Source organism: Lynx canadensis, chromosome B3 (genome assembly GCF_007474595.2).
Source record: "Lynx canadensis isolate LIC74 chromosome B3, mLynCan4.pri.v2, whole genome shotgun sequence".
Taxonomy (NCBI): Eukaryota; Metazoa; Chordata; class Mammalia; order Carnivora; family Felidae; genus Lynx; species Lynx canadensis.
This window is the reverse complement of record NC_044308.2, coordinates 99889576-100399413: the sequence shown is the minus strand read 5'-3', so window position 1 is coordinate 100399413 and position 509838 is coordinate 99889576. Positions and strand designations below refer to the sequence as shown.

The 509838-nt window shown below is 37.2% G+C and overlaps 7 protein-coding genes, 2 non-coding genes and 2 pseudogenes across 19 annotated transcripts; 6 read left to right on the top strand and 5 right to left on the bottom strand.

The window, feature by feature from the left end:
• Nucleotides 1-49367: 49367 nt before the first annotated feature.
• Nucleotides 49368-50113, bottom strand: LOC115517073 (annotated as a pseudogene).
• A 5862-nt stretch (nucleotides 50114-55975) lies between these two features.
• LOC115517072 (SIN3-HDAC complex-associated factor-like) lies at nucleotides 55976-57489 on the top strand. Its single transcript, XM_032593528.1, is given in 4 exon segments — nucleotides 55976-56008; nucleotides 56470-56832; nucleotides 56834-56881; nucleotides 56884-57489. Coding segments are annotated over 4 exon segments (858 nt in total). The 3' UTR covers nucleotides 57298-57489.
• A 7605-nt stretch (nucleotides 57490-65094) lies between these two features.
• LOC115517521 lies at nucleotides 65095-65173 on the top strand. The gene has a single exon (XR_003969962.1). It is a non-coding gene; the product is annotated as a small nucleolar RNA U2-19 (small nucleolar RNA).
• Nucleotides 65174-65340: 167 nt separating this feature from the next.
• Nucleotides 65341-65410, top strand: LOC115517520. Its single transcript, XR_003969961.1, has one exon. It is a non-coding gene; the product is annotated as a small nucleolar RNA U2-30 (small nucleolar RNA).
• Nucleotides 65411-78153: 12743 nt separating this feature from the next.
• LOC115516464 lies at nucleotides 78154-78709 on the bottom strand (annotated as a pseudogene).
• Nucleotides 78710-85541: 6832 nt separating this feature from the next.
• On the top strand, nucleotides 85542-100049 carry GNPNAT1 (glucosamine-phosphate N-acetyltransferase 1). Of its 4 annotated transcripts, none has more exons than XM_030319117.1 (6): nucleotides 85542-85632; nucleotides 91329-91496; nucleotides 92850-92912; nucleotides 95593-95720; nucleotides 97087-97148; nucleotides 98826-100049. In XM_030319117.1, exons 2-6 carry the CDS (start codon nucleotides 91343-91345, stop codon nucleotides 98971-98973), a joined length of 555 nt encoding a protein of 184 aa, XP_030174977.1. In that variant the 5' UTR covers nucleotides 85542-85632; nucleotides 91329-91342; the 3' UTR covers nucleotides 98974-100049. The 4 variants fall into 4 exon arrangements, with proteins under 4 accessions (XP_030174977.1, XP_030174976.1, XP_030174975.1 ...); XM_030319116.1 differs by having other exon boundaries at nucleotides 85564-85687; XM_030319115.1 differs by lacking the exon at nucleotides 85542-85632 and adding an exon at nucleotides 85694-85861.
• Nucleotides 100050-102375: 2326 nt separating this feature from the next.
• On the bottom strand, nucleotides 102376-140539 carry STYX (serine/threonine/tyrosine interacting protein). 3 transcript variants are annotated; one of them, XM_030319112.1, is made up of 11 exons: nucleotides 140157-140538; nucleotides 127436-127468; nucleotides 125681-125734; nucleotides 120994-121091; nucleotides 117543-117603; nucleotides 117097-117133; nucleotides 116626-116665; nucleotides 116483-116533; nucleotides 114234-114306; nucleotides 108225-108318; nucleotides 102376-106075 (listed from the first exon to the last, which is right to left on the bottom strand). In XM_030319112.1, exons 1-11 carry the CDS (start codon nucleotides 140211-140213, stop codon nucleotides 106002-106004), a joined length of 672 nt encoding a protein of 223 aa, XP_030174972.1. In that variant the 5' UTR covers nucleotides 140214-140538; the 3' UTR covers nucleotides 102376-106001. The 3 variants fall into 3 exon arrangements, with proteins under 3 accessions (XP_030174972.1, XP_030174974.1, XP_030174973.1); XM_030319114.1 differs by lacking the exon at nucleotides 125681-125734 and having other exon boundaries at nucleotides 140157-140539; XM_030319113.1 differs by lacking the exon at nucleotides 116483-116533.
• Nucleotides 140540-142134: 1595 nt separating this feature from the next.
• On the bottom strand, nucleotides 142135-164590 carry PSMC6 (proteasome 26S subunit, ATPase 6). Of its 2 annotated transcripts, XM_030319110.2 has the most exons (14): nucleotides 164459-164590; nucleotides 163150-163229; nucleotides 163023-163062; nucleotides 162720-162772; nucleotides 160506-160573; nucleotides 160158-160272; nucleotides 156686-156773; nucleotides 154557-154618; nucleotides 154346-154469; nucleotides 153705-153766; nucleotides 151252-151372; nucleotides 151041-151121; nucleotides 145883-145954; nucleotides 142135-142931 (listed from the first exon to the last, which is right to left on the bottom strand). In XM_030319110.2, the coding sequence occupies exons 1-14, from the start codon at nucleotides 164583-164585 to the stop codon at nucleotides 142813-142815; spliced, it is 1212 nt and encodes a 403-aa protein (XP_030174970.2). In that variant the 5' UTR covers nucleotides 164586-164590; the 3' UTR covers nucleotides 142135-142812. The 2 variants fall into 2 exon arrangements, with proteins under 2 accessions (XP_030174970.2, XP_030174971.1); XM_030319111.1 differs by lacking the exon at nucleotides 163150-163229 and having other exon boundaries at nucleotides 164459-164582.
• Nucleotides 164591-175582: 10992 nt separating this feature from the next.
• Nucleotides 175583-221986, top strand: ERO1A (endoplasmic reticulum oxidoreductase 1 alpha). Its single transcript, XM_030319109.1, has 16 exons — nucleotides 175583-175731; nucleotides 185924-186043; nucleotides 186792-186875; nucleotides 190369-190407; nucleotides 198247-198323; nucleotides 198426-198499; nucleotides 202904-203024; nucleotides 205206-205252; nucleotides 207502-207513; nucleotides 209702-209728; nucleotides 209851-209943; nucleotides 210785-211031; nucleotides 211737-211806; nucleotides 217376-217462; nucleotides 217548-217681; nucleotides 218936-221986. The coding sequence occupies exons 1-16, from the start codon at nucleotides 175618-175620 to the stop codon at nucleotides 218994-218996; spliced, it is 1407 nt and encodes a 468-aa protein (XP_030174969.1). The 5' UTR covers nucleotides 175583-175617; the 3' UTR covers nucleotides 218997-221986.
• Nucleotides 221987-225188: 3202 nt separating this feature from the next.
• GPR137C (G protein-coupled receptor 137C) lies at nucleotides 225189-289691 on the bottom strand. The gene is made up of 7 exons (XM_030319107.1): nucleotides 289278-289691; nucleotides 250749-250792; nucleotides 248562-248790; nucleotides 228752-228901; nucleotides 227434-227559; nucleotides 227144-227262; nucleotides 225189-225886 (listed from the first exon to the last, which is right to left on the bottom strand). The coding sequence occupies exons 1-7, from the start codon at nucleotides 289689-289691 to the stop codon at nucleotides 225709-225711; spliced, it is 1260 nt and encodes a 419-aa protein (XP_030174967.1). The 3' UTR covers nucleotides 225189-225708.
• A 596-nt stretch (nucleotides 289692-290287) lies between these two features.
• On the top strand, nucleotides 290288-428324 carry TXNDC16 (thioredoxin domain containing 16). Of its 5 annotated transcripts, none has more exons than XM_032593710.1 (21): nucleotides 290288-290565; nucleotides 299385-299506; nucleotides 300612-300917; nucleotides 302147-302229; nucleotides 307547-307620; nucleotides 308453-308527; nucleotides 338080-338201; nucleotides 345674-345764; nucleotides 349853-350003; nucleotides 364807-364973; nucleotides 365367-365427; nucleotides 369941-370064; nucleotides 373613-373756; nucleotides 374223-374282; nucleotides 380580-380748; nucleotides 381095-381231; nucleotides 388162-388246; nucleotides 389884-390022; nucleotides 394061-394221; nucleotides 406921-407111; nucleotides 427948-428324. In XM_032593710.1, exons 3-21 carry the CDS (start codon nucleotides 300755-300757, stop codon nucleotides 428214-428216), a joined length of 2466 nt encoding a protein of 821 aa, XP_032449601.1. In that variant the 5' UTR covers nucleotides 290288-290565; nucleotides 299385-299506; nucleotides 300612-300754; the 3' UTR covers nucleotides 428217-428324. The 5 variants fall into 5 exon arrangements, with proteins under 5 accessions (XP_032449601.1, XP_030174965.1, XP_030174966.1 ...); XM_030319105.2 differs by having other exon boundaries at nucleotides 290297-290565; nucleotides 299385-299562; XM_030319104.1 differs by lacking the exon at nucleotides 427948-428324 and adding an exon at nucleotides 421214-421934 and having other exon boundaries at nucleotides 290324-290565.
• Nucleotides 428325-509838: the final 81514 nt, after the last annotated feature.

The following is a 509838-nucleotide window of genomic DNA, read 5'->3' as shown; positions in this document are numbered from 1 at the left end:
GTATTACTGCTCAGGGAAGTGGTCCAAGTCCAATGTTAATTAAATTTATGATAAAAACAGCACAACCAACCAAACAAGTTTAACATACCTGTATTAATATGGTTTGTAGATACTGAATGATAAAGAAAACACTTTTTATGAGCACAAATTCTCATGTCAAATCTAAATTTTGTGAATTTTATTTTTATGACCAGAATAAAATTCAGGTAAACACATTTACTCTCAGGTTTACTGAGCAGACCATTTAAACCTTATTTCTGTCTGCCTTGCCTAATTATAAATTCAGTTAGCTCTTCGAAGGAACATTCGGAAAACACATTTCTTCTAATCCAGAAGAGCAAAGGGCCAATAGCCAAAACACTCCTAACAACCAACAGGCGAAGAGGGGACAAACCTCACCGGATGGCAAGAAGTCACATCACACTGGACTCACAGTGTAGTGTTGGCTCCGGGGTGAGTGAAATAACCAGAGTCCAAACAGAGACTCTAGGAACAAACTTGCACACGTATGGAAACTGGCTTTCTGAGAGCCAGTCTTGCAGATCAGCATGAAATAGGAGGATTTCCCCATGAATGGTGCTGCTGATTATCTCTATGAAACAAAGGAATTTGGAGCACTACCTCGTACGTGTACAGAGTGTCCAAATCCATTCCAAATGAATTGCAGACTTAAACGTCAAAGAAAAACTGTAAAACTTTTAAAAGATGACAGTAGAGAGCATACTTATGTGACACTGAGAAAAGAGTTTGTGTATGAACAAGGCACCAAGAAGTACAAGCTAACTGTATCAAAATGAGAACTATAAAGATATAAAATGTAAAAAGGCAAATCAAATTGGGAGAAGGTATTTGTAACACATAATGGACAGAGGGTTACCATCTAGAACAGAAATACACACGGCTGCTCAGTGATGAAGCCAAAAGAAAAAGGGACAAAACACTGGAATGGGTACTTCTTGAAAGAGGAAAACTGAATGGCAAGTCTACAAAAACTGTTCAATTTCACTAGTATTCTAGAAAATGGGAGAAAAATACAAATTTTAAATACATGTAAAATGTAGTTTCACGCGTACCAGATTAGCAAAATTTTCAAAGTCTGACAATGGTTGGTATTGGTTGGGATGTGGAACCACTAGAATACTTATTGTTGATTTGAGTATAAATCTGAACCAAACACTTCAGAAATATTTTGACATCATCTGATAAAATTAAAGGTATATCCTATGACCTTGCGATCCCATCCTAGGTATGTACATACCCTGGAGAGAAAGTCTTGCGTGTATATATCAGGAGACACGCACAGGAATTAGTGCATAGCAGAACTACTTATGATAACAAAACCCTGGAAACAATCAAATGTCCATCAGAGTAGAATAAATTCTAAGACAGCTGTAAAATGGAATCAAAATAGCAGTGAACAAGTTCCAATACACGAACAACGTGGATGAATCTCAACCCAGTGCTGAACCAAAAGTTTTGCTGCAGAACACACAGTATGATTAAAGTTGAAAAAATGTGCAAGATTACTGAAACACACACACACACACACAAAAGGAAGTGGCAAATATTTTCTTCTTGTATTGGAGAGTAAAAGCTGCATTTTTAAAAGATAGATTGTTGGTGGGTTCTAAAGTTCAGCGTGACACGAAAAATCACTGTGACCTAATGGGAATACGGGGGTCTTGCTCTTAACCACTGAAAAGCTGCCACTGCTTTTGGTGTACTTTCCTAGGTCTGGACTAGATCAACACATGAGTCTGGCCCCTGCTGCCAAGTGAATCGCTAATTGGCTATTTGGCTGCCCTAGTTTAAGAATGGAGCTAATGAGCCCAGGGTCAGGGTTTCAGTCCCCTTGTGGTCCAGCTGGCTTTGCTCTGTTTCATGCTCACAGGCCACACCATTATTCTGTAAATGTGCAGGGTTAGTCACAAGAGGGCCTGGGTAAGAAGAGAAGAACAGATCTATCAGCTCAACTAGATAATCAACTTTAAGCTCAAGGCTCTGGTCAGTATACGCATGACAGTGTCATTACTCATAAGCAGTTGTGAAGATGTCAACCCAAATCGTATTAAACCATCTGGGTCATAGCAGAGGAGCCAAGGAACTTACGGATACCTTCTCTCACTGCCTGGATTAGTATAGAAGACGTCCCTGTACTTGAGAAAGCGCTTCTATAGAGGCTGACTCTATGAGAGAGGAATTCTGAATGAGATGTTGATTCTCCAGAAATTAGGCTTTCATGATTTGAGAGTGCCTTATAAATGTATGAACATGAAGTCAACGGGATGGGAAATGTAGATAAGAACCATTGTTACAGAGCAGAACAATCTCGAAAATGCCTGGAGTCTATTTTGATTTGTTTGTTTTGAAAATGCCCCTGGTTCATACAGAAAGTACCAGATAAGGAATGATTACAGGTAGGTAAAACGGTCAGAAGGCTTTTCTGAAAAAATCAGGAAAGCTATTTCAGGGCAGCTTCAGTGAGAAAGGGAAAGGCATGCAGTATCATGGACTAAGTGAGACCTACATATATGTTTTCCTACAAGGGGACATTTTGAAAAGCCACCATTTGTTCTGGGGTGGACAGGACCAGTTGATCTGTAGCAAAGATGGGGAAAAGGAAGCTAGCTCTTTAAAAATAGCCTCAACAGGAAAGAAACCCACTTAACAAGAGCACAGAATAGACAGCAAACAGCCTGTTTTGAGGTCATCTCAGGTTTGACTTTTATTCCTAAATCTCCAACTCAAGAAATAATTTTCTATAATCAGCCTATGTCTTCACATAAATTTTGCAAAAGCTTCAGTTTCAGGTATTCTCAAAAGAGGCCCTGCTGTCTTGTCCTAAATGTGTTATCTTTCTTTTTTGATTGGGCGTTAGTCTCATTTTAGTGCTCCAAGCATTTGGCATCTGGTGGGAATTTAGAAACTTCCTTTTGCTTTCTCATAAATTTTGTTGAAAGCAACCACATAACGAAGAGCAAATACTTTCTACTTCCTCTTAGCGGGAAGCTGGAACTGAGTTCCTTGTGATGCCCTGTCCAGACCTTGCTGTACCATAGATGGAGGTCTACAGTGTCAACTTGACTCGACACATGCCCAGAATTCCTCCTATGAAGATCTTTAAAGAGGGAACTGGACAGATGTTTTCTTTAATTGTCACTGGTCAAGACAAATGTGTGGAATGAAGATCTTCTAGTTTTGTTTGCTTTTTTTTTTTTTAAAGCAAACAACATGAATTAACATTGTTTCCTCTAGTCCCAAGAACTGCTTGAGATCAAACCATGTTGATCTCTAAACAAAAAATGACTTCTAAACCTACGAGATTTGATTATAAACCTTGCCCTTGATTTATATTCTAAGAAATTATGCTAAGAGCTGTGCTCCATAAAAGCCCAGGGCATAGTCTTTTGCAATCTGTTAGGCAACTATTTTTAAAAGGGGGTGGGAGGGAGAGATGTGTATAATAACTGTTTGGCACATAATTCATTGAGTTATGTCTCTAAGTAAGAGGTCAAAAATCCTGGGAGGCCAGTCAGTTCATTTTGTTCTGAGATCTGCACATTCAGATGTGCTCCTCAGTGAGGCAGGTAAAGCTGATCCATGGTTGGCTATTCTTTTGAGAAAAATGAAGACACGTTTCTGGAGAGGTGAAAAACAAAGTGCGTTGCCAAAGCTGAAGATGGAGAAGTAGAAGGCAAGGAGCTATTATCTGTTTAATAAATCTAGTATCTTGAGCACTCAGAAGAAGAATAGTATATTAAGGGCCCAGAGATGAAAAGACTCTTATAATCATGCAAGATGGCACATTTACATGAGAAGTCTGGTATGTGCCACATGGCCATTTGTGACTAACTGCCAAGGGAGCAATGGAGGTGATAAGTGCTCATGGGTCACAGAACGCTGGGGGCCAGAGCAGCCCCAGAAAACTGCCTGATAGGGACCACAGCAAATGGGGCTTGAAGGATGTGGAAAGAAGTGCAGGGGGAGGGCAAGAAGGCAGGAGGGTTGGAAGGGCAGTGAGAAAATGCCAATCCTAACGTGAGGAAGCAGTAAGTGCTCAATAAATATTTGTGAAAATACTTAATCGCTAAACTTTTTTAAAATTTTTAATCCCTGAATATTTTGTCCCTCAAAAAGTGATTTTTTTTTTTTTTTTTTAGAAAAAGCAACTGATTAAAATACTTAAACAGACAGATCCTGTGAAGTAATTTAGTATGTGTTTGAATTATTCAAGTGAAGCTAAATTAAGCCAACCGTTTCAAAAGTACAGACAGGGAAGCCAGAATGTGACGGAGACAAGTAAGCTACTGAAAATCATCTAGAGGAAAGACAGAAGTGTGAAGGGTCAGCTATAACTTTAATTAGCATCAATTCTTATATTATTGAAAAGCAGTGGAGGAACAAAGATGAGAAAGCAACAAAAAAAGTTTTACAAAAGTATAAGATAAAGGAGTTTAACATATTGAAGCTTCCAAGAACAAGATGTCATGGAACACCCATGGGAAGGCCAATTTCCATTTTAAAAGATGCTCCTTACATTTGGGGATGAGGAACGGGGAGGGCCAGAAACAGACATGAGCACGTGAGCACGTCCTCAGGGGAGGTCTGAAGGGAAGGAGAGAAGTCACCCCCATCCGGCAAGACTGCTGAAGCGTGGGAATCTCGGCAACACGGTGAGGGGTGTGCGGAGAACTTCGACCCTGAGCAGATGTGCCTAAATCTGCTTTTCTGAAACAAAATATATTGCGGTGCTCAGAGAAACTTCCGTAAGGGATTTGGAAACATTCTCACCACAACTAAGGCTTTAAAGCCAGCTCCTTCTGGCAAATTCCATTTAGGTCCTCTAAAGAAAAATGACACCAACAAGCAAACACTATAACCAACACTATTTAAAGCAAGAAAGAGAGACCAGTGGAGCCCTTCCCATCAGACAAGGCCCATACTCATGACCTCCAGGGGAGGTCCCTGGGTCCCCACAAGCTACTTATTATTTTCCAAGTATCTCCCAGCCCTAGAACTACAAGGGCAGTGCTCAGTCGTACCTCCCAGGGCCTATGAAATATTCCTCTAATGAATGAGGGAGAGAATTCCAGCTACACAGAAAAGGATTAGCCTTTAGCAATGTGAAAACATGGAGGTGAAAGTTGCTAAGGGAAGAAACTCAGAGGGAATCTTACGTACCTCAGGCCTGAGATTGAATATGGTTATATGCTTGCTTTTTGTATTAGCCAGCTGGGGATTATTTATTTTGCTATTTTTAGGTCCAAAAATCTTAGACTTCTCTCCCTACCACTAGCTGTTTTGAAGTAGAAAACGGAGCCAATTTAAATACTAGCCCAAGCAAAACATCCCAGAGACAGGTGTCCTCAAAAGAAACAAATAATACAAATTCAAAAAACAAACAAACAAGAAAACAAGATTTCAGGATCATCTGTGTTATTGTTCTTTGAGTTTTATGTTAGGGATTTGTAGAGGGTCTCATGGAGATAAAGTTTTTTAAACCTGAAGCAGAAGAGTTCACTGCAAGGGCAAGAACCCTTTTGTAATTTCTTCTCAGACACACCTTCCCCAGCGTGACTTCATTGTGTTGATTCCCCAAATAGCAGGCACAGTCCCATTCAAATTAAATAGAAAACAAATTAAATAAGAATAAATTTTGTTAGCGTGATCTCTGCCACATTTTCCCTCCTCTAGTAATAGTAACCAACATTTATTGTGCAAGAACTTGGCAAAATAGTTTACACATATTTCATCTCCTTGAAGCCTCACAAAGGGACTTGGGCTATGGAGAAATCAAGGAATTTTCTCAAAGCCACAGAGCTAATAAATGGTTCCAAACGCTTGTGATCTTAAGCCACTGTTGTTCTGTTCCATTAATATGGATAATCGAATATTACCCAAGTACAACAGCAAGAACAATCCATGATCCATCCATCCAATTAACTTTTTATATTAAAAAAAAAGTTTTTTTTTTAACGTTTATTTATTTTTGAGAGAGAGAGAGACAGAGAGAGAGTGCAGGAGGGCAGAGAGAGAAGGAGACACAGAATCCAAAGTAGGCTCCAGGCTCTGATCTGTCAGCACAGAGCCGGACACGGGCTCAAACCCACGAACTGAGAGATCATAACCTGAGCTGAAGTCAGAATGCTTAACCGACTGAGCCACCCAGGCACCCCAACTTTTTATATTTTATAAACATGTTTTAAAACTTTCATTATTAAAAATTTCAAACATCAATAAAAGTAAATGAAATAGAACTCCCATGCACCCATCACACAATTTTAACAATTACCAATATCCTCCTGTTCCTGCACCATTTTTATCTCTACCAACTCCTCACTCAATTATTATCATTCTACAGCTTTTTGAGGTAAAATATACATATGCTGAAATGCACAAATAGCTGTACCATTTGACAAACGGATACCTGTATGTAAACCACACTACCCTTATGATTCAGAACATTTCCATCCCCCCAGAAAGTGCCCCCATGTCCCTTCTCATCAAATCCCACCCTCAGAGGAAACCACTGCTTTTGCTTTTTGGTTTTTTTCTACCTTATTTTTTTTGCCTCTTCTAGAATTTCCATAAGTGGAATCACACTGAATGTCCTCTTATATCTGGTTTCTTTTGCTCAGCATATTTTTGAGATCTATCCAATGTTGTTGAATATATCACTAGTTCATCCCTAGTATGAATACAACACAATCTGTCTATCCATTCTCTATTGATCCACTTTGGGGGTGTTTCCATTCTGGAATTATTATAAATACAGCTACTGGGAACATCCTTGTACAAGCCTTCTTGTGAACATGTAGTTCATTTCTCTGAGGAGTGGAATTTCTAAGTCAAAAGGCAGGTAAAATTGCTAATCTGAGAAACACAAGAAATGAACATAGGGGAAGGGAAGAAAAAATAAGATAAAACACAGAGGGAAGCAAACCAGAAGAGGCTCTTCAATACAGAGGACAAACTGAGGGTTGCTGGAGGGGAGGTGGGTGAGGGGATGGGTTAAATGGGTGATGGGCATGAAATAGACCACAGTAATGAAAAGTTTAAAAATGTAATATGATGACCTCTCAGTCACCTACCTCTAGCTTAAAGAATTTATAACACATTATTCCAGATTCATTTGTACTGCACTTTGGACCGCAAGAGAAGACAATACAGCACAGCAGATTTACTTACTTACATTCTGCTTAGGTTTGTTAAGCCTGTGGATGAGAAGTAAATACACTAGAAGCCTTTATTTCATTCCTTTAAAAGAAAAAAAAAAGAAGGGCATTTTTTAAGATGAGCACTGGGGGTCATATGCAAGAGATGAATCACTGGGTTCTACTCCTGAAGCCAAGACTATACTATATGCTAACTAACTTGAATTTAAATTAAAAAAAAAAAAAAAAGGATAGGTAAAACTGCTAAACTTTTTCCCAAAGTGGATGTACTACTTTATATTTCCACTGGTAATATATAAGAGTTGCTTACAGCTTCACCAGCATTTGCTGTTGTCAGTCTTTTCGATTTTAGCTATTTTAATGGGTGTATGGCATGAGCTCATTGTGGTTTTAATTTGCATTTCTCTGATGACTAATGCTGTTGAACATCTTTTCATGTGCTTACTGACCATTCATATATTCTCCTTTGTGAAACGTTGGTTTGAGGCTTTTTTCCATCTTTTAAAAAGTGGATTGTTTTTATTACTGAGTTACACAGTTATATATATATTCAGGATATAAGGATATAAGTCCTTTATTAGATTAGATAACATTTTGCCACTCCTTCCAGGCTATATATTGCTTATTTATTTTTAATAGTGTTTTTGATAAAAATATTTAATTTTGAAGAAGTATAATTTATAAATTTTTCTTTTATGGTTATTGCTTTCTGAGTCCTATCTAAAAATAGTTGCCTACCCCTAGTTTTTGAATGTATTCTCTTACGTTTTCTTTCTAGAGCATTATAATTTTAGATTTAGGTCTAGGATCTATCTTAAATGAAGTTTTGTATATGATGTGAGGTATTGGTCAAAGTTCATTTTCTTAATGTGGTTATCCAGTTATTCCGGCACCATTTGTTGAAAACACTATTGTTTCCTCATTGAATTACCTTGCTTGCCCCTTTGACAAAAATCAGTTGCCCAGTAAGTGACCGTCTATTTCTGTCCTCATACCACACTTTTCTCTCCTCTGACAGCACCACACTGCTTTGACTATTGTAGCATTATACTGTAAATCTTGACTCAGATAACTTAAGTTCTCTAGATTTATTCTTCTCAAAAACTGTTTTGCAAGTCTAGATCCTTTGCATTTCCGTAGAGAGTTTAGAATCACATCCTGTCAATTTCTACCTTAAAATCCCTGCTGGAATTAAGATTGAGATTGTATTCAATCTCTACGCTACTTTGGGGAGAACTGACATTTTGACAATATTGAGCCCTCCAATCCATGATTATGGTATCTCTTTCTGTTTATTAGAATTTTTTTTTTTGGCAAGACTGGGCCTCTTTCACAGAAACAAAATTATTATTTTTTTAAATAAACAGCTTAGTTGAGACATAATTAATACACAAAAAAACTGCACATATTTAATGTGCAGAATTTGATGAGTTGGGACATATGATATACCCATGCTGCCACATTGGAATCTTACAAGAAAAATGTTATCAAAAATATCACCAGGTTAAAGATGCTTTCTATTCCATTCTACTCTACTCAAAAACTTATTAGTTACTGTATTATTTCAGTCAAAGATTACCTCAAATAACAGTAATAATTCCAAACAGGGAAAACCATATTCCTCAAAACACAAAGGAACTATATGAGCTAATCAAGCAAGATGACCATTACTGTGTTAAAGTACGTTTTTCTTTGTTGTATACATTTTTTTCAGGGAAGGTCATATAGGCTATCTAAGAGTAGGGGATATTAGTCACTAGATTTGTGGTCCTGAAGTTGTACAACATAAGTTAAAAACAAAAACAAACAAAGAAACAAACAATAAAGAAAGTAGATGCCAGCTAAAAGATAATGGAAAGTGGAAACCCCAGCTTCCTCATAACAGCACAAGACAGCCTGTCATTAGCTTCTGAAACACAGTCAAGTGTGATTTGTTAGAGGAAAAGCGTTGGCTAGAGTGATATGTGGTATCTTATACTCTGTTGTCATAAGTCCACTCCCGTATAACAGTACAAAGACCAAGAAGTGACAGAGAAGTAGTTCCATAATAGAAGAGGGGAAAACCTTAGTAGCAAACTAAGAAAGAGTGTGTTTGGCCTTCGTGGTACTTTTTCTGAGACTTACATCCAGCAGTGGTGAAGTCTTCTGCGGCCACATTAATGAGACTAAGGTGTTAATGACATACAAACTTTAAAAAAAAAAAAAAAAATGACATACAAACTTTGAATGTGATCTGGGTACACCTTTTCCTTGGTGAATAAAAGGTATTTTAGAGATAACTGAACCAAGTTTTAAAACTGTAGTAGAGATGATTTTGGCTAGAAACAGAAGCTTAAAGGACAGAATGCCACTCTTTAAAAATTTTAAAAACATTCTAATTCTTGAAATGTAGGAATGTAACTATTAAAATATCCAGGGGCACCTGAGTGGTTCCGTCGTTAAGCATCTGACTTTGGCTCAGGTCACGATCTCACTGTCCATGAGTTCGAGTCCCATGTCAGGTGAGCTTGAGCCATGCTTTGGGTGAGACCTGCTTCTCTTTCTCTCTCCCCCCCTCCTCTCTCCCCCTCTCCCCCTCTCCCTCTCTTCCCCTCCTGGGATTCTCTCTCTGCACCTCTCTCACTTGCACCTTCCCTCTCTCAAAAAATAAAATAAAATAAAATAAAATAAAATAAAATAAAATATCCAGTACTCACCAGCTTCAGTATATCTACTATTTAAATATGCATAATCAACTCAAATTAGAATCATTACAAAATCATAACAAATCCTAAACAGAGAAATGTGTGTGAGTGTGTGTGTGTTGGAGGTAGAGGCGAGGGTCACAGAAAGAAAATCCTCTGTTAGTTATTTGCAGGCTAATAACTAAAAGAAAAAACTAATAACTAAAAGAAATGCTGCCAGGCCTGGAGAAACATGAGCTATTGCTTTAAAATAAACATAAAAGAGACGGGTCTAGGTCATGCACATGCACATCAATGGATTACTCATGCTCACTTCCAGAACCTCTCCCTGACATAGCTGTGAAGTAGGCAAAATTTATCTTTAGATTCTCCCACTTCCCCTTCTGGGCTACGGTTTTCTCTTGGCTCAATGCCTCATGCTGCCCAGGGTAGCACGAAACCCAGGCCTGCCCTCCTTGGAATGTGGCCTTTTCCTTAAAGTAGTGTTTTTCCTTCTCCCCAAACCTCCAATAAAGTTTAAGTTAAAATTCCCTTCTTCTCAGTTAATCAACTGTGAGGAATGTAATGTTGTAAATGAATTCACACTGGTGTGTAAATGACTAATGTTTTTTATTCCTCCCACATGTACTGGCATTCTAAAGGTTTGTTAGACTAAAGGAATATATTCCTTAGGAGGAAAGCCCAATCTGTAGGATACCCAATGAAGAAAATTTGGAGACGTCTGCGTTTCCTCAAACCATACAAGTACATCAGACTGGCAGAATCCTTCATAGGGCCAGGCCTTGTCATACATAATAAAGGTAAAGTCACTACCTCCCACTGACTTTCTAACAAAAGGCTGGTGAAAAACTGTGGTGGATACATAGATTTTGAAAACCTATTGAAAAGTGAAATGCACATCTAAAAGTGACACAATTCTAGCAGTTTCCTCTCCTCAACATGAGATAAAACTGAATGATCAATCACAAGGGCGCCAAGACCATTCAATGGGGAAAAGACAGCCTTCAACACATGGTGCTGGGAAAAATGAATATCCACATGCAAAAAAAATGAAATTGCACTCATACCTTACACTATATACAAAAACTAACTCAAATGGATCAAACACCCGGGGCGCCTGAGAGGCTCAGTCAGTAAAGCGTCCAACTTCTGTTTAGGTCATGATCTCACAGTTCGTGAGTTTGAGCCCCACATCAGGCTCTCTGCTGTCAGCACAGAGCCCTCTTCGGATCCTCTGTCTGCTCTGCCCCCAACCGGCTCTGCCCCTCCCTTCTCCTCTCTCAAAAATAAATAAACATTCTAAAAAATGGATGAAAAACCTAAACATGAGACCTAAAACTATAAAACTCTTAGCAGAAAATACAAGGGAAAATCTTCATGACATTGAATTTGGCAATGAATTCTTTGATATGACACCAAAACACAGACAACAAAAAATAGATAAATTGAACTTCGTCAAAATTTAAAACCTTTATATATCAAAAGATACTATCAACAGAGTGAAAAGGAAACCTACAGAATGAGAAAATATTCACAAATCATATGTCTGATAAGGAATTAATATCCAGAATATACAAAAAATTCCTACAGTCACCACCAACAAAAAACGCAAACAATTTAAAAATAGGCAAAGGGCTTGAGCAGACATTTCTCCAAAACAGATCTATAAATGGCATATATAATCACATGAAAAGATGCTCAACATCATTGATCATCAGGGAAACACAAATCAAAACCACCAGGACATACCACTTTACACCCATCAGGAGGGCTACTAGAAAAAAAAAAACAAAAGAGAGAAAGAAAGAAAAGAACAAATATTGATGAGGATATAGAGAAACTGGAACTCTTGTGTATTGCTAGTGGGAATGTAAAATGGTGCAGACACTGTGGAAAACAGTACGATGGTTCCTCAAGAAATTAAAAAAATTACCAAACGATCCAGCAATTCCACTTCTAGTATATACCCCCCCAAAATTAAAAGGACTGAAACAGTTATTTTTACATCTATGTTTGCAGCAGCATTATTCACAATAGCCAAAAGCTGGAAGCAATTCAAGTGTCCTTTGACAGATGAATGTATAAACAAAATATGGTGTGTATGTGTATGATAAAGGTGTATATATATGTGTGTGTGTGTATATATATATATATATATAAAGGTAAAGTGTATATGTGTATATGTGTACATATATATATATATATATACACACACACACACACATATACATACAATGGAATATTACTCAGCCCTAAAAAGGAAGGAAATTTTGACACATGCTACAACATGAATGAATCTTGAAGACATTATGCTAAGTGAAATAAGCCAGTCACAACCGAGAGTAGTCAAATTCATAGACACAGAAAGTAGAATGAGAGTTTCCAGGGACTAAGGGGAAGGGGGAATTAGGAGTTTAGTGTTAAATACTTTAGGGTGATGGAAAAGTTCTGGAAATGGATAGTGGTGAATGTGAATGTACTTTCATGCCACTGAACTGCGTACTCAAAATGAAAAAAAATTTTTTAAGTTAAAATAAATTTTATGCCATGTATATCTTACCACACACACAGAAATTGAACAAGCCTTTGAGGTGATTACAAACAAGATCAAGTTTATAATCTAAAAATGTTTGTCCAATTCAAAAAAATACATTAGCCTAGTAAAAGGTGATCTGATTCTTCTCTTTTGACTCTGGGACATGCAACAATAAAGACTTCCAAGTCTCCCTGGACCTAGTTGGCTTTTTTTTTTTTTTAATGTTTGTTTATTTTTGAGAGAGAGAGAGAGAGAGACACAGAGTGTGAGCAGGGAAGGGGCAGAGAGAGAGGGAGACAGAATCCGAAGCAGGCTTCAGGCTCCGAGCTGGAGGCACATAGCCTGACGTGAGGCTCAAACCCATGGACCTCGAGATCATGACTTGAGCCAAAGTGAGAAGCTTAATCGACTGAGCCACCCAGGCACCCCTGGCTTTTTGTTTGTTTTTTTTTTTTTAATTTTTTTTTTCAACGTTTATTTATTTTTGGGACAGAGAGAGACAGAGCATGAATGGGGGAAGGGCAGAGAGAGAGGGAGACACAGAATCGGAAACAGGCTCCAGGCTCTGAGCCATCAGCCCAGAGCCCGACGCGGGGCTCGAACTCACGGACCGCGAGATCGTGACCTGGCTGAAGTCGGAGGCTTAACCGACTGCGCCACCCAGGCGCCCCTGTTTGTTTGTTTAAGTATAATTAACATACAGTGTTATATTAGTTTCAGGTGTACAATATAATCATTCAACATTTCTACACATTAGGGTGCCTTGCTGGCTCCACCGATAAAGCATGTGGTTCTCAATTATGGGGTCATAAGTTTGAGTCCCACGTTGGGTGGAGAATTTACTTTAAAAAATAAATAAATAAAATCTAAAAACAAAACAAACAAAAACCCACTTCTACACATTACTCAGTCCTCATCTTGATCCCCTTTATTTCACCCATCCCTCTACCCACCTCCCCTCCGGTAACCACCAGTTTCTTCTCTGCATTTAAGAGTCGGTTTTGGGGGCGCCTGGGTGGCGCAGTCGGTTAAAGCGTCCGACTTCAGCCAGGTCACGATCTCGCGGTCCGTGAGTTCGAGCCCCGCGTCGGGCTCTGGGCTGATGGCTCAGAGCCTGGAGCCTGTTTCCGTTTCTGTGTCTCCCTCTCTCTCTGCCCCTCCCCTGTTCATGCTCTGTCTCTCTCTGTCCCAAAAATAAATAAAAAAAAAACGTTGAAAAAAAAAATTAAAAAAAAAAAAAAAGAGTCGGTTTTGTTGTTTTTGTTTTTGTTTTTAATGATTGTTTATTTTTGAGGGACAGACAGAGGGAGAGAGGATGAGTGGGGGAAAGGCAGAGAGAGACGGAGACACAGAATCCGAAGCAGGCTCCAGGCTCTGAGCTGTCAGCACAGAGCCCAATGGGGGACTCAAACCCATGAGTCATGAGATCATGACTTGAGCCGAAGTCGGATACTTAACCAACTGAGTCACCCAGGTGCCCCAAGAGTCTGTTTTTTTGTCTTTGTTTTGTTTCTTACATTCCACATATGAGTGAAATCATATGGTATTTGTCTTGCTCTAGCATTATAACCTCTAGGTATATGCACATTATTAGCAAGATCTCATTATTTTTTATGGCAAGATCTCATTATTTTTTATGTTTGAGTAATTTTCTCTCTCTCTCCTTCTCTATATATGTATATATATACATACACATATAAATACATCTTCTTTACCCATTCATCTATTGATGGACAAAGGTTGTTTCCGTATATTGGCTATTGTAAATAAAACAACAATTAACATATGGGTGCATATATCTTTTCTAATTAGTGTTTTTGTTTTCTTTGGGCAAATACTCTGGAATGGGATTACTGGATGATATGGCAATTCTATTTTTAATTTATTGAGAACCTCCATACTGTTTTCCACAGTGGCTGCACCAATTTACATTCCCACCAAAGGTGCATGAGGGTTCCATTTTCTCCACATCCTCATCAACACTTGTTATTTCTTTTTTATTCTAGCCATTCTGACAGGTGTAAGGTGATATTTCATTGTGGTTTTTGCATTTCCCTGATGATTAGTGATATTGAATATCTTTTCATGTGTCTGTTAGCCATCCTTACAACTTTTTCTGAAAAATATCTATTCAGGGCCACTGCCTACTTTTAATTCAGACTATTCAGTTTTTTGGTGTTGAGTTGTACAACTTCTTTATATATTTTAAACATTAACTTCTTTTGCATATACGATTTGCAAATATTTTCTCCCGTTCAGTACACTGCCTTTTTGTTGATGGTTTCCTTTGCTGTGCAAAAGCTTTTTATTTTGGTGCAGTCCCAATAGTTTAATTTTGCTTTTGCTTCCCTTGCTTGAGGAGCTGTTTCCAGAAAAAGGTGTCTATGGCCAATGACAAATAAATTATTGCCTATGTTTTCTTCCAGGAATTTTATGGTTTCAGGTTTCACATTTAGGTCTTCAATCCACTTTGAGTTTATTTCTGTGTATAGTGTAAGAGTGGTCCAACTACTGGACAGCTACATGCAAAAGAATGAAACTAAATTACTTTCTTACAGCATATACAAAAATAATCTCTGGATCTAGTTTAACAGCAAATTGTTTGGCTGGACTAGATGGGGTGGGCCATAGTGAGCAGAAGGTCTGTAAGGTCTGGCTGGCCCAGCTGTTGACCCTGCTCCCCACTGCGGCATTTGTGGCCACCCTTCAAAAGAGAAGAACTGGGCCCTCTCATAGCAACCCTGTGTGAATTAGCTCCCAACTACAAGTCTGAGAGGGCTTTTCTCCACTCCCAGATTAACTTTACCAGAGCCCTTCCTTGAACGCTTTCTGTAGTGGACAACCAAATTTAGTATGCATGACAAAGACTCTCTTTGACCAAACTTTAGTCAGGCTCCTCTAAGACCTTTTCTCGACAAAACCTCAGCCTCCAGTCTCCACCCTTATCCTTGCTGGGATGGTGTTCCTTATCCCCCCACTTTTTATGTGTCTGTCCTTGTCCTACCTTTGGCAAGAATCCTGTTAAGGTGGTTTGGCAAGTTCCCCCATCCTCAATGTCTCCTCTTGGTAATTTTCCATCCACTGACCTCTTCTCTCTGCTCCTTGGCTATTAATCTCCAGCTGTCTTTATTGTATTTGGAGCACTCTCTCTCTCTAACCCCTATAGCAATGCTTTTACCACAAGAGTCCTGAATGAAGTCTTCTTTACTATTTGAACAAAAATAAATCTTAAAATAATTTTTAAAGTATTTAAGTTAAATTTTAAAATTTAGAATAATTTTTCAGAATAATTTTTTAACACAGGAGACTTAAAAGTTTTAAAAAATTAGCATTTCATAATAATCCCACAGGAATCACAGTTACTGGCAAAGTCACCAATAATTTATCCAATCATCTAACTGCATTCTGGTAAATAAAAGCCAATAGTGGTGAGTCCTAGGTTCATAATCTTCTAAAAGCTAGAAAATTTAATGATCATATTTGAACTCTCTTGGGAGAATGGAAAATAAATTATTCATGGTGATTTAAAAAGCAATACCTAAGGCTTGAAATACTGTTGCAGGCAATCCAAACCCTACACCCACTTATTAGCTCCACCAGTCTACCCCATCCCAGATCCAACACACTTTTACCCACTCACCCACCCTATACCCCCAGCCTGGGCAAAGCACAAACACCTGCTGCTCTTGTTCTGAAATGGGCATCGATTACCAGCTTTTCCCTCCCACTCTGTAGGATCCCTAGACACATGCCCTGGTTCTCCAGGGCTGTGGCACTAGGCCATGGCACTCTGAGAAAGTGGAGGAGGCTGCTGAAGCTGTAGGTGACATGGGATGCTGGTGCAATGCGATCCTGTCTGTACTTAGACAAGAAAATGCCTGAGACATTCGAGTGTGTGTCTACATGACTCATTGGAGGAGTTGTCTCTTTGGGAGGAAGTAGGGAGCAGCCTCCCCAAATTCCATGTAGATACATTAAGGGGTGGAAAGCCACTTGGAAGAAACAGGGAGCCAAAGGCCAGAACTTATCCCTGGCACATGACTGCTTCTGCATTCAGCTGGTACAGACTCATTTAGAAGGAGACAGTTTATTCTCTTTACCCAGTGAGAAAGAAGTCTGTCTTTGTCCTTTATCAAGGTGTCGCAGGGAAGCCTGAGTGGCTGTCACTAACTGAAAATAATCGCCTTTCGTTTGCACCACATCTAAACTCCTGTATGGTAAATAACGGAAAATAGTTTAGAGATGTGTCTGGAAATGTTTGTTTCATCAGAGATGTTTTACACTTAGTATTAGATCTTCCTTTGAACCAAGGCCATTTGGGTTTCCCAAGTAAGGGGTGTTGGATAAGTGAGCCACCTGTCTTAATAAACTTTATTTTTAAACTTCCTGACCCTGGTTATAGGCCCCACAATTAGGTGGTTTCTAAATGAGAATGGTATTAAGTTTTTTAAAATGGCAATCATTTGATTCATCAAGTTTTCTAAGTAAAACAACAAAAAAGTTTTTATATTCACAGAAGTAACATCTACTACTTTGGGGATTCCTGACTGGTAAATCAGCTAATTTTAATCACCTGAACATTTACAACCCTCCCTACACCCCAACAAATTCTAATTTAATTTTCTTCCTGTTTTAAAAAAAGTAAGTTATGTTCATTGCTCACAGATTATGCCTTTAAATAAATTAAAAAAAAAATCTAATAATTCAGAAGTCTCCTTAACTGTGTTCTTTCTGCTCTGTTGTCCAAAGACATTTCTCTAAAGTATGACATGAGCCATCTCTATATATATCTGCAGTAAAAACAATGCCAAGACAGTGAGTCAGCCAAAGTGAAGATGTTACATGATATACTATATGACTTCCATTTTTGGACCAAAAGGTACCATGACAGTGATTTTAACTAGACCATATGACATTGCATAAAAATGCATTTCAAAATGAAGAATTCTTTTCTTAGTTATCTGTATTACATCATGCGATCTTTTGTTCCCAATGAACTATTTTAATGTTATCTGTCTTTATATATCTTATGGGTTTTTCCCCATCGAATAGTATTTTCAACTAATAGTAATTTAATCAAATGTTCCCCTCTGTGAAAGAAAGAAAGAAAGAAAGAAAGAAAGAAAGAAAGAAAGAAAGAAAGAAAGAAAGAAAGAAAAGCCAGAGGTTACTATGGGCTAAATCTAGCTTAATTATATTAGTTTTTTAGGAAATATATTAAATAATACTGAAGAGAACATACTTTAGAAAAGCCTGTTCCCAGTGACTTGAATGTCTTCTCATTAATTTTTTAAAAAACTCAAGCTCTTAGTTTTCTTTTATGTTATGAATTAATTAACTGAAAAGTATATCTGGTTTTAATTCCCAAGCCCAGCTCAATTCAGAAAAGCTCTTTAGTCATAGAACTTCAGACACAGGGTCTGTCTTATGCACTGACTGTGCCCAGGGCAAACAGGAAAACTTAGATTAGCAAAGTGTATGAGAGAAGAGAGGACCATCAAGCTGATTAGTCAGGCATTATTATGGTATGTGTTTTCTAGTCAGAATTTTGTGTGATCCTAATGAAGTCCTAGAAAGAAAATTACATTGTATATTGATTTATCTCTGACTCTGAGTTCTGTTAAAACCAGCATTAGCTGAACAACTTTGCATCAAATTCATAGAAATTTGATGGCACCTATGTCATACAAGACAAAGAAAGGCTAAGGAAATGTTCCAGAATAGAGAAACACGGTAACTTGATCCTTTACTAAAGAAAAAATGCTTGGGGCACCTGGATGGCTCAGTTGGTTTAACGTCTGGTTCTTGGTTTCAGCTGAGGTCATGATCTTGCATTTTGTGGGTTCTAGCTCCGTATCAGGCTCTGTGCTGGTGGTGCTGAGCCTGCTTGGGATTCTCTTTCTCCCCCTCCCCTGTTTGCTCTAGCTCTCTCGAAATAAATAAATAAACTTTAAAAAAATGCTTTAAAAGACAATATTAGACCAAAGAATACAATTGAAATACAGATCATGGAATACTTATAAGTACTTATAATACTTATATCAATATTAAATTTACTTGTGTTGATAACTGTATTATATTAGTAAGAGAATATCCCTATTCTTAGGAAATACACTGAAGCATTTAGAAGTGAAGAGTTATGGTATACACAGGTATATACTCTCAAATGATTCAGAAAAAGAAATTGTGTGTGTGTGTTTGTAGGGAGAGAGACAATGCATGCACAACGATAAAATTAAATGGATAAAGTAGATGAAGCCAAGTAGAGTGTATCTGGGTTTTCCCAGTATTATTCTTACTCTTGTAACATTTCTGTAAGTTTGAAATTATTTCCAAATAAAATTATTTTTAAAAATCAATGAGGCATGGGGTGCCTGGATGGCAAGAGCATCTGACTCTTGGTTTTGGCTAAGGGCATGATCTCAGGGTCATGGGATTGAGCCCTGCATCGGGCTCTGTGCTGAGCGTGAAGCCTGCTTTAGATTCTCCCGCTCCCCCTGTCTTTCTCCCCACTCTCATGTTCTCTCTCTTTAAAAAAAAATTCAGGGATGCCTGAGTGGCTCAGTCGGTTGAGCATCCAACTTCGGCTCAGGTCATGATCTCCCAGCTCGTGAGTTTGAGCCCCGCATCGGGCTCTGTGCTGACGGCTCAGAGCCTGGAGCCTGTTTCGGATTCTGTGTCTCCCTCTCTCTCTGACCCTCCCCTGTTCATGCTCTGTCTCTCTCTGTCTCAAAAACAAATAAACGTTAAAAAAAAATTTTTTTTTCTTTAATTCAACGAGGCATGAGTTTAATACAGTTTGGAGACAGGAACAATGGCTGGCTGGTTAAGTTCTTTAAGGCTCCTGAAGGCATTATCACTATCAGGCAAACTGATAGCTAGATATTTTCTTCAAAGGATTACTATAAAAATAATACAGCCCACTGAAATCTCTTACAATCATATCTATCCTTTAATGTAGATTTTTCATGCTTGTATTAGTCACAGTTCTCCAGAAAAACAGAACCAGTAGGAGAGAATGAGATTTTACAGAATTGACTCATGTGATACTGGGGGCTGACAAATCCAAAATCTGAGGGCAGGCAGGCAGGTGACAGGCTAGAGATTCAGGGGAGAGTTGATACTGCAGTCTGGAATCTGATCCACAGAGCGGCAGGGTGGAAATTCAGGCAGGGTTTCTATGTTCCAGTCTTGAGAACTTCAGTCTTTGCTCTTCTAGCCTTCAACTAACTGGATGAGGCCCACTCACATAATCTGCTTTACTCAATGTCTACTGATTTAAGTGTTAATCACATCTATAAAATACCTTCACAGAAACATCTGGACTGGTATTTGACCAAACAACTGGGTGTCACAGCCTAGCCCAATTGACACATAAATTAACTGTCACAGTACTCAAAACAGGAAGTTCAGTGATCATCATTGTTTAATCCACTATGGGAAAATGGAGATAAAGCCAAGAATGTTGTCTTCAAGAAAAGTAAATTGTAGAAACCAACCTGTCCTAAGTACCCATGAAATAACTATAGAATAATTTTAAATGACAGAATGAAGCCTCACCACCCAGCTACAGAGCATAAGATTCAAGGCAGGTGAGAAGGACCTGGGCAGGGGTTGGGCTCAGAGACAAAGTAGGGCAGGATTTAAGGGTAAGAAGGTTTACACTGGGGGATTAGATGGGAGTTTCTTCCAGATGAACTCAATTAACTCTCTTCTTTTCCCAGCCTTTTTACTTTTGGAGAGTTTTAAAACAAAGAAACAAAACAAGCCTTCAGTAAGTTTAAGTAATGCTTAAGTAAGCATTATGTTATAGGGCTTAATAACCCTACTAAATGAGCATCCTCGGTTAAAATACCCAGCAGATTTACAGCAAACTTTCATACTATAAAGAGCTACAGCATTGAAAGCTTGGTTTAAAGTTTTCTAACTGTCTTAATTAGTTAAATATGTAGGAAACTTTTGCTTACCTTTAATATGAAAGCCACGGAACTCAATTTTTCTAATTCAGTATTTTTTAGTCTGTAAAAGTTTTGGGCTTTTGAAACTATATTATGGACCAATTATTTCAAGACTGTGTGGTTTTCTTAATTGAAAATCCAAGCATAATTTTTAAAAAGAAGCTAATCACTATATCTAATTACTAAAAAAGTTTAAGCACTGACATTATTTCATTTAAATACAACTTTTAAAAATAATGACTCCCAGATGGACAGGAAGTTACCATTAGAACAGCTGGCAGTGAAAGAAGCTTATGTTATTAAAGAAGCCCTCTTTAGAATCTCAGTTTAATCTTTTTTACTTTTTATTTATTATTTTTTAATACATTTTTAAATGTTTATTATATTTTGAGAGAGAGAGAGAGAGCACGCAGGGGAGGGGCAGAGAGAGGGAGACAGAGGATCCAAAGCAGGCTCTGCACTGACAACGAGAGCCTGATGTCAGGCTCAAACTCATGAAGAATTTTGAGATCATGACTTAAGCTGAAGTGGGACGCTTAACCAACTGAGCCATCCAGGTGCCCCTAATCTTTTTTTTTTTAAACGTATATTTTGAGGAAAGGAGGGGGAGAGAGAGAGGAAGAGGAGAGAGGGAGAGAGAGAATCCCAGGCAGGATCCGCACAGTCAGCACAGAGCCCAATGTGAAGCTCGAACTCACAAACCGTGAGATCATAACCTGAGCTAAAATCAAGAGATGCTTAACTGACTGAGCCACCCAGGCGCCCCTCAGCTTAGTCTATGTTAACTTTCCCCAAACTACATCTGCAAACTCAATCTTAAAAATATCAGGAAAAAGAAAAAAGATTCTGTGTCTCCCTCTCTCTCTGCCCCTCCCCCGTTCATGCTCTGTCTCTCTCTGTCCCAAAAATAAATAAACGTTGAAAAAAAAAAAAAAATATCAGGAAAAATTTTGGAATCCCAGGCCTGGGACTCCTTTTTATATTGTTGTTAACGCTAATGAGACAGAAATAAAGAGAAATAAAATTTTGTGTCTCTATGGGAAACATCAAACCCTCATTAAAATCTGCAGCTATTTAATGAGTCAATGGGACTCTTCAAGAGGTCTTCTTACATTACTTGTGCATGTGCAAATAGAGTCAAGCCTTGCCCTACCCACTGCCTTGCATGTATTATTAATAAGCATTTAGTGTCTTCCAAAACTCATTTATTACATGCTTTCTGGATGCTAAACTTCACATAAATGTTGAGCCTAAATGAGTTAAGTAGATGAGCTATAAGACCAGGCGCACACAGGAAGTTCACAGGGAGCTTTCCGAGATGCCTCAGAGCGCAGTGCAGAAGCTTCTACACAGGCGCTCTTCCACGTGGCAGGCCTAGAAGTCACCGTGGCCTGGTTTTCATGGACTCAGAAAGTGGCATGTGTCAGAAAATAAGGCTGTATTTGACACTCTAACTGTACTCCCTTTCCCCTCTTCTGATGCCATTTTTGCTCTGGTTCTCCCTTCTCTGGCTTCTCTCTCCTTGGAGAGGGCTCTCTTCCCCTCATTGCACACACTCTCCCAGGGTTCAGTCATCCATGCTGTCACTTCCACGTCCTCTAAAAGGCTGGCTGGTGACCTCCAAATCTCCAGTTCAGCTCAGACCACTCCTCTACAGTGCCAGTCCAGCACAGATACCACTTGAGTGTCTCTTAAATGTTTCAAAGACATCTCAAATGCACCATGTCCAGGGCAGAACTCATTATGATCCTCTCCCACTGTCCCCCCAGCTGCCAATATCCTCTACTAACCCATCCACTGCGGCACCATGATGGACTCAGTTCTGAAAATCCTCCCACTGCCCCTCCTGCCCTCTCACAGGCCAGCACAGATACCTAGTCAGTCACCTAAGGGTCCCTCAAGTCTACCCCATAAATACTTGTTGAACCTGTCTAATCCTTTCTCTCTCATGCCTTTGTCTAAGACCTCACCATTCTCTGTCTGGATTACTTTGATTACCTGACAATGTTCTTCTAAGTCCAGTTGTGGCCCTAGCAATCAGGCCTCTACACCAAAAGGTCTTTCTAAAATGCAGTTGCTTTTAGTGGTTCCCTATTACTGCCAAGATAAAGTCCTGAAAAGAAAAGAAAAGAAAAGAAAAGAAAAGAAAAGAAAAGAAAAGAAAAGAAAAGAAAAGAAAAGAAAAGAAAAGAAAAACACAGAAAGCGTGTGTATGTGTACATGTGTGTATATATAGGTGCGTGTGTATGTAAATGTAATGTAAGCACTGGATCTCTAAAGACAGGCCCCCATCTACTTCTCAAGGCAAAGAGTACAGGTTAGGTGCACAGACTCTGAAGTTTGAATGTCTAGGTGCAAATTTGAATTTTGTAATTTATGAGTTATGTGAACTTGGGAAAGTTGTTCAACATGTTGATGCCTCCTTACCTATATTACTTATCCAGTGCTGCCTAACAAATCACCTCATAACTTAGTAGTTTAAAACAACACACACTTGTGCCAGAGTTGTATGGAGATCAGGAATTAGGGAGGGGGCTTAGCTAGGTAGTTTGGGCTCAGGATTTCTCATAAGGTTGCAGTCAAGGCTTGGGGCCGCAGTCATTTGAAGGCTTGGCTGGGGATAGAGGATCTTTCTGAATGGCTCCCACACATGGCAGATGGCAGGAGGCTGCAGTTCCATAATGGCCACTGGCAGGAGGGCTCATTTTCTTGCCATGTGGGCCTCTCCATAGGGTTGCTTATGTGTCCTCAACATATGGCAGCTGGCTTCCTCCAGAGTGAATGATAGAGAGCAAGGAGGTCATAATGCCTTTTATGACTTAGTGTCAGAAGTCACACATCGTCAGGGGTGTCTGGGTGGGTCAGTCAGTTAAGCGACTGACTTTGATTTCAGCTCAGTCATTATTTCATGGTTCGTGAGTTCGAGCCTTGCATCAGGCTCTGTGCTGAAAGTGCTCTCTGCCCCTCCCCTGCTTGTGTTCTCTCTCTCTCAAAACAAATAAATAAACTTTAAAAAAAAAAAAGTCACAAATCGTCACCTCTGCCATATTTTATTAAGTAGAAGGAAGCCATTAACTAGCCCACAATCAAGGGAAGAGGAATTGGGGTCTACATCTTCAAAGGAAGTGTATCAAAGAATTTGTGGGCATATTGTAATGCTACCACAATGTCGTCCTCTGTAAAATGGAGATAATAATAGTAACTATTTCATGGAATTATACGAGGATTAAATAAGCTAATACATGCTAAGTGTTCAGCATGGTGCACTGCACATGGCAAAAACTCAGTAAGTATTAGCTATTGCTATCATTCCCAAGTTTATTTCTCCTCATCCCTCCCTCATCAACTCCCTCACAGATCCGGTCTCCTGGCCTTTCTGAATACTTGCTATCCCCTAAATAAGTGAAGCCAATACCTCTGCTCTGCCTTTCTCGAAGACCCTCCTATCCCATATCTTTCTTCAACCCTTAGTGGGTCCTTCTCAGAGCAGCTTCCTAGAACCTCTCAGGCTGGCTAGGTGCTCTGCAGCTCAGCCAGACACTTCCTACATACACCTTTCTCTCTCACTCAACCTTGATGGCAAGTGTATCTTTCCCTGGTAATCATCCCCTCCTCAGGCAGGTCTTCCTTGACATTCCCAGGCAGAGCCACCAGCTCCCTCCCATGAGACCTCTTCAAACTTCAAACATATTTGTTTGTGCATCTTTACATTGCAATTGTCTTTGTCTCCCACTAACACTGAGAGCTTTCATTCATCTTTGTAGTTTTGGGCATAAGCATAACGCCCAGTAAACAGTGAGTGCCCAACAGATAATTTGTTGAACACATGGATAAGTATCTAAAACTTGAGAGAATACTTTTCATGTGCAGAGGAAGAGGAATCACAAAAATATCAACAAAATAGGTCAAGTATACTGTAAATCTCACTAGGCAAGCTGTGGCCAAACATGATCATGCTATACTACCTATCTGGGATGCTCAGAATTCTGTTTTCTCAGAGTCTTACTTTTGTCTTCAGCACTAATTAATATAAACTAAGTTTAAGATGATAGATTTATGTTATAAGCTAATAACATGACTATGTTTATGAACTATGAATAGCTCAAAGAACTGAGAGAACATAAAGCCTGTTCATTTTTTACAGTTTACAATGCAAGGCATAGAAATATCCGCTATACTTAATATATTTTCATTATCTCTTATTTAAAAGTGTAATTATTTCACTATTATTGCCTTTAAATGTAGTTGTTTAAGAAGGCACCCAGAAAGAAATATGTTTCCCTGTAAACACACTGATGGCCAAAAACTATAGTATGATTCAGATCAAAAAAAATACTTTAAAAATAGGCACAAAGTAAATCTTGACCTGAAATCTACTTTTCAACAGCAACTCAAACACAAATAGGCAAACTGAGAGACATCACAAATTGTCTTACCATTAAAGTGTGGTACATTTGCTAACCTAGGAGTGAATAAAGAAAATGTGAAATGTGAAGATGCTAATGTATCATTCAAGGTGTTAGGATGTGGATGCCCTGGACTCCTGCCAGAGGAAATGTACAGAAGCATCTTTCTTACAGTTTCACTGGGAGCCGCACCAAAGTTTTAGTTTGAACTTGACTTACTATACACTATGAGTGCTCCTTGTTCTCCTAAAGTTAGATTTCTTCCCATTTTTGAAAAGTGTGCTTTTAAAGCATCTGTGGTGGTTTTTAAGGGCCAAAGTTAAGCTCAATAACGTTGGATTAACTGGCAGTGGAAGAGGTATTTTTGGATGAAGCACCTTGTCTGGTGTCCCCTCAAATCATGCCTTGTGGTAGGTAGCCAACTATGTATTCCCGCCCATGTTAAGGCAGGCCCTGGATGGGGAGGATTAGAGTACACACTAGTTTCTGCCAACATTTCCCTGGGCAAAACAAAGGAATATCTGCACATATGGCTGTTGTACTCTTCCAGATGTCTTCATGGCTGTGGCTGACACGAGGCATTATTTTAGGAGCTCAGTAGCAGCTTCTATGCCCCTTGATCAAACACTTAAGCACTGTCTTTATCTGAGTAACTAAGAAAATGGAAGCCAACAGTACCTCTAAATTATGGGATCTGGGATCAAATTTGAGAGACAAGGGTCCAGGAGTTTCCTTACTGTAGATGCTGTTATGAAGGGATGCTGTGAGCAGCAAAACATTTCAAAATCAGAAGGTATCTTAAGTGGATGGGAGCTACATGCCCCAGACTTTCTAATGTAAGCACAATTTCAAATATTCTCCTCCTTTGTCAGTTCATCAGGCCACCACTGTAATTTTATAGGCAAAGAAGCTGAGGATAAATAATTTGCCAAAGATGACACATGTAATTAATGCCAGATGGAAATGTTAAAGCATTCATTCCTCACTGTCCTGCAAACCAATCCCCAGGACAAAAGTCAAGGTCTCTTGCAGTTTAATTCTAGACTCTTTTCACTACATAACACTGAATATGTTTTTTATGAGTTGCATCATTACAAGACAATTTTAATTACAAAGAGAAGTTTCAGATGAGCCAACATTTTTTTTTTCCTAGAACAAGAATGAATGGTTTTAAGTTGGGGATTGGGAGCTAGCAGGTGGCTTCTTCAATTAAACTGAGCAGCTTTCAGTAACCAATTTAAGAATGAACTAAGGAGCAGCTAGCAAGACTGCTCCTTATTATGAATGTATTAACACTGTTAGAAAAGTTTCTTAGTTAGAAGACTTAATATGAATTATAATGCACAAAAATAGATTTTAAAATTGAGTCAACAAAAACCATAGGCTAAAACAAAGAAGAGAGAAATAAAATCTTGAAGAAGAAAAGTGGACAACATATATTAAGGGAGGTGTGTTTAGACATGATGATCATTTAAAATGACCTTTAGGGGGCGCCTGGGTGGCGCAGTCGGTTAAGCGTCCGACTTCAGCCAGGTCACGATCTCGTGGTCTGTGAGTTCGAGCCCCGCGTCGGGCTCTGGGCTGATGGCTCGGAGCCTGGAGCCTGTTTCCGATTCTGTGTCTCCCTCTCTCTCTGTCCCTCCCCCGTTCATGCTCTGTCTCTCTCTGTCCCAAAAATAAATAAAAAACATTGAAAAAAAATTTTAAAAAATAAATAAATAAAAAAATAAAATGACCTTTAGGGGGCACCTGGGTGGCTTAGTCAGTTAAGTGTCCAACTTCGGCTTAGGTCATGATCTCGGGGTTCCTGAGTTCAAGCCCCACATCGGGCTCTGTGCTGACAGCTCAGAGCCTGGAACATGCTTCAGATTCTTTGTCTCCCTCTCTGTCTGTTCCTCCCCTGCTCATGCTCTGTCTCTCTCTCAAAAATAACTAAACATAAAAAAATAATAATAAAATGAACTTTAGAATTTGGGGTTTAGAAACTTTCTCAATTTATTTTATTTCATTTTTTTTTTTTTTTTTAGAGAGAGAGAGAGAGAGAGCATGCATGAGCAGAGAAAGGGGCAGAGGGACAGAGAGAGAGAGAGAGAGAGAGAGAGAATCTTAAGTAGTCTCCATGTTCAGTCCAGACCCTGGGATCACAACCTGAGCAGAAACAAAGAGTCAGACGCTCAACTGACTTTTCTCAGTCTTATTCAAAGAGTTAAAAGGGAGAGTGAGTCAGCTATAATTATTCTGCCTCTGGGAAATAACACTGTAGGGTTTCCTCATTCTGACTACAAGTACAAGGGAGCAAACCAGGAAGACAGAGAATCTCCCGGCCTCAGATGATCTACAGAGTGACAAGTTTCAAAATCATTTAAAATGCTACTTAACTGGGAGGCCTGGCTGGCTCAGTCAGTAGAGTATGCAACTCTTGATCTTGGGGTTGTGAGTTCAAGCCCCATGCTGGGCCTAGAGCTTACTTTCAATGAATGAATGAATGCTACTTATTTCTTAAAAAAAAAAAAAATCTGTCTATAAATGTACTTAGTATACTTTTGTAAAAAGTATAATTAACTTGAAAAGTAGGGACAAAATAGAAAAGTACTAATTTTTCTCACATCTGGAAAAACCTCTGTTAGTGTTTTTCATTCTTTTTCTCCAAGTATGGTTAATGTTTTTATATAACTGAGGAAACACCAGATTTGTAGATTTTAACCTCCTATTTAATTCAGTAAAATATTATGTATATATTCTTATGTCAGTTAAAATTACTTGCAAGCAGTCTGTAAATGGCTGCCTAAAATCATAACCACACCCTAATTTAGCAAATGATTTTCTTATTTATATATACCATTAATAATGCTGTGATCAATATCTTTGTATATAACTCACTGTCCACATTTCTTATTATCCCTCCAGGCAAGAGCCCAGAGGCTGAACTACTAAACATCAGAGTTTGAACAATTTAAGGTTCCTCATAACATATGTCAAATTAACTTTCAGAAAAGTGGTACCAATTTACACTCCCACTGACAAGGGGGCGAGGTGTCTATTTTACCATTGCCTAAATTTCTCTGAGGATAATCATAGAATTTTTGCTGATCTAGAAGAAATAAGGAGTGCCACACTGCTGTTTTAGTTTTGTTTTGATTGTTAGGGAGTTGTGGGTTTTTTGTTTTGTTTGTGTTTTTTGTTGTTTGTTTGTTTGTTTGTTTTGAGAGAGAGAAAGACAGGGAGAGCAGGGAGGGGCAAAAAGAGAGGGAGAGGGAATCCCAAGCAGGTTCCATGCCCAGCATGGAGCCTGAGGCTGGTCTTGACCCCAGGACCCATAACCCTGAGATCATGACCTGACCCAAAATGAAGAGTCAGAGACTTAAAGGACTGAGCCACCCAGGCACCCCAGTGAGTTTTATTATTATTATTATTATTATTATTATTATTATTATTAAGAATTTGTGTTTCCTTTTAAATGAATTACCTCTTTAAACATGCTCTTTCACCACTGGGAGTTCCTCTTTGGTAAAATAATTTAGATGTATGCATAATGATAGCCTATCATCTTTTTTTATAATCTATTTTCATTTAAGTTAGGCAAATTTTCTTTTAGAACTTTCTAAAGAAGACTTCGTGAATCAGTAAAATAAACTCTTAAACGTGTCACAGCAGTAGAATACTGTTTGAATTAATTATGGAATGACTAATTTTTTCTCTAATAAATCATACATTAAAAATTTTACAAAAGAGGCTATAGTCTTGCATCTGCCTCTAACCAGAATTTTTACTTTATCTTCTTTAAATTTTTTTGTAACGTTTTATTTATTTTTGAGACAGGGAGAGACAGAGCATGAACAGGGGAGGGTCAGAGAGAGGGAGACACAGAATCCGAAACAGGCTCCAGGCTCTGAGCTGTCAGCACAGAGCCCGACGCGGGGCTCGAACCCACGGACCGTGAGATCATGACCTGAGCCAAAGCCGGCTGCTCAACCGACTGAGCCACCCAGGCGCCCCCAGAATTTTTACTTTAAACAGGACAAAATTTCAATGAGTCTCTGTTTGTTTATCTGTAAAATAAGATGCATAATCTTTAGCAAGCTTTCCAACTTCGAAACTAGGCAGGCTTGTGCTTACATAATGCAATACATAGCACCACCTACAGGTAAAAAGAAACAGTTTTCTACATTTTCCCTTAGTTAAAAATGAATCTTCAGTCTTCAGCAAAATATCAGGTTGATGAATTTTGTATTAGCAGAAGCTGCCTGAGCAAATATATCATAATTTTAATAGTCTTGGTCAGACAGGATAAACATTTTTAATGAATCTGTCATAGACTCTGCAGAAGTTTTTAGTGCCTGTTATAAACTGAGCTCATTTTTTCCTACCATCACTTTTTTAGGGGATCAATCATTTTTTCGGGCATTGCTTGAGAAAGTCAATGACACTCTCTTAAGTCTGACTTGAAGGACTTACTATTGTGTTATATTGCAGTAAACAATATATATTTGGCATGGTAGATACATTCTTTACTTACTATTTGGAGCTTTGTGGACTTGATGAAAACCACAGTCAAAAAACAATTTCTGTATGATTACATGCATAATGTTACTCCCTGCCTTCAACTTCAGGGAAAAGAATGCCTGAGTTGTTAATGAGGGTAGCATCAGAAAATCCCAGTGGTGGTGCCCTGCATTTGCTTGGGGCTTGAAGAAAAATTTAATCTATGGGAAGGTCTTAAGTCAATGGATGTCTAGTTGCTGTTAACATCTAGATTACTGTGACAGCTTTGTTTCTAAGCTGATATTAGCTACAGCTTCCTCTTTATAAGTCCCTTTGGAACTGTACTATTTTCAATTGTAACTTCTAAATTGTTCTGAGTGTGTTCTTCACCTTCATCATGTTTAACCCCCCAATAAAACTGTAAACTCACCAAGTGAAACTGTATCTTCTGATAATCGTGGCTCCACACTCCCCTGACCCCCTGGTTTGCTATAATGTAATAGTTTGTGTGGACTAAGTGAAAGTACCTTGCTAGTGACTGTGAAGACACAATTCCTCTGGCAAAGGTGAATGTACAAGGTAAAACAGAGTTCAGGCAAATAAAAGTTAAATTACTGTGACAAAGTTCAGGAACAATGTTGCCTCAGATCTGCATTTACCCTTGATTGAGGTAACTTAGATTTAAAAGAAAAACAACATGGGAATGCAAGCTGGTGCAGCCACTCTGGAAAACAGTACGGAGGTTCCTCAAAGAACTACCCTACGACCCAGAAATTGCACTACTAGGCAGTTATCCATGGGATACAGGTATGCTGTTTCGAAGGGACACATGCACCCCCATGTTTATAGCAGCACTATCAACAATAGCCAAAGTATGGAAAGAGCCCAAATGTCCATCAATGGATGAATGGATAAAGAAGATGTGGTATATATATACAACAGAATATTACTCGGCAATCAAAAAGAATGAAATCTTGCCATTTGCAACTACGTGGATGGAACTGGAGGGTATTATACGAAGTGAAATTAGTCAGAGAAAGACAAAAATCATATGACTTCACTCATATGAGGACTTTAAGATACAGAACAGATGAACATAAGGGAAGGGAAACAAAAATAATATAAAAACAGGGAGGGGAACAAAACAGAAGAGACTCATAAATATGGAGAACAAACAGAGGGTTACTGGAGGGGTTGTGGGAGGGGGGATGGGCTAAATGGGTAAGGGGCACTAAGGAAGCTAATCCTGAAATATCGTTGCACTATATGCTAACTAATTTGGATGTAAATTTTAAAAAATAAAAAATAAAATTAAAAAAAAAGAAAAAAAATAAACAAAGGAAAACAACAAAATCCTTCCTGAAACAGTCTTAAATTTGTATGGTCTCTAATTTCTAACTCATATTTTGGGGGATAGATTCCCTTTGGGGGAATTACTTAATTGTAAATTATTCTTAACAGGGGAGAAAAAGGAACTAAACGTTTTTCCCAACTTTTATGCTGGAAGTTTTCAAACCTCCAGAAAAGCTGAAAGAACAGTATGATGGACATCCATAACCCACCACCAACATGAAACCATTGTTAATGTTCTTCTTTATATGACTATATTTATTTCTGAAACACTGAAACTAAGCTGCAGATATCATGATGCTTCACCCCAAATACTTCCTCAAGCATCATTTATGGTCAAGGATGTTCTCTTTCATAATCCCATTGTTGTTGCCACACTGAAGAAAATGAACAATAATGCTTTCATAAACATATCCATTTGGACTCTAAATGTTCATAATTGACCCAAGAATGTCATCCTTTTGAGCTGTTTGTTTGCTATTTGAGAGCTAATCAAGATTCATACATTTCATATAGTTCATGTTGTCTTTCAAGCACTCATGTTTTGGGCACTTACTATGTCCCAGGTTACACAGACCTTCCTATTTAATTTTTATAAGAAAATATGAGAGAAGTGTTTGTTGTTATGCAAAATGGTGATAAAGTGCTTACTTCTGAACACTCTGATGTATTTGTTATTCACCATCATATTTTCAGAATCTAACACAGAGCCTTGAACATACTAGATACTAACATATAGATAGCTGTGGAATAAATGAAACATGGTGTGCTTGTCCATTCCAATGGAAAAACTACAATAGAAACATGATGGTAAATTACATAATCTGCTGTGATAAAACACTGAGGCAGAGGTAACTCTCATTCACACTCACTGGCCTTTCTGGGCACTTTGGTGGAAACAACTGAACAGTCCACCATCAGCTGTCTGAAGCAACCAGGATAACAATTATAATTCATGCCAACTTGAATCTACTCAATATATACATTTTTTTGTTCTATTAAAAATGGTTTTTTTAATCCCCACCCTCCGATGATGTTTACTTATTTATTTGTTTATTATTTATTCTTAAATGTTTATTTATGTTTGGAGAAGGAGAGGCAGAGAATCCGAAGCAGGTCTGTGCTGCAAGCAGAGAGCCTGATGCAGGGCTCGAACTCACCAACCGTGAGTGACACCATGACCTGAGCTGAAATCATCACCTGAGCCGAGATCATGACCTGAGCCGAGATCATGACCTGAGCCGAAGTCAGACGTTTAACCAAGTGAGCCACCCAGGAAAAGTTTCTCCTTTGTTTTACCAGGCTACAAGTTTTAGCAAATTTGACCACAAGTGATTTAAAGGAAGCCAAAAGCAAATGCCATGTTTAGAATCCAGGACATTTCTGTTTTTGTTTTTTTTTTTTTCTTTTCCCTTCTCTTCTTTCTCTTTTCTTTTCTTTTCAAGATTTTATTTTTAAGTAATCTCTATACCCAACATGGGCTCAAACTTACAACCCTGAGATCAAGACTTGCATGCTCTACTGACTGAGCCAGCCAGGTCCCCCTAATCTAGGCCATTTCTTTTTTTCTTTTTTAGGTCACAGAATTTTGAGACCCAGATCCACATAAAGATATAGAAATAAAGAGGAATAATATTTTAATCTTTGTGAGTTACGACAGGCCAATCTTTACAGGATATACACAGAACCCTGCAAAGGAGCTAACAGAGGGCACTGAACGCAGCCTCATTTTGGTAAACATTCTGATAAGTATCATCTGGCAAGAACGTACATCATTTATGTCTTGACTGGGTTACAATGTGCTCTGATTTTTTTTTCCTGTGTCTTTTAGAATCTCAGAGACACATTTGTCAAAGAACTGTTTTAGAAAAGATGACTAATCATGATTTTTACTATGAATACTGTAATATCCATGACATGTAATGAAGAATCTGAAATAACTCATAGTTTCCATGATAAATATTAATTACACCAATCTTGTGCAGAAATATATAGTTCTGCCTTCCAGTTGTTAAAATAAGCCAGCTTTCTAAGTCACCCACCAGCATTTAAGGTGAACAATGGAGTCATTCAGCTTGGTGTGATATCTTTTTGGTTTTCTATGAAGGGAAATAATTTAAACCTGAATTCAAAGAAATTTCCACCAGTCCCCTCCCTGAGTTAGCATGTATCCAAAAGAGCAATTTTCAGTTACTTCTCTGTGTGACTAGTTTTCATAAAAGGCTAGTAGTATTAATAAGACTATTTGCAAAATTTCCTTTTTTTTTCAGCCATCCCTCTTTACAGACTGAGAAAGTAAAGACATGCATTCTCGGTGGGTAGGGTATTTTCAGGAAGGATGCAGGGGGGCAGGTACCTTCAGAGTATGTTCAGGTTTTGGTGGCAGCCTTTTCCACTCCTGCAGGTGTTGTAGCCTGCCATAAATTTGGCCTCATTACACAGATAGCTGCCATAAATTTGGCCTCAATTCACAGAAATCCATACTTTTTTATCCAGTGAATGATGTACACACTAAAACATGGACCTCTATTGAAGACTGCATCACCAGCAATCAAACATTTTTCAAATTACCATGTCTTCAGAAGTATTTAAAATGCAGAGAACAAAGACCAATAAAGGACCAAACTTCATTAATAATCATGAAGAAGGCCCTTAGTATTTTTTAAGTAAAGCATTGTACTCAACAAACAATAACTAATTTCCTTTTAATAAACTAGAATATAAATGTCATGAGAACAGAGACTGTTTGGATTGTTACAACATTCACAATGCCAGCATATAGTAGGCATTCAATAAATATACTAAGTGGGTATGTCAAATGTTTCAACTCTTGAGACAGCTGTTAGACTCTGTGGAGGTCAATGGACCACAGTTGATGATTCAGCCTAAGCAGTGCCACGAAGTGGATGCTTTCTGATCCATATAGCTATAGCCTGTGGCATCTTCAGCAATCAAGAAGAAACAACACATGTGAACTGAACCCAACAGGACCTGAATTAAGAATTATTTTCAAGCCATAGGGGTGCTCCTACGTGGCTCAGTTGGTTAAGCATCCGAGTCTTGATTTCGGTGCAGGTCATGATCCCAGGGTTGTGGGATTGAGCCCTGGGTTTGGGCTCCATGCTGAGCATGGAGCCTGCTTGAGATTCTGTCTCTCTCTCCCTTTGCCCCTTTCCCCAACTTACACTTTCTCTAAATAGAAAAATAAAAATTTAATTTAAAAAGAATTTCTTTTAAGCCGTAATAACTAATACTGTTTCCGGTATAAGAATAGAAAAATTGGGGGTGCCTGGGTGGCTCAGTTGGTTGGGCATCTGACTTCAACTCAGGTCATGATCTCGTGGTCTGTGAGTTTGAGCCCCACATCGAGCCCTGTGCTGACAGCTCAGAGCCTGGAGCCTACATAAGATTCTGTGTCTCCCTCTCTCTCTCTCTGACCCTCCCCCACTCATACTCTGTCTCTCTCCCTCTCTCTCAAAAATAAACATTAAAAAAAAAGGAATAGAAAAATGGGGCACCTGGGTGGCTCAATCAGAGCCTGCTTAGGATTCTGCCCCTCCTTCTGTCTCTGCCCCTTCCCTGCTCATGGGTGTATGCTCGCGCACTCTCTCTCTCCCAAAATAAATAAATAAACTTAAAAAAAAAGACTAAAAACATACCATAACTCCTAAGTAAAGGGGAAAATATAGAATGATTATTCAAAAAACCTTAATGAATCCAAAAGAATTCAATAAAACAGAGAAAAAGAAATTAGACAAATATAAATCGCAAAGTAGAATAATAGATTTAAACCTAAATATATGAGAAATGACATTAAATGACAATGGGGATTAAATGCTTCATAAAAGGTAAGATTGCCAGACTAGATAAAATTAAAACCCAATTATATTCTCTTTGAAAGAAAGACATCAAAAAAAAAAAAAAATAAGGCAGAGAGAAGTTTAAAATAAAAGAAGGGTAAAATTCATATATCATGCAGATTTTAACCAAAAGATGGCTAGTATGGCATATTAATATGAGACATAATACACTTTAAGGCAAAAAGCACTGCTTGAGAGATTAAGAGGTTAAAAATTTTCATGAACTCCAGTCTTAGATGGCTTATTAGCAGCTAGAAAAAGAACAAACAAAACCCAAACCCAGCAACCCAGCAAAAGGAGGAAACAATAAAGATTAGAGCAGAAATAAAAGATATAGAAACTAAAAAACAGAACAGATCAATGAAACCCAGGAGCTGATTCTTTGAAAAGAACACCAAATTGATAAAGACGAGAAATAACAACCAACACCACAGAAATACAAACAATTGAGAAGAGAATATTATGAAAAAGTACATGCCAACAAATGGGCAACACAGAAGAAATGGGTAAATTCCTAGAAACATATAACCTCCCAAAACAGAATCAGGAAGAAATAGAAAATTTGAACAGACCAATTACCACCAATGAAAACTGAATCGGTAATCAAAAAACTCCCAGAAAACGGTGCCTGGATGGCTCAATCAGTTAAGCGTCCAACTTCGGCTCAGGTCATGATCTCGTGGTTCGTGAAGTGGAGCCCTACATCAGGTGAGCTCGAGCCCTGCTTCTGGCTCCACATTCTCACTCTCTCTCTCTCTCTCTCTCTCTCTCTCTCTCTCTCTCTCCTCTGCCCCTTGTAGAATTCTCTCTCTTACCCCCTCTCTCTGTCCCTCACTCACTTGCGCTCACTCTTTCTCAAAAATTAATGATAATAATAAAAAACTCCCAAAAAAAAAAAAATTTCAGGACCAGACGGCTATACAGGTGAATTCTACCAAACATTTAAAAAAGGGTAAATAGCTATTCTTCTCAAACTTTTCCAAAAAACAGAAGAGGAAGAAAACCTTCCAAATTAATTCCATGAGGCCAGCATTACCGATTCCAAAATCAGATAAAGACACCACACACAAAAAACAGAAGTGTAGGCCCATATCTCTGATGAACATAAGTGCAAAAATATTCAATAAAATATTGGCAAATGGAAACCAACAGTACATTTAAAAAAATCACTCACCATGACCAAGTGAGATTAATTCCTGGAATGCAAGGGTGGTTCATTACTCACAAATCAATATGATACATCATATCAGTAAGAGAAAGAATAAGAACCATATGATCATTTCAATAGATGCAGAAAAATCATTTGACAAGTACCACACCCATTCATGATAAAACCCTCAACAAAGTAGGTTTAGAAGGAACATATCTCAACATAATAAAGGCCATATATGAAAAACCCATAGCTAACATCACACTCAAGGGTGAAAAACTGAGAGCTTTTCCTCCAAGGTCAGGAACAAGATAAGGATGTCCACTCTCAGTACTTCTATTCAACATAGTACTAGAAGTCCTAGACACAGCAGTCAGACAATAGAAAGGAGCAAAAGGCATCCAAATTGGTAAGGAAGAAGTAAAACTTCCACTATTCCAGATGACATAATGCTATAGATAGAAAACCCTAAAGACTCCACTTAAAAACTGCTAGAAGTGATAAATGAATTCAGTAAAGTGACAGGATACAAAATCAATGTTCAGAAATCTGTTGCATTTCTATACACTAATAATGATGCAGCAGAAATAGAAATTAAGAAAACAATGCCATTTATAATTACAGCAAAAATAACAAAATCCCTAAGAATAAACCTAACCTAACAGGTAAAAGACCTGTACTCTAAAAATTATAAAACACTAATGAAAGAAATTGAAAATGACACAAAGAAATGGAAAGACATTCCATGCTTATGAATTAGAAGAACAAATATCATTAAAATGTCCATACTATCCAGAGGTACCTGGATGGCTCTGTCAGTGGAGTACGTGACTCTTGATCTCAGGGTTGTGAGTTCAAGTCCCAAGTTAGGTGGAGATTACTTAAAAAAAATCTTTAAAAAAATGTCCATACTGCCCAAAGCAATCTACACACTTAACACAATCCCGATCAAAATATCAAAAGCATTTTTCACAGAACTAGAACAAACAATCCTAAAATTTGTGTGGAACTGCAAAAAACCCCAAATAGCCAAGCAATCTTGAAAAACAAAAACAAAACTGGAAGTATCACATTCCAGACTTCAAGTTATATTACAAAGCTGTAATAATCAAAACAGGATGTCACTGGCACTAAATTAGACATGTAGAGCAAGAGAACAGTATAGAAAGCCCAGAAATAAACCCACAATTATATGGTCAATTAATCTTCAACAATGGAGGCAAGAATATGCAATGGGAAAAAGTATCTTCAATATGGGAAAACTGTATAGCTACATTCAAAAGAATGACACTAGATCACTTTCTTATGCCAAACACAAAAATAAATTCAAAATGGATTAAGACCTATAGGTGAGACCTGAAACCATAAACATCCTAGCAGAGAATGCAGCAGTAATTCTCTGATGTTAGTTGTAGCAACATCTTTCTAGATATGTCTCCTGAGACAAGTGAAACAAAAGCAAAAATAAACTATTGGGACTACATCAAAATAAAAAGCTCTGTACAGTGAAAGAAACAAAACTAAAAGGCAACCTTCTGAATGGGAGAAAATATCTGCAAATGACATCCAATAAAGGGTGAATAATCAAAATATATAAAGAATTGATACAATTCAACACCAAAACAAAAAACAAAAAAATCCAATTTAAAAATGGGTGGAAGGGGCACCCGGGTGGCTCCGTTGGTTAAACGTCCAGTTTAGGTTCAGAACATGATCTCACAGTTCGTGAGTTGGAGCTCCGTGTTGGGCTCTGGGCTGACAGCTCAGAGCCTGGAGTCTGCTTCAGATTCTGTATCTCCCTCTCTCTCTGCCCCTCCCCTGTTTGCACTCTGTCTCTCAAAAATAAACATTAAAAAAAATTTTTAGTAAAAAATAAAAATGGGGAGAAGACATGAACAGACATTTCTCCAAAGAAGATACACAAATGGTCGACAGACACATGAAAAGATACTCAATAGCACTCATCATTAGGGAAAATGCAAATCAAAACTATAATAAGATATGGCCTCACACCTTGGTCCGACTGGCTAAATTCAAAAACATAGGAAACAACAAGTGTTGGTGAGGATGTGGAGAAAAAGGAACCCTTCTGCACTGTTGATGGGAATACAAAGTGGTGCAGCCACTGTGGAAAACAGTATGGAGATTCCTTAAAGAATTACAGATAGGGACACCCAGGTGGTTCAGTCGGTTAAGCGTCCGACTTCGGCTCACGTCGTGATCTCACGGTTTCTGAGTTCGAGCCCTGCATCGGGCTCTGTGCTGACAGCTCGGGGCCTGGATCCTGCTTCAGATTCTGTGTCTCCTTCTCTCTCTGCCCCTCCCCAACTTGTGCTCTGCCTCTCTATGTCTCTCAAAAAATAAATAAATGTAAAAAGAAAATTAAAAAAAAAAAAAAAAAGAATTACAGATAGAACTACCCCATGGCCCAGTAATCACACTACTTAGGTATTTACCCCAAGCACACAAAAACACTAATTCAAAGGTTTACAAGCACCTCTATGTTTACTGCAGCATTATTTACATTAGCCAAATTATAGTAGCAACCTAAGTGTCCACTGGTAGATAAACAGATAAAAAAGATGTTATATATATACATATATATATGTGTATACACACACACACACACACACACACACACACACACCCCACACACAAATGGAATATTAGTCATGAAAAAAGAATGAAATCTTGTCATTTACAACAACATGGATGGATCTAAAGGGTATAATGCTAAGTGAAATAAGCCAATCAGAGGAAGACAAATACCATATGATTTCACTCATATGTGTAATTTAAGAAACAAAACAATGGAATAAAGGGAAAAAAAGAGACAAACCAAAAAACAGACTCTTAACTATAGGAGACAGAGTATACTTATTTTTTATTAAGTTTTTAATTTTAATTCCAGTATAGTTAATATACAGTGTCCTATTAGTTTCAGATGTATAATATATAGTGATTGAACAATTCTATACATTACTCAGTGCTCATCATGGAAAGTGTACTTTTTAATCCCCATCACTTATTCCACCCATCCCTGTCCCCCCCCACCACCCCATTCCCCTCTGGTAACCATCAGTTTGTTCTCTATAGTTAAGAGTCTGTTTCCATAGCTAGATAGCTAGATAGCTACCTATAGGTAGATAAATATAGATATATGTATCTATATAGATAGATATCCATCTCACATCTTCTTTATCCATTCATCTATTAATGGACACTTGGGCTGGTCCCATAATTTGGTTATTGTAAATCATGCTGCAAAAAACATAGGGGTGCATGCATCCCTTCAAATTAGTGTTTTTGTATTCTTTGGGTAAACACCCAGTAGTTTGATTACTGGATCGTAGGGTAGTACTATTTTTAACCTTTTGAGGAAGCTCCCTACTGTTTTCCACAGTGGCTGCACCACTGTGTATTCCCATCAAGAGTGAAGGATGGTTCCCCTTTCTCCACATCCTCAGCAACACTTATTGTTCCTTGTGTTTTTGAAAAGGACACTTATCTTGATGAGCACTGAGTAATATATGGAATTGTTGAATCACTATATTGTACACCTGAAATGAATATAACACTGTATGTTAACTACACTGGAATTAAAATTTAAAAAAAAAATTTTTTTTTAATTTTTTTTTTTCAACGTTTATTTATTTTTGGGACAGAGAGAGACAGAGCATGAACGGGGGAGGGGCAGAGAGAGAGGGAGACACAGAATCGGAAACAGGCTCCAGGCTCTGAGCCATCAGCCCAGAGCCCGACGCGGGGCTCGAACTCATGACGCGGGGCTCGAACTCACGGACCAGGAGATGGTGACCTGGCTGAAGTCGGACGCTTAACCGACTGCGCCACCCAGGCGCCCCTAAAAAAAAATTTTAAGTTTATTCATTTCAAGAGAGACAGAGAGAGTGAGCAGAGGAGGGGCAGAGAGAGAGGGAGAGAGAGAATCCCAAGCAGGCTCTGCACTGTCAGCGTGGAGCCTGATGTGGGGCTCAAACCCACAAAACGCCAAGATCATGAACTGAGCCGATACCAAGAGTTGGAAGCTTACCCGCCTGAGCCACCCACGTGCCCCTGGAATTAAAAACTTTTTTAAATCTCAGCTATCTACAAATAGAAAGGAACATCTATTCAGTAGTTAATTAGACCTCTTAAAAAGTGAAGTAGGGCAAGGATACACACACACACACACACACACACACACACACGCACATATGGATTGAAATTAAACAAACTGTGGGCACCTCGCTGGCTCAGTCAGAAGAGCATGAGGCTCTTGATTTTGGGGTCGTATATTTGAGTCCCACTTTAAGTGTAGAGACTACTTAAATAAGAAATAAACTTAAAAAACAATGAAACAAAACTATCATTATTCCATATTTGAAAATGATATCTAAGTAATTCAAAATAATTAATACTTTAATTACTGGATAGAAAAATCAACATACAAAGTTGCTGCTTAGTAAAATCAATCTACAATATTTTTTTCCTTCATACTAGCAACTAGCAGGTAGAAAATAAAAATTTTAAAAGGATACCCTTTGCAATGGAATAAAAGTATGAAGACTTGGGAACAATGCTAACTCTAAATGTTAGATGGTATGCAGAGAATTTATGGAGAGAATTTTAATAGTTTATTTAAAATTGCAAAGAAGACCTAAATATACAGGGATTGGAAGACTCAACACTGTCAAGATGTTGAGCTCCATTACTGACCCTGAAGAAGGAGCTGGTATGGAACTTGCTCTCCAATGGTAAACAATTAGAAACCTGGACAAAATATATGAGACAACTGGTTTTGGACAACTACCGGAGGCTGTAAGCTGCACATTCTCAGAGCACAGAGAGGACTCTGAGATGTTCAAATTGTACCCAGCCAGAACAGAGACCTCACTGAGTGACAGGGCAATCAGAGGGGTAAAGGTGGAATATTAAAACTAAACTAGCCTGTAAGCAAAGGCTATTCTAGGCATACTCTAACAAAGCTGAAAATAATCCTTGAAAATATCAAGTTGATCCACAACTACCCTAATAACCTGTGTGCAAAAATAAATTTCAAAACTGAAAAAAAGACAGCAAAATGCAAATACTTAACAACATAACATTTGGAACATCTGATATCAAATAAAAAATCACTAGACATAGAAAAAAGAAAAAAGTTTAAACCACAAAAGGACGTGAAAATGATATGTGATATAAAACACGTGTATTCAAAATATACTAAATATTACATATAATATTCACATATACATAATATACACACATATAACATACATGTTTTATATGCACATACACATTTTTTGTTCCAGCCCTTTTCACTTTACACTTAACTTCAGTGCCAATGTCACTAGATTTCCTGATAATACAAAAGTGATCTCTCCGTCTACATAAAATTTTTTCTCCATGTTTTACAATTAAAAACAACAAAAATGCCAGTGAGTATGAAAAGGTACATTTTACAAATTTTATTTATTCATGTGTATCAAAACCTTTAAGAGAGAAAGAAAGAAAGGAAAGAAAGGAAAGAAAGGAAGAAAGAAAGGAAGGAAGGAAGGAAGGAAGGAAGGAAGGAAGGAAGGAAGGAAGGAAGGAAGGAAGGAAAAAGGGCAAAAGGGGCACCTGGGTGGCTCAGGTGAGCATCCAACTTTGGCTCAGGTCATGATGTCACCTTCATGAGTTTGAGCCCTGCATCAGGTTCTCTGCTATCAGCGCAATGCCCACTTCAGATCCTCTGTCTCCCTCTCTCTCTTCACCTCCCCCACTCAAGTGCTCTCCCTCTCTCAAAAATAAACAAACATAAAAAAAATTTTTTTAAAAAGCAAAACTTTTTTCTCCCTATATTTTCTTTGGCTTTAGCTACTCCTAGTACATTATCCTGTATCCCAAGGTTTTGCATGCAGTGTAGGCTGTAACAGTCTCTCATCAGATCATGAGAACCATTGTTAAATATTTAGGAATTCTGCAATATGATTGCTAAACTTTTGGGACCTTGAAGCCAGCCATTTTATTGGGAGGGTTGACCCTACAGAAATTGACCAACAGTACAAATCAGGGGTTTATTTCATCATGCTGCTGTTCCTGTACAATGCTGGTGTGCTAGTACACAATTCTGTTTTTTCTAGTTTAAAAAAAAGCACCCCTAAGAGAGTCAGCAAACTATGACCTACAGGTCAAATCTGGCCTGCCACATGTTTTTGTAAGTAAAGTTTTATTGGAATCCAGCATGTTTATATATTGTCAATGGCTGTTTTTGTGCTCTAACAGCAGAGTTGAGTAGTCATGACAGAGATCACAAAGCCTAAAATATTTACTATCTGGCTCTTTCATGACAAAGAAATAGCAAACAAAAACTATATTGAGCAGAGGTAATAGACATGCCAAACAATAATAAATTATGCTTGAATAGAATTCATCAGAAACATGCATCTTAGAAAAGTGCTTTTTACATACTCTTATATACACAAAGCCTAAAATGTTACAACCATTTATTTTTTTTATACTCTAAGATGTCTAACAACAGTATACATTTCATAGACTAACTCCATTTATATTAAAAGGGTAAAACACAGGAGCACCTGGGTGGTTCAGTCGGTTAAGCATCTGACTATGGCTCAGGTCATGACCTCATAGTTCATGAGTTCGAGCCCTGCACTGGGCACTCTGCTGTCAGTGCTGAACCCACTTCGGATCCTCTGCCTTCTTTTCTCTCAGCCCTTCACCCACTCATGTTCTCTCTCACTCTCTCTCTCAAAAATAAACATTTAAATAAAAGGGTAAAAAATAGTATTTATATTTATGCATAAATATTTTAGAGAAAATACACAAGAAACTGGTAAAATTAGTTGCCCCTGAAAAGAGGAACTGGGCAGAGTTTAAAGGAGAGTTTTCATTGAATATGCTTTTGTATTTCTTGCATTTTAAACCATGTATTTGTATGACCTATTTAAAAAATAAATAACATTTTTTAAGAGTATTGGCTAAGATGAGATTTAGGAATTTCAATCCTTTCTTCTATGAGGCATCCTGATATAATAGAAAGAACATTGTTTATGGGAGTTAAAAAAAAGAAAAAAAAAAGACATGTTTCCAAAACCTGGTCTGCTACTTGCTAGTTTTGTGATGTTGGCCACGCTCCTTAAGTTAGCTGAATCTCAGCTTGGACATTAATAAAATCAGTATAACAAAAGCTACTTTGTGAGGATTAGATATTATATAAAACTGCCTTGTACTTACTAAATGGTAGCTATTATTCTGTGGATTTCAATTATCCCTGCTATCCATTACCACCAATTATGTGTTGGATATTGATTAAAGGGAACCTAAGGTATGAATGAGGTCTAAGAGAGTCTTAATTTACAGATATCAACTAACCCTGTGAGGGAAAACCAGGATTTTAAAAATTGTATTCAGGTGCTTCTTAGGTTTTCAAGTGCAAAAGTTCAAGGGTTTTTTAAGGCTTCTTGAGGACTTGCCCAAGAGATCAAGCAATCAATAGCATTTAATAATGGCCTAAGTCCACAATGCAATTTCATATTGGTTCTCCCTCCTCTGCTTCATTTCTCTTTTCCTATCCCTGTTTCTTGGAACTGCTTGCCTTAATAATAGCACATAAGTCTTTTGCCTCAGGTTATGTATACTTTTTGAGGAAACTCAAGCTAAGACAAGGGCCTGCCTAATTCTACTGAAGAGAGCCTGGGACTGTGTAGCAGATACTGTTGGTGCCCTATCCATATGTCTTCAGGCCTTAATATTAGCAGCGCTTGCTTTCTTGACTGCCAGTATTTGCATCTGTGCTCTGTTAGAGGGCTTTCTTTACCACCCTCAGTATTTTCTCCCACTATATGAGATGTCTTTTAATTTCTTTTTGCCTATTTATTTTGAGAGAGAGAGAAAGTGCACACGCTCCCTCAAAAGCAAAGGAGGGACAGAAAGAGAGAGAGAGAGAGAGAGAGAGAGAGAGAGAGAGAGAGAGAGAGAGAGAATGAACCTCAAGCAGGCTCTGTGCTGTCTGTACAGAGCCCAAGGCAGGGATTAGTCTCACAAACCGTGAGATCACGACCCAAGCCAAAAATCAAGAGTCACGGCTTAACTGACTAAGCCACCCAGGCACTCTCCCCCTCCCCTGCTTTTTTTTAAGATTTAATTATTTTAAAGTTATTTCTATACCCAATATGAAGTTCAGACTCACAACCTGAGATCAAGGGTCACAAACTCCCCCAACTGAGCCAACCAGGCACTCCTGTCCTTTACTTTCTTGATGGTATAGCTTCTTCCACAAAAGTTTTTCATTTTGATGAAATCCAATTTTTCAAATTTTCTTTTCTGTCACTTGTCTTTTGGGGTTGTATCTCAGAGATCACTGCCTAACCCAAGTTCACTAAGATTTACCCCTATGTTTTCTTCTAGTAGTTTTAAATGTGTGTGTGTTGCGGGGGGCGGGGGGGGGGTGTTCCTTGCTTTTGTTTTGTTTTTAGAGCAAGCGAAATCAGGGGAGGGAGAGAGAATCTAAACCAGGCTCCATGCCCAGCACAATCCCAATGTGGGGTTCGATATCACTACCATAAGATCATGACCTGAGCCAAAATAAAGAGTCGGATGTTTAACCAACTAAGCCACTCAGTTATCCCTCTTGCAGTTCTATAGTGGGTTTTTTTTTTTTGGGGGGGGGGGGGGTTTGTTTTGTTTTTTAACATTTAGGTATATGATCCATTTTTAGTTAATTTTTGTGTAAGGTTCCGGTAGGAATCCAATTTCATTCTTTCATGTGTGGATATTCAGTTGTCCCAGGACCAGTTTTTGAAAAGATAATTTTTTCTCCATTGAATTATTTTGGCACCCTTGTGAAAAATCAATTGACCATAAATGGAAGAGTTTATATCTGGATTCTCCATTTTATTCCAGTGATCTATGTCTTTCCTCATGCCATCACCACAGTATCTTCATCACTGTAGTTTTGTACTAGGTTTGAAATTGGGAAGTGTGAATCCTCCAAATTTGGACTTCTTTTTCAAGACTGTTTTGGCTATCATCTTTGTTTTTTGATTTATACTTTGTGAATCTCCTTTAAGAAATCTTTTTGGACTGGGGCGCCTAGATAGCTCAGTCAGTTAAATGTCTGCTTCAGCTCAGGTTATGATCTCACAGTTGGTGACTTCAAGCCTGGCGTCGGGCTCAGTGCTGACAGTTCAGAGCCTGGAGCTTGCTTCAGGTTCTGAGTCTCCCTCTCTCTCTGCCCCTCCCCGCCCCCAAACTCACTCACTCTCTCACTCTCTCTCTCAAAAATAAACATTAAAAAAAAAAAAGAAATAAATCCATTTGGACTCCAAAGCCATAAAATATTTTTCTATATGGTTTTCAAGAAACTTTATCAAAAGGCGGTCATAAGAGGAAAGTATATAGCAATCCAGGCCTTCCTAAAGAAGGAAGAAAGGTCTCAGATACACAACCTAACTTTACACCTTAAAGAGCTGGAAGAAGAACAGCAAATAAACCCCAAACCAGCAGAAGACAGGAAATAATAAGGACCAGAGCAGAAATCAATGCTATCAAAACCAAACAACAACAACAACAACAACAACAACAACAAACAGTAGAACAGATCAATGAAACCAGATGCTGGTTCTTTGAAAGAATTAACAAAACTGATAAAACCTAGCCAGTTTGATCAAAAAGAAAAAGGAAAGGACCCAAATAAATAAAATCAACAATGAAAGAGGAGAGATCACAACCAACACAACAGAAATACAAACAATAATAAGATATTATGAGCAGTTATATGCCAATAAAATGGGCAATCTGGAAGAAATGGACAAATTCCTAGAAACATATAAACTACCAAAATTGAAATGGGAAGTAACAGAAAATTTGAACAGACCCATAACCAGTAGAGAAATCGAATTAGTAACCAAAAATCTCCCAAAAAACAAGAATCCAGGACCAGATGGCTTTCTAGAGGAATCCTATCAAACATTTTTTTTAATATTTTTTTAACTTGTTTTATTTTTTATTTTTTAAAATTTACATCCAAATTAGCATAGAGTGTAACAATGATTTCAGCAGTAGATTCCTCAGTGCCTCTTACCCATTTAGCCCATCCCCCCTCCCACAACCCCTCCAGTAACCCTCCGTTTGTTCTCCATATTTATGAGTCTCTTCTGTTTTGTCTCCCTCCCTGTTTTTATATTTTTGTTTCCCTTCCCTTATGTTCATCTGTTTTCTCTCTTAAAGTCCTCATATGAGTGAAGTCATATGATTTTTGTCTTTCTCTGATTGACTAATTTCACTTCGTATAATACCCTCCAGTTCCATCCACGGAGTTGCAAATGGCAAGATTTCATTCTTTTTGACTGCCGAGTAATACTCCATTGTATATGTATACCACATCTTCTTTATCCATTCATCCATCGATGGACATTTGGGCTCTTTCCATACTTTGGCTATTATTGATAGTGCTGCTATAAATATGGGAGTGCATGTGTCCCTTCGAAGCAGCACAGCTGTATCCCGTGGATAACTGCCTAGTAGTACAATTGCTGGGTTGTAGGGCAGTTCTAGTTTTAGTTTTTTGAGGAACCTCCATACTGTTTTCTAGAGTGGCTGCACCAGCTCGCATTCCCACCTATCAAACATTTAAAGAAGAGTTAGCACCTACTCTCCTGAAGCTGTTCCAAAAAATAGAAATGGAAGGAAAACTTCCAAACTCTTTCTATGAAGCCAGTGATTCTAAAACCAGACAAAGACCACTGAAAAGGAGAACTATAGACCAATTTCCCTGATGAACATGGATGCAAAAATCCGCAGCAAGATACTAGCCAACCAGGTCTAACAATACATTAAAAAAATTATTCACCCTGATCAAGTGAGATTTATACCTGGGATGCAGGGCTGGTTCAATATCCACAAAATAATCAATGTGATACATCACACCAATAAAAGAAAGGAAAAGAACCGCATGATCCTCTCAATAGATGCAGAGAAAGCATTGACAAAATATAGCACCCTTTCTTGATAAAAACCCTCAAGAAAGTAGGGATAAAGGGATCATACCACAAGATCATAAGAGCCATATATGAAAGATCCACCACTAATATCATTCTCAATGGAGAAAAACTGAGAGCTTTCCCCCTAAGGTCAGGAACAAGACAGGCATGTCCACCCTCGCCACTGTTATTCAACATAGTATTGGAAGACTTAGCCTCAACAATCAGAAAACACAAAGAAATAAAAGGCATCCAAATCAGCCAGGAGGAGGTCAAAGTTTCACTCTTCACAGATGACATGATATTCTATATGCAAAACCCAAAAGACTCCACCAAAAAACTGCTAGAACTGATCCATGAATTCAGCCAAGTCACAGGATATGAATAAAATCAATGCACAGAAATCAGTTGCATTCCTATACACCAACAATAAAGAAAGAGAAAGAGAAATCAAGGAATGAATCCCATTTACAATTGCACCAAAAACCATAAAATACCTAGGAATAAATCTAACCAACAAGGCGAAAAATCTATACACTGGAAACTATAGAAAGCTTATGAAGGAAACTGAAGAAGTAACAAAAAATGGGAAAACATTCCATGCTCCTAGATAGGAAGAACAAATATTGTTAAAATGTCAATACTACCCAAAGTAACCTACATATTCAGTGAAATATCTATCAAAATAACACCAGCATTCTTCACAGAACTCAAACAAACAATCCTAAAATTTGTATGGAACCAGAAAAGACCCCGAATAGCCAAAGCAATCTTGAAAAAGAAAACCAAAGCTGGAGGTATCACAATCCCGGACTTCAAGCTGTACTGCAAAGCTGTAATCATCATGACAGTATGGTACTGGCACAAAAACAGACGCTCAGATCAATGGAACAGAATAGAGAACCCAGAAATGGACCCACAAACGTATGGCCAACTAATCTTTGACAAAGCAGGAAAGAATATCCAGTGGAATAAAGACCGTCTCTTCAGCAAATGGCGCTGGGAAAACTGGAGAGCGACATGCAGAAAAATGAACTTGGCCCACTTTCTTATGCCATACACAAAAATGAACTCAAAATGGATGAAAGACCCAATGTAAGACAGGAAGTCATCAAAATCCTCGAGGAGAAAGCAGGCAAAACCTCTTTGAACTTGTCCGCAGCAACTTCTTACTCAACACGTCTCCAGAGGCAAGGAAACAAAAGCAAAAATGAACTACTGGGACCTCATCAAAATAAAAAGCTTCTGCACAGCGAAGGAAACAATCAGCAAAACTAAAAGGCAACCAACAGAATGGGAGAAGATATTTGCAAATGACATATCAGATGAAGGGTTAGTATCCAGAATCTATAAAGAACTTATCAAACTCAACACCCAAAAAACAATCCAGTGAAGAAATGGGCAAAAGACATGAATAGACACCTCTCCCAGGAAGACATCCAGATGGCCAACCGACACATAAAAAATGCTCAACATCACTCATCATCAGGGAAATACAAATCAAGACCACAATGAGATACCACCTCACCCCTGTCAGAATGGCTGACATTAACAACTCAGGCAACAACAGATGTTGGCAAGGATGCTGAGAAAGAGGATCTCTTTTGCACTGCTGGTGGGAATGCAAGCTGGTGCAGCCACTCTGGAAAACAGTATGGATGTTCCTCAAAAAATTAAAAATAGAACTACCCTATGACCCAGCAATTGCACTACTAGGCATTTATCCACGGGATCCTGGGGCATATGTACCCTAATGTTTATAGCAGCACTATCAACAACAGCCAAAGTATGAAAAGAGCCCAAACGTCCACCGATGGATGAATGGATAAAGAAGATGTGGTATATATACACAATGGAGTATTACTCGGCAATCAAAAACAATGAAATCTTGCCATTTGCAACTACATGGATGGAACTGAAGGGTATTATGCTAAGCGAAATTAGAGAAAGACATACCATATGACTTCTCTCATATGAGGACTTCAAGATACCAAACAGATGAACATTAAGGGAGGGAAGCAAAAATAATATAAAAACAGGGACAGGGACAAAACATAAGAGATTCTTAAATATAGAGAACAAACAGAGGGTTACTGGAGGGGTTGTGGGAGGGGAATGGGCTAAATGGGTAAGGGGAATTAAGGAATCTACTCCTGAAATGCACCATATGCTAACTAACTTGGATGTAAATTAAAAAATAAATACATTATTAATAAAAAAAGAAGTTTTATCATTTGCCCCTCTCATTCCAATCATCGATCTATTTGGAATTTATTCTAGTGCATGATAAGAGGTAGGGGTTTAATGTCATGCTTTTAAACTGTATTAACACTTTTTTTAAGTCCATTTTTTCTTTCACTGATCCACAAAAAAAATCTGTCACAAATCAAGTTTCCATATAGGTGTGGTTCTGTTTGGGTACCTTGTTCTATTCTATTGGTCACTTTTTCTATCCTTAAACCAGTAACACTATCTTAAAATTACTATACGTTTTTTTTTATTTTTTATTTATTTTTTTTTTTTTGGTGTTTATTCATCTTAGAGAAGAGAGACAGAGCACAGGTCAGGGAGCGGCAGAGAGAGAGGGAGACACAGAATATTAAGCAGGCTCCAGCCTCTGAGCTGTCAGCACAGAGCCGGATGTGGGGCTCAAACCCACGAGCCTTGAGATCATGACCTGAGCCGAACAAAGTTGGATGCTTAGTCAACTGACCCACCCAGGCGTCCCTTTTTTTTTTTAAACATTTTTTATTTGTCACCATTAAATATCTAAATTTTAAACAGGTTTTATAGAACTTTAGTACCAGTCTCATCCCCAGTAACTTTTCCAGAACCACTACCTTCACCATGAAGCTCCATGTGCTTTCCCAAATCAAACACAGGCTTCTTCAGCATTTTTACATTTTTAACAAAGTCAGCATAGAGTGGATAAAGAGATTGACAAGACTTTTCTATGTCTTTTCCAAAGCTGTCTGGAATCAATTTATTGACCACTTCTTTCAAGTCATTTATCTGCACCTCCCACGTCATGATCTCCATCATCTTTTTCTGAATTTTGGTGGACCTGTTGGTGCTGAGCATAAGAGGTCTTCTAAATCTGATTGTTACATTTTTTAGTAAAACCAATACAGAATAGATGAAGCAAATAAACATCAGTAGTCTTGACATCAACATGGGCTTCAATCAGGGTCTGCCATTTTTGACCAAGGAGCACATTTTGTCACAGATAAGATCCATGCCATGGAACTTAGGCAGTTTTTGCCCTGAACATCCTCAAAAATTATCTTGAATTTCTGAATACAACTTTCTGCAGATCAACAAGGCTCACTTCAAAAACACAAACCTTGAGGCCATCAGATGTGATTTTGGTTCCTTGAGTTCTGGTGGACTAGTGTTTTTCCAATATTTCTTATACTGAACATAGCTGGTGCTTTCACATCATACCAATCCTTCTTAGAAAATGGATCAACCACTTTCTTCTTGGCTTCCTTTCTGCCACCTTTTGTAAGGTGCTTGTTCTTGCCAACGGCCATGACAAGGTTCAAGGAGCCAAAAGGCTCAGTTACTATAGCTTTTTAATAAGGTAACCTCTGTGGCAAATCTCCCCATCTTATTCTTCTTCATATTTATGGCTCTTACATATAAATTATAGATATAGTTTAACAAGGTACACACACACACACACACACGTTTCATTTGGATTTTGATTGATATTGCATTGAATTTATAGATCATTTTGGGAAGACATTATTTTAAGAAAACAACATTGAGTTTTATAATCAATAAACATAATTCATTTACTTATATTGAGCCAGTGTTGCAGAGTTCCAGGGGTATCTTTCTCACCACAAGATCCACTTAGATCTTTTCTCCTTTATGCTACTTGTTCCTAAGCTTAATGAGAATGCTTTCAATATATCAAATTAAGGGGGCGCCTGGGTGGCTCAGTCGGTTAAGCGGCCGACTTCGGCTCAGGTCATGATTTCACAGTCCTTGAGTTCGAGCCCCGTGTCGGGCTCTGTGCTGACAGCTCAGAGCCTGGAGCCTGTTTCAGATTCTGTGTCTCCCTCTCTCTGACCCTCCCCCGTTCATGCTCTGTCTCTCTCTGTCTCAAAAATAAATAAACGTTAAAAAAAATTAAAAAAAAAAAAAGAATAACGTTAGCTCTTGTATTTGGAAGGTAACCTTTATCTGGTTAGAATGGTCTCTTTTATTCCTTTATTAAGAAGTTTTTTCAAAAAATCATAACTGCATTGAATTTTATCAAGCATGTTTTGTTTTTAATAGTAAACTAATCCTGGATTTGTGAGATATAACCATCCTGGTAATGATGTATTATTTCCTTTACATACTGTCATATTCCATTTTCTTTTTTTTTCTTTGTTTTTAAAGTTTGTATTTATTTATTGGAGAGAGACCTACACCACACATCAGAAAGTGCCCTCATTCAGAAAGGGAAGGCAAACATTAAGGTCACCTTACATGTTTCCCTTATTTTAAGGATCATTTCCCTGTGCTATCATCTGTCTGAAAACAGTTGCTTCACATATTTTGCTACTTTTAAAGTTATTGGTGACACAAGGTGAAGTCCAATACCAGTTACTCCATCATGTCTAGAAGCAGCAATCTCCATCATTTTTTAATATGCAATATTTTTTTTAATTTTTTTTAACGTTTATTTATTTTTGAGACAGAGAGAGACACAGCATGAATGGGGGAGGGATAGAGAGAGAGGGAGACACAGAGTCGGAAGCAAGCTCCAGGCTCTGAGCCATCAGCCCAGAGCCCGACGCGGGGCTCGAACCCGCGGACCACAAGATCGTGACCTGAGCCGAAGTCGGACGCTTAACCGACTGAGCCACCCAGGCGCCCCTAATATGCAATATTTTTATCTTTCAGTTTAAAGATCTTCAAATTTCCATTATTTTATCATTGATTCATTAATACATTTTAGTATCTAAACATAAGAACTTTAATATTTAAAAAAAATTTTTTAATGTTTATTTATTTTTGACAGAGAGAGAGACAGAGCATGAGCATGGGAGGGGCAGAGAGAGAGGGAAACACAGAATCTGAAGCAGGCTCCAGGCCCTGAGCTGTCAGCACAGAGCCTGACGCGGGGCTCAAACTCACGGACCGTAAGATCATGACCTGAGCCGAAGTCGGATGCTCAACCGACTGAGCCACCCTGGTGCCCCAGAACTTTAATATTTTTTTAATGTTTATTTTTGAGAGAGAGAGAGAGAGTGCGGGGGATGGGTAGAGAGAGGGGAGAATAGAGGATCCAAAGTGGGCTCCACGCTGACAGCAGAGAGCCAGATGCAGGGCTTGAATTCACCAACTGCGAGATCATGACCTGAGCCAAAGTTGGACACTTAACTGACTGAGCTACCCAGGCGCCCCAAAATATACGAACTTTTATAATTATTTTTTCAGTACAGATTTTTCATTTTATCCCACTGTGATCAAAGAATGCAATATGTATGACACCAGTCCTTTGAAATTTGTTCAGACTTCCTTTATAGCCCAATATATGGTTACAAATATTATCAAAAGTATTCCACTTGAAAGAACATGTATTCTGCAGTTTTTCTGTGGAGCATTCTGTATATGTCCATTGAATCAAGCATATTAATTTGTTTCGTTCAAGTTTTCAACAATCTTGTTAACTTTGCTTTTTTGTGTGCTTGATGTAACACTGAGAAATAGCTGTTGAAATCTCTCATTATAATTGTGGAATTTGTCTCTAACTCCCTGTTGTTCCTGGTGATTTGATCCTTTTATCATCTCTAGTGATCCTCTTTAATTGCTTTTTGCTTTAAAATCTCACATTTTCTGATATTAATAGATTTATACTAGCTTTATTTCACTCAGTATTTACCTAATATATATTTTCTACTACTTTATTTTCAATTTTTCTATATTCTTATTTTTTAGCTGTATCTTTTGTGAAGACTGAAGAACATCTGTAGACATTCATCAAAACATCTGTTTCATTACTATGAAACAGGTGTTCCTCAGCAATATTTGGCAATAATGGCTTGTGATTAAAAATGCTTCTTCCTTCATGATAGTTTTGTTGTTGTTGTTGTTAAGTTTTGGAAATGGTACAACACAGGGAAGATTAGTAGCTGGAGGGAAGGAAGTTATTGAGTTATTATAACCCAATGGAGAAAAAAAAATATGTAAGAAATAAAGAAAATTCAAGCTGCGGGAATGATCTTCAGACGACATCAGATCCTACGTGAGAGATGTTAGGATAAAAGAAAAGAAGAAGTTATGGTTTTATAATCTATAAGAAAGAGGAGAAAAAGAAAAAGAAAAAAAAGAAAGAAAGAGGAGGCTTTAAATCATGTAATTTAAAGCTGGAACCAGTATAACACCCAAGACCTGGCCTAAAAGGATCTGAAATGCCCAAGAAAAGGACTGAAAAGGACCACTGAAAGGATATAAATATCATCCATAATTTAAAAAGACTTAAGGATCAAGTTATGAGTATGATTTTGATGAGAACCTGTATTTGCATATCTATGTATAATCTCTATCCTGAGATTTTTGTATTCTAAAGGGCTTATTGTGTATGCTATGTACTGGTCAACTATGATTCATGATTCTCCTTCCCAAACCTTCTCTTCCTCCAGTATTCCTTATTTAAATAATGACATCCACCCATTTCCTTAAGCCAGAAATCTGGAAGTCATCCTTGATTCATCTTTCCCTCACAATCAAATCCTATTGATTTTGTCTTTTAAATATCTTTTGAATCAGTCCACTTTTTCCTCTTCCTCTTTGCCAACTCCCTAATTCATTTCCTCCAATTGTCTTCTGTTTACCCACATGTATTATTTGTGGGCCATCCTCTCCTCCATTCTTCACATAGTGCCTAGAATGATCTTTTAAAAATGCAAGTGATTATGTTACTTCCCTGTTTAAACATATAAAACAGAAAACAAAAATCCTCAATGGCTTCCCATTACTCTCAGAATAAAGACCAAACAATAAAGACTCCAAGATCTGGATTTTGTCTCTCTACATTGTAGCATGTTGGCTTTCCTTTCAGTACCTCAAAATCTATCAGTGCTATTCCTTCTACCTAAATCACTTTCCCCTATACTCTTTACTTAGCCAACTCCTCCTCAGTTTTCTTGTTTTAGCTTTGATGTCTCTAAAACCCAATCTGATCTAAAATAGGTTACCTAATCCCCTGCTGAAAACTGCCATAGCACCCCGTACTACTTTTGCATAAACTCAGTGCATTTGTAACTACTTATAGTGATGGTCTCCCTTCCTCTATTATCAGTTCCATGAGAATTGGAACTGTTTTATCCTTCTTTGTATCTCCAGTCCCTAGCTGACACACGGTAAGATCTTAATATTTGGTAAATGACGAACTCACTAAAAGAATGAATGAATAAATGATGATTGAGCACAGAATGCGTGCTAGGTAGGACAGAACAGTGTAAAGTACCTCTAGTAATTAGGTAGAAATATAAGGAAATTCTCCCTTCAGAGGAGGATTAGCAATTAACATGGGCACATTGTTTCAAGGGCACCATGAATGGTTGTATTATTATTCTTTATTTTTCCCTTTGCTCAAGTTTCTGCTGAGAAGAACGAGGCTCATGAAATGGTATACTCAAAACATACCAATAAAATGGTGAAGGAGGGTAATCTGTGTCTCTATTTTTTCAGATGAGGGAATTGAGGTTCAGACATCAAAATTATTGGTTTATGGTCTAAAAGTAGTTTGGTAACCTGTGAATTATGATGACGCCATGGTTTCTGTGTTTGACAATGAGAAATGGCCACTTTTCGGAAACTGTTTTAATGATTAGATAAGGCCTATGATTAGACAGTCTGATACCGAAAAAAATAATCATTCTGAATCTTAAAAATATTTCTAATTTAATGTCAGCATAAGGTAGTAATCCTTCCTTCCTAAGGTAATGATATTCTCAAAACAGAGATTCTGCCTCATATAAAATAGATAACTAGAGTGAACTAAATTATGAAAACAAAACTTTTTATGCATATTTCCAAGTTATCTCTGTCATGGAAGTACAATTTGTAATCTCTTTTCTCTGGCCACAGCTTTTCCAACATAGCTTCCCAACAGTGTCATGCATTTTCTTCTAAACATTATGTTCTAACTGTGTGACTAACACTGACAAATTTGTCTGTAACAAACGTCTTCCTCGACCAGCCTGTCACCACTTCCCCTAAATACAGGGTGGTTCTAAATGAGTGATCCTTCAGATACACTCCTCATTGGTATCTGGGTGTTACCTCACAATCTGGCCAAATAACTTTTATAAAGTTCAGTAAACTCTTTGGGCTGAACAAGGCTGATTTCATTTTTTGCTTCAACCATAATCATCTAATTGTTCAGACTCTCGGTCATCTTAAGGAAAAAGTGACAGAAGTTACTCAAAATGTTTGTGCAATGTAGCCTAGTTGTATGGCAACAGAAAGTAAATCACTGAAAAAACAAATTTTTTAATGAAAGAATCATGCTAAGTATGTGACTAAGAAATGTCTCTATTCAAACTGTATTTCACATCCAGCCAATTACTTGAAAAAATACTTATTTTATTTTTTAATGTCTATTTATTTTTGAGAGAGAGAGACAGAGCATGAGCAGGGAAGGGGCAGAGAGAGAGAGACACACACACACAGAATCTGAAGCAGGCTCCAGGCTCTGAGCTGTCAGCACAGAGCCTGATGCGGGCTCAAACCCATCAACTGCGAGATCATGACCTGAGCTAAAGTTGGAAGCTTAACCAGCTGAGCCACCCAGGTGCCCCAATACTCAAAGTATTTTTAAAACGGTTCTCTAATACTCCAAACTTTTAAATTGCTTGTGGATATATTTTGTGTGGCTTATTTATTAACTTTTCTCATTCTCGACACAGCAAAATGCTTTGAGAGTTATTAACAATTGAGATATTTTTAAAAAGTCATCACTAAGTTTTACTTCTCAATCTGTAACTTTTACAGGGAATTTACTATACGTCTAATCACTTTAAAGGGAATGATAGGAGGGATAAAAAGTAAGATACAGTTAAAAGTTTAACAAGTAATTGGAAACATAAGACTAACACACAACACAATTATGCAGTGAGAAACAGCAATAATCAAGTGCTGGATTGTATGGCAGTTAGTGAGGCTACATAGAAACAAGTTAAAGCTTTGTTTCTAAGGAGGTAAACTGGTAAACCTTTATTTTTTTTTAAGAAATTGACAATATTTATTATATTTTTTATCTGATTTTTCTTTTCCAAAATGTGGCTATAAAATCTGATTATCAGCTTTATAACGAGCTTTACTTTTCATTTTTAATTATTTTCATAATTTTAAACATATACAAAATTTTAAACATATACAAAAATAGGAAAATGCATCTTCATGTTCACATCACCAAGCCACATGTATAGTTTTATTTTCTTAGGATGTTCTCTCCATAAAGATATTCACAAGATATTTCTCACACCTTTCAGAATTTAACTCAAATCACCTCACAAAGACCTTCAGTGACCACTCTAATTAAAACTGTACCACCCAAACTCCCTCTGCCTCTTCCCTTTCTTTTTTCTTGCCGTAACATTTATCACCTTCTAACATATTATACTTAAAAAATATTTTATTTCTTATCTGTTTGCAACCCAATAAATTTCATGAAGATAGGGTTTATTAAATGTCTTCTTCATTCCCATTACCCAGAACAAGGCCTACTACAAAGAAGTGCTCAATAAATAGTCAACAAATTAATACATATTGACATGGGGAGATGTTCATGATATATATTAAAAAAAAAAAAAAAAAAAAAAAAAAAAGAACTGGGGAATCTACACCTTCCCAGCCAGTGGTAGCAACTGCAGAACTGCAGTAGACCATCTGTCTAGACAAGACAGTTGAGGAGAAGGGAGCAATTGGAAGGGGGGCGGGGGGGCTAGCTTGGCCTGCACTCCAGACCTCAGGAACGTTATTGTGCATTGAACAGCTGATTTTGGAAGACTATTGCCCAGAAGAAAAGTTGTTTGGTTTTCACAAGCCAAAGATGTACCAAAGTATACACGGCTGCTGTATTTGCAGAGCTAAGTCCTCCAGTTCTCGATTCACTGACAGTAAACGCTATGAAAAGGACTTCCAGAGCTGTTTTGGGTTGCATGAGACTTGTTCAGGAGACATCTGTAATGCCTGTGTCCTGCTTGTGAAAAGACGGAAGAAATTGCCAGCAGGATTAAAAAAAAAAAAACAAAAAAAACTGGAATCATGTGGTAGATGCAAGGGCAGGACCCAGTTGTTGAAGACAACATTGAAACCAAAGAAAGTGAAAACTCTATCTGGAAACAGGATAAAAAGCAACCAGATCAGTAAACTACAGAAGGAATTTAAATGTCACAATTCTGATGCTCACAGTACCACCTCAAGTGCCTTTCCAGCTCAGTCTCCTTGTTACAGTAACAAGTCAGATGGTGGCTCAGATACAGAGATGGCTTCTGGCTCTAACAGAACGCTAGTTTTTTTTTCCTTTTTAGGTCTCACATACTGGAAAAGACAGAAAATACGTTGCCGGATTATCTATAAAGGCCGTTTTGGAGAAGTTCTCATTGACACACATCTATTCAAGCCTTGCTGCAGCAATAAGAAAGCAGCTGCTGAGAAGCCGGAGGAGCAGGGGCCAGAGCCTCTGCCCATCTCCACTCAGGAGTGGTGACTGAGGTTTAGGTAGAAGGGGAACAAAAAAACGATTTAAATTTTGGAAAGAAAACAAAGCAACAAAACCCTCCTATTTTTAACTTGGATACCTGCTATTCTGCCAAAAGACACTTTCTAGAATAGTTTTGAATGGGTTGTTATTTCTCCTCCAGTTCCACAAACTCTGAAGCCAGTGTCTAGCTTACTAAAAGAAAAAAAGTATACATAATATTTAAGATGTTGAGTATTTCATAGGAAAGCTGAATGATGCTGTAAAGTGATCTTTAAGTCTTTTTTTTTTTTTTAAATCCCCTTTTAATGAATGAAACTAGGGGAATTTCAGAGGACAGAGACGGGATTTGTTGTATGATAAACATATGTAGTTTTAGTCTTTCTATATTGAGAAGCAGTGGTTGGGGCATTTTTAAGATGACTGGCTGTGCTTGTTTTCCTTCATGATAATAAATTTGTCATAACTCAGTAACACGGACTTGTCCCAAGAGGTAGTTGTTAATAATTTAAGGTCTTGCCAAGGTTCTGATGATTCAAACCTGTACTACTGAATATTAAGCAGGACAAAGCTCTCTGGTGCAAATACCTTGAAGGAGTAATTTCTAAACATACAGAGAGGTAACTTGAGTGTATATGTTGCATCCTCTGTCACCTCCCTCCGTATTGATTTTTGATAAAGATTTTAATCTATATTGAAACTTTTTTTTTTTATTTTTATTTTCAACGTTTATTTATTTTTGGGACAGAGAGAGACAGAGCATGAACGGGGGAGGGGCAGAGAGAGAGGGAGACACAGAATCGGAAACAGGCTCCAGGCTCTGAGCCATCAGCCCAGAGCCCAAGGCGGGGCTCGAACTCACGGACCGCGAGATCGTGACCTGGCTGAAGTCGGACGCTTTAACCGACTGCGCCACCCAGGCGCCCCTATATTGAAACTTCTAAAGCAGAATCAAAGCTCCTCTGGGGAAATGGCAAGTTTTAGGATGAGGAATCCTAAATAAAGAGTACCAAAGCATTACCGCACGGTAGAGATCACATTCTATTAAAAATGTTAAAGGGGCGCCTGGGTGGCGCAGTCGGTTAAGCGTCCGACTTCAGCCAGGTCACGATCTCGGGGTCCGTGAGTTCGAGCCCCGCGTCAGGTTCTGGGCTGATGGCTCAGAGCCTGGAGCCTGTTTCCGATTCTGTGTCTCCCCCTCTCTCTGCCCCTCCCCCATTCATGCTCTGTCTCTCTCTGTCCCAAAAATAAATAAACGTTGAAAAAAAATGTTAAATTATCTAAAAAAAAAATGTGCAAATCTTCAGGATGGCACACACAAAAAACAAAGGTTAATGCTTCTTGGGGCACATTTCTTAGAGGGCTTGCCTAGTGTGTAAATAATTGCCTTTGTGTTACACGACTGGTGACTTCATTGAAAATCTGCACAATTCAGTTTTAGCTCTGGATTACTTCAGTTGACCTCTGTGAAGGTTTTGTCTGTGTAGAGTGGTTGTTTGATTTTAACCTGTTAGGGTTTGGGTTTTTTGTTTTGTTTTTTTTTTCCACTCTATATTAAAGTAAAATTCTAAAAGAAAAGAGGTGTGTGTTAATGCTGAGTGGGCTGGTTTAGGTTTGATTTCTTTCAGTCAGGCTTTGTGAACATTGAGATGTCAGATGATGCATCCTGAAGATGGAGCTCTTCGATTCAAAAATCTTCATTTGAAGGCTTTTTACTTGAACCCAAACCAAAGTACTCTCAGTGCCTCTTTTCTAAACGTTCAGGAATAACCTATCACCGGTTCAGACTTTTCATAATCAGGGAGGATCATTTGCCTACCCTATAACAACATGACTCAGTGCTTATTTTTTTTTACACTTAATATATTTTTTATTTTTTTTAATTTTATTTTTTATTTTTTAAAATTTATATCCAAAGTAGTTAGCATATAGTGCAACAATGATTTCAGGGGTAGATTCCTTAGTGCCCTTTACCCATTTAGCCCACCCCCCCTCCCACAACCCCTCCAGAAACCCTCAGTTTGTTCTCTATATTTATGAGTCTCTTCTGTTTTGTCCCCCTCCCTGTTTTTGTATTTGTTTCCCTTCCCATATGTTCATCTGTTTTGTCTCTTAAAGTCCTCAGATGAGTGAAGTCATATGATTTTTGTCTTTCTCTGACTAATTTCACTTAGCATAATACCCTCTAGTTCCATCCACGTAGTTGCAAATGGCAAGATTTCATTCTCTTTGATTGCCAAGTAATACTCCTTAATATATATATATATATATATATATATGTTATATATATATATATATATATATATATATATATATATATATATATATATATATATAAAACGAAACAGCACACTTGTATCCCGTGGATAACTGCCTAGTAGGGCAATTGCTGGGTCATAGGGTAGTTCTATTTTTAATTTTTTGAGAAACCTCCATACTGTTTTCCAGATTGGCTGCACCAGCTTGCATTCCCACCAGAACTGAAAAAGAGATCCTCTTTCTCAGCATCCTTGCCAACATCTGTTGTTGCCTGAGTTGTTAATGTTAGCCGTTCTGACAGGGGTGAGGTGGTATCTCATTGTGGTCTTGATTTGTATTTCCCTGATGATGAGTGATGTTGAGCATTTTTTCACGTGCCGGTTGGCCATCTGGATATCTTCCTTGGAGAAGTGTCTGTTAATGTCTTTTGCCCATTTCTTCACTGGATTATTTGTTTTTTGGGTGTTGAGTTTGATAAGTTCTTTATAGATTCTGGATACTAACCCTTCATCTGATATGTCATTTGCAAATATCTTCTCCCATTCTGTCGGTTCCCTTTTAGTTTTGCTGATTATTTCCTTCGCTTTTAATAAAAAGCAGAAGCTTTTTATTTTGATGAGGTCCCAGTAGTTCATTTTTGCTTTTGTTTCCCTTGTCTCCAGATACGTATTGAGTAAGAAGTTGCTGTGGCCAAGATCAAAGAAGTTTTTGCCTGCTTTCTCCTTGAGGATTTTGATGGCTTCCTGTCTTACATTTAGGTCTTTCATCCATTTTGAGTTTACTTTTGTGTATGGTGTAAGAAAGTGGCCCAGGTTCATTCTTCTGCATGTCGCTGTCCAGTTTTCCCAGCACCACTTGAAGAGATGGTCTTTATTCCATTGGGTATTCTTTCCTGTTTTGTCAAAGATTAGTTGGCCATACGTTTGTGGGTCCATTTCTGGGTTCTCTATTCTGTTCCATTGATCTGAGTGTCCGTTCTTGTGCCAGCAGTGCTTATTTTTAAAACTGGATTTTAAAAATTAGTATAAATAACAGTAAGGAGTGAGCCACTTTTTATGGACACCCTATAGTTTTATAGTTCTTAATCCAAACTTAAAATTTTATATTTCTTCCTTATGGCAAAAACTACAAGCCACCATATGCACAGATTACACCGTGAGTTGGGTTGGCTCTCCCACAGCCTCTGAGGTAAATTACAAGAGTCCCAGCCATTATCATCTTCCTCCTCTTGTTTCAAAAAAAATTTTTTGTACATTTTGGCTACAGTATTGGTGTTAGAATATACCATAATATGGATCATCTCTACCTCTGTATTTATTTATCTATTACTAGACCTCAACCAAGGCCTTCTTTTTCCCCTTCCACCTCTTTGCCTGTAGGATGTACTGTATGTAGTCATGCACTTTGTATTAATATATTAGAAATCTACCAATCTGTTTTGTACTTTTTATACTGTTGGATAACTATAATCAAAACTTTTACTAGGGTATTGAATAAATTTATTACTATGAAATAAAAAAAAAAAACCCTGCAACACAGTTTGGATAATATTATGCCATACTGGGGAGTAGGGGGAGGAATGGCCTTGCCACAGGTTGTAGCACTCACCAAAATATTCTGCACTCCCCTTTCACATGTCACACCTGACTTGCAGCAGCGCAGAGCCATGGTTACTAGTTATGACTAATAAATTGTAAATGGAAGTAGAGTATGTCAATTATGGGCTGAGGCAGTAAAAAATCCATGTGTGATTTTATAGTCTCTTTATGGTGAATTAAAGCACAATGTATTACAGAGTGTGGCCACAACATGGTCGAACCTCCATTAGCTGGGGCCCCTGACTGACTACATGGAGAAAACAACCTGCTAATCTGTGTAAGAAATGCAGCATTAGCAAGAAATTTTTGTTGTGTTAAGCCACTGAGATTTGGATGGATTGTTTGTTATTGCAATATAATCTAGCTTATCTTGACCAATACACATACACAAACTAGCATTTATCAAGCACTTACTATATGCTAGTAATTATGCTGAACACTTTTCATCTTATCTATTAAACCCTCACAAAACCTTGTAGGACAGTACTATTATGCTGAAATGAGGAAACTGAGGCAGTGTGAGGACAAATAACTTGTCCAAGGTGGCCAGCTAAATGGAAAAGCTGGAAATGGAACCCAGGCAGTCTGGATGAAGATCTACCAAACTATTAACATAATATTATTAACAGGAATATTAACATAATCCTTGAGGGCAGGATTATGGGGAATGGTCACTCTTTGTTCTGTGTTTCTGTAATGTTACAGATTTTAAAACAACCATTCATTACCTTTGCAGTAAGCAATAAACAAATAAATGGGTACACAAACTATATGTTAGATACTTAAAGACTGAATTCAGAGATGGAAGTCAAGTGACACTGGAGAATGGTATAATCAAGGAATGCCTAAAAATGACTCTCTGCCACCCATAGCCATACCTAGTTTTATAGGTGAATTCCAGCAAGTAAGGTGAATCATAATATATTTCACAATAAAATTGGCTTAGTTTCTGCACAGGGGCAGGAGGAGATACCCATATATATTTTAACTTTCAGCAAGGAAGGAGTTAATAAAATAGGCTGTGCCAACAGCAGGATGAATGTTGTGGTTCTAGGAATGTCTTCCAGTATTTAAGAGCACTCTTCAAAAGAAAAGTAATTATAATAAAACAATTCTTTATACCTAAAAGTGGCCTCATTAAATGCACATTTTAAATGTTCCACTCAATCATATTTAAACAAAATATATATGGCATAATATATTATAATAAAGTGTACATGTGCTTATTCTGGCTGCCCTGGATCTGATTTTGAAAATTCAACAATGTCTGACTCTGGACAGGAGGAAACTGAAAGACCAAAATACAGTTTCCCCAGACTCTGGGCAGCTGGCTGTTCTTGGCTGCCTAGCCTCACTTGGCCTCTATTGTTTTTTGAGCCTGGTTGGTTCTCCAGCCTTCCTATTGATTCTATAAACTAACAATCCTTCCACAGTTGGTTTCTATTGCTTGGAAGCAGGAAGCTGACTACCAAGCAGTAGATACAGGCAACTGTATAATGTGAAGACACAGCACCTACAAAAAAATGAGCCACTTTTGAAGGTCTGAACAAGACATATGTTGTTATCTATAACATGTTAATAAATACACTTCACAGTTCAATTAGATTTGAGATGTTTTACATACAACCACATTTCTCCTAGGTTTGATCCTTTGCTTCCCTTCCAGGAATTGCTGTCATATCCGAGTGTCCCTAACTCCACACATAAATAGCCCTGTGCTTTATCACCAGTCATGTTTCTTTTATAACATCACACTTTCAAAAAAGTGTCATTATGTAACATGATCTACTCAACAGTAAAAATGCTATAAAGTTTTGGTTTAACATTATAAAAAATAAATTACTGAACTATCTTATTAGGTTAAGTTTAAAAGTCTATAAAATATAACACAGCCTCACCTATAACAAAATGAAAACCACCTGAGTTTCATTTGTCTTATGGAAATAATAATGCCTGTCTTATCTCCCAGTATTAACATAAGGATCAAATAATTCATGAACATTAATATGTTTAAGGTATGTGCCATATTTCATTAAATCTTAAGATACATCTACTGTAAGACCTATCATTAGTTTATATACCACAAAAAAAGAAACAATAAGGCCAATTAAAAACTATAACACATACTTTCTTAACACTTAGAAATTCTATTTCAAAACCTAGCAAAAGAGACATTTATGTAAGTAGACATAGATTGTTATATATAATTCTTGTGCAAATATTACAAGAAAAATATGAATGAAATAAATGGGTTAAGGTATTCTTAACAGTTTTCATTGAACCCAACACTCCCAAATCATTTCTCAACTCAATCACTGATAGCATGTTTTCCCACATAATATCATGATCTTTGCCAGCAGAAACATTGATGATATAGCATTTCTTATAAGAATCCACAAACTGTTTTTCTGGTTCAAGACAATGACAAAAGAGAACCTTAAAGTCACCTCCTTTCACAGACACGCTGAATCTTCAGCTACATACAGAACAATCCCCTCTGAAAGAAATCTAGAAACTAGCTGAGTGACTCTTACACATCAGGCAAGTGAGAAAAAAACTCCCACTGAAATGGGTAGGAAAGCCTCAGACACAATCTTACCCCTGGAGCAGCAACACACAACTAGGAGGGAGCTCACAACTCCCAGCTTCTCTCTGAGGAGAGAAGGGCTTGGACACCAGAGCTGGCACCACAACTTTTAAGACTTCTACCTGAGAAATGGACTCACAAAACATCTAGCTCTGAAAGCCAACAGGGACTTACATCCACGAGATCCACAGTCTATAGTGAACTAATAGTTCTTACAGGATTTGTGTGGACTCACCATGGCTTGGCCCTCAGAGCCCAGCGCAGAGGGAGCAGACTGAATCATGCCCGGTTTCCCCACGAAAGAAGCTATTGCTTACCTTTAAAGCTTTGGCTTGAGGGGCAGGTTTCTAATTTAAAACACTTCTGGAGGCCAACTGCAATATTCTCCAGAAACCACAGAGACTGGTAGGGACATCTTCCTGTTCTCCCTCTGCCTCACTCCAGGTAGGTCATCAGTATATCCCAAAAAGGAGCTCGTCCACATGTCTGGTGCCCCAGTTTTTGCAGCTGCTCCCAGAGGAAGCCCTCTAATGGGGCTTATGTTTGCAGGTACCACAAGACTGTAAGAGAGAAACCATTCTTAAGGAGGTATCCATCCCTCACTGCACACTGCAGAGGCAGCAGATTGACACGCAACCTTTTTGTGAAAGAGGCCTATTAGTTTATCTCTCAATAGCTGTGACCTGTGGGGCAGGCTTCTATCATAACACACATCTAGAGGCCCATTGCCATCGTCTCCAGAAACCAGGAACGCCAGCAGGCACCATCTTTGTGCTCTCCCTTTGTCCCACTCCACGTTACCAACGTCTTTGAGAAAGCAGCTTATGCATAACGGGTGCCACCCTGGCTTTTGTGGCTGCCCCCCAGAGGACACATCTCTTGATAACCTGGCACTGGTAGCCAGTGGGACTCGTGTTCATGGATTCAGTGGGTTGGTAGCAAACAAAGAAACAATTCTTAACTGTCTATCCCCCTCAGGGCTTGATGTGCAGAGGGAGCAGACAGAAACACACATCTCCCAGTCTGCCCCTGAAGGAGGTATATTTACATACTTAATTTAATTAATTTTTTTTTTTTTTGAGAGTGAGAGAGCATGAGCAGGGGAGGGGCAAAGAGAGAGGGAGAGAGAGAATCTTTTTTTTTTTAATGTTTATTTATTTATTTTCAGAGATGGGGGGAAGAGCAGAGAGAGGGAGAACAAGAATCTTGAGCAGGCCCTGCACTGTCAGTGTGGAGCCCAATGCAGGGTCGACCCACAAACCATGAGATCATGACCTGAGCCGAAATCAACAGTCTGACGCTTAAATGAATGAGCCACCCAGGTGCTCCAAGAGGTATATTTACATACTTTAAAAAGAAGTGGCTCAATGATGAAAATACCCAAATCTGAGTATCAGAGGCCTTCCAATCTACCTGATGCATGATCTTTGTAGTTCTGAGAAGCAAAAGTAATTTAAAACAATAAGGGCTTATGTCTAGAGTTAGGAATGCATGCGTGTGTGGATGTGTGTTCATAAAAGTGACAGTAAAATAGTGAGAACTTGTTGATGGATGAGTAAGATATCTGTGGGGGTCATTATGTATCTGTATGAAAGACTAATCAGCTCTAATCAATGATGAAAAGGTTTTAATACAGACCTTTATAACTACAAGGGTTTCTACACTTTCTCTGAGCTCAAAATGAAAAAATTTTGAAAGAAAGTTAAAAAGATGCTCCCTGAGTGTCTGCTTCTAATCTGTCTGCATTTAGTGCTGACTGAGATCTTCCCCTTTGGGACAATGAGAAATATTGGCACACCCTCAACTACTGGAAGCCACTAAGAACATAGAAGGCCATTTGGACAACCACAAAATTTTGAGAGAAAACCACAAAGAAGTCAGGATTGAATAATAAGGTTCATTGCCTAAATGAGACCACCTCTTCAAGACCGAGAAACGTGGTTGTTTTATCTAATGCACAGAAAATCAACAGAAAGAGTCAAGAAAAATGAATAGAGGAATATGTTCCAAACAAAACAACAAACTAAAACCTCAGAAAAATTCCTTAATGAAAGAGAGATAAGTGATTTACCTGACAAGAAGTTCAAAACAATGGTCATAAAGACCACTTGCTGAGGTCAGGAAAACAATGCATGAACAAAGTGAGAATTTCAACAGGAGATGAAAAATATAAGAAAGTACCAAACAGAAATCACATAGCTGAAGAATTTAATAATTGAACTGAAAAATTCAATAGAAGGTTTTTTTTTACATTTATTTATTTTTGAGAGACACAGAGAGACAGAGCACAAGTGGGGGAGGGACAGAGATAGAAGGAGACACAGAATCTGAGATGTCAGGCTCTGAAATGTCAGTACAGAGCCCGATGCGGGGCTCGAACTCACAAACTGTGAGATCGTGACCTGAGCAAAAGTCCAATGCTTGACCGACTAAGCCACCCAGGTGCCCCTCAATAGAAAGTTTTAATAGCAGATGAAGTGAAAGAAAGAAAAAATCAGCACACTCTAAGATAGGGCAGTAGAATTCATCCAAAAAGAGGAGCAAAAAGAAAAATAAAATAGGTTAAGGGACTAATAGGACAACATTAAGAGGCCCAACATTATAGGGGTCCCAGAAGGAGAAGAGAAAGGGGCAGAAAAAAGTCTTTAAAGAAGTAATGGCTGAAAACTTCCCTAACCTGAGAAAGGAAACAGACATCCAGATCCAGGAAGTTCGAAAGAAGATGAATTCAAAGAGACCCACACCAAGACACAGTATAATTAAATTATCAAAAGTTAAAGACAAGGACAAAATATTAAAAACAGCAAGAGAAAGACAACTTGTTATGTATAAGGAAACACCCATAAGACTATCAACAAATGTTTTCAACAAATTCTTGCAAGTCAGAAAGGAGTGGCATGATATATTCGCTGAGCTGAAAGAAAAAATCTGCCAACCAAAAATACTCTACCTGGCAAAAAAAAAATCCTTCAAAATTGAAGGAAAGAAAAAGAGTTTTCCAGACAAGCAAAAGCTGGAGGAGTTCAGCACCATTACACCGAATCCACAAGAAATGTTAAAGGAATTTCTTTAAGCTGAAATGAAAGGGGGCTAATTAGTAACAGGAAAACATATGAGAGTATAAATTTCATTGGTAAAGGTAAATATATGGTTAAGTTCACAATAATTTAATGTAATGGTGGTAGGTTAATCATTTATAAAACTAGTATGAAGGTTAAAAGACAAAAGTAGTGAAAAATAACTATAATTACAATAATTTGTTAATGGATACACAGACAAAAAATATAAATTGTTAAATCAAAAACATAAAAGGGGGGCAGTAAAAATGTAGAGCTTTATAATTAAGTTGGACTTAAGAGTTGTTGTCAACTTGAGGCTCTTGGGTAGCTCACTCAATTAGGCATCCAACTTCAGGTCAGGTCATGATTTCACTGTTGGTTTGTGGGTTCAAGCCCTGCATTGGGCTCTGTGCTGACAGCTCAGAGCCTGGAGCCTGCTTTGAATTCTGGGTCTCTCTCTCTCTCTCTCTCTCTCTCTCTCTACGTTTCCCTGGCTTGTGTTCTCTTTCTGTCTCTCAAAAATAAATAAATATTTTTTTAAAAAATTTTAAGTTATTATCAACTTAAAATAGACAGTTATAAATATGTTTTATGTAAGCCATGCTGTAACCACAAAGCAAAACCTATACTAGATTCATAAAAGATAAAGAAAAAGGAATCTAAGCATACCAATACAGAAAATCATCCAATCACAAACGAAGAGAACACAAGAAAAAGGAACAAAGGAATCAGAAAACGATGAACACAATGGTAAGTCCATACCTATCAATAATTACTTTAAACGTAAATGGACTAAATTCTCCTATTAAAAGACACAGAGTGGCTGAAGAGATTTTAAATATACAAATATCCCAACTATATGCTGCCTATAAGAGACTCATTTCAACTTTAAGAACACACACAGGGAAGGGAAGGTATGGGAAAAGACAGTGTATGCAAATGGAAATCAAATGACAGCTAAAGTAGCTATACTTGTATGAGGAAAAAATAGACTTTAAGACAAACCTGTAATAAGAGACAAAGAAGTTAATTATATAGGGGCACCTGGGTGGCTCAATTGGTTAAGCATCTGACTTCAGCTCAGGTCATGATCTTGTGGTTCATGAGTTCGAGGCCTGCTTTGGGCTCTGTGCTGACAGCTCAGAGCCTGGAGCCTGCTTTGGATTCTGTGTCTCCCTCTCTCTCTCTGGCCCTCCCCTTCTATCTCTCTCGCAAAAATAAATAGACATTAAAAAAATTTTTTATGATTTTTATGATTAAAAAATTTTCTAATGATAAAGGGGTCAATCCAGTAAGATGACGGAACATTTGTAAATTTACATACACCCAACATAGAAGCACCTAAATATATAAAGCAAATATTAACAGACCTAAAAGGAGAAATAAACAGCAATCCAATAATAGTAGGAGACTGCAATACCTCACTGTCATCATTGGATAGATCATCCAGACAGAAAATCAATAAAGAAACATAGGACTTAAACAACATGTTAGACCAGGTGGTCTTAACAGACATTTATAGGACATTCCATCCAAAAGCAGCAGAATAAACATTTTTCCCAAGCACACATGGGACATTCTCCAGGGTAGATCACAAAATAAATCTTAATAAATTTAAAAGACTGAAATAATATCAAGCATTTTTTCCCAAACACAATGGTATGAAACTAGAAAACAATTACAAGAAGAAAACTGGAAAACTGACAAGTTATGTGGAGATTAAACAACATGCTACCAAACAACCAATAGGTCAAAAAAGAAATAAAAATAGAAATCAAATTTTGAGACAAATGAAAATGAGAATATAACATACCAAAATTTATAGGATGCAGCAAAAGTAGTTTTAAGAGGGAAGTTCACAGTGATAAATACCTATATTAAGAAATAAGAAAGATCTCAAATAAACCACCCAACTTTATACCTTATGAAACTAAAAAAAGAATTAAGCCCTAAGTTAATAGAGGGAAGGAACTAACAAATATCAGAGCAGAAATAAATGAAGCAGAGACTAAAAAAATCAGTAGAAAAGATCAATGAAACCAAGAGCTGGTTTTTGAAAAGATAAACATTTAGCTAGACTCACCAAGGAAAAAACAGAGAGAAAACTCAAAATAAAATCAGATATTAAAGAGATGTCACAATTGACACAATGGAAATACAAATAAGAGAGTATTATGAACAACTTCATACCAACAAACTAGACAATGTAGAAGAAATGAATACATTCCTACAAACATACAACCTACAAAGACTGAATCATGAAAAAAGAGAAAATCTGAACAGACTAATTACTAGTAAGGAGATTGAATCAGTAATCAGAAACCGCCAACAAACAAAAGTCCAGATGGCTTCCCTGGTGAATTCTATCAAATGTTTAAAGAATTAATACAAATCCTTCTCAAACTCTTCCAAAAAATTGAAGAGGGGGAACACTTCCAAACTTATTTTATGAGGCCAGCATTAAATATCAAAACCAGATAAAGGCACTAAAACAAAAGGAAAATACAGACTAATATCCCTGATGAACACAGATGTAAAAATCCTCAACAAAATATTAGCAAACTGAATTCAATAATACATTAAAAGGATGCAGCAAAAGCATTTGACAAAACACAACATCCATTCATGATAAAAACTCTCAACAGAGTACAGAGAGAAAATACCTAAACATACTAAAGACAATATACAATGAGCCCACAGCTAACAGCATACTCAATTGTGAAAAACTGAAAGCTTTTCTTATAAGATCGGGAACAAGACAAGGATCTCTACCCTCACCACTTTTATTTAAAATAGTACTGGGAGTCCTAGCTAGAGCAATGATGCAAGATAAAGTAATAAAAAGCATCCAAATCAGAAAGTATACTGTCTCTACATGCAGATGACATGATACTATATATAGAAAACCCTAAAAACTTCACCAAAAAAAAACCTCATTAGAATAATAAGTTGTAGGATACAAAATCAATATACAAAAATGAGTTGAGTCTCTATACACTAATAACAAACTATCTAAAAGAGAAATTAAGAATACAGTTCCATTTACAATTGTTTCAAAAGAATAAAATGCCTACTCTAAGACATTGATGAAATAAATTGAAGTCACAAATGGAAAGATATTCCATGCTCATGGACTAGAAGAATTAATATTGTTAAAATGTCCATTCTACCCAAAGTAATCTACAGATTCAATGCAATCCTTATCAAAATTCCAATGGCATTTTTTCACAGAAATGGAAAAAACAATTCTAAAATTTGTAACAGAACCACAAAAGATCCCAAATAGCCAAAGCAACTCTGAGAAAGAGGAACAATTCTGCGGGCATCACACTTCCTGATTTCAAACTATATTACAAAGCTATAATAATGAAAACGGTATGGTATTGGCATAAACACAGCCACATAAATCAGTGAAATAGAACAGAGCCCAGAAATAAACCCATGCATATATGGTCAATTTATGACAAAGGAGCCAAGAATATACAATAAGTAAGGAATAACATAGCAGAGGAAAGGGCTCAATAAATGACATGTGAAACATGCCTGACAGTACTAACAGCAGGATGAAAGAGGCAGAAGAACAAAATAGTGACCTAGAAAACAGAGTAATGGAAGCTAATCAAGCTGAACAAAAGAAAGAGAAAAGAATAATGCAAAATGAGAATAGACTTAGGGAACTCAGTGATTCCATCAAATTTAATAACATTCACATTAGAGGAGTACCAGAAGAAGAAGAGAGAGAAAAGGGGGGCAGAAAATTTATTTGAAGAAATAATAGCTGAAAACTGTCCTAACCTGGGAAAGGAAATACATATATAGATCCAGGAGGCACAAAGATATACCAGGAGGCACAGAGGACCCTCAACGAAATTAACAAAAGCAGATCCACACCAAATCATATTATAATTAAAGTGGCAAAATATACTGATAAAGAAAAAATTATTAAAGCAGAAAGACAAAAGGAGATAGTTACATACAAGGGAAACCCCATAGGCTATCAGAGGACTTTTCAGCAGACACCTTCCAAGCCACAAAAGAGTGGCATGTTTTATTCAACATGCTGGGGAAAAAATAATCTGCAAGGCTATCATTCAGAAGAGAGAGAGAGAGAAAGAGAGAGAGAGAGAGAGATTCCCAGACAAACAAAAATTAAAGGAGTTCGTGATGAGTAAAGCAGCCCGGCAAGAACTATTAAAGACACTCTTCGGGGCGCCTGGGTGGCGCAGTCGGTTAAGCGTCCGACTTCAGCCAGGTCACGATCTCGCGGTCTGTGAGTTCGAGCCCCGCGTCAGGCTCTGGGCTGATGGCTCAGAGCCTGGAGCCTGTTTCCGATTCTGTGTCTCCCTCTCTCTCTGCCCCTCCCCTGTTCATGCTCTGTCTCTCTCTGTCCCAAAAATAAATAAACGTTGAAAAAAAAAAAAAATTTAAAGACACTCTTCAAGTAGAGACCAAAAGTGACAGTACAAAGGTAAGAAACACAAACACAGTAAAAATGAATATTTTTATAAAATATCAGTCAAGGTACTCACAAAATAAAAAGATGTAATATATGACACCATATACTTAAAACGTAGGGAGAAGAGGAGTAAGAATGGGTTCAAACTTAAATGACCATCAACTTAATGTAGACTGCTATATACAAAAGAGGTTATATACAAACCTAATGGTAATCATATGTCAAAAGCCACTAAAATATGCAAAGAATAAAGAGAAAGAAATCCAAATGTATCACAAACAAACAGTAAACCAGGAAAAAGAGAAAGACCAGAAAGGATCAGAGAAAATCTTCAGAAACAGCCATAAAACAAGAAATAAAATGGCAATAAATACATATCTATCAATAATTACTTCAAATGTAAATGGACTAAATGCTCCACTCAAAAGACATACAGTGACAGATGGATAAAAAAACAAAACCCATCCATATACTGCCTACAAGAGACTCATTTTAGTCCTAAAGACACCTGCAAATTCAAAGTGCGGGGATGGAGAAACATCTAACATGCAAACAGATGTCAAAAGAAAGCCAGTGTAGCAATACTTATATCAGACAAACTAGACTTTAAAACAAACACAATAACAAGAGACAAAGAAGGACACTATATAATAATAAAGGGGACAATCCTACAGGAAGATATGACAATTGTAAATATTTATGCACCCAACACAGAGGCACCCATATACATAAAACTGTTAATAACAAACATAAAGGAACTAATCTGATAATAACACAATAATGGTAGGGAACATTAACACGCTACTTACATCAATGGACAGATCATCTAAACAGAAAATCAATAAGGAAACAATGGCTTTGAATGACACACTGGAACAGAACATTCCATCCTAAAACTCCAGAATACACATTCTTTTCAAGTGCACATAGAACATTCTCCAGAACAGATCACACAATAGCCCACAAAACAAGCTTCAACGATTTCAAAAAGATTAAAATCATACCATGCATCTTTTCTGACCATAATGAATAGAAGTCAACCACAAGAAAATATCTGGAAGACCACAAATACATGGAGGTTAAATAACATGCTACTAAACAACGAATGCATCAACCAGAAATAAAAGCAGAAATTAAAAAGTACATGGATACTGGGGCCCCTGGGTGGCTCAGTCGGTTGAGCATCCAACTTTGGCTCAGGTCATGATTTCACGGCTCATGAGTTCAAGCCTCACATCAGGCTCTGTGCTGATAGCTCAGAGACTGGAGTCTGCTTTGGATTCTGTGTCCCTCTTTCACTGTGCCCCTCCCTTGCCCATGCTCCTTCTCTCTCTCTCTCTCTCTCTCTCTCTCTCTCTCTCTCTCTCTCTCTCTCTGTCTCTCTCTCTCAAGAATAAATAAAACATTAAAAAAATTTAAAACAAGGTACATGGATACAAAAATGAATACACAATGGGTCATAATCCTTGAGATGCAGCAAAAGCAATTCTAAGAGGGAAGTTTACATGTCAACAAACTAGACATCTAGAAGAAATAAATAAATTCCCCAAAACCTCCCAATATGTAATGAGGAAGAAATAGGAAATTTGAACAGACCAGTTTCCATCAATGAAGTTAAATCAGTAATCAAAAAACTCCCAACAAAAAAAAGTTCAGGACCAGATGGCTTCAAATCCTACCAAATATTTATTTATTTATTTATTATCATATTTATTTTTTCCAACTGTCCCTGCAAGAGGTTTTATGTATTCTATTTTACAGAAGAGGAACCCGAGACTCAGAGAGGCAAGATAACTTTTCCAGGGTTGCTCAGGTTACAGTTAGAATTATAAGTCAGATCTAGATAACTAGGCAAAGCATCAGCTTTTTTTCTTTTATTATTATTTTTTTAAATATGAAATTTACTGTCAAATTCGTTTCCATACAACACCCAGTGCTCATCCCAACAGGTGCCTTCCTCAATACCCATCACCCACCCTCCCCCTCCTCCACCATCAACCCTGTTTGTTCTGTTTTGTTTTTTAATTTTTTTTAACGTTTATTTATTTTTGAGACAGAGAGAGACAGAGCATGAATGGAGGAGGGTCAGAGAGAGGGAGACACAGAATCGGAAACACGCTCCAGGCTCTGAGCTGTCAGCACAGAGCCCGACGCGGGGCTCGAACTCACGGACCGCGAGATCATGACCTGAGCCGAAGTCGGCCGCTTAACCGACTGAGCCACCCAGGCGCCCCTGTTCTCAGTTTTTAAGGGTCTCTTATGTTTTGGCTCCCTTCCTCTCTAACCTTTTCTTTTTTCCTTCCCCTCCCTCATGGTCTTCTGTTAAGTTTCTCAGGGTCCACATAAGAGTAAAAACATACGGTATCTTTCTCTGTATGACTTATTTCACTTAGCATAACACTCCAGCTCCATCCGCGCTGCTACAAAAGGCCACATTTCATTCTTTCTCATTGCCATGTAGTATTCCATTGTGTGTATAAACCACAATTTCTTTATCCATTCATCAGTTGATGGACATTTAGGCTCTTTCCATAATTTGGCTATTGTTGAGAGTGCTGCTATAAACATTGGGGTACAAGTGCCCCTATGCATCAGTACTCCTGTATCCCTTGGGTAAATTCCTAGCAGTGCTACTGCTGGGTCATAGGGTAGGTCTATTTTTAATTTTTTGAGGAACCTCCACACTGTTTTCCAGAGCGGCTGCACCATTTGCTTCCCACCAACAGTGCAAGAGGGTTCCCATTTCTCCACAACCTCACCAGCATCTGATTTGTTCATTTTAGCCACTCTGACTGGTGTGAGGTGATATCTGAGTGTGGTTTTGATTTGTATTTCCCTGATGAGGAGCAACGTTGAGCACTTTTCATGTGCCTGTTGGCCATCTGGATGTCTTCTTTAGAGAAGTGTCTATTCATTTTTCTATTCATATTCAGTTTACTGCCCATTTCTTCACTGGGATTATTTGTTTTTCAGGTGTGGAGTTTGGTGAGTTCTTTATAGATTTTGGATACTAGCCCTTTGTCCGATATGTCATTTGCAAATATCTTTTCTCATTCTGTTGGTTGCCTTTTAGTTTTGTTAATTGTTTCCTTTGCAGTGCAGAAGCTTTTTATCTTCATGAGGTCCCAATAGTTCATTTTTGCTTTTAATTCCCTTGCCTTTGGGGATGTGTCAAGTAAGAAATTGCTACGGCTGAGGTCAGAGAGTTTTCCTGCTTTCTCCTCTAGGGTTTTGATGATTTCCTGTCTCACATTCAGGTCCTTTATCCATTTTGAGTTTATTTTTGTGAATGGTGTAAGAAAGTGGTCTAGTTTCATGCTTCTGCATGTTGCTGTCCAGTTCTCCCAGCACCATTTGTTAAAGAGACTGTCTTTTTTCCATTGGATATTCTTCCTGCTTTGTCACAGATTAGTTGGCCATACTTTTGAGGGTCTAATTCTGGGTTTCTATTCTATTCCATTGGTCTATGTCTCTGTTTTCATGCCAATACCATGCTGTCTTGATGATTACAGCTTTGTAGTAGAGGCTAAAGTCTGGGATTGTGAAGCTTCCCGCTTTGGTCTTCTTCTTCAATATTTCTTTGGCTATTCGGGGCCTTTTGTGGTTCCATACCAATTTTAGGATTGCTTGTTCTAGCTTCAAGAAGGCTGCTGGTGCCATTTTGACTGGGATTGCATTGAATGTGTAGATAGCTTTGGGTAGTATTGACATTTAACAATATTTATTCTTCCAACTCATGAGCACAGAATGTTTTTCCATTTCTTTATATCTTCTTCAATTTCCTTCATAAGCTTTCTATAGTTTTCAGCATACAGATCTTTTACATCTTTGGTTAGGCTTATTCCTAGGTATTTTATGCTTCTTGGTGCAATTGTGAATGGGATCAGTTTCTTTATTTGTCTTTCTGTTGCTTCATTATTAGTGTATAAGAATGCAACTGATTTCTGTACATTGATTTTGTATCCTGAGATTTTGCTGAATTCATGTATCAGTTCCAGCAGACTTTTGGTGGAGTCTATAGGGTTTTCCATGTATGATATGTCATCTGCAAAAAGGGAAAGCTTGACTTCCTCTTTGCCAATTTTGATGACTTTGATTTCCTTTTGTTGTCTGATTGCAGATGCTAGAACTTCCAACACTATATTAAACAACAGCGTTGGGAGTGGACATCCCTGTCGTGTTTCTGATCTCAGGGGGAAAGCTCTCAGTTTCTCCTCATTGAGGATGATGTTAGCTGTGGGCTTTTCATAAATGGATTTTATGATGTTTAAGTATGTTCCTTCTATCCCAACTTTCTCGAGGGTTTTTATTAAGAAAGGATGCTGAATTTTGTCAAATGCTTTTTCTGCATCAATTGACAGGGTCATATGGTTCTTTTCTTTTATTAATGTGTTGTATCACATTGATTTGCAAATGTTGAACCAGCTCTGCAGCCCAGGAATGAATCCCCCTTGATCATGGTGAATAATTCTTTTTATATGCTGTTGAATTCTATTTGCTAGTATCTTATTGAGAATTTTTGCATCCATATTCATCAGGGATATTGGTCTGTATTTCTCTTTTTTTACTGGGTCTGTGTCTGGTTTAGAAATCAAAGTAATACTGGCTTCATAGAATGAGTCTGGAAGTTTTCCTTCCCTTTCTATTTTTTGGAATAGCTTGAGAAGGATAGGTATTATCTCTGCTTTAAACGTCTGGTAGAACTCCCCTGGGAAGCCATCTGGTCTGGACTCTTATTTGTTGGGAGATTTTTGATAACTGATTCAATTTCCTCACTGGTTATGGGTCTGTTCAAGCTTTCTATTTCCTCCTGATTGAGTTTTGGAAGTGTGTGGGTATTTAGGAATTTGTCCATTTCTTCCAGGTTGTCCAGTTTGTTGGCATATAATTTTTCATAGTATTCCCTGATAATTGCTGTATTTCTGAGGGATTGGTTGTAATAATTCCATTTTCATTCATGATTTTATCTATTTGGGTCATCTCCCTTTTCTTTTTGAGAAGCCTGGCTAGAGGTTTATCAATTTTGTTTATTTTTTCAAAATCCCAACTCTTGGTTTCATTGATCTGCTCTACAGTTTTTTTAGATTCTATATTGTTTATTTCTGCTCTGATCTTTATTATTTCTCTTCTTCTGCTGGGTTTGGGGTGTCTTTGCTGTTCTGCTTCGATTTCCTTTAGGTGTGCTGTTAGATTTTGTATTTGGGATTTTTCTTGTTTCTTGAGATAGGCCTGGATTGCAATGTATTTTCCTCTCAGGACTGCCTTTGCTGCACCCCAAAGCATTTGGATTGTCGTATTTTCATTTTCATTTGTTTCCATATATTGTTTAATTTCTTCTCTAATTGCCTGGTGGACCCATTCATTCTTTAGTAGGGTGTTCTTTAACCTCCATGCTTTTGGAGGTTTTCCAGACTTTTTCCTGTGGTTGATTTCAAGCTTCATGGCATTGTGGTCTAAAAGTATGCATGGTATGATCTCAATTCTTGTATACTTATGAAGGGCTGTTTTGTGACCCAGTATGTGATCTATCTTGGAGAATGTTCCATGTGCACTCGAGAAGAAAGTGGGATGCAGAGTTCTAAATACATCTGTCAAGTCCATCTGATACAATGTATTATTCAGGGCCCTTGTTTCTTTATTAATCCTGTGTCTAGATGATCTAGCCATTATTGTAAGTGGGGTATTAAAGTTCCCTGAAGTTACCACATTTTTATCAATAAGATTGCTTATGTTTGTGATTATTTTCTATATTTGGGTGCCTCCGAATTTGGTGGCTAGACATTTATAATTGTTAGCTTTTCCTGATGGATAGATTCTGTAATTATTATATAATGCCCTTCTTCTCTTGTTACAACCTTTAATTTAAAGTCTAGTTTGTCTGATATAGTAAGGCTACTCCAGCTTTCTTTTGACTTCCAGTAGCATGATAGATAGTTCTCCATCCCCTCACTTTCAATCTGAAGGTGTCCTCAGGTCTAAAGTGAGTGTCTTGTAGACCGCAAATAGATGGGTCTTGTTTTTTTTATCCATTCTGATACCCTATGTCTTTTGGTTGGAGCATTTAGCCCATTTACATTTAGTGTTATTATTGAAAGATATGGGTTTAAAGTCATTGTGATGTCTGTAAGTTTCATGCTTGTAGTGATGTCTCTGGTACTCTGTGGTCCTTGCAACATTTCACTCACAGAATCTCCCTTAGGATCTCTTGTAGGGCTGGTTTAGTGGTGATGAATTCCTTCAGTTTTTGTTTGTTTGGGAACACCTTTATATCTCCTTCTCTTCTGAATGACAGACTTGCTGGATAAAGGATTCTCAGCTGCATATTTTTTCTGTTCATCACATTGAAGATTTCCTGCCATTCCTTTCTGGCCTGCCAAGTTTCAGTAGATAGGTCTGTCACTAGTCTTATCGGTCTCCCTTTATATAGAGTTAGAGTATGTTTATCCCTAGCTGCTTTCAGAATTTTCTCTTTATGCTTGTATTTTGCCAGTTTCACTATGATATGTCATGCAGAAGATCAATTCAAGTTACGTGTGAAGGGAGCTCTCTGTGCGTCTTGGATTTCAATGCCGTTTTCCTTCCCCAGATCAGGGAAGTTCTCAGCTATGATTTGTACAAGTACACCTTCAGCCCCTTTCTCTCTCTCTTCCTCTTCTGGAATTCCTATTACATGGATATTGTTGTGTTTGATTGCATCACTTAGTTCTCTAATTCTCCCCTCATACTCCTGGATTTTTTTTATCTCTCTTTTTCTCAGCTTCCTCTTTTTCCATAATTTTATCTTCTAATTCACCTATTCTCTCCTCTGCCTTTTCAATGCGAGCTGTGTTCACCTCCATTTTATTTTGCACCTCATTTATAGCATTTTTTAGCTCCTCCTGTTTCTTTTCTTTCTTTCTTTCTTTCTTTTTTTTTTTTTTTTAGCTTACACAAAGGCAGTTTATTACCAGAAAACAATAATTTGAGGAATCCTGTTCACAGACGGCGACCACAGCGACCCCCCTTCCTGTGGGTGTTATCGGAGGGGATGGGGGTGACATCCTCAATCCACCCAATCTTCATTCCTGAGCGGGCAAGGGCTCTGAGGGCCGACTAGGCCCCAGGTCTGGGGGTCTTGGTTCTATTTTCTCCTGTGGCCCGGAGTTTGATGTGGACAGTGGTGATGCCCAGCTCCTTGCACCTGTGGGCTACATCCTGGGCAGCCAACATGGCAGCGTAGGGAGAGGACTCATCTCAGTCAGCCTTCATCTTTATCCCACCAGTCACACGGCAGATGGTTTCCTTGCCAGAAAGATCGGTGACATGGACAAAAGTGTCACTGAAGGATGCAAAGATGTGGCACACGCCAAACACATTTTCTCCTTCAGCTACCTGAGGTCCAAGGCTCATGACCTGTTCTTCTTTCTTTTCTCTCCTCTTTCGAGGTGCCATTTCTGCACATCTTCCCTAGACTCTGCAACCAGAAAGCCTCCTGTTTCTTAGTCCCTTGATCTCTGTAGCAATAGATTCTTTGCTGTCCTCTATACTTTTTTCAAGTCCAGTGATTAATTTTATGACTATTATTTTAAATTCATGTTTTGTTATGTTGCTTAAATCGTTTTTGATCAATTCGTTAGCTGTCGCTACTTCCTGGAGTTTCTTTTGAGGAGAATTCTATCGTTTTATCATTTCGGATAGTCCCTGGAGTGGCGCAGAACTGCAGGGCACTTCCCCTGGGCTGTCCGGAGTAACTTGGGTTGGTGGGCGGGGCCGCAGTCAGACCCCATGTCTGTTCCCAGCCCACGGCTGGGGCCACAGTCAGACTGGTGTGAACCTTATCTTCCCCTCTCCCAGGGGCAGGACTCACTGTGGAGTGGTGTGGCCCCTGTCTGGGCTACTTGCACACTGCCAGGCTTGTGGTGCTGCTTTGATGGGATCTGGCGTACTAACCGGGGTGGATCCGCAAGGTGCATGGGGGTGGGAGGGGCAGGCTTGGCTCGCTTTGCCATTGGTGGTCCCCTGTGGGAGGGGCCCTGTGGCACCAGGAGGGAGGCAGACCCATCAGAGGGATGGATCCACAGAAGCACAGCATTGGGTGTTTGCATGGTGCAAGCAAGTTCGGTGAGGTGAACTGGTTCCCTTTGGGGTTTCGGCTGGGGGATGGGAGAGGGAGATGGCGCTGGCCAGCGCCTTTGTTCCCCTGCTGAGCTGAGCTCTGTCGACCGGAGCTCAACACCTCTCCCTCCCAGTGTCCTCTTGCCCTCCTGCTCTCTAACTAGAGCTGTTGACTTATAACATTCCAGATGTTAAGTCCCGCTGGCTGTCAGAACTCACTCCTTCCAGCCCCTGTGCTTTTGCAAGCCAGACTCGGGGGCTCTGCCTTGCCTGGCGGGCTGCTCCTCCACTGCCCCAGCTCCCTCCCAACAGTCCAGGTAGCACGCACCACCTCTCCGCCCTTCCTACCCTCTTCCGTGGGCCTCTCGTCTATACTTGGCTCCAGAGAGTCCGTTTTATTAGTCTTCTGGTGGTTTTCTGGGTTGTTTAGGCAGATGTGGGTGGAATCTAAGTGATCAGCAGGACAAGGTGAGGAAGCGTCCTCCTATGCCACCATCTCAAGCTTCCTCTCCTATTTTTTAATTAATTAATTAATTTTGAGAGGAAGGGAGGGGCAGAGAGAGAGGGAGAAAGAGAATCCTAAGCAGGCTCCATGCCCAGTGTGAAGCCCAACACGAGGCTCAATCTCACAACCATGAGATCATGACCTGAGCTGGACACTTAACTGACTGAGCCACCTAGGCACCCCTCTATCAAACACTTAAAGAGGAGTTAATATCTCTTCTTCTCAGACTATTGCAAAAAATAGAAAAGGAAGGAAAATTTCCAAATTTGTTCTATGAGGCCAGTGTTACCCTGATACCAAAACCAGATAAAGACACCCCCCCCCCAAAAAAAAGAACTATAGGCCAATATCTCTGATGAACATAGATGCAAAAATGTTCAACAAAATAACAGCAAACTGAATCCAAGAATACATTTAAAAAAATCTTTCACCATAATCAAGTGAGATTTATTCTTGGGAAAGAGTGGCTCAATATTTGCACATCAATCAATGTGATACATCACATAGGAGAAAGGACAAGAACCATATAATCATTTGAATAGATGCAGAAAAAGCATTTGACAAGTGCCACATCCATTCATGATAAAAACCCTCAACAAAGTAGATTTAGAGGGAACATATCTCAACATAATAAAGGCAATATATGAAAAACCCATAGATAACATTATACCCAAGGGTGAAAAACTGAGAGCTTTTCCCATAAGGTCAGGAAGAAGACAAGGATGTCCACTTTCACCACTTCTATTTAACACATTACTGGAAGTCCTAGCCATAGCAATCAGACAAGACAAAGGAATAAAAAGCATCCAAATTGGAAAGGAAGAAGTGAAACTTCCACTACTTGCAAATGACATGATACTACTATATATAGAAAACCCAAAAGACTCCACCAAAAACCTCCTAGAACTGATAAATTCAGTAAAGTTACACGATGAAAAATCAACATACAGAAATTGGTTGCATTTCTATATACCAATAATGAGCCAGCAGAAAGTGATATTAAGAAAACAACCCATTTAGGGGTGCCTGGCTGGCTCTGGCAGTAAAGCATGTGACTCTTAACCTCAGAGTCATGAATTCAAGCCCCACATTGGGCATGGAGTCTACTTAATTAAAAAAAAAAATTTTTTTAAGAGAAAACAGTCCCATTTACAATTGTACCAAAACTAATGAGATATCTAGGAATAAAACTAACCAAAGAGGTGAAAGACCTGTACTCTGAAAACTACAAAACACTGATGAAAGAAATGGAAGACAACACAAAGAAATGGAAAGACATTTCAAGCTTATGGATTAGAAGAACAAATACGGTTAAAATGTCCATACTACCCAAAGCAATCTACATATTTAATGCAATCCCTAGCAAAATCCTAACAGCATTTTTCACAGAACTAGAATAATCCTAAAATTTGTGTGGAACCACAAAAGACCCAGCCAGCCAAAGCAATCTTGAAAAGGAAAAGTAAAGCTGGAGACATCACAATTCTGGACTTCAAGTTATATTACAAAGATGGAGTAGTCAAAACAGTATGGTACTGAGGCAAAAAGAGACACAAAGATCAGTGGAACAGAATAGAAAATCCAGAAGTAAACCCACAATCATATGGTCAATTAATCTTTGACAAAGCAGGGAAGAATATCCAATAGGAAAAAAGACAGTCTCTTCAACAAGTGGTGTTGGGAAAACTGGACAGCAACATGCCAAAGAAAGAATGTGCACCACTTTCTAATACTATATGCAAAAATCAATTCAAAATGGATTGATGGCCTAAATGTGAGATCTGAAACCATAAAAATCCTAGAATACAGGCAGTAGCCTCTTTGACATCATCTGTAGCAACTTTTTCCTAAACAGATCCCCTGAGGCAAGGGAAACAAAAGCAAAAATAAACTATTGGGACTACATCAAAATAAAAAGGTTCTTCACAGTGAAAGAAACAATCAATAAAACTAAAAGGCAACTTACTGAATGGGAGAAGATATTTACAAATGACATATCCAATAAAGGGCTAGTATTCAAATATATAAAGAACTTATACAACTCAACACCAAAAAACAAATAATCCATGTAAAACATGGGCAGAAGACATGAACAGACAGTTCTCCAAAGAAGACATCCAGATGGCTAATAGACACATGAAAAGATGCTCAACACCACTTACCATCAGGAAAATGCAAATCAAAACTACAAGAGATATCACCTCACATGTCAGAATGGTTAAAATCAACAACAGAAGAAACAACAGGTACAGGTAAGGATGTGGAGAAAAAGGAACTCTCTTGCACCATTGGTGGGAATGTAAACTGGTGCAGCCACTATGTAAAACAGTATGAAAGTTCCTCAAAAAGTTAAAAATAGAACTACTCCATAATACAGCCATTGCAGTCCTGGATATTTACCCAAAGAATACAAAAATACTAATTCAAAAAGATACAGCACCTCATGTTCATTGCAGCATTATTTACAAGAGCCAAGATATGATAGCAGTCCAAGCGTCCATCAATTAATAAATGGATAAAGAAGATGTGATGTATGTATACAACGGAATATTATTCAGCCATAAAAAGAATGAAATTTTGCCATTTACAATATGGATGGAGCTAGAGAGTATAACGTTAAGCAAAATAAGTCAGTCAAAGAAAGAAATACCATTTGATTTCCCTCATGTGTGGAATTTAAGAAACAAAACAAAGGAGCATGGGGGTGGAGGAAGAGAGAGAAAGAAACAAACCAAGAAACAGACTCTTAACTATAAAGCACTGATGGTTATCAGTTCCACTGCAACTATGTAACCACCATTGGTTAAACAGATTATGGGGATTAAGGATCGCACTTGCTGTGATGAGGACCAGGTGGTGAATGGAATTGTGGAATCACTATATTGTACACCTGAAACCAATATAACAATGTATGTTAACTAGAATGAAAATAAAAACTTAAAAAAAAAAAAACTGTTCTAAACAACACAAAACAAAAACAAAAACATGTTCCTCAAAAATATTTAAATAGAAATTACCATATGGCCCAGCAATTTCACTTCTGGATATTTATCCAAAGAAAATTAAACCACCAGCTAGAAAAGATATATACACCCACATGTTCATAGCAGCATTACTAACAATAGCCAAGACATGGGAAAAATTTAAGTGTCCATTGTTAGATGAATGTATAAAGAAGTTTGTTTATATATACATATATAGAAATACAAATACAAATAGTGGAATATTATTCCACAATAAAAAAGGGAATCCTGTCATTTACAACAACTCAGATGGAGCTTTAATACATTACGGTAAGTGAAACAAGTCAGAAAGAGAAAGACAAATACTCTATGATCTCACTTATATGTTCTATCTAACAAAACGAACAAATAAATTCACGGATATAGAGAAAAAATTAGTAGTTGCCAGAGGTAGGGTGTGGGGAGCAAAATGACTGAAAGGGTCAAAAGGCACAAACTTCCAGTTATAAGTTAAATTACACCTGGGGATACAACGTAGGCATAATGACTATAGCCAACAATATTGTATATTTGAAAGTTGCTCGGGGCGCCTGGGTGGCGCAGTCGGTTAAGCGTCCGACTTCAGCCAGGTCACGATCTCGCGGTCCGGGAGTTCGAGCCCCGCGTCAGGCTCTGGGCTGATGGCTCAGAGCCTGGAGCCTGTTTCCCTCTGTGTCTCCCTCTCTCTCTGCCCCTCCCCCGTTCATGCTCTGTCTCTCTCTGTCCCAAAAATAAATAAACGTTGAAAAAAAAAAAAATTTAAAAAAAAAAAAAAAAAAAAAAAGAAAGTTGCTAAGAGGGTAAATGTTAAAAGTTCTCATCACACACAAAGAAACAAACCCAAATTTGTAACTATGTATGGTGAGGAATGTTAATTGAACTTACTGAAGTAATCATTTTGCAATACATACATATATAAAATCCTTGTTATGTTATACATGAGTTATATCTCAATTGAAAAAACAAAATAGGGGCACCTGTGTGGCTTAGTCAGTTGAGCGTCCAATTCTTGATTTTTGTTCAGGTCATGATCCCAGGATCCTGGGATCAAGCCCCGCGTTGGACTCCATGCAGAGCAAGAAACCTGCTTGAGTCTCTCTCTCTCTCTCTCTCTCTCTCTCTCTCTCTCCTCTCTCTCTCTCTCTCTCTCCCGCTGCCCCTGTCCCTCACTTGCTTGCTCACTCGCTCTCTCTCAAATACAATTTAAAAATAAAAAATAAATAAAAATCACTAGAGAACACACCAATGATTCCATTAAACTAGAAGTTGAGATTGTCACCTGGCTACCTCATTGCAAGTAAACCAACAGGCAAAGGAGGAGGCTAGAGTGTGCTGGCTAGAGTGACTATTAAGGAGAAATCGTATTCCTGTGGCACAAAAGGGATAAGGAGGAATATGTGTGAAATGCGGGAGATCTTTTGGGGTACCTCTCAGAACTGTGTTCTGTGATAAATTGTGTAACTGATTGCTATACTTTTTGCTAAAGTGTAAAATTTACAGTATTTTGTTGCTCAGAAGAAATTCATCGAAAACATAGGGCCAAAAGTGTGATAAAGAAACAAGGATCTATGTTTAAGATTTGTGGTGTTTCTTTTTACGTCTTATACATTTTTCCTATGCAAAACGGTAAAAAGAAGGATGGATACAGAAATGTGGATGCCAACAGCCACACAGACGTTTGAAGGTGTGAGAATACATGAACCAGTAAAAGTGTTAACTGAAACTTAAATCTCACAAATAAGCAGAAAATATCATTTCTAGCAAACTATATACAGTGTTCTTCAAACAGTATTAAGAATAAAATACTTTGCAATTCCAGTAAGTTGAAATTTATGGTATAAGGCAAGGAAGGGGTGCAAGTAGCTATATGACTTTGGTAAATTACTTCTCTGAACCTCAGTTCCCTAACCCGTAAAATGAGGACATCTGTTTTGGAAATGGGAACTCAAAAGTCCTTTTTTTCTTTTCTAATCCAGGGTTTCTCCACCTCAGCATCTCCACTAACTCTCCAATGTTGTCGTGGGTCCCTGCTGTGTATTTTACGTTTAACAGCCTAGGTGGTCTCTACCCTCTGGCAGATAACAGTAACATCTCTCCCACAGACAGGCTGAAAAACTCCAGACATCGCCAACTGTCTCCTGGCAGGCGAAACCGCCACAGCTGAGAACCGGTGTCTTAACCCTGTGGTTCATCCAAAAAGGATCTGAAAGGACTGCAGTGGCCCCACTTCACGGAGGTGACTCAGAAAACGGGATGAGGAGCTTCCAGCTGCCAGCCAGTCGCCCAAGTCCTAATTAAATGCACTATTAAGAGAAGGGGCAACAAGGGGCAACGGCAGAGGGCAAGAGGCCGAGCCTCCGGGTTCCGAGAATGCAAAAGGCCCACACTATCACCACTTACGGTGCTTCGTTGACTCCTAAGCAGTTATTTCCCGAGAAGCCGAGAGCTGGAGGCCGCGGGCATGACCGCACGGAGCGAGCCCGGGTGGGGCCCCCGCGCCGCCGGGAGGCGGAGTCCCCGCGGGGGCGGTCCTCGCCGCGCCCCACGTGCGAAAGCCCGCCGCACGCCCCGCCCCGGCCCGCCCCTCGCCCTCGGAGCACCTCCGCCCGCCTGCGCGAGGCCCTGCGTAAGCGGCCCGGGGTGGGGCGGAGGCGTTGGCGGCGTTGCCACGTCCCGGTGGCGGCTCGCGCAGGGGCGGCCGCGACGGCAACCGTGGCGCGGGAGGTGGAGGAGGAGGTGGGGCTGGCGCTGAAGCCGGATCCGGATCCGGTGCTGTGTGCCCGGGTGGGTGAGAGTCCAACGGGCCTGGAGAGGAGCGCCGACCGCGAGGCCTCCACGGGTGAGGGAGGCTGGGGGCCGGGGAGCGAGAGCCGGGCCGCGCCTGGTGTCCAGGGGGCCGTCGTGGGCCTGCCTTCACATTTATCAAACAGGTGTGACCGCTGTCCCCGGGCGAGGAGAGCTAGGCCCGGGTGGGAGGTGTTTGTTCCGGGAGCCGCGCATTTAGCCTCGCCAGGTGGGTGCACATGTGGTGGTGGAGTGCGGTTCGGAGCAAGTTGAGCGCGCCTGGGTCAGAGAGAGGTTAGGGATGAGGGCTAGTGGTCCAGCCATACAGTGGTGGGCACAGGGTCTGGGGTCGAAACTAACTCTTCGCTCACCAGATTTTAACGTGGGGAATCGAGACAGCTGCTCACAGCCCTTGCTGCCATCAATTTTGAAGGGGCACGAATGCCCCGACCCCCCTTTTCCCTGTTCCTTTCCGAGGTGCACCCCGCGGCGGTCGGGAGCCACTTGAGGACCTGATTCTGCCCGGAAGATCACCTCCTGCACTGACTAAACTGGGGCTTCAGCTGCGGAAGGGAAGGACATCCTTTGTGTCTTTTCCCGGGGCTTGTACCCCTAGACACACTGAGCACTATGATTTTCCTTATAGGAGGAACTGATGTTTATGTAAACCGAACTCTTAAAATTTCGTGCAAAACTGAAACGGGAGATTATGGAATTAGTTTTGTTAGGTTATGCACTCATGAATAAATCTTAGAATGGGTCTCAAGAAATCATTTAGATCAGCCTTTTAGGTAGAATTCGCTGATATTTTTTAGAATTAAAGCTACCTGTCTGGTACGATGATGTGAAGATTGAAGTCTATGGAATATGGTGTTTTAGAGCTCAAGACGGGAAAACAAGATAGGATTCTAAGTCCCAGTTCACACATTTGCAGTGTTACCTTGAGGCTCCACATGCTCCAGTTTCCTAATCGGTAGCCTGGGAATAGTACCAGATTATAGGGATCAAATAAACGATCAGAAAATACTTTTTAAAATTCTCTGCTGAAGTATAATTTCATGGCTTCATAAATATGGCAAGGTCTGTTAAAAATCAGCGAATAAAGTGTTCTTTAGATTAAAAAATTAGTCAAATTAGTATCGAAATTGTTACGAAGTGCATGTAGACAAACCCTAAAGTCTCAAAGAGCAAAACTTCCCCCTTCCCCCATTCACCATGTCATGAAGTAATGTAGCGATGACCCAGGAACTCTTGAGATATGTAAAGCAGTTTAGGTTTAGCCTTGGATTATGCTTTTTAAATTTTTGTATCAACTTTAAAAATCTTCATTCCCAGTGTCTACTACTTGTTGCTCTCAATTGCTTGCTTCTAGCAGCATCTCCTCCCTGTTTGTATTTTAGTCTGCTGTACAAGTTGGGAAACTAAATTGTTGAAATTGCCCAAAGAATAGTCAATTGAACGAGAACTTGATGATGCTAGTAAAAACGAATTTGGTGTATCGTTTTTGTGATATCATTTGTGGCAATTTGGGAAACTTTCTTCTTTTGGATTTTCTGAGTTGTGACCGAGTAAGTCTTATACCATTTGTTATTCATTCACTAGGCATTTATTGGGCTGTTAGGCTTATATGGGCCTTGTAAATGCATGCTAACTTCACAGTTAAATTGGAAAGGTTCTGGAGAAATATTTAGGGAGGGTTAAGGTTTAGTTTTTAAAATCAGTCACCCTAGTGTTGATGATGAGATTCAGCTTCAGACATCTGCAATTCTATTTACTGAAATTTCCTAGTTTTGCAATACTTCAGCGCACCTTAAGATCCTAAAATAATTTTTTGTAAACCAAATCTATTTCATTCCTTTCTAAAAATCTTTTGAGGGGCGCCTGGGTGGCGCAGTCGGTTAAGCGTCCGACTTCGGCCAGGTCACGATCTCGCGGTCCGTGGGTTCGAGCCCCGCGTCGGGCTCTGGGCTGATGGCTCAGAGCCTGGAGCCTGTTTCCGATTCTGTGTCTCCCTCTCTCTCTGCCCCTCCCCCGTTCATGCTCTGTCTCTCTCTGTCCCAAAGATGAATGGACGTTGAAAAGAAAAAAAAAAAAAAATCTTTTGAAATTTGATAATCAAATCACATACTATTTTAACTTTCCCAACATATTAATTGGGCACCAGCAGAACTTTACTAAATGGGGATGGAGTGAGATAAAGGAAAGTAACTTTAAGTATGGCTTTATTTTGTAAAATAACTCATCAAGACATTTTGATGTTAATTTCTGATTGCCCAGTTAATGGATTCTTATTTCTCTCCAGAATGCTTTGTTCAGTGTATTTTGTTGACATGTCGAATACTCTTATTTTCCAAATATAGTTTACAGGTGTTGCTTTTGACTAAATTTTTAACTTGTACAATGAAGTAGGGAATTCATCTTCACTAGTGCATCTTCATCACTAAGGGTACAGGATCTGGAGTCATGCAGGAATGGCTGCATAGTCTGTGGTAACCTGTGCAAAATGCAAATAGAGGGTTCTTTGTTTAAAAATTGTTAAGAGTTTCAACTCTGTGGCAGCAGAGAGTAGAACCAAGTGTGAGGCCCAGGGCAACTGCAATGGGGCCCAGTGCCTATGAAGCCGGCTCTGTTGCCTGGTTTTGAATCCTTACTCTGTTCCTTACTGGCCCTGTTATCTTGAGCAAGTTACTGTGCCTATTTCTTGGTCTGTAAAATGGGGATAATAATGAAAGATCTCTCATTGTATTTTTATGAGTTAACAGGTACAAAGCACTTCATAAATTTTAGCCAATACTATTTTTTTATGATCATTCAGGGAATAGGACCATCTGGTTAAATAAAAGCACAGGAAAATATTAGTATTTACTGTTTAAAATTCATTAGTTAAAGGCTTTGTAATCCTAATTCTCCTGTGTACCTCCTCTCCCCCTTCTCTCTTGGAAATTATTAACTGTATTTTGTGTGTTTTCTACACTACATTTTATTGTAAACTCAGGCAACTTCATAGGAAAAAGTAATCTACTTTAAATTGTTCTAATGTTCATCGAAATTCCCTTTTGAGCTTTCTTTAAAGTTCATGATTACAACTGTATGTTAAATAAAATGAACATCAAACTGTTTAAATAGTGTCTTGCCCTGAGGAACTAAATTTTTAACACTTTCGGGCTTCTGTATTTAATGTATACATTTTACTCTATTGATAAATATTTAGCCTGTTTATCTGCCTACCTGAAAAAACGTTGTTACCCATGTTTGCGATGAGAGAATACCCAAAAGCCTCAGGGATCCAATTCCCAGGGACAAACACTAAAATGTATGCATTAAAGTTAACCGATACAAAATCTGTTTCAAGTGGACTGTAAGCTTGTTAAATTTGATATGAATGTGTGGTTTTTTAAAACGTTTGTTTATTTCTGAGAGAGACAGAGCATGACTGGGGGAGGGGCAGAGAGAGAGAGGGAGAGAGAGAGGGAGGGAGGGAGGCTGGCTCAGAATCTGAAGCAGGCTCCAGGTTCTGAATCTGAGCTGTCAGCACAGAGCCCCACGTGGGGCTTGAACCCACAACCATGAGATCGTTACTTGAACTGAAGTCTGACGCTCCAGGCGCCCCAGATTGTGTGTGCGTGTGTGTGTGTGTGTGTTTAATGTTTATTATTTTGAGAGAGAGAGAACATGTGGGGGAAGAGCAGAGAGAGAGAGGAGGGGGAGAGAATCCTTCTGTGCTGACAGCACAGAGCCTGATGTGGGGCTTATGCCACAAACTATGAGATCATGGCCTGAGCTGAGGTCAAGAGTCAGACACTTAACTGAGCCACCCAGGTGCCCCAATATGAATGACTGTTTTAATATTTTAATCATCACAATTTATTTCCTTTCCTTACTAGTCTTAGAACCAGATATAGTTGTTTTGTTTTTTACAGCTTAACATATTTAAGTCCTTTTTGAGGGGGAAAAAAACCCCTTGGTGTTCTACATAATAAACTATGATTTTTTTTTCTATCCAAGAATGTTTCAGTTTAATATAAACATATAACCTGTCATCTTTTTTGTAGCCCCTGTCTGTACCCAGCACAGTGCCTGACTCATGAATTAATTTAAAGATGAAAAAAATAACAAAGATTTATAAACATGAATTTTAATTAGCTGCTAACTGAAGTATATCTTGTTGAGCACTTACAGTATGCCAGGCACTGTTAAGTGCTGTATATAGTAATTCATGTCCTTCTAATAATTTCATCTCCATTTTACAAATGAGTAAACGGATTGTTAGAGTTGAATACATTAGCTATAATCACATTTGACATTTGGACACCAGCTTGACTCCAAAGCTCATGCTCTTTTCCATCTTAAGTTTAAATCCTGACTCCACTAACTTTGTGATCTTGGGCAGGTTACTTCGTTTCCTAGTCTGTTTAAATGGAGATAATAATCATCCCTATCCTGTAGGATTGTTGAAGTAAATGAATTAGTAATGTGTGAGGTTCTTTGAATAATGTCTGACCTATTGTAAATGCTGAACAAATGTTAACTGCTGTTATTATACCACACTACCTTCCCAAAGCCTCTACTGTAAGTGCAGCATTACCTGTATGGTTGTCAGTTACACATGCAGAGGTTTAATCCACCTTTAAGGAAAAGTTCAGACTAATTTCCCTTAAGCATATCATGACTTAGGAAATAGGGAACATAATTGGAGTGAGGTTATTGGGAAAATTGTCATCAAATAGACTTTATTTTTTCCTGTTTGTTTCCTTTTGTTATGTTAATATTATGGATACATATCTTTAAAATCTTTGTTTCAAAGGAAAGCTAGAAGCAAGGATCAAATAGAATAGTTTTTTTAACTGGGTAAAGGAATAGAAATGAAAGTTAGGGGTTGCTTTACAGTCTCCTAATAATTGTTAACGAAGATTCTGTTCTTGCAACTCTGGGTTCCACAGACGTGCCACTGCCCCCATTTTTATGTTTTATATAATTTTTTCATTCTGTCCTTGTATCTGTTGTTTAGGCTGTTTTATTAGACCACACCTAGTAAGAATCTACCAGTTTCTGAATGTTCAAAAAAGAGGATAATACTATAACTGATTATTTTTTTAATAGTATGAAAAACACTGGCTCTTCTCACGCTTCCTAATTGCAGCTGAGAAAATTACATTATAGGTTCTTAGAAAATCTGGTCTGAAAACAAAATCCAACAGATACCCTTAAAATGAATCTTTACTAGCTGAGACCAAATACTACAGTGAATGTGGAGTAAATAAGCCAGTTTATCAATTATCTTCTGTTTATGATTCATATAAAAACCAAGTAGTATGGCCAATAAGTCTTTTTTAGTGGTAAGACCAACAATCTCTTAGCCCAATAATAAAAAAAAGTAAAGCCCATGAAAAGTCAGCTAATCACAGTGCTATGCTAGCACCAGCCGATAGGAAAAATATTTTAGAAGAGTTGCTAGAAAACACGGTTTTAAAGTTTAAAACTTACAAATTTAGTCATTTGTTTACTATCTGATGTTAACCATAAGTCTTCTGTTCATCTGTGATGGTGGCATTTATGCTAGATTCGGGATAGAACATATATTGCATATATGTTAAAAGAATTTTCTAATTGCATTAACTTTTATTAAGAAATAGACTTTCTTACCAGCCATAATTCCGTATTAAATAAATGCCTTACCATTTAAAATTTTATTTTAGACCTTACTACAAAGATGAAACCTGATGAAACTCCTATGTTTGACCCAAGTCTACTCAAAGAAGTGGACTGGAGCCAGAATACAGCAACATTTTCTCCAGCCATTTCCCCAACACATCCTGGAGAAGGTTTGGTTTTGAGGCCCCTTTGTACTGCTGACTTAAATAGAGGTAGGGACTTGGTTTACAAATCTTGGTTAGCATTATACAGTTGGCCCCTGAACAACATGGGGGGTTAGAGGCACTGACCCCTGTGCATTTGAAAATCTGTGTCTAAATTTTGGTTCACCAAACGTTTAACTTACTAGTAGCCTACTGTTGACCAGAAGCCTTGCCAATAACAGAAATAGTTGATTAATACATATTTTATGTTATGTGTTACATACTATATTCTCACAATAAAGTAAGATAGAGAAAAATGTTATTAAGAAAAATGTATTTATGGTACTGTAATGTACTTATTGAAAAAAATCTATGTACAAGTGGACCTGCACAGTTCAAACCTGTGTTGTTCAAGAGTCAACTGTAATTAGCATTCTGTTTTCTCCACAACATATGATGATGCTGAGAATATTAAAAAATAATATTTGATTTTTGGATTTTTTTTGTACTTAATTTCTAAAGTGACTGAGACACTCAATTCCAATATGTATATATAATGGCTAAGACCAGGTATCACTGTGAAATATTTCAAATGTCTTAAGTACAACACTACTTCTCCCTAATTAATCCTTTAAAAAGACTTTTCATAAAGGTAAAATTATCATCTATAATGACAATAAGGAAGAGTCTTCTCTAAGAAGCTGGATGGGAAATGAGGGTGGAGATAATTTACTTGGAAAGGTTGCAGAGGTTTTGTTTACATATATTTCTTTTTTTTTAATATAAATTCTCCAAAATGAGTTCCTTAAATTTTGGTAATAAGAAATAAACTTTTTAGTTTTCTTTTTAGTAGGAAATCTGAAGAAACTAATTTTGGTCAGACTGATTATTGAGTATGTAGAAGTTAAGATTCTCAAAGTTCTCAAATGTTCACATTAATTTAACATTAATGAAATTAATTAGTATTCCTTAAAACTTAGTCTCAACAATATTTATATTTTAATTCAAAAATAATATCCTATTTGACCATGACGATCTTGCACGTTTAAGTAAATAAAGCCAAAGCATGTATTTGGGAAAATTTGGCATTCCTTGCAGCAAATTTAATGCAAATTACATCGAAAAATATACCTGCTTGTTTTATAAATATTGAATTATTAAGGTCTGCATGACTCCAAAATCTTAAAAAATCCTTTTCCAGGCAAAATCCTTGGTAAAACCTATTATTCTTTGTTTCATGTAGTGATTATAGAAAGAGTAATGGGTTTCAGTTTAATATTTTTAAATAATAAAATGATTAATTTCAAAATGATTACAGAAAGTTATGAAAACACAAGTGCCCATAATCCCACCACCTTCACACATTGCTTTTGATCTTTCATTTGGTCCTCTCATGACTTGAAATCTGTTTTTCAAAACTAGGTTTTTTTAAAGTACTAGGTCAGCTGACTGAAACTGGAGTTGTCAACCCTGAACAATTTATGAGTAAGTACTACAGCATCTTTTTCCTGAATGAAAATAAAGGGAAACAAGATTTTTCATTTAGAGCTATGTTCAGTGTCTACTTGTGTTTGTGTTCAAATAGCTGGAAATTATTCATAGGATAATTAGCTATTTTCTTATTTTTTAAAGTTTATTTATTTTGAGAGAGAGAGAGGTGGGGGGAGGGGACAAAGAATCCCAAGCAGGCTCTGTGCTATCATGCTATCACCTGGGGCTTGAACTCATGTACCATGAGATCATGACCTGAGCCGAAATCAAGAGTCAGATGCTTAACCAACTGAGCCAGATGCCCATTTTCTTATTTAAATGTTTAATGTGGTTACCTATTCTAGAATCCAAATGTAGCAATTCTTGTGTTTTACAAAATACCTGACTTTTAGACAATTATCGTAGTATTAAATCTAGGTGACATCTTTAGAGATTGTTTTATATTGTATTTTTTTTTTAATGTTTATTTTTGAGAGAGAGGCCAAGCATGAGCAGGGGAGAGGCAGAGAAAGAGGGAGACATAGAATCCTAAGCAGGCTTTAGGCTCTGAGCTGTCAGCACAGAATGTGACATGGAGCCCAAACTCACAGACCACAAGATCATGACCTGAACCAAAGTTGGCTGCCTAACTGACTGAGCCACCCAGGCGCCCCTTATAGTATTTTTCATGTGGTTAGGTTATTCATGGAAATCTCATCACCAAATAAAAAAGAGTGATTGAGACATTATGTTCTCAATTTATTTAGTTTGTTTATATTGAATTTTAAGGTCAACCAGTGTCATAAGCATTTATAATACATATGAGAGATGGGGGTGCCTGGGTGACTCAGTCAGTTGAGCGTCTGACTTCTGCTCAGGTCATGATCTCATTCTAGCCCTGCGTCGGGCTCTGTGCTGATGGCTCAGAGCCTGGAGCCTGCTTCGGATTCTGTGTCTCCCTCTCTCTTTGCCCCTCCCCTGCTCACAGCCTGTCTCTCTCTTAAAATAAATACACATTAAAAAAAAAATTTATAATGCATATGAGAGAATGGAAATCCAGAGAGGTCAAATGACATAAGATCACAGATAGTTACTGATAAAGAAAGGATTAGAACCTTCTTGATCCCATCCAGTGCTCTAACACTGTCGTTTCCTGTTTTCTACAATTTCTTCATTTCTGTCACCAGGTAATTTTGTACTGTAGCTGATCCTCCCAAGATGAAGATCACTCTTTTCTGATTCTCACTGTTTTCCTTGAATTTATTTCTTCTTCCCACTCCAGAACCCTATCTAGAACAAGACTAGAAATAAACAGTATGTGAGAATATTAGGCTCAGTTTTTATTTCTGAATTCCTCTTTGCCTGTATGTCTGATTAGATGAGAAACCCAAGATAAGTACTAAAAATCAATTTGAGAGAAAAGTATTCCATCTTTGCTCCTATTTGCCATGTGACTTTGGGATGATTAGATATGGAAACATTTTTTAGTTACTTCACAAGGTGCTTTCAAAGCAAACAAAAACAATGATTCGGTTTTTTTAAATTTTTTAAATATTTATTTTTGAGACACACACACACACACACACACACACACACACACACACACACACAGTGAGCGGAGAATGGGCAGAGAGAGAGAGAGGGAGAGAGAATGTCAGGCAGGCTCCACACTGTAAGCATGGAGACGGATGTGGGACTCGAGAAACCAGGAGATGGGACCTGAGCCAAAACCAAGAGTTGTATGCTTAACCAACTGAGCCACCCAGGTGCACCAGATTCTGTTTCTAAAAAAGCAAGTCAGAGTCCTGAAACGCCAGATCACTGTCAAAATATTTTGAAGCCAGAAGACTAAAAATTACAGAATGGAGCCATGTAAACATTTTAATTAAAATTTGCTCATGTAAATTGAGCACCTGTGTGGCTCAGTTGGTGGAGTGTCCGGCTTTGGCTCAGGTCATGATATCACAGTTTAGGGTTCAAACCCCATGTTGGGCTTTGGGATTCCCTGTCTTCCTCTTTGTACCTCTGCTCATGCTCTCTCAAAAATAAATAAAACGTTAAAAATTTTTAAAAACAAATAAGAGATTTGCAGTTTTGTTTTCTTTTTAATATTGAGTGTAAAGGTTAAAGAAACTTATTTAAAGTAATAAAGATATTAGAGTTTTCATTCATTAGTCACAGAAGTGGAAGCATCTGTAATTTATTTGCATTGTGTTATTCACCTAAAATAGCTGTTAATAGTTGTACTTTGCTAGCAGATTTTTTTTTAATGTATGGACTGTATTCTAATTGATAGTAATTGCTGATGTTTCAACCTCTTGGTCATTTTTAATATTTTCTTTGAAAACTTTTTTTTAAGTTTATTTATTTTAAGAGAGAGAGAGAGAGAGAGCAAGCATGGGAGGATCAGAGAGAGGGAGAGAGACAATCCCAAGCAGGCTCTGCACTGCCAGCACAGAGCCCAGCGCAGGGCACGAACCCTGAGATCATGACCTGAGCCAAAATCAAGTCAGATGCTTAACTGACTGAGCCACCCAGGCACCCTATAATAATTAATTTTTTCTTTAGAAAACAAAGTAAATTGCCATGGTGAAATCACTTTAAATATTCAATAATGAGTCAGCTAATCCTAATATTTTTATGGCACCTAATAAAGTTTAAAGTCTGCCACATAACACTTGTCCGATTTCCACAGAATCTTTTGAGCACATGAAGAAATCTGGGGACTATTATGTTACAGTTGTGGAAGATGTGACTTTAGGACAAATTGTGGCTACAGCAACTCTGATAATAGAACATAAATTCATCCATTCCTGTGCTAAGGTATGTGTTCACATTAATGCTTATGAATAAAATGAACAAATGTTTTCTAGCAAAATCAACTTTGAGTTTCCATTAGACAAATCTATTTTCTGACTGCTTTTCAATGTAAAATGAGAGCTGTATTGCCCTGGAAAAAGTTTTGCTTCTTAGACATCACTTAGTAACATTTTCGTCTTGTGTTCTCAGAGTTAGGAAGAAGATGTATTAACTATCTGAATTGTTTGCTAAACATTGTTTTGTAAGGTGTCAGATTTGGTATAGTCATAGGGAAACCAAGTCAGCATCATGAAATTTGGCAGTGATGTTTAGAACCCCTAATGCTATTTAAAAAAAAAACAACAAAATACTTTGTATATACAGTAACACAAATTCCCACATCCATTTCCAAGCACTAAAAGATTCAGAATATTATATAGTTGACCCTTGAACAAGATTGGAGTTAGGGATGCTGACACTCTGCAGTCAAAAATCTGCGTGTAACTTTTGACTCCCAAAACTAATGTTGACTGGTTACCCTACAACATAAGCAGTTGATTATGTTATGTATATTATATATAGTATTTTTATTTATAAAGCAAGCTAGAGAAAAAAATGTTACTTTTTTTTTTTTTAAGTTTATTTGAAAGCGAGAGAGAAAGAACGTGAGCAGAGGAGGGGCAGAAAGAGAGGGAGGGAGAAAATCCCAAGCAGGCTCCTCACTGTCAGCCCAGAGCCTGACACAGAGCTTGATTATGACCTGAGCTGAGATTGAGTCTGATGATTAACTGACTGAGCCACCCAGGCACCCCAGAGAAAAGAAAATGTTATTAAATCATGACAATACATTTACAGTATTGCATTTATTAGAAAAAATCTGCATAAGTGCACCTGTACAGTTCAAACAAACCACATTGTTCAACTGTATTCTGCTCTGTGACATTTCTAACTCCTGATTGCTCCTCATGACTCATGAGAACCTAGCTAATCCAGTGAAAATTAGAAACACTTCAAATGTATTCTGAGGTGCAAATTTTGGTGGGCTTTCTTTACTAGAAATTAGGAAATTATATTTGGATGTTTGAAAGAATTGCTCTTAAGCAAGGAGTAAGATGATGGAACATGACAAGATTACATTTTGGTTCTGTGGATTCTGAAATCTGCTTTAAAACAATGGAGTGGTAAGATTTTGGATATAGACAAAACAAGATTAGGCTACAAATTGGTTCATTATATTATTTCCTCTATAATAAGTAAAAAAGGGTTGCATTTTGGTTTCTGTGAACTTCCAAGTTTACAAAATATTGTTATCATTGAATTCTGTCACTTGTTGATGTAGCTAAAAACAAAACTACATGCTTAGTCCCTTAAACGCTGTAAATATTTTCAGAGAGGAAGAGTAGAAGATGTTGTTGTTAGTGATGAATGCCGAGGAAAGCAGCTTGGCAAACTGTAAGTAGGCAGAAACAAGGTAACCCTCATTAAATTAGATACTTTTTCTGTTTTAGTTAATAGTATCTTACCCAGATATTTGTTAAAAAATGTTTTCCTGTTTGAAGTTCTTTTTAGGTGTCCTTAATTAAGCTCACCCTGTAGTTTAAATTAAATTTAATGGAAGAAACAGTATTTTTATGTTTTATCATGAAGTTAGGAAATTGGGAGTGTACTGTCTTATAGACTAACATTTTTATTGACTTTTAATATTTTCATACTAATAGGAAACAAACTTTTGGCCGAGTCAAGTGATTCACCTATTTCCCAGTCTTATTTAAAAACAAAGGAAATGTCCTCAGCCTCTTAAGTTTTAGAAACATATACTAAAATAGCCTTTCCTGTATAATTCTCTATGCATTTATCTAAATCTTTTGTTTCTTTATTTAGAGAGACAAGAGACAGCGTGAGTGGGGGGGGGGGGGGCAGAGAAGAGAGAATCCCAAGCAGGCTCCACACTTCAGCGCAGATCCTGATGTGGGGCTTGAACTCAGAGATCATGATCTGAGCTGAAATCAAGAGTCAGGCTCTTAACCGACTGAGAGCCACCCAGGCGTCCCTATCTAAATCTTTTAACTTGCTTAATACCATCTCTTCTGAATTTTAAGGAAGTTGCTCAATAAGTTAGGACCTGCTATGTGCCAGATATTATTTGAGATATTTGGGATACATCAGTGAACAAAACAGACCAATTTCTAATATTCTAATCCACTTAAATGTCATACCTTTTATAGTTTCCTAACTTCAGTCAAGATATTCTGTCTTCAAAATGATACAACTTTTCAGTCTGTGCGAACATGAGAAAACCCTTTGGGTAAATTTTTGTAGATCTAGTTTTTTTCCCCTAAGGCCATTAGAGTCACATTCTTATACTGGGGTTTGGATTCTTTAAGGATTTGAAAAATGTATACTTTTTTTGTTTTGTTTCTATTTCATATTATTTAGAGCAATCCAGAAGTAATCTGATATATACTTTCACAAATATTAGCTTTAAAAATGATACAGAACAAAGCTTTTACTCATTTTATGTGGAAATGTTGTCTGTTCCTAAGTAGTTTGAATAGATTTAGGAAAAAGATTCAAAATTTTGGCCATATTTTTTAAAAAAGTTGACAGTCTTTAGTGTTAACATGAATCCTTTTTTTAATTTTAATGTTTGTTTATTTTTGAGAGAGAGAGCAAGCAGGGGAGGGGCAGAAAAAGAGAGAGAGACACACAGAATCCGAAGCAGGTTCCAGGTGCAAGAGCTGTCAGCACAGAGCCCAATGCCGGTCTTGAACTCACGAGCCACGAGATCATGACCTGAGCTGAAGTTGGAGGCCTAACTGACTGAGCCACCCAGGTGCCCCAGTGTTAACATTAATTTTAGGTTGAATTTTAGTATTGTTCTATTAATGTGCTAGAGACAACTTAGATAAGTTATATTTGAAACAGTCAAATGCTTTGGGTGATTTAAAGCTTGTCCAGTTACAATTTGAATATTTAAATGAATATAGTGAGAAAGGTCATGACCTAAACCCATTTCTAATATAAATTTGAAATTTTATTTATATAATATTTATTCATTTATATTAAGTTACTCAAATGCATTTTCATTAACAAATGCTCTATGCTTTCCCCCTGCTTTTTGAATTGCAGGTTGTTATCAACCCTTACTTTGCTAAGCAAGAAACTGAACTGTTATAAGATTACCCTTGAATGTCTACCACAAAATGTTGGTTTCTATAAAAAGTTTGGATATACAGTATCTGAAGAAAACTACATGTGTCGGAGGTTTCTAAAGTAAAAATCTTTTAAGAAAGACATTTGTCAAAGGAGCTAATGCAACAAGGCAATACTCTTCTTAGAGTTAAAATATTTTGTTGCTGCAACCCAGTGACCTCCATAAATACTGGATTGAAAATAACATGGTAATTCAACAAGTATAATGACACTTAGAAGATTACTTTGGCCTGTGGGACATGCTGTGAGTTTAGATTACAAATGAGTCTTATAAAGGGGATGATTTTTAACCAAAGGAATATATTTTTAACTTGAATCTTTTCTTGCATTGTATTTTTCTAAAGTTTGGCTTCATTTCTTTGTAGTTAAGAGTATAGGTAGTATAGTTATGTGTCTGCAATCTGTACTGCTCATTAAAAAAATATACATATACCATAAATAAGGCTATATCACATTCACAAAATTAATACTTTTGTTTCAATCAGAAAAACACCAAAATCACTTAGGAGTGTTATCATTTTTCCATATATTACGTGAAATTGGGTAAGATAACTAAATGTAGTGCAGACCAACATTTGTTGGTCCTAATACTGAATTGGCAAACAACCTGGTTAGCCTTTTCAGTAAGTAGAAATGAAAATTATAAAATGTGACAGGATTCAAAATAAAACAATTTAAGTGTACATCTGAAAGTTTATATAATTCTTATGCAGTTAAGGTACCACCTGTCTTATATGTGAAATATAATTAATCATTTGTTTAAAATACCTAAGAGCAAATATAAGGTACTTTTTAACAGTGAATGAGCAAATCTTGGCATATTGTGTATTTCTAACCTGATTTCTCATCTTTTCATTGATGTCTTCTAAGTAACATTTTTATGAAAGATTACAAAATTGAGTGGAATATTTTAAATAAGTATCATACTGCATTTGTTAAATCCTTGAAATGTTGATGGAAGCTTTTCTATTTACTGTGATTGTCATGGTACTATTATTCTGGTCACTATCTTGTTTTGATTTTATTTATTTTAATTATTTTTTTTAAGTTGGAAAATTGGATATTTTATTAATGGTTCTAATCTTTTGCATTCCATGTTACATTAAACCTGTTCATATGATGAAAAGTCTTTCATTAGAATCCTAATGTCTGTGTTTTTCTTGCATCTTTTGTTGAACTATTAGGTTATGTCCTGGTTCAGAAGATTTCAGTTTTGTGTACTCTTTGTAAAATTAATTGGGAAAGTAAAGACCCACCACTTGTCATCCCTCTCACTCACACGTACCTCAACTGGATTTAGGATTTCTGTCCTTGTAGTAAGCTCAAGTTGGCTTTCTAAAACCATAGAAACCCTTCACCAATAGAGGGTGCACTACTTACCTGCTAATGACCTATGCTTATGAATTGATCTGTTTCTAGTAAAAGCAACAAACCTGCTTTTGCCTTTTCAGCTAGTTTTGCCTTTTCAGGAGTCCTACAACCTTGGCACGATGGTAGCTTTATTAAGTACATTATGGTACTTAAAACCCATGTTAAAAAAAATAAACCTAAAAGAAGGCAAAATTATATGCTTTACCATTCTTGTAAATAATTTGAAATAAAATTGTCTACAAGGTTGGTATTTCAGTAAATCCCTTTAAATAGCATTCTTAAGGTCTTTTAAACCCTCCCTATAAGAGTTATAAAGAGGGGCGCCTGGGTGGCGCAGTCGGTTAGGCGTCCGACTTCAGCCAGGTCACGATCTCGCGGTCCGTGAGTTCGAGCCCCGCGTCGGGCTCTGGGCTGATGGCTCGGAGCCTGGAGCCTGTTTCCGATTCTGTGTCTCCTTCTCTCTCTGCCCCTCCCCTGTTCATGCTCTGTCTCTCTCTGTCCCAAAAATGAATAAATGTTAAAAAAAAAAAAAAAAATTAAAAAAAAAAAAAAAAAAAAGAGTTATAAAGAATATAAAAATTGTCATTGATGAAAATGGTGATTTGTATTTAGCTTTATTTTTAAAGTTTTAACCTCAGTGTGCAAGCGGGGATGAGGGGCAGAGGAAGAGAATCTTAAGCAGCCTCCACACTCAGCCAGTGTGGAGCCCTACATGGGGTTCAAACCCATGACCCTGGGATCATGACCTGAGCCAAAAGAGTTAGATGCTCAACTGACTGAGCCACCCAGGCACCCCTGTATTTAGCTTTATTTTAAAAGCTGGTCAATTTGTAGCAATGTGGATGGAACTGGAGAGTGTTATGCTAAGTGAAATAAGTCAGGCAGAGAAAGACAGGTACCATACGTTTTCACTCATATGTGGATCCTGAGAAACTTAACAGACCAGGGGGGATGGGAGGGGGGGAAAAGTTACAGAGAGGGAAGGAGGCAAACCATAAGAGACTCTTAAATACTGAGAACAAACTGAGGTGGGGGGGGGATAGGAAAATGGGTGATGGGCATTGAAGAGGGCACCTGTTGGGATAAGCACTGGGTGTTGTATGGAAACCAATTTGACAATAAGTTATATAAGAAGAAAATAAATAAATAAATAAATAAATAAATAAATAAATAAATAAATAAATAAATAAATAAAAGCTGGCCATTGGGGTGCCTCGGTGGCTCAGTTGGTTAAGCCTATGACTTTGTCTCAGGTCATGATCTCACGGTTCATGGGTTCAAGCCCCAGGTTGGGCTCTGTGCTGATAGCTCAGAGCCTGGAGCCTGCTTCAGATCTGTGTGTGTCTCCCTCTGCCCCTCCCCCGCTTGCACTCGGTCTCTCAAAAATAAAAAAATAAAAATTTTTTTTAAAAGTTAGCCAGAGTATGTTTAAAATTTTCTAACTCATATTGTGAGTAAATCTGAGAAAATTGCATAAAATGTTTCATAATATATAAACTATATATTCACATTTTAAAGCATTATTTGCTTTGAAAAGATAGGGTGAAGTGACAGTTGTGATTTTTATCATGCCTCATATATTTTGTATTTTTATATTTCCTTGACTCTAAGATGCACATTTTTTATGCTAACATTTTGGAAATCAGGATGCGTTTTCTGATCAATGGCTTGCCACAGTTTATTCAACAATATTTTGCCTTTTAGTGGTATCTAAAAGAACAGTGTAGTGATAGCATCTTAGATTTGATGAAGAGTAAGTAGTATGTAGGCTGATGGGGAATATGGTACTGTGAACACAAGTAGTGTTGTTTTTAACAGGCTAGAAGCTGCTCTGTGGATGATTTATACTCTTTCCTTCAGACATGAATTTACTTCCAACTCCAAGTTTGTTCAACTAATACTTAAGAAATATTCTTGAGCTAAAATTCAGGCCTTGCCTAGATTTGTGTGTGTGTGACCATACAATGTTTTTGGAAGATACTCTTAAATGTTTAACATCCAATGTTTGTTCATCCTTATTAATCTGAGGTAGTAAAAGCAGGTTACTTTTACCTAGAAGACAACAATCTAAAGAAGTTCTGAGGCATAAGCAGTATAAATGAACGTTTCAATCTTTTTGAGGTATAATGGCACAACAGTTTTAATACAACCACCAATCTTCACAAAATAATTTTAATACTTTGTGCCTGGGCTAGCAGCATCTTGCACTGTGACATTCCTATACATACATAAGCATTTTATCCAAGTACAAATGTTAAAAGCAGAGTAACTTAAGCAATTCCCTATACAAAGGTAAATAGACACTGTAGGTTATTTTTCTTCTTGAATCATTTTTGCTGCATAGTAAATTGCAATTACATGTCAGTATAATGTTACTGATCTATAGAATACACTTTGAACTGTGAGGTATGGCAACTCCCTATGAGAGAGCTAACATGTAAACCTGAATATTTTGATTTTTTTTTTTTTTTAGCTGCCATGGATGGGTAAGACAAAAAAATCCAGCATTCAAAGATCCTAGAAACTTATCTTTCTAAAAATAAAATAAAATCTTTTAGTAATCTTAGTTATTTCCTATCATTTCCATATTGGAGCATGTTTGGATGGACAAAGAAAGTAAATACTGAAGTGAAGCTAAGTTTGTTATGGAATTATGGATTAAACCAGTTATAAAAAAAAAAAAAATCCGCCAGGTAACTGCTCATTTACTTTACATCAAGTTGAGATCCTGATATGTGTGTGTGTGTGTGTGTGTGTGTGTATATATATATGCATCCCAACTTTATAATTCAAGATTGCAGTTAAATACTTCTAATTCACTTGAATTACCATGGTAATTAGACAATTAGAAACCTTGTATTTTCTTAAAAAGGACATGCTTAACATTTTCTGACATTACTTCTAAACTCATATGAAGCACAAAATCCCCCTCCCCCCAAAACAAATATTCTGCTGTAAAAGTTAAGTGGTTGAGAGTTGGTATCAGAAGCCAGAAGCTATCATGGTTTAACATTTCCACCATAGAGTAGATACAAATAAAGGTAACTGCTCTTTAAACACATAATAGATAAGAAATTAACATGAACTAATTAAAATTAGAAGGTAAGAATACTGCCATTCCAGTTTGAATATTTTCAATACTTGTTTCATACTTTTAACGTGGACAGTAAAGCAGTTTTCCTGCAATTTCAGTTTAAATCCTTGCCCAGATAACATATTTAATGTCTAAAATTAGGTGCTACATCACTCATACATTATTCAAATAGTCTAGAAAAAAAGTCATGATTGGTTAAATGTATTATAGGTAACTCACAAAACATCTGTAGAAATAAAAGAATTAACAGAAATGGAACCAAACAGAAGAAAGACTAGAAGAGCTACCAGAACTAGTTGAATTTAGGTAAAACAAACTTGGGGTGTTCTTACATGAAAGAAAAATAAACTTCATGTTTTGTCCCCATTAGTACTGTACTCAAGAAGATGATAGTCCCTTTTCCTAGTGTTCAAGAGACAGTCTTTTAATATACAGTGCTGGGCAGGCACTTCAGTGACAACATAAAAATTACAGTGGTTAGAAAAAGTGGAAAATTACCAGCTTTAAATTAATAAATGACCAAATCTGTATTTTTGGCCAGACTAGAGAGGATACGTGTATTTAAGAAACTAATTTCAAAAATCTTAACTCCCTCATTTTAAAACCTAAATGTAGTATTACGAAGATTCTTTTAAGCAGAGTTTCTGCTGAATGAAGAAGCATCACAGATTATTAGGTTGCAAGAGAGGTTTTTGCTGACCTATATAGTGATCTATATACAGGAAAGCTGTGTTATCTGGCATTTTGCCAAGTGGAATTTCTGAACACAATGCAAATCTTGACTCTACTGGACTACCACACCATGACCTAATCACACAACAGAATACAAGACCACAGTGGGATTAATCATAGGCTCTTCTCAGGGTGGTAAAATAGGGGAAGAGAAAGGAATCAGAAGAATACCACCTCGGTCAATAGGAATTAACTCTTAGTTAATAAAACAATTTTAATTCATTTCCACTCTCCTGCTATGCTGGATAAAAAAAAGCTTTTTTACTGTATTATATTACATTGTAGGGAGGAAAGCAAAACAAGTAACTTGGTGTAATGGGTTACCTTGCATAGTACCTGATGGTACCAAGGGAATGTATGGAAATCATTCCCATCAGTAAAGCACCTCAAGAGAGGACTGAAAAATGAGATATAAAGGAGTTTTGTTTGTGCTACCCTAAATCAACTATAAAAAGTTAAAAACACTCCTCTCCTCCCTCATGGCGTACTTAAAATAGCAAAAATGTTTTTCTTAGAACAATCTTTATATGTATAAATAAAAATATGGAGAATTAAGGATCCATAAAGTGACTTTGTTAATGCAAATTATGGGGGAAATTTGGATTAACTCAATGTAAAGAATTAAAACACTAATTTTAAATACAATGAGGTTTCCCACAAACCACTTTCCCCAATAAATGCATCTTCAAGAAAAGCTGCTATCTGAGCCAGAACAACCTCACAGACTCATTAAGACAACATAAAATGAAGGAGTAAATATTTCACATTAATAACTTACTGAGGTTTCTTTAAGCCGCAGACTCTGTTTTAACTAATTTGTGGTTAAAAAGAAAAAGAAATTACAAAAGAACGTTAAAAACTTTTCACCGTTATACATACTAATTTAGAGGTCGTGAAGATTTATTTTTTTATTTTTAATTTTTTAATAATGCAAGGCACTTTTCTCTTTTGGGCTTCATTTAGAAAAAAAATAGTGCTACATTGGTTATTCTATTTCGAACTATTTTGGACAGAGAAAAAATGGGGTAGGCAACTCTAAAAAGAACAAACACAACATTTGGCTGTTAAGGAAAAAAGGAAAGTCACTCAAAAGTCTAAAACTCCTTGTTTTTTAGCATCTGGTATCACAAAGCAAAACATCTTCCTCTGTTCATTATACTTTTTTTCTTTAGAATAAACAAATTACGAAGATAATAGGAATAGAAGCAATACTTGGATCATGTTAAAGTAAGAAGAGTTGGCTAATGTCATGATTCAAAGATTATTAATAAGGGATAAAGAAGTTTAAAAAAATAAAAGGGTAATGAAGCTACTGAATTATACTAAAACAGGTATGTGGCAGATTTCTGCATTTGCTAATGTTTCCATAAGAGGTTCCATCATAAAAGTGAACTGTAAAATTATTTTTAAAATGTAATATATAGAACACAAAATGAATTTTTAGCAAACTTTAGGAAATTCTCGTTATAAATTACCCAGATTTTATAAACAAATCCCCCCTAACTTGCATTTTGTTTAAAGTAATAACTTTATATCATACAAATAAATTTCAAGTATGAAAAGTGCATTATTGCAATAATACCTCTTTGCAAGTCCAAAATTCTTGGTTTATAATAAAACTGTAAAGTGTAAAAAAAAAAAAAAAAAAAAAAAAAAAGAAAGAAAGGAAAAAGAAAAGAAAAAAGGAGTAAAACCATCAGTGCCATCTATTGCAGAAGTCCAACATCTTCTTAAAATGTTGCTCAACAAGTTGCAGAGAAACACGTCTGGAAGCAACATATAATTGAAAAAAAAAAAAAAACTACTTGTATTTTTACCATTTTACATTATTATTGTCTCTAGTATTTTCTCCTTCCCAAATAGAAATTCACATCCTCTGTAATCTTGCTCTCGAGTCAGCCATTTTGTGCAGTTGCCACTTGCATGTTTCCAAAATCATCTTCTTCTTCATGTGTTCTCTTCAAACTGCCTAAAAATTATTGCATGAATATAACATATAATGGGAACTTAAATAAGTCCAATTGCTACAATGTTAGGTCCAGTAAAAATTTCATTTTCATAAATGTAGGGATATTCACTAGAATTCCATAACTGAATTTTTAGTGAATGTTAGTAAATTCTTCTGTTACCCAAACAATTTTATATCTTCATGACAGGATATATTTCCCCTCTTGAGAATTAACTATGTCTTAGATATTACAAATAACAATCATTAATACTTATTTATTTACTTACTTATTTTGGGGGGGGTGGCGGACAGAAGATCCGCACTGAGAGCAGAGAGCCCGATGTGGGGCTCGAACTCACAATCTCTTGTGTGAGATCATGACCTGAGTGGAAGGCAAAAGCTTAACCGACCGAGGCACCTAGGTGCCCCACAATCATTAATTTTTAAAATATCTTGAAAACAGAATTTTTAAAGAGATAATGGTACCTAAATGTTTGGTTGCCAAGTTTGTTTTTTAGGCACCATAAACCTGTGACTTCGAACATAAAATTTAAGAGATTAATTTTGTATTTTTGCAATCTTATTTTTGAGATATGATTATCTTTTTGCTTTCATAAACACTGCTGAAAATATTTTTCCAGTGAAGCTGTGGTTTGATTACCAAGAAGTCTAAAACTAAGAGAAAGGATGGGATGTCACAGAGCAGATTTTATTTTACCTACTCTTTACATCAAAGTCTGCTAGTACAGAAATTTTCCACATAGAATCAAAGTTCCCCCTATATGGCCAATAGTTATAGTCAAGAAATTTGAGTCTCCATGGAGGAAAACTTAGGGGAACAATTAAAATGGTAAAGGGTCTACTGTGTTATCTGCCTAACAATGGCACAAGCTTAAAGTTATGCCCAAAAGGTTGGGCTAAATCATGGTAATAATGTTGTATCAGAGGTTGGATTCTAACATGAAACTAATGTCTCACTATAAGATCAATAAAATAATGATAGAATATCAAGGCAATGGGATAAAGAAAATATGCTAGCCATAAAGCTAAATACAGCTGGTCTAGCTGAGTTTCAGATGAAGTGCTGAACTTGGATCTAAAAGAGGTAAGAAACATCAACAACTAATGCAAGCAGAAAGTGAGGAGATACAAATAAAGCTCTAGAGTATAGGAATTCCAAATAACTAGGGATTGGAAGAAGATTAAGTTAATCATCCTTTCTCTTGAGTAACGTGTGAATTAAGTTTTTAAGGGTAGAGAGACAATGTGATGCACTCTAGGTGGAGAAAAGAAGACACAAATGAAACCATGAGTTCAGTTTTCTGGAATGCATATATAAAGAGGAACTCTGAGAGACACCAAGATCAGAAGTGCCTTTACTTACTATGACACTCTATGTTTTCTTCGGTAGGAATAAAACCAATGAAGGCTTTTGTACAGGAAAAATACATTAGAACTATCTTTTATGAACTATCTTCTATGAAAATAAATCTGGCAAGAATGTACAGAATAAACCAAGTTAGAGTTTGGATAGGAGGCCAATATGAATCTGAAATAGACTGAGATTGAGTAAAAAGGAAAGGATACAAACAAGGGTAACAAAGGTCTTGGAGAAGAAAGATAAAGTTAAAAGATTTTGACAGCACGCTTGGATCATTAACTTTGAAAATAATGGAGAGAATACTCTGAAAAAGGGAAGAAAGGGAGAAGGGACTGAAATATTGATGACAAGAGAAAAACTGGGGTGGCTCACATTAGTCATCCTATTTAACTTGAAACATGCTTTCACTTATTTAACCATCTTTTATTTTTAGTAAGATCATGGAGTGTACTTAAAGCCCCTTCTCCAGATCCCTCTTATTTTAATCTTCGCAGCAGGTACACCACTTAAAGACTTAAACTAAAACAAAGCAGAAATGTGATCTTCTAACTAGCCTATTCTATTAACCAAGTACAGTGGTGTTTACACAGTAGAAGCTCAATATAATACACATGTATTCAGTATAAAATTAAAATTTACAATTATCTTGTTTTAATTCAATAGTCTACCCCAAGTTTTCTAAACAATTTAAATTGTTCAGTATAACCAATAAAGAGCAAAAGATGCTTTCTACCTTTCATACCATCATCTCTCTCCCCAACCTTCTCCAAAATGAAAAAACATCCTTACCTGTGGGTCCAGAATGAACGGATAATGACCTTTCTATCTGGAGTGGTGACATCATCTGTATGGTTAATTTTGCTAGGTAGATGGCTTCATATTCCTAAAAAAGATTTAATTAACTTGAATATACATTTAAATTCTTGGGTACCCAAAACAGTGGTTACCATGTTCATTACTGGTATTCTTATTGATACTGAAAAATCTGGTGCCATAATTGTTGTAAGAGAAATACAGGTTTAAAATTCTGACCTCATAATTTTGCATTTACTGATGAAACTATAAATCAAGTCAAGCTAATTGCTTGCACTAGGGCATCATACGTTGAACTGCTGGTGTATGTTCTCTGCCACTGGGGCATTAGCTATATGATGTCTGACTTCCTCTGTTAAAACACAAGCCTTTGCGGTGTTAATTACATGATGTCTAAGCTCCTCTGTTAAAACACACACACACACACACACACACACACACACACACACACACCCCACAAACCCAAACAAGCAATCTCATAAAATGACTAAGAATAAAATGAAATAAAGTTCAATAAAGATAAAATGTTTTTGTAGAATATTTTATTATTTTTTTAATGTAACTTATTACTCCTTTCTCCCCATTTCACCTTAATACTGTATTTTGGAGAAGTTATTTGTTTAATACTTATTTTTGAGAGAGTGTGTGCACATGCAGGAGGGGAAGAGGCAGAGAGAGAGAGAGAGGCAGAGGATCCCAAGTAGGCTCCACACTGATAGCAGAGAGCCCAACATGGGCTCTAACTCATGAACTGCGAGATTATGATGACTTCAGCTGAAGTCAGATGCTCAACTGACTTAGTCACCCAGGCACCCCTTTAAAAATGAGACTAATATAAGGCATTTAATGGATTCAAATATGTATTTGATTTTCTGATCCCTTAAAATGAATAGTCCTCTACCTCCAAACATGGAAGAATAAAGGCATTTCTATCCCTCTCCTCTGATAATAGAGAACACCTCATTTGATGAAACTAGGAAACAACCATAACCGTAAATATGAGAAGAATGAAAACTAAAGAAATAATTACCAAACAGGTCAGAATAGTGGTTACCTTTATAAAAGGAGAAAGAGTGTCTGTGATTGGGAAGGGGCATCACAGGGCTTTTGAGATCCTAGCATAGGTTCAGTTTCTTGACCTAATGGTGGTTACATGAATGTGTATTTACATTTTATGCATTTTCTATATGTGTATTATATTCCACAGTAAATTAAAAAAAAAAAAAAAAATGGAACCAGACAAGCTAGAACACAAGATGCCTGACTGCAAAAAATCAGGCAGAATGGGTACACTTCAGAGTTCTCCAAAGAAATATGGTGTGCCTAAGATAAAACTAATAAGCCTTTAAATAGTATGCTGATCAGGAAATGTGAGTGGGCTGTGGGATGAGGTAGGGCATATCAGGGAAAATGTGAATGCCCACACATGATATTTTTGCAAGAAACAGGCTATATGATAGTAAGGTGAAGTATGAAGCCAATATCTGATCTTAGTTAAAAATAAAACCTTAACCAGTAATTCTCCAAGTCTGGCTATACCTAAAGATCACCGGAGAGGCTTCAAATACATATATAGGGGCATCTGGGTGCCTCAGTTGGGTAAGCATTCAACTTCAGCTCAGGTCATTATCTCAGGATTCATGAGTTCAAGTCCCGCATCAGGCTCTGTGTTGACACCTCGGAGCCAGGAGCCTGTTTCAGATTCAGTGTCTCCTTCTCTCTCTGCTCCTCCCCTGCTTGTGCTCTGTCTCTCTGTCTGTCTCTCTCTCAAAAATAAAAAAAAAACTTAAATATTAAGTCTCACCCCCAGTGATTCTCACTTAATTGGTTTAGCTTAGCTTCCTCTGGGTGATTCTAACATGCATGAGGTGTTCATCAATCTAAATGAGAAAAACCTGTGACATGGGGTGGGGGGGCTCTGCTTCCTACTCCATTGAGTAGTCATACCACCAGAGAAAAATGTTGGTAAGAAAGTCTTCTAAGACAACTGGGAAAATTTAAGCTGTCTTTCCCAACCACTACCCAGGTTCCTCTCCCACAACTTCACTGTTGGGCAAATAGCTGATCTAAGAAGAATACTTCTAATTCAAAGATGACCTATAATCAAAAAGGAACCATTGTAGGTTTTTTAACATAAAGATGTCACAAGGGGAAAAAAAGCAACATTATAAACCAAAAGTCATATGAAGAACACAGCATGAAAATCACTCCATGGGGGCACCTAGGTGGCTCAATCAGTTAAGTGTCTGGCTTTGGCTCAGGTCATGATCTCACTGTTTGTGGGCTTGAGTCCCATGTCGGGCTCTGTGCTGACAGCTCAGGGCCTGGAGATGGCTTCAGATTCTGTGTCTTCCTCTCTCTCTGCCCCTTCCCCACTCACACTCTGTCTCTCTCAAAAATAAATAAAACATTAAAAAAAAAAACAAAACGAAAATCACTCCATGAAGCAAATGAACATGGTTAATTCTCCATGAACTCAATGAGAATATGACATTTCTGAAATGAATACAAAGAAGAGATAAAAGGACTCAAGGAAGAAATGTAGTAATGAAAGAGATGACATATCAACTCTCAAGGTCAATGGGTTAATAATAAATATAATAAACTCAACAAAGAGAATAGACCATACTATCCATTTCTGGCATAATATCAATTTCCTCTGTTCTCCTGGAATTGCCCAGACAGCAAATATGCTAGACTTTAGAAAACAAACAAAATCCCCCCTAATAACCCTAATTTCCCCTCCAGCTGTCATTTCTGTTTTCCCCTTCAAAGCATAATTCCTGCAATTATCTATTCTTGCTGTTCACATTCCTCTCTTCCCATTTTTCCCTGAATGCTGAGCAATTAGGCTTATCCTTTGACTTCTGTTTGTCAAGGACACCAATAACCTCATGTTCCTAACCTAATGTTAATTCTCAGCCCTTATCTTATTTGACCTATTATCAGCCTTTGTAGGATCATTCCCTACTTCTTCACTTTCTTCACTTGACTTCTCAAACAAGCCACCCTGATTTTTTTCCTATCCCATTGGCCATTCTTTTCGATCTTTTCTGCTAATTCCTCATCTCCCCACCCTCTACATGTTGGAGTGCATCAGGGTTGTTTTGGAACTTCTTCTCTATCTACATTCCCGTAGTGATCTCACCCAGTCTCAGGGCTTTCATTGGCACCTATATAATACTAATTAGATATATGGTTCTTTCCCCTGAAGTCTGGACTTTGATGTGTATAACTGCCTACCACCTAACAGCCCTCTCAACCTTAATGTAACCAAAACCGAACTTGATTTTATTCCCCTTAAATCTTCTCATGCAGTTTCTTTCATATCTTCCATAAAGGCTTAGATTCATCTTAATCTTCTCTCTTCACATCCAATCCATCAGCAAATCCTGTCAGCTATACTGTCAAATCCACAATGTGATCTCTTCTCACCTCTTCCCTTGCTACCACTTTTGTCCAAACTAATATTTCTTTTGAATGTAGGGATTTAGGAGGTAAGGGCAGAAGCAAGTATTCCTAATACCCATTAGAATGCTATTGCAATAATGCAGTCAAAGGAAAATTAAGGGAACAAGCCATGCAGATGTTTGGGGGAAAGCTTTCTAGGTGGGGGGAATAAGGGCAAGTGCCTTGAGATGAGAACATGCATAGTATTTTCAAGGAATTGTGAGAAGGTCAATGTGACTGGAACATACATAGTAAGCAAATGAGATAGTAGGAGATGAGAACTGAAAGGTAAAGGACTGCAAGTGTAAGGCTATAAAAGTCATTGTAAATAAGGCCTGTGGCTTTTAAGTGGAGGGATAACCTGTAATAAGATTCTGGCTATTCTGCTGAGTAAACTGTGTTGAATATAGGATACTGTAAATTTCATAAGAAATACATATATTCTACAAAAAGAAAGATTAAAAAAAAATTTTTTTAAATGTTTATTTTTGAGAGACAGATACTGAGTGGGAGCAGAGGAGGAGCAGAGAGAGAGGGAAACACAGAATCCAAAGCAGGCTCCAGGCTCGAAGCTGTCAGCACAGAGGCCGATGCAGGGCTCAAACTCACAAACAGCGAGATCATGACATGAGCTGAAGTCGGATGCTTAACCGACTGAACCACCCAGGTGCCCCCAAAAAGAAAACTTTGAAACACTAGAGGACATAAAAATTGATTTGAATAAATGGAATATATTCTTAGAGACAAAGACTAAAAATGTAAGGTATCAATTCTTTCTGAACTGTAAACATAGTTATAAAATAAAAAATATAGAGCTCTTTTCAGTAAAGTTCACACACACAATGTTAAAACCTTGCCAGGAAAATTCTAGAAAGAACATTAATGAGGGAATCTTGAGCTATACCATAACTGACTTATATAATATCATAGTATTTAAAATTGTTTGATACAATTGCAGCAGTAAGCAGAGCAATGGAATAGAACACAAAGTCCAGAAATAGGCCCAAATATAGATAAGAGTTCAGTATATAATAAAAATAGCATTTCAACTCAGTTGGCTAAAAATAGGTTCCTTAATGTATAAAGAGCTCTTATAAACCAATGAGAAAAATATCAATAATCTGATAGAAAGATGGGCAAACCACTGGAGTTGCCACTTTTACCACCATGATGACAATGATCAGAAAAATCTGATAAAATACTTTTGGCTATTGGTACTGAATGTGATATTGGGAAAAAGGTACTTCTAGTTTCCTGGTGGCTTACATTATTTAAGCCTTTTAAAAGACTATGTGATAACATCAAATTTCAAATGCCTCTGACCCAACAATTCCTCTCTCTATATATGTATATATCTTACAGGCATATTCACACATGTAAACAAAGATGTACCTACCAGGATACTTTTCCCAATATTGTTCATAATCATGAAAGACTAGAAACAATCTAAAGGTTTATGTATAAGGAATTAATAATATAAAGTTATGATGCATATATACATATATGTATATATACATATAAAAATGCTGGTACAGTTGTATATATATTGTTGAATTTTAACCATAAGTATATATAATACCATAAGTATATATAAGTATATATTACTTTTTTAAATAAAAACATCAATTTAAAAAGACAACGTTTTTACACAACAGGGTTAAAAGGCAAAGAAACTTATTTACTCCTGCATAACTGGATGGAATGAGTAAGAAGACATCCTTTAATCCATAATTTTCCTTTTTGGAAAAAATTAAATAAACTAGTTTAATCAGATACCTCATAGGTTTATCTTACTGTCTTTTTAGTTCATCTTCTAGGCACCAACAAAATTTGAAACATGGAAAAAATAAGGCCTATAAAATAGAAAATAAAATATAAAAGCTTCTATACATAGTATACTTAGAATCAAAACTCTTGTCTCTGTGTACAATCAAAATAGAGGGAAAAAAATGAAATTTCTAACAATTATTTTATCTTACATTTAACAATGTGCCTTTAACCCTTTTTTCACAGTAATAGCAGCTTTTAAGAAAATACTTTTGAGTGGCGCCTGGGTGGCTCAGTTGGTTAAGCATCCGACTTTGGCTCAGGTCATGGTCTCATGGTTTGTGAGTTTGAGCCCAGTATTGGGCTCTGCACTGACACTGTGGACTCTGCTTGGGATTTTCTCTTTCCCTCGCTCTCTCTTAAAATAAATGAATTAAAAAAAAAAAAAAAAGAAAAGAAAAAGAAAAAACTTTTAACTGGAAATGTAAACTTGAATAAAAAATCAAATTAGGGGGTGCCTGGTTGGGTCAGTTAGAGGAGCATGCAACTCTTGATCTCGGGGTCCTGAATTCAAGCCCCATGTTAGGTGTGGAGATTATATTTAAAATAAATTTAAAAAGTTAAAAAATAATAATAAAATTAAATAAATAATTAGATTATGGCAATTTTTAGGTATTTAAAGTAAATTCTACATTTAATCTACATGGACGTAAGAAAATGAATTATCCTATTTTCTGATACCTTAAAGAGGAAGAAGAGAAAAGTTACCTGAAGTTGATGGACAAATCCAGCATTAGGATTAATACAAAATCTTCTTTCTTGAACATAAGCAAATGCATCTCTGAAAACAAAAAAAGAAAACTAAGGTGATGTTATTATTTCATGAATAATCTCACTTTTTTCATAATTTACCTAAAATAAGAACTTATCCCAAAACTTTACCTAAAATAGGAAATCATATACAGCTTTTACTACAGAGAGGTGGAGATGTAGAGGAAAAATCGACAGCATGGTCAGATGAAATATCACAATCCCGCTTATTTACCAGCTTGTGTTCTAAGGGAAGCTGCTCAACTTTCTAAACTTTATTTTTCTCATCTGTAAATTAGGGATTATAATAATTCCTATCTTGATAGGCTACTGTGAAGATGGAAGATATAAGTGTAAAGCACCCTTGTAGAGCATCTATCACACAGTACATGCTCAAAATATTACCATTGTTTAAACAAGGAGAACTATATCTACTCCCTTGTGTTGTTGTAAGGCTTAAATGAGATAAAAGAGCCTAGAATAGTACCTGCCACAGACCCAATGTATGGAAGCTATTTTCACCATTATTATTATTACTGACAAGACACCAAATAATAAAGAAAATATATAAAACATAACGTCTAGCCAGCATTTATCTTTTTCAATTAAATAAATGAAGGATTTGTATTCAAATAATATTAAGAATTGACACTTTAGAGAGACAGAGTGAGAGTGTGAGAGCAGGTGGGGGGAGAGGCAGAGGAAGAGGAAAAGAGAGAATCTTAAGTAGGCTCCACGCCCAGTGCAGAGCCCAATGTGGGCTTCGAACTCACAACCCTGAGATCATGACTGAGCCAAAATCAAGAGTGGAACACTCGACCAACTGAGCCACCCAGGTATCCCTAGGAACTGACACTTTTAAGAAATTTAAACACAAAGGATACCAAACAAATTAAACAAGCATTTGAATGTCTAGTATGTATTAGTCATGTGGATCCAAGGCTGAATACAGCTCAAATGAAGAGACTAACAGAGAACATGATACAATGATGGATAAGTTGATACAGGCATATCACACAAAGTTTCACTGGCCATGTTAAAAATTATTAAGGATCAGAAACCTTTGAGAGCTTTTTGGGGGTACGGTGATTATATGACCAGATTTATCTTTTGAAAAGTTCACTCCTACTGTAGTGCAGAAAAAAACGGACTGGAGAAACAAAAGGATACATAAAACCACTAAGAAGGCTACCATTGGAAGAGTCCAAGAAAGACATGATTGGAGCTTGAAGATTAAATGATGATGAAGAGAAAGATAAAGTGACAGATTCAAGGTATATTTTAGGACATAAAACAGGTTGGTAAAGGGTCAGTTTAGGAGGTAAGGAGTGAATGACAAGGAGGTGTCAATGATTACAAGATTTCTAACATGTACAAGACACACTAAGAACAGGAAACACTACATTGACCAGTTTTTTCTTTTGTTCCGGGGCACTCTCTCTCTTTTATCTAGGTAGTATGCTTGGAAAAGTTGATTCTGGATAAGAAAGACTACACTGAATTATGAACAGAAGATGAAACAGTGCCTAGGTAATTTTTCACCCAACTATTGTTAAAGGAAAACGTAATAAATTAGCCTTTTATAATTTTTTTAACGTTTATTTATTTTTGAGAGAGAGAGAGAGAGAAAGAGAAACAGAGTATGAGTGGGGGAGAGGCAGAGAGAGAGGGACACACAGAATCTAAAGCAGGCTACAGGCTCTGAGCTGTCAGCATAGAGCCTGACTCAGGGCTCAAACTCATGGACTGTGAGATCATGACCTGAGACGAAGTCGGACGCTTAACCAACTGAGCCACCCAGATGCCCCTAGATTAGCCTTTTAAACAAGGGAAGCAATAAACATCTGTGTGTACGAGTTTGTGTGTGTGTGTGTGTGTCTAAGTTTTTAAACTCAGACTGAACAATTCTCTAGTAGTAAATAATTACTTTTCCAAGGGTTATTTCCAACTGTAACTATCATGGCTTCTTAAAATAACATTTAGCACTAGTTCCCTAAAACCACAAAATATTAGCCTAAAGTATATCTACACAAGGTAGACAAGCTACAAAGGTTAAACGACTAAGCATGGAATATAAGAACCTGCCTAATCAAACATGACTAGATGACAAAATGAAGAGAATATCAACTTCAAACTCCCAAACTGTTTCCATTAAGCTTCATTTTAATGAGAATTTAAATTGGCTAGGTTTCAGAGTGCTTTCTTACCTGTACTTCATTCCAAATGTTTCCATAATGTATGCAATAACAAAGGCAGCACTGAAGAGGGGGAAAAAATTTTAGAAAAAAATAGAAAACACAACTCATTAATTAAATGCTAGAAAAAAAAAAGATAATCTCTAACTTCATACCTCCTGGAGATCCCTGCATTTCCATGGACAAGAACTTTTCCTGAAAAACAAGAAATAATTACTGTGACAAAATATATCTATCTATCTATCTATCTAATTCAGCAACTAAAATATATTGAAACCATGTACTATACCATAGTAAGATAAATCCTTTCTTAAACGTTTTATGTTTTATACATACCATTTAGATACTTATTAACTTTCAAGTTTTACAATTTATATTACCTGTAGACTTTGAAATTAAAGACATTTAAAGCTGACCCAGAATTCAAAAATGGTTGTATAGGGTTACTTAAGAAAGCCTATCCAAATGAAACAAGGAGTTGGGAAAAAACAAATTTGGGAATAGTCTATTACATACAATTCCAACTTCCATACCCTTCATTTAAGACAAATGGTAACTAAAAAATTAACTATAATACATAATCTCCTGAAAATAAACACTGGCTACATAAAGAAATTACTATTTACCTCCAGTCTGTAAGCTTCCATCAATAAATTCTTTAGTCTGAAGGCAAAAGACATGTGTTTTAATAAAACATCTGGAGTAATATAAGCATAAAATACACAGAATAAAAAATTATTGAAAAAAAATTCCAGCTAATTTATATGAATACAAATCACCTTAATTCAAGAATTTCCAAAATACTACAAATGTGACTATTACAATTTTTTAAAATTATACAGGAGCTAAAATTTAATTTGAATTTAATAAATTCAAGGTGTGATTTCTCAGATATTTAGCGATCATAAAATGGTTTTAATAATAAATTTTCTTTAAATATAATCCCACAATTTTCAGTCATAACAAAGTAAAAGTAGCATGGGAAAGAATTAGTTTCATTATTATTAAGTTTTAGAACCATAATTAAGAGGTCAAATCACAAATTCTAAATATTAAAATATTTTATACCTACCATGGGAAAATAACGTATTATATTTTCAACTGGATTATCTGCAATATCCAAGACTAAATATCTGAAAATAGAATATTTTGTGATAAGCACACATTCAGATAAAATTCTATGTATAAAAAAATTTACAAAATTTCTTGGCAACCAAGAAAATAATGCAAAACAACTTTCAAAGTGTCATATGCCCAAGAACTGGGTCATAGATTTTATATTGCTTAAATACATACATAGTATTTTTAAATGCTTCAGCCTTAAATAACAAGTTAATATTTCTCTGATATTTTATAGTATAAAAAATCTATCTGGTTAAAACTGTAAAATCCCAAGAAGGAAGAAACTTTCCTCTATATCAGAGTGGACCTAGAATATAAAGACAAAAAGTGTCTATTCCTTATTGTTATTCTTCTATTTCTACTAACTTCCCCATGGACTAGAAGATTCTTCTCTGAGTGGCCCTGTGACCACTCCTCACAACCCTATATAGGACGATTCAGAGTAAGCCCAAAGTCTCAAAGAGAGGAAGGTAATCAAAATAGAAGTCTGATGGAGCCAGAATGATGGGAGTCAAATATCCATTGCTTGAACTAACCCTCAGTAGAGCAAAAAAAAAAAAAAAAAAAAAAAAAATCAACCAGGAGACCACCTGTCCTACAATTTTACACTTTGGAAAACACTGAAAATAAGATATTACTCATATGCTAGGCTTATTTTATTTTGTGAAAAACTTCCATTTCTAACCTACCCAAGACTACTTGCTTATTAATACATCTATAGTAATTAAGATACAAAATTAATTTTTAAAGTCAATATTGCCTTAAAAATTACAGTTCTTTAGCAATCATTTAGGTGGTTAACAACTTCAGTAAATTCAGGGTTTATCACAGAGAACCCAAAACTCAGTATCCAAGGATAATCCAATGTAAAAACCAAAAGGATTCTGACAATGGCTGTCTCCTCAAGTGATTTTGTAGACTGAACTGTTACATAAAACACAGCTTCATAGAAAAAAAAGTTAATTCAGCATCAATCTAACATGTTTTATTACACACCATTTTGAGTGTCAAAAACTATTAGCAGAACTATCAATCTATAAGCCAATATTCTAAATCTAAGGAGAAAGAATTCTTCCATTAGGATAAAATAGCTGCACACGGGACATTTTGGTACTAAAAACAAAAACACAAATTAGAAATGTATAGGATGGCATTTTAAAATATCACACTGTAATTTTCTTTAATATATGTAAGTCTATACGTGTGTATGCATAATACACATATGTATGATAGAGTAAGATTTACAAGGAACATGCCAAAATGTTAACTAAAGTGTTTTCTCCGGGTTGTGGAATTGTGGATGATTTTATATTTTTCTTAGTGTCATTCTGTATTTTCCATAGTATCTATAAAGAAGAAGGATTTCTTTCACAATTAGAAAAAAAAAATTCAATCTATTTTATTTTAGAATAGAACATCTCTTTGTTAAAATAAGTTTTTAGGGGCACCTGAGTGGCTCAGTCAGCTAAGCATCTGACTTCGGCTTAGGTCATGATCTTGCTGCTCATGAGTTCAAGCCCGGCTTCGGGCTCTGTGCTGACAGCTTGGAGCCTGGAGCCTGCTTCAGAATCTGTGTCTCCCTCTCTTGCCCCTCCCCAACTCATGCTGTCTCTCTCTCTCTCTCTCTCTCTCTCTCTCTCACACACACACACACACACACACACACACACACACAAATGAACATTAAAATTTTTATAAATTTAAAAAATTTATAAAATTTTAAAAAGTTTTTATTAACTGAAAAATATGTACACATGGTAAAAAATTCTAACAATATAAAAATATTTGCAATAAAAAAGTAGGCCCTTCTACCAGACTCTAAATTTCTCTTCTCTGAAGCAACCACTGTCAAATTTCTGGTGTGTTAGTCTAGAAATTTTCCATGCATATACAAGAACCTATGTCTAATGTATGTATTTTTAAACACATTGAGAGTATATATACACTTGGTTGTACACCTTGCTTTTTTAATAAATCTTAATGATTATTCCGTATCAACACAGAAATATTTCATTCTTTTTCATGGTTATAGGATTCTATTGTACATTCACACTATATATATATATATTTTTTTTTTTTTTAATTTTTTAATGTTTTTTTGAGAGAGCGTACACACAAGTGGGGGAGGGGCAGAGAGTGAGAGGGACCTAGAATATGAAGAAGGCTTCAGGCTCTGAGCTGTCAGCACAGAGCTGGATGTGGGGCTCAAACTCACAGAGTGCAAGATCATGACCTGAGCCAAAGCTGGACGCTCAACTGACTGAGCCACCCAGGCACCCCTACACAATATATTTCAGAATGTCCTGTACTGATGGAAAATCAGGTTGCTTTCATTTTTACAATCAATCAATCAGAGAATTACAACAATATGTTTTTATATAGATACACAGTATCTCTAGAATATTTGAGTTAATAGTAGCTGCCTCCCAAGAGAGAAGCTGGAGCTTGGGTTTAGAGGAGAAAAGAGACATACTTTATTTACACACCTTTTTTGCACCCTTTTTTATATCACTGTAATATATAGATTTATTTTTAAAATAAAGTTAAAATAAAACTAAAAACCATTAGATGCTCAACCATACTCATTAGAAGATAAACGAGAAAGGCAAATTAGAACTACGTGAGACATCATTTTTACTCTAGAAAATTGGGAAAAATTACAACTGTTTTACAATTTGTCTTAGAGATACCAAGGAAATAGTCTCTTCTCATTCACTTCATAGTGGGAATGTAAACTGATACAACTCATTGGGGGGCAATTTGCAACATCAATTAAAATTTTAAATGCTCATATTCTTTGATGCAATAATTCCACTTCTACACTTTATCCAACTGATATATTCACACATGAATTAAATGAAATGCATGGGAATACCTGCTATATTAGCAGACTGGAAACAATCTAAATACCCAACAACAGGAGACAGACTGAATAAATTTTAGTATAGCTATTCAATGGATTACTATGAAACTTTAAAAAATCAGTGCAGCTCTCTAAGTAATAATATGAAGCAATCTCTAAAAGTAAATTAAAAAAAAATCTTTAAGCCAGTGTAAAAAATAAAAGTTTATCTGTAGGACTGTTTGTATATACAACATAATCCTGGAAGGATAATCAAAGAGTAACAGTGAATGCTTCTAGAGGGGAACTGGCTATCTAAGGGATAAGGATAGGGAAACTTTTCAGTATACTGTACATGCTTTTGAATCTTTAAAATTCTGCATTATATGATTTAGTTACTTATTTAAGAATTTAAAGAAGTTTATTTTTTAAATGATATACCTATATGAGCATCCTTATAAAACAGATATGTACAGAAGTCTGCTATAATAAAATTAACTTGAAATAAAAATACATGTTTGCTACCCATAACATTTTAATACATAACCATAATTCTTACCTAAATAATTGTTGAAAGTTTGGTTTAACAAAGTTTGCTTCAATATTTTGTCTTATGCATATTATATGGGTTATTCCATATTTCTGTAGAATAGGTAGCTATAAAAAGAGAGGGACAAGGGAGAGAAATAGTTTAAAATACAAAACATCACCTTGCTGTAACATAGGTGTTTGAAATACACAGGACTGAACATTAAAATTACATAGCCACATCTGAGCTTTAGGCACAGGGTATTAAAGCTAATTTTACAATAATTTACCTGAAGTGATAGGTAAAATATTTCAATGATTTAAGATTAATATATACTACATATGCTCAAAAGGCTAATAAGATTATTTTACATCCATAATTTTAGGGCTTGTTGAGACCTTAAAGATCACTTATTTGGTAAACAATACTATATAGTGGTTAAAGGCTTTGTAGTCATGAGAATCCCAACCTCTATCTTCCAGCTCTACTAATGACCTGAGCTCTGTGGTTCGGTACTAACCTTTCCACTGAGTGGTTAGATGAATTACATAAGATAATATATGTAAGGAATTTGGCACAGTGCCTGGGGCACATGGCAAGCGTTCAGTAAATGGTAATTACATATACTGACTACAAACTTTATTCTTTAGAAGGGACTGCTAAGACATAAACAGTTATTGAACATCACTGACATAGTTAATTGGAATACCAGGGCCCAAATCTCCCTGCCTCTCTCAGTACACTTTTTCTGATACAAGCCAGAATTAACTTATACAGTTCACAGACTAAAGTTTCAGTTTAAAAATTTTTCTCAAGTTAACTGGCAACTCCAAATGATATTATATTCTGTGGTGTCTTTTGGCTATACATTTAAAGCAATTTAGGGGCGCCTGGGTGGCGCAGTCGGTTAAGCGTCCGACTTCAGCCAGGTCACGATCTCGCGGTCCGTGAGTTCGAGCCCCGCGTCGGGCTCTGGGTTGATGGCTCAGAGCCTGGAGCCTGTTTCCGATTCTGTGTCTCCCTCTCTCTCTGCCCCTCCCCCGTTCATGCTCTGTCTCTCTCTGTCCCAAAAATAAATAAACGTTAAAAAAAAAAAAAATTAAAAAAAAAAAATAAAAAAAAAATAAAGCAATTTAATGTGACATTTAAAGCAATTTAGGGGCGCCTGGGTGGCGCAGTCGGTTAAGCGTCCGACTTCAGCCAGGTCACGATCTTGCGGTCCGTGAGTTCGAGCCCCGCGTCAGGCTCTGGGCTGATGGCTCAGAGCCTGGAGCCTGTTTCCGATTCTGTGTCTCTCTCTCTCTCTGCCCCTCCCCCATTCATGCTCTGTCTCTCTCTGTCCCAAAAATAAATAAACGTTGAAAAAAAAAAAAATTTTTAAAGCAATTTAATATATTAAATATATTAACATTTAATATAAGATGTTATATACATATACTATATGTGACGTAATACATATATGTGTTATTTTAATAGAATGTAAATTCCAAGAGAACTATGATTTTGTTCACAGATTCATATTAAGTATGTATAACAGTGCCTTGAAAATATTAACTGTTCAACAACTATGTTTGTTAAATATATTTAACAAATCATGCTGGCATGAGGAATCAGAATTCATAATTTTGAGTTTTCTATGAAACTTTTCAGCTTACGCTCATATATTTAATTCCCACTTTCTGCATTAAATAGTCCAGAACAATAATACTAATAATCCATCAGAGAAGTCAAAGAATAATTTATATTTGTTATGGACTGAATGTTTGTATCTCCCTAAAATCTGTATGTTGAAGTCCTAACTTCCAAGTTGGTATTAGGAGATAGGGCCTTTGGAAGGTAATCAGAGATTTAGATGAGGTCATGTGGGTAAAGCCCACATGATGGAATTAGTGCCCTGAAAAAAGGAACAGCCATCAGGATTTTGTCTCTCTGCCATGTAAAGATACAGCAAGAATGCAGCCATCTGCAAGCTAGGAAGAGGGCCCTTACCAAAACCTAACCATGTTGGCACCCTGATTTCAGATTTCCCAGCCACTTCAACCACAAGAAATAAATGTCTGATGTTTAAGCCATTGGTCTATAGTATTTTATTACAGCAGCCTGAGCTAAGAAAATATGGCTTTCAAAAGTTTAAAATGTTAATTTTTGCAGCAAATGTTCTGATGTCTGGCATATATTAGATAGAGTTTAATTATCTTTGTATTTCCTGAGTGTACCCTGAGTTAAAAGAAGGGAGGTAAACACTTGGTAGGATTAATATTTAATCAATGTTCCATATTCACATTTACTAAACTGTCAAAATGTATTCAATATCCATTCTTTATACTTGATCTGTGATATATAAAGATACTTTATTAATGTGAGAAATCACAGGAAGATATATATAACTATGGATAAAAATCTACTTTAACACAAATCTTGGAGGCACATTAAACTAAGTAAAAAAAAAAAAAAAAAACCTTAACAAAATAGGACCCAAATGTAATAGCATACAGAATACTTTTACTTTCCAATGGATTTTCATTTATATAAAGCAAATTATGACTTACTCACACCTACAAACTACAGAAAAAATTGTATAAAAAGAAACAGTTCACTACTGACAAAGAGCCTAAATTTGTCCCTTTTCAAAAAAAATTTTTTAACATTTATTTATTTTTGAAAGACAGAGACAGAGTATGAGCAGGAGAGGGGCAGAGAGAGAGGGAGACACAGAATTTGAAGCAGGCGCTAGGCTCCGAGCTGTCAGCACAGAACCTGATGCTCAGGGGCTCAAACTCACAAACTGCGAGATCATGACCTGAGCCGAAGTCAGACTTAACTGACTGAGCCACCCAGGAGCCCCAATTTGTCCCTTTTATTAAAACTGTATTTGAATGTAATAAAAGATAAGCTTAACTAAACGAGTATTAGAAAGGGAGTTTATTCCCTAAGATTTATCTCTGTTATTATTTGTTGTTGTTACATATTTTCATGGTATGAAAAGGAAGACAAGCTGTTCTATGGTGATTCAGAATGAGAAATAATCAAATTTCGCCATAGAAACTTTTCCTCAGTCTAATAATTAGACCATGGTGAAGGGGATGGTAAAGAAGTTTTGAGGAAATCTATAAACAAATAATTTAATGTGACAAATACTATAATAGATATATTTATAAAATGCTGTGGGAATACAAAAAGGAATCTAACAATTTTTGTGAATACTATTTTGTGAATACTACATTATTTGGCTTTTGTTTGTCTTAAGTAAATCAGTTAAGTCTATAGTTAACTACTCTATCCTTTCCTTAGTACTTTTTTTTTTTTAAGCAACACTGTGCCTTTCCAACCCAGCTGTAGACCATTAAAACTAGGTTTACTCTTATATATGCCTCAATAGTCAAAAAGCCTGCCAGTTTCAAAGAAATGACTCTAACTCTAAAAAAACTCCCAATCAAAGGGCAACTGGGTGGCTCAGTTGGTTAAGCGTCCAACTTCAGCTCAGGTCATGATCTCATGGTTTGTGGGTTCGACATCCTGCATTGTACTCTGTGCTGACAGCTGGAGCCTGGAGCCTGCTTCTGATTCTGTGTCTCCCTTTCTCTCTGCCCCTACCCTGTTCATCCTTTATCTCTATCAAAAATAAACTAACATTAAAAAACAAAACAAAACAAAAAAAAACCTCCCAGCCACCCAAAATTCATAAATACGTTAAATTAAATCATTAGATTTAAAAATTCTACAGTTTTGCGGGCGCCTGGGTGGCTAAGTCGGTTGAGCATCCTACTTTTGATTTCAGCTCAGGTCATGATCCTAAGGTCATGGGATTGAGCCCTGCATCGGGCTGTGCACTGAGCGTGGAGCCTGCTTGAGATTCTCTCTCTCTCCCCAACTCTCACACTCTCTCTCCAAAACGAAACAAAAAGAAAAAAGAAAAAAAAATTCTACAAATTTTTTTTTACAAAACTTACCATAGGTAGAGTAGGTATCATATACAAGAATAGTGACTTCAAAATAAGGTATCAGGGAAAACATTTGTGATACACTGTTTCACATTATAACTCAAAGCAAATTAGTAGCACTGTCATAATTCCTAAGACTGAATCCCCTAGTAAGTGGCAAATTGCTACATATATTAAAATGAATCTAAAAAAATCAATAAATAAAAATTAAAAAAAAAAAAGAAAGAATCTACCATGTAAATGTGTAACTTAAGAAATCCATTTCAGTTTGACTACATAGGAGACAAGAGACATCTATGTGGTATAATACTTTACAACCTGGAGCATCCAGGTCTCTAAAGTTTGGAAAAACAGAAATAAGATTTTACCAATTAAAACACGTGCATACACATGCACATATACACACATTTACCCTTGATAAGGAAAGATTAACTAAAATGTTAAATACACTTATTTTGGGCTTTAATTCTATCTCACTGCTCAGAGATATGATTAGCAATGATAGATACCTAATCTTTTAAAGGGTAAATAAAGGTCAATTATCAATTGGTAAATCTTTCAAACACATGGATTCATGAAAAAACTGATTTATAAAAGCTCATTTGTGATTTATGATGAAACATTTGAGAATTACTGGTACAGTAAAATTTGGAAACAGGCAGGTACTCCAGAGTGACATGCAACATTTGTGGACCTTCTCTCTTACAACTAAAAAAATTTATTCCAAAAAAGCTGGTTAATAAAGTCTCTTGACGAACTTAATCTAAAATTCATACCTTGCTTTTCATGGCAGAAGAATATGGGCCTAAAAACAATCCAGGTAAAATTTCCTAGAAAAAAAAAATTGAGATATTTACCATCAACAATTTAAATATACACAAACTATGTACCACATAAGTGGACTTGTGGAGTTTTCATAGTTGTTATAATAATTTATTAAAAAGCCTGCTATCTAGGGGCGCCTGGGTGGCTCAGTCGGTTGAGCGTCCGACTTCGGCTCAGGTCATGATCTCACGGTCCGTGAGTTCGAGCCCCGCGTCGGGCTCTGTGCTGACAGCTCAGAGCCTGAAAACTGCTTCAGATTCTGTGTCTCCCTCTCTGTCTCCTCCTCCCCCCTCACACTCTGTCTCTGAAAAATGAATAAACCATAAAAAAAAAAAAATTAAAAAAAAAAAAAAAAGCTTGCTATCTAGGGAATATTCCCTAGCCACACTGAGCAAAGACCGGGAAGAGAAATGCAGATTTGCTTTATATATCAAACGAAACATTTAAAGTTTAAATACAGTTCTGAAAAGTCAGATATTTGAACTTCCACAGTGCTTTTTATAAGCAGTTTGGATAAAATTAGCATATTGTATGACTGGCTTTTAGATTAATTAAAACATCTCTTATTTTACTTATATTCTCTGCTCTAGTCTAGAAATAAAGTAGACATAAAGAAAAATTACCCCTTTGGAATTACACAAAACCTTATTCAGCCAAATCAAAAGTAGCACAAGATACAAGAAGATTAGAACTGTTTCCTTCAGTTAATAAAAGTATTCTTGCAAAGTTTAAAAAAGACCAGTATCAATTGCTTGCCTATTGACAGTTTCAGCAATTTAAATACTTTCCAAATGCTAGATTAAAATTTTTCTATGTGAATTCAATATAGAAAGGTTTTAGTTGACCTATACCATAGCCTAGATAATAATACAGTATAATTCTGTAGTTCTGTTCTATGAAACATCATAATTATTTTTGTATAGGTCTGATTTCTCCTATCAGCTTCTTGCGGGCACAAATTACATTTTACTCACCTTTGCATTTCCCATAGCACCAAGTAAATGCCTCATAGGTACTAAGATATTTTTTAAAAGAGAATTTTCACTAATAGAGAAAGGAAACATATTTTTAAAAGTCAAGGTATTTCTAGGAACAGGAGACACTGCTTGATTCTGGGGCTAGCAGAGTGACTGTAAGTAAGAAATGCAAAAGAAAAACAAACTGCTATGAAGGTTAGCTATCACTTTATTATTCCACATTTGGAGTATTCAAATCAGTCTTCTGGAGGACTTCATTATGGAAGTTGTGTCTGGAAATCAGACACAAAGAGGAACAATTACTCAAGAGTGATTTGCTTTATGGTCAAATCTTATAGACTTGTCTAAACTAGCCAAACACAGAAAGCAAACTGTTTTCAACAGAAATATAAATATTGTATCCAATTTTTCAGATTAGGAAAAACAGTGACTCAGCACATATATATACATATATGTATGTATGTATGTATATAGTAGAATCATGGTAATATATATATATACACATATATATATATATATATATAAAACACCATGATTCTACTATAAGGAAGAAAGGCAACAATTCATTTCCCATTTTTTAATGTTAACCTTTAAATATGTTGATTTTTTAAATACTCAATGAGGAACCTACAGATCATGAGCCAACAGGTCTTAAATCCTTTGTGAAATCAGTTATTTGATGATAATAATAATATGGACTGACCTGAATAAACAAAAAGGTTATCTTACCTGCATCTCTCGTCTCATAGGGTAGGTCCATTCCTTAAAATAGAAAGAAAACCCAAGAATAAAAATAAATAACATTATGAAAAATGTTACCCAATTAAAAGTTTAAGATGTGACATACAAGTGTATGGATTAAAAAAAAAATACATTATACTTAAAGAATATTCTATGAATAGATTCAATTGGCTTCACAAACACCTAAAAATTTAAGTGCAAGAAACAATGATTAAGGTATTCTTTAGGTAACTGGGCTTCCAAAATTATGATTATGTTACTTCATACAACGGATAGAATAGCTCATTAACTAAAAGAACGGATATTCCAGAAATTTCTCCCAAAAACTGATCCACCAAGTCAGAAATGTCAAATAGCTTTTTGTCATTCAGTTAACTCTAATCAACTGACAGTAGATAGCTAAAACACTGTGAGCAAAGACTCTGGAAGAAGAGTACTCTGATCAATGAGCAGTATCTGCAATGGACTCAAAGAGTGTTAAGTAATAGATATTTGCCATCCCTGATCTAAACCTCTAGATGCTTATCAAACAGGCTTTCTCATACATTACTTCATCTTAAGATTCTTTCAGTTCAAGTCCTTTTAAATATACATTTCATGGAAGTAAAGAATTCATCCTGTTTTTTGGAATGCAGATCAATATAAACAAGTTGGAAAATAATGCAAAATGCCAATGGCAAAAGACAGAAAACATTTTAAAAGCTGGGACAAGAAAAAAGCAATTCCAGTGAACTGATATGATAAAGAATCAAATCCTCATTTGTAAATGGACTGCATTCCAAGTTTCTAACCTGACTGCTTAAAACTCAAAATTATAAATAGAAATGAGCTTCCTAAAGTTAAAACTGGAAAAGCTTTAACAAAAAAACAAAAAAACAAACAAACAAAAAAAAAACACAACTTTTATTTTCAGATGAAAGGGATCAAAACGTATAAGCTTCCAGTTATAAAATAAGTTATGGAGTTGAAAAGTACAGCATAGGGAAGATAGTCAATAATTTGGAATAACTTTGTATGGTGACAGAATTTAACTACATGTATCAATGTAAGCACTGCATAATGTACAGAACTGTCCAGGGGTCCCTTGCTGGCTCAGTTGGTAGCGTATGAGACTCTTGATCAGGGGGCTGTAAATTTAAGCCCCACACTGAGTGTAGAGGTTACTTAAAAATATAGAAATGTCCAATCACAATGTAATACACCTGAAACTAATATAATGCTATGTCAAATATACTTCATTTAAACATTCATTTAAACAGATAAAACCTTTTTCATTTTTAAATAATTTTAGGACTACAGAAATGTTAAAAATAGTGCAAGGAATTCCCCTTACCCTTCGCCTAGATCTTCTAAATTAGAAAAGTATTTTTAACACATAAGGTAGAAATATTATATACCTGTAATGGAATTCCATCTTAGCTAGGATGCAATGGGGAATTACCCCTATCAGAGGGCTGGCAAGCTATCAGCAGATGGGAGGAGGGGGAAGAGGGAAAACCAAGGAAAGCAGGAAAGAATGTGGTGTTTTGCAGAACAAGCAGCTATGGCTAGGTGTTCCACCAGAGTTACCTCCTTGCATGAGCCAGTTTGACCCAGTTTGGAGCTTTTGACCTATGTAGAAGTGCCCTGAGTTGCCCTTAAAGTTACCTTTAGCTCATTATAAGACTAAGATCTCCTATGGGCAACGTTCTCCAACCATTTTTTGAACATACAATGTATGCACTAGTATGTTGACATACTTAAGCATGCAAAGTTGAACCCAAGAGCCTAGGTAACAAAATATATGTAAGTTCCTTAATGTATCAAGCGTCCTGGCTCTGTTTCCTAGCACACTGAACAAAAGCTTCATGCATGAACCCCAAGGGGAGACAGTGCTTTGAGAGCCATTTCCCTGTCTCCTCACCTGCGACAAGTAATAAAAACTCTTTGCTTTCAACACTTCCTTGGGTTGTGTTCAATTTAATGTACCCCAAGCAGCAAACTTCTTGAGTCTGGCTACAGAAAAGACAGAATAGTACTCCTGCAATGACAACCAGCAGTTTTTTTTTTTTAATAAAGAAGAGAAACTAAGTATTTTTTGTTTTACATGTTGAAAATGGATCTTGGCAATGTAGCAGAAATAGACTATAAACCTGAGAAGCCATATCCTGAGAGGATCTACTGATCTTTCATGGCCTTATTATCTCCGTTCTTTTAAAATGGGAGTATAAAAGAACACAGAATGAAGTGTTAAAATGCCCAAATATGAACGTAGAGCTCAATGAATTTTTACAAGCAATATATCCATGTAATCACCATCCAGATCAAGATTTCTGTCATCCCAGGAAGTTCCCTCCTTTCTCTTCTCAGTCAAAACCCTCTCTTTCAGAGGTGACCACTGACTTCTATCAATATAGATTAGTTTTAGCTATTCTTGAACCAAATATAAATGGAATCACAACAGTACTATTTTATGTCTGGCTTCTTTCACTCAGCCTAATGCCTGTGAGATTTATCCATGTTGCATGTTAGTAGTTTGGTCCTTTTTATTGCTGTGCAGTATACTATTGTATGAATATTCCACAATTTACTCATTATCCTGTTGGTGGAGATTTAAGTAGCTTCAGGGTTTGGGCAAATAAGAATAAAGGTGCTATGAAAATTATTTTATGTTCCCCTTGATACACACATGCATTTCTTTCTCTTGGATATAAAAGTAACAATGGAGGAGCACCTGGCTGGCTCAGTCAGAAGAGCATGCGACTCTTGATCTTGGGGTTGTGAGTTCAAGCTCCACATTGGGTGTATAGATTACTTTAAAAAATAAAATCTTTAAAAAAAAAAAAAGTAGCAATGGAATTACTAGGTCACAGAGTAGGCCTACTTTTGGCTTTACTAGACACTATCAAAAGTTTTCCAAAACCAATTTACACTCTCACCAGCAACATATGGGAGTTCTATCTGTTCCACATCCTCACCATGGCCTTAATTTAAATGACACTGTACATGTGAGACATAAGACAAAGCCTAGGACCTGATCAAGAGGGAAGTCAGATCAACACCAAAAAGCAACACTCTCAGTGGATAAACACTCTCAGTAAATGAGAAACACTCAAAAGGCAACACTCTCAGTGAATGATAAACTGGGGAGGTTGGCAGGGAGGGTGGGGGATGACTCACCTCATCCCCAGAAAATGAGTACCTTTGCCTTTCTGAGCTTTGGCTCTGAGTAGAATGTGGTAGTAGTGGTGGCCACAACCTGGCCTTTGCTCAACTTTGGCATTAGAATTCAATTATTTTTGTTAGGTCAAGTGAAAATTGAATGTCAAGTGGTCCTGGGTAGATCATGTCCATGGGTTCTTGGAAAAAACAAATGCATTTTCTCTCTGGAGAAGCATACCCTAAACCTAGATCAGAAATAATTCACAGAGATGAATTCCAATGAGCTCACAATTAAGAATCAAATTTTAAGAGGAGGAAAATACTGGTTTAAGCAGCAGACTTCGGCTCAGGTCATAGCTCAGGGTTTATGGATTTGAGCCCCACGTGGGGCTCTGTGCTAACAGCTCAGAGCCTGGAGCCTACTTTGGATTCTGTCTCCTCTCTGCCACTCCCCACTTGTGCTCTGTCCCTCTCTCCCTCAAAAATAAAAATAAAACATTAAATAAATAAATAAATAAAATCAGTGGATAGACTAAACAGTAGACAAAGAGAGAACTTGTGTACTGGAAAATAGAATTGAAAAAATGATCTAAATTCAGTGTTGGAAAATATGATCAGTTAATAGACTTATTAAGATTGAATTAAGAAGTCTAACTTCCATAAAATCTAAGTTCCAGAAGGGAGAGAAAATAAAGGAGAGATAATATTACACAAGATATTAATAAGAATTTTCCAAAACTGGTTAAAGACACCACACCCCAGAAATAAGTAGCTCAACAATTCCCAAGCAAGATAAAGGAAAGAAATACAAAGTTAAATAGAACACACCACACATAAAGAGAAGAAATTCTTTTTCCACACTAAAAGCAAAGAGAGAAATGGAAAAGAACAGAGTCCAAAAGACCTTCATATATGCACTCAATTTTCCTGAAAGATAACAAGGCATTTCAATGTAGAAAAAAAAAATCTTTCAACAAATGGTGTTGGAACAATTAGACAAATATCTAGAAAATAAAATAAATCTTGATCTTGACCCCTCATCACCCCCCACTCTAAACCCTCCTCACATACAAACATCTTGTCTTCACTGTTGTATGTATTCCCAACATTTGATGACAGTGCCTGGCACACAGTAGGCACTCAATACATATTTGTTGAATAAATGGGGGAAAAAAAGGCATATGTGTATAAATATACATAAATGCAAAAATGATAAAACTTCTAGGAGAAAACACTATCTTTGCAACCTTGGGAAAAGCAAAGATGTCTTAAAGAGGGCACAAAAGGTACTAAGCATAAAGGAAAAAAATTTTGATAAATTCGCTTTCATGAAAATTAAAAACTTCTGCTCAATGAAATACACTGCTAACAGAACAAAAAAGCAAGCCACAAACTGAAAGAAAATATTTGTAATTTATATACCCAACAAAAGACGTATATCCAAAATACATAAATATGCATCAACAATAAAGTGACAACCCAATTTTTTAAATGGGAAAAGAACAGACATCCCACCATGGAAGGTATATAAATGGCCAACAGCACATGCAAAGGTGCTCAACATCACTGGTCATTAGGGAAATTCAAATTAAAAACACAAGATACCACTACATAACCACTAATGGCTAAAGTTAAAAACACAACACCAAATGTTAGTGATGATGTGGAGCAACTAGGAGTCTCAACATTGCTAACTGGAGTGTAAAATGAAATGATAAACATACAGCTACCCTATATAATCTAGCAATTCCACTCCTAGGATTTAACAGAGAAATAAAAACGTATGTCCACAAAAAAGACTTACACAAGACTATTTAAAGCACCTTTATTCATCAACTCCAAAAAACCCAAATGTCTACTGTATATTCATACAATGAAATAACATTCAGCAATAAAAAATCTACTACTACCCATAAGTACAACATAGGTGAATTTCACACATATTATGTTAAATTAAAAAAGCCATAAACAAAAGAGTCCACTTTACATGATTCTATTTAAAGTTCAAGAACAGATAAAACTAAACTATGGTTACAGAAATCATATTATTCAATGCCTATTGTGGAGCAGGGTAGGGATTGCCTGGAAATGAACATGAAATAACTTTCTACACTAATAGAACTGGTATATATCTTGATAAGAGTAGGATTACACTGGTGTATATATTTAATAAAAATTACTGAATTGTGGACTTAATATTTGTGCATTACACTCAGTATAAATTTTTACTCCTACTTAAGAAAAGAGAGCATGCAACAAAACCAAGATATTAAATACAAAAGAAAGACAATTAGACTGTCCTTGACTTCTCAACTGCAAGAATAAGACTGAAGAATAATGCATTCAAAGTAGTGAAATAAATAATGGCGAACCTAGAATATATGCTCAGAAAATCATCTTTCAAGAACAAGAGTGAGATATAAGATTGATTCCATTCAAACAAAAACAGAGAGTTTACTACCAGTAGACTCCTATTAAAGGAACTTCCAAAACATATTTTTGAAATGGTATTGTTTTCTCTATCTTTCATTTCTACTTTAGGTACAGAGCCTAAGTAACTGAGTTAAAGCAGTCTGACTCCAGAAAAACTGACACCCAACAGCCTCTCAATGTAAGAAGGAACTACATAGCAAACAGTAATCAAATATTGACTACATAAAATGATTATATTATTAAAATGGGGATTAACAGAAATAAAGTATATAATTTCCAAGCCAAGAGAGGGGGAAATGTAATCAATTTGTACACTGAACACATGAATGTTCATGTGCTTCTTTAACTTACCAATACGTTATAACCTTTTATATTTAAAAGTTTTTAAAGAACTTAGGCCAAAGACTGTCATTTTCATCATGGTACCCCTAACACTGAGCATAGTGCCTGCCACAGAATAAGTACATGACAGGCATTTTGGAGATATATGGCACTAGACTCTATGGATCTTTCTTTTTTCCCCTTTCTTAAAAAAAAGAAAAAAGATTCTTGATTAGTCTGACAGCCTTATCTTCCTGAAGAAACCTGTCAGAGCTGCCAGAAAGAAGAAAAGTGATTAAAGAAATGTGTACTTTTGAGTTTACCTCAAATGAAATCTCTAAAAATTATGCATGAAAAAAGAAAAACAGGAGAACATATTCCAGGGAATATCTGGCAATAAATATGTCAGAAGGCACTCAAAGACACAGGATAAATGTGCTTCCTTCTAGAATATATCAATTTTACCAAGAAATTTTTTTTTTTTTTTGGAGAAAAAGTGTCTTCACTGGCCATTACTTTAAAATATTTTTATACTAAAACAAACATGACCATATGGGACAGAGTGCAAAATTTACCTGAAGTTTTAAGTGAATCAAGAGGCTTCAAAGAAATTTTGAACTTCCAAAAGGTTGTATACAATGGAACATGTATGCTATATTTATATAAGGAAGACATTACAGGAGTAAAAAACAAGTTGTAGAGCAGGAGAGAATGAAAAATTATTCCTATACGCCTAACAAATAAGCACATAGCCTACTTTTGTGACCATCAGACTTGCTGTAATAGGTATGGATCCTTTGAAACCTAAAAGGCTTTCTCTCACAGAAAATGTCATTAACTATTCCTAGTGTTAGCATTAGATTTTGATCTCAAGCGCCTATCGTCTTTGTTTACCTAGTCCTGATTATTACTCTGCAAAACAAATCTTAATCCTGCCTTGTCTACCAATTCTGCCTATGCCTCTAGCATACTAGACCAAGATTTTAAGTCATTCATGCTGTCTTGTTCTACCAGACATCCATCTGTCTGAACATGTTTCTAACAACCATATCTTATATTACAACCAAACCTATATTACACTCAATCTTAATCTCAGCCTGCCCACACTGCTGCTAAAATGCATCTTTTAAATATGGCAGTAGTAATAGGGCAAATTCCCAATGATCTATTATGAATTACTACTATAGTTAATTAGTAGAATTGGTTTCCCAAACACAGATTAGTCAAGCAGTCCAACTATATTTTTCAAACCAAAGCAACCCAGCTAAACCAAAATACCCCTAATTGTGATATATATCATGCTTCTGGTGAAAATTAATTCACAAGTGAAAATCCTTCAATCATCAATATGACCTAGAAGGTACGGCATATTAAAACATCTTTCAGGTTCTCTCCTTCCTTCTCATACAAATGCAGTTACATGAGCTATACAATTGCATTGATGGGATAGAAATTCAACTTTGGAAATAGGAAATGTTATAAAAATGTTCAAAGATCAATAAGTAAGTAAATAAACTCAGCAAAGGATACAGACTGTAACCATTAGATAAAATAAAAACTTAATTCTTATCAGCACATGTATCAGGCTGGCTAAAACCTAGAACATTTAGAAATACCAAACAAGGGCACCTGGGTGGCTCAGTCGGTTAAGCGTCCAACTTTGGCTCAGGTCACGATCTCACGGTTTGTGGGTTCGAGCCCTGCGTTGGGCTCTGTACTAACAACTCAGAGCCTGGAATCTGCTTTGGATTCTGTGTCTCCCTCTCTCTCTGCCCCTCCCCCACTCATGTTCTGTCTCTCTTTCTCTCTAAAATAAACATTTTAAAAAATCTTTAAAAATACCAAAATAGATTGGGGCGCCTGAGTGGCTCAGTCGGTTAAGCGTCGCAACTTCAGCTCAGGTCACGATCTCACAGTCTGTGAGTTTGAGCCCCGCCGTCAGGCTCTGTGCTGACAGCTCAGAGCCTGGAGCCTGCTTCAGATTCTGTGTCTCCTTCTCTCTCTGCCCCTCCCCTGCTCATGCTCGGTCTCTCTCTGTCTCAAAAATAAATAAAAACATTTAAAAAAAAAAATACCAAAATAGATTATAAATGCAGGTGCACTCATAAATAAACAAACAAATAAATAAATATTGAAGGGATATAGAGAGGTAGAAGGGCATTCAAGTAAGATGATTTTAAGTAAACCTAGCTGCCATTAGAATTATCTGGTTCCAGGGGCGCCTGGGTGGCGCAGTCGGTTAAGCGTCCGACTTCAGCCAGGTCACGATCTCGCGGTCCGTGAGTTCGAGCCCCGCGTCAGGCTCTGGGCTGATGGCTCGGAGCCTGGAGCCTGTTTCCGATTCTGTGTCTCCCTCTCTCTGCCCCTCGCCCGTTCATGCTCTGTCTCTCTCTGTCCCAAAAATAAATAAACGTTGAAAAAAAAAAAATTAAAAAAAAAAAAAGAATTATCTGGTTCCATCTCAGATCAGTTAAATCAGAGAAGGTGATGATAGGGCCCAGGAATGGTTATTTTTTAAAAGCCTCTTGAGTAATTCTACTCTATAGTCAGGTTTAAACAGCAACATTCTAAATTTAAAGGATCTTCAGTCAGAAATATTAAGCAATTCCTATTTTTTATTCTGTACTATGGGAGTCAAAAGAGAAAACAGAAAGAGTAACATTTAAGTTGCCAAATTGCAACTGAAATAAATAACACTTTCTATCTGAAAAGAAAACAATTATTGAATTATAAAACCAACAGCCCTAACTATGCAACTAATTTATTTAAAAATTGGTAGTGTGGGATGCCTGGGTGGCTCAGTCGGTTGAGTGTCCGACTTTGGCTCAGGTCACGATCTCATGGTTTGTGGGTTCGAGCCCCACGTCGGGCTCTGTGCTGACAGCTCAGAGCCTGGAGCCTGCTTCCAATTCTGTGTCTCCTTCTCTCTCTGCCCCTCCTCCACTTGTGCTCTATCTCTCAAAAATAAATAAGTGTAAAAAAAAATTTTTTTTTTAATTTAAAAATTGGTAGTGTAAGCTGCTCTCTTCTTCACATCTAAAAAAAAAACAAACTACTGTAATCTTGTCACAAGATTCTACTATCAAAACCAACCAAGATTCTTATATTAATTCAACATTTGTTAAGCTTATGGTATATACCAGACACTGTGATAAGTGCAAGAAACAGTGGGGACTAAGGCAAGAACATTTTGGTGAATAAACTCCCTTAGGAAACTTTCAGTCTATATGGAGAATAGACATTAAGGAAAACCATCAGTATGATATCTGTTACAAGGAAGGTATAAAAATACCAAGTGCTACAGAGAATTGTGTACCTGCAGGATTAAACTATTGGGGGGGGGGGCTGTGAACAGGAGGAGTTGGCAAAATCAGGGAACGTCTTTCTGAAAAAATGTTACCTAAATTGAGATCTAATCGAAGAGCAAATAGTTAATTAGGTGAGGGCAAGTATAGTGTTGGCAGCCAGAGCAGGGGATAATAGCAAATGTAAAGGTCCTGGAGTGGGGGTGGGGCCTAAAACATCCCAAGAACTGAGAGAAGATGAACATGGCTAGGGCAAACAGAGAAGGGAACAAGAGAAGAGTAGCTCATTATAAGGTTAGAAAGGTAGGCAGGGGGCACTTGGATGGCTCAGCAGGTTAAGCTCCCAGCTCAGGTTGTGTTCTCACAGTTCTTGAGATTGAGCCCCACATAGGGCTCTGCACTGATAGCACAGAGCCTGCTTGAATTCTTTTTCTCCCTCGCTCTCTGGAGCCTGCTTGGGATTCTTTCTCTCTCCCTCGCTGCTCTCTGCCCTTCCCTCACTGGTGCTCTCTCTCAAAATAAATAAACTCAAAAAAAAAAAAAAAGAAAAAAAAAGGGCAGATGCCAGATCATACACAACCTTGCAGATGTTAATTAAGGGTTGGGCACCTGGGTGGCTCAGTCAGTTAAGCCTCCGACTTCAGCTCAGGTCATGATCTCACAGTTCCTGAGTTCAAGCCCCACATTGGGCTCTCTACTGTCAGCGTGGAGCCCACTTTGAATCTTCTGCCCCCCCTCTTTCTCTGCCCCTTCCCTTCTGGTGCTCTCTCTAAAATAAATAAACATTAAAAAAAAATTTTTGGGGGGCGCCTGGGTGGCGCAGTCGGTTAAGCGTCCGACTTCAGCCAGGTCACGATCTCGCGGTCCGCGAGTTCGAGCCCCGCGTCAGGCTCTGGGCTGATGGCTCAGAGCCTGGAGCCTGCTTCCGATTCTGTGTTTCCCTCTCTCTCTGCCCCTCCCCTGTTCATGCTCTGTCTCTCTCTGTCCCAAAAATAAATAAACATTGAAAAAAAAAATTTAAAAAAAAAAAAAAATTTTTTTTAAGTTAAGGGTTTGAACTTCATCCTCAAAACAATGGGAAATCACAGCCAAGTTGTAAACAAAGGAGTGACAATCTGTTTCCAAATCAATCTGAACACAGCTAAATTTTTGCTAGAATTGTCCTAAAAGAATGCCCTAACCAGTGTTTCAAGAAACAAGGAAGTAATATTCTTACAGAGATGATAGGATCATCAAGCTGTCATGGCTTGATCACATCAATCATTAAGTGCATGCATAAAAATCTCTCTACTTGAATTCCATGTTTACTAAAGCAACATTTGGTCTGTAATTTAGGTTTCAATGAAATGCTTCCTAGGTGGAAGAACACTCTTATTGGCTGGTCATCATAACTACATAAGACCATTTGATACTTTACATATTTCATGGCAAATTACAAAATTAACACTGCTTTATTAGTTTATCATGAGTAACTATATGCCCTATTTAATGGTTATTTCTAGTTCTGTCTGCCCAGAAAGCACCTTCCATCTCCTGTGGAAATGCCCCTATAATTTTGGTAGGAGGGCTACCAATGACAAACTTCACTCCCCTGGCCACAAGTGGGTATATTCTAGGTCATACACTGGGCTCCTCATTGTATTTTCTCCATTCTGGCTATAGGGACTAATCCAAAGGATGGGCACATGACCTAGGTTAGGCCAATCCTCTAGACTTCAAATACTGAAGCTTAGACATACTGTTGTTCTTCAATGTGTAAGCTCGGTAAGGGTATGACCTTGAACAGCTGACAGTCAAAGTCCGTATCTGCGGAGAAGCCAGAGTAAAGGCAGAAATGCTGAAAGTAGAGACAAGCACTGATAAGGGGCCGAGGCAGTTCTGATGCATCATAATACTGTCTAGGAAGTCCCTGAGACCAGCTGCATCCCCACCTTTCTGGATTTAACTACGTTCCTTTTTGCTTCAGCTAGTCTGAGCTGGTTTTTGTCACTTGCAACCAAAAGGAAACAAACATCCAATGCTATGTAAAAAGGAATGAACTGGCTTTCAGTAAATAACATTTGCATCATTATCTACTGGGCTTTAAGCATTACTTCTGTCCTTACACAGGAAAGAAAGCTATATTCCCAGTAAGACTTTATCATTTTTACAGGGATAAGGCATATTATATACACAATAAAAGATTAAGTTCAAGTCTGCAAACATTTTAAATTAGAATTTTTAAGATTAGAGCAGGGAAAAATTGAGGTGTATTAAAAACAATGAATTAGGAACCAAGAGACCAAGGTTCTCAACTGTGTCTTATGCTACTGTTACCTTGGCATATCACTTATTCTCAGTAAACTACACTCTCTTCACCTGAAAAGAGAGAATGTTCTACATTATTTCTAAGGTTGCTTTCAGGATGAAATCACTGAATCATTTTTAAGGACAAAAAGCATATTCCTCATTCACATTATTCCATATTAAACAAATAAAAAAGTGTAAATTCATTTTTGACTAACCTAAATTCAACTTTTTTTTTCCTATTTAAGAGTCTACTCTTAAAATATGAATTTCTGAAAGACTACTACCACAAGCAAAGGATCCCTCCAAATGTGAACCCCAAATGAAGATACTCAAAAAAAATATTTGGTATAAACTGAATGGTTTCTTAAAAAGTTTTACTTTCCAATTATTTTTAAGATATTTAGACCTAGAAATTTTAATTTCTATCTTGATCCTTCTAGGGCATAACTGAGTATCCTTGTCTTTTTTGCTAATTTAGTCTTCAGAAAATTCTAATTTAGTAGTCTGCAACATCACAAAGTATTTTAAACTAGCAATAGATGGGGAAAAAACTCAATACAAACGTTGGTCAAAGAAGATATAAGGTGGAGTAAAAAGAAGCCCAAATCAGAAATCAGGAGGACAGTTTAAAAACAATTTCATTCTCAGTAACAATTCCCCTCCAAAGGGCAAGTTTCATGATTGAAGTTTTTAGATTGAAATGAGCTAGCTTTGTGACATTTTATTCTGCGGGTCACGGCTTTCCCTCAAAAATACCAAAAAACAAAACAAAACAACTACTTTGGAAAACTTTGAAGACGCACTCCGAAAGCTCAGGCCCCAGATCTATCTCACATGTGGGACCATGTGTCCCACATGCGAATGACACCAAATATATCCCTCAAACTGAAATTTAAAACATTACCCTCGTACTGCCTTGGCAATAAAAAGGGGAACCTTACTCAAAGTCAGTCCTCAACGCCGAGCCTGGGGGAGAAAGGACTAATTTTGCCCTTCCCATTTAATTAAGCAGAATAGACCCAGCAGCCCCTCCGCCGGGGTCTCAGGAGGGTCAAAGGAATTCAGTGAGTGACGCTTCTCCCCAAGGTCCCAGGACGTTCTCAGGAGGCAACAGGGCTCCGGTGGAGCTTGGGGACTTCGACGGTTGGGGCCTGGGGTCGCCCCGCGGCCGAAGAGCCGCACGGGAAGGCCTGTGCGTGGCAGTCACTGGACAAACTCACCTCGGCGTCTTCTTTGCACTGCGGGAGCGAGGGGAACTCCAGCTTCACGTCCTCCATGGTCCGGGCCCCGAGGCTTGTGGGCGGGGTGGGAGAGGGAGTTTTATCCGGCCCGCCCGACCCTCGGGCTGCCAGTGACAGAGATAGGGAGGAGGGCGGGTGGGCCAGAGGGCTGACGGGCGGGCAGCGGGCTTACAACTAACACACGCAGACTAAAGGGTCCCAGCGACTCCGGCGGCGACGGCGGCGACAGCGGGGAAGAGGAGGGTTGGGCGGCTCATACCCCGCCGCCATGCTGCTGCCGTCTCCCTCCCCCTGAGTCTCCGCGCCCCTCAGGCCTCACAGGCTCGGGCACTAGCAAGAGCCCTACAACCGTCTCCCCTCCTTTCCCCCCTCCCCACCCCTCGCTATCCCAGCCAATCCCAGCCCACGCTTGCCTTCGGCCCGCCCCCCGCGGCCGCCAGGTGTCAGCGCGCCGCTGCCCCGCCCCTTCGCCAGAGCGCAGACGCGGGGGGCGGGGCCTCGGAGGAGCAACGGCCGAAGCTCACCGCCCGAAGCTCACCGGGTGTGGAGGAGGTGGGGCTGCGGCAGGAGTGGGCCACGATTGAAGGTCCTGGGAAAGGCAGTGGGACCAACCGCACCAGCTCTAACCTTTCCCAGAGAGGACGCCAATCTGTAGTTTAAGCACCGGCAAACATCCTAGCCACCAGAGACTGGCATCCGAAAGGAAAACTGTATTTTCTCCCCTCAGAATCCTGCGCAATCTGTGGTGAGGTTATAACCGAAAGAGTAATAAATGAAGAGTTCATCTTAAAACTGTGTTATGCTACACAAAAAATGAAACACCCTTGGTTTTTAAGCAAATTGAAATGGTGGACTTTCAAGAATACTTGGGACTATGACAAAATCTCAAGAAACAAAGGCATATAGAAAATCCTAAGGAATAGAAACAACCGATAGCTCACTCAGTAAATTACACATCATACTGAAGGTCTCTCCCTTTAATGCTAAGTTTATGTTGAAATATTAATTATAATTATATATAATATAAATATATTAATAAAATACATGGCTTTCATCTTAAAAAGGAGTTTGAGTCTGTTAATACTATATTGTTAATAGAAGTGAGGTATATACTTTCTCTGGGCCTAGGGAGATACCGTTCTCCATTTAATTTAAACACGAGGAATATCAAACTTAGAAGCAGAAGAATCCATACTTAAACTTTCAAGATTTGTAAACCAAACTGATTCTTATAACCAAAAAATAAACCAAAGTAAAAAGGCGAGAAAGTCATTAAATTGCAAATTACAATGAGTAAGGTTAAAAGAATCACATATTTGACCTACACGCCCTTGACAAACATACTATTATTTTTATATTGTCATATTTATGAAACACACTACCAACATATATAGAAATAGAACCATTCAATAACTTGAGTATTAGATGGCTAGTTTGAGTGCTCCATTTTCTCTATCACTATGTAAACTATTCTCTACCTTTTAAAGTTATAAAAAGACATACAATACTCTGCAAGTAACTTTTTAATTTGAAAAATGATTGTATAATTATCCAAGTCATATATCGCACATTCTTTAGTGTTTATGAAAAGTGAAGTCAAGTTGTTTTTGTTTAAACAGCACCTTTAATAAGATAATCTCAGGTGATGCCAACAATTTCCTATTTTAATCTGTTAAAGCTTTAAGTCCACATGATAGAAGAATTGTGTGTAGGTAACAGAACTTCAGCTTTGAACATTTCTGACATCAACATCCCCTACATCAAACACTCTTAGCTTAGTATCCATAGATACCTACGGAGCCAATGGGTGAGTTTGGGAAATAATAAATCTCCTTAAATTTTAGTGTATGCAAAATTGTGTGTATGTACATCTGACTTTTTCTGGGAAGAGGGTCCACACCTTAATATTCTGAAAAGGGAACTATCATCTCACATAAATCAAGAAAACCAAGTCACATTTGTTAGCAAATATTACTTTTAATCAATCTAAAAAGTGGTTATGGACATGCATGTACTATTTCAATTGCTATCATACAGTCTAATCATAGGTGAAGAGTGAATAAAGACCTTCCATTATCAATATAGATAAACACATCTACGCTTTATATAACAAGACGCTGTTAGGAACACTGAGTGTGTGTACGGTTTTAAAATTCAAAAGCCTGTAATCTAAATAGAATTCATTTTGATTATTAAATAATTTACTAAAAGGACCATCATAAATGTAATCTTTAAAAAGACAAAAATATATGTAGGAGAACTAAAACAGATTTTATTCAACTTTTTAGGATGAGGAAAACAAATGATATAAAATAAGTCATAAGAAATGCTCTCATACTACAATTTCAAACTACTTTCAATGTTTTACAAAATGGTCACACAGCAAATACGAAAAGCTTCAACATACTCATAACTTTTGCTGCAATAAATGCAATATTAACAAACATACAAATTTCTTCTGTACCAATCTTAAAAGTAGAATTACTCAATTACTAATTTTTACAGTGTTATCCATACATATTTTTATTCATATGCTTTTAATGAGATCATTGCCAATACATACATTATTTTCCTTAACTTTATTTTTACATTAAGCCAGGATCTGTCATGCAGTCATCAAAAACCTTCCAGTAAATTACACAGGTTTGTAGTCCAATTTAGACTCTAGCTTCTTAGAATCAGCCACTTTTCTGACTGCTTTCATGAAGTCTTCCTGTACTACAAAATCATGATCAGCACGAATTGCAAACATACCTGTGGAGAACAGAACAACATGACTGCTATATATAACATGTAAATAATTTATTGTAAGAAAACGAAGAGGGAGTGGGCGAAATCGGTGAAGGTAGTCAAAAGGCACAAACTTCTAAGGATAAAATAAATCCTGAGGATGCAATATACAGCATGGTGACTATACTTAATAATACTGTAGTCTATATTTGAAATTGCTGAGAGTAGATCTTAAAAGTTCTCATCAAAGAAAAAAATACCTTGTTTACTATATGTGGTGATAGATATTAACTAGATTTATTGTAGTGATCATTTACAATATATCAAATAATTATGTTGTACATCTGAAACGAATATTATTTGACAATTGTTATCTCAATAAAAAACAATAAAAAAAAATTTTTTTAGGAAAATTAAGTAATTTAATTCTGTGGAGTAAATGTGAAGGAGCCTAGATTTATTTTGGAAGTAAACACTACCTCATTATGAGGCTTGAACTCATGACCCCAAGATCGAGTCACACACTCCATTGACTGAGCCAGCCAGTTGCCCGTAGATTTACTACTTCTGAGCCAATAGTTCTAATTTATTAAAAACAACCATCATTGTTCAATTAATTTGCTTAGCTATATTGAGTATTATTTTCCAAACCAAAAGCGAGACAACAATGAGAAAACTATCTGGATATTTAAAATCTAACTCACACAGTCCCTGTATCTAATGACATTCCGAAAAAGCAAAATAAAGCCCTACTATCAATAAAACATACACATCTTAAGCAATGGTTTCTTAACTCTACGGACAACAATTGCCTGGAAGGAGGGAACACGTGTATAATGTGGGAAAACACAAAACACCTTCAGTAATTTTGATAGCCTTTCCTTCTTAATAACCAAAAGCTTAAAGAATAGGAATTAAACAAAGTCAACACTGGGCTTTATCAAAAATCAGTGACAATAATCACATAATTAAAATTTACCTTTTTTATGTACAAATTGATATTTTATATGAATTTCACACTCAAGTATCACAATTCAACTTTTTCAAGTTAATGATAAGTTACTTGTCAAATACTACTTGACATGGATATGGGTCCAAGATTTTGAGACAGTCCCAATTTCATGATAAGCTAAAGCTGGTTAAGTTATCACTATGTACTAATATTTTCATTGAAGATCTGCTTACATTTTCATTTATGTAAAATGAGTGCAATAGAAGATTTCAAGGGTTATTTTCTATCTTCCAAGATTTCTACCTACCTAGTCTTGGAAATAGCCATTCTATGTTGTACTCAGAAATCAGGTGAATGGAAATTTCTAGTTTTTAATATTGAAGTTTTTTAAAACCTGTTTTGGAGGTGCCTGGGTGGCTCAGTTGGCTAAGTGTCCGACTCTTGATTTTGGCTCAGGTTATGATCTCACGGTTCATGGGATTGACCCCTGCATTGGGCTTGGGCTCTGTGCTGACAGTGCGAAGGCTGTTTGGGATTCTCTCTCTCCCTCCCTTCCCCTCTCTCTGCCCTCCCCAGCTCTCTCTGTGTCTCTCAAAATAAATAAATAAACTTTAAAATGAAATAAAATAAAAATAAAATAAAATATAAATAAAAATAAACAAAACAAAATAAAATAAAATAATAAAATAAAACCTGTTTTGAAGGCTACTTATTTTTCCAAACTTTGTGCATATGACTGTTTCCAAACCATTATTTAGTGAATGGCTGAGCCTGAGTTACATTCCAATCCAAAAAGGCTAATCTCAGGATGTGAATGGAAAAGACAACTATAACTGAATCAAGTTTATTTTACATTGCAGAAAGATTATAACAAAAAAGGCTTAAAGTCTGATAATAAGAAAACCAAAGAATTTTAGTGTCTCCAAATATGAACACCCCAGGCCATTTAAAAAGCTAAGATTGTAATCTATACCAAAGTTATAGCTCTTTCCTGGAAATAGCTAAAATCATTTTTTTTTTGTTTTGTTTTAAGTAAGCTCTACGCCCAACATGGGGCTTGAACTTACCACCCTGAAGTCAACAATCACATGTTCTACCAACTCGGTCAGCCAGGCACCCCAGCCTAAAATGTTTTTACAATATGTGAAGTATACAAATTTCTAGTTGTAAGATAAGTAAGTACTAAGGATGTAATGTACAACATAAGGACTATAGCTAACATTGCTATATGATATATAAGAAAGTTAAGAGAGTAAATCCTAAGAGTTCTTATCACAGGAGAAAATATTTTTCCTTTTTTCTAACTGAATCTATATGAGAAGATAAATGTTAGCTGAACTTATTGTGGAAAGCATTGCATAATACATGTAAACCAAACCATCATGCTGTACAACCTAAACTTATGCAGTGATATATGTCAATTATTTGTTGATAAAACTGAAAAAAAAAAGCAAAAAACAAATACATTTTGATGGTGTGAACCTTTAGGATTATGACATTGCTTTTGTTTAGATTACAATTTCATCAAAGCAATATTCTAATAATTTGGTCCAGTGTAGATTTTGGAAAGACACTGTCATAAATTATTCTAAGTAGTTCAAGCTACATCCAAGTTTACCACTTAATGTGTTTTGTTTATTAGGAGGTCTTTGTGAGCATGATTTACTCTGATCTGTACTGAGTTTCTAAACCTGCAGATTTCTGATCCAGGTACCGAGTCACCATATACCCATTAAGATACTGCTATGGAGAAGCCATATCTGAGCAGCCTCTTTAAACTGTTAAATTTATAAGAAATGCTAAAGGTGATATGAAAACAAGAGGAAATCACATATTGTAATACTTAAAAAAAAAAAACAAAAAACAAAAAACTGTTCACCCGCAACCTAGGAAAGTCAGTAACTATAAAAACTAGGGTAGGTCCTCGCAAAGCCCAGGCTCTTCTTTTGGACAAATCCAAACACATTTTTAGCAAATTAAATAAATCAACATCAATAATAAAAACTGTACTTTAAACACATACCTGCTTCAGTACAAACATTTCTCAGGTCTGCTCCATTAAAGCCATCTGAAAGCTTCACAATTGCTTCATAATCTGTTTAGGAAAAAATGCTGGAAATTAGTTTTAAAAAAATTTAGCCTTTTTCTTGATTTATGCCTATACAGAAAATTTAACTGCAGACCTTGCTTTGAATTTGACCAGCTAGGCATCATCTCTGTTGACATTCCTCCAAAATATTTAGCAAGTCCTCCACAATATTAACTACCAAAACTTATACTTCTATGAAGTAAACCAGCACCAAGCAGAAATAAACATGCTTTTGACATTTTAAAACCAAGAAATAGCATCAAGATCTGAAAGCATCTTAACCTGTTTCTATGCAATGAAACAATTATGCACATGTGAACTTAAGATATCTGTCAAGCCAGGAATCTTATAAAAACTGCAACCAGGGCACCTGGGTGGCTCAGTCAGTTCAGTCTCTGACTCTGACCCAGATCATGATCTCATGGTTCGTGAGTCAGAGCCCCACACTGGGCTCTGTGCTGACAGCTCAGAACTTGGAGCTTGCTTTGGATTCTGTGTCTCCCTCTCTCTCTGCCCCTCCCCTGCTTGCTCTCTCTCTCTTTCTCAAAAAATAAATAATAAAAATTAACATAAAATTAAAAAAAAACTATAACCAAATCTTTAATTTGAATAAACCTAAGATATCAAAATCAACTGTAACCACAATGGAATTTAGTCACATTAATATAAAATATACCAAAAACAAATATCAGAAATAATTTTCACATTTTTATCATATTTAAAAAACATTTTTTAATGTTTATTTATTTTTGAGAGAGAGAGAGAGAGAGAGAGAGAGCGAGCGAGCACAAGTAGGGGAGGGGCAGAGAGAGAAGGAGACACAGAATCCGAAGCAGGCTTCAGGCTCTCAACTGTCAGCACAGAGCCTGACGTGGGGCTTGAACCCATAAACCACGAGATCATGACCTGAGCTGAAATCAGATGCCTAACCAAGTGAGCCACCCAGGCGCCCCTCATATATTTTTATATAACCATTTTAAATGGCTAGCTTTTCTGGTGTCTGTGCAAGCTCCAAGTGGTGAGGTATCAGATCTATGGTAATAGTAATGGTTAAGTGATCTTTTTTTTTAAATTTTTTTTTTTCAACGTTTATTTATTTTTGGGACAGAGAGAGACAGAGCATGAACGGGCGAGGGGCAGAGAGAGAGGGAGACACAGAATCGGAAACAGGCTCCAGGCTCTGAGCCATCAGCCCAGAGCCCGACGCGGGGCTCGAACTCATGGACCGCGAGATCGTGACCTGGCTGAAGTCGGACGCTTAACCGACTGCGCCACCCAGGCGCCCCGGTTAAGTGATCTTCTTAACCACACGACAGACTTGAAATGAAGAGCTGTTGGTTTGGAACAGCAGTTGTGGACTTGATATAGAATAAGGACAGAAATTAGAGACAGCATGAGCTACTACAATGTAATTCTGATGAGACACCCTTTGCCAGGCAATCTAGAGTAGGTCAGTCTCTTTTTGAGATTAGATAGATACTCATTAATTAATTTTCCCTCAGGTTCAAGTTCATATAACCTTCCTGAGAGTGGGGATTCCCAAGGTTAGCATAATATCTGGCACCTAGCAAGAGCTCAGTATTGAAGAAACCTATAAATTGGCATCCCTAGTTAAGCTCAGTCTTTCTAGCTCAAAACTGTATTTACTTAAGCAATGAGAAAGTTGGTGAGAGGCAATAATCAACTATTTGTAACTATTTCTGGACCATTAACTTCTAAGGGTCTATAAAGCTGCCTGGTTTATATAGATTATACTAGAATCCCCTAGTCCAGGGGTCAGCAAATCTTCTGTAATGGGCCAGAAAGTAAATATTTTAGGCTTTGCAGGCCATATGGTCTCTGTCAAAATTATGCATTTCTGCTAACGCAGTGGAAAACCAGTCATAGACAATATATAAACAATTGGGAGTGGTTGTGTTACAATAAAACTTTATTTACAAAAAGAGGCATCAGATAGAATTTGGCCCACATCAATGGTTTGCTGACCTCCATCCTAGAGTCCACTCTCTCACTATTGTAGCTAACTACTTTTTAACTTTTTCTCTGTCCTCAAATGTCTAGCAATACTTCCCCATCTTCACTCTGAACTTGCTTCCTATTTCACTGAGAAAATAAATGCATTCAGAAGAAAAATTTTATAAGTTTCTGCCATATTTCAGATACTGCCATCATCAGTATCTATTTATTCTGCCTTCCCTCCTATCCTCACAAATGACAAGTCTATGCTCACAGACAGGGCCAACCTCTCTTCAAGGAAAGTGCATTATCAATTTCCCTCTCTCTCTCCTAGATTATTTGCATTAAGCACTAAAAAAGTGTTGTAAATTCTTCCATCTTAAATAAACTCTCCCAAATTTTCATTCACCTCCATTTCCACTACAGCTACATTTCTTCTCTTCTCTCTTTGCTGCAGAATTCCTTGAAACAAATGTCTAAAAACAATGCCTCTCTGTAAAATCTCCTTGAAACTCATTTGAGGTAGGCTCTCTCTCTCTCACCACTCCAAACAAATTGCTTTGATAAGGTCACCAATTACCTCCACATAGTAAATCCAAAGATCCATTCTCAGAACTCTTTTTATCTGACTCACTGTCAGCATTTAACAGGGAATTACTCCCTCCTTGTATCAATTTCTTCATTTATCTTCCAAGACATCACCAGCTCCTGGTTTAACTTCCCTCTATGACTATACCTTCTCAGTCTCCTTTGATGGTCTTCATCTCAGTTTCTTAAAATTGGAATTAGCTCAGTTTTTGTTTTTGTTTTTAATGTTTCTTTATTTTTGAGAGAGAGAGAGAGCATGAGCAGGGGAGGGGCAGAGAGAAGGGGATAGAGGATCCGAAGGAGGCTCTGTGCAGACAGCAGCCAACCTGATGTGGTGCTTGAACTCACAAACCGTGAGATCATGACCTGAGCAAAAGCCAAACACTCAACCAACTGAGCCACCCAGGCACCCCTCAGCTCAGTTTTTGAACATCTTCTCTATCTACATTTACTTCCTTAGAAATCTCATCTCATCTCAAGACTTCAAAAAAAATTTTATGCTGTTATTATCCCCAATTATATCTCCAGAATAGACCATCCCAATAAACTATCCATGCATATAGAATTACCAAGCAACGTCTTTATTTCGATCTCTAATTGGTATCTCAGATTTAATATATTCAGAATCAAATTCTTTATTCTCCCTTTAAAACCTAATCTTTCCAGTCTCCCCCATTTTAAATGATGACAACTCCATCTTTCCAGTTGCATGAGTCAAAAACCTAAGTCTTCCTGGTTCTTCTCGTTACCTTACACCCCATAACTGATCCATTAGCAAGCCCTGTCACTTCTATTTTCAAAATATGTCCAGAATCTCATTATTGTAAGACTCTGCTACCACCTGAGACCACACCACCATCTTGTGCCTGGATTATCCAAATATCCTAACTTATCCTCTTGTTTCTGTCTTTGCCCTTCTGTGTGCAACCAGAATGATCTTATTTAATCATAAGTCAATTATAAAATATTTACAGATGATATGATATAATGCCTGAGACTTGCTTTTTAAAAATCCAGAAGGAAGGTAAGAAGAGGTGGAAGAGATCACAGATGAAACAAGATTTGCCAAGAGTTATTAATTATTAAAGCTGGGTGGGTGATGAGTACCTAGGGTTACAAGTTCATTATACTCTTATCTCCACTTCTATGTATTTCTAATTTTCTACATTACAAAGTTAAAATAACAAACGTAAGATCATAGCATTCCTCTGCTCACAATCTTCCAATGACAAAAATAAAATAAAAGCCAAAGTTCCTACACAATGGCCTCAATAAGGCTCTATGCAATTTGATTCCCATTATTTCTATGATTTCACCTGCTACTACTATCCTGATTACACTGCCACAGACACCCTGGCCTCTTTGCTACTCCTGGAATGTTCCAGTCATATACCTACCTCAAGTTCTTCCTCTTGCTGTTCCCTCTGCTTGATTTTCCCTTAAATATCTATACCTAGTTCCTTCACCTTTTTAGGTCATTGGTTGAAAATCACTTTCTTGGTTAGGCTTTCCTCTGCTTCCTCCTCTCCACCTCCATTTAAAAAGGTATATAGGGGCCCCTGGATGGCTCAGTCAGTTAAGCATCTGATTTCAGCTCAGGTCATGATCTCATAGTTTGTGGGTTCGACACCCGCATGGGGCTCTGTGCTGATAGCTCAGAGCCTGGAGCCTGCTTCAAATTCTGTGTCTCCCCCTCTCTCTGCCCTCCCCTGCTCACATTCTGTGTCTCTCTCTCAATAATAAATTTTTAAAAAGTTATAAATAAATAAATGTATATAATCATGGGCACATGGGTAGCTCAGTTGGTTAAGTGTCCGACTTTGGCTCAGGTCATGATCTCATAGTTCATGGGTTCAAGCCCCATATCAGGCTGTCTGCTGTCAGCGCAGAGCCCGCTTCGGACCCTGTACCCACCCCCTACCCCCACTCTACCCCTTCCCCACTTGCACTCTCTCAAAAATAAATATACATTATGGGGTACCTGGGTGGCTCAGTCAGTTGAGTGCTCGACTTCAGTTCAGGTCACCATTTCACAGCTTGTGACTTTGAGCCCTGCATCAGGCTCTGTGCTGACAGCTCAGAGCCTGAAGCCTGCTTCAGATTCTTTCTCCCTCTCTCACTGCCCCTCCCCTGCTCACGCTGCTCTCGGTCTCTCTCTCTCTCTCAAATAAATAAACATTAAAAATAAATAAACATACATTTTAAAAAATGTAAATATTCATTCTGGCTCCTCACATTATCTATTTCCCTTTTCTTGCTTTATATTTATCCATAGCACATATCACCGTCTAATATACCAAATATTTTACTGACTTTGTCTTTCCTGACAAGAATGTCTACATGGCAGGAATTTGTCATGTTTTGTTCACTGTTACATCCCCAACACTTAGAATAATTCCTAGCATAAAGTTGATGCTCAACAAATATTAGCTGTTTTTAAGGCATTTGCTGAATTTAAGACCAGATTTGGTAGATTATCAGCAATATCCAATAGCAGTTTGCTTCATTTACCAAATGTAAATATACATAAAATAGGTTATTTCCTTACCTATTTCACCATGCTTTGTAATGGGACCTGCATGGATTTTCAATATATCTAATCTTGCTTGCTCATTTGGTAAATCAATATCTGAAAATAAAAAATTAAAATAAATTCTTTTGCAGTCAGGTTTTTTAAAGTAGGGAATGAGAAAGAGATATGGAAAGAGAAATGGGCATAGACAAAGAGAACAGACAGCAGGTAAAGAATTTTAACTCACGTATTTTTCTATCTAATCTTCCTGGACGAAGCAAAGCAGGATCCAGTGTATCCGGTCTGTTTGTAGCCATGATCATTTTAACTCTATGTAGAGTATCAAATCCATCCATTTGATTCAGTAACTAATATATTTATAAACAAAAATCATTGACAGACTTTTATAAAACATCCCAACCATTAAAAACTAAACCATACACAACTTTTATGTGTCTAATACCATAAAATATATTGTCTACAGATAGTATGCAATCTTCAGAATGACCATTTGATGGAGTATCTTTCCTTTTTCTTATAAAAGCATGTTTTCTAGCCTCATAGTTCCAAGGCAGACTATTTAATTATGTACCTTGTTATAGCTATCAAAAAGGTTTAATAAATCTGAAGGCTTCCATCTAGTCAAGAGTTAAAAAACTAAACTATGTGGATCTAATTTCCAATATTCAAATTGTTTTCATAGTTCCTTTAAAAAATAAACACTATTAATAAAATCTAATGTATGTCTTAAGTTAGCCAAACATAAATTTACATTCAGATAAGCAGATACAATGACATTTCTGTAAGTCTGATAATAAATCTATTAAATAGCTTTTAAATAATTCTACTATATATAGAAATACTGAGACACTAAACATACTTCAATTCCTAAAAGGTTTTTTGAATAAATACTGAAACGCCTAACTGCATTCAACAAACTCTTTAAAATACAGCTAGCATGGGGGCACCTGGGTGGCTCAGTTGGTTAAACATCCAGCTTTGGCTCAGGTCATGATCTCATAGCTCATGAGTTCGAGCCCCGTGTTGGGCTCTGTGGTGAAAACTAAGAGCCTGGAGCCTGCTTCGGATTCTGTCTCCCTCTCTCTATCCCTCCTCCACTCACATTCTGTCCCTCTCTCTCTCTCAAAAATAAACATACATTTAAAAAAAAATTTTTTAAATAATAAAATACAGCTAGCATGAGGCATCTGGGTGGCTCAATTGGTTAAGCATCCGACTTCGGCTCAGGTCATGATCTCGTGGTTTATGGGTCTGAGCCCCACATTGGGCTCTGTGCTGATAGCTCAGAGGCTGGAGCTTGCTTTGAATTCTGTGTCTCCCTCTCTCTACCCTTCTGCTCATGTTCTGTCTGTCTCAAAAATGAATAAACATTATGAAAAATTTTTTTAAATACAGCTAGCTTAACAATATATTTCTTTTCCAAAATATCTGTTAGCTAACAACACATCAGTTACCTGAATAAGACTAGCATCTGTGTTGTCTTAAAATACCTCAATTTAGGGCACCTGGGTGGCTCAGTCGGTTAAGCGGCCGACTTCAGCTCAGGTCATGATCTCACGGTCCGTGAGGACTGTGAGTTCGAGCCCCGCGTCGGGCTCTGTGCTGACAGCTCAGAGCCTGGAGCCTGTTTCAGATTCTGTGTCTCCCTCTCTCTGACCCTCCCCCGTTCATGCTCTGTCTCTCTCTGTCTCAAAAATAAATAAATGTTATAAAAAAAATTAAAAAAAAAAAATACCTCAATTTAAGGTTTCTAAGAGAATCTATTACTAACTTGAAAACACTGTATATATTCTAAGCAGATCATTATAATTTACAAAAAGCAATTTTCAAATACTCCTACTGAGGTAGAATTTGGCACTGTACTACCTATGCTACCTAGCTTGTCTTTGTAGAAGTTGAAAAATGTGTTTGGGATCTTGCCATCGCTTTCACAGAATTTGGACTGAGGAAAGGCTATATGTACGTTCTAATATTCCATCATCCATCTTCTTCAATTATCAAAACTATTTTAGTTTCTTCTTATTCTCAGCAATAAAGCAAGAGAGGAAAGTATTAGTGATTTTTAGAGCAGCCTCATTCATAACTCATTTATTGCCACCAGTTTTAATATGTCCATTACTCATAAGACATCTTAACAAAACTAGCACAAGATCGTGTTCACAGAATGTGAATTATCAGAAGAACAATATACAATTTAAGTATCTGAATGGTTGGGGCACCTGGGTGGCTCAGCCGGTTAAGCGCCCGACTTCATGATCTCAGTTCATGAGTTCAAGCCCCACATTGGGCTCTGTGCTGACAGCTTAGAGCCTGGAGCCTGCTTCGAATTCTGTGTCTCCCTCTCTCTCTGCCCCTCCCCGGCTCGCACTCTGTCCTCTCTCTCAAAAGTAAATAAACATTAAAAAAAAATTTAAACATCTAAATGGTTGGTCTGTTCAAAATACATGGAATTATATAGCTGTACATCAAACGGGATTTTGTAGATACCCCTATTATTTTCTGGTGGATATTTTCTTACTAGAGATTGTGGTAGAGAAATGTGTTTATTCCAGATCAAATTTTCAAATTTCATACTTAAGTGTGTTCTTCATTTAAACAATTGTACATATTTTGCCCTTCCAATACCCATGTTTTCATATATACATACAGGCTTCTTTTTAAACCGTTACCAAGTATTACCTCCATTAAAGTTCTCTGAATCTCTCTATCAGCTGAAGTACCCTCAGAAAACCGACGACCACCTAAAATAATGATATGGAAAATCATGCATTACTCTCTTCCTCTACAATCATCATTTAACAAAAGAATGATAATGTCTGGAGTTAAAAACATGAAGATTAAGAATTAAATAGTAAAAATCATACTGACAAAGTTAGAATTGATTTTGGTATGACATGTCTCATTTTGTCAATGTCAAAATTAAACTTTAAGAGAGTGCCTGGGTGGCTCAGTCGGTTAAGCATCCGACTTCGGCTCAAGTCATCATCTCATAGTTCGTGAGTTCGAGCCCCGCATTGGGCTCTGTGCTGACAGCTTAGAGCCTGGAGCCTGCTTCAAATTCTATGTCTCCCTCTCTCTCTGCTCCTCTCCCGCTCATGCTCTCTCTCTCTCTCCTTCAAAAATAAATAAAAACATTAAAAAAAAAATTAAAAAAAAAAAAGAATTTAAAGTAAGAGTCAATTCATTTTGCTACTTCATACAAATTACAATTAGAGGTAAAGCTGGTGGGGGCAGGAAGAGGAGTTCCTTTAGATTTTTTAAAAATTTTCCAACACTTTCAAGAAAAGTTTAAAATAAATTTTAAAAAGTGTTATTCTTACCAATAGCATCTATTTCATCCATAAAAATGATGCATGGTTGATGATCCCTGGCATAATTAAACATTTCTCTGATCAAACGAGCACTTTCACCAATGTACTTGTCTACAATAGAACTAGATACAACCTGATTAAGGAAAAAACATTAAGGTAAACATAAAACAATTCAAATAAAATTTAATCTCAATAGCTACAAAAAGAATCTTTCCTTTACCTTTAAGAAATTGCAGTCCAGCTGGCTAGCAACAGCTCTTGCCAAAAGTGTTTTTCCTGTACCTAAAATGACAAAAGAAGTCCTAAATAGATGGAAAGCAAAACAAATTCTCAAAAGCCTTTTAAGAATGTTATCCTTCAGGGGCGCCTGGGTGGCGCAGTCGGTTGAGCGTCCGACTTCAGCCAGGTCACGTTCTCGCGGTCCGTGGGTTCGAGCCCCGCGTCGGGCTCTGGGCTGATGGCTCAGAGCCTGGAGCCTGTTTCCGATTCTGTGTCTCCCTCTCTGTCTGCCCCTCCCCCGTTCATGCTCTGTCTCTCTCTGTCCCAAAAATAAATAAACGTTGAAGGAAAAAAAAAAAAATTAAAAAAAAAAAAAAAAAAAAAAAAGAATGTTATCCTTCAGATAGTAAATTTTGCAAAATGAATGCTAAATCCTAAAGAGAATTTCCATTTAAAATTCTAAAGCACTTCTACTCTCAATATTAAGATTTTAAATTTTATTCAAAACATCTCTTGTAATTCTAAGCATACTGAATACCTATATTCAAAAATATCTCAACCCCTATTTACAGGCACTACAATAGAAGCCTTTTATGTTACCTGATAATCCATTGGTCTATCCTGCATAATGAATGGATCTTTTACCTATGCATATTGTAACATCAAATATTGCTTATTTGGAAACTATTGGTTCAGTGAGTTACGAAAATCTTCCACATGTTGGCATTTTTTAATATACAATTATTTAAAAATCACATTTGTGAATATCACCCATCTCATATCCTAAGTATTAGCATTAGAAAGTTGTCAGATGTAAGTTTTCAAAAACTAATTTTGGTTGAAAGCTCAACTTTTTATCACTGGTTACAGACAGTGTTAGTTGTTTTAACATAACATGCTAACTGAATTCATTTTTGAAAAAATGTTTGCCAGATAAGCAATAACCAGTCTGAATAACCAATAACCAGCCTGACAATGACAGAAATGTCTGTAAATCATGTTTGAAAGACAAAATGATATTCCATGAGGGGTGCCTGGGTGGCTCAGTCAGTTAAGCGGCCAACTTCGCCTTGGGTCATGATCTTGGTACGTGAGTTCAAATTCTGCATCAAGCTCTTTGTTGTCTGTGTAAAGTCTGCTTCATATCCTCTGTCCCCCTATCTCTGCCCTTCCCCCGCTCTCACTCTCTCCCTCTCTCACACAAAAATAAACATTAAAAAAAAATTATATTCCAGGGGCTCCTGGATGGCTCAGTCAGTTAAGCGTCTGACTTTGGCTCAGGTCATGATCTCATGGTTCATGAGTTTGAGCCCTACATCGGGCTCTGTGCTGACAGCTCAGAGCCTGGAGACTGCTTCAGATTCTGTGTCTCCCTCCCTCTCTCCCCCATTTCTGCTTGTTCTGTCTCTCAAAAAAAAATGAACAGTAAAAAAAAAAATATTTTAATTATATTCCATTAGAAGCAGCTAATTCAGCTGGCAACTCACATAACTGCACAAGTGCTTTTCCTAGACATAACTACTCTATCCATTACGCAACAAATGTGCTTTGCACAGATTTTCCATTTCATCACATAGGATACAAAACATTATTCAAAGATCAGGATTTAATAAAAATAATTTTTACTGCTTCGATAAGGACATTTTAAAGTAAAACTCCTATTTTTGTTTTTTTCATACTACAAGTGTGAGCAGTCAATAACACAATGACTACTAGTACCACTTCATGCCACTGACTTAACTGATTCATGCTATGGCATGAGCGATTTTATCCACATTGTTTTTGCATCATCATCGCAGAAGTAAACACTGTGAAAATGGCAACTAATGTCTTAGTATTATCAAAGTAAGGTCTGACCTTGCAGACTCCTTGAAAGTGTCTCGGGAACAGCCAGAGGTCTGTGAACCACACAGGACCAATGCACTAGAATCATACAGCATGTTAAGATGCATATCCTATGAGGCACAAGAAGACTAAGCACACCTGAGAGAACAGCAGACACACATCTCCTATACCTTCCCCACTATGAATAGAGTGGAGGTTGTAATAGCCCACATTAAATTTTCACCTTACTTTTTTATTCCTTCATTCATTCATTTATTAGTAGGTCAGACATAATTCAACACTAACCTGGTGGTCCATATAACAAACAGCCTTTTGGAGGTATTATTCCCACACGCTGGAATAATTCTGGGTTTGTAAGAGGTAATTCTATCACCTAGAAAAGAAGTTGCATGTTTCTTAAAAAGTCAGTAAAGATTCTGATGAACTTTAAAATACTTCAAGTAAAATATCAGCATAATTAGGTGTACATATTGTAATTCATAATAGATCTAGAATTCTATGCTATGTAAAGCTATTTTTTTAAGTTTATTTATTTATTTTGAGAGAGAGAGAACATGTGCATGTGTGGGAGGGGCAGAGAGAGAGAGGTAGAGAGAATTCCAAGCAGGCTCCACAGTGTCAGTGCAGAGCCTGATTTGAGACTTGATCTCACAAACTGAGATCATGATCTGAGCCAAAATCAAGAGTGAGATGCTTAATTAACTGAACCACCCAGGCACCCCTATAAAGATATTTGTATTAGAGATTCTTCTTCAGGTAGATTTAAGAAAAAATTTTTATGTAAAAATCAATTTAAAAGCCTTTAGTAGTTATTTTAACAAACTACACACTTAACTAAAGAGATGGTTACACAGACATAATTTGTCAAAACACATTAGAATTGTATATTTAAAAAGTATGTGCATTTTAGGGGCACATGGGTGGCTCGGTCAGTAAGCGTCCAACTCTTGATTTTGGGTCAGGTCATGTTCTCACAGTTCGTGAGTTCGATCCAGCTGTCTGCGCACAGCCTGCTTAGGCTTCTCTCTCTGCCCCCCCCCAACTCATGTGCGTGCGTACACATGCTCTGTCTCAAAATAAATAAATAAACTTTTAAAAACATCTGCAGGGGCACATGGGTGGCTCAGTCAGTTAAACGTCCGACTTTGGTTTCAGCTCAGGTCGTGATTTCATGGTTCGTGAGTTAGAGCCCTTTATCAAGCTCTGCAGCTGACAGCGCAGGGCCTGCCTGGGATTCTCTCCCTCCTTCCCTGTCCCTCTCTTGCTCACACATGCATGCTGCTGCTCTCTCTCAAAATAAATAAACTTCACAAAAAAATACTGTGCATTTTACTGAATGTAAATCACGCCTTAATGAAAAATCAAACTACAAAAAAAATGAGGTAAGCAAAAAAGACCTATATTATTTTGCATTTGGGAATGCAACACAAAATAATTACGAAATGAAGAAATTTAGTAAGTTAGAACGGCCATTAGGGGAAAAGGCATAAAAAATTTTCATATGTTGTCATTTTGTCATAGCAGCCTTAAAGGAACCATATATCAAGGCCGCCTAGCTGGCTCAGTTGGGACAGCATGTGACTCTTGATCTCAGGGTCATGAGTTCAATCTCCATGACAGGTATAGAGATTAGAAAAGTAAATAAATTAATTTTTTAAAAAAAGAACCATATAGTCTGCTCTCAATATCCTACTAAGACTGATTTAAGGAAAGAAAGCTGGAGAATAATTGAGGGTTTGATGCCCAGCTTAAACTCTTTATAGTACCAGTAACTTGAGACATAAGCTTCTACTGAATAGTTGTGCTCATGAGGTGTGACTAAGCAAAAAGTGTAAGAATCCATATTCTTAGTGTCTGCAGATGGAAAAGTACTACATGTGCGTGGATTATGTATGTGTATGTTTTTGTATGAGAGAGACAGAGAGAGAGACATTCTTTCTGCTCCTATGGCTGATGTAGCAAATCACTGTCAAAGACAAGATTTCATAGTTCCATGAAGCACTTGCTCTTCCTGTTGCCCTTTCATTAACCACAAAGTGAGAAGAATAGACTTTTATTTAGAATTAGGCTAGTGCTTCCTCAAGTATGGTCAAAAATAATTTGGATTCAGGGACCCTGGGTGGCTCAGTTGGTTGTGTCTGACTTCAGCTCAGGTCATGATCCCATGGTTCATGGGTTCAACTCCTGCATCGGGCTCTGTGGTAACAGCGCAGAGCCTGGAGCCTGCTTCAGATTCTCTCTCTCCCTCTCTCTGCCCCTCCCTTGCTCATGATCTGTCTCTCCCACTGTCTCAAAAATAAATAAACATTTTTTTAAAAATAAGGAAGAAGAAGAAGGAGGAGGAGGAGGAGGAAGAGGAGGAGGAGGAGAATAATTTGCTTTCATAGTCACCTGGAATGCTTAAATGCTAATTCTTGAGTTCCACCCCCAATCTACTGCATCAATATCATGCAGAGGGCCTAGGAATCTGCATCTTTAATAAGAGTTCCAGAAAACTTAATATGCTGATATCTGAAAACTACTGGCTTAAGGCTTAAATCAGATGATGTAAGCTATACCAACTATCCTCATTCATTCCTACATATTGCCATCATAAATTAGGATGAAACCAATGGGACAATGTAATTTGCTTTTAAAGACAATTGTTAAGGGGTGCCTGGGTGGCTCAGTCAGTTAAGCATCTGACTTCAGCTCAGGTCATGATCTCACAGTTCGTGGGTTCAAGCCCCCATCAGGCTCTGTGCTAACAGCTCAGAGCCTGGAGCCTGCTTCAGATTCTGTGTCTCCCTCTCTCTGCCCTTCTCCTATTCTCTGTCTCTCTCTCTCAAAAATAAATAAACATTAAAAAAAATTTTAAAGAGAATTGTTAAGAAGTTATCTATGGGGCACCTCAGTGACTCAGTCAGTTAAGTGTCCGACGCTTGATGCCTCAGGTCATGATCTCGAGGTTCATGAGATCGAGCTCTGCGTCAGGCTCTGTGCTGACAGAGCAGAGCCTGCTTGGGATTCTTCTCTTTCTCTGTCCCTCCCCTCTCCAAACAAACAAACAAACAAACAAACAAACAAAAAAGCCATCTGTGCCATGAAGCAAGGCAATCCTGATTTGATCCGAAGAGCTTAAAAGGGTTATGTCACCCTAAGGCCAATATTTTTCTTAAATGACAGCAAACAGCTTTATCAAAATAACATGTTTAAGGTACAGGAAGCCTGGCTGGCTCAGTTTGTGGAGCATGAGACTCTTTGTCTCGGGGTTTTGAATTCAAGCCCCACCTTGGGTATGGAGATTACTTTAAAAAAATTGTTTTGACATCTTAAAAAAATGTATTTAAGGTACAGGTAACTGACTTTAAGGATGGGAAGCTAATATTAGTAAGGTTACGGGAAAAACTGTATTACACACGTTATCTATATATGCTCTGATCCCAGCAACCTAGGATAATCAAAACCACAGATAGCATGGGCATTGGATTTATATCAATTATTAGCTTTTTTTTTTTTTTTTTGGTCACAAAAAGAGCAGAGTTTTTCCAACACCAAATTATCTCCAAATCAACAATACCTATAATTTTTTTTAATACCTATAATTTTCAGAGCTAGAAATTCAGTGCAATTTTTCTCTCAGCAAGAATATTAAATGTATAATATTCAGTAACCACTATTCGGACAAAGTAATCTTTCATTTTCTTTCTCCCTTTGGGTATCATAAAACCAGTACTATTTGTTAATAAGTTCAGAGAACAAAGCGTCCAATACCAACCTCTCTCAATTCCCGAATCTGTTCTGATAGTCCTCCAATCTCAGAATAAGAAACATTCCCAGGGTCCTCATGAGACATGTTGTAAACCAGTGGATCCACCTCTCTTGGCAAATATCTAAAATGATAAGGTGTGTATTTTTCTTTTACAAGATGTATTTTCTCTCAGCCTACAGAGTATAAATTACTTGCTTATGTAAACATCTATAGATGATCTTATAAAAATGTGTTTACATTAATTAGAAATTAGTAAAAGGGAAAAAGTGGCAAAATATTCAGTGATCTCAAGAAGCATATACTATGCATAAAAACTTCTCTCTGTGAAAGGAAAAGGTAGAATAAGAAACCTACCTCATGATAGTTAGTGTAGTCATATCCAAAGCAACTCTTGTTCCTGGCTTCAGCTTACTTTTGTCAAGCTAATTTTATAAAACAAAAAGTGTTACGTAAACACTTAAAAGGGGAAATACTACTCTAAAAAGAAAAAGCACAATATTTAGAAGCCACATAATCACTTTCAGTCTTCAGAGAGAACACTAATATTAGATTATAAACACCATGCCAACAGAAGGGCTTGTAAAAGTAATAATTCAAAGTTACTTCCTTTAAAAAAATAATGCCCTTTATGCAACCTCAGCGTGAAATCACTAATATACAAAGTTTGTGGTGGAAAATGCCTTGCTTTTAAAGAAAAAAATGGATATTTTTATTTTACTTCCAAAGGCTATTTTCGTAGTTTATTTTGATTCAGGCACTATAATATAGTGACTTTGGCAATTTGTACCAAAGCACTTATACAGAAATCTATAGGTACATTTGTACCAAAGCACTTATATAGAAATCTGTAGGTGAATATTTTGGGGTAAGGAAAGGGAAGCACTTTAAAGGTGTGCCCTTTATTTTTTTCTTTTAAAATCTATTTTATTTTTTATTAAATAAATTTGTCATATAACACTATATAAGTTTAAGGTATACGGTGTTACTCTGATATATTTATATATGGTAATATGCCCTTTAGATTTATCTTAAAAACTACAGCTTTGGGGAAGAACATGTTACTTGACTATAGGAGAAATATACTCATTTTGTACCCCTTTAGAGGTTTTTATTAAAATGCTAAAAACAAAAACAAAAAACCCCAGAACCATCATTCATGCTTTTGCCACATGCCAGATACCATGCTAAATAAATTATCTATTAGGCTGAATCATACTAAACAACTTACTGGCATACTTAGGCAGGGTAACTTATTTGGCTAGAATTAGATAGAGACTATCCAACAGATTCACCTCACATTCAGGGTGTTACCTTTCCAAAATTACTTTTTGATAGTTCAAAAAACAACTTGCCAATACAATTTCAGAATACAAATTACTACTTTTCACAGGATTTTGCAAAGAACTCTAAGTTCAGGATTTAGTGCCAATTAAAATGAAGTGGAGATAGGCAAAAATACTAGTTTTAATATAATGGATTGAACTTTAAAAAGTTGCTAGTGGGGCGCCTGGCTGGCTCAGTGGGTGGAGCATGCAACTCTTGCTCTCAGGGTTGTAAGTTGGAGCCCCACCTTGGGGGTGGAGATTACTTAAAAATAAAATCTTAAAAAAAAAAAAAAAAAGTCGCTAATAAGTGAGGTGCTTAAAAAAAAGAGCCGAACAAAAATCAATGTAAATCTATTTCAACATTTATATCTACAGAGAATACAGACTCAGGCTTTTCTAAGATTTTCCAGTTTTCAAATACTCTTGCCCTCATACAACCATGAAATATCTTAGAAATACCAACTCTTGGAATCCAGAAGGCCCTGTAAGGGACATAAAATCTTTTGTCAGACTAGACATTTAATATTTTGATTTAGAAAATGTCTTCCCATTTATATGCTAGGCACAATGCTAGAATAAGATTTAGTCCCTGTGTTATATTCTACTCTACAGTCATGTTGTATCAATGTTTTCAAACATGAACCTGATATGACAAATACTCAGAAAAAGTTCTTTCAATGAATTTATAAGAATGTTTTAAGGATCCTTCCTGAAGAATAGGATAGCACATAAATTGGCCTCAGAGGCTACTAAATTATTTAAAGCCATTTGTTGGCATTTTTGAATGCCAACATGTATTCTAAAAATGAAATTGGCAGTTATTTCCATTTGCCTATTCTAATCTAAATGAAAGCATACCAAATCACCAAATCAACTCAGGCTACAGCAAAGTCTTTGAGTAACATTTCCGAATGTTTAAATATAAGACATAAGTAATTGATAAGGTCTAAGTCTCTTCAAAAAAGACATTAAAATAAAATGACCTGAGATATTTTCCAGTTCCAAAATTCTTAGATTTCTAAATATGTAGAGTTGACTGACACAATGTGATAAGTGTAGAAAGTAGAGAATACCAGGAGTCAATGCCCATAGTTTGAGATCAAGTTTTGTTAGTTATATCTGGACAAATCACCTTTAGGAGTTACAGGCGTGATGCCTGACCTGCTTACCTCAAGAATTAAATAACATATTTACAAAAGCACTTTTATCAATTATAAAGCACTATACAAATGTAAAATGTTACCTGTCGACGACAACCCACAACATATCGTGGTCCATTTGTGGCTTTAACAATGACTAGAGGAAGAGAATGAAAGGACAAATTGAAAAATAGAAAGTAAAAAATAAATACATCCACATTGATGGCAGGTTGAGTTTTATTCCTGTCCTCCAAGAAGGTAATAGTTGAAAGAAAATTTAAGTCTATGCAAGAATATCATCTCCCTTCATTACTGTCATTAAAATAATAAGCATTTCAAAAGTTCATGGTGGGAGAAAGGAGAGTCCACTCTTTTTTCTTTACTAATTAACAGTCCAATCCACTTACATTTTTCTTCAGTTAGTTGCTTAAGTACTTCACCTACAATCTGAGAAAGAAAAAAAAGCATTACTTTTTGCCAGTAACAAAAAAACAAATTACCAACACTCCCTACACCCCAAACTCCATTACCTACCTGCCCAACACTTTGTAGGGCCTTCAGATCATTTTCAGACTTTTCATACTGCTTGGTAAGTTCTTTTAATTGTTCCCTTACTGAAATAATATAATTTGAACATTTTTAATTAAACAATAATCTTAGTGAGTTTAAGTCACTAAGTATTACTTTATTTATTTAAGTTTGTTTCAGTCTATTTCACCTTACATATAATTTATATCCACTATCTGAAACCACAAAAGAAATAATTCCATTTGCAGAGGACATTTTTAAAAATGAAATCTTAGTTTTTTTTTAATTTTTATTCATTTTTGAGAGACAGAGAGTGTGAGCGGGGGGGAGGGGCAGAGACAGAGGGAGAAACAGAATCCAAAGCAGGCTCCAGGCTCTGAGCTGTCAGCACAGAGGCCAACGCGGGGCTCGAACTCACGAGCTAGGAGATCATGACCTGAGACAAAGTTGGAGGCTTAACCTACTGAGCCAACCAGGCTCCCCGAAATGTTACAGTTTAAAAGCACCATATTTTTATTTTCTTGATTGGCAATACTTATTCAAGCACATTCGTAACATTGTTACATTGTTAACAGATATTGACACTGACACTTTTGGATTTGCGACTACAAATCCAAATGATAAAAGAGACCCTTCCTCATCTCTTCAGCCACCTACACGGATTAATACTCTATGGCTTTCCACCCTAAATAAGGTCAACAGGTGCAGTGACCCACAGAATTATATGGTTATGGTCTTTCTTCATTTAATCAAACTATCTGGCTTTTCAGTGAAAGTGCAACGAAAATACGCAAGCGCCCTTTTAGTTCAGGAGGCAAGGGAAACTTGTGTGCCTGATAGAGTACAACTCAAAATACGAGGAAAGACGAGGAGGGTTATTATGTCCCACCGATGGGCTCCGCTCCGGCTTTCCACCCCAATAACAAGCCATCACCTCGAGTCTCACTTCTTGCTTGAGCTTCCATGACTCAAGCCTCCGTTCTGGGTCCCAGGACTCATCTACACCCCCCTTCTTGCACCCCAACCTGGCAAACATCCCTGGCCCACTTCTTTCCCACTCCTTCTCTAGTCTTCTTCCACTTCCATCTCAGAAATAGGGATGTTCCCTCTGTCACCTGGACCAGAGTGGGCCATTTCTACTGCTCAAGAGGCTGTACTTCCCAACCTCAGGGCCGGATGACAAAGCGCCTTGTCCCTGGACCGAGGCCTTCCTACCCCCGGAGCTCGGTTGCCGGGCTCGGCGAAGGGCCTCTGCTTTGTGAGAGACACATGCAGGTCCAGGCATAGGACTGTATGGAAAGAAAGACGCACTCACACTCCTTGAGACGGCCGTCGATCTCCTTGTGCTCCAGCAGCTTCTTGCGGTAGTCCTGAAGCGCCTTATCTCTAGGGTCCGCCATGATGAGAAGCCGTCGCTCATAGGGGATGCCGGGAATGGCCATGGCCGCCCGGGCGGGGGAAGGGGCGGGGCGAGGGCGGAAAGCCTCCGGGAGGGGGGCGTATTCGTGGGCGACCACGCCCCTTCCGGTTGGCCCCGCCTCTCTACTCCACATCTCCTACTTCTGCGTCTCGGTTCACCTATGGCGCCGGCGTGCGCTGAAGGAGGCCTCCAGCGACACCGTCCCCTGCAGGTCGAGCTGGGTAAAGCAGGAAGGTGTTGTCTGTTCGTCCCCTGAGAGGCCTCGATATTGTGAGACCACTGCTCTCCTGGAACCACCAAAGACTATGTGATACACTGAGATAGCAGTGAAGTAGGCAATGTGCAATCTCTGTATCAGGATAGACTATCAGGATAACACAGATAGCCTATTGGTGGTAACACGGTTCCTCCAGGAACAGAAGGAGTAGGCTATTTTATTCATTCATTCAGTGAATGAGGTACTAAGGATAAGATCTGAAAAAATAATTTCAGAGTGTAATAAATACTATGATGGAAATAAAACATGGCGATGTTATGCAGTAAGGTGAGGAGAACTAATTTAGAAGAACATCTGAGATAAGGAGCCAGCCATGCAACAAACTGGAGAAGAAACTTTCAGAGAGAGGAAACAGCAAGTGCAAAGATCTTCAGGTAAAAAAAGAGCTTGGCTCATTTCTAGGAACAGAAAGGAGGCCAGTGAGACCGGAAGAGGGTGGGCTATAGAGAAACGGAGCACAAAGTGAAGACGCTGAAGCAGGCTGAGTCAGGAGCTTTTAAAGTCTGACAGAACTCAGATTTCTGTGCTTTCGGGAAAATTACTTAATCTTTAAAATTCTCTGTAAAATGAGCGTAATAACTGTACCTGTCTCGTAGGGATATCATGAGTATTAAATAAGATATGTGTCTATGAACACAATGTCTGGCACACAGTAAGCACTCAATAGTGTTTTAAATAGTGATTTTAAATTATTTACTTTAAGGGTAGTAATGACCTCAATTTTTGCAGAACAGGTCCCCATTGCTGCACCTCTTCTAGCATTGTTCCTGGGGAGACTTTATTGTTATATTCAATAGACTCAGTCAGAGTCCCCAGATATATGCCATTTGATCTCATCTAATACAGTGGTCCTGAATATTTGAGTTTAAATAGGTATGTTCTACATATACATATAAAGTGCAAATTTATGCAAATTAAATTACCAAAGTCACGTAAAAGATGTCTTCAAATTTCTCAGGAAAAAATCTTATGGGTATTGTATGAATATTATATTCTGTTTTTCTAAATATAATTGTAAATTGCAGTAGATAATAAACAAGGAAGACGGATTGAGAACGGGTAGTCCCTTCTCCTGCTCAGCTGCAAGTGTTCTGGTCAAATTAGCCCGTGGATACCAAAAGATATCACCTCTGACAAGAAATAAAGAAGAGAGGATAAGACAGAGAAAAAAAAGACAGCTCAGTTTGGTTCAATCCAATAAATATTTATGAGCACATAACATACCAATATTTTAAACTCCCTGACCCTTCTTCTTTTTCTGTCACCCATCTGGCGAAAGTCCAACTTCAGATGAACCTCCTATCTATTTTCCACATGGCTGCTCAGAACAGCCCTGTTTCTTTTTTATATGCACCCATAAGACCATATCCCTCTTCATCAGAAAATGTACCTCAACTTATAATTTTACATTCATAAGCATGCTTAAATGTTTAGTGTCTTTTCCACCCAGTAGATTATAAGCTCTAGGAAAACAAGGGCTGTGACTATTTCTTGCTTATTATTGTATACCCAGAAGATGATTATATATATAAATTATTGAATGAATGGGTATGTGAATATATCAGATATTATAATAGAAGCAGATACAAAAAGACTAAGAAGAGTCATCAGTACTCTAGGACCTTAAAATATCATACAGTAGAGGGATGTCTGGGTGGTTCAGTCGGTTAAGCTTCTGACTTCAGCTCAAGTCATGATCTCATGATTTGAGAGTTTGAGCCCCTCATCAGGCTCTGTGCTGATAGCTTGGAGCCTGGAGCCCACCTCAGATTCTGTATCTCCCTCTCTCTCTGCCCTCCCCTGCTTGCACTCTCCCTCTCTCAAAAATAAATATTAAAAAATTTTTAATATAAAAAATAAAAATAAAAATACCATACAGTAGAGAAAAAGAGTTTTTAGAAAACTAGGCATATCTTAGTTTTCTTTGGGGGGGGTCACTTAAAATGATGTCATAACAAACAGTGATGAGATAGATTTAGATCTTCAAAAAAATATTACAGATAATCTCCTAATCTACTTACCTATGATGTGTCATTGATGGGTGCTGCGGTTTTAAAATACATACACAAATTCTTTAATATTGCCCACTTCAAGAAGTAAAGCCTAATTCCCCTTCCCTGGATCTAGCAACTTGCTCTAGAAGAGTCGAATAAAGTGGAAGTGACGTTATACAAGTACTGAGACTAGGTCATAAAAGGTATTGGGGCTTCCTCCTTACTCTCCCTTGGATTACTCCCTCTGGGGGAAGCCAGCTGTCATGCCATGAGGACATATCAACAGATCTATGGAAAGGCCCACATACCAAGGAAGAGCCAGCAAGAAACTAAGGCTTCCTGCCAGCAGCAATATGAGTGAAGCTTCTTGGAAGCAGAGCCTCCAGCCCTAGGGAAGCCTTCAGATAACTGAAGCCCTAGTCTTGATTGCAGCATAGTGAGAGACCGAGTCACACAACCCAGTTCAACTACTCCTGAATTGCACAAAAGTCCACAAAAACTGTGAGGCGATAAATATTCATTTGTTTTAAGCTATTAAGTTTTGTGGTAATCTGTTACACAGTGACAGATAACTAATAGGACAGGAACTGATTATTCTAGAGAGAAATTGGGAAACAGTACCAGATAGGCAAGTAGCAACTACTTTTGCTTGCAAATCAGACACAACACTTGAGTTTTTGGAAAATTGTCATCCCAAATATCTCTCCCTAAATGCCCACGAGAATTCATGTAATTAAATGTATCTATGGCTAAGCAGTAAGATGTTGAAGTAGGAATAGAAGTTGGAATTCCTAGACTTCTGGGAAATACTCTTCTTTAATAAAGTAATACATAAAGACCTTTTTAAAAAAGTACTACAACACTTTGGGGCGCCTGGGTGGCACCCTGGTTGAGGGTCTGACTCTTGCTTTCTGCTCAGGTCATGATCCCATGGTCGTGGGATCCAGCCCCACCTCAGACTCTTTGCTGAGTGTGAAACCTGCTTAAGATTCTCTTTCTCTCTCCCTCTCTCTCTCTCCCTCTGCCCCTTCCCTGCTTGCTCAAGCACGCATACTCTCTCTCTCTCTCTCTTAAAATAAAAAAAAGAAAACTAAAAAAGTAAAAAGTACTACAACACTTAGATTGGGAAAGAGGAGTCCATTGTCCCACCTTATTCTACCCCTAGGTCCCATTCCCCAACTCTTCAACACGTTTCTTCCATGTTTTCTTTATAAATAATATGCTTATGCTCTATTTCTTGATAGATCAATTTTAGGATTTATCTTTTCACTTGCTAATAAGGAAGATAAAGATTTAGCATCCTTATATCACTTCAGATCCCTACTTTCCCTACCTCTGTCCTCCAATACATATAATATACACAAGTTTGGTTAAATCACATCCCATATTTGTTTCATTGTGGGGCTGTATAAATCAAGCAATATACAATAGTTACATTTGTTTTATTGTAAAGGTATTTGAACTTCCAGGACTTAAAAGCTGCCTCATTTTTTTAAAGTTTATTTTTATTTATTTTGAGAGAGGCAAAGACAGTGAGTGGGGGAGGGGCAGAGAGAGAGAGAGAGAGAGAGAGAGAGACAGAATCCCAAGCAAGCTCCATGCTACCAGCACAGACCCTGACATGGTGCTCGAACTCATGAACCTGGAGGCTCATGACCTGAGCCAGTCAAGAGTTGGACACTTAACCCGCTGAGCCACCCAGGTGCCCTAAAAAGCTGCCTCATTTTTTAGATGCTCTTCTTTTTTTTTTTAATCACTTTTCCCCAACTTTACAATATAATTATTAACTTCCTCTGAGTAGTGTTTTCCATAAAGTCAGTCACATCAGGTGTCCGTCCAGTTTACATGGCGACACTCCTCCTGAGGCCTCCCTCCTTGCTCTAATCTGGGTTCTAGGGCTGTCTTCTCAGAAGTTCTCTTAAGTCCTGTCTTGGGTGCTATCTCCTCTTTCTGGATACCCATGTCTCCTCATTTCTGGTTTACTCCTTTGGTTGGATCATATCCTCCCATAATTTTCTGAGAAAGGATTTAAAGATATACATTATTCTTCATACATAACAATATCTTAATTCTATTCTCAGGCTTGATTAATAGCTTGGCTGGCTAAATAGCCTTGCTCCATTGTCCTGGAACTTCCAGTGCTTCTGATTCTGATCAGTGCCTTTCTGATTCTTAATTCTTTGTAGGATATTGGGTGTTTTGTTTTTCCTGTCTGAAAATTTTATCTGTCAGGGGAATTTTTCATCCAGTGAACTGGGCACTCAGTGTCCCTATCAATCTAGATAGCCATCCTTCATTTTTGGCTATTTTCTTGAATAACCTCTAAGATGATTTCCTCTCCATTTTCATGTTCTCCCTTACTGGTACCCTTATTAATCAGACTCTGTTCTCCTTTAATTAGCCTTCTATTTTTTCCATCTCTTTTCATTTATTTCTACCTCTTTGTCTTTTTATATCACTATTTAGGAGATTTCCTCAACGTTTCTGTCGAAACCTTATTTTGGCTATCATATAGTTTCCAAGATCTGTTTCTTGCTCTGTAATTTTTCCTTTTTATAGACTCCTGTTCTTGCATGTTTGATGATATTGATTATAGCTTTTTGTTTTTTCTTCCTTCCCTTTTTTTCACTCAAAGTTCCTATTTTCTTATTTGTTTTGAGCTATGTCATGTTGGAGGCTTTCCTTAACAACATTGTGAGCCTTGGTTTTCTGATCATAGACTGAGGCATTAAATAAAAAGGAAGTTGAATTCTGAGTGTGTGAGTAGGGGGACTAACTGTTCTGTTGTTTCAGATGCTGTTGTTTATTCCTAGAAGAATTCTCCACTCTCCTTTTAGAATAGGAGAGGGAGGGGTCAGGCATGAGGCAATGAGTGGAAAGCAGGTATGCATAAGGTCTGCAAGTTTTGGAGCTGAGAGTTACATGTGATCTGCTGGAGGTAGGGGAGAAGTTTTAACATTCAGCAGGGAGGGCCTTCACTTACTCCACCCTTTTTTCACTTTGGAACTCTGTCTGGTCTACTTGGAATCATGCTGAGTCTAGAGTCCCTGAGTTTGGAGCCACACTTGTTTCTTGACTGGATAATCTTGATATTGAAATGTTTTCTATATGAATTTTAGATAAGTTTCTTTTGTTTTTTTCTAACCTATCAGGTGGTAGTTGAGCTCCTACTTTGTCACCAATTCTCCCTCATCCACACCTTTTGTGAATTTTCTCTTGTCAATTCCAATTCAATTGTGTCCTCTGTCCCATCCAGATTTACTTCTGCCCCAAATGATTGCTTTGCCTGTAAGCTAATAGTGTTTGTTTAAAACATAATCACACATTGCCCTGTGACATCTCATGCTGTTATCTTTTCAAGTTCATTAGTTAATTTATGTGTACATTCATTAATTCACTCAGAAGTCATCTTGTGAAGCACACACAAAATGCTAAGTGCTGGGCAACCCAAGACTACCGAGGCAAGTTCACTACCCCTCTGTTGAAAGGGGAAGAAATTCTACATAAATACCTATTTGATTCCATGTGCTAAGCACAACTATATGAACTTATGGAACCAAAGAGGAGAAACCTAATCCAGGCACAGAGGAGTTACAGAAGACTTCATGGAGGTAGCAGTTGCCTGAGCTGAATCTTAAAGGAGTTAGCCAGATGAAGTGAGAGCAGTTGGTGTGGGACAGGGCAGAAGACATTTCAGGAATGGAAATAGGGTGAATAAAGACATGGAGGGTGGAAAAAAGGTCTATGTGGGGAATTGTTAATAGTTGAGTGACGGTAAGGCAGAGAGGTATTGGAGATCTAGCTAGAGAAAGAGGTGAGGCCAGATAATGATGACCTTGAATATCATGCTGAGAATTTTGAATTTGAGTCCTCAGATAGTTGGGAGCATTGAAGATTTTAAACAGAGGTGTGACATGGTCAGATTTCTATTTTTTAAATATTTAGTTAGTTATTTAGTTATTTATTTATTGAGAGAGAGACAGAGAGCAAGCTGGGGAGGGGAAGAGAGAGAGGGAGACACACAATCTGAATCAGGATCCAGGCTCTGAGCTGTCAGCACAGAGACTGACGCAGGGCTCGAACTCACGAACTGCGAGATCATGACCTGAGCCGAAGTCGGATGCTTAACTGACTGAGCCACCCAGGTGCTCCAGATTGCTATTTTTGAGAAACTAGGCTAGCATGGAGGCTGTTTGGAATAGGTGCAAGCCTAGAGGCTGGATGATCATTTAGGAAACTGTGACAATAAATCAGGTGAGTGACAATAAGGGCTGAAACTAAGTCCTTGGTCATAAAGATGAAGAGGAGGGACTAAATTGAAGAAAGAACTGGCAAACTTGGTTGATCAATAGATCAACCAATGTATTCATTGGTGAAAAAGTGGGAGAAACTGAGGGTAGCTTCCTACTTTCTAGGTGTCTAGATATGGATGGTGGTGTGACCAAACAGTTCTAAGAAAAGCAGATGGTTGTGTCCAATAGGCAGTTGGATTTTGAAGCTCAAGGGAGAGATCTGAAGTGGAAAAATAGATCTGAGAGTCATTGGCAGGGAGGAGGTATTTAAAATCATGAGACTGGTCAAGCTTCTCCAGGGGCGAGTATAGAAGAAGAGGACTGGACAGAGAATAGAATCCTGGGGAACACTCACATCTTAGAGGTGGGCTGGGGGAAAGCCCACGAAGGAGACAGTTAAATAATATTATAAAAGTATAAGGAGGGAAGGGTGCCTGGGTGGCTCAGTCGGTTAAGCATCTGACTTTTGATTTCAGCTCACGTCATGATCTCATGGTTCATGGGATCAAGCCCGTATTGGGCTCTGTGCTGACAGCATGGAGCCTGCTTGGGATTCTCTCTTTGTGCTCTCTCTCTCTCTCAAAATAAATAAACATGCTTTTAAAAAAGAAATGTGTAAGGAGAATCTGGAGTGTTTGGTACATAGAAAGTAGAATCGAAGGAAGGAGAAATCAGCATTGTCAAAATGCAGCAGAGATTTCACGATCTCATGAAAATGGTAATTAATTTGGCCGTAACAAGGCCAGGTATAGAGGAGTAGGAAGGTAGAGTTGGAAATCAGGCCGCACAGTGGGGTAAGGTATAAATGGGAACTTATCAGTTTCTACTATATGTAACTTGTTCTTCCAGGAATATGAGGGAGAGGAGGTGAAGATAGAGCTTAGGTGGTATTTCTCCCCCAGCTCAAATAATCTCAAGCATCTTGAGAGAAAATTCTAGCAATGTACCATGTGTACATTTATAGTCAATGAATATTAGATAAATAGATCTAATAAAACCTTTAGGTTTTTACTTAGCCTTTTTTCCTCTTGAGTGTCATAATACTCCTTTTCCTTGACCAAATTTTTCTCTTTAAATTAGTTCCTTCTAGCCTACTCAGTGCCAGAAAATGTTTAGGTACCGAGAAGCTCCCTACGTAAATCTCCATGCCCCATTTTGAGAAATTGGGCTCAAGCCATTTCCTGCTTTGGTCATTAAAAATAATAATAACAGCTGTTGTTTACATAGTAATCAGAATTCCATCAAGAAATGCTGTGTACACTAAATCTAAGTTATGTTGTTGTTATAATCACTAGTATTAGAATAACTAGATGGCCTTGTTCATCTGTAAAAAATTTAATGTTGTTTAGCTAAGGTATAATAAATTGGAGGCTGGACTTTTGGAAAGCAAAGGTTGAACTATGTACCCTGTGGGTGCTCCTTAATAGTTCCTGAGTGACTAATGAGTTATTGCCTAGGCCCTAACACAGGTGAGATGACTGCCAGAGAAGGCAGAGTGGAAAAACTGAACTCACACAAAGGACCAAATTGAAGGATTCTTAGGGAAGTGTCAGTGTAGTTACATCAGGTGCACAAAACTGTATTTTGCACATTCTAAGGTCCCTTACAAATCTGAGAGGAAAAATGATAATTATCAAGATAATAGGGGTGCCTGGGTGGCGCAGTCGGTTAAGCGTCCGACTTCAGCCAGGTCACGATCTCGTGCTCCGTGAGTTCGAGCCCCGCGTCAGGCTCTGGGCTGATGGCTCAGAGCCTGGAGCCTGCTTCCGATTCTGTGTCTCCCTCTCTCTCTGCCCCCCCCCCCCCGTTCATGCTCTGTCTCTCTCTGTCCCAAAAATAAATAAACGTTGAAAAAAAAATTAAAAAAAAAAAAAGATAATAAAGCAAAATCCAGCAATCCCACTTCTGGGTGTATATGAAACCATTATCTTGAAAAGGTGTCTGCACTCCCATGTTTGATGTCGCCTATTCCCAATTGCCAAAGTTTGGAAACAACCTAAGTGTCCAACAATGGCTACATGGATAAAGGGGGTGTGGTATACATATACAATGGGTTATTATTCAGCTATGAGAAAGAAGGAAACCCTGCTGTTTGCTACAACATGGATAGGCCTTGAGGGCATCATGCTAAGTGAAATAAACCAGACACAGAAAGACAAATGCATGGTTTCACTTATATGTGAAATTAAAAAAAGAAAAATAGGGAGACTTTGGTAAAAGGGTATAAAGCTTCTAATATAAGATGAATAAACTCTGAGGATCTAATGTATAATATGGTGCCTATTGTTGGAAACACTGTATTGTAAAATTGAAATTTGCTAAGGGAGTTGAACTTAAATGTTCTCACCAAGAAGGAAGAAAGGGTAAATATGTGAGATGATGGATGTGTTAATGGACTTGATGGGGGATCCCTTCACAATGTTATCTGTATACCAAATCATTATGACATATATTTAAAATTTTATTAGTCAATTATACCTCAAAGCGAAAAAACAATAAAATAAAAAATAGTCTTATATGGTGATTGTTTCTGATTACAAGTTTGCTAAATTTGTTGTGGGCAAGAGTTCAAATCTTAGGAATGGAAGCTTTCATCCTGAGAACATTGACAGTTTTAAGCTCTCCCAAATTACAGGCTTATTGCATCAGGGTGAAATCCAGAGCTGATTCATGTTCAGATTGCTTCCTTCTGCAGTTTTAGGCTTTATTGTTTAGTTTTTCCATTTTCATATTATGTCTCTTATTTTTCATAGATATTTTGATATCTTCAGATATTAATACTGTTGCCAGTATTAATATATATTATATACATTTATATAATATATATATAATATAAAACATTCATTCATTTTACAAACACTTGCAAAGAGAAGCTTTGTTAAGGTATTGAGAGTCACAGGTATGTTTGTGACATAATCCCTGCTTAAGGAGTTTAAAGAGATTACCATTCAGTTGTAGAAACATGAAGTAGAAATGTCATCAAAGATCACCTGTTAAGTTCCATGGGGTGTCTCTCCATGTGCAGGGATTGGGCCTTCTGTATCTTCATATCTGTAATGTCAAGCTCAGTCTGGCATAGAGTAAGTTTGTTGAATCAAAACTCATTTAGAGACTGGAAATGGGTGAAGAGGAAACCAAGAAGACCACATAGAAGAGGGAATGAGTGAGCTGGGTTGGGCCCTGGAGAGATAAATAGATCCGTACACAGGTCTGATGAAAACGAACTTCCTAGGTAAAGAGGGAGATTGGATTAATAAGTGATGGACAGACCATAGGTTATGGGCATTGAAGTAAGAAATAATCTGAGTTTGAGTCTCATCTCTATCATACCATGTGACTTTGAGTAACATATATAAACTTTCTACGCTTATATTTCTCAGCTAGAAAACAGAAGTAAAACCTATTTGGGGCCTACCATATCCTAAGCTAGTTCATTAAATGGTGGCTTTTAAAAAATGACATACCAAAAAAATTTTAATTTGAAATTTTAATGTGTAAGGTGTTGGGAAGCTTTCCAGTTTCACCATGAAAATTTCTCCTGGGGGGGGGCGGCTTTTAGACTAGACCCATGGCTGGGAGTTATAGGACATGGCTCTCTCACTATCCAGCTCGCCCCTTGCTCTCACATCATCGCCTCACTCTGGGCCTGTTTCCTCCTATGAAATGAGAGGGTAGTTTCCACCTGTGCTGACGGATACACTAGCCACTCGCTACATTTGACTACGAAATGTGGCTAGTTTGCATAAAATGCACACCAGATTTCAAAAACAACACATAAAATATGGATAATTTAATATTGAGTGTATTTTGAAATGTTTTGCACATATTGGGTTGAATAAAATAGATTATTAAAATGAACTTCACCTGTTTCTTTTTGCTCTTTCGATGTGACGACTAGAAACTCTATTATGCAGCCCTGGTCTAGGTTATCACTCATAATCCCTTTCAGCTTTAAGACTGTCAGGGACACTGTGGATGCGTAATTGGTACGGTTTGACTTCCTCGTCTGGAGAGACCGAAGGATTGGCCGGGACTGCGCGGGGTGGGGCGGGCCCTGCGGGGAGACCCAGACCCCTCGGGTTTCTCGCTCGCTCGCGCGGTGGCGGCGGGAAGGACCCCCAACGCCCGCGCTGGGGTTGAGGCGGGCGAGCCGGGGCCAGGCTCCAGGCACCGGGCGTTGGGGGCCGGGGACGGGCGCGGTGCTCCGGGCGGGGCCGAGCCGGGAAGCGGGCTCGTGCGTCAGCCTCACGCGCGGGGAAGGAAGCCGACCCGAGGCCCCGGGCGGCCGGAGCGGGCGCCTTGGCACGTCCGCAGGCTCAGCCGGGAGGTGGCGGCCGCTGAGAGGCGGGAGAGCCGAGGGCGGGCCTGGGAGGCGGCCGGGAGGTGGGGCGTCGCCGGGGGCCGGCCCGCGCGGGCTTCATCAGCGGACGCGCGGCCTGCGCCCGAGTGCTGGGACCGGGAGGGGCCGGGCGACGAGCGGCCAGAGCGGCTATGGGCCGCCGCTGGGGCTTCCTGATCGGCTTCGTGGGGGCCGTGTGGCTGCTCGGCTCGGGTCGTGGTGGGCAGCAGTCCCCGGAGACGGCGGCGCAGAGGTGCTTCTGCCAGGTAAGGGTTGTGCGCGGCCGCGCGGCCGCTCCCGGTGCTTCCCGCCTCCGCCCTGCGCTCTGTCCCGCGCACCCCGGCAGGTGAGGGGCTAGGAGTGCCTCTGCGTCTCCACCCTCCGGGATGAGCCCCCTGAGCTTCTGCTCCCTGGCCGGGCTCAGCCCTCTGCGGCTTGCCTGGCGTGGTCTGTACAGGTCTCCCACCGCAGCCTGGACGTCAGCGTGCCCTCCGGCGCTTCGGATCCGTTGTGGGGGGAGAGGTGTGGGTGCATGCTGTATGATTTTACAGAGTTGGTTTATACATCTTTGTTGGTCTTCCCTGCCCGGGGAGGGCGTGCACACTGTGCACGCACACTCAGTATTTGCTATTTTCGCGGAACCTGGGTCTTCCTAACTTCTAACTTGACCTGGAACTGCGTACGATGTGTTCATGCTAGGTGCCTTCGCCATCCTTCCTGGGCAGGGTACGCCTTTGTAGGGTGGGGGAGGCTACTTTCAGATGTCGTTGTCAGGCAGGAGAATCGTTTCGTGAGGCTTTCCTGTTTCTAAGCCCATCTGCCTTGTGTTTTTGAGGCCGCGGCTTGCAGTGTCTACTCGCCCTGTGTGTCCTTTCTATTTACTAAATGTAATGAGATTCTCTTACCGTGACACCCATTTGGCTGGTCTGAATTGGGAGGATGAGCCTTACCCCTCAGCGCACAAGTTTGATTACAAGCTTATTATGATCATGAGATGTGGGTTCCTTGATGAAAAAAAAAAAAAAAAACATTAAAGAAATCTAGAGGTTTTCTGGTCTACATGATCCTGTATTTTAATATAATTACTCTTAAAGTCACGTTTTGGTTGGCTTCTGTTGATAAAAATTACATTTTATACAAAATTGAGGTAGGCAATCCAAATTTTTCCTTTTAAGTGGATTTTACTATTATTTTTTTTTTTATCAGAAATAACATTTGTGTAGGGACAATGCTACTATTTCACAGAGGAAAGAAACAGCTTTACATATTATGGGAGGAAGAACTGTCTCTTTCACTTTTATATTCTTGCATCCTGTCGTTTTGCTGAATGATTTGAGGTGTTACCTGGCTATGAGTAAGAGGTTAAAAGGAAATTGCTGCTTTCCAACTAAGATGGAAAAGCTCCTTTACGTTGCAAACTGCATACAGTCAAGTACTTAAAGGAAGAAGGTTCATTTTTCTTCAGGTTACAAATATAACATAACACAAAGTGTAAACATTTAAAAATAAAGTAGAAATAAGAGACTTCAAAATAAGGTATTTAGTGTTGAAAGAAGATGTTCAATATAACATTTTCAACTATAGTCTAGATTTTTAGATAATGGAATAAAAGTACATGTTGAGCTTTCAACTTTCACTTTCCTCTCCAATAACCTTTTTAGATATCTGATTAAAATTGGGGAGTTTTAAATTTTTCACACTTTTTTCCTTCTGATTAGTATTTAAGCTTCCCCCCCGTTTTGTAACATTTTCAAGATTTGAATACTCCCCAACACAAAAATCTGTTAGATCCCTTTCTTTTCCATTTAGAACAAAAGTGACAGGTTTTGGTTTTTTTTTTAGAATCAACTTTAAAAAATAATAAATTGAGGGTCCCATAGTAAAAAACAAATTTAAGAAAAATTAAAAATGATCTATTTAAATCAACAAGAATAGAGACCATCAATTTCAGTTCAATAGACTGAAAAAGAATACATTTTAGTTCTACTATGGTCAGTAATGGAAGAGATAGGGGTAAGGTGGGAAATGGGGAGAGGGAACAAGCAATAACAGATATGAAGAGAAAGTTGGAGACAAGCATATAGATGTGAATGGAAACGAGACACACACACACAGAAATAAAGGAAATAAATGGTGGAAGAAAAGATAAGGGGAGATGAATGGTGGAAATTATTCATTCAACAAACATTTATACACAGTGTGTATGTTGACCTGAGTGTTTGGAATATAGAGATAACTATGGTGTGATCCCTGCCTTTAAGAACTTACAAGTTAGTGAATAAAGTTCTTTGGAGATTGGGGAGAGGCAGAGATCCTAAGCATTTTAAAAAAACAAGTGAGGGGCGCCTGGGTGGCGCAGTCGGTTAAGCGTCCGACTTCAGCCAGGTCACGATCTCGCGGTCCGTGAGTTCGAGCCCCGCATCGGGCTCTGGGCTGATGGCTCAGAGCCTGGAGCCTGTTTCCGATTCTGTGTCTCCCTCTCTCTCTGCCCCTCCCCCGTTCACGCTCTGTCTCTCTCTGTCCCAAAAATAAATAAACGTTGAAAAAAACAAGTGAGAAGGGGTGCCTGGGCTTAGTTATGCATTCAACTTCAGCTCAGGTCATGACCTCACAGTTCCTGAGTTCGAGCCCACATAGGGCTCTGTGCTGACAGTGCAGATCCTGCTTCAGATCCTATGTCTCCCTCTCTCTGCCCCTGCCCTGTTCTGTGGTCTCACTCTCAAAAATAAATAAACATTAAAAAAACAACAAGTTAGCAGGGGTGCCTGGCTGACTCCGTCAGTAGAGCATTTGACTCTTGATCTTAGAGTTGTAAGTTGGAGTCCCATGTTAGTTGTAGAGATTACTTACAAAGTAAAATCTTAAAACAAACAAACAAGTCAGTAAATATTGCTAGACACTAAATCAAAAACTAAATGTTGACCTAACGTTTAGAAATACAAGTTAAAGGGGCATCTGGGTGTCTCAGTTGCTTAAGCAGGGGACTCCTGATTTGGGCTCAGGTCATGATCTTATGGTTTGTGGCTTCCAGCCCCGAGTCAGGCTTCAGGTTGACAGCTTAGCGTGGAGCCTGCTTAAGATTCTCTCTTTTCTGGGGCACCTGGGTGGCTCAGAAGTTTAAGCATCCGACTTCGGCTCAGGTCATGATCTTGAGGTTTACCAGTTGAAGCCCTGCATCGGACACTCTGCTATCAGCACGGAGCCTGCTTTGGATCCTGGGTCCCTCTCTCTGCCTCCCCCTCTCTCTCTCAAAAATAAATGAACATTAAAAAAAAAAAAAAAAAGATTCTCTCTGCCCATCCCCTGTTTGTTCTCACACTCTCTCTCTCTCTGTCGAAATAGGTAAATAAAACCAAAAAAACAAACAAACAAACAACAACACAAAACCCTGTTTAAAAAAATATTTCAAGTTTAAAATCTCTCATTCTTTTTGCCGTAACCAATTAGCTGCAAAGTTCTGTTGAATCTGTTTTGTTAATAGACCTTTTCTCCCTGTCTGTTGCCACTCTCTCGCACCACTTCTGTGAATTATGCATCATCATCCCTCATTACCCTCTTGCATGGGGGCCCAGTATAGGGGTTCAGTTAACAGAATATCAGCTCTACTTTGAGCCAAAGCAACATGTGGTCCTTTAGCCTTAGAAAGTCATTGAAGTAAAATGTGCAGAGCTCTACAAATAATCAGATTAAATTTAATAAACATTCATGGAAGCCTACTGTGAACGAGTTTTAAGAGATCAAAAAATAAACTAAAAATTTAAAAATTTAGTCCCATTTCTTGATACTCCAGAGTACTGAGCCTGGTACATAATGGGTGCTTAGCAAGTATTAGGCAAGTTATAATACAGGATGTTAGCACTATGCTAGCAGGAATATATTCTTTCCATTTTCTGCTGAGTGGGCCATTTGCATGTTTTTCTGGAATTCATCTTTCAGATGGGTGGATAGCTCCAAATGAATCTTTAAAGTTAGTCAGTTACTACATATGTCTGTTGACATCAAATCCTACTAAAACCATTTTCACTGTATGTTGTAAGTTCTTTTGATAGCAGTGCTTCTGTGTTAGTTGCTGCAAATAAGTGATAGATTGCCTTAGACTTGTAAATCTTCCTTATATACAGCTTCCCACTTTTTATTTTATCATTCTATTTAAACTTTTTTTTTCATTTTTGCACAGAAAATTGGCCTTTTCCTCCCCTTTTGGTATACAAGCCTGTAACAGTTTGTGTAAAGAACCCCATGATCATGACCTACCCTTTCTTTAAACCAAAATAATATTTGTATTTGTTGTAATAGGTATGAGCTTCAAGTAAATGAAGATTCTTAAAAATTTTTTTTTTAATGTTTATTTATTTTTGAGAGAGAGAGAGGGAGAGACAGAATCTGAAGCAGGCTCCACGCTCTGAGCTGTCAGCACAGAGTCTGAGGTGGGCCTCGAACCCACGAGCTGTGGTATCATGACCTGAACTGAAGTCAGATGCTCAACTGACTGAGCCACCCAGGCGCCCCATGAGTGAAGATTCTTCAGACAAGATTTCTTGTTTTCCTTTTGACAGAATTTCTTATTTCCTTTTCCCCATTATGCACCATTAGAGAGAATGAATGTAACAGAACTTTAGTCTCAATGCATGGAATCCCAGGATTAAGAAGTACACTCAGAAGAAATATTGAAGCCCAGATATGGAGGCAGTGTGGACATGTTTTTCATTTAAATTAATTAGAAATGAGTTTGTAAAACTCCCATGTAGTCCAAATGTTTTATTAATCATATTATGGCTAGTGCTAATAACACTCAGATACACTTACTTATGAGTGTAGTAAATCTCTATCAGGCTAACGAAAGGGGAATAGTTCAGATCATCCAAAATGACTATTTCAAGATGGATTATTTTCATTTGGAGTGCATTGTAGATACACTTGCCTACATCTATTTCAGCAGATTTACCTGTCTAGTGTCTTATTTAGCTCAATTTCAAAAATAGTTTTTATTTGTTAGAGTGGCTAGGCCACAGAAGAGACACTTGGGAATATGTTGCATGGTAGGTGGAAATAAGCCTGGATTGAAACTTAGTCAGAGGGATCTTTGAAACAGGTTATACTGGAGAGATGTCCATTGTCTCTGAGTACTTACTGCCTTCCAGGCCTTTGTGAACAAAGCATGTGGAACAAAGCATGTGTCTCATTGGTTGCTATACATATGTTGGGTTATTTAACAACAATTTAAAGTTGTAAAGACTAAGGCTTTAAAGCAGAAATAGCTCGTAGCATTCTGTGTCCTTGGAACCACCCAGTATAGAATCTTTGGTGTTTCCTTGTTTCCATTAACAGAGGTGTCTCTGTCAACATTCTTTGTTTTTTTGTTTTTTTAACTTTTGAAAAGTTTATTTAGAGAGAGAGAGAGTGTGTGCTGGAGAGCTGGGGAGGGCAGAGAGAGAGGGAGAGAGAGAATCCTAAGCAGGCTCCATGCTGTCAGCGAGTTTTATTAATTTAAGTAATCTCTACACCCAACATAGGGCTTGAACTCAGGACCCTGAGATCAAGAGTTCCAAGCTCTTCTGACTGAGCCAGCCAGACACCTCCATCAATTTTTTTCAATGAATAGTTTTCAAGTTCTTTTTAATAGTCACAGAACACTCTAAAATTACATACAACTAAAGGTCTTTGCCAAAAAAACCCACTTTGAGCACTTTTAAAAGGTATTTCATATTTCATACAAGTATGAGGACTATATTCTCAAAGTGCTTTGGAAAAAAATGATAGTCTGGTAGGACTAGAAGTTGTTGGCACAGAAGGAAACTATTTAGAATTTTTTTTTTTTTGTCTTTCATTGTAAATTAAAGAGTACCTGTAAGCAGAAAATAGGGAACAAGCAGGCCCATGTTATTTTCTTTTCTCTTGCCTTTTATATTTTGGTATTTGGTCCAAACCAGTCAGAGTCCATGGAGAAAGTAATTGAGGCTACCTCTGCAGCTAACTTTTGGCTGTCTAGATCTATGTTCCAGTGGGGTGACAGATGTAAAAGTTTTGGAAAATTTTAGCTGCAAACTTGGCCTTTTTTTTCTTATCCATTAAAAAAAAAAATGTGAGTTGCTTTGGGGTAATCGTATGTCCACTTTCACCAGAAGCATTTAAGCAGTGGTAGGGTAATACTAACATTGGCATTTATATTATGTCATTTCATCTTGATATCAACTCTTTGAGATTGGAACTATTAGTATTGCTATATTGTGTTCACATGGGAAACTAAGGCTTAAGAGAGGTTAAAAAATTTGGGTATGTTTAAAATTGGTAAGTAGCAGAGATAGGATTCAACCCCAAGAAGGCTTGAGTCCAGGGCCTACGTGCTAACCATTGTTATATATTGCCTCCTTCTTCAGAGTATATAGGAGGGGATTGTTGTGTGCTTGGGAGTTTGCAGTAGAAGGGCCTTCAAAAGCTTTTCAACTGGTAAGAGACTAGGACTTTAAGCCGGGTGACATTATGTCAGGCCTACCCTGGTCCTTATATCTACATTCCTCCGCAAGGGCCTTCTATTTGCCACCTATTAGTTTGGCTCCGTACCCAAGGCTGATTATCACCTAAAGCATGGATCAATGAGCTTCAACTTTTAGCATGCATCAGTCACTTTGTGCATGTGTGTGGTAGGGAGCGCAGGGTGCATTTAAAAAAAAATTCAGATTCTTGGGGTGCCTGGGTGGCTTAGTCAGTTAAGTGTCCGACTTTGGCTCAGATCGTAATCTCATGGTTTGTGAGTTAGAGCCCTGCATCTGGCTCTGTGCTGACAGCTCAGAGCCTGGAGCCTGCTTCAGATTCTGTGTCTCCCTCTCTCTGTCTCTGCCCCTCCCCTGCTCTCTCTCAAAAATAAATAAAAATTTAAAAAAGAATTAAAAAAAATTCACATTCTTATGGTAGGGTCAGAATCTGTTTCAGTTTAGGAGATAGTGTGACCATTATTTAAGCAGCCTTAGCACTTCCTGAAACTGCCACACAGTTCACAGTATCAGGTCATCCTTGTTCCAGATCAATGTGCATCTTTTGGTGTAGGTACTAAGACTGCTTTGTTTTCCAAGATTCTGCCCTGGGTCTGTTAATTGCATTTCTTCCTTAATCTTTTCTTGAGACTCTATTCCTGTAACATGCCTGGTTCTCTAGTTTCTAGAACTGGACCTGGCATCATGCCTGCCAACCTTTCTTCCAGTGATCAGGTTCTGCCTGTTGGCAGGCTTATCTGAACTGTCACATGGCTTTGGTTTCCAAGTATCTTCCTGCCTCTCCTTTGCTGGGCCTTCTCCATCTATTGAAATTTCTCCAACCCTGCCCTACCTCCTTAGCTGCCCTGCTACCTTTTGTTGTAGTTGGAAATACCTCCTGCTCAATTTCGTAGGTAAAGGTCAGAGGGTTTCCAATCTACCATTGTCCTGTCTTCCCTCTTCGGGATCTCTGGGCCAAAGCCATCTCTGCGGTGAATGCACCTTGCATTCCTTTATGGTTTGTGGCTTCTTCTAGCTTCCTTTGTAGTTAAGGTATAGATTGGTAAAATGTTGGATGTGATGGGTTATTTGCCTTCGCTGCTTGCTTCCCTTGCTCTGAGTGCATTCCTACTACTTGGATCTGTGTAGTCTGGAGCACAGAGCACTACCATAGATGATGTGAGGTACCTAGTCATCATCAGACTGTGATGCTGGTCTCCAGGGAATGACAGTGACAGTAGACAGCATCCATTCATTCATTCATTCATTCACACATCCACTTCACAAATAAATATTGAGCATCTAGTGTGTGCTTTCTACAAGTACAGTGCTGAAGACTGGGAACACAAAATGAACAAACATAATTTGCTCTCAAGGATTGTAAACTCTAGAGGGAGGAAGTGAACTATATAAATGCAAAGGAGTGAGGTAATCCTTATGTAGGAGTATGTGGAATGCCATGGGAGCACATAGGAGACAGTTAACCCAGCAGGGGATGAGTGGTACCCCAGGGGTAGCTTTCCAAAAGAGGTGATGCCTGAACTTGAGTTTCAAAGATAGATTTTTACCTTAAAAATGAATTACTTCAGGGGAAAAATTAATTGCTTCAAAACCATTCTCTTGTGTGTTTTTTTTTTTTTTTTTTTTTTTTTTTTTTTTTATGCGCTTGTTTCTTTTTTGTGACCTACTGTCCCTATCAGGCATGTGTCCCTTTGGCGTTTGTAGTCTCTGTGCCTGTTATTTCTTTGTGTAATAATTTGTATCCAAGAGGAAAAAGTAGCTATTTTATGTCCTTAGAAGTTCTGCTTTTAAGGCTCAAAAGAAAGAGGTGAAAAATCAAATCATCTAGATTAGAAGCACTTCTGTTTTTGGGTGACTGAATGACTCAGTCGGTTAAGCGTCTGACTTTGGCTCAGGGCATGATCTCACAGCTTGAGAGTTGGAGCCCCCATGTCGGGCTTTGTGCTGACAGCTGGAGCCTGGAGACTGCTTCAGAGTCTGTGTATCCCCTTCTCTCTGCCCCTCTCATGCTTATGCTCTGTCTCTCTGTGTCTCTCAATAATAAACATTAAAAAAATTTTTTTTAAATTAAAAAAAAAAAAGCACTTTTGTGGTACCCCAAATTAGGACCTGAAGATTTTTGTATACTCAAGAGAATTTTTAGCAGGAAACAAGGACAAATTTGCATATGAAATGAAAATAAGTAGTTATTGCAGTAAAAAATATGTAGATCAGATTTCTAGAACCTGCATTAGTCCAAAACAAACGAGACTACACAAATTGGGACAAAATCTTAGTTTTTAAATATTGCTGTCATTATCCAAAATATTATCTCTCATCTTCCAAAAGTATTTACTTTTAGGTAAAAATTTTGCATTCCTGTTTTGTGACATTCTAAAATTAAAAATAGGGTAGGATTTTACATATTCCAACGGGAAAACACCTACATTCAGTATTTTAGTAAAGTATTTGCTTCCTTACCAGTAGATTAAAAAAATTTTTTTGACAGTAAGTCTCTCTGAAATATAATCGAAAGTAGTTTGTAAAGCAAGTATGCAGACCAAAGTATGATAAGGATCTCTTTTCTACAGCATGCCCTATATTAAAAAACAAAACAAAAACAATCTAGTTACTGTTCTTAAATCATATTTGTTACTTACAAAGTTAGCAATGTTAAATTAATTCTGTTAGATGTTTGCCCAGCCCCAAACAAACATCTAAGACTTTTAGCTTCACTTTTTTTTTAATTTTTACTTTCTATAACTTATTTATTTTTTATAATTTACATCCAAGTTAGCACATGGTGCAACAATGATTTCAGGAGTAGATTCCTTAAGCCCCTTACCCATTTAGCCCATCCCCCCTCCCACAACCCCTCCAGCAACACTCTGTTTGTTCTCTATATTTAAGAGTCTCTTATTTTTGTCTCCCTCCCTGTTTTTATATTATTTTTGCTTCCCTTCCCTTCTGTTCATCTGTTTTGTATCTTAAAGTCCTCATATGAGTAAAGTCATATGATATTTGTCTTTCTCTGACTAATTTCACTTAGCATAATGCCCTTAGTTTCACTTCTGATAACATTGTCTGATCGTAATTACCATTAAGATATTAGTTTTAAGCATTTGAAGATCAGAATTGGCTTAGTGGTCAATTTGCTGTCTCCGTGCTGCTAATGATAAGTGATTTCTAAGCACCATTTCAAACCTGGACAAATAAACTGTCATGGACTAGTATTTGAGAGTTGGTAAATCCTTATAATGAATTATTGTTTATCTTATAAATTCAGTATCACTTCTTTTTATACGTCCCCTTTTTATATGTCCCCTACCTATACATCCTGTAGGAAACTTAATAGGGAATACAGAGACAGTTGAATCCTGGGAATATGGAGTCTCAGGAAAGCCAAGGATAGGAATGCAACTGGGCTTCAAGGAAGTTGGGTGGAAGTAGGAGCTGGAAAACCCCAGGGAATCCATGTATCAGATATTTTCTGTTTCCTGTCTGTGCTTCACTGTGTATCTTTAAAAATCTTTCCTCTCTTTTGTTGACTGGCTCATGTGCTGCTCAGTTCCCATGATGGAATATGGTCTGAGTTTATTTGCTTTAGTGGTCAAGCTGCAGGGAGAGAGATCTCTTCTTATTCTCAAGTCCAGATTCCTGGAGCAGGGACCAAGACCTGGTTTGGGTTAGATACTGACCCCTGGTCAGGTCTGGGACAGGGTTACAAAGTGGCTGCAGGGGACCAACTCTGCCTATGTGTGTGTGTGCACGCATGTGTGATGAGCTCAGTGTACCCTCCAAAAGGTATGCACCGCATTCTTCTAGGTGTATAGCAAGAGCAATAGCATTGTTAGATTACTGTCATGTCTCATCTCAGAAAATCATGAGGAGGGAAGATAAGAGTTGCTTGAGTCCTAACCTTGTCAGGAAAAAGAACCCTGTTGCAACTAAGGTATTTTGATGTATTGTTTTATTTTCTTTGTAACAGGTTAGTGGTTACTTGGATGATTGTACCTGTGATGTTGAAACCATTGATAGATTTAATAACTACAGGCTTTTCCCAAGACTACAAAAACTTCTTGAAAGCGACTACTTTAGATATTACAAGGTATTTTTATTTTTAATTTTTTTGTATAAGAATACTTAAAGTTTAAATGGATAATTGTATTTTCTTAGGAATTCCTGAACTTCAAAATTGTGGCCATTATTTAAAATTCAGTTCACAAGAGTGAACAGTGTGGTTCTGAAACCATCCATTAGATACTTTCAATTTCAACAACTGGGTTTTGCACTCTGGAGTTAGAAACTTGTTGGTTAACTTGAAGTCAGAACAGAAACTATTATATTGTTACCAAAATTGCCAATGCATACTTTCCCCAAATACTGGCTTGACTCCAGTTAATTAAAATAACTACATTTTTTTGAGAAGCGTGACTTTGTTCTGACCTGTATTATTTTAACTAGTCACTATTGATATTTTATCTTGAGATATCTACTTAAAGGGTTTAGAATATCTGATCATTGGAATATGTAGTTATCGAATGAGTTCAACAGTTGCCTGTTACTGGCTTAAAAAAAGTATCAGCTGAGCAGTGATGATACGAGCTACTTTGGCTCCTGGTTCCCATCTTCAGGATCTGTTTAGTACCAGTCTGTGTGTTTCTAACCAAGTCTACCAGTTTACTTAACACAAGTTACACATTGGTATGATCGCTGGAACTTGGCAACCTGTAAGCGAAGAAAAAGAATAATTGCAGATGATAGCATGACCAGGTTATTACATCATAATTCAACACCTGTTGAATACTAATCTCAAGATTCTTACTCTTGTAACTTTTTCTGTTATTATCCTATAGGTAAACCTGAAGAGGCCGTGTCCTTTCTGGAACGATATCAACCAGTGTGGTCGGAGAGACTGTGCTGTCAAGCCGTGTCAGTCGGTAAGAACCAAGTATACATGTGACAACTGTTACACCTTTTTGCAAATAACTGCAATGTTTTAAAAAGGGGGCAATACAGGGGCGCCTGGGTGGCTTGGTCGGTTGAGCGTCCGACTTCGGCTCAGGTCATGATCTCACGGCCCGTGAGTTCGAGCCCTGCGTCGGGCTCTGTGCTGACCGCTCAGAGCCTGCAGCCTGTTTCAGATTCTGTGTCTCCCTCTCTCTCTGCCCCTCCCCTGTTCATGCTCTGTCTCTCTCTGTCTCAAAAATAAATAAACGTTGAAAAAAAATTAAAAAAAAAAAAGGGGGGCAATACAACTAAAATTACTTTTTAATCCTTAGGTTAAATATAATGTTGTTTAATATTTACATATTAAAAAACCTCAACTTACCAATATAAAACCTATTTTGAATTATTCTTTCATAATAATCCTTTGACTTACTGGTGAGATTAATAGGATGTTTGTTTTTCTTCTTATATCTTACCCAAAGGTGTGTTTATAGTATAACAGAATGAAATTAATTGGCGGGTAAACAAACTCCCTCCCTTCTTCATGGTGTATTGTTTTCCTTGGGTGGGGAATGGATGAACAAAACACCTGGTGTTGCTTAAGAATTCTCAGTGTATTAGGGGTGCTTGGGTGGCTTAGTTGGTTAAGCCTCTGACTCTTGATTTCGGCCCAAGTCGTGATCTCATGGTTTGTGGGATCAAGCCCCGCATTGTGCCCCACACTGATGGGCATGGAGCCTGTTTGGGGTTCTTTCTCCCTCTTCCCTGTTCATGTGGGCTCTCTCTCTCTCAAAATAAATAAACTTAAAAAAAAAAAAAGGAATTCTCAGAGCATTAAAATATGAAGTATTCTACTCTGGGAGCAGAGAATTTTACACTTTCCATGAAGCCTTTTTTTTTTTTCATTTTTAAAGCATATATTTCTATTTTTTTATTGTGATAAAATATACATAACATAAAATTTACCATTTTAACCATTTTAAGTGCACAGTTCAGTGGCATTAAGTACATTCCCACTGTTGTGCAACCGTCACCACCATCCACGTGCAGATCCTTTTCATCCTCACAAACTGAAACTGTGTGTTCATTGAACAATGACTCCCTATTCCCCCGTCCCTCTAGCCCCTGGCAAACACTATTCTACTTTCTTTCTTTATGAATTTGACTATTCTAGGTACCTCAGATAAGGAGAATTATTACACAGTGTGTCCTTTTGTGTCTGGCTTGTTTCACTTAACCTAATGTTTTCAAGTTTTATCCATAGTACCATGTATACATGGTATTTGAATTTTATTCCTTTTTAAGGCTGAATAATATTGCATTGTTATGCATCTGCATTTCATTTATCCATTCTCTTGATTCACTTTTGGGTTATTCCTGTCTTTTGGCTATTGTGCATAATGCTGTTTGGGATATGGGTGCACAAGTATCTGTTTGCATTCCTTTTTTTTTTTTTTGGATAACAGTATTTATTTATTTGATATACTCTGCAGCTCATTTTATTTCTTTTATTTTATTTTAATTTTTTAATTTACATCCAAATTAGTTGGCATATAGTGCAACAATGATTTCAGGAGTAGATTCCTTAATGCCTCTCACCCATTTAGCCCATCCCCCCTCCCACAATCCCTCCAGTAACCCTCTGTTTGTTCTCCATGTTTAAGAGTCTCTTATGTTTTGCCCCCCCCCTGTCTTTATATTATTTTTGCTTCCCTTCTCTTGTGTTCAACTGTTCTGTGTCTTAAAGTCCTCATATGAGTGAAGTCATATATTTGTCTTTGACTGACTATGTTTGCATTCCTAATTTCAGTTCTTTTGGGGGTGCACCCAAGATTAGAATTGCTGGATCATTTAGTAAATCTGTGTTTAATTTTTTGATGAACACCATGCCTTCTGCCACAGTAGCTGTACCATTTTACATCCCACCAGCAATGTACAAGGCTTCCAATTTCTCCGTATCCTCACTAATACTTGCCATTTTCTATTTTCTGGATAATAGCCATCCTAATGGGTGTGAAGTGATGCTATATTTTTGAGTGGTTTATTTTTATATGTGCAAATAAAATATTGCTATATAATCTATCTGGCATATGGAATTAAAGCAAATGTAAAATATTATTTATGGGTCTTTTATCGTTAGATAATTAAGAATCATGTTTTTAGTATATTCTCAGACAAAACTTTTTGAAAATGGATGGATTAACTTGTGAAACCATTTCTGTTACGATAATATCATTAAAGTGATATTGTCAATTTAAATGTTTTGTTTTATTTCCCAAAGTTCTAGTATTTATATTTAGTAATAGGAAACATTAGTTGGGGAAATTCAAGTTTACCAATAACTTATTTATATGGCTTATTAAGCATGCTCAAAATATGGTAGACACTTAATAAAGGCATTTAATTGCACTTGCACATTAAATGGGCTATATTAACATTGGTCAGAAAAAGCAACTGGTTTTAGTTACTGAAAATTTGAATCTTTTTTTAAGCAATTTTTAAAAACACTTTATTTTTTTATTTTATTTTGTTTTTCATCTTTATTTTTTGAGAGAGAGCGCAAGAGAGTGCACAAGTGGAGGGGGCAAAGGGAGAAAATCTCAAGCAGGGTCTGCACTCAGAGCAGAGCCCAACACAGGGCTCAACCGGTTAAGCATCTGACCCTTGATTTCAGCTCAGGTCACCTGAGCTCAGGTCACCTGAGCTGAAATCAAGGGTCAGACGCTTAACCAACTGTGCCGCTCAGATGCCTCCTAAACAATTCTGTTTAAAAATAATCTCAAACATTGGGGTACAAGTGCCCCTATGCATGGAAGAAGTCTAAATGTCCATCAGCTGATGAATGGATAAAGAAATTGTGGTTTATATACACAATGGAGTACTACGTGGCAATGAGAAAGAATGAAATATGGCCCTTTGTAGCAACGTGGATGGAACTGGAGAGTGTGATACTAAGTGAAATAAGCCATACAGAGAAAGATAGATACCATATGTGTCCACTCTTATGTGGATCCTGAGAAACTGAACAGAAACCCATGGGGGAGGGGAAGGAAAAAAAAAAAAAGAGGTTAGAGTGGGAGAGAGCCAAAGCATAAGAGACTCTTAAAAACGGAGAACAAACTGAGGGTTGATGGGGGGGTGGGGGGGAGGGAAGGTGATGGGCATTGAAGAGGGCATCTTTTGCGATGAGCACTGGGTGTTGTATGGAAACCAAGTTGACAATAAAGTTCATATATTAAAAATAAATAAATAAAAATAAAAATAATCTCAAAGCAGCACCTGGTTGGCTCAGTTGGAAGAGCATGCAACTCTTGATCCTGGGGTCATGAGTTCAAGCCCCACATTAGGTGTAGAGATTACTTTAAATAAATAAATAATGTAAACTTAAATAAATAAAAATAATCTCATAAATCATAGAAACTTAAATTTTTTTTCAGAAGATAGACTAAATGTCATACAAAAGCATTTTTTTTTCTTTTTCAGGATGAAGTTCCTGATGGAATTAAATCGGCAAGCTACAAGGTATGTACATACACTTACTAATGTGTCTAGTATCTTAACAAAAAACTCATAAAATTCATTTTTATGAATGACCCTACTTCTCTGTTGTCCTTCACAGTAAAACCCATTAGGAGTCATTTATACTCAATGGCTCTAATTCCTTATTTTTTCTTTTGTTCAGCCTTTTATTATAGAAAACATGAGAGATAAATAAAGAGCTTCAGCAGTTAGTGTATGGCCAATCTTGTTTCATCTGTACCTTGCACTCCATTTTCCCAATTATTTTTAAAGCCATTCACAGAAAAATCGCTCTGTTTACAAAAGTTTCATAGATATTTTTAAGATAAAAAAAATACTTACAAAAATATAACCACTGTCAGGGTTCAGATTTCTCTACTTGTTTCATAATAATTTGTTTGTTTGAAACAGGATTCAAACATATTTCACACATTGCGTTTGGTTCCTGTGTCTCTTAGGTCTCTTTCTCTCTCTTTTGTTTTTTTATAAATTAAAAAAAAAAAATTATTTATTTATTTTGAGAGAGAGAGAGAGAGTGAGTGCGAGCTGGGGAGGAGCAGAGAGAGAGGGAGAGAGAGAATCCCAAGCAGGCTCCGTGCTCAGTGTGGAGCCCAATGTGAGGCTTGATCCTACGACCCTGGGATCATGACCTGAGCCGAAATCAAGAGTCAGACACTTAACTGACTGAGCTACCCAGGCACCTCCCAATCTCTTTTTTAAATAGTATTGATTTTAAAAGTATTTTTACCTTTATAAATAAAAGTATTGATTTTATAATACTTTTAGATTTACAGAAAAATTGTGATGATAATATAGTTCCCATATACCCCATTCCAGTTTCATCTGTAATTAACATCTTACATTATTATGATCCATTTGTTATAATTAATGAATCAATATTGATATCACTCAAGTCCATACTTTGTTCAGATTTCTACCTAATGTCCTTTTTCTGTTCAGGATCCCATCTAGGATACCACATTATATTTAATAGTCATGTTTCCTTAGTCTTCTTGTAGCTGTGACAGGTTCTCAAACTTCCCTTGTTTTTGATAAGGTGTTTTGAGAAATACTTGTCAGGTATTTTGTAGAATGTCCATAAATTGGGATTTGTCTGATGTTTTTGTCATGATTACACTGGGGTTATGTGTTTTGGGGAGGAAGACTACAGAGTTAAAGTGCCATTTTCATCACATCGCATCAAGGGTACATAGTATCAACATGACTTATTACTGTTAATGTTAACCTTGATCACCTGACTGACATAATTTTTGTCAGGTTTTCTCCACTGCAGATTTACTATTTTCTTCCCTTTCCACACTGCATTCTTTGGAGGGAGCTCACTGTGCACAGCCCATACTTCAGGAGGGCTCTATCTTCTTAAGGATATAAATTGGAATTTTCAGTATGGGAGATTTATATCTCCCTCCATTTACTTATTTTTTCAATCATGTATTTATATCATGAGATGTTTATTTTGTACTTTGGATTATAATCAGGTATGACTTTATTTTACTGTTCAAATCATTCTGTTCTGGCCATTGGGAGCTGTTTCAGTTGTTCCTGTGTCCCTTTAACATACTCCCATCATTGTGGTTTTTCTCTTTTTTTAGCACTTCCTTATTTTCTGGTACTACTTGTATGTTTCTGCCTCTTAAATGTCTTTCAATCCATGTCCATTCCTCTCCCTGTTTTTTGGTATTAAGGCTTTTCAGATTCATTTTCTGATATATATTGATTAGAGTTGCTGTGTACTTACTATTACATCATATCAAGACACATAATGTCTGGTTTTCTTTTTTTATGATGTTAAGATCTATCATTGGGTTCATTATGTATCCGTTAGAAAGTTACCCACTGGGGCACCTGGGTGGCTCGGTCGGTTAAGCATCCGACTTCGGCCCAGGTCATGATCTCACGGTCCGTGGGTTCGAGCCCCGTGTTGGGCTCTGTGCCGACGGCTCAGAGCCTGGAGCCTGTTTCGGATTCTGTGTCTCCCTCTCTCTGTGACCCTCCCCCATTCATGCTCTGTCTCTGTCTCAAAAATAAACGTTAAAAAAAATTAAAAAAAAAAAAAAAAAGAAAGTTACCCACTAGCTTTTTACCTGAAAGTTTCATTAGCCGCTTTGATTATTACTTGTTGCATTCTTTCATTAGGGGTTTGAAAATGTTGATATTCTAATTATATCATCCTTTTTTTTTTTTTTTTTTTGAATAATTTATTGTCAAGACAGCTAATATATAGTGTATAGAGTGTAGTCTTGGCTTCGGGAGTAGATTCTTGTGATTCATTACTTACATACCACACCCATTGTTCATCCCAGCAAGTGCCCTCCTCGATGCCCATCACTCATTTTCCCTGCCCCCCCAAACCCCCACCCCTATTAACTCTCAGTTTGTTTTCTGTATTTAAGAGTCTCTTATGTTTTGCCTCCCTCCCTATCTATTTGTAACTTATTTTTCCTTCCCTTCCCCTTTGGTCTTCTGTTAAGTTTCTCAAATTCCACATATGACTGAAAACATATTTTTATCATTCTTTCCATACTTCTTATCTGTTTTTATTCTATAAAACCATTTCTTGTCAACTATTTGGATGCCCTGAAATACAGTTTATGCAGGGCACACAGTATAAATGCTTTATTCTTTTCCTTTGCTTACCAGTTTTCAGAATAATTATGAGTTTGGTGCTCTAGCATCTCCAGAGATGACCAATAAGATTTTTATTTTTAAGTGTTATTATGAACTTCGGAGTTTTGACATATTTAATGTACTGGACTCTTTGTAGTCATTTTTTATTATTCCTTTTGATGTTTTTCCATCTTTGGTCACTAGATGGTCCTTCAAGTAAGTGACCATGGCCTTTGAGATGATCTCAGTAGTCTTAGTAGACTTTTTTTTTTCCTTTTTAAAATGTTTATTTATTTATTTATTTAGAGAGAGAGAAAGAGGGAAAGAGGGCAGGTGTGGGGCAGAGAGAGAGAGAGAGAGAATCCCAAGCAGACTCCACACTTAGAGCCCAAACCAGACCCCAGATTTCACGAACAGTGAGATATGACCTGAGCCAAAATCAAGAATCGGTTGCTTAACCAATTGGGCCACCCCAGGCGCCCCTAGAATTTTTGCTTTCTATTATGAAAAGATCTTCTAGGCTTATTTTGCATTTTTCTCACTCTGAGCTTGGAGTTAACCTTTTTTCTATTAACCTTTTTTCTAAATAGTCCTGGTTCTTTTAGTGGGAAACGGTGTTTAGAGATTATAATCTGGTTCCTAGGGGTGCTAAACGTTACTGGGTTATTATTATCTCAAGGCCTATTTTGGTAGGAAGAATTCAATTTGTGATTACAAAGCTTTAAAATATATCCAGAATCTTAACAATCTTTATTGCTACTGCTGTATTTAAAGATGTCATCGTTTTTGCCTGGATTATTGTAGTAACCTCTTAAATGGTCTGCCTGCTCTACCCTCCTTGCATCTGTATAGCCTCTTCTAAAGACAGCAGCCAGAGTGATTTTTTTTTTTTTTTTAAGAATTCAGGTAGTATCTCTCCTCTGTTTAAAATTCTCTCATGTGTTCCATCTCTCTTGGAGTAAAATCCAAAGCACTTAGAGAGTAACAAGAGGACATCAAGGGACCATATGCCAAGGTTTGCCTGAGGCAGGACTGGTTTATGCCTGCTGTTCTGGCATCCTGTATGATGGCTTTCAAATGTTTATTTTTGAGAGAGGGAGGGAGAGAGAGAAAGACAACGTGAGTGGGGGCGCGGCAGAGAGAGAAGAAGACAGAGGATCTGAAGCAGGCTCTAGGCTCTGTGCTGACAGCAGAGAGCCCCATGCGAAGCTTGAACTCAAACTGTGGGTTCGTGACCTGAGCCGAAGTCAGACGCTTAACTGACTGAGCTACCCAGGTGCCCCAGCATCCTGAATGATTTATCATTTGTCCTGAGTTTTAAACTTTTTAAACAAAATATTAATAGTTGCATTAAAACAAGTTAAAGTGGGGGCGCCTGGGTGGCTCAGTTGGTTAAGCGTCCAACTTCGGCTCAGGTCATGATCTCATGGCTCGTGGGTTTGAGCCCTGCGTCAGGCTCTGTGCTGACAGCTTGGAGCCTAGTGCCTGCTTCATGTTCTGTGTCTCCCTCTCTGCCCCTCCCCGGCTCATGCTGTCTCTCTCTGTCTTTCAGAAATAAACATTAAAAAAAATTAAATAAGTTAAGATCGATTTAATTGACCAAATACTTTGTATTTCTAGTTTCCTTTGTTGTCTCCTCTGAGATGTATGTACACTAAAGAGTTCTTACTTTAATATCAAGTTGACCAGTAATAATTTGTGCCTCTTTTCCTGACCTTCCCTAAATGTAAATAAATGATTTTTCAAGGACAGTATACAGGGTGATAAAATACCTGCTGATAAAACAATTCCAGGCAGACACAATTCTGGGGGCAACTAACTCCTTACAGTCTTGGGAAGTGGAGGGAACGGCATCGACATTCTGCCCTGCTGGTCTCTCGGAGTTATCAGCCAATTGTGCTGTGTCCTGATATATCCTAAGCTGCCAGGCTGCCATTTGACTTGTCAGTGGGAAACCTGGCAAATTATAGGTCAGGTTTATTTAAAATATATATGGGAAATAGTGGGTGAGCAATCCTGCATAGAGAGAGTAGTCTTCCACTTCCTATAGTGGTTTTATATATTTTTTGTAAAGTGCATATTGACAACTTATAATTATTTTACTATTTAGTAATCAAAAATTTTACAATGAATCCTTTTGGCTGAAATAACTAGAAAGAAATAAAGAAGTACATGCTTAAGGAAGAAGTATTAAATTTCGATTTCTCACCACAGTTGATGATGATATATAACTTGCACAAAAGGTCATCTTTTACCATCCGCAAGGGGCATAGAAATATCTGTGACCACATAAACACCAGAACACACAAATCTACTGACAAAGCCAAAGCATCTACTTTGTAAATTATCTAGTTGTAAATTACTCATGATGTCTAAAAATAATAACTTAACATGTGTAGCTATAGTGGTGCATTTACATATCATTCTGGTATATGTGGTTTTTCATGTAGACTAAATGATTGTTCTGAATTAAAATTTTTAATATGTATGTTACTGTGAAAATTTTTATATATCCAGCAAAGCCGAAGGAATTTTCGTGTGAACACTCATACCCATCACCTGGATTTGTATCATTAACATTATTGTAAACTTACGTTTCTCACATATGTATCTGTCTATCCTTCTAGTTATCCATAAAAAAATCTTATTTTTTAGATGCATTTCAAAGTAAATTGCAAGCATCAGTACACATTACCCTAAATATGTCATCGTCTCTATCTCTCTCTCTCTATATATATGTATATAACACACATGTATATACATGCCACCCAACTAGAAGTATATCATTAGAGTCTAATGTTTGCTTTAATTTTTATAAAATTAACATGGTGAGATGCACAAATTTTAAGTGTACATTTGCTAAATGCATATACCTGTGTAATTTAGGCTTCTATTAGAATATAGAACATTACCATTACCTAGAAAGTTCCTTGGTACTCTTTGCTAGTCAATTTCTATTTTTTCCCTTAGGGGCAATCACTATTCTGCACTTTTTCACCATAGATTCTAAAGTAATTTCACTCATTTTTTTCTTTAAAAATTTTATTTTTGAGTAATTTCTACACCCAATATGGGGCTTGAACCCACAACCCCAAGATCAAGAGTCACATGTTCTACCAACTGAGCCAGCCAGGCACCCCAATTTTGCTCATTTTTTATTCCATGTTTTCTTGTTCACATAAAAAGAATAAAGTCATAGCTGTTAATGTGTTGGCTCCAATGGCAGAACTTTGCACATAGTTAAATGATGCTATAATCAGCTATTTCAAACAGAAAATCATTTAATTCAAAAGACTAATTTTTTGATGGACTCAGAACTTTTGGAAGTTCATTAAAAAAATTTTTTTAATGTTAATTCATTTTTGGAGAGAGAGACAGCATTAACAAGAGAGGGGCAGAGAGAGAGGGAGACACAGAATCTAAAGCAGGCTCCAGTCTCTGAGCTGTCAGCACAGAGCCTGACACAGGGCTTGAACTCACGTACCATGAGATCATGACCTGAGCCTAAAGTTCGATGCTAAACTGAGCCACCCGGGTGCCCCAGGGAAGAGTCTCTTATTGATGGAATTCTTGTTTTGGGGGTGCCTGGGTGGCTTAGTTTGTTAAGTGTTTGACTCTTGGTTTCAGCTCAGGTTGTGATCTTGGGGTCTGTGAAATTGAGCCCCAGGTTTGTTTCCACACTGACAGCACAGAGCTCGCCTGGGATTCTCTCTCTCTCCCCCTCCCTGCTGTTTCAAATCCTCTGTCCCCCTCTCTCTCTGCCACTCGCCCGCTTGTGTGTGCTCGCTCTCAAAATAAACAAAAAAACATGAAAAATTTAAAAAAAGAAACTCTTGTTTTGTTTTTAATTGGATAAATTCATATTCCTACTTGAAATGGGTGCCTCTGTTCATTTTTTATGTATTTTTAACTTTTTATCTTAAGCTAATTAACAGCTTATAGAAAATTTGCAGTATTAATAAAAGACATTTTGTGTACTTTACAGATTCACTAATTTTTAATATTTTCCTCATTTGTGTTATCTTGTTTTTTCTATATGCATATTCTTATTTTCTGAACCATCCGAGAGTACATTGAACACATATCCCTTCACCCCTTAATACTTAATTGCATAAAAAGAATTTTATTTTTGAAAAGTGTTCAAATTGAGCTGTCTTACAAATCAACGAATGTAAAGAAACAAAGTCGTTATTCAGTAAATAAATATTTCAAAAACATATCATTTCAGTTATTTTAGGGTTCCCTTTTATCCTTGGAAGTATCATAGACTGGGCCGTCGTTTGCATGGTCATCCTAAGCAATAAGGGTGTAGTAGGCACCCAATAAATATTTGCTGATTGAATTTGTGACTTCTTCCAGTATGCCTTTCATCTCTGTGGTGGTGATGGCTAGTGTGTTGTGAAATCTTATGATTCACATTCACTTTTCCCTGTGCCACATACACTCCCAGCAGAATAGTGTGTGTGTGTGTGTGTGTGTGTGTGTGAGTGTGAGTGTGTGTGTGTGACTTAAATATTGAGAAGAAATGCGGTTGTTACAGAATGTATTTTAAACACCTGAAGATACAAGAATACTTTTTATAAGACGTAGGCTCCAGGGCATATGTAGAATCATATTTAGAGTTGAGACAGACCTACACCCACATCATCTGGTCTAACCACTTATTTATGGACGAGAAAACTGGTGCTTGCAATTAAGCCATTAGAACAGTGGGAGGTTGCCTTGCCCATTGTTCCTTCTACCTCAGAGATTTTCTTCGTGAACAGCTTGTAATGAGTTATCAGAACTATATTCTTTATTTTGTGACCATTATAGTAAATGTTTTCATCAACAAAAGCAAGAGGCAGAGCCTTTTATTTTTTTTTTTTAGCTTCAGGGGAAATGAGGGCTTAATTTTTTTCAGGTTTTTTTTTTTTTTTTTTTTTTTTAAGAGAGATCACAGGTTGGGGGGGGTGTGGGGGAGAATCTCAAGCAGGCTCCACGTTCACCACAGAGTCCGACATGGGGCTCAATCCCACAACCCTGGGATCATGACCTGAGCTGAAATCAAGAGCCAGTTGCTCAACTGATGGAGGCACCCAGGCACCCCTGTTTTTTTTTTAAGTTTTGAAGCCACGGAAATGGTGCTAGGTATAAATGAAACTTAACTTTGAACTTGAGAAAGTTTTAAAAACGCAGTAAGTTGTAATCCATCTATTCCCCTTTTCCTTTTAGTATTCTGAGGTAGCCAATAATCTCATTGAAGAATGTGAGCAAGCTGAACGGCTTGGCGCTGTGGATGAATCGCTGAGGTTTGATTTTTTTTTTTTTCTTGCTTTAGTATTTTATGTTTTTTTCTTGTGAAATATTAATTTTAAAAAAATGATAACACTACTTGTTTTCTTCATTTGAAGCGAGGAAACACAGAAGGCTGTGCTTCAGTGGACCAAGCATGATGACTCCTCAGACAGCTTCTGTGAAGCTGATGGTATAACGCTTTTTATCGTGTGCATTTCGTTTCAAATTGTGCCTAAGGAAAGAAAAATGGTTTTCTTTTCAAATGGTTTTTAGAACTCAGTTTCTAAAGTTTGGCAGTTCCTCAAAAAACGAAAGGCAAAATTACCATATGACCTAATAATTCACCTCTTAAGTATATATCGAAAAAGATTAAAGACAGGGGAACAGATACTCATATGCCCATATTCATGGCAACATTATCCACAGCAGCCAAAAGGTAGAAACGACCCATGTATCCATCAACTAATGAATGGACAAACAATATAATAAATATATACAGTGGACTATCATTTGGCCATTAAAGAAAAAAAGTTTGATATGCGTTGCAACATGGATAAACCTTGCAAATACTATGCTAAATGCAATAAGCCAGGCACAAAAGGACAACTATCATGATTCCATTTGCATAAAATATTTAGGCAAGTTGATAGAGTAACCAGAGGATAGAAGCAGGGGAGAACGGAGTGTTATTGTGTAATGGTCATAGAATTTCTGTTGGGGGTCATAGAAAAGTTTGGAAACCGTTGGTGGTGATGGTTGCACAACTGTTAAACACGGCTGAAATGTAAGTTTTACGTTATACATGTTTTACCAAAGTTAAAAAAAAAAAACAAAAACCCTCCGTTTCTGGAAAAAAATTACCTCCTGAGTCTTACAGTTGTGCATATCTCAGTAATACGTATATGTAATTTTTGTAATATACACAGGCATTTGGCATAAATAGCTCAAATGTAGAGATTGCAAAAACCTGCTTTTGTTGCACTGGCCTTGGATTGTTACATATATTTACCTTAACGATGGTGTGCGTTACTTTTGGGAAAGAGAAGAATGAACCATGAGTTGCTCTGAGGCATCTGGAGCTGGGCCAGAGTGCTGGTCGTGTTCATATCCAGGAGCCCTAGCACCTGTTGGCACCCTTTCATCAGATTTATGGATTCTCCTATTCTCCTGTTCCTAGTATCTTCCTTTTTCTAAGTTGAATGGTTAGCCTGTTAATTGGCTAAACAAAATCAAATCAGACTGAATTTTGATATCCTTCAGTGACACTCTTTTGAAGCAGATTAATGATCTTTTGAAGCAGATTAATGATCTTTTGAAAATCTTAGCAAAAAGAGTGGTACAGATCATTTTAATTGCAAGTGAGAGCTGAATCCTGCAATTCCCCCCAAAAAGAGGAAGGCAAAGGGAAAGTACTTATTTTTAACCTGGTGGTTTCACTTTGGAAGAAAAAAAAAAAAAAAAGAAACGTATGCTTCCCCTACTCTAAAACATGACCATGTTCTGTCAGATAATATTTATAATCCTGTGTTCACAATTCAAAATCAGAAAGCTCTGAAAAATGAGTATTCCCCCCCTAAATTTAGCACAGACTCATTTAGTGTGAATATTCACCTGTTTCACTACAGAAATATTTTTGGTGTTTGATTAAAAGTTGCTCCCTGGTCCCTGCTGGAGTAATACTACTCAGTATATGTTGCATATACTGTAATACTTTTCTAAAATCTGAAAAGTTCTGAACTCCAAAACACATTTGACCCCAGGAATGTTGGATAAGGAGTTGTGGACTTACACCAAGGTTTAGACTAGTAAACTTAGGGAGATAAAATACTCTCTCAACCCCCTAATTTTACTGTCTTTTTCACAAAGATTCTTTGGCCTGAGTGTTACCGTGTGAGATAAAATTAAGCTTATAACATGCAGCACATTTTTTTAGACCTGCAGTGCTAGAGAACGAACAGTAATACTTTAACTTTGTTTACCATAGTTTCCTTTTGAGGCTACATGCTTATATTTGTGTAGCAAGGACTGAGAATCAATAATTCATTTGTTATCCGTGGATTTCTGTTATCTTGGATGAATCTCTTGTCCATTTATATTTGTTTCTTCTGTTCAAGGAGGGTCAATATTAAAACAAAAAAGGATAGCTTTATAATGAAGAAATTATATAAATAGTAGGTAGAAGACAAAAGGTGTTGTACACATTTTAATTAGAAATTTGAGCTTTTGTCATCTGGCAAAACATGGTTATTGTAACAATTATTTTTTATTAAAAAGATGAGGCAAGATGAAGTATTTGCTATAAGTAAAATTACCAATCACCTAATGTTTACATCTAATTAGGCAGAATATTAAAAATTTAATAAATTTCTTGGTGATTAGTTTTCTGTCTTAAAGTACTAGATGCTGAGCCGTTATTTGTATATTTTAAAAATGAGAGTTTTTATGAATTTATTATAATTTGCTATATATACTGTGGCAATACTTTTAGTATCAGTTGAGATGAATAGAATATCTGTTCCTCAACTAGAGGAGTTCATGCAATTTTTTTTTAATGTTTACTTGGTTTGAGAGAGAGAGAGAGAGAGAGCGTGAGCAAGTGTGAGTGGGAGAAGGGCAGAGAGAGAGGGAGAGAGGGAATCTCAAGCAGGCTCCACACCATTATCAGAGCAGAGCCTGATATGGGACTTGAACCCATGAATCATGAGATCGTGACCTGAGCTGAAATCAAGAGTCAAACGCTTAACTTGACTGAGCCACCCAGATGCCCCTATGCAAATTTGTTTTTAAGTTTTTATTTCTACTTTTCCTAGTTATGTTAATTGCTACTTCTGCATGAAGTGTCAGTTATTTCCAGATGTTGTCACTGTGCTACTTCTAGAAGCAAAATTTCCTCTAATTTAGGTCTCGAGTGTACTGTTAATTAGGATAAAACTAACCAAACTTAGTTTTATTTTTGTTTTTGTCATTGTGTTTTGTTTTAAAAAAATTTTTTTTGAGAGAGAGAACAGGAGGGAGGGGCGGAGGGAGAATCTTAAGCTCCATGCTCTATGTGGAGCCCAATGTGGGGCTTGATCCCATGACCCTGGGATCATGACCTAAGCCGAAATCAAGAGTTGGGCTCTCAACCTTCTGAGCCACCCAGGTGCATCTGTCATTGTGTTTTTAATAAGAAGTAGGTCTGTTGAGAGCTTGATGAACTTTCATATATACGCCTGTGTGCTCCGATTTTGTCGTCTACTTTGGCTGCTTTGAGGCATTTTTGCCCACTTCTTCATTATTCGTTCACATTGTTACGCTTTATAAATGAATAAGGGGGGATGCCTGGGTGGCTCAGCCTGCTTAGGATTCTCTCTGCCTGTACCGCTTGCTCTCTCTCTCTCAAAAAAAATAAAACAATATAAATGAATAAGGTGTTGATGTATATTAAATAATTTCCCAAAGCCCCTGGAGAACCAGGGCCATTTTTTGCTTTCAAAGTTATAATACATTATACAAATTTATATGAGAACATACGAGAAACCAATATCCCACCAATTTTTTTTTTGAGAGAGAGAGACAGCCTGTGCGTGCACGTGAGTGGGGGAGGGGCAGAGGGAGAGAGAATCTTAAGCAGGATCCACACTCAGCCCAGAGCCCAACACAGGGCTTGATGTCACAACCGTGAGGTCATGATCTGAGCCGAAATCAAGAGTAGGACACTTAACCAACTGAGACACCCAGGCGTTCCTGCCACCAATTTTTGTATGTTTTTCATTAGTGTCTAATTGCTTATCTTTTCACTTTATTAGATAGTCTTTGTACTTAACAATTTTGTTGATTGTCTAATGGTCTGTTAAGATATGTCATAATACCACTAGCTAATATGTTTTATATTCTTACTGTTGTTCTAAGCTCTACACATAGAAACTTAAATCACAGTAGTGTATATCATCCCCATTTTATAAATGATGACACCAATGCCTAGAATATATGTAATTTGCCCTGAGTTCCACACTGAATAAGGAGTAGGGCCTGGATTCTAACCCACGCACTCTGGCTCCAGAGCCCAGGCTCTGCTCTGTTGGATGTTTCAGTTTGCTTCTGATTTTCCCTTTAATAAATAGTGCTGATGCTAATACCCTGCTTATAATTTTTTGCATGTTTAGGATGATACCTTTGGGACAGCTTTGTAGTGGATCTCAATGGTGCTCGTGTTAAGAAGGAAGTTTTTGGCAACAAGCAGTGTATAGTAGTCATAATCTTCATTTACTTTAGTTACTGATGAATTGCTTGTGGTTAATGTGGGGGGGGGGTGGAAATACATAGTATATTCTTTACCTGGATAGCTTATGAGAATTGAACTACCATATTTCTTCAATTCTAAAATTCACATATTCCTATTTTTCATCGTTGTTAAAAGCAGGTTGCTTTTGCAACTAGTGAGTACATTTAATGTGGCTGTTTGTTCCTTCTCTCATCTCTTGTAAAAGGTTGTTTTTAAAGTCTGGATGCACTGTTACATTTGTAGTGCCTTAAAATCGTGGAGTATAGTCTATTATACCAGTTTTTTAAGGTAACTGAAGGAAAAGACTTAATGAAACATGTTATTTTCCAGATATACAGTCTCCTGATGCCGAATATGTAGATTTGCTCCTTAATCCTGAGCGCTACACGGGTTACAAAGGACCAGATGCTTGGAAGATATGGAATGTCATCTATGAAGAAAACTGTTTCAAGTATGGGTCATTTCATTTAGAAAATCCTGAAAGATACAGTGATTTATCTAAACAAACAAAATCATAATGACTCTAAATTGCAAATCACATTCACTTTGTTAAAGGATATATTTGGACATAGAAAATACTTATTAATTAATCTAGTTCCCCTCTGGAGAAACATGTGGACATGACTTTCAACAAATATTTTTTTTTCTTCTTTAAAAAACAGAATAGTGTTAGACATTTATGGGAGTACTGTGGACATTTCATACATGTTCATTCAGTGGATTATAGAATCTCATTTTATAGATGAAATAACCTAGAGCCAGCCAGGTTTATTTCATTTCCCAAGATCAGGTAGTTAGTAATAGAGAATAGATTACTAATTCTCCTTTTGGTACTCTGTATTTGTCTTTTTGTGGCTATAGCTATTTTACCTGCTTTCAAGTTGAAGTTAAATTAATTTCAGAGAATAATTATAATGGGTAACACTTGAACACTCACTGTGTGTCAGTCTATTTCTTTTTTTTGACTTGAATTTCTCCAGTTTTGAAGCGGAGAGTTTTCATTATTTACTCATCTCTGCCATGTGTTTAATTTAAATCCCCTTGTTTATTATTAGGGATGTTTGACATATTGACTCACTTTAAAGGTGTTTTTTTTTTCATATTTATTTTTAAGTGATCTCTTACCCATCTAGAAGCTCGAACTTACAACCCCAAGATCAAGAGTCACGTTCTCAGGGCGCCTGGGTCGCTCAGTCAGTTAAGTGTCTGACTCTTGATCTCAGCTCAGGTCATGATCTCAAGGTTGGTGAGTTCAAGCCCCACATGAGGCTCTGTGCTTACATCGTGGAGCCTGTTTGGGATTCTGTCTCTCCTTCTCTCTGCCCCTTCCCTGCTGTGCTCTCTGTCTCTTTCAAAGTAAATAAACTAAAAGAAAGTATTTTTTATTTAAAAAAAAATGTTTTTTTAACGTTTATTTATTTTTGAGACAGAGACAGAATCTGAAACAGGTTCCAGGCTCTGAGCTGTCAGCACAGAGCCCGACGTGGGGCTCAAACTCACGGACCGCGAGACCATGACCTGAGCCGAAGTCGGACGCTCAACCGACTGAGCCACCCAGGCGCCCCAAAGAAAGTATTTTTTAAAAAGAGTCACATGCTCTACCAACTGAGCCAGCCAGGTGCCCCTGAAGGTTTATTTTTTATTTAATTTACTTACTTTGTTTATTTTTTAAAGGTTATTTATTTTTGAGAGAGAATGTGAACAAGGGAGGGGCAGAGAGAGGGGGAGACAGAGAATCTCAGGCAGGCTCCACACTGTCAGTGCAGAGCCCAACACTGGGCTTGAACCCATGAACTGTGAGATTATGACCTGAGCTGAAACCAAGAGTTGAACGCTTAACCACCTGAGCCACCCAGGTGCCCCTGAAGGGTATTTTTTTAAATGTGAACTAAAATAGGGGCGCCTGGGTGGCTCAGTAGATTGAGCGTCTGACTTCGGCTCAGGGCATGATCTCACGGTTTGTGATTTCCAGCCCCATATCGGGCTCACTGCTGTCAGCAGAGAGCCTCCTTCGGATTCTGTGTCCCCCTCTTTGTCTGCCACTTCCCAGCTTGTGCTGTCTCTCAAAAACAAATATATCTTAAAAAAAATACCTTTTACTAAAATCATAACAAACTTGGTGGCCACAGGGCAAATTGATGTACCTAAGATTAACTAAGTGGAAAATAATCTACCCACACTACTTTTTTCCCCTTTTTATTTGAATGCTTGGGTTGAGTATTTACATTTTTGTTTGTTCGTCTTTCACTTAGGAGTGTGCTTTGTGCCACACTCAAACACACACACATACACATGTGTATATGTATATGAAATGTATATAGAAACATTTATGACTCTAGGAGGAGAGCTTGACTGGTATTTTCTTCCTTTGTTTGAAGAAGTGATTAAGAAATGACTTTCTTCTGGCTGCTACAATGGGAAAAGATCAGAAACTATTACTGCTAAAACAGATAACAACCACCCTCCCTTAAAGCAATTAGAGAAAACTAAATATTTTATAAGCTCAGTGAAACAGTTTGCTTTTGGATATAGTCATTAAGAAACTCTCTGAGATAATTTCACTTTTATTTAAATAATTGTAACATGATAGGTAACATAATTATATTCTATAATTGAATTCTTTTGTTTCTAGGCCACAGACAATTAAAAGACCTTTAAATCCTTTGGCTTCTAGTCAAGGTGAGTTATTTATTTGCACTGTTATATTATTTATCAGGCAGTGAACTTTGGTTAGAAGGAAGAGGAAGGCCAGGTAAGGGTTGGCAAGAGCGTTTGAGATCATATATTCCTATTTCCATGGAAGTTATGCCTCACCCTTATAGAGAAATTGGCGTTTAAAATATTTATACTCCAGTTAGAAGTATTTGTGTAATGAAGTTCATGGTATTAGATTATCATAGGATGGAGATTGGGTTAAATATTTATTCTTCTATGCATTTTTATATAACATCTGTATTTAGTTTTTCACTGTTTTTGCTCATTTTCCGGTTAAATGAATATCCAAAAACATTGTGCCTCAGATCTTTCCCAGAACTTGAAATCATTGTATATATTGGGAGTCTGATTTAAAATTCACGTCTTTATGTTTCATTAACATTTTTCATTTTCTCCATACGCTCAAGGTCTTGCCCAAATGCTGCCTTTTCCGCTCTCCCTGACCCTCCTAACTGGAAGAAACCTCTCTGTCCTCATAAAGTGGTCTTACGTTTTGTTTTTCTTACCACCTTTCCACTGTGCAGCATTATTTTACTATTATGTATCTATTGATCCTACCTAGTACTTTGGACATATGGGGAGTATTTATTGGTTTCATCTCTTAGCAGAGAGCCTGACACATAGCAGATGGAGTAGTTTGTTAAATAAATGATTGATGAAAATTGCTCTCCTCATTTAATGGTCTTGTCTACAATCGTGAAGATCATTTGTTCCTTCAACAAATGATAACCCTCCGTGTACTATGCGCTAGGCACTGTGAAGGTGCAGAGGGGGTATAAAATTGAAACTCAGAAACCTTGCCCAGTCTATAATAGGCAGAATGGTTTGTTGAATAAACCATTTCAGTGTACGATTTCAGATTTTTTGCTTAGGAAATATATATCCCTGTTCTCTTAACATGTGCTTACTGATGAAATCTTTGATGTGCTTTTAGCAAATGTGTAAGGTTTTCATTTTTAAAATTCATTTGAAAAGCTGCTGATCTCATAGAGTCAATAAACATAAATTTCCTCCTGGAAAGCAATAAGATTGCATCATTCCCTAAATGTTGGCAGACTAGTCTTTCTTAGATTCAAAATGAAAGAACATCTTTAAACAAGGGTTTGGGTTTATATGGAGTCACATATGGTAACTCACTGGAAGCTATTGATTTAATATAAGATGAAATGCAAATTTCTAGGTAAAAGGGGATTCTCACTAGGAATTCACATTATGATCTGATAAATTAATTAACCACCCTCACTTATCTGAAAGATAAGTGGGAATAAGTTAAATTTTCTTCATTAAGGAACTGTTTAGATGATTTATGGTGTATTCATGTAGTAGACTGCAGCTGTTAGAAACGTTGCTGAAAATTTGTATTTATTTGTATAAGTAGTGACCAATAGCACACTGAGGTATCAAACAGTATGTATATGTATATAGTATATAAATATATTTTTGTAAAAACATACTTAATATAAAATCTAAATATCTATTTGCAAAGAAAAAGGACATTTACCAAAATGTAAACAGTATTTATATAGGGCAGAGGGAGTTATGAGTGACATTTTTTATTCCATCCATGTCCTCCTTTTTTTAAAAAAATATATATATTTGCAATGAGCATATGTTATTTTAATAATCCAACAATGATGGCATTGAATCAGCGTGGGCAAACGAAGACAGGTTTTTAATAGTAACTGAACAGTTGCTTACAAACCGCTGAACTGTGCCTCATTTGAATCATAACACATAGTCTTTAAAAATATTCCTGAATAAGGTAAAGATTCACAATGTCAGTCTGGAGGTTTCAAAGCAAGAACACTAATCTTTAGCAGAAACTGTGTTACAGATGTAGGATAAATAAACGTGGAAAAAGGCTCTGCCAACCAAATAACCGTTAAGTCCTTAAGATACTCGAGAGTACTCTCAGATGATAGATTAGATTTTTCTCTCCTGTCAGCCCATATTAAATCTTGTACGAGCTGAAACCACTCCTTATCCATGCTCTTGGAGATGATGCCCTTGAGGCAAATCAGGCATAATTCCTATTATGCCTAGATACTAGATAGAGTTGCTCTCACAAGTGTCTTACTGTCAGATTTTGCTTAGGCGGGTGAACTGATGGACTAAAATTAACCATTATTCAGTCTTATTTTTATGGAAGTAAGCATTTTAAAGTGACATCTGGAAGGAGTTTACAATAATAAACATTTTGCTTTGTTTTTCAGGGAAAAGTGAAGGTAAATATAATTTCTTTATCATATGTTATATATATGTTTGCAGATACATTCAGATGTTTATTTGGCAAACTTTTCTTCCTACTCTGAGACTCATGTCTAAGATTCCGGAGGTGAAAGCACAGATTAAGAGAAAATTGACTGTGCCTGGGATCAGGCAGTAGAGACAACCTGCCTCAGCCTCTCATAATTCACTTGTGCATTTTACCTATTGCACATGGAAGCTAGGCATTCCCCCTGACCCCTATCAGGGAAAACTCCCTCTCCTTTACTCCTCGAGCAGAACTCTAGGATCCGCTGGGCCCGTATCAGAAGCTTCTAATGCCATCATGGGGACCCTGCCCTCATGACCTCAGTTAATCTAATCACCTCCCAAATCCTCCCCCTCCAAATACCATCACATTGGGAGTTAGGGCTTCAACATACGAATTTTAGGGGGGACATATTCATCCATAAGAGCCTAAATTTCTGGATCAAAAGTTATAGACATTTTAGGCTGCTCATATGTATCACCAGATTGCATTTTGTCATTGAAAGGATGTGCTAATTTACATCCCTTCCAATCAATGTGCAGCTAGTTTCACCTGATCCTTTTCAAGTGACAATTGAGTATTGTCATATTTTTATCTTTACTATTAAAAGTGGTATATCTATAGATTTAATTTGCATTTTTATTACTAGTGAAATTGAGTAATTTTTATCTGTTATTACCATTTGTAGTTTATCCTTTGTGAATATTCTACTACTATTTGCCTGCTTTAAATAGGCACTCTAGCGTTTTTATTTAGTTTATGAGCTTTTTATGTACTTAAGATATTATCCCTTTGTTATATTTGTAACACACATTCTACCTACTTAGTTGTTTGCCTTTTACTTTTGCTTGTAAGGCTTTCTGACAAATAGGTGTTTTAAGTTTTTAGATAGTCTAATTTATTGTATACTTGTCATTCCTTCTATTACTTTTATGCTTGTTTAGTTCATTTTTAATATAAATACAAGGAACTTTAGTCAAAAGAACTGTATGGTACAATGTTTGCCATCTGTAGTAAATGCATGCTTAGAATCTTTACCTAGTTATAAAAATTATACCCATGCCTTTTCATGTTATTTCAAATAAACATTTTCATGTATTGTCATGCTCCACATTCTTACCATTTTAAATAGTTTTATATTATTCTACCATGTTACCTAGTTATATAGTATTCTGTCGTGTTAATTTAGGCATTATTGTATATTTTGATTATTTCAGGTTTTAAAAGTTACATGTAATGTAATCATTGTACAAATTATTGACTCCTTCATCATTTGAATTTTTCTTTAGAACATAATTCTAAAAGTAGAATTACCAGGTCTAAGTATAGGAACAGTGATCTGATTGGGTCATAGAATATAAGCGATATTTGGTATTATAACATTTCCATGTATTGCTTCTTTGATATACTGAGTGGCATAAAATGGCATAAGCTGAATGCAAATAATACACTACCAATTCTATTTCATAAATTCTGTTTACTTTCAAATTTAGAAAAGCATATGAGTTATTAATTTTCATAGCATCACCTGTGTTCTGACCTCATGTAAAACATTTTACCTGGAAAGTTATGAGACCTGGGCTACCTAAGGCAATGCTGACTCCTTTTAAAGACTGGGCAAGAGTGGGTGCCTGGGTGGCTTAACCCCTAGCATCCAACTCTTTTTTTCTTTTCTTTACTTTTTTTTTTTTTAAGGTTTATTTATTTTTGAGAGAGAAAGAGAGAGGGAGGCAGAGGAAGGGAGACACAGAATCCAAAGCAGGCTCTAGGCTCCAAGCTTTCTGCACAGAGCCCAACGCGGGGCTTGAATAACCAACTGAGCCACGCAGGCACCCCTAAGCATCCAACTCTTAATCTCACCTCAGGTCTTGAGACCACAGTTGTGATTTCAAGCCCCATGTTGGGCTCTGCACTCGGCAGGAAGCCTATTTAAAAAAAAAAAGAAAAGAAAAGAAATAAAATAAAGACTGAGCAAGAGAATGGTACTTAATTGAATCCACACCAAGAACTTCTCTCCTTTCTTTGGAGAAATTGCAAATAAAAATTTGACCTTTTGTTAATTCTTAAATCACTGTTTGGCACAAATTTGCTATTATATATTGAAAAACTTACATTTTGGCATTTTTACAGCTTTGTGACTTATTTTCTTTCAATTTCAGAGAACACTTTTTACAGCTGGCTAGAAGGTAATTGGAAACTTTTAAGCAAATTTAAATGTTAAAAATGTTTTTCATTTTTAAAGACATATGAAATTATAATGGTACAAGTTTCACATATGAAGTTTCTCTTACTAAATTACTATTTTTAGGCCTCTGTGTAGAAAAAAGAGCATTCTACAGGCTTATATCTGGCCTACATGCAAGCATTAATGTGCATTTGAGTGCACGATATCTTCTACAAGGTATGTGACATTCAGTGCTATTTATTTTACCACATTTATTTTCAGATATTCTTAAAATGTTTTGGTATTTACCTTAATGGGGAAAAGTTGACCCTATTGAATATTAGGCAGTAAAAATTCATTCTTAACTGGTAGTAATCAGGAATGTAGGAACTGTATTATAAGGACATGTTCAGCATGATCAGAGCTCTCTTTACCTTCTTTTAAGAAACTGCTCAAAATTGTACACATCACTTTGGAAATATTCTTTTGTTATGGGAGTTAAAATAGCTCCTTAAAGTACAGTTTGTTATTCATTAGATATTACTGTATTAAAACCCTTTTATTTGTGTGCCAGCTTTAGGCCTGGAGTTTAATGGGTAAAAGCATTTCCCATTTCTCTTTATGTTTTAAAAGTGCTGTTGCAAAACAAGACCATGGTTGATTTTCATCAGCAACCTATTTCTTCTGGAATTTAAAGTAGCTCTATGTCTCAGGAGCAAAGTATAGTAACTATAATTTTAAATAGGGCTTCAAACTTAATAGTAATTTTGGATAGTCATGTTTAAATTGTGTATTTTGGTTTTATAAATATGTTTATATTCAAAAATTTGATTTTTGTGAAACCATATTTCTCAGTACAACAGTGAATTTATTTTTCTTTTAAGGATGGATCCTAGAAGATAAAATATTAATGTAGAACTATTAAAATTTAAATTACAAAAGCACGTTTCATTGTTATATATTTTAAAATACAAAACGAAACTAACTTCTGTAGGCATAAATAACCCAATGTAAGTAAACTGAAAGTTAATTTTAAAATTCAGATTTTAATATTTATTTAATTTTTCTTTGTTCTTAGAAACGTGGTTGGAAAAGAAATGGGGACACAACATTACAGAATTTCAGCAGCGGTTTGATGGAATTTTGACTGAAGGAGAAGGTCCAAGAAGGCTTAAGAATTTGTATTTTCTCTACTTAATAGAATTAAGGGCTTTATCTAAAGTGGTACCATTCTTTGAGCGCCCAGATTTTCAACTCTTCACTGGAAATAAAGTTCAGGATGCAGAAAACAAAATGTTACTTCTGGAAATACTTCATGAAATCAAGTAAATTACATATTACAACTTGTACAACTTAAAATATTAGTAGAAGAGTGACAGGCGGTATCCAAAGTTCAATTCTTGAACATTGAATTTAAAGAAGGGAAAATTATTAAAAAAAAATAATTAGAAGTTAATTTTGCACATAGGTCTTTTAGAATTGCATTTTGTTTTTGTTTTGACTTAGATACTATAAGCCACAAGTTTTTAAAGAATTATTCTGGTAGTACTTGATACCTACATTATTTTCATATTCGGTTGAACACACTGGGTTTGGGGCCAAACTTCTATTTTATGTAGTTGTTTTAGATTTGTGGATAAGAATTTGTTTTGGGGCAAGAGTGTTGATTTTACTGTATTTTCTTTTCTTTTTAAAAAAAAAACTTTTTTTTTAACGTTTATTTATTTTTTGAGAGAGAGAAATAGAGTGCAGCTGGGGAGGGGCAGAGAGAGCAGGAGACACAGAATCCAAAGCAGGCTGCGGGCTCTGAGCTGTCGGCACAGAGTCCAATGCAGGGCTTGAACTCACTAACCGTGAGATCATGACCCGAGCTGAAGTCGGAGCTCAACCTACTGAGCCACCCAGGCGCCCTTATATTTTCTACTCTATTTAATTATATTATTCATCACCGACCTGTGAAATGTTATATTAGCGGGACTTTTAATATTTTATAATACCTGAAAATGAATCTTCTCTGTTTTGAAATGCAGGTCATTTCCTTTGCATTTTGATGAGAATTCCTTTTTTGCTGGGGATAAAAAAGAAGCAAACAAACTAAAGGTAATGATTTTATACTTTAACTTAATTTTTAGTTTCAAACTCTTATGCACGTATGAATATAAGCCCATGTTTTTATAATTAACAATAAATCTTATTATATAAATATGAAATTATATGAAAAGCCAGAGTCATAAACTTTCTTTTCCTCGAAAAAAGGAAGTCCAAATGCAGGTCAGCTTAATATCTAGTTTGTGTTGTGTTCAAAGTTAACGACTGAAATCTGTGTGTCACTGCACACTTCACAGATGGCTTTCACATTGATGGTCTCGTAGCAAATAGAACTTGTAAATTAAGGGAGAGGAATCTAGAGCATGAATGACAATATTAGTCTGTCTTTCTGAAAATGGTTTTGGTTAAATTACAAAGATCCTCTTTAGGGAGAGAGGGCACAGTGTTTGTCGTTTTTCTCATTCAGCAGGAATTAAAGGTATTTAGAAAAGCCAGCATGTAGCCATGGGAAGAAAAGACATGATACCCTACAAAATGAGGATTGTCTCTTAATAGGGGTATAAGCTCAGGCAAAGACCATCTTTGTGTATATTTGCATCAAAATCCTACAAGTATAAAATATTACTGGGAAGATTTATTAAACACTCACTATATGCAAAATAGGATTCTTTCATTAAAGGAAGGGACAGCTTCTACCCTCAGCAGACTCCAGTTTATTTGGGGACTCAAGTAAAATTATGTTACTGTTCTTTGTTACAAAACTATAGGTAAGGAAAGGCAGGTGGCCCTCAGGAGCTCTGGGCTTGATCTGATTTTTTTCAGAATATTTATGGCAATATTCCTCTGTTTTGTTATTCTTTGTTTCTTTCTATAGGGAAAGAACCTGATTTTATGCAGTTTGCAAACACAATACTTTTTGCACTTTTTTTTTTTTTTTGCTATGAAATAATAGTTATTTTTGACCTCCCATCTACCTCCTACTGAAAGCATTCTTGCTAGAAATATATACTTCAGTGCTTATATAACCTCCCAGGCAGCTTCCAGGAACTTAAAAGTGAGGGGGAAGATACTGTAAAAAGACTTTTTTCTACTATTTTCACTGTCATCCTTATTTTTAGTATACTTGCTGTTTTATAGGAGCTTGTTTTGCATCAACTCTTTTTATATTGTACAGATTAGAAATATTTCTCATAATGTTTTAATTTTATCAAAACTCTGAAACACTCAGCTTTTTTTTTTTTTTTTCAAGTTTAATGACATCTTTTACTATCTATCAAGGTTCGTCTCAGGATCCATATAAATGCAGTCTCCCAGAGTCCTATCTCTGGCTTGGAGATGTCCAATGTGGATCAGCCCTTGTGACTGTGGGACAAGTTGCGCCAAAGGAGCCCTGGCCTTTTGGTTTCAGGACGATATGGACATGCTAAGCCCTAGGGCCTTGGCAGCGGGGTCCGCCCAAGACCTGTTTGGAGGATGGGCCAGATGTAGGAGTGGGGAGCTGGCCTCCTTGCTGGGCCTGGGGAAATGAAGAAACACATCTCCATGCCACATTGGTCTTGCTCCCATTGTGGAAATATTGAACGGACTTTGGTCATGGCTGTAGCCATTCCCTCTCCCTAACTATGTGTCTGACTCTGCCTTCGTTGACACTTAGGAAAGTCATGGAGCTGGCATCCACTCAGTGGGCTCCTAAGATGGGGGAACACTCATCTTTGATGTCCTATGGAGTTTAATAGGATTTTTTCAGAATTCAGATTTCTGAATTGTTTTATAATAAAAAAGTAAAAAAACAAGAAAATTTGTTAATATCAGAGAGTTTACTTTCTTAAAGTAGTTTATGGTGAACACAATGGATTTGAACAGTCACATTAAGTTTTATTTTTTATAATTAATATAGGGTGTTATATTAGTTTCGGGTATGTATAAATTCATTTTAAAATCTCATCTTGGGCGCCTGGGTGATTCAATCGGTTAAACATCTGAGTTCTGCTCAGGTCATGATCTCATGGTTTGTGAGTTCAAGTCCCACATCAGGTGAGCTCAAGCCCCGCTTGGGGTGAGCCATGCTTCTCTGTCTCTCTCTCTCTCTGCCCTTCATGGGATTCTCTCTCACTCTGTCTCTTTCTCTCCCTTCTTCCCTCTCTCTGCCTCTTGCTCACTTGTGCCCCTTCTCTCTCAAAAAAATCTCATCTGCTTTATACTCTGTTAATGTATGGTTAGAAATAGAAGACTGCATGAAAGAACTGTTTAGTGTTCAACTCAAAATAGAGTAGGATCTCACTTGAAGGCTTTTAAAACATTTAAGGATTGGGTGAGAATTGTGTTTTGGTCAGTTGGTTTCACTGAATATAAATTATGGTATGTAACCACAGCATGTTTGTTCATTCTACCCACTGACTATAATTTAAAGTACTGACCTAAAAGCTGTATACATAAACAAGGAGAATCTATAAGTGATTTAGGTTCTGGTTATTTTAAGGATCATAAATTCTCCTAATCCGAGATAACTTTGGAATATATTTAGGTTATTGGACATTGATATTTGTGAAGTCACAGATATTTTCTCCTGGTCTGATGTAGTAAATTTCTAGCTTATTAATTTGGTTCTGGCATATTAAATTCACATAAGCAATTGTGCTTTGCTTTAATTTTGCAATGTTATTTTGGCTATTGTAAGCAATCATGCTTACTCTCTGTGTATGCCATACAAAGATTTACTCAAGAGCTGCCACATTCAAGTATTTGAATTAACAAACATAGATCCAGATACTGAATTTAGGTGTCTACAAAAGCAAGCACAGTCTTTTAGAACAGAGGCTTCCAACCTTTCCAACTATGAGAGTCCCTAAAGTCAAAAACTTTTAAGCTCTCCCTGTGAGAGTAGTATTTTTTGTATCTATAGATTATGACAATATAATTACCAAAAGGCTAAAATACATTTGGTAACACTTTTTAGGTAAAAGTTGTGTTTTATTGATCACAGTATTTATATTCATTTGGAAATTTATAGTGCATACATGAGAGCTATTCTGTCTGTAGGCAATGCTTGTCTACATATGGATTTTGTAGGCCCTTGTAATTATTGAACCCTTCACAGGTCAGCACTTCATAGGATGGGGACATCTGCTTTAGAGTAATTTTACTATGCTGTTATTGTTAAAAGTGTGATTAAAAAAAAATTTTTTTTTTAAATGTATTTATTTTTGGGGCTCCTGGGTGGCGCAGTCGGTTAAGCGTCCGACTTCAGCCAGGTCACGATCTCGCGGTCCGGGAGTTCGAGCCCCGCGTCAGGCTCTGGGCTGATGGCTCAGAGCCTGGAGCCTGTTTCCGATTCTGTGTCTCCCTCTCTCTCTGCCCCTCCCCCATTCATGCTCTGTCTCTCTCTGTCCCAAAAATAAATAAAAACATTGAAAAAAAAAATTAAAAAAAAAAAATAAATGTATTTATTTTTGAGAGCGAGAAAGAGACAGAGTGCAAACTAGGGAGGGGCAGAGAGAGAGGGAGACACAGAATCCGAAGCAGGCTCCAGGCTCTGAGCTGTGAGCACAGAGCCTGACATGGGGCTTGAACCCACAAATCGTGTGATCATGACCTCAGCTGAAGTCGGATGCTTAACCGACTGAGCCACCCAGGTGCCCCAAAGTGTGATTTTTCTTTAATTCAGGTTAAAACACAAGTTTAAAGGAAACTTAAATCACCAAAATTTACTTAGAGTAATATTACTGGGTAAATATTTTTAAAAAGTAGGTTTAAAATTCAGATTACCTCTTACTGAACTCAGTGCAAAAGGTACAGAAACATAAGATGTAGAATATTGTTAACAAATGGTAATGTTATTGACTTGGGCTTTATACTAAATTAACACAAAATTTATATTAATAAAGATACAAGATCTGGGATCCTAGAAAAAAATCTTTTGTACATTACACCTACTTCAAAGCCTCAAGCTGAATAAAGCATCTAGGGAAGAAGTATCCTCAGGATGAATTGTGAATACACTTTGAAAGTGGGTTCCAGTCTTTGCTGATTTATTCCCATTTTAAAGTCACTGGTCCTGTTCTCTTCTGGTTGAGCCCAGTATGTGGTTTGTCACATTTAAAAATAGAGAAGTGCTACACACTCCTCAAATTGTGGGCTGACTGGTACAATGGATATTCAGTCAGAAATGTATGTCAAATTTCCTGCTTAAAGCTTGGGATTCCAGTACAAGTCCAGGACAGAAGGAGTCACTTGGCAAACTAATAATTTCCATTGGAGTAAAAGTAGGATGTGTTCTTGGTTTCCTATCTTTTTTACTTATTCCTTAAGGACATATACTACTTTTGGATGATCTGGATTAATTTTTTCCTATTATAAACAATGTAATACCTTAGTGTTATAGAATATATACCTACATATTAAAAGTATAAAACCAAAAAGGGAACAATAAACATCAAATTCAGAATAATTATAGAGAGTAGGATACAGGACTTTGGAGGCATACATAGAGGTTTCTGTGGTACTTGTGATAGTTTCTTTTAAAGATTGGTGACATGGGGCGCCTGGGTGGCGCAGTCGGTTAAGCGTCCGACTTCAGCCAGGTCACAATCTCGCGGTCCGTGAGTTCAAGCCCCGCGTCGGGCTCTGGGCTGATGGCCCAGAGCCTGGAGCCTGTTTCCGATTCTGTGTCTCCCTCTCTCTCTGCCCCTCCCCCATTCATGCTCTGTCTCTCTCTGTCCCAAAAATAAAAATAAAAACGTTAAAGATTGGTGACATATACCTGGATGTTCACTATATTCTGTATATTTCTGTACGATAATATTAATTATAAATATATTTAAAAATAAAAATATGGTAAAATATTATTAATAATAAAATATCTGATTGTTTTACCTAATTAATACCAGAAAGCAAAGCTTTCTTTAACTTTTATGGAGCCAAATTTTGAAATTTCTCCCTCCCTCTCTCCCTCTTTCTTTTTTTTTTTTTTTTAAAGTTTATTTATTTTTGAGAGAGAGCAAGAGATAGAAAGGGAGAGAGCTTGAGCGAGGGAAGGGCAGAGAGAGAGGGAAAGAGAGAGAATCCCAAGCAGGGGCTAGAACTCACAAACTGCCAGATCATGATCTGAGCCAAAACCAACAAGAGTCGGATATTAACCAAGTGAGCCACCCAGGTGCCCCTTTTTTTTCTTTCTTGGTAAATGATGCCATTCTACTCCTGTCCCCCTTCTTCTGATATTTACATATAGTTAATAATCACATAAAGCAAAACATCTCAACTCAGTTACCTTTTTGTATATTTGCAGATAGTTTAGTTTCTGAGTCAGGCAGGCCAGGGGTCTTTGTTTGCTGTTTCCTACACATGGGAGTTTAGGCAACCTAACCTCTCTGAACCTTGTTTTTTTAATTCATGTAGATTATAATAACGTTTGCTTTTGGATTTGTGGGGAAGTTAAAATGAAATTGTGTATGTGGATTCTGGTACGCAGGGGTGCTCAGTGAATGTGGATTTTAATTCTCTTCCCCTTTTTCAATCCCCTTTAGTCCCCTGCACAGTGCTGGATACATAGAAGGCACTCAGAAAACACTTAGTGTTTGATTATATGCTAAATATAAATAAAATCTCGTTAAATTGTTTTCAGGAGGACTTTCGACTGCATTTTAGAAATATTTCTAGAATCATGGATTGTGTTGGTTGTTTTAAGTGTCGACTGTGGGGAAAGCTTCAGGTAAGTAAATCTAGCTCAATCTTATTTTTCATTTATTCTTTACCCAAAGAATTTTCTGACTTTTTTTTTCTTATTTCTATTATAGATACAGGGTTTGGGGACTGCTCTGAAGATTTTGTTTTCTGAGAAACTGATAGCAAATATGCCAGAAAGTGGGCCCAGCTATGAATTCCATCTAACCCGACAAGAAATAGTATCATTATTTAATGCATTTGGAAGGTTAGTTTGAATGTACTTAAATTGTTTCTGTTAGCCAAGTAAATCTAGTGCAACACATACACTCTCAGATAAAACGGGTAAGGAATATCCTTTTTAGTGAAATTTTTTCACTACAGAATTCTGTGATCTTATGAAATGTAGGCACACACAGTCATTAGATGATATTCTTTACTTTCGTCTATTGATTTTTATAATTACGATTAATTTATTGATTAGAATTCAGTATTCACATAAAATTTTACTGAATTTGTGTATATTTTTCTAATTATTTAAAAGTAGTTTTTGTGCTGCCCACATATTTTCTGAAGGTCCTGGAAAAAATCATGTTGTTCAAAATAGGTATATGTATATAATTTCTTTGTGGATTCACCATTATGTGAAAAGGTTAATAATTCTTTAAAAATAATTTTTATAAAATGATTGGAAGATAAACTTGAAATAAGGAACTTACATTATACTTTATACATTATAATGTATACATTATACATCTATACTTTATGTATAGATGCATTTCCTGCTGACTACTGTTCGTAGAGAATGCAGAGATTTATACAAACAACATTTTCTAAGGACGACATTTCTTCACTTTAAAAAAAATATGATTTAATATTTTGGGTTTGAAATAATTGACCTTCAAAATTATTCTCTAGTACACAGAAACTTAACGTTTTAGTTCATTGAGAATTATGGTACTTTTTTTATGGTGGAGAGCAGAATAAAATACACTTCAAAATAATAATCAAGCTTTTATAAAAAGTAGTGAAAACAATTTGGTCACATATTTACTATTGTCACTCTTTGTAGTCCAAAAGCTTTGATTCTTGTGTATTTACTAAATATGGAATATTGATGAGTTTCACTATTCATATACTTATGCATATTTAAACTACATATTTTAATGCTTATGTAATTTATACTTATGTACTTTAAATGCTAAGCATGTGACTATACTTATGAATACTTTAAATACCTAAGTATTTTAGTGTTTATGTACTTTATAATTCTGTATTTTAAACCTTTAATACTAAGTTTTCAATACTTAAAAATAACTAATTTCAGGGCAATATTATCTTAGTTCTACCACATCAAATTAAGAACTCAAGTACATCAAAATTGACTACGTGGTTTATACATCTTTAAATTTACTGAAATAAATTACTGGAAAATTTTTCTGTGTTCTAAAAAATGCAGACTTGAATAACAGAAAAGATATCTATGATCGTTTCTGAGTGAAATTTTTTTGTTTGTTTACAGAATTTCCACAAGTGTGAAAGAATTAGAAAACTTCAGGAATTTGTTACAAAATATTCATTAAAGAAAACAGAAAACAAGTTGAAATGTGCCTGTTTCTGGACTATGAAGGCCAAAGAGTGGAATTTCATTCAGAGGCATATGAGCAATGACATTCTTAAGCCAAACATTTTATATAAAGCTGCTTTTGTAAAAGGAGAATTATATTGTTTTAAGTAGACAATTTTTTTTAATTGTGTTAAGTCTGTGTATAATATTATTGTGAGTAAAAGTAATACTTTGTTGATGTGGTAAAAATTTTAAAGTTTAACATTGAATAAAATGAGGATTATCAAATTCATATATGTTAAAACTAAGTAAATGTTGTAAGTCTCTCAAGAATTTTGTGTTAAGAAGATGTAATATAAATAAAGCTACGGTCGGTGTGTTGACCGCTTTATAGGAAAATGCTGAGGAGGCTCATGAATAATCCATAATAAACAGCCTAAAATTTTTCAGTACATTGAGGGTTACCAGCTTTAGTGGAAAAAAAAAAAAATACAGAATGCCCAGTTAAATTTGACTTTCAGGTAAAAAATGAATAATGTTTTAAGGTAAGCTTGCTTTAGGCAATATTTGGGACATACTTACACCAAAAATTATTTCCTGTTTAAAATTCAGATTTAACTGGGAATCCTGTGTTTTATCTGGCAACCCAAAAAGTACATTGGTATGAAATAAATCTGTTTTAGAATTATATTGCTATTTTGATTGGCTCGTTTTGGTGTCTAGAAAGATATAATACCAACTCAAAGACTTAAAGGATTTCTAAACATTGTGAAAAGTTGAATAGATTTATATATTTATTCTCCTAATACTTTACCTAGTGCTGAATAAGATTTGGGGGAAACTCTTTATTTTTATATGATTTCAAATTTACAGAAAAGTTTCCAGGATAGTACAAAGAACTCTTTTACCCAGATTCACGAATCGTTCACATTTGCTTCATCTATCATGCTCTCTCTGTATATATACAGACATATACTGTTTTTTCCTAAATCATTTGCAAGTCTGTTTTAGGCATCATGCCCTTTGAGCCTTATAAATACTTCAGTGTGTAATACTGAATAATTTTTTTAAATGATTTTTTCAGGAAAAAATAAAAGTAGAACTATCATACGGTAAGCCTTAGAATAAGGAATCATTTTGAGTTCCACTGTAAAGTTCTTTTTGAGTTTGTTGCCCTCCTAATGCCTGATATGTATAGTCATAGGGCGTATAATTTTTTTTGTACGTGAGGTTCATTTCCTTTTTCTCCCTAAAACTTAACCAATTTCGGGAGGTTTTCATTAGTGGCAGTCCTTCAATGATAAAAATATTTGAAGAAGTATAAGAATTTTGATCACATGGTAATTGTGAATGAAAAAAACTATACCTCAAAAGGATGTGCCCTCTATGCGTTTTAGCAGGTGTATCATGTTGAGATGTCACATTATTAATAAAGCAGGATTTATTTATATAATGGTTTAGAAATATCATTTTATACTGCTGTATACTTTTTCTTTTCTGTGCCCTTTCTAAAGCCTGGCATAGTGCCAAGCACGCAGTAAGCACATATGGGTATCCAATACATATTTGTTGAATGAATGTATGAATTTGTATTCAGTATATTTTAAATGAATAATCACAGAGCTAAGTTTAACAATATGTCATATTTTCTTCCCACCCCTCATTTGAATAAGGCAGGAAAAGAAAGACATTTACTAATTAAGTCAATATTGTTGGAGACTCAAAGGAGTATGGAGTAAGTGCCATGTGTAAAAGTTTAAAGGACATTTGTAGTATCTGACCATGTGGAAGATGGGTTTAAATGGTAATTTTGTCTGTATGCTGCTCAAACTTTCATGTCCTGCCCTGCCCTCTTTTAAAGTCAGTTGTTTTGAAAGAGTATTCCCGTCATCACTTTGTCACCTCCCACTTGCTCCATAACCAAAATCTTGCTTTTGGCTCTGTTGTTCCTAACAATTGCTTCTTTTGAAGTCAAAAATTCAAATTATAAATTCACAGTTCAGTTCACAAGCCATTTAACTTTTGTTTTCCTGCATTTGACACCGTTGGCAGTCCCAGGGTTCCTTTTCTCCCCAGGGTTTCTTATATTTCACTCCTGGATACTTCCCTTTGTAGCTTCTTTTCATTAATGCCTTAAATGTTATTCCTCTGACTTTCATTCTTGCTCTTAATCACCACCACTTTTCACTCTTGAGTAATTCTGATTCAATGATTTCTAAATCCTTATTATTAGTCCACACCTGTCAATCTATCTGTTTACTACATGTCTTTACTGTTGTTCCACAGATGCTTGTATATCTTAATCACCCTCCTCCCAAATCGATTCTTATGCCCCTGTTTCTTACTCTGGCTAATTTCAGAACCATCATCATCTTAATTCTCTAGGCTCACTCCTCTCCATCTTCCCCTGTCCAGTCAGTGTCTAAGCGCTGTGGAGTTTATCTCCATTTCTCTGTCTTTCCCTTTTGTTTGCTCTAACCTAGAGCACTACACTAACCTGTCTCCTTATTCTCAGCCTGTCTCCCCTCGTGTGCCCCACCATGCTGCCACAGCAGGCTTTCTAGAAGCACTCTAACAAGGTCCTCTGATGTGTCTCCAGTGCCACCCCAGCCCCCATGCTCTGATAAAACAATTCTTCAAATGTGCCAGGATCAGGCCTCCACACCTTGATGCGTGCTGTTCTTTTTGCATCAGGTGCTCTAGCCATCCTTCCCCACCTGGAAAATTCCCGTGTCTCCCTGGAGGCCAGCAGAGAGCTTGTCTCTGTGAAATCTTCCTTATTTCACCCAAGGAGGATCGCCTAATTTCCTCTTAAATGTCACCACTGTAATTACAACCTACCTCTACTGTGTCACTTATTGTACTGTATTTTTTTTAAGCCTCCTTTACTAGAATGTGAGCTCCTTAAGGGCAGGAAAAGGAACTTTATCCATTTTTGCATCTCCATAGCATAGTTTTTGGCATTTGAACACTTAATAAATGTTGAATAAATTGCTTTTAAAATGACAACTTTATTGCATTAGAGGTCATACCTTCACTCCAAATATTCTTTACAACAAGAGTTAATAGATTCCCAAGGATTTGTGGACTTCAGGGGGGGTGGCCAGTAAATCTCCTGAAATTGCATTCAAAATTTGGTGTGGTTTTGGCAAATTATAAAGGGATTCTATTATGGAAAAAATAGTAAGAACTCTTCTTTTAGGGGAAAAGGCAACATCACTGAAGAATTTCTCAAGTAATCAATGAATAGCTGCCCAAGATTACAGCCTAGATAAATTTATTCCTGTTTAAAATTCAAAGAGAAAGAGAGAGGTGTTAGAAGTCATGTCATACAAAAAAAATTTTTTAAGCATTGTACTTTTTTAAAAATTAGTTTTGTTGATGTTTATTTTTGAGAAAGACAACGTGAGTGGGGGAGGGGCAGAAAGAGAGGGAGACAGAATCTGAAGCAGGCTCCAGGCTCTGAGCTGTCAGCACAGAACCCCACACAGGGCTCCAACTCACAAACTGTGAGATCATGACCTGAGCCGAAGTTGGATGCTTAACCGACCGAGCCACCTAGGCGCCCCTTACAAAGATTTTTCTCAGCTAAATGTTTGAATAAACATACTATCACAATCATATTGCTATTTTTAAATAAAGTGCGTGCCAGTTCATGTCAAATTAGTGTACAATATTAAGAGACACAATGTCCAGATATAAATATAAGCTCACGAACAGCAAACTATCATCTGTAATTCCTGATATTTTTCTCTTTTCTTTGGTAGTACCAGGGTTCTTATGCTTGTATGACAGAAGTCAGTGTCATCAGTTGAGACTTTTTTTTTTTTTTCAACGTTTATTTATTTTTGGGACAGAGAGAGACAGAGCATGAACGGGGGAGGGGCAGAGAGAGAGGGAGACACAGCATCGGAAACAGGCTCCAGGCTCTGAGCCATCAGCCCAGAGCCCGACGCGGGGCTCGAACTCACGGACCGCGAGATCGTGACCTGGCTGAAGTCGGACGCTTAACCGACTGCGCCACCCAGGCGCCCCATCATTTGAGACATTTAAGAAAACCAGACCTCCAAATAAAAGCACAAACACTTTTATTTTTAACAGTAGTGTTTTGTTACAATTTAGTGAAACAAATAAATACATTCATTGGCCACAGCTATACTTTCACAACCAGTTTGAAACTGATTGTATAGCTGAGAAACACTGTTAAACAATAAAAAAGGCAGCTATGCATAAAAAAGCCACTTTAGCTATAAATTACATCTTTCATAAAACTACAACCAGCTACACTGAGTGGTAAGAGTTTCAAAATTAATGACCACCCAAATGAAACAATAAAAACAAGTACTGCTAATCACTGTAGAATTACACACTTAAGCAATGAAATTCACTGTTCTAATTAATGAACCAAAAAGGAAGGTTTGAAATTGTCATCATGTGCTTCAGTGCAGGATGAGCAGGGAATCGGTAGCCCTTTGATTTCATAAACAGCTCCTTCTTTCGAGACCAAACTTAAAGTGCTCCTAGTGCTTTGGAATTTTTAAGCAAAAATTGGGCCAGAAGCTTATCTTTCTTTGTCTTTGGTGATGTATTGTGGGAGATGTGTACAAGGGGACAAATGCAAGAATTCAGGTACCCTAAGTCAGTGATAAGAATAAATCTACAAATCTGAAATTTGGAAGAATCAACTAATGCCACTGAAAGAACCAAGATATTTTATCTGGATTTTTTTTTTAAAGTAATCTTTGCTTATCTGGTCAAATAGGAACACTATGTAGGGAGGCCTTAGAAAAAAATTTATCTTATTTACTTGGAACCTCAAGGATTAAAAGAGATAACACATCTTTTTAGATGTAGGTAATTAGATACTCAACATTATTAGGAAAATAAATAGTTGGCATTCTGAATAGAAATCTAAGAACTGAAGTTGTCATCAAAATATACCCGGTTAAGTGTATGTTATGTTGTCATGTAAATACCAAGGTTAACTTCTGTACTATAAATTTTTAAGTAATTTGGTTACAATCAGATAATTTAAAACAGACCCAAAGTAACATTTGTCACTATAGGCTTATGCTTCTGATTGAGTTCAAAGTCATTTTGTATGATAAAAAGAAGAAATTTCTTTGGCTGTATACCAGCCTCCCAAAAGATCAAAAGCATTAAAAATTTCATTTATTCCTGTTATACTCTTATGAAATCACTGAATAAGCAATTATTAAAACTTTGAAAGGTATTTTAAATGATAGTAGAAATAAAACATAACTTTCTAGTCAAAAGACAGAAAAGGACAGTTGTATTAGTTGCAGTTCTGAAGAAATAGATCAGCAGACAACTGTATGTAGCTAGTTGTCTTTAAGCACAATTGTGACAACTTCCCAATGTTGCCTGTTCCCTTGGCATCTTGAGGTATTCAGCATCTACTTCTTTCCATATAGATACTGGTAGAAAGTGCATTTTAAAATCCTTTATTACCTTAGCCTACCATATATATATATATATTTTTAGATTTGGGATAGGACATTCAAGACAGTTTTAATATAATTCTAGAAGTATTCCAATATTGTTAAACACTGGTTTTGTACTTACCTAGTTAGTACATCAGTTTTCTTATTTAGTCTAGTGCTGGAATTAATTTGAATTAAATTTAATCTGGCTTTGCCCATATACAAGATATAAAAATGGGAAAACTAAAGGAGGAATTATATGTCTTACAAAGTATTGCACTTGCGTTTACTGCAGTAATGTATCATGACTTAATTTACCTGAGGACAATCCTGATTCAATAGGTACAATCAGCTGTATCTTGTTCAGCCAAATCAGATGCTTTTGAAAATGTATTCATGTTTTAACTTAGAACTGTACATTTTATGAATAATTCTTAAATGTATCTGTAAATGTGTTTAGTCCCAAGAAGTTTCTACCCAAATCTCCCTATGCAAAAATCACTATTGCTTTCTTGAAGAACCATGCTTAAACTACTATAATATATCTTAATCATACAAAATGATCACTTGACCAATTCTACTCAAAGCAGCCTCATCATTTTCACCGGTATACTTTCTTCTTGAAGAAATGACTGTGGCCTTCCAAAGAACACTGCTGGTCATCATTGTAAAGGATTACTACTGTCATTTAAAAAAAATGATGGAATAATTTTGGTTGGTATTTTACAATCATGCTTAAAAGAACTATCTTCAGTGATCACATATTTTTAAGTAGATTTTTAAAAAGAATGGTACATTGTTATACCTTAATCCTGCACACTGTTCACACCGTAAAATTTTATTGGGTAAGAATTCCACATAGAATATACCACTGAATATACAGGCTTTGATTTTCATAGGGAAATTGCCTCCTAATTAGGTGTACAATATAATATCCTAGTGTGAACCCTAGAGTGTGACTTTGGGGACTGCAGTGTACTCTTTCAGAACAAAGATAAAAGTGCAAATATGCAAATATGCATTTGATGTTCCAAAGTCAGGATGTTTGCAGCCATCAAGTGCCTTAAGATCTAATCCTTCTTTTCTCCCACTCCAAACTTCCCATTTTACTTCATGTTGCTATGAAGAAGTCAAAAGTAACAGGTGTGTTCTCTGCTGAACCACATTTCCAGGCTGTGTTTTCAGTTGCAACAGATAATGGAATGTTTATGTAGATGGCATTTAAACACATCGAATATACACGTTCATGAGAAACAATGGAAGAATCACGGCTCGGTAATGCTGTCAGTTTTGTGGTGTTACATACAAGCTATGGTGATTGCTCATATCTAAATTGCTACAAGTAAAGAGCAAAGGAGCAGTGTCTGTCATAGGTCCATTCAGGTGGGGAGAGACTGTATAGCTGTTGCTGCCACACCCAGTCATGGTGCCATACCAGCCCAAACCTTGCGAATTTGATAAACTGCAACAAGAAAAGGCAAAAAAGTGATAGGAGTGTGATCAGGATGTAAGTCACATTGGCATTTTTAGTGTTCAATGAATTTCATAATACAGTATTCAAATATTGAGTATATTCTTTGCCAAGTAATATGATGGCTTTCTACAAAATGGAATGACTTTTATCTAATATCCTTGATTTTATATCACATATTACAAAAGAATAAATACGTCAGAATTAGAACTTGATTATCAGATGATAATATAGTGCTGTTTATTATGGACTAGGCTCTTGTAAGACATGTTTCTGTGTATATACATGAAGTAATGTATACACACACATACCTTATTTAATTTTTACAACAATCCTATTAGATAAATTCTATTATCCCTATTTTATAGGTGAAAAACAGGCTGAAAAAAAACAGGTTAAGTAAATTGTCCAGATGAAATGAGGATTACAGAAAATGTTATATCAAGCTCAAAGTATTATGGAGATATGCTTTTAGCTTTTCACTTTGCCCTGATACACAGCTAATGGTATGGAGTTGCAGTGATTTTAGAGTAAGAAGGACACAAGGAGATTTCCTATAGCATCTAAGATTCCCAAAAGGTTAATCTAGGGTTTTCCTGTGGGCTTTGAATAGCACTATAGATAAGGAAACATATACATCACTCTAATTGTATTCCTTCCCTACTTACTAACTTCTGCCAGCTTTGAAGCAACATGGGATCCTGAAATAAGATGGTACCATTTTACTCCGAAAGGCATTTCTCAAATAAAGGTAACATTAGAGTCAGATGATAGCTTTTTATAGTATAGGTTCCACTATAAGTGTAGCATCTACTGCTCTAAGGTCTGGTTTAAATGATCTTATTTATTGACGTATATCACCAAATCACTTTTTACATATTTGGGTCAAAGCTTAGGTTTGTTCTTGGGGCGCCTCGATGGCTCACTTGGTTAAGCCTCTGACTTCGGCTCAGGTTATGATCTCACAGTTCAGGCTCAGGTCATGATCTCACAGTTCCTGAGTTTGAGCCCCACGTCGGGTTCTGTGCTGACAGCTCAGAGCCTGGAGCCTGCTTCGGATTCTGGGTCTCCGTCTCTCACTCTCTGCCCCTCCCGTACTCATGCTCTCTCTCTCTCTCTCAAAAATCAATAAACATTAAAAAATGTTTAAAAAGCTTAGGTTTGTTCCTTTTCAATGTATTCAGTACTAGCCCCGAAGCTTCAGTTTTTTCCTTTTCGATGTATTCAGTGCTCATCCTGAACACCTACCTTCCTTCTCTCGAACCTCCCAGTCTTGGCAGGTCATCATCACTATCATATCGTCTTGGGTTGTCGAAAAAGTAAGCTCTGGAACTGTAATTGTGACTATTTATCATGCCAGCAGGTGCCTGTGAACAAAATATTAACATATGAAGATTTACTTTCCAACTAAGAAAGAAGGATGAGATCTAGAATGCTTTTTAGTCTTAAACTTTGACAAAAATAGAAAATCAATATAAATGTTCCATTGTTTTTAAAGATAAGGGCAACAGGCATTGGGGAATCTTATGATGTCATACCAAATTCTGGTTTAGTCTCTGCGCCCGGAAAAAGAGTACCACAGACCATGCTGGGACATGTTCCCACAGAAAGAGGACCATTCCAAATACTACATACTCTTCTCCACTCACATCTTCTAGATGAGCCTGTAAACAGAGTGTGACAGAGCAACGTTTAAGTCTGTCTGATGTGTAAGCAGTCACCCTCCACAATTAACTTGCGTCAGGTAGGGTAATTGAAAACACATCAACCACAGGCACATAAATCTCCAATTTTCCATATTTTGTGGTTTCATATCCTTTAAAGGATGTAAAAATGTGCTTTGATGTTAAGTAGAATAAAAAGCTATTTTTCAATGCATCAATTTATGAAAATATTTTTAACATATGGATAAAATGGAGTGATCTCGTTTTTTGGCCCCAAAGTCTGAAGAGAGTTATAAAAGAGACTACTCATTCTAACTACTCCATGGGCAACATAATAGCACTTACTGAGTTACACCTGTAGAGAAATGTCACATATCAAATTGTTCAGCTCCACTGCTATTTAAAAATATGTCTTTGGGCCTAAACTTCGTATTGAGTTTGCTTATCCTACTAGATGTTGGGAGAGAGAAATGGCAAAAGAAGTGAAGAGATTCTGCCATCTGGAACCACATATGAAAATTCCTTTTCTTTAGAATGGTAACTGAAATTCTTATAAAATGGTATTCCAGAATGTCTTCAATTCAGTACAAAGTTAAGTTAATGTAAACATATGACAGGTAGCTATGTCAAACTGCACTTTTAGGTAGGGGATGGAGAGTGCTGGGAGGTTAAATATAGAGTACTGGGAATTATTGGAGCAAATACCTGGACACCCAAGGAACTATGAATGCTCTCCCATTAACATGACTGATGATACTAGATTTTCAAAAAAGTCATTATTTAAACAAACTGAACCACATATTTAGATTATATGTAGGTCTTGGGTTTGAGAGAATAACTTTTATCCTAACAAGTTAAAGATATATTCACTAGCTAATGACAGACAATCCATTTACCTAGAGGTATTTAAACACTGTCCTTGAAAAAAATTAGCAAGATAGGTTTATGAACAGTAGGTTTATGTCACTAGTAGTATTATTTGCAAAAAGAAAAGAAAATATTCTGACGAATGATTTTAAGTGACACGTGTAAATGAGGATTTTTATACATAAAGCTTTAAGTCTGATTACTGTTAGTAGCTAGAGATTCCATAAAAGTGTTTGTTTGTAAGTCAAACACTTAAAATGTTCTCTTAGTTAAGGCTAACTTCCTTATTAAATTATTAGATTAGCAATACATGGTAGCTACTTACCTTATCTGAAAGATTATCCCAGCCATAGTTAAATGGACTTTCTAATGTATCCTGAGATATGGTGATCACCACCAAATTGTAACATGCTCTTGAAGAGTAGAGGAGAATGACTACAGAGCCTACAACAACAGTCTGGCACAGAGACATACCCTAAAAGAAATAAAACTCATCATCATGACATTGCACATTTGTCATGACAGGCTGTTCATACACATACAACATGGTCACCTCTTGCAATGCACTCTTAGAAAACACTGAGTGGGCACCTGTTGAAACAAACTCTTGATTATCCTGCTTTATGATTCCTATTCTTAGAACCACTTGGGTTTAAATTACCCTATTAATACAGATAAATTATTTGCCAACTTGCCCTATGGTAGCTGGAGGAAGATTTTGTCCTGCCAAGGTTACCTTACTCCCTTAAGTAATATGAAGAAATAAGTTGGCAAAATTGATATTAATCAGAGAGGTAGTTTAGTCCTAATGAGAAAAGTATGGGAAATAGAAGCATTATTCCATTTCATACACTTGGTTTCTAATGAGATACAAAATTAGAATAGAAATACAGCTCTTATGTAATTCGCCTTATTCTATTAGAGAGCTGATGTTAGTTAATCCCTATTGATGTCATTATGTTGACGACAAAATGATGTAGGCACTCAAATGCACTTTTGAATCGATAACATTTTAATATCAAGGCTTCCATTGTTTCCCCAAATAGAAAACTCTCATAATTTAGTACTCACAATTTAGTACTCATACCCAATGGAGTTGCAGGGATTCTTAACCTGGGGTCTATATTTCAATACAATTGGTTTCCTTTGTAATCCTATTTATATTATGCATTAAAAACATTATTCTGATGTTTTGTCCCCCTCATGAGAGACTCTTAAATATGGAGAACAAACAGAGGGTTATTGGAGGGGTTGTGGGAGGGGGGATGGGCTAATTGGGTAAGGGACACTAAGGAATCTACTCTTGAAATCATTGTTGCACTATATGCTAACTAATTTGGATGTAAATTTAAAAAAATAAAATTAAAAAAAATATATTCACACCGAAAAAAACCCCCAAAAAACCAAAACATTATTCTGAGAAGTGACACAACTGCCAAAAAGATCCACTGCATTGTAGCTGTCCCATTCGGTTTCTGTGTATAGATAACAAGCATCTGACTAGTATATCATGCCCCTAAATTTACATATTGAAATAGTTGTTAATTACTTTCCTTTTATTTCCTCTTTATATTAAGGGCACTTACATTGAGTTTTTGGTTATGTGTGTAGGTAGATTAAAATAATCTATTAATTTCAGGATAGAAAAAAAATTATTAAAAGTACTTATTAGAGGAGCACCTGGGTGGCTCACTCATTTGAGAGTCCGACTTCAGCTCAGGTCATGATCTCACGGTCCGTGAGTTCGAGCCCCATGTGGGGCTCTGTGCTGACAGCTCAGAGCCTGGAGCCTGTTTCCGATTCTGTGTCTCCCTCTCTCTCTGCCCCTCCCCCGTTCATGCTCTGTCTCTGTCTCAAAAATAAATAAACGTTAAAGAAAAAAAAAAAAGTACTTATTAGAGGGGTGCCTGGGTGGCTCAGTCCATTGAGCATCCAACTCTTGATTTTGGCTGAGGTCACAATCTCAGTTCATGGGTTTGAGCCCTGCATCAGGCTCTGCACTGACAGCAAGGAGCCTGCTTGGGATTCTCTCTCTCCCCTCTCTCTCTGCCCCTCTCCCATATGCATGTGTGCCCTCTCTCTCTCTCTCTCTCTCTCTCAAAAATAAATAAATAAACTAAAAAAAAAAACCTTATTAGAAGCGTGCACTGGGTTTGGTAGGATTGAGAACCATTATTATAACTGACTTCTTTATAAGAACAACACATTTTAGAGGTATATAAGAAGAAGGAGAACTAAAAGATAAAAGATACCTTGAAAGATGTTGAGAGTACCCTCTTACTTTAAAAATTTTTTTTTATTTTTGAGAGATAGAAAGAGAGAGCACGCGCAAGCAAGCAGGTGAGCGGCAGAGAGAGAGGGAGACACAGAATCCAAAGCAGGCTCCAGGCTCTGAGCTATCAGCCCAGAGCCCAACATGGGGCTCAAACTCACAAAATGGGAGATCATGACCTGAGCCCATGTTGGACACTTAACCGACTGAGCCACCCAGGTGCTGAGAGTACTCTTTTGACCTACCCATTACCATAACAAAAAGTATGCGTGAAAACAAGTAAAACCCTAACAAGATTAAAATTTTCTAAAATCAAAGCTAAAATTTTCTACAGTGTACATTTTTATTTTTGTGAATACCCAAAAAAGTTGTTAATAAAAAAGCTAATCTAGGGGTGCCTGGGAGGCTCAGTTGGTTAAGCATCCGACTTCTGCTCAGGTTGTGATTTCAGGGTTTGTGGGTTCCAGCCCCGTGTCAGGCTCTGTGCTGACAGCTCAGAGCCTGGATCCTGCTTCGGATTCTGTGTCTCCCTCTCTCTCTGCCCCTCCCCTGCCTATGCCTTGTCTCTCTCTCTCTCTTCAAAATATAAAAAAAAAAAAAACTTAAACAGAAGCTAATCTAAAGCCAATCCAGAACCAATTTTAAAAGTACTATAGTATTAAAGAAACATTAGATAACAAGAAGTTAGAATGTTGTAAGCACTGCCATCCCTTAAAATAATCCTAAGTAACTTTCTGGAGAAATAAAATGACTACTAAAAGACATAATATGGAGATATTTTGCTTATACTTGTAAATACTATAAAAGCCAAAAAAAAAAAAAAAAGGTTGTGAGAAAAGTTAGCAAAGAGTCAATAACACTGAGGCAATTAATAAAACAAAATTACAGCTAGATTACATATATATAACAATGAAAGAAGCTCACTGATTTAGAAAGCAAAGTAAGATTCTTCCTGCAAAACACAGGATTACAAAACAAAACAGAAAAATGGATTCAGCAACATGGAAGCTGTTGTCAAAAAGTTAAAATCTTTCTAAAATGAATGGAGTCAATAACAGAGAATTCCACTCAGAAGCAATCCTTAAGGTATTATTCTCCCTTCTTCCATCTCTAACATCTACACCACTTTTTTTAGAAATTCCATACCAGACAAGGAAAGAAGAGTCACACCTCACTTCAGTATGCATATTATTAACACATTGGTATGCATGTCATTAGCTACAGTTCAATATTTGTTTACAGGTATTTTTAAAATGTAGATATGCAGAAACTTCAAATTACCATTCACTAAGTTTTGACAAATGTATACACCAGTGTAACCCACATTTCTACCAAAATAGAGAGCATTACCATCACTCCAGAAAGTTCCCTCACACCCCTTCCCCATCAGCCAAACCCTCAGATGTATACACTCTCCTGCTTCTGTTTTTGCCACACCTTAGTTCTGAACTTCATATAAAGAGGACCATAGAATATGAACTCTTTTGTAGGCTTCATTCACTCAGCATAATGTTTTGTGCTTCACCCATGTTGTTGGATGTTTTAGTAATTCTATGGTCTTTGTATTGCTGAGGTGGATAATTAGAATGACTAACTGGCCCTGATTTGCTTAAGAGTTTCCTAGTTTTAGCACTGAAAGTCCCAGAAAACTTCTCAGTCCCAGAGAAACCAGGATAGTTAATCACACTAATTCCACTTAATAATTATATGAGATTGTTTATATGACAGTTTTTTCTGTTGATGGATAGTTTCTATAAATATTCTTATATACATCCTTCTGTGGACATATGTTTTCACTTCTTTGGGGTAAATACCTAAGAATGGAATTACTGGGTGGTATGGTTGGTATAAATTCAGCTGTATAAGAAATTGCCTGATCTCTTTCAAAAATGGATGTATAATTTTATACTTCCAACAAAGTATGAGAGTTCCAGTTGTTCTACATCCTAGACAACATAGGGGTTTTCAATCTTTTTAATTTTAGCCATGCTGATGGTTGTGTGGTAGTATCTCATTTTTGTTAATTTGCATTTCATGAAGACTAATGACATTTTGTTTATTGGCCATTTGTATATCTTCTTTGTGAAAAATCTATTCATATCATTGTCCACTTCTAAATTCGGTTGTCTTTTTTTTTTATTATTGAGTTGTAAGAGATCTCTATATATGCTGGAAATGAGTCCTTTGTCAGAAATATGCAAACATTTTCTTGAAGTCTGTGACTTGCTTTTGCATTTTATTAGTCTTTTCTTTGGATGAGAAATTTAAAATTTAATTAAGTCTAATTCGTCAATCTATTCCTTCTGATTACTCTATGACCTAAGAAATCTCTGCCTATGTCCAAGTTGTAAAGATACTTTTTGGTGTTTATTTTCAGAAGTTTTAGAATTTTTTCATTTACATTTAGGTCTATCATCCATTTTGAAATATTTTTATGTGCGTATAGTATGAGATGGAGTTGGGCTTCATTTTGTTTCATATGGATATCCAGTTTTTCCAACCTCATTAGTTAAAAAGGTTTCCTTTTCCATTTGGATTGCTTTAGCACCTTAGTCAAAAATCAAAAGACCTTATATGTGTGGATTGATTTCTAGGCTTTCTATTCTGTTCCATTGATCTGTTTGCCTCTTTTATGCCAGTAGCACAGTGTTTTAATTATTGTAGCTGTATCCTAAATTTCAAAGCCATGTAGTGTAAGTCCCCTGCTTTTTCAGTGTTTCTTTCTGCATTGTTCAATACAATAGCCATTAGCCACATTTGGTTATTTACACTTAAATTAAATTAAATTAAATTAATTAAATGATCAGATCCTCTGTCACAATAGCTACTTTTCAAGTGCTCAATAGTCACATATGGCTAGCTACCATACTGAACAATGCAAGTATAGAATACTTTCATCATACTACAAAGTTTTATTAGAATGCACCATTTTAAATGTATTTTTAGGTCCTTTGCGTTTCCATATAAGTTTTAGAATAAAATTGCCAAATTCTATTTTTAAAAACCACATTGTAGAATTATGATTAGGATCACTTTGAATCTGTAAATCATTTTGGGAAGAATTGCCATCTTAACAATACTGCGTCTTCTAATCCATGAACAGTAGTCTTCATTGATTTATAGTCTTCTTTAATTTCTCTCAGTAATATTTTGTAGTTTTAAGTACAGAGATACTGCTTGGGTTTTTTTGGAAAATTTGTTCTTTTTTTTTTTAAGTTTATTTATTTATTTTGAGAGAGAACATGAGTGTGAACGTGGGAGGGGCAGAGAAAAGGAGAGAGAGAAACTCAAGCAGGCTCCATGCTGTCGGCATAGAGCCTGATGCAGGGCTCAACCTCATGAATCATGAGATCATGACCTGAGCAGAAATCAAAAGTTAGATGCTTAACCAACTAAGCCACCTAGGTGCCTTGGAAATTTTGTTCCTAAGTATTTTGTTTTTTGATGCTAACATAAATGTGATTTGAATTTTATCTTCTAATTGACTGCTCTTGGTATATATAAAAACACAATACTTTTGCATTTTGACCTTGTATCCTGAGAACTTGCTAAATTCACTCATGAATTCTAGTAGTTATTTAGCAGACTCTTTAAGATGCTCTACAAAAGCAATTCTGTTAAGTACAGACAGTTTTACTTTTTTATTTCCAATTTTATACTTTTTGTTTCTTGTTTTCTTGGAATATTGAATAGAAATGGTGAGAATGGGCATTCTTTCTTTGTTTCCAATCCTAGGAGCAAAACAATACTCTAAGTATGATATTGATGGAAGGTTTTTTTATAGATGCTTTTTATCAGATAGAGGATTATTTCTTGTATACCCTATTAGCTGAGAGTTCCATGTTTTTTTAAGTCATGGAGGGTGCTGAATTTTATCAAATGTTTTTTCTACATCTATTCAAATTATTACATATTTATTTTTTCCCTTTGTTCTCCTAATGAGTGAATTAAACGGATTTGATTTTCAATGTGAAACCAATGTTGCATTCCTGGGATAAACTCTTCTTGGTTACAAAATCTTTTCCTTTTTACATATTGCTTAGATTCTGAGTCTTTAAGTATTGTAGCTTTTATGTGCTTTGTAATATCTTTGTCAAGTTTGGTATCACAGTAATGCTGTCCTTATAAAATATGTTGGAAAGAGTTCTTTCCTTTTATATTTTCAAAAGAGTTTAGTATTGGTATTAATTTATCTTTAAAGATTTGATAAAATTAACCAGTGAAACCATCTTGGCCTAGAGTTTTCTTTGATGGGAATTTCTGATAACAAATCAAATTTTTTTTAATAAATATAGGGCAATTCAGAACTAATATTTTATCTTCTACCGATTTGTTACATTGTATTTTTAAAGCAATCTGTCCATTTCCTCTAAGTTGTCAAATTTACTCACAAAAAGCTGTTCATAATATTCCTTCATTTTTCTTTTAATGCCTGTTAAGATCTACAGTGATATTCCCTCTTTCATTCATGATATTGGGAATTTGTATCTTCACTCTGCTTGTTTCCGTACATAAAATTTGTTCATCTATTCACAGAATTAACTTTTGGCTTTAATTTTTCTATTGTTTATTTTCTGTTTCACTGATTTCTATTCTTATCTTTATTATCTCAGTCCCTCAGTCCTTCTACTTGCTTTGGACATACTTTTTTTTTTTTTTAACTTTGTCCTAGTTTCCCCCATAGTTTCTAAGGTGAAATCTTAGGCCATAGTTTTATATCTTTCTTCCATTCTAATATAGCATTTAAAGATATATTTTTCTCTTCAAACACTATTTTAGCAGTATCCCACAAATTTGATGTACTGTATTTTGTTATCCTTCCATATGCAATGTTTTCTAATTTCCCTTGTGATTTCTTCCTTTTCTTATGGGTTATTTAGAATTATGTTATAATTTTTAAATATTTGGATTTTTTTAAGATATCATATCATTACTGATATTTAATTGCATTATGCTAGAAAACATTCTTTGATTCCAATTCTTTTGAATGTATTGATACTTTTTATTATGGTGCCTTGTATGGTTTATTTTGATGACCATTTCCATGCTCAATTGAAAGGAATGTGTACCCTCCAGTTACTGAGAGTCAATTAGCTCAAGGGTGTTGGTAGTGCTGTTCAGATTTTTTGTACTGACTGTTTTATCAATTGTTGGGGGGGGGCAATAAAATCTCCAACTATAATTGTACAAATTCCTCCCTTTTATTTCTCACTATTTTGGTAAATCTTTTTTTCTGCTTTATTTCCTACTATTTTTGGCTTCATGTACCCATTTATAATTTTTATGTCTTTCTGATCAAATATACCTCTTATATTTGCTAATATTCTTTGCTTCCTGATGAAAGGTATCTTTTTATATCTGGTAATACTTGGTTTTTAGATCTATCTTATCTGATATTAAAGGGCCTTCTTATGCTTACTGAATGCATAGTATATTATAGTTTCCACTTATTTATTTTTGACATATCTTTTTTTATATTTAAAGTGCCATTTTGACCATCTCTATTTTTTATTTTTTTTTTTAATTTTTTTTTTTCCAACGTTTATTTATTTTTTTTGGGACAGAGAGAGACAGAGCATGAACGGGGGAGGGGCAGAGAGAGAGGGAGACACAGAATCGGAAACAGGCTCCAGGCTCTGAGCCATCAGCCCAGAGCCCGACACGGGGCTCGAACTCACGGACCGCGAGATCGTGACCTGGCTGAAGTCGGATGCTTAACCGACTGCGCCACCCAGGCGCCCCGACCATCTCTATTTTTTAATGGGAATGTTTAGTCCATTAACATTTAATATAATTGGTGATATGTTTGGATTTAAATCTTACATTTTACTATTTGTTTTCTGTTTGCTTCTGCTTGTGTTTTGCTGCTGGTGTTTGTTTTTCCTCTATCTATTATTTCCTGTGTTTTTTTGGGTTAATTGAATATTTTTTAGGATTACATTTTAACTTATCTATTGGATTTTTAACTATACTTTTCCAGTTTTTGTTTTGTTTTGTTTTCACTTTAAGTGGTTGCTCTAGGGTAGCAGTTCTTAAAGTGTGGTCCAGGGACCTTAAAGATCAAAATCAAACTGATAAAAAAAATACTAAGATGTTATTTACTTATTGTACTCTAATTCTCTTTTGGATGTACAGCAGAGTTATCTAGAGGCTACATGATAAGGGATGATGTCAACACTTTGTATGCATGTATATTCTTGTGTTTTATAGAATTCCTGATATAATAGAATTAGGGTATAAATATGTGCATTTTCAGAGATGAACTCAGACTGTTTTCCTACTTTTACTGGCTTCTTACTAGGTTTCTTTGGTTATACCTGCTGAAACTCCATTATCATCCAGTAAGTAGTTATTTTGAAATCCTTGTACCTCCATGGAAATACAATAAGAATTGGTATACCTGACAGATTTGTTTTACAATATTTAAGAACTTTCTTCAAAAACTTTAAAAAATTTAAAATTTTATATTAAACTCATATTAAAAATTAATCATATTTTACTCTAAAATGAAAACATATTTTTTTTAATATTTAAGAATGGATTATTGTCTCAGGAATAGGAAATTATTATTTTTTTTTAATGGATACCGAGTTTCACTATGGGACAATGAAATGTTCTTGAGATAGATAGCAATGGTTGTACAACAATATGAATGTACTTAATGCCACTGAACTATACACTTAAAAATGATTAAATGGTAAAATTTATGTTATATATATTTTACCACAATAAAAAATATCTTTAACATACAACTTCCCTGTTTATCTCTAAGATGCTGAGAAAGAGGAAAGTGATTAGAACTCTGACTCAATAAAGTAAGGAAACTACCTCAAAGGAACTGTATGAAACTGATTTCTTGTTTTGTTTTATGAAATAAAATGTAATGAAAAGTATCTTTCAATAGGCTTTACAAACGTTAATAATTTATCTTGTTGTGTCTTCTATGACAGAACATTTCTGAATAATATTAAGGCCCAAGTTAGGCTGCAGCGTCATTTTGAGACCAGAGTTTAAAAGCAAGAGGAATTGAAATTTAAATGCAGATGTGGTGAGCACTTTAAACACTAAAAATTGTTTTTATAACTTTCCAAATTAGAAATGAAAACACCATTCAAATATTTACAGGCTATATTACTATATTGCACTCGCTGAGAAAGCACACACAGTAGCTGAGAAACCAGTAAAGCCTTACACAGTGGACAGTACTGAATGCCTGCCGGATGGGAAGTCCATTCAATAAATTATGGCATTGCCATTTTCCAATAGTACAGAAATTAACTGATTTGAAGATTTAACTGAAAACAAAGATTTAATACCTTATCTATAGATATCTATTTTTGTCTTGTAAATGATTGAATTTGATGAAGCGGGACTAATTTTGTTTGTAATAATCCAGTGTGAGCATCAACTAATCATCCAGAAAGGTATTCTTTTATGTCAATGTCTGAGAAGAAACATAAGTGGCACTGAAATATCAAAAGTGTTGAAAACTCTTCTGATTTTTTATCCTGGGTCAACTGTGTTGATATGTTCACTAATGGTACAAAAGCAATGGTAGGGAAAACTTCTGGGCCTTAGTACAAAGCAAGGCAGTGGCCCCAAACTGTATTCTTTACTACTATGAATTCCTGATTAAAAAAGAAAGTCAGTGTCACTTAAGAATATCCTTGATGAAGCAATGAAAATATTCATTAATTATCAACCTAAAGTATGTGTCTATTTAAAATTCTGTGTGATGAGGGGGTGCCTATGGCTTAGTTGGTCAGGCATCTGACTCTTGATCTCAGCTCAGGTCATGATCTCATGGTTTGTGAGATCAAGCCCCATGTTGGGCTCTGCCTTGATGGTGTGGAGCCTGCTTGGAATTTTCTCTCCCTTCCTCCCTCACCACCCCTCCCCAACTCATGCTTGCTCTCACTCTCTCAAGGCTTTGCCTTGATGGTGTGGAGCCTGCTTGGAATTCTCTCTCCCTTCCTCCCTCATTGCTCCTCCCCAACTCATGCTTGCTCTCACTCTCTCAAAAATAAATAAATAAACTTAAAAAAAATTCTGCGTGATGACATGAGACATGCACTTAAAGCAATTCTGCTGCATACTGAAGTATAGCGGTAGTCTTGAGGAAAAGCACTTATGTGGTTGTTTGACTTGTGAGCTAAACTAGACTTTTTCATGGAACACCATTTTTTACTCAACAGACAACTATGGAAGACAAACAATGCTTATTCATACTTGGTTACTGGGAATATATATTTTCAAAAATAAGTGAAATTATCCTGTCACTTCAAAGAAAATATCTGACACTATTGTCAATGGTGAAATATAAATTTTCTAATGAAAATTAGAATTTTTGAGAACTTGTAAACTCTTATGTCCATGATAAGACTGGCATGGCAGCTTCTAAAAACTTAAACACTTTTCTGATGACATTGAAGGCAATATTAATAAATGTGATTTTGAATACTGTCCAATGAAATGTATCATCATTTTGAAGATCTTGACCACTCTCTTCCAATGATCAATGCATGATGTTACACAATCATTCAAAGTGTAAGATAGACCAATAGTACAGAAAGTTCACTAATATGGTTTTAGATTCTGCATGGCAACTAACCTTCAAGAAACCTCCACTTCAGATTTTTGGTGTAGTATTAAAGAAGAATATCCACAATTATCTGAAAAGGTTTTAAAATTCTCCTCCATTTTCCAACTACATATATGTGTGAGGATGGATTTTCTTCATATACTTCAACCTAAATGACATATCACAACAGATTGAATGCAGAAGCAAACATGAAAATCCAGCTGTCTTCCATTAAGTCAGAAATTAAAGAGATCTGCAAAATGTAAAACAATGTCGATCTTCTAATTTATTTTTGTTTTGGAAAATACAATTAGTTTTCATAAAAACATGTTATTCATGTTAACATAATGGATAATATATTATTGTTATTTTAAATGAATTAAGAAATAAATATTTTTAGAATTTCTCAATTTTTATTTCTAATAATGTATATATAGATGGATATAACACTAGATATTGGAGTCCTCAATAATTCTCAGAGGTCTAATCGGGTCTTGAGACCAAAAAGTTTGAGAACCACTACTCTAAAGATTATGACATATATCCTTAACTTCCATGGTCTAATAGTTAACATCATACCACTTTGACATAAAATGTAAGAACTTTGCAACATTATGGGTATATTTATCCCCTGTCCTTTATACTATAGTTGCTATCACTGTTATATATACTATAGAGAGAATTATTTATCTACATATGTAAGCCTCACATTGTAAGTTTTGCTTTGCACAGTCATATTTCTTTTTTAGAAATTAAGAAATCATATTTACCCAAATATTTACTATTTCTTGTGTTCGTCATTCCTTCCTGAAGAGATGAAATTCAAGTTTACTTTATTTCCCTTTAGGTTGTAGAATTTTTTAACATTTCTTGTAGTGTAGGTCTGTTGGTAACTAACCCTCTTAGTTCTATTGGAAGATTTTTTATTTCTTCATCATTCTTTAAGAATATTTTAATTGGATAGAGATTTCAGAGTTGATAACATTTTCCCTTCAGCATGTTGAAGATGTCGTTTCCATGTCTTCTGGACTCCTTTATTTCTGATGAGAAGTGAGTGATCATTTGAGTCAATGTTCCCTTATGTATGCGTCATTTTTCTCTGCTCTCAAGATTTCCTTTTTATTTTTGGTTTTAAGTACTTCGACTATAATGAACCTATGTGACACTTTCTTTATATTTATCCTGATTGGAGTTGCTGAGCTGTAAATTTATCTTTCATCAAAAATTGGAAAATTTCATGGGGCGCCTGGGTGGCGCAGTCGGTTAAGCGTCCGACTTCAGCCAGGTCACGATCTCGCGGTCCGTGAGTTCGAGCCCCGCGTCAGGCTCTGGGCTGATGGCTCGGAGCCTGGAGCCTGTTTCCGATTCTGTGTCTCCCTCTCTCTCTGCCCCTCCCCCGTTCATGCTCTGTCTCTCTCTGTCTCAAAAATAAATAAACGTTAAAAAAAAATATTAAAAAAAAAAAATTGGAAAATTTCAGTCATTATTTCTTCAAATATTTTTTCCAAAATAATTTTCTCCCTCTTTTCCTTTTCTACTTATGCATACTTAGGTCCCAAGATTCTGTTCATTTTATTATCATCTTTCCCCTACTCTCCTCTGTGCTTCAAATTGGATACTTTCTGCTGATTTATTGATTTTTTTTCTTCTTTCATCTTCAATCTGCTGTTAAGCCCAACTGGTGACTTTTTAATTTAAATATTGTATTTTTTAATTCTAGAAATTCTTTTTATAGTTTTTAGTTCTCCTGAGTTTTCCTATTTATTTATCAAAGTGTATTTTCCTTTACATACTTAAGCATAATATAAAATCTTTGTCTGATACAGCCAACCCCTACATCATCTGGAAGGGGGGATTGCCTCCAAAGATTGCTTTTTGAATTTTACTTTTTGCCTTTTAAGTATGACTTATATTTTTCCTGTTTCTTCATATATCTAGTAATCTTGGATTGTGCTCTGCCCCTTGTGAGTGACATGTTTTAGAGAGTCTGGATTCTGTTATATTCTTCTAAAAAGTATTGATTTTTCTCTTTTCCTTTTTTTTTTTCCAAGCAAAAACTAATGTGGTTAGACTCAAATCCCAAACTGTCTTCCATGTATAGAGAGCAACTGAAATATCAGTTCAATTCCTTTCTTCTTAATTGTGCTGCTTGAATTCTGCTTTGCTCACGTGCAGTTCAGGTATCAGATAAAAATTTGGCAGAATTTATCATCAGAATTTGGGGCTTCCTCTACCTGGCTGTCTTCTTCCTGAAATTTCCCACTCATTTTCCATCTGTGGTAGTTACTTGAATTTTGTCTTCTGATTCTTCAAGCAAGTTAAACAGAGGTTTTCTCTTCTAGTTTTGGCTGCCCCGTGGATGAGAACTTCCCTCAGGTTAGAAGCTGTAAAAAACAGGAAACTCACTCAGTGTTATTTCCTTCTTCTAAGTGGTTGCTCTCCAGTGCCTTCAGTGCTTTTTATATTTTGTCCAGAATTTATCAGTGCTATCTGTGGAAGGTTTGTCCAATAGAAGCTACTTAGCCATTACCAGAAGCAGAATCCTACATATATTTTTGGAAAACATCTCACAAATGCTACTTCCATTTTGAGAATAAAATGCCAAACTAAGGATCAAAAGTAAGAAAACAAAGTAGTCTCAATTAGTAAATTAAAAAATAAACAGTTGACCCTTGAACAACAGGTTTGAACTGCTGAACTGTTTGAACAGGTTGGAGTCTACTATCCACAGATTTTTTGACAAATACTGTACAGTACTGTAAATATGTTTTCTCTTCCTTATGATTTACTTAATAACATTTTCTTTCCTCTAGCTTACTTTACTGTAAGAATACAGTATATAATACACACAGTATACACAGTGTGTGTTAATTGACTGTTTCTATTATTGGTAAGGCTTTCAGTCAACTGTAGGCTATTAGTAGTTAAACTTTGGAGGAGTCAGTGTGTCAACTGTACTTCAATTAAAAAAAACCCCAAAGACATTAAAAGAAGTTTTGGGGGAGTCAAAGCTATACGTGGATTTTAAATTGTGTAATGGGTCAGTGCCTCTAGTCCCTCTGTTGTTCAAGGGTCAACTGTATTTCAATAATTATAAAATTTAAACAGGTTCAAAAAGGTTCATGCTTCCAAGACAGTGAAATTAGATCTCTGACTCCTATGGATTTTAAAAAATGTGACAAGTGTGTGGTGGGTCTGCTCAGCAACAGAAGAGGAAATAAGATTTGGGGTATAAGAACTGGAGTAACAAAGGCAGCCAAGTGCCACAGCTTAAGATGGATGGAGTAAATCCTCATAATTCAAGAGAGAAATTATAGCAAAGTATTGGGAAGATGGCAATCATACCTATTACAGAGGAAGGTGCAGTCTCTATTTCTCTACCCATCATCCTCCCAAAGTCTGGTTACATAATATTTTAGGGTGATGGAAAAAGACACTGATAGTATTTTAGTCTATTTCTTTAATTACGGCTTAAATTACCATAAATCACTGCTTTGGTCTTATAGGATCAGCTAGTCTGCATGAAAGATCAGAAATATCAGTCTGGGTGGCTCAGTTGGTTGAGTGTCTGACTCTTGACTTCAGCTCAGGTCATGAGCTCATTGTTCATGAGCCCCACATTGGGCTCTGTGTTGATAGTGCGGAGCCTGTTTGGGATTCTCTCTCTCTCTTTCTCTCTCTTTCTCTCTCTCTCTCTGCCCCTCCCCCACTTGCTCTCTATCTCTTTCTCTCAAAAAAAAAAATCAGTCTAATCGAATGTTACTGTGTCTCTGTAAGATGCTAATGCTGTTTTCCATTTTAATACATTAAATTAATATGGATAAAAGGTTAAGTGAACATTGGACAGAAAGGTTTACATAATAATTAAAACTGTTAGGAATTCAGGAGAGAGAGAGAGGCAGAGAGAGAGAGAGAGAATGCATTATTTGCACATGGCCCACTGGGCTAGGAGACAAGCTGATCTTAAGTATCAGACAATTATTCCCTTTACACTTTTATCAGATATAAAATTGTGCATGTCCCTGACCAGAGATATAAACCTAATAGCTTAACTTTTATTCCCACCCTGCCTTTGAGTGTTCTCTTATACAGATAATCCCAACCTGTCATTACAGGGTCTAAGCATCTACATTGGCTTAAATCTTTTTGTGTAGATAAGTTATTTTGTCCATTATGTTCTATATTGTTATAAATATTATTATTTTTTTCTGAAGTTGGAAGGAATATTAGAATAAAAATAATATTATCAGTATGCATTTTAATGTTAATAGTTATGTGTAATTTTGAGAAAAAATAAATAAATTCAAATATACCACAGAAATCATACAAATGAAGTCAAGGCAAACAGCAATAAAAAAAACTTAATGGGAGAAATAGACCAATAGTAACATGCAATCATGTCAATAAATACAAACTGTTTGTTTATCGTAGAAAAGGTTTGTAAAAAAACAATCAAAATAATTCTATATCTTGTCCAAGTTAATGAGACACACTTGAAATGTTAGCAATAGATAAAAAGTTAAAAGCATTGTCTATCATGAGCATGCAAATAAGAGAAAATTGAAATTGTAATAAAAGTTACAGTAGATCACAGAACAAAAATGCCTATGATTAAAAATGCCATTACATAATTTCAATAATATTTGTTCTAAAGATTTTAAAGAAAAGTTAGTTAAATATTAGATGAAATGTCACCTATTAAGAGACTTCAACCCTTATTGAAATCCATGCGAAATGGTACATAAAGAAAGTGGAGTCGAGTAAAATTAAAATATTTACAAGAGAAACTCAGTTTTTCAGTGATTCTTATTCTTTTTTTGGATCAATGTTCCTTTTGAGAATCTGATTACATGTATAGCACCCCTCTCCAGATAAATTTTGCCAACTATTTCAGGTATTCAAGAACTTTCTGAAGTTACGTTACCATCCTTTAGTACATGTTAGGATCATAATAGCTAACATTCACAAGCACTTCCCAAGTGCTAGGCATTATATTAAGTACTTTATATGAAATTTCATTTAATCCTTATAAACAGAAGGTACTACTCTTATCTACATAACAACCTATAAGATCAACACTATCATTATTTTCATTTTACAGATCAGCTGAATGAAACTTAGAGATACTGTTACTTGTCCAATGCCATATGGCCAGTAACAGAAGAGATGGGATTTATTGCCTTATCTCTTTGATCTCAGGTTTCCAGCTCTCTCTCTCTCTCTCTCTCTCTCTCTTTTTAAGAGAGAGAAAGAGTGTGAGCAGGGGAGGGGTAAAGGGAGAGGGAGAGAATCTTAAGCAGGCTCCACCCTCAGTGCGGAGACCTACCCAAATGAGGCTCCGTGTGGGGCTGGATCCCAGGGCCCTGGGATCGTTACCTGAGGTACAATCAAAAGTCAGATGTACCACCAACGGAGCTACCCAGGTGCCCAATCAGGTTTCCAGCTCTTAATCACTATGATATGTTGTCTCTCAGTAAGGCCTTTCCAAATTAATTAAAAACTGATATATCTGAAAAAAGAGATACAAACATATCCAACAGTATATCCAATGCCATTTTTATGTTAATTTATTTATTTATACCACCCTCATTACAAAAGAGAATTTGAAGTAGTTACAGAGACACAAACAAAATAAAAAATATATAAGAATGTGTGTCTGGTGGTGGTGGGGGAATAAGAAAGTAAAATAAAACTAGAGGTAGAGCCAGAACCAAAGTGGATATCATAAGGTCATCTATGACTGATATAGTGGTAAACCACATATTTGCCTCTGAATGGCATAGTGGCCAGAGAAAAGAAGGACTTAATCAATACTGTTTTACCTGGGACTGAAATGGAGAAAAATATCTTTTATGGGGAACGCTGTATAGATAATATCCTCAACATTATACAATAGTGACCTTTAAGATAAATGTTTCTTACATATTTCTTGATATAGGTCAAAGTATAGGTCAGAACAGACAATTCTATCCATGATACAATGAAGTCTGAGTACAAAACATCTGGACTGGGTTGAGGATAAAATGTAGAATAGCTATGGAGATGAACAAACAAGAAATCCTTCAGGTCATTTTTTTTTGGCAATTAAGCTTTTAAATTTAACAGTTGAGACTGTATTTCAAGAAACTGGAGTACAGAAATTATATATTGTGTAGGCTGAAATGTATACACAGTCAAGCAGAGGGTAAAACTGATAACTATTTAAGGAAGTTAGGGGACCTGAATAAGATAGATGTATGAATTTTAGACTTTCCATCAAAGTAAGTTGAAGGAAGACCTATATGTAAAGACAGTATCTAATTCACATTGATATATGAATATGTAATGTTGAAGACATGGCTTAAACTCAAATAGAAAATTTTCTTTTTTTTTGTTAAATAAGAATGTTCGTACAATATAACAAGATTATGGAAAGCTGCCAAAGCAGTACTTGAGAAAACACGTTGCTCTAAATATCTTATTAGTTTACAAAATAATAAATCTCACATCTATATAAGAACACAGACAAAGAACAAAGTAAAAACCTTAATTACGTAAGAAAGTCAAACATTGGAAGAGCAGAAACAAACTATTCAAATCGACAATAACCTAATATTTAAAAACCCAGTTAGAGTTGCTACTTTGAAAAAGAGAACCAATACACAGCATTGTTCTAGCTGCTAAAAGAATTTAAATTTTTTTTTAAAAAAGAGAATCCAGGTAGTTATTTCTAAATTTTATTTTGGAGGGGTGCCTGGGTGGCTCAGTCGGTTAAGCATCTGACTTCAGCTTAGGTCATGATCTCACGGCTCACGGGTTCGAGCCCGGCGTCAGGCTCTGTGCCAACAGCTCAGAGCCTGGAGCCTGCTTCAGATTCTGTGTGTCCCTCTCTCTCTGCCCCTCCCCAGTTCATGCTCTGTCTCTCTCTGTCTCTCAAAAATAAATAAACATTAAAAAAATTAAATTTTGTTTTGGAGATGAAGGGGAAAGAATCAAATCAAGTTCATAAAAAGGAGAAACATTAGAGTTATGCCTTCAAAGTTTGGTAAGATGAGGACAAACAGTAATAGAGCAGTGGGTGGGGAAGAGACATTCCTGGAAAATGAAACAGCCTAAAGATATAGAGACAGGAAAGAATATTGTGTGCCATTTAGAAATAAGGTAGGTAAGATTTTGTTGAAACAAATTATGTAAGATATCATTATCAATGAATATTTAGAAGAAGGAAGGAAGGAAAAATAAAAAGAAAAACAAAGGATGCAAGTCTGAGCTTTTAAGGAAATGTTCTTAGGGATAGTAGGAAACAGGGTCAGTTTAAAAGGGGAAGAGGCAGATGCTTAGCTGATATTTGTGGACTAAATAAAAGAAACGGCTATTACTGTCCAGAAGTCAAAAAATAAAAATGAGCCTAGTGATTTACAAGGAGAATGTGAAAGCAAGAGGCTGTACTCTTTGAATAAATAAGTTTATAATCAACTTAGGAAGACCAAGAACTATGTAACAGTACAATGTAATACAAAAGATCTATTATGTTTACCTTTAAAGTTATGTATTTAAGCATTTCCCTCTGTAATGTTCTTAGAGAATTCTGAATCCACGCGCCTGTTAAATGTAAAACTTCTAAAATAATAATAAAAAAATGAATACCTTTCATATCATAGTTAGGGGATGTTTGAAATAATTCTGGAAAAGTTATCAGATGAGCTTTTCTTCTTAGATTGGCAACTTTACTTATAGTCACAGAAACATTTATTTCAAAGCAAGTAAAACCAAACTTTAAAAGTTGTTAAATATCCAGAAAAGAAGCCATGTAAGTTCAACCAAATCTATTTATGCTTTATCACTAGACAAGCACAGGTCTGAATGTTATGGTGATGTTATTACATTAAGTGAAGATGCTGTTGCTACACCAAAAGATTATGTACTGTAACAGTGACAGTACTATTTTTAACACTTAAACTGAAGCTAGAATGAGCTAAAACATTAAAATTTCTGAGCTAACCTTTTATACAATTAAACCTTTAATTGATACAATAGTTTCCTAGGTAAGATTAATACTTTTGAAAGTCTCTCTCTCTCTTTGCATATATTTTTATTTTTATCCTGCATTCTGATACATGTTTAAAAAGTAAAATTAAAGTCTGTACCTAAATTTAAAGGACAAGTTGATACATTGAATTAAAGCACCTTAACTTACTAGGATTATATAATGGATAACAACAATATAGAAATCTAAGTATATTTTAGAGAACTCTTCTGTTAAAGACACTATCTTGCTTATCTTCAGTGAACAGGTAATGATGCCTAATTAAAACAGGCTTGTGTGTATGTGTAAACCATACCCCTAAATCCACACATCTATACCCTCACATCCAGTATCAAATATACACTGTGATGACTGATTCACTGCTCAACCACGCTGTCGATTAGTGGTAGAAACTTCTATAGTTCTTTGTTAATAGGTTAGCATTTGGCTTCTGTTTGCTGATCCAAACAAAAAGTATAAGGAAAGGCAGAAGCAAAGCATTTATAAATTTTTTTTTTTTATTAAAAAAAAAATTTTTTTTTTCAACGTTTATTTATTTTTGGGACAGAGAGAGACAGAGCATGAACGGGGGAGGGGCAGAGAGAGAGGGAGACACAGAATCGGAAACAGGCTCCAGGCTCTGAGCCATCAGCCCAGAGCCCGACGCGGGGCTCGAACTCACGGACCGCGAGATCGTGACCTGGCTGAAGTCGGACGCTTAACCGACTGCGCCACCCAGGCGCCCCAAAGCATTTATAAATTTAATTACATGATTAGCTGTTTCAAAATCATAGGGTCTTCACATTATGGGGTGAAGTAACATTTTCTAAATCTTTATACACAAACACCAGTTTAGAAGTATAGCATCTTAACATTGCTAACTCAAATGTATGCAGACATAATCTGGTAAACTGTTTAATGGCAATACTGCCACCCTTACTGATGAAATCTTAAATTGTTAATGTGGCTTTATATATTAGACCATTTGTCATACATTCATGTAAATTCTGGTCTATTTCGTTTATCCTACAATGTAGAGGGTATAAGTCACAGAAAATATAGTATGTTCAATGTAAACTTTTTAAAAAATTGTTATTTAGTAAGGGCCAAGTTACGAATGCACTTTAATATCTTGTGACCATTCTTTCAAGCTCAAAAATGTACCTTACATTCAGAATACTCTTTAAAAAAAAACATAGGCTTTCCATTAAAACATGCTTCATAGGATGAGGATTTGAAGTTATATTTTCAAGCATAAATTTAAGAAACATACTTACCTTTGATTCGAGGTAGACATTTGCTGATGACATTTTTGTAATTTTGCATATGTAACTAACTAAAGAGATGGCACAAAGAATAAACAGGCTATCATTAATTAATGCTCGAACAAACACCGTCCACTTCAATTGATTTTCTGGGACATCTCCACGGACTAGCACTGCACAAGTCAAGTTCACCACTAAAAAAAGAAGGCTTGCCAATATGAAGCCCAAATGCAACAGAATTCTGAAAGGAAAAAATAAATTTATTAGATATCTATATACTAATGAGAGATTAGATTTAATTCTGAATTAGTTGTGTTATTTTAGGTACAATAACTCCTTCAGTATAAAATCTTTATGATTTAATTAAATACAAATTAAATAATCACTCAGAGTTAGTTGAGATATCTTTGCTATTATAATTTTTTTTTTCAACGTTTATTTATTTTTGGGACAGAGAGAGACAGAGCATGAACGGGGGAGGGGCAGAGAGAGAGGGAGACACAGAATCGGAAACAGGCTCCAGGCTCTGAGCCATCAGCCCAGAGCCTGACGCGGGGCTCGAACTCCCGGACCGCGAGATCGTGACCTGGCTGAAGTCGGACGCTTAACCGACTGCGCCACCCAGGCGCCCCAACTATTCTAAAATTAGTATCTAAACCTTTTAAAAATGGCATTAGATTTTAAAACATTAACTTAAAAATAACGTCACATGGACTTGAATTCAGTTGCCTCTACCAGGAAGAATAATATAAGATTATTTTAACACTAATTCAAGGAATCCTGCCTTTTTCATTTTTATAACTACTAACCATATTTTCATTGACCTTTTCATTCTAGGAATTACCAGGTTTTTATAATTTGCCTGGAAAGTTAATACACTCTAAATGTAAATTGATCACTAATATTAATTTTAAGAGGTTGAGGGAAATGTGCTTTAAATAATGTTCAATTCTTATGAGCTTCTGATTATCCATAGCAAACATCATTTTCAAACATGGCTAAAGAAGAACATAGGGACAGTATATGTGGCATTTCAATACCTTGGCTTCTTATAAAGTTGCATATTTACTATGCATACAGAGGAACTCTGAGAATGAAATGCTCAACTGTATCCTTGGGGTGCCTGGGCTCAGTGGGTTAGGCATCTGACTTCAGCTCAGGTCATAATCTTGCCATTCATGAGTTTGAGAGCCGCATCAGGCTCTGTGCTGATGGCTCAGAGCCTGGAGCCTGCTTCAGATTCTGTCTCCCTCTCTCTCTGCCCTTCCCCTGCTTGTGCTCTCTCTCTCTCTCTCTCTCAAAAATAAACATTAAAAAAAGAAAAAGAAACGCTCACCTATATCTCGTAAAGAAAAATTAGACCACCACATAAAAACTCTTCATGTAAGGTATGGCTACCTGTATTAAGTAGCTGTGACAGCTCTCTATATGAAAGTAATCCCAGTTCAAATACATTTATAACCCAAATTAAGATGAGCCAGAAATTTATTCAGCATCCTAATATCTTTTATTTTGGATCATTTTCAACACTGGGAATCATAAAATGTTGTCTGCCTTTGGAAATAGTTTAAAAGAGGTTAATTGAAGGTAATGTGTAATCTGTCACAAGCAATCCTTTGTTAAGTGTACAAAGTACAAAAATTTTAGTTTGAGAAGTTTAGATCTTAATATTATCTCAGATTAAATAATAAAAATAATAATATTAACTTGAAACCCAAAATGGACCTTGAAATTGTCCCTATGTCCAGAGGATTGTAATAGTTTAGGAAGCCAAAATATAGAGGTTAAATGAGTTGAATAGCCAATTAATTAGCGGGAGAATTGGTCTGAAACCCACGTCTCCTAACTCCCCAGTTTAGCACTCTCATTTTTGACATTAATCAATACCAAAACATTCCTTATTTCATGGAACTATACTACACACGCTTGCACCAAAAAGTATAATCTAACTTTAATATGTGTAGGCCCTATGAAACTATATCTGACATCTAAAGCATGACAGTAGCAGAACAGCAAAAACAGGTGTTAGGCAGCAATATGGCTGAGGGGAGAACTGTAGAATCCACAATTCACTTCTGATGTGCTAATCTAACCACTGGACTTCCTATAAAACTGCTACAGCACCCTCAACTACCATGACCTTCTACTTTGAGAAGTCTATTGTGAAAAAAATTAGATCTTGCTACTCACGAAACTTACTTGTGTTTGTCAAGTTCAGTGGCACATCTGACTTTGCATATAACCTATAAAAAGAGTATAGAAAGGTTTTTGAAAATGTGTAATACAGTATTCTTAAATTTGTTTTGACTTTGTGTTTCAAAGTGATAAACTACAAATAATAATATGTTACAAAAAATAATAGTTAAATAAACTCAAATGTTAACATTTGAACTACCATGAAGCAAAAACAAGCAGGTTTCCAAAGACTTAAAACAGTAATAATTTTCTTTGTCCCAAATTTAAATTTCTATCTTTAAAATTTTAAACAGAAGGAACTCAGTTTAAACATTTATTGAACTTTTATTGTGAGCCAGACATTGTGCTGGATAGCTTGCCACCTTTTCTAAACTTCATTATATTACTCACATTTTGTCTTAAAATGGAACTACTTACTTAAAAATGAATATGACTGAATATTTTCCAAAGATTTTTTTCCCCTGAGATGAAATGAAGTAGCAAAAGGAAACAAGGGACCAAAAAATGAACACAAAGAGAATGAGCATTTATCATACTTAGTAAACTTCCTTCTTTCACAAAGCCTTGCAAAGGGCAGGTTCTCAAATACTTGTTGAATAAAATTAAGTAGGTAGGTAAGTAGAATTTGAAATGAACATGGTAAATTCTGAGAGCATAGTGCAGAAGGTCTTAATTTCTCACTGATGAATTTGAACTTTATTTAGATAATGGGAAGATACTGAAGTTTTTTTATGTAGATGCTGCAAAATATGAAATTTCATTAATATGGCATCAATGCACAGACTACTTTAGAGAAATTATGTACTTGAAGTAGAAAGACTAGTTATAAGACTATTGAAATAGGGTATGAACTTTGGGGGCATGGAAGGAAAGAGGCAAGCATAAAGCATTATAAACAAAAACAGTATATGTACTCAATAACTTATTACATTCATTCAAGCATTTATTGAGCACACATTTTGAAAGGTGCTGTGGTTCATAAATATAGTAACTGTTTCTGCTCTCAAGGAGCTCAGTGTATTGAAGAAATAGATAAACCATTTATTTTAACATATTGTGATGTCCATGCAAAAGATGCTATCACAACATCTAGGAAGGGAGAAAGACTAATTCAGTCCAAGAAGAGGTAAGAGGTGAGGAGAAAGGGGAAAGACTGCATAGAGTCAGGGAGGACTTCTCAAAGGAAGTTGAGCCAGAGCCAAGTTATGAAGGGCAAATGAGTGTCAGGCAAATGCTTAAAGATAGCAGCCTATGCATCTACTCATATCCATTGTATTTTTGTTAAGCAGAAGGTAGATGTGATACAGGAGTCCAAATCATACCACTTAAATCATTCTCAGATGTACCCATTTTCTCTGTCTCCACTACTGAGGTAAATATTACAACAGCTTTTTAATTGGTCTCTCTGCTTCTATTCTTTACTCTTATCTTTAGAAGATAAGTGTTCATTTTACTACATTTCCTTTTCTTCTCAGCTGTCTACATATAATTTTAATTATTTTTACAAATATATATAACACAAAACTCATCATTTGATTTTTTATTTTTTTATTTTTTAAAATTTACATCCAAATTAGTTAGCACATAGTGCAACAATGATTTCAGGAGTAGATTCCTTAGTGCCCTTTACCCATTTAGCCCATCCCCCCTCCCACAACCCCCTCCAGTGACCCTCAGTTTGTTCTCCATATTTATGAGTCTTTTCTGTTTTGTCCCCCTCCCTGTTTTTATATTATTTTTGTTTCCCTTCCCTTATGTTCACCTGTTTTGTCTCTTAAAGTCCTCATATGAGTGAAGTCATATGATATTCGTCTTTCTCTGACTAATTTCACTTAGCATAATACCCTCCAGGTCCATCCACGTAGTTGCAAATGCCAAGATTTCATTCTTTTTGATTGCCGAGTAATACTCCATTGTCTATATATACCACATCTTCTTTATCCATTCATCCATTTAGGCTCTTTCCATACTTTGGCTATTGTTGATAGTGCTGCTATAAACATGGGGGTGCATGTGTCCCTTCGAAATAGCACACCTGTATCCCATGGATAAATGCCTAGTAGTGCAATTGCTGGGTTGTAGGGTAGTTCTATTTTTAGTTTTTTGAGGAACCTCCATACTGTTTTCCAGAGTGGCTGCACCAGCTTGCATTCCCATCACCATTTGATTTTTAAGTGTACAGTTCAACTGCATTAAGTACATTCACATTGCTGTGCAAACCATTGCCATCATCCATCTCCAGAACTTTTTCATCCTCCCAAACTAAAATTTTGTATTCATTAAAAAACAACTCCTCATTTTCCCTCCTCCAGTACCTGGCAACCACCATTCTATTTTCTGTCTCTGCGAATTTGACTGCTCTAGGAACCTCATATAAGGGGAATAATACAACATTTGTTGTTTTGTGATTGGCTTATATCACTTTAGCATAATGTCTTCAAGGTTTACTCATGTTGTAAAGTGTGTCACAATTTCCTTTTCCTTTAAGGTTGAATAAGATTCTCTTGTATGTATATACCACATTTTGTTCATCCATTCATCCATCAATGAACACTTGAGTAGCTTCCACCTTTTGCATATTGTGAATAATGCTGCTATAAATAGTATGTTCTATATATGAACATGTTTTAAAAATTTTTTTTAATGTTTATTTTTGAGAGAGAGAGAGTCTGAGCCTGAGCAGGGGAGGGACACAGAGAGAGAGAGAGAGACATGGAATCTGAAGGAGGCACCAGGGTCTGAGCTGTCAGCCTAGAGCCTGATGCAGAGCTCGAACTCATGAACCATGAGACCATGACCTGAGCCGAAGTCGGATGCTTAAATGACTGAGCCACCCAGGCGCCCCTATATGAACATGTTTTAATATGATTTAAAAAAATCACTTGACAGTAAATTGTATATGTGATGCCCCTTTAACCCTAAATGTGCACTTCAATGTATACTTCCCTAAAAAATAAAATTCTCTTACGTAACTACAATATAATTACAAAAATCATACAATTGAATATTTATATAATACTATTATCTAATCTTCAGGCCTTATTCAGATTTTGCCATTTGTTTCAATAATGCCACTTATGGAAAAAAATTCCAGGATTATACATTAATCTGTGCATTTAAACTCCTTTAATTTCCTATTTTTCCTATTGTCTTTTCAGTGATTTTACAGTATGCTTCTCAGTTTGGGTTTATCTGTTTCTTCATAATTAGATTCAGGAAATGCATTTTGGTAAGAATACCACAGAAGTGATGGTGCTGTTTTCTTCTCAGTGAATTATAAGAGGAGGCTCAAGATGTTGATTTGTCCCATTACAATGACGCTCACTTTGAGCAATTGGTTAAGGTGGTATCTACCAGGGTTCTCCACCTGGTAGACACCACCAGGTTTCTCCACTAAGTTACCATTTTTATCACTGTAATGAGTACAATGTAGAGAGATATTTACAGACTATGTAAATATCTTTTGTTCTTCAAACTTTCATCCAGTAGTTTTGGCATCTATTGCCTGAATAAATTATTACTATAATGGGACAATTCCCTCTTAAAAAGTAAATCTGATCATACTATTCCAGGACAAAGCCCACACTCCTCTGACATAACAGGTCTTTCATCATCTCACCCCACCTTCTCAACACTGCATCCTTTTATCCCATCTTCAATCTTATGGTCTGGTCATTATGGATTATTTACAGCTCTTAAAATAAGGGATTCAGTTTCACATATCTGTGCATTCGTATGTCTTTTTACTTTACCTGAAATAAGTTTTCTTGGTATATAACAAATTCCATCTCATCCTCCAAGATTTTACTTGAGAGTCATCTTTTATATTGTCACCTTAAGTGCCTTAGGAAGAGAGAAACTAGTTTGTATCCTTGTCTTACTAATCATACTTTATGGCATTTATTTACATTTTTATTTCCCTCTTAAGAGAGAACATAATTTACTCATATTTATAGTGCCTAGCATAATGCTTGGTTCATAGTAGGTTTTCAGAAAATGTTGGAATGAATGAATAGTGAATTTAAGTGAAAGCAAGTATTTTGGCATGTTGTTATGATGTGGGTAAGTGAAATGCAGCACAAATTGAAATTGGAGGGGCAATCATGGGGGCCTTGTGTAAAAATTCTAAAGAATTGTCTTTAACCCCCACAAGCTCTATAATATGAATTTATGTTTCAGTGATTTCTTAGGTGAAGTGTAGAAAATGGATTACAATGGTGTAAAGAACTCTAGTTAAAATACTGTTGAACTTGAGTGAGTCTACTCAACCACATTCTCAGGTTATGAATCTAAAGACCTGAATGTGAGAACTAAAAACATAAAAATCCTAGAAGAGAGCACAGGCAGTAATTTCTCTGATACTGGTGATAGCAACATTTTTCTAGATATTTCTCCTCAGGTAAGGGAAATAAAAGCAAAAATAAACTATTGGGACCACATCAAAATAAAAAGTTTCTGCACAGCCAAGGAAACCATCAACAAAACAAAAAAGACAACCTACTGGATGGAAAAAGATATTTGCAAATGAAATATCTGATAAGGGGTTAATATCCAAAATATGTGAAGAGCTTATGCAACTCAACACCAAAAAACCCAAAAAACAAAACAACAACGACAACAAAACAAAAACCCAAAATAACCTAATTAAAAGATGGGCAGAAGACATGAACAGACATTTCTCCAAAGACATACAGATGGCTAACATATACATGAAAAGATGTTCAACAGCACTAATCATCATAGAAATGCAAATCAAAACCACAATGAGATACTACCTCATACCAGTCAGAATGGCTAAAATAAAAAAAGAAAGAAAGAAAAAAAGAAAAAAGTGTTGGCGAGGATGTGGAAAAAAAGAAAACCTTTGTGCACTGTTGGTGGAAATGCAAACTGATGCAACCACTGGAAAAACAGTATGGAGTTTCCTCCAAAAATTAAAAGTAGAATTGCCATATGATCCAGTAATTTTAGTACTCAGTATTTGCCCAAAGAATATGAAAACACTCATACAAAAAGATACATGCATAGCCAAGACATGGAAGCAGCCCAGGTGTTCATTGATAGATGAATGGATAAAGAAGATATGGTACATATATACAATAGAACATTACTCAGCCATAGAAAACAATGAAATCGTGCCATTTGCAACAACAGGGATGGATCTAGATGGAAATAAGTGAAAAAAAGTTAGTCAGAGAAAGACAAATACCATATGATTTCACTCATATGTGGAACTTAAGAAACAAAACAAATGAACAAAGAAAAAAGAGACAAACAAAAAAAGACTCTTAGAGAAAATATAGAGAACAAATTGGTGGTTGTCAAAGGGGAGGTGACTGGGGGGGATGAGTGAAATATATAAAGAGAATTAAAAGTACACTTATCGTGAAGAGCACTGAGTAATGTACAGATTGTTTAATCACTATACTGTACACCTGAAACCAATGTAACACTGTACATTAATTATACTGGAGAAAAAAGAAAAGAATGTTGTATGAACAAAATTATACACTATGTAACATTTTGGAATTGGATTTTTTTCACTCACCATAATTCTTTGGAAATGCATGTAAGATTGTTGTGTGTAGAAATAAATTTGTTCTTAAAAAAATAATAAAGAACTGATAGAATGAGGGCCCCACTGACAACAATTTTTAAAAAGTGGGGTTGTGGAATTGATTCTTAGTTTTAAAATTTATTACAGGAAGAGATATTGAGAAGACAGATGAGTTTTGGAATATAGGAAGGAAATTACAGCCACCTACAGAGGTAACAACTGAAACTAAGACTAGAAGATATTTGAGAGCAGTGTAGAATGGGAAGACAACCTGTGATATGTTCACATTTAATAGAATGAAAACAAAGAGGGAAGAAAAGACAGATGGGCAAAGGAGACAGATCTAAGAATCAAACTAGTCATAGAAAACAGTAGAGTAGTTTAGAGGTAACAGGAAGCAAGTATAAGCCCTTGTTAAATTCTGCAGAAAGTCAAGAATGACTAAGAAAAGATCATATGGTTGGGTTACCAGTATGTCATTGGTACCTTGAAAAGAATAGTTTTCAGTGGAATAATAGAACAAATGTACATGGAGTTAATAGAGGGTACGACAACAAAGCGAGTATAGACTCTATGAGATATATTTGAAGATAAGAGAAATCTGGGAAAATCTGTGTTGAGACATTTTTTTAAATGAATACTGCATATTTATGCATGGTCTAGGTCTTCTGTACAAAGGGCTTTGCATAGCAAACATCCTTGAATACTAGTGATACTATCTCTACCTTAAGTCCAGAGGGAAGATTTGTTTCCCAAATAATAGAATAAAGATAGAGAACATCGCCCTCTGTGGGGACATTCAGGGGGTAGTAAAGTCTCCCTATCCTTCCTGGCTTACATTCCGGAGTAAAGATAAGGTCTGACTGTCTGTCTCCCTTCCTTATTTCAGGGTTCTTCCCCTGTAACATGCCCTGCTGCAGGCATAGGTAACATCTGGCCCTCACTCCGTTAACCTTATGGAAACTGGGGCTAGGGACCTGATGCAAAACATTGCTTTGGTTGTTTTTTCAATGAGTAATGACCCCATGGGTCTTGTGTTTTCTGTTAGTATATGTATATACAACTGTGGGAAATTAATCTGTTAGCTTGCAAGTAAGGTAAAATTTCAGACCTTTCATTGTTTCTAATGTAATAATCTGGTCAGAAACAGAGTAGAGAGGGTGAAATGATAAATGGGGAGCAGGAGAGAGGAAGGGAGAGTTCAATCATTAAAGAAGGCTCTAGAAGAAGCTTGAAAAGGAAAATACATACTTTTGAGTCAAGAGGTTAGAAAAAAATAGTTGAAGAAAAACCTGGAGGTCTGCACAGAAAATTTAAAATAATCTATAAACCAGCTGTTAAAATAAGAAATTTGGATGTAGCTGTGCATGGATACAAACATTTTGATCTAGAGAAGATGGCTGAGAGAATTGGGCAGATGGATTCTATTTTTTTCTAGTAAAGTAGGAGGCAAGGTCATATCCTGGGAAGGGATGTTAGATTTAAGCACTGGTAATATGGAAAACATTTGGAACACATGAATAGAAGGGTTATAAAGGAATATATTGAGAAGCAGAGAGGTCTAGGTAAAGTCAAGCAGTTGTCAGTGGATACAGATTGCAAGATTTCCTAATTTTAAAATCGAAAAAATCTAATAGAAGAAAATGGATGCCATTACAAAAAGTTTAAATAACTAGGATGCATTTTTCATGTAATAATTTAAAACTGTAATATGCGGGGCGCCTGGGTGGCGCAGTCGGTTAAGCATCCGACTTCAGCCAGGTCACGATCTCGCGGTCCGGGAGTTCGAGCCCCGCGTCAGGCTCTGGGCTGACGGCTCAGAGCCTGGAGCCTGTTTCCGATTCTGTGTCTCCCTCTCTCTCTGCCCCTCCCCCGTTCATGCTCTGTCTCTCTCTGTCCCAAAAATAAATAAAAACGTTGAAAAAAAAACTGTAATATGCAAAACTATTAGAGAGAAAGAAAAAGTGGGTGAGTGAACTATGTTGGCACAGCAAGAAGTAAGGGGAATACTAGATTGATCGTAGGTTCTAAGTGCAAAAGAGATCACAAGGTGGCTAATGGAGTAGGAAAAACAGAAGTAGTAAAGTGATTAAAAGTTGGGATAAGGTTGAGAAACAGATAAAAGGATGATTTTAAGATGTATAAGGGAAAAGAGATAGAAGACACTAGTTAGAAAGAATTGCTTCATTTTAAAGAGTTGACCCAAGGTGTGGCCTTGCTTTTGGGTGGCTAAAATAGAAAGATAGGATTTTAGAGCTCTGAGAAGCCACTGAATTGAGTCTCATTGGATGGATTATCAATATGGGCTTTGAAAAAGATCTATACAACAGCAGATCAGGGCAGAAGAAAGTGCTGATTCATCTAGGAAAGTGCGAGTTATTATTATAGCCAATGATGACCTAATCAGATGGCATGGATTTCAGAGATGATGATGGTATAACATCAGTAAGTAGTATTGGGAAACATAAAGTAGTCTGATTGCTCTTCCCACAAATTGAGATTGGGGGGGATGGTTTATAAGGCACAAAGTGTCATCTGGAGAAAGCTAAATTTTAGTGAAGGTACTTAAAAGTTTCAAATGAAGAAGAGAATGGGGACAAGGTGGGAAATATAATAAGGTTACAGGTCATGTACAGGGATAAAAAATGGGTAAGAAGTAGTTGAGGAGAATAAGGAAAAAATTTTTAAAAATTAAATGAAATTCAGGAAAAAATTAAAATTAAAATTTTAAATAATTAAAAATTTAAAAAATCAGCCCAGATTTGCAGAATACATTACAATGCGTCATAAATACAACCAGTGGTTTACCTCACATTTGGGGTATAATAAGGTTAAAAACAATGATCTGATATTAGTAGAATACAGAATATGTACTTTATAGAATATAGCTAATAGGACAAGATCCTGAATAAACCAAAAATTAGTAATATAAAAAATGTCATGGAATTACATATTATTTGTTAAGACAGTAAAGGGTAGTTAATGAAACATAACAAACATGTAGATTTTTTTTGAAGTTTAGAATGGTAAATAACACATCTAAATGACTTGCTGATGTCAATTTATGTCAGAGGGACCATATCTTTCCAGGTCTTTTCTTAATACCAAAAAAAAAAAAAAAACAAAAAACAACAAAACCCAAAACCCCCAAAAAACCAACAACAAAAAAAAACCTGAATAAATGAGCCATTTACAGAAGGATATTGTTCTTTACTACAAAAGTATAAAGTATTCTATGGCTTGATCGATATCAAATGTTTTTCATCATATAACCTATGTTTATCCCACAAAGTAGTAGCCCCTTGTTTAGAAAATGTTGATTTAGAATTTTTGAATTAATGAATATATAAAATACTGTTATCATTTAGCACACTTTATTTTATTAAAAAAATTCAACCTATTTATAAGTGATCTGAAACGATTTTTCCATTTTAAAATGTCAACTTTCGTATTTTGTCTCCCTATTGAACTCCTCAAGTAAAGGGAAGAAAGATCAGAGTATGACAAATATATTTTATTTGTGAATGTTATCTAATGTAAGTTTAATTCATACAGGTATCCCAAGATTTGAGAAAGAGTGACACTACAGCTATATATTATTTATTGTTTTCTGTTGCATGTAGACCCATGTTGCATGTAGATGTTAGGGAATGAAATACTTATAGAATGGATACATTTTATAGAATTTATTTTTTTTCCAAGTTGATTTTTTCACTTTTGTTGATTTCAAATAGAAACTTAAATGAAATTTTCATTGGAATTTTCAAGTGGAAACTTTATTGGAAAATTTGGCATTGATGCAATTACTTTAACAGACACAGTTATCCATAGTTTCCATCTCAATTGCTTAAGTTCCCATGAAGAGTAGTGCACCATTTTCAAGCCTACCATTGCTACTGCTTGCATATAAAAAATGAGGCTTTAGCTATAAATTGAATAGCCAGACATTTTTTAGATATTACCTCTCAATGCCTACATTTCATTTTTAAGAACTTTCTCTCTCTCTTTTTAACCTTCAAAGCATATTTTTCTTTATAGCAGCCTATTCTTTCTGGGATACACAGGATACAATACATTCTTGTCTCTCTCTTATGACACTAAAACCTTTTTTTTTTTTTTTTTTTTACTTTCTTCTTTCAGGCAGACAAAATGAGGAAACAGAGAAATTTAACCTGAATGAAAGAATGAAAGAACAGAACAGTGACATAGCAAGAGATCTAAGTGAAACAGATGCAAGTAACATGCCTGATAAAGAATTCAAAGCAATGATCATAAGGATACTCAATGGACATGAGAAAAGAGTGAAAGATATAAATGAGACACTTGACACAGAAATAAGGAACAACATAGCAAAAATACAAGGTTCAATAAACAAAATGAGAAACACATTTGACAGAATGAACAGGATGGAGGAATGAGAGGAACAAATTAATGATTTAGAAGACAGAGTATTGCAAAGTAATCAAGCTGAACAAAAAAGAGAAAAGAGAAATTGCAAATTTAGAATAGACTTACGGAACTCAGTGACTTCATCAAATGTAATATTTGTATTGTAGGAGTCCCAGAAGAAGAAGAGAGAGAAAAGGGGCAGAAAATTTATTTGAAGAAATAATAGCTGAAAAACTCTGTAATCTGGAGAAGGAAACAGATATCCAGATTCAGGAGGCACAGAGAACTCCCATCGAAATTAACAAAAGCAGATCCATTCCCATCAAAATCAACAAAAGCAGATCCACACCAAAACATATTGTAATTAAGTTGGTAAAAGACAGTGATACAGAAAAAAAAAAACAACAAACTAAAAGCAGCAAGACAAAATAAGACAGTAACTTACAAGGGAGGGGACTTTTCAGCAGAAACTTTATAAGTCAGACGGGAGTGGCATGGTATGTACAAGGTGTTGAATGGGAAAAATCTGCAGCCAAGAATACTCTATCCAGCAAGGCTACCATCCAGAATAGAAGGAGAGGTAAAGAGTTTCCTAGATAAACAAAAACTAAAGGAGTTCATGACCACTAAACCAGCTCTACAAGAAATATTAAAGGTAGAAAGGAGAGACCAAAGTGACAGTTATAAAGGTAGGAAACAAAAAAGCAGTAAAAATTACTATTTCTGTAAAAAATTAGCCAAGGAAGTGACAAAATAAAAGAATATAAAATATGACACCATATACCTAAAACGTGGGGAGGAAAGAAGTAAAGAATGGGTTCAAACTTAAATGACCATCAACTTAATATAGACTGCTATATGCAGAAGAGTTTATACACAAATTGAATGGTAACCACATATCAAAACTCACTAATAAATACGCAAAGAATAAAGAGAAAGAAATACAAATATATCACTAAAGAAAACCAGCAAACCATGAAAGAGAGAAAGACCAGAAAGGATCAGAGAAAATCTTCTGAAACAACCACAAAACAAGAAGTAAAATGGCAATAAATATATATCTATTGATAAATACTTTGTATATAAATAGACTAAATGCTACAATCAAGATATAGGGTGTAGGGTGACAGAATGAATTAAAAAAACAAGATCCATCTATATGCTGCCTGCAAGAGACTCCTTTTAGACCTAACGACACCTACAGATTGAAAGTGAGGGTACCTGACTGGGATTTTTGATCGTAGGGTAGTGAGTTCAAGCCCCACTTTTGGCGTAGAGCTTACCTTAAAAAATAAATAGAAAGTGAGTGGATAGAGAAACATCTAACATGCAAATGGATGTCAAAAGAAAGTCAGAATATTAATACTTACATCGGACAAATTAGACTTTAAAACAAAGACTTTAACAAGACAGAAAAGACACTATGCCATAATAAAGACGACAATCCAACGAGAAGATACGGCAATTGTAAATATTTATGCACCCAACATAGAAACACCCAAATACATAAAACAGTTAATAACAAATATAAAGGAACTAACTGATAATAACAATAATAGTAGGGGACATTAACGTCCCATTCACATCAATGGACAGATGATCTAAACAAAATCAATAAGGAAACAATGACTTTGAATGGCATTGGAACAGATGGATTTAACAGATATAGTCACAACATTCCATTCTAAAACTCCAGAACACACATTCTTTACATTTTTAAATAAAATTTTTATATAAATTTTAAATAAAAATTTTTAATAAAAAAATATAACCAAAGAGGTGAAAAACCTATATTCTTAAAACTATAAAACACTGATGAAAGAAATTGAACATTCTCCAGAACAAATCACATATTAGCTTACAAAACAAGCTTCAACAAATTGATGAAAATTGAATGATCTATCAAAAAGATTCCAGGGGTGCCTGGGTGGCTCAGTCGGTTAAGCATTCAACTTCAGCTCAGGTCACGATCTCACAGTTTGTGAGTTCGAGCCCTGCATGGGGCTCTGTGCTGACAGCATGGAGCCTGCTTCAGATTCTGCTTCAGATGCTTCAGATTCCCCCTTTCTTCCCCTCCCCTGCTCGCACTCTTGTCTCTCTGTCTCTCCAAAATAAATAAGCATTAAAAAAAAAAGATTCTGGGGCGCCTGGGTGGCGCAGTCGGTTAAGCGTCCGACTTCAGCCAGGTCACGATCTCGCGGTCCGTGAGTTCGAGCCCCGCGTCGGGCTCTGGGCTGATGGCTCAGAGCCTGGAGCCTGCTTCCGATTCTGTGTCTCCCTTTCTCTCTGCCCCTCCCCCGTTCATGCTCTGTCTCTCTCTGTCCCAAAAATAAATAAAAAACGTTGAAAAAAAAAATTAAAAAAAAAAAAAGATTCTATGCATCTTTTCTAACCATTATGTCAGAAGGTTGTGTAGAAGTCAACCACAAGAAAAAAAATCTAGAATGACCACAAATACATTGAGGTTAATAACATGCTACTAAACAATGAAGAGGTCAACCAGGAAATAAGGGAAGAAATTTAAAAAGTACATGGAAACAAATAAAAATGAAAACACAATGGTCCAAAACCTCCAGGATGCAGTTAAAGTGATTCTAAGAGGGAAATTTATAACAATATAAGCCTTCCTCAAGAAGCAAGAAAAAACCCAAATGAAAAACTTAACCTTACACCTAAAGGAGCTAGAAAAAGAACAACAAACATAACCTAAAACTAGCAGAAGAAAAGAAATAATAAAGATCAGTGCAGAAAATAAATGACATAGAAATTTAAAAAAACAATAGAGCAGAATAATGAAACCAGGTACTGGTTCTTTGAAAAAAAATTTTTAAAAATTAATAAACCTCTAGCCAAACTTATCAAGAAAAAAAGAAAGGACTCAAACAAATAAGATTACAAATGAGAGAGGAGAAATAACAACCAACACCAAGAAATACAAACGATTATATGAGAATATTATGAAAAACTAGATGCCAACAAATTGGACACCTAGAACCTAGAAGAAATGGATAAATTCATAGAAACATAAACTACCAAACTGAAACAGGAAAAAATAGAACATTTGAACAGACAGGTAATCAGCAAAGATATTGAATCAGTACAAAAAAAAAAAAAAATCCCAACAAACCAAAGTCCAGAACCAGATGGCTTCACAAGGGAATTCTACCAAACATTTAAAGAAGAGATACTACCTCTTCTTCTCAAACTATTCCAAAAAAACAGAAAAGGAAGGAAAACTTTCAAATTCTTTCTATGAAGTCAGTAATACACTGATACCAAGACTACATAAAGACACCACAAAAAAAGAGAAATACATGTCAATATCCCTGATGAACTTAGATGAAAAATCCTCAATCAAATACTAGCAAACTGAAACCAATACATTAGAGAAATCATTCACCATGATCAAGTGGGATTTATTCCTGTGTTGCAAGAGTGGTTCAATATTCACAAATGAATCAACATGATATATCACATCAATGAGAGAAAGGATGAGAATCATATAATCATTTTGATAGACATATAAAAAGCATTTGACAAAGTACGACATCCATTCATGATAAAAACCATCAACAAATTAGGTTTAGAGGGAACATACCTCAACAAAATAAAGGCCATATATGAAAAACTCACAGCTAACACCATCCTTTATGGGGAAAAACTGAGAGCTTTTCCCCTAAGGTCAGAAAAAAGACAAGGATGTTCACTCTCAACACTTTTACTCAACATAGTACTGGAAGTCCTAGCCACAGCAATCAGACAAGAAAAAGAAATAAAAGTCATTCCGATCAGTAAAAAAGATTTGCAGATGACACGATGCTCTATATAGAAAACCTGAAGACTCCACCAAAAAACTGCTAGAACCAATAAATGAACTGAGTAAAGTCACAGGATACAAAATCAATGTACAGAAATCTATTGCATTTCTATCCACCAGTAATGAAGCCACAGGAAGAGAAATTAAAAAAACAAGCCCATTAACAACTGGACCAAAAAAAAAAAAAAAAAAAAAAGATACCTAGGAATAAATATAACCAGAGAGGTGAAAAACCTGTATTCTTAAAACTATAAAACACTGATGAAAGAAATTGAAAGAAATGGAACACAAAGAAATGGAAAGACATTCCATGCTCATGGATTGGAAGAACAAATATTATTAAAATGTCTATACTACTCAAAGCAATCTACACATTTAATGCAATCCCTATCGAAATAGCACCAGCATTTTTCACAGAGCTAAAACAAACAATCCTAAAATTTGTATGGAACCACAAAAGACCTTGAATAGCCAAAGAAATCTTGAAAAAGCAAAGTAAAGCTAGAGGCATCACAATTCCAGACTTCAAGTAATACTACAAAGTTTTAGTAATCAAAACAGTATGATACTGGCACAAAAATAGACACGTAGGTCAATAGAATAGAATAGAAAATCTGGAAACAAACCCACAACTTTATGGCCAAATAATCTCAACAAAGTGGGAAAGAATATCCAGTGGGAAAAAGACAGTCTTTGCAACAAATGGTGTTGGGAAAACTGGTCAGCAACATGTGAAAGAAAGAAATTGGACCACTTCTTACACCATACACAAGAATAAATTCAAAATGGATTAAAGACCTAAACATGAGATCTAAAATCATAAAAATCATAGAAGAGAACACAGGCAGTAACTTTTTTGACATAATCATGGTGACTTTTTTCTAGATATGTCTTCTGAGGCAAGGGAAACAAAGGCAGAAATAAACTATTGGGATTATATCAAAATAAAAAGCTGCTGCACAGTGAAATCAACAGTCAACAAAACTAAAATGTAGCCTACAGAATAGGAGAAGATATTTGCAAATGCCATCTGATAAAGGACTAGCATCCAAAATATATAAAGAACTTATACAACTCACCCCCCCCAAATAAGTAATCCAATTAAAAAACAGGCAGAAGACATGAATAGACACTTCTCCAAAGAAGACATACAGAGGACCAACATACAAAGAAAAGATGCTCATCATCAGGGAAGTGCAATACAAAACCACAACGAGATATCACCTCACACCTGTCAGAATGGCTAAAATCAACAACAAAAGAAATGATAAGTGCTGGTGGGGATGAGGAGAAAAAGAAAAACTTGGGCACTGTTGGTGGGAATGCAAACTGGTGCAGCCATGTGGGAAACAGTTTGGAGGTTCTTCAATTATTTCCACAATTGCTTAAAATATTTTATTAAAGACACAATGTAATTTAGCTAAAAATATTTATTAAAGGGGACGATATAATGTATTTAAGGCACATGAAGAAGTTTTGGCATTAAGTTGGAAGAAAAGGAACACAAATTATCCCAGTAAATTTCAGAATCTATTACATTAGCACACATAGTTTTTAAAAAACGTTTCAAGAGCACCAGTAATCCATCCCCGATAAGGCACAAGCTTCATGACTCGGTGTCCCCATGCTTAAGCAGCTGCTGTCTGGTATACTCCCAAATCAGCAGTGCCCCACTCACGTGGACGTTGAGTGAGTGGATAATACTTTTTTTTTTAAAATTTTTTATGTTTATTTATTTTTGCTAGAGAGAGACAGAGTGTGAGTGGGGGAGGGCAGAGAGAGTCAAAAAGTTAAAAAATAGAAATATACTAGATCTAGTACTTGCATGACTGGTATTTACCAAAGAATACAAAACAATGATTTGTAAAGATACATGTACCCCTATGTTCACTGCAGCATTATCTACAATAGCCAAACTATGAAAGCAGCCCAAGTGTCTATCAATTGATGAATGGACAAAGAAGATGTGGTATATATACACAATGGAATATTATCCAGCTACAAAAAGGAATGAAATCTTGCCATTTGCAATGATATGGATGGAACTAGAGAGTATAATGCTAGGCAAAATAAGTCAGTCAGAGAAAGACAAATATACGATTTTGCTCATATGTGGAATTTAAGAAAAAGAAAAGAGCAAAGGGATAAAAATGAAGAAATGGATTTATAGAGAACAGACTGATAGTTACCAGAGGGGAGGTGGATGGGAGGATGGGTTAAATAGGTGATGGGGATTATGGAGTGCACTTGTCAAGATGAGCACCAGGTGATATATGGAATTGTTTAATTGCTATATTGTACACCTGCAACTAATATAACACTTTATGTTAACTAACTGGAATTAAAATAAAAACTTTAGTTTTTAAACGTTTACTTATTTATTTTGAGAGAGAGAGAGACAGCATGAGCAGGAGGGGAGCAGAGAGGGTTGGGGGGGAAGAGAATCCCAAGCAGGCTCCACACTCTCAGTGTAGAGCTTGATGCAGGGCTTGATCCCACAATCCTGGGATCATGACCTGAGCTGACATCAAGAGTCAGATGTGCAATCAACTAAGCCACCCAAGTTCCCCTAAAATAAAAACTTTAAAACAAGTTTTTTCTCTCTGCTTCATCTGTTTTCTTTCAAGTTGCTTAAAAATGACGTTATACAATCAAACTGGGGAGTTTTGATTTATAATCAAATAAAGTTCCAGGTTAATATTGAACATACAGGGGCGCCTGGGTGGCGCAGTCGGTTAAGCGTCCGACTTCAGTCAGGTCACGATCTCACGGTCCGGGAGTTCGAGCCCTGCGTCGGGCTCTGGGCTGATGGCTCAGAGCCTGGAGCCTGTTTCCGATTCTGTGTCTCCCTCTCTCTCTGCCCCTCCCCCGTTCATGCTCTGTCTCTCTCTGTCCCAAAAATAAATAAACGTGGAAAAAAAAAATATTGAACATACATATCTAATTTTGTTGTCAAATGAAACTCCACTAAAACAATAGTAAAGGAATTTTCTTAAAAGGCATAAACCCCGGGCATCTGGGTTGTTCAGTTGGTTAAGCATCCGACTTTGGCTCAAGTCATGATCTCATGGTTCCTGAGTTCGAGCCCCACAGGTTCTGCACTGACAACGTGGAGCTTGCCTCAGATTCTGTCTTCCTCTTTCTCTGACCCTCCCCCATTCTCTCTCAAAAATAAATAAATAAACATGAAAAAAAGGCATTAACTCCCAAGTTTGAGTAGAATGGGAAAGGATACAAAAACAAAAATTGAGAAGCTAGAAAGCAGATGGATGTGTGTGCAGAAAATTTAACATAGTGTGCTTGAGGCTGTTAATTTAAAAAAGCCTACTTGTAAGGTTTCTCCTTGGCTGGTATTTGGGAACTTGGATTTCAGGAGGATTCCCAACATTCCCTACATGATAAGGGTGTTTCATTGAGCCTAAACTGTTTGTGCAAACAATATGATTTATACTCAACATCTGCTTTCCTTCTGGGAGTCTGGAATTTTGGTATGTCTTTGGCAGAGTGCTTACCTGTTTCAATCCCAATAAAATACTTTAGCACTGAATTTCTATTAAGCTTCTTTGGTAAGTAACATTTCATATGTGTTGTCACATCTCTTTACAGAAAGAACTAAGTATATCCTGTGATTCCTCCGGGAGAGGACTCTTGGAAGCTTGTGCCTGGTTTCCTCTGGACCTTACTCCATGTGTCTTTTCCCTTTGCTGATGTTATGCTATCCTTTCACTGTAATAAACTATAACCATGAGTATAATAACTGTGAGTCCTTCTAGCAAATAATCGAGGCTGAGGGTAGTCTTGGAAATTCTCAACACAATGTGTAATTATCCAAGAAAGATGAATCCCATGACAGTGGTGAGGAGGGTTGAGGACCAACCTACTACACATTTCACAATCTTCAAAAGATATAGGAACCAAGAAAAACAAATACCACTGAAACTGAGATGTGGAAGTAGCTAAAACAGAGATAAATAAAAGCTATTTAAGAGCAGTTAAATGCTTAAATCTCTTTACTAGTCTATCCCCTGGGCAAATGCCCCTTAATCATCCTGACTGGGTGCTTACTTCTGGAGAGACTACTCTGGCCTGGAAAGTTAGATGGCAGTCACAGTTGGTAGTTTGGCAGCATGCTAAAGAGAGAGTTTAATGATGAATACCAAGTATAGGGATTCTTCCATCCCTTACCTTTTTCCCCAATTAGGTTCTCAAAGTGCTGTAAACTAGACCTCTATTGTCAAAGGATTACAATATTTTTTCACCATGAACAATCTAATCATCCCAAAAGACCTAAATTTACTAGCATCAGTGGTTTCATAGCCAGTTGACCAGCCAGATCACCCTACAATGTGTACATGTCTCACCCACGTTTAGAACTTCCATTCTTAATTATGAAGACACCCAAGGATAACCAGATAGCCTAAAAGTTTTTAATGAAAGATGGAGATCAAAACAAACATAGGAAAAAGAAAATTATACAGAAAGGAAAAAAACCTAAACAAAAAATCCTATGTTAATAGAATGATAAGATACTGCACTCATGAAAAAAAAGATTCTGTTAATAAAAAATTCAGAGAATAAAAAAGCTCATAGAAATTAAACATGTTTGTGGAAGTGAAAAAGAGAAGGGCTGGAAGTTGAGGAAATCACCTCAAAAAAGTAGAGTAAAAAGACAGATGCAAAATAAGGGAGAAGAGGTAAGAAAAAAATCTGTCTTGGAGGTCCAACATCCAAATGTTAGGAGTTCCAGAAAGAGAGAACAGAAACAAAGGAGAGAAAATCATTGAATAATGAAAGAATGTTTCCCTAAAGGATACATGTGACTAAATTGAAAGGGTCTGTTCAATACCCATCAAAATGGATAGAAAGCAGACTCATATGAAGAGACATCCTCTCTTAACCCTAGGGTCAAAGAAAAATCTAATGGTTTTCAGGAAAGAAAAAAACAAGTCACATATAAAGGATCAAGAATCAGAATGGCTTTCAAACTTTAATAACAACACTAGAAGTGGAGCAATACTTTAAAAATCCTTAGGGAAAATTATCTCTAACCTAGAATTCTATAGCTGCCTAAACTATCAATCAAGTATGACAGTAGAATAAAAATATTTCATACATGAAAAGCCTCAAAAAATTGCTTATCAAGCACCCTTTCTCAAGGAGGTACTAATGGATTACTTCACTGAAACAAGATATACAGTGAAGGATTAACCCGGCAGGCCTGAGCTGCCTAAACTCTGCACATTTCTTTTTTTTTTTTAAATTTTTTTTTCCAACGTTTATTTATTTTTGGGACACAGAGAGACAGAGCATGAACGGGGGAGGGGCAGAGAGAGAGGGAGACACAGAATCGGAAACAGGCTCCAGGCTCTGAGCCATCAGCCCAGAGCCCGACGCGGGGCTCGAACTCACGGACCGCGAGATCGTGACCTGGCTGAAGTCGGACGCTTAACCGACTGCGCCACCCAGGCGCCCCAACTCTGCACATTTCAAGGAAAGATCTGGCCCTTCCCTGGCTCTTGGAAGATAATTTCAAAGTTTTGCATGTGTCTTTGTTTACCTGGAGGCTTGGGCCACAAAAAATTGTCTATGCTAATGATGTGATTTATGGTGGAAGCCCTGAGCCATGTGGTATCAATCTGACCTTTGAGAAGGCTGGAGATTAAGAAACAAAGGTCAGCCCCAAAGACACCCCTTTCCTACATCACCGTCCCCCAATAAAAACTCTGGATACCGTGTCTTAGGCAAGCTCTCCTGGTTACAATACTTCATAGGTGCCACGTATTGTTGCTAGGAGAATAAATGTTATGTGTAAGACTCTGCTGGGAGAGGACAACTTGAGCTTATCACTGGTCTCTCCTGGACTAAGAGAAACCTTAGAGATTTAATTAAATAACTTAATTTTACAAATAACAAAGCTGAGTTTTAGAGATTAAATGCATTGTCCAAGAACACATAGGAAATTGAAAGAATTAAAATCCAGATGTCCTGACTCCTAATTCAAGGCTCATATGAATCCTGGTTTTCTTTGATATATTCACACATTTAGATCTTTGATGGTATATAGTTGAAGTTAATTCCCTAATTTTTAAGATGACAAATGCTGCTTTATTAATAGTGGTGTCATCTGTATGTCACAGCAACTGCTTATTAGTTGTTCAAGATTTGAAGAATTAACATGTCCAGGAAAAATATATTCAGAAACCAAATTTAGTAAAATATAATGACCTAAAGCAGTTTAACACCTTCATTTTGTGTTATTTTGCATGCTATTAAGTACCTTTACCATACCCTTTACTTAACCAGAAGTATTTTTTTAAATCATAAATAAATTTTTCTAGGAATGAAGTATTAATTTTATGAGAAGAAAAATTTATGAGCTTTCATTATTGAAAATCACTCTAAAACATAATAGATTACTATGGCCTATTCATTAGCTTAGTATGGACAGTTTTTGAAGATAATTTAACATTTTATGTCAAGGAATATACAGTTTTTTTATTAAAAAATGTTTATTATTTATTTTTGACACATAGAAAGAGAGAGAGAGAGACAGGCAGAGAGAGTGGGGAACAAAGGATCCCAAGAGGGCTCTGCACTGACATCAGAGAGCCTGATGTGGGGCTTGAACTCACAAACCGGGAGATCATGACCTGAGCCAAAGTCAGACACTCAACTGGCTGGGCCGCCCAGGAGCCCCCAGAATTAATTTCTGAGCTGAGTCCCACTCATGGTTTTAGACTCCTTAGGAAACCAATTTAAATTGAATTTGTGCTGAAACTGTTTTATCCTTTAAAAAGGTTTTTCTAACACTAAATCTCCCATTGTATATTACTGATTTTTCACAAAGCCTTTCAAGCTTTTTGAACCAGGAAGATAGCAGAATTGCTTTTTGTGAAGATAGAGAAAGAGAGCCAGATTCATTGGAGAATATTGGTCTGACTGCTAATGGTGGAGAAAAAAATGGGCAGAATATATCAAAAGAAGTAATAGAATATCCCAGGGAAGGAAGAAGCAAAAGGAACACTGCTTACTTTTTATCCTGATTTCTTAAAAACAGTAACAGTTTGGGGCGCCTGGGTGGCGCAGTCGGTTAAGCATCTGACTTCAGCCAGGTCACGATCTCGCGGTCCGGGAGTTCGAGCCCCGCGTCAGGTTCTGGGCTGATGGCTCAGAGCCTGGAGCCTGTTTCCGATTCTGTGTCTCCCTCTCTCTCTGCCCCTCCCCCGTTCATGCTCTGTCTCTCTCTGTCCCAAAAATAAATAAACGTTGAAAAAAAAATAAAAAAAAAAACAGTAACAGTTTGAACAAAATCAGTTTGAATGTAACATAATTACATTAGCTTAAAAACCTTTTAATTCCATGGTATGACGGAAAAGTTCCCTCGAGTACACTGTATCACCTTAAATTAGCCCAAGTGTTTCCATCAGCAGTTGAATAAAGTACTATACAATTAAGTACTGCTTTTCCTCAGTGAGGAAAAAGCAAAAAAGTTTAAGAAAATATTACTCAAGCATTTTTATCCTCAGACTAAAGCTGAAAAAAAAATTCTAGAGTGTGATCATTATCTTAAGGAAAAATGGCTGCTATAATTGAATTTTTTAAAAAGTTATAAAGATTTGAAGTATCCAGCTACCCCTTATCTCAGAAAGCAGATGATCCTAAATATTTATGTATTTATGTCCTAAACAAACTTTGATTAGTTTTAACATAATATGTGTAACTTTTAAAATTGGCATTCATATCTCAGAGATAGAATTCACAGTGTATTCACAACTCACAGAACTCACAATTCACACTGTATTAAATCTCAGAACTAGGTCATATAGTAAGAAGTTTTTCTTTTTTTCCCTTTTTTAATGTTTTTATTTTATTTTTGAGAGAGAGACAGAGAACGCGAGTGGGGAAGGGGTAGAGAGAGGGGGAGACACAGAATCTGAAGCAGGCTTCAGGCTCCTAGCTGTCAGCACAGAGCCTGACGCGGGGCTTGAACCCACCAACCGTGAGATCATGAGCTGAGCCGAGGTCAGACACTTAACTGACTGAGCCACCCAGGGGCCCCAGAAGTTTTTCTTTTTTTAAACCCTCAAATTCTAGATTACTTTATTAGTGTCAGGCTATTAGGATTAAAGGTATCTTGGATATCATGGAGACTAACCACTTTACAAATTAAATAAATGGCCCAGAAAAGTAATGATTTGGCAAATATCAATTAGCCAAATAAAACAGAATTTGGACTAGAATTCAGATTACCAGACTTCCAGTTCAGGGATACTAAAGTTATACTACTTTAAACAGAAGTCTTAACAAAGTTAAAATTAAAAGATAACAAGGACACTTAATTTACAATAGTTTCTCTTTATTTAAAACAAATTAGATGAGAAATTCTACTTTTGAGTTAGAGATTCTGATTTTATTTGTGGAGACAGAGAGAAAGAAACATTTCTTTTAAACTCCATTAATTTGCTCAACTATCTGAATCATTGCATTGATCACATATATTACAGTACTAGATGCCTAAGCCCATGCAAAATTTCCTTCAAAATATATGTACAATAGTGGCTGACCTAAACAATATGTAGTATAGTGGAGGGAGGCCGACATTGATGGTTTGTCATGTGATATGTAGTGCTTTATATTTGGTCAGACTTAGGACACCATAAATTTCCCTTAAGTTAAGGTGTACCTTACTCAGAGTTCATTTAATGGGTATTAAATGTAATTTAGCTTTGTTATATGGAAATTATAAAGACAAGATTGTGTTGATCTGTTTTATTCCTTTAAGCAAGATAACACAGAAGTAAAATAGGGAAGAGAAAATACAAATTAGTAGCCCATGGGTTGAGTTTGACCCACAAAATGTTTTGTTTGGCTTATCCAGTGTTAGCCTATGGTATTCTGAACAATACTTCCAATATCCTGTCATTATTTTTTTTCAATATATGAAGTTTATTGTCAAATTGGTTTCCATACAACACCCAATGCTCATCCCAAAAGGTGCCCTCCTCAATACCCATCACCCCCCCCCTCCCATCCCCCATCAGCCCTCAGTTTGTTCTCAGTTTTTAAGAGTCTCTTATGCTTTGGCTCTCTCCCACTCTAACCTCTTTTTTTTTTTTTTTCCTTTCCCCCCTCCTGTCATTATTTAAAAAGATTTCCCATTTAAAAAAAATCCAAACTTCTGACTTCTCATGAAAAATCAGATGATTTGGCAATGCCAGCTCGCAGCTGGAACTGAATTAATGTGGCTGTCCTCTTTAGATATGTGCTTTCTAGTTGACAACAGTCACTTACCACTCCCTGTTATCTCTCAAATGGAGTGTCCAGGGCTCTCTGGGCATTTGAGTTTGAGATCCCTGTTTAAAGCAAACATTCTTTTTGAGGGGAGGAGGTAGATAATTGGAAAAAGAGGGGAAAAAGTGAAAAATGAATGGAGAAAGTTCTGCTGTGAAACTATATATTCAGGGATTCCTTCACCCCAGAATATTTAAGATATGGTGAACAAGGGACTTATCCATTCAATAAATATTTATTACACACCAATTACATGCCAGGTGTTAAGTTAGGTGCTAGGGATACAGCAAGAATAGACTGGTCCTTATTCCAATAATGCTTACAGTCCAGTAAGCTCTCACAAATAAATCACACAAATATAAAATCACAAATGTGCAAATGATATGAAGGAAAGGAGCATAATGCTCTGAGAGTCTATAATTTTGGAATCTAATCTGGTTGGATAGTTGAATGAAGGCTTTCCTGAAGAAATGTTACCTTGGAGCTAAGAGTTAACTAAGCAAAGGAAAAAACATTCTAAGAAGAGGGAAAAGAACATAGAAAGGTTCTGTGGTATAAGGGAGATGGCAAGTACAAAGGACTGAAAGAATGCTAAGTGTGGCTGGCGTGATGAGGAATAAGGAGGAACACAGTATAAAATGAGGTTGGAACCATGAAGTGTCTTCTAACATGTACGAGAGAATTTGTCTTTATTCTAAGAGTGATCAGAGCCAATGGAGGAATCTGGGGGTGGGACTTTTATAATAAATTAGATTTTGGTTTAAAAAGATAACTGGCAACAATGTGCAGAATGGAATGGTGGCAACCAGAGGATACATACACAGTAATTAGAAGGCTAACTGCCATAGACGTGCAATAAATGGTTGTAGCTTGTACCAGCTGTTGTGGGTGGAGAGAAGTGAATGTTAGAATGTTAAGAGATGTTAGAAGATGTATGATTTGTATGAGTCATTTGCTTTTAGGTGGCATGATGCCATGAGTGTGGATGTGATCACTTGGGAAGAACAGGGGCCCGAGGCTCAGGTCTTAAGAAACGTGAACCTCTGTTGGCAAGGCAGAGATTGAACAGCAGCTAGTGAGGTAGTTTAAAAAAAAAAAAAAAAAAAAAAAAAAAAGAATCCAGAACAGTGTGCTAGCAAAAGTGCTATGCAGTGTTAAGTGTTAGAAAGAAAAATATGGTCATTTCATGCTGAGTGATTAACTTGGGTGAGGACTGAAAAATGTGTAATGAACTTGTTGACCTGAAGTTCACTGTGGATCTTAAGGTAACAGCTATTTTGGCAGAGTGATGGGTCAAAGACACATTCGCATGGCTGAAGAAGATGGTGAGCACGTGCGCGGTCTTCCTTGAAGAAGCTGATATGAAGAAAGGTAGGGGGTAGCTTTTGGCTTTGTTAAGCCTCTTTCTTGTCTGTTTTCAGATTAATTTTATTAATCTCTACATTCATTTCCTTTTGCTTGTTTCCTTTGGGCTTATTCTATTTTCCTTTTTCTAACAAAAATTGGATGCTTAGCTTGTTAAATTTCAGGTTCTCTTCTGGTGTAAACATTTAAAGTTCTAGATTTGCTTCTTGCATGCCAACTTAGCTGCTTCATTCAAGTTCTGTTATGTAATATTTTTAGTTCTAAGTTCTAAGTTCATGTTCTAAGTACTTTCTAAATTCCATTGTGATTCTTTCCTTTATCTATGTGTTCATATGTGTTCGAAGTTTTACCAAATAAAATTTCACACATTATTTTTGCTGCTGAATTCAAACAATGTTTTGGTGGTGACAGAATATGGTCTATGGAATTCCAATTCTTTGAAATTTAGTATTAATAGCTAATAATCAACATATATGCCAGGGGCCACTCTGAAGATTTTACATGAATTATGTAATTTAGTTGTCACAATGATTCTATGAGGTAGGTACTATTGTTATTCTCATTTTTATAAATGGGAAAATAGGTACTGAGAAGTTAAATAATTTACCCAAGTAACTTTACGAAGCTATGTAGAACTGGTACATGATGGGGCTGCACTTTTTACATTTCTTCCCCACTTTAGATTTTATTCTTGGAGTAAATTGCAAGCAGAATTCTTTACTGGGTTGAGGGTTTTTTTTTTTTTTTTTTGAGGGGGGTCAATTTCAATGAGGAATAATATATGTACAACATACTGCATGTATTTAGGGTGCACAATTTGGTGAGTTTTGTTATGCATACATATACCACCAAAACAATCAAATATAGAATATTTCCACACCCTCTCAATTTCATCCTATACCTCTGTTGTACATCCTCCCTTCTGCCTCAGGCTTCAAGCAACTGGTGATCCAGTTTCTATGACTATAGGTTAGTTTGAATTTTATTTTTTAAATTATTATGTTCATTTTGGGGGGGGGGGGAAGGGCAGGGAAAGAGGGAGACACAGAATCTGAAGCAGACTCCAGGCTCTGAGCTATCAACACAGAGGCCGATGCAGAGCTTGAACTCCCGTGAGATCATGACCTGAGCTGAAGTCGAATGCTTAACCGACTGAGCCACCCAGGCATCCCTAGTTTGGATTTTCTAAAATTTAATATAAATGTAATATAGTGTGAGTTCATTTTTGTCTGGATTCTTTCATTCTGCCTACCAATATTTAGATTCATTCATGTTGTTTTGTCTATTAATGGCTCGTTCCTCCTTTTACTCCTGAGTAGTATTCCTTTGTATGGATATACCACATTTGTTTATCTCTGGTTTTGTTGGACATCTACGTTAATTTCAGTTTGATAAAGTTGCTGTGAACATTCATATTCAAGTTTTTGTACAGACATATGCTTTCATTTCTTTTGGGAATCTAGGACTATAATGACTAGGTTTATGACAAGTTAGTTTTCCTTTTTAGAAACTGCCATTTTCCAAAGTGGTTGTAAAACTTTATGTTCCTATCATCAGTGCATGAATTCCAATTAATCTCCATTTTTGCCAATATTGGTATAGTCAGTGTTTTTAATTTTAGTCTTTCTACTATATTTAGTGGCATCTCATTGTGGTTTTAGTTTTCATTTTCCTGACTAATTATTTTGAGTATCTTTTCATGTGTTTCTTATTGAATTTTATTATAATTGAGCTGTAAGAGATCTTCATATATTCTGGATACAAGTTTGTTGTCAGATATATTTTCTCCCAGTCTGTAACTTGCCTTTTCCTTATCTGCCTTGCAAACAAGTTTAATTTTTATAAAGTCTTGTCGATTTTGGTTCATGTTTTTGTTTCCTAAGAAATCTTTGTCTCCTTCAAGGCAATGAAGATTTTCTTTTTTTTTCTTCCACAAGTTTTAGCTTTTATATTTAGGCTTATAATCCATGTCAAGTAGATTTCTGTGTGTGGTGTGAGGTAAGAATCAATATTCAGTTTTTTCAATATGGACAACCAGTTATTTCAGCACCATTGTTTAAAAATAGCATTCATTTCCTCTCTAAATTACCTTCACATCTTTGTAAAAAAAAAATCAATTAACTACATATGTATGAGCCTAATTCTGGATTTATTCTGCCTCATTGACCTACATGTCTATTTTTTCCCATTATTACAATGTCTTGATTACTGTAACTTTATAATCAATCTTAAAATCAGGTAGTATGATTCTCCAACTTCATTCTTTTTCATAATTGTTTCAGCTATTTTAAGTCCTTTGTATTTCCATATACATTTTTATTTTATTTTATTCATTCATTTTAAAAGTATTATTTATTTATTTTGAGAGAGAGAAAGGGAGAAAGAGAGAGAGAGAGACGGGGAAGGGGCCGAGAGAGGGAGAGAGAACCCCAAGAAGGATATGCACTGCCAGTTCAAAGCCCAGCGTGGGGACTCAAACACATGAATTGTGAGATCATGACCTGAGTAGAAACCAAGAGCTAGGTGTTCAGTTGCCTGAGCTACCCAGGACCCCTTTCCACTTACATTTTTAAATCATCATGGCAATCACTACCAAAAAATCCTGAGATTTTAATGAGGATTGCATTGAATGTATAGGTGAATTTGGGGGACAAATGACATCTTAATAATAATGAGTTTTCCAGGGTCCACTTTACCATTTACTTAGGGCTTCTTTAATTTCTCTCAGTAGGTGTCTTCTTTTCATTGTAGAAGACTTGCACATCTATTATGACATATATTTCTAAGTATTTTAATTTGTGGTGCACTATTTTTATTTCATTTTCTAATTGTTTTCTGCTAGTATATAAAATATATCATGCAAGCTTCTTAAATTCACTTATTAGCTACAACAATTTTTTGTTGATTTATTAGGATTTTGTACGTAAACAATCATATTACCTACAAATGTTTCTTAAATTCCATGTATGAGTGAAATTATATGGCATGTTTTCTCTGACTTATTTCACTTAGCATTATACCCTTTAGATCCATTCATGTTGTTGCAAATGGCAAGATTTCATTGATTTTTATGGCTGAGTAATATTCCATTGTATATACTTATACCACATCTACTTTATCCATTCATCAATTGATAGACACTTGGGCTGTTTCCATGTCTTGGCTATTGTAAATAATGCTGCAATAAACATAGGGGTGAATATAACTTTTCAAACTAGGGTTTTTGTATTCTTTCATATTCTTTAGATAAATACCCAGTATTTTTTTGTATTTGGAGTGTAAATACCCAGGATAGGATTATATGGTATGGTAGTTCTATTTTAAATTTTTTGAGGAACCTCCATACCGTTTTCCACATGGCTGCACCACTTTGCATTCCCACCAACAGTGCACAAGTTTTTCTTTTTCTCCACATCCTCGCCAGCATTTGGCATTTCTTTTGTTGTTGATTTTAGCCATTCTGACAGGTGTGAAGTGATATCTCATTATGGTTTTGATTTGCATTTCCTTGATGATTAGTGATGTTGAGCATCTTTTCATGGGTATATTGACCATCTGTATCTTTTTTTCAGAAATGTCTGTTCATGTCTTCTGCCCATTTTTAATTGGGTTATTTGGGGGGGGAGGGTTCTTGGTGTTCTTTCTTTGTAATTTTTAAGTCTTTTTTTTTTTCTTACCTTACTGCAATATCTAGGGCCTCTAGCACAATGGCCATGATAAGAAGTGAAGTATCTTCTTGTCCTAGGGAGTAATGTATCTTTCTTTCTTCCTCTTTCTTCCTCTCTCTCTCCTACAATGGAGGCAATTTTATTTCTCTCCTTCCAATTCTTCTTTCTTTCCTTTCCTTTCCTTTCCTTTCCTTTCCTTCCTCCCTCTTTCTCTTTCTCCCTTTCAAGTAATCTTTATAGCCAATGTGGGGCTTGAATCCATGACCCTGAAATCAAGAGTCACATGGTCTACCAACTGAGCCAGCCAGGCATGGAAGTAATCTTTCAATCTTTCATTATTAAGTATAATGTTGGCTATAAATTTTTTATAAACGTTCTTTGCTATATTGAGGAATTTCTCTTCTTTACCATATTTTGCTAAAAGTTGATTTTTAAAAAAATCATGTTGTTGAATTTTGTCAAATCCTTTTTCTGCATTTATTGAGAGGATATGATTTTCTCCTTTACATTGTCAATAAGGTTTATTATGTTGATTTAAAAAAAATTTTTAACATTTATTCATTCTTGATAGAGACAGAGTATGAGTGGGGGGAGGGGCAGAGAGAGAGGGAGACAGAGAATCTGAAGCAGGCTCCAGGCTCTGAGCTGTCAGCACAGAGACCAACACCAGGTTCAAACTCAAGAACCATGAGATCATGACCTGAGCCAAAGTCGGCTGCTTACTCGACTGAGCCACCTAGGCGCCCTTATTATGTTGATTTTTGAATGTTAAATCAATGTTGCATTCTTGGGATAAAAAAATTTGGTCAGGATGTGTTATCTTTTATGCATAGTTTTGGATTTGATTTGCTAATATTTGCTGTTATTTTTCATAATTACTTTTTCCTTTATTTATTTTTTAAATGTTTATATATTTTTGAGAGAGAGAGAGAGAACATGAGCAAGAGAGGGGCAGACAGAGAGGGAGACACAGAATCTGAAGAGGTTCCAGGCTCTGAGCCGTCAGCACAGAACCTGACATGGGGCTCGAACCCACTGACCGTGAGCTCATGATCTGAGCTGAAGTTGGATGCTTAACTGAGCCACCTAGGCGCCCCTTTCCTTTATTTTTAACAAAAAATTTTTAGATGTTTATTTTTGAGAGAGAGAGAACACAAGTGGGGTAGGGGTAGAGAGAGGGAGGGGGACAGAAGATCCGAAGTGGGCTCTGCACTGGCAGCAGAGAGCCCAATGTGGGGCTCGAATTCATGAACCATGAGATCATGACCTGATCTGAAATCTTACACTTAACTGACTGAGCCACCCAGGTGCCCCCATAATTACTTTTTCTGAATTTGGTATCATTTAGTCCTCATAACAACCCTATGGGATGGGCATTATTATTACCCATTTATGGAGAAGGGACATAGGCACAGCTGGTATTGAGATGTACTCTCAATCACTTCGTCACTGTCTCTAATTTGTTAATGTTGCTTTCATGCTCTAGTACGTGCTCAATTTCTAAAACTGTTCCTTAATAAAAAGAAAGTGTATCCTGTTGTTGGAAATTTTATTCCATGAATGATCACTGTTTGTATGCCCTTATATTTAATATATTTAAATTTTTATGTTCCTTATATTTTTCAAAAACAGAAGTAAAAATGTAAAATTCACGACTATGTGGAAATTTAACAACACGTTCTTGAACAACCATCGGGTTAAAAAAGAAACCAAAAGGAAAATTAGGCCATATTTCAAGACGTATTAAAATGATGTTACTTATAGCTTTTCATATATGGCCTTTATTATGTTGAGGTAATTTTCTTTTATTCCTACTTTGTTGAGAGTTTTTATCATGAAAGAATGTTAAATTTTGTCAAATGCTTTTCTGTATCTATTGAAACGATCACATAACTTTATCCTTTATTCTGTTAATATGGTGTACTGCATTAATTGATTTTTCTATGTTGAACCATTCTTGCATCCCAGAGACAAATCCAACTTGGTGTATGATCCTTTTACTGTGCTCTTGGATTCAATTTACTCATATTTTCTTGAGGATTTTTACATCTATATTCATCTGGATATTGGCCTGTAGATTTCATGTATTGTCTTTGGCTGGGTTTGGTATCAGGGTGATGTTGGCCCTATAAAATGAGTTAGGAAATGTTTTATTTTTAAAATTTCTTTTCATATTTATTTATTTTTGGGAGAAAGAGAGACACAGCATGAGCAGTAGAGGGGCAGAGAGAGGAAGACACAGAATCCCAAGCAGTGCTGACAGCTCAGAGCCCGATGTGGGGGTCAAACTCATGAACTGATAATGACCTGAGCTGAAGTCAGATGCTTAACTGACTGACCCATCCAGGCACCCCAGGAAATGTTCTTTTCAATTTTTGGAGGGAGTAAGAAAAACTGTCATGAATTTTTTAAATGTTTGGTAGAATTCTCCAGTGAAGCCATCTGAATCTAAACTTTGCTCTGTTGGTAGGTTTTTGATTACTGATTCGCTCTCCATACTAGGTATAGGTCTTTTCAGACTTTTTATTTCTGTGGCATCAGTTGTAAAGTCTCTTCTTTCACTTATACTTTCCTTTTCTTTTTTTCTAAATTTCACTGTTTTTTTTTTTCTGTAGTTTTCTATTCTCTATTTCATTTATTTCTACTCTGATCATTGCTATTTCCTTCCTTCCACTAACTTTGGGCTAAGTGGGTTCTTTTTCTAGCTCCTTGAGTTGTAGGTTTAGACTGTTCATATGAGATCTTTGTTCTTTGTTAATGTAGGCATTTATCACTACAGACTTCTTAGTGCTACTTTTGTTCACATAAGTGTGGGTATGTTGTATTTTCCTTTGTTATGAGATATTAAAAAAATTTTTTTTAAATCTTTACTTTTGAGAGAGAGTGAGCGAGCAGAGGAGGAACAGAGAGAGGGGGAGACACAGAATCTGAAGCAGGCTCCAGGCTGTCAACACACAGCCTGATGTGGGGCTCGACTTCATGAACTGTGAGATCATGACCTGAGCCAAAGTCGGACACTTAACCGACTAAGCCACCCAGAAGCCCCTGTCATGAGATATTTTCTAATTTCCTTTTTTATTTCTTCTTTGACCCAATGGCTGTTCAAGAGTGTGTTAATTTCCAAAGTTGTGAATTTTCCAATTTTACTTCTGCAATTGCTTTTTAATTTTCATTTCATTGTGGTCAGAAAAAAAAAAAACACTTGGTTTCAGTCTTGTCAAATTTGTGAAGACCTATTTTGTGATTTAACATGTCATCTACCCTGGGGAAAGATCCATATGTGCTTGAGAAGAGTGTGTATTCTTCTGCTGTTGGGTGAAATGTTCTGCATATGTCTGTTAGTTTCATTTGGTGTACAGTGTTACTCAAGTGCTTTGTTTCCTTTTTGAACTTCTGTCTGGATATTCTATCCATTTTTAAAAATGGGGTATTGAAGTCTCTTACTATTATGCTATTACTGCCTATTTCTTCCTTCAGTTCTGTTAGTATTTGCTTTCAGTCTATATGTATTCTTAAATCTGAAGTAAGTTTCTTGTAGACAGTATATAGTTGGGTCTTATATTATTATTTTCAACTCAGTTAACTCTAAATGATTTGATTGGGGAGTTTAAACCATTTACATTTAAAGTAATTATTAATAACTAAGGATTTACTATTGCCATTTTGTTGATATTTTTCTTAGTCTTGTTATTCTTTGGTCTGTCTTTTCATCATTTGCTATTCTCCTTTGTGATTTGTTGATTTTTTTTGTATTGATAAGCTTTGATTCCTTTCCCTTTTACTATTGTATAACTTCTATAGGTATGTGTGAGTAGTTACCTTGGGGTGTACAAAAAATATAACAGTTTAAGCTGATAATAACTTAAGTTCAACTGTATACAAAAACTCTATACTTTAACTTCTCCCCCTTAACATTTTTTTGTTGTACCACTTTGTGTATCTTTTAACATTTTTATAATCATTTTTCCTTAACATTTATACTGGAATTTAAAGTGATTTAATCGCCACCATTACAATAATACAATTCTATATTTGTCTATGTATTTATCTTTACATGAGTTTCATAATTATGCTATTATGTGGCTTCTTACCATCCTTTTGTTTTAACTTGAAGAATTCTCTTTGGCATTATTTTGCAAGGCAGGTATGTATTTTGAAGGCAGTTGATGAACTCCTTCAGCTTTTGTTTATCTGGAAAAGTCATTATTTTCCCATTTTTGAAGGATATTTTTACAAAGTAAATATTATTCTTTGTTGGCAGTTATTTTTCTCTCAGCACTTTAGATCATCCCACTTTTTCTGGCCTGCAAGATATCTGTTGAAAAATCTGTTTACAGTCCTATAGGGATTCCCTTGTAAGTGAAAAGGCTCTATTCTTCTGTTTTTAAAAATAATTTTGGCTTTTGACAACTTGATTATAATTTGTCTTTCTTTGGATTCCTCTTTTTTAATAATCTTCTGGCTTCTTGGATCTGGATGTCCATTTCCTACTCCAGATTTGGGAAGTCTTCAGCCATTATTTCTTTGAATAAGCCTTCTGGTCCTTTCTCTGTCTCTTTCCCATCTAGGACTCAATGCATATACTGGTCTGTTTGATGGTGTACTACAAGTCTCTTCAGCTTTGTTCATTCTTTCTCATTCTATTTTTCCTCTTCTGACTGAATGATTTCCAATGACTTGTCTTTGAGTTCATTATCCTTTCTTCTGTTTGATCTAGTCTGCTGATGAACCCTCAAATGAATTTTCACATCAGATTTTGTGTTATTTTCAGCTCCATGATTTCTGTATCATACTTTTAAAATCTTTTCTAAATGTTTATTTTTGAGAGAGAGAAAGCATGAGCAGGCTGACGGGGGATTTCATAATCAGAAACTTGGTGTCTTTCATTAATTTGGGCAAATTCTAAGTCTTTATTCTTTTGAAGAATTTCTCTGAAATTCCAATTAGACATATAATGGACCTGTTCATTCTATTTTCATTCTCCCTTAATCCCTGTTCATAGTTTTGATTTTTTATTTTTCTGAGCTATATTCTGGGTTATCTTACTTTCAGATCTTCACTAATTTCTTTGTTTAATCTGTTGTTTAACCATTCATTCCAGTTTTTAATTTTAATATTTTTAATTTAAAAATGATTTCCAAATGTGCCTAAAGTTTTAAAGTCATATATCAATACTTTTTACTTTCTTAATTCACATAAAAATTTTGTTATGTATTTGATAATTCTAACATCTTTAATCTTGGTAGTGTAGATTCTGTAGTGTAATTTTTCATCTTATGCTTATGTTCTGTGAAATTTTATCTGCTAGGATTCTGGGTTTAAGGTATACTTCTCAAGGGGCACCTGGGTGGATCAGTCAGTTAAGTGTCCGACTTTGGCTCAGGTCATGACCTCTCAGTTCAGTTCCTGAGTTCAAGCCCTGCATCAGGCTCTGTGCTGACAGCTCAGAGCCTGGAACCTGCTTTGGATTCTGTGTCTCCCTGTCTCTCTGCCCCTCCTCTACCTGCACGTGCTCTCTCTTTCTGAAAAATAAACATTAAAAAAAAACTTTAAAGTATACTTGTCAACAAATGATTTGCATGTGCTCCTTCCAGGTTCTTGAGGTTACTACCAAGCCAGGATACCAATAAACTACATTTTCAGTTTGGGTTTTATTTTTTTCTCCAAGTTGACAGAAGTGGTGTGAACTTGTGTGAGAATAAATTTGCCATGCATTCTCAGGAAAGACTTTTCTTTCCCAATTTGTACCTCCATCACCCAAGACCAAGGCAGAGAGAGGCACAAAGCCCATCATCAACCTTTGACAAAATGCTTATTTTTCATAGTCCATTCACTGAAGATATACACTTTGAGAATTCTGGGATTAAGTTGGAGGGAATGAAGTCTCTGATTAGACTTCATCACAAGGTATTGCCTCCAATGTCACCTTCCCAGACCCCCAACACAGAAAATTAACATCCAAGCTTTAGGCCAGCAGGAAGCAGCTAATAACCACCTCCAACCCCAAGGCAAACATCTGTGTGGTACTTTAACATTCTGCATCCACTCTGTGCGTGTGCATGTTTTTTTTTTTGTTTGTTTGTTTTTTACCTCTGAGGAATTTCTTCACTTCTTTGAAAAAGACTGAATACTCTCTGCAGCATTTTAAGGTATTTTTCTGAATCTTTGTTCAGCCAGATGGCCCTGGTTTCTACTTCTATAAACTGGGAGCTGAGGGTCATATGTTGAGAATGAAGGGGGAAGAAAGAGTTTGCTGGAGAGAGCAAAGGTTTGAAATGGGGGAAAGTGGGAAAGCAAATAGTAAAGTACTAAATAATGAAAAGTTGGTGGTGACCATCAGAATATATTATAAGGATCAATCACTTGATAAGACTTTATAGCCTTTGGCTATATGGTAGCTTTATATCTGATGCATAGCCATTTAACCTTGGACAAATCACACCCTGCTTGTATCTACCTGTATCATGGGGGTTGTGAAGACAAATGTTACAAAATCCAACATTGAACTAAAACCACTATTTCCAGCAAACAGTAACTGACTCATGATGTGAGACTTGTTTTACAGACTTTACTATTTAATAGATTTTGTTGAAACCAAATTAGCAAAGTCCTAATTACTATGTGCCATTTACCATGGTATAAAAATAGTATTGCTAAGCAAAACTCAGATATATTAAAGTGGTTTCATTACTAATATTTTACCTGTGGTAACCAAAATGAACTTTTATCTAGTTATGTCACAATAATCCAAAAGAATCTTGGCATTCATACCATAGGCGAGCTTTTCAGTAGAAAACATAAAGACCTTAGAAAGTACATAAATAATTTACTTCAAATGTTCACCAAAATGAAGTTAATGTCCAAATTTTAGATGGCTAAATATTTTCTAGATTTGGCCTTTTCCAGATTGTCATTCAATAATGTATTCACCATTGTTCTAGCTGCCATGAGATAAAAATATAATAAAGTAACTTATCCTTAAAGAATTTCCATTTTTGGTGGTGGAATGCTTTTGTGAGAAATCACAAAACATTATAACGATACCCTAGTACATGTAAGTTTAACTACACACTATTTGACCTATCATCGGTATTTGGAAGAATGTATTCATTGTCAGGCACAATGATAGCATCCATGATTGTAGGAGTTTAATTTTCCTAAATTTAATTTTCCTGGTTGTTTTGGCATTGTGATTAGGTCACCATATTTTGTCCCAATTAAGCAACTGGCAATCATGTTACAAAACTGCAAGAAAAAAATGTTAACATGGGCCTTGAAGATGAACTCGTTGATTCTGGGGTATATAACAATACTCCAAAGATAGTATACTATCAACTCTCATCTTAAGTGCTTTTACTTGTTCCAGTGGTAGGTAGCATCTTTTTATCAGATAATCTATTTTAAAGACTAAAGTGTTCCCTGGTAAAAGTGCAGGAGTGTGAACCTTTCTTTGGTAAAGTACCTGTTCTATTGATCATGCCAGAAAAAGTTTAGTAGGTGTTTTTAGATTAGTGTACAGTTTTGTTTTTTTTTTCCCAACTATCTGCTTCCAGGAGGTTAAGTTGAAAAGTCTAGTTATTTCAAAAGGGCTACTTGTCCTTATCTCAATTCCACTCAAGTGTAGTCAACAAAAGAAAGAGTGATATAGGTAGTTTTAACTTTTTGAAAACTGAATGAGTTTTAGACGAACCACCAAAATGCATTCAAAGTAGTAATGGTTGTTTTTCTAACTTTATTTTTATATTGCTCCATGGTGCTTTGTAATTAAGTCCTTAAAGTTAGAATGTTTTTCATCAGTGAGAAACGTATGCAACAAGTGCTTTAAAGAGGCTGACAGTAAGATGAAATTGGCATTTAATGACAGCAAAGAGAGTGATTTGGTAATCAAGAAGTACAACTATTCAAAAAGGTATAGGATCTTTTGGTAAAAAAAAAAAATCAAATGTCAGTTACGTTTTGTTATTTGCCACTACATAGGCTTTCCCTACCATCCTTCTACAATACCAAGAACTCACTGAAAAAGCTTCATTAATTCAGAAGGATCAATTGAAAGTGTACTTCTAATAATGTAAATTCAAATTCTCTTTTAAATACGGATTCCTCTGGATTTTTTTCTAATGAATAAGGAAATGGTTTTTGGTCAAGATATCTTTCTCAGTTGAAAATTTGTTGTTTTAAGTACAGTTATGTGTCTTAAATTTGTTAATTTCATTATAAAAAGAGAAGCATAGACAATCTATAATTTTAGGAGACACTCCAAAAGGAAAAAGCTTTGATCTATCTTCTTTCTGAATTACAGTGTCTTGGTTTATTGTTTTACTGCTTTTTGAAAAGTACATCACACAAACAAAAGATTCCCTTAGCAAGACTTTTAGACTTTTAATTCTTCCTCATTTAGGTTGGAACATCAGCAATTAAAAGTATGAAAACCCAATCTAGATATGATGCAGTTTATGCTGTAGAAGCATACTTTCATAATTTTGAACTTCACTATACACGCTTTTACTATTGTGATAGTATTTAGCCACTTTGTGATTACCTCAAGGTGAGAGGTATGACTGGGAGAGGGCACAAGGGAATCTTCTGGGGCACCAGAAATGCCGTCTGTCTTAGTCTGGGTGGTGGTAACACGAGTGTAGGCATACATAAAATTTCACCTAGCTGTACACTTAAGATTTACGCCCTTTGTAGCATATCTTATATCTAAAAAAGTAAAAAAAAAAAAAAAATGAGTATTTGGCTACTTTATGAAATGCCTAATATTTTTACAGTGAATTATTAATATGATTTTATAAGTCCAAATGTATAGGGGAAAAACAAATTATCTGATGATCATGGTCTAAGAATTGCTAGTCTCTTTCAGGTAAATTATATCTGAAGCTAGAGTAAAACAAATGAGAGGTCTCTGGTATTCTATCAGAAATGGTGTCAGGAAGAACACAATGTATCGATTTAACTATAAAGGACAGAAGTGTTAAAACAGAAGCTTAAACAACAACTAGAAGATGAGAACATCATCAAATAAGTGACATGACTACAGCATGATTATGTGATTTATGATTACCCATGCTTTTTACTTTTGCTTTTTACTGTTTCAGTTTTGTCATTATATTGCTTGGACTTCCAAAGGGTGGGGAAGGAAAAGAATTCAAGTTAAATTAGTTTTGTTTCTTATTTTCAACTGTTGTTTTCAGTGTGGTAAAAAGCTGAAGTTATGACTGTAATTTTAAAATTATGCATTCTACTTCCCCATCTATTATGGGAGAAAAGAGTTGGTTTACACAGGGAATATAAACAATCTGCCTCAAATGTTTTTTTTTTTTTTTTTTACTTTTGCACAGAACTATGTTAATTCTCATCACCTCCAAAAGCCTTTGAGAGGATTAGCTGCATAGACCAATATTGTTCTATATTAGTCAGTATTAAGCATATGATGTCACCTTGTTTCCACCCCTCCTCAAGCTTTTTTTTTTTTTTTTGTGGGGGAGGGGAAGGGAGAGTTTTTGGGCAATTCTCAAAATTCTGTGGCTTAAATTCCACTAGCTGACACACATGATTGACAACCTTCCACTCTCAAACCTGTTTGAAATGGGTCAAATACCTAAGCGCTGCAGAACAATGCAATCCAACCAGCAATTCCCCATAAAATAGAAAGGGGGTGTGATTAGGTTCCAGCTATTAAGTTATTGCAAAAACAGTTTAGTGGTTTGTTTCCGCAACAGTCATAGGTTAAGCTCGTATTTTCTATCTTAATTAGCTCTAAATAAACCACTAGGCTAGAAGAGGTAGGATATATAGCCAAAGCATGGAGCAAGTGGGGCCAACACTAAGAGCGTTACGGAGGTCTTTATACCGACCCTCGGCATCGGTTATCGATCATTAACCCTGCTGGGGAACTTATCGAGCGGAATTTGTGTGAGGCTTATCGAGCCACAGGAAAGGAGATGCAGGAGGGAATATAAGCTTCTAATAAAAGAAACGCAGCAACAATAGCAGAGGAACAGCTCTGCCTGGTGACGTAATGGCTGGCAGCAGTCCAGCTTCAGCAGAGCTGCTGCTACCTCAGCATCCAACCTCTCTCAACACAGTCCAGCTTTGGCGGAGCTACCGGGGCCGCTACTTCTTGCGATGCCACTTTGTTGGTGCCACCAACACCTTACCTCGGAGGGCCAAAACACCGAACAAAGGGTTGTCCTGTTTCAAGTTGTCGGAACCCACACTCTCACTCACTCAACCCCGCCAGCCTCTGAGAAACCGAGTCAATCCGCTTCTTAAGTTTAGGGCGAGAACACTGGCGCACACTCCAGGCGTGCCTCAGTTTCCCCAAGCTGCTCTCGGGTCCGCCTCTCACTGTCCGATCCCCCCTCCCCCCGGCCCTCAGCCCGAGTTGATCGTAGCGGCCCCGCTCACCCGCCCGGCCCCGCATGCCCGTCCTCCCGCCTTACCTCCGCCAGGTAGAGGTTGAGGAGACAGAGCGTGGAGAACTGGAGACAGGAGGGGAAGCAGTAGAGCAGCCAGTGGGGGAAGAAGTGCAGGTGAGCGGGCGGCCGGAGCAGGGGCAGGGAGCCGCTGAGCGAGAAGGCGGCGGAGAAGAGGGTGGTCCTGAGCGCTGCCCACAGGAGACAGAGGAAGAGGCAGAGGCTCTGGTAACTCAGCCGCCGCTCCCGATAGAGGAGCAGCCGCCACAGCTGCAGGTAGGCAAAGGCGAAGAGCGCGGCGTAGAGCAGGGCGTGCAGGATGCTCAGCGCCAACTGCACCGAGCCCGGCACCGCGGCGCCTGAGGCGGCAGCGACGGCGCCTCCGCCTCCGGGCGTCGAGGGCTCGCGGCCGGCCGCCGGACCCGGCACAGGCACCCTCATGAGGGGGCTGGGGAGCGGGCGAGAGAGCGCGGGAAGGAAGAGGCCGGACTCAGAGCCGCCGTCGAGGGGGAGAAGGATTTCCCCCTTACCCCCCACCCACCCCAACCTCCAACCCCAGGAAGCGCCGTGACAGGACCCGGAGCCCCGCGCAGAGCAGCCGCGGTTTTCCGGACCCCGCCTCCTCTCCCCCCCCCCCCCCCCCCCCTCCGGGGGTCTCGGCTCCTCCTGCTGCGGCTCCGCTCGGTAGCTGCAAAAAACAACTCTCGGCTGGAGACAATCAGCTGAGAAACCCGAGCATTTGAGGCGCTCGCTCCGCACCGTGGGCTCGCGCCGATTGGCCCAGGTGGGCACGCCCCCTGCGCGCTGCACTCGGAAGGCCACGGGCCACAGGACCCGTCGCTCGAAGGCTCTGAGATCTGATTGGATACCCACTTTCCTCGCCTTCTCCCTCCCCTCCACTCCCCACCCACACTGCCGATTGGCCCGGCAACTACACGGCCAGCTCGCGCCGGCGGGAGGACTCGGTAGTCGCCTGTCACCTGGGGCGGCTTTCGCTCCGCCCCCTGCGCTTCCCATTGGTTGGAGAGGCCGCACGTAGGGAGCACGAGGAGAGGGAGGAGCCTTGGGGGTTGTTTTTTTTTTGTTGTTTTTTTTGTTTCTTTTGCTTTGCAGGTCGACCCCTCCGTGCGGTGGTGGCAGTAAGTGTGAAGGGCTTGAGTGCTGCGCTCTATCTAGTAGGTGGGCGCATCGGTTAGCCGCTACCCGCCAGAGGGGCACGGCGCCGCCTTCTGCCTTTTCTTCACGTGGCGGCAACTGTTGGCTGCGGGAACAGTCCGGGTCCTTCCGGGTAGGTCTGGCCCGCAGGTCTCCGCAGGTAAGTGGCAGCGCTGGTCCCTCAATCGAGGGGCTGTGGTTTCCGCCAGCACGGATGGGCCGCACCATCGAGTTCTGGAGTTTGGCTTAGAAGGGGCCTCGCCCGGATCCTTCTGAGGGCCGCTTTGCTTTCTTCTTTTTTCCCCCTGCATAAGCGGCGAGAAAAACATGACCCCTTTGTGGGGAGAGAGGATGGAATGAGAAGGGTGAAATGAAGCTTGAAGCAAAAAATTTCCTCGGAAAATGTCTCTTAAAGGAAGAGGGGTATTAGGATGAGATGGAGGTCCAAGCGACAAGTGAGTAGGGGGAATGTGGGTCTTTGAAAGTTAGAATTTGGAAAGATGCTCTGGGCATAAGTTTAGAGAAAAAAGGCAGAAAGAGAACTGTAAGTCGTTGATGAACGTACTGTCTAGGAAGAAGTAGAATAGTGTGTACTCCTTAAATTCCACACGTATTCCTTCAAACCTTAGTCCTGTTTTCGGTGGACGGTGGCGCTACTCTTGGGCCTCAGGAAGTACAAAACAAATGCTGTGTTATTACTGCAAATAAGTGAGGGAACTTCCAACCTGTATTGGACTGACATGACATTGCTGACTTTTTTTTTTCTTTCTTGTGTTTGGTAATAAAATGAGCAAAGTGACACAAAATGATGTATTTTCCTTAGAATGAGTGGCACATCACAGATTCAGTATCCCTGTGAAAGACACTGCTACATGTACTGGTTCCACCAACTCTGCCTGCCCTAACTCACCATACTTTGTCCTAATGTTTTGTGCAAGAGGAGTGTTGCTACCTTCTTTCCAAGCTAAGTGATCTTCAGGGAACTTTAAAGTCCGTTTTGTACTACAGATTCTGGGACAGTGGTTCACCCAGGCGCCAGATACTGGTGTGTTTTGGATTCTTTATAGGACAGACTGTGATAGACGTTCAGGCCTGGCACAGTTATGTGGATCCCTCAGATGCAGCGGAGCAGTCAGCTGAGCAGGCTGTTCATTGCAGCCTAGAGTAGTGTACAACTTGTTGAAAGAAATTAATAGGTCTAATCCAACATCCACACTTTAGAGAAGGATCTCATGTTTATTGGAATTTACAAGATACTTCCGAGAATGTGGTTAGGGCACTCACACAGTTCTTTTTGAATTGCGCCAGAGTGCTTATGGCAGCAGTGAGTTAAAGTGAGTTAAGCAGTTATGTGCGTTAAGTGCGTAAATTAAGCATGAACTCAGAGTTTGGTGATTTTAGGCACTCATCACAATCAGGGGAACCTCTTATTCCCTGACATGCCTTTTTTTTTTGTATCTTCCACAATGATGAGGTACCTGTTTCAGTTCACAAATAGACTTTCACCATGAAAGTCTGTTTCTTTTATATTTTCTACTCAGAGTTATAGTAAACAACATCAGGATAATACCCACACTAGTTTTACTATGAAATAGTTTTGTGAAATTTTTTATCCCAGAGCAAGTCCAGATAGCTGTCTCTTTTCTCCTTCCTTTTTTGGGGGTGCATGATGGGCATGCAGTTGGGGCAGATAGAGGTTTTTGCCCCAGCTGCCGTGAAGGGGCTGTGAAGTGGAGAGATGTTGAGTCTTTTTTTGTCCTGCACCGAGTCTTAGCTGATAAACTGCGCTGAGAACTAATCAACATTTTATTTGAGGCTGGTTCAGTGAGCAGGTTTTCTCTAGTAGCAGCATTAAATTGTAAGCTTATTTTTGCCAGAATGTTCTTACAGGAAGTTTGTAAGCATTATATGCTCCATTTGTTGCACAATAAAAAATGTGTCTTTTCCCAGAGAATGATGCCCACAGATCTTGGTATAATTTGTTTAATGTTTACAGTTGTTAATTTCCTCTTTTTCTTGCGTGGGAAACCATTAGTTTTATTGTTAATCATAAGGGAAATTTGAGTCTATAAAGGGGAAACTAACCAAAGTTTTCTAGAAAAACTTGCTGCTTGATATTCTAAAATATGAAAGTGTTCAAATGCACAATGGTTGAATATTGTTCTAGAAGGGTACATTATTCTAGCACAGTGGTTTTCAAGCATTTAAAAGTAGAACTTTTTTTCCAGTATTATTATAAATAGGACCCAATCCCAAAGTGGGAAGAGTCACTCACCAGCTGCTCCAGCTGTGGAACACATGAAGGCAGATCCTTCCTCCTGCCCTCCCTGCAAGGAGATGAGTTTTCCTGTTGAAATTTTTCCTCCTCATTGCCCCCTGGGGGCTCTCTCAGTATTCAGGTGCTGAACAAAATTTTGATGCATTTTATTTGCAAGCTTTAGCTCTTTTTGTACTACAGTCTCATTGTTCCATGCTTACAGTGTTTGTCACCCTTTTGTATTTGACCTTAATTGTCACATTTTTTCCAACTTTAAATGACTTGTGCAGGCATACGTGTTTAGAGTTTAGGGATGAGGCAAAACTTACATCTTGCATACCAACTGATTAGTGCTGACAGGAACATTATCCTGATGAATTGAGGGGACCCTCCAGGCTAGGAGTCTGCATGTAGTTGGGAGATGTGTGTACTATTGGCAAATATTTGCCTATGACTTCCGCCTTCTTTTAGTATTGACACCTGTTGTGGTTATAGTCCATTGCATTTGAAAGAGTCCTCTTCTCTTTTAGAATCTTCCCTATAGTGAAATTGGGTCAATTTCCTGTGAATTTTTTTTTTCTTTAACATTTATTTATTATTGAGAGACAGAGAGACACAGAGCGTGAGCAGGGGAGGGGTAAGGAGAGGAGGAGACACAGAATCTGAAGCAGGCTCCAGGCTCTGAGCTGTCAGTGCAGAGCCCGATGCAGGGCTCCAACTCTCAAACTGTGAGATCATGACCTGAGCCAAAGTCAGTCGCTTAACCAACTGAGCCACCCACGCGCCCCAATTTCCTATGAATTATTTCACATTTTCTGCTTTAAAAATCTAGTATATGTATTTATGTTCAAGTCACTCTCCCCTTAGCTATTATTAAAACCGATAAGGCTAGGCTGGGTTATACTGTAATAACAACCCCCAAACTTCAGTGGTTTAAAGCAAGTGTTTAATTTCTGCTCTCTCTGGGTTATCTGGGAGCTTTGCCTTATGTTGTCCTCTTTCTGAGACTTGGTTCAACAGAGAAGGCCTAATTTTTTTTTTTATTTTTAAAAAATTTTTATTCATTTTTGAGAGAGAGCACAAGCTGGGTTGGGGCAGAGAGGCGGGGGGGAGGGAAGGAGACGGAGAATCTGAAGCAGGCTCCAGGCTCTGAGCTGTCAGCACAGAGCCCGAAGTGGGGCCCGAACCCATGAACTATGAGATCATGACCTGAGCCAAAGTCGGATTCTTGATTGACTGAGCCACCCAGGTGCCTGAGAAGGCCTCATTTTGAGTGTTATCATTCATTATAGCAGAAGAAACGTGAGTTGTGATTCATGAAATGTATATATTGACTCTTTCTTTAAAATTTTTTTAATGTTTATTTCCTAAGAGAAAGAGAGAGACAGAGCATGAGCGGGGGAGGGGCAGAGAGAGAGAGAGGGAGACATGGAATGGGAAGCAGGCTCCAGGCTCTGAGCTGTCAGCACAGAGCCCGACGTGGGGCTCGAACTCATAAACCATGAGATCATGATCTGGCAGAAATTGAGTGCTTAACTGACTGAGCCACCCAGACCACCCCCCCCCCCCGAAATATATATTGACTTTTTTTTTAAAAAAATTTTTAATGTTTATTTATTTATTTATTTATTTATTTATTTATTTTTTGAGGGAGGGAGAGAGAGAGCATGAGCAGCGGAAGGGCAGAGAGAGAGGGAGACACAGAATCCTAAGCAGGCTCCAGGCCTCTGAGCTGTCAGCACATAGCCTGACGTGGGGCTTGAACTTATGAACCACAAGTTCATTACCTGAGCCAAAGTTGGATGCTCTACCAACTGAGCTACTCAGGCGCCCCTATATTGACGCTTAAAAGCTCCCAGAAGTTACATATGTCACTGTACATTTCATTGGCCAAATCAAGTCACTTCCTATTTCAAGGAAGTGGAGAAGTACAATTTTAACATGTGTAGAGAACTAGAAACATTTGAACAATCCACCATGTTTGTCAACAGATATTCTCCTTCTTACATGTAATTCATCTTTGGCCCTTCCCAATGGATATAGCCCTCAAATCCCATTCAATCACTGTGCCAAGCTCAACAGTCCAGGATCTCTAAGTAATGCCCAGTAGTGTTAATGTCTTAGGACATTATAAGTTACCTGTTTCCCACCTCCACTTGGATACATAGGATAGTGTAGGGACAAATAACTATAATACATGTGCCAATTTGGAGAGGGGAAGAATGGAAGACATACACCAGACTTTAGACTGTAGCAACTTTGAAATATCACTGGGCAGATATTGTTAGGGCTTTTGTTCTGTTCACTGGTTTCTCTAGGTCAGTGCTTCTCAAACTATCTGCTAAGAATGACCAGTTTTTTTTTTTTTTTAATTTTTTTTCTTCAACGTTTATTTATTTTTTGGGACAGAGAGAGAGCATGAACGGGGGAGGGGCAGAGAGAGAGAGAGAGAGACACAGAATCGGAAACAGGCTCCAGGCTCTGAGCCATCAGCCCAGAGCCTGACGCGGGGCTCGAACTCACAGACCGCAAGATCGTGACCTGGCTGAAGTCGGACGCTTAACCGACTGCGCCACCCAGGCGCCCCAAGAATGACCAGTTTTTTAAAAGTCCAATTTACTTTGAATTTTTGTTAAATACAATAAAAATTATAAGAAAAATAAAGTGAAAACACCTAGCACATGACAAGCCTGTTAAAAATTTTTTAGATTCATAAAACACAAAACTGTGTAAAAAGGACTATAAAAACTTTTTGACATTTGTTCTCAATTTCTTTATCTCATTATTGTAGACCAGTATCAAATAGTTCATATTCTGGCATATGCCCTGGGTCATAGTTCTCCATGGTCCTTGGCTTTACTCTGCAAGAGGTCTTTCCGTCTTTATTATCTTTGGCCACATCTGAAGTTGGCTTTGGATAGTATGGCCCCTTTCCATGGCTAAGCAGCTTGTCAGCTTGCTCTCTGACAGTAGAAGGGTGGGGGCTAAAGGACTGTGTAAGTATTAACCAGCTAGTCTCTTGGATGGCAGTGGTTCTTTGACTACCTTTCTCTGAATATCTCATTAAACATAACCAACAGCAACTATCACACAGTGTTCATTTTCTGACTACCAGCCTCCTCTCTTAGGGCCATAAGGAGGTTCGTTAGCCACACAAGCCTGGGTACATGCTCATTATAAATTCATTAAGTATGTGTCACCTCCAAATTATTATAGTGACCGTTTCAGCAAATGTTTTGTCACTCCTTACTGTGGATTGCCAAGCTCCAGTCTCTGATGAAAGTTTCCTTGATTAGATCCTGAACGGTCCTTGCTTCTTGGCCTCTAAGCCAATGTTTTGGGGTTCTTGTTAAGGTAGCACCTCATTCTAGTTTGTATAATAGTGAAGATAAACTAGATTATGCTGTAGTGATGACCCCTCAAATCTCAGTAGCTTAAGGCAATAAGGTTGATTTCCTCCTATGTTACATGCTAATTGCAAATCAGTGAGGGTTCTCTGTTGTGCTCATTCTGGGACTCATGCTGAGGAACAGCCACAAATTGAGCATTTTTAATGACTGTGACAGAAGAAAATAAATCCTGCCCTATCACACACTGGCTATTAAATTGTTGCCTGAAAGAAACATGAGCTTTTGCTTACATTTATTAGCCAGATTAAGTCACACAGTGGGCACAGCTAACTCACTACAGGTGGGAGGTGCAGGAAGCTAAGTGTAATCTCAACTTCTACAGAACTGGAACTATTTACCCCATACCAATGAACTACTACACCAAGGTACCTACGTCACATTTCTCAAGGTATTCATCTCTTTATTGATATTTAGATTTTGACTCATTAAGTATTGTTTTCTATTCTACTTTCTACCTACTGGAGGGAAAAAGTCACCGAGTACCTTTTGTATCTTTGCTTTTACTCTGTTCTTGCTGGTCTTCTCATTCCCCACCCTTTCCCATCAAAATTTCTCTTCTTTTTAATTTAAAGATATTTTTATGTGAAGAACATGTCTCTGGGCAAATGCATTTTATTTTCCATGCATGTGAAATGAACAGTCTTCTGTGGCCCCACAAGGATAGGTTGGATTAATATGAGTAGAAGCTATGGAAAATTTGATTACATACAAGTAACAACTTTAATTCTTATTTTATTTTATTCCAGTGTAGTTAACATACAGCATTGTATTAGTTTCAGGTGTACAGTGTAGCAATTCAACAATTCCATGTTACTCAGTGCTCATCCAGATAAGTGTATCCTTAATCCCTTTCACCTGTTTCATCCCCCTGCCACTCTCCCCTCTGGTAACTCTTTGTTCCCTGTAGTTAAGAGTCTGTTTTTATTTGTCTCTCTTTTTTTCTTTGTTGTTTTGTTTTATTTCTCAAATTCTGCATGTGAGTGAAATCATATGGTATTTGTTTTTCTCCTACTTACTTGGTTAGTATTATACCCTCTAGATCCATCCATGTTGTTGCAAATAGCAAAATTTCATTGTTTATTTTGGCCGAATAATATTCTATTATGTGGGTGTATGTATGTATATATACGTATGTATGTACATACTTACATATGCGTACCACGTTTTCTTTACTCGCTTACCTATGGATGGACACTTGGGCTGCTTCCATAATTTGACTATTGCAAGTAATGCTGCAGTAAACATAGAAGTGCATATATCTTTTTATATTAGTGTTTTCATATTCTTTGGGTAAATACCCAATAGTGCAATTACTGGATCATAGGGTAGTTCTATTTTAAATTTTTTGAGGAACTTCCGTACTGTCTTCCACAGTAGCTGCACCAGTTTGCATTCCCACCAACAGTACATGAGGGTTCCTTTTTCTCCACATCCTTTCCCGTAGTTGTTGTTTTTTGAGCTTTGATTTTAGCCATTCTGACAGGTTCGAGATGACATCTCATTGTGGTTTTGATTTGCATTTGCCTGATGATGAGTGATGTTGAGCGTATTTTCATGTGTCTGTTGGCCATCTGTGTATCATCTTTGGAGAAATGTCTGTTCATGTCTTCTGCTCGTTTTTAAATTGGATTACTTGGGGTTTTTTGTTTTTTTGTTTTGTTTTGTTGGGTTTTTTTGGTTTTTGTTTTTTGGGTTTTTTTGGTGTTGAATTATGTAAGTTCTTTATATATATTTTGGATACTAACCCTTTCTTGGATATGTTATTTGCAAATCTTCTCCCATTCAGTAGATTGTCTTTTAGTTTTGGTAGCTGTCTCCTTTGCTGTGCAGAGCTTTTTATTTTGATATAGTCCAAATAGAATGACTTTAACTTTTCAATCAAAATGAAAAGGTATTTAAAGAGTCAGAAGGTTTTATATAAGACTTCAAAAGTCCCCTTGGTGTCTTCCCCCTCCAATTTCTTATTCCTTAGGGGGAATTATTTCAATTGTTCCCTATTTCTTTTGGCATTCATCTTCCTATTTCCAATAAACTTGGCTTTTGGTCTTGTGAAAGTGAAGATTTGGCTCTTTTATTTCTTTTCCCACACTAATTGTATGTTCCCTTACTTTCTGTCTCCCCATCCTCTGAACTGTGGTTGTCATAGATTTGGTTAAATCATTATTCAGTGTTTATTTTATTAAGACCTCATAAACTATATTTCTGGTTGATCTCTGCAATATTCTCTGCTTTAAGTAATTACTTAAATAATCAAATTTATCAAAGATGGAAAAATTGCAAAGGTTATAGTTACTAATGAATTCCTATCCCTGAAAATATGTATGTCAGAATAATCACCAACATCTCTAATTGACCAAATGCGTAGTACTTCAACATCTATAATTTCATTTGTCCAATGAGATAGATGTGGGAAAGTATTCTAGCACTGAATGTGCAGTTAGACCTTTTACTGCTACAAAATTCATTCTAGGGGAAAAAATAATGTGTTAACCCTACTGTCCAATTTAGTGTTAAAATAACTGAATTATAACCACAAGTCCAGGAAAAATTATATTTATACTTGACTCGTTCAAATGTACTTTTACTTAAAAGGTTCATTTTTAATTAGGTTTTGGTTATTTCATATAGTAAATACATTATATAGTTATTCCCTTAGCCTCAGGATGCATGCATTTCCCTTCCCCCCAATAAAGAAAATATTGAATGACCTATCTTAAACCATCCTCATTAATATAAAGTGGCTTTAAAATACACTGGTTTAAAATGGCTAGAATGTGTAATCAATGTTAATGCCAAGGATACTCCCTAATTATATCATTAAAATTACTTTTTTATGTGCCTCTCACTCACAGTCCTCACTCATTCTACTTGAATTTTTGAACTCTTGGCTCATTATTAAATATTGATGACAAATTTGTTCACTGATATAAATTAGCTCTAATGAAAAGAATGTTAAGAAGTAATTAGTAATTAGCTCCTTTTTTAGGAATACCTGCTTTTAAAGGAGAGGTATTATATGCTTACTGATCATATTGAAAGAGCAGATTAAATATCTAGTACAATTTTCCCTAAATTTTCATTCTTTTATTATTTTATTTCTTACAGAAAGTCTACCCCTCTCATTCTGAGTAATTTTTTGCTATTTTTTTCTGTCTCTTGTTTTGAGATAGTGATCTTTTGTTTGAAAGGTAGGGGTTCTATTTGAAATTAAAAAAAAATAAAAATCTCACCTATACCTGTGGGTATGTCTCTCCCTTCTGGAAGTATGATATTTTTATATTATATTAATTTTCCTAAACTGTCTTCTTTTAGAACTTAGATACTATAGATTATCAGTGGAAAACTTCCTGAAAGAAGAAATTGTTGGAGAGAAATTTGAAAGTGGCAAAATGGGAGACAAAGAATTGACAACAGATGTAGAGGACAGCATGGAAGTAAGTGCAGCATGGAAGAAGAGAGGAGAGTATTAAAACAAGTCTGAGTTCAGAAGGTAGAGTTGAATTAAAACTTGGGTTGAAAAAGATACTTAAATGTCTAAGCTGTATAAGTCTAAGTCGTATACTTAAAAAAGTGTATTTATGGGGCACCTGGGTGGGTCAGTCAGTTAAGCATCTGACTTCAGCTCAGGTCATGATCTCACTGTTGGTGAGTTCAAGCCCCGTGTTGGGCTCTGTACTGATGGCTCAAGCCTAAAGCCTGCTTTAGATTCTGTGTCTCTCTTGCTCTCTTTCTCTCTGCCCCTCTCCCACTTGTGCGCACACGCGCTCTCTCTCTCTCTCTCTCTAAAATAAACATTAAAAAATTATAAACAAATAAAATTAAAACTATATTTAGAAGGAACGTTATTAGTTTTTTTAATATGAAATTTATTGTCAAATTGGTTTCCAAGTTTTTTTTTTAATTTTTATTTACTTTTGAGAGAGAGAGAACATGCATGCATGCATAACAGGGGAGGGGAAGAGAGAGAGGGAGACAGAGGTTTCGAAGCAGGCTCTGTACTGATAGCTGCTAGCCCCATGTGGGGTTCCAACTCATGAACTGCAGGATCGTGACCTGAGCCAAAGTTGGTCGCTCAACCAACTGAGCCACCCAGGTGCCCCTTAAATAGTTTTAATAGCTATCTTCCAGGAAATTTAAAGTAAAAAGAATGTAAACATAATAGATGTAGGTTTTGGATGCCTCACTCCCATGGTAATGGTATGAAATAACTGTTTGAGTATTCATTGTAAATCTACTTTGGGTAGAGAAAGATAAAATGACCGATTTAAAACAAGGATTGGATAAGGTTTGAGACTTAGTTTTAGAACCCTTAAAAATGACAATTAGCTTAACATACTCTAGTAAAGATCTATTAAACATAAAATATTTCATATTGTATTTTCTGGATATCTTTGATATCTTTTGCAAGTATCCAGAATCAATTGTATTATCAAATCAATGTCATTATAGATATCCCTCTCAAATGTTTACTAGAAGGAAATAGGAAAGTATTAACAAAATCAAATACGTAAGTAATGTCTTACATTATTCTTCTTGCAGATTTTACTTCATTCATTTGTTTAACAAATTTATTCAGCAAAACTTTGTTGAATACCTACCGTTGCTAGGTATTGTCCTAGGCAACAGAACACAGCAGTGAACAAAACAGACAAAAATCTCCTGCCCATGTACAACTACAGCTGATGATGTCTTCCAGTTTCAATATATATAGAGTTGGCATCTCTTTTGTCATGATGTGCATTTTTTATAAGTCAGCAGTAGACTCTCTATCAGAACTGAGCCCTCAGAAATACTTCAGTACATTGCAACCGGGAAAAGCCTCCTTAGCTTATTTTTGTCAAGCCGGTAAGTATTTTTTATATTCTGACGTGATTTTTGTGATGTTTCTCTTGCTGTTTAATCAGTAGTATTGCTGGGATACTGTCAAGATTAGTATTATGTGCTATAAAGCTGTTACTAAAATATACGTGCCTGAGTTTAAATCATGATTGTGCCAGTTGACCTTCTGTGTGATTTTGGTTAAATCACTTAGCCTCTCTGTGTTTTTGTTGTCATCCATAATGAGGAAATAATACTTTATAAATTTGTTGTGAGGATTAAATGACTTTATTCATGTGACTTAGTCTTTAGTAAATACCAGATAAGAATTAGCTATTAGTAGAGTAACACCTGAATTTCATCCAGTCCTTTAAAAAAATTTTTTTATAACGTTTATTTATTTTTGAGAGAGAGAGAGAGAGACAGAATGTGAGTGGGGGGAGGGGCAGAGCAGAGAGAGAGGGAGACACAGAATCTGAAGCAGGGTCCAGGCTCTGAGCTATCAGCACAGAGCCTGTTGTGGGGCTCAAACCCATGAACCGCAAGATCATGACCTAAGCTGAAGTCCGATGCCTAACCAACTGAGCCACCCAGGCGCCCCTCATCTAGTCATTTCTGAAAGTATACTTCTTGATATTTTTAGCAAGTGGATATGTTTAAAGTATTTTAAAACTTTAAGTGAAGAATTAGTAATGCTTTTATTTAATACTCTGCTTTAGTATACCATTAATTACACTGATTAACCAATGTAAGTATTGAACATAACTAAAAATGTAATGGTCTCATTTAAGTCTTTATGCCTTAAAAAATACTATTCCTGGAATTAGTAAGTGAAATTAATCCATGTTTCTGTTGGTTCTTATAATTGTGATTTGAAAATGGTATTTTAAAATCATTTCAAAAGTTTTATGCATGTATACATGTGTGTTGTGTATATGGAAACTTGGAAAAATAATGCCGAATGTTAGCTTTGAATTAAACATTTATTTATTCTTATTTTAGAAATTTTAAAAATTCACTTACAAAATTAAAATCATCATAAAAACATTAGAAATAAGAATAATTAGGCAATAAGAAGTAAGGGTATAAAATTATATAACCAGGTATGTTTACTTGATTATTGGTTGTATTGTATATACTTGTTGGGCAAACCAATCCATTTCTTTTTCAGTTTGCAGCTTTGGGCCTTAATTTTAAAAATTCATCTTTCCTAAGGAGCGAGCCATAAAACATTCATAAAACATTTCTTATTTTAGATTCTCCAAGAACTTCCATATTTCTTGAAGAACTGAATGAGGCTGTTAAACCTCTCCAGGACTTTGGAATTTCAGTTGCAAAGGTAGAAAGATATTTTTTTGTTACTAAATTATTAGTGACAAACATTTTATAATTATATGACTTAATGCTGAGTATCTAAAAATACTTACATTTCAGATCTTTTTCCAAACTGGAAAAATATTTTTTTTCTACCTTTTTTTCATAAGAAAAAACAGAAGCACAGAAGATACTTCCAGATCATGGTGTAAATTAGTACATGTAGATAAAGAAAAAAGCTGTTCAGAATTTTTTGTTAGCTTAGAACTTAATTTGTTTTATAAACTGTTTCAGTTTTTAATGCTATACTTAGGCTTTTTTGCTTTGTTTTGCCTGACAAATATAGTAGATCTCCACATTCAACTATTTATTAAATTTTTATTAGCACAAACTGAAGTATCAAAATTGAGGCAATTGAAGTATTTTTTGTTTTCTGTTCTTCTAAGTCTTTATAATTGCTTATGTTGCAGTTTTTCCTTTATTTTTAGGACAAAGTCAAAACAGCCTAACTTGAAATGACATATTTAATTTTTTTCTCAAAAAATGCTCAAACTTGCCATGGAGTATTATGGAAAATTTCCACATGCATCATGGATTAGATAGCTACATGAGCTTTTCATTTACTTTAATCTTAGAATTTGTACCTCAGAAAATTGAATGATTAATAACCCAGTGATTATTAAATTCTGTCAGATTAGTGTCTACCTGACTTTCTGTGTACATTTATTCTTTCTTAGTTCATTAGCCTTCTGCTTCTGAGAGATGGCTGCTGACCCACTTGGTCCCTACAGCTAGAGTTCCCAGGGCAGGAAGCATAGAAAGGTTAACTAACCTTGCCTATTAAAGGGAAACTCTTCCCTCTATCCACAGAACACTTCTGACATCAAATGTGTGAATTTTCTACACCAGTCATTTATGATACTGACCACCCATGTAACCCAGATCTCACAGGTTAAGGGCTTAGTCCTATAAGATTGCCCTCTACTTCAGATGCCAATCATAGGGAGTAGATTCTTAGGTTGCCTACAACTTCTGTCTGACTTGGCTATAAACTGGGAGCTCGCAAAACCCCCTCCTTGCTTGTTCAATAATTTGCTGTAATGGCTCTCAGGACTCAAGAAAACACTTTGTGTACTATTACTGGTTTATTATACGTGATAGAACTCAGGAACAGCCAAATGTAAGAGATGCATATGGCAAGGTCTGGAAGCCTTGAGCACAGGAGCTTCTGTCCTCTTGTAGTATGGGGTGTTTCACCTTCCCATTACTTAGATGTGTTCACCAGCCTGGATGCTTTCAAGCCCTGTTATTTAGGGGTTTTATGGAGATTCCATTATGTGGGCACGATTGAGTAAATCATTGGCCACTGGTGATTGGCTTCATCTCTAGCCCAGAGGATGGGAGATGGGGCAGAAAGTTCAATCTTCTAATCATGCCTTTGTCTTTTTAGTGAGCAGCCCCCATCTTGAAGCTATCTAGGGCCCCCCAGTGATCAGTGTTTTAGCATGCAAAAAGATACTCTAGGAGTTTCCAAGGGTCTTAGAAGCTCTTCTATAAGGAACTGGGGTTAAAGACTAAGTGTTAGAACAAAAGATACCCCTAGCCCTCCTGTCACTCAGGAAATAACAAGGGTTTTAGGAATGTGTGAGGAACCAGGGGAAAAGACCAATTCTATATTTCTATGTCACTGCTAAACACTTAAAAAAAAGTCTTTTCTTAATTCTGTATGTAACTGGGTTAACTTTGAACAGCTGATTACACTCTAGAATGATAATGGTGCTCATCTTTGAGGAGCTTTTAATAAAATTCTAGACTAAAGTTTAGAGATGAAATACTAAGTTGGTATGACATTCAAAAGGGATAATCATACTATTTATTTAGTAACTGTATATCTGGTAACTAAAATAGAATATTAAAGTTCATGCCTAGAGTGTTGTTGCCTTTATGAAATAACAAAACGTAAAGTCTTGATTTTACAGTTGAGGATGCTAAGCTGTGTGGAAAGAAGACTGGTGAATAAGGCAGACAAATATTAAGTACCTAGCTCACTCTCTGCACATAATAAATATTTGGTAAATGTTTATGACATTGAAATGAGCTGCTTCATTTAGTTTTTTAGATAGATATGTGATAAAGACCCAGTCTATTTCTTTGGAGAGTTTAGATCCTAAATAGGGGAGTTAAACACAAATCACTTCAATAAGTAGCAGAACATGATCGTTGTAATATGAGATACAGATAAAATGCCACTGAGGTTTAAAGAAGGGAAGCTCATATCTGATTGTCATGGCAGAAGGTCATGTATGGTATTTGGAAAGACTTTACAAAAAGTAGCATTTTGAGATTGTCTTGAAAAGTTAAGATTTCAGGAGGCAGAGGTAGATGAAGAAAACACTAAAATATAAATGTACTAAATGTTCCAGTTAAGACAAAGATTGCCAAGCTGGGTGCAATAACCAAACCCAAATGTATGCTATTTAGAAATGCATCTTAAAATAAAGTCAGTCTTCAGATATCTTCAAAGTATTGAAGGAAGGAAAAAGATGTATCATTAAGTGATGACCAAAAGGAGGCTGGTATAGTTATCTTATTATATCAAAGTAGACTTTAAAACAAAAAACCTTTGAATCATCTTTGACTTTGTCATAACCAACCCATCAATAAACCTTTAGGTTCTACTATCAAAACTTCCCAAATCTTAGCACTTCCTGCACCTCCACTTTGACCCCTGTTGTCCAGACCTTCATGACTTCTCATCTGGGAAACTACCATAGCCTTCTAATAATTGGCCTTTCTCCTTTCACTCTTGTCCTACTAAATTCTTCTCTATGCATAAGTCAAATGTGTCAGGTCACATTGCTACCCCTCCAAAAGGCTTCCTGTTACAGTTAGGATAAACTTGAAACTCTTCACTCTTATGGACACTGGCTTCCTCTCATTTCTTTTTCTGCCTCTCCAACCTGCTCAGTTTGTTCCTGACATCTACAAGTCATCTTTTTGTTACCTGAACCTGCTTGATGTATTATTTCTACAAGGCCTTTGCAAGTATTTTCTCTTCTGTCAGAACTCCTCTTTTCAACATACTTATATAATAGTATGCATCACTACTTTGCTTCAGTTTTTTGTGCAAAGGTCACCTCCCCTCCCCCCGCCAAGCCTTCCTTGATTACCTGTATAAAATGTCCTGTTACATACTATCCCTTTACTGTTTTTTTAATTTGTGGGACTTAATGCTACATATTAATTAGTTTTTAAAATTGTCTGTCTCTACTTTTAGAATGTAAGTTCTAAAGATAAAAATCTTTATTTGGAACTTAATTGTGCCCCCAGTGACTAGAAGAGTGACTAACACATGGTAGGTGTTCATATATATGTTAAACGGCTGAATGGAAAAAAAATCTATTGTCCTAATGTCAACCATCCCCTATGCTCTGACTTAAAAAAAATTTTTTTTAGTGTTTATTTTTGAGAGAGAGAATGCAAGCAGGGGAAGGGGCGGGGTGGGGTGGACAGAGGATCTGAAGCGGACTCTATGCTGACAACAGAGAGCCCAATGTGGGGCTCGAACTCACATACCACGAGATCGTGACCTGAGCTGAAGTTGGCCACTCAACTGATTGAGCCACCCAGGTACCCCTAAAGATTCTTTAAAAAGTTACATATGCTAAAATTCACTCTTTTTGGTTGTGGCAGTATTCCAACTTTTAATTCTAATTTCTCTATTCCTGATATTTTTTCTGAGTATCAGTTCTCCTTTTGTAGCTTTTGAAAACAAATGTAGCTTCCCTAGTTGTCATTCTGCTTCCTCAAACTCCATTAAAATTAAATTGAATGACACACATACAAAACAACCAACCCATTTAAAAAACAAAACCAAAACTTACAAAATCTAAAATGAAATGACTGTTTTTCTTCTAACCTTAGTTTAGTGCAAATTTTGTTGGTGGCTACCCTTTGCCCCATCTAGAAACCTCTTCATTCTTTTTATCTCCTTCTTTCTTCCTTTATTCCCTACTGCATACACATGCTCAGTCTTCTCCCTAGTTTTACTTACTGTATTGGTGAGAAATCTCTCAAATCTTTTCTGTCCTTTTATGCTTTACTTCAGATCTTATTCATCCTTGCCCTGTACTGAGGTGATACTCGTTTAACTTTCCTGCTTATCTTTGTGTTCCCTTGCCTTCCATTACATCTTCATGTTGCTGTTTCTGTTGCATCATCCTCAGCAAGGGTTTATCCTTTAAAGATGCTTCATGGTCCATAATTACTGCTGGCACTGTCTTGTCTGTTTTTCGTCAGGAAGAAGTGGGAAAAGTGTAAGTCAGCTCTCCTTTAAGAACCTTCTTTGATCTGACCCCAGTAACTTCTCCCTAACATTGTTTGGCCATCTATAGTTGTTGGGGAACCTGGAAAAGTCTTTCACTGGGGGCATTTGTGTTTAGGGAAGTTCTGTTAATAAAACAAAAGGGAAGGATGGATTTTGGATAAGAAACCAGCAGTGGGGCATCTGGGTGGCTCAGTCAGTTAAGCATTTGATTCTTGATTTCAGCTCAGGTCAAGATCTTGTGGTTCATGAGATTGAGCCCCACGTTGGGCTCTACACTGACAGTGCGGGGTCTGCTTGGGATTGTCTCTCTCTCCCTGTCTCTCTCTGCCTCTCTCTCTCTCTCTCTCTCAAAATAAACAAATGTTTAAAAAGAAAGAAAAAAAAATAGAAACCAGCAGTATCTGCTGTACCTGTGTTCCAGCTGCTGAGATGCTTTCATGCTCTCAACTTACCACTTACTTCTGCTTCTTGGCTTTCGCTCATGATTTTTTGTCCTGCCTAAATGGTTTCTTTCCTTTTCTACCTGGTTACCTCGTACTTGTTCCATAAGATTGAATTAAATTTAAACTCTTAAGTATAATTAAATATAACTCTTAGGTATAGAAACACTTTCTTTCTCTGAGGTAACCCACTTGAATAAATGAGCAATTATAGGATACAAATCAGAAAGAAAAGTAAAATAAAAAATGTGAGGGGATCCTGGGTGGCTCAGTTGGTTAAGCGTCTGACTTCGGCTCAGGCCATGATCACACAGTTCACAAGTTCAAGCCCTGCATTGGACTCTGTGCTGACAACCCAGAGTCTGGAGCTTCCTTCAGAGTCTGTCTCCCGCTCTCTCTGCCCCTCCCCCACTCGTGCTCGCTCTCGCTCTCTCTCAAAAATAAACATTAAAAAAAAATTTTTTTTAATTTGACCTGGAGACAGATTTTACTGTTTAATTTTCCTTCTTGTTTCCATAACCAAGAAACTTGACCTTTTGATATATACTCTAAACCTTAAATATAATCTTTTAAAGGTTAATTGTGTCAAAGAAGAAACATCAAGATACTGTGGAAAAGAAAAGGATTTGATGAAAGTGTATTTATTCAGGTAAACTGTTTTTGAGTGTGATAGCCAAATTAAAGCTATACTTCTAGAATATTAAAATATATAAAATATCACTAAGCCAGGATAAAGTTGTATGCATGGGGGATTATATGAAGTTTAGCAAATGGTCTAAGTCCTAGATTTGTTATCTGAACTTTAGCTTCTTTAGCTATAAAATTAGTTAAAATAGGTATAACAGCTACCTCACAGACTTGTTTTGAATATTACATGAGAATTCTTATGTAAACTACTACTATAAGTGCCTGGAAAGTAAGCATTTAACAAAGTTAGTGTTTTGAGTAGATCTCTCAGGTCCATATTTGGGTGTGAAAGAAAGGTATTTTTGAGACATCTGCCAATGTCCCAGTTACAGATTCCTCTCCACTTTGGTCTGCTAGTCTCTCTGAAGTTTCTCAAAATCTTTTTGTCAAACTTGGGATTTGGCCTAAGAAGTGAGGACAGATACTGTCTCCTCAGACCAATTGCTGAGGACACTTGTTTGTCTCTCCTATTTGTCTCCTTCCCAGCCCATTTAGGGAATCTGTGTATATGTGACAAGGAGGTTGGTAGGAAGCTGTGTTGAGACTCATGTGTTTTCCTAGTTTTTTTTGCTAAGTTCTGGGCCTACACTCTTCCAAGTCAACATAGTTATTGAACGTATATTCAATAAATATTTGTGCATATTTTACCATCAGCACGCTGATAGGTGAATGGGATAATGGATAACACCCAGGCTCTTAACATCAAAGAACTTACAACCTACTGTATTAGAGAGACAAGAAAAATGAGTTCCAGGGAAATATTTCTGTAATGCTTTTTTAAAATTTTTTTATAGGGGCAACATCTTACTGAGAGAATTCCCTACTGATACCTTATTTGACGTGAATGCCATCATTGCTCATGTTCTCTTGTAAGTATAGGGGGTACTCATTCACTTATTGTTAACAATCTCTTGATTTCATTTTAGAAAACCACAACCCATTAAAATATTTTAGGGTTTTAACATTATATTCATAGGCATTAATTTCACACAAATTACTGGTCTGTCTTCCTACATAAAGGATCTAAAATTTCTTGACTGGCAAAGGATACAGATACATCTTTGTATAAAAGTAGGAGAGGGCACAGCAGGACCACATGGTCATAGTATTGCTTTTGCTTTTGAATGTACCTGTGAAGTAAGGATTTTACCAGGTAAGAAGTTTGTCTTTGCTGTTCTCACTAGGAGTTTTAAAATGTCTGGCATGCTTCTGACCCCAGCCTGATTTTTCTGGAGTCTGTAGCTCTGTGCCTGGTCAGTAGGTACAGAAACTGTGCAGATAGTCTCAACACACATTGTAGTGTTTACTGAGAGAGAGAGTGAATCTAAATTTAACTTCTATGGCATGGAGTCTTTAGACCTGGGGTTTAGGCCTATGTGGAGTCCATTTGTGCAGTCTCCTCCTGAATGAAGTCTGATACTCTCTTTGGTGACACAGCTGGAAACTACAACTTCATTAGGGACACAAGTTAACGTGGACTTTTCCAGTTTAATGTTGCGCTTGGACTCTTGGCCACTAAGACCTTTGCTGACACTGAGTGTGTTTGTTTTCTGCTTGGCTCCCCTCTTTCTTCTCTCTGACTGGATTCCCATAAAAATTGGATGAAAGTTAAATGACAAGACACAAAACATAAAGGTGGAAGGTTGTGGTTATCACTTTGCAAATGGATACTTTTAAATGTTCCAGTACTAATTACATATTAATGAAAAGTTCTTAGAACTCGTTGATAACCATGGAGTCTAAGGCCTGTAGACCAAGAAGCCAGTTGTAGAGGGTGAACAATGGCCTTTTGAAGAGGAATTCCAAAGAGCTGCTAGGCTGTGCAGAGACTTTCACCCCTAGAGAAAGGTGTCTTCAGGGTGGGGGTCATAAAAAGCTTAGCAAAGTCCTAGTTTTAATAGATATGATGCTTGTTCTCAAGAAGCTCCCTAGTTTCTGCCATTTTTACAGTGGATACCTGATGACAATCTTTGACCCAGATATGAGAGGGTGAAGAGACAGAGAAAGAAGATTCTTTGAGGGTTAAGGAGGCAATACTAAGATTTAAGATTGTCTTTGACAAGTTTGATAGCAAATCCTGGAGCAGCAGGCCCATGTTGGACAACCTGCTGACAAAGTGGTTTTAAAACAATTGGGCCTTAGTGTGGAGAGGCTGTCGATGCTGGGAACTGGTTACCCCATGGGGCTTGTGTCATTCAATCCTGCTGTAGTAGTGTCCTATTCCTAGTGCTGTGCTAATGCTGATTCATAGAATACTAATTCCACAAATAGATGATTCCCCATGTTTCTGCTATGTACCTGATACTCAGTAGGCATTGGGGATACATAATAGAAAAATATATGACTTCTGTTCTCTAGGAATTTAGTATTTTGTTAGAAACATAAACAGAAAATATTATGTAGTAAGTAAAATAGAAGTTTGATGCATAAGGCTTAAGGATCCACAGCATAGAGAATGGTTACTTGTGTCTAGAATGAGGGTGGACATTTGTTAAGAAGGCTTCCTGATGGATGTAGCACTTGGGATGACTCTTAAAGGATAAGTGAGGGTTTGCTTGGTGAAGAAACAGAAGGTGGGGAGATCAGGGGACACTGTGAGCAAATGCATAGAGGTAGAATAGTTTGGAGGGGGCAGTTTTTACTGGAGTATGAAATGTGAAGCAGGACATGAGAGCAGAAAAGTAGGTATGGGGTCAGATGAAGAGATATGTCTTTACCATGTAAAGAAGTTGTGGCTTTTGGGGTAGCCACTGAAGAGTTAGGAGTTCAGCTCCAGGCCAGAATCTTTGTGTCATCTATCAGGCCTGACAACAGGCATTTACAGGCTTTGTCTGGTAGGCCTCATGGGGGAAGGTGTCCTGCCCACACCAGACTTGGTGCACGCCCACTGCATTGCAGTTTTCTAGAGAAAGTTAAGGTCTAACTATCAAGCACCTCACCAGTTCCAGTCCCTGAGGCCAGACATGCTCATGGGTACACCTATATTTTTAGCCCAAGTGTCTCTATTCGAAGGCCTCATTATCAGAGACCTTGGCTGAGGCACCTCCTAGGTGCTTCCACTAAGACCTTATCAAGGGTCTTTGGTTGAGACACGTTTCTCCACTTAGTACCATTCCACTTCTGGCTCCTCCCCCTTTCTTTCTCCTGAGCCCCTGAGTCCATAAAGAGTCAGGAGCCATTTGTTTGGGGCCCCTGGGAATGCAATGCCTCCCTGCACCTGAACTACACCCATATGACTCTGGCCTAATGCCAACCCATGGTCAGTGGGGCAAGGAATGGAACATCGTGGAGCTGGTGCCTCTCTTTTGGCCTCTGGCTCTTGCTATCACAGTAGGTGAATAAAGGCTTGATTGTTAAGTTTGACTCACTGTCCTAACTGACCACCTCAACACCTGATTGCTCAACAGAGGATTTTAGGCAGATAAGTGATGTGATCAGAATAGTACTTGAAAGCTTTTTCTGGTGGGTATGAGACAGATTTGTGAAGTCCAAGCACACATAGAAACCATTGTGTGTCCATTATGTAATCTAGGGAGATAAAATAAAGATAGCAAAGAGGGGATTTTCTTTTTAATGCTTAGGAGGTGAAATTAACTGGATTTAGTAAAAGTTAATTTGCTTACAAACATAAAACTACAAACTCTAGTTAATCCCTAATCTTTTCTGTTTTTCCAATCTCACTCTATCCCAAATCCTTTCTGATCAACATCTGAAGTAGGCAAGGAAGGACAGGTTTACAGGGGAAGAGGAATCTACTTTAACAAGGGAATGCCCATCAGACCTGAGTCTAGAGTAGGCAGCTGTGGGGATTTGAGCCCTTGGGGAGTACAGGTCTAGGTGTTGTCAACATACAAGTTATCCAGGGAGCATCCTACACAAGACCAACACTTATGGGAAGAAGAAACTGAGGGGGAAAAATAAATTTCAAGAAAGAAGAATTGTAAAGAGGTAATGTCCTCATTTTAATTTAAAATGTAAGAAAAATGACTTGTGAAATACAGTATTTTACAAAAATTTTCAGTAGTGATATTTAGAATGTTGAAGGACTGTGTTAAATCGTGTGCCATATCATAGCTGCACCTTCCAAATAACCATGAGGGAAAAAACGCCTTTCATTCTGTCATCCTACTTTTATGTGCTAAAACCATCAGTTTGAAATACCCAGTGTCTGGCAAGAGTTTCTCCCTCCTGTACTCTTTTGCAGTTACGTACTGTTCATTGAAATGAACTGCTGTTTGGTATCTTTTGCTCATTTTTCTATCATGTTTGAACTTTATTCTTATTAACTTCTAGATACTTTATAAGAGGGAAACAAACTATCTTTCCTACCCCAAGGTTGTCATTTACCTTGTGAATTTCCTTTTTTTTAAACAATTATCTGTGCAAATTTATCTTTTCTCTTTTGACTTGTAGATGATATGCTTTACTATGGTTTCCTTTATGCCATTGCTACAAAAGAATTTACCCCTTAAAAAAAATGAATACCTTTTGGTTTTTCATTTATTTATTTTTTATTTATTTTTAAAATATTTTCCCAATTTTATCTATTATTTTTTGGTTTCAAGATTTAAAAAAAATTTTTTTAATGTTTATTTATTATTGAGAGAGAGACAGAGCATGAGTGGGGGAGGGGCACAGAGAGAGGGAGACACAGAATCCAAAGAAGGCTCCAGGCTCCGAGCTATCAGCACAGAGCATGACATGGGGCTCGAACTCACAAACCGTGAGATCATGACCTGAGCTGAAGTCGGACATTTAACTGACTGAGCCACCCAGGTGCCCCAGTTTCAAGATTTTTAAAAAACACTTAACTGATTTTATTTATTTTCAAGTTTTTAATTTAAATTCTAGTTAGTTAATACATAGGATATTTGGCTCCATCCATGTTGTTGGAAATGGCAAGATTTCATTCTTTTGATGGCTGAATAATATTCCATTGTGTGTATATACTACATCTTCTTTATCCATTCATCAGTTGATGGACGTTTGGGCTCTTTCCATAATTTAGCTATTGTCCATAGTGCTGCTATAAACATCGGGTGCATGTGCCACTTCAAATCTGTATTTTTTTATCCTCTGGGTAAATACCTATTAGTGCAATTGCTGGGTTGTAGGGTAGTTCTATTTTTAACTTTTTGAGGAACTTCCATACTGTTTTCCAGAGTGGCTGCACCAGTTTGCATTCCCATCAACAATCCAAGAGGGTTCCCCTCTCTCCACATCCTTGCCAACATTTGCTGTTTTGTGTATTGTTATTTTTAGCCATTCTGACAGGTGTGAAGTGATATCTCATTGTAGTTTTTTTTTTTTTTAATATTTATTTAGTTTTGAGAGAGAGAGAGGAACAGCACGAGTGGGGTAGGGACAGAGAGAGAGGGAGACACAGAATCCAAAACAGGCTCCAGGATCTGTGCTGATAGCACAGAGCCTGATGCAGGGCTCAAACTCGTGAACCATGAGATGATGACCTGAGTTGAAGTCAGGCACTTAACTGACTGAGCCACCCAGGCACCCCACTCGTTATAGTTTTGCTTTGCATTTCCCTGGTGATGAGTGATGTTGAGCATCATTTCATGTGTCTATTGGCCATCTGTGTGTCTTCTTTGGAAAAATGTCTATTCATGTCTTCTGCCCATTTCTTAACTGGATTATTTATTTTGGGGTGTTGAGTTTGATAATTTCTTTATAGATTTTGAATACTAACCCTTTATCAGATTTGTCATTTACAAATATCATCTCCCATTCCATAGGCTGCCTTTTAGTTTTGTTGATTGTTTTCCTTCACTGTGCAGAAGCTTTTAATCTTGATGAAGTCCCGATAGTTCATGTTTGCTTTTGTTTCCCTTGCCTCCAGTGACATGTCTAGTAAGAAGTTGCTCTGGCCAAGGTCAAAGAGGTTGTTAGCTGTGTTCTCCTTTAGGATTTTGATAGTTTCCTGTCTCACATTTAGGTCTTTCATCCATTTTGAATTTATTTTTGTGTATGGTGTATGAAAAGTGGTCCAGTTTCATTTTTCTGCATGTTGCTGTCTAGTTTTCTCAACACCATTTGTTGAAGAGACTTTTTTCCATTGGATATTCTTTTCCTGCTTTGTCAAAGATAAGTTGACCATATAGTTATGGGTCCATTTCTGGGTTTTCTGTTCTATGCGTTTGTTTTTGTGCCAGTACTATACTGTCTTGATGACTACAGCTTTGTAATATAGCTTGAAGTCTGGAACTGTAATGTTTCCAGCTTTGCTTTGCTTTTTAGGACTGGTTTGGCTATTCAAGGTCTTTTGTGGTTCCATACAAATTTTAGGAATGTTTGTTTTAGCTCTGTGAAAAATGCCTGAGGTATTTTGATAGCAGTTGCATTAAGTGTGTAGATTGCTTTGGGTAGTATAGACATTTTAACAATATTTGTTCTTCTAATCCATGATCATGGAATGTTTATCCATTTCTTTGTGTAATCTTCAGTTTCTTTCATAAGTGTTCTATAGTTTTCAGAGTACAGGTCTTTTACCTTTTTGGTTAGGCTTATTACTAGGTGTCTTATTGTTTTGGTACAATTGTAAATGGGCTCAATTCCTTGATTTCTCTTTCTGATGCTTCATTATTGGTGTATAGAAATGCAGACAGTTTCTATATGTTGATTTTGTGTCCTGCAACTTTACTGATTTTGTGTATCAGTCATTTGGGTTTTCTACATAGAGTATCATGTTGTCTGTAAATAGTGAAAGTTTTGCTTCTTCCTTACCAATATGGATGCCTTTTATTTCATTATGTTGTCTGATTGCTAAGGCTTAAGACTTCCAATACTAGGTTAAATTACAGTGATGAGAGTGGACATCCCTGCCTTGTTCCTGACCGTACAGTAAAAGCTCTCAGTGTTTCCCCATTGAAGGTAATAGCTGTGGGTCTTCCATATATGACCTTTATGATGGTGAGGTATATTCCCACTATCCCACTTTGTTGAGGGTTTTTATCAAGAATGGATGCTGTTTGGACTCACTGCTGTCAGCACAGAGCTTGCTTCAGATCCTCTGTATCCCCCCCTTTCCCCCTCCCCCACTTATGTGCTCTCTCTTTCTTTCTCTCTCTCTCCCTCTCTCAAAAATAAACATTAAAAAAAAAAGAATGGATACTGTATTTTGATGTATGCTTTTTCTGCATCTATTGAGAAGATCATATGGTTCTTAACCTTCCTTTTATTAGGTGTTTCACATTGATAGATTTGCAAGCTACTCTTGCAGCTCAGGAATAAATCCCACTTGATCATGCTGAATTATTCTTTTAATGTACTGTTGGGTTCAACTTGCTAGTATTTATTGAGAATTTTTGCATTCATGTTCATCAGGAATATTGGTTTGTAGTTGTCTTTTTTAGTGGGGTCTTTGGTTTTGGTATCAGGGTAATGCTGGCCTTGTAGAATGAGTTTGGATATTTTCCTTCCTTTTCTATTTTTTGAAATAGTTTGAGAAGAATAGATATTAACTCTTCTTTAAATATTTGGTAGAATTTGCCCAAGTATAAATCTGGCTCTGGACCATTCTTTGTTGGGTGATTTTTGATTACTGATTCAATTTCATTCCTGGTTATCAGTCTGTTCAAATTTTCTATTTCTTCCTGTTTCAGTTGGTAGTTTATATGTTTTTTGGAATTTATCCATTTCTTCCACATTGCTCAATTTGTTGGCATATGATTTTTCATAATATTCTCTCACAATTGTTTATATATCTGTGACCTGTCTCATTCATGATTTTATTTATTTGGGTCCTTTCTCTTTATTTTTGATGAGTATGGCTAGGGAATTATCAGTTTTATTAATTTTTTCAAAAAATCATCTCCTGGTTTCATTGATCTATTCTGCTGGGGTTTCTTTTTTGTTGTTTCTATATCATTTATTTCTGCTGTAAGCTTTATTATTTCCCTTCTGCTGACTTTAGGCTTCATTTGTTGTTCTTTTTCTAGCTCCTTTAGGTGTGGTTGATTTTTCTTGCTTGTTGAGGTAGGCCCGTATTGCTATATATATACTTCTCTCTTATGACAACTTTTGCTGTATCCCAAGGTTTTAGGACCATCCTGTTTTCATTTTCATATGTTTCCATGTATTTTTTATTTTCTTTCTAATTTCCTGGTTGACACATTCATTCTTTAGTGGGATATTCTTTAGTCTCCATATATTTGTGGACTTTCTAAATTTTTTCTTGTGATTGACTTCACATTTCATAGCATTGTGATAGGAAAATATGCATGGTATCATCTCAATCTTTTTGTACTTGTTGAGGCCTAGTATGTGATTTGTGACCTAGTATGTGATCTATTATGGAGGAGGTCTCATGTGCCCTTGAAAAGAATGTGTATTCTGCTATTTTAGGATGAAATGTTCTGAACATATCTTTTAAGTCCATCTGGTCCAGTGTGTCATTCAAAGTCATTGTTTCCTTGTTGATTTTCTGCTTAGATGATCTGTCCATTGATACAAATGCAGTGTTAAAGTCCCCTACTATTACTATGTTATTTTCTTTTTTTTTTTTTTTTTCAACGTTTATTTATTTTTTGGGACAGAGAGAGACAGAGCATGAACGGGGGAGGGGCAGAGAGAGAGAGAGACACAGAATCAGAAACAGGCTCCAGGCTCTGAGCCATCAGCCCAGAGCCTGACGCGGGGCTCGAACCCACGGACCGCAAGATCGTGACCTGGCTGAAGTCGGGCGCTTAACCGACTGCGCCACCCAGGCGCCCCTACTATGTTATTTTCAATGAGTTTATGTTTGTTATTAATCGATTAATATATTTGGGTGCTATCAAGTTGGGGGTATAAATATTTACAATTGTTAGCTCTTCTTGTTGGATAGACCCCATTATTATGATATAGTACCCTTCTGCATCTCCTGGCACAGTCTTTGGCTTAAAATCTAGTTTGTCTGATATAATTATGGTTACTCTGGCTTTCTTTTGACACTAGATGGTTCTCCATTCCCTCACATTTGATCTGCAGGTGTCTTTAGGTCTAAAATGAGTCTCTTATAGGCAGCGTATAGATGGGTCTTTTTCTTTTTCTTTTTCCATTCACACACTGTATGTCTTTTGATTGGAGCATTTAGTACATTTACATTCAGAGTGATTATGGGTAGTTACGAATGTAGTGCCACTTTATTACTTGTTTTTTCATTTCTGGAGATTTTCTCTTTTCCTTTCTAGTCTTGGTCACCCTTGGTCTTCTTTTCCACTCAAAGAGTCTCCTTTAATATTTACTGCAGGGCTGGTTTAGTGGTTATGAACTCCTTTACTTTTTGTTTTCTGGAAAACCCTTTTATCTCTCTTTCTATTCTGAATGACAGCCTTGCTGGATAGAGTATTCTTGGCTGCATATTTTCCCCATTCAGTATGTTGAATATATAATGCCACTCCTTTCTTGCCTGCCAAGTTTCTGTGGAGAGATCTGTTGCTAACCTTATTTGTCTTCCCTTGTAATTTAGGGACTTCTTTTGTCTTGCTGCTATTAGGGTTTTTTCTTTGTGTCTATATCTTGCAAATTTAACTATGATATGTCTTGGTGTTGGCCTGCTGTTTATTTATTTATTTAGTTTATTTTGATGAGAGTTCTCTGTGCCTCCTGGATTTGGATGTCTGTTACCTTCCACAGATAGGGAAGTTTTCAGCTATCATTTCCTCAAATAAACCTCTGCCCCCTTTTCCCTCTCTTCTTTTATGACTCCTATGATATGAATGATATTACACTTTATGAAGTCACTGAGTTCCCTAAGTCTACATTCATGATCTAATATTTTTCTTTTCCTCTTCTTTTTACCTTCATTATTTTCCATAATTTTATCTTCTATATCATTTATTCATTCCTTTGCTTCTATCCTTGTAGTTACTACATCCAGTTGGTTTCAAATCTCAGTTATTGTATTTTTCACTTTGGCCTGATTAGTTTTTAGGTCTTTTATCTCTGTGGTAAGGGATTCCCTGGTGTCTTTTCTGCTTTTCTCAAGCCCCACTAGTATCCTTATGATTATTGCTTTATGTTCTAGATTAGACATATTACTTATGTCTGTTTCGATTAGATCCCTGGCCATGACCTTTTCTGGCATTTTGTCTAGGTCTCTTATTCTGTGTTTTAGGAAAGCCTGTTATGTTTCCTGCTCCTGAGAATAATGGCTTTATGAAGAAGCTGTCATATACTGTCCAGAGCCTGATGCTTCAGGATGTGTGTCTGTTGTATGTGTTTGAGTACTCTGCTGCTGTGTTTTATGGCTCTTTTCTCAGGTCAGTCCTCCCAGAGTTTCTCCTTGCCTGCAGCGAGGAAGTGTTTGGACCTTGGCCAGAGTGTGGTGAGTTTTAACTAGGTGTGCTCTAGTCTCCTTGTTTAACGAGACCTGATGCTATTTCCACTAGAGTTGAAGTTTTGCAAAACTCTATGGTTAGTAGACCTGGTGCATGCAGGGGATTTGTGCTGATCTTTGGGGGATGAGCCTACTGCTGGGGTTCTCAGGCACACTTACCTAAGAAATAACACCAGCAGAGTACAGTGGGGGTGAGGGATAGGGATTGGTGTAAGTGGTTTAGGCTGCCACTGTTCTTACTGTACTGCTTAGTGAAGTTAGTTTATGCTGAGGGGTTGGGGAGGGATATGGTGCCAGCCTCTTCTCTCATCTCTAGAGAGGGAAGTTTGAGCCCACTGCTATCTGGGAAGCCCTTCCAGAAGTGTGAACAATCTCCTCTCATGTGTCCCAGGCATCTTTCAGATCCCTGGCTGTGTCTAGGCTGTCTGCCCACCTAGCGGTACAGTGCACCTTGGGTTCTATCCAACCAGGCCACTGAGTTTTAAAACTCCAAACTGTAGGGATGTGGTATGGTGGGGAGCTATACCGGTCCTCTGGGGGAGGGTGTAGCCACTCTGGAACTGATACAGGTCTGTCCCGGAAGGACAGTCATATCAAAGCACGGAGTTGTGGAGTTTGGAGGAAAGCACAGCAAAAAACTGGTGTTCCGGTTAGTCACCCCCAGCAGGTGTCTCTGCACCTATGCTGAGAGGCGTGGAAGGGAAATGGTGGCTGCTGGCTCTTTTGTCCCCAGAATGGCACTGCCATGTCTCCCAGGTATGCTCCAAGAATGGGGAACCGTCTCTCGCACTGAGTCCAAGGGGATCCTCAGATCCCACCATCTGCTCCTAGGCTATCTGCCCTTATTCACAGGAATACTGTAGCACCTGATGGGCTCCACATCAGTCCTGCCAAGGACCTCCAAAACTCCTCCAGTCTTTGAGCCCCACTGGTCATAAAAGCTCACAAAAGCAGTCCCTCTCATTTTCCCAAAGGTTTTGGGGAAGTGTTTTCCTTGTGTGAACCTCTGTGCGCTCCTCTGTCTCTGTCTGAACTCTGTCCGTGACCAGAGCTCCTTCCCTCTGCAGCACCTGCCATCTGTTTCTCCCCCAAACTATGTCTCTGAACTTTCTACCTTCCCTGATGTGGCTCTTCTCCCCCACTCGCTTTGCACTTTATTCTGTCAGTCCTCAGGTCAACTTCTTGGGTATTTACAATGATTTGATATGTATCCAGCTGTGTTCCAGGGACGAGGCAAGCCTAGGGTCCTCCTGCTATTCCATCATCTTAGGTCCTTCTCCACTTTTTCCAGTTTTAGAATTTTGTGCAAAACGAACAACTTTAGTGAAGAGAAGAATTAGTAAATCAAACCTAGGTTTTGCAATTTGTAAATTTCTGCCTATGGCACTAGGAATTATCTCTGAGATATGGTTGCTAGTGTAAAAGACACCACTACCAGTCTCTTACCCTTTCAGGTTTAGAGGATGACCTAGATTTTGTTTTTTTAGAGCAGTTTTAGGTTTAGAGAAAAGTGAGCACATAGTGAAGAGAATTCTGGTATACCTCCTTTCTCCTTTGTATTCAGTTTCCCTCATTAACATTTTGCATTAGTGTAGTACATTTGTTATAGTTAATGAATGAATAATGACACATTATTAACAAAAGTACATAGTTCATATTAGGATTCATGCTTTCTGTTGTACAGTTCTGTGAGTTTTGACAAATGTATAATGACATGTATTCACCATTACAGTATCAAACAGAATAGTTTCACTAGCCTAAAAAAGTCTCCTGTACTTCACCTATTTATCCCTCTCTTCCATTCCCCAACCACTAATCTTTTACTGTCTCTGTGGTTTTGCCTTTTCCAGAGTGTCATATAGTTGGAATCATACTGACGTAGCCTTTTCAGATTGACTACTTTTACTTAGCAATATGTATTTAATTTTCCTCCATGTCTTTTCATGGTCTGATGGCCCATTTCTTTTTTTTTAAATTTTAATTACAGTGTAATTAACATATAGTGCTATATTAGCTTCAGATGTACAATGTAGTGATTCAGCAATTCCATATATCACCCGGTGCTTATCACAGGTGTACTCCTTAATCTCCATCACCTATTTTGCCCATCCCCCCCCACCCCCCCACCTCCCCCACCTCCACTACCTCCACTCTGGTAACCATCAGTTTGTTATTTATAGTTAAGCATCTGTTTCTTGGTTTCTCCCTTTTTTCCACTTTACTTTTTTGTTTCTTAAATTCCACCTATGAGTGAAATCACATGGTATCTGTCTTTCTCTGACTTAATTTCACTTAGCATAATACTCTCTAGCTCCATCTATGTTGTTGCAAATGACAGGATTTCATTCTTTTTATGGCTGAATGATATTCCATTGTATGTATATATCACCTCTTCTTCCATTCAACTATTGATGGACACTTGGGCTGCTTCCATAATTTGGCTGTTGTAAATAATGCTGCAATAAACATTGAGGTGCATGTATCCCTTTGAACTAGTGTTTTTGTATTCTTTGGCTAAATACCTAATAGTGTAATTACGGGATTGTAGGATAGTTCTATTTTAAATTTTAAACAGTCGCTGCATCAGTTTGCATTCCTGCCAACGTGCACAAGGGTTCCTTTCTCTCCACATCCTTGTCATCCTTGTTGTTTCTTGTGTTTTTGATTTTAGCCATTCTGACAGACATGAGGTGATATCTCACTGTCATTTTGATTTGCATTTCTCTGATGATGATGTTGAGCATCTTTTCATGTGTTTGTTGGCCATCTGCATATCTTCTTTAGAGAAACGTCTGTCCATTTCTTCTGGATGGCTCATTTCTTTTTATCACTAAATAGTATCCCATCATATAGTTATACCACTGTTTGTTTATCCATTCACCTATTGAAGACATCTTGGTTGATTCTAAGTTTCAGCATTTATGAATAAAGCTTCTGTAAATGTTGGTGTGTAACTTTTTTTAAATGGATGATGTTTTCAACTAATTTAGGTAAATACTTAGGGGTATGATTTCTAGATCATATGGGAAGATTATGTTTAGCTTTGTAAGAAACTGCCAGTCTGTCTTCCAAAGTGGCTGTACTATTTTGTAGGAGCACTTGCAATGAATGGGTTCCTCTTGCTCCATATCCTTGTCAGCATTTGGTATTGTCAACTTTTTAGAAAATTTTAGCCATTCCAATTGTTGTGGTATCTCATTGTTTTAATTTGCAATTTTGTAATTACATATGATGTTGAGCATGTTTCAATATGCTTATTTGCCATCTGTATATATTTTTTTTTTGGTGGGGTATCTATTTAGATCTTTTGCCCATATTTTAACTGGGTTGTTTTCTTTTGGTTGAGTTTTGTGGCTTTTTGACGACCAAGAATCTCTATTTTTTAATTTTTAATTTTATTTTTTTACTGAAGTATAATTGACATATAATATCCTATTAGTTTTTGGCATACATTATGGTGATTTGGTATTTTTATATGTTGCAAAATTATTCCAACAATGAGTCTAATTGCCACCTGTCACATGTAAAGTTATTATAATACTGTTGACTACTGTCAGCATGTTACACAATATGTCTCCATGACTTAATTTTTTTTGCTGTAGCGCTTAACCAACTGAGCCACCCAGGTGCCCCTGTTGTCCTGTCTTAAAGAATTGAGAATTGTGTATAAAAACCTTACATAGGGGCGCCTGGGTGGCGCAGTCGGTTAAGCGTCCGACTTCAGCCAGGTCACGATCTCGCGCTCCATGAGTTCGAGCCCCGCGTCGGGCTCTGGGCTGATGGCTCGGAGCCTGGAGCCTGTTTCCGATTCTGTGTCTCCCTCTCTCTCTGCCCCTCCCCCGTTCATGCTCTGTCTCTCTCTGGCCCAAAAATAAATAAACGTTGAAAAAAAAATTAAAAAAAAAAAACTTTAAAAAAAAAAAAACCTTACATAAATTAAAAGGATGAGTAAACTTACAGTTGTAAATGCAAACCGTTTTCCACCTCAAGGCAATTATCAGCCCACAGGGTTTTGGCAGGAAAACATTGGATACGAAAGGAAAGTGGGTCCTAAGGCTTGGACCTTCCCAACTCTGTCAGACCAGCAAGATAGAAATGGCAACTGGTTCAGGACACTTGCCAGCCTCAAGAGAAATCCTAGAATAGGCAGCTGTTACACATTAATACTCTGCACAGATCAAGAACCTCATGGTCTCACAGATTCTCATCAAACCAATGAATTTCTCTTTCCATGACTTTATTTTACAACTGGAAGTTTGTACTTTTTAATCCCCTTCACCTATTTTGCCCATCCTTTAACCCCTACCCCTTTGTGTCTGTTTTATTCTTTTGGTTTTTTTTTAGATTCCACATACAAGTGAAATCATATGGTATTTGTCTTTCTCTGATTTACTTCACTTAGCATAATATTGTCTAAGTCCATCCATGTTGTCTCAAATGGTAAGATTTCATTCTGTTTTATGACTGAGTAATACTACATTGTGTGTGTGTGTCACATTTTTTTAAATCCATTCATCTATCCATAAACCCTTAGATTGCGTCTGTATCTTGGCTACTGTAATAATGCTGCAATGAATATAGGAGTACATATATTCTTTTGGACTGGTGTTTTTGTTTCCTTCAGATAAATACCCAGAGGTGGAATTTCTAGATCATATGGTAGTTCTATTTTTTTTTTAACGTTTGTTTATATATTTATTTAGAGAGAAGGAGAGACATAGAGAGTAAATAGAGGAGGGACAGAGAGAGAGGGAGACAGAGAATCCCAAGCAGGCTGCCCGCAGTCAGCACAGAGCTTGATACAGGGCCCGAACTCACCAACCGCAAGATCATGACCTGAACTGAAATTGAGATTTGGATGCTTAACCCACTGACCCACCCAGGCACCCCTGGTAGTTCTATTTTTAACTTTCTGAGGAGCCTCTGTTCTCCATAGTGGCTGTACCAATTTACATTCCCACCAGGAATCTATAAGGATCCCTTTTCTCCACATCTTCATGAGCACTTTTTTTTTTTGTTGTTGTCTTTTTGATAATAGCCAGTCTGACAGATGTGAGGTGATGTTGTAGTTTTGATTGTCGTTTCCCTGATCATTAGTGATGTTGAGCATCTTTTCATGCACCTGATTGTAGGTCTTCTTTGGAAAGATGTCTACTCAAGTACACTACCCATTTTTAAATTGGGTTATTTGGGTTTTTTTTTAATGTTTATTTTTGAGAGAGAGACAGACAGAAAGACAGACTGGGAGTCAGTCATCAGGGGAGGGGCAGAGAGAGAGAGGGAGACACAGAATCTGAAGCAGGCTCCAGGCTCTGAGCTGTCAGTACAGAGCCAGACACAGGGCTCGAACCCACAAACCGTGAGATCATGACCTGAGCTGACATCAGACACTTAATCGACTGAGCCACCCAGGCATTCCAGTGGTTTTTTTTTTTTTTTTTTGATTTTGAGTTGTATAAGTTCTTTTATATATTTTAGATATGAGCTCCTTACTGGATGTATGATTTGCAGATATTTTGTTCCATTCAGTAGGTTGTCTTTTCCTTTTGCTGATGATATTCTTTGCTGTGTAAAAGCTTTTTTGTTTGATCTAATCCCATTTGTTTGTTTTAGCTTTTGTTGCTTTTGCCTGAGGGGACTAGTCCAAAACACAGATATCAAAGAGCTTACTGACTATGTTTTCTTCTAGGAGTTCTGTGATTCCAGGTCTTACATTCAAGTCTTTAATCCATTTTGAATTTATTTTGGTACATGGTATAAGATGATGGTCCAGTTTTATTCTTTTGCATGTAGCTGTCAGTTTTCCCAACACCATTTAAGAGTTCTTTTGTGTTTTATGAATACAAATATTTTATCAGACCTGTTACAAATATTTTCTCCCAGGCTTGGCTTATTTTTCATTCTCTCAGCAGTATCTTTTGCAAAGTAGGAGTTTTGTTTATTTGTTTGTTTTTGAGAGAGAGAAAGTAGGGGAGGGACACAGAGAGAGGGAGAAATAGAATCTTATGCAGGCTTCACACCCATTATGGATCCCAATGTGGGGCTTGGTCATGGGCTCAATCCCATGACCTTGAGATTATGACCTGAGCTGAAATCAAGAGTCGGATCTTTGATATTCAGGAGAGTCAAGATGGCAGAAAAGTAGGGAAACCAGAATTTCCCTTGTCTCTCAAATACATTATTGAGGTCAAAACACTTGGAATTCCAGGAATCCATGCTACAGAATGACAGAAACATCTCCATGGGTGTACAGAGACAGCTTGGTGGGACAGAGGTGCATGTTTGCAAATTGGGAGAGATGAAACGGGCAGTGTAGGCATGGAACAGGGGAACCCCTTTGATGGAGAGACAAAAGGAGGAGAAAGAGAGGCTGTGGAAGTGTGGGACTGTATTTTGACATGAGAAAAACCTCTCTGGATGATGGACTGAGGAAAAAAAATACAGAGAGAACCAGTTTCTACCTTGTAAACAGCCTTAGGAATGAAGATCAGTTTTCAGGGTTGCATGACTTTCTCCAGACCAGAGCCAGTCATATGCTTGTGGAAAATGATGAAGCTGAGAAAAAGAGGGATAGGAAATTACTAGACCATGAGGGGAAAATTAGGGACCTAAGTGATTCAATGAAATGCAATAATATTCATATATAGGAATTCCAGAAGAAGAAGAGAGAAAGAAAAGGGCAGAGGGTTTCTTTGAACAAATTATAGCTGAGAACTTCCCTAATCTGGGAAAGAAAGCAGACATCCAAGTCCAGGAGGCACTGAGAACTCCCTTCAAATTCAAAAACAGATGAACACCATGACATATCATAATGAAACTGGCAAAATACAAAGATAAGAGAGAATTCTGAAAGCAGCTAGGGATAAATGGGCCTTAACCTACATAAGGGTAGTAGCAGACCTGTCTACTGAAATTTGGCATGCCATAAGGGAGTGGCAGGAAATATTCAATGTGCTGAATAGGAAAAATATGCAGCCAAGAATCCTTTATCTAACAAGGCTGTCATTCAGAATAGAAGAAATAAAGGCTTTCCCAGACAAACAAAAACTAAAGCAGTTCATGACCACTAAATCAGCCCTGCTGGAAATCCTAAGGGGGAGCTCTGTGAGTGGAAAGCAGCAAAGACTACAAAGGACCAGAGACATCACCACAAGCACAAAACCTACAGATAATGACACTAATCCATATTATTCAATAATCACTCTGAATGTAAATAGACTAAATACCCCAGTCAAAATATATAGGGTATCAGAATGGATAAAAAACAAAGATCCATCTCTATGCTGCCTACGAGAGACTCATTTTAGGCCTGAAGACACCTGCAGACTGAAAGTGAGGGGATGGAGAACCATCTAGCATGCTACTGGAAGTCAAAAGAAATCTGGGGTAGCCATACATATATCAGACAAACTAGATTTTAAACTAAGGACTATAACAAATGAAGAAGGTCATGACATAATAATTAAGGGGTCTACCCATCAAATAGAGCTAACAATTATAAATGTTTATGCCCCCAACATGGAGTACCTGAATATATAAATCAATTAATCACAAACATAAGCAAACTTATTGACAATAATACTGTAATTATTGATAATACTGTAAGACTTTAATATTCCACTTATAGCAGTGGACAGATCATGTAGGCAGAAAATTAATTGGGAAACAATGGTCTTCAAGGATACACTGGAGCAGTCGGATTTAGCAGATATATTCAGAAGTTTTCATCCAAAAGCAGTAGAGTACACATTCTTCTCGAGTGCACATGGAGCATTTTCCAAAATAGATCGCGTACTGAGTCACAAAACAGCCCTCAACAAATATAAAAGGATTGAGATATTTTATATTTATGTATATTTTCAGATCACAACGCAATGAAACTTGAAATCAATGTCAAGAAAAACTTTGGAAAGCCTCCAAATACATCGAGATTAAAGAACATCCTACTAAAGAATGAATGGGTCAACCAGGAAATTAAAGAAGAAATTAAAAAATGTATGGAAGCAAATGAACACATGATAGCCCAAACCCTTTGGGATGCAGCAAAGACAGTCTTAAGAGGAAAATACATTGCAATCCAGGCCTATCTCAACAAGCAAGAAAGATCCCAAGTATAGAACCTAACCTCACACCTAAAGGAACTAGAAACAGAGCAGCAAAGAAAAGCCCAAAGCCAGCAGAAGAAGAGAAATAATAAAGATTAGAACAGATAATATAGAATCCAAAAACAGTAGAACAGATTGATGTGTCTAAGAGCTGGTTTTTTTTGAAAGAGTAAAATTGATAAGCCCCTAGCCAGACTTCTCAAAAAGAAAATAGAGAGGACCCAAATAGATAAAACCATGAATAAAAGAGGAGAGAGAGATCACAATCAACACCACAGAAATACAAACGATTATTAGAGAATACTATGAAAAATTATATGCCAACAAACTGGACAATCTGGAAGAAATGGACAAATTCCTAGACACCCACACACTACCAGAACTCAAACAGGAGGAAATAGAAAATTTGAACAGACCCATAATCAGTGAAGAAATTGAATCGGTTATCAAAAATCTCCCAACAAGTAAGAGTCCTGGACCAGATGGCTTCCCAGGGAAATTCTTTGAGACATTTAAAGCAGAGTTAATACCTATTCTTCTCACGCTGTTCCAAAAAATAGAAACAGAAGGAATGCTTCTCAACTCATTCTATGAAGCCACCATTACCTTGATTCCCAAGCCAGAAAGAGACCCACTAAAAAGGAGAATTACAGGCCAATATCCCTGATGAATGTGGATGCAAACATTCTCAACAAGATACTAGCAAATCGAATTCAACACTATATTAAAAGAATTATTCACCACCATCAAGTGGAATTCATTCCTGGGCTATAGGGTTGGTTCAGTATTCACAAATTGATACATCATATTAATAGAAGAAAGGGTAAGAACCATATGATCCTGTCAATAGATGCAGAGTAAGTATTTGACAAAGTACAGCATCCTTTCTTAATGAAAACCCTCAAGAAAGTCGGGATAGAAGGAACATACCTAAACATCATAGAAGACATATGTGAAAAGCCCACAGCTAATATCATGCTTAATGAGGAAAAACAGAGCTTTCACTCTGAGATCAGGAGCACGACAGGGATGTCTACTCTTACCACTGTTTGACATAGTGTTGGAAGTCCTAGCATCAGCAGTCAGACAACAAAATGAAATGAAAAGCATCCAAATTGGCAAAGAAGTCAAACTTCACTTTCCACGGATGACATGATACTCTACATGGAATACTCAACAGACTGCACCAAAAAACTGCTAGAACTGATACATGAATTCAGCAAAGTTGCAGGATATAAAATAAATGTCCAGAAATCAGTTTCATTTCTATACACCGATAAAGAAGCAACAGAAAGAAATATCAAGGAATTGATCCCATTTACAATTGCACCAAGAACCATGAAATACCTAGGAATAAACTTAACCAAAGAGATGAAAGATATGTATGCTGAAAACTATAAAAAGCATATGAAAAAAAGTTGAAGGAGACACAAAGAAATGAAAAAACATTCCATGTTCATGGATTAGAAGAACAAATATTGTTATAATGGGTATACACATTGGATATAATGTGTATACCCAAAGCAGTCTACACATTCAATGCAGTCCCAATCAAAATTGCACCAGCATTCTTCTCAACTAGAACAAACAGTCCTAAAATTTGTATGGAACCACAAAAGACCCCAAATAGCCAAAGTAATATTGAAAAAGAAAACCAAAGCAGGAGGCATCATAATCCTGGACTTTAGCTTCTATTACAAAGCTGTAATCATCAAGACAGTATGGTATTGGTATAAAAATAGACATATAGACCAATGGAATAGGATAGAGAACCCAGAAATGGACCAACAAATGTATGGCCAGCTAATCTTTGACAAAGCAGGAAAAAGTATCCAATGGAAGAAAGACAGTCTCTTTAGCAAATGGTGCTGGGAGAACTAGACAGCAACATGCAGAAGAATGAAACTGGACCACCGTCTTATACCATACACAAAAATAAAATAGATGAAAGACTTAATGTGAGACAGGAAACCATCAAAACCCTAGAGGAGAAAGCAGCCAACAACCTCTTTGACCTCAGCCACAGCAATTTCTTACTTGACATGTCTCCAAAGGCAAGAGAAGTAAAAGCAAAAATGAACTACTGGGACCCCATCAAGATAAAAAGCTTCTGCACTGCAAAGGAAACAATCAACAAAACTAAAAGGCCACAGATGGAATGTGAGAAGATATTTGCAAATGACATATTGGATAAAGGATTAGTATAAAAAATCTATAAAGAACTTACCAAACTCCATCTGAAAAACAAATAATCCAGTGAAGAAATGGGCAGAAGACATGAATAGACACTTTTCCAAAGAAGATATTCAGATGGCTAACAGACACACGAAAAGATGCTCAACCTCACTCATCAGGGAAATACAAATCAAAACCCCACTGAGATACCACCCCACATCAGTCAGAGTGGCTAAAATTAACAACTCAGGAAACAACAGATGCTGGGGAGGATGTGGAGAAAGGGGAACCCTCTTGTACTCTTGGTGGGAATGCAGACTGGTGCAGCCGCTCTGGAAAACTGTGGAGGTTCCTCAAAAAGTTAAAAATAGAATTACTGTATGACCCTGCAATAGCACTGCTAAGAATTTATCCAAAGGTTACAGTAGTGCTGATGCATAGATGCACATGTACCCCAATGTTTATAGCAGTGCTTGATAGCCAGGTTATGGAAAGAGCCCCTATGTCCATCAACTGATGAATAGATAAGAAGATGTGGTATATATACAATGGAATACTACTTGGTGATGAAAAAGATTGAAATCTTGCCTTTTGCAACAACATGGATGGAACTGGAGGGTATTATGCTAAGTGAAATAAGCCAGTCAGAAAAAGACAAATATCATATGTTCTCACTCATGCAGAATTTGAGTATCCTAATACTTATCCTTATCCTACATAGGGGAAGGGAAGGAAAAATAAGTTACAGAGAGGAAGGTAAACCCTAAGAGATTGTTAAATACAGAGAGAAAACTGAGAGTTGATGGGGGTGGAGGGTTGGGGAGGTGGGGCAAATGGTTGATGGGCACTGAGGAGGGCACTTGCTGGGATGAGTACTGTGTGTGGTATGCAATTGATGAATCATTGGGATCTACTCCCGAAGCTAAGACTATACTGTATATGCTGTATGTTAGCTAACGTGACAATAAATTATTTACAAACAACAGACGCGAAATTTAGGGAACAAAACAGATGAGCATATGGGCGGGGGGGGGGTGGAAAGAAATAAGAGAGGGAAACAAACCATAAGAGACTCTTAATGATAGCGAACAGACTGAAGGTTGATGGAGGGAGGGAGGTGGGGATGGGCTAGGTGGGTGATGGGTATTAGGAAGGCACTTATGATGAGCACTGGGTGTTGTATGTAAGTGATGAATTGTTTAAAAATTCTCCTGAAATCAATATTGCACTGTATGTTAACTAACTGAAATTTAAATAAAAATTTGAAAAGAAAAAAAAAAAAGTCAGACACTTAATCAACTGAGCCACCCATGTTCCCCAAAGCAGTTTTTAATAATAATGAATTCCAGGCTAACACTTTTTTCTTTCATGGATGTGCTTTTGGTGTTGTATCCAAAAATTCATTGCCAAATACAAGGTCACCAAGATTTTCTTCTATGTTATCTTCCAAAAGTTTTATAGTTGGATGTTTTACATTTAGATCTCTGATCTATTTGAGTTATTCTTGTGAAAGTGTAAAGCCAGCGTCTAATTTCATTTGTTTGCATGTGGATGTCCAATTGTTTTAGCTATCCTTTCTCCATTAAATTGTTTTTGCTTTATTTGTGTGGTTGTATTTATTATCTTAGTGTTATAATGGTTTCTGTTTTTCATTTAAATCTTTGACGTTTGGAATTTAACTTAGTGAATGGTATAAGGAATGGATTTAGCTTTGTATTAGCCAGGTAGCTACATAATTATCTCAACACAACTGAGATTAGTGGATCTTTCATTATTCAATATGTTGCCTTTTATACTCAACTCTCATAAATATATATTTAGGTCTATTTTTGCACTTTCTTTTTCATTTCTGTATATCGAAGTACCATTGCTTTAATAATTGAGCCTTTATAATATAATATCTGAACGGTCCAGGCCCTTCATATTTCTGTTTTTAGAATTGCTTATTTGTGTTGTTTACATATGACATTTAAAATTAACTTGTCTGGTTTCTTCCCCTCCCTGACTAAATCCTACTGATATTAAATTCATAGAAATTATTTTAGGGACAGTTGACTTCTCTATAATGAATCTCCCCATCCCAGATCCTGATGTTTTTCCATTTGTTCAGCTTTTCTTTTTTATCCTCCAATAGTGTTTTAATATGTTCATCATTTATGACTGGACACTTAAGTATATTGCTAGATATTTTATCTCTCTAGTTTCTGTTGTAAATGGGTTCTTTTCTTTCATTGTCTTCTTTTTTTTTTTTAATTTTTTTTCAACGTTTTTTATTTATTTTTGGGACAGAGAGAGACAGAGCATGAACAGGGGAGGGGCAGAGAGAGAGGGAGACACAGAATCGGAAACAGGCTCCAGGCTCTGAGCCATCAGCCCAGAGCCTGACGCGGGGCTCGAACTCACGGACCGCGAGATCGTGACCTGGCTGAAGTCGGACGCTTAACCGACTGCGCCACCCAGGCGCCCCTCTTTCATTGTCTTCTAACATACACACATTGACATTTTATGGGCGTGTATCTATGTATAATACACGTATATGTGAAATACAGAAGTATGATGTATAGTTATATGTATAATATATATAAATATATGAATACTGATTTCTGTGTATTAAATTTGTGCCCTTTGATCTTCCTGAATTTTTATTATTTTATGAGAGACTGGAGGGATGCCTGGGTGGTTTAGTTGGTTTTGGCACAGGTCATGATCTCATTGTTTGTAGGTTTGAGCCCCATGTCAGGCTCTGTGCTGATGGTGTGGAACCTACTTGGGATTCTCTCTCTCCCTCTCTCCCAGACCCTCCTCCACTCACATGCAGTCTCTCTCTGCCCCTGCCCTACTTGCTGCACACTCTCTTGCTCTCTCAAAATAAACATTAAAATAAAAGACTGAAACAAGAAACTAGTTAGATTACAGGAACAATATCTTTATTGTAGAATGCATGAGAAATATAGAAAGCCATGAAAATCTCACCTAAAATGCTTCATAATCCCATTACCTGGAGCTAAACAGCTCTTTATGTTTATATCCTTGAGTGTTTTTTTTTCTAAGACACTGTTATTTGATATTAAATACATACATAAGAGCTTTATCTTTTTTCTAAGATAGCATTATCTGATACTAAATATGTACATAAGAGCTATTCGTATATATTGTATATTATATAGTATGTATATAGTTATATGTAAATAATTTTTCTAAGTTTAAGAATTTTATTAGGCAATAAACTGTTGAGCCAAAACTTACTGGCATTTACTCAAATATGTTAATTTCAATTAACTTGTCAGTTATTTTTAAAAAAATTTTTTTAAAGTTTATTTTTGAGGGGGGGCAGAGAGAGAGAGAGAGAGAGAGAGCATGTGTGCGCGCTTGCAAGCGGGAGAGGGGCAGAGAGAGAGGGAGACACAGAGTCTGAAGCAGGCTCCAGGCTCTGAGCTGTCAGCACAGAGCCCGACATGGTGCTCAAACTCACCAACTGTGAGATCATGACCTGAGCCAAAGTCAGACACTCAACCAACTGAGCCAACCAGGTGCCCCTAACTTGTCAGTTATTTTTGACCTAAATCCACTTCTTAAAACTTCATAATAAAAAATAAATAAATATTTGTGGATAATGTTTGGATTGTTTTTATATTTCTTAAAAATACTTTTATATATACTTAAAATGTGCATTTGAGAATATTTATATGTTTTATTTGGCTTGCTTTTTAAAAAGGTGTAACCATGCTATTTTTTTCTTCAAAGCATTTTAATTTGTTCTTTATGTAGAGTGTTTTGATTGAGACCAGTGATCTGCTATTATATTTGACTTTGCATCTTTGGCAGAAAGAGAGATCAAGGTTTTAGCTAACTTTTTATTCTTTTAATATAGGAAAATTGCAATTGAGAAAAAGATTAAGTTAGTAAAAATCTAAAAATAGAATAACAGGTATAAAGTTAGGGTAAGCTTGACACAAAATAGTTAAAGAATTCTATATTTTAGACCATTTATTGCCAGTTAAGTATGTTTTTGGTAAGATATTTAAAATATTCCTAAAATATCATTGGTTAAAAATATACTGACATATTGATCTATTAAAATTTTCTTGCCTTGATTTTTTCAGGATGTATTAAGTCAAATAAACCAAGTGTTTAGAGTATCATACAGCTGCATGTGTGTAAGATAGCAGGTATTAAGTCCAAAACTCTGAAGGGTCTCAGATGTTACCCTGCTTGGGTATATAATTGCAGAAACACCAGCCCTCTGAATCAGCAATCAGACCCCTCAACAGTGATAGCAGCCAGGGTAGCATGGTAGTGCTAAGTCCCTCTACCCAGTTCTCCACAGAGCAGTAAAGTAAGAACCATATGCTTACACCTGTACTGATAGTAAGGTTTGGAGGAGAACTCAGAAATTATGACTCTCTGAGCTTCTATAGGAGCTGGAACATCTAATATTTCCTTCTGGAGATTGAGTGCTAGGCTTATCTTTTTCTCTGAAAGTTAACAAATCCTCTCTGGGGCAGGAGAAGGAGGTTTCTGTCCCTAAATTTTTCTCTTTGGCTCCAGGGAAGATAGGAAAGGTTTTATTGCTCTTTGAATGGGAGCTGATGGCTTCTAAGGAAAGGAGACTAGCTTAGAAGGTGCCGAGGAGACAGTTTCCAACGTCATATCCTGCCAGGCAGGTTTCATCTGCAGGAGACTTGGACTGTGTAGGAACACTGAGAAATCCAGGGAGGATTGTCTTCTAACAGAGGCATATATAAATATATGTTTATGGCTTATATGTATAAGGCACAGATACTGAAGGTTCGCAGGAAACTGATAATACAGGTTGACAGGAATGGAATGGGGGAGCTGGGATTGGGGGAAGGTGTTGTAGGTAGACTGTTAACTGTTTGGTTCCTTGTGTTTTGAACCATATGGAAAATGATACCAATTTGCAAAATAAATACAACTTATATTAAGAATGAGTATTGGGATTTATATTCTAGAAGTTCTTAGCCATGGTTTCTAAAATATACATAGTTAAATCTCGTGGAATTCAGTGGTTTGATAATTACATGAGGAAAATTTTACTCCCAGTTTTTGGATGAAAAGGGGTAATATTTAGAAAAATAAAGTTAAAATAGCAACTAATATTTATTTGTTGATTGAGAATATCATATATCTAACCAGTGTGAGGGAGGTCAAGTGAGGTATAGGAGATTAAGGCACTATAATCTCAAATGAGGATTAGAAGGTTGTATAATTTGTTCTTCTCCCTGTGTTGTTTTCCCTCCTTCCCCTCCTCCTCTCTTTTTTCTTTTTTCTTTTTTTATTAAAGTTCAATTATTTTGAGACAGAAAGTGTGCACTGAAGGGGCAGAGAGAGAGAGAGAGAGAGAGAGAGAGAGAATCACAAGCAGACTCCACGCTGTCAGCAGGGAGTCTGATGCGGGTCTGGAACTCATGAACCGGGGGATCATGACCTGGGCCAAAATCGAGAGTCAGATACTTAACCGACTGAGCCACCCAGGCGCCCCTCTTTTCTTTAAAAAAAAAATTTTTTTTTGTCACAAGGATTTTGGTATGGGAAAATAGAAGAGAATATTCCCTTTTTTACTGGCGTTTTAGAATCTGAGTAATGACAGAAACATAATGTAAAAATAGTCTTTTTTTCCAAAAAAAAAGGCTGAATGCCTGCTGCTCCAAAAGCAGGGTCAAATAGACTCTTCAGTTTCTTTTTTTCTTTCTTTCTTTCTCTTTCTTTCTTTCTTTCTTTCTTTCTTTCTTCTTTCTTTCTTTCTTTCTCTTTCTTTCTCTTTCTTTCTTTCTTTCTCTCTCTCTCTCTCTCTCTCTCTCTCTCTTTCTTTCTTTCTTTCTTTCTTTCTTTCTTTCTTTCTTTTTTTTGACACCCATTCAGTTCTGGGTTATATATCTTATGTACCCAATGGTTGTGATAGGAGGGTGTCCGGAAAGGAATGCCAAGCAAAAGGAATGCCTTTCTAGAGCAGGGAGAGCGCCCAGGTCAGAGCAACCCCAGGCTGTTTTACCCCATCATTAAACAAGGAAATGCCAAGACAGACTTTTCCTTTTATCCATTTCTGTCAGTTTTCTCCTCTTTGTGACTTGAATGAAAGAGCACAGGCTTATGCATGGATCCTAGAGATCCTTCGATGTCCCCATATTCTGGAAATTAACATTAAAAACTTATTAAAGTTAGGAAGCCACTGGGAAACAATCATGGAGATCATTAGATTATGAATGTCATTAGTTTTGGTTATTATTATCTCATGGATAATGACTACTTAATGAGCTTTGGGACATTAGGCAAGGTAACCTCTCTAAGCCCCATGACCTTATCTGCAAAACGGAGTTAATGATAGTACTGATCTCAGATGGTTGCTATGAAAATTAAGCAAGACTACGTGCATTTCTGAGTGTTTTTAGTTATAAGCCCCTGAATCTGGGTCTGACTGGCTTAAGCAGAAAAGGATTTGGAGTGGATATAGGAAATCTCAGGCTCACTAGAAGGGCTGGAGAACTGGACTCAGACTTAATACGGCTCTAAATTATAGTCAAAGCATGATACACAACTAGTCTGGGGATGACCTGCCGCATTACTGCTGAGTGTCAGATGCCACAGCCTGTGTCACCTGTGCTGGGGCTGTCATTGATACTGTTGTCATTCCTGCTTTTAACATTTTTAAAAAAGGTTTATTAATTTTGAGTGGAAGAGAGAAAGCACCAGCAGGGAGGGGCAGAGAGAGAGGGAGAATCCTGAGCAGGCTTTGCACTATCAGCACAGTGCCTGACGTGGGGCTTGATCCCATGAACTGGGAGATCATGACCTGAGCCGAAATCAAGACTCAGCTGTTTAACTGACTGAGCCACCCAGGCGCCCCTGTCATTTAAAGCTGACTGTTGCTATGTTGCCTCTTGAAATAATTCTATACTGTCCCGTATACTTTACATCACTGGCTTCTGGTCCAGAATGTTAGGTAAGTGATCCTGGGTCTTATGGCCATGCCTTGCAGCAGGAAGCCTAGAAGAGCAAGTTTATGACATCATTAACTTTTGATGTGTGTGTGTGTGGGAGGGACTTGAATACATAGAAAACTGGAAATCCCCAAAGCAAAAGAGAGGAGTTCAGAGCTGGTCAGTTCCCAAACTGATAAAATTACCATTACCATGGAGTGCTTAGTACTATGCCTGACATGTGGTAGGTGCTCCCCAAATGTTGACTTTTGTTAATTTATAGTTGCCAGTTTTGTTGAGAAGCAAGGTTAGGGGGATTTCTACTCCCAGATACGGTTTTTGAAGCAAATGGATTAGAGTTGCTAGAGCAATAAAGGTGAATGGGCAGATGTAATTTCCAGGCTTACAGTTTCCATGGTAGCTCAGTTAAGTTCACTAGATGGCACCTCCCCACAGACTGAAATGTCTCAAAGGTAATTCTGGACAGGCTAGCTAAAATGTATAAGCAGCAAAAACCCAAATTGCCACCAAGACTCCCTTACTATTCATTAGATACCTCCCTTTTCACCTGGTTTCCCATTTATGAGTGGTCAATAATAGCACAGTTTGGCCTTAGTGCCAGAAGACCTGAGTTTGAATCTCAGCTCTACCAGTGACTGTCACTATGACCTCCACAAGTTACTTAATCCCTCAAACTGTTTTTTGTGTGTGTTCATGTGTGTGCGTGTATGTGTGTGTGTAATAAATAATATTTAAATAATGCCATTGAGGATTTAAATTTAAATGAAAACTTGAAAATATCTAGCATATAGTGAGTAATGCCTTGTAAATATTTCTTTTAAAAACAAAACAAGAGGGACGCCTGGGTGGCTCACGGTTTTGTGAATTTGAGCCCCACAGGGGCTCTGCACTGAGTGTGTGGAGCCTGCTTGGGATTCTCCCTCTCTGCCCCTTCCCCCCACTCATACTCTCTCTCTGTCTCTCAAAATAAATAAATAAACTTTAAAAAACTGTAAAAATTAAAAAAAAATAAAACAAAGAGCCCTGGCAATTACAGAATATCAAGTTTTACATTTCTTTTAAAAAATTGAAGAAATCTATAATGTAGATGTAAGCCAGTGTAATTTAGGGTACTTACTTCAGGGTACCCATAAAGTAATAGTTTTATAATAATACTAAGACATTATTTGCCTTTTTCATTTTCATTCTCTTATGAATTCAGTTTTCAGAGTCTATATGATATACTGTGTGATATCACAACAGATTGAGTGAAAAAGCAGATACGGGAATCCAGCTGTCTTATGTTAATCCAGACATTAAAGAGATTTGCAAATTGTAAAACAATGCTACTCTTATCACCAACTTTTTCTTTTGTTTTGGAAAATTTAGTTATTTTAAAATAAAGTGTTACTATGCAGTGGTGTTTATTATTTTTACAATAAATAACAAATATTTTTAAATTGCTGTTTTAATTTCTATTTTAACTTCTATTTAATTTATAATTTAATTACTATAAATAGATATAACCTACATAAACAAAAGCTCTTTGAGGGGCTCAGTGATTTTTAAAGGTACAAAAGTATCCTGAGACCAAAAAGTTTGAGAACTGTTGTGTAAGCAGAAAGTACCATGTTTTCCTTAAGAAGAAACCATGGTTGACTAATCTATTGGAAATAGTTTATTTAAGTACATGAACATGGGACAATTTAAAAAAATTCTTTAAGTTTAGCCTAACAAAAATACACACACACACACACACACACACACACACACACACACGGGGATTAAGTGGAATGAGTTGCTATGGATAATTTATACAGAACTGGAAAATTTAAAAAGGAGATTCTTTTGGATGAAGAAATGTGACTAATTAGTCTGATCTATACACTGAAAAGATGATTTGGAAGAATTATGGTCAAGTGGAAAGATCATTGAATTAGGAATGAAGAGACCTGTTTTATGTTCTGTTCCTGGCTCGTCAATTCCATAAATGTATTTTTGAGTAAGTAAGCTCTTTTTCTGTTTTGGATTTGCACTTCTTCAAATGAATGAGAATAAATAATTCCCACCTTGTTTTTTCTTTCATGCATTCAACAAATATTGTTTACTTAGTGTACTATGTTCTATTCTAAGTTATTGTGGATATAGTGATAAAATATGCAAGGTCCTGATGAAAGAAGGAACAGTTCAATAAGAAAGGCAGGGATGAGCAAGTAAATAAATATATAAGCAATTATAAATTGTGATAAGAACTAGGAAGGATCAGATAATGTAAATTAAAGAGAAAATGCTACAGACCTACTTACATAGCACCAACAGGGATGGTTTCTTTGAGGCAATGATATTTAAACTGAGACCAGATATGTGAGAAGGAGCAGAGAGAATAGTTTTCAGCAACAAGAATTGTGTGTGCAAAGGCCCTCAGGTGTGCCAAAAGTATGTAGACCTGAGGAATGGTAAAACAGTACAGAGTTGGGAGAAGTAGGTCATGCAGAGCCTTATACTCTCTGAAAAGAAACCTTCAGTTTAGATGTGTAAAGGGCTGAAATGTGTTCAAGGCTTAGAGATTTGTAAAGGATTCTTTGACCAGAGTGGGATGTTAGTGAATACAACTTAAATATATTAACGTGGTTTGGGTGGAGAATGAGCACTATTTCTCACAACTGTTCCTGGTTGATGTTCACAGGGATAGACAAATGATTGAGAGAGTGATTTTAAATCAGTATTAAAATGCTTAGGTTCTTACTACTGATAATTTGTTCAAAAGACTTAAGTTTCTTTTTTTGATTAGGTTCTTTAACTTACTCAAAATATATGTTAGATAACTATATATCAGATTTTTCTACAAATTACATCTCTGTTTATTTCAGTGCTCTTCTTTTTAATGAAGTAAAATATATTACCACCCTGGAAGACCTACAGAACATAGAAAATTCCCTGAAAGGAAAAGCAAACATTGCATTCTCATATGTAAGAGCCATCGGAACACCAGGTATTGAGCTTTTCTTTTAATCTTTGTTGTGCCTCTACACTTCTCTGAGAATGTTGAAGGACTTAAAATGGCATCCTTACTAGTATGTTTTCTTTCTTTAAACAAGCAGCATAGTATCGTGGTTGAATAAAACCCTGGAGCCAGATTGCCTAGGTTAGATACCCTGTCCCCACAACTTACAGCATGACCTTGGACAACTTAATGTAACTTTAGGCTTTTTAATCAGTAAAATGGTGAAAATAACTTGTGCCTACCTTTTAGTGTTATTGTGAGGACCAAATGAATTCAAATAATTAAAATATTTCCTGGCGTATAGTAGTGCTCTGGAAGTGTTAATTACTATTTTTATTTCCTTATAGTCCTCATGGTACCTGGTATAGTAGTCTATAGTATTTGATAAATGTTGACTAAATGCTTTTCTTTTTTAATATATACCATTTATGACTTTTTCCTGATTTAAAAAAAATGTATAGTTCTGACAGCATCATCTTGAGCATTAATATATAATTTTGTAGTAAAGAAGTTTATAAACATGAACAAAGTATAGTTATGCTTTCAGGACTTTTATTTGTTAATGGTTGTAACTTGATCATGTTAATATAAAATGTTAAAGATATTTTAAAAATCACATATGCTCTAGGAAATAAAATCATTTATTGTAAATCACTGTTTAAAAAATGTTTATTTTTGAGAGAGAGAGAGAGAGAGAAAGAGGGAGGGGCAAAGAGAGAGGGGAACAGAGGATCCAAAGTGTGTTCTGCACTAACAGCAGAGAGCCTGATGTGGTGCTCGAACCCACAAACTGTGAGATAATGACCTGAGCCAAAGTCAGCTGCTCAACTGACTAAGCCACGCAGGCACCCTGGAAATCACAATTTTTATCAACATAAAGCTTGATGGCTACATAGCATGCCACTGAATTTAATATACTTGTAAAATAATACTCTACAGTCAGCCTGTTTTTGTTTACATTTCAGGGTTTTCAGGTTACTGTTCATAGTTTTTATTTGTCCTCAGTGAGAGGGATGAGCTAGAGAGGGTTTACATTGCTACAGTGGAACCAGAACTCCCTGATGTATATTTTAACAGGATCAATCTGACTTCTATGTTTGGAATAGACTGGAAGTAGCAACAGTAGAATAAGGAAGGAAAATTAGGTAGTTATTCCAATAAGGCAGGCGAAAGATGATGGTGGGTGGCTTGGACCAGGGTGTGAGCAGTGGAGGTGGCAATAAATTTGAATTCTAGCAGTATTTTGGATGTAGGACTAACTGAATTTTCTGACATATTAGATTCCGAGTGAGGGAGAAATAGCAGAGACAAGGGTGGCTCTGGGGTTTTAGCCTGAGTTACTTTAAAGGTGAAATTGCTGATAACTGAGGTGGGGAAGATTGGAAATAGTTTGGAGAGGAAGCTCTAGACTTTTTGGACATCATGCTTGTGAAATACCCTTTATACGCCCAAGAAGAGATATCAGCAAGGTAGCTGGATATTACTAATCTGCATTTGATGGTAGAGATATACACTAGGGTTATAAATTTGGGAGATAAAGCTGTGAGACCAGAAGAGATCACAAAGCAAATGATCCTAGATGGAAAAGAGAAGACTGAACTGTTTAGATCTGTCAACATTTACAGGTCACTGAAGTGAGAAGGAACCAGTAAAGGGAAGGAATGGACTGTGTAGTAGAGAGGCCCTGTAAGCAAAGACAAGATCTTGAGGAAGAGATAGCAACAGTTGTGTCAATGATGCTGAAGGGTTACTTAAGATAAGAGCTGCCTATTGGCCATTCTTAGCAGTATGGAATTTGTTGGTGACCTTCACAAGTTTCTGTAGAGTGCTAAGGGTAAATGCCTAATGGGGATACAAGAGAATAGGTAGAAAGCAACTGGAGACTGTGAATATGGAGACTCATTAGAGAAATTTCTAGAAAAATGGGGCAGTGGTTGGAAGAGTATGTGGGTCAAGTGAAGAATTTCTTAAGAAACATATTTGTATGTTGACAAGAAAGATCCAGTAGGAAGGGGTAAATACAGCATGGAGGAAAAAGTGGGGAGAATTACTGAAGCAACATCTCTGAGTAGACAAGAGGGGATTGAATCTAGTGAATGAGGGGAGGGTTGGTTCTTTGTTGGGAGCACAGAAAATTCATCTGTGGTAAAAGGAGGGAAGACAAAGAATATGGGCCTCAATTTTAAGTGGGTAGATAAATATAATGCTTATGGAAGTTTCTTTGGTTTTGCTTTTTTAATTGGCTGTGTTTTCTCAGTGAACTAGAAATAAAATCATCAGATAGCTTGAGGAGAGAAGAGATTAAATAGTTGTTTTAGAAGGCCTGAAAATAAAGAATGGTTGCTAGGCAGCAATAAGAGTTGATATCAGTAATCTAAAGTGAGATCAGTATTATGGTGATGCTAACAGGTTTTTTGGTTTTTGCCCCCTCCAGCCATGTTTACTTTTATAGGTGTAAGTACAGAATAGGCAGAGTGGCTGATTTAACCTGGATTGTGTTTTAGCCAGACAGGCAGGGGAGTGATTATATAAAGACTGACCATGGAATGTAAGCTGGGTTAAGAGGGAAGAGAAGACTTGAAGGAGTGAAGGACAGTGAAAATGGTAAGACTGTAGTTCCTGGAGGATTATGTACTAGACAGAGTAACTTTGAGATGGAGGGGTGTGTGTATTTATGGAGGGAAGAGGTAGTGCTGGGGATGCTAGACACTGAGATTTTGGAGGGGTTTGCAGTGATTGGGTTATTACAAGGCCTGGAGTAGGATCATAGCAGTGAGTGGTTAAGGTAGATTTGAAGAGAGATCACTGAAGTGTCTAGAGAAGACCAAAGACTGAGAGGCTAGGATTTTGCAAGGATCATCTATGGGGATAATAAAATCACAAAGGATTATAATGGGAGTAGTATTGGAGAGAGTAACAGTGTGACAGAAGCCAATTGTGTGTGTGTGTGTGTGTGTGTGTGTGTAATGAGGGGAGTTGTCTCTGGCTGGGGTGGTCATCTACCACTCAAAGGCAGAATGGTGAGGGGAATACTCTGATGATAATTGACTCAAATGGTAGAAGATCCACGGGGAAGAGGAAGATGACTGCCTGGAAATGGCAGTGAGGAAAAAAGGGAAAATAAAATGAAATGAAAAGGAAGCAATATTTCAAATAAATACTTTGAAAATATTTCCCAGAACTGAAGGATTTGAGCTTCCAAACTGAAAGCGCTCACTGAATCCCAGCGTAATGTATAAATGGATGGATGAATGCTTTGCCACACCAAAGCATCTTATTATGCAGTTTCAGAATATTGGGAACTAACACTGTTCTAAAATGTTCCAGAAATGATGAAAGAGTGTATACATTTAAAGGATCAAGCATCAGAATGGCATTTGTCCTCTTAGTTGCAGCCCTAGAAACTGAAGAAAATGGAGCAATGCTATCGAAATTCTTAGGGGAAATTACTTGAACCTAGAATTCAATATGCAGACAACTACAGTTAGTTACAGTATAGAATAAGGACACTTTCAGAAGTGTAAGTTCACAAAACGTGTATTTCCTATATCCTCTCACAGGAAGGTGGTAGAGAATGGGAGCAAGGGAGCAAAACAGTTAAGAAGATGTGGGTAACAGACCCATAACTAGTGAAGAAATTGAATCAGTTATCAAAAATCTCCAAGAGTCCCGGGACAGATGGCTTCCCAGGGGTAATTCTACCAGACATTTAAAGCAAAGTTAATACCTATTCTTCTCAATCTGTTCCAAAAAAATAGAAATGGAAGGAAAGCTTCCAGGCTCATTCTATGAAGCCAGCATTACCTTGATTCCCAAACCAGACAGAGACCCCACTAAAAAGGAGAATTACAGGCCAATATCCCTGACGAGCATGGATGCAAAAATTCTCAAGATACTAGCAAATTGAATTCAACAGCATATAAAAAGAATTATTCACCATGATCAAGTGGGATTCATTCCTGGGCTGCAGGGCTGGTTCAGTATTTGCAAATCAATGTGATACATCACATTAATAAAAGAAAGGGTAAGAACCATGTGATCCTGTCAATAGATGCAGAGTAAGTATTTGACAAAATACAGCATCCTTTCTTAATAAAAACCCTCAAGAAAGTCGGGATAGAAGGAACATACCTAAACATCATAGAAGACATATGTGAAAAGCCCACAGCTAATATCATCCTCAATGGGGAAAAACTGAGAGCTTTCCCCCTGAGATCCGGAACATGACAGGGATGTCACTCTCACCACTGTTGTTTAACATAGTGTTGGATGTCCTAGCATCAGCAATCAGACAACAAAATGAAATAAAAGACATCAAAATCGGCAGAGAAGAAGTCAAACTTTCACTTTTTGCAGACAACATGATACTCTACCTGAAAACCTGAAAGACTCCACCATCAGACTGCTAGAACTGATACATGAATTCAGCAAAGTTGCAGGGTACAAAATCAATGTACAGAAATCGGTTGCATTTCTATGCACCAATAATGAAGCAACAGAAAGAGAAATAAAGAAACTGGCCCATTGACAATTGCACCAAGAACCATAACATACCTAGGAATAAACATAACCAAAGATTTAAAAGATCTATGTGCTGGAAACTATAGAAAGCTTATGAAGGAAATTGAAGAAGACACAAAGAAATGAAAAAACATTCCATGCTCATTGGAATTGGAATTGGATTGGAAGGATAAGTATTGTTAAAATGTAAGTACTACCCAAAGCAATATACACATTCAATGCAATCCCAATCAAAATTGCACCAGCAGCCTTCTCAAAGCTAGAACAAACAATCCTAAAATTTGTATGGAACCACAAAAGACCCCAAATAGCCAAAGTAATCTTGAAAAAAGAAAACCAAAGCGGGAGGCATCACAATCCTGGACTTTAGCCTCTACTACAAAGCTGTAATCATCAAGACAGTATGGTATTGGCACAAAAAACAGACACATAGACCAATGGAATAGAATAGAGAACCTAGAAATGGATCCATAAATGTATGGCCGGCTAATCTTTGACAAAGCAGGAAAGAGTATCCAATGGAAAAAAGACAGTCACTTTAGTAAATGGTGCTGGGAGAACTGGACAGCAACATGCAGAAGAATGAAACTGGACCACTTTCTTACACCATACACAAAAATAAACTCAAAATGGATAAAGGACCTAAATGTGAGACAGGAAACCATCAAAACCCCAGAGGAGAAAGCAGGCAACAACCTCTTTGATCTCAGCCACAGCAATTTCTTACTCGATACATCTCCAAAGGCAAGGGAATTGAAAGGAAAAATGAACTACTGGGACCTCATCAAGATAAACTTCTGCACTGCAAAGGAAACAGTCAACAAAACTAAAAGGCAACAGATGGAATGGGAAAAGATATTTGCAAATGACATATCATATAAAGGGTTAGTATAAAAAAATCTATAAAGAACTTAACCAAACTCAGCACCTGAAAAACAAATAATCCAGTGAAGAAATGGTCGGAAGACATGAATAGACACACTTTTCCAAAGAAGATATCCAGATGGCCAACAGGCACATGAAAAGATGCTCAACCTCACTCATCGTTAGGGAAATACAAATCAAAACCCCACTGAGATAACCAGCTCACACCGGTCAGAGTGGTTAAAATTAACAACTCAGGAAACAACAGATGCTGGCGAGGATGTGGAGAAACGGGAACCCTCTTGCACTGTTGGTGGGAATGCAAACTGATGCAGCCAATCTGGAAAACAGTATGGAGGTTCCTCAAAAAATTAAAAATAGAACTACCCTATGACCCAGGAATAGCACTACTAGGAATTTATCCAAAGGATACAGGAGTGCTGATTCATAGGGGCACATGTACCCCAGTATTTATAGCAGCACTTTCAACCATAGCCAAATTATGGAAAGAGCCCAAATGTCCATCAACTGATGAATGGATAAAGAAGATGTGAGATATATATATATGTATATACATACACACATACATATACATACACACACACACAATGGAATACTACTTGGCAATGAGAAAGAATGAAGTCTGGCCATTTGCAGCAACGTGGATGGAACTGGAAGGTATTATGCTAAGTGAAATAAGTCAGAGAAAGATAGATATCATATGTTTTCACTCATATGTGGAACTTGAGAAACTTAACAGAAGACCATGGGGGAAGGGAAGAGGAAAAAATAGTTATAAACAGAGAGGGAGGGAGGCAAATCATAAGAGACTCTGAAATATAGAGAACAAACTGGAGGTTGATGGGGGGCGGGGGAGGGGAAAATGGGTGATGGGCATTGAGGAGGGCACTTGGGATGAGCAGTGGGTGTTGCATGTAGGCGGTGAGCCATGGGAATCTGCCCCCAAAACCAAGAGCACACTGTACACACTGTATGTTAGCCAATTTGGCAATAAATCATATTTAAAAAAAAGAAAGAAGATATGGGTAACAGGCCAAAGGACCCAACACAAGAGAAAGAGTAAGAGAATTCCTAGGATGATGACGAAGTGAGTTCCCAGAATGAAAGCCATGCAGCACATCAAGTTGCAGTAGTCTACATTGCAGCAAACCAGAAGGCTGTGCAGAAATGTCTCCAGGATGAGGAGGCCAATAGTGTGCCAGATCTGTTTGGAGTATTGAGAGCATTAGCCAGTTGTGGACGAATTTAGAAAGAAATTTAAGTAGAAATTAAAAAGTTATAGCCAGTGGAAAAGGTAGTTGTTCGAGAAAAGAGAAATGTTCATTTTACACCCTATGTCTCACTTGTAAATAATATTTGCTGAGTTACAACCATGTAAATACTGATATTTGAGCTAATAAAAGTTAGAACTATATTGGGATTATCGAGGGGATAGAAATATGTATGTTTGTGAAGCGAGGTTTTGGGAAAGAGCTAATTTGTCATCTGCCAAAGTGGGAAGTCAATAGGTAATAGCAATAACACTTAAAAAAATCAGGAAATAAGAGTGTGAGAATGTCATTTAAAGACTTGGAGGTAAGTACCAAAAGAAACAGAAAGAGAATTGAAAGCAGGTGTCTCTTGGGAGTTGAAAATGGGGAGAAATTATTGTTTTTCTTTATATGCTTTGTGGAATTGTTTCTTTTTGAGCTATATATAAGTTTGATTAAAAGATAACCAAGCCAGAAACAATAAGCAGGCATATACACATCTAAAATATATAAAAGTCGGATGGTAGATGCATAGTCTCTCCCCCACTACAAGGAAGAAACTGTACAGATTTGTCATATGTTATATTCTCAAGTATAACTCACTTTTATTCCCTCTTAACTCTTCTCTTTCCTTGAATAGAATAGACTTTTCATAACTGCTTTAACTGCCTGCATTTTCCCAACTGGGATCTCTACAAGGGATTTTTCTTTATAATAGAGCCTAAAAGGCTGTAGGGCAATATTCAGAAGAGAGTCACACAAACTGGCTCCTCATGTCTCCCAACTCCCTTATCTCTTCTTCAGAGCATAGAGCGGTCATGGAAGCTGCTTTTGTGTATGGGACCACGTACCAGTTTGTCCTGACCACGGAAATTGCCCTTTTGGAAAGTATTGGGTAAGTACAAGAGGCATATGTGAAAAATTTTAAGTTTGCTTCTTTTACATTACTTACTCAACATCTCCATCAGACTCACATTGTGGACTTACCCGAAAGGAATTGTAAGCAGATGTGAATATATAAATGAAACCAGAAATCCCCTTCATTACTATTGTCTGCTGTTCTACAGTCTGAAAATGATTTTAAATATACAGAGGTGATATTAGGCTAAGGTGAACAAAGTCAAAATGGGTAAGCCACAAGATGTGATCCCATGAGTGGCCAAGTGTATTTTAGGATTACATCTCCCACAGTGATCAGATAGGTGATAAAATAACAGCTTTCATAACTAAGCTCCAGAAGTTCTTTCTGAGAGTTCTGTAAGTTATTTTGTCAGAATAGTCTTAAATATATTTAAGTACCGTTTTTCAATGTTTATTTATTTTTGGGACAGAGAGAGACAGAGCATGAACGGGGGAGGGGCAGAGTGAGAGGGAGACACAGAATCGGAAACAGGCTCCAGGCTCCGAGCCATCAGCCCGGAGCCTGACGCGGGGCTCGAACTCACGGACCGCGAGATCGTGACCTGGCTGAAGTCGGACGCTTAACCGACTGCGCCACCCAGGCGCCCCTTAAGTACCGTTTTTGAGCAGAACGTTTTAAATGTTTATTTTTCATGTCTAGTTTCTAGCTTACAATTTTAGGTTGAGACCTTCTTTTGACTTTTTGCCTGGGCAACCTAGGGTTGAAGTTTTTCTTTTCTTTAGTACTTACAGATACGAGGAATAGCCATGTATTTTAAAGATGTGGCTTTAAAATGCTTGTCAGGAAAATTAACCCAAAGCCAAGCAAAATGGTGATTCTGTGACTTACACCATGCAAGAGTTTTTAATGAGCCCTCTTGCTAACCTCTCAGAAAACAGTGACTGTTTGATATACTATACACAATTAATTAAACCCCAGACATTTTACAACTTTGTAAATTTAGAGGTTAGAGCATAGAAAGCAGATTAAGTGAAATGGTTTTTTGAGAGGAGTGGGTAGGCAGAGAATTAAGTTCCTGAGAAGAGAAGTTCTGTTTTTACCACTCTGTACAAAGTTAGCTCGTATTCCTTTTTACATTAATCTGTTCGTGAACTGTCATTCTGCTGGTTCCCTTATTAACGAGTTAAATAAAACTCTGATGCATGTTTACTGTTTGTATAAAAATTAATATTTTTAGCAATTTGAGACTTGTGTTGACGGTACCACAGAGCTTTGCCCTAAGTCATGGAGTCTTGAGATAACGATGAGCAGCTGGTTTTCTACTCCCAGTGTAGACTCGGGGAAGCCTTCTTATTCTCATCTCATGGCGGTTCTATCCTAGCTCCACAGTTTTTCTGAGGGCTAATTGTTTATACTTTTTTGTGTGTGTCACTAGCTTCTTTATTTATTATTTTCAACTTTATAGTTGTAAATAAAGGTGACATGCCTAAAACATAGAGGGGTGTTTATTAGCAATTTAAATTAAGTTATTTATTTATTATGTATATAGGTTCTGTCATTTTATCTTACAAATTCTGTTCAGCAAGATATACTATATACATAGTATATTTTCTGATCTATGGCTAAACATGGTAATGTTCTGGAGGGGTTTTTGCTTTCCCTTATTTTTAAAATGAGAATTTTAAGATATCCAGTTATTCTTTTTTTTCTTTTGTATACTTTTGAGTGTATGATGCATTGGAGATGTTTGAATACTCATTTTTTCATGGATAGCAAGATGGTGAGTGATCATACCTAGACCTGATATGACAGGAAGGTACTGTGGATTCAGAGTACAATAGTCATATGGCATGACTTCTAGATGAAGTTGGCTATGACTTTGGGTTGTCTCTTAGTAGAGGAGAGGTGAATGCATTTTTTCCTTTGTTCATTCTTTTACTCAACAAATATTTATTGAATACCTTCTGTGTGGTAGGCACTATTCTAGTTGCTGGGGCTGTAACACTGGATAAGTCTAGTATATTAGTTGTTATAGCACATTGCGCCTGAATTTGTTTGAAATTATATGTTGGTTAAGGGAGGTGTACATGATAGGTAGTATAAGAGGTAGATACCATAGGAACACCAGGGGTTTCTGTTACCTCCCCGTACTCCCTTCTTTAAGAATCTGTGTATAGACCAAGAAACATGTTACACCCTCACCCCATTTATCACTGTCAGTTAAATCAGAGATGGCCATCTGATCCATGGTCAGCCAGCCCACTGGCTTATCTGAGCAAATTAGGTCCCCTCTCAGGAACTTGGAATTGAGCATGGAGAAACTAAACTATACAGTGTTTTGGCTCTCTTGTTATAGGAATGTTTTGCCCATGTAGAAGTAAAGCAGAGAGAATTGTCATATATGTGTGTATGTGTGTGTGTGTGTGTGTGTGTATACACATATATATATACATATATATGTATATATATTTTAATGTTTATTTTGGAAGGAGAGAGAGGAAGAGCATGAGCAGGGGAGGAGCAGAGAGAGAGAGAGAGAGAGAGAGAGAGAGAGAGAGAGAGAGACACACAGAATCCGAAACAGGCTCCAGGCTGTGAGCTGTCAGCACAGAGCCTGATGCAGGGCTCAAACTCATGAACCGTGAGATCATGACTTGAGCCAAAGTCGGTACTTAACTGACTGAGCCACCTAGGCGCCCTGAGAGAGTTGTCATTATAGAGAGAGTTGGGAGCTGAAAGGTATTAATGGCAAAATGAAGGTCCCTTGAACTCTTGCTATTCAGATTTATATGTTCATTCTCTGATCCACTTACTTGAATTTTCCTTGTATCCTGTAGTATATACTTCTACACTTCCAATAAGTAGCCCCCCCCACTACCTTTTTGGTTACCTACAACCCATGATCTCTGATTCAGTAATTTTCCAGTATTATTTTATTATTTCAGAGGTTATGATATGAGGTCCAACCTCAGCTGGGTCCTCCTGCTTTCAGCACTTTACTTTCAGTATATTTAGGGTTCTCCTTAAAAAATTACATACTTTGATTGGGTCTTGGCTATATATTTCCTTTGTCTAAAGTACCCATTTGTCTTATCTTCTTGGAGAAGTCATTCTTTTCTTTACTGTTTTTAATCTCTGTGATCTTCCTCTCCCTTTCTTTCTTCTCCCTGACTTGAAGCAGAATGAAATATTTCTGTTTCTCATAGCACTTTGCATGTTATAGCACTTATAAACTACATTAAAAAAACTAAATATATTCACTTTATTCTAAGCCCCTCAAGTATTTGAATTATCTTATTCATCTGAGTCTTTTGTATTTAGTACACATTAAGTAATCCTTGAGTGATCATTTCTTTAATCAGTAAATCTATTAGAAATTGGTTTGTCATTAAATTTGAAATCAGTGAACCTCAGATCTCAGTTTAAGCATGTATCAAGAATTGAAATAACATTTTAAAAATAAAAATTTACAGTTTTTACCAAACCCTACTAATGCCATATGGAGATTTTTTAAATGTTATTTTAATTTTGGCAAACCTTACTTACCCACTATAAGTTTACCTTTGAATTGTCATATTGACAGGATGCCAGAACTCAAATTATAAGCCATATTTGCTGAGTTTTGTAATATTTCAGATACAAACTCACAAACTCCCACAAACTGTCACATGGTTTCTATCTTAAGGCATGTTTTGGCTGAAGTTTATTCAAAACAGATTTGAGTTTAAATTAAACCTAGAAAATTTGTGTTACAAGGCTTTATTTAGCATAGTTCTAGAAAAGCAACTACATTTGAAGATAATCTCCTTGTCCTCAAGGTGACAGTCTTTTATTAAAAAAAAAAAAAAATTGTGTAGACCTGCCTGTAATCTAATTTAGAAACTACCATATTAAAGAGCTCAGGGAAAAAAGTTGCTTATACAACTCAAAAACTGTACCTTCTTTTTCGCTTAGGTCCATTTTATTTTGTTTTACTGTTTTACATTTTTACTAAAAAGGTAATTCAATAGCATGAGACTTAAAGGCAAAGATACTTGGAACTATGTCTTTCTGGATGGTAGAAAGATCATACGTTGAACTTCTTTATGTGTTGTCTTGTGTCCCTAATTTTTAATTTGCAGCACTGAGGCCATAGAAAATGCACATTTCTACTTTTTTCATTGTAAACAAGTCTTGGATTTGACCCAGCAATGTAGAAGAACACTGATGGAACAGCCACTGGCTACACTAAACATTCATCGATTTATTAAGACAATGGAAGCACCTCTGCTGGTATGTTTCTTACTTTAATATATTAGATAATTCATACATAAAATTTATTAAGTTTTCATCCATAGATATGCTAAATTTTATTTAGATGTGCTCTATCTTTTCCCATTTCCTTGGACATACTCATTGAGGGTGATTTATGAGTAACTACTTATTAAAGGTAGAATAGAATAATATTCATGAAATGATATTTTAATGCCTGGAAGTATTGTTGCATTGAAATCCAAATATAGCTTCGTGTAAGTGGAAATATTCTGTGGTAGTTTTTTTTTTAAATAAATATTCCTTTTTTTTTTTTTAATTTATTTCAGAGAGAGAGAGAGAGAGAGAGAGAGAGAGAACATGAGCAGGGGAGGGGCAGAGAGAGAGGGGGAGAGAGAATCTCAAGACGATCGTGTGGAGCCAGATGTGGGGCTCGAACTCATGAATCTAGATCAGGACCTGAGCCCAAATCAAGAGTGAGCAGCTTAAGTGATTGAGCCATCCACGCCCCTCTCTGTGGTAGTTATAATGAACTGCAACCACTCCAAGATCACAAAGATCATATCATGGTTAGGAAAGACTTCTTTTGTGAATGTTTTGATGGCTACTTTAAAAGTTGGTAAATATTGGACTATAGCATTTCTGGTGCCCCACTTTCCTTAGTGCTAGCTGGGGAGAATTTATAGAGATGATGATCATCAGACCTTTCTCTCTGAAAGTTTGAAGGATTGTCCTGAGCATGCACAAAACCTTCAGTAGGCCTTCTTACTGAGTACTTCCTTTGTAAATAAAAATGATGCATGTGTATTATAAATAATCCAAACAGTGTGGCAAAATATAAAGAAAAAAAATTTTTAAGCCATCTAATCCTGGCACTCAGAAATATTAGATGTCAGATGACCATCACACCAGTCTGTACCCATATAGATACATACAGTGTCTGTGGGTGTGTGGATTAATGGACACATCCTATTGTATGTGCTACTTTATAGTAAGAAATTTATATTCTTACTTGAATTCAGCAGAGGAAAAAGAAGGTGATGTGAAAAGAGGGATTACGGAAATTTTGATATATCATTTGTTCATTTGTGGGCTCTTTAGGAAATGTTTTGAATGTTGAAAATGATTATGAAAAACATTAAGAAATTAATTATTTTTTTAAAAAACTACACATTTTCATTTTAGATAGAATTGATCTACTTTTTGCTGTGAAAAATGAGAAAATCAAGTTAATATATTTATTTCCATCTTAGCTCCTCTTACCCTTCTTTCATTTTTTTAATGTTTATTTATTTTTAAGAGAGAGACAGAGTGCCAGTGGGGGAGGGGCAGAGAGAGAGGGAGACACAGAATCTGAAGCAGGCTTCAGGATCTGAGGTGTCAGCACAGAGCCCCACGTGGGGCTCGAACCCACGAACTGTGAGATCATGATCTGAGCCCAAGTCAGACACTTAACCGACTGAGCCACCCAGGCGGCCCTCCTCTTACCCCTCTGATTTTTGTTAGTTTTATGTTATTTTTAATTATTAAGGTTTGTAATACTTGTGTTTTATTTTGTAACTATAATTCCCTCCTCTTATAAAAGCTTTTCTTCTACATTTAAATAGATTCAGAGTTTATCAGCCCCAGTTTTACTGGCTTCATTCCAGAGTTTATTTTGAGTCAGTTTTTGTTTGGTTGGATTTTGCCTTCAAATATTTTTTTTTTAAAGCCGTATATAAATCTTTTTCCTTTCCTTTCACATGGCAGAGGGGGCATATTTCTTACTTCCTTGGAGAGAATATCCCCTGAATTTGTTTTATCTTCCATTTCAGCATAGAACCCTGAGAAAGACACCAGCTCATGTTCAGTTCTTCACAAGCCTCAGTTCTCTCTAGACTCCTTTCCTTCTTACCCAATGCAGAAATATTACTAAGAATTCTCAGGATTTTGTCTACTCACCAGTACTACTTTTGCTCTTTGAGGCAGGACTAAAACTAATCCCAAGTTTTACTAAAAATATGCATTTCCTTTTTTGACTACCACATTCTGGCTTGAAGTCCTGTCCCATTCCTAAAGTTTCTGCTTATTAGTTTTGTTTTGCTATGTTTTAAAACTGATTTTTTTTTTAAAGATAGATAATGAGGAGGGCAATTCTCTGGTCTTACTTCACTTTACTATATGTACTTATCAGAAATTATGGAAAGTTAGTTTTTAAATTTTTTTTAATGTTTATTTTATTTTATTTTTTTTTAATTTTTTTTTTCAACATTTATTTATTTTTGGGACAGAGAGAGACAGAGCATGAACGGGGGAGGGGCAGAGAGAGAGGGAGACACAGAATTGGAAACAGGCTCCAGGTTCTGAGCCATCAGCCCAGAGCCTGACGCGGGGCTCGAACTCACGGAGCGCGAGATCGTGACCTGGCTGAAGTCGGACGCTTAACTGACTGCGCCACCCAGGCGCCCCTTAATGTTTATTTTTGAGACACAAACATACACAGCATGAGCCCGGGAGGGGCAGAGAGAGAGGGAGACACAGAATCTGAAACAGGCTCCAGGCTCTGAGCTGTCAGCACAGAGCCTGATGTGCTTGAACTCACAGACCGTGAGATCATGACCTGAGCCGAAGTCAGATGCTCAACCGACTGAGCCATCCAGGTGCCCCTGTAATGCTAATTTTGACATTAAAAAACAAAAACTCTGAAGATTTCATAATGACTTGGTATTCAGTGAAATGTGGCCTTCCTTGAAAGCACGATGCCATGTACACCATTTGTATTATATTATATGTGAATGGCAGCTCCTGAAACATACATTCTAGAAAGAACAAGGTAAATGGCACTCCTAGAACTGTGCAGAGCAGGTGCCCCTGCTCCAAGCCACTATTCACCCAATAGTAATTACTAGTAATACTAGTCAATCCAAGTCCCTTCTAAAATGGAGTTTGTTTCCTGGTACAGCCACTCTGGAAAACATTGTGTAAGTTCCTCAAAAAATCAAAAATAGAATTACCCTAAGGGCAGCCTGTGTGGCTCAGTTGGTTAAGCATCCAACTCTTGACTTTGGCTCAGGTCATGATGTTGTGGTTTGTAAGTTCAAGCCCTGCATCAGGCTCTGCACGCTGACAGTGTGGAGCCTGCTTGGGATTCTCTCTCTCCCTCTTTCTCTGCCCCTCCCCCACTCACTCTCTCTCAAAATAAATAAACTTAAAAAAAAAAAAAGAATTACCTTACAACCCAGCATTAGCACTACTAGTGCTATTGTATCCAAAGGATACAAAAATGCTGATTCATAGGAGCACATATACCCCAATGTTTATAGCAGCACTATCAACAATAGCCAAATTATGGAAAGAGCTCAAATGTCCATCAACTGATGAATGGATAAAGAAGATGGGGTATATATACAATGGAATACTATTCAGCGATGAAAAAGAATGAAATCTTGCCATATGCAACAACATGGATGGAACTGTAGGGTATTATGTTAAGTGAAATAAGTCAGAGAAAGACAGATTTCATATGTTTTCACTCATTTGTGGAATTTGAGAAACAACAGAAGACCATGGGGGAAGAAAAAAAATAGTTACAGAGAGGGAGGCAAACCATAAGAGACTCTTAACCTCTAAACTCTAAACCTTGGTGTCAGCCTAGAAAGCCTTGGCAGTCCAAAAGCACAGATTAGTGGATTTGTCCCCATCAGTACAGAGCAAATGAATGCAAAGTACAGAAAAGGGAGACAAGCCTTGATGTAAGGTTCCCTGAGACTCTTGGTGGGATGGCTAAAGCTTACCCTTGCAGGAATGGGAAGATGATAAAGGGTTCTGAGCTAGTTTGGTCACTTTTCCATCTTGGTATTTTAAACATTTGGCTACATCAGTATTTGAGGTTGTTTTTGTTCTTGGAGAAAACACTGGAGGTTAAAAAACAAAGGCCAAACACTGACAGAAAACACCTCTTAGAACAAGATTTGATGTACCTGGTTTATGCCTTTTGATGGTATAGTAAGCTAGAACAGGGGATGGGGGTGGCAGTAGAGAGGTCCTTGAAGTTAGTACCTAAATTTAATTACTTCTTACAAGTTCTTAACAATAAGACTTAGTAGTAGTTTACTTTGGTAGTGTTTCTTACTTTGTTCTTATTTTCTCACAACCCCACTGATGCTCATCCTCCCCTCTCACATTTCTCTTAACCATTCCTCCTTTATTGTCTTCCACATTAATCTATATACAGGCTTTTGGGGTTCAATCATAGTTAGGTTTTGTATGATTAGTAAGGTGTCTTGTAAACTAGCCTAGGCTTGTGGGTCCAGAATATGAGATAATTCATGTGTTTACATTATCTGTAAACATTAATAAAACTATAAACTGGGATTTGGACTTTTTTGCAGACTTTTTGTGTGCTTGATCATTGCAATGATTGACATTATTATTTCACTTCTAAGCATATGAAAATAGGTGAATATTGGGAGTGTGTGTGTGTGTGTGTGTATTAAGATAGAGTGCTTGTATACTTAATTGTAGATATATAACACAACTATGTCTTATAATCAGGTTGTGGGCATGTCATTTTAATCCTCACAAACTGAAAATAAATCTTGAACATAGAATTTTTAAGTGGGTTTCAATCTTGAATTGATTAAGAGACATTCTGGCGGGTATGGAGTTACCTAGATGCCTTCTTAAGGTTCCCAATGTTGAAGATAGATAGGAAGATGATTTGGTTATTGTCCTGTTGGCTAATACCAAAAACATTTTAGATGCTGATGGGTTTCTCTATATTGGATTCAATTTATTCTGGTATATAGAAATAAAGCTTTTATCTGGATACCAAGGAGACTCTTCAAGTCCAAATATCTGGTAAAATGTTTAAAAACAGATAAAAATGTAGTATAATTTGTCTGAAAATGTTAATTTTTTGTTTGTGCATCTGAGAAAGCTCTCTGTCTCAGATTCAAGACACTTGAATTAAGTTAAACCTACTCTTTTCTGTAGGTAATTAGAAGGATGCTATTATGGTTTGTTCATTTAGCTTTTCTTATTCCTTGAAGACTCATGTGGCAGTGTGCAGCATTATATATAGCAGGGTGTTGGCTCCTTTCATTATTGCCTCATTTCCTTTTTTTTATTGTGGCAAAAAATACATAACATAAATTTACCCTCTTATAAGTGTATAAAACAGTATTGTTGACTCTATGCATATTGTTGTACAACAGATCTCTAGAACTTTTTCATCTTGAATGAATGAAACTCTGTACCCATTGAGAAGCAGCTCCCCATTTCCCCATCTCTCCAGCCTTGGCAATCATTCTGCTTTCTGTTTCTATGAATTGGATTACTTTAGAGACCTCATATAAGTGGAATCATGTAGTATTTGTCTTTTTGTAATTGGCTTATTTCACTTAGCATAATGTCCTCAAGGTTCATCCATGTTGTAGTATTTGTCAGGATTACCTTCTTTTTTTCTATGTTGTGAATATTGGCATTCTTAAAAAAACTTTTTATTTACATTCTAGTTAGTAAACATACAATGTAATATTAGTTTCAGGTGTACAATATAGTGATTCAACACTTCCATACATCACTTGGTGTTTATCACAACAAGTATACTCCTTAATCCCCATCACCTATTTAACCCATCCCCACACCCACCTCCCTTCTTGAGGTGTTATGTATAACATTTTATTTATTGATTTATCATTGATGAGTAGGTTGCTTTCATATCTTGGCCATTGTGAATAATGCTGCAGTGAAGATGGGTTTGCAAATCTCTCTTTGAGATCTTGCTTTTAATTCTTTTGGATATATACCAGAAATGAACTTGCTGGATCATATGGTAGTTCTGTTTTTAATTTTTTGAGCAAACTTTATACTTTTCTATATAGTGGCTGCATCATTTTACATGCCCACCAACTGTGTGCAAGAGTTTTTAATCTCTCCGCATCCTTGCCAATTCTTGTTATTTTGTGTTATTGTTGTTTTAATATTAGCCATTCTAATGGTTTTGATAATCTCACTGTGGTTTTACTTTGCATATCCCCGATGATCAGTTAAGTTTTTCATATGCCTGTTGGTCATTTGTATATCTTCTTTGGAGAAATGTCTATTCCAGTCCTTTGCCCTTTTTTAAGTTGTTATTTTGTTGTTGTTGTTAAGTTGTAGTTCTTTATTCTGGATATTAACCCCTTATCTGATAATGGCTTGCAGTATTTTCTCCCTTTTTGATTATTTCGTCCCACAATGCAGACGTGTTTAAGTTTGATGTAGTTCTATTTGTCTAATTTTGCTTTTGTTGCCTGTGCCTGTGATGTCATTTCCAAGAAATCATTTGTGGTCTAGTGTCATAAGGCTTTCCCCTACATTTTCTTCTAGGAGTTTTATAGTTTCATTTAGGTTGCTAGTTCATCTTGAGTTATTTTTGTATGGGTATAAGATGAAAATTTCTTAATTCTTTTGCATGTGGATATCTAGTTTTCCCAGCACCATTTGTTGAAGAGACTTTCTTTTACCCATTGCATAGCCTTGGTTCCCTTGTCAAAGATCATTTGACCATGTATGCAAGAGCTTATTTCTGGGCTCTCTATTCTGTTCTATTGGTCTGTGTTTAAATGCAGTATGTTTTGAAATCAGGAGTTGTGAGGCCTCCAGCTTTATTATTTCTTAAGATTTTTTTGGCTATTTGGTGTCCCTTGAGATTCCACATGAATTTTAGGATTTTTTTTTTCTGTTTCTGTAAAAATGCCATTGGGATTTTGATAAGGATTGCATTGAATTTGTAGATGACTTTGGGTAGTATGGACATTTTAACAATATTAAATCTAGCCCATGAACATGATTGGGATGTCTTTACGTTTATTTGCATCTTCTTTAATTTCTTCTAGCAATGTTTTATAGTTTTCAGTGTATAAGTCTTTTGCTTTCTTGGTTAAACTTATTCCTAAGTATTTTATTCTTTTTGATGCTATTATAAATGGGATTATTTTCTTAGTTTCCTTTTTGGATAGCTCCTTGTTAGTGCATAGAAACACAACTGATTTCTCAGTGTTGATTTTATATCTTGCAACTTTGTTGAATTCATTCATTAGTTTGGACAGTACTTTTTGTGGAATCTTTAGGGTTTTCTGCATAGAAGATCATGTCATCTGTCTACAGAGATAATTTTGCTTTTTCTTTTTTAATTGTATGCTATTTATTTATTATTGATTGATTGATTGATTGATTGATTTGCCTCGTTGCTCTGTTAACTAATTACTATGTTAAACAGAAGTGGCAAGAGTGGGCATCATTGCTTTGTTCCTGATCTTAGAGGAAAAACTCTCAGTTTGTCACTGTTGAGTCTGATTTTAGCTGTGGGCTTTTCATATATAACATTTATTATGTTGAGGTAATCTTCTCTTCTTAGTTTGTTGAATGTTTTTGTCATGAAAGACTGTTAAATATGATCAAATACTTTTTCTTCATCAGTTGAGATGATCTTGTGATTTTTGTCCTTTGTCCTCCTAATGTAGTATATTACATGGATTGATTTTGAACCACCCTTCATCCCAGGGATAAATTCTACTGGCTAATGGGTTTAGTTTTTTTTTTTATATATATATATGAAATTTATTGACAAATTGGTTTCCATACAACACCCAGTGCTCATCCCAAAAGATGCCCTCCTCAATACCCATCACCCACCCTCCCCTCCCTCCCACCCCCCATCAACCCTCAGTTTGTTCTCAGTTTTTAACAGTCTCTTATGCTTTGGCTCTCTCCCACTCTAACCTCTTTTTTTTTTTTTCCTTCCCCTCCCCCATGGGTTCCTGTTAAGTTTCTCAGGATCCACATAAGAGTGAAACCATATGGTATCTGTCTTTCTCTGTATGGCTTATTTCACTTAGCATTACACTCTCCAGTTCCATCCACGTTGCTACAAAAGGCCATATTTCATTTTTTCTCATTGCCACGTAGTATTCCATTGTGTATATATACCACAATTTCTTTATCCATTCATCAGTTGATGGACATTTAGGCTCTTTCCATAATTTGGCTATTGTTGAGAGTGCTGCTATGAACATTGGGGTACAAGTGCCCCTATGCATCAGTACTCCTGTATCCCTTGGATAAATTCCTAGCAGTGCTATTGCTGGGTCATAGGGTAGGTCTATTTTTAATTTTCTGAGGAACCTCCACACTGCTTTCCAGAGCGGCTGCACCAATTTGCATTCCCACCAACAGTGCAAGAGGGTTCCCGTTTCTCCACATCCTCTCCAGCATCTATAGTCTCCTGATTTGTTCATTTTGGCCACTCTGACTGGCGTGAGGTGATACCTGAGTGTGGTTTTGATTTGTATTTCCCTGATAAGGAGCGATGCTGAACATCTTTTCATGTGCCTGTTGGCCATCCAGATGTCTTCTTTAGAGAAGTGTCTATTCATGTTTTCTGCCCATTTCCTCACTGGGTTATTTGTTTTTCGGGTGTGGAGTTTGGTGAGCTCTTTATAGATTTTAGATACTAGCCCTTTGTCCGATATGTCATTTGCAAATATCTTTTCCCATTCCGTTGGTTGCCTTTTAGTTTTGTTGGTTGTTTCCTTTGCTGTGCAGAAGCTTTTTATCTTCATAAGGTCCCAGTAATTCACTTTTGCTTTTAATTCCCTTGCCTTTGGGGATGTGTCGAGCAAGAGACTGCTACGGCTGAGGTCAGAGAGGTCTTTTCCTGCTTTCTCCTCTAATGTTTTGATGGTTTCCTGTCTCATATTCAGGTCCTTTATCCATTTTGAGTTTATTTTTGTAAATGGTGTGAGAAAGTGGTCTAGTTTCAACCTTCTGCATGTTGCTGTCCAGTTCTCCCAGCACCATTTGTTAAAGAGGCTGTCTTTTTTCCATTGGATGTTCTTTCCTGCTTTGTCAAAGATGAGTTGGCCATACGTTTGTGGGTGGGTTTAGTTTTTTTAATGTGCTGTTGAATTCAGTTTACAAGTACTTTGTTGAGGATATTTGCATCAGTATTCGTCAGGGATATTTTCTTGCAGTTTCCTTGCAGTATCTTGCCTGGCTTTGGTATCAAAGTAGTTGGCCTCCTACAGTGAGTTTGGAAGTGTTCTCTTTTTGGGAAGAGTTTGTGAAGGATTTGCATTAATTCTTCTTTAATGTTTGATAGAATTCTTCAGTGAAGCCATCTGGGCCTGGGCTTTTCTTTGTTGGGAGGTTTTTGATTACTGATTCAATCTCCTTGTTATATGTCTGTTCAGATTTTCTATTTCTACATATTCAGTCTTAGTAAGTTGTATGTGTCTGGGAATTTATCCACATCTTCTAGTTTATCCAAGGTATAGGTGTATAGTAGTTCATAGCATCTCTTACAATCCATTTCGCCTTTATATCCTTTTTTTGAAAATTATCTAAGTAATTTAATAGTAACATGAATTTTAGAAAAATATTGGTAATCCCCCCAATACAGGAGTGTTTTGTTACTTTTGTATGTTCTCTTTTAACAATTTATATATTTTTACATAAAATACATAAAATATTTTATAAAAAATATAAAATATTTTATAAAAATATCAACTATAAAACATTTATGTATTTTATATAAAATATATATTATACTGTTTTCTAAAATATATATTACTATAATATTTTACATAAAGTACATAGTATTTTTATGGATATATAAAATTACTAATTGCAATTTTTATGGTAATAATCTGTTACTTTTTCTATCTATCAAGGACTTTTTTGATTTTGTCTTTTGTCTAATGGAATGGATTATAGCTTTTATGATTAAGAAACTACAAGTTTAAAAAATTTTTTTTTAACGTTTATTCATTTTTGAGACATAGAGAGACAGAGCATGAACGGGGGAGGGTCAGAGAGAGGGAGACACAGAATCTGAAACAGGCTCCAGGCTCTGAGCTGTCAGCACAGAGCCCGACGCAGGGCCCGAACCCACAGACCACGAGATCATGACCTGAGCCGAAGTCGGCCGCTTAACCAACTGAGCCACCCAGGCGCCCCATGAAACTACAAGTTTTTAAAAGAATTACACCAGCTTATACAGAAAGGGACACAGCACAGTACAGAAACAGCACAAAATGAAGAGTTCTTTGGATCCCCAAATTTCTATCAGCAGGAACAGGCCGAGAAATCTACTCAGCTGCAAACAGAGCACCTTTTTTTTGTAAACTAGAAAGGATGAGCTGGGCATTCTGGATAACAGTGTGGAGGTTCCTCAAAAAATTAAAAATAGACCTACCCTATGACCCAGCAGTAGCACCGCTAGGAATTTACCCAAGGGATACAGGAGTACTGATGCATAGGGGCACTTTTATCCCAATGTTTATAGCAGCACTCTCAACAATAGCCAAATTATGGAAAGAGCCTAAATGTCCATCAACTGATGAATGGATAAAGAAATTGTGGTTTATATACACAATGGAGTGCTACGTGGCAATGAGAAAGAATGAAATATGGCCCTTTGTAGCAACGTGGATGGAACTGGAAAGTGTTATGCTAAGTGAAATAAGCCATACAGAGAAAGACAGATACCATATGTTTTCACTGTTATGTGGATCCTGAGAAACTTAACAGAAACCCATGGGGGAGGGGAAGGAAAAAAAAAATAGGCTAGAGTGGGAGAGAGCCAAAGCATAAGAGACTGTTAAAAACTGAGAACAAACTGAGGGTTGATGGGGGGTGGGAGGGCGGGGAGGGTGGGTGATGGGTATTGAGGAGGGCACCTTTTGGGATGAGCACTGGGTGTTGTATGGAAACCAATTTGACAATAAATTTCATATATTGAAAAAAAAAAAGAAAGAAAGGATGAGCTGGGAGACAGAGGGCCCAGAGTTTATCATTAAAAGCCTCAGAGAACAACCCTTAGGGAGTAGGACTGAGCCATAATCAATTAACTGGCAACATGTACCTGGATGGACTAAAGAACCCTGTGCCCTAATGACTACTGTGTGCCTCCTTTTTCTCTCCTTTGAAACAGGAGTGTATATAGCCCTCATCCCGTGCCTGCTCAGTCATTGTTGAGTATGTATTAGGGACAAATAATTTATCTCTTTAGTTCATAGGTCTTCAGATTGAAAAACAGTTCTGAAGGTCCTCTGTCCTTGGGACCACACTAGAGGAACTTCATCAACACCTGGACCTGAATGTAGAGGATGAGATCTTAGACTTTGCATTGATCCTCAAAAGTCTGATGGGATGAAGCCTGAGAATCTTTGAGATAAGTGTGTTTTGCATATGGGTGGGGGGAGGTGTGAATTGTTACAGCCAGAGGGTAGACTACTGACCATAACAATTCACATCTCTCCTACTTGCAAAATACACTGGTTCCTCTCTCCAAGACCTCCAAAGCCCTATCCCTTCGGACTTTGATTGTATATTCCAAAGATGGAAATAACAATATCTCCCATTCCATAAGCATCTCCTTATCCATAAGCTAACCTTATCACTGTGCCTATCCAGTGGAGTCTGTGCCCTTCTCCTTGACACTGGTTGGGCCTCTGTGACTGCCTTCACCAGTGGAATGGGGCTGAAGTGATGATGTGTAACTCCTGAGGCTATATGTCACAAAATGCCTTGTGCTTCTCCTTTGTTCTTTTTGGTTACTCATTCTTGAAACCCAGGTACCATGCTGTGACATTAAATCTGAGGAGAAATTCTAGTGAAGAGGAATTGAGGCCCCTAGTGCACAGCGATGGCTGAGCTCCTATAGTCAGCATCAGCTTGCTAGCCAATGAATGATCCATCTTTAAAGCCGACCTCCAGCATCCAGTCCAGGCGCCCTGCTAATGCCATATGGAGCAGAGATGAGCTTGCAAATATATGAACAAAATAAGTGATTCTTGTTATTTGAAGCCATTAGGTTTTAGAGTATTTTTCTATATACACAGTGAGAGATGCTCAGAATATACCCTCCAAGTGATCTTATCTGTTTCTATAGCATTAACTACACTGATTTGATAATCAGAACTTTCAGGTCAAATTTTTCTTTGGACTTTCTGACCCATATATCTAACTACTAATTACACTGTATCTCTTGTATATCTAACTACTAATTAGCTGTATCTCTCCTTAAGCTCAATATGTCCAACATCAATGTGTTGTCCTTCTCCACCATCTGTTCTTTCTCCATTATCTTTGTTAATTTACTGTCTAGTCATTAGTAACAGAAACCTGGGAAATCGTTCTCATTTTCTGCATCTCCCCACCTCTATAATTTTACAACCTAGATATCTTTTGAATTCATTCTAACAGCTAATGCCTTAATTGAAGTTTTCACCAACTCTCATGTCCTATTTTAGTAATAGTAACTGATCTAGTCTCTAGTCCTCCCTTTTTTTTTTTTTTTTTACTCATGTTGAGTTTATACTCACTATTGCTGTCAGAGTAAATTTTTAAACACATGTTACAATATTTCTTACAAGTTTATTTTTTTATAATATTTTTTTTTTTTTGAGAGAGAGTGTGTGTGTGCGCACATGCATGTGTGAGCAGGGGAGGGGGCAGAGGGAGAGAGAGACTCTTAAGCAGGCTCCATGCTCGACACAGAGCCTGAAATGGGGCTCGATCTCACGGCTGCGAGATCATGACCTAGGCCCCAAAATCAAGAGTTGGACGCTTAACTGACTGACCAACACAGGCACCCATCTTACAGTTTCTAAATGATTTCAGTTTACTTACAGAAGAAAGCCCTACTTTCTTTGGAGGATATAATGGTTTTTAATAATTTGGGCCCTTGCTAGATCTCCATCCTTATTGCTTGTTCCTCCTTTTCACTTCATAATGCTAAATTACTTATTGTTCTCCAAATACGCAAAGAAGAAAACAGGTCTTTCTATTCCTTCATGCTGTTCTACCCATTCGGGCTTTGGTATAATTCAGTTGCATGTGGTTGTAAGATGTCTCCACTTTCCTGCTGCTTGTTGGCTAGTGTTGCTCTCAGCTCCTATAGGCTATTCTCAGGTCCTCGCCACATGGTCTTCTCAAAAAATTGCTGCTTCCTCCTTCAGAGCCAGCAGGGCTCTGGCTGCATTGTGCTATGACAGTCTTCTATAATGTAACCTAATTAAGGGAATGGCTATCCTAGGAATTGGGATTATACAAGATTTGTATGCTGGGAATCTTGGGGGCCATTTTAGGATTCCGCCTACCATCGGTAAATACTGTTTCTCTAAAGAGAAAAAAGTTTCTCTTTAGAAACTTTTAGGATTAAAAAAAATCCTCAATTATTGCAAACCTTGCAAGAATACATCTTCCTGTGTATGTGCTTTTATCCACTCTTTGGTTACTCAGTGGGCTCTTTCAGTCTGGCAGTTTATGTTCCTTCAGTCATAGAAAACTTTTGTGTTTATTTCAGTGATGATTTCTCCCCTTTTATTTTCTTCCTTCTCTCTTTCTGGGACTCTTAGTTGGACATTGGACCTCTTGAACCAGTCCTTCACCTTTATTACATTTTCTCTCCCATTTTTCATTTTTTGCTGTACTTTCTGGCAGATTTATTAAACTTTATTTTTTATTTCTTTATGGATGCAATATCTTCCCATCACCTTGAGCTTATGAGAAGTAGTTTTCTGAACCTTCCTCCTGAATAGTCTGTATTTTTTCCATGTTCTCTATTTTTCTGTTTGTTCTGGTCTCTTTTATGTTAGAGGCTTTCCTCAGATGTTTGTTACTTCTTGGATATCTGTTTGTGAGTTAGAATATGAAACTAAAAAGCTGATTGGAAGTTCTGAGAATGTAGATGAGACTCGTTAACTCTGAGCTCCATAGGGTGTTTCTTTTTGATGAACCCTAATGTCAGTATACTCAGATTTTTTTCTTGGGGTTATTCACAATTCTTGGAAAAGGATCTTCAGTCTTCTGCTGGGAGGACAGAAGTCTGGCCACTATATTCTGGGAACTGAGTGGGTAGGGAGCTAGGAGTGCCTCAGCATTTGGTTACTTACTCCCCTCTCTTCTGGCGTGGTATTCACACTTTCAGCTTTCCTGAAGTCCCCCCCAGATTTCTTCTGGTGTGAGGGAGGGACAGTTGCCTGAGCTCTTAGAGTCAGGGAGAGGAATCTCTGGATCTAACTTCTCTCCAAAGCTTTAACCCATTCCTCCTTATTTTTTAGCCTTTTTGCCACTTCCCCCTCCAGTATTTCTCTCCCAGTACCAGAGATACCAGGCACTGACCGATCTTGAGCAATTGTAGGATTCTGCAGTTAAAATTGAATTGTTTCTTAGCTTTCTCTCATGGCTTATGGGTTTGCTTTGTTAGACTCTAAGTCCATTATTATTCTGTTCTTTAGCTTCCAAAAATTTTTTGCCTTTTCTCTTTTCCTTTCTTCACATATGTATGTTTATCTCTTTTAAAAAAATCTCCCTGCTGTAGTTTTCCTGGGACTTTTTGAGGGAGTAAAATTAGATGTATATGTTCAAGCTGCTGTCCAAACTCAGATGTTCCTCATGGTTCTGTGTCATTTATTACATGTTTAATTCTTATGTGAAAGGACTTATGCCTTAGTTATTCTATTTCATTTGAAATATCTCTTCATTTATCAGTACCACACTGTTTTATTTATTGTTTTTTGTTTGTTTATTTCTTTATAATATGCTTATTCCTTGTCATTGTAATTTCACGTTTAACTCTTTGTAAATATGTTAGTTTTATAATGCTTGAACTATGTAGGTACATTGGGAAGCTTAACCTCAGGAAATGCTGAGATGATTTCTGTTAATGTTGGATTTATTTCACAGACTTGGTTTTCTTACTCATGACTTTATTAATAAGAATTAGAGTTTACATCCAAATGTTGGAACCGTATTTCCTCACAGTGAAGACATTTTGTTCTCTTTTTAAATGAAGACTGAAGTTGCTGAAGACCCTCAACAGGTTTCAACCGTTCATCTGCAACTAGGATTACCACTGGTTTTTATTGTTAGTCAGCAAGCGACACATGAAGCTGACAGAAGAACTGCAGAATGGGTTGCTTGGCGTCTTCTGGGGAAAGCGGGAGTTCTACTCTTGTTAAGGTATCTTAAACATTGTATAGTCACTGTATTTAGCAAAACACTGTTTTTCTGTTTTTTAAATATGGCAGTATAGTCACTTGTCAATAAACTCAAATCTCTAGTAAATTGTCATATAGTTAGAACCAGTCGCTGAGCTAAATTCTGTGCGTTAATTAGTAGCTTGATTAAAATTTAGACCTTTAAACTTTGCTAACATGAAGTTCTAGATCAAGATGGAGACTAGCAAATCTGGTCTGTCTTTATGTCTGCACTTTCTGAGAGTCACTAAATTGTAATCTTTTTTCATAAATTGTGCTCAGTATAAGAACATATGGTTCCTTTTCATATTGACATCCTGATGACTGTGATTCTTCAGATTAGCAATATAAAACATTTATTTCCATTTTGAAAAAGGGACTCTTTGGAAGTGGACATTCCTCAACATGCTAATGTGGTCTTCAGAAGAGCAGAAGAGGTTAGTCATTTTATATATTGGTCTACAATGTTTGTTTATTAAAAGAAAGTTAATACATGTGGTCAGAAGTATATGCTTATTATAGAAGAAATTCTGTAAATTGCCACTATTCAAAAATTATTGCTGTTAACGTTTTGGTGTTATTTATTTTCCCTCATTTGTTAGTCTATTTCCATATCTATATATACTAGGTATATATACTATGTACCTATATATATATATATATATATATATATATATATCCTCATTTTCTTAAAAAAATATATATATATTTTTAAGAAAATTAGGGTCGTGCTCTATAACCTACTTTTCACATAAAATCATATTTAATTACTTGCTATTGTGCTATGATGCCTGCCTTTGTACACTGTCTTGAACATCACTGATTGTTTCCTTTGGCTAAATTTTTGGAGGTGAAATTTGGCAAAGGAAATGGGAATTTTTAAGGATGTTTATAGAATACATTGTCAAATTGCCCTCCAGAAACCAGCAGGGTTTAGAATTTCTTGTTCCTCATAAATCTTTGCCCCTACTGAGCACTACCATCTTAAAAAAAAATCTTCTCTATAGACAAAGCTCTTGTTTTAATTTGCATGCCTTTGATTACTAGTGAGTTTGAACATTTTTAAAGGCTTATTTCCCATTTGTATTTCCTTTGTAAATTTCTGCTATTGTCCCTTTTTTTCTTATATTTTTCTTAAATTTTTCTTAAGAACTCTTTAATTCTGAACATTTCAAAATATCATATAAATATGCTAAAGATTGATTGATATGTTTATGTACTGCCAGACAGATTAAATGTAAATTCTCTTGCCTAAGTCTATGGCATGAATACTAGGTTGAGTCAGAAGACTTGAGTTGTGTTCCTTCTTGTTCTGAGACCAGAAAAATGAATTAACTTCTCCGAGCTCAATTTTCTCATTTGTGAAATATTCATAAAACCTTCCCATCTAACTTATTAGGAATTTATAAGACAAAATATGAAAATATTTTAAAAACTGTAGTATTGTTCAAATGTGTGTAGTATGTGGCTAGTATGCTCTGCTTTTTAGCCAGGTCGTGGAAAGCATACTTTCTGAAGCTATTTTTTTCCTAGTTGATCAAGATCCTTAAATGAGAAATTGTAATATTTATTATTTGGAGGTAGGTTTTATGGAAAAGTTAAAGCTCCTGCTCGTTTCCCAGTTTTGATGTCTTAAATTGTTAAAATAAAAAATTTTGTATAGTATGAGGTAAGATAGGTTATAAGATAGCTATCTCTGCAAAGATGTTTTCTGTAAAGGATAGAATAGTCTTTTCTATGAGTCTCTTTATTGAGTTCGGTGCAATTTTTTTTTTTTTAACCTTCTCCTCAGGGCAGTAATATTCATCCTGGGATTGTATAATCATTCTTTCTTTCTCTCTTTCCAGGTAAAGGTTTTGAGGGTCCTTAAAGTATAGAAGTGGTTGCAGAGATAGTATTGTATACTCATATTACTACACTACAAGCCTTGTAATATATAGTAAGGTATAAAACATATCTGTTAGTATTGCATTAGGTCTTCCAATTTTTTTTTTTTTTTCCCTATGGCAGTGATTAACAATATAGTATTAAGAGTTTATGCTCTAGAATCTTACTGCCTAGTTCAAATCCTGCTTTGTAACTCTGGGCAAATTACTTGATTTCTATGTGTGTCTCTCTTTTTTTTTTTTTTTTCTTTGTAAAGTAAGGTTAATAACAATATCTATTTAAAGAGTAGTTGGGTCAGTATATTAAAAAATATATATAAAATGCTAAATTGGCACAGGGCCAATACATTCGTAAGTGCTCAATAAACACTATTCATCCATTCAATCATTCCATAAGTATTTATTGTATACCTGCTTTGTTTCATGCACAGTCCTAGGCTCTGAGGATATAGCAGTGAACAAAAGCAAATTTTTGCCCTCATGGAGCTAATATACTAGTTGCAGGAGGCAAATACAAAACCAGTATAGGTAGAATGTCAGATGGTGTTAAGGACAATGGAAAAAAAAGTCAAGGTAAGGTGAGAGAGTAGACTTGGAAGACTCACTGATTAGTAACCATAAAGCAAAGGAATATGCCTGTGGATATATGGGGAAAGAATGTTCTAGGCTGAGAGGACACACGTTCAGAAGCTTTGAGAAGCGTTCTTTGTGTATTGGCATAGTTTTATGAGGATAGTATTAATGCCTAGAATCTTTCTTAGTATCTAAATTTTTAAAATTTAAAATCTTAAAATCTAAGTTTTTTCATTCCTTTTTTTGGCATTTTTTATAAAATCAAACCAAGAGGTAGGACAATAGAGTGAACAATCAAATACCTACTACCTAGATTCAACAACTAACATTTTAGATAAATGGGGCCAGTTTTTCCTCATTCTGGATTTGTCCGTTTCCTTTTGCTGTTATCTACCTTGTTCCTCTGTTCCCTTATGTTGTCTAAAAACAGGAAGTTAGATTGCCTAGCTTCATTAAGCATTTTGGACAAGATGTTGGTTTATTTGTATTTTATCTTATCTTAAAGTGAATGAGGTCTGGTTTTCTCACTTAATGATACCACATTTGAATACTGAATTAAGGTGGAGACGATTCATTCTCTCCATCCTAAGATGCATTTCCCCTATCCAATTAGCAAATAAACTGTAGGTAGAAATGCAAATAAAATAACAAGAGATACCAATACTCACCCACCAGAATGGGCTAAACATTTTAAAAGTAACAATACCAAGTGATTCTTAGGAAGGTAGAGTTACAAGAACTTTTGTATACTACTGGTAGGAGTGAAAATCGGTACAACAAAAATTGGAAAAGTATCTGTCAGTGCTTCCTAGAGCTGCAGCTACATATAGCATGCGAACCAGCAATTCCATTCCTAAGTACAAATGTGTATACATGTGCACCAAAAGACAGCTACAGTAATGTTCATAGCAGTTAGTATTTATAATAGTCCCAAGCTGTAAATAACACAAGTCCATAGATATACGCATGCATTAGATATAATGGATATCTATCCATTATAGATATATATATCTATATATAATATAATATATTGGATATATTGGATAATGGATATACGCATGCATTAGATACATACATACATACATATATACTATTATATTCATGTAATGATTACATCATTGAAAAACAATAAACTGCTTTTAAACGTAAACCTCACAAATAGTGTTGAGCAAAACAAGTGGTCACAAAAAAGTACAAACTGTATATAGTTCCATTAAACAAATTGAAAAACTGGCAAAATTGTACATGGTGATGAAAGACTAGTGATTACCTTTGGGGGAGGGTAATAACAGGGAGAGGCAAGAAGGTGGCCTCTGTGCTGGTAATAATGTTCTGTATCTTCAACTGCATGGAGATTATAGAAGTGTATCAACTTCGTAAAAATTCGTCAAACTATATACTTAAAGTTTGTGTTCTTTCCTGTGTGAATGTTGCATTTGAATACAAAAATATCCTACAACAATATCTATGTGTATTTCAAACAAATTTAGTTTGACTTTTGTTGCTCAAACTTTTAACTCCGTTATATTTCTGTAGCAAAGTGAAAAATTGCTTGCTTTGAATGTAATATTAAAAAGATGAAGATATGTGCTATCAGAGAACACATACACGTAGAGTTATTTTATAGCTTTATTCAAATGTATGGTTATAATCAGGGATTATTTACTGAAGTAATATAGTGGCCTAAAATTTCATGGTTTTAAAATGTGATCATTGGGTATTAGTGAAAGAAATTGTAATGGACTAATCTCAATGGACTAGATAGTCTAGTCTTAAAATATTCTTAAAATATCTGGGGGCAGATATTAGTTTTACATTTTTAGCTAAACAGGCAATTGAATATTTTACTGGAATTGTTTTAGGATGAGATATTATTTTGAATATTTCTGTGGAATATCAGAATAATTTTGATTGGTCCTGTTTGCAATAAAATTGCACATATCCCTTTTATATTGAGGTGGGACATACCATTATGTGTGAAATGTTTCAGACTTCAGTTGAATAATGTAGTTGTGACAAGAAGCAAGTGAGACTTTCAGTTCTGTTTTCCCATTTTTGTTTTTTCAGTAGTGCACACTATCTTTATATAAAGTATGCTTTGGATACTTTCTATAGGGATTGTGGAATTTCCTTTTTTGTTGTATTTAATATTATTTAAAAAAATTTTTTTAACATTTATTCATTTTTGAGAGACAGAGTGTGAGTGGGGGAGGGGCAGGGAGAGGGGGAGACACAGAATCCAAAGCAGGCTCCAGTCTCTGAGCTGTCAGCACAGAGCCCGACACGAAGCTCAAACTCACGGACCGCATGATCATGACCTGAGCTGAAGTCGGATGCTTAACTGACTGAGCCACCCAGGTGCCCCTTGTATTTAATTTTAAAACTGAAGTTCAAAGATTTAGTTTCATTTTAATATCAAACAAGTAAAACATTTTTATTAAAATGCTTTCTTATATTTTAGTCATGTTTTTAAAAATTCATGTATTTCTAGGGAGCGCCAGTGGAATTTTTGGTGTTACATGATACTGAATTAATAATATCCCGTGTGGAAGGTAATACACACATTGAAGAAATGCAAGAAGATGAAGATGAGGATGTGCAAAGTCCAGATATGGGTAATATGTTTTGTGATGCTCCTTCCCCCACTTCCCCTCATTCCTGCTCAGTACCCATAAGGTCAGTGACATTTCAATGAATTAACTTTCTCATAGAATATTTTGACATTCAAGCCTATGAAAAAAACCTAATGAAATCCATTTCACATTACATTTTATCAAGTTTATTTGGTGGAAAACGTAAGGATGCTGTATTTTGTTTAGTGTGATACCTTTCATTATTGCATGCCAGGCTTCTAGCTTTTCACATCTGTGCCTTTATCTTCAAAATCAGTTCTTCCCGCTCTGCTGGTCTACTTCATGCTTAAAAATTACCCAGGAGCCACAAAATTGTATTTTATTTTTATTTTTTCTATTAGAAAATGAAATCTGAATAAATATTGTTGTACTTGTAAATAAATCTGATTGTTGACAATTTGGAAGTAAATTTCAATAACATTTTAAAATTTAGGGGCGCCTGGGTGGCGCAGTCGGTTAAGCGTCCGACTTCAGCCAGGTCACGATCTTGCGGTCCGTGAGTTCGAGCCCCGCGTCGGGCTCTGGGCTGATGGCTCAGAACCTGGAGCCTGTTTCCGATTCTGTGTCTCCCTCTCTCTCTGACCCTCCCCCGTTCATGCTCTGTCTCTCTCTGTCCCCAAAAAAATAAATAAACATTGAAAAAAAAAATTTTTTAAAAAATAAAATTTAACATGTTATATTTCTTTTTATTCTTATTGCTTATATTTTTGAAATATTTTGTAGTTTCAGGGTTATTCCCCTAAACATTATTTGCTTTGACTGTCATTCATTCAGCTGATGTCTCCTTCATTTTGTAGTGGAATCAGTGTTTTAGCAGAGTTAAGCGATCTACCCAAGGTCTCACAAATGGCACGTGATGGAGCCTGGTCTAGAACTTAAACATTCTGGCTTGAAATTATTTATGATTGTTATTATTACTGATACTTCTTTCATAAGATTAATGCTATTCTGTAATTGCTCACTTACATTTCTCTCTTATCCACTAGTCTATAATATCTGTAAAGTAGGGATTATGTCTTGTTCATTTTTGTATTCATTTAGTATATACTTGAATGTTTTACATAATACGAGTATGAGCTCTAAGAAGGGAGCAATTTACATATTCTTTTCATGAAGTCCATTCATTATTTTGATCAAAATCTATATTATAAATTTAATAAGGGCTCTGAGCCTTAACAGTTACCAGTGACCAGTTTCTTGGATTGAGCTATGTTCTAGTTTTTTTCTAATATGCAGAGGTTGGAACTGCTTGTGGTTTAAGCCAGAGTTCTCCATAGCATTGTCATTATATGGAGCCTGTGTTCTGGTCTCTTGCTCCCAGCTTTACTCCTATCATGGTTCATACAGTCCACCCTCCAGTCAAGGGAATCGCCCCTGTGTCAGCTTAATGAGATTCCTGTCCTCAGTGGGAGTTGCTTGTTTCAAGCTTTCTTTATTGCTTCCCCTATATTGCTTCCTGACTGTCTGGCCTTAGTTTGCCCTGTGATGTGGCCTTCTCTTTCTTTTGACTCTCTGCCTGCTTTCTCTCCTCAGCCTAGTTCCTTTGACACCTTTGCCGTTTGAGTCTTGTTTTGTTGTAGGGTTTTTTGTGTGTGTATGTGTGTCTTAACTTTCTACATCTATAATCCATATTGGCCCATAATAGTGTACATAGTCATGTCCATCTACATAGTCCCCCCCAACCTTGTTTTATTCCCATTTGTATATGAGGATTACGAAAGTGTTTGTTGCCACGTAAGTACACAACACAAAGAAAAATGGCCTTCAAAGGAAGTGGGCACAGAATGAATCAGAATGAAATGGACTGAATTCTGTAAAAGGATGATATGGAAAAAGGATTAAACATGTATGGCTTAAAAGAAAGTGTGTATATATTGATGAATTGGTGAAAGGTAGAGCCAAACAGTGGGTCAATTTACAAGTGAGGGTAGCTTATTGAGAGAATAGGAAAGAGGAAAAGAAAGTGTTGGAAGAACAAGAGTAGATTGGGAAATAAGAAAGGACTGGAAGGAAAATGAGAATATGTGAATAAGAAGGAAAAAATACAGTAAAAAAGAAAACAGGCCTTTATTAATTTTAGTATTAGAGTCATAACTTGTTAGTGTCATGAAATGTGGTATTTTAAAATTCCTTTAAGTTAGTGTAGTACAGCTATTATATTTCAGATTTGAACACTGAGGCCCGGAGAATAATGTGACTGATTAGTCACACGGCTGAAACTTGCTGAGATGTACTATCGTCCAGATCTAGTATTTTATTTTATAGCATTTGAAATCATATGAAAATAATACTTCCAATTTTTATTATATTATCTCCCTCCCTTCCTGTCTTTGTAATGTGTTATTATAGAGAATTATGAACTTACCGTAAAGTAGACAGGAGAATAGAACAAATCTCCTGATATCCATTACCTGGCTCCACCCAACTACCATCAACTCATGGCTATCCTGTTCCAGTCACTCTTGGCCCACCCCTTATTATTTTGTTGCAAATCCCAAATATATAGTTTCACTCCAAAATATTTCCCTGTGTATTTCAGAAATACAAAGATTCTCCTTTTAAAATGAGCATGATTAATGCTATTATTACATCTAAAAAATTAACAGTAATCTTTAATATCATCAGATAGCCAGTCAGGGTTTGCATTTCTAGTTGCATGTCCTTTCATGCCACTGTGCCTTTGCACATGCTGTTCTCTTTCCTCTGTATGCCTCCTCTGTCTTCCTTCACTGCCTACCTAAGTTTCATTTTCTTTTAATATTCAGCTAGTGTCAATGCTTCTAGGAAACTTTGTTTCTCTCATCAATTTAGGTGTCCCTTCAGTGTTACTATATAATCTATACAAACCTCCAACAGAATATTTACAAATTCAAAGTGTGTGTGTGTGTGTGTGTGTGTGTGTGTGTGTGTGTGTTTACCGCATACACAGATGGTGGATGGATGGATAAATGAATGAGTCCACTGGTTGGTTGGTTGGTTGGTCGGTCTAAGTTAATGAAAGGTTTTTACATATTCAAAATCCACATAACTTGATGAACTTAGAATAAAATCTAAAATTCTTGGCTCGTATGGCTTCTTAAGATGTAGCTACTGCCTACCCTAGAGTTTTCTCATACCATTTATTCTTTCATCCCATCTTGTTTTGGTCAAATTTGCCTTCCTTCAATACCTAGTATATGCTAAGTTCTTTTATGTCGTAGAGGCTTTGAAAATATTCTTTATGCCTAAGACATTTTTTTAAATTCTCTAGCTGGAAGGCTTTGGATTTCCAAATCTAAATCTCCCTATTACAATCTCTCATTGTACTATTTTCCTTCCTTAAACTGACACAATTTATAACTATATGTTTAGTCAGTGATCAGTTTATTGTCTGACTTTCCGGTAAATGGAAACTCCATGTGGTCAGGGACTATATCTGTTTTGTTTGCTATTTTCCCCAGTGTCCATCACAGTGCTTGTCCTATAGTGGAATTTATATTTATGTAATTTATGCATTTATATATACATTAATTTCTTTTTGAACATTTTAGATATTCAAGATGATGAAGTGGCAGAAACTGTTTACAGACATAGGAAGACACAGTTACCTTTGGAACTCACAGTGGAACTAACAGAAGAGACATTTAATGCGACAGTAGTGGCTTCTGATAGCATAGTGCTTTTCTACGCTGGTTGTGAGTATGAACCTTTAGAGGGGACGATATTACATATTAGAACATTTAAAGTTGGCGGATCTTATTTTTGCGTTCTATATATTGCCTGTTGTAACAGCTATGTAATAGCTTTCATAGTTCCCAGGTAGACTGCACATATTGAACAATTTACTAACTTAGATAAATTATTGTGATTCCAGCTAATGATTTTAATATTTTAACAGTTCTTATGGATCTATAGGAAATATATTGCTTTTATCTTCAAATAATAGCCCTTCAACTATATTCCTTGCAGTATGAGTGCAGAAAATTAGTTGCATTTGGAATCTTCTTGAATGTTTGCATAATACTGAGGACTATATATTAGAATTTCTTATTAAGAAATAACAATTTTGGGAAACCCCATCAATCTATATGTTTGTCAATATATAGATATGGATGGAGATATGCATGTTGCAATATCTGTTGAATTTTTGTTTCAATGTAGGGCAGGCAGTATCCATGGCATTTCTGCAATCCTATATCGATTTGGCAATTAAATTGAAAGGTACTGTAATGTGGTATGCATGCTTATTTGATTCTGAGCTGTAGCTATTTGTAAAACCATATCATGCTAAAGAATAAAACCACATAAGATTTCAAGTAATTATATTTGCGTCTTTAACATTACATTAATGAACCATGAGTTTCAAAAATGCTCAGAAGCATTCGTCTTGGCTCTCTTCATAGAACTGTCTTCAGTAGAAAGTAGAGAGCCTATGTATTAAGTACTGGAGGTCACACAGTCAATCCAGTAATCTTTTTGGCTGAATTGATTCATGTATTGAGTGCCTACTCTGAATCAGTTACTATTAAATATTATTAAATAAATACTGAATACACTTAAAAATTTGACACATAAGACTCAGTCTCACAGTCTAATCAGCGATCCAAGATCTCAGTATTCTTAAAGCTATACAGTTAGCTCCTCATGAACTAGGAAATTTTTTATTTCAAATTTTTATTTAAATTCTAGTTAGTTAACATATATAGCAAAATTGGTTTCAGATGTAGAATTTAGTGACCCATCACCCACATACAACACTTAGTGCTCACCACAAGTGCCCTCCTAAATACCCACCATCCATCCAGTCCATCCTCCGCCCACCTCCCTTCATCAACCCCAGTTGCTCTCATAGTCAAGAGTCTTGCATGGTTTGCTTCCCTCTCTCTCCTTTTCTTTTCCTTTCCTTCCCCTGTGTTCATCTGTTTTCTTCCTTAAACTCCACAGATGAGTGAAATCAGATGGTAGTTTTCTTTCCACTGACTGACTTATCTGATTTAGCATTATACAATCTAGCTCTATATGGTATTTCTTTTCTTTTTTTCTTTTTTGTTTATTCATTTATTTTGAGAGAGAGAGAGAGTGTGTGTGTGTGAACAGGGGAATGGCAAAGAGAGAGGGAAAGAGAGAATCCCAAGCAGGCTCCACTCTGTTAACGCCGTGCCCAAAGCAGGGCTCGATCTCACAAATCGTGAGATTGTGACCTGAGCCAAAATCAAGAGTCATATGCTTAATTGAGCCACCCAGGTGCCCCACAGGACCTTTCTTAATAGCCACAATCATTTAACTGTTCTATGAAACCTGATCCAGTGGTAGGCAAATAAGAATCCAAGGAATGGACTTGAACTCAATATATTTATGCCATCATCCCAGCAAAGACATAAGGAATATTGTTAATAAGAAAGAGATAATGATGGAATCCAAGGAATGGACTTGAACTCAAAATATTTGTGCCGTCATCCCAGCAAACACATAAGGAGTTTTGTTAGTAAGAAAGAGATAATGATGGAGGGCACCTGAGTGGCTCAGTCGGTTGAGCGTCCGGCTTCGGCTCAGGTAATGATCTCACGGTTTGTAAGTTCGAGCCCCGCATCAGGCTCTGTGCTGACAGCTCAGAGCCTGGAGCCTGTTTCAGATTCTGTGTCTCCCTCTTTCTCTGCTCCTCCCCTGCTCGTGCTCTGTCTCTGTCTCTCTCTCTCTCAAAAATAAATAAACATTAAAAAATTAAAAAAAAAAAAAAAGAGATGATGGATTAGGATAGTGTTTTGTAATCATTGAATGTATCATGCTTCATATCTGTAATATGATTTCTTCCTACTGTTTTTCTTGTAAATAAATAGAAGTTGTTCTAGTTAAACAGGCTTATTCTCATAGCTGTTATATGAATGTATTTAACATTTAGTTTTTTTGGGCACTAACCTACAGGCTCTTTCATTATTTAGTAAGTTCTTTATGGATAGGTAGCATGCCTTATACTTAGCTCACTGGACTTGACATATTGCCTTACACTGTAGAATATTTGGTTTAATAATTGTTGAATAAATGCATAAACTAATATAGTAGAGTTTAGTGGAAAATATATACTAGTGTACAACTTATTTATATATTGGGGACTTTTGTAAACTCAAGAAATTGCTTCCAGAAAGTCAGTCCTAAATATAACATGTTCTATATTAATAAAAACATCAGAGATTTAAAAAATCACTTTTGAACAATTTCTCCTCAGTTCATTTGTTAACCACATTTGATCCAACTTTTGATTATTTGAAGTAAAGATATTATTAAGTCTGTAGATATTGTGATTCCTAATCTTTTTTTAAAAGAAGCAAATCCTGTTACTCTCTTTCATATTCTTCTTTATGGTTACAATCTATGGAAAGATTCAAGTTTCTTCTTTTAGGTTCTCCAGGCTCATTGGCAAAATATTAGAGGAGAGAAAATAAAAGGGGGGAAATATAAACCATATTGAAGTAATAATTAGATAATGTCCCTGAATAATAGAATTATCCCTCCATCCAGCCCATTTGTCAGATACTAAATGAAAATGGAAAAAGATTCTTTTACTTTCTTCTCTATTAATGATCAAATAAAGAGCCTACCTGATCTCTCAGTCCCAGGACTCTGAGTTGTGTTTGTAGAATAAAAAGCAGATAACCAACCCAAGACGTGATTTCCTTTTTCATTTAGTACGTTCTTTGTAACAGTCCTTTTAGTAATTAGATATTGGATAAATGGAGTGTTTTAGAAGTTCAGGGGGCTTAATGTAGAGACATGTATAGGTAACTATAGTGTTTTATGTCTGCATTGAAGCCCATACTATAACTTTGTAAATTAGGAGAATATTTTAATACTTTGGGCATTTAGTCCTATAACCTTTCACATTGACTTTGTGGGGAAAAGCCACTTTTCATCTTAGTCGAAGATGATGAAGGATATTTTATCCTCAGTCACAAGGTGGCAGCAAATATCCAGTATTTATACTTACCTAGCCTCTAGCTTAGAGAACCTGTTTAGTTTTTTTTTTTGTTTTGTTTTGTTTTGTTTTTTCATTTAAATGAGGAACACTGTTTGAAATTCCTGCATTGATAAAGTATGGAGGATGTAATACTGCAGGCATCTTAGAATATTAGACTGTTCTAGTTGAAACATGATTAAATATTGAAACCATTTTACTTAATTTTTAAAGTTTATTTATTTTGAGAGAGAGTGAGAATGTGCCAGTGTGGGAGGGGCAGAGAGAGAAGGAGAGAGAGAGAATCACAAGCAGGCTCTGCATTGACAGCGTTAAGTCCAACCCGGAGCTTGTACTCATGAACCACCTGGGCCGAAACCAAGACTCAGATGCTTAACCAGCTGAGCCACCCAGGTGCCCCTAAATATTGAAACCATTTTATAGGGAAAAAAATTAAAATTTTAAATTGATAACTTTAATATAAGTTAGCCTTATCACTTTTTTTCCCCGTTTTATTCATTTTTCAGTTTTGAAGATAACATCAAATTTTTCAACTTGGGCTGCAGGGACAAAGCAATAATAACTTTTTTAGCAGTGATAGACCTGTTGAGAATGCCTATTGAAGGGAAAAAACTGCATTTGTAATAGTTCTATATTTCATACTTGGGTGGCATTATATAATACAGTACTCTGTATGAATAAGTATCACTAGATATTTGTTGACGAAATGATTAAAATAACAGATGAAAGAACTTTGTAGAGAAGTCATTTCACAGATGTAATTTCAGAAGGAATAAGGATTTATTTTTGTTTATATGTTCATACAATATTCAGGTTTAATATCCTTTAGTGTTAAAAATGAAATTTTGTTCATGAAGAAATGTCAGGGTACATTCCACAAATTTTCACTGGGTACGTACTAAGTAACAGACATTGTGCTGTGCAGCAGGAATATAGTGGTGAATAAGACAGACTGCACCCTGTATGAGTTATCAAACAGATAGCTAACAGGAAATCTGAAGTGATAAGTTATTGCATCTGAGTGGTATAATCTAGAATTATTTAAGATAAAAATTTTTAATATTTAAAAATTTTTGGTGACAAAATATTAAAATATTTCAGTTTACAACTTTAATTATATGGTGAGGTTATACCCTACATTAGGAAACATCCCAAATTGATACAGTTTCCTTCTTTGATACAATATTAAGGTTTCCTTTTATTGAGTGTATTTTTTACTCTCAGTAGTTGAGTTGTGTGGTTCTTGTTTTATTTGGGTTTTGATCTCATTCTGCCTAACAATTTACATATTTTGGAGAACTTTACATATATTATTTACAGAACAAGTAAGAATCTGTATTTGTGATTCTACTATATGTTTTTTAGGCAGAAAATAAAGTATTTAGATAGGATGGGGTACCTGAAGCCTTATATGAGTCTCCTGTATGTCATTTATTCACACACTGTTTAGGTGTTTCATGTAGGAGGACTCCTCTAGATGTGAAAATCAGTGTTGAGTAAAACAACATTGTCCCTACTCTCAAGGAGCTCTCTTCGTAGAGACAGACATTAGTCATGTAACAACACAAATGAGTATGTAATTAATGAGACAAGGACAGGAGATGGTTCATAAGAGCATAGGAAACTGATGTAGATTAGCGTGTCTGAGAAGGCTTTCTTGTAGTGATCATACATGCAGAGATCTGAAGGGATGAGAGAGACCTAATGGCAAAGGTTGGTAGGAGTTGGCTGATGCCAAAACAGATTCGAGTTTTGAAAAGATACCTATCTCTAGGTTCAGGGTAGAGACATAATCAGGTTCAGGGAGACGAAGTAAGAGCCTATTGTATTATGTAGGAGAAATGATGGCTGGAGTACAGTCAGTAATGAAAAATGGACAGATGTGAGAGGCAGTTGACCCTTGAATAAGGTGGGGATTAGGGATACCAACTCCCCCGCATTGTCAAAAATCCTCATGTAACTTTTGACTTCCCCCACACTTTACTAATAGCCTGCTGTTGGCTGGAAGCCTTGCTGATAACATAAAGAGTCAATTAACATATATTTTGTGTATAATGTGTATTATATACTGTATTCTTTCAGAAAGTAAGCTAGAGAAAAAAATGTTAAATTGTAAGAGAAAATACATTTATAGTACTGTACTGTATCAGAAAAAATCCATGTGTAAGTGAACCTGTGCATTCCAAATCCATGTTCAAAGGTCAAATTGTATTTAATTTTTTTTTTTTTTTTACATTTATTTATCTTTGAGAGACAGAGCACAAGCAGGGGAGGGGCAGAGAGAGAAGGAGACACAGAATCCGAAGCAGGCTCCAGGCTCCGAGCTGACAGCACAGAGCCTGATGCAGGGCTCGAACTCACAAACCATGAGATCATGACCTCAGCCGAAGTCGGATGCTCAACCGACTGAGCCACCCAGGCGCCCCAAGGTCAAATTGTATTTAAAGTTTAGGTGGTCTGTTTTCTTCTTAAATTCCACATGAGTGATATCATATGTTATTTGTCTTTCTCTGACTGACTTATTTCACTCAGCATAATACTCCAGCTCCATCCACATCATTGCAAATGGCAAGATTTCATTCTTTTTAATGGCTGAGTAATATTCCACTGTGTGTGTGTGTGTGTGTGTGTGTGTGTGTGTGTGTGTGTGTGTTTATATATTTATATATACCACCTCTTCTTTATCCATTTATCAGTCGATGGACACTTGGGCTCTTTCCGTAATTTGGCTATTGTTGATAGTGCTGCTATAAACATCAGGGAGCATGTGTCTCTTCGAATTTCTACTTTTTATCCTTTGGGTAAATACCTAGTAGTGCAATTGCTGGATGGTAAAGCAGTTCTATTTTTAACTTTTTAAGTGAGCAGTGGGTGTTGTATGCAAGTGATGAATCACTAAATTCCACACCTGAAACTAATATTACACTGCATGTTAACTAACTGGGATTTAAATAAAAACTTGAAACTCTAAAATAAAGTTTAGGTTATAAGATGGAAAAGACATGCTGATTGATTTGACTAGACATGGAAGTTTAGGAATGGAGTGACACTAAAGGTGATACTTTGTTTTCTGATTTGTGTAAGAATGGCAGCCTATAGGCAGGAAACCATAGACATATTGAATTTGAGGACGTTTCCATTCAAAGAGAAATACAGAAGGCAGTAGGGATACATGGGTCTAGAACTGTAAGGAAGAGGCTGGGTCAAAGATATAAATATAGGATTCATTCTGTTGTTGATAATTACTGAGATTGTCTGGGAAGAGAGTATATAACAAGAGAAGGCAACTTAAACTGAGCCTTGAGGAACCTCCTATCGCTGCTGTCAGAAGAACATGCAAAAGGGACCAAAACAGAACAGCAGAGGAGGTGGGGAAATAAGCCAGAAGGGGAAGGTGTTGCAAAACTCAGGGGAAGAGAGAGTCCTGCAGAAACAGTTCATGCTGATGAGAGGTTAAAATAAGAATGGACAATAAAAATATTGTCAAGTCTACCCAACTGAGTTTTCTACACTAATAATTATAAAATGTGCATTTTCGTTTTATTTAGGCACATCCACTATGCTGCTTACTAGAGTGAACTGTGCAGATTGGTCTGATTTATGTACTAAGCAAAATGTTACTGAATTTCCAGTTGTAAAGATGTACAAGGAAGGCAAGCACCCAGTATCTTATGCTGGTATGTTAGGAGCTGAAGATCTCCTAAAATTTATCCTGCTGTAAGTATTCACATTCTTCCTAAGACTTTAAAAATTTTAGGTCTATAAACCTTCTAATTCCCATGCTTTGTTGACATACTTTGAATAGGTTAAGGAGTAATGAATTGAGATAACAGGATAAACGGTGGGGAGAGCCTATCCACATCACTTTTGGGGAGATAGAAATTTTATTTAATGAGGGTGATTTTTTTTAAATTACAAGAGTATTTAATTGTCTTTGTTTTGTCAGATATTTATTGTGTGGAATGTAGTGTTTGCTAAGTTCAATATGTTTTATTTTTTATTTTTTGCAAGCTGAAAAGTGTCTTTAAAAATTAATTTTGAATGTAGTTATATATTCATCCAGCAACAGGATTTCATGCCCAGTGAACATAACATCTGTGCAGGAAGCAGAAGAATATTTAAGTGGGGAATTATATAAAGACCTGATCCCCTACTCTAGTGTGTCTGTGCTGGGACTATTTAGCCCAAACATGACCACAGGTGAGTAGAAGTGAACTTTTAAATTATGTAATAGTTAAAAACTTGCTTACTAGCTTTACTTTTAAAAAGGAATTAGTATCTTTTTAAATTATAGAGAACTCAAATTATAGAATTTTTAAAATGCAGAGAAATTTGAAGAAAAAATAAAAATCCAAAATTAGAGTTATTAAATTTTGATGTAATTCCTTCCCTCATTTTTCTTTGTACCTGTCTTTGTACCTACCTTTCTTTGTACCTAAAGCATATTAATATGTTTTAATATAATTGGACTAGTACTGTGTATCTAGGTTAGTAACTTGCTGTTTTTATTTAATATTACATGGGTTCATCTTTTCCATGTGATTAGTATTCTTCAAAAACATTATGGCTGTATATTTGGATGAATATACTGTAATTTAACTATTTACCAACAAATAACACCTGTTGTTTTCCTTTTTTCTTTTTGCTGTGAAGAATATTTTTATTTATGCATCTTTGTGTGTAATTTAGACCATTTAATGGATAAATTTATAAATTTATAAATTCCCAAAAGGAGAATAACTATGTTTTCTATAAGCTGTGTGTTATATGTATTATTCATTTTTAGAAATGGGTTTTTAGTGCTTGTCTAATGAATTACTATGAGATTTTTATGTATTAAGGTTATTAAGTTCTTGTCATTTGTTTCAATTATTTTCCCCCAGTTTGTTTAGTTTTTAGCTTTGTTTAATAATTTTATATTTAACAGTTTAAAATTTGTTTTCAAATCCATTGATTTTGATTATTTCTTCCATTGATTTTTCTTACTCTATATTATCTTCCTTTGAATATTTTTTTAAATTGTGGTAAAATATGCATAACATAATTTACCATCTTAACTATTTTTCAGCATATAGTTCACTAGTGACAAGTATATATACATTGTTGTACAACTAATCTCCAGAACTTTTTCATTTTGCAAAACTGTAACTCTGTACCTATTAAACAACTCTACATTTCCCTGTTGGCCTAGTCCCTGGCAGCCTCCGTTCCACTTTGTATCTCTATGAATTTGACTACTCTGGGTACTTCCTGTAAGTGGAATCATACAGTATTTGTCTTTTATTGGCTGGCTTACTTAGCATGATGTCCTCAAGGTTCATCCATGTTGTATCATATGTCAGAATTTCCTTTCTTTTAAAGGCTGAATAATATTTCGTTGTATGTATATAGCACGTTTTACTTATCCATTCATCTGTTGATGGACACTTGGGCTGTTTTTACCTCTTGGCTATTGTGCATAATGCTTCTGTGAACATGGGTGTTCAAATATATCTTCAGGACTCTGCTTTCAATTCTTTTAGATATATACCCAGAAGTGGAATTGCTGTGTCATATGATAGCCCTACTTTTAAATTTTTGAAGAACCACTATACTGTTTTCCCTAGTGGCTGTACTATTTTATATTCCCACCAATAGTATACAAGGGTTGTAATTTCTCCATATCCTCAGCAACACTTGTTATTTTCTGTTTGTTTGTTTGTTTGTTTGTTTGTTTTTGATAGTAACCATCCTAATGGGTGTTAGGTTTGATTTGATCATGGTTTTGATTTTCACTTTCCTAATAAGTAGTGATATTGAGCATCTTTTTATGTCTTGTTGGCTGTTTGTATATCTTCTTTGGAGAAATGTCTATTCAAGTCCTATGCCCATTTTTTAACCGGGTTATTGTTGTTGAGTTGTAGGAATTCTTTATATATTCTGGAAATTAACCCCTTATCATATATATGAATTGCATATATTTCTTTCTGTTCCATGGAATACCTTTCCACTTGTTGACTGTGTTCTTTGACCTTTTTTCTTTTTAAGTCTTTACCATTTAGATATTTTTTGTGCATGATATGAAGTTAGGAGACAACTCTATTTTTGTCTAAATAGTTAATTATCTGTTTTCCCCTCTTTTTTTTTGATTCCACTGTCACCATATTAAATCCATGTCTGTATGTGTGTATATATATCTGTTTAAATGTTTTCTCTTTTATTCACTTTTATCTCCCTAATATAATAGTTTTTTAATACGTGTTGAATATATAATTGGGTCAACTCTGGTTTGCCTTTTTTTGCCTGTTGACTCTTCCAGGTGAACTTCGGTCCTTTACACATAATTGTCTCAACTTATTTGTATGTCCGTTGCTTGTTTTATGCTTCACTATTATCTCTTTAGTTAGTTTAGTCTACATGGAATATGCTTTCAATTTCTTCTGTCATCTTTTTCTCTATATGGGCTTCTATAGTCTTGTATTGTAAACTCAGATTATCATTATTCTTGAACTTTTTTTTTTTGCATTATATATTTCTCTTTGAATTTTTTGCATTTTTCTAGCATTTTATTATGAAAAATTTCAAACTTAAAGCAAAAGTTGAAAGATTTTATAGTGAACAGCCATATACCCATCATCTAGTTTCTACTATTAGCATTTAACTTGTACTTGACTTAGCACATGCCTGTGCATCTATCCATCCTTCTTCCATCCATCAATTACTTCATCTTATTTTTGATGCATTTCAAATGTTTTTTCTTTTTTTTTTAATTTTTTTAAATGTTTTATTCATTTTCTGAGAGACAGAGAGAGAGAGAGCAGGCAAGGGGCAGAGAGAGAGAGGGAGACACAGAATCCAAAGCAGGCTCCACAGCCCGGAGCCTGACGTGGGGCTCGAACTCACGAAACAAGATCATGACCTGAGCCGTAGTCAGAAGTTTAACTGACTGAGCCACCCAGGCGCCCCAAATTAATGTTTTTTTTTTTCATTCAACGTTGATACATTGCTGATAGCAATTAATTTTACCTTGTTAGTTTTACATAGATAGCATCATAGACTAGAGTGTTCTTTTGATATCACATCTTCTCTATTTTTAGACTATTTTTTTCTAGCTTCATAGGAATATCCTACAATAAGTTTTAAAGGAAGTGTACACAAGGCATTCTTCCTAACTGGTAATATTGCTTAGAATGTTATTCTCTTGCTTTTGCATACGGATGGTTTCTTGACTAGGTAACAAAATCCTTAGTGGTGTTTTTTCTTTTTTCATCATGTTAGCTGTTGGCATTTATCTAACAAACCTGCCCCCTTACTTTTCTTTCATTTAAGATGAATTTCAAATTCTGAATAAAATCTTTCAAGGATATTTTTATGGAAAGAATATCCCCATATCTAGCATCAAACTTACAGATAGTGGATACTATCTTCTATCTACTTATTAAGTTTGCTTTCTACAAGTTTCTGTCTAGTAATTTTTCCCCTCTACTTGGCCTTCACAATCTTTTAAAATAAAAGCCAACATAACTTACTAGAAAGAAATGATAAGAATATGAATGCGTGTTCTGTGACTTCCCATCTTAGAAGGCAAAATCCTAGAGGGGATAGCTTTTTCATTTGTATTTTTATGAAAAATTGTGAAATGAGGGAGTTTATTTTTTACTCCTGTATTTTTGCCTTTCTAATGTTTTTGCTTCCACCGTTGACTTTGTCTTCTGTCTACCTCTGGTGCCCTGAGGTTGTCATTTATTATTTACTCTGGGCCTCCTTCCAAAAAGGATTCAGGTCTTTAGATAATAAAAAGTACACATACAATAAAATCATTAAAACAAGAATAAGAGTTAAGCCATAAAAGAGTAGGGGATAATTATGTAGAATACTTTGAAAACACTGCAGTTGATCATAAAACTTAACCCTAAGTAATCTGGTATCAACTGGAAACAGAAAGATGAAATTTTTGCCAGCTAATCATCGTTATATGATAAATGGCAACATAAAAGTTAGGATGCTGACTCATCCACAGAGAAAACTTTTCCCTGATTGTAAATGCTGAGAGGGATTTTACATATATCTTTTATGTAAGAGATCAGCACAGGGAACAGTATACTTTATGATAATTTTGTACAAATGATAAGATTTACATATAATTGTCTCTCAACACAAGTCAAAGGTATAGTGTTAAAATATATAGAGATCGTTTTGCTGTGCCAGAATGATGTAATCTGGGGACAATGCTTTTTTATTATTTCACTAGATTGATTGTTCTCAGACTTTTCAGTCAGGTATTCATTTCTCTTTTTTGTTGTTTTTGTTTTTTGCAGATGTCCAGGTGATAGTTACTGTACTTTCAATATCTATTGAATGAGAAAATGTGTAACAGTAAAAGGCTACTATGAATTCATTAACATTTTATGTACATTTGTATTTGACTCATAAATATAACTACTGACATTTACTGTGCAGTTATTTTATATCAGATACTGATTTATTGTTCATGTAGATTCTAATGATTTAAAAAAAAATTTTTTTAATGTTTATTTATTTTTGAGACAGAGAGAGACAGAGCATGAGCAGGGGAGGGGCAGAGAGACAGGGAGACACAGAATCTGAAACAGGCTCCAGGCTCCGAGCTGTCAGCACAGAGCCCGACGCGGGGCTCGAACTCACGAACTGTGAGATCATGACCTGAGCCGAAGTCGGACGCTTAACCGACTGAGCCACCCAGGCGCCCCGATTCTAATGATTTAAAGATTAATATAATGCGAATTCAATGAGGGCGAAAATGTCTCCTTTGTCCATTGTTGTATCTGCGAGGTCTCTCTCTGTTTTTTTCCCTCTGTAATTAGTAAGTATGTTGTGGGGATAGAATGTAAGACTTTGTAAACGTCCTGTTTCTCATTATACTTTTGCACTCCAGTGTTCCATTGCTTGAAATCCATTGCTTGAAAGAGCTATCACTATGTTGGTTGCCAGTGGAAAATTTCTAACTCCCTATTCCTTCTATATACATACTCAAATAGTTCTCCTGTAAGAGCTTTTCCTACTAATTTGTTTTTCAGTATGGACACCTGAGTTCTTATTTTATTCAGTGGGTTATAATCAGTTATAATCATTCATTTGCTAACATCTCAGATTTGGTCAGTGGTAGCCCCTTCAATCTGACTCCTGTGTCCTTTTGACGTGTCTCCGTCATTCTTTCAGTATGTCCTTTTGGCACAAGATGTTCCCAGTTTCATTTGTGGGATCAGCCATTTCTCCAAGAGTCTAGGTTCCTTTTAGTGGGACATTGAATTCAGAAACCAAGATCTAGGGATTAGGAGTGCTTTCAGTTACTGGAGGGCTCTTGTTTCTCAACTCTTGTTGACAGAGCTAAAAAAATAAGTGTGTGTAGTAGTATGTGTATATATGTGTGTGTATAAATGTAACTATTCAATAAAATGTGATAGTGGGAAAACAGTATTGCTAAACTACTGTATTTATTTTATGCAATTAAAACATGTTTATAGTTACACAACTAAATATTATAACTATTATTACATCCCAGATACATTTATTGTGATTTAAAAACCTTTTTATTTAGATTAACTGATTATTTTTTTATACTTGGGGTTGCAGTATATTCTGACATATATGCTGTTTTCACCAAGGAGGAGAATATGCTTGGTTTTAAGTGTTCAGAGGATAACTGGCAGTCTGGTTTAGTAGAAGTGGATATGTTTCTATAGTCTTAAATGCTTCCATTATGAGCAAGTAAATTTGTGAAGAGCCTTTTAAGAAACGTATTCATGAGTAGAGAGGCTTCTGTGTGAGGAAAGTACATGGAAATATTAGTGTAATTTTCCACTGTTCTTTACCGAAAAAGAAAAGAAGCTGAAACAGGTTCCATTATGTCATTGCTTTAGCTAATGATCATCAATTATTGACCAGAATTTAGCTCTGTTTTCTCTTAGAAATGAAAGTATAGGGACTCAGTTCTTTCCAGTTTTTTTCATATGAACCTTTTATGCTTTGGTGTAACACAGGCTTTAGAAAATATTTTCTGTGATAGTAACAGTTTCTCATTAAATTCATGGTTATAAATAGCTCTGAATGCTGCCTACTAGCTGACTGTGCCACTTTAGTAAGTTGGCTTTCCTGCAGTGTTTCTCAGTCTTGTGGAAAGTATGCATCCTTTTTAGAGAACATAACTTGTGGTTACCTGATGGTAAGAGTGCTGATGCTCACACCAGAGATATAGTCGTGACTGCTAAGGTACAGATCTTTTGGGTTCAGCATATCCAGAGCACGAGGTGCTTTATGACTCAATTCTTCCATCATGAATTTTCTGTTTGAACTGCCATGAACCTTCCTTGTAGTGAGCTAAATTATCATTTGGTCTTCACTTGGCAAGAATACATCATTTATATAAGTTTTCCTCTGCTCTTTTCTCATTGGTCTGCAAGTATTTAATTCACAGTTGCTTCTTGGTTATAAGATAGTCATTAACATGAATCAGAATATACTATTACCTATGATACTGTATTCAGAATGCTATAGAAATAATAATTTTTAAATATCCTAACAAATGAGAAAAGACTGACGCATAAATTAATCAAGGTTCAAAAGTAACAAAAACACATTACAGAAAATACAGGAAATAAAAAAAGATACAAATTCCTCATAATTGCAGAATCCTAACACAGACATTATTAAAGGACTATAATTTCTAATCTTCTATTTTTTCTGTGCATATAGGTACTTTTAGATTTTGTAATGACAGTGCGCACATTATTTCACATATCTCCTTCTCTTTCCAAACTATATATAAGGCAACCAACTCTATTTACCCACCTTAGAGTGTAAATTAAAAAGCAACAAATATTTATTCAGTAACTCTGTATGATTAGAGTGCTGTAAATCTGATAAATCACATTTACAGTACATTTGTTTAGGGAACCATAATTGCATTATATCAATTTACATTTCTATAGTAATCAAATGTCATAAAAAGAACACAGATTTTAGAACCACTAAGTCATATAAGATCTACCTGTAAACATTTATCTTTATAATTAATTTCTAATAAAGCACAATCATTTATAAATCTGTCCATTGGTTGAATAGCACACATAATTTTAAAGGTTTCAGATTTTTGTCTTGTCTATGTATTTATAGCAAAAGAAGATTTCACCAAAGCGGGAAACTACCTAAGAGGATGTGTTATCACTGGAATTTATTCTGAAGAAGATGTTTTGATACTGTAAGTTTATTGGTCTTCTAATTTTAGAGAGGAAGAAGTTTGCAAAATAATACATTGCTAGTTTTTACACAGTTGAAGGAAAATAGGGCAGCAATATAACTAACTTTGATTTTTAATTGAATGTTTAATTTCCTTGTAAGAAGATCTGGGCAGCAGCATCTGGCTATTTAGAATTCTTAGATACTCTTTTGCTTTAGGCTAGAGTCCCTACAGGGGCAACCTTGGATTCATAATACTTTATCTTTCTATAAAAATTTTTCCGGTTTGGGTTCTATTATCTGCAACTGTGGTTCTCTGAAATTGTCATAGTTTTGGGGGGAATTTTACTTCTTCAAGTGTTCAGGTTTTGATTTGCCACCAAAGTATATATAAAAATGATAATTTCCCCATGTTGTTGCTCTTTTAGCCATGTAAGTTGCTTTATTTGTATAATGTGGAACTCAAGATATTTCACTTGCCTCAGAATGAAGGACTGAACATTTGGAGATTATTACATATACAATACATACAGTAATACATCTATATCACATTCTGCATTAATGGCTTGTTTTCAGGTCCAGATGGAGTTGGTAAGCCCCCTCCCTAGTTTATCTTGCTTATTATAGTATTCCTAATTGTGATTTCTGAGCTTAAATCTTCCATCATGAACACTGGTGATGTATACTTTTGATGATCAAGCTCCATTTCTGCCCATGAAGTCAATGACTTTTGAAAAGTAAATACTGAACTCCAGATCTTTAAGAAATAAGAGACTTATTCACCTGACACATGGATAGTCACCCACTATGTTCTGTTCTGCTGTCATTGTGCATTTAACTAAGATCCAAAGCGCTAGACCAGTAGTTTTCAGAGTATGTTTTATTTATAACCAACTCATCAGCTTAAGAGGTAATCTAAAGGCTGGACTGTCCTCTAATGTTTATAATATTATAATGTTTATACTTGGTTCTAGCATCAGTTTTTACATCATATAAATGTGACTACTTCAGAGGTGGTTTTACAGAAATCATTTTTTTCTGTCTAGTGATTTCCCTTTAGTTTAGTTAGCAAAAGTAGTGGTAAGAAGGAGCAGATTTAGGCTGTGTTACAGTGGAGAGAGCATAGAGTTTATATCTGGGGCACCTCAGTTTGAATCCTGTCTCTGGCATTTATCACTCTCTGAGTCCTGGTTTCCTCATCTATAAAATGGGGGTGATAGTGGCTTACATTATAGGGCTGTTCTGGGGTTAAGTGAAAACTAAAGGCATCTAAAAGAGTGCCTGGCAAATAGTAGGTTTCTAATAAATGCTTGTCTCCTTGCTTAGCAGTATGGTGAGCAGTCCAAAAAGATTGAGAACCATTCAGTATGTTCCTAATCCTGTTTAGACATTTTCTTGATGAGTAAGTTGTCTAGAAAAAAAAAAGAATCTGTCTAGATTATTATATGTTGCTTTCTTTTAATCTAGGTTGTCAAGGCTCCTAAATTTCTTCAGACAGCCTCACAAAGAAGATAAATTTGCCTGCAAATTGAGTTCATTTCTTCCTTAGTAGTAGGGCTTCTCATTTGCTGCCTCCCAATCTGACCTCTTGGTGTAATTATTTGTTTTTGATGACTTGCTATATTTTATTGGAAATTTTAATACTGCGTTTCTCCACAGGTCAAATAAATATGGGGCAACACTTCCAGCTCTGCTGCTGGCCAGACACAAAGAGGGCAAAGTAGAGAGCATTCCATTCGCTAACTCCCGTGTGCAAGACATAGTTCAAATAGTGACAAATGCATTACTGGAGACATTTGTGAGTGTATTTTATAATAAGGGTATTATTTGAAATAGAGAATCTAGAAGAGTTAAAAATAGTATATTTTAATACACAATTTTCCAGCTTTTTTTGGCAGAGGGCATGATGTTTTATGAGCTGAAAATTCATTGGGTTGCTCTGTTTTGTTCACTCATTATGATATAGCTTCTGTAGTCCACTGCCAAAAGTTTACATGTTTTTGGATTATTTTTTTTATTGTGGAGACTAGTGTAGCTGATGGCTAGTTGAAGGAAGTACTCAATCTAAGCTGAAACTTGGTATAGAGCACATGGATTCTGGGGAGTCAGACTGCCTAAGTTTAAATCATTGCTTGTTTCCTTACTGGCTCTTTGTTAACTTCTCTGTGCCTCACTTTCCACATGTGTAAAATGTAGTTGGTAGTAGTACCTGCTGCAGAGACTTATCCTGAGAACCAAATGAGACCTGTGTACAGTGTTTTGGGTAGTGTTTGGCCACTGGTAAACATTAAACAAATGTTAGCTAAGATTCTTATTTCTACAGTTTTAGAACAAAGTAGTGTCTTATGAAAGGCCTTTTCCAGTGCTTCCTTTGAAAATAGTGGATTCAAGGGCATAACACTTTTAACGTGCATTTCTTGATTTCACTTGTTTTCGCATTTATATTAAACATAGCTAGAATGTAACAAGTTTATGCTTTTCTATATTTCTCAAGTGACATATGCATTATAATCAGCAGTAAATAATGACCATCCTCCTGTTACTATGTTTCTTGCCATGATAATCTAAATGACATTACATTTTAGGTTAAATTAATGGCTGTAGCCTTTATTAAGTGTTTTTGTGGCATTGGTTCTGTTCCCTCCCCCATTCAAGTTACAGGTTGTAATTAGTCAAATCATTAATATTTTCATGATGTAGTTTTCCAAATTATTAAAGTAACATTTTTGTCTTCAATGACATATTAAATGAATATTTATTTAGCCATAAACATAGTGTAATATTTTTGGAATTATTATAAGCCTTTACCTTTTTTCTCCCAGACAATACAGAAAACTATGAAAGAAGAAAATTGAAATCAACTGTAACCTCTTTAACCAAATTTAAAATTGGGGGAAATATTTTCCCAAACTTAAAAAAAATCCCATGTGTATATATGTGATTGTCTTTTTATCTTAAGAGATATTTCCATCAAGAAATGAAGACACACACTAAAACTAATGTTTTTTTAGTATCTACATAATATTCTGTTGTACTAAAAAACCACAATTTGTTTAATTTCCTGTTGTTGAATATTTGTCTTTAGTTTTGTTTTACTCAGGGACCAACCTTGAGGATAATCTTTGGGTGTTTCCATGATTACATAATCATGGTAAATTCACAGAATTTGAATTGCTAGTCCAGAGGGCGTGTATATGTTTAAGGCTGCTAATACTTATTCCTATTTTGTACAAGAGGAAATTTGAACATTTTACTCTTTCATCTTTGCGTAATATATAAAAATTGGTATCTATTCTTTTGTTAAGATTATATGCTTTATGGCTGAGAAAGTTTGGGCAAACTTAACAACTATCAGAATCTGTTTATTTTTAAGGCACATGTGATAAGCATTGTGGCAGTATTTCAGTTTACAATGTTTTGGTTTGCAGCATTCAACTAAAAACTGAACAGCTATAATAAAAATTGTTTTGCTTTTAGTTTATGACCTTTCCATAAATTCTAAAACCCTCAAGTGGTTGTCACATTTCTTAAAGCTTCTCTGTGTTGGGAGATTTAAATGAGAGTATGTAGCAGCCAGCCAGCTGCAAGCTCATCTCCTGGCCTGCACTGAAGTACTAGAAAGACTTTGGTTTCTTCATCTGGACAGGGAAGAGGACTGGATGACCAGACAGTAAACATTTTTTATATGGCATGATGAACCTGATGGCAAATTAGGCCAGGGAAATATGCCCAAATCTGAAAAACATGATAATTAACTACATGAGCAATGATCTATCCAAGGCTGTCATATTTAAACATCCTTCTGAACAAATAGTTCTAACACTTTTCTCAGATACATTGAGTTCCTTTTTTATGGTTTTATTATGCATAAGTTACATCCTCTTGTATACTCAAATAGCCAAAGGACACCTTCCAGTTACCATGTTTGATGACCTTTCCTGTAAGTAGCAACCAAAACCATTGACAATGCTTTTCCTTCTCAAAATTCTCTATTCTTCTGGCTTTTGCAATTCCAGATACCTCCTTCAACCCTCTGGCCACTCTAGAATTACATCTTCAACCCCTTTTTCTTCTTTCGCTGTTTTTTCTTTAGGAAATTTTATCCATACCCATAATTTCTACTATCATTATACCAGCTGATGATTCCAAAATTGAAGTTTCTGATCTTTTCTCCTAAACCCACAGAACTCTTGGTCTTTCTTCCCTGAAATGTGTCACCTGTGTGTCTTTTCACAAATGTGTATTCTAGTTAGTCATCTTTCTAAAACAGACCTAACCATGTCACTCATTTGATTCCAGATCTTCTCAGTATTCCTGGGAATTAGAAAACCTACCAAGACATTTTACCATCTGGTCTTATGGCCACATTTGCCTCTTGCATGCCTAAGTCTGGCATGCTTCACTCCTACTGTTACCAGATGGCATGTATCCCTTCACACCTCTCTGCCTGTCCCCACAATGCTCCCTATATCTGGAATCCTGGCTCTGGCACATACCTTATTCTGTCAAGATCTTGGTTTTTCCCCAAGACCAGATCAAATATCACTTCTGAAATCATCCATGAGCTTCCTTTTCTTAGCTTAATTTTATTGTCATACGTTAATTCTTTCTTGGATCATAGCAGTTTGTGTACCTGTCTCCTCCTCTAAAGTATGAGCTCTTTGAGAGCAGGGAAAGTAAAGTATCTTGGTTCTTTTTGATTCAGTATCCAGCATCATATCTTGAGCTTTGTAGTTCAGGTGGCTCTATCTCCCTTAATGTGTCAAATCTGTTCAGAGTGAGGAGATCTGCTAGCCTGATGAGATGTGTCAATTTTATGAAGGGGATGGAACTCATATAGAAGATGAAAGATGATGAAAGATAATAGTTAATATAAGAAAACAACATAGGGAAATTTGGAGAAGAGAGGATCTAAGATCTAAGTCATGAAAGAGGAACGTATAAGAAGAGGATTTTGAGTGTGTAAGAGAAAGAATTAGAAGAAAAATGAGAATTGACAGAGGAAAGTGGCTCTGAGAACTAAATAAGGAAAACTACATACCAGAGCCTGGTATTTAGCTTAAACCAAAAAAAAAAAAAAAGAAAAGAAAAGAAATGAGACTCATATTTTTATTTGTTTAAACATGTTTTTTATAATATTAATTACACTAAAATCTATAATATTGAAACAAAATAAGATTTTTAAGGAATCACAGATGTTGAAAGATATCTTTAAATATCAGCATTTCTTTTTTCAAAAATTTTATGTTAGATACAATAAGAGTTTTGTTTGTCATATGTCACATGTTGGCTAATCTGGTCCAGATTTTAGCATAGGAAGTTATTAGAAGTGTTACATCCTTGTAAAACAGGGAGTTTAAGTTATTTTGAAATTAGTACTTTTTTTTTTTTTAAATAACTCATTAAGATAAAGTGGGCTTAAATAAAAAGGTCTTGAGGGGTGCCTGGGTGACTCAGTCGGTGAAGTGTCCGACTTTGGCTCAGGTTATGATCTGGTGGTTTGTGGGTTTGAGCCCTGCGTCAGGCTCTGTGCCGACAGCTCAGAGCCTGGAGACTGCTTCAGATTCTGTGTGTGTGTGTGTGTCTCTCTCTCTCTGCTCCTACCCCACTTTCTCCCTCCCTTTCTCTCTGTCAGTCTCTCCCAAAGATAAACATTTTTTAAAATTGTAAAAAAATGAAAAGCTCTTGACAGTCACAGGTTTAGTCAGTAAAGCAAAAACCACTTAAAATATGTTTTAATTACATTTTATAGACTAAACTTGCATGATTGATCTGAACATTATTTTCTATTTTATGCCTCATCATTTTCCATGTTTTTTTTCTTTTTTTTTAATAGCCAGAAATAACTGTGGAAAACCTTCCCGTTTATTTAAGACTTCAGAAACCATTACTTATTTTATTCAGTGATGGCAGCATAAATCCTCAGTATACAAAAGCAATATTGACGCTGGTAAAAGAGAAACACTTGGATTCACTTACCCCTTGCTGGTTAAATCTGTAAGTATATTTTTATTTTTTAATATGCAAAAGGTAAGAAAACTGTAATTACTACATTTTCATTAGGAAATGAAACTCTCTAACTGTACCTTTGGAGTTAATATGGGACCAGTGTATATATTGTCAGGATATTTTAGTAACTAAAAGATGACCTTGTTTTAGATTGAATTCTTTTCTACGATGAATTTTATTTTGTTGACTGGTATTTTTTTTTTTCAGATCCATTGAGGTGTAATTGACAAAATTTTAGGATATTTAAAGTGTACATTGTGGTGATTTGATACATGTATACATTTTGAAAGGATTCCTCCATCTAAGTAACATATTCATTACATCAAACATTTAAAAATGTATATATATGCCCTACAAGAGATCCTAAGGGGGATCCTGTGAGACAAAGTACCAGAGACATCGCTACAATTATAAAACATACAGACATCACAATGACTCTAAACCCGTATCTTTCTATAATAACACTGAATGTAAATGGACTAAATGCGCCAACCAAAAGACATAGGGTATCAGATTGGATAAAAAACCAAGACCCATCTATTTGCTGTCTACAAGAGACTCATTTTAGACCTGAGGACACCTTTAGATTCAGAGTGAGGGGATGGAGAACTATTTATCATGCTACTGGAAGCCAAAAGAAAGCTGGAGTAGCCATACTTATATCAGACAAACTAGACTTTAAATTAAAGGCTGTAACCAGAGATGAAGAAGGGCATTATATAATAATTACAGGGTCTATCCATCAGGAAGAGCTAACAATTATAAATGTCTGTGCGCCAAATACGGGAGCCCCAAATATATAACACAATTACTCATAAACATAAGCAACCTTATTGATAAGAATGTGGTAATTGCAGGGGACTTTAAAAATGTATATATATATATATGTTTAATTTTCGGGGGGAGGGGGACTAAGATTTAAGTTTTGTTGTCTTAGCAAATTTCAACTATATAGCATTACCAACTGTAGTCACCATTTATACATGAGATTATCAGACCTTATTCATCTTGTAGCTGAGAGTTTGTTCCTTTTCCCATCCTCTTCCTATTTCTCCCAACCCCCAGTCCCCAGCAACCACTTTTCTTCTGTTTCTGTGAGTTTGACTTTTTTAGACTTTTCACGTAGAAGTATTTGTCTTTCTATGTCTGCCTTATTTCACTTGGTGGAATGACCTGAGTCCATCCATGTTGTAGCAAATGGCAGGATTTTCTTCTTTTTCATGGCTGAATAATATTCCATCTTTATCCATTCATTTGTTGACAGACACTTAGGTTGTTTCTGTATCTTGGCTATTGCAAATAATGCTGCAATAAGCATGAAAATGCATGCATTTCTTTACTGTCTTGTTTTTATATCCTTTGGCTACATACCCAGAAGTAGAATTGCTAGGTCATATGGTAGTTCTATTTTCAATTTCTTGAGGAACCTCCTCTGTTTTCAACAGTGGTTGCACCAATATACATTCCTACCACCAGTTCTTGAAGGTTCCCTTTTGTTCACATCCTCAACAATACTTGTTATCGTTTGTCTTTTTGATACCAGCCATATTAACAGGTTTGAGGTGATATCTCATTGTGGTTTTGGTTTGAATTTCCTTAATATTACTCATCTTGAACATCTTTTCATGTACCTTTTGGCCATCTTTATGTCTTCTCTGTAAAAATGTCTATTCAGTTCCTCTGCCCATTTTTAATTGGATTATTGGTGTTTTTTGCTGTTATGTGAGTTCTTCCCTCATTTAGATATTCACCCCTTACCACATATGTGATTTGCAAATATTTTCTCTCGTTCCACAGTTTACCTTTTATTTTAGTTGATGGTTTCCTTTGTCTATAGAAGATTTTGAGAACGAGCGAGTGGGGGAAGGGGGGGGAGAGAGAGAGAGAGAGAGAGAGAGAGAGAGAGAGAGAGAGAGAGAGAATGAATATCTTAAGCAGGCTCCATGCTCAGCACAAAGCTGACTTGGCACTCAATCCCTTGACCCTGGGATCATGACCTGAGCCCAAATCAGGTGTCAGAAGCTCCATCGACTGAGCCATCCAGGTACCCATATGCAGAAGCTTTTTAATTGGATGTAGTCCCACTTATTTATTTTACTTTTGTTGCCTTTGCTTTCATGTCATGCAGATTTTGAGATGTAGTAATTTTTCTCATTTTTAAAGTAATTTGGGTCCCTGCATGTCTCAACTGGCTAAGTGTCTGGCTTTGGTTCAAGTCATGATCTCATGGTTTGTGAGACTGAGCCTGGCATCGAGCTCTGTGCTGACGGTGTGGAGTCTACTTGGAATTCTCTCTCTCTGCCCCTATCTCATTTGTGTGCTCTCTCTCTAAAAATAAACAAACTTAAAAAAAAATTAATTGATGTCCATTGAGGAAAATTTGGCAAATACAGAAAAATAAACATTGTGATACTTTGGCATTTTTCTTCCTTTCTTTTTTCTATATTTTTATTTATTTTGAGAGAGAAGGAGTGTGAGTGTACATTTAATGTCTGTGAACACAGTTCACATATCTACACACTATCCATTGTTCAAATGCATTACATGAAAAGTTCATTTTTAATTTATTTGAAAAATTAGAAGAATGAGGCAGTGTACATTTTTTTCTATGAAGAGTTCACTGACAGTCTACTGCTTAAGACAAATTTCCCCCAGGGTAATTATCTTTGTAGGTCTCTCACATTAAAACACTATTTTCCATAATGTGGAATGTGATGTTTCAGGAAAGCTGGGCATCTTAAAAAAATTTTTAATTTTTTTAATGTTTGAGAGAGAGAGAAACAGAGTGCCTTGGGAGAGGAGCAGAGAGAGAGGGAGACAGAAAAACTGAAGCAGTTTCCAGGCTCTGAGCTGTCAGCACAGTATCTGATGTGGGGCTTGAATTCATGGACCGTGAGATCATGACCTGAGCTCAAGTCGGACACTCAACCAACTGAGCCACCCAGGCGCCCCTAAAAATATGTTTTTAATATGAAATTCATTTTTAAATTGGTTTCCATACAACACCCAGTGCTCATCCCAACAGGTGCCCTCCTCACTGCCCATCACCCTCTTTCCCCTCCCTCCTACCACCTATCAACCCTCAGTTTATTCTGTTTTTAAGAGTCTCTTATGGTTTGGCTCCCTCCCTAACTTTTTTTTTTTTTTTCCCGTTCCCATCCTCCATGATCTTTTAAGTTTCTCAGGATCCACATAAGAGTGAAAACATATGGTATCTGTCTTTCTCTGTATAACTTATTTCACTTAGCAAAACACTCTCCAGTTCCATCCACATTGTTACAGAAGACCATATTTCATTCTTTCTCATTGCCATGTAGTACTCCATTGTATATATAAACCATAATTTCTTTATCCATTCATTAGTTGATGGATATTTAGGTTCTTTCCATAATTTGGCTATTGTTGAAAGTGCTGCTATAAACATTGGGGTACAAGTGCCCCTGTACATCAGCACTCCTGTATCCCTTGGATAAATACCTACTAGTGCAATTGCTGGCTCATAGGGTAGATCTATTTTTAATTTTTTGAGAAAACTCCACACTGTTTTCCAGAGCAGCTAGACCAGTTTGCATTCCCACCAACAGTGCAAGAGGTTCCCGTTTCTCCACATCCTCTCCAGCATCTTTAGTCTCCTGATTTGTTCATTTTGGCCACTCTGACTGGCGTGAGGTGGTATCTCTGTGTGGTTTTGATTTGTATTTCCCTGATGAGGAGTGATGTTGAGCATCTATTCTTGTGCCTGTTGGCCATCTGGATGTCTTCTTTAGAGAAGTGTCTATTCATGTTTTCTGCCCCTTCACTGGATTATTTGTTTTTCAGGCGTGGAGTTTGGTGAGTTCTTTATAGATTTTGGATACTAACCTCTATCTGATGTGTCATTTGCAAATATCTTTTCCCATTCTGTCCATTGCCTTTTAGTTTTGGTGATTGTTTCCTTTGCAATGCAGAAACTTTTTATCTTGATGAGGTCCCTATAGTTTATTTTTGCTTTTAATTCCCTTGCCTTTGGGGATGTGTCAAGTAAGAAATTGCTGCAGCTGAGGTCAGAGAGGTTCCTTCCTGCTTTCTCCTCTAGGGTTTTGATGGTTTCCTGTCTCACATTCATGTCCTTTTTCCATTTTGAGTTTATTTTTGTGAATGGTGTAAGAAAGTGGACTAGTTTCATTCTTCTTCATGTTGCTGTCCAGTTCTTCCAGCACCATTTGTTACAGAGACTGTCTTTTCTATTGGATATTCTTTCCTGCTTTGTCAAAGATTAGTTGGCCACACTTTTGTGGATCCAATTCTGGGTTCTCTCTTCTATTCCATTGGTCTATGTGTCTGTTTTTGTGCCAATACAATGCTGTCTTGATGATGACAGCTTTGTAGTAGAGGCTAAAGTCTGGGATTGTGATGCCTCCTGCTTTGGTCTTCTTCTTCAATATTATTTTGGCTATTTGGGGTCTTTTGTGGTTCCATACAAATTTTAGGATTGCTTGTTCTAGCTTCAAGAAGAATGCTGGTGCAATTTTGATTGGGATTGCATTGAATGTGTAGATTGCTTTGTGTAGATTGTATTGACATTTTAACAATGTTTATTCTTCCAATCCATGAGCATGGAATGTTTTTCCGTTTCTTTGTGTCTTCTCCAATTTCCTTCATAAGCTTTCTATAGTTTTCAGCATACAGATCTTTTACATCTTTGGTTAGGTTTATTCCTAGGTATTTTATGATTCTTGGTGAAATTGTGAATGGGATCAGTTTCTTTATTTGTCTTTCTGTTGCTTCATTATTAGTGTATAAGAATGCAACTGATTTCTGTACATTAATTTTGTATCCTGCAACTTTGCTGAATTCATGTATCAGTTCTAGCAGACTTTTGGTGGAGTCTATTGGGTTTTCCATGTATAATATCATGTCATCTGCAACAAGTGAAAACCTGACTTCATCTTTGCCAATTTTGATGCCTTTGATTTCCTTTTGTTGTCTGATCACTGATGCTAGAACTTCCAACACTATGTTAAACAACAGTGGTCAGAGTGGACATCCCTGTCGTGTTCCTGATCTCAAGGGAAAGCTCTCAGTTTTTCCCCATTGAGGATGATGTTAGCTGTGGGCTTTTCATAAATGGCTTTTATGATGTTTAAGTATGTTTCTTCTATCCCAACTTTCTCAAGGGTTTTTATTAAGAAAGGATGCTGAATTTTGTCAAATGCTTTTTCTGCATTGATTGACAGGATCATATGGTTCTTTTCTTTTATTAATGTGATGTATCACATTGATTGATTTGTGTATGTTGAACCACCCTGCAGCCTGGGAATGAATCCCACTTGATCATGGTGAATAATTCTTTTTGTATGCTGTTGAATTCGATTTGCTAGTATCTTGTTGAGAATTTTTGCATCCATATTCATCAGGGTTATTGGCCTGTAGTTCTCCTTTTTTGCTGGGTCTCTGTCTGGTTTGGGAATCAAAGTAATGCTGGCTACATAGAATGAGTCTGGAAGTTTTCCTTCCCTTTCTATTTTTTGGAACAGCTTGAGAAGGATAGGTATTATGTCTGCTTTAAATGTCTGGTAGAATTCCCCTGGGTAGCCATCTGGTCCTGGACTCTTATTTGTTGGGAGATTTTGATACCTGATTCAATTTCTTTGCTGGTTATGGGTCTGTTCAAGTTTTCTATTTCTTCCTGTTTGAGGTTTGGAAGTGTGTGGCTGTTTAGGAATTTGTCCATTTCTTCCAGGTTGTCCAGTTTGTTGGCATATAATTTTGATAGTATTCCCTGATAATTGCTGTATTTCTGAGGGATTGGTTGTAATAATTCCATTTTCATTCATGATTTTATCTATTTGGGTCATCTCCCTTTTCTTTTTGAGAAGCCTGGCTAGAGGTTTATCAATTTTGTTTATTTTTTCAAAAAACCAACTCTTGGTTTCGTTGATCTGTTCTACAGGTTTTTTTTAGATTCTATATTGTTTATTTCTGCTCTGATCTTTATTATTTCTTTTCTTCTGCTGGGTTTGGGGTGTCCTTGCTGTACTGCTTCTATTTCCTTTAGTTTTTTTATTTTTTTTTCCAATATATGAAATTTATTGTCAAATTGGTTTCCATACAACACCCAGTGCTCATCCCAAAAGGTGCCCTCCTCAATACCCATCACCCACCCTCTCCTCCCTCCCACCCCCATTAATTCTCAGTTTGTTCTCCGTTTTTAAGAGTCTCTTATGCTTTGGCTCTCTCCCACTCTAACCTCTTTTTTTTTCTTCCTACCCCTCCCCCATGGATTTCTGTTAAGTTTCTCAGGATCCACATAAGAGTGAAAACATATGGTATCTGTCTTTCTCTGTATGGCTTATTTCACTTAGCATCACACTCTCCAGTTCCATCCACGTTGCTACAAAGGGCCATATTTCATTCTTCTCATTGCCATGTAATACTCCATTGTGTATGTAAACCACAATTTCTTTATCCATTCATCAGTTGATGGACATTTAGGCTCTTTCCATAATTTGGCTATTGTTGAGAGTGCTGCTATAAACATTGGGGTACAAGTGCCCCTATGCATCAGTACTCCTGTATCCCTTGGGTAAATTCCTAGCAGTGCTACTGCTGGGTCATGGGGTAGGTCTATTTTTAGTTTTTTAAGGAACCTCCACACTGTTTTCCACAGTGGCTGCACCAGTTTGCATTCCCACCAACAGTGCAAGAGGTTCCCGTTTCTCCACATCCTCTCCAGCATCTTTAGTCTCCTGTTTTGTTCATTTTGGCCACTCTGACTGGCGTGAGGTGATATCTGAGTATGGTTTTGATTTGTATTTCCCTGATGAGGAGTGACGTTGAGCATCTTTTCATGTGCCTGTTGGCCATCTGGATGTCTTCTTTAGAGAAGTGTCTATTCATATTTTCTGCCCATTTCTTCACTGGATTATTTGTTTTTCAGGTGTGGAGTTTGGTGAGCTCTTTATAGATTTTGGATACTAGCACTTTGTCCGATATGTCATTGGCAAATATCTTTTCCCATTCCGTTGGTTGCCTTTTAGTTTTGTTGGTTGTTTCCTTTGCCATGCAGAAGCTTTTTATCTTCATAAAGTCCCAGTAATTCATTTTTGCTTTTAATTCTCTTGCCTTTGGGGATGTGTCGAGTAAGAGATTGCTACGTCTGAGGTCAGAGAGGTCTTTTCCTGCTTTGTCCTTTAGGGTTTTGATGGTTTCCTGTCTCACATTCAGGTCCTTTATCCATTTTGAGTTTATTTTTGTGAATGGTGTGATAAAGTGGTCTAGTTTCAACCTTCTGCATGTTGCTGTCCAGTTCTTCCAGCACCATTTGTTAAAGAGACTGTCTTTTTTCCATTGGATGTTCTTTCCTGCTTTGTCAAAGATGAGTTGGCCATACGTTTGTGGGTCTAGTTCTGGGGTTTCTATTCTATTCCATTGGTCTATGTGTCTGTTTTTGTGCCAATACCATGCTGTCTTGATGATGACAGCTTTGTAGTAGAGGCTAAAGTCTGGGATTGTGATGCCTCCTACTTTGGTCTTCTTCTTCAAAATTCCTTTGGCTATTCGGGGCCTTTTGTGGTTCCATATGATTTTTAGGATTGCTTGTTCTAGCTTCAAGAAGAATGCTGGTGCAATTTTGATTGGGATTGCATTGAATGTGTAGATAGCTTTGGGTAGTATTGACATTTTGACAATGTTTATTCTTCCAATCCATGAGCAGGGAATGTCTTTCCATTTCTTTATATCTTCTTCAATTTCCTTCATAAGCTTTCTATAGTTTTCAGCATACAGATTTTTTACATCTTTGGTTAGATTTATCCCTAGGTATTTTATGCTTCTTGGTGAAATTGTGAATGGGATCAGTTTCTTTATTTGTCTTTCTGTGGCTTCATTGTTAGTGTATAAGAATGCAACTGATTTCTGTACATTGATTTTGTATCCTGCAACTTTGCTGAATTCATGTATCAGTTCTAGCAGACTTTTGGTGGAGTCTATCGGATTTTCCATGTATAGTATCATGTCATCTGCAAAAAGTGAAAGCTTGACTTCATCTTTGCCAATTTTGATGCCTTTGATTTCCTTTTGTTGTCTGATTGCTGATGCTAGAACTTCCAACACTATGTTAAACAACAGCAGTGAGAGTGGGCATCCCTGTCATGTTCCTGATCTCAGGGAAAAAGCTCTCAGTTTCTCCTCATTGAGGATGATGTTAGCTGTGGGCTTTTCATAAATGGCTTTTATGATGTTTAAATAAGTTCCTTCTATCCCGACTTTCTCAAGGGTTTTTACTAAGAAACGGTGCTGAATTTTGTCAAAGGCCTTTTCTGCATCGATTGACAGGATCATATGGTTCTTATCTCTTCTTTTATTAGTGTGATGTATCACATTGATTGATTTGCGAATGTTGAACCAGCCCTGCAGCCCAGGAATGAATCCCACTTGATCATGGTGAATAATTCTTTTTATATGCTGTTGAATTTGATTTGCTAGTATCTTGTTGAGAATTTTTGCATCCATATTCATCACGGATATTGGCCTGTAGTTCTCTTTTTTTACTGGGTCTCTGTCTGGTTTAGGAATCAAAGTAATACTGGCTTCATAGATTGAGTCTGGAAGTTTTCCTTCCCTTTCTATTTCTTGGAATAGCTTGAGAAGGATAGGTATTATCTCTGCTTTAAACGTCTGGTAGAACTCCCTTGGGAAGCCATCTGGTCCTGGACTCTTATTTGTTGGGAGATTTTTGATAACCGATTCAATTTCTTTGCTGGTTATGGGTCTGTTCAAGCTTTCTATTTCCTCCTGATTGAAGTTGGAAGAGTGTGGGTGTTTAGGAATTTGTCCATTTCTTCCAGGTTGTCCAAAATGTTGGCATATAATTTTTCATAGTATTCCCTGATAATTGTTTGTATCTCTGAGGGATTGGTTGTAATAATTCCATTTTCATTCATGATTTTATCTATTTGGGTCATCTCCCTTTTCTTTTTGAGAAGCCTGGCTAGAGGTTTGTCAATTTTGTTTATTTTTTCAAAAAACCAACTCTTGGTTTCGTTGATCTGCTCTACAGTTTTTTTAGATTCTATATTGTTTATTTCTGCTCTGATCTCTATTATTTCTCTTCTGCTGGGTTTAGGCTGCCTTTGCTGTTCTGCTTCTATTTCCTTTAGGTGTGCTGTTAGATTTTGTATTTGCGATTTTTCTTGTTTCTTGAGATAGGCCTGGATTGCAATGTATTTTCCTCTCAGGACTGCCTTCGTTGCATCCCAAAGCGTTTGGATTGTTGTATTTTCATTTTCATTTGTTTCCATATATTGTTTAATTTCTTCTCTAATTGCCTGGTGCACCCATTCATTCTTTAGTAGTGTGTTCTTTAACCTCCAAGCTTTTGGAGGTTTTTCAGACTTTTTCCTGTGGTTGATTTCAAGCTTCATAGCATTGTGGCCTGAAAGTATGCATGGTATGATCTCAATTCTTTTATACTTATGGAGGGCTGTTTTGTGACCCAGTATGTGATCTATCTTGGAGACTGTTCCATGTGTATTCGAGAAGAAAGTATATTCTATTGCTTTGGGATGCAGAGTTCTAAATACATCTGTCAAGTCCATCGGACCCAATGTATTATTCAGGGCACTGTTTCTTTATTGATCCTGTGTCTAGATGATCTGTCCATAGTTGTAAGTGGGGTATTAAAATCCCCTGCAGTTACCACATTCTTATCAATAAGGTTGTTTACATTTGTGATGAATTGTTTTATATATTTGGGGGCTCCCATATTTGGCACATAGACATTTATAATTGTTAGCTCTTCCTGATGGATAGACCCTGTAATTATTATATAATGCCCTTCCGCATCTCTGGTTACAGCCTTTAATTTAAAGTCTAGTTTGTCTGATATAAGTATGGCTACTGCAGCTTTCTTTTGACTTCCAGTAGCATGATAGATAGTTCTCCATCCCCTCACTTTCAATCTGAAGGTGTCCTCAGGTCTAAAGTGAGTCTCTTGTAGACAGCAAATGGATGGGTCTTGGTTTTTTATCCATTCTGATACCCTGTGTGTTTTGGTTGGAGCATTGAGTCCATTTACATTCAGTGTTATTATTCAAAGATATGGATTTAGAGTCATTGTGGTGTCTGTAGGTTTCATGCTTGTAGTGATGTCTGATACTTTGTGGTCCTTGCAACATTTCACTCACAGAATCCCCCTTAGGGTCTCTTGTAGGGCTGGTTTAGTGGTGATGAATTCCTTCAGTTTTTGTTTGGAAAGACCTTTATCTCTCCTTCTCTTCTGAATGACAGACTTGCTGGATAAAGGATTCTCAGCTGCATATTTTTTCTGTTCATCATATTGAAGATTTCCTGCCATTCCTTTCTGGCCTGCCAAGTTTCAGTAGATAGGTCTGCCACTAGTCTTATAGGTCTCCCTTTATAAGTTAGAGACTGTTTACCCTTAGCTGCTTTCACAATTTTCTCTTTATCCTTGTAGTTTTCCAGTTTCACTGATATGTAGTGAACAAGATTGATTCAAGTTACATCTGAAGGGAGTTCTCTGTGACATTTGTATTTCAGTGCCTTTTTTCTTCCCCAGAGCAGGGAAGTTCTCAGCTATGATTTGTTCAAGTATACCTTCATCCTCTTTCTCTCTTCTTTTTCTGGAATTCCTATGATATAGATTTTGTTCTGTTTGATTGCATTACTTAGTTCTGTAATTCTCCCCTCATACTCCTGGATTTTTTTTTATCTCTCTTTCTCTCAGCTTCCTCTTTTAGCATAATTTTATCTTCTAATTCACCTATTCTCTCCTCTGCCTCTTCAGTCCGTGTTATGGCCACCTCCATTTATTTTGCACCTCATTTATAACATTTTTTAATGTCTCATGACTATTTCTTAGTCCCTTGATTTCTGTAGCAATAGATCTCTGCTGTCCTCTGTTTTTTCCAACCCAGTGATTAATTTTATGACTATTATTCTAAATTATTTTTCTATTGTATTGCTTAAATCAGTTTTGATCAATTCGTTAGCTGTTGCTACTTCCTGGAGTTTCTTTTTAGGACAATTCTTCTGTTTTGTCATTTTGGGTAGTCCGTGCAGTAGCTCCAAACTGCAGGGCACTTCCCCTGTGCTGTAGGGAGTAACTTGTGTTGGTTGGCAGGGCCACAGTCAGACCTGATGTCTGCCCCCAGCCCACCACTGGGGCCACAGTCAGACTGGTATGAACCTTATCTTCCCCTCTCCCAGGGTGGTGTGGGCCCTGCGGAGTGGTGTGGCCCCTGCCTGGGCTACTTGCACACTGCCAGGCTTGTGGTGCTGCTTCGATGGGATCTGGCCAAGGGCATACTAGCCGGGGTGGATCCGCAAGGTGCACAGGGGCAGGAGGGGCAGGCTTACCTAGCTTTGCAGTGGGTGGTCCCCTGCAGGAGGAGCCCTGCAGCTCCGGGTGGGAGACAGACCCATCAGAGGGATGGATGCACAGAAGCACAGTGTTGGGTGTTTGCGTGGTGCAAGCAAGTTCGGTGACGGGAACTGGTTCCCTTTGGAATTTTGGCTGGGGGATGGGAGAGGGAAATGGTGTTTGCCTCTGCCTTTGTTCCCTGCCCAGCTGAGCTCTGTCTTCCAGGGCTCAACAACTCTCTCTCCCAGCATCCTCTTGCCCTCCCTGCTCTTGGAGAGCAGAGCTGTTGACTATTAACATTCCAGAAATTAAGTCCCTCTGGCTATCAGAACTCACGCAGTCCGGCCCCTCTACTTTTGTGAGCCGGACTTTGCGAGCTCTGCCTTGCCGCACGGGCTCCCCCTCCAGTGCCCTGACTCCTTCCTACCAGTCCTTGTAGCATGCACCGCCTCTCCACCTTTCCTACCTTCTTCCGTGGGTCTCTTGTCTACGCTTGGCTCCAGAGAGTCTGTTCTGCTAGTCTGGCAGTTTTCTGGCTTATTTAGGCAGATGTGGGTTGGAATCTAAGCGATCAGCAGGATGAGGTGAGCCCAGCCTCCTCCTATGCCACCATCTTCCGTGCTTCAGCCCCTAAAAAAATTGTTTAATGTTTATTTTTGAGAGAGAGATAAAGACAGAGTGCAAGCGGGGGAGGGGCAGAGAGCAAGGGAGACATAGAATCTGAAGCAGGCTCCAGGTTCTGAGCTATCAGCACAGAGCCCAACACGGGACTCCAACCCATGAACTGTGAGATCAGGACCTGAGCTGAAGCTGGACACTTACCCGACTGAGCCTCCCAGGTGCCCCAGGAAAGCTGGGTATCTTAAAAGTTATGGTTTCCATGTTTGTTCATAATTTTAAAAAGTATTTTTAATTTTAAATTAACCCCTTTCTCTTTTTATCTGAGGAAAAACAATTTTATTTGTAGTATTTATTATAAGTATCTTATTTTATAGTTTGTAACCATTTAATTTTTGAGTTGACATGTGATCAGACACTTAGCTCAACTTTGGGAGGAGCCTAATGATTATATCAAACCTGAATTGACAAATCTTTGAACTATGACTGGCTTTCATGAAAATATCACTGTCTTTTTTTTCTCCTAAGAGAAACACCGTGCCAATTTCTTTAAGAATCTGACTACTAATAACATAGTTATAGACCTCTTAGTTTTTAGGACAAACATAATGATGTGATACTATATTTAAAGTTTAATGTTATACAAACTATTATTTTCATAGTTTTATTATAGAAATACTAACATATTCAATTGCTCCCTTTTGTAGAAAGAATACTCCTGCGGGAAGAGGAGTCCTACAGACATACTTTAATGCTCTGCCTCCCCTTCCTCTTATTGTTGTGGTGAATCTGCATTCAGGTGGCCAGGTATTTGCATTTCCTTCAGAACAGGCAATCACCGAACAAAACCTTTTACTGTGGCTTAAGAAGTTAGAAGCAGGACTTGAGAGTCCTATCAGTAAGTTTTCTGTTTTAATACACAAAGTTCTATATTTTCATAGATTTTTAAACTTATATTATAACTAATGAATGCTAAAATTAATTGAATTGTAATGTTTATAAGTATCCTAAATATTAATATGTTGATAGAACTATCCATGGGACAGTCTTTTTGGGGGTATTTATTACTCCCATAAATTACTACCATTAAGTTTAATGATAGTAACTAACATTTATTAAATGCTTAGTGATTCACATGTGTTATCTCATGAATTCTCCTAAGAGTCATAGGAGTATTGTTACTCTAGAAGAGTAAGATAACTAGTTCAAAGTCACATAATTAACCAGTAAATGAGGAAGCTTAGATTCCAACCAGCATCTCCTTTAGTCCAGAGCCAGAATTTGGAACCACAAGAAAATAGATCTGGGTTGAGAATTTACTTATTTATTTTTATTTTTATTTATTTTTTTATTTTACATCCACGTTAGGTAGCATATAGTGCAACAATGATTTCAGGAGTAGATTCCTTAATGCTTCTTACCCATTTAGCCCATCTCCCCTCCCACAACCCCTCCAGTAACCCTCTGTTTGTTCCCCATATTTATAAGTCTCTTATGTTTTGTTCTCCTCCCTGTTTTTATATTATTTTTGCTTTCCTTCCCTTATGTTCATCTGTTTTGTATCTTAAAGTCCTCATATGAGTGAAGTCATATGATATTTGTCTTTCTCTAATTTAGCTTAGCATAATACCCTCTAGTTCCATCCATGTAGTTGCAAATGGCAAGGTTTCATTCTTTTTGATTGCTGAGTAATACTCCATTGTGTGTACACACACACACACACACACACACACACACACACACACACAACATCTTCTGTATCCATTCATCCATAGATGGACCTTTGGGCTCTTTCCATACTTTGGCTATTGTTGATAGTGCTGCTATAAACACTGGGGTACAAGTGCCCCTGTGCATCAGCACTCCTGTATCCCTTGGATAAATATCTAGTAGTGCAGTTGCTGGGTCGTAGGGTAGTTCTGTTTTTAGCTTTTTGAAGAGCCTCCATACTGTTTTCTAGAATGGCTGCACCAGTTTGCATTCCCACCAGCAGTGCAAAAGAGATCCTTTTTCTCTGCATCCTCACCAACATCTGTTGTTGCATCAGTTGTTAATGTTAGCCATTCTGACAGGTGTGAGGTGGTATCTCATTATGATTTTGATTTGTATTTCCCTGATGATGAGTGATGTGGAGCATTATTTCATGTGTTGGTTGGCCATCTGGATGTCTTCTGAAACAGGAAGAAATAGAAAATTTGAACAGACCCATAACCAGTAAAGAAATTGAATTAGTAATCAAAACTTTCCCTATAAACCAGAGTCCAGGGCCAGATTGCTTTCCAGGGGTATTCTACCAAAAATTTAAGGAAGAGTTAATACCTATTCTCTTGAAGCTGTTCCAAAAAATAGAAATGGAAGGAAAACTTCCAAACTCTTTCTATGAAGCCAGCATTACCTTGATGCCAAAAGCAGACAAAGACCCCACTAAAAAGGAGAACTATAGACCAACTTTCCTGATGAACATGGATGCAAAAATCTTCAACAAGTTATTAGCCAACCAGATCCAATAACACATTAAAAAAATTATTCCCCACAACCAAGTGATTTATACCTGGGATGCAGGGCTGGTTCAATATCCACAAAACAATCAATATGATTCATCATATCAATAAAAGAAAGGACAAGAACCACATGATCCTCTCAATGGATGCAGAGAAAGCATTTGTCAAAATACAGCATCCTTTCTTGATAAAAACTTAATAAAGTAGGGATAGTAGGATCATACCTCGAAATCATAAAAGCTATATATGAAAGACCCAATGCTAATATCATCCTTAGTGGGGAAAAACAGAGAGCCTTCCCCCAAGGTCAGTTACAAGACAGGGATGTCCACTCTCACCACTGTTATTCAACATATTTTTGGAAACCTTAGCCTCAGCAATCAAACAACACAAATAAAAGACATCCAAATCGTCCAGGAGGAGGTCAAACTTTCACTCTTCACAGACAACATGATACTCTGTATGGAAAATCCAACAAAACATTCCACCAAAAACCTGCTAGAACTGATGCAAAATATCCCTAGCATTTTTCACAAAGCTAGAACAAACAATCCTAAAATTTGTATGGAACCAGAAGAGATGCAAAATAGCCAAAGCAATCTTAAAAAAGAAAAGCAAACCTGAAGGCATCACAATTCCAGACTTTAAGTTATGTTACAAAGATGTAGTGACCAAGACAGTATGGTACTGGCATAAAAACAGACACATAGATCAATAGAATAGGATAAAATGCCCAGAAATGGACTCACAAGTATATGGTCAACTATTTGACAAAGCAGGAAGGAATATCCATTGGAAAAAAGACAGCCTCTTCATCAAATGGTGTTGGGAAAACTAGATAGCAACAATGAAAAAAAAAGAAACTGGACCAGTTTTTTATACCATACACAAAAATAAATTCAAAATGGATGAAAGACCTAAATATGAGACAGGAAACCCTCAAAAATCCTAGAGGAGAACACAGCCTCTTTGTGACATCAGTCATAGCAACTTCTTGCTAGAGACATCTCCAGAGGCAAGGAAAACAAAAATAAAAGTGAACTATTGGGACTTCATCAAGATAAAAATCTGCACAGGGAAAGAAACAATGGGCAATACTAAAAAGTAGCCTACAGAATAGAGAAAATACTTGCAACATACATATCTGACAATGTGTTAGTATCCAAAATTTATAAATAACTTATCAAACTGAACACCCAAAAAACAAATAATCCAGTTAAGATATGGCCTGAAGACATGAATAGACATTTTTCCAAAGAAGATATCCAGATGACACAGGAAAAGATGCTCAACATCACTCATCATCAGGGAAATGCAAATCAAAACTACAATGAGGTATCATTTCACACTTGTCAGAATGGCTAAAATTAACAATACACAAAACACCAGATGTTGGTGAGGATGTGGAGAAAAGAGAACCTCCTTAACATTGTTGGAAATGCAAACTGGTGCAGCCACTCTGGATAACAGTATGAAGGTTCCTCTAAAAGTTAAAACTAGATCTACCCTACAATATAACAGTTACACTACTAGATATTTATCCAGACGAAATAAAAATACTGATTTGATGGGATATATGCATCTTGATGTTTATAGCAGCATTGTCAACAATAGCCACATTAGGGAAAGAGCTCAAATGTCCATCAACTGATGAATGTATAAAGAAAATGTGTGTGTGTGTGTGTGTGTGTGTGTGTGTCTATATATTTATATACATACATACATACATACATATAATGGAACATTAGTCATCAAAAAAAAAATGAAATCTTGCCATTTGCAACAGTATGGATGGAGCTAGAGTATATTATGCTAAGCGAAATAAGTCAGAGAAGGACAAATACCATATAATTTCACTCATGTGGAATATAAGAAATGAAACAGATGAACATAGGGAAGCAAAAAGAGAGGCAAATAATAAAACAAACTCTTAACTATAGAGAACAAATTGAGGGTTGCCAGAGAAGAGGTGGGTGGGGGGATGGGTTAAAACAGTAATGGATATTAAGGGCACTTGTGTTGAGCACTGGGTGTTAAATGTAAGTGATGAATCACTAAATTTTATTTCTAAAACTAATATTACACTATGTTAAGTAACTAGAATGTAAATAAAAACTTGAATCTAAAAAAAAAAAAAAACTATAAAAAAGAACCCATCAGACCTGAAGAATACAATTGAAAGGAAAAAAATGTTAGAGGGAATCAAAGTAGATTAGAGAATGCAAAGAATGGATGGAAGGGTAGTGCAAATCACTCAAGCTGAAAAGCAAAAAGAAAAAAATAATTAAAATGATGATAGTTTAATAGATCTCTGAGACAACAAGCAGATGAACATTTGCATTCTGGGGGCATGGGATGCTTGAGGGAGAAAGGGGCAGAAAACATTTGAAGAAATAATAGCTGAAAACTTCCCTAACCTGGGGAAGGAAATAGATATGCAGATCTAGGAAGCACAAAGAGCCCCAAGTGAATCCAAAGAGGTCCACACTAAGACATAACAACCATTAAAATGACAATAATTAAGGATGAAGAGAGAATCTTAAGAGCAGCAAGAGAAATCAACTAGTCTTACGGGTATTCCCTTGTGTGTAACTCTCAGCTGATTTTTTCAGCAGAAACTCTGCAGGCCAGAAGGGAATAGCATAATATAGTCAAAGTGCTGAAGGGAAAACCTTTCAACCCAGAATACTCTACTTGGCAAGGTTATCATTCACAATTGAAGGAAAGACAAAGAATTTGCCAGACAAACAAATATTAAAGGTGTTCGTCCCAGTAAACCAGCCTTACAAGGAATGTTAAAGAGACTTATTTAAATGGAAAAGAAAAGGCCATAACTAGAAGGAAGTTATGAAAGGAAAAAAATCTCACTGTTAAAAGCAGACATAAAGATAGTGGATCAGTCACTTATAACTAGAGTGAATATTAAAAGACAAAAGTAGTCAAATCTACCATCTCTAAAGTTATTAGTTAATGGATACACAAAAGAAAAAGATGCATAATATGACACCAAAGACATAAAACTTTGGGACGGGAGAAACTAGTAAACATGTAGTGCTTTTAGGATGTTTTCAAACTAAAGTGACCATCCATTTAAAATGGACTACTTTATACAGAGTGTGTTTTATATGAACCTCATGGTAACCACAAACCAAAAATCTATAAGAGATACTCAAAAAATAAGGAGAAAGGAATCCTAACATTAAAGAAAGTTATCAAATCACAAGGAAAGAGGACAAGAGAATGAAGGAACATATTGGAACTACAAAAACAACTAGAAAAATGTTAACAAAATGGCAATAAGTACACACCTATCAATAATTATTTTTTTTAAGATTTTATTTCTAAGTAATCTCCACACCCATTGTGGGGCTTGAATACACAATCCCAAGATCAAGTGTTGCATGCTGTACTGACTGAGCCAGCCAAGCAACCCTCAATAACTACTTTAAGTAGGCAAAAATGTTCCAATAAAAAGACACAGAGTAACTGAATAGATGAAAAAAGTAAGACCCATCTATATATTTCCTACAAGAGACTCACTTCAGACTTACAGATGCAGACTGAAAGTGAAAGATTGAAAAAAGGTACTTCATGCAAATGGAAACAAAATGAAGCTGGGGTAATAATACTTCTATCAGGAAATACAGACATTAAAACAAGGACTGTAAAAAGGAACAGTGAAGGGCATAACAATAACAAAGGGATCAACCCAACAAGAAGATTTAACAGTTGTAAATATCTATGCACCCAACATAGGAACACCTAATTATATAAAGCAAATATTAACAGACATAAAGGGAAAAATTGACAGTAATACAATACTAGTAGGGGACTTTTAACACTCTGGTTACTTCAATGGAAAGATCATCCAGACTGAAAATCAATAAGGAAACAATGAGTTTGAATGACATATTCCATTAGATGGACTTAATAGATACATACAGAACATTTTATACAAAACAACAGAATACACATTTATTTCAAGTACATATGGAACATTCTCCAGGAAAGATGACAGGTTAGGCCACAAAACAAGTCTCAATAAACTTAAGAAGAATGAAATCATATCATGCATTTTTCCCACCACAATGGTATGAAACTAGAAATAGAAGGAAAAAAAGCTGGAAGAAAACCCCACAAACACATAGTGGTTAAACAACGTATCACCAAACAACCAGTGGGTCAACAAAGAAATCAAAGAGCAAAAAAAAAAAAAAAAAAACAAAACTAGAGACAAATGAAAATGGAAACTCATGGGTTCAAAATGTTTGAGAGGCAGCAAAAATAATTTTTAAGAGTGCAGTCTATAGCAATATAGACCTACTTCAGGAACAAGAAAACTTATACACCCTTATACCTAAAGGAGCTGGAAAAAGAACAAAGCCCAAAGTTACGGAAGGAAGGAAATAATAAAGATTAGAGTGGAAATAAATGAAGTAGAGACTAAAAAAAATAGTAGAAAAGATCAATGAAACTAAGGTGTGATTCTTTGGAAAGATAAACAAAATTGATAGACCTTTAGCCAGACTCATCGAGAGAGAGAGAGAGAGAGAGGACTCAAATACCCTCATGATGAAAGAGAAGTTATAACACCACAGAAATACAAAGGATTATAAGGGACTACCATGAAAAATTATATGCTAAATAATTTGACAACCTAGAGGAAATGGATAAATTCCTAGAAATTTACAAACTTCCATGACCAAACCAGGAAAAAATAGGAAGTTTAAATAGACCGATTACTTCCACCAACATTGAATCAGTAATAAAAAAACTTCCAACAAACAAAAGTTCTAGACCAGATGGTTTCACAGGTGAATTCTACCAAAAATAAAGAATTAATATCTATCCTCCAAAGTATCCCAAAAGTCTAAGAGGAAAGAATTCTTCCACATTTATTCTATAAGCCCAGCATTACCCTAATACCAAAACCAGACATAGATGCTACAAGAAAAAAAAAAAAGAAAGAAAATTACAGACCAACATCCCTGATGAACATAGATGAAAAAATCTGTAACAAAATATTAGCAAAATGAATTTAAAATATATTGAAAGCATCATTCAGCATAGTCAAATGGGATTTATTTCAGGGATGCAAGGATGGTTCAGTATCTGCAAATCAATCAACAGGCTATGCCACATTAGAAAAATGAAAGATAAAAATTATGTAATCATCTCAATAGAAAAAACATTTGATAAAATTCAACATCTGTTCATATGAACTCTCAAGAAAATGAGTACAGAGGGTATGTACCTCAATATAATAAAGGCCATATACATCAAAACCACAGCTAACATCATACTCAATGATGAAAAGTTGAAAGCTTTTCCTTTAAGATGAAGAACAAGAAAAGATGCCCATCCACTCTCACCACTTTCCTAGCTATAGCAATCAGACAAGAAAAAAAAAAAAATCAAAGACATTCAAATTGACATTCAAATTGACATTCAAATTGTCAATTCATTGACATTCAAATTGACATTCAAAGACATTCAAAGTAAAACTGTCATTATTTACAGATGACCTGATACCATATATAGAAAACCCTAAAAACTCTACCAAAAAAAACTATTGGAACTGATAAATGAATTCAATAAAGTTGGAGGATACAAAGTTAATATTCAGAAATCTTTTATGTTTCTAAATACTAATTATGAACTAGCAGAAAGAGAAATTAAGCAAACAATCCATTTACATCTGCATCCAAAAAAAAAAATACATAGGGATAAATTTAACCAAGGAGGTAAAAGACCTGTACTCTGAAGACACTGATGAAAGAAATTGAAGACAACAAATATAAAGATATACCATGCTCATGGACTGGAGGAATTAATACTGTTAATATGGCCACACTACCCAAAGCAATCTACAGATTCAATGCAGTCCGGATCAAAATACCAATAGTATTTTCACAGAACTAGAACAAATAATCCTAAAATCTGTATGGAACCACAAAAGACAGCCAAAGCAATCTTGAGAAAGAAAAATGAAGCTGGAGATATCACAATGTCAGGTTTCAAACAATATTACAAAGCTATATTAGAATGATACTGGTACAAAAACAGACACATGGATCAATGGAACAGAAGACAGAGCCCAAAAATAAACCCACTCTTATATAGTGAATTAATCTACAGCAAATGAGGCCAGAATATACAATGGGAAAAAGACAGTTTCTTCAATAAATTTTGTTAGGAAAACTAGATAGCTACATACCAGAGAATGAAACTGGATCACTTTCTTATACCATACACAAAAATAAACTCAAAATGGATTAAAGACCTAAATGTATAAAACTCCTAAATGAAAGCATAGGCAGAGGCATCTGGGTGGCTCAGTCAGTTAAGTGTCTGACTTCAGCTCAGGTCATAATCTCATGGTTTGTGGGTTTGAGCCCCACACCAGACTCTGTGCTGACAGCTCCGAGCCTGGAGCCTGTTTTGGATTCTGTGTCTCCCTCTCTTCTCTGCCCCTCTCCTGCTAGTGCATGCACATGGTCTCTCTCTCAAAAACAAACTTAAAAAAAAAAAGCATAGGCAGTAAACTCTTGGACATCAGCCTTAGCAGTATTTTTCTAGATGTCTCTCCAGGCAAGGGAAACAAAAGTAAAATGAACAGTTGTAACAATATCAACCTAAAAAGCTTTTGCACAGCAAAAGAAACTATCAACAAATGAAAAGGGAACCTAATGAATGAGAGAAGATATTTGTAATGATATTGTAAATGATATATCTGATCAGGGGTTAATATCTAAAATATATAATGAACACATATATCTCAACACCAAGAAAACAAATAATCCAATTTAAAATGGGCAGAGGGCCTAATTAGACATTTTTCCAGATAAGACATACAAATGGCCAACAGACACATGAAAAAACGTTCAACGTCACTAATCATCAGGGAAATGCAAATCAAAACCACAATGAGATCTCACCTCATACTAGTCAGAATGGCTAGTATCAAAAAGACAAAAAATAGCATTGGCAAGGATGTGGAAAAAAGCAAACCCTTGTTCACTGTTGGTGAGAATGTAAATTGGTACAGCCACTGTGGAAAACAGTGTAGAGATTCCTCAAGAGATTAAAAATAAAATACCATGTGATTTAGTAATTTCAGTTCTGAGTATTTACCCAAAGAAATTGCAAACACTAATTTGAAAAGATATGTGCACCCCTATGTTTACTGCAGCATTATTTACATTATTTACATTATTTACAATAGCAAAGATATGGATGCAACCCAAGTGTCCATAGATAGATAAAGAAGTTGTGATATTTATACACAATGGAATATTGCTCATCCATAAAAAAGAATGAAATCTTGCCATTTGTGACAACGTGAATGGACCTAGAGTGATGCTAAATGAAATAAGAGAGAGGAACACAAATACTGTGTGATATCACTTATATGTAGAATCTAAAAAACATAACAGACACAGAACTGGTTGTCAGAGGGGAGGGGATTGGAGGAGGAATGGACAAAAGACACAAAGCGCATTAAGAGGTACAGACTTTCAGTTATAAAATAAGTCATGGGGATGCAAAGTACATCATAGGGAATGTAGTTAATATTCTAATTTTCTATGGTGACAGATGGTAACTAGAAGTATGGTGATCATTTCATAATATATACGAATGTCAAATCATTCTGTTGTAACCTGAAACTAATATTGTATGTCAACAGTACTTCAATTAAAAAAAATAAGTAAAAAAGGTGGTGATGTTCAAAGGTACAGAAACCTGAGCTCATTATCCAACCTCCTTGATTACTAATGGTGTGGCTCTAGGCAAGTCTTTGTTTCCTCCTCTGCAACTGTAAAATGAGATTAATAGTTCCTACTCTAGGTCACATAATTATTTTAAAAATCAAGTAAAAGTAATGTACATAAAAATACTTTGTAAGGTGTAAAATCTGAAGTATTACCATTATTCTTAAAGAGATCCTTTCATTCAAGGAACGTCAGTAGGGCTTCGATTCCTCAACTCAAAATTACCAAGAGGAAAGAACCAGAATTATTTTCTTTTTAGTTTCCTGAGACTGGTGTATCTTCCATTGTAATTTTGTTAATGCCTTTGCCAAGTCACTCTTTGATTTCCATTATTTCTTTATATCAGTGTTCCTATTCTTAAATTATTCCTGCAGCCTCTGCAGCAGGAAAGAAGCAAACTGAGTAGTACTTTGGTGTATTGGGTCTTGTCTTCTGTGCTAACAGGACCTGCTGTCGTCACTCTTTGAGAGACAGATCTGAGATTGGGTGTTGTAGCTACTCCCAGAAAAGCCTGAATCTGTAATGCAATGCCATGTGTGTCTGCTTTACTACGCTTGTTGCACATCTTAATCTCTGTAAAATTGTGACAACTTGCTGTTCTTATTTGAGATTTCCATTTAACCTTCTTCAAGTTCGTTGGCCTTTTTAGGTCTTGATTTTCTCATCTATAAAATTGGGATAAAAATTATACTTACGTCACAGGATTGTAAAGATTAAAAGAATAATGTTGGGCACACAGTAAAGGCTCAATAAACGTTAACTATTATTATCATTACTAATTTGATAAAACATTTATTATTCATACATGATGAGAGTACAGTTTTACTTGGAATTGAAAACATGGGGACCTTTGTAGAGTTTTCTTAGCAAATAAGTAGCAGAATGGAAATGCCTACTACAGGCATTTTGTCATCATGTCAGACCACTAGGCTGCAGTGTTTACCTTACCTAGAAATAAATATGCTAAGTATTTGTTATGTTTCAAGTTGGACTTTCCTTAAAGATAACTTAATGTCTTTAATAAACATACTTTATCTGCATTTTGCAAACAACAAACATTCTTACCTCTTACCTATTCCTTATATTGAAGAAAATATTTTAAATGTTGGTCACTTTTGAATCTGCTAACCTCACAACAGTAATTTTAAATATCAACTACAGGTGTAGCCTAAATTTAATAACCTGCCTATATACCATGTACTAGGATTTCATATAATTGAGTCTGCATGAGGAAATTATATATCAAGTATAGAGAAACTGCATATGTATTTATGCAAATTTTTCTTGGAGCTTTTAATCCGCCTCTGGAAATTTAAATTTATATGAATTTCCTAAGCTTTTAAAGTATTTATTTCATTTATCAGACATGCTCAAGTTTGTATTTTATCAACATTATTTTTTTTCATGTTAATAGTATAGAGATTCTTTCACTGGAATTTATTTTTTAAAGGTTTACTTGCACATTTCCTTATTTCTCAAAATATTATTTTAAATGGGCAACTACACTCTAATTTTTTTATGGTAAAGTATGTCTACTAAATGGAGAAGAGTTAGCGAATTTACTTATATGTTATCAGATTAAATCAGTTTTTCTCTTCTGACCAATGTTTTAAAATAATGTTCAAATTCACTACCATGAAACCTATCTAAGACACTATCCGATCACTGTCTCTTTATAGTACAATTGATTCTATCACAATTTTTAAGTATTCCTGTCTATAGTTATTTTTGTAAAATGAACTTGTTTTCATAAAGTGTATGGAAACTAAATCAAAAGCTTCAAAAACATCTATAGATGGATACTTGGGTTGCATCCATATCTTCACTATTGTAAATAATGCTGCAATAAACACAGGGTGCATGTATCTTTTCAAATTAGTATAAATACTAGTACCGGAATTATTGGATCATATGGTATTTCCATTTTTATTTATTTTTTTATTTTTTATTTTTTTATTTTTAATTTTTTTTATTTTTTAAAATTTATGTCCAAATTAGCATATAGAGAAACAATGATTTCAGGAGTAGATTCCTTAATACCCCTTACCCATTTAGCCCATCCCCCCTCCCACAACCCCTCCAGTAACCCTCAGTTTGTTCTCCATATTTATGAGTCTCTTCTGTTGTGTCCCCCTCCCTGTTTTTATATTATTTTTGTTTCCCTTCCCTTATGTTCATCTGTTTCTGTCTCTTAAAGTCCTCATATGAGTGAAGTCATATGATTTTTGTCTTTCTCTGACTAATTTCACTTAGTATAATACCGAGTTACATCCACATAGTTGCAAATGGCAGGATTTCATTCTTTTTGATTGCCGAGTAATACTCCATTGTATATATGTGTGTGTGTGTGTGTGTGTGTGTGTGTGTGTATACACATTTTCTTTATCCATTTGTCCATCGATGGACATTTGGGCTCTTTCCATACTTTGGCTATTGTTGATAGTGCTGCTATAAACGTGGGGGTGCATGTGTCCCTTTGAAACAGCACACCTGTATCCCATGGATAAATGCCTAGTAGTGCAATTGCTGGATCGTAGGGTAGTTCTATTTTTAGTTTTTTGAGGAACCTCCATACTGTTTTCCAGAGTGGCTGCACCAGCTTGCATTCCCACCAACAGTACAAAAGAGATCCTCTCTCCACATCCTTGCCAACATCTATTGTTGCCTGAGTTGTTCATGTGAGCCATTCTGACAGGTGTAAGGTGGTATCTCCTTGTGGTTTTCATTTGTATTTCCCTGATGATGAGTGATGTTGAGCATTTTTTCATGTGTCGGTTGGCCATCTGGATGTTTTCCTTGGAGAAGTGTCTGTTCATGTCTTTTGCCCGTTTCTTCACTGGATTATTTGTTTTTTGGGTGTTGAGTTTGATAAGTTCTTTATAGATTCTGGATACTAACCCTTTATCTGAAATGTCATTTGCAAATAGCTTCTCCCATTCTGTCGGTTGCCTTTTAGTTTTGCTGATTGTTTCCTTTGCTTTTAATAAAAAGCAGAAGCTTTTTATTTTGATGAGGTCCCAGTAGTTCATTTTTGCTTTTGTTTCCCTTGCCTCCGGAGACGTATTGAGTAAGAAGTTGCTGCAGCCAAGATCAAAGAGGTTTTTGCCTGCTTTCTCCTCAACGATTTTGATGGCTTCCTGTCTTACATTGAGGTCTTTCATCCATTTTGAGTTTATTTTTGTGTAGGTGTAAGAAAGTTGTCCAGGTTCATTCTTTTGCATGTTGCTGTCCAGTTTTCCCAGCACCACTGTCTTTATTCCATTGGATATTCTTTCCTGCTTTGTAAAAGATTAGTTGGCCATACATTTGTGGGTCCATTTCTAGGTTCTCTATTCTGTTCCATTGATCTGAGTGTCTGTTCTTGTGCCATCCATTTAAATTTTTTGAGATGTTTTCCAGTGTTTTCCACATTGGCTGAACCAGTTTACATTCCCACCAATACTCCACAAGGGTTCTTTTTTTTCCACATGCTCACCAACATGGATGGACTTAAAGGGTATTGCACTAAGGGAAATAAGTCAGAGAAAGACAAATACCATATGATTCCACTTCTATGTGGAATCTGAAGAACAAAACTAATGAATAAGGAAAAAGCCTAGACGTATAACTACAGAGAACAAACTGATGGTTGCCTGAGAGGAAGGGTAAAGGGGGATGGGAAAAAACAGGTGAAGGTAAGTGGGAGATACAGGCTTCCAGCTATGGAATGAATAAGTCATGGGGATGGAAAGGTATAGCATAGGGAATATAGTCAATGCTATTTTAATGGAATTACGTGGTGAGAGATGGTAACTACACTTATGGTGAGTGTAGCATAACATAAAAATTTATTGAATCAATATGTTACACACCTGAACGTAATGTAACTGTGTGTGTCAAATACACTGAAATTTAAGAAAAAAAAGTTTCAAAAACGAAATGCTTTAAAATGTAAAGGAATACTTGTCTAAACAATAAATGTGTTTGTTCCAAAAAAAATTTTCTGTAATGATTCATAAGAAATAGTTGCAGGGGAACTTCTTGGGAAAATGACAAGAAGAAGATCCTAAATTTACCTCATCCCATGGATACAACTAGATAACACCCACATCAATGTAAAAACCCAGAAAATGACTCAAAAACTGTCAGAATAGACTCTTCACAGCTAATTGTAGACAAGGGGCGGCAAAGAAGGTATAAAGGGCAGAGACATGGTGGGGAGCTAAAGAGACCCACAAGACTATCCTCAGGAGAGAGACACCCTGCAGGCTCACAGAGGAAAGAGAAACAGACCATCACACAAAACACTACAGTCATGGGAAACCCACATGGGGAAGACAAACCCCCACATTTTGGCTTTGAAAACCAGAGAAGCCTAATTTTATAAGTTCTTACAACCAGCAGGGCTTAACACTTAGAATGTTAAAATTTAGTGGGTTCTCTGGGAGAACTTGGAGGGTGGAGTCCCCACCCTTAAAGAGCATAATAAACAGCCAAACAGAGATACAGAATATAAGAAGCAGTTTGAAAAACACTTGGGGTATATCAGAAGGAGATTTATTTACTAATCTCAGTGTGTGCTGGGGGTGGCAGGGATCTCTAGGAGACTTCTCTAGGAAGCAAAAGGAGCTGGCAGGCACCACTTCCCTCCCCTGCCCGCCCCCCAGCCTAGATACATGACACCTGGGGGAACAGCTCAGTGCCAACACTCTCCACCTAACTTACTAATCCTCCTTTGCATTCTCCAGTGGACATGCCCCTCCAACATGCCTTTGGCTGGAGCCTATCCAAAGTGGTGCTACAAGCATGGCAGTGTACCAGCAGCTGTGACAGGGACCAGCACCACTTCAAAGTGGTCCAGCTGGTCTTGGAGAGAGAAGAAGATAACCACAAACACCAGTCCAAATGCAGCCCCAGCAGTGGGCTGGGGGAAACCAGTTGGTCATACTACAGGCCCCACCCACCAACAGAAGCTCCTCAGGGACAACACAGGGAAAGTGCCCTGTGCTACTGCATCTCTGGCAAATACCTGTTCTGGCTCAGCTGAAGCCCAAGGTGGCCCCAGACTGGCCCACTAACAACACAGGGATTGCCCTGTCCACAGCAGGCAGAGTCATTGCAGACAACTGCACTGAAGCAAAAGTGGCTCAACTACAATAGTCAGGCACAACAACAACATTCATGAAGCACCAGGTTCTGGTGAACAGGGGACCCTGAAATCCAGGGCACTACAGTACCTCTTCTTCACAAGGCCACTATTTTCAAAAGCAGGAGACATACCTGACTTTCCTAACACAATGAAACAGAGTTCAAAAAAATGAGACAGAAGAATATGTCCCAAATGAAAGAACAGAACAAAAATCACAGCAAGAGAGCTAAACAAAGTGGAAATAAGTCATATGCCTCACAGAGAATTTAAAGTAATGGTCATAAAGATACTTGCTAGACTTGAGAAGAGTGGAGGACCTCAGTGAGACCTTTAACAAAGATCTACAAAACAAAAAAGAATCAATCAGAGATTAACTCAATAGCAAAGTAAAAATACACTAGATGGAATAAACAGAAGACTAGAAGAAGCAGAAGAATGGATTGGCAACTTGCAGGAAAGCAATTAAGCTGAAAGAAAAAATAATGAAAAATGAAAATAGACATAAGGAACTCAGTGACACCATCAAGTGTAATAACATTTGCATTATAGGGATCTCAGAAAGAGAAGAGAGAGAAAAGCAGGCAGAAAATCTATGTGAAGAAATAACAGCTGAAAACTTCCCAAACCTGGGAAAAGAAACAAATCTCTAGATCCAGGAGGCACAGAGAGCCCCCAACAAAATCAACCTAAGGAGGTCTGCACCAAGACACGTAATTAAAATGGCAAAAAGTACTGGTTGAGAATTTTAAAAGCAGCAAGAGAAAAGAAAACAGTTACTACAAGGGAAATCGCATAAGGCTGTCAGATTTTTCAGCAGGAATTTTGCAGGCTGCAAGAGAGTGGCATGATATATTCAAAGTGCTGAAAGGAAAATATCTGGTGCCAAGAATATCTAGTGAAGCTGTCATTTAGAGTAGAATGAGAGGGGGTGCCTGGGTGGCTCAGTCAGTTAAGCATCCGACTTCAGCTTGGGTCATGATCTCACAGTTTGTGGGTTCGAGTCCCACCTCGGGGCTCTGTGCTGAGAGCTCAGAGCCTAGAGCCTACTTCAGATTCTGTCTCCCTCTCTCTCTGCCCCTCCTCCACTCACCGTCTCTTTCTGTCTCAAAAAATGAATAAAAACGTTAAAACATATTTTTAGAATAGAAGGAGAGTTTCCCAGACAAACAAAAGTTAAAAGAATTTGTGACCATTAAAATAGCCCTATGAAAAATATTAAACAGGACTCTTTGGGTGGAAAGGAAAGCCCATGAGCAGGAGTAAGAAAAGTAGGAAGCACAAAAGCAGTAAAATTAAGTTTATATGTAAAAATCAGGAGATTCACAAAATAAAAGGATGTGAAGTATGACATCATATACTTAAAACATGGGTGGGGAAGAGTAAAGGATGGGTTCAAACTAAATATAGACTTAATATAGACTACTATATGCATAAGATGTTACATATATATACCTAATGGTAACAACAGGTCAAACACTAGTAACAGATATGCAAAAAAGAGACAGAGACAGAGAGAGAAGGGAATCCAAGTATATCACTAAAGAAACCCAGTAAATCATGAGAGAATAAAGCAAGAGAATAAAGGAACAAAGAACTACTAAAACAACCATAAAACAAGTATCAAATGGCAATAAATGCAACCTATGAATAATTACCTTGAATGTAAATGGACTAAATGCTACATTCAAAAAGACAGAGGGAATGGATTAAAAAAAGCAAGACCCATCTATATGCTACCTATAAGAGACTCATTTCAAACCTAAAGACACATGGAGATTGAAAGTGAACTGGCAGAAAAGCATTTATCATGCAAATGGAAGTGAAAAGAAAGCCAGGGTAGCAATAGGCATATAATACAAAATAGACTTTAAAACAGATTATAACAACAGACCAAAAAAAGGACACTATATATTCATAAAAAAAAAAACAATCCAAGAAGATATAAACAATGACAAATATTTATACATCAACATGGGAGCACCCAAATACATAAAGCAGCTAGTAACAAACATAAAGGAAGTAATTGAGAGTAATACAATAATAGTAGGGAACTTTAACACCTCACTTACATCAATGGATAGATCACCCAAACAGAAAATCAACAAGGAAACATTGGCTTTGGATGACACATTGGACCAGATGGATCTAACCGATATTCAGAACATTCTATCCTAAAACAGCAGAATTCACATTCTCTTCAAGTGCACATGAAACATTCTCCAGAATAGAGCACATATTAGGCCACACAACAAGTCTCAATAAATTAAAAAAGACTGAAGTCATAATACTATGTGTCTATTCTGACCACAACTCTATGAACCTAGAAGTCAGTTACAAGAAAAAATATGGAAGAAGACAACTACCTGGAGGTTAAGTAACATGCTATTAAACAATGAATGGGCCAACCAAGAAATCAAAAAGGAAATAAATACAGAGAGAATGGAAATAAATATAGACAGACAACGAAAATGAAAACATAATGGTCCAGAATCTTTGGGATGCAGCAAAAGTTGTTCTAAAAGGGAAGTTTAGAGCAATACAGGCCCACCTCAAGAAGCAAGAAAAATCTCAAACTAATCTTTCACCTAAAGAAACTAGAAAAAGAACAAACAAAACCCAAAACCAGTAGAAGGAAGGAAATAATAAAGATCAGAGCCCATATAAAGTACAGAAAAGCTAAAAAAAAAAAAAAAAAAAATCAGTGAAACCAGGAGCTAGTTCTTTGAAAAGATCAACAAAATTGATAAACCTTTAGCCAGATCATGGGAGGAAAAAAAAAGTGAGAGGACTCAAACACATAAAATCAGAAATGATAGAGGCAAAATAACAATCGACACCACAGAAATACAAAGGATTATAAGAGAATATTATGAAAAATCATATGCTATCAAATTGGACAACTTAGAAGAAATAGACAAATTCCTACACACCTAGAACCTCCCAGAACTGAATCAGGGAGAAACAGAAAAATTGAACAGACTGATTATCAGCAATGAAAATGAGTCAATAATCAAAGACTCCCAACAAACAAAAATCCAGGACCAGACGGCTACAAAGGTGAATTCTACCAAACATTTAAGGAAGTTAATACCTTGTTCTCAAAATATTCCAAAAAATAGAAGAGTAAGGAAAGCTTTCAAATTCATTCTAGGAGGCCAGCATTACCACGATATCAAAATCAGATAAAGACCCTACAAAAAGGAACTATAGGCCAAAGCTCTGATGAACATAGATACAAAAATCCTCAACAAAATATTAGCAAACAGAATTCAAAAATACATTAAGAAAATTACTCACCGTGATCAAGTGGGATTTATTCCTGGGATGCAAGGATGATTCAATATCCACAAATTATCATCATTGTGATGCATCACATCAACAAGACCAAGGATAAAAACCATATGATCACTTCAGTAGATGCAAAAAAAAAAAAAAAAAAAGCATTTCACAAATCATAACATGCATTCATGATAAAAAGTCTCAACAAAGTAAGTTTACAGGGAACATACCTCAACATAATAAAGTCTGTATATGAAAAACCTACAGTTAACATCATTGAACTCAGTGAAAAACTGAGAGCTTTTCCTCTAAGAGTAGGAAAAAGAAAGGATGTCCACTGTCACCTCTTTTATTCAGCATGGTACTAGAAGTCCTAACCACAGCAATGAGACAAAAAGAAATAAAAGGCATCCATATTGCTAAGGAAGAAGTAAATCTGTCACTATTTGTAGATGACATGATCCTATATGTAGAAAACCCTAAAGACTCCGTTAAAAAACTGATCAATGAATTCCATAAGGTTGCAAGATACAAAGTCAATATATTGAGGGGCGCCTGGGTGGCGCAGTCGGTTAAGCGTCCGACTTCAGCCAGGTCACGATCTCGCGGTCGGGGAGTTCGAGCCCCGCGTCGGGCTCTGTGCTGACGGCTCAGAGCCTGGAGCCTGTTTCCGATTCTGTGTCTCCCTCTCTCTCTGCCCCTCCCCCGTTCATGCTCTGTCTCTCTCTGTCCCAAAAATAAATAAACGTTGAAAAAAAAATTTTTTAATAAAAAAATAAAAAATAAATAAATAAATAAATAAATAAAAAGTCAATATATTGAAATCCATTGCATTTCTGTACAGTAACAATGAAGTAGTAGAGATAGTAAGAAAACAATCCCGTTTAAAATTTCACCAAGAATAATAAAATACCTAGAAGTAAACTTAACCAAGGAGGTAAAAGAACTATACTATGAAAACTATAAAACATTGATGAAACAAAGACAACATAAACAAATGGAAAGATGTGCCATGCTTATGGGTTAGAAGAATTAGTATTGTTAAAATGTCCATACTACCCAAAGCAATCTTCAGATTTTAATGTAATCCCAAACCAAATAGCAATATCATTTTTCACAGAACTAGAACAGCCCTAAAATGTGTATGGAACCAGAAAAAAAGACCCTGAAACAGCTAAAGCAATCTCGTGAAAGAATAAAATTGGAGGTATCACAATCCCACATTTCAAGATGTACTACAAAGCTGTGGTAACCACAACAGTATGGTACTGGCATAAAAATAGACACACAGATCAATGAAACAATAGATAGCCCAAAAATAAACCTGCAATCATGTGGTCAATTAATCTTTGACAAAGGAGGTGAGAATATGTAATGAGAAAAAGATAGTCTCTTCAACAATGGTGTTGGGAAACTGGACAGCTACATGCAAAAGAATGAAACTGGACTACTTTCTCACACCACACACAAAAATAAACTCGAAATGGATTAGGACTTAAATGTGATGCCTGAAACCATAAAAATTCTAAAAGAGAGCAAAGGGAATAACCTCTTTGACATTACCCATAGCAACATTTTTCTAATAATGTCTCCTAGGGCAAGGGAAACAAAAGCAAAAATAAACTATTGGGACCCACCAAAATAAAAAGCTTCTGCATAGCATAGGAAACAATCAACAAAACTAAAAGACAGTCTACTGAATGGGAGAAGACATTCACAAATGACATGCTGAGAAAGGGTTAATATCCAAAAAATATAAAGAACTTATGCAACTCAGCACCAAAAAACCAAATAATGCAATTAAAATATGGGCAGAAGACATGAACAGATAGTTCTCCAAAGAAGACATCCAGATGGTCAACAAACCCATGAAAAGATGCTCAACATCACTAATCATCAGAGAAATGCAAATCAAAACCATAATGAAATATCACCTCACACCTGTCAGGATGGCTAAAATAAAAAACACAAGTAACAACAAGTATTGATGAGGATGCAGAGAATAAGGAACCCTCATGCATTGTTGGGGGATTACAAACTGGAGCATCCCCTTTGGAAAACAGCATGGAGGGTCTCCAAAAAATTAAAAAAAAATAGAAGACCGTATGATTCAATAATTCCGCTATAGGGTATTTACCCATGAAATATGAAAATGCTAATTCAAAAAGATATATGCAGCATTTATATTTATTGCAGCATTATTTACAACAGCCAAACTATGGAAGCAAGCTGTTTATTGGTAGATAAATGGATAATTGAGGATGTGGTATATATATACACAATGGAATATTACTCAGCCATAAAGAAATAAGTCTTGCCATTTGCAACAGCATGGATGGACCTAGAAGTTATAATGCTAAATGAAATAAGTCAGAGAAAAACAAATACCATATGGCTTCACTCATATATGGAATTTAAAAAACGAAACAAATTGAAGAAAAAAAGAGACAAACCAAAAAACAGACTCTTAATTACAGAGAACAAACTGATGATTACCAGAGGGAAGGTGGGTGGAGGGATGGGTGAACTAGGTAAAGGGATTAAGAGTACACTTAGCAAGATGAGCAGAGAGTAATGTGTAGAATTGATGAATCACTATATTGTATACCTGAAACTAATAAAACACTATGTTATTTATACTGGAATTTTAAAAAATTTTCAGTTTTTTGGGATAAAGTTGGGTAAGGTGGGTAACAGGAGGCTTTTTCATTTTAACTTGTATCTGTATGTAATCTCATTACCATATTGCTATTTTTTTTTTTTTTAACCTCAACAAGGGTTAACTAGCAGGGAGATTCTGGACCTTATTTTTTTCTATTAATACTAACTTTTATTTAGAATAGAATAGTTTGCAAATATAATATAAAAAATGAAAATGGCTAGTAATGACAGATGTATCAAGTTTCTTAGACAATGACAAAATCTAGTTTTGTTTAGATAAGTAAAAACTGATAAAGCCTTTACTCTTACACATATATTTTTCAAAATAAAATATTTTATAGTGTATCTGTATGATGATGTTATTATTAACCTTTGGTTGTATCTTCCTTCCAGCAATTTTACCTGCTCAGGAATGGAAACCTCCTCTTCCTGCTTATGATTTTCTAAGTATGATGGATGCCGCAGCATCGCAACATCCCACAAGGAAAGAGCCTGAGTGTACAAAAGAAACTAACATGCAGAAGAATGATAAAAAACAACATGAAGATAAATCAACAATCAGAAAAGAACCAGTTGAAACACTGAGAATAAAGCATTGGAATAGAAGTAATTGGTTTAAAGAAGGAGACAAATCATTTAGGCATGACAATAAAGAATTGTGATGCTCATAAGAGTTATGAGCTGGTTTCATAGGGTTGTGGAGAGCTTTACAAAGTCTTTGTAGCTTATTTGGTAGACTGAAGAATTCATTATAAATTAATACTAAATCACTTCCAGTCTCTAGGCCATTGTTGTCCAATGGAAATATAATGTGAGCCATATATGTAACTTAGAATTTTATAGTAGCGCCTTTAAAAAAAGTAAAAGCAGATGAAATTAATTTTAATAATTCACCAAGTATACCCAAACTAGCTCAGTTAACATAAAAATTACGATATTTTTACATTCTTTTTTTCTGTCAAGTCTTCAAAATCCAGTGCGTATTTCACCCTCACTATATATCTCCCTTCTGATGTGACTAGTGACTGACTACTGTATTGGAAGTTCAGCTCTAGACAAAAACTGGTATAATTAATTTAACTTGGGTCTAGCCATGATATATTTTGAATTAGAATAAAAATTTAACTCTAGGTTTAACTCTAAAAATTCAACTCTAGTTGACTTCAGAGTGTTATCATACAGCTGGAAGTTGTATTTGCTTTGTTGTGGACATGATGTTAAAACCAGTGTTTTTAAACCAAGGAGTTTTGGGGCGCCTGGGTGGCGCAGTCGGTTAAGCGTCCGACTTCAGCCAGGTCACGATCTCGCGGTCTGGGAGTTCGAGCCCCGCATCGGGCTCTGGGCTGATGGCTCAGAGCCTGGAGCCTGTTTCCGATTCTGTGTCTCCCTCTCTCTCTGCCCCTCCCCCGTTCATGCTCTGTCTCTCTCTGTCCCAAAAATAAATAAACGTTGGGAAAAAAAAAAAAAATTAAAAAAAAAAAAAAAAAGATAAAAAAACCAAGGAGTTTTGCCCCGAGGGGACATTTTGCAATGTCAGGAGACATTTTTGCTTGTGACTAAGGGTATTACTAGCATCTAGGGGTGGGTAGAGGCCACGGATGCTGCTAGATACCCTATCATGCATTGGACAGCCCCTCACAACAAAGAATTATCCTGCCCAAATATCAGTAGCGCCAAGGTTGAGTAATCTTGTTTGAAACTAACCTGTGGTAGAATGTTCTTATTCTGCTTAGTTATATTTGAAAAAAATCTTGGATATTAAAGATAAATACATATTAGGTGGTCTTATCCCAATTATATCTGAACACAACCATATCTTTTATTATAAATTCTTTTTTATATTTTTGAACAGTAATGAGATAACACTAAAAAGGACTCAGGATGAGATGTATACACACACACACACACACAATTATATACATTATAGTTATGTATGATAATCTATATAACATATTTATAATATATAAAAATGTATATAAGAGAATCTTAAAACCTCTTAATTCTACAAGTTATATTGCTAAGTTGAAGAGAATTTAAACATTCTGCTATCCTCTTCACAAAAAGGCTCCCCGATCTAAGCCATGTGTGAAATGTACCTTTGTAAGCTTTGGAAAAATCAATTGGTCTCCCTCATCTATATAATGGAGAGGAGAAGCCATAGAGCCTCATCTATATAATGAGAGGGAAAGATTAGCCAAAAAATTAATTTTTCATTCCAAAAGCACTTACTTGTCAGGGTTATCTGTTTGTAGCAGTTTGTCTCATTTTTGCTTGGTGCATATTTTTGAGACATTTGTTGAGAACATCGTACTTTGCGCTCCACTATATTTCTCCCTTTTAATACCTCCTTGGGGTATCTGGTTCTTGAAATTTTCTGCACATACAGTTTGCCTAGTACAATTGGGTTCATAAATAGAATCTTAAAAAGCAAAAATAGCTATATTTCATTGTAACATAGATCATTTGCTACTGTTAGCACCCCCTTCTTGATATTTTTCCTGTAGCATGTAATGGATATTATATCAGTTCATTCTCATTTGTTTTGATTTCTAACATGGGAGATATGAGAATGAACTCTAATTATAGTTGTAGCAATAAAATAACACTAGCCTAACCATTAGAAAATGCTAATTAACTATAAGCACACAGAAACATAAAATCGATTATTGTACCATACCCAATTTGACAGTTGTTGAGATGTTCTTTTAGTAATTTCAAATAAAGTATCTAGATTTCAGGCTACCTATGTTCAAAAGCTTCCTTTGACCTCCGTCATGCCCTCTGTTGGACCTGTATCAATGGATACTGTATTATCAATTGACCTGTATTACCCTGTATCAATTGGGTTTCTTTGGTTGCAGGTAACAGAAACTTAAGCAAAATGGGAATATTGGGTAATTCACAGAGTTAGAGGAAAAATTAAGCCACATTTTAAGAAGATGGGAACCAAGGCTGTTCTAGGATCAATGTATGAGAAACTAACAGCTCAGTGATGAATCAGTTCCAACTGCTTTTCTATCTTTTGTGACTCAGGGCATCCTGGGAAACTTGGATAGGGGAAGAGTGGGCACTTTAGTTGGGAGCCCTAACCAGACTTTCACAATGCAGAAGAGGTAAATCTCACAAAAGAAGTCTAGATTCTGGGGGCACGTGGGTGGCTCAGTCAGTTGGTGTTCAGCTCTTGATTTCAGCTCAGATCATGATCTCCCAATTCATGAGATGGAGCCCTACATCAGGCTCTGCATGACAGCATGGAGCCTGCTTGGGATTCTCTCTCTTCCTCTCTCCTGCCCCTCCCCTTGTGCTCTCTTCCTCAAAGTAAATAAGTAAACATAAAAAAAATAAAAGAAAAAAATCTAGATTCTGTTTACCAGAAAGTGAGAGTGAATGTAGTGAGTTTTCTCACAACACCACTTGCTGTTCTTCTATCTGTTCTTTGTATCCTTTTCAGGGTTTTCTGTCATATACTCCTATTCATTTTTGAGAGCTTCAAAAGCCCTCTCTCTAACACCAAGTGGTTATAGTTTTCCTAAATGTCGCCCACACACACACCCCAGTCTTCTAGAAGACTTGGTGGCCACTTCACATGTACATTCTGCAGAATGTCTCTCATGAATCAGATTCTTTCACCCTCTCTGGCCTCACCTATGCTGGAAGGTCAACATTCTTAGTCCATTGCTTCCAGCTCTGTGATGAAACATCCCATGGACAGTTTTTCAAAATTCTTAGAGTTCCTCATCTGAGCTTATGCTGCTTTAAAAAGCTAAACATGTACATTAGCAGAACAATCGACTTTACAAATCAGTAAGTGTCTATCTTTGGCAATAGAACATAATCAAATAGGTATACCTTGGGAGCTGTGTCTCCCCTTAAGATGTAGAAAGCTGCAAGAGAATGTTACCCCATCCTAACAACAAGAAATCATAATTAAAAATTTTTTAATGTTCATCTATTTTTGAGAGAGAAAGAGACACAACATGAGCAGGGGAGGGGCAGAGTGAGAGGGAGACACAGAATCTGAAGGAGGTTCCAGGCTCTGAGCTGTCAGCACAGAGCCTGATGCAGGGCTGGAACCCACAAACCACAAGATCATGTCCTGAGCTGAAGTCAGATGCTCTAACAACTGAACCACCCAGGTGCCCCATAAATCATAATTTTCCTTAACACCCATCAGAGAAGGTAACCAAAGGAACTCAACAAGACCTTTCAAGGGGAGACAGGATACATGAATGGTTTCCCCTTTGGCAGAGAATAGAATACTAAAGCAGAAAGATATATATATCTTTGGAAGAGTCTAAGATTTTACTTTACCTTCAAATTATAAGTTAGTGTGCCACAGTTTCCTGAATCAGAGAAAAAGGACTTTATTACTCACTGTAATAGCATTTATCAGAGGGTCAGTATTTGTACTAGATCTCTGATCCCCAATCCCACAGTGCCATCAGAAGAGGGCCAGGTGAAACCTATATAGGCAGTGGGTTGCACTGCAAGGGAGGAACCCTGAGCTCAGAGAACCTAAATATTTTGTAATAGGTATTAAGCATGCTTGCCCTTAGCTCTCGAGGGAGACATCTTTATGACAGTAGACAGTAATCAAACCTATCTGTATTTTCCCAGGCTGAAAAGGTGGTCCAAAATGAAGTCAGTGCTTCTATTCATAAATCACTTGGAAATAGGAGACCCTGGAAGAATTGTCTTCCAACAGGAATCACCTGAATTTTTAGAGTATTCTTTAAAGGCCAAATGTGGATTAAAATATACCCTTAGAATAAGTGGGAGCCCTGATATGACAATAATTAACATTCATTCACTCAGGGTTTCCTTCCTATAAATCTCCACTGGGTACTAATGAGAACCCCTAGGGAAGGAGCTTGGTAGGAAGAGATCCCTCAGGGACAAAACTGCAGGTAATGGTTGATGGAATGGTATTGCATGACAGACGTGAAATACTACTCACTTCCTCAGACCTTTCTCTGGTATAAGAAAGCAATTAGACACTGGTGGAGACAGAGCAAACCTTCCTGCATCCAGGGCCCATTGCCTCTGGGGAAGGGGTAAGTACAAAACTTTTTGCCCTTGGAGAGAGGCAGAACATCTCTTAGGCCCAGGATCCTGCCCCAATACCAAGCAGAAATCTATTACTGGGAGGACATAAGAACACTTCTGTCCAAGAACTGTGAGTAGTGCCTCTGCCATGTTTAGCTGCCATGGGGGAGGAGCCAGAAATTCTGAGAAGGTACTACCACAGATACCAAGTACACAGACCCTACCTAAGTCTGAGAATGGCCAAGGAGAACCAAGAACTTCTACCCCCACCCATCATCAGCTCAGTATGAAATAATAAACAATAGCAGTTTGTGACTTTGGGAAGCACAAGATTGTGGGATGACACAGGCAACCAGGGCTTGCTGAAAGCTGAGGGTAGAGCCAGGAAATAAACCTCGGGCACTTGGGTCCGACTCCAAGATGACAGCAGCCCATCCCTAAAGGAACACACAGACCATAGTACGATAAAAGTAAAAATAACAAAATCAAAACCAGTTTCAACTGACTAGATTTGCTCAGACCTTCACACTAATGGCCAGGTGTAGACATTATTCATCTCTCTCTACTAATCTCCACAGATGTCTGACATTCAGTCAAAAATTCTAAGACTAAAAGAAATGTAAGAAAAAACCCATTGTGAAGAGATGAAGCATGATGGAACTAAACTCAGAGACTCCCAAATATTGGAACTGTGAGGCTGAGACCATAAAGTAACTGGGATTGAGGTGTTAAAGGATTTGATGGAAAAGATGGACAACCTGCCTGAACAATGGTAAATTTTAGCTGGGATGGAAATGCTAGAGATGACAAAACATGCTAACAGCAATGAAGAATGCCTTTGGTGGGTTCATCAATAGACTTGGCACAGCTGAGGAAAGAAGTGGAATTTGAAAATAGGTCAGTGGAAATTACCCAAAGTGAAACACAAAGAGAACAATAATAAGTGAATAAAACAAGACAGATGAATCAAAACCTGGGGGATAATATCAAACAATTTAACACACATGAAATTGGAATTCCAGGAGAAAAAGAGACAAAGCAGAAGTATTTGAAGAGATAGTGGCTGAGAAATTTCAAAAATTAGTGAAAGACAATAAATAACAGATCTAAGATGCTCACAAATCTCCAAGTAGGATAATTTACAAATAAAACACCTAGACACATAATAGTTAAATTACTAAAAAACAAAGATAAAATCTTGAAGCTAGGCAAAGAAACAGATTCCCATCCTTGTTCCCTCTCTTGTTCTCTCTCACTCTCTCCTTTTTACAACTCTAAAAAAAAAAAATAGGGGCCATACAAAATCAGGCCATAGGTTGGATTTGGCCTGCTGGCCATAATTTGCCAACCCCTAGTCTAAAGCAAAAACTGGAACAATATATTGTGAGATTCACACATATATAAAAGTAAAATCTATGACAATAAAAAAAATCTGACAATAACACAGCACAAAGAATGAGGGAAGAAATTGAAATATAATGTAGTAAAGGTCTATTTTATGTGAAGTAGTATAGTATTATTTAGAGGTAAATTGTTATAAGTCCCTGAGCAATCACTAAAAATAAAAAAAAGATACAACTAAATAATAAAATAAAAGATAAAACTAACTAGAAAATAATCCAAAAGAAGGCAAGACTGTAACAAAAATAGGACAAATAAGAAAAAGCTGACAAAATGATAGAGTTAAATACACACATAGCAATACCTATATTAAAGTAAATGGTCTATACACCCCAATTCAAAGGCAGAAATTGTTAGAGTAGATTTTTTTTTTTTTTTGAGAGAGAGAGAGAGCATGAGCAAGGGAGGGGCAGAGGGAGAGGGAGAGAATTTTAAGCAGGCTCTGTGCCCAGCGTGGAGCCTGATGTGGGGCTTGACCTCATGACTGTGAGATCACGATCTGAGCCAAAATGAAGAGTCTGGCACTTAATCAAATGGGGCACCCAGGCACCCCAGTCAGAGTAGATTTTAAAAGAATTCTCTATACTTTACAAAAAACCCCAACTTTAAACATGAAGATGTAAATAGGTTAAAAAATAATGAGATGAGATATAACTTGGAAGCACCAATCAAAAAAGATAACTGGAGTGGTGGCTATATTAATATCAGGCAAAATAGACCAGAACAAGGACTTTTAGCCTGAATAAAGAAGCAGGTTACATAATGACAAAGAGGTCGATTCGTTAAGAGGATGTAACAATTCTAAATGCACATGCATCTAAAAAGAGATCTTTAGGGGCGCCTGGGTGGCGCAGTCGGTTAAGCGTCCGACTTCAGCCAGGTCACGATCTCGCGGTCCGTGAGTTCGAGCCCCGCGTTGGGCTCTGGGCTGATGGCTCAGAGCCTGGAGCCTGTTTCTGATTCTGTGTCTCCCTCTCTCTCTGCCCCTCCCCCGTTCATGCTCTGTCTCTCTCTGTCCCAAAAATAAATAAACGTTGAAAAAAAAATAATAAAAAATAAAAAGAGATCTTTAAAAGCTGATAGAACTGTGAAGAACAGACAAATCCATTAAATAGCTAGAGACATCAACACTCTCTCAGTAATTGATATAATAATAAACAGAATATCTACAAGGGTCTAAAAGACCTGAACAATAATTAACTTTACTTAACTGACATTTACAGGACATTCCACCTAACAAGAGAATACACATTCTTTTTTTAAGTGCACATGAAATATTCACCAAAGTAGATTATATTTTGGGTCATGTAATAAATCTAAACTAATCAAAGAGATTAAGCCATATAAAGTTTGTTCTCTGGCCGCAACAGAATTAGACTAGATATCAATAATAGAAAGATATTTGGGAATTTTCCAAACTTCCATAAATTAATCACTGTTCTTCTAAATAGCCATGAGTCAAAGAAAAATTCAAAGAATCAGACAAATTTTGAATTGAATGAAAATAAAAAGAAAACATATTAAGATGTATGACACAGCTAAAACTGGGCTTAGAGGGAAAGATATAGCACTAAATATCTAGATTTGAAAACAAGGATCTGAATAATCTAAACCCCTATCTCAGGAAACTAGAAAAAGAGGAGCAATTTAGATCCAAAATAAGAAGAAAAAAAATTTTTAAAGGTAAAAGCATAAAGCAATGAATTGAAAACAGGAAAACAACAGACTAAAATTAATGAAACCAAAAGCTGAATTTTTTTTTTTCAACGTTTTTATTTATTTTTGGGACAGACAGAGACAGAGCATGAACGGGGGAGGGGCAGAGAGAGAGGGAGACACAGAATCGGAAACAGGCTCCAGGCTCCGAGCCATCAGCCCAGAGCCTGACGCGGGGCTCGAACTCACAGACAGTGAGATCGTGACCTGGCTGAAGTCGGACGCTTAACCGACTGCGCCACCCAGGCGCCCCCAAAAGCTGAATTTTTTAAAGATGGTCAATAAAAATGATAAACCTCTAGCTAGAGCAGTCAAAGAAAAAAGACACAGACCACCAATATTAGGAACAAGAAAGGGAACATCACTACAGATTCTATAGACATTAAAGAGATAGTAAGGCAATATTATTAAGAACTTAATATAATAAATTTGGTAATTTAGAGGTGGGCTATTTATTGCCTGTTTTGTAAATAAAGTTTTATTGGAATACAGCACTGCATATTTGTTTACATATTGTGTATGGCTGAGTAGTTGTAGCAGAGACCATGTAGCCTGCTAGCCTAAAATATTTGTTATGTAGCATTTAAAAAAAAAGTTTGTCAACCCCTGACTTAGATGAATTAGATAAATTCCTTAAAAGACCCAAACATCAACTCTCACTCAAGAAGAAATAGGTAACATTATTTACCCTATATCTATTGAAGAAATCGAATTTGTAGTTTAAAATGTCTCCACAGGAGTGCCTGGGTGGCTCAGTTGGTTGAGCGCCCGACTCTTGATTTTGGCTCAGGTCATGATCCCAGGAGCCCTGCTTCAGGCTCTGCACTGAGTGAGCATGGAGCCTGATTTGAGATTCCCTGTCTCTCTCCCTCTACCCTTCTCCCTAGTTCATGCTTTCTCTCTCTCTAAATAAAAGTAACAATAATTGTTCCCACAAAAGAAAGCCCCAGGCCCAGACTATTTCACTGGCAAATTTATCCAAACATTTCAGAAGAAATAATATGAATCAAGCTCTTCCAAAAACAAACAAACAAACAACAAAAAAACAAACAAACAAACAAACAAAAAAACAGAAGAAAAGGATAGGCTTGGTCTGTATTGCCCTGAAATCAAAATCTACAGAAAGACATTACAATAAAACAGCCAATATTCTTCATAGGCATGCACACAAAATCTGTAGCAAATATTAGCAAATTGAATCCAACGATAAATGAAAAAGTTAGCATGTAATGAGTAAGTGGGGGTTACATCAAGAGTGCCAGGTTGGCTCAGTACTGTTTGGCTTACTTCATTAATATTTTAGAAAATGTCTGCCAAATATGCAAGTCTAGATAACCACAGTTTGTCCTTCTTTCCAGCACAAATGGTACTCTATGGAAAAAACAAACAAAAATTAGCTAGCTCAACTCTCGATACAATCACACAATTGTTTTTTCTCAAGACAAACTTCACACTTTGGGATGCTACAGCAGTTCTTTATCTGTACTTGCCATTTTGTCACTTAACATTAATAAGATACACATAAAAGTTTCAAAATTCAATCAAATACATTAACAATTTTACTGCTTCATCAAAGACGTTCTTAATGGACACTGTCCTTCCCACCGCCTTTTTTTTTTTTTTTTTTTTTTTTTACCAAGTGTCATAATGACTCTCAAACCTGCTGAATTAGGGAAAAGAAAAAAGTATGATAAAATTGAAATTAGAAGACATGGAGAAATTGCCATTGTTCTTTATTGTCAAATCTACTAAGTTAGCAAAAATATTTTGCTGACATTTTAGAAATATGGGAAAGTCATTTACCTTGGCAATTGTGACTTGACAAATACAGACAAATCATTTCAGTTTTCCCAAAACAACAATTGCATAGACCGTTGTGGGAACCTTAAAATATCAAAATAATTTCTATTTGATGGTTTATCTTTGAGCAAAGAGGGACTCTCTGGATTAAAAACCTCATGTAAATAAACTGATTATAGTTTTGTTCATCTATTCACCAGTTGTACACTAGTTTAGTTGACAGAACCCAGGGTGGCCACCGTATGTTCAATAATTCACTCCCTTCAAGTGTGGGTGGCACCCATGACTTGCTTCCAACCAACAGAATATAGCTAAGGTGATGGATGTCACTCTGTAATTACAGTATGTGTATCCATCTTGCTAACATGAACTTAGAGACTGTCTTTCCTGGCTTAATGAAGTAAGTAGGATTTCCTCTAGACCTTGCAGGCAGCCTCTTGGACCTGAAGATGACCTCTGGTCAGCAGCCAGCCAAAAACCTGGGGCTCTCAGTCATGTAACCCAAGGAAATAAATTCTGTTAACAGTCTGAATGAATTTGGAAGTGGATTCATCCTCCTTGCACTTCCAGGTAAGAATGCAGCTTGTGAAACCCTGAGCAGAAGACACAGTAAATTCATGCCTGGACTCCTGACCCACAGAAATTGTGAAAGTAAAAATGAGTGTAACTCTTTTTGGCAGTGCAAATAAAACATAGTCCCTTTCCCTTCATGGAAGTTACACCCTAGTGCATGTGAGATAGAAAATAAACAAGGAAATACAGTTAGTTATGTGATCAGAACTTTTTATGAAGAAGAATAATGCAAAGGTGGACAGGAAGTGGTATGGGAGACTTTTTAAATAAGGAGTGGTTAAGGAAAGTCTTACTGAAGATATTTGAAAAGAAAATAAAAAAGAAGCAAGGGAGCAAGACTTAGGGGTCTTTGTGAGAAAGAAAAAAAAATGTTTTGAATAGAGGGAATAGCAAGTGCAAAGGTCCTGAGTTGGGAAAAAGCCTGACATGATTGAAGAACACCAAAGAGATCATTGGATAGAATGTGAAGAACGAATAGTAGAAAATGAGGTTGGATGTACAGTCAAAGGTCATATCATCCAAGGTTTTGTAAGCCATGGCAAAGACCTCATATTCTAAGTGTGATGGGAAGTCATTAGATGGCTCTGAGTATCCAGGAGAGTGATATGATCTAATTTTTCAGGCATAGTGATTACTCTGACTGCTAAGTACTCTGACAGAAGGCAGAATAGTTGGAGGACAACTGCAACAATTCAGATGAGTATTGAGGGTATGGCTTGGCCTAGGATGGTAAAGATTCTGGATATATTTTGAAAGTATAGCTGACAGGATTTGCTGATGGATTAAATGTGAGGTATAAGAGAAAGAGACAAGTCAGGACACACCCAAGATCTTGGAGCTGAGCAACTGGAAGAATAGAATTACTATCAACTGGGGTAGGATAAACAGTAGGAGCAGGTTGGGAGGTGGGTGGAGAATCAGGAGTTTAATTTTTAACTGTTAAGTTTAAGATTCTTATTAGACATTCAATTGGATATACAAATCAAGAGTTGAAAGAAGAGGTCTGATCTAAAGATTTAGGAGTTGTCAGGGTATGGATAATATTTAAAGCCACAGACTGAATGAAAAGACAAGGGAATGAATGTAGGTAGAACACAAAGACATTTCAATTGCTAAACTTAGGGCATGCCAACAGTTAGGGGTCAGAGAGATCAATTTGGGAGTCCTCAGCATATAGATGGTGTTTAAATCCTTGAGAAAGGGTGAGATCACCTAGAGAAAGAATGCAGAATGAAAATAGACTGAGTCCCAGGGAACTCAAGTATTTTAAGCCGCTGTCAGAGAGGTAGGAAGAACCAAGGGACCATGTTATCACTTCAGTGCCTTTAGGCAAGAGAGAAGAGTGTCTTATCAATAGTGACTATTCACTAGCATCAGATAGGGATGAGAGATCAAGATGTCAAAAAAGTGAAAAGATACCAAATATAAAACTATTTGCTGGTATTTTTTTTTTTTAATTTTTATTTTTTTCAACGTTTATTTATTTTTGGGACAGAGAGAGACAGAGCATGAACGGGGGAGGGGCAGAGAGAGAGGGAAACACAGAATTGGAAACAGGCTCCAGGCTCTGAGCCATCAGCCCAGAGCCCGATGCGGGGCTCGAACTCACGGACCGCGAGATCGTGACCTGGCTGAAGTCGGACGCTTAACCGACTGCGCCACCCAGGCGCCCCAAAACTATTTGCTGGTATTAATGTAAAAGAGATAATATTTGGAGGGCAATTTGGCCAACTGTTAAGAAGGCAGAGAAGTGCCCACTGATAAGCTCATAATACCATTTAACCAGAATGTCATCTAGGCATCCCCACAAGGAGGCATGAATCAAATACCTGAAAGAAATATGCAACTGAAAACAACTACTACCAGGTGGTTCCAAGGATATGGCAGCCTATATCATTTGGATCAATCCTGTTACTGACTACAGTTCAACATGGTAGGTAATTTTTAAAATAGTCTTTCTTTAAAAGGATTGAAGGGCTGACAAGAGACCAAGAAATTGCCAGATCAAAAATCTAAATATATTACTTAGGTGTTTTCCCTGAAAAAGATTTGTCCATGTGAGCTAATTTGACTTCGGCTTTGTCATGGGGGCCAGAATCAAACCCTCATGATGAAAAGTTGGGACTCCAAAGGGCTACACCTGTGGGGTAAAAGTAAAGTAAGAAAAACAACAGCAACAACCTCCACCTTGACTACTACAAAGAAAGATGTTTAGATACCAAATAAGCAAGAAAAGAAAAGAACCCACACAAACCCCGAAAGTAAAATCACCCCCTCAAAATCCAGAACTACATCTAGCCCTTGAGAAGACAGGCAAACCAAATTGACAATCTATGTGGTTCAAGAGAACATCAAGTAATGAATTCAGTTTTAAATAGTCCCAAACAGCTTCTGACACTAGGAACCTGGAAAAAACATACCCTTTTGGGGGAAAGCCACTTTCATACTAGGCTTCAAATGATTCCTCCAAATAAGTTTTTCAGAGAAAATGATCTACATGTAGTAAAGGATAAGCAAGCACACAAAGAAAAACCAAGCACACTATGAATGAGAACTAGCTCAGAGTAAACACAAACTAATAAAAACTTCAGATATTAATATTCAGAGACACATATTATAAAAACAACTATATTTACTGTGCTTCAAGAAATAAAAGGCAAGAAACAGCAGAAAATAGGCTGTTACAGAAGGCACCAGAGTGGATTTGAAAAAGATCCAAACAGAACTTTTAAAGTTTTTTTTTTTTTTTCAACGTTTTTTATTTATTTTTGGGACAGAGAGAGACAGAGCATGAACGGGGGAGGGGCAGAGAGAGAGGGAGACACAGAATCTGAAACAGGCTCCAGGCTCCGAGCCATCAGCCCAGAGCCTGACGCGGGGCTCGAACTCACGGACAGCAAGATCGTGACCTGGCTGAAGGCGGATGCTTAACCGACTGCGCCACCCAGGCGCCCCCCAAACAGAACTTTTAGAAACAAAAGGTACAATAACTAAAATAAAAAATTCAAATTAGACACAACTGGAATGAGTTAACTGGAAGACAGATGATAGGTATTATTCAGAATATACCACTGAGAGGCATAAAGGTGAAAGATACAGAAAAGAGATATAAAGTCATGACAGATGGAGTAAGACAGATTAACATACATGTACTATGTTCTAGAAGGAGAGGAAAGTTCTAGAAGGAGAGGAAAGAGAAAGGATGAGGACAAGATTCCAAATGAGGAGACAATCATTGAAAATTTTTCAGAATGTTGAAAACTACCACAGGGGAACAAACTTTGCCATTCTAAAATGTGTCCTTTCAGCATGTGGATTCATTTTAGAGTCATTATATCTAAGAAACAGAAGGCTCAGGAAGAACCTTTGACCTTCCACCTGTCTAAAATAACTTAGATAGAGGACCTACTCCAGGAAGGGAGCAATCGCCATAGATGACTACAGTGTAATATGAACTAGAGGCAGTAGACAGGGAGGAACCTAGAGAAGTCTGTTAAGATTCCTCTATGTCCCATCATTTTTGTATGGCCCAGCAACGTTTATTCTTTTTCATTTTCCTGGGAACTGTCCTTCGTCCCTTTCAACTCCCAGACCTCTACCCACTTCTTAGCTCTGGATGGCATATAAGCCTCAATTGCCTGACTCCTTATGAGTCCCATATACTAATGGAGCCCCCATAAACACATAATTAAATTTGATTTTCTCCGGTTTATCTGTCTTGTGTCCATTTAATTCTTAGACCAGCCAAAAGACACTTGAAGGGTAGAATAAAATTTTCCTCTCCCCAACAATATCAGTTCAGTAATTCAGGAAGTTCATAAATTCCTAAACAGATTAAATTTAAAAATCCACACTAGGCACACAGTGGAAACTACAGAACATCAAAGGCAAAGAAAATCTTAAAGAGTGACAGAGAAAAAGATTACATTCAAAGTAGTGGCAGTTAGATAGCTGAACTAAAACATGTGGAATGATATTTTCACTAGGCTGACAGAAAAATAATTTCTAATGCAAAATTTTATATTCAGTGAAAATATTTTTCAAGGGAAAGGAATAAGATAAAGACATTTCAGGATAGCACAGAGTTGCCATCAGCAAAATAAAGAGATTCAGGATCTATACTTCATATGGGAGGAAAGAGCCCCCAGACTGAGGGACAGAGAAGCAAAAGGGAATGAGAAGCAAAGTGGTAAGGGATGTGGGAAACAAAGGCAAAAGAAAAAAAATTCAATTTCCTTACAACTTACAGCCCATCGACAAGTCCTTGAGACAGGCAGAGTGACCTTCCTCTATGAGCTCAGCTGCCTCTGAACAGCTTTGCTAAGGGCAAAAGGCATTCTTAATTTAACATTATCCCTATCCCCCAGGATCCTGTAAGTCTACTTTAACATATAAAAATTCCTTGGAAACTTCCTTTATCTCTAACCCCCCAAATACATGTTAGCAGTCATCCTCCAAGCATAGGGCCAATGATATACATCTGAAAGGTCTCATGACTAAGTTTATTGAAGAGTAATATATGACTTTTTCCTAATAGCTATCCCCCTCAAGGTCCTGGAAACTTTGTTTCCAAAATTCTTTTTTTTTTAATGTTTTTTTTTTTTAATTTATTATTGAAAAACAGAGAGAGAGCATGAGCATGGGATAGGCAGAGAGAAGAGGAGACACAGAATCTGAAGGAGGCTCCAAAGAAAGTATATAATCAGTCACCTGTCACCCCCAGTGCAGCTCTTTCTGCCCACGGGTCCTGCCCCCATGCTTTAATAAAACCATTTTGCACCAAAGGTGTCTCAATAATTCTTTCTTGGCCATTAGCTCTGAACGCCAACATTTCCACATCAGTAAGTCTGTAGTCAAATCTGTGTGAGCACTGAACACATAAAACAATAATGTCTTATGAGATTTAAAAAGCAAACATGATGAAACTCACATACACAACAATACGTAAGTAGGTAAAGGAGGAGAAAGGTATTCTAAGTTCTCTGGAAAAAAGATAAAGTTGATTAATTTTAGGCTATAAAAGGCAATAAGTATGCATTTTGTAATTTCTAGAGTGTCTACTAAAAGAACAGGAGACTTTTGAAAAAAGGTTGTCATGCAGAATCAAAAAAGTCAATTATATAAAACATATAAGAGATACATGTTAAAGAGAAAAAAGTTTAAAAGTATAGAAAAAAGATATGCCATTCAATTTCTAAGTAAGAGAAAGCTGGTCAGATAAGATAGCCTTAGTGTCAGATAACATAGACATTAAACATTATTAAAAATAAAAGATCACTATTATTTTTTTTTATTTTTTTTTCAACGTTTATTTTTATTTTTGGGACAGAGAGAGACAGAGCATGAACGGGGGAGGGGCAGAGAGAGAGGGAGACACAGAATCGGAAACAGGCTCCAGGTTCTGAGCCATCAGCCCAGAGCCTGACGCGGGGCTCGAACTCCCGGACCGCAAGATCGTGACCTGGCTGAAGTCAGACGCTTAACCGACTGCGCCACCCAGGCGCCCCTCACTATTATTATTTATATTTTAGTTAATACACAGAGCTATATTGGTTTCAGGAGTAGAATTCAGTGATTAATCACTTACATACAACACAACACCCAGTGCTCATCAGAAAAAGTGCCCTTCTTTTTTGTTTATTTAAGAAGTGCCCTTCTTAATATCACCCATCTAACCCATCTCCCACCCACCTCCCTCCATCAACCCTGTTTGTTCTCTATCATTAAGAGTCTCTTGTGGTTTCCCTTTCTTTTCTTTTTATCCCCCTTCCCAAAAGTTCATTTGTTTTGTTACTTAAATTCCACATATGAGTGAAATTATATATTTGTCTTTTCTCTGATTGACTTATTTTGCTTAGCACAACACCCTCTAGTTCCACCCATGTTGTTGTAAATGGCAAGATTTCATTTTTTTTGATAACTGAGTAATGTTCCATTGTGTGTGTGTGTGTATATATATATATATATATACACATATATACACATATATGTATATATATACAAACATATATATATACATCTTTTTTATGTTTACTTATTTATTTAAAAAAATTTTTTTAACATTTATTTATTTTTGAGAAACAGAGAGAGACAGAGCACAAGCAGAAGAGGGGCAGAGAGAGAGGGAGACACAGAATCCAAAGCAAGCTCCAGGATCTGAGCTGTCAGTACAGAGCCCGTCTTGGGGCTCAAACCCACGAATGTGAGATCATGACCTGAGCCAATGTCTGGTCACTTAACAGACTGAGCCACCCAGGCACCCCTATATTTATTTAGTTTTAAGAGAGAGAGAGAGAGTGCACACACACAGGGAAGGGACAGAGAGAGAGAAAGAGAGAGAAAGAGAGAGAGAGAGAGAAAGAGAGAGAATCCCAAGCAGTCTCTGCCCTGTCAGGGGAGAGAGAGCCAGAAGCGGGGCTTGAATCCACAAACCTGTGAGATTGTGATCTGAGCCACAATCAAGATCCTGACGCCCAACTGACTGAGCCACCCAGGCACCCCTACCACATCTTTATCCGTTCATCAGTCACTCAACATTTGGGCTCTCTCCATAGTTTGGCTGTTGTTGACAATGCTGAAAGATCACTTTATAACGATAAACTGTTTAATTAACCAGGAAGTTATTACAGTTGTAAATCTGCAATCACTTAATAAAACAGTTTCAGGGGCGCCTGGGTGGCACAGTCAGTTAAGCAACTAACTCTTGATCTGTCATGATCTCACAGGTACGTGACTTTGAGCCCCACATGGGGCTGTGTGCTGATGGCACTGAGCCTGTTTGGGATTCTGTCTCTCCCTCTCTCTGCCCCTCCCCTACTTGTGCTCGCTCTCTCACTCTCTCAAAATAAATAAAGCTTAAGAAAATCATAACACAGTTTCAAATTATATGAAGCAAAAATTAATAGGCATAGGGGCACCTGGAGAGCTCAGTCAGTTAAGTGTCTGACTTGGGTTTAGGTCATCTCACAGTTCTTGAGTTTGAGCCCTGCATCTGGCTCTATGCTGACAGCTCAGAGCCTGGAACCTGCTTCAGATCCTGGGTCTCCCTCTCTCTCCTGACCCTCCCCCACTTGCACTCTGTCTCTCTCTCTCAAAAATAAACATAAAAAACTTTTTAAAAATTAATAGACATTCACAAATTTGCCATCATATTAGATTTTTAAGTACCTAAGTAGTTAATGGAGTCAGCAGAAAAAAACAAAGAGAAGTTATTAAAGATGTAAACAATGTCATTAATAAACTTGACCTAACTTCACCCAACTGCAATGTATATATTTGTTTTAAGCATGCTTAAGAACATTTATAAAAAATGAAATATTGTGAGTCATAAACCAAGTCTCAAAAATTGCTAAAGGACTAAAATTTTTCAGAATATATTCTCTGATCATGGTGCAATTAAACTAGAAATCAATTTACAAATAATAACTAGACATGTAGAGTTAAGGAGCTGCATATGCAAGCCTGAGTTTGAGATAAAAATCTGGGTATCATAGAGTTTATTAATGGCAAAACTTGGACTTAAACCTGACTCTCCTTCACAGCCATTTAGGGAGTTGACACCATATAAAGTCTTTTCGCCCTAACATTTCTTCCTGTGTTGAGAACATATACAATTCATAAATACATAAATGGCCCAATACTGGATTATTGACTAAGCAGAGAATTCAAACATCTCTCCCACTTAGAGGTGATTTATGTTCTAATACTTTATGGTTGTATGTTGTAATTTCAGAGTCTCTTAAAATAAGCCTTATGCAAATAAGATAAGTTAATGGAAGCTTATCCAAGATTTAGTTTGGATAACCCAGGGTCAAGTCCTTATATAGGCCTCAAGAGCTCTAAAAAATAGATACAGAATCTGGAGTCTTGTGAAATATTCCAGACAGCCCTCCTGACTTATACTAGGCAAAATTTCACGTCAGCCTTTTAATCAAATAAAGCACTCATTTCCTGACATTAGATGCAGCCTGGATTTGGGTTCTCATGCCAATATTTTATATAGCTATGATGCCTGCTTTTGAAGAATTAATTTTCCTCACATTTAAACATATTTCCTTCTTAGAGATACAGCATAACCAGTCACCCGATTCTTTGTGCCATGAAACTCCTTCTGAATGTCTGGTTTACTATATTTAGTGACTAATGCATTTAAAGCTCTTCCCCAAAGTTACCAGGATTGGACTCCAGGGACATACTAGCCCTAGACGGTCTTGACAAATGTAAACAGTATTAAAAAACAAAATTCAACTGAGTAAATGTAAAGATCTAATTGACTTTATTCAATGATTTATGAGTCAGGCAGCATCCCATCCAGCAAGTGGGGAGATGCTCTGAGGAGGTGTACAAAATGGAAGGATTTTATAGGAAGAAGGGTGGGACAAGAAGTTATTAGTAAAAGGAGAAAAAGGGAAAAAAGGAAAAAAAAAAGGACATCTTCTTTTGGGGAGGAAGGGAAGGGAGGATTTTGTCATGCAGCATTAGTGCTGATCAGGACATGTCAGATTGAATGTTAAAAGATCACATTCCTGGGAAAGAGTGAAACTGTAATTAAATCTTGGTTTTCTGTCTTTGAGGGCAAATGACTTCATTTTAGGCTTCTTTTTTTTTTTTTAACGTTTATTTATTATTGAGAGATAGAGAGAGATCAGAAGCAGGGGAGGGGAGAGAGGGAGACACAGAATCCGAAGCAGGCTCCAGGCTCTGAGCTGTCAGCACAGAGCCTGATGTGGGGCTCAAACCCATGAACCATGAGATCATGACCTGAGCTGAAGTCAGATGCTTAACCGACAGCCACCCAGGCAACCCCTAGCCTTCTTTTTTAACAACAGTAAGCAAATCCCTAATGAGACACTAAAAGAAGGTAGGCTCATTCTTGTTTTATATATGTATATATACACGATGGAATATTACTCAGGCATCAGAAAGAATGAAATCGTGCCATTTGCAGCAATGTGGATAGACCTAGAATGTATTATGCTAAGTGAAATAAGTCAATCAGAGAAAGACAAATACCATATGATTTCACTCACGTGGAATTTATGAAACAAAACAGATGAATATATGGGGAGGGTGGGTAGGGGGAAGAAAAGAGTGGAAAGCAAACTACGAAGAAAGACTCTTAACAATAGAGAACAAACTGAGGGTTGATGGAGGGAGGTGGGTGAGAGATGGTCTACATGGGTGATGGGTATTAAGGAGGGCACTTGTTGTGATGAGCACTGGGTGTTGTTTATAAGTGATGAATCAATGCATTCTACTCCTGAAGCCAATATTGCACTGTATGTTAACTTAAATTTAAATAATAAATCAGATCGCTAAAAAAAAAAAAAAAAAAAATATCTGCACATACAGAAACATCTGGGAGAGGCAGTATGCACAGTGGGTGGAGAATGGATTTTGAATCTGGATTGAGGAATCTTTGAGTCCTTATTCTCCCAGGCACTAGCTGTGTGATACTGTAAACTTACTTGAGGTCCTTACACCTTAGTTTCTTTATTGGTGAAAATAAAGAAACTGCTCACTGCATAGTGTTAACGATTAAATGGAAGAATGCATAGTAACCATTTGATAAGTATCATCTTAGAGGTGGGTTTATTTATCAGAATTTTTTCCTATTAGCAAAGCCATACATTCTTATAACAAAAATTCAAAGAATGCAGAAATATACAAAAATATATTTTAAAATGCAATGGCTGCCTCACTTCCTTCCAACTCCAACTACAGAGTCAAGTAATAACCACTATTAACAATTTGGTTTGTATTTCATCTTCTAGAAGTTTTACTTCTTATTCTAGGGTTTGAGATGCCTGTGTCAGCACATGTTTTTTTATTCAGCTTACTTTTCTTTCACTTTCTGGTATTTGGAGTTTGCTCTTCAATCCTGAACTTTAAAAATGAACATACTCATATCTACATTGTCCTTTGTTTGGCTGAAGAGACCATCCCCCTGGCATCCCAAAATGCAATACTTGAGAGCACGATTCTGTACTGAGTAGCACTCTACCAGATTTCCTGCTAAAGGCTACCTCCCCCAGATGTCTAGGTTTCACTTGTGGTTACTAGTATCTGATGAATAGGACTGTGGGTGTGAATATTATATCAGTTAAGAATGCTTTAACTGCATGTAACAGGTAATCTAACAACAGTGTAAACATAGGATTTTATTTTATTTAAGTGATAAGAAGTCTTCTGATATAGCAGCTCCATGATAGTATCAATGTCCTAGGTTCTTTCTGCTTTGCCATCCATAATGTAATGGCTTGTTTACTCTAGACTGCAAGATGCTTGCTGAAGATCAAGCATTGAGCATATATTCAAGGTAGGAATAAAGGAGGGCAGGTGGTACCAGGTGTATCTTTCTCCATTTAAAATTTTTTTTTCAACATTTATTTATTTTTGGGACAGAGAGAGACAGAGCATGAACGGGGGAGGGGCAGAGAGAGAGGGAGACACAGAATCGGAAACAGGCTCCAGGCTCTGCGCCATCAGCCCAGAGCCCGACGCGGGGCTCGAACTCACGGACCGCGAGATCGTGACCTGGCTGAAGTCGGACGCTTAACCGACTGCGCCACCCAGGCGCCCCTCTTTCTCCATTTTATATGGAAACAAGGCACAGTCAAGTTTCTTGGGAGAACTTCTGCTTGAATGTCATACATGGGCCACACAACCATTCCTACCTGCAAAAGAGTTGGGAAGCAAGTCCTAGATTTGCTTTTCCAATCTCTACAGTGGGAAACAGCAATGAAAAATGGTCTAAATCAATCTGTAGCCTCTGACACAGGAGGGGCAATGGGAGATGATGGGGTGGGCTACGACTATTCTGCTTTGTTCTTGTTGGTGCTGGTATGAAAAAACGCCCATCACAGCAGTGAAGATGACCCATTACCTTGACATTCAGAAACTCTGTGCCAGGCGAAGGCCAGTATCCCCCAATTGTTATAGCTTTTAAGAACCAGCTCTTTTGGTTCATACACAGCTACTTGCCCATGGTCCAAAAATTCCCTGAGGCTGGGCTCATGAAGTTCTGGCATCTGGCATCTGTTGACCCAGGATCCTTACTGCTCTTCTCTATCCACTCAGTCCTGAGTTCAGCTAACAATTCAGTACTTTTCTACCCTCCAGGTTTATTTTGGGGATTCTTCCTTCTCTGTCCTTCCCTGTCCCTAAGTATTGTTCAGGGATACTCTGGCCCATTGGGAAGGTCTTTTGAAGGCCAGGATACTTATGCAAATAAGTTCACCCATTCTTGGAATTTTGCATTCCAAAGAGGAATGGTCTCCATTGTCCTTTTCTATAGGCAGAGGAACTTGGCTTATGTTTCCTTTACATATAAGAATGATTCAACTGACAAAACAAGGAATATCATCCAAGGTGACTGTCTGTATTGCCTACTTGCTTACCAGAGAGGTGGAGTTCACCTTCTCCCATCTAAAAAAAAAAAATCTAGCTACACCAAAAATTGGAATACTTAAAATGGCGTAATTGATTTTCTGAGGTTTCACGTAATACATCTTTAGATCTTATCACTTATTCATTACAGAAACTTCCTTCACCAACAAACATCTATGGTGCTAGACCCTAAGCTAAGTGCTGTGGATACACAGTTAAATTAGGCATGGTCCATTACCTGAACCTTTAGCATCTAGTGTGTGGGAGAGATGTGGAAATCATTTTCGCCTGTTGTGTTTGGTGCTAGGACAGAGATATGCCCAGGATGGTAGGGAATCCCAGAGGAGGGGCAACTAAATCAGGCTAGGGCCCAGAAAACTTTCTAGGAGAGAGGATCCTTGAGCTGCATTTTGAAGAATGAGTAGAAGTTGGATTTTCCAGAGAGAGGATAGGTGATAACAGGGTGCTCATGGTATTGTTTCTGCACACACTAGGTCATTTCTGCACCTTCCAGGTCATCATACAACTGGTACATGCAGAAACAACAAAAGGAGTTCCATATGGAATGAAGGGTATTTGGAGAAATGAAGTCTAGGGGACCAGAGAGGAACAGGAGCCAGATATTGTAAAGTGTTGTTGAATTAATGAGGTTGAACTCTGGATTGTAAATTATGAAATTTAGATTATAGGCTTATTAGATGCCTCCTCCCCAAAGAATGAAAAAAATAAACTTCAAATGTTTCTATTTCTTGAAAGAGGAAACTCAAGCATCCATGATAGATTGAATGTAAAGCCCATGATCTTTGCAAAATGACAATTTCAATTATTTTAGAGTAATAATCCCTTTCTACCAGCCTGCATTAGCTTAAGTAGATTAAACTCTCCAGGGACTTAAAAGTTGTAGGTAAATATTTTATCCTAGAAATTATAATGAATTAGAAACTCTCCAAAGCTGAAGTCATTTCCTGCAGTTTTTTTTCCAAGCTATTAGAGTACCATTTATTTCCTTGCAATATAAAATGCACAAAATGGGGACCGATTTAGTAAACCTCCCTTAGCATCTCAATTATTATAGTTTCAGGAAACAACTTAGGTATGGGAAGAACAGAGACCAGTATTTGCACATCAGTTTTCTTCCTTTAATTTGGCTTCAAAGTGTTCCAATGTTTCTCTGGTTTCCTACAACACTAGGACTTTGAGAAGCAAATTCCCACCATGAAGTCAATGTAATTCAAGAAGTCAGAAAGGGTGAAATTTATTTTTAGATGTTTTGTATTCAAAAGTACAGTAAAAATATTTTGTCTGTTGGTTTTAAAATCACTTTATATGCTTTTAAAGTTGTGTTCTGGTACGCCCTGAGATTTTATACTATGAGCATTTCAGATCATTAGCATTGATAATGTTTGTCGCTCAGCCTCTGTGTATGTTGCTGCAGAAATGATTGACAATGGGCTTATTCTACTCCAAATTCCATAAGAATATTGACTTATAATACCTTGTATTATATTTAGTTTTTAATTTATAATGCTCTGTCCATACATTGCCTTGCTTAACCTTCATGATATCACTATAAAATAGGCCTGGCATTTTGTAGGCTAGGAAAGTAATTCAGAGGATTTGGCAACTTGATCCCAAACTTAAGTCTTCATTTGCATCACCTAGGAGAACATTTCATAAAATAGATTCCTGTACTTCACTCCTCAACTCAACCTCCAAGACTTTGCTTCAACAGTTAAAAGGCTTCCCAGATGATGCTGATAGTGAACCCAACTGGGAACTCTGATTAAGGGGATTTTTCTAGAGCTTTTAAGGAATCAAACCAGAATTCAAATCAGAAATACTGACTGTAAGTCAAAAGTGTTCCCCGTGGATCATGAGTCAGGTAGAAGCAGGGGATGGGGGCAGGTATTGGGGTGGTGGCTGCAGATGGATGTGGATTGATAGTAAGAGGAGAAATCTTAGAGCAATTTTCCTTAAAAAATTTTTTTTAAGTGAATATGGATTAATGGTCTGAAATTTTCAGACTGACAACATTTTATGGGATGATGGGGAAAAAGGACAGGTCATGTTGTTAGTATGGATATGAGTATAAATTTTTTCTACCCATGAAAAACAAGAAATGTGGGAAAGAGAGACAAAGGAAATGATAGGATTGTTCTTTGTATCTTTTCAGGAGCCAAGGTGGAAAAAAAATCCATAATAAATTGGATGGTTGAAGATAAATAATTGCCTTTCTAAAATAAATAATTTGCCTTTCTAAGAGTAAATGCAAAACCTGTAAACCATATGATTTTTCTTTCCCAAGCCCCTAGAAATCCCCTCAAATACAATTTTTATAAACATGTAAGATGTCTAACATTGAGAGCATAACTAAGAGAAAATAGAGCTGCTATCAAACTGAAGTAAATTCTCAGATATATGGGGAAAGATACTGCATGTTTTAGAAAAGGACTTATACTCAAACCCTAGGAAGGAAGATCTGAGTGGTATATATTTTCATTTTTGTATTACAAATAATGAAACTAAGGCTCAGAGAAGTGAAAGATGTTGCCTAAGATGTTTGGCGAATATGTGGGGGAAAGAGGTTTGAAACTGTGTATTCAAGTTTTTTATCAAACTAGGACCATAATTCATTGCAGCATAAAGAAGAACCCTTAAGAGAAGGAAAGTAAACTCTAGGAGGCTGAAGGAAGGCCTAGGTAACACATCCTAAAATCCATTCTGTGAGGTTGATGGAATGTAACATTACTTTCCCATGTTTATCACGGAAGAACACCACTGAGCTATGATCATGAAATTTCTTCTTGGACATTTCACATTGGGACTTTCCAAATTCTTATTCAGAAGTCAATAAAAAAAAAAATCTCAGCCTTAGGCAGGATTTAAAAAACAAATTTGGTGGAGGATGCATTTTAGATAATTTCTTACCATCTATTAAGAATTTTTGTTTTAGATCATGCCATCTTAAGTAGTAGACTGCAAGCACTTTCTGCTTTCAAGTGTTTATAGCTCTCAGAATCTGTATTTTTTTAATTTTTAAAAACTGTTTATTTTTGAGAGAGAGCGAGAGAGAGAATATGAGTGGGAGAGGGGCAAAGAGAAAAGGAGACACAGAATCTGAAGCAGTCTCCAGACTCTAAACTGTCAGCACAAATCCCGACGCGGGATTCCATCTCACAGATCACAAGATGAGGACTTGGGCTGAAGTCAGATGTTCAACCGACTGAGCCACCCAGTCACCCGCCCTGCTCTCAGAATCTGTGTTACTTTACGCTTTGTAAAAATGTATTTTTTTTCAAGGCTATCAAGGATTTCTAAAAGTTTACTTTGATATTTTTAATCCTTGATAATATATACAATGGGTGGTTGTTTTTCCTTCGAAATAATGCTCCCTCTTTCTACATTGTCCCAAAGTTATTCCAGTCAGTAGTCCACAGTTGCCCAGCTTCCCTCAGAAGCTATGTCCCTTTTCCATTTCTATTCCAAAGGCCCTCCCAAGTGCTAAGATGCAAGGCAGGGGCTCGCATGCCTTGCATGTCTTACATAAATTTGAATGTGGCAGAAAAACCTTGAACACACAACTAGTACCTGATGTTTCTTCAGTCTGAGTGTTCTGATTCATCCTCAATTGCTTCCCATAGTCCCTGGGAGGAATTTCTGATTAAGCTCTGTTCTCTGCTTTCAAAACTTTCTGATCATAATCTGTTTTTCCTAAGAGAAAGCAATCTGGTATTTTATGAGCATGGACCCAATAATTCACAGTGGTCTGTTTGTTATAGGAAAACATGAGATGATTTGCCTTTCTTAAAGTAAATGCAAACCTGATAAGCTAGTTGGTTCTTTACCAAGCCCCTAGAAATCACCTCATTTTTATAAACATAGAAGATGTGTCTAACATTGAGAATACAACATTTAGGAACTATATTTGTTTGGGGTGCCTGGGTGACTTAGTCACGGCTCAGGTCACAGTCTCACCTTTCATGAGTTCAAGCCCTACATTGGGCTCTTTACTGTCAGCTTAGAGCCCACTTTGGATCCTCTGTCCACCCCCTCTCTGCCCTTCCCCTGCTTGTGCTCTCTCAAAAACAAATAAAAAATGTTATAAAAAAATTAAAAAATAAATATATTTGTTCATAATGAAACACATAAACAAAACAATACTTACTGTGCAAGAATTTCTTTGTTTTCCTTGTTTTGCTCTTCCTTCTCATAGATTCTGTTTACAACGCCTGTCTGTAATTAAGTTCAGTGTTGGTGGGAAAGAATTTCAGAGTTATTTCTAGTAATTCCCTTGTTCCCTTAATGGACTAGTATCAGAATTTTTTTCAATGTGTAGCTGACTTTATTTTGTTAACACTTGCTCTAATCTTAACTTCATAAAATGGAGGTTTTCCATCCCCACTAACAACAGGGAATCTGAGAGTTCACGATCTGTCCACTGCTGCTGTTCCCCCTGGAGAATGGTCTTTAGATTTTCATCTAGTAGAGAAAATAATGATTTTTAGACCTCTCAAATGTCTTTAAAATAGGGTTTTCTTTTCCTTTGAGGATATGTTTCAACTCACATTTTGCATTTTCCAAATGAATAATCCTATAGGTAAATGCTTTTTTTTACGTCTGTATGACAGGCAATTGAACAGACAAAACTTCTAGTTAAAGAAACCATTTTGTACCTTTCTTTTGCTTAGACAATTAAGAATTACTTTCTAAATAAAAACTCACCCACAAATCCTTGTGTTGTATTTTGGATTTTCAAATCTTGCATTCTTTTAGGGAAGGGTATAGTCTTAAACAATAATCAAAAATATATACTGGGGCATCTGGGTGGCTCAGTGGGTTAAGCATCTGACTTGATTTCAGCTCAGGTCATGATCTCATGGTTCATGGGATTGAGCCCTGTGTCAGACTCTGCACTAACAGCATGGAACCTGCTTGAGATGCTCTCTCTCCCTCCCTCTCTGCCCCTTCCCCACTCATGCTCTCCATCTCTCAAAATAAATAAACATTAAATATATATATATATATATATATATATATATATATATATATATATTTAACATATTCTATGTATGTTCATGTCATTTTGGAGCTTGGCTTTATAAGCCTTATATGTGTATCTGTGTGTGTGTGTTTGTGTGTTTGGTACAAGTTGGATTAAGAACCTATTTTAAGAGAAAAAAAAAATCCTTGATTAGTTCACTCATATTTTACTTTTATTATAACAAATTTAGTACAATGAGTGTGGTTTGTTCTGTTCCTGTGTTTTAACTTTTTTTCCTTATCATTACTGTTCTCTAATAGTTACCAAAAAGAATATTTGCAAATATTTATAACGTCAGGGACCTAGTTGCATCTTTGGTTTAATGGTCTAAAAGTCTTTGATCCTTAATACAAAGAGACATTCCAGGACATTAAAGAGTATTGAAGGCAACGTAATTAAAACAGTAATTTGAAACCAGGACCACATTCCATCTACACATGTGCCTAGTACAGATTGAGTGCTGAACTGCTGCTACTTTGTTGTAGGGCGCATGTACTTGCTTACCCACACCTCTGTTTCGCAAATATTGCCAATCTAAAGAGGGTTTCTTTATTTGGGGCCCATGGTACATGTAGGCAGAATGGAGTGTACATGTGCATATATGCATTTTTCTGGGGGTTAGAGTCATAGACTGTCAAAGGGTTTCAGAACCCCAAAAAAGGCAAAAAACAAACAAAAAACAACCCACAAAACTCCTAGAACTAGAAACCTACAGGATGACTATACCAATGAGCTGTATATTTCAGATTTTCTAAATATCACTTACATATTAGGTTTCTCTATAAAAATAGAACCAATAAGAATTATGGAAGCCAAGAAATTCCTTGATCTGCAATCTGGAGAAGTAGGACAGCTATTCAAGTCTGAAGGTCTGAGAATAGGGGCGCTAAAGTATACATCCCAATCTGAGTCCAAAAGTCAGAGAACCAGGGGGTGAAGATGTCTTGAGGGCAGGAGAAGATGGGTGCCTCAGCTCAAGCAGAGAAAGTGAATTTGCCCTTCTTCCTCCTTTTGTTCCATTCAGGCCCTCAGCAGATAAGATCATGCCGCACACAGTGGGGAGGATCAGCTGCTTTATTTAGTTCACCAATTCAAATGCTAATCTCTTCTGGAAACACCCTCACAGACACACCCAGAAATAGTGTATTACCAGTAATCTTAGCAGCCCTCAGCCCAGTCAAGCTGATACGTAAAATTAACCATCAGAACCTAATAGCCTGAAACATAAACTTATGACTTCTCTGCCTCTTTAGACCCAGTTGCCAGTCAATAAACTGAAGAAATTTTATTGACATGAATGGTACTGGCATATCATTAAAACAGAGAAAGTACATTATAGTTTCATTTTATGTAAATGATTGCTCCTAAAGACTTGGCAAAATTCAAAACTTGCATATTTCATGTTGAATTGCTCTCACAGGACTGACAAAGATGTTTAAGATCAAAAGTGGCCAAGACATCTGTGCTGACAGCTCAGAGCCTGCAGCCTGCTTTGCATTCTGTGTCTCCCTCTCTCTCTGCCCCTCCTCTCCTATTCTCTCTCAAAAATAAACATTATAAAATTTTTTTTTTAAATGGCTAAGACATATGCCACTAACATAAACACAGTTGATCATTCATTCATCCTTCCTCCAATTTAAAATTATAGTTCTTCAAGGTTAAAAAATTTGATTTACATTGTTCCTAACTTTGTGCTGAAAACAGAATTTTACTGATGTTTGAAGTTCAGCTTTTTCAAGTTAACACAATGCAAATCTGCATGCATTTCCATTAGGAATGTTACATTGTGTTCAGTAAACGGAAAATTCATCTTTGTAGGTATTAGGATGCTCAAATTTTTAACTCAGCTTATCTGTTGCAAGATACTATTAACAAATAATTTTGCACAGTTGATAGAACCACTAACACCACTGTTGGTACAATCACTGTTATGGCTGAATTACAATGACAATCACAACTAATGGCTGAATGAATCTGTAAAGGGAAATACATTTCTCTCCATTCTTCAATGGTTGTCTATGTTGTGTTGCTTTTGTGTCCTGTATCAGTCTGACAATTAAGGAAACCCAACTGGAAGGAGAGACTGAACCAAACGATATACCAGTTAATAATTCTGGTTTTCGGGGCGCCTGGGTGGCTCAGTCCGTTGGGCGTCCGACTTCGGCTCAGGTCACGATCTCGCGGTCCGTGAGTTCGAGCCCCACGTCGGGTTCTGGGCTGATGGCTCAGAGCCTGGAGCCTGCTTCCGATTCAGTGTCTCCCTCTCTCTCTGTCCCTCCCCCGTTCATGCTCTGTCTCTCTCTGTCTCAAAGATAAATAAACGTTAAAAAAAATTAAAAAAAATAATTCTGGTTTTCATAAAGTATGTGTGTATGTACATATGTGTTTCATTTTCATTTTGATTCAGTGTTTTGTGGAAAATCTGACATTCGAATATGGTTTGAGGGACAGTAACTTCTGTTTTTTTTTTTTTATTTTTTAGGTAGAGTGAGAGAGAGGGTGTAAGCAGGAGAGAGGAGTGGGGTGAGAGAGAGAGAGAGAGAGAGAGAGAGAGAGAGAGAGAGAGAGAAGCTTAAGCAGACTCCATGCTCAGTGTGATGTAGGGCTCCATCCCACAAACTTGGGTTCATGACCTGAGCTGAAACGGAGGGTGGGATGCTCAAATGACTCAGGCGCTCCGTTGTTTTTTGTTTTTTTTTTTCTTTTTTTTTTTAACTTTTGATTTTTGACTCATGGTTTCCAATCCCTAACTGGAAAGGAGGGCAGTATAAATTCCGTCTTCATTTGTCTACTACGTATCAGTCACAATTTATGTAAGTGAAATCTTTCAGGGATTAAAATAAAAAATTAGATGGAGTAAGTCTTTTTTTTTCCATTTTATAAATTTGAATTTTAAGGACATTGACTTATTCTGAAACCAAATTTTGGCTTTTAGATTGTTTTGGCCTTGATTTGCAAAATTTCCTAATTGTATAATAAGTGATGAACCCAAAGTGGCATATTTGGTTTTCGTGTTACAATTAACATCAACTCTCTTGATTGTAAGAGGTCTTATTGCAAATACACATAGGAAAAAAAAGTGTCTGGGGCCACATGGGAACCAAGTATCAGCAAGAGAAGTGGAAGTCACGTAAAGAGAGCCACAGACACATGCCTGGGCTATATGCCAATCCAATGTAATTTGAGAACTAGAAAGTTTCTCTTCCTCAAGATCCAATTCTGGCTGTAGGGAGCCATCAGTCACCCTCTCAATAGCAGAAGTTTATGGAATCCTTGACAGTGCCTGCCATTATTACTACTCCGCTATTGGTATGGTCTCCTCCAAAAAGCCATTCTTAGTCACCTTCCAAGTACCTTTTCAATGTTTCCCCACAGTGTTTTACATGCCTTGCTGTTGTGACATTTATCACATGGTATTATCATTCTCTTTTTCTTGTCAGACCCTCTTCTATATTGTGAAGTCATGCTCTGTGCTCTGATCCCTTGGCTTCTCTTTGTGTTTTTTAGACTTTGTTCCCCTTACCAGCTACTTCTGATTGACTTTCTTTTTAGGACTCAAAAGTTCCTCAAGGGGGAGAATTAGACTTGGTAATTTAGTCACTATCTTCTCTGTGGGGTAGAGTTTTCTTTTTTGTGTGCTAAATTACCTCACAGGTTGTTGATGCACAAAATGGCTGCCCTGATCCAATGGCCGTGGCCAAACTGATGAGGGTGGTACCAGCCTAGTAACTCATGTAGTCCAGCCTGGCAGTGGATGTAGAGGGAAGTTCCATTCTGAGATTTGAGCTGTGCCATGCAAGAGATCACAGTTTACAGTCCAAACACTTGTTAAGTGATTAAATGCATGCATGACCTGTATTGGTTATCATTCTGCCACTCCTTTCTGAACTACTTTCCTTTAAATTGAAGAGCTGTTATTCTTTTGGCGTGAGCTCAGCTTTCAACAAGCAAGAATTTCATTTCCTTCACTAACATTCCTGGTAATAAGAACCAGTTGCTAGGAAATAGCAGAGCTATGCATGAAACTCTAATCTGCTGCTGTATCAGCCTCAAATGTTAATCGCTCTTTAATGAAAAGTTTTTCGTTTTTGGCAGAGTTTTGGTGACTAATTTCTACTCTATAATTTGTTTTTGAGGTAAGATAAATTCACCAAAATTAGGCTTGCTTTTCCCTGCCTTTCCTCATATGGCACTTGCTAGCCCTCTAGTTACATTATTCATTGCAAAGAAGAAATTTTTGAATACATTTGCACTTTAAGATGTTTGGTTTTTGTCTCTGGTCACCTAGCTCTTCAGAACCTTTTTTATTACTATAGTAGCGAGGAAAATCACCATCTATTTCAGCTATTTGTCAAATTGCCTAGGCTGTGATTATGACCCAGCTGTTTGGCCAACCAGCCTAGATATTACTGTGAAGGTCTTTTGAAAGTGTGATGAACATTTAAATCAGTAGATACTGAGTGAAGCATATTATCCTCCATAATGTGGGTGGGCCTCATATAATCAGTTGAAGGCCTTACGAGAAAAGACTGGGGTCCCTGAAGGAAGAAGAAAGCTCAGCCTCCAGACTCCTTTGGACTCAAGCCTACAATGTCAACTCTTGCTAGTTTTCAGGCTGCTGGCCTGCCCTGCAAATTGTAGACTTGCCAGCCCCCCACAATCACACAAGTGAATTCCTTATAATAAATCTCCCCCTTTTCCATTCTGTCTGTATGTAGATGTATCTATTACACATACATATAGACTAGTGAATTAGGATACACCACATACTCATGTACATACATCCTATTGGTTCTGTTTCTCTAGAAAATTCTAGGATACACCACACACTCATATGCAGATATCCTATTGGTTCTGTTTCTCTAGAAAATTCTGAGTGTGATACAGCTACCATCAGCCCTATTAATGAAGTGGGATTATTCATGCCTACCAGGAATAAAATAGATCAATGATTCTAAAACAATGGGCTTGATGGTGTTGTCTCAGAGACTATCAAAGGGGACAAGTAAAGTGCTCCCTTTCCTGAGCTTCAACCAGAGTGACTTGACTTTTATTTATTTTATATATTGGAAGATGGTATAAATGATTCTTTAAAAAAAAAAAATTCCACTGCTAAAAATAAAGCTTGAAAAGTACAGGATTATGGATAGGATGGGCCACTTTTTCAAAGTTTACATATATATGGTATCTGAATGAGTTTAACAACAATTTCTAGTGTAATTTTTGACTAATGAGGAAAAATATCTCCAAATGTGCCAGACATATCTTTTGTAGCCTATCCAGATAGTATCTCTATGGTAAGGACTTTTCAGGATATGTTCCTTCCCAATAGCTTGATTCTATCCAGCTCGATAGTTTTATAGATATGTGAGAAAATGTAACTGACTTTGTTTCCCAAATGCAAGTCCATCTTCTTGAGTGGCCTTTCATTAGAGCAATAATCTCTAAAATCACAAAAGACGTGGGAATGCGTATCTGATATCATGAAGAGTCCATGGCACTCTTCTTAACAGTCTTCAAAAGTTCCTTTCTTACTATAGGATAAAGTCTACACAAATGTTTTTCAAACTGTAATGGACCTCAGAATCAACTGTGGAATCAGCAGTTCATGGACCCTACCCTCAGAATTTCTAATTCATTGGTCCAGGATAGGACCTGAGCATTTTCAAGTCCAACAAATTCCCAGGTGATGTTGAGACTGCTGATCCATGGGCCATACTGTGAACCACTAGTCTACGCTACTCAGCAGCACACAAATGGATCTTCTTAGGTTAGCCCACGCCAACTTCTTTTGTCTATTTTCTACCTCCCGCCCCGTACTTTGTGATTCAGCAACATGGAACTGCTTATAGTGCATTTGATGGTCACCATGCTGTTTCCTGTTGCCACGTCTATGTTCATGTTTCACCCTCTGCTTAGAAGGCCCCCCCTCCCTGTTCCATTTATTTCCCTGGCTAATTGCTATTTAACTTTAGCAAAACAGTATCTATCATCCCTCAATGATGGAGTCCTCTCTATCATTTAAATTGCCTCCCCAATTCCTCATTTGAGCTAGAAAGCCCTTCTCTAATACTCCCACACTGCTCCACACACTTCTACATTTCACTTATCCTGTTACATAAGAATTGTATATTTATGGGTCTATTTTTTCTGTGACATTGAATTCCTGGCAAACGAAGCATCTTATTCCTTGTAGGCACAGTACATTCAAACTGGAGGTGCTGGCTAAATTGAGGGAAGGGAGTAGAGGAAGGAGAGGGTGGGGGTGTAGTGAAACTTGTGCCTTTGATTACTGGGGCTAGATACTGATACAGAGAGCATGTGGCTCTAGGTTAAAGCTTCAGGAGGCCATCTGGCAGTAAAAGGATTCTTTTAATACCATCTGTTCTTGATCCTGTAATCAATCTGCAGAATTCCAGTGCAAATCAAATAAACAACACTCTGGGGTTATACAGCAGGCAATTTTCTATTCCATTTGGCTGTGACCCTTTAACATAGCACGCCAGACTATAAGAAAGACTGTATGTGATTAGCATGGCAATGTCTGGCAGGTGTCACCTTTAACCTCACTTCAGTTGAATGAAGTACACCCTTATTAAAATTTAGGGAAGTTTTAGTGATTTCTAATAGGAAGTAATTGGAAGACATGGTTATTATTGTCTTGTTTTATACAGCTCACAAGGACCATTAATTGCACATTGGAGCTTGTAAAGGAGGCACTTTGGTACACAGACTAACTAGTCAATGTTTAGGCTTTTTAGTATTCCCATTCCTTCTGTCTATCCTCATGATTTATTAGTCTTTTCCAGTCATGGCCTCATTTAGGACAAAACATTTTAGCCAGGAAAGAACAAAATCCTCTCATTGTACTGATGTTTAGCCTAAGTGGTCTGTCTAGTCACAGCGCTAGTCTGAATGGACTGGGACCAGGTTCCTGCTCCTACCATACCATGCTTCCCTTTATCTGTTTAAGAAGCCCCATTTTGTATTTTCAAATTCTACTCCCAAAGCAGGACGATGACCCAAACAAATTGAGTTATTCAGCATCTGAAGTACATAGAGTAAATTTGAAGGTAAAACCCAGGAACTACATTGCAAAGGTGGGCACGGTTTATTACTACCAATATTACAATCACAGTAACATTCACTGAGGGTTTGCTCAGTTGCAGGAGCCGCACTAAGTGCTTTACATGCAGTAGCTCATCTGATTCTCACAACCACCCCATGTGTAGGTCAATTATTTCCGGTTTTCAGATTGGAAAAGGTTCAGATAACATATCCCAAACCTACACTGTAAAACCTAAATTCAAGCAAAAGCAGTCTGTCTCCAGAGCTCATTCTCCTCACTGCTATACAAATGGAGTAAAACCAGACATAAATTCCAGTTTGGTTGCCAGTAGTGACTGAAGCAAAACAATTGCTGCAAGAGGTAAATAGTGAGACAAGATACCCGTGGGCACCTCTTGACTTGCCTCACGTTTGTGAAACTATATACATTGTAAGGAGCTGATGTCTATATGATTTAACTTCTTGTCTTAATAACTTATAATAAATTTCATAAACTTCGGTTTTGAAGGAACCACAAGTTTCTCAAATTTAGTTTTGTCAGATGAGCAAATGAGCACATGGATGAAGAGCAGGAGGCAGTCCTTGTCAAAGACCAGCCTGTGACAGAGTGCTTGCCTTTGGAGATGTACTCAGTGGTTTTTGGTTCGTTCTCATCCTGAACCAGAGCCCAGTTCACCTGCTCCATTTCCCTCTTGGTCTGGGCCCTCCTCTCTGGTAGGAGGAGCAAGTCTATAGCCTGTGCTCCATGCCAGCCTAGAAGGACATGATGACCACATCTCCCCTCAGTCCTTGTCCTCCTCAGTTACACAGTCCACAACCCCTTTCAGCCTCCATGTTTCCAGATCCCCCACCATTTGGTCACTTTTTCCAGGACATAGGCTAGTTTTTCTACTACATCTCTCTTCAGAATATAACACAAGATAATACCTCATCAGTGCTGAATGATGTGGGATACATTACTTCTGGAGTTCTGGGTATTACACTTCTATTGATATCTCAGGCTAAGGTAGCTAAAAAGCAACCACGCTTTTCCCCCAACTAAATTTGTATTTGTAATAAACTATATACTCAGATCTATTGAACAAGATTTGCTTTGAAGTCCAGAATTTCCTAACCTGAGGCTAAATTTCCACTTACTATTTGTTTATTATTTTAAAATTTTCTGTACAATATGCTAACATATCAGGATCATTTTTAATCTCTGTTTGGTTGTGTTAATCAATTATATGTAATTTTCTTTCATGTTATTAATAGAAAACATGGTACCTGACAGGACCAAGAACAGAAACTGGTAGGTGGTATGCCATTAAGCAAATATTTTTCAGAACCAGTAATCAATATCCTTTCAATGTGTTATTCAATCAACTGTACCTCCACTAAGCATTGCAGTGACATTAGCTTTCATCATTTTATCCATAGAAATACTATGAGAAAATTTATCAAATATTTTCTAAAAATCAAGATACAGTATATTTAAGATACTCCATTTATTTCCAAATCGTGTTAAAATATGGTTACTAATAACTCCACTTAAAAAAGATAATCGAGTTTTCAGTTTTAAGAACTATGATGAGCTCTCAGTCCATAATGACTCATAGAAGTCATTGATTTCTAAATCCTCTTGAGGAGAATGGGCATATGTCACCACTAGATTGGTCCTTACAATAGCCAGGTAAGTAGGGAGGGCTGAAAATTATAGACTATTAGAGAAATAGAACATGCAGGCCTATTTTTCAGTGTGGAAACTGAAACTTTTAAAATGTCATCTGGCAAATGTATAAACCAGGATTCATATCCAGCTCTTTTTGCCTCCAAGTTCATTCTTCACATCTCTTGATCTCACAGTCTTCTCCATCCATTTCCAATGTTGATGTCTAGCTCTCTTAGGATCATGAACAATCCTCAAATGGGGTAAATAGATCCACAGGCAAAAGATGGTACATTAAAAAAAATTTTTTTTTAAACATTTATTTATTTTTGAGACACAGAGAGAGAGAGAGCACAAAAAGGGGAGGAGCAGAGAGAGGGAGACACAGAATCTGAAGCAGGCTCCCGGCTCCAAGCTGCCAGCACAGAGCCCGTCGCGGGGCTCAGACTCACGGACCACAAGATCATGACCTGAGCCGACGTCGGCCACTCAACCAACTGAGCCACCCAGGCGATCCCCCAAAAATGGTACATTATAATAAAATATTACTTTTTGTTTGCAGATGGAGGGTATTCTTTTTTCTTTTTCTTTTTAATAGTTCTGAGAGAGAGAGAGAGAGAGAGAGAGAGAGAGCAAGCGAGAGAGCACAGGGGGAGGGGCAGAGAGAGAGGGAGGCACAGAATCTGAAGCAGGATCCAGCCTCTGAGCTGTCAGCAAAGAGCCAATACGAGGCTCAAACCCACGAACCTTGAGATCATGACCTGAGCCAAAGCTGGACACTTAACCGACTGAGCCAACCAGGCACACCTCTTTTTTTCTTGATGTAAGATACAAAGAAGAGTGATGTAATATTCACATTAAATTTTAAGAGGATAGGAGATTTTAAAGACATTTAACATAGGATTTGACCCTCTTTGGACTACACTATCAGGTTACCAGTGATTTATTTTTCTTCTCAATTAGAGCTATATCAGTTGAAACTTGAGATATTCTATTTATTAGTTGGGACTCTACTAGTTGTGACAGAAACCCCAATTCAAATTGGCACAATTAAAAATGGTGTTTAATGGTTTACATAATTGAAATACTGAAGAGTAAGATTTAAACATAGATGGATCTAAGAGCCCAAACTCTGACATCAAGACCTGATCTCTCAGACTGGTGTACCTCTGCTTCCTTCTGAGTTCTGAATTCTTATTAAGGCTTTTGCTGGTGGTGATAAGATGGCTATTAAGTGGGAATTCTGTACCCTCAGCAAGCAGCAGGAAAGAGAATGCCTTTCAACCATGCCAGCAAAAATTTCATGGTTCCTAACTGCAGCATCATCTTCAGACAGAGCAATATGGCTGAAGAAGTAGGATACTCTGAATCCCATGCCCACTCCTGGAACCAGAGTCAACCCCTCTGGAAGGTGATGGACTGAAGTGAATGAGGGTGTTTCTGAAAGGAAGATGGAGCAGTGAGACTCTTATCAGAAGAAGGGTAGGAGGAGCTTGGTAAGATGGTAGAGTAGGAGGAAGCTGGCTCAACCTGTCCCAACTTTACAACTAGTTATTATCCACAACCAAGTAAATAAAGCAGATAGGGATCTGGAGACTGACAGAACAAACTCCACAACAAATATAGAGAGGAAGCTGCCTCTAAAAGGTTAGGAAGGGCAGAAAGGAGGAGGGAGGCTGCCCACAGGAGGGAGGGAGCTGCATACACAGATAGGGCAGAGAAATGGGCCCTTATACCAGGAGCTCACATGAGCAAGACTAATCCCCATAATGTTTGGCTTTGAAAACCAGAGGGGCTGAATTCCATGAGTTTGTATAACTAGTGGGACTTGGAGCCTAGAGCTTTAAAAAGTCAACTGACTCAGCCCTGGGTGAGCCAGGAGGGCAAGTGATAGCTGAGTTGCTGCCCTTAAAGAGACAGCAGCCTGCACAGAGGCAACATAAAAATGGCAACAAAATACCTCCAGAATTGCATGAGCTTGTCCATGACCCCCAGGAAGATCTGCTTGTACTTATCCTTGAAGGTGAAATCGAGGGCTTGCATGGGGAAGTAGAAGACGACATTGGCTAGGTTCCCTCTCCAGAAGGACACACACACCCTTCTCTTTGGGAAAACACACAACATGGTCCACAATGCCCTTGTATTGCTTGTCTGTGGTGATCTGCTTACTGGCATGCTGCACCTGCAGCAACAGCTTGACCTGTTTGATTGGGGCCACCACCATCTTGGAGTGGTGATGTCTCTGGCCAGGAAATCCTTGACAAAGGAAATGGCCTGTTCCATTATGGTGGCAGGGCAGATGGAGCAACAAACAGTCAGTGGAATGGAGGCATGGAAAGCTGGAGGGTGGGTGCTGCTGGCTCAGCTCTGCCACCCCCAGGACTGAAAAGCTTAACACAATGATCATAAGAATACTCACTAAACTTGAGAAAAGAGTGGAAAACATCGTGAGATCCTTAACACATAGATAAGGAACAACATAGCAGAGATAAAGGTCTCAACAAATGAAATGTTAATAAAGGGCTCAACAAATTCTTGATAGAAAGAATAGCAGGATGGAAGAAGCACAGGAATTAATTAGTGACCTAGAAGACAGAGTAATGGAAAGTAATCAAGCTGAATAAAAGAGGGGAAAAATTATGTAAAATGAACATAGACTCAGGAAATTCAGTGACTCCGTCAATGTAATAACATTCATATTATAGGAGTCACCGAGGAAGAAGAAAGAGAAAAGGGGACAGAGAATTTATTTGAAGACACAATAGTTGAAAAGCTTCCTAATTTGGGGGAAAAGCAGACCCACACCAATATATATTGTAATTAAATTGGCAAGATATAATAATAAAGAAAAAATTTTAGGAGCACCTAGGTGGCTTAGTTGGTTAAGCATCTGACTCTTGATTTCAGCTCAGGTCATGATCTCATGGTTCAGTTTGTGAGATCAAGGCCTGCATCTGGTTCTGCACTGACAGAATGCTTGTAATTCTTTCCCTTCCTCTCTCTCTCTGCCCCTTGCCTGTTCCCTCTCTCTCTCAAAATAAATAAATAAAAATTTAAAAAAAGAAAAATTTTAAAGCTGCAAGACAAAAGATAGTAACTTAACGGGAAAACCCATAAGGCTAGCAGATTTTTCAACAGAAATTTGGCAAACCAGAAGGGAGCGGCATGATATGGTGAATGGAAAAAAATCTGCAGCTAATACTCTATCCAGCAAGGCTACCATTCAGAATAGAATGAAAGATAGATAGTTTCCCAGAGAAAAAACAAACAAATGAACAAACCTAATCTAAAGGAGCTAATGACCACTAAATAAGCCCTGGAAGAAATATTAAAGGGGATTCTTTGAATGGAAAGGAGAGATCAAAAGTGACAGTATAAAGGTGGGAAACACAAAAAGAGTAAATATGAATATTTCTGTAAAAAATCAGCTAACGAACTCACAAAATAAAAGGATATGAGGGGTGCTTGGGTGGCTCAGTCGGTTAGGGAGCCAACTTCAGGTCATGATCACACGATTCATGAGTTTGAGCCCTGCATCATGCTCTCTGCTGTCAGTGAAGAGCCTGTTTTGGATCCTCTGTCCCCTCTCTCTCTGCCCCTCTCCCCCTCAAAAATGAGTAAACATTTATTAAAAAAAAAAAAAAAAGGATATGAAAAGGACAACATATACAGAAAACATGAGAAGAGGAGTAAAGAATGGGTTCAAACTTAAATGACCATCAACTTAATATAGACTGCTACATGCAGAGGAAGTTATATACAAACCTACTGGTAACTATATATCAAAAACCACTAATAAATATACAAAGAATAAAGAGAAAGAAATATGAATATATAACTAAAGAAAACCTGTATAAAAGAGAGAAAGACTAGAAAGGAGAAAATCTCCAGAAACAATCACAAGACAATAAAATGTCAATAAGTGCATAATTATCAATAATTACTTTGCATGTAAATAGGTTAAACACTCTAATCAAAAGACATAGGGTGACAGGGGCGCCTGGGTGGCGCAGTCGGTTAAGCGTCCGACTTCAGCCAGGTCACGATCTCGCGGTCCGTGAGTTCGAGCCCCGCGTCGGGCTCTGGGCTGATGGCTCAGAGCCTGGAGCCTGTTTCCGATTCTGTGTCTCCCTCTCTCTCTGCCCCTCCCCCGTTCATGCTCTGTCTCTGTCTGTCCCAAAAATAAATAAACGTTAAAAAAAAAAAAAAATTTTTTTTTTTTTTCAAAAGACATAGGGTGACAGAATGGGTAATAAACAAAACTCATCTACATTTTGCCTACAAGAGATTCATTCAGACCTAAAGACACCTGCAGATTGAAAGTGAGGGGACTGAGAAACATCCTTCATGGAAATAGATGTCAAATGAAAGCCAGGTAACAATACTCATGTGGAACAAAAATAGAATTTAAAAACAGACCATAATAAGAGACAAAGGGCACTATATAATAATAATGGGGACAATCCAACAAGAAGGTATGATAATTATAAATATTTATGCAAATTGTAAACACAGGACACCCAAACATAAAACAGTTAATAAAAAACATAAAAGGAACTAATCTGATAATAATACAATAATAGTAGGAGACTTTAGCACCCTACTCACATCAATGGACAGATAATCTAAACAGAAAATCAACAAGGAAACAATGGGTTTGAACAACATACTGGATGGATTTAATAGATATATTCAGATATATTCTATTCAGATATATTCAGAACATTCTATCCTAAAAGAGCAGAATACACATTTTATTCAAGTGTCCATCAAACATTCTCCAGAACAGATCACACATTAGCCCACAAAACAAGCCTCAACAAATTCAAGAAGATATAAGTCATACTATGCATATTTTCTGATCACAACACTATGAAACTAAAAGTCAACCACAAAAAAAATTAAAAAATCTGGAAGACCACAAATACAAGGAGGTTAAATAACATGCTGCTAAGCAATGAATGAGTCAACTGGAAAATTAGAGAATAAAACATACATGGAAACAAATGAAAATGAAAATGCGATGGTCCAAAACCTTTGGGATGCAGCTAAAGTGGTTCTAGGACGGAAATTTATAGCAAAACAGTTGACCTCATGAAATAAGAAAAATCCCAAATAAACAACCTAAACTTACACCTTAAGGAGCTAGAAAAGAAACAAAACCTAAAACCAGCAGAAGGAAGTAAATAATAAAGACTAGAGCAGAAATAAATGATAAGGAAACTAAAAAGTCAATAGAACAGATCAACAAAATCAAGAGATGGTTCTTTGAAAAAAACCAACAAAATTGATTAACCTCTAGCCAGACTTATCAAGAAAAAAAGGGAAAGAACTCAAATAAATAAGATCACAAATGAGAGAGGAGAAATAACAACCAACACCACAGAAATACAATTAAAAGAGAATATTATGAAAAACTATCTGCCAACAGGAAGAAATAGAAAACTTGACAAGACCGATAACCAGCAAAGAAGTTGAATCAGTAATTAAAACACTCTCAAACAGAAGTCTAAGACCAGATGGCCTCACAGGCAAATTCTACCAAACATTTAACGAAGAGTTAATCCCCAGTGTTCTCAAACTATTCCAAAAAATAGAAAGGAAAGAAAATGTCCACATTCATTCTATGAGGCCAGAATCACCCTGATACCAGATAAAGTCACCACTAAAAAAAGTCACCACTAAAAAAGAACTACAGGCCGATATCCCTGAAGAACATAGAAACAAAAATCCTCAACAAAATACTAGCAAACTGAATCCCATAGCACACTAAAAAAATCATACACGGGGCGCCTGGGTGGCTCAGTGGGTTAAGCGTCCGACTTCAGCTCAGGTCACGATCTCGCGGTCCGTGAGCTCGAGCCCCGTGTCAGGCTCTGGGCTGATGGCTCAGAGACTGGAGCCTGCTTCCGATTCTGTGTCTCCCTCTCTCTGCCCCTGCCCCGTTCATGCTCTGTCTCTCTGTGTCCCAAAAATAAATAAACGTTAAAAAAAAAAATTAAAAAAAATCATACACACTGTCAACTGGGATTTATTACTCGGTTGCAAGGGTGATTCAATATTCACAAATCGTATCAAGGTGATACATCATATTAATAAAAGAAAGGATAAGAATGATATGATCATTTCAATAGATGGAGAAAAAGCATTTGACAAAGTATACTATCCATTCATAATAAAAAGGCCTCAATAAAGTAGGTTTAGAGTGAACATACCTCAACATAACAAAGGCCATATGTAAAACACCCACAGCTAACATCATCCTTAATAGGGAAAACTGAGAGCTTTTCCTAAGGCCAGGAACAAGACAAGTATGTCCCATCTCATCACTTGTATTCAACATAGTACTGGAAGTCCTAGCCACAGCAATCAGAAAACAAAAAGAAATAAAAGTCACCCAAATCTGTAAGGAAGAAGCCAAACTTCCATTATTTGCAGATGACACGATAGTCTATGTTGAACACCTGAAAGATTCTACCCAAAATTGCTAGGACTGATAAATGAATTCAGTAAAGTCACAGGATACAAAATCAATGCACAGAAATTTGTTGCATTTCTATCCACCAATAATGAAGCAGCAGAAAAAGAAATTAAGGAAACAAGCCAATTTACAATTGTACCCAAATAAGATAGCTAGGGATAAACCTAACCAAATAGGTGAAGACCTATATTCTGAAAACTATAAAACACTGATGAAAGAAATGGAAGAGGATACAAAGAAATGGAAAAACAGTCCATGCTAATGGATTGGAAGAACAAATATTGTTAAAATGTCTATACTACTCAAAGCAATCTACACATTTAATGCAATCCCTATCAATGTATCACCAGCATTTTTCACAGAACTGGAACAAATAATCCTAAAATTTGTATGGAACCACAAAAGACCCCAAGTAGCCAAAGCAACCTTGAAAAAGGACAGAAAAGCTGGAGGCATCACAATTCCAGACTTCAAGGTATATTACAAAACTGTAGTGATCAAAACAAAATGGTACTGGCACAAAAACAGACACATAGGTCAATAGAATAGAATAGAAAAGCCAGAAGTAAACTCACAAATATGTGGCCAACTAATCTTCAAAAAAGCAGGAAAGAATAGCCTATGGGAAAAAAGACAGTCTTTTCAACAAATGGCAGGCAGCAACATGCAAAAGAAAGAAACTGGACCACACACAAAAATAAATTCAAAGACCCAGCAATAGCACTGGTAGGAATTTACCCAAGGGATACAGGAGTGCTGATGCATAGGGGCATATGTACCCCCAATGTTTATAGCAGCACTTTCAACAATAGCCAAATTATGGAAAGAGCCTAAATGTCCATCAACTGATGAATGGATAAAGAAGATGTGGTTTATATATACAATGGAATACTACTTGGCAATGAGAAAGAATGAAATTTGGCCATTTTCAGCAATGTGGATGGAACTGGAGGGTATTATGCTAAGTGAAATAAGTCAGTCACCATATGACAGATACCGTATGTTTTCACTCATATGTGGATCTTGAGAAACTTAATAGAAGACCATGGAGGGCAAAGAAGGGGAAAAAAGTTTCAAACAGAGAGGGAGGAAGGCAAACCATAAGAGATTCTTAAATACAGAGAACAAACTGAGGGTTGATGGGGGGGGGGTGGGGCAGAGGGGAAAGTGGGTGATGGGCGTTGAGGAAGGCACTTGTTGGGATGAGCACTTGGTATTGTATGGAAACCAATTTGACAATAAATTATATTAAAACAAAAACAAAAACAAAGCAAAATGGATTGAAGACCTAAATGTGAGACCTGAAATCATAAAAATCATAGAAGAGAACACAGGCAGTACTTTCTTTGACATTATCTGTAGCAACTGTTTTCTATGTGTCCTGAGGCAAGGGAAATAAAAACAAAAATAAACTACTGAGACTACATCAAAATAAAAAGCTTCTGCAGAGGGAAGTAAACAATCACCAAAGCTAAAAGACAACTTATGGAATGGGCAAAGATATTTGCAAATGGCATATCTGATAAAGGGTTAATATCCAAAATATATAAAGAACTTACACAACTCAACATCAAAAAAACCAAATAATCCAATTAAAAAATTGGTAGAAGACAGGAACATTCTTCTAAAGAAGACATCCAGATGGCCAACAGACACATGAAAAGATGTTTATTATCACTTACCATCAGGGAAATACAAATCAAAACCACAATGAAACAATAGGGATTGGCAAGGCTGTGGTGACAGGGGAACCATCTTGCACTGTTTGTGGGAATGCAAAGTGGTACAACTACTGTGGAAAACAGCATGGAGTTTCTTCAAAAAGTTAAAAATAGAACTACTTATGATCCAACAATCACACTACTGAGTATTTACCCAAAGAATACAAAAACAATAATTCAAAAGGATAAATGCACCCCTATTTTCCTAGTAGCATTGTTTACAACAGCGAAAATACAGAAGTAGCCTGTGTCCATTGATAGATGAATGGATAAAGAACACACACACAGACACAGACACACACACACACACACACACACACATTCTTTCACAGTGAAAGAATGAAATCTTGCCATTTGCAATGACATGGGTGGAGCTGAAGAGTATAATGCTAAGCAAAATAAGTCAGAGAAAAACAAATACCATATGATGTCACTCATATGTGATTTAAGAAACTAAACAAATGAGGAAAGGGGAGAAAAAGAGAGACAAATCAAGAAGCAGATCCTTAACTATAGAGAACAAACTGATGGTTGCCAGAGGGGAGTGGGAGTTAAATAGGGGATGGGGATTAAGGAGTGCACTTGTGATGAGCACCGAGTGCTGTATAAAAGTGTTGAATCACTATGTTGTACACCTGAAACTAATATAACACTGTATGTTACCAAAGTGGAATTTAAATAAAAACTTTTTCAAAAAGAAGAAGGGTAAATGGACAATAGGAGGCAAAAGCAACAGATGCCCATGTAAGCCTTACCAACCTCTGGGTTTTCAATAGACATTGCAAACTTAATAGATTCAAAATGCAACTTTTTATTTTTCCTCTCTCAGTCTTTTTAACTTAGAAAATGGCAAACCCTGAATTTTGTGCCCGACCCTTCTTCCTATAAGAGGCTTCCATTTTGTATAATTCCTCGTCTTTCTACGTGGTCATGAAGGAAATCTTCCAGCAGTGGCATTAGAAGCTAACCTCCACTGGCAATCAGGAACAATGAGAAACAGGTGTGGTGCCCCCAAGAACTCTTGAGTTCACTGTCTTTCTGGCTGTTTCTGAGGGTTCTGGTGTGTCAGAAGGAAGAAGTGAACACAAGCTTCTTGGAGCTACTGATACCTGAAGCAAGATCCTATGGAGACCACTGCCCAGTGGCTACACAGCATGGTGGTTTAGAACCACTGTTGGATGTTGGAGCCAGTGGAGTGGCTTCGAACAACAGCTGGACTTTACTGACCAGATGAGTGATGTTGGGCAGCAACTTGACTCACTGAATCTTCACGAGAGTCCTATGAGGATACTTCAAGGAACAAATCAAAGCACACAATGTGGAGGTCCAAAACATCACTATGTGTAGGGAAATAAAATAACCAAAGTCACAACAACAGAGAGCAAGTAACACTCTCCAAAAAACACATCTCCTAAGGGCCATGCCATGGGCAGTATATAACCCCCCCTTTAATATAGCAGTGCTTGCAGGTGCAGAGCACATCACAAGCTTTTAAAACTCATAAGGGACAGAAAAATAGCCAAAATGATGAAATGGAAGAAGTCTCCTCAAAAGAAATTCCAGGAAGAAATGACAGCTAAAGAATTGATCAAAACAGATTTAAGCAACATAACTAAACAAGAATTTAGAATAATAGTCATAAAATTAATCTCTGGGCTTGAAAAAAGCATAGAAGACAGCAGAGAATCTATTGCTACAGAGATCAGGGGCCTAAAAAATACTCATGATGAATTTAAAACTGCTACGAGGTACAAAATAAAATGAAGGCGGCCACAGCATGGATTGAAGAGGCAGAGGAGAGAATAGGTGAATTAGAAGATAAAATTATGGAAAAAGAGGAAGCTGAGAAAAAGAGAGATAAAGAAAAATCCAGGATCACAAGGGGAGAATTAGAGAACCAAGTGAGTCAATCAAATGGAATAATATCCATATCATAGGAATTCCAGAAGAAGAGAGAGAGAAAGGGGATGAAGGTGTACTTGAACAAATCATAGCTTGGAACTTTCCCAATCTGGGGAAGGAAACAGGCATTGAAATCCAAGAGGCACGGAGAACTCCCTTTAGGTATAACACGAATCAAGCTTCAGCACAGCATATCATAGGGAAACTGGCAAAATATAAGGATAAAGAAAAAATTCTGAAAGCAGCTAGGGATAAATGGGCCTTAACATGCAAAGGTAGACACATAAGGGTAGTAGCAGACCTATCTACTGAAACTAGGGAGGCCAGAAAGGAATAGCAGGAAATCTTCAATGTGATGAACAGAAAAAAATATGCAGCTGACAACCCTTTATCCGGCAAGCCTGTCATTCAGAGTAGAAGGAGAGATAAAGGTTTTCCCACACAAACAAAAACTGAAGGAATTCATCACCACTCAACCAGCCCTACAAGAGATCCTAGAGGGGACTCTGGTGAGTGAAATGTTATAAGGACCACAAAGTACCAGAGACATCACTACAAACATGAACCCTACAGATAACACAGTGACCCTAAATCCATATCTTTCAGTAATAAAACTGAATGTAAATGAACTAAATGCTCCAATCAAAAGACATAGGGTATCAGAATGGATAAAAAAACAAAACCCATTTATTTGCTGTCTACAAGAGACTCATTTTAGACCTGAGGACACCTTCAGATTGAAAGTGAGGGGATGGAGAACTATCTATCATGCTACTGGAAGTCAAAAGAAAGCTGCAGTAGCCATACTTAGACAAACTAGACTTTAAATTAAAGGCTGTAACAAGAGATGAAGAAGGGCATTATATAATAATTACAGGGTCTATCCATCAGGAAGAGCTAACAATTATAAATGTCTAGGCACTGAATTCAAAAGCACCCAAATATATAAAACAATTAACCACAAACATAAGCAATCTTACTGATAAGAATGTGGTAACTACAGGGGACTTTAATACTCCACTTACAACAATGGACAGATCATCTAGACAGAGAATCAATAAAGAAACAATGGCCCTGAATGATACATTGGACCAGATGGACTTGACAGATATATTTAGAACTCTATGTCTTCTAGAGTGCACATGGAACATTCTCCAAGATAGATCACATACTGGGTCACAAAACAGCCCTTCATAAGTATACAAGAATTGAAATTATACCATGCACACTTTCAGACCACAATGCTATGAAACTTGAAATCAACCACAGGAAAAAGTCTGGAAAACCTCCAAAAGCTTGGAGGTTAAAGAACACACTACTAAAGAATGAATGGGTCAACCAGGCAATTAGAGAAGAAATTAAAAAATATATGGAAATAAATGAAAATGAAAATACAACAATCCAAACACTTTGGGATGCAGCGAAGGCAGTCTTGAGAGGAAAATACATTGCATTCCAGGCCTATCTCAAGAAACAAGAAAAATCCCAAATACAAAAACTAACAGCACATCTAAAGGAAATAGAAGCAGAACAGCAAAGACACCCCAAACCCAGCAGAAGAGAAATAATAAAGATCAGAGCAGAAATAAAAAATATAGAATCTAAAAAATCCAAGAGTTGGTTTTTTGAAAAAATAAACAAAATTGATAAACCTCTAGCCAGGCTTCTCTAAAAGAAAAGGGAGATGACCCAAATAGATAAAATCGAAATGAAAATAGAATTATTACAACCAATCCCTCAGAAATATAAGCAATTATCAGGGAATACTATGAAAAATTATATGCCAACAAACTGGACAACCTGGAAGAAATGGACAAATTCCTAAATACCTACACACTTCCCAAACTCAAACGGGAAAAAATAGAAAATTTGAACAGACCCATAACCAGCAAAAAAATGGAATCAGTTGTCAAAAATCTCCCAACAAATAAGAGTCTTGGACCAGATGGCTTCCCTGGGGAATTCTACCAGACATTTAAAGGAGAGTTAATACCTATCCTTCTCAAGCTGTCCCAAAAAATAGGGAAGGAAAGCTTCCAGACTCATTCTATGCAGCCAGCATTACTTTGATTCCAAAACCAGACAGAGACCCAGCAAAAAAAGACAACTACAGGCCAATATCCCTGATGAATATGAACGCAAAAATTCTCAACAAGATACTAGCAAATTGTATTCAACAGGATATAAAAAGAATTATTCACCATGATCAAATGGGATTCATTCCTGGGCCGTAGGGCTGGTTCAATATTCACAAATCAATCAATGCGATACATCACATTAATAAAAGAGAAGAACCATATGATCTTGTCAATTGATGCAGAAAAAGCATTTGACAAAATTCAGCATCCTTTCTTAATAATAACCCTTGAGAAAGTCAGGTTAGAAGGAACATACTTAAACATCATAAAAGCCATTTACGAAAAGCCCACAGCTAATATCATCCTCAATAGGGAGAAACTGAGACATTTCCCCCTGAGATCAGGAACACGACAGGGATGTCCACTCTCACTACTGTTGTTTAACATAGTGTTGGAAGTCCTATCATCAGCAATCAGACAAAAAAATGAAATCAAAGGCATCAAAGTTGGCAAAGAAGAAGTCAAACTTTCACTTTTCACAGATGACATGATACTCTACATGGAAAACCCTACAGACTCCACCAAATGTCTGCTAGAACTGATACATGAATTCAGCAAAGTTGTAGGGTACAAAATCAATGTACAGGAATCAGTTGCATTTTTATACACCAATAATGAAGCAACACAAAGAGAAATAAAGAAACTGATTCCATTCACAACTGCACCAAGAACCATAAATACCTAGGAATAAACCTAACCAAACATGTAAAAGATCTGTATGCTGAAAACTATAGAAAGCTTATGAAGGAAATTGAAGAAGATACAAAGAAATGAAAAAATATTCCGTGCTCATGGATTGGAAGAATATTGGTAAAATGTCAATACAATCTACACAAAGCAATCTACACATTCAATGCAATTCCAATTAGAGTTGCACCAGCATTCTTCTCCAAGCTAGAACAAGCAATCCTAAAATTTGTATGAAACCACAAAAGACCCTGAATAGCCAAAGTAATCTTGAAGAAGAAAACCAAAGAGGGAGGCATCACAAGCCCAGACTTTAGCCTCTACTACAAAGCTGTAATCATCAAGACATCATGGCATTGGCACAAAAACAGACACATAGACCAATGGAATAGAATAGAGAACCCAGAATTGGACCCACAAATGTATGGCCAGCTAATCTTTGACAAAGCAGCAAAGAGTATCCAATGGAAAAAAGACAGTCTGTTTAACAAACGTGCATGGACAACAACACGAGGAAGAATGAAACTAGACCACTTTCTAGACACCATACACAAAAATAAACTCAAAATGAATAAAGGACCTGAATGTGAGACAGGAAACCATCAAAACCTTAGAGGAGAAAGCAGAAAAAAAACTTCTTTGACCTCAGCTGCAGCAATTTCTACTCGACACATCTCCACGGGCAAGGAAATTAAAAGCAAAAATGAAGTATTGGGACCTCATCAAGATACAAAGTTTCTGCACTGCAAAGGAAACAATCAACAAAGCTAAGAGGCAACCAACGGAATGGGAAAAGATATTTGCAAATGACATATCGGATAAAGGGCTAGTATCCAAAACCTATAAAGAACCCACCAAACTCCACACCTGAAAAACAAAAAATCCAGTGAAGAAATGGGCAGAAGACATGAATAGACAGTTTTCCAAAGAAGACATCCAGATGGCCAACAGGCACGTGAAAAGATGCTCAACATCACTCGTCATCAGGGAAATACAAATCAAAACCACACTGAGATACCACCTCATACCGGTCAGAGTGGCTAAAATGAAGAAATCAGGAGACTATAGGTGCTGGCGAGGATATGGAGAAATGGGAATCCTCTTGCACTGTTGCTGGGAAGGCAAACTGGTGCAGCCGCTCTGGAAAACAGTGTGGAGGCTCCTCAAAAAATTAAAAATAGATCTACCCTATGACCCTGCAATAGTACTGCTAGGAATTTACCCAAGGGATACAGGGGCACTGATGCACAGGGGCACATGTACCCCAATGTTTATAGCAGCATTTTCAACAATAGCCAAACTATGGAAAGAGCCTAAATGTCCATCAACTGATGAATAGATAGAGAAGATGTGGTTTTTATATACAATGGAATACTACTTAGCAATAAGAATGAAATTTGGCCATTTGCAGCAACGCGGATGGAACTGAAGGGTATTATGCTAAGTGAAATAAGTCTGTCAGAGAAAGATAGATACCATATGTTTTGACTCATATGTGGATGTTGACATATTTAACAGAAGACCATGTGGGAGGGGAAGGGGAAAAAAGTGACAGGTAGAGAGGGAGGCAAATCATAAGAGACTCTTGGATAATGAGAACAAACAGGGTTGACGGGGGTGGGGGAGAGGGGAAAGTGGGTGATGGTGTTGACAAGGGCACTTGGGATGAGCACTGGGTGTTGCATGGATACTAACTTGACCATCAGTTATATTTATAAAAAAAGAAAATGGCAAACCTTTGAACAACAATACCAACTATTAACTCAGTTGCTCAGTCCAAAAGCTTTGGAGTAATACCCCATTTTTCTTCTTTCATTAACAAATTTTCTTGGTTCTAACTTAAAAGTGTATCTTCTTTCAGCCTACCTCTTACTACTTTCATTAGCAGCAGCTTAAAAAAAGTCTATGCATACTTTCAGACCACAATGCTATGAAACTTGAAATCAACCACAGGAAAAAGTCTGGAAAACCTCCAAAAGCACAGAGGTTAAAGAACACCCTACTAAAGAATGAATGGGTCAACCAGGCAATTAGAGAAGAAATTAAAAAATATATGGAAACAAATGAAAATGAAAATACAACAATCCAAACGCTTTGGGATGCAGCAAAGGTAGTCTTGAGAGGAAAATACATTGCATTCCAGGCCTATCTCAAGAAACAAGAAAAATCCCAAATACAAAATCTAACAGCACACCTAAAGGAAATAGAAGCAGAACAGCAAAGACAGCCTAAACCCAGCAGAAGAAGAGAAATAATAAAGATCAGAGCAGAAATAAACAATATAGAATCTAAAAAAACTGTAGAGCAGATCAACGAAACCAAGAGTTGGTTTTTTGAAAACATAAACAAAATTGATAAACCTCTAGCCAGGCTTCTCAAAAAGAAAAGGGAGATGACCCAAATAGATAAAATCATGAATGAAAATGGAATTATTACAACCAACCCCTCAGAAATACAAGCAATTATCAGGGAATACTATGAAAAATTATATGCCAACAAATTGGACAACCTGGAAGAAATGGACAAATTCCTAAACACCCACAGTCTTCCAAAACTCAATCAGGAGGAAATAGAAAGCTTGAACAGACCCATAACCAGTGAGGAAATTGAATCAGTTATCAAAAATCTCCCAACAAATAAAAGTCCAGACCAGATGGCTTCCCAGGGGAGTTCTACCAGACGTTTAAAGCAGAGATAATACCTATCCTTCTCAAGCTATTCCAAAAAATAGAAAGGGAAGGAAAACTTCCCGACTCATTCTATGAAGCCAGTATTACTTTGATTCTTAAACCAGACAGAGACCCAGTAAAAAAAGAGAACTACAGGCCAATATCCCTGATGAATATGAATGCAAAAATTCTCAATAAGATACTAGCAAATCGAATTCAACAGCATATAAAAAGAATTATTCACCATGATCAAGGGGGATTCATTCCTGGGCTGCAGAGCTGGTTCAACATTCGCAAATCAATCAACGTGATACATCACATTAATAAAAGAAAAGATAAGAACCATATGATCCTGTGAATCGATGCAGAAAAAGCATTTGACAAAATTCAGCATCCTTTCTTAATAAAAACGCTCGAGAAAGTCGGGATAGAGGGAACATACTTAAACATCATAAAAGCCATTTATTAAAAGCCCACAGCCAACATCATTCTCAATGGGGAAAAACTGAGAGCTTTTTCCCTGAGATCAGGAACACGACAGGGATGCCCACTCTCACCGCTATTGTTTAACATAGTGTTGGAAGTTCTAGCATCAGCAATCAGACAACAAAAGGAAATCAAAGGCATCAAAACTGGCAAAGATGAAGTCAGGTTTTCACTTGTTGCAGATGACATGATATTATACATGGAAAACCCAATAGACTCCACCAAAAGTCTGCTAGAACTGATACATGAATTCAGCAAAGTTGCAGGATACAAAATCAATGTACAGGAATCAGTTGCATTCTTATACACTAACAATGAAGCAACAGAAAAACAAATAAAGAAACTGATCCCATTCACACTTGCATCAAGAAGCATAAAATACCTAGGGATAAATCTAACCAAAGATGTAAAAGATCTGTATGCTGAAAACTATAGAAAGCTTATGAAGGTAATTGAAGAAGATTTAAAGAAATGGAAAGACATTCCCTGCTCATGGATTGGAAGAATAAATATTGTCAAAATGTCAATACTACCCAAAGCTATCTACACATTCAATGCAATCCCAATCAAAATTGCACCAGCATTCTTCTCGAAACTAGAACAAGCAATCCTAAAGTTCATATGGAACCACAAAAGGCCCCGAATAGCCAAAGTAATTTTGAAGAAGAAGACCAAAGCAGAAGGCATTACAATCCCAGACTTTAGCCCCTACTACAAAGCTGTAATCATCAAGACAGCATGGTATTGGCAAAAAAACAGACACATGGACTAATGGAATAGAATAGAAACCCCAGAACTAGACCCACAAATGTACGGCCAACTAATCTTTGACAAAGCAGGAAAGAACATCCAATGGAAAAAAGACAGTCTCTTTAACAAATGGTGCTGGGAGAACTGGACAGCAACATGCAGAAGGTTGAAACTAGACCACTTTCTCACACCATTCACAAAAATAAACTCAAAATGGATAAAGGACCTGAATGTGAGACAGGGAACCATCAAAACCCTAGAGAAGAAAGCAGGAAAAGACCTCTCTGACCTCAGTCGCAGCAATTTCTTACTTGACACATCCCCAAAGGCAAGGGAATTAAAAGCAAAAATGAACTACTGGGACCTCATGAAGATAAAAAGCTTCTGCACAGCAAAAGAAACAGTCAACAAAACTAAAAGGCAACCAACGGAATGGGAAAAGATATTTGCAAATGACATATCAGACAAAGGGCTAGTATCCAAAATCTATAAAGAGCTCACCAAACTCCACACTTGAAAAACAAATAATCCAGTTAAGAAATGGAAAGAAAACATGAATAGACACTTCTCTAAAGAAGACATCCAGATGGCCAACAGGCACATGAAAAGATGCTCAACGTCGCTCCTCATCAGGGAAATACAAATCAAAACCACACTCAGATATCACCTCATGCCAGTCAGAGTGGTCAAAATGAATAAATCAGGAGACTATAGATGCTGGAGAGGATGTGGAGAAACGGGAACCTCTTGCACTGTTGGTGGGAATGCAAATTGGTGCAGCCACTCTGGAAAACAGTGTGGAGGTTCCTTAAAAAACTAAAAATAGACCTACCCTATGACCCAGCAGTAGCACTGCTAGGAATTTACCCAAGGGATACAGGAGTGCTGATGCCTAGGGGCACTTGTACCCCAATGTTTATAGCAGCACTCTCAACAATAGCCAAATTATGGAAAGAGCCTAAATGTCCATCAACTGATGAATGGATAAAGAAATTGTGGTTTATATACACAATGGAGTACTATGTGGCAATGAGAAAGAATGAAATATGGCCCTTTGTAGCAACGTGGATGGAACTGGAGAGTGTTATGCTAGGTGAAATAAGCCATACAAAGACAGATACCATATGTTTTTACTCTTATGTGGATCCTGAGAAACTTAACAGAAACCCATGGGGGAGGGGAAGGAAAAAAATAAGAGGTTAGAGTGGGAGAGAGCCAAAGCATAAGAGACTCTTAAAAACTGAGAACAAACTGAGGGTTAATGGGGGGTGGGAGGGAGGGGAGGGTGGATGATGAGTATTGAGGAGGGCATCTTTTGGGATGAGCACTGGGTGTTGTATGGAAACCAATTTGACAATAAATTTCATATATTGAAAAAAAAAGTCTCTGAATTTGAATTACTGCAATTTCCTTCTAAACCAGTCTCTGCACTACCACTCTGAACTACCACAGGGTGGAATCCTATGGTCTGTTCTTTATATTACAGTTACGTTTTTATGTGAGATTTTATAATAATGCTGATCAAAAACTTAAAATGATGGGTCAGAGACCAAATTTAAAACCTAAAATCATAAAACTTAAAATATAGGAGAAAATTTTTGTGACCTCGGGTTAAACAAAGATTTCTCAGGACACAAAAAACATGAACGACCAAATAAAAATTTATAAAATGCACTTCATCACAATTGAAGCTTCCTCTATCGGAAAGACATTGTTAAGAAAATGAAAAGACAAGCCATGGACTAGGGGAATACATTTGCTAAATACCTATCTGTTTCTTGACATCCAGACCGTGAAGAACTCTTATAAGGCAAACGATCCATTAACAAAATGGGGAGAAGATTTGAACACATTCTTCACGTAAGAGACACGGATGATAAGTAAGCACATGAAAATATGCTTAATGTCATTAGGGAAATGCAAATTCAAGTCACAATGAATGCCACTACACACCTACTGAATTGGCGATAATGAAAAATAAAAACTCACAGTATCAAGAGTTGGCAAAGACATGAAGCAGCTGACATTCTCATACACTGCTGGTGGAATGCAAAATGGCACAGACACATTGGAAAACAATTTGGCAGCTTCCTACAAAATTAAACATACGCTTACCGTATGCCCTACCAATCCTACTCCCAGCTATCTCTCCGAGAGAAATGAAAACATACACCCACAAAAAGACCTTTATGTGGATGTTTATAGCAGCTTTATTTGTAACAGCCCCAAACTGGAAACGATCTAAATGCCATCAGGTACTCCCATAATGGAAAACTACTCAGCATTAAAATATAATAGGCTACTGATCCATGTAAGGATAGTGATGAATCTCAAATGCATTGTGCTAAGTGAAAGAAGGCACGCACAGAAATCTACACCCGATATGATTCCATTTACAGAACATTCTAGAAAAGGCAAAACTAGAGGAACAAAAAACAGATCAGCAGTTAACAGGGGCTGTGAAGGAAGGAGAGGGTGCTTATCAAGGAGCACAAGAGAACTTTTTGGAGAGAAAGAAACATTCTTATCTTGACTGTTGTGGTGGCGGCATGCTCAAAACATGTCAAAGCTCACTGAATGCTACATCTAAAAAGGATACATTTTTTTTTTTTTTGGTATATAAATTATACCTCAATATATACCTGACTTTAAAAAGCACCTTTCAGGGGCATTCTATGATTCTTAGAATAAATCCTGTTCTTTGGCATAGTTTACAAAGCCCTATACCGTGTTCCCTGCCTACCTGTTCATCTTCATTACTATCACTTTCTTCTTTGCACATCCTGTTTCAGTCATAACTGGTCTTCTGTCTATTCCCCAAGCTTTCCAAGCTCAGGAAATTTTCACTGTTTCTCTTGTCTGAGACACTGCTCTCTGGATTTTTAAATTGTTTAAGAGTTCTCTCTTCAGAAAAACCTTCTCTAATGACTATACCTAACACAGTGATCTTCATCTTTCCCCATACCCTGCTTTATCTTTCTTTGTATTGATGGTCACTACTTGACCTTATAGTTGGTCTTTGTTTACTTTTGAGGTGGGGGTGGGTCTCTTAGAATATATAGTTATGAAGTTGCGAAGCTTAGCTGTTTTTTTAATATTCTTTTCTCAGTACCTGTAACAGTGTCTATTCCATAGTAAGCAGTCAGTAAAAATCAAATCACTGAGTAAATGCCAATACTGCCAATATTGGGGAGTCATTAAACAGAGGGAGACAGGGAAAGGTATTAAACAGATCAGAATTAATTTTTAGATAGATGACTCTGCATGGTGTGGAGGAATTGGAAGGGGGGCAAAGAGAGAGCAGTTTACCAGCTTTAATATATATGAGAGAAAAGGAAGACCCAAAATCGAAATAATGGGGATAGCAGCATAGATGAGGGGATAGATATGAGGAAATTGTAGAAAGCAAAACCAGGGGCTGAAGGATTAATAGTATTTAGGGAGAGGGGCGCCTGGGTGGCTCAGTGCGTTAAGCATCCAACTTCAGCTCAGGTCATGACCTTTTTTTTTTTTTTAACGTTTATGTATTTTTGAGACAGAGCATGAACGGGGGAGGGGCAGAGAGAGAAGGAGACACAGAATCGGAAGCAGGCTCCAGGCTCCGAGCCAGACGCAGGGCTCGAACTCACAGAGCGCGAGATCGTGACCTGAGCTGAAGTTGGACGCTTAACCGACTGAGCCACCGAAGCGCCCCAGCTCAGGTCATGATCTTAAGGTTTGTGAGTTCGAGCCCTGCGTGGGGCTCTGTGCTGACACACAGCTCTCCCTGTCTCTCTGCCCCTCGCCTGCTTGCTCTCTGACTCTCTCTCTTTCAAAAATAAATGAACATTAAAAAATAAAAAAGTATTTAGGGAGAAGGAAGAAAGAAAGAGGAATTTAGGCTCTGGGTTCCTTGTCTGACTGGTTGATAAGTGGTTATAAAGGAGAGAAGTAAATACCTGGCAGCAAGATGGTGAGTGCAGTTCTGGACATGCTCCATTTAATGGAGCTATCTGTCCTCACCAGAATGTACAACGGCTCAGAAGAGAGGTTAAGTTTCCAGGTGTGGATTTGGAAGTCATCACAATGAAGGAGGTAGTTAAAACCACGAGAGAGGAAGAATTCCCAGACAGAATGATATATGATATGTACTTCTTTAATGATTTATAATATACATTTTGGTACATCTCTCCATGGCAGACAGATTATCTATATCTCAATATCTATATATCTTTTTTTAATGTTTATTTATTTTGAGACAGAGAAAGAGAGCACAAACAGGGGAGGGGCAGAGAGAGACAGGGAAAGAGAGAATGCCAAGCAGGCGCCTCACTGTCAGTGCAGGAGCCAATGTGGGGCTCTATCCCAGGAATCATGAGATCGTGACCTGAGCCAAAATCGAGTGGGTGCTTAAGTGACTGAGCTACTGAGGCACCCCTATATATCTTTAAAGTGCAAGGACTGTGTGTGACATTTTGTATCCTTCAAAATAAGTAAGTTTTTGTTGAATAATTATCTTTTTATATTAGGCCATGTGATCATAAATAAGATTCCTCTACCTCGTGCTCGATGGCTCATTCCATAAAGCGTCCGACTTTGGCTCAGCTCATGATCTCGCAGTTCATGCGTTCGAGCCCCACATTAGGCTCTGTGCTAACGGCTCAGAGCCTGGAGCCTGCTTCAGATTCTGTGTCTCCCTTTCTCTCTTCCCCTCCCCTGCTCTCAAAAAACACTAAAACAATTTTTTTTAAAAGAAAGCCATCTAAGAAAAGAGCCTTTTCACTCCAGAAATTAACACCTCAAAGTTGCAAACTTCTGGCAGAAGTTACAGTGGGATTCATCTCAACAATGTGGGTAGGTTTGTAATAAATCCTTTACAACGAATGACACAGTCTGCACATAATACTTTTCAACAAAGGCTTTTTCCATTTCCATTTATAGAAACAAGTTCTCATATAACTTACAAAAGACTAAAATAGTCATAACAATAGCTAATGTTTAATGAGCGCTTACTTTGTGCTATGCTCAATGCCATGCACTCTGCCAAGATGATCTCATTTTGTCCTATCATGACCCCATGAGGCACAGTATGCTTCTATAATCCTCTTCTTACAGAGGAGGGACAGGGGTTCAGAGGTCATGTAGCTTAACAAAAGTTGTACAGCTGGTAAGATTTAGAGCCAGAATTTGACACTATATCTATCTCTTTGAAGGGACATCTGTAGTTAGTACTTTCTTGTTAAACCTCTGGTCCTGATGTGTTTGTTGCTTGACTCTTTACATATTTTGTCTTATTTTTCCAATGAGATTATAACCTATATAAAGTCAGGTCTAGTGATTCATTCATCTTGCTTATCTTCAAAAACACCTATCATCCTGTAGTCTCAAAATAAAAATTTACTGATTGAATTGAATATTATCCTTCAAACTTACAGATCCCACATCGCCATTGGTCCTCTTTGGGGGATTGGGAATATGTTGCTTTAATGAAGAGTGGAAGAAGAATGAAGGTGTTTCTTTCTCATTCCACATATTTTTCAAAGGAGTTGGCTCTTTACTACAAATATAGCCTTACTTAAAGTTAAATATATCAACCTTATTTTTTCATTTGCCTGCTACTATATTTTATCACTTGTTGCTTATCTCCAAATACCTAGTTGAGAAGCGTAAGTCATTTGCTACACATAATTTGAATAGTTTATATTCTACTTTTATTTCTCATTGGGGATTTCCTAGAAACCATATCTGGCAAGTAGACTTCTTCTCTTTAGCACCTCTAACTTTAGGAAAAAATACGTGTGTGCTGGTGTGATCTATTCTAAATATATATTTTCTTACTCTGAATCTGCATCATGTGGTTTTACTACAAGTATAAAGGCAAAAAAAAAAAAAAGCTAATTGATTCAAAGTCTTTAGATGAAAAAATTATATATATGTAATACATATAATATATATAAAATTTGTCATGACATTTAAAAATTAAAAATTCTTTTTCACATGATATTTTACTTTTAAATGCATAGTTGATTTAATGTATAGATAACTACAATCAGTGGAATAAAAAGATATTATAAAATGTAAATTCAATTGGCTAGTGATCAGTAATTGGCTTAAATGCAAATGTACCATTTAGTAGTTGGAACATTATTATAGATATGCTATAGATAATGGTATAGAGATAATGGTGTAGAGAGTATCAGTACCATTTTAAACTATAACTTTGTATATACAACATTTACTTGAGAGTCTATAAATATTTATTGAGCATCTACTATTTGTCAGACATAGTGCTCTGGGGTTACACTGATAACCAAGGCAGATACAGTTCCTGCCCTTACAGAACTAACATACTAGAAAGACAAGAAGCAAAACAACCAAGGAATTAAAATGACAAATTACTGCAAGTTGCAGTAAGTGTTAAAGGGAAACAAATGGGAGCTGGGATAGAGAATCAGGTTGGAGAGGGGTTGGGTGGCAGAGTAAAAATGCTTTAGACAGCATGGTTTGGTGTTGTCCGTTATAAGGGGGGGGGGCATTTGATCTGAAAATTGAAGAATGGGTAATATATAGGCAAAAGGTGTGTGTGTGTGTGTGTGTGTGTGTGTGTGTGTGTGTGTGTGAGCACTTGTACTCCATGAACAGGAAGCTGCAGAGACAAAGCTCTTGAGGCAGGAAAGAACTTAAGAGATTAACTTCAGAGAGATGCTGAGTGGGGTTGGAAAAAGGTGAATGAATGAGAGGCAGCAGCAGGTGAGGTTGGCAAGGTAAGCAGGAGCTTGATTGTGCAGAGCTCTAGGAGTCACTGAAAAGGAGTTTGGATCTTATTCTACGTAGAATGGAAGCCACTGAAGCATGTTAAAGGGGTACAAGACAAGATCTGATTTACTGTCTAAGAAGGTGGTGAAGAAAACAGATGCACAGAGGCCATGGAGAAGCTACTGTGGTTTCTGAGGTAGGAAATGGTGGTGGTTTGGACCAGGTTCATAGTAGTGAAGGCAGAAGGACATGGATGGGTTGCTGGTGGGGTGACCATGGAGGTGGAGGGAGAGACAGAAGAATGATGCTTGACTCCGTTTTTTTGACTTGAGACAAATGTAATTGAACATGGGAGTGGGGATCTGTTTTGTGGTAGGAACTGATTGTTTTGAACATTTGTTACTCTGGGAATGGGTGAGATCACCGAGGAAAAAAATTCAAGAAGAGAAAGGTATTTAGGAAAAGTCCCTGAAAAACATAACCATTTAGAGACTGGTTACAAGTAAAGGAACTTGCAAGGAGCCTCAGGACAAAAGTGGCCAGAGAGATGAGAAAGCCCTCAAGAAAGAACAATGTCGGGGCGCCTGGGTGGCGCAGTTGGTTAAGCATCCGACTTCAGCCAGGTCACGATCTCGCGGTCCGGGAGTTCGAGCCCCGCGTCGGGCTCTGGGCTGATGGCTCAGAGCCTGGAGCCTGTTTCCGATTCTGTGTCTCCCTCTCTCTCTGCCCCTCCCCCCCGTTCATGCTCTGTCTCTCTCTGTCCCAAAAAATAAATAAATGTTGAAAAAAAAATTTAAAAAAAAAAAAAAGAAAGAACAATGTCAAGTAGTCAAAATTTGGATAAAACAGTCTTTCTGTGCCTCCATTTCCTTATCTATAAAATAAGCGTTTATAAAATAAATCAATAAGTTTTTTCTTAAATTAAAAAAAACAAACAAACGAGTAGTGTGTTAGTTTTCTATCACCGCTATAACAAAGTACCATACGCTTAGCGGCTTAAAGCAACAAAAATGCATTGTCTTACATTTCTAGAGGTCAGAAGTCCAAAACAGGTCTTTTACACCTGCTGTCAATATGTCAGCAGGGCTGTCCTCCTGGAAGCTCTAGGGGATAATCTGTTTCTTTGCTTTTTCTAGCTTCTAGAAGCTGCTTGTGTTCCTTGACTCATAGCCCCCTTCCATCTTAAAGGCCAACAATCGCAGGTTGAGATTTGACATCTCTCCAATCCTGCTTCCATCTCTGACTCTCTATCCTCCTTTGCTTCTCTCACCCCTTCCACTTTTAAAGGTCCTTGTGATTACATGGGGCTCATCGAGGTAACCCAGGATATTCTCCCTATCTCAGTGTCAGTTAATGAGCGACCTTAATTCTATCTGCAGCTTAATTCCCCTTTACCATATAACACACTATATTCACAGATTCCAGAGATTGGAATATGGGCATCTTTGAGGGGAGCTAGTATTCCACTTAACCACAGAGCATAATAACATATACCTCACAGGATTGTAATAAGGATAAAATGAATCAATACACAAAATACTTTTGTCTGGAATATAGTAAATATCCAATAAACATTGGCTATTATCACTGTATTCCATTTCTATGTCAATCACTAGACAGTGAGTTTCTCAGAAATGTGTTCTGTTCTATTCATCTTTATGATACAGTTCATAGATGTTCATGAAATATTTTTTGAATGAATACCCAACACAAAGACCACTCAAGAATGTTTAGTGAATAAATAAATGCAAACATGTATACCTCAGAGCTACAGAAGTATTTTACTAACCTCATTCGCTTTTACCTTTGCCAGAACGTTGTGAGGTAGACTGGCGACTCTCCAAACCAGTTTATCTTCTGGAATTTTCTATTTAAGTTCACGGATCCACCATTTACTCATGTATGAAAATTCAAAGTTCTTTGATGGCATTTATTGAATGATTTATACCTAGTCTACTTCCTCTCCCACCTTTGGTTCTTTTTTTTTTTGACATTTGCTTCCCTTTGTTCATTCAGCAAACATGACTTCAGAGAGCACTCTGTGTCAGAAATAAAGTGAGGCACCAATAAACAAGGCTGAATTAGACATAGCTTTAAAGAGGAACCAAATTCTTGCCATTTTCCCTCGGTTAATGTCTCCTAAATTTCTTCCTCCGGTTATCATCAGCTGGTTCAGACCCTTGTTACTCCTCCTGGCTTCTGCAAAGCTGATCTCCATGCCTCTGTCACACTCCTTTACTTAGTCACGTTCTCCAAGTACACCTGATATTTGCCTCCATGTCTGTTCACACTCATTCCTCCACCAAGACTGTCTTCACTGTCTCTGCCAGGTGAAATCCTATGCACTCGCTTTTTCAGCCCCAATTCCATACCACTCTTCTCAGAAGCCTCTTTTGACCCTGGAAACTTGGTCTTCTCTCTCCCTCCTAGTGCTACCTTAGCATTAACATCTTTTTGATTTCTAGCAGATGCACCAGTATCATAAGCATGTTTGTATGCACTCTGATTTCTCTCCGTGAGGCGCTTAGCTTGTTCAGTAAGAGCGTTTTATTGCGGCCACACAGACTTTAGATTCAGTGTTTGAATCCTGCTTCTGCCACATTCAAGCTCATGTGGTTTTGGGCAAGTTACTTAACCCCTCCAACTGTCAGTATCCTTATCTGCAAAATGGGGTTAATGATACTACATAGTCAGGAGAGTTCTGGTAGAACAGAATGACAAAAACACAGGCGTTAGCATACACTAAGCACTCAGCAAGCATTTGTTGAACCTTTGTACATCTGGATGATGGAGAGTTGATTATGAACATTTAGTTTGGGGAGAAAAGAGATTTTAGTGTTGAATGACTCTCCCCAAACTGGGTTTAGAAGTTACATCACTTCAACCCCACTTTCTAAATACCTCCTACTTCTGAGTTGGAAGGACTATATTTATTTTATTTAAGAATGTTTTGTCTTTTTCTTTTTTTTTTTTTAATTTTTTTTTCAACGTTTATTTATTTTTGGGACAGAGAGAGACAGAGCATGAACGGGGGAGGGGCAGAGAGAGAGGGAGACACAGAATCGGAAACAGGCTCCAGGCTCTGAGCCATCAGCCCAGAGCCTGACGCGGGGCTCGAACTCCCGGACCGCGAGATCGTGACCTGGCTGAAGTCAGACGCTTAACCGACTGCGCCACCCAGGCGCCCCAAGAATGTTTTGTCTTTTTCTTAAGTAGAAGCCCAGAGTCAGGATACCTAATTTTATATATTATGGGTCTTTTTTTTTTTTTTTTTAAGTAATCTCTATGCCCAACGTGGGGCTCAAACTCATGAACCCAACATCAAGAGTTATATGTTCTACCGACTGAGCCAGCCAAGTGCCCCCACATACTCTGGTTTTAACGTATGGGAGGTGACTTGGGCAAAACTCTTAGCCTGTGAAAATGTTCACATTCTACATCATGTCTGGCCAAGCCCCAAGTCTCAGTTATAAACTCCCTGACCCTAAACCCACAAGCTACTTGACAGTAGGCTAGTAATTTTTCAATTATATGAAATTCCCATAGTATCTGGAGGGGCCTCTACTACTCCTGGAAGATCCAGGACATTATTCCTTTATCTTGCTCTTTTACTTTGATTTGGGTCCTGCTGGGGCACTGGAACGTAAATCTTAAAAGTGCCTGAGCTAATATGAATATCCATTTAACGACTTAAGAGAAAAATAAAATTACTTCAGGGCTGTAGCTAGCTGGGAGTTGTTAGAATGTATTTGGGGACTTCAAGGTTTTGTTCAACTGTCATCCTCTTGGGGCAGAAATGGAAACACCAGTGGTTTGAGAGTCCTTCTTTGCTTCAGAAAAACCACAAATTGCAAATGCGTGTTGTGATGGTATCACTTACAGAAGTAGGGCAGAGAAATTCTTGCAGCTTAAGAAGAGGGGAGATACTTGTAAACCCCATTTGAACTTTGCAAATGGTCTATTTTAAAACAGAAAAAAATGATCATGTCATTCTCTGGCTCAAAATTCTCAAATAGCTCTCCACTGCCAACAAGATTAATCCAGTCTATAAAGCCTGCCACAAACCGGCCTCCGTTTACCTTTCTGGCTTTATGACTACCTCACTCCTGCTAAACCCATACTATTTTCATCATTGTCTAAACAAATACACACTATAGTCTTGCTGAGGCAATGCTAAAATGTGGTTTTACTTTATTTATTTTTTAGTTTACTTATTTATTTTGAGAGAGATTGAGAGAGCATGATCAGGGAAAGGGCAGAGAGAAAGGGAGAGAATCCCAAGCAGGCTCCGTGCTGTCAGAGCAGAGTCCAACATAGGGCTGAAACTCATGAACATTGAGATCATGACCTGAGCCGAAATCAAGAGCCAGACGCTTAACCAGCTGAGCCACCCAGGTGCCCCTAAAATGTCATTTTTAAAGGCGGAAATAGTGATGTCCCACTTCTCAACGCAGCATAGAGGACAGTTACTGTATAACAGCATTGTACCAAAAGCACTTTATATACATTAGCTCATTTTAATCTTTATAACCTAATCCTCATTACATTTTACGAAAAAGGAAACTCAGGTGTTAATAAAATTGCCCAAGGTCATATAGTAAGAAAATGGTGTAGCCAGGATTTCAACTGACCATGTGGCTTCCTGACCATGGCAACACTCTGGCAAGACTTATTCTCTGGGGAGAGATTGCTCTGATGACATCTGAATCTCCAGGAACTTTTACAGTCTCTGCTGGCTTCTGCTGATTTTATAAAACTTTGCTGTTTCAAGTTGAGCCTCGCAACTGAGAAAGTGGACAAAATCTCCCTTAAAGCCTGTGTGTTCCGTAGAGCCAAAGTGTGCATTATCAACTGGACCACTTTCTTTTCTTTTTTCTAAAAAGGACCAAACAAAGCCAGAGGTTTCTCTGTATCATCTCCCTTGCCGAGAACCTTGATTGAATTACAAGTTCAGAAGAGAAATGTTTACGTGAGTTGTATAATTTAACTACGCTTTCTACAAGAATGCCCTGAGTTAATGGATAACAGCCGTGAGTAGTCTTGAAAACAACTTGACCGTACCTGGAGTGCCTTCATAGTCAGAGAGGCTGGCCTGCTGTGGTTCTCCATCTTGGCTACGCATTAGAATCACAGGACAAGCAGAGATTTTGAGAAACACCCTGTGCCTGGGCCCCTCCCCAGACCAGTTCAATTGTATTCTGGTGTGTATGTAAATGGAGGTGGGTGGGCAGGTACTAGTAGGTTTTGAAACCACCTCAGGTGATACTAACTGCAGCTAGAGCCAGAACTGCTGGGCTACAGAAAAAAAGGTGTGTGTTTATGCGTCTGTTAGCAGTGACCTGCAACCCTTAACAGTGATCCCAATCCCTAATTAACTTAAACTTGAACAACATGGGTCCTTTCTAACTGTGCAAAATGTAATTTTAAAAAAATGCAAACAATAACAGTTCTCTGAAGGCAGACACGAGTTAATGAAATATAGAACAGTTTGGGTACCGGCTGTCCTTGGAGTCTTGTTACTCGATGCACATTTGAGTTTGGTTTGAGAATGTACATCACCTGCCTCTTGGGAGCTGATTAGAATGCAGACTATCAGGCTCTCCTCTAGATCTGCATACGTGGGCAAGATCGACACATTAAAGTGTGAGGAGCACTGCCTTGGAGATCATCTCTGTCAGGCCCTACATTTCACAAATGGGGGGAAAGGAAACAGGGTACCAACAAGCTGACAAAACTCCCACCCAAAGACTAAACTCCCACACCGGAAGCCAGGAGACCATATCTACTGATTCCCGGGTTTGTGACTTTTCCACTACATTATGCTGTTATGCCACGAAAATGAATTATTGTGGGTTTCTTTCCCTGAGCGGATCCAGATTGTTATCTTTCCTCTGCATCAAGGATGTTTCCAGGCTGTGGGATGGAAAATGGGGCTTTGAATGATCACCTCATGTTTGGAAAAGGGGCAAAGACTCCTAAGTTAAAATATATACATTACAAGTAGAATTGATCCATAAAGTCTAATTTTACCTTGGCCTCAAAGAAAAAGCTGTAATACAATTACTGAAAAATCATTTCTTTAAGAAAGAAAAAAATGCTTTAAGTATGAAGCTATAAAATAGAGTTATTTTCTTAGAACTATAAGAATATAAGAATATGTTGGATAGAACATCTTAAGCAACAAAGGTTGGGTTGCACTCCAATAAAAGTTTCCTTTTCAGCTCTGCTTAAAATTATTTGTTGGTATAAGTTTTTACCAGGCTACAAATCTTGGATACGAGGAGTTGGAATTGTTTATGACCCTCCAGAACTGAAATTACTTAGCTCTGAAGCACTCAATTCTGCCGATGGTGGAAGACTTAATATTGTCAAATCAGGGTCACTGGATCAAACCATCTCCTTGGATTAAATGCGGAGGCAAAGATCAGCATTTCCTATGAAGGATGAGGATTAGGGCAACGGTGCTTCTGTGCTGTTTGGTGCTGGGGCAGGTACAGGCACCCCACGCTGTCCCTGTGTAGCTGGGTCGTATCACATGGTCCAGTCTCATCAACGTATCTGGTGTCAGCTTGGCCTGCTGCCTTCAGGGTCACATGACCTACATTTGCTTTATCCAGTTCTCCTTCTGTTCTAGGTTCTCCGAAATTTGCCTGCAGGTTTCCCTGCCCTTCTCACCCCTTTCCTGGCTGGGCCCAGAGACGGGGTGTGCAAAGCGCTAGCATTTTTCAGAGACACACAGCAGCTGAACCCGAGTCTCCGAGTCCAGGACTCCCTCTTGCCTTCCTGTTTCTGGAATGCCTGTTTCTGGACTGAGCCACCCAGGCACATCTTTGTATTTTATTCTCTACCTTCCCTCATTTGAGCAGGGAGCCATGCTCTGACCTGCCTCCTTGAAAGGAAGGGGCAGAAAGCAGAAGTTGTTCTCTTTCCAGCTTTTGATTTTTAGAAGCCTAAGCACATTGAAGAAGTTGTGCTGGGTGTGGCAGGGAGTGCTGAGAGGGACGCATGGAGACAGGAAGGGGTTCCTTCTTGCCTTGGGGGTGAGTGGGTGGGATTAAGGGTGGGATATGGAGCTCTTGCTCCCTGGAAGTGGGGAGACTTCAGGGAAAGAACCACATGACTCTTGGCTTTGCCAGGATGCTAGTGCCCGCAGGCAGAGCCCAGAATCAGCATAGCGGCAGTGACAGAGAGGCTGTGGCATTGTCTTTGTGACTGTGGTCCAGAAGAATGTCCCTGGGAGCTTAGTCCTGCAGAGAGAACCAAGAATGACTGAAATCGAAATATACCCCAGCATGGCAAGGATGGGGGCTCAGAATAAAAAATAAATTGGTTGACAAAAATAAGGAAATCCAGTATTTCTTGATCAACTGTCTAAACCATAAATAAAAAATGAAATAAGATCACTGCCATAAAAGGTATATGAAGAAGGCAGCTAAGTTTCTTCCTTCTTCCTACTTCTCAGTAAGTACAGATCTTCCTAAACTTATTTTTTTATTAAAAAAAATTTTTTTTAATCTTTATTTATTTTTCAGAGAGAGAGTGTGAGCATGGGAGGAACAAAGAGAGAGGGACAGTGGCGCCTGGGTGGCTCAGTCGGTTGAGCGACCGACTTCGGCTCAGGTCATGATCTCACAGTTTGTGGGTTCGAGCCCCACATCCAGCTCTGTGCTGACAGCTCAGAGCCTGGAGCCTGCTTCTAATTCTGTGTCGCCCTCTCTCTCTGCCCCTCCCCCACGCATGCTCTCTGTCTGTCTCAGAAACAAATAAACATTAAAAAAAAAATTAAAAAGAGAGAGAGACAGACAGAATCTGACGCAGGTTCCAGGCTCCAAGCTGTCAGCACAGAGCCCAACATGGGGCTCAAACTCATGAACCGTGAGTCCATGACATGAGCTGAAGTCGGATGCTCAACCAACTGAGCCACCCAGGTGCCCCATCTTCCTCAACTTACAATGGGCTCCTGTCCTGATAAACGCATTGCAAGTTGAACACATTGAAAGTTCAAATATCTTAAGTCAAAAGTTAGGCATCTAATACACCTAGCCTGCTGAACATAATAGCTTGGCCTGGCAGCCTGTGTTAAGCATGCCCAGAACACTTACATTAGCCTCCAGTTGGGCAAACTCATCTCACACAAAGCCTGCTTTATAATCAAGCATTGACTAGCTCATGAAATTGACTTAATGCTGCCCTGAAAGTGAAAACAGAATGGTTGGATGGGTCCAGGATGGGTGTCGGTGTGTGAGTTGTTTGCTCTCTTGACTACGCGGCTGCCTGGTAGCTGCAGTTCCCCGCTGCTGCTCAGCATCATGAACAAGGATTGTACTGCATATCACTAGCCTGGGAAAAGATCCAAATCTAAAATTCAAAGTAAGGTTCTTACTGAATGTGTATTGCTTTTGCACCATTGTAAAGTTGAACCATTGTAAGGCAGGGACCGTAGAGTGTAAAAGGCAAACAACAGGGCTTTCCACCTCAGTGTGCTAAGAGTTGTTGGGAGGGAAGTATATGACACGTAGAGGCACCTGATTCTTACTTAGAGGGTTAGGAAAGACTTTCTGGAAGAATTGACATCTAAGCTGGTCAGGGGATCTCTAGTCAAGTCTTTAAAACAATTTTTTTTTTAATATTTATTTATTTTTGAGACAGACAGAGACAGAATGTGAGTGGGTTAGGGGCAGAGAGAGACACACACAGAATCCAAAGCAGGCTCCAGGCTCTGAACTGTCAGCACAGAGCCCGTCGCGGGGCTCGAACTCACGAGCTGTGAGATCATGACCTGAGCCGAGGTTGGACGCTCAACCGACTGAGCCACCCAGGTGCCCCTAATCAAGTCTTGACTAGAAAAATAGTGACAGAAAAGGGAAGATGGGAGGAAGAGACTCCATACAAGAATGCCCAGCCCAGGAGTTGAAATTCAGCTGGTGCTCTGGCCTGGTGATCCATACCTCTATTCTGCTGGAGCAAAGGGTGGTCATTTCTCATGTTTCTCCCCTTTTCCTTCACCACCCCCTACCTCCAGGGAGTTCCTTATTAAGATTCCCATTGGTCTCTGGGAAACCTTTCAACAGCCCAGGCAGAGATGTTCCCCAGGCTGGGGAGATTGTGTGTCTGGTGCTCAGAGGAGAATTTGCACCTGTGCTCTAGGTTTTGACACATCTGTGTAAAGGTGTGAATTGAAGCTGTAAGAATCAGTTGGCTAAATAAGGGAGAGAAAGTAGAGGTGCAAGAGAGGAAAGTGGTGAGGAGAACCTTAGGTTTGATTGTAGGTTAGTAGTGTTCAAATGCCTCCCCTCATTTCTTAAATAATTAAAAAAATGTTTTATTCATTTTGAGAGAAAGAGAGAGAATGCAAGCAGGGGAGGACAGAGGATCTGAAGTGGGCTCTGTGCTGACTGCAGAGAGCCCAATGCAGGGCTCCACTCATGAACCGTGAGATCATGGTTTGAGCTGAAGTCCAACGCTTAACCAACTGAGCCACCCAGGCGCCCCTTCTCATTTTTTTTTTTTTTTAAATCAAGACTTGTTTTAGTTTTCCAGGCCAGTTCTCACAACATGACTTAATATGGCCAAACTATAATATTCACAACACTAGAGAAACAAATCCCTCCCTACTATGTTGTATCTTATTTGTTCCAGGTTCCAACTGGGGATTCCAGGAACTCATTTTTCTCACAATCCCAGACATAAAAGTGCACCCTCCCTGCCTGTCACCCCCAACCCCACATGCGTGGGCCTGGCTTTCTCAGGGCCTGGCATCCTGATGACAGTGGTAGGAGATGGGGACTGGGATGTCCTGGTGTGGGTGGGGCGGGAAGAGAAGAAAGGTGGCCAGGGCAGTGGTTCTCAAGGAAGGGCTGGCTCTCCAGAGCCTGGCAGAGAGCCCCTGCTTTTCCTACAAAGACTACACAAAATAATCCTTATATTAACGATTCTTTCTTTATTCCATTTCACTTCTGACTGCGTTTTATTCCATTCACTTCTTTATTCCATTTCACCTCTATTCACCTGCCCTGGTAGACAAAAAACACAACAACATCAGGACATAGGGGTTCTTGTCCCCTCACCTCTCTTTAATCCAGCCTCTGTGGCTGTGGGCCTCAAGAAGGCAGTGGGGGTGGGAAGGAGCATGTGGTCCTGGTCTACACTGGCACCTGTGAAGAGAAGCGCCCACAGCTCCTGCTACCTGGCCCATGCCTGGAGCGCAGGAATTGTTTGCGAGACTGCCTCTTTTTCTTCCAACAATTCACACATGTGAGGCCTGTAGGTTGGGTTCAACCCACAGGTACTACAGTGGACTGAATGTTTATGTCCCCACCAAATTCATATGTTGAAATCCTAGCCCTCAAGGTGATGGCATTTGGAGGTGGGGCTTTTGGGAGGTGCTTAGGTCTGGAGGGTGGAGCACTAGTGATGGGATTAGTATCTTTATAAAAGAGGCCCCAGAGAGCTCTCTCCCCTGCTTCCACAAGTGAAGACAGAGTGAGAAGATGACTATGAACGAGGAAACAGGTCTTCACCAGACACCGCATTTTCCAGCGCCTTGATCTTGGACTTCCCAGCCTCTAGAACTGTGAGAAATAAATTTGTGTTGTTTATAAACCAGCCAGCCTATGACATTTTTGTTACAGCAGCCCAAATGGACTGACAGGTACATTTAATGTGTCCTGTGGAACTGAACCAGTTAAAAAGTAAGTGTTTGTAACTTAAACTTTGGATTTGAACAATTGGAAGGTCTGGCAACGCTGGGCCCTCACTCCTGGTGGACAGCAGGAGACTGAGTAACAGCTGTCCTGCCAAGTGGGCCATTTCGCTCCAGGACACCTGGAGGTATCTGAGTTGTAATATAACTTCTGGCTTAGATACAGACATTTAGGTTCTGGAATCTTACCTATTCCCACCCCTGTCCCTTGCCCTTTCCACCAGCTCCTGAGAACAGTGTGTGGGTTATTTCTGCTCTAGTAACTCAAAAGATCTCCTCCTCCTTCTGATGGCTTCTCACACTCTCTTTCCCCCATCACTGCATTCAGGTGGTATCTTTCCCTAGTCTGGAGGACACCCTGCCTTCCCCTCACTGCTGAATAAAACATTTTGTTTACACATGTAATAAATTCTCTTCCCCTAAGGGCTTATGCTTTTGGAACACGAAAGCCAGAAAGACTGGAAAGGCTATTTTTATGTTCTGTTACATTCCTTGAGAGAACAGACAGAAACTGCTCAAGTAAAGGGAAGGGAGTAGGAGGAGGGAAAACCCACTGTAAATTAGTATATAAAAGTATTATATAGCCATGATTACTTATTTAACAAAATAAAACATGCTGACCTGTTAAAGCTGAAGCATTGCAGTGGCGACGCGTCAGTAAATGAATGTTCCGGGATATCCCACTACCCAGAGGTGATTGCTGTTTATGATTACTTTTTCAAGAATAGGATCATATTACTATATTGTCCTATACCTTGATTTTTTTCCACTTAACAATATATCATGAACACCTTTCCAAGTTAGTCCAAACAGCTTTATCTCATTGATTAAATTGGCAGCAAGTATCCCTGTATGTGATTGAACCATTGTTTATTTCTTCAATCCCCTTTGGTTATTTAAAATTGTTATTATAATAGAAGCAATGAACATTCTTCTACGTACATCTTTATACAGCTTAGAGAAGCATGTCTCAGAAGGATCTGCTGGGTCAAGGAGCATGCACATTTGGAATATTTGGTAGGATACTGACAATAAATCCCCCAAAATGTACAGGGTCAGTCACATTGCATTAGAATTTCTATTTTTCCTACATCTTTGCCAGCATTAAGGCTTATCAAAGAAAATGACTTGGGTCATCTTTTGCTGTTAAAAATATGAATAAAATATACTTTTCTGCCTCAGAGAGAAAATAGTAAGTACATTGGCAACAATGGAAACTTTCTTTAATAAGATTTTTGATGTGTTTCACGAAGGAGATGCTTGGGGACAAATTAACAGGAAGAAGAAAGAGGGGTGAGGAAGCCTACAGAGTCAAGTCCAGCCTGGGGTGTGGCAGAGGAGGCCAGTGCCAAACCAAGTGATGGGGACCAAGGAGGTGTACAATTTGAGGCAACTAGGAGGGAAAGAAGGGCAGGGGAGGACATATGTCACAGGGCTACCAGTATATGGGGGAGAAGCAAGGTCAGTTTTGCATTGATACCATTTTTACACTTGTTAAGTATCAAGTACATGTCCAAACCCTAATTTCAGGATATATTTATTGATTATTGGGCAAATTCTAGCATAACAAGAGAGAAGGAAAAAAAAAAAAAAAAAAAACAACCAACAACAACAACGTTACATTGGGCCCTAGGTGCCAGTAGTTGGCACAAGGGGAGAATTTATCTCTCAGAAGTGAAACAAAGAAGAGAAAAAGGGTAATAAATTAACAAATACAACTTGTCTCTGAGATCTAAGTGTAAAACTAGGCCCATGTTCTCAACACTCCAGATCAGACCAGGTGTCTGGAACCTGCTGTCATATCTCTCTGTTCTTCACCTTCATAGAACTCACCACTATTTGTGATAATTTTATTAATATTCACTTCTCTATTCAACCATAAACTCTAACACAGTGTTCCCATTGCTTGACACAGGGCCCCATAAATAATAGAAAATTTGTTAATAAATACTGAATGAAACAAAGAAGAAAGAGAAAGAAAGAAAGTGGGGTAGGGAAGGGAAGAAAGAAAGGGGAAGGGAAAAGACGGGAGGAGAGAGCAGAAAGGAGAAGAGGAGAGAAAGAAAAAACAAAATAGAGAGGAATGGAGTAGGGCTGAGCCTCCTGGCTGGTATACACAGCATGGAACAGTCCCAATGACTACCGGTACCCTTGGGAGATGAAGGAACCCGGGTACATTAATCTGGGCAGCAGGGATCAGTAGGTCCTAGCTTCTTTATGTGAACAGTCTTTGAGATCACTGTCTGTGTTGCTAACCACTAGGGACTTAGCTATCAGACATGGGTGGAAGTAATAGCATATTTGTAAACAAGTTGTCAGTAAGGGTGCTCTTTATAAAATGTCCAGCTGGCTTTGCACTGGTTTAAAGAGAACAGTTGTCTCCAAAGGAAACTTGGAGAATGTAAAGAGAACAGTCTTAGATGGAACTAGGCCTGGGACAAAAGTTAATGAGTAGTTCAGTAATTTAACAAATACATTTAAAAAAATCAAACATATACAGAAGTACCTTAGTACCTTCTACTTTCAATTACCTTATTTTATTTTTTATTTTATTTTATTTTATTTATTTTGTTTAAAGAGAGAGAGAGCATGAGTGGGGGAGAGGGGCAGAGAGAGAGAGGGAGAGAGAGAATCTCAAGCAGGCTCCTTGCTCAGCACAGAGCACGATGCGGGGCTCGATCCTACAACTCTAGGATCATGACCTGAGCCAAAATCAAGAGTCGGGCACTCAACGAATTGAGCCACCCAGGAGCCCCTATTAACTATTTTTTTAAGTCTAGGTAACCTTCTAACTAAATATAGGATAAATATTTAAAAGTAAAATTTATGAAGGATGGTCACATTCTCTGAGTACAGAATACCAAAAAATACCTACAATCTCTGATGGAAAAAGCCACGTAAGCTTTTGTTGACTTGTTCACGAGTCAAATTTTTTATGTTGTTTTCAAAGCATTGGAATTAGGCATTGTAGAAGATACAAAGGAATGTTAAAAATAGTTTATTTACTTACAATTTGAAATCGAATTAGAAGAGTGAATTTAAATGCAAGAAAGCTGACTAACTTTACAGGATTGGAATATGAGAATTTATCACCACTAAAAAGAAAACTCCATGATGGGTTTCAAAGACGTTGGGAATATGGGGCAATTATTGGCATGTGCAGAACTCTGGGTACTCTGTGGCCTGAGAAATGAGAACCGAGAACTGATATTTGTCTTCTACTGCTCACATTGCAAGCTCAAATAGTAAGACAGAAGGTAGACCATATTATTACCCAATTATAATTGAAAATTGTTTGATTTGCTTGGGCTTACACATATGGTGAACATTTGGAAATTCTAGACTTGCACATTTTAACTAAAAGCAGTAAAATAAACACAGACTTTGGACTTTTAGCTAGATCATTTTTCTGTACACATGGCTCTTTCTGCTTCACATTGAGAGATGTAGCTGGCAACCTTTGGAAGTTTGCATGAGAGTAAAGTTGACTCCAAAGGAAACTTGGAGAATGTAAGTCTGTGTTCAAAGTTCAGCCAAAATAAAGAAGCAGTTCCATGACAGCATGAGTCGCCAATAATAATGTTATAAAAAATGTTTTCCGGAAGCAGTCTCTCTCTCTCTCTCTCTCTCTCTCTCTCTCTCTCTTTTTATCTGCACAAAATAACTCAAACCATACTTAGTAAAAGTTCTGGATGTAATTTCAAACAATGGATCTCTATTGCGTGCCACATACAAATAGAAAGTTAAAGATTGAGAACTTACTCATACAAAGGTCACTTAGAAGGTTTCCCACAATAATGGGATTTGAGTAAACAAGTATTCATTGAATGCCTTTTATATGGACAGCTTGGGGAGGGGATGGTGGAGAATGGGAAGGGACACTGATGAAAGACCATACTAAGACATGGTCCCTGACTTAGAGGAGCCTTCACTGATTTGGAGGAATAAGCTGGAAACACCTGAAACTGCTAAGTAACAGCATAAGGCAGTGTGAGGTTATGTATTTAAGTGAGTCATGAAACACATGTAAGGATGATGGGTGGTCACGGAAAGTGAATGTAATGAAGACAGAGGGGATTTTCCTGGGCTGGACAGGGTGTGGACAGGGAAACTGGACAGAAAGGGCATTCTGGGAGGAGACTAACAGGAAGCAAGGACAGCATGTAAGGGAGGGAGGAGGGAACTAGTCTGGCAGAATGATTGAGTCAAAGCGATGGTGTCATTTTCCAGCAGATGGAAGTCTGTTTTCTTGCCCATACCTGCCTCACTGTATCCATCTCTTTTGCCTTATACCCAACGCCATCTCCTAGTACTTGCTAGAACCATTTGTCTGTTCTGAATATTGTATTACTCTCTTTCTGCCCAGGTTTTCTTTATGCTATGTCAGGAGTTACATGGCTTGGGTTGAATCCTGGATCCTCCACCTACCAGTTGGGCAAATCATTCACCTCCTTTCACCTTAGTTTCCCCATCTTTATTTACATATTTTTTATTTTTATTTTTTAAGGACTTTATTTTTAAGTAATCTCTACACCCAACATGGGGCTCGAACCTTGAGATCAAGAGTTGCACGCCCCACTGACTGAGCCAGCCAGGTGCCCCATTTTCCCCTCTTTAAAGAGGAGTTAATAATGATTAAATCCATTGATATATATATGAAGTTTTTACAGCAGTAACTAGCACATAGTGAGCAATCAGTGATCATAGTAAGCAATCATTATAATGTTAATTATAATGTTAACTATTCCTTGATAAAGCTGAGGAGCTCATTTCAAAAATTAAAGTGGTGACCTATGAGGGATCATCTTTGGAGTCACTAAAAGTCATCCAGCGCTTGGGCAAGGGAGGCTGAATGAGCATGAGACCTTGGACATGGTGGCTTAACCGAGGTGTCACCCCCATAACTTTTGCCAGTACCAGCATCATTCCCAAATACTGGCCCCACCTGAGCTCCCACACCCTCAGGGAACACTTCCACAGATAGTAATAGCTGGCAGTAGAGGGCTGAGGAGGTTGGTTTTGTTTATGGGCAAAGAAGAGACAATGAATGGAGATAAGATGAAAATATCTTCTGAGAATAGTTTAAGCAAAGAAGATAGAGTTGAGATTTGGAATCATTGAACCATGTTTCTGAACATGAAATTTCAGGAATGGGTGAGAAAGAGGAGTCAAAGAACAAGCAATCAGAGAGAAAGAAGGCATACCAGAGAAGATGCCCTTATGGAAGCCACGAGAACAGTTTAAAGGGATTTTTATTTGTGACCCAATTTGGAATATTCAATTCCTACATCAGAATCTGGGGCACCTCTGCCTATGGTTTACCAAACATTTCTTACAAACCCTCATATTCTGAGATTCTGTCAACTCTTTCTGGAGTTTCTTGTGGTTTTACTCATTATTGGTAATCTCCTCTCACCACTCACCACCCTTCAAAACTAGAGAGTTGGCCACTAACCTCTGATAGCCCCAGTTCACTCAGTTCTCACCACCACCCATTCCTTTTGCCACAAGTCTTTCTTCTCCATTCTCAAAGCAGAAAGAGCAATTTTATATGTAGTCACAATGATTTTGAGATTACAGCCATGCATTTTAAACTCTGAATTTTAAAAAACACTTTGCATGTTTAAAGGATGTAGTTCTGATATGTAATTTGTAGAATTTCAGTCTTCTTTCCCTTCTCAGCCTTTGCATTTCCATTGACATTTCATTTGTGGTGAACTGACATGTAGCTGCTGATTCATGATGGTCCCCTGAGCACATCACTTGACCCTCAGTCCCAAGCTTCTCATCCAGGAAATTACCAATTCATTTTTAATAAAATATCTCAGAACGATCCTGTGAAACAAACCTACTCCAAGGACTTCTAAATTTATTCAAGATTCCCTTCTTCCTCTCTGACGTGATCATCTTTTGCTTTCCTAGCTCTTCCTGCTGTTCCCTGCTCCTTAAATGTTGTCAGACGCCAGGACTCATGCTGTGGCTCTCTTCTCTCCTACCTTATAGTATTAATCTACCCTAATTTCGAATCTGTTCTCTTCACCTAAACTCTTATTCTATATGTTTCATTGCCCCCAGTTGGGTGTGCCACTGTTAGTCCAAGCTGAGCTAGTCCAGACTGAACATGGCATCATCTGCCAGCCCCTGGGACTCTTGCCTATACGTCCCCAACCCATACATGTTTAGTTGATGAGCCCTAAAGACTTTATCCACTTCTAGCAGGAAGTATCATATTCTGTCCTTTAAAACAGTCTCTATTAGACTATAATTCCCTTGTGGTTTAAGCTTGTTGAGGATAAGGATTTTCTCCCACTCACCTTTAAATCCTATAATTCTAATAGCAGACATGCAATGAACACTTGCTTGAATTTAATAGTTGAGTGCAAAGAGAGTGTTCAAACACATTTATAAAGCACTGAATTGAAGTTAATCAGGATTCCTTATTAGATTGCTAACAATTATTATCAATTCCTAAAAGAAGCATTGTACTTAAAGACCCATTTTTCACAGCACCAATTTGCATCTCCCTGAACAGAAGTCCTCAGAACAAGATTTTTGAAATGCTATTCCAGGATAACTGATTAACTATTCACATACAAAAATACAAAATACAAAAGTAAAACCTGCATGGATCAAAATGTCATATATGAAACACACACTTATACCTATATACATACATACACAACTAAAAAACTATAAGAAAATATAGGTGGGGAAGACTTCCCCATAACATGCACAACAGAAACTATAAATAGCAACATATTTTACTATATACATTTAAAATTTTTAAATATTTCTATAAATCTAACAAACCATAAAATTAATTCAAACACCAGAAGATAGAAAATTGTGAATAAAACATTTGCTATGTATGTGATAGATAAAGAATGAATATTCTTACTAAATAGAAAACTCTTAAAAAGAAAAAAAAAAAAGAGGATGAACATACCCAAAAGACATAGATAAACAACTCACAAAGGAAGAAATACCTATGGTCAATAATATTTGGGAAAAACTTCAACCTAGCTATGCATGTAGCGGAATACAAATTAATACAAAAAATTTGATGAGAACATGTAGGGAAATAGATACTCTGCTACATCGCTGGTGGAAGTTCAAATGTGTATCATTATCTGAATAGTAATTTGGTGGTATTTATCAAAAGCTTTGAAAAGTGTGCCTCTCCTTTTACCCAACACCCCTGCTTAAAGGGATTTATGGTAAGGAAGTATTAGAACAAGTATTCAAAAGTGAATGTATAAGGATATTCATCATAATACTGTTTATGGTAGTAAAAGATTGGAAATTGCCTAGTTGTTCAATTCCAGATGAAATGGCATACACCAACATTTAAAAGAAGTTTCTCTGGATTAGGGGTTAGAGGAAACTTACTGTTTTTTGTTTTTTTGTTTTTGTATTTCCACACTTTCTAGGTTCAGGGCACATTATTTTCTCAGAAATAAGTGACTTTCAGTTACTTTTTAAAGCAGGCAATTCATGTATAATTTAACGTGCAAGTTTCTGAATGAGAAAATGGAATTTACTAAATATCTGACAACATCATCATTTTCATATCTTAATTCCCCCTTTAATTTTTATTTCCAATTCTTTCCCTTCTAGTGAGTGAGTGAGAGAGAGAGAGAGAGAGAGAGAGAGAGAGATGGCTGCTTGATGCAATTTTCTAATTCCCCTGCCACAAAAATCGTCATTTTCCCTAAATAATCCACCCTTCCAATCTGCCCCTGCATGAACTTCCCTTCTTTGAATCTCAAGTTCCCTGGCTCCATTTCCTCCAGCTCCCACTCCATTCCTGAATCAAGTCGGGAAGGAAGCCCCACAGCAGTCCAGCCCCGACCTGTGGGGTCAAGGCCTGCCCTTTCTGTTGCTCTAACTCATGTGACAAAGGCACTTCCAAGCCAGAGTGCCAAATCTTGCTTAACTGGTAGCACATTTTGTGTGCAAATCTCTACTCAGACTAACGATGGGCCTGGGGAGTTGAGGAAGGACAGAAGATGTGTTTTCAACTTGCCACAAGGTAACTGTGTCTCTGACATCAGGTTGATCAGTACGACATGGCTGGTCATTCTCTGGTTTCCATCACAACCACATTTTCTCTTTTACTCCTGGCCTCTCTTCAGACTTCACTTTGCCTCCTGTCTCTACCTGATTCCTAAATGTAATTCTCAAGGTTCTAACACTTTCCGGGAACCTCTTCTGCTATCACATCTGTCAGCTAATGACATCCAATAGTTTGTCTCTCGGCCAATGGCTTTTCTGGGTCCAGTTCTATATGCCAAGCACACTACTGAAAATCTACTCCAGTCTGTCCTCCTGGTGACTCAGGCTTAATAAACTATGTCTAAGGTCAACTAGCCATATCTTCCCCAAACCTCCAGACCCTCCTGTCTCTGTAGCAAAACTGCCTTCTTCCTTTTCACTGAGCCAAAAACCTCAGTCACTTTGCACAACTTTCTTTTTTCCTTCCACCCTAATGGAACCCTTCCCTACCCTACCCTTCCCTACCTACCATTCTCCAGTCCAGTCAAACATTTCTTCATACCCTCTTTTCTACTCCTCTTTTCTTTTCTAGTGCTACTGTCTCCCTAGCTGGGTTCTATCACTCATGTATGGAGGGTGCAGTGACCTCCTGACACCGCCCTGTCACCCCACCTCTCGTGCTTCCCCAACTCCTCGCCAACTCGAACTTCCGAAGGCACTGCTTGGATCCTATCATTCTTCCGCTCAAACACTGAGAGGAGTCGGAGAAAACCTAGTGCTCCAAGTCGGGCATTCAGAGCCTTCTATCATCTGGCCCCAACCTGCCTTTCAGCCCCCAATTGCTTTGTAATAGAAATTTGGAATCCAGTTCAACAGATATTTTGACCATTCTCCAATCCTACCTTGTCCTTCCTGTCTCCATACTTCAGCAAAGCCTCTTCTCTCACCTTTCTTTTCCTTTACATAAGTACCACTACCTCCCCCTTAAATTCCCACAGCTAGGTTTCCAGAGATTACTTTGTTTCAAATGGCACTTACCCCTTCTTTTCTGTATTACTGTTTGTGTTCATGTCTAGTCTTCCCCACAGGATTAAAGCCTTCTCTTCTACATCTATGTATACCCCACATCTCCTGGCACATATTAAGTCCCTGAGATAGACTTATTTAATGAAAAAATGAACGAACACTTAGATCAAGTAGGCAAATTACTATTTAGCCTTCCTGCCTCTGAGAAGGAATCACTTTAGGGTAGGCCAGGTGGTTGTATCATCAAAGTCAGCCTGTTTTGGCAAAGATGCCTATATACAGCTACCATTTTGCAGTGTGGCTTTTGTCTCTAATGCAGCATAATGACAAACAGTTGTAATGTTTTAGTGGAGAAGATATCAGAAAAAAAAAGGTGCCATATGGGTAGGAGCAGGGCCAACTCTTCTGCCTTTGCTTGTTATTTTCGTTGTCTGTATGGCATACCCTTCCACTTTCTTTCTGGCAATGGTTCCTATATATCTTCTCTGGCCCCCACTGCCCACCAGTCACAAGAATGGGAATATAATAGGTAGGATCCAATCTTAGGAGTCTATTTTCACTTGGGCACTGGGCCCAAGTTACACCAATCAGATCCTTCACAGAGACTTTCTGTTGGAGCTGGAATGGAAGTGGCTATAAGGATGTGACCCCAGAACTACCATGGACCACATCTCTGACTAGAAACCAATGGCCTCCTTATTGCCCAAACCCATTCTATGACAATCCAAATACTATTCACCTAGGTATCTTAAACTGGACATATCTAAAATTGAGCTCCTTCTCCCTCTAATGTATCTGTCTCCCACTCTTTCACATCAAAATAAATGGTATCAGTATCCTCCTGGTTACTCAGGCAGAGAAGCTAAGAGTCATCTTTGATTACCCCTTCCTTTCATCTTCCATAGCTAATCTCTCAAAAAACTCTATTGATTCTAATTCCAGATATGGCCCTTTCTTTGTCTTCTCTGTAACCAACCCAAGGCCAAGTCATATCTTCTCTCTGCTGGACCACTGACTTCATTACATGCCATGATTCTGCCTGTTCGGTATGCTCTGGCCACACCTCCTCTCTGTTCCTCGAATGGCCCTTTCTAATGACCCACACTTTTGCACTTGTTCTTTCTGCCTAGAACACTCTCCTTCCTGCTCTACAATAGCTGAACATCCTCAGTTCAAGTGTCACTTCTTTAAGAGGTCTTAACCTGGAAGCCCCATAAAGATTTCTTCCTCTCTCTACTTTCTCCTTGCTTCATCCTGTTTATTTCTTTATGGTACTTATCACAATGCATAACTATTTTGTTGAACTTGTTTACTTTGCTTCCTTTTACTGAAATGTAAGCTCCCCCAGCGTAGACTTTCTTGCTGGTCTTCTGTTCCACGTTTAGCAGGTAAACATTTGATAAATGTTTATGTAATTATATTAATATAATATATTGTTATATTAATAATTAATTATGTAATGTATTAATTATAACAAATTAATTCTCTCTGCAAAATTTCCACTTTTTCTTTCTTGAAATTTCTCCTCTTGACATTTGAGATGTAGTAGTCTGTTTGTTTCTTTCCCTTCCTTCTTCTAAAGAAAATGTTCTCTAAATACCTCCTGGCTGGAGTTCTCGGCCTCCATCGTTTCTGGCCTCCTTAATGTCCTTTCTCATTCAAGTTGATCTACTTTCAATCCTTACTGCAGACCCCTTCCTGCCTTCTTTGTCAAAAGCACTCTTCCTGCTTGAAAACATCCATTGTTCTCTGGAATGAATACAATCACATTTTGGCTAAAAATTTAGAGTTTGTCATTATCCGCCCCAAACTACCATTCTGACTCATCATGACTATATCTCCTCCTACCTCCTTTCAAGCTTTCTCCTCCCAGCAGCCCTGAATTAATCAACATTCCTGGTGTCCATCTTGTGCTTTTCTTCTCTGACACAAGGACTGATACTATTTATATTGTCTCCAGTTGCTGTAGTTGTATGTATTTCTTACGGCACTTAATTCTGCTTTGTATTATACCTCCTTGACTGGATTCTATTTATCCTATTAACTCATAGACTCTTTGAGCACAGGAACTATGTCTAATTCATGTTTCTAACCTCCGCAGGTCTGATACAATGCCCAGCGCATATTTACTGAATGTTGGCATGCACTGTCAGAGAGTGCTTAGGGGCGTGGGGGACTGGATCCAGATTTCAGCTAGCTTGAGCAATAAACCTCACTAAACCTCAGTGCTTGAGCCCAAGGAGCTTGATGGACCTTACAGATGGACTAGGCCAACATAGCAGGCCCTGCAAGCAGCCTTGCCACCGTCCTTCTTAGCATCCATGCTACTTTTGCTTTGTGGAGCTAAGCACGAGGGTATCTGTTATCATTCAGAGTTTCCTGATTTGCAGACTTTGCTCCAGTGTAGCCCCCCTGCTGACTCTGCTATCGCATTTGGCCAGTCCATGTTGGGGAATTCCTAGGTCAATTTCTTTCTATTATTACTTCATTTTCTAGATAAAAGCCTAGAACATTTCTTGCTATCTATCTATCAATAGATGCATGGAGAAAGAAAATGTGGTATATACATACAGTGGAATATTATTTAGCTTTTTAAAAGAAGGAAGCCCTGCCATTTGTGACAATAGGGATGAACTTGAAGGACATTGTGCTAAGTGAATTAAAGCAGGCACAGAAGGACAAATATTACATGATACAACTTATATGAGCAATCTAAAATAGTCAAACTCAGGAGCAGAGAGTGAAATGGCTTTGGCCAGAGGTTGTGGGAAGTGGGGAATGGGGAAATATTAGTCAAAGGGTAGTAAATTTCAGTTATGAAAGATAAATATGTCCTTTAGATCTATAAATATGTCCTTGGACAGCATAGTGCCTAAAGTTAACAATACTGTGTTGGATACTTAAAAATTTGCCAAGAGGGTAGATCTTATGTGAAATCTTTTTACCACATACAAATAATAATAATAATAATAATAAATAAACAACAAAGAGGGAAGGAGAAAACTTTTGTGTACATTAAATATATACCTCTGTTTGTATGTCAATCATACTGCAATCAAGTGGTTTAAAAAAAAAAAGTCAGTCCTAATTCCCACCTTCCCTAGCAATGGAAAAAGAAGAGAATGAGGGGGATGTCATAAAACTTCCCTAGCCTATATACTGTTCTGCTCCATTCAGAGGAATATCCTAATCAGCTTCCACTTTTAAAATGTTCTGAGACTCTTGGTTGGATGGAAGGGTAGATACCTGTAAAGTGGTCACTTCCTGGCTTGTTGTTCTTTGACAGATTGGGAACTAGATGCTGTGTTTGG

Bases quoted from the DNA above. Each gene is read 5' to 3' on its own strand.
- GNPNAT1 (XM_030319117.1), top strand. From the start codon at position 91,343: ATGAAACCTGATGAAACTCCTATGTTTGACCCAAGTCTACTCAAAGAA. The intron at 92,913-95,592 runs GTAAGTACTACA...CGATTTCCACAG, and splicing joins CAACCCTGAACAATTTATGA to AATCTTTTGAGCACATGAAG. The intron at 97,149-98,825 runs GTAAGTAGGCAG...TTTGAATTGCAG, and splicing joins GGAAAGCAGCTTGGCAAACT to GTTGTTATCAACCCTTACTT.
- STYX (XM_030319112.1), bottom strand. From the start codon at position 140,213: ATGGAGGACGTGAAGCTGGAGTTCCCCTCGCTCCCGCAGTGCAAAGAA. The intron at 117,134-117,542 runs GTAGGTATAAAA...TTTTGCCTTCAG, and splicing joins TAATACGTTATTTTCCCATG to ACTAAAGAATTTATTGATGG. The intron at 108,319-114,233 runs GTAACTTTTCTC...AATCTTTTTTAG, and splicing joins GATTTGTCCATCAACTTCAG to GAATATGAAGCCATCTACCT.
- PSMC6 (XM_030319110.2), bottom strand. From the start codon at position 164,585: ATGGCCATTCCCGGCATCCCCTATGAGCGACGGCTTCTCATCATGGCG. The intron at 154,470-154,556 runs GTAAAGGAAAGA...TTCCTTAATCAG, and splicing joins TGGACTGCAATTTCTTAAAG to GTTGTATCTAGTTCTATTGT. The intron at 151,373-153,704 runs GTAATACTTGGT...TAAATATATTAG, and splicing joins TTCAGAGAACTTTAATGGAG to TTACTGAATCAAATGGATGG.
- ERO1A (XM_030319109.1), top strand. From the start codon at position 175,618: ATGGGCCGCCGCTGGGGCTTCCTGATCGGCTTCGTGGGGGCCGTGTGG. The intron at 186,044-186,791 runs GTATTTTTATTT...ATTATCCTATAG, and splicing joins ACTACTTTAGATATTACAAG to GTAAACCTGAAGAGGCCGTG. The intron at 217,682-218,935 runs GTTAGTTTGAAT...GTTTGTTTACAG, and splicing joins TTATTTAATGCATTTGGAAG to AATTTCCACAAGTGTGAAAG.
- GPR137C (XM_030319107.1), bottom strand. From the start codon at position 289,691: ATGAGGGTGCCTGTGCCGGGTCCGGCGGCCGGCCGCGAGCCCTCGACG. The intron at 227,560-228,751 runs GTAAGTAGCTAC...CTCTGTTTACAG, and splicing joins GGGATAATCTTTCAGATAAG to GCTCATCTAGAAGATGTGAG. The intron at 225,887-227,143 runs GTAGGTGTTCAG...TTCTTGTTGCAG, and splicing joins GGAGGTTCGAGAGAAGGAAG to TTTATCAAATTCGCAAGGTT.
- TXNDC16 (XM_030319104.1), top strand. From the start codon at position 300,755: ATGATGTCTTCCAGTTTCAATATATATAGAGTTGGCATCTCTTTTGTC. The intron at 307,621-308,452 runs GTAAACTGTTTT...ATTTTTTTATAG, and splicing joins ATGAAAGTGTATTTATTCAG to GGGCAACATCTTACTGAGAG. The intron at 388,247-389,883 runs GTAAGTTTATTG...GTTTCTCCACAG, and splicing joins GAAGAAGATGTTTTGATACT to GTCAAATAAATATGGGGCAA.